Source organism: Lepisosteus platostomus, chromosome 21, assembly GCF_059453375.1.
Source record: "Lepisosteus platostomus isolate fLepPlt1 chromosome 21, fLepPlt1.hap1, whole genome shotgun sequence".
Classification (NCBI taxonomy): Eukaryota; Metazoa; Chordata; class Actinopteri; order Semionotiformes; family Lepisosteidae; genus Lepisosteus; species Lepisosteus platostomus.
The window spans coordinates 2093178-2586958 of NC_142631.1; the positions used below are offsets into that span (position 1 = coordinate 2093178).

Consider the following 493781-nt stretch of genomic DNA (forward strand, 5'->3'; position numbering starts at 1 on the left):
AATCAGAATGAATTACGGCTTTTATTAAAAAAAAAACAGTCCATTAATTTGCGCTTCTTTGGTGCAATCACGGTAGAATTTACGGAGCTGAGTCGTTCCCATCTAAAGGATTTAATCCATCTTCTTGAGCCTCAGCTCTGCTCAGCTGTCGAAGCTGAGCTTCAGGCTCTGATCCAGCATTCCCTAAATCTCCCAAACGTTCCTCAGGCGCTTCGGAATTCTAATCCCCTGGCTGAATTGAATCCTCAGGCTGCATGTCGGCTCTGCAGGCTCTCGCCTGCGTGTGAGAAGCAGGGCAGCTCAACGTGGCTGAGGTCAGGAGCCCCGCGCTGGGCTTTAGAGTCCTACACGGTGACATCTCCCGTCCAGGTGACGGCACAGGGGTGCTGGTTCCTCCTCACAGACCAGAGCAGGGCGGAGGGAGAGTGTGAGCAGGAGACACACAGCCTGTGTTTTGGGGTCCTGTGCCTGCAGCCTCCAGCCCTGGTCCTGGAGAGCGCTCATTCTTCAGGGGCCATGGGCCAGGGCGAAATCACCCCGGGTTTGATGTCGGCCTGTGGCACTTACTGTGTGGAGTTGGCATGTCCTGCCTGTCTTTCTTAAACGAGATGAAATGATCCTGAGGCTACCTGGCGTCACGTCCAGGGTGTCGCCCTGCCTTTGCCCATTGCTTGCCAGTATAGGCCATGGCTCCCCCATCACCCTGAATCGGAGGAACCGGTTCAAAATTGGCCGGGTAGATTCTGAGTCCACCGAAGGCCATCACCTTCTGCTGGTGCTGGTCTAAGTGCCCGGGTAAGGTGGTCATGACCTGATCGTGGATGATAACCGGAATGATCCCAAGTGGTTGCAGGAAAGGGCAGGTTTCTGTTGCCCCCCCTGCTGTGGGAGATCAGAATAACATCGGCTGAGACTGGGGGGCAGAAGTTGGTGGGGGGTGTTTATAGCACTGATGCTGTCTTCTGTTACTGCTTCTGTCAGTGCCCCGTATGTACGTAATCAACAGATTACAGACAAAAGAAATGATTAGAAAGACAGGAAAAGGAAAACTGCACCTGAATGCTGTCATATACTGTAACTTTTCTGTGATTCTGGCTGAATGGTAGCAACAACAATAACAGTCTGCTCTGTGATGTGAACTTTCAATTCCTGTCTTTTTTTTCCTCTCCAGTGACTCAAAGCCACCTTCTCCGGCGAGGCAGAGGAGCGCTGTGAGCAAAAGGAACTCGGCCGAGGACAAGAGGGGTATTGAACACGCTTTGAGGGGCTTTGAGAGGAGCTCAGCTGCTTGCCAGCTCTTCTTTCGAGTGGTGACTGTTCCCTATAAGCCGGAAATTATGAGTGAGAGAAGCCTGTTTTAAACCTTACTTGACCCGAGGAGCAGCAGACGAGGCAGTCAAGACACACGGGGCAGTTTGCAGGAGTCATCTTTCTCAACGGTGCATGTGTCACGGATGTCCAAAGGGACTAACCGTGGGGAGCAGTGGAAAAAGACCCATATGCGAAGCGGCGAGACGGGAAAAAGGCCCGGGCTCATTAGTGCCAAGAGTTCAGGAATGCCGTATAGAAACCTATGCCCTCAGGGAGCGGACGTGGGGCGCCCTGGTGCTAGGCGGGTCTCAGGACTTCCGAACGTCAATGCTGAGCGAGGACAGAGTGCAAGACCCGGAATATATAGCCCAAGGGAAAGAGAGGGACCGGAAGGACAGCAGACCGAAAACTAGGGACAGGACAGAGAAGGAGCGCCCTCTGGCTGCAGAGGGCGTGACAGCATGCTGGCCACTGCCCTTTCCCACTGCCCTAAATCTGTCCTGATCCCCTTTTAAAATGTAGCCCTAGCGCACAATTGGAGAGAAAAAACAGACAGAGATACAACAGTGCTTATCCACTGAGAGGTGAAAGCATAACAGTATTGCACAGAGGACACACTTGGTGCACCTTAAAAGGGGAAACCCAGGCCATCGACTGGTTTAAAAGATTTATTTAATTTCTATAAACACACATACAGGTTGATTTTTAAAAGATTAAATTAACTTCAAATAGATCTACACAAAATGTCCGCTGCAGCCTGGCAAATGATATTCACTCTGCGGAGCAGACTAGCGCACTGCTGTGTTATCTGTCTTTTCACCAGACTAACGCACACGCGTTCAAAATCCCCGGAGCAGAGACAGATCTTTTTCCCAGCCATGACGTGAGGCAAGGGCATTTCGAAAAAAAAGGAATGAGCTGAAGTCATCAAAGTCTCAGTGGAAATCGTCTGAGCTGACTGTGATGGTGCACCTACAGAGAGAGGAGAGCCAGATTCCAGAGCTCTGAGTGAACTGGTTTAGTGGCTCCGGTAGATCTCTGCCGCGTCACATGGCTGGGTTCTCCTTGCTGCAACTGGCCACATCTGTGTCACGGTATACAAAACACCTGGGGAAGATCCCGATCTTCCCAGCAGTGTGTCCTTCCAGCCACCCCTCGTTGACTGCAGGAGACAAGGACAACCGAGAATGAGCTCCCCAGAGACGGGACAGGAACACTTTCCAGCTCTGTCCCCTCTCAGGCTCTCTGCCGTCTCTCGCTCTCGCCTCCCTTACCCTCTGACAGGATGTCTATGGTGTCCCCTTCGCTGAACTCCAGGTCCTCGGGCCCTTGGGCAGTGTAGTCATACAGCGCAAACACCTGGTACAGGATGGGTCTGCCGAGCAGAGGGTCCTCGAGCTGAGAACGGGAGGGAGAAACTCAGGGAACTCAGAGAGAGACAGACAGACACAGTGAGCGACTGGGAGACACGGAGAGAGACGCAAACACAACTGAGAAACGCAGACCAACTGAGAGACAGTCACACACAGAAACAGACTGAGATACAAGCTCAGATTGACTGAGACAGACACCAGTTGAATGGGACACAGATACACGCAGACACAGACTGACTGGGACACAGACACACACAGATTAACTGGGAAACAGACACACACAGATTGACTGGGAAACAGACACAGTCAGACTGGGAGACAGACACACAGTCAGACTGGGAGAGACAAACACACAGTTAGACTAGGAGACAGGCACACAGTGAGACTGGGAGACACACAAACAGACTAGGAGACAGACACAAAGTCAGACTAGGAGACAGACACAGTGAGACTGGGAGACACACACAGTTAGACTAGGAGACAGACACACAGTCAGACTGGGAGACACACACACAGCCCCTCTGTACCTGACACCAGAGGGTTGTCCTCCCTGTCTCGGTTGCCTCCAGCAGCTCCTGCAGCTCTGCGTCCCCACTGAGGGGGGTCAAGACGCGGGAGCCCAGCTCCCTGTGCCTGGACAGGGTCAGAGAGGGAGGGCTGAGACTGGGTGGCGCAAGAGTCTGGACTCTTTGCAGAAAGTTACTGTCTGAGCAGGGGAATCTTTGGTTGGCAATAAGAAAATACACCACCAGTGCGATTCTGCATCATTTAATAATAATTAATAATTGCTTACACTTATATAGCGCTTTTCTGGACACTCCACTCAAAGCGCTTTACAGGTAATGGGGATCCCCTCCACCACCACCAGTGTGCAGCCCCACCTGGATGATGCGACGGCAGCCATAGTGCGCCAGAACGCTCCCCACACACCAGCTCTCAGTGGGGAGGAGAGCAGAGTGATGGAGCCAGTTCAGAGAGGGGGGTTATTAGGAGGCCATGATTGGTAAGGGCCAATGGGAAATTTGGCCAGGACACCGGGGTTACACCCCTACAGATCATTTACAGGCTGATCTGTCTGTGTTGAGAGGTGAGGGGTCAGGGGCTGTCCTACCTGAGGCGGAGCTGTGCGGGGGGCTGGCCCAGCTTGCGAGCGATTCTCTCCTGCAGCTCCCTGTACGGTGTCTGCACGGGCACCCTCAGGGCCACGGTGTACCCGTAGTGGACCTTCACCAGAACCGAGCTGCCCGGCTCGGGCTCATCCGCGCTGCCCCCTGCAGGCAGGCCCTGGAACACACAGTGGGGTTGGCGGAGCGGCTCGGTGGGTAAGCCGGGGGGCAGCGCGACCCAGTGAAACGTTAACCGACATGAAGGAAAGGGCAATGTAATCGCGATAGTGAGGACTTGTCGCCATCTAGCGGCGCAACAGGGCTACTGACTCCAGAAAACGCCGGAATTTACGATTTGCGTAGATATAGACGGGGGTCTCATACTGCGGCCACTGAGTTCAGATATGGCCCACATGCAAGGTCTGATTTGTATTCCAGACTGGGCTTTTTTAAGAACATTATCCGGATGAATTGGTCCAATTCATCTTCTTCGGTCTGGCTTAAACCTTTTGCTGACCAAAATGTACCACCTTGTAACCTGATCTTATCAGACCCCTTGGTTCAGTTACACAGGGGCTGATCGGTACAGGGATGAGAGACCCGTCTTGCTCATGAACGACGCCCTGGGCGGCGTTGGTCACGACAGTAGGGGTGTGTTAACCCCAGTGTGCTGGCTGAATTCCACTCTGGGCTGCACAGTCTGACTCCCCCACAGGCCCCCCTTAATTCACTTCCTGCTGCAGTTTCTCTCCCCTGCCCCTGATCTGCAGTGCTGGGGGGCCGCTGTGCCCCCAGGTGGGGGCTGTACTTCAGGGGTGGGTGATGAAGTACTGTGTACAAAGTGCTTTGGGACGAACAGCACTATAACCGCGCAAGGACCTATTGCACTCAGCCTGTTCCCTTTGACCCGGTCCCAAAGAATTTCCCAGCCCCCTCCCGCCTGTTCAGGCCCGTTCCTAATTGGGCTGGACCCCAGGGAGTGTCCAGTTCCAGACCCCGCCTCTTACCTTCTTGTCCCGGGACCCCTCCGGGCGAGGATCTGCGTCGGTGAGCCCCGGGTGCGGAGGAGGAGTGAGGCGGGAGGACGGGGGGGCAGGAGCCACAGCGGGGGGGTACGTCCTGCCTGGACTTTCTGGACACAGTGAGACGAAGACCCGGGCTGAGGACTGTGGGGACGTGACACCCCAGCCTGCTGCGGGGAACGTCTATTAAAGAGGAGGGGCTCTGCCCTCTCTCAAGCTCTCCCTCAACCCAACAAGCGACGCAGCTCCTCCCCTCCCGAGCTGCTGTGGACCTGCGGCCCAGGTGCTGCAGGGACACTGTCTCTGCTGGGTTCTGTTCCATTCAGCTTCTTAATCACAGGCTAATCAGGGTCTCGCCTGGTATCTGGGGGATATTTGTGCATTTACATTCAGCTCGTAAGAAGCCCAACGGGATTCGTCATGAGCGTCTGCTCTGTACCGAACTGAGCTCGTTCAGGTGTGCAGTCGGAGCTGCAGCCAACAGGACCTCCGAAGAAGGGGGAAACACGTTTGTTTGGAGCCGCTGCTGTCGACGGACCTCTCTCACACACGCGTGCAATAATCCTCTCCGTCGCCACAGACACCTCAACAGCAGCACCTAACACTCTGTGGTACCAGCCTTCAGCGTGAAGCTCGACGCCTTGGTTAATACGGGCCTCTGAATATACCCTAATGTATAACTATGAAAACATCAGGAAATTTCAGTAAACAATGATGGTAGCAATGTGGATCTGTGTAATAATTAGAAACAGAATCGTATTTGGAAAGGTTAAATGGGCACCTTATGACTAAGCCATAGATTTGTGGGGAAGATTAACTGAGTGGAAAAATCCATCTTCAGGATCTATTCAGTGGTAATAATACCATTAATGAAAGACCAATAATAACAGCAGCAGTGCTGATTCTAATAAACTCTTGTAAGTTATATGATTCCATGTGCGCCGCCGCGGGGCGCTCCACACACCTGGCTGGGGCGCAGCGAAACTGCCTCGGGACGGGGGGCACGTTGGGGGCGGCAGGCCTGGCGGCAGGGGTATCCCCGTTGGCACAATCTGGGATGGAAAGAAAACAGGATGAAAATGACGCCCAAACAGGTCCGGAATATTTGATAGCGCGTTCCTGAAACGATTATAATATTATAATATTGAAAGCACAGGTGCCCTTGATAAACCGGGATGCACTGCGGTGCTCTCCCACACTCTATGGTCTCGAGAACTACCACTAGCCTGGGCTCAAATGCTCCTGTCTAACCCCAACCCCAGAACCAACCCTGTCAGAAGTCCTAACCCTAACCCTGACGCTGACCCCGAAAACCTGGGCTTGAACCCTAACAGCCAGGGCCGCACAGGGGCACTCAGGTGACGCCGCTGGGGGTCATAAGGCTGAAGTGCGTCCGTGTTTGCCAGTGGGGATTCTCCACAGAGGAATGTGGAAAGGATGACAACCCATCCAGTTCGAAACGGGTCCTGTGCACAATCGGACGGCCGCTGTTTAAAGGCCAAGCAGGACGAAAATTGGGCACATGGGGCCCACCCGAAAAACGAGCTATCAAGCCATAGTAAGAACTGTGAAAGACTCAGGAAGCGAGGGAGGGGTGCTTTTCACACCTCCAACGGCCTACAAGTGAACCGTTGACAAGGGACCTAGGAAGGATTGTGCAAGAGGTATGCAATTATTTGTCAATAATGCAGACTGATTAACACTTATTTTTCCAAAAACAGAAAAGCATTAATCGGCTCAGGGACTGTTTCAAACACTGTAGCATGCCCGCTGTGTTTTTTGCAAATGTAACTGGGGAGCGTTCTCGCCGCCGGAGCGACAGACACACCCCGGCCCTGGTCTGTACACAGCATTGAGGAGGATGGGGGACCAGCAGAGTACCTTGTTTTTGTCTGCCTTTCTGTTGCTTGTGGGCTCCAGGACTGAGAGGGGCAGCAGGCCTTTCTGTAGAGAGGTGGCAGGACAGGAGGGTAAGAGATTCATTCCGAAAGATACAGCGCCCTGCTGCCTCTCCCCTCCCCCCCCCCCACCGCCTCAGGGTCGCCCCCTACCTGTCCGTCGTAGATGACGGTCACAAGGCCGTTGACTCCGCCGTCACCCAGGACGAAGACCTTCTCCCCCTGCGGCACGTGCAGCTCCCCTCGGCCCTGGGGCGCGTGGGTCGAGCGCACACACATGTACCGTGACTCTCTGCGGGGGGAAGGAAGAGCAGCTCTCACCTGCTTCACGCACTGCGCCGCCCCCTTGTGGCCGAGCCAGTGAACAACGAGTAAAAGAGCAACCGGTATTAATAGTTAATTCCTTTCGCTTATATAGCGCTTCCCTGGATACTCCACTCAAAGCGCTTTACAAGTAACAGGGATATATTCTCACACAAAACAACAGGATGGGTCAACCAGCAGCCCTTCCATTCTATTCTATTACAGAACTCTGCCAGCACCCTTTCACTTAATTATTTAATTGATAATTATCAGCATCCACATAACAATTAAGGCAAGGCCAGAGATTGGATTAGACTTGGTGGGATCGATTGAACTGGGATTAACTGGATTGGACAGGACTAGATCGATAAGACTGGAATGGATTGCATTGAATTGGATTACATGAAACTGGACTGGGTTGGCTGGAACTGCGTGTCGAGTAGCTCTGAATTAAGGAAAGCTGTCTTCTTAGAACGTGTGAGGTTATATAATTAGCAGAAAACCATAATCGTCAGTCACTCACAGACAAACAAGGTCTTTTACGTGCAGGTCATACAACACAGGGGACATAACAACAAATGGCCAGTGCAGGAGCCCAGCTCTTTATGAAGAGCTTAATGAAACAGTGGGTAATCTCGCACATTTCTTCTGAAGCACCTTCAGTGAAACCAGGCAACAATCTGTTCACTTACTGTGCTCTGTCCGCCTTGGGCTCGTAGTATCCCGGCTTCTGATAAATGAGAGGACAAGAATGAGACATCGATCCTTTGGCACTCTTATAAGAGTTTGTCATTGTTAAGGAGGCGGGACCATCCTCCTCTCTCCACAGGGTGACCATATGGACCTGTAGCTGATCCGCAGGAGCCTGCTATATGGGGAGAGGAGCTAGACTGTACCTGCAGTCGCAGGGGCTCAAAGCCAGCAAAATCATCATTGGGGATCACTGAAGAGATCACCTGCAACACAGAGCACCACATCACTGACAGACACTGGGCAGGCTCTCTGACACACTGGCACACACAGTCAGTGTGTGTCAGTGCTTGTGTAGGTGGTTGTGAGTATGCGTGAGTGTGATTGTGAGCTTGATTGATTGTGAGTGAGTGTGAACGTGCATGAGTGTGTGTGTATGTCAGTGTGAGTTGTGTCAATGTGAGTGTGTGTATGTCAGAGTGAGTCAGGGTGAGTGTGAGTGTGAGTCAGTGTGAGTGAGTCCCAGGGTACCTTGGGTTTTCCCAGGAAGTCCCTCTGCTCCAGCTGCTCCACATCCTGCCTTCGCGGACGGAACACTTCTCCCTCCGGCACCAGGAGAGGATCCAGGACCATCTGCTTCTGAGAGGGAGAGAGAGGAGGAGGAGAGGGAGGACAAGGGATGGATCCCAGAGGAGGAGATGAACAGGGCTAGAGTGAGAGTCACATACACCATAACTAAATAACTACCCCACAGACAGGAAGAAGAAGAATTGTTCCTAATGCAAGAAATTGTATATGGCTGATAAAGTGAATGGAAAAAACTGTCTAAGGTATAAGAATAGTGACCTTCCAGAAAGAGGCCGAGAGAGAGGGACAGGAATATGGAGGGGCGATGGGTAGGGAGAGGAGGTGTGCAGGTGGGACAGCGGGGGTGGAGGTGAGATGGAGGACAGGAATTGTAAGAAAAGCCGAGATCTTGTTTTCCCTGCCCGCCCCCTCCCTCATACTCACAGAGAGCCGGTCCAAGGCAACATCCAGGTTGGCCCCCCGCCCTCCACCTCTTTCCCGGGTCAGTGTGAGCAGCAGGTCCCCAGCCTCGTCCCACTGGCCCAGACGCGAGTGCACCACAGCCTTGTTATACAGCACCTGTCCACCAGGGGGCAGAGGCGCATCAGGGCCTGCTGTCGGCTGACTGGTGGGCTAGGGGGGCGGGGCGAGTTGTCCCTGGGAGAGCTGATTGGCTGGCAGCGGGGTAGGTGGGTAGGATGTTGGCGAATCGGCTGAGTGCTGGGGTGGTGGGTAAGCATGTGGGTTGGTGGGTTGGCTAGTGAGCTGGTTAAGCTATGAGCGACAGGTCCGCATGTGGTTGTGGGTGGGCTACAGCCAACGTTGCTGTATGGTTTAGTGGGACGGCTGTTAATTTGGATGGTTAATTAGTGGGATGGTCAGTGCAGACTACTGGTCAGTTGACTGATTTCTTGTTTTGACTGTGATACAGGGAAAGACACCAGCAGTATGACCCAGGTGGACAGCCTGGCTGTCACGATATTAGTTCCCCCTCCTTAAGGGTGCTCCAGCCCTTTCACTTAAGACTTCATTCTCTGCACCTGTTTCCCATTCCCTGCCCACCTTAAAAGCCAGGCGCTGACGCTCTTCCGGGCTCTGCATCTGATTTCCATATCGTGCGAGTCCGGGACCTGGAAGCGCCTGGTCCCGTTAAGGTTTTAACCTCTGTTCCCGTTCCTGTTCCCCGTCCGCCGGTTCCGACCCGGTCTTCGTGGTTTTTAATTCTTTGTTCTGATGGATCTCCTGGTTTTGGACTTACCCTTGCGTTTTGGATTTTCCCTAAGGACTACTCTTGGATTGTTCGCCTCGGCCACACCTCCCCCGTGCACCAGCGCACCTTGGACACGCCCCCCTGTCTTCAGCCCCGTTTTCCTGCATGACGTTTCCCCAGTGTTTCCCCACTCCGTCGGACTGTGTCGTCCGCATAGGGTCCGGAAAGAACTGTTCGTTACAATGGCAGGGCGTGAGAGGGCTCGACCCTAGCATTCCTAAACTGCCTGGTCCTCCTCTAACTCACCGAGACAGATGAGGCAGATTAGAGGTGAGAGGAAGGTGTCTGCAGCCTGCCTATCCAGTTCAGTCACTCTCTGTATTGATCCAGTAACCTCATCCATAATTCGGAAGGATTGCAGTCAGTCAGGTTCAATGGCCAGCCGGGAAAGAATTTCACTTCAGTTGGGAGAATTTAAGACGACTCACTCAGTGTGTTTAGCAGTGACTGTATTGTGTGGAGAAAGCTGTACTCTCTTTCCTGCAAACACCTGCCTTCAGCTTGATTCCCCACATTCCGATCCCCAGCTCCTCCCATCCCCATCCGTCTGCGACCCCGCTGCCCAACCACAGCGGAGACACGCTGCTGCCTGTCCTACCACGCCCCCCCCCCCCCGTGGAGATCGAGCGCCGGCTTGGCCTTCTGACGGAAACGGCAGGAATGTCTTATCTCTGCCTGCTCAGGTGTCGCCCTGCGAGCTCTGCTCTCCGCACGCAGCGCCTCTTCGCCACAGACGAAGACTTCCTGCAACTCGCCTTAACCCTGACCCAGGGACTGCGGGTCGAACCCAGGCGCAGAGGGGTGGGCGGTACAGGAGAGCAGGTGTTAGCACTGTCCAGTTCAGAGACTCCATCAGGCACCGGACAGGCAGGCAGCCCTGAGCCCTGGGAGACGCTGGATTGTAGAGCAAGAGCTCTGGAGCTTTCGCCTGCAACTATATCGCCCTGCGACTCACAGCTGGCAGCCCCACTGGAGCTCAGCAGGTGTGCGCCTGACCAGTACCCGGATGGGAGACCTCCCGGGAAAGCTGAGGCTGCTACTGGAAGTGGTGTTAGTGGGGCCAGTATCCCAGGGCATTTTAAAGAGTAGGGGTGTTACCCCGGCGTCCTGGCCAGGTTTCCCCCCTGGCCTTTACCAATCTTGGCCTCCTAATAATCCCCATCTCTGAACTGGCTCTCTTCTCCTCCCCTCTGAGAGTTGGTGTGTAGGGAGCGTACTGGTGCATCCGGGTGGGGCTGCACATTGGTGGTGGCGGTGAGATTCCCCATTACCTATACAGCACTTTGAGTGGAGTGTCCAGAAAAGTGCTATATAAGTGCAAGGATTATTTATTTAGATGAAAGCAGATGGAAATTAACCCGAGGGGCAGCATAGTTAACAGAAGGGGTTAAAGGTAACCCTGGGGAGAGGGGTGTAAAGTCAGGGAGCTCACCTGCCAGCTGTACAGTTTGTAGCGCAGGCCCAGCTGTCTGTATTCGATCACAGGGTTCCCTCGCATGTTCCTGTGGGCCAGGGCGCAGTCTGAGAGCGCTTCCTCCAGCCTACGGACAGAGGGGGAGAACCGAGAGGCTGGTCTGGTCCGGTTCTATCACACATTCAGACTTCAGTCTCAGTACAGCAGTCAGTACACTGGTACAGCTGTCACTATCTCAGTACGGCTGGCAGTACACCGGTACAGCTGCCAGTACACCAGTACAGATGGCAGTACATATTTATCACATTTCACGTTTCATTACTGTGGTTCAATCCCTCACCTGCTTGTAAGCACGTTCACCGCTGCCCTCTGGAAAAAGGCCACAGCCAGTCGTTCATCCCTGGCGATGGTTTGGTCCAGAGCCTGGACACAGGTAGGGGTCAGTGTTACTATGGTCCCTGTTGAAGGTTTCTTAATCGCTCACTCTCTTCCTGCCTCAGAGCCTCCTGCGCGATCTCCCACCTGCAGGGCCTGCTCCAGGTGTCCCAGGGTGAGGTGCACGGAGGCAGCGGTGAAGAGCGTCCGGGCGGTGGGCTCGCTGATCTTGTCCAGGCTGCACAGCGCTGCTGTCCAGTCCCGGCGGTCCACCGCCTGAGCAGCCTCATTCCACAGGCGGATCAGCTCTGTGTAGAGCATGGCTCTGCCAGGAGGGAGACAGGGACGGACAGGGATAGACAGGGGCAGAGGAGCAGAAGGACAGAAGGAGACAGAGAGGTACAGGGGCAGACAAGGACAGAGAAGCGAAACAGACAAGGAACATTAGGAAAAACATCAGGGGAAAAACTTTTCTTTCCCATGGGGGCAGTACGAACACAGTTCACAGCGACATCACAGTTACACACCTGTCCAGAACAGTACGCACCTCCACTGACAGACTCTTCCCACTCTTGGAGCACGCTCAGCAAGTGTTGCATTTCTTCCCTCTACTTTTCAGCATGGAGCTACCCTGTACGTATTCCTTTACTCTCTGTGCTGTATGATCATTGCGCATTGCATGGAGAGTTCAGGCAAACTGGTATAGCAGCTCCAGCGAAGCCCCCCTGCACCTGAAGGTTACTTTGAGACGGAGGGAGGGTGACAGAGCCAGGGGAACACCCCAGCAGAGACACCCCGTGTCATTTCTCCCGTCGAATCCTCCTGAACCGTAACCGGAGAGATTCAGGATTGGACGAGACTGTCTATGTGGCTCTGTGTGTCCACTGGACACATGCAGGCAGGGGATCTGTGAAAGTGACTACTGTCTCTGGCTCTGTACAGGTATAGGCATAAAAAAAGGCATATATGAGGTCCTGTACAGGAGTGTAAAGGTAATCTAGGCTGATGTAAAAACCCCGGCTTCCAGCTTTTCTTAAAAGTAAAAACGACTAAACCAAAAGGCCTGAGTCCCACTCGCACCTGCTGCGGGGATACAGCACTGCGGTTGTGGGCGTTTCATACACACCGAGACAGAGGCGACTAAGTAATATGGACAGACCCCACAAACCTGGAATCTCAGCTCTGAAGGAAGGAACAGCTGTAAGCTGGTTGTGGATAAACATGCTGTAAATCCCTATTTGCGCTGTAAAGAGACCTGGAAGCCTCTTCGTCCCCAAGACTCACCTGCAGGAGGGGGCGGCCGAGCTTCCCGAGGGTCAGAGCAGAGGAGCGGTGTTCTGGACAGCAGGAGTGATCTGGGGAGCAGCTCCGAGGCTCTGAGGCTGCCGGGCAGAGAACAGGGAAGTTTCAGACAAGCTGAGCGACACGCCTGATCGCACCACGCTGCTCCGCTCCGCCAGTAAGGAAGTCAGGGAAGAAAATTCCGACACACACCCTCGGAGGCTCAGAGGCGCACACGCACACGAGCACTCAGAAAAGATCGGGGAAGAAAGAGCCGGGGAATTCCAGAACGTCCGGACAAAGGAGCCCTTTCTGTGAGCCTGCTGAGGCGAGGCGGAGAGGCTGGTTCATGTTCTAACTCCCCCCTTCGCAAGGAGCGAAACTCTTCCTGCTTGAAGGCTGGTCTTATCACTTCCCAGATCCTGCAGCGTGGAAAGAGAAGATCCTGTCAGGAACAGGACTCCCACAGAAGCAGGAGAGGGGAGAGGCGGGGGCGACACCGGTCTTATATCAGCACACAGTTAAGAGCTAAGGGAAAAAATACCCCATTCTTGATATTTGTTCTGAGGATCTCACCCAGCAGATTCACGAAAGGTGCCAGGGCATCAGCTTCGGCAACATGACTGGTTATCTTGCTCCAGACTCCCGCAGCCCTTTGCGTGAATTTTAAAAATGAACACAAGTTCCATCAGACACGATCAGCAGCTCTGAGCACACACGGGCAGCAGGAAATACTGTGTGAGCAAAGGCACTGGGCAGAGAGAGGGGTTGTGTGATGTCAAAGCCCTAGGGCTTTGTGATGTCATAACCCATGCGCTTCGCGATGTCATAGTCCGAGAGTCCCATTCTAGAGGACTGGGGCAGAGCTGGGTGTGTGTGTCCAGAGAGCTGTGGTGCTGCAGTTCACAGGGGGCTCCACAGACATGGATTTCTGGATGAAGACCACCAAGTTCTTCAGAACCTGCGGCCCTACGGCGCCCACAGCTACCTCTCCAGCAGGCTGCACCTGGATCTTCAGGGGTAACGATTATTTTTGTATTGCCCAGGGCTGAGGGGAATGTCCTACACTGACGGGCAGGAGGAGCTGAATCCTCCCTAGTCTTGAACACAGAAGACCAGGACAGAACCTGATCCAGGTGTTGTAATCCTCAAAGGCCCAGCCAAAGTAAAGCAAAAAGGATCCACCCCAGTGCTGGAAATATATCGGTGATACAGATCTGGACTTAGGCCTAAACCCCTGATTGTACTCAATATCAGAACATTCACTGTTAAAATAATATTCAGATTACCATGCGGTTATGAAGAGATACAGAAATGGCAGAGCTGTGAGGTCACGGGTAACTGACTGTCTTCCCCAGGCATGCAGGGAAGAGTGGCGCCCCCCAGAGGTTTGGACAGTGCATAACCTCCATGGGTCCTGGTCAGAACTGCAGAGCCAGCCGTTACTGCCCGATCGTTTCATTAGCTGATATATTGCTTACGTGTCAGACATTGAGTGAAATGTCGATGAACGGATTGATTTAGCTTTTGTCGATAATCTATCGGACCATAGAAACGCTAGACATTTAAGGGGGCAGGAGCCAAGAATGACCTTTATGTCATATCTGAGTGGTGATGCACTCAGACTGGTGACTGAAGGGGTCCCCTGCTGTATGTGACACACTGGGGGATTATCTGGGCATGAGAAGCACTATAGAAATGAAAGACATTATTGTCGTAATTGTTGTTACAGTCACTGAGTAGTGATTTAAATAAAAACAGAAATTTGTCGTAGTAAAATTGACATCACCGCCGATTCCAATTGGCCATTGCAAAATAAAATTAGAACTAAACTACTTTTTAATACAATATGGTGTCGAAGAACAGTTTACCATCCCATTTATACTTACTAAACAGGCGCCTCTACTTTACTCTGAACGCAGTTCACTTTCTTACCACAAGGTGGCGCCAGAGGACAGCGGTAGGTCCCCCCCGCCCCCTCCCCCCGGTTATCACACAGAAATCTCTTCGTTTTTCCTTGGTTTCACCCTGTACAGTGAAACAAGGAGACACAAGCTCACAACTGGAAAAGTTAAAAAGGAATTCGTTGAGCATGAAAGAGAGGAAGCACCTCTTTACACAAAGAGTGGTAGGTGTGTAGAACAGATTTTGCAGCCAGGTGACTGAGGCTCAAACTCTGGGCTCTCCTGGAAGAAGCAAATGAACAAGATTTGAGAGCTGCTTAGGTAAGTCTAGGTAACGGAACTGGCCCCACTAACACCTCTTCCAGCAGCAGCCTCAGTTTTTCCCAGGAGGTTTCCCATCCAGGTGCTGGCCAGGCTCACGCCTGCTGAGCTCCAGGGGGGCTGCCAGCTGTGAGAGTAGGGATTTTAACCCTGGTGCCCTTTCTGCTCTCGAGTCAGTAAGGTTCTCCCTGGCTTCGGCAGGGTGAGCACTTCCCAGCCCTGCCCCCGATCTGCTGTTCCATGTGTACAGCGCTTTATCGATGAAATCAACCTTTTAACAGCTCAGGTGGGGAGCTGCGTCAGCATGTATCGTCTGCAAAGGAACAATAGGTTTATTCCCTGCTGAAAGAGCAATGAAGAGGGAAAACACAACGTTTCTGTGTGAGCGCCTGAAGGCTTCACAGCCAAGACGTTGTGTGTCCTCTCTCCTCTTTTCAGCAGGGAATAAACCTATTACTTGTTCCTTATTGTTTCATATATACATATGGACTGTACTCTGCACTCGCCTATTCTTTCTGCACCTGCTACGGCTCAGCCACAGCCGCACCTGTTACCTGCCGGGTGTGACGTCACCGCGCTGGGGCGCGTTGGGAGGGGGGCGGGGGCGGCTCAGCGAGCGTCAGGACGGAGCCCCGCCCCCACGTCTGCTTCTCCCTCCAGCTGACGACAGGTCGCCCCCTCCCACCGCCAGGTCAGTCCGGTTTTCCACAGAAGCGCAGAGCATCGCGTCGTGCGCGCAGCGGGGCTACTGCTGTCACTGAGCCGGGATAGCTGCAGCGGAGCAGCCGTGCACCAAGAGCTCTCTTCTTTCGTCTGTTTCTCTTCGCCTGCGCTTGTGTCCCCCCCCCCCCCCGGAGAGAGGATGGGGAAATGACAGCCCCCCGTCCCGTGTGCCGCTCTCCCGCTGTAAGGACTAGGATGCTCACCGAGACCAGAGGGGCGGCGGGCCGGGCCTCCCTGCCGCTCGGGGTCTGTCTCTGCGCGATCCTCCTCGCCGTCGGCGCCAGCCTGCCAGGTAGGAGGCAGAGAGAACCCGCTCGGGCTTCGTGCGCCGGGAAGGACGGGACATGGGCTCCGCTCGTTGGCGCAGCAGCTATCTGCGATAGCGTCCATATGTAACGGTAGCCGATGTGCCTGTGCGTGTTCAGTTCAGGATGTTATTGAAATAACACGGGGGGTTGGTCGCGTTACTACCGTCACTGATGTTATTAAGATGAATTATTTTTAATAATATGACCCATCTTGAAGCTCGGATACGGTGTTTTTGTTGTCGTGGTGACGTCCCGCTAATTGCGGTGTGTTGTGTTGTGTTTGAACACACGGGCTGCGGTGTGTTGTGGTGTGGTGTGGTTTTCTTGTGCTAAAAACAAACGCCCCCCTCACCGTCTGTCTCAGAACCGGGGCCGGCCCGCGGTTCTGGGGTGCGAATATGGCGGCCGAATTCGAACCATTGCGGTTGTGTTGTTTTTTGTTTTGTTTCGTCAACGTGCTGTATGTGTGTGTTTTAAACAATGAGTGTTTGTTACCGTCTGTCGTGTCCGCATCTGCCCCGCTCTCCTTCCCCCTCTCCTGACGGGATGGTGCCGTTTTCCCGGCGGTTTCCGTGACGACGGTACCGACCCGGGAGCCCTGTCCGAAAGAGGCGTCAGCCCGGGGCGTCGAAGGAGGAAAATTTGACAATTCCCTCCCTGCGGGCTCTGGCCCTGGCCCTGGCCCCCAGAGCCCGACCTTTTGGGATCCACGAATCCCCTGTACTGTGTCGAAAGCTGGGCACCAGGACCCGAAGGCGGGCCGTGTTTTTGTGCCATATGGCAGGTTAATGTTACTGTTGACGGCGCCAGCGTTTGCTCAACGCACGGTACAGCCCTGCCCAAAGGTATCCGGGCCCTTTGTCCCCGGGCCTGTCTCGAATTTCCTGCGACTGGTGTAATTATTCCCTGTGGAATAATTGTACGTTTGTCTCCGTGAGGTCCCCTCTCGCGCCCGCCGGGGGAGCCGGTCTGTAGGCTGTGACGTCGGGCTGCGACGGGCGCGCGGCTCGGCTCGGCTCGAGGTGCGAGCGCGACCGTGTCCGGAAGCAGGGGCTGCAGACACATGCCCCTCGCACAGCCAGGCGGGAGGAGAGGAAAGAGAACCGAGGAACTGAGGAGCAGGGCTGAGCCGCGACCCGAATCGACGGAGCCGTTGATTAGTCGCAAACTTACGCTGGAGTCAGACTGGAAATTCCTCTCAATCCCATGGGATTCTCCCAGTTCCCCCTTTTTTCTAATGCCCAGACCCTTGGCTGTGGCGAGATAGTGTTGGCTAAGCTGCTGTATGCAACTGTAGTCCAACTGTAGATGGAAAGACATCTGTGAGAGAATTAATGTGGCAGAGCTCCTCAGCTCTGTCCCTGGGTTCCACACTGGGCTGGAGGGCTGCCTAATTCGACCCCCTTTGCCTGTTTACTGTGATATTCTGACATCATCCTGTAGCAGGAATTGAATCACGTGTGTGGAGTTGGGGGGGTGAGATGTGTTTATTGACGAATTGATGGGTAGGATCGTCAGTCAGGGGAGCCTGGGTCTCATCAGCCACTTGGCAGCAATGCATGATGTCATCAAGTACTGGAATCCAGCTGCGGAGGGCTCCACGACTGACCAGTTTAAAATAATCTTGAAAATCCGTAGCCCGGAGGAATAAATGCCGAAGCTGTGCTGGTGAATTTGGGGAAAAAATGTGTTGTTTTCAGGGCTGCGAATCCCAGGCTGTGTTCCCTCATTGTCTTGATCCTGGTCCCTTCTGAAACGTGCCCGTGCAGGGCTCTCGGGACAGCCGATCGAACCCAGTCCCAGTCTGCTCGTGTAGATTTAATATGGAGCCCCGGATGAAACACCGGCTGTAGGAGTTTGGGGTCCGGGGTCTCTGGTGCTGCCGGTCTCCAGTGATCGGCCGAGCAGGCAGGTGAACCTCCTGCTCTTTCCCTCTCTGTCTGTCTGGAGCAGCTCAGAAAGTCCTGACTGGAGGTCCGAAGTGCTGGCCAGTACTGGTCTGCCAGTGGGCAGTTAAACGGATCGGTCCTGGAAACGAATGCTGAATGAATCTGCCTTGACTGTTTCCCAGTCTTCAGAATGGAGGAGTGAAGAAAGACTTGGGGTCTCTGCTTGATGTGTGATCCGGGTCACACAGCCCCCTCGGGCTGAGCTGCACCCCGTCTGGGGAAACGGGACTGAAGTCCCTGCGAGGAACGGCACTCGGAATGAGGCCCCGCCGCGGGCCTCGGGTTCGAATCCCCAGCGGAGCTCTAAGCCGCCCTCGGAGAAGGTGCTGTGCCAGAGCGCGCCCTGCCTCCGGTTCCTCATTGCAAACGAGAGTTTCTTCCGTGGTCTGGTAGAAAGTAATGGATTCTATAGCAACGATAAGTAAAGGGCCCTGCTGTCGCTGTGTCGCTGTGTCGCTGTGTCGCTGTGTCGCTGTGTCGCTGTGTCGCTGTGTCGCTGTGTCGCTGTGTCGCTGTGTCGCTGTGTCGCTGTGTCGCTGTGTCGCTGTGTCGCTGTGTCGCTGTGTCGCTCCTGTCCTGCGGCCCGTGGGCTGTGAAGGCAGCTGGGAAACGTCGGTCATCAGGTGCGAGTGCCCGTGAAACGGGCTGTGGTTCTCGCTGCAGGGAGCCGGGCATGGTATCCCAAGATATCCGACTGGATGTTCTGGTGTCCTTATGGGAGAGGGGTGGGCGAGAGAAGGGAAAGGGGGGGCTCCGCTCAGCCCACAGTAGGGGATACCGCTGGTCGCGCGCCCACACGGCCCGAACACGCCGGAGAAAACCAACTGATAGCGCCTGGTTTTGTATACGGCAGACGTGTATGGGAGTGCTTTACGCAAAGGGTGGCGGGAGCAGGGAATAAGTTATGTTGTTGAAGCCGACAACCAAACGAAACCCTGGTTTAGTTCACTAAACAGCAGCTGCTAACTGCCAAACAGAATGGACGAGCTCAGTGGTCTTCTTTTGCTTGTGCCTGTTCTTGTGGGTTTTTTTTTTTTTGCGCCGTACCAGCAAAGCTTGCTGGGATTGAGCCGAGTGGCGGAGAGAAGTGGGAGAGAGGCAGGCGCCGGAGGTCGTGGCTCTCGGACTCCTGACACCTCTTATCGCGGTGGCGTAATGGAAAGGCGCTATCAGAACAGGCCAGAGCGACACCCCTCCCTCCCAGCCCAGCCAGGAATAGCACTGGTCTGCGTGCTGCTCAAGCTCTCTCTCCACCCAGGCTCTTCTGTACAGATCTGGAGCCATTTCCTGGGTGTCACTGAACTCATTTTCAGAGGAGACAGGGGAAGCCACAGAATTAGCCCTGGTGTGGATTGTCTTTAATTTTGCTCAGGGGCTCTCCGTTAAAACGACAGCCCCCAGGTTCAGTTTTCAAGGAGCAGCCCAGGCGTAAACATGTTCTCGGCAGATGGTTCCCCCCCTTGCTATCCCTGTTTTCCCGAGAACGGATGTGGGCGCGCGGGGGACGGTCCCGTTTCCTGCCTCTCTCCGTCACTCCGGGTGGATGAGCGTCTCTCGACACGGCGAGGTGCCGATCGGCCCAAAGCCCGATGGGGGGGGGGCGTTTTAAATGTCAGCCCGTTCATCAGAGGCGCCGTAACCCTGTCCCAGATAACGCCATCCTGTCGCGGAATCGCTGCACGCGCACGGAGCCGACGGGGTGCGCTGGGGTGTGAGGAGCAGTGAGGCCGTGTGAGCAGCCCCTTCTGTGGTTGTGCTGGGCGGAGGCCGTACCCAGATGTGCCTCTAAGTGGCGCTGTGATGCACGGGGCTCTGTTGACCCCAGTCTTGCCTCCGGATCAGGGAGGAACCCCTGTTCCCCAGCCAGAGGAGAGCAGGGAGGAGGTTCCAGGCCGTAACTTGAGCTGTTGCAGCTTCCTGCAGACGTTTCCCCTCCCACAAGCTTCTCCGACACGTTCCCCAGGCGGGGAGGTGTCCACCCCCTCTCCCAGCTCCCTGGATCCTCCGTCGTCTTCCCCCTGAAACGGAGGACCGGTTCCTGAGGCTGGCTCCCCGCCACCCTGCGAGCTCTCCTACCCCCGTCTGCGGATTTGCATCTTCCATTCCGGTGTTTTTCTCTTTCGGGATCCAAGCGTTCCGACTTCTCCTGCGGGCCGCTCAGCCGGGAGCTCCGGGCCCTTTGCGGTTTCACTTCCTCCGGATTTTGGAAGACGGGGAGTCTCGTGGTGCCAAGGGGTTTCGTCTCTCCCCCCTGGCGGAGTGTTGTGACCTTGGCGGCTGCTTGCGTGCGCTTTGTTATGAGGGGTCGTGTTCCCCCGTGCGAAACGGGAAGCGCTTCTTTACACAAAGAGTTCTGGGGGGCCGTTAAAGCTGGCCTGAGGGGGTTCTCGTGTGGGCACACCCAGCTGTGCGGCGAGCGAGATGGGGCGGAAGGCTTCCTCTCATTTCTGACCTTCCTCGTGTTCTTCTAAGGCCCTGGACAGGGGTTAGAGAATGACTCTACATTCATGGCACACAGGGGTTTGCGCAGGGCACTGTAAAACCCCCTGCATGGCATGAATGTACAGTCATTCTGTGAGAACACGGGGTGTGTGTGTGTGTGCGTGTGCGCTCACGAGCTTGTGAAAAGGGATTGATCACTCCCGAGTCACAGTGTCACCCCTGAGCCACACACACACACCCTGTGTTCTCAGGAGCTTGTGAAAAGGGATTGATCACTCCCGAGTCACAGTGTCACCCCTGAGCCACGCGCACAAGTGCACACACACCCGGTGTTCTCAGGAGCTTGTGAAAAGGGATTGATCACTCCCGAGTCACAGTGTCACCCCTGAGCCACGCGCACAAGTGCACACACACCCGGTGTTCTCAGGAGCTTGTGAAAAGGGATTGATCACTCCCGAGTCACAGTGTCACCCCTGAGCCACGCGCACAAGTGCACACACACCCTGTGTTCTCAGGAGCTTGTGAAAAGGGATTGATCACTCCCGAGTCACAGTGTCACCCCTGAGCCACGCGCACAAGTGCACACACACCCTGTGTTCTCAGGAGCTTGTGAAAAGGGATTGATCACTCCCGAGTCACAGTGTCACCCCTGAGCCACAGCAGGTGTCACAGCCATGAGGATAAGCTCCTGAGCCCTGGGCTAAGCCAGGCTGTCCTGGCCGAGTCCTTACAGACGGGCAGGGGCGACCCCTAACCACGCCCGAAGGGCTCCTGCCGGCGCTTACCTGCTCTGTCCACCCTGCTGCCCACGTTGCCCCCTCCTCTGTCTTGGGTGCGGGTGGGGAGATGCCGTGTGGGCGTTAATCCGGTTATGTAAAGCCGTAAGCCCTGTGGCGAGGCTGAATATCGCCAGCCCCCTGTTTTCTGGAACAGGAAAGCAAATTTCAATCAAATCAGTACATCCATTAGGAAAATGAAGAGGTGCAGTTATGTGTAAGACTGAAATTGTTGATTCTTAATATAGAGATAAATACAAGCCTCTCTGCTCCCTTGGGGGTTGTTATCAGTGTACAATAGTAGACTATAAACGCTGCAGTACTTCACCTGCTGTGTTTTCAGGTAATGTTATAGCTTTAGTATTCTAGAACATATTATACTATAGTATAATATTAATGCTACTGTTCATCATACACCCTGTTTCCAGGTATTGTCACAGCTATAGTATAGTAGAATATATTACACTATAGTACAAAATGCTGCAGTAGTTTGGGTTGAGTATTGGTGTACTATAGGAGAATATTAACACTACAGTACGTGTCGCGCTGTTTGCAGGTATTGTTATAGCTATAGTATAATAGAGTGTATTGTGCTTTAGGAGAATATTAATGCTACAGTACTTGACATGCTTTTTGCAGGTATCGTTATAGCTATAGTATAATAGAGTGTTGTACTGCAGTAGTGTCCAGTATAGGCTGTAGTAGAATATTAACACAAAACGCAAAGCACATGGCAACTCTTTCGGGAAGCTTGGAATAACCTGGCAACTAGAACTGTGGATTCGGAGCATGAGCTCTGTCCAGTTTGTCCTGTCCGGCCCCTCCCGCCGAAGTCCTCTCCCCATAACCGCACGCTCCTCATGTAGGGCATCGTGCGGCGCGAGCCGGGATGCGTTGTGCTTTGCGTCTCGCTGTGTGTGCGAGTGAGGTGGAGCTCGGCTGCTATTCAACCTGAGAAACGGGCTCCACCTGTTTGCACAGCGGCTGGATTTCTGACACCTCGGCGATTAATCTTTCCTGCAGAGTCGTGGACAGCCTCTGTGTGTGTGTGTGCGCGCGCGGTGTGTGTGTGTGCGTTGAATACCACTGCAGCAACTCGGCTGGAACGGCCTTCCGAGATCGGCTCTCGGAGCGCAGGGCCGCGGGTGGGAACAGTGGCAGGAGCAGGTTGTGCAGTGATAGTGCGACAGTTTCTAATGGGGAGAGCTGGGCCGTGCTGTGAAGGCCTGGATGTGGGGGAGAGAGCTCCGGACACTCGGTCAGAAGGGATCTGGTGGGCGGGGGGGGTCTGACCTCATCGGAATGTTATTCTGGGTTTCCAGATTTGCTCCCAGACCATGGGCCTTTTGACCCCTATACCCCAGACGTCTCCGGCGGACAACTCCAGTTTTATGATTCCAGATTTAATAGTAGAGCTTTATATCCAGGAAAAGGTGTACAGCAGGTGTACTCAGTCTGCAGGCCTTCCCCTTACCTGCATTGCTGACTTTTGCTGCAACCGACTTAATTAGTTGATAATTAACAGGACCAGCATTATAATTAAGGAACTGGCTGTGCCGCTGTAACAGTAAGCTGGGCAGCCCTGGGCTGTAGTTTGGATGATGATAGGGTCTAGGGTTACAGTTAAGGCATCCAGTCCTGGTCATGAAGGGCCTAGTGAGTCATTTACATTCATCCACGGGGCTGACATGTCTGTCCACTGCTCCCCACTGCACGCAGGTTCTCCTGCTGGGCTTCTCCTAGGTCTTCAGGTGTGGATGTTTTACAAAGCCCGCAGGGGACACTGCAGGACGTGGATTACAGAAGCCTGGGGTAGAGGCAGGCAGCAGAGTCCTGGGGTGAGAAAGGTAGAGGCTGGTGCAGGGATGCATGGAAATTGTGTGCTGTGGCTCTGACCTCAGGCAAGCCAGTTTGCTGGGGCGTCGGTCACAATAGGATTAATGTTTAACTCATGATGCATGTGAACCTGTTTTTGTGTGCACAGCCTGTTCCTGTTTAAACATTTATTTCTGAAAGTGCCCTGCAGGTGCCTGGGCTGCTGTGCTTTATAACCCCGGCCCCGAAAAGTGCATTTGACAGGGCAGGAGCTCTAGGCTGAAAGCAGATAACGGTAAGATCTGGTGAGGAGCTCTGGGCCAAACTCCACAGCAGTCCGCTCCGCTCCGGGTTGTGCTGGCTGCAGGAGCCACAGTAAATGTGCGCGGACAAACGCCGCGTTCGGTGTCTGAGAGCTCTGGGCTCTGGGGCTGTTTTCGGCGGTGTAGCGAATGTGCCCTCTGGTGCGTGGGTGGAGGGTGAAATGAGTTGGTGTGAATGAGTGTATCCAGGCCGGAGAACAAGGCCATACCTCTGCCTGTCGATTTCTGTTCAACACACACACACAGACACACACACACACACCACAGATCTCTCTGCTCGCTGTACTGTCTACTGAAAAATAACCAGAACATCATTAAAGTTCCACAGAGGTTAACAATCGCCACTTCTCTCAGTGGTCTGTTTTTTTTTTATTCCATTTGTCTTTTTTTTTTTTCCCTCCACAATTTCTAAATTTACCAGAAGCTGCGTATTTCCAGGCAAGGTCTTCGTGCACTCGAAGTTCATCTCGATTAACTGTTGCCTAGCAACCACTCTCATCCTGCCTGCGACCGGCAGGGATGAGTGAGACTGCTGGGCTAGTACAGTTACCAGTGGACTGGAAAGTAGGGCCCCTCGCACCAGGGCTTCCCCGAGCACGCCAAACCCAGACACAGTTCCAGCTGCTGGCAGTTCTGCAATTCTCAAATTGCAGAGACTGGTTCCCAGTCTGGAGAAGAATCTAGTGTTCCTGGTTCGGACTGGGAGGGAGTTGCAGGCACAGGGAGCACACCAGCTGATTGCCCTGTTCCAGCAGCCTGCGGGCGGTGTCCGGGTGCCACTGGTAAACTTGCATTGTCGGACCTCCGTGAGCGATCCGGTCCAAATGGAATGAGGAGCCCCTGAAGGGAGGACGGCCCGCGATTCTTGTTCCTCTGATATCGGTTTGAAATCTCACTGGTAGCCACTGCGAGGACGCAAGCACTGGGGTGATGTGATCGGAGTGAAAAGCGTGGAACCATGAGCTGGGGTGACTCCAGAACCCGTCTGTTGAACGATGGTGCCCCCTCTCTCCGTTTCCTTTTTCCAATCCCTCTCGGATCATTTTATCTCCCTCTTACAGAGAGTCGGGCGCTTCCGTTTGCCAGGCAGTACGGACAGCGCAGTTGTTTGCCACGATGCTGCAAAAGGGCACTCAGTTCAATATCACACTTGCATTATGAACGCAATACAACTCTACTCATACAAACGTTGACCCCGTTTGTTAAAGAAATTTCAGCCGAAATCTTGTACTCGGGTCCAGACTACTTGATCATTAGAGGTTCCAGGGCACTGTTTGGAAGGGTAGGGTGTTACCCAGGACGCCATGGTTAACAATCCCACTACCCCCTTCAGCTGGAGAAGCTGACCTCTCCCCTCGCCCTCGTCCCCTGTGCAGGGGGGGCTGCACTGGTGGGGGATGGAGTGGGTGCCACCTGTGTCTGTAGGGATCCTTAGGGATGAAGGGCATTTTCAGCTCATAAACATAAGGAATGAATTACCTGTCTAAAATGAAATTGCCCACATGCCCGGGCTGTGATGGACCGAATTACATTAAAGTGCAGCAGGATGGAACCTGTGTAACTGAGGATGAAATCAGTTTTGCTCCGATAAGACAAAAGCAGCAGGAAAGGGGCATGCTGGACAAGACTGATCGGCACCAGTAGACCCCACCCCAGTGGAAATCAATGTGCTGCAGTGCAAGAGCCCGTAGATTACAGCCTGTGTGAGATGAGCTGTCAGGAGTGCGATATCGCAGTTCAGAGGCTTATCAGCAGGGACAGGAGGCGAAAACAAACCGGGGTGTGAAATGGACTGAAACTGCCCTCCACATTGCAGAAATGGCAAAAAAAAGCCATTCATTTAAAAGGCTTTTGAGTAAATTGGCAAGATCCAGTCTTTCTCGTTAGCAGCAGGTGGTCAAACCTCCCCCTCTCCGGTCCTGATTCCCAGCCTTTTCGGTTCTCCCTTCCTCTGCCTTGCTTTCTCCTTCGGTCCCGGTGTTTCATCAGTGGCTCTCGTTCTCTTCTTATCTTGAACCTTTTCTTTCTGCCCCTCCTTCCTGGTTCCAGCTCCTCGCCAGCGACTGCGTTTGTTTGATGTCACAGACCGGAAGTAGGCCTCGAGGGCCTGATCAAATATTTGCGAGTTAAACACGAGGCCTGCTGCTGGGAATGGCACCTCCAAGGTCACACGGAAGAGAGGCACCGTTGTTGTTGTGGCTGTTTGGTGTGCAGATGTAGGACCGAGTCTTTTCTTCCTGAAGGGCTTGAGCCCACTGTACAGAGCTGCAGATCACCCATATGGTCACAATGGGGAAAAACGCTTTGCTCCAATGGGGGTTTTGTGGCGGGGGCACAGGAGCTGGTCCAGGAGCACTGCACCGCAGTGATGGAGGACAAAAGGGGGTCGGGATAGCGAGCTCAGCTCTGCACATCCCCCCGCTCAGCGGCCAGAATCCCACCCAGCCTCCTCTCGCTTGGCGCCAGGGGAATCGGCCGGAGCCTCGAGGCTTGGCGCGGTAGTCGCAGACACCCACCACTCTTCCCGTGGAGAGCTGCCTCCTGCCGTCAGCCCGAGCGATGAGGTTTCGTTTTATCGCAGGCGGTTCATCTGCATGAGCAGGGCCAGCCCAGCCATCATGGGCCCGAGCAGTGCTGTTGGAGAGGTGCAGTGTTTGTCATGCAGCTGCAGTGCTCTTGGTGATCCGGCGCAGTGTTGATCATGCAGCCGTAGGAGTTTAGTATGAGCCTCCTTCTACACGTGTGCATATGTGAATAGTCTTTTCTTCCTGAAGGGCTTGAGCCCACTGTACAGAGCTGCAGATCACCCATATGGTCACAATGGGGGAAAAACGCTTTGCTCCGATGGGGGTTTTGTGGCGGGGCAGATCTCATTGGCTGTTCTTGAGCTTGACCTCTGACCCCGGTTGGTCCCGCTGGTCCTGCCGTTTGAGCGCCGATCTTTGTCCGCGGCGTGGAAGGGCAGCTTCGGCCGGAGGGAGGGGGTTGCGATGTAGCTCCTGCTCAGCGTGCCGCGAGAGGAAGGGCCGGCGAGATTGATCAGCCCCGGGGGGGGACCCCCTCATGGCAGCTGAGTTATTGCTCGAGCGGACTGGCGGCCAGCGCAGTGCAGGAGGGGGGAGGGGCGGGGATGCCGTATCGACCGGCCTGGCCTGGCTCCGACTCACTTGGCGCCTGGCCTGCGGAGAGGGAGGGGAAAGGAGGGAATACGGGAGAAGAGAAGACGGAGAGAGGAGGAGTAGGGAAGAGTCAAGGACAGGAGACGGGAGTAACAGGAGAGTAAGGGACAGGAGACAGGAGGAGTAAGAGAGTCCAGGAGAGGGGAGAGGAGTAACAGGAGAGTAAGGGACAGGAGACAGGAGGAGTAAGAGAGTCCAGGAGAGGGGAGAGGAGTAACAGGAGAGTAAGGGACAGGAGACAGGAGGAGTAAGAGAGTCCAGGAGAGGGGAGAGGAGTAACAGGAGAGTAAGGGACAGGAGACAGGAGGAGTAAGAGAGTCCAGGAGAGGGGAGAGGAGTAACAGGAGAGTAAGGGACAGGAGACAGGAGGAGTAAGAGAGTCCAGGAGAGGGGAGAGGAGTAACAGGAGAGTAAGGGACAGGAGACAGGAGGAGTAAGAGAGTCCAGGAGGACAGAGAAGAGAGAGGTCAGGGGGAGGCATGGACAGAGTGAGTGGGAGTCCGATCTGTCCGGTTGGAGACCTGGAGACCTCAGCTGTACCTCTTCTCACACGACACAGTGCCAACATCCCCGGTCTCTGTCTGTTTTATTTGATATCATAAACCCACCACATCGCGCCAGCTGAAGATTTCAGAAGAGCGCAGTTTACTGTAAGGACATTTTTCTACTGCTTAGAGATTTTACATGAACATGCCGCGCATAAACATGACGATGTTGATAAGGATTATTGTTATTGCCGTCTTGCGTAAATCGTTTAGGTTAATCCGAGTGATAAAAAAAAAAAATGCGGCGGGAATGCGGTATTCCAGCAGCTGCCGGTCATGCAGCCTGAGTGCCTTCTCCATTGTGCGGATTTCCTGATCCCCGACTCCAACAGGAAACCCAGGACGTCTCCGGGTCTGGCTGCTAGGCAACCGTTTCCTTGGGAACAGGCGTGACCCAGCCGCCGACGTGGGCAGGATGTGACGGACGGGCACAGGGGCAGCGTGGCACCCGGGAGGGCAGGCCGAGAGGGCGGCCATTTTTGAGACGGTGCTGCTGGTCCAGGAGCACTGCACCGCGGTGATGGAGGACAACAGGGGGGTGGGCAAGCGAGCTCAGCTCTGCACATCCCGCCGCTCAGCGGCCAGAATCCCACCCAGCCTCCTCTCGCTTGGCGCCAGGGGAATCGGCCGGAGCCTCGAGGCTTGGCGCGGTAGTCGCAGACACCCACCACTCTTCCCGTGCAGAGCTGCCTCCTGCCGTCGGCCCGAGCTGCACATGCTCCGAGTTTTTTTTTTTTTTCCCCCCTGGGGGTCCTCGGTTTTGGCCGCTGCGTGTCGGGGTGGGTGTCTGGTTTGCAGCCGGCGCGTCCTCCTCGTTTCTCTCCTGGGTGGCAAAGATCACCCCGATAAGACTGGGCCCACAGAAGAGCTGCACAGTCCTCCCCCCCCCATCTGCTTGCCTGCTTCTGCAGTGTCCACGCTGTGCAGATCTGTCCCACATTCTCCAGTGGCATCGGCGCCCCCTGGTGGGCACTGCCTGCCTGTTATATAACCTGCAATCTGGGAGTGCGCGCGCGGGCGGGTGTGTGTGTGTGTGGCGGAGGAAGAACCCAGACTGAGTGCCAACAGCGAGGGGAGACGCTGAGGGGGGGGGGCAGCGTGCCGGCCCTGGCGCACGAGTCCCCGGCCCCAGTGCTGGTTAGGGAGCGTGACCTTTGACGTTTTTAGCACTACCGGCAGGCGTCGCGGTGCGCCACGCCAGGCGCCACCCCGCCACGTGGGAGGGGGATTTTTGCAGGGGTACTCATTGCTAGTTGTCATTCTCTCTCGGGTCCCCCGAATCTGTATCGCCTCTGTCCCAAACTAAAGAGAATGACTCCACCAGCCCGTCGGTTTGGGACGTTTGCTTAAACCCCTGCATGCATCTGTTTGCTCTGGGTTTCTGCTTCTAGAGCGGAAATGGATGTTCTGCAGCACGGTGACCGAATTTGTGCGCGGTATTCTCAACGCGGCCTATCTAGTGTCCTACGATTTTAGCGTCTCCTGCATTGATCCTTTTTTTTAAATGGCTTCCCCATGCTGTTGGGCTTTAATGGCTGTTATTGCAGTGCTTCATCATCTAATCTTCCCGTGTTCCTCCATCGCCTGTCCAATCTGCCCCCAGCCTCTCGCAGGGCCCCCCTTCCCCCTCCCGGATCGGCACTGGGTGACTCACACCTGGTGATGTCACCGGGCCAGTTGCCATGGCCGTCGTCATGGCAATGGGGGTTGAGTTATCAGCGGGGTGTAGAGTTCGGTGCGGGAGGCTAGCGGACGAGGGTAGGGTGAAGGGGAATTGTGTGGGACCCCGGGGGGGCAGGTGAATCCTGGTGGTTTTGCATGTTGACCATGGCCTCACTGTCACGGTGCTGTCCAGGTCTCAGTATCTCACTGTCCCAGGGCAGCTGGGGGCTTCACAACGCTTTCCTTCTCCACAGAACACTGCGGGGGTGTCTCAGGGCCGGGCAGGGTCTCATGCTGACTCGGGGTCCTGCTTGAGAACCGTATCACGGCATAGTGTGTTAGTGCAGCATGGGGGATATCAGCCTGAGAAGAGAGGCGTGTGGGTTTTAAAAAGACCCCAAGGGGAAAAAAAAGTTCCAGCCAGAAAACTGCAGTAGGTTCATCTGCCGCTGTTACTTTAATATATTAGATCCTGCAAATTCTCCAGGGCAGAGCCTGGACCATCCTCACCTGACCAGTTTACAGATTAGTTCGACATCTCGTGCAGGGCTGGAGTCGCTAATTACAGCGAAACTGCAGCTGTATGGAGTAGAGAGAGGCTCGGCATGTGCAGTGCTTGTGCAGCAGTATATTCATGTACAGCGCTATGTGTATTCATATGGTTTGAAAGGAATGAAAGTTCTAATAGAGTGTTGTATGAGCTGGAGGTGGGTGACCAATGACGTGTAGATGGCAAACGTTCAGTCTTCTGTCGGGTTAAGATGGCTCAGTACTGTGGGTTTCTGGCCACGTCTTCTGCACTTTAAAAACTTGGATCGCTGTGCATCGGTGTACGTGCATCGGTGTGGAGGGAAACGAGTTTGGATGCGTTTCTGCATGTTCATGTTTTGTCGCTGTATTTCTGCCTCCATGTGTCCAATTCCCAAAGAGTTCCCCAACTTGTCGAACCCTTGACCCCTGCTCCCCGCGGTGGAGGAGGCGGGCGGCCTGGGGACCGGTACGCCTCGCTAGGACCTGCTACCCTCCTCTTCCCCGTGCCGTTCAGCAGACGTAAGAGCCAAAACGCCACCCGCCCGAGATTGTAGTCCGGTTTTGGTCTTGCCAGCCTGCTCTCCTTGCACCAGGCCCCTCCCCCTCCCCCTTCACTTCCTGTTGACACGGTCGCCCGACTCAATCCCCGCAGGCTTCTGGCAGATGCATCGCTTGCGTGTGCGTGTCCGTTAACCAGCCCCTCCCTCGCCAGTCGCGCCGCGCTGTGCATTTCAGCACTAATTCCGATTAACGAGGAGGCTGTGCGTCACCGCAGGGCGATTATCTCGGCCCGCTGCCAGGCTTCTCTCATCCCCGGTTTCCCTCTCCCTCTCTCGCTCGGTCTCGCTGCGGCCGTCGGTCTCCCGCGGGGCCAGCGATCTCCGGGGCCCGGGCGGATCTGGGTCCGAGGTGAAATGGGCCGGGGTAATCGAGTTCACTTGGACGTGGAAGTCCCGACTCTGTCCCGGTCTCCGCGCTCCTCCGCTGTACCGCGGCCCCAGAGCCGATGAGTAGAGACAGGGGTTTTGCGGCGGGGTTGTTCAGGCTCGGCCGCCTTTGACCCCAGATCTCACGGCGCCTCTCCGTCCTTCCCTTTCTTTCCACCTCTGTCCTCCTCAGCTCTCTGCTCCGTGTGTCTGAGGGGGCGGGGGGGCTCCGTTCCTCTAGGGTACGCGGGGGAATTCTGAGCTTAATCGAGAGAGTCATCGGGGTGGTGATTGTGGTGGTCAGCAGTGCTGCCTCAGAGCTCCATGGTCCAGGGTTCAATTCTGGCTTCGGAGGCCTGTCTGTGGGGAGTTTGCACGGTCTTCACCAGGTGCTCTGTTTTGCTTTCCACTGCCCCCCCAACATTTGCCATGTGCTTGCTTTAGAATTGTGCCTCTATTTTTTTTTTTTGTTGGGGGCACTTGTCACCAGTCTAACCAGAGATGAGGGTGAGGATTTGTTCCCAGAACGACCAGTGCTGGTTCTGTAATCAAGCCAGCGCTGAAGCAGCTCGGCGGCCCAGCTGGGCTTTAATGAGTGTGTATCGTGGCTGACGCTCATCACCTGGCCGTTGGAGAGTGAAAGAGCCCCCAGACTGCAGAGCCTCTCCGTTTGTTTTCCGGTTGCCTGTGCAGTTTCTCGCCGGCAGAGTCTGCCTCCTTCCCTACCGAAGGAGAGAGAGGACCCTGCGGTAAACAGGATCTGCGGCAGACGCCCACACGCTTTCCGGCCCCCCGCTGGGCTCCCGCCCCGTTCCCAGCCTCTGCTCTGCCGGCTTTCTTCTCTCCTCTAACCGCATGACGATCGTGTCGCGTTCGACCGATTCTAATCCCCTGACTGGACCTAATAATGTCATTACACCGGCAGTAGGCATGAAAACCAGGAAATGCTGCGTCTCTCTTGTCTCTCCAGGACCAGAGCAGAAGCCAGTGGTTACCCAGTCCCTCTATAACTTTCATTTTGATTTTGAATTTGATGGGGTTTTTTTTTTTTAATTTCACACCCTCCTAATCCAGGGGCGGCCAGCTGTTTTTTTTTTTTAAGCCTCGCCTGTCTGGCGGCGGTCCGGCACCCACGCGTAGGAGAGGGGCGAGGGCAGCCTGGGGGCCAAGGTCGCCGGTGCTCTGGAAATCCTGGAGCAGACCTGACTGCTATGCAGCAGGAGTGCGATTGTCTCCCCCCACCTGTCTCCCAGCTGGTGGTCCTTATCGCTCCCTTGTAAGCGGGGGCAGCAGGTGGAGCGAATGGTGATGCCGAGCACTTCCGAGCGGCGGGAGGGGAGGACAAGCTAGGGGGTTCTAGGGTGTCGCCTCTCTTTACAGGGAGGGCGCAGGGGAGCCCCCGTGGTTACCCTGCGACCCCTGCTGCAGCACGAGCAGCGGATCTCGAGAGCGCGGGCAGGGAGCAGTGATGTTGACCCCCCCCCCCGGGGGGACAGGAGGGGGTCGTCACTCCTCTGAGCCCGTCTACTGTCGTTGCAGGGAGCGCGTGCCCCCGCAGCCTGGACTGCGCCCTCCAGCGGCGCGAGCTGTGCCCCCCGGGCTCCCCCCACTGCGGCCCCTGCATCGCCCCGCTGGTGGAGGACGAGCACCGGAACTGCGTGGCCAGGAGGAAGCAGACCCGCCCAGGTACGTACCTCACTTCCTGTCCCCTTGGCGCCTGCTGGCGGCCGGCCAGGGTTCGGGTGGACAGCCGGGTTCAGAAACTGCACCCCGGGGTGGTGGGGGCGGCACTCAGGACCGGAATGCCTCGGGAAGTCGTTAAGTTTATTAACGGCGAAAGCTGTGAGCCACTCGCTGATCGGACACGGGAATGCTGTCTGGGAAGGGCTCTGGGAACATCAGGGAGTTCATCTACAGGCGCTGGCACCTACCGCCGGAGACAGCGGGAACTGAAGGAAAATGCAAAACGGGCAGAATGACTCGTTTTTTTTAATGTTTATTTTTTTATTCCTGACGAGCAAATGTCTGGGTTTCGGAAATGACCGCAGCTCAGTTGGCGTTTCGATTTGCCTCGGGTCTAGAGGCTGTTGTGCTTGCCGGTTCAGAGCAATCCCCCCACCCCCTGGAGCCCCCGGGGGCAGGTGACAGTGCTGTGGGGTACCCAGGGTACACAGCAGGGGTGCCACGGGCCTGTATCCACTGTTGGGGCTGCGGGCCTGGCTCAGTTTCTGGATACTGATCTCCGCCCGGGCTCACTCCCCTCACTCCTCCCACCCTTAACGTCACGCACTCTCGAACCCCTGGGCACCGTGCTAACGAGCTCCTGCCTGACGAGGGAGCTGCCGGGGCAGCTGGGATAACGAGCCAGGCTAGCGAGCGGAACGCGGCGGTGACACCCTGCCTGGCAAAAAAACCCTCCCGTGTGGCATCGGGTCAGCCCCTTGGCCCTCCGGGTCGTTCCGGGTGGCGGAGAGCCGAGCCCCCACGTTGCACCTCTCTGGGCCCGGTTGGGAGGAGAGAGGCGCGCAGGCTGGCTGGCTGCCTGCCCCCCCGCCATCAATTATTCAGCGCGGCAGCTGCGGCGCTCCGGGCCTGGAAACTTTCCTTTCGGAAAGAATGGACGCCCACGGGCTTGCGTGCGGACCTGGTGTAGGATTGTGGAGATCCCGATTAGGGGCCGTGCTCGCTGGCAAAACGTGGGGCGCACAGGCCGGATTGTCAGGGACTCCTGGACTCGTTCCCCTGTAAAACCGTCTGACCGGGGCTGGCCATCGGACTCCTGTTACAGAGCACTGTGGGCCACCTCAGGTTTCGCAGTGTTGCCAGCATTAGGTGGAGGATGGTTTTGCGTTTTGAACAATTACTGAAAATACGTTTAGCGTAACTGGAAATGTTATTTTAATTCCACGGTTTGTCTGTGCAAGTTTGATTAAGCCGGGGTGACGAGATTAAATGGCTCCATCAGCCCGTGCTGACTCGTTTGCGAGAGCTCTGCAGGCGGTAAAACCCGGAACTGGTCACCGGCCGTCCCGGGAATGGATTCACACCCCTGATATTCGCTCCTGATCCGGGAAGGTAGGCCGGGTCTTCTGGTTTCGGAAGAACTGCGGCCCTCTGGGGCCAGGAGTGGAGCTCACTGCGTGGTTTCGTGGTAGAAACAGTGCAGATTAGGGAAGCGCAGAAGATCACGGAGGTGTGTTAAATCATGATGCAAACCAAGAGAGACCAGCGGGAACAGTGTAGCAAACTGGCAACTAATCTACTGTGAAGAGATTTCTATTAGTGTTGCTCTCATCCACAGAGGAACAGAGGATTATTCTTTAGGTCGAATATCTACAGCACAGCAATCTGCTGGGCCCTTTCCAAGACTTGGTTACTGTGATATTCCCTGAGGGGTGTTTCTGGGTCACAGTATTTCAGTGACGTCATCGTTAGATCTTCATGTGGCGTTTGTTCATCTGGTAAAAGGACACTTTGTGTTGGTAGCCGTGGCGGTGGGGTGGGGGAGGCGGGGGTGACTGGTTGAGTTTGCAGGAGGAAGTTGTGCGTGTTGTAGTGACTAACGCCCCGCGCGTGAGAGGAGCTGAGCTGCGTGTAAGCTGCACACTAACCCCACTGCGTGTGTGTGTGTGCCTGCTGCCACTGTACTCTCACTCAGCACCCTGCTGTCTGTGGGCACCCGCAGCATCACTCTGCGTCAGAGGGGGAGAGGGAACGGAGGAAAGACAGGAGAGGAAAGAAGGGGAAAGGGAAGTAGAAGGGATGAGGGAAGCAGGAAGGAGCACAAAGCGAGACAGACGAAGGGAATTCCCCAACGAGACGGAGACGCACAGTGGGATGACGCTGACCTCTGACCTCTCGTGGCAGGGTGCTGCCCAGCCTCGGTGCAATCTCACCCCCCACACCCCCGTCCCCCTCTCCCCTGCCCCGGCGCAGCTTTTAACTTCCGTAAAAGATCTTCTCTTTCCCTCTCCGGAACGACCAAGCCCTCTCTTCCTTGCCTGCCACGAGCACGTGGCGCCTCCTGTTACCCAAGATGCTTTGTGCCATGGCGGCGAGGCGCCTGGCCCCTCCCAACCAGTCCCACAAGCGCCGGCTCCGTGTCCACTCAGGTAAGGCGCCCCGTTTTCTCCTGGGGTGGAGTGACCTAATTCCTTACCTATATAGCACTTCTCTGGACGCTCCACTCAAAGTGCTGTACAGGTCATGGGGATCCCACTACCACCACCAGTGTGCAGCCCCACCTGGATGATGCACCAGTCCGCTCCCCACACACCAGCTCTCAGTGGGGAGGAGAGCAGAGGGATGGAGCCAGTTCAGAGAGGGGGGTTATTAGGAGGACATGACTGTTAAAGACCAGGGGGAAATTTGGCCAGGACACCGGAGTAACACCCCTGCTCCTTCTGGGAAACACCCTGGGATTTTTAATGACCACAGAGTGTCAGGACCTGGGTTTTATGTCTCATCCGAAGGACAGCGCCTTTTTTGCAGTACAGTGTCCCCGTCACTATACTGGGGCATTAGGACCCACACGGACCGCAGGGTGAGCACCCCCTGCTGGCCCCACTAACACCTCTTCCAGCAGCAGCCTTAGTTTTTCCCAGGAGGTCTCCCATCCAGGTACTGGCCAGGCTCACACCTGCTGGGCTCCAGTGGGCTGCCAGTGGTGAGCTGCAGGGTGATATAGCTGCTGGTTCTGTTGGGCCTTGCCTAGTCAGGTTCTGTTGTCTAACCTGCGCTCCAGCCCCTTCAGTATGTAGTCAGCCATGACGTGAGCATGGCTCCAGGTGAGACACCAGGTGAGGCCACAGGAGAGTGGGATTAAAGGGAGGAACTCCAGAGCACAGGCTGGTGTCCTGCGCTTGTGATTGTGCCTGGAGGAGAGGAGAGGAGGGATAATGGGATTATCCCAGCCTGACACATCACAGCAGGACAGGTCTCCAGTGGGGTTTCCACTGGTGCTCACCTCCCCTTGAGTCCACGAGTCCAGCCCTGGATGGGGCTTGACAGGAGCTTCACCTACCAGAGTACAGCTGTGTTGTCTTCTCTTTCCTGGTTGCACTCTTGGGGGAAACAGCATCTGTTCGAGCTGTTCCAAAACGCGCCACCGGGGGGCGCCGTGCAGGTCGCTCCCTCTCAGCCGCACTCGAGGGGTAGCCGCTACCTGTACCGTCTTTCCTGCATCTTTTCGGGGGTTTCCATGGAAACCGCTGTCCAGTCGTCAGTGTGTCAGGGTGACCGACTTGAATCTCTTTCCACTGACCACTCTCGTCACACACGCCCTCCCCTTGCAGAGGCAGAGGGAGCTGCATCACAGCTGTTCCAGCCCACACACACACGGGCTGAGAGAGCTCTTATTTAGTTGTTTTTTTTTAAGCCTGCTCTTTCTGTTTGAGGTGGGCGTTGTTTGTGATCTTGTCAGCATGTCTTTTTAGAAGAAAAACAGCCACAACGAGGACAGGCTTGTCGCTAATCCCTGCTCCACCTGTCATTGTTCCAGAACACGATCTTGTTTCCCGGTGACCATCTGTGTTTGAGAGCTGAGCTCTTCCCCTCTCTCCTTCAGTCGCTCCTTCAGACACCTGCAAGAATGTGATGTAGGTCAGCGGCTCTGATTGAATCTGAAACGCTCTCCACTCCTCATAGTCATGCTAAGAACAGGCGAAAATACAGGCATTAGTGTGACTTGGGAAGAGAAAGGTTGGCGAAAGACCTGGGCTCCTACTGAGGTAGATCCTGTAGTGTCTCTCTCCTGGTTTAGTTTAGCCTAGCTCTTTATTGCTTAATTGGACCAATTAAGCTCAAGTTGATTGAAGCTGCCTATAAACGCTAGGTGCGCCTCTCTCTGGAGTAGTTCGGTATTGGAAGATGAGGTTGTCTTGTGAAGCAGCTGGAAAGGAAGATAAAAAGTTGAATTGAGCCCATTCTTGGTTTCAATTAAGCTCGGATTTAGTGAAAACGTCAAGACAGGTGTTCCCACACCCCCACGCTGAGCCAGGTTCATGAGGGATTGTGATTAGACATTGCGGTTGGGGTTAAAGACTCTGGAAGAAGAGGACAGCCTGTGAAGGCTATTTGTCATGAAGTAGTTCAGGTGGGGAGCTGTGTCTTCTCTTTTCAGCATGGAATAAAGCTCTTACTTGTTCCTCATTTTGTCATTAATATAACATTGGGCAGAGTGGAAACAGGCTCCTGTTGCAGAGCACTGGCAATCCATTTCAGAATTAACCCGATGCTGGGATTTGTATTGAAGAGGCAGCAAATCATTTCAGGTAGTATCACTTTTAACCATGCACATATTCTATGCCAGTTTGCTCAGCAATGAGGAACCTCAGATATTTAGCACCCAGGTGCAGAACCTGCAACTGCTTAAACCCAGAGTGCAATGAAGCACCTGAGAACGCATGTTGCTTGCTCTGGTCAGTGAGCGCTAATGTCATCTGTTTTCTCGAAAGTGGCCACAGGAGGGCAGCACTGTCTTGGCATTAGTTGCTGTGTCACAGAATTCAATTATCCAGGCAAAGAGCTAAATATGTATGATAAAATCAACACTTCTATTGAGACAGCTGCATGCAGAGCATTCTCCTGATAGCTGGTAGCTGTGTGACGGCTTAGCAGGATTTTGTTTTCTCTGTGATTCACATAAACACACGCCAGTATGTGTTTTTTCTCGAGATTTAAAGTATACAATGTTTTGTAAATTTTTACTTGGCACGTCTGCCTTGCATTTAGAGGATGTGTATGTGGGTGCAGATATTAGTCAATGTGGATACGAATTCTGGGAAGGAGTTTATTTTTTCTAAAGTAAACCCTCTTGAACTGTATTTTTTCTAAACCAGCTGATCTTTATTTTTTAGTCTAAAAGCACCCAAGCTCTTTTGCACGGTTGCGTTTTGACCCCTTGTCGCAGATTATAGAGTCAGTGGGAAGGTCCGCAGAAGTATGGATCTGCAAGTGTTTGAGTCTCCTCTAGCTGCGGAACTACAGGTCTTGCGAACCCGACTCTGTCATTAGCACCTCCTCTGAGCCTGGGGCACTGGCCATGAACAATTACGCCGAGACGATGGGACCCCCTGGTGGTTCTGAAGGGACCCCACAGCTCTCCAGTCACTCATGTCACGGAGTCTTGTGGGGGGAGCACATAGACATGGAGACACGCTTGCAGACACGCAGACAGTTTTCGTCTAGGTGCTGCTGCAGCAAGAGACACGCAGACAGGCCTGCTGCACGCAGACACAGAGACACGCAGACAAACACAGACACGCGCACTGCACTGCTGGAGAGGGCTACACTTCTTGCTTAGAAATGGGACAAGCCAGGAACTGAGTTACTGGGGGCAGAGGCTGCCCGAGACGAGCCGGTCCAGACGTCGATCAGAGTACTTGGGCGTATACTTGTGTGCGTGTTATTTCACACATTCCTGTGTTCCGGGTGATATGCTGGGGTTTTTCTTATCCTTAACGCTTGCTGGATTGGCCTTCACAATGGCTCTCAGAACATGGGAGCCGAGTCTGCCAAGGAAAAGGAACTCAGAGTCTCTGATAGACGTGTAGTTTGTCCCGAGCAAATTTCTTTACAGCTTCCTGCAGATGTGCAGCAGTGTTGATGCCAAACCAGGTGACTATAAGTTCCCCCACCCCCCCACCATACACACCATTGTACATCAGCAGGGGGGGTAGTTTCAGAAGGGCAATTAATAGCTGTCCCTCCCACCCCAATTCAGAGCTCCATCTGTCCTAGTTAGCGGCCGGCCACAGTCAGTGTGTTTGCTCTCTCCGGGCTCTGTGACCCCTGCTGCTCAGGTGGAGCTCAGAGCCCCTGTTTACCTCCAGTCTAGGGGGAGGAAAGGGGTTTGTGGGGGTGGGGGGCAGGGTTATTGATCCTGTGCCCCCCCGCGGTGCTCTGTCGCTCTGCCACACACGCACTGCGAGCCCCTGGTTGCTAGGAGAGGCCCGGGCCTGTGCTGGCTCCGGAATGCGGCCTCTGCTGTTAACATCCGTATCTCGTCTGTCGGGACGACGGGCTCTACAGTCTGTCCCTTCTGTTCTTCCCAGCGGCACAGACTCGTGCTCTCGCAGTGACTCCGCGGAGTCCGCACGCACGCACAGCGACCCCGTCCCGCACAAACACGCACGCACATGCAAGCACAGTGACCTTTTTCCCCACAGAGATATACACACACACAGCGACCCCATTACACACAAACACACACTCACATGCAAGCACAGTGACCTCTTTCCACAGAGATTTACACACACACACACACACACACACACACACAGTGACCTCTTTCCACAGAGATTTACACACACACACACAGTGACCTCTTTCCACAGGGATTTACACACACACACACAGTGACCTCTTTCCACACAAACGTGCTCTTACACACACATGCTCGGTGATGCCACTCCACACAAACTTGCAGACATGCAAACGGGCACTCACTCACTGAGTTGTGGCGCTGCCTCTCCCATCACGTCTGTGCGGAGAAGTTGGAGCAGGGGGCTGCAAACGAAGAGGTTGCGATGCACTGCATGCTGAAAGGAAAGGAAAGAAGCACAGTTAAAGTTCAGCTGTGGGGCCTTCTTGGGGTGTGTGTACCCCTCAGCCAAAACATTGTGTCTCTTTTCCTTTTTTCCTGCCTCTATCACACAGTATTAGTGTGTTCATCTGCAGAGGATTTAAAGCTCTGTGTCGCCCTCAGGTAAGGAGACTCCACTCCCAGAGCTGGATGAAGAGATAGACTACCTGTCGTCCATCATTGCCAAGCAGCAGCAGGCGGAGCTCGGCAAGCCAGGTACTGCACCGTGCTGCCCCCTGGGTCCAGCTCTTCCTCACCCCTTCCTTCTGCCTGCCTCCTCTTCTTCCCCATCTCTCCACTGTGCCTGTCCTTCAGTGTCTCTCTGTGTCCTCTCTGTGTGCTCAGAATGTCCGGCAGCGTCCAGTCTCTCTGTCTCTGTCTGTGTCCGTGTGCTCAGAATGTCCGGCAGCGTCCAGTCTCTCTGTCTCTGTGTCCGTGTGCTCAGAATGTCCGGCAGCGTCCAGTCTCTGTCTGTGTCCGTGTGCTCAGAATGTCCGGCAGCGTCCAGTCTCTGTCTGTGTCCGTGTGCTCAGAATGTCCGGCAGCGTCCAGTCTCTGTCTGTGTCCGTGTGCTCAGAATGTCCGGCAGCGTCCAGTCTCTCTGTCTCTGTGTCCGTGTGCTCAGAATGTCCGGCAGCGTCCAGTCTCTCTTCTTCACGTCCCCCTGCCTCTGTCCATCGCAGGCCCCTCGCCCCAGCCCGGCCCGAAGCAGAGCAACCCAGCCCAGGAGCATGGCCCCCCCCACTCCGCCACGGGACGCCCCCGAGCCAGCCCCTCGCCCCCCAGCGCCCCCCCCACCCAGGCAGCTGGGCGGGGGGGGCCCGCGACGTCCCCGTACCCCAGCAGCGACAGCCTGCTCATCGGTACGTACCCGTCGGCACGGAGCGGAAGAGCGCCCCACTTGTGTTTCACCCGTCCCAAAGCCCCCCCCTGCTGACTCTCCGCGCTCGCTTACCCGCTGTGGGGTCCTGTTGTCCAGTGAGAAGCCGGCCGTGGAATCGACCCAGTTTCGGCATAATGGCCCGTGGGAATGAAGTTTTTCCGGCAGCGTTGCGCCCCGCGAGGGGGGGCCGTGACGCCCGCAAAGCCGGTCGATCCGTTGGTTCCGCCTCTCTTCCTCTCTCCTCCGCCCCTGCTCTCATATCTCTCTCTCTCTCTCTGCCTCGCCCTCCTCCTCATTCTCCCTCCGTGTCCCGCTCCGCAGTCATGATCGCGGTGTGCATCGTCGTGGGGACCGCGGCCCTCATCGTGGCGGGAGTCTGCTGGATCAGGTGAGCCCCCCCCCCCCCCGTCATTATTAGTCATCCGTTCGGCTGCCACTTTTATACAGCTGGGTGTTGGACTGGGGGGATTCTCCGAGGGATTCGGGGAAAGAGAAGTAAAAGAGCCGGGAAGCGGATCTGGGCTCCCGGATGAGTGGAGGGGTTTGTGGGTTTAAAATTCCAGGGGCGGACATGGCTGTACCCCCTCCCCCCCCAGAAAGGCACCCCGACTTCTCCAGCACAACCTGCTGTATCAGATGTCACCAGATTGTGCAGTAGCAGGGGATTGGAGCCTCGACACGTTACTGGACAGCCTGGATTGGAACCTCTGGTGGCCTGGATCGGAGCCCGGGACAGACAAATGCCGGGGAGTCCCTGTTTACAAGGGCAGCGTTGAATGTGTGCAGGGGGGGGCGGTGTGCGGCGTGGCTCGTGGACGGAGGGCAGTCATGGGATGGGGATGAGGACACAGTGCCTTAGTAGTGTGCAGTGTGACTCCCAGCGTGATAATCGCCCGGATGCCATTGACGGAGAAGGTTGCTGGGAGTGCAGTAGCTCTTGCTTGTGCACTGAGGAGTTGGGGCAGTGTGCAGGCACAGACTGGGACGGGAGGGGGTGATCGGCCGAGCGAGGCAGCGAGGGCGACGCACAGGGGGGTGGTGAGCCCGCCTGGTGCTGCCTCTGCCGCTCTGTGGCGCGGGCGCTGATGTGTGCTCCCCCTGCAGGTTGCAGAAGGACGTGCGGCTCGCCCAGAAGGTGGACTACCCCGCCTTCGGGGTGATGGGGCCCAGCTCCTTCGACAGCACCTCGGTGAGCGCCCTGCCCGTTTTCCCTCACGGGTCAACCCGGCCAAGAGCGCCGTTTGTAAAGCTCAGGCGGCGTGGCGCGGTAGTGCTCAATCTCCTCTCTCCTGCTCCTCTGCGCAGCCCGGGGATAAGAAGCTGGCCCAGAGTGCTCAGATGTACCACTACCAGCACCAGAAGCAGCAGATGCTGTCCCTGGAGAAGTGAGTACGGCCCAGTTTCAGGACCGGGAGCGTTTTTCTCGTTGGGTCGGCGCCGGTGGCACCGCTCTGTCTGCCTCTGTGTCCTCCACTGTCTCTGTCTCTCTCTGACTCTGTCCACTGGGACGTCTGACTTCAGGCACAAAGACGAGCCCAAGATTCCCGACTCCGGCACCACGACGGACGAGGAGAACGAGGACGGGGACTTCACTGTGTACGAGTGTCCTGGCCTGGCACCGGTGAGCATCCGGACCCCGGGGTTCTGTAAGGGGAGCCAGGTCGGCATCGGTCACCTGGCTCTTGGCTCGTTGTCCCGGCGATGGCCTGGGACCCTCCCGCCCGGCGCTGCGGACCTGCAGCTTGTCTTGCGACAGCGGGCTCCGACGCTGGGCGTCTCCCTCTCTCTCTCTCCGGGGTGATGCAGCTAAAGCCCCTAAAGCCGGATCGTATGCGGGCGGTGGTCCCGACCCACCCGGCGATTCCAGGGGGTTTTCCCAGCCCACTTCCCTGAACCCCACTCGGAACCTCGGGTCTTCCCCAGCGGAGTGGGGCAACTGCTTCTAGTTCTGCTGGGCCTTAAGAGAGCAGCCTCTCCCAGGAGCTGCGCATATGTCCTTGATAATGCACTCCGACAGCTTCCCGGGAACTGAGATCCAGGACTTGATTCCCTCCTGCGGTCTCTGTGTCCTTAAAGACGCAGGTGTGTCTGCTCACCTGAGTTTATGCGCCGAAAGGTGGCAGCGCTAGGAACCCCCCCCCCACCCACAACACTGCGCCCCGCAATCCAGACTGCCTCTCTGAGAGCTGTGCCGCAGAACCGGATTGTGTTAATTTTGTGTGCTGGGACGCCCGGAGGTTGTTTCTAGATCTGCTGATGGCGTGCAGGGTCCCAGGCTGTCTGTTCCGTTGCCCCCACGGTATCTGCACCCCTCTCCCTTCCGATCCGGAGCTCCGCCCCCCTCCGGCTGCGTCGGGGTGGGCCGGGGGCTCTGTGTACAGCGCCGTCGCCGTGGCGACGTGAGAGGCAGGAGGTGTGATGTCATTCCCTTTTCTCATGCAAACGCGGCGAGAGCCGCCGCCCCCAGCCCACGCCGCCACCCTGCTCCTCGCGGGCCTGCGTTCTCCCGGCAGACCTCGGGCCGTGGGCTAGATTGTTCCTTACTCCCACAGTCCCCCGTGTCGGGATGGTCCAGGCTTGTCTCCCGCTGGCGGTTTTCAATCAAGTTTCGCGTAGTTCAAATTCTGCCTCGGGTCAGTGAATGGAGCCAAAACCCAGAATCTGAAACCGTCGGCAGAGTGAGGAGCTGCAGCAGGAGCAGTGAAACAACAACAATAATAATAATAATAATAATAATCACGTCTGTAATGTCTGTGCCGTTTCAGACTGGAGAGATGGAAGTGAAGAACCCTCTCTTTGATGACTCCTCTCTGCATCCCCAACGGAACCACAAATAGTCTGGAGATAGGTGGATAGACACGCGGGACAGACGCACGCACCGAGACAGAATCACACACACACACACCGAGATGGACAGACATGCAAGCACGCGCACACACATGCCCACCAAAGGCCGAGCCTTCGCCGATCCTCTCCGCGCCGCCCAGCCCCCTGCTCCCCCGAGAGGAGGAAGCAGGAGAGGGGGAATACTGAGCGTCTCCTCCCTACTGGGGGGGGGGAGGAGATGCTTCACAAAGGGAACTGCCAGAACGTGCTGGGGAGCTGCGCTGCCCCCTGCTGGTCGGGCTGTGGAACTGCACCCAGGGGGAGCTGCTCCGGGGTCTCGATACCTCCTACGTCCAGCACACGATAAAAACACAGATCTGCGGCCTGGTATCTGCTTTACTCCGTTTTCTTATCGGGTTTTTATTCCTCAGTTCCCTCCTTTTTAAACGTGGTTGTATTTTATTTTTATTTGACTGTATTTTTTATGTTAGTGGCTCGTGCACGAGGTAGGGCCAGGATAGCGTTGGAGAGGACACGACTCTGCGCATCTTCCCCCTCCGGCTGGCTGTAACCCTGTCCCTCCACCACGCGGGGTGAGACGGAGGCTCTCTCCCCGAGGTCCAGCCCGACGTCGGCCACCATGTTGGTCTCGAGAGTTGGCGCTGCTGTCTCCCAGTTCTGCGAGCCTCTCCCTGCTCCTCGGCCGGCGCACTTTCCAGCAGCCCCTGACCCGAAGAGGACCGCTCTCCCGGGTGCCGGTTCATCCTGTGGCTTTATTCGGAGCTGCCTTGGAAAAGCGCTGGGAGCCGGAGAGCCCCTCTCTCTCGCTCCCGCCCAGACCCGCCAGCTGGCTTCAGCGCCTCCTGTTATTGCATTCCCAGACTTTTCCTAGAGCTCGTTCCCCGATGTGGGCAGGCCGGAGCGTCTCCAAAAAGTGGAACCGATGTCCAAATCTGCCCGGGGCACATTTGTGTTAGCCTTCCTCCGTCCTCACCATCGTCATCCTCGCAGCGATAGTCGGCCACTGGGACCCAGAGACCTGCAGCGCGTGGGACCAGACGTGGGTTCTGGCACAGGGTTGTCCTGTGCCCTTAGTCGCCCCTGATCTCCTGACGGAGATGAACTTTGGCCAAAGGGGGCTTTAGCAGATGGAGAGCCCACCGCCCAGCTGCGGTCGGTCACAACAGGCTCTGGTCTCCCTTTCTGTCTACCCCAACACTTCACTCGTGCAATGGCACTGTACTGGCGCCCTGCGCTGCCCGGAGAGAGGAGGTGCCCGCTTCTGGATGAGAACAGAAAAAGGAAGGCCCAGAGGCTGGTTTTGATTCCAAAACTGATGAGATGTTATCGCTGCAACGTTCTCTTTCACATGTGCGGGCAGTCAGGTAAAGATGGGTGGGGGTGATGGCCTGTGCATTCGGTCGTATGATGTCTGTGGGCACAGAGCAGTTGGCACAGTGGAAGGAAAAGTGATTGATAGTCAAATGGAAACTAAATGCAGACAGAAACCTCCTCTGTGAGTAGATCATTTATTCTACAGTAGTCTGAGGCCATGGCTTACAGTAAACTCTTCTTATTGAAAATAAGTGTGTACAGCCTGCAAAGTACTGCCAGGAGTCCTGCCGATGGTAGGCTTTCGATAGCTCTCCACAGTGGGGATTGGGGCAGAGGAGTTCAGGGTGACGTCTCGGTGTCTGTCTGTGGGCTGACGTGCGTCTCAGGAGGCCCCTTCCCGATCAAGAATGAGCAAGAGGTGACAGACGTTTTTTCGCTTGATGTTGAAAAAAATTCCAAAATGTGTGTCCAGTTCTTTTTGTTCCAGAGGATCCCCAAATCACTTCCCAGCATGAAGGGGGCTCTGCTCCTCCCCCACCCCCCCTCCTTCCAGGTGAGGAGAGCAGTTTTCCTGCTTTCTTTGAATTCCCTTCCTGCAGAATCTGCAGGGCCTGCCCTGGGGAAGTTTGGGAAGAACCGTGTTTCCTCTGCAAACCTCGAGCCCTGGTGTTCCTGCCCCACCACGTTGCCAACTAACGCCCCCCACCTCCAGGCCAAGCCTGCCCAGCTGGAGAAGCCCACTGGTGACACCTGAAGGCAAACCGCAGGAGAGAGGCCACAGGCGGGGTAGTCAGGGTGGGGCTCTTCTTTACTCAAAGAGTGGCGGAGGTGGGTGCCGTGCCGCCTCCTTCCCTGGGGGGGTCAGCCCGAGGGATTCCCAGAAACACTGCGCCCCCTGAGCTCACCGGCTGCAGGCTGAACGCCAGCAGGCGTGGAGAAGGGGGGGCGGCTCGCGAGGAAAGGCAGCCCGTCTCGGTCCCGCGTGTGTGCGTGTGTGCGTGTGTGTGTGACCTGACCTCGTTTTCCTTGCCTCTTTCCCACACACGCGCACACGCACACGTGTCACGGGCAAGACGAGGTTCGTAACGAGCTGCTGTTATTTCTAGTTCATGTTCTGTGCTGCGTTGTCCGTTTTGTAATGGCGCGTGTGGTGGGGTGTCGTCAGCTTTGTAGCGCCCCTTGTGTTATCAGCCGGGCTCCTCTCTTTCACTGTGTGCAGCGGGGGCACGTGGGGAAGACGGAATGAAAGGCTAAGGGGGAGCTGTGCTGCACCGGGCACCCCAACAGAATTCCGGTGCAGCCCAGGCGCTATAGGGGCGCTACAAAGGGGGAGCTGGGCTGCACCGGAATTCTGTTGGGGTGCCCGGTGCAGCACCTCGATTGCCTCTGTTGGGGTATCTGGGCTTTTGTGAGGGGACAGAAATCCCAGCGCACGACCCTTGGCCTTCCCCTGGAGCAGCAACTGCCGTGGCTGTGGAGTGGGGGGGGGTTCATTCTCGTTTATGGCTCAGAAGTGAAGGTTGCAGGTTCAAATCCTGAGGGGGGCACAGCTGTAGTACGGTTGAGCAAGGCACATCTCCCACCCAGAAGCTCCAATAACCTGCTCAGTTTCCAAATCCCAAAAATTCTGTAGGAGGACTGTGGGTCTGGAGCCCTGCTGTTGCCCGCTCCAGGGGTACACCGTTTGAATAATCGCTTGCGATGTCTATTCTGCTTTTTATCCCAAGCGCTCCGCCCCTCTGCACCAGCACCACCCCCCCGGTTCTCCGGCCCGGTCCGGCAGGGTCACTGGTGTCCGCCGGGTTTTCGTCCCAGCTCGGGTCCACACCCGCGGTGGAGGAGCCGGGCTGTCAAAGACGTCCGTCGAGCTCGTACCCGCAGCCGGCCGGGACCCGTGGTTTCGGGGTTACGGTCTGCACGCCGAACCGGCTCCGGTTTCGCCTGGGCCCACGGGCCTGTGTCTGACTGAACGGCTCTGTGCCGGTCGGGATGCGGAGTCTGTATGTGACCCGTCCACAGCAGGAGTGGCTCTTCTCCGGGTATCCGCCTGGTTAGAGCCCAGGTGTCCTGTGTGCGTTCCCTTCTGAGCCTCGGGACCCGGCACAGAGCTGACGCCAGTTACGTATCCCAGTGGACTTTTTACGAGCTGAATGTAAATGCACACATACCCCCCAGCTAGCAGGCTAGACCCCGATGAGCCTGCGGTTAAGAAGCCGACTGGAGCAGAACCCAGCAGAGACGGGTGCCCCTGCTGCACCAGGGCCGGGAACCTCAAGTTGACGCCGACGAGCTGCTTGGGTTCAGGGGAAGATGGGAGGCGAACGCCTTGCGTTTGAAGCGGAGGATGTTTTTTAGGAACTGCGGACTGGCAGGGGAGAGGCTGGGGGATGGGGGGGAAGAGAGAGAGAGAGAGAGAGAGAAAGGGAGCTGTGCCCTGGGGCAGCTGAAGAGAGGCGAGAGTGTAAGATGGGGCTGTAGGAGCCAGTGTATGGTCGCGCCAGGACTAGAAAGAAAGTGAATTAAAAGCACAGAGAGCAGGGAGTGGTTTTTGTTGATCTGTGCATGGAAGGGGGCAGTTAACTTCGAAGGGGTGACCGCCGTCAGCCCAGCAACTTGTAGGGAGGGGGGAGGGGGCAGGAGAGTAGTTGATTCTACCCAACAGCCAGTCACGACAACCACCACCAAAAAAAAAACCCAAGTCCTCAGGCCTGCGTTCTCGGTCCGCGCCAACGCTGTGAGCTCCCTGCCTGTTCCTTCTGGGCTGTCCGAGACTCGGAAACTCTTTGCAGCCGGGGCTGTTTGACCTGCATGTGAACGTGAATTCATACATCCAAAACGTGGTCTAAAATGGAGATGATGAAATAAATATTTATATTATGTTAAAACACCTGAGCTTGCCGTGTCTTATTGGGACCTGTTCGCTGTCGTGGGGCTAGACGGACAGGTGGGGTGAGAGAGCTGGGAGGTGGTGGTAATTCCTGCCGGTGCGATTCACAGCCCAGGGTGGAGTGGAGCTCTTGCACTTGGTCGAACATCCCCGGATCTCATGAGCCGTGCGGCTAAGGGCTCTGCAACGACCAAGCGGTCAGGCACGCAAGCACGACGACCCCCTGTTGCACCACATCCCTGGTCCCCATACTGGAGCACCGGCTTGGAAATTCTGGACCGGGGTGGGGGGGAGGCGCCACCTACTGTTACTGATGTGCCTTCTGCACAGTGCCTGACCTCTAATCTTGGGGACGGTAAAGTGTGTGACCACTTGTCATTGACCGCTGGTCCTGTGCAGGACAGCACAGTCATTGACCGCTGGTCCTGTGCAGGACAGTACAGTGACTGACCATATGGTCCTGTGCAGGACAATACAGTGACTGACCATATGGTCGTGTTCTGTACATCTTGGATATCGGTCTACCTCACTTCTCCTGACACCCCCACACTCAGCCCTGGATCTCCGTGTGTGTTTTAGAAAGGGGGTTCAGGTTGTCTTCCGCTTTTTAACCCCTTGCTCACTCCCCTCCTGCATGCTTTCTCCTGCACCCTCTTCCTTTTGCATGCAAAAGCCCCAGGTCTGCAGCACACAAAGGCCTTGAAGTCTTCAAATCCCCTTTGACTGGCCCTCTCCCCACTGTGCCCCCCCCACCGGCCCCTCTGTCTTTCCAGCAGGGAGAGGGGAGAGCAGAGATCAGGTCACCTCTCAGATCTCCGGGCTACAGTCAGCTGTCCTGAAAAGAGCTGGTGTGTGTGGGAGGAGGGTGTAGGTTGAAGTTAATAGCAGGATTAGTAAAGAAAAGGTCTGAATCACAGGGATTTAGATCACAAAGAACCCCCCCCACACTCCGTTTCTGCAGAAGGCCCCCACCAGCTCGCTGTCTGGGGGGTGAGGCTACACAGACTCCCGTTTTAATTTCAGGTGGTCGTTCTGCACCTCTGCACAGCGCTGGGCGGTTACCACGGTGAACGTGCACAGTAACTGTTTTTGCCAGGTTTCTCCTGCATTCATGCCGTGCGGCGGTGGGGGGTGAGGACAAAGGGCCGCAGGAGGAAGGCTGCAGGTTCAAATCCCCCATGGGGTACAGCGGTTGTATCCTTTTACACCCCCTTACCGTCTCAGCTGTTCTCCGGGTCAGCGCCGTAAACGAGACCTTGTGCTTCAACGGAGTTATTTTGTGGAGCGAGCGCGGGGGGGTTGCGAGTTCAAACCCCAGGTGAGGCACAGCACTCGTACCCTTGCACTGCTCCGGTAACATGCCCAGCTGTACAACGTGAATTGCGTCGGATAATTTCATCAGCCGTCAGGGGCTCGGCTGCGCTCTTCCGCAGGAAGTGAAATATTGGGGGGCACTTGATTTTTTTTTTTACATGTTCCGCCGCTCACGCCCGCAGACAATGGAGAGGAGCTCTGTGGGTCCCCTCTCGCCTCGGGCTCCGTGGAAGAGAGACAGAAATAAAGACGTTGAAAGGAGAAGGGGGGGGATTTTCAGATGTTGATGCGGGGCAGGACATTCCTGTGTGTGTGTGCGGCGGGGGTCCGTGAATCAAAGGGCGAGCGGCCATTGTTCCGCGCTGAAAGGCTGCTAATGGCCAGCGGTCAGCGCTGACGGCCGAGGGGTCCGAGGGGCCGAGCGCCCACAATGGAGCCCCGCTGCGCCGCTTCCTGGAGCAATCCGCGAGCGTGCGGGTGTGTGCTGGGGGGGGCGCAGATGACCAGCTAAGAAATGATATCAAGCGCGTTTTTTTTTTGGGGGGGGGGGGCGCCCCGCTCTGCAGACTGGCCACGACCCGCCCGACCCACAGCGCGCGGGGTGGGGAGCTGGAGAGGATGAATGATTCGCGTTTGCGTGGGGCGCGGCGTCCGCTCCCTTCCGTGTCCGGCGTGTCGTGGGGATGATAGCCGGGGGCGGGTGAGCAATTAGCCGACATCTTCACGCCCGCGTGAAACCGCCCCGACGGGTTTCGCGTCTGCCCCGCGAGCGTGGCTGCCCGTGACGTGTTCCGGTCCACGAGCCCAGGCAGAAGTCGCCCAGAATCCCGGAAACGGATTCTTCTCCCAGATAGAAGAGGGGATGTTGGGTTCTCTACACCTCCTGCAAGTCCAAACTCAAAACCTTCTTCTTCGGAAGAGCCTTTACTGACTTGGCTCTTTTCTTCACCCCTCTGCTTCTGTATTCACACCCCCATCTTCCGTCTCCTCTCGTGGTGCATTCCTTGCGTGTTTTTTTTTATGGCTGTCTTTCTGTAAAGCGCTTTGGGCAGCCACTGTTAAAGGCGCTGTATAAAATAAAGTTTATGATTACCACGCTTTCAGAAGTTACAAAACACGACTCCTCCTCTCAAAAAGCTTTTTTTTTTCTGACTTGAGAAACGAGGTGAGGACACAGCCCTGGAGCAGCAGGCTGGGAGATGAATGGTGCTGAAGGTGTTCAAAAGCGTGTTAGAAATTCTTAACGTCCTTAGCGTGTTTCTCCGCTCATGAGGAAATTGAACGTGTTTTGACTCCGGCTCCGCAGGTGGAGATCAGGGCCCCAGGGCGCTGATGCGCTCTCACACCGATCTGCGGATTTTCACGAAGCCTTAACCCGCTTCCTAATGAGCGGCTTAAAACCTCTCGCCGGGCTCGCTTCTACTCACAGCCGGTCAACAAGCTGATCGTTAGCGGCCCAATTGCAACGCCAGTCCCCTTTCAGCGTCTGGTTTGAACAGGTTCGCCCCAGCGCGTCACGCACACGAAACGCCTTCGGTGGGCTTCCTTCGCGTGAGCGTGTCTATGCAACATATTTAACATAACTGGGTTAGATCATCGCTTTGCTGAGCGAGTTCATTAAAGCTGCCAATTGTTTACAATCCATCAGCATACTAAGGGCTTCGAAGGCGCCTTTAAAAGTGCTATATAAAATCAAGTTTATTATTATAATTATTGTTGTTGTTATTGTACCTAGAGTCTCATCAAGGCACTGTTTCTGTGCTTTGGCAGAAGTATCAAGGTTTTGGTGCATAGGAATAAAACATTCACATTCGGTTTCTAAAAAAAAAAAAGCTTTTCACGATTGTCTTAAAATCTCTGGGTGGCTGAATCACCAGTATCTTTAGGGAGGGTGTCTCAGGTCTTTGAGGCTCAGACGCGAAGTCACACCCGAGCAGTGGGGCCGCTCAGTATATAATATTAATCGTCATTAATCATTAACTCTCCGTGTGTCAGAACAGAGGAGATCAGCTCCACCCGGGCAGCCAGCGCGGGGGCGCCAGCACCGGCGTGTAGTTGACCACACTTGTACACGACCAAGTCAAGAACGCTGCAGCAGTCAGACCTCGGTATCACGTTTTTAAAGAGGCAGCAATTAGCAGCACAGTGGAAAAAAACACGAACGCGACGCGTGAATCTTTTTTTTTTTTCGCTACGGATGCAGGCCTTGAACATTGTCTCACAGGTGGGCTGGAGGGGAGGAGGAAGGGGGGGGGAGAGGGGTCAGCAGGACGGACTGGCCTCACAAGGCTGGGAATAAAAAAAGCACCAATAAAATAACGGGTGGACGGAGCGTCCTGGGTGTCCACGACCCTGCCACGCCCCTCCACCGCCGAGCCCGGCTCCCGGGGCCCAATCAAAAAAAGATCAAGTTCATTTACAAAATCACCATCAGCTGGGCGCCATTGTGCCCGCCGGCCAATGGGAGCGGCCTCATTAACATGCCGGTCCGGCGGAGGTGATTGATCAGGGAATGTGGCGCTCAGGTTCGGCTTGTTGCGGTCATCGACTTCGGTGGGGGAAGACGGCGCCCGGTTCCTGCGTTGAGCTCGTTGTGAAAACCCGGACTCCTCCGAGTTCGTTGTGGCTGGGAGCTCAGAGCGCTGACGTGAGAGCGGAGGAGAACCACCACTAGCTTCGGGGGGAATTTGAGAAATACCAGCGGGAGAAACTGGCGTCCCAAGTCCCGTGTTCATTATTTTGGTGAATCGCCGTTTCGGCTGGAGAAGAACTACCTCGTTCGGATGTGCTAACCAGTGCGGTCCTGCGGATTGGAGCAAGCCGGGTCGGGTGTCTTGGTCCTGAGCGGGAGGTGGACAGTGGTGACTCGCCCCCCGGCAGCCCTGACCCCCTCGCCCCGGGCGCCCCGCAGACAGCTGGCCATGTCCGAGCGCGGCCTGAGCCCCGCGCAGAGCGGCGCCGGCCGGCCGCTGTACCCGCAGTGGGGCTTCGGCGCCGCGCCGCAACCGTTCACACAGGCCGGCCTGCAGAATCCGGATCCCGCCTCGGCCCCGGCCTACACCGGGATGGCGCATCACCCCCAGCACCTCTTCGCCTTTTCCGGGGCCGGGGCGGACTACAGGAGCGCCGACTTCCAGATGTCCCAGCCGCGGTACTGGTACCCGCCCCCCGGCCCGGAGCTGACCGGCCAGGTAGCGGGGATAAACGCCGCCGCCGCCGCCCAGCCTGTGAACCTCAGCCCCCCCATCGCCGAAACCCGGGAGCAGATCAAGACCGAGAGGGACGCGGAAGAGTACCCGCTGGCCAAGGGCGGGCAGCCGGGCTCCTCTTCCAGCTCGGCCGAGGCCGTGTCTTACTCCGGCCCCTGGGGCTCGCCCTTCTGGCCCGGCCTCGCTCACAACCCGGGCGGCACCCCTGCCCCGGCGGGCTTCCCCGCGTCCAGGTTCCGAGACGCCCCGGCGACCCCGCAGCACCACCACCACCAGCAGCAGGAGCAGCAGCAGCAGCAGCAGCAGCAGACCCCCAGTAGTGGCCAGCCGTCCAGCAGCGGGGCCAGCGACTCGGAGGACGAGGTGAGAGTGCGCGTCGATCGTGCGTGGGCGTGGGGTCGATCCGTGGGGAAGGTCACGGCGAGCGAGCCCCGTGGGTTCGCCGCTGGAGCTGGGTGGACGCCGGGGCGCGGTGTTAATTTACTGCCTGTCCTCGCAGGATCTCGGCTTATTAGGCTTTGAGTGTGGAAGGAGGTTAAGGGAGTTTGTTCGAGGGGATCTGTTCAAGCGTTGTGCCCGATTACACCGCTCTGAGCGCCCGTTCGTGACGCCCTGCGCTGGCCTGCTCGCTTCTCTCTCGCTCGGCTCGCCGTCTGTACGGCTCCTCCTACTGCAGCCCGGGCCGGTATCGTGGCTGTTGGAGGATCCGCGTATCCGCAGATTCGGTTCGGATTAGCTCCCGCTAAACTAGTGCTGAGCGCTGTACCACCTTTTAGCGGCGTGTGATGAGATCTGGGGAATGACGCTGATTGGCCAGCAGGTGGCGCTTTCCCCGTCTGGCCAGAGAAACCCCAGCCCTTCCAGTACAGTGGGGTGTTCACACTGAGGGTCCCGACGGCTTGTGCTCTGATCGGGAGACGAGAGGGTCATGAACTTGCTGCCCTAGAGATTTTCCCCACCTGGTCTGTGCCAGGTGAGAGCTGCTCTCCAGTGGGTTTCTTCCTGTGTGCGGTGCTCTGGGCTCGGGATTACCAGGAGTGATCCAGCGTGGTGAGAGAGCTGACCTCTCGTCATTCGGCACAGCAGTGGCTCAGGATCTGTGCCTGTGGCTGGAAGGTTGCTGGTTCAAATCCCGTGGCCGGCAGAGGAATCCTACTCCGTTGGGCCCCTGAGCCAGGCCCTTCACCCCAGCTGCTCCAGGGGTGCTGTATAAACGGCTGACCCTGCGCTCTGACCCCCAGCTTCTCTCCCTGTCTGTGTGTCTCATGGAGAGCAAGCTGGGGTCTGCGAAAAGACAAATTCCTCATGCAAGAAATCGTATAGGGCCGATAAAGTGATCAGATCATTCCCAGCCTTGGCTCTCTGGGAAAGCTCCCTCCCTTGTCCCGGACAGGCAGGCGAAAGACACCCGACAGGGTCTAACGCACTTAATCCAACACGAACCCGTCCGCAGATAAACGTGCATGAGGTGAAAACAAGGCCACAGGTGAATAGGAGAACCCCACTTACCCACTGGGGAGCTGGGGTTCACTGTGTGTGTGTGTGTGCGCGCTTGCAGGAGGTGATCACCTCGCAGGACCTGGAGCAGTTTTCCAAGGAGTTCAAGCAGAAGCGCATCACCATGGGCTTCACGCAGGCGGACGTGGGCCTGGCGCTGGGGCACCTGTATGGTAAGCGGGCAAGCTAACTGTCGAGGGGGGGTGGGGGTCAGCGCCCCTCTCCCTCTGTCCGAGCGCAGCGGGACACATCCTGAAGTGTCCCCCTCCCTCCCCCGTTTCCTTGCAGGGAAGATGTTCAGCCAGACGACAATCTGCCGCTTCGAGGCCCTCCAGCTGAGCTACAAGAACCTGTGCAAGCTCAAGCCCCTGCTGCAGAGCTGGCTGGCCGAGGCCGAGGCCTCGGAGAACCCCCAGGACGTAAGTGGCCAGCGTGCGGCGCCTGCCCTCTAGTGGAAGGAAGCTGCGCTGCGGTCGGGGCCGAGCGGCCACCGGCTGTCGCAGTTGAGTCGGGTGCTTAAGGATGCAGATCTCTCCCGTTAGTCTCTGGACCTACATCTTCCACAGCTCTTACGCCCCCCCTTAAATGCACCGATTCTGCAAATGTCCTGTGTGAAGTGAGTTGATCCTCTTGTTAATGTTAAAGAGGATCCACCCCTTGCAGAGGGTGACTCCTCCTATAGCCCCAAAGGGCTCAGGAGTGACCCTGGACCCTCCCAGTGCTCCCAGTGCTGCACGATCAGTTCCCATCCCCCTCGCCTGACCCTCCTCTCCCCCCCCCCCCGCAGCTGTTCAAGGTCGAGCGCGTCTTCCTGGACACCCGCAAGCGGAAACGGCGGACGAGCCTGGAGACGAGCGTGCGCGGCGCCCTGGAGTCCTACTTTGCCGGCTGCCCCAAGCCCAACGCCCAGGAGATGACCCGCATCGCCGACGACCTCGGGCTGGAGCGCGACGTATGTAGCGGTGGCGGCGGCGGTGCCCCCTCCTCCTCCTCCTCCTGTGCGTGTTCGGCGGGGCGGGGTGGAGCATGATGGGATGTCGGGAGCGTGCGCGCTGTCCCCTGCGCCGCCGGTGCATGATGGGCTGTCTCTCTCTCTCTCTCTCCCCCCCGCAGGTGGTGCGAGTGTGGTTCTGCAATCGGCGGCAGAAGGGCAAGCGCCTGTTGATGCCCTTCGAGGAGGAGGACGGGCTGGAGGGGCAGCCCTTCGAGCAGAGCCCCCCCATGCCCCTGGGGATGGGGTCCCTCCCTGGCGGGGGGTACCCTGGGGTCACGCTGCCTGCGGGCTCCCACCTCTACATGGCCCCCTTCCCCGGTCCGGACGCCCTGAAGCAGGGCCTGCACCCTGGGCTGGCCTTGCGGGTGGGGAACCTTTCTAGCTAGGCTTCCCCAACCCCCCCCCCCCGACACCAGACACCTGTGTACCCCCACCCCCATCCCTTGGAGGAGCTTGGCGGACAGCAGCTGACCTCGAACCCTGCTCCTCCTGCAGACCTCGCCTGCGATGGAGAACCACCTGGGAGTCTCCCGACTTGCTGGATTGTCACACCCCTTGACTGAATTCCATTTCGACAGGAAGCCCGTGTCCTGGGGGCGGCAGACCCCCGTGTGGACTGTTTTCTAGGCACAGGGCTGTGTTTTAATTTTTTTTATGATAAAAACAAAGGAACCGGTCAGTTAAGTTCCTGTTTTTTAAGCTGATGTGGATAGAGCCTGTGACCTTGGGGGGCGCCCTCAGATCGTCTGCAGTGCTGCTGCCCAGTTTGTGGAGCAGTTTCGTCTCCCCCAAGAGCATGAAGTGGGAGTGGGAGACGTCAAGCCCAGTTGTAAAACGGCCCTCTTTGCTGGGTGCAGGGCTTGCCTCCGAGACCCGTCTGTGAGCCCTGGAGGGCTGGGAAGCGCAGGCCGGAGACGCTCCTCGTGTCCGGGGGGCTACCTGCCCAGCCGGACCGGGGTTGCTGGACAATGTCCTGGGGGGCAGGGGAGGGGGGGGAGACATTGTGCACTGTTTCTCTCTGCTCCCCCAGCACCCCCCGAGCCGCTCTGCGTCAGCCTGTGAGACCCCACCCCCCCAGCCAGCCAGTGGCACCGACAGAGCACGAGGGGGCTGTTTTTAAAAGGTCTTGGAGGTGGGGGTGGGCCCCGGGACACAAGCTCCCTCTCTGTGGGCCGGAGCGCCTTGTGTGAGCTGTGATGGGTCAGCCTGAACGTTGGCCTGATCTTCACTGGATCTCCAGTCAGTCAAGCTGGTGCCTTAAAACACCTCTGTCCTGCCCTGCATTGTTGAGTTTCTGAGGTGGGGGGCAAATTGATGTTTTCCCATGTGCCCCTGGGTGATTCTGTCATTGGCGTCGTACCCAGCCTGTGGGACTGCTGACTTGTTCAATGGGTTAATTATTGTACTGATCGACTGGAGCTCTGCTGTGTGCCGATTGGGGAAAGTCCGAGGTTTGGCCAGTCTCTTATTTTTATTTTTTTTTGCCGCAAGAAGATTTTGGGTTCGCTGAACCAGTTCCTGGCCTGTTTGTTGTGTTTTTTGCCCTGCTGGCACCCGAGAATGGCCGTCTGCTCCCAGGACCTGGGCGCCACACAGGGAAGAGCAGCAGGAAGCGCGATGTGTGCCGCCCGTGGAGAACTGTTTCCCGAACTGCGGCGGCCTACCGGCGCGGGAGTGATCCAGTGGGCGGGGTTGCGAGGCGGTCTGTCCTGCCCCCACAGCGCAGCTCCTGTGCCTTTCTGCTCGGCCATCACAGGTGCCTGCCTTACCCAGCTCTCTGGACTTGGTCACGATTCCCCGTGTTGTCTTCATATGTTATAATTTATTAAATGCTGTCCACAATCTTATACGTTTTTTTTTATTGTACATCTATGTGTGCAATTAAATGTGTTTTTTTTTTATGCTGGTGTGTTATCTGCCTGCTTTGCGGTTTGTCCCGTTAAGGAATTTGACCAGCGGAGCCCAGGGGGCTGGTGGGCCAGGACCTCGTCCACCTGCTTCTTGCAAAGAGCCGGGATATCCGCTTCCTGGCTGAGCCTCCTGTACCAGACACCCGCACCTCTCTGTGTAAAGCGGCTCCTGTGCTCAGAGGGGATACGCTTTTGCAGTTTTGACTTGGTGCCTTTGGGGGGTTTTGGAGGCTTTAAGACAAAAGAGATTCATGAGGTATGTTTCTCTGTGGGGTGACTCCAGGCTCTTACGGTTTTTCGGGCAGCAGGACTGCTTTCTGCTGGTTTCTCTTCCACCTCAGGCTAATTGAGCCCTTTATTCGGAGGGGGAGGTCATTAGACTCTCCCAGTTGGAGCCGGGTCTGTGTTCAGAAATGCCATGCTGCTGTTTTGGGTGTTTTTGTTCCGATCGGTGTAGTCAATGTCACTAGTGGCTGTCTTTCACAGTTACTTCCTGTACCGTTTCCTTCCTTATCGAGAATTGGCAGCCCAGCCCAGCTGGGCGTAGTGTTGTAGTCCTGCTGCTCCTGGTCAAGGCGGCAGTGGACCGGAGTTCTCTCGGTACTGGGGTTTGGGAGCCCTGCTTTAAGTCCATTCCAGTGAAGTCCAGGGCAGGTCTTTCATCTACCCAGCCCTGGAACAGGCTCGATCAAAACTGTGGAACGGGTCAGCCTGGAATGGGCGTATACAGATCAGACTTTTGATCGCGGAGGGAAATTAAGGGTGTCTTTTTACCGATTTCGTCTTTTAGGAGGTGGAGTAGAGTTCGGGAACGTCAGACTCAGTTTCCTGGATGACGTGGGGTTTCCTGGTTTTTGCTGCTAAGCGATTTTTTTCCCCCACCCGGTTGGTCTAATTATTCAACCGGGCAATTCTAATTCTGCTGAGGAAGTAGCGATGATTTCTGGACTCGAATCGGGCGGCCAGGGCGTTTGACGCGCAGGGGAGACACGACTGTGCGCTTGAGCACAGTCCTTCGACCGAATTCCTCCGGTCATATACCCCCACCTGTATAAACCGGCTCAAATTCTAGAAGCTTCTGCGCCAGCCCATGGGCGTGAGCTCAATCAGTTCTGTACACGTCGCCCCGCGCGCACCTGTCTCGGAGGGAGAAGGCGAGTCGTGCACCAGTTATAAAAACAGCCTAGCGGCCGCAAGGTCGCGCGCCCGGCTCGCCAGGGGCCTCTCGCGAGGGCGCCCGTGCCAGTGTTCACACCCCCCGCGCCCCGTCTTGCCCTGCATCGCGCCCGCCACGAGGCCTGCGGTCGGTGAGTCATTTTGGCTTCCTCGGAGCGTGGCGCCCTCCAGCCCGGGGGCGCGTCCCGGCCGCCTCCACGCCATCAGACGGGCGTGCGAGAGAGATGGACAGAGATGGACGCTCCTATTTCAATACAGACCTCGCTGGCTAAAAATGAAAAGCACGCGCAAAATCCCCCCCCCCAGGCGCTGTTCAAAACGGGTTCAGGGCGCCTCTGAGTTTGTCACTTCCTGTAAAGCAGAATCTCTCTTGTGGCTCAAACGCCCTTTATATCCGCTGATCCCTGCCAGCGCCGTGCTGGGTGCCTCTCGAGCTGGGGAAGGGCTGTCTTGTGGTCAGCAGGACTGTATCGTTCTAATATGTCGGAATGGTTTGAAGCGGCCTGCGGGGAAAACTCCCGTGCCCCTGTGATTGTTTAATTAGCCGAACCAATTACTCGCGGTTCCGTCGGCTTTTCGGCATTTGCAGCAGCAGCAGATCATGTTAGGAACACGAAGTGCGATTCAGCGCCCAACACGAGCAGTAGCTGTGGGGGTGGTTCAGGAGCACCCGTGGGCTGGCGCAGTTTTCACGCCGTGTCGCTTTCACGGCTGCAGTCCGGACCCGTCGAAGCGGCACTGGCTGTTTCAGACCGACGTGGAGTACTTCCCCCGCTGAAAGCGTGGGAGAAGCCAAAGGAAGCAGGCAGGATGGTGGGGTAGATATCGGAGAGGCCGGAGGTGGAGAAGGCAGCACTGCTCAACGAGGAAAGCTCTTTGCTGTGGGCAAACCGAGATGAGTTCGGCTCGAGCGGGGAGCTGCGTCAGCACGCGTGGGCCGCAAAGGAACAAGTCGTGGTTTCTTCCCCGCTGAAGAGAGAAGAAAGGAAACGCAACGTTTCGGCTGTGGAGCCTTCTGCGGGTGTGCGGAAGGCCGAAACGTTGTTTTTCTTTTCTTCTCTTCTCTCTTCTTCTTCAGGGAAGAAACGCGGACTTGTTCCGGAATGGAACAACCCCCACGGAATCACCCCCACGGAGCCACGCGCTGAGGCGAGTGCTCCTCGCGAGTTCGGAACGCCACCCCCCCCGTCTCCTGCAGCTGCGTGGGCCTGGAAACCGGACCGGTGACCAGAACTGGGGAGTCCCTGATCTAGCCCGCGACCCAGGCTGCTGCTGAAAGTGGGGTGCCTGACCCCGGAATTGGTGGTGTGATGTCATCTGAAGCGCTGTTGGCGGTAGCCCTTGTTAAAAACGGTTTCTGGAAGGAGGGGGGCAGTCTTTTCTGCCCGATGCCCCCCCGTCCAGAATCTTCCTCTGCAGTAAGAACTGAAACTCGGTTCAAGGCGCATCGCGCGGGCCTGCCCGCCCCGAGCTCTCGGTCTGACTCGCGCGCCTAACGAGTAAATCATTGCAAGGGACTTTTCAACAAATCAGAGAGCCTCTCCAAACACAAATAACGAAACAGCAGGGTTTGGGGCTCTTTTTTTTTTCGTTATTTGACTCGCGCTCGGCTGGGTGTCTGCGGCGGTGCCACGCGCCGGGCGCGCGGCCGACCCCCCCATAGCCCTTTCGGACTCGCTGCTCGCGACGAATCCAGTGCACGCACGCACGCACGAACACACACACGAGAAAAGAAAAGAGAAGAGAAGACATTTGCAAAAAAAAAAAGCCCACAGTTATAAAGCTTCACCGAGGGAGAAGCGAGAGAGCGGGAGAGCCCTTCTCGGCGCCATTGTCCGGAATACGCAGAAATATACACACTGATCTGGTGGAACACAACTCGAGTTCGGTCAGATGTAGCCGCTAGATTATGAATGATCTCACACACTCCTGTGGTGTTTTGAATTAACTGTGGTGCTTTGAATTAATTTTATTTTTCACCTCCCTCTCCATGATCAGAAAGCCGAGGTCTCCATCCTCTCGGACCCTGCAGCCTCACTAACAGCGCTCAAGCCAGGAAAACACTTTCGGTATCGAAATCAATTTCTCGAACGACACAGCCGACATTCGGCTCAAATTGGGGATGTGTAGAGATTCATTTCTAAACCGCGAGAGTTGGGGAAATTAGTCAGGCCGTCTTCCATCGAGGTTTATTGATGAAGTTCCAGCAGATCGGCAGAAACGGAGTGAATTTAGTATTTTTGTATTTTGTCGCTGTTGAAGGTGATGGCGTGATAAGGGATCTGTTTGATTGCACGTCTCTCTTTCTCGCAAGCTAAAACACGTTCTGTATTTGGGAAACAATTATAACGTTTTTTGTTTTTAATGCAAATTCAATTAAAAATACAAGAAGCCTCAATGATAACCCACCAGTGAAGGATCAGACGCGCCGGACACGTCGCTGGTGGGCGAAGGAAAGAGACGAACGGGTTTTCCGAGCTACTGCGGCTTTTCAGTTGTAAAGAAATCAAGACTTTTCGCTCTTTTTTTTCCGTACTTTTTCTTCAGGGTGCTGCGGGGCGAATGGATTGAAAAAAAAATGAGATAAAACCGAAACCCTGACCTGTTTCTGAAACAAAATGCGCAAAGTAAACTGGATAATAGCATTTCAGCAATTGTAGCGTTCTGGTTAGTTACAAAGGAGTTATTCTGTGCGGATATGAATAATTTCTACCTTCATTTTTAACGAAGCCGTCTTTATTTCTACACACTCTTATCAGCCCGTTCGAATTAGGTGGCAGTTCTGCTCATTGAAACAAATTCCTCTGAAGATGATTTTACTGACGTCGCTCGCCTAGAAATCCGACCACGCCGGAGTGCAAAAGGAGAAAACGTGTGGTTTTATGTTCCGCGAATTAAGACACACACAAAAAAAAATACACGAAATTTGAAATCCCCCACATTTATCTCTGTCTAAATATGACATCTAAATTTCTAGACCGCTTGGGCACACTTGAGCTGTCCCCAAAGGGTTCAGCTTTGAAGCTGTTCAAAACTTTGAAGTTTTTTCAGACTCAGACGGTCCCCGTTCGTCACTTCCACGAATTGACATCTGCTGTTTTCTTCGGAAGAAATTAAATTCGAAAGAAAAGAGCCATTTGTGGGAGTTGGATTCTGAAAGGCGCTGCAGACCGGACAGAACCCGCGATTCTTGCGCTGCCGTCGCGAGTTCGGCCCGTGAAAACCAGCCCCGCGCCCGGGGGGGGGGGCCCCGAGGCAGCACGCGCCAGATCCTCCGCTTTGATGTTGCGGGATTTCGGGCCTGAACAGAAAACGCTCGCGCTCAAACCGAAATTCGCGAGCGAGTCATTCCAAAAGCGCTCTCGAGACCGAGCCGGAGAGGAGACTCGTGCAAAAACGCGCTTTGACGGCGCTGTTTTCTCGCCCTTATTGCGAGATATTAAATATTAAATAATATTGAATTAATATTTCTATCATAGTTTTTTTTTGTGTTCATGGCAAGAGTGTATTTTTTTTACAGCTGGATTAAAATATGCCTTGTGTTATATCGAAGTTAAATTTTTATTTAAAAAAAATATGTCGACGGAAAACAAAATAAACGCATCGCGCGAGTGGTGTTTTTTTTCTTCTTCTGTTTTTTCGATATTGCAAAGTTGCCGTGTCTCGCTGGAGGTATTTCACCTTGTAAAACGAAACGATAAACTCGGGCATTCCCGCGTTCCAAAAAAATATTTGTTAAAGGTTTCTAATTTAAAATATATATATATTTCTGTTTCTATGAATTAACTTTAATCACGGGATTATAATTCTGAAATGTTATTTATAATATATCATAATTATTTTATGATAATTTGTTAGAATAAATTATTTAAAAAAACATGCATTTACACATGTCAAATTAATTTAATATAAATGTATGTGTATATATTTATATGTAATATATATTATATATTATATCTATTCACACCTGAAGAAGGCTCCATGGCCGAAACGTTGAGTTTTCTTTCTTCTTTTTTTTTCAGCAGGGAATAAACCTCTTACTTATATATATTTATATGCGTGCTTTTACCTGGACCACATTAAACATTTGAGTACGTACAGCTTAGTCTATTACACAAGACATGGTAAGAAACCGATTTATTTAATTTTTGATCATTTCACCATGCAAAACAATAATTCATGACTGTGGAAATTTTACCATTGAATGTTTCACTTTGATAGAAACAATAACACGCAAAATAATGCGAATATGTTTATTTAATACTCTGGAAAACAAATTAGAAACAGATCTAGTCGTTAATGAGAATGTCTTACAGCCAGAAACCCTCGTCCTGGTGTTAGTACAGTAAGTGTGAATCACCGTGGTGTATCAATGGCGTACGGGCTGTTTTCCATTTGGTAGACTGGAAATTCAAGCTGAAAACGCGATCGCATCTCTGAAAAGAAAACAGCCCGACGACAGCTCTAAGCGTTTTGTTTTCTCACTCATTTGAAAGAATCGAGTCGTCACAGTTTAAAGGGCACTTCGATATAGATCATTTTCTCTCCATTTAAAAAAAAAAACACCTGCTTTTATATCGCCGACGGGCAACCGGGTGTGTTCACACATTTTAATCCCAGTGCGGCCTGTCTGAGCCCATTCTCCCCGCTCTGCTGGGTGTGAGGAGACAGAGATCGTGCGGGGCCGGACGGCCCTGATCCCGGTGACTCTCCAGTCCCCAACATTCCCATTTTATGATCGATTCTTTACCCTACCCGCTGGGCGGACGGTGCTTTCTGCAAGGCGTCCGACTGAACTGTCCAACACCAGCACGCTCTTCTCAATCGGTTTATTTAAGGACACCTTAAGAACTGCAGGATCAACAACTTGAAAAAACAAATGTTCGGTCACGTTCATCTATCATTTTAATCTTAACCTTTTTTTTTTTTGCTGAGAATCAGCCTGGCAGATCAGGTTAAGCCCCTATGTGGGAGGGTGTGTCGCTCTCTGTGGTTCTCAGGATCTAATTAAAGACTTTATTTTTACCATAATCTTGGCGTGTGCACGGGTCGGCACCAGCTCAGGGCCTCCTGCTCAGAGCACCCCGACCTCTCTCGCACGCACAAAAAAAAAAAACCCAGCCCGCCACGCGTCATGAAATCGGGAGCTATTTCTGAACCCCTCGGACCAGTTGATTTCAGCTGCAAAACACAAATGAGAGAGAGAGAGAAAAAAAGAATTGTTTTGCCTTTCTACGCACCTGAGAAGGCCCCAGAGCCAAAAGACGGATTTTCCTATTTCTCCCTTTCAGCCTCAGAGTTCGTCTCCACTCTCGCCTTCAGAAATCGCGTGCCTCGGATTGTTTCTGATCGCCTCGCTCTTTTTAGCGGCGAGGAAGAGGAGTACCCGGCCAGAGGAACTTTGTCTCTTCGGTCTCGGGGGCGGATAGAGCTACGGTGTGTGTGGGGGGGGGGGGCTTGGAGAGAAGCACGTGGAACCACGTGGGGGGGGGGGAGTCAGAGCCGAACTGGGATCAAATCGATCACTAAGCTAAGTGATCAGTCAGAGCCGAACTGGGATCAAATCGATCACTAAGCTACTCGCCACCGAGCAAGCCGGGCCGGCTGGAGAGCCTCTCCTCTCGGCTGCGCCGTCACTCTCTTGTGAGTGACAGCGGACCAGAGACCCGTCCTCCAGAACCTCAGCGCCCGTTTCCGGTCCCTGGAGTCCGGCGACAGTACTGGCAGGGCGCGAGACGGACGGGGAAACACAGTACGTCTGTATCACCCCACACACACACACACACCCCTCTCCCCCAACCCTCAAATTGCACTTTCTAGAACAACAGCGACGTCAGTTTAAGAGTTAGAGAACAGGCGTCTTCCGGGGGCCACCTTGAGCTGTGTTGCTCTGCGAGGGCCTGACGTGGACGATTCACTCCACCGCCGTCCTCCCGCCAGTTCTGGGTCCCGGTGCTGACAGGGATGCTCCCACATCGGCTGTATGTCGTAGCTATATAGCCGATCTTTCGATTGTGATATAACTGTCGATACAGCACCTTTCAGGAGGCGTCATGTCCGTCTCAGGAAGCACCGTCTCTAAACCTCCCCCCAGCAGTCTCCACTGGGAAACACAGTTCCACCCTCACCCCCGGAACTGGGACCTCTTGCGTTCCCCATCCAACCCCCTTCTGATCGATCTGCCAATGAAATCCAGCCGGAAGGTGGGGGGGGGGGCGGGGGGAATGGACGTGCACACCCGCGCCCCCCCCACCCTCGACATAGCTCCCCTCGTCCCGAGTCCGCCAGCGCCCCGAGCCCCGAAGGAACGCCTTTCCCCTGCTGGGCTCGGGCGGGGGGGGGCGGGGGGTGTTCCTTACCAGCGAGCCCAGGCGTCCAGGTCGTGGTAGACCTTGCCCGGGGGCAGCTGGGGGTGGCGGGCGCAGATGGCGCACAGCCTCTCCCGCCAGTCCGTGTACAGGTGCACCCTGCCGCGCCGCCGCCAGGCGAAGAAGCTCCGGTAGCGGCCCTCGTCGGCCGCCAGCCCGCGCAGGAAGGCGGCCAGCTCCCCCGTGGAGTTGAAGTCGTCGACGTGGATGAAGGAGCCCGGGGGCGCCTGGGCCTCGTAGTCGGCCCGGGGGGGGCCCAGGACCACCGGCACCGAGCCCGCCAGGAAGGAGTTGCGCCACAGCTTCTCGGTGATGTAGTCGCGGTAGACGGAGTTCTCGAAGGCCAGGTAGAAGCGGTACTGGGAGATGGTGGGCAGCAGCCCCTCGGGGCTCAGCGGCCGGCGCCCGTAGCGCCCATACACATCCACCGCCATCAGCCGGCTCAGCTGCTTGTACACGCGGGTCCGCTCGTGCCTCTCCCTGTAGTTGCTCACCACCCACGTGGCCAGGACGCGGGGGTGCTTGCTGGGGACGGGGAAGGGGGTGCCCCCCTCCTCCTCCTCCTCCTCCCCCTCCTCCAGGGGCAGCACCCTGCCGTAGGGCATGAAGATGTCGGCGTCGCGCCGGTAGCTCATGGTCCAGTTGAAGAGCCCGTTCAGGCGGCTCAGGTTCTGGTTGACGGCGGGGGACTCGAGGGACAGCCACACCCACTTCTGGCCCGCCGGCCGGGGCCGGTCCGTGGGCAGCCGGGCCGTGCCCAGCCGGAGCTCCTGGTGGTGGAAGACCACGACGTCCGCCGCCTGGTAGAGGGACCGGTTATCCGTGAGGGTGCAGCCGGGGACGCCGTAGGCCGCGCCGCACACGTCCCCCTCCAGGCTGTAGGGCTTGCCGAAGGGCCAGTGCCACAGCAGCACGGTCAGGTTGCGGGCGGGGGTCCCGGGCCCCCGGCTCCGGGCCCAGACCGCCGCCGTCAGGATCTGCAGCACGAAGCTGGAGCAGAGGAGCAGGCCCATGGCCAGGGGGCAGAGCAGCAGCAGCTTCCGGGCTTTCCTCCTGGGGATCCAGGACTGGTCCCTGCTGGGCCTCGGGGCCGGCATCGGTCCGAGGGGGGAGGTGAGGAGGAGGAGGAGGAGGATGGAGGAGAGACGGAGAGAGTCTTCCTTCGGGGAGAGTGGAGAGCCCCGGGTGGGGGGAACTGCAGAAACAAAAGCGGGAAACGAGGTTGGAAGGGGAGGTCACGAGAACGGAGGACTGGAGCAAAGACAGACGACAGGGGCACCGGTCCGCGTCTCCCTGCGGGGAGACCGGAGGCGCCGGATTCCTCCCAGACTTCCAGGTGCCCCGTTTCGGGCCACCTTGGCCAGGAGCGTCTTACAGGAACATCGGGTCTCTTCCCTGGCTTTTCGCTCGGCGCCCCTCAACTTCAAAAACGAAGGAAAAAACCCCCAGGCCACGCAGGAGAGCGAGACAACAGGAAGACAACGATCTGGGGACAGCAGTGTCATCCAGGTGGGGCTGCACACTGGTGGCGGCAGTGGGATACCTCACTACCTGAAAAGTGCTTTGAGTGGAGCTTCCCGAAGAGCACGATACAAGTGTAAGGAAACAATATGATTATTAAAAGCTCAGAATGTAAGTCGAGGGGTGCTGGGTTCGAGCTGTATCCCATATATACTATACCAGTAAGGCCTCATTTAGAAATCCGGCACCATGTTATAAAAAAGACACCGCCGGCCTGGAATCAGCCTAGAGGGCAGCAGCCAGAGCTTTTGGAGGATTGGAGGATTTTCTATGCAGGTTGGACGAACTGGACACTTTTAGCCTTGAACAGGGGAGACCGCGGAGGAGCCCCGACACAAAGTATTCCAAACCGCCAAAAGCAGCAGCAAAGCCAACCCCGCGAGGCGCGAGCCGGACGCGGAAGGACGCTACAAGCGGCGCGGCTTTACACCGATGGTTGTGGGAGCGTGGAACAAGCTTTCCCCAGGCTTCTTTCCAGGAGCGACGAGCTCTGCCCTGGCTCAGGGCCGCAGGCTTTGCACTTTAATACCGCCAGGCGCCGGGGCAGCCACTCCCTCCCCACCACGACGTCAGTGACCTGCCGAGTGGACGATTGGTTTCTGACAAAACTGCTGAAACGGATGAGGGCCTCAGACTACACCGAACTGAACCCCCTTTCTTTCAACAGGGGACCTGTTCCCAGTGACATATTTCACGCTTCCTGCGCGCCGGCGATCAGACTGCGCCTGTCAGGGAAACGCCAGGGGAGGGAAAGGAAAGTAGAAACGGGCGCACCACGCCGCCGTTCTGTCTGCATTTCGTGGCTTAAAACCGTCCAGTCCAGCCTTCGTCTCTCAAGGGGAGCCACCTGCCTCAGCCATGGACCCCAAGGCAGCGGAGGAAGTCACATCTGTCTTTAACAAGACGAGCTGTCGGAGATAAAGGTCTCTGTGAAGGGAAGCCACTGCCTGGTGTGTTGGAACAGAGCAAAGTGTTGCACGGGATTGGGAAAGCATTGCATAGCAAGACAGGGCCATCCGCTGACAGAAAACACAGTCCCTTCAGTGCTGGGTTTCCGTACAGCATAAAGCAGGTGCTGTTGACAGGCCCACTGCTGTTTGTCTGGCATTTAGGAGTCCGCTGAGGTTTTTCTGCCTGCGAGCCCTCAACGTCCTCCGACACCTCAACCCTAATCCTAATTTTCAGACTTAATACTTATCTTCATCCTCCACCCCGATCTTCATCCCGAATGTTTAACCTCGGGCCTCATCCTAATCCTCAACACTCATCCTAATCCACAACCCTCATCCTAATCCTCAACACTCATCCTAATCCACAACCCTCATCCTAATCCTCAACACTCATCCTAATCCACAACCCTCATCCTAGTCCTCAACCCTCATCCTAATCCTCAACCCTCATCCTAATCCACAACCCTCATCCTAATCCTCAACCCTCATCCTAATCCACAACCCTCATCCTAATCCACAACCCTCATCCTAATCCTCAACCCTCATCCTAATCCACAGCCCTCATCCTAATCCACAACCCTCATCCTAATCCTCAACCCTCATCCTAATCCTCAACCCTCATCCTAATCCACAACACTCATCCTAATCCTCAACCCTCATCCTAATCCTCAACCCTCATCCTAATCCACAACACTCATCCTAATCCTCAACCCTCATCCTAATCCACAACACTCATCCTAATCCTCAACCCTCATCCTAATCCTCAACACTCATCCTAATCCTCAACCCTCATCCTAATCCTCAACACTCATCCTAATCCTCAACCCTCATCCTAATCCACAACACTCATCCTAATCCTCAACCCTCATCCTAATCCTCAACACTCATCCTAATCCTCAACACTCATCCTAATCCTCAACCCTCATCCTAATCCCCACATCTCATGAGCCACAGCCCTGATTCTGAACCACTTTCACAGTTTTGTTCCCAGCTGCCTCGTCTGAGTGCCAGCACCGACTGTGGCAGCAGCGTCCCCCTGTCCCCCTGTCCCCCTGTCCCCCTGTCGCCCTGTCCCCCCGTGTCCCCGTCCCCCGCCGGCCACCTGGCTCATTCCCAGCGGCACGGGTCGCCTCCCAATCACAACAAGGCCCAATCGTCGGTTTTTAACAGTTTCCCTCCGGCGGAGTTGGGCAAAGCCAGCAGACACAGCGCCCCGAGCGGGCCAGCGACCCCAGTGACAGGAGACACTGGGCCAGGGTGCGTGGGGGGCACGGGGCCCAGTCATGCTGGCCTTTCAGAGAGTAACCCTGGGCCTTCTGCACCCCTGAACTGCAGGGTGTCTGCCAGAGGCTGTGGGGCCTCCTCACACTTGGGAGTTTCCCGTGCGCAGTGCCGCCCAGTGACGATCTGGTTGGGGGGGGGGGTTTCGGGTGGCTCCCCCCAGTCCCATTCCGATCTCTCCTTCCCTGAAAAGCCGGAGCGCGAGGGGGCGGGTCTGACAAGTGGAAGGAAGGATTCAACAGATAGCGGGGGAAAGGACAAACTTGGGAAAGGCGGGCTGTCGCGTCGCGCGTCGAAATGTGTCCTTCCGGCCTGGCCTGTGGCGTGTGTGTGTGTGTGTCCCTCTCCCGCGAACGCGGCCCGTCATTGTGGTCAGCTTGTTTGTTACGCGTTTGCATTGTTTTTGTCGTGCTGCTGTGCGGGCCCCTCCCCTCCGGCCCTGCGCCGCTCGTCAGTGGGGGCTTCCGGAGATAAGGAGCAGACGGCGGCCTCTGCGCGAGGGAGACTCGCACACTCACATACCGCTGATGGCAAAAAAGAAACGCAACATTTGCTGGAATGAGAGTACTATAGCTGATGTACTTTCACAAAAAACTTGTTTTAAGCCCCCTGACCAGCAACACAGCTTGTGCAGTGAGGCACTGCGACTTGCCAATTGCACAAAAGCTCGTTAGGTGCACTTTTACCCAACGAGGTCCAGGTGGAACACTGCCTGATCAGGTCACCTTTAAAAAGGCCTTAATTCAAAGCTTAGGTCACTGCGAGAAAAAGGCCCCACTTAGTTTTCTGTGCTTTCCATAGTGCCTCGATTGTCACCAGAAGCAAGGGACAGGGGCCATTGGCATGCTGCAGGCAGGCCTGTCTTGTGCCGGCGTTGCCAGACACTATGGAGTGAGCCGCTCCACTGTGTCCCGACTGCAGAGAAGGTTCCAGCAGACCGGCCATGATCCGGTCGCCCTCGAGTGACCACACCAGAGCAGGACCGACACATCAGACTGGTCCACCTGAGAGATCGTTTCAGATCTGCCCCCCCCGTGCTGCTGCTGAACCTGCTGGCAGACACAATGCCCGCGTCAGTGACAGGACAGCGAGGCTCCATGCTGCTGGCCTCAGAGCAAGGCGACCTGTCAGAGGCCCTCTGCCCCCACCTAGACCTCACACCCGACTGGCTTGGGCTGCGATGGACTCGTCAGCAGTGGCATCAGGTCCTCTTCACAGATGAGTCAGCCTTTTCACACTCTTCTGCCTGTTCCTTGCAGATGGAAGGGTCAGAGAGTGGACGAGGAGGTGTTGCGTTTCTTTTTTCCATCAGTACATTTATACACACACATATAAACACTATACAAACTTACACACACACTCTCGCATAGGTATACTCACATATATACATGCAAGCACATATACACACTCACACACATATACACACTCACTCACACACACATATACACACTATACACAAACACATTTACTCACACACACCCACGAGCACATATACACACATATATACACACTCGCACACACACGGATATATACACACACTCTCACACATATATATACACTCACATATAGTCATGCACACACACACACTCGCACACACATATATCCACACACACATCTATATACACACAAGACACACAAGCTCATATACTCACACACATACATACAGCCTCGCACACAAACTGTACACACTCACATATGCACATGCTCCCACATCCTCACAGACACTCACACACTCACACACACACTCTCACAACCATATGTTGTCACCCACTCTCACTCCCTATTGTATTTACCCTCTTTAAACTCCAGTGAAGCTCCAAATGTGGGGGGAAAAACAGAGCACAGACAAATATCTGTGGCAGCTTCGGATTTAAAACGAAGAGCTGGATCAATCGACACATGGTCTCCACTTGTGAGGACACCCCCAACACCGTCCGTCTTTTGGGGGGTTCTGCCCCGTCATGTCACGTCACGCACGCAGCTGGAGCAGCAGGTTCTGCTCGGGGAGAGAGGCAGGCAGGAGCGGCAGGCGGCACACTTCAGATGGCCACTAGGCGGCAGTATTGACCTCTCACGCCTAAGAGGGAAGGAAACACTTGGAATCGCCGAAAATCCTTAGTCCTTAAGGGGTTGCAGTGAGTCAGATCGGACTCCAGGCACCATGGGCAGGACGCCAGTCCCTCACAGGGTGCCAGGCAGGACGCCAGCCCCTCCCAGGGCACACACTGATGGCTACGGCAGGAATGCAGTGTCTGGACTGTGGGGTGCTGTGGTGCAGAGAACGAGTCTCCACAGATCAAAGGAGCAGGATCTGTTCCTCAAACCTTTCACGATGCGACAGCAGGCCGGCAGTGCGAAGCCTAGCGCTCTGAGACTGATTTGTGCCGCGCGCCGTTTCCTTCTGTGTGGTCGGGATCGTCACTGCTCTGTCAGGCGCAGCGCTTTGGGAAGCACAGCCTTCGTAGGACATAAAGTCACCTGCACGCGGCACACATCGAGTGCATGTGCACAGTGAATAGAGGGGTTCAAACGACAGAAAGTTTGCTTAAGTGATCACGCTATGATAAACGTTTCTCTGGTTCTACCGTAGCGGCCTGTGCACCGGACTGCACACGCTACACTGAGGATCTGAACTGCTCGTTGACGTGTGAGACTGTCCTGCAGCCCGGCTGTCCTGGAGATGTGTGGCTCTGCGGTCAGTGTGGCCTGGGACAGAAGAGCCTGGGTCAGGTGGCTCGGGGGAGACGTCCTCACTGCTGTATTGCTTGGGATCACTGCTCGAGGGGACACACATGACATTTTGTCAGCCTTTAATTGATAGGCAGTTACCACTGAACTGCACACTTAAGGGACAGCCAGGGTTATGTATGGGAGTCCCAGACAGTTCAGTCCTGGACTGGAGTCACAGTCTGGAGACAAGGGCAGGGTGTTCACAAGGAACTGCACAGATGCTGCAGCCACGCTTAGACTCTCTGAGATGCAACACTTATTTTATTGGCTGACCATGGCTTCACTGTCGTCTTCTCAGTGCCTGACATTTAATCAGTCGGAATGCACAATTGCTTCCTGCTTTCTAACAGCACTGACATCCCCCAGTGTCCCAGCAATCACAGAGTTTCCTCTGTCGTGTGGAACAAGAGTCATCTTACCGAGCTGGAGACGTTCAGCTGCTTGGCGAAGAGCCTTGCACAGACTTTTATGTCTGTACTGCATGTGCATAGCCATGAACTCTCCTTGGGTCAGGTTCTGAGCTTGGGGTCAAGGGCCGGGCCGAGGTCAGGGGTCGCGCTGGGGTCAAGGACCGAGCTGGGGTCAGGGGTCAGGCTGAGGTCATGGGCTGGGTTGGGGTCAGGGTTGGATGGGGTAGGGGCAGAGCTGAGCTCTGGGGAGGAGCTGGGCTCAGGAGCAGATCTGGGGACAGAGTTAGGTCTGGTTGAGCTGGGGCTAATAATTGGGTTCAGATTTAGACTGAATTTTTCAGTATTCTACAGCACTGCCTGGTACACAGATGGGCCAACACTGAGACCCCAGACATCAATCAGACACATGTAGGGCCCTGTTGTTATTTAGCAACGTCATGGTCTCAGGACCACATACATCACAACATTGAGGTTTACTTTCTGTGATGTACTGTAGCACATAGATACCCCACGTACAGTCTTAAGGCTAATTCCTTCACAGCGTTTTATGACACCTGTGTCTTTAGTGATTGAATTACTTAAATAATGAATCACTTAATTGATCTTTCGCCTCTAATGATTTTCACTTAAGGGCCGGCTGCCAAGTTCCACGAGAGCCGCCTTTCCCCGGGGGAGAAGTTACTGGAACGGCTCACTCTCTTTCACGAAGCCTGGTTCCGTGCTTCACCACCGGGCCTCTGGGTCCCCGGTACCCCGAGACCCAGCGGTGTGCGCCCCCCTGTTTAACGGCGTGATCGACACCAGCCCGAGACACGAGCACGGGCCATCATCTCAGAAGAGGAACCCTCTCTCTCAAGAGCCCGAGGCGGAGCCGCGCGCGAGAGATTTATCTCCCACCGCAGAATTCCGGACGGGTTTTCCGGGCCGCGCGGCGGTGGCCACACGTCAGCCGGGCCCCCCGCCCTGCGCGCGTCACCGGAGGCGATGAGGCAACAGGAGGCGCGCGGCCGCTCACCGCCCAGGCCCGGCTTGCGCAAGCCGCGCGCCTCCTGTTGCCCGGCGATTGGGAAACAGCGGGGTCGCGTGCCGAGGCGGACTTTTAAACGCGTCCTTTTGCAAGAGAGAAAAAAAACAACTAAACCGCCGAAAGAGCCGCCACGCAGCCCGGGGGGCAGCCGTCTCCGCCCCTGGGAGTGCGAGTGGGCTGCAAAGGGACCGGCACGGGGGTTGTTCCGCGCTGAAAAGCCGCCCCACGCCCGTGGAAGAAGGCTCCACAGCCGAAACGTTGTGTTTCCTTTCTTCTCTTTTCAGCGGGGGAGAAACCTCGACCCGCGTCTTTGCCACTCGTGTGCTAACTCTTTACGGACTGGTGGTGCATTTCGTAGAAGCCTCACGAACTGCTCCCTAGCATTCGTAAGACGTTCTGTTTGATACAAATCCGATCAGCAGGCGTCAGTCTCTGCTGCTCTGTCACCGCATCTTCAGGCCGTGAATCGATTCTACCCCCCCCCCCGGTAAACTGTGTCACCCTGCGGCCCGGCCACGGAGACTGCTGGACAGTGACGTGTCTGTGACCCCCGGGAGCGGCCTCGGGGGCTCGTGCTGCTGCGGTCCGGGTCGGGACCAGAACCCGGCGTCTTCAGCTCCACTGGATCCATCGGTATCTTATTTGGGGCAGTGGGGGGCCATGCTTTCTAGGTCTCTGCCGATGTGAGTTTCGGTTCCACGGGCGCGGGAGGGCAGCGGTCACGGCGGCTGTATTTCCACGGACACCACGCACAGCTCTCCTGCCTGCGTGGGGGGGAGCGCCTCAGTCCTGCCACCCTGCAGCTTCTTCCTAATATCTCAGGACCCCTTTCCGACTGCTTTCTGGACTGTCCCCTCCCCGCGAGGTTGGCTCCGTTTTTTTCTTTTTTTGGTTTGTGTTTCGAGCGTCGTTTTAAATCTGCAAGCGATGTTGCAACAGGCGAGGGAGGAACAAAACTCACTTTTTAAAAAAAAAAAAAGTTCGGCGCAGCCGTCCCGATTTCTTCATAACCTTCACGGAAAGCCAGATCAGCAGCACCCTTGTCTCAGGAAATACGAGTTGTGAAAATCACCCCCCGCCTCCCACCGCCTCCCCCGGTTTTCTGATCTGCAACCTGCCCCAGCGAGACTCTTCACCTCCTGTCAGGTGCTGCCGGCCTGCGGCGCCTTTCTTCTCGCCAGAGCGACAAGGAGACAGTGCAGCAGCGCCTTAGCAGAAAGAGAGACGACTCGCCCTGCGCGTCTGTCTCCAATCTGTGCCTTCTCCGCGGATCGCAACCTGCCTGCACTGCCGGAGCCCCCGCCCCCGGTCCCGAGGGGCTCGCTGGCTTGCTTGCAGGCTCGTCCCCGCTGCCCGGGAGCGCGGACGCCGAGTATCCCCGCGTCTAGGCGGTGTTGCTCCTTACCTGTCAGAGGGCGCCGCGGGCGGGGGGGTCTTGTGGTGAGGCGGTGCTGGTTGCCATGGCTGAAGGTGAGAGGAGAGGAGGGTGAGCAGCCTTGCTCCTGGAAACCTGGGGCCGGGAGAGAGCTGCTCGCTCTGTGGCTGCCTGCCGGGCTGGTGTTGACTTTCTCTCTCTGCGCCTCGGCTGTCACAATCTCATTGTCACCTCCCACATCTCTCTCTCTCCCTCCCTCCTCCCTCCGCACAGACCCAGGACCCATTGGCACACGCAGGTAACCCCCCCCACCATCGCGGAGTTCGGGAATTGAAGATTGAAGCCCCCCGGACTGATTCCCCGACTCTGCTCGCTCACCTGGTCCGAAACTCCTGCAGGCGCGGGCGCCCAGTGGCTGATCTGCTGCAGCGGCCGGGAGAGAGGGGGAGATGCAGACAACCGGCCCGCTAGTGTGAGCTCTTGTGCACCGTGCACCGTGCACCGTGCACACGGCAGTCTGTGCACAGTCACACTTACACACACGGAGCAGGCTGGGCATGGGCACGGCCGAACCAGACGCCCGAGCACCTACAGGATGAGTGCATAGAGTGCCTCTCTCTGCACAGGACATGACTTATAAAGAGTCATTCACTGCCACCCACACAAACAGCTGTTTCCTTTTTCCTCCTTTTTTTAAAACGAGAAAAAAAAACATTTTTTTTTTTTTTGGTTGGTTTCGCTGGGTCTCAGCTGGGAGGTGATCTGATGATTTGGAGAGGTGTTCTCGCAGCCCCCTGGAGCGTTCAGCCTTGACGTTTCTGTGCCATTCAATTTACATGTCTCTCACCGGCGGACTCTGTTTATGAAATCGCAGTTTCAGATGAGGAGGCCCCCCTAGCAGCCTCGGGCCTGGCAGTCTTGAATGAGCTCTGCTCATGAGGGAAGCCCCAGATGAGTGACAAACAAAGGCGAGACCTAAAAGAGCAATGCAACCCAAAAACGAGGCTCCACCCTCTGCAGGCCTGAAGGACCATTGTCAGAATGTACTGATCATTGGACCCATCCGAGACCATTTCCACCCACCCAGGCTGCTCTGGAAACCAGGCCACGTCTGGCGCACACGGCGTCTTCAACATCTGGGTTCTGCTGGGTTCCCGGGTTGCATGTTCCGGATGGTAGCTGTAGGGCATGCTTGCTCCAGCTGAAACCGGAATGAAAGGAGATTTGGGGATTTTTTTGTGTGGATTTTACACCTCTTACGGAAGAGTGCTCTTAACTTATTCACTTGCATCTGCTGCTCCTGGAGGAGCCACACTGTACATCCTGCTGTGCAACTGTGGTCATAGGCCTTACTGTAACCCCCACCCCAGCTCCCGTCCCGACCCCTTACAGCCCCCCTGACCCCTGCTCTAACCCTAGACTCCTTTCTCATGCCCTTCTCTTGAAGTGCGTTGAAAACTGAGAACAGGAGGCATTGCTTTACGCCAAGGGTGGTGGGAGGGTGGAGCAGGCTGCCCAGCCTTGTTGTTGAAGCCGATAACCCTGGCCTCTCTCAAGAACCAGCTGGACGGGATCCTGGGATCAATCAACTTCTTAACTGCCCAACGGCCTTCCCTAGTTTGTGACCTTTCGGATGTTCCTATACGCATCGGCACGGACCGCAGATCATCACTTTCTCGTGTTGTTGCGGACGGGCGGGGTGCTTGCCAACACTGGGAGCAAGGATGTTACGATTCTGCGTGAAACTCTTTTCTAAGACGGGCGACGGGCCCCTGGGACACATCGCCTGGACGTCCCTTCGGCCTTCTGAGCCTGTCCAGCTTTGTGCCTTTCCCAGACCTTGCCGGGGATGCTGGGTGGGGCGTCTGAAAAGCAGAAGAAACCAGGAGGGTCACTCAGCCCTGGTGCCTGCAGCTCCACTGAGGAGCCCCTCTCTCCTTCTTCTTCAGCACCACTGTTCAATCGACCTGCCTGACTCTAAAATGTCAGAAAATCGGATGTCGAGCAGCCCAGGTCTGCTGTGGGGAGGTCTGAGGATGTCTGCAGATTCACTTCCCGCTTGAAGTCGGTACATCCTCTTTCTAGTGAACCTCGATGTGCTGTATCCCATCTATTTCTGTAACGGGTTCATCGCCTTCAGGGTCACGGGGGGTGGGGCAGCCGGGGCCTATCCCAGCAAGCAACAGGTGCAAGGCAGGGTATGCCCTGGATGGGATGCCAGTCCACACTCACGCCAATTTTCCCAGAAGCCAATTCACCTTCCGGAGTATTTTGCAGACTGAGAGAGGGAAGTGGGGCACCCACACCAACATGGGGAGGACATGCGAACTCCACACAGATAGCACCCCGGAAACCGAAACCCAGCACTGCAACACAGCAGCGCTAGTCACTGCACCACCCTTGCCTCCCTCCCCTGCGCGCTTTCATGAAACTGTAAATATCGTGGCAGGAGAATCGATGACCCATTTCCCTGCACAAACAGGAGCTCTGTGCGGGGCGGTGATTCACAAAGACAAGAGAGTGCTCTTGGGTGAGCTTGTGCAGGTCGGGCTGGCGTGACGCAGTTCTCTCTGGTCACGGTCACGCGCTCTGGACTGGAGAAACCTCCTGCTCACTCCAGGCAGCCGTCTTGCCAATATAGCGATCGATTAATGGAGTTTGCAGCCTTTTGCAAGCCTGGCTTTCTTTGCTACTGAGACTTCAGTCCTGATGGGTAAACCACTTGGCTGAGCCATTTCCCAAACTCACTTCAAATATGCCAGTTTAGTGAAGGAACCAAGAGAAGATTGAATTGAGCACGTTCTTATTTCAATCATTTATATTGAAATAGAGGACATGCAAGGGATATACCCCCCAGTACAAGTGCAAGATCAGAAGCACAGCTCTTGACACAATTATGGGGCAGGGGCCGTAGCCATAGCAACCGCTTACACAGTGACCTAAGCACATAGCCGTTTGCATGAAATAAAATTCACACCCTGACACTCTCACACCCTTGTGTCCATGCCTGCACGCACGCACGCACACACACACACACACGCGCGCGCGGGGATTTCTCGTCATGGGCGCGTCCTGCCCTGCTGGCATGTGTCGAGTGTCACTTTCAGAATCCGCGAGGTTAACCTCAATCACACCCGCCTCGTAACGGAATCTGCTGCCGAGATACGCGCTCTCTCCAGAAAAACAAAAGAAGGAGTCAAGACTGCGGGGGCAGGAGGTCAGACATGTGCCTGAATCGCTTTGGCTAAAGGGGCCAGCTGAGTGGCTCCTCGTTCTCATTTTTTATTGATGATGAAAGCCGGCTGCTCTTGTCGTATACTGGGTCATGGGTACCAGGCGGCAGCGCCCAGCCCTCCCTCCAGGGGGTGCTCTTCTCTCCCTGCCGGCTGGCTGTGGGAGGGAGTGGCCAGCTACACTCCGGCACCAGGCACATCAGACCCAGCGATGCTGCAGACTCCTTCTGATGCTTAGATCTAGGCAGGTTGCTATAGGCGCTGACTTTGGGGTAAACCTTGCAGGGGTGGGGTGGCAGAAAGCAGGGGAGGGGCATGAGAGGGCCTGCCTGTTTCCTGCCTCTTCCCGGTTCTGCTCTTCCTCACAGCAGCATGCTCAGATGCGGGGCGATTGATCTGCGCGCGGGTGTGAAGAAACGGGGTCCCCATCTTCTGTAGCCCCCCCCGGCTCTCCTTTCCTTTTCCCCAGCTGTGAGCTCCTTGGGGCCCGATAGCTGAGTCAGCCCCTCAGGGGGATGCACCTGTCACTGACGGCACCAGGGTGGCGCTGTTGCACCTCAGCCAGGATGAGGGCAACATGAGCTGACTGGGCCCCGGTAGCACTGGGTCAGCACTTGGGGGAGTCCCGGCCAGCGCTGGACCCCCACTGGACCACAGGGCTCAAGCCGCACTCAGATAAAGCACCTGTGCTGGCTGAGCCCATCAAGAGTCCTCTGCACGCCCCTCAATACATCAGATGAAGACCTAAACAGACGACTTCTGGTCCAGTTTGTCAGAAGGCCTTCCATTTCTAACGATGACCTAGGAACACTTCTGCATTGCGACACCGGAGGGCTCGAGATCTCTAGAGATCTCGTCCACCCAGTTCTGTTTGCCCACAGAAATCTGATTTGCAACATCCTGTTCATCATCTGCAGTTTGCAGCTGATTTTGTTGGTTAGTCGGGCTGCATTGCTGAGAGACACCACTGACGATCCAAAATGAAGCGCCTATCGCCTGAGAAAGGCTTTTCCTTCTGAAGCGAAAATAAATGATCAGAGCAGATGATACGCACATCCAGGCACGCAGATTATCACAGACAGAGAGCGATGCTGCGTGCACACACACACACAGACACACCATCGATTCTATTTTAAAAAGATGTTATTTTGAGATTTTTATTTAAAAAGTAACAGCAGCAGGAAACTGCAACCACTTCCTTGTAAAGTACCTCCTGAAGCTGGCTTCGGGGTTGCGGAAGTGCTAGATGAAAAACAGGGTCTCAGGGGGTTAAACGCAAGATGGCTGGTATTTAAGGCAGCCTGTTGCCTTGTGTCTCAGACAGATGTGGCCAGAGGGGGTGGCTTTATTTTGGTGTGGGGTGGGGTTGATAGGCCGGTCTTGCGGGTCATACAAGCCTCTCTGGGACAGGGGTGCTTGATTCTGGCGCCGTCTCTGACCAGGACCCCGCCTTAATAAATGCACTTATTTATTTCAAGTCTAAAACCCTAAGCTGGGACAAGAGGTCATGAGTCATTTCGAAAAGACCACTTTCATGAAAAGCAGGGTCGACAGCGCGCAAGCCGTGATGTTCGTGTCGAGGGCTGGTCCCGGCTCGGAGACACCCCGGATCCGGATACTGCCTGCAGGCTGGGGGGTGGGGGTACGTCCTGGGACATCAGGAGACCTGCTGCAGAGCGCTGGGGTTTTTAGGGTGGACGTCATTGACATCATTGACGGTTTGAGCCAAGTTTCCTTGGTACAAAGACGGAGGGGCGGGGGTGGGGGGTGTGGCTCTTGCAGCGTGCTCCAACTGTGACCCCGTGACCCCGTGACCCCGCGACCTCCTGTTGCATCTGACCCCGGCTTGTCTGGGTGGGCGGGAGGGACAGGAGGAGTCGAGGCCTGGTTGCGCCACCCCCAGCCCCTGCTGGAGATGAGGAAGGAGGGAGAGAAATTCACAAACAGGTGGCAACAAAACAAATCTGGGGTTGCAGGGCGTGGCTACAGAGCGAACGTGTATCCCTGACTGGCATGTCAAGGTATATAAGATAAGGGCTATACCAACCGACGTGTGGTTTTTTGTGCGACGTGTGTTTCCTGTTGTGGGTGCTCTTGCTCGGGGAGCTCTGGGCGTGGACGCCCCACCTCCCCACATCCCTGCTGACAGAGGAGGTTTGTGGCCGGTCTGGCCCCTCGGTCGGAGGCCCGGCTGCACCAGCTCTTCTGTGGCCCGCCTGGGCCCCCCGAGTTTCCGCCGATCAGATCAGACAGGATCTGGGCCGTGGTGAACAGTGGGAAAGACGCCCTGTGGAGAGTGAGGAACATGGGGCTGTTTAAAGGCATCGAGGTCCCAGTCAAGGCAGCAGGTAGCCTGGCCCTGCCCATCACCCGAGAGAACTATTACCTCAGAGATCTGTGGAGAGAAGGGAGGGAGGAAGCAGAAAATCTGTGGGAAATAGAGAGCATAGGTCAATATCTCAAGAGACTGTGAAAAACATTATCATGTTTAAGTAAAGAATGTGATTTGCACCAGAAAAAAAGAAAATTGTTGCTATGTAACTGTTACCGTGTCAAAATGTAATGAGATGTGATCATATATACTGTTTTAAGTATGTATATTAATGTAAAGCTTTCTGATTTGTGCTGTCCTGTATTTTTTTGTGAAAAGAAAATAAAGTTATTAAAAATCGAAAATCGTCGCCCCCCAACCCCTGTTCTGCGCTGGAACGCCGCAGATCAGCTCCCCCCCTGGAGGAGGCTGTCAGTCAGGCGGAGTCGCTCTGGAACAGGTGCAGGCGGAGAAGGAGGCTGACGGTTGTTCAGAAAGCCCTTGGAGGAAGAGCTGTTGTGGTCAGTGGTCAGCCAGTCCACTTCCCCGAAACGGATGTCTGATGAAAGGCAGCGGCGTTGCATTGAGAACGGACCGAAGCTGCTCATGTTGTTATCCAAAGCAACTTACTTTGGGACCTGTTAACACAGCATGCTAGTGGGCCAGACTGTGTGCAGCTCTGCCCTCAAGGGTGCAGTAACGATGCCCCGCCTGGGACTCCAACCCACGACCCTGCAGATAACAAATCTGGGAGTTTTGAGCTCAACCGCTAATCCTCATTGCTCGAGATACCCCAATCAAATCTGTGGTATCCGCACCTCCAGTAACTGCCCTGCCGATATTGCAACCCAATTAATCCAGTTTTGGTTAATTGATTTGAGTTGCTGTCCTCTAGTGTCCTTGTCAAGTACTGCTGAGCCCAGCTGTGATTCACAAATCAGAGGGCCCTCTGTCTTCTTAATGTTGATCATAGGGTTAGACAGCTTTAATTGCTCTATAAACCCAAAGAAATTAGTCACATTCTACAGGGAAAGAGAGAGAGATCTGTGGGGGGGCAAACACAATGTCCACATTTTAGGCGAGGAAGAATGAGCAAGTCTGTGCTGCAGAAAAGTGTTTCTTTCTGCGCTTGACTCTGCATTGTCTAGTGTGTGAAACTGTGAAAATGGCCCTAATTCATTAATGCTTCTGTGTCTCTAGAGAGCACAGTCATTGCCAGACTAAGTACCTTAGGACTAACCTAGCAAGGACAGGTGAAGACCCAGTAGGTATTTCTGTTTGGCACTAAGGGCTACGGGCCTGAACAGAGTGTGGTCCTGTCGGGGGCTCGGCCAGATCCACACGTGCTTCCTGCACACCCGTCACCTTGGCACAAGGCCCGCAGACCGATCCCAACGCACCTGGAGCGAAAGGGCAGGGGAAGGACCGGAATCTGCGGCAGTGAATCAGAGGGAGCAGAGCCAGAAACAACAGGAACAACAGCAGCTACAGTCCCAGTGCAGGAGACCAGTCTGTTACAATAGGAGCTACAGTCCCAGTGCAGTAGAACAGTCCTGTTACGCTAGGAGCTACAGTCCCAGTGCAGTAGAACAGTCTGTTACAATAGGAGCTACAGTCCCAGTGCAGTAGAACAGTCTGTTACAATAGGAGCTACAGTCCCAGTGCAGTAGAACAGTCCTGTTACAATAGGAGCTACAGTCCCAGTGCAGTAGAACAGTCTGTTACAATAGGAGCTACAGTCCCAGTGCAGTAGAACAGTCTGTTACAATAGGAGCTACAGTCCCAGTGCAGTAGAACAGTCCTGTTACAACAGGAGCTACAGTCCCAGTGCAGTAGAACAGTCCTGTCACACTAGGAGCTACAGTCCCAGTGCAGTAGAACAGTCTGTTACAATAGGAGCTACAGTCCCAGTGCAGTAGAACAGTCCTGTTACAATAGGAGCTACAGTCCCAGTGCAGTAGAACAGTCTGTTACAATAGGAGCTACAGTCCCAGTGCAGTAGAACAGTCTGTTACAATAGGAGCTACAGTCCCAGTGCAGTAGAACAGTCCTGTTACAATAGGAGCTACAGTCCCAGTGCAGTAGAACAGTCTGTTACAACAGGAGCTACAGTCCCAGTACAGTAGAACAGTCTGTTACAATAGGAGCTACAGTCCCAGTGCAGTAGAACAGTCTGTTACAATAGGAGCTACAGTCCCAGTGCAGTAGAACAGTCTGTTACAATAGGAGCTACAGTCCCAGTGCAGTAGAACAGTCCTGTCACACTAGGAGCTACAGTCCCAGTGCAGTAGAACAGTCTGTTACAATAGGAGCTACAGTCCCAGTGCAGTAGAACAGTCCTGTCACACTAGGAGCTACAGTTCCAGTGCAGTAGAACAGTCCTGTCACACTAGGAGCTACAGTTCCAGTGCAGTAGAACAGTCCTGTTACAATAGGAGCTACAGTCCCAGTGCAGTAGAACAGTCCTGTCACACTAGGAGCTACAGTTCCAGTGCAGTAGAACAGTCTGTTACAATAGGAGCTACAGTCCCAGTGCAGTAGAACAGTCCTGTTACAATAGTTCGGACGCAGCTGCTGTTGTGGTGGTTTACAGGCAGAGAGAGCCTCCTGCTGGCAGCGCCAGGGAGCCACAGTAAAACTCTCTCTCAGCCAGGCCCTCACAATCACCAGTACACAGTCGCACAGGCACACTCGCACATAATCCTTCGCAGTGCACAAACACGGACCAGCATAGAAACATCCCAATCCCTCACTGATGTCTCTTCAAAATCCCCCTGGCTTAGAGCTGGGAAAAGCTCTCGGAATTTGCACTGATAAACACATTGACATCTGGGTCTGAAACCTTTCCTGTATTATTCAATGTCTGGAGAGTTTATTAGAGATTTGATTACATGGTAGATACTATTTTGGTAAAAAAAAAACATACAGATAAGCTCTCACAACTAGTCCACATCCCTGCCCACCAGCTGTGTTTGTTTTTGAGAAGAAAGTAATTCATTTGCAAACACACAGAAATACAGCATATGTGTTCTGGAGAGGTCAGAAACAGGAATGTGTGCACATGTGTGTGAGTGCACGTTTGTGTGCGTCTGGGTGTATCTGTGTGCGTGTATGTCTGTCTGTGTGTGTGTGATTGCATGTGTCTGCGTCTGTGTGTGTACGTTTGTGTGTCTGATTGTGCTTGTCTGGGTGTGTGTTTCTGTGTGTGTGTGTGATTGTTGGTCTGTGTGTGTAGGATACCGAAACCGTTTCGAATCCTGAACGAGTGTATGCACTGTTATTGCGTGAAAGGTCAAGCTGAAAGCATTTTGGGGGGGTGTTTTCTCTCCCACAGTGACGGTTCCACCCATGGGCAGCCGTCACTGGGATACGGGATACCTTTGGACTGGGAATTAACGATCTTCATGCCACAAACCGGGAGTGGCACCAGGAAGGGCCTGGTGTCCCTGCTCACCGGCGCTTGAAGGAGGAGGAGTAGGAGGAACAGAGCCTCCCTGGGCTTACCAGGTGTGAGGAAGAGCCCAGGTGAAGAAAACATTCCAGTTTCCTTCAGATTGGAGGCACATCAAAAATAACTCAGACATAGAATGGCCTCTATTTCTGAAATGCTTTTCATCCCAAAGAATCCTAAAGCATTTTACATACAGGATGGGACCCACTTCACCCTCCGAGAAGTTCAGGCGCAGGGGGGACCCCTGGCGTCCGAGTGCCTGTCGGAGCCATCACCGCCCCGCCTCCCAGCTCCTGCCTAAACCGCACCGCGGTTCCTCATCCCGCACAGAAGCGGTGATATTGCGAGGGCTGTTTTCTTTTTTAACCTTCGGTAACAACAACAACAACAACAACAACAACAAGGCGCGGGGGGGGTCTTAGCGGTAAAAGGCTGCCCCGTCTCCGCCAGCTCAAAAGCTCAGCCCCCGGCGCCTCCCCTCTCGCAGCACAGGGCGAATCGTAATGAGCTCCTGCGGCATCACAGCGCGTCTCCGCCCGCCGCGGCCACAGCTCGCACCCTGAGCGCAGCCGACAGGCAGCGGCGATTTCGGGGGGTCCTGCTCGGGTTGGGGTTCGCAAGCCGCATTCGCGTCCTTTGCCATCATCATCATCATCATCATCGTCGTCGTCGTCGACGTTGTTGTTGTTGTTGTAGTTGCTGCTGCTGCTGCTGTCGCTGTCCAACCCCCCCCCCCAAACGACGTCTTTTCCGTTGGCCTTGATGGCAAATGCGTGCAGGGAAGCCGGGGAAGAGACGCCGCTCCTGCTGACTGAAATCACCGTGTGAGGCGTCCGGCTCGGGGGGAGCAAGACGGCGGAAGCCATGGGGTTCCTGCACCAGCTGCACCTTCTGCTCTGGAAGAACGTCTCCCTGAAGCGGAGGGGGCCGGTAAGCGGAGTTAAATGAATATCGGCATTTTTTTTTCCCTCGCCCCACTGGCTTCACACGGCGTTATTCTCACATTCACTTCGCCTCACACCACCGCCAACAAAACCCCGACGACAAACTCCTGTCGGGGGACTCCGGGGCCTCGACGGGCGAGCGCGGCAGAGCCAGGGCGGCGGCGACCCGGGCCGCGGTGCGAGGAAGCCGGCGAGCGCCCCGGCTCCGTCCCGCCGACCGGTCCCCCAGCCGCGGGTCGCGAAGCCGGCTTTTCCCCTCGGTGTCTGGACGGGGAAAAGCTGTCATGTCCCCGCTGCCATTAGATGTTTGTTTGCGTTGACGCGGTTTTGACATGAACGTTATTCATGAGCGGCTAGTGAGCACAGTAAGGGGGCGTCTCGCCTCTTAATTAAACACTGGAACGACGGTCCTGCTAATTGGCACGACTGGCTTCGGCGAAGTCGTGTAGGAAGGGGTGGGTGTTGTACTGCAGAAATGCAGATGGGCTGAAATTGTTTCACGGGTTTGGCTCCAGTAAACGTCGCTGGCCCCCTGCGAGGTGTATTGGGGTGACCGGCCGTCCTGATGGCGGTGCGTCGGTTTTCACTCATGTTTACCACAAAAACACGGAGGAACCACCTGTAGTCGGCAATGCACCGCAGTATTTAATTATGAAATAATCATTTTTTACACCCCGGTGCCGGCCCGCTGTAGCGCGTCTATTAAAAGGGAGATGTGATCCAGTTGTGTTTTTTTTTTTAACGCTGTGTCTGACGCGTTGATTTTGTTTTTGTGTGTTTGTGTGTGTGTGTGGTGAAAACACAATATTCCACGTATTTGACGACGAGCTGAGCTACACACGGTCGCTGTCTGTGCTGAACGGGGAAGCGACTTTCCTTTTTTTCCTAGAGAAAACGCGTTTTTCCCTGGTCTCGCCCTCGTCGTCATCTCTCATTTTCTAGTTTTTACTAGCTGATAGGCGAGCCCCGTTAAGGCGTGTTATAGACCCCGGGAAGGTTCTGGAAGGTATATATGTTTTTGTATATATTTGTATTATATTTTTGACAAAGCTGGTGGTGATGGGGGGGTCACTCTTGTACTACAGAGAAGTCTTGTTCACCTTAAGGCGCTGGGATGTCCAAACCAAGAAAAAAAAACAGCGCTAGCGGCCTCTTCCCCAGCGCCGGCCATAAATTGTCCAGTTTTAGCTGTGCTGACAGTCTCCAGAAGGGAGGGTAAGCTACAGGACTCAGCCTGAGATATATGGACAGCGTGCTGATGATTTACTGGGCTTGGGAGTGGGAGCTGTGTAGCGCGCCTCTGTCCTTAGAGCCCTAGCCGAGCGGAGTATCGCACAACGCGCCTCAGACGTCTTCTGGGAGGCCTCTGGTGAGACATCAGCGTCTGTCTAGAAATGGGAGGCACGGGTAAGAGCCGGACCAGGACGCCGCTCGGTAGAGAGACGCTGGAGAGCTCCGTTTTCACCCTCTGTCTCCTCTTTGTCGGCAGAGGTGTCCGACTCCCGAGGCTTAGCGGTCTGAGCCATTCCGGGGTTTACCAGCTGCTGCCCTTGTGCAGTTTGGAGGGACAGGTCAATGTGCTATGCGCTGGTCGGGCCTTGTTTAAGAACGTGGTGCGCAGTTGTGGTCGCCGTGTCGCACGAGGGTTATGGCTGCTCGGGGATCAGCCGGAAGGAGAGTGACCGGATATCTTCCCGGGTTTTGAATGAACGCCAGCGGTCGTGTGGTCCTACACCGCCAGATGGAAGGAACTGAACCGCTGGCGGCGCCCGTCCAGCCTGCTTGAGCACAGAGGGGGACAGGCGAGGTGCTCAGGGCTCAAACTCCGCGCCACTCCACAGCCATTTCTCCCTGCTGATCGGCGCGTGTGTCTGATGGCAGCCAGAACTGCCTCTCCCCCAGAGCCTCAGCTCTAACCACTGTCCCACACTGCCTCCCTCTGCCTCTCCCCCAGAGCCTCAGCTCTAACCACTGTCCCACACTGCCTCCCTCTGCCTCTCCCCCAGAGTCTCAGCTCTAACCACTGTCCCACACTGCCTCCCTCTGCCTCTCCCCCAGAGCCTCAGCTCTAACCACTGTCCCACACTGCCTCCCTCTGCCTCTCCCCCAGAGCCTCAGCTCCAACCACTGTCTCACACTGCCTCCTTCACCCTCTCCCAGTGCCTCAGCTCTAACCACTGTCCCACACTGCCTCCCTCACCCTCTCCCAGTGCCTCAGCTCTCACCACTGTCTGCCTTGCCCTCTGATAAAAATGTCTCTTTAGGAGCAGATTAATGAAGCCTGTCTTCCTTCAGCACACGCTAATCCTGTCCTCATTTTTGAACCATCTAATGAAATATTTACCACTTTAATAAATATGAATTATTAATGCATCTAACATTTTCATTTTTATGTTTTTAAAAAAATCGCGTGTTGGTTTCAGTTTAGCCTGCACATGCTAATTAAGTGCCAAGTAGAGCTGTTCCTATAATCAGATGCCGGTTCGCATCCGTGTGTGGAGGAGTCAGACGGGCAGTCGTATCAGCACACGTGTGTGCATGCGGAGGAGTCAGATAGTGTATCAGCACACGCATGTGCGCAGGCAGAGGAATCGGATGGGCAGTGTAGCAGCACATGCGTGTGAGTGCGGAGGAGGAGTCAGATGGACAGTGTAGCAGGACACGCGTGTGCGTGCGGAGGAGTCAGATGGACAGTGTAGCAGGACATGCGTGTGCGTGCGGAGGAGTCAGATGGACAGTGTAGCAGGACACACGTGTGAGTGCGGAGGAGGAGTCAGATGGGCAGGGTAGCAGCACACGCGTGTGTGGAGGAGAGATGGGCAGAGAGTGCTCCACAGGCTCTGCTGTTGGTATCGCTAATGCCAGTAGAGATGTTGGAGTGTCGCAAGCCTCTGGGACTCTCCTTAATGAATCATTAATAGGCTGCTTGATGAAATGGTACAGTAGGTTGTGCAGCCGGCAGGTTGCAGGGTTTCACAATACAATGCAATCCAGGCTTATCCTGTGCTTTTAGAGTCTAGCCTGAAGGCCCCTTAGAGGAGAGAAAGTGCCACCTCCCGGAATCTGTCTTTTACTGGGGATTAGACGGGATGCAGATCCTCTGGGAGTGGGGCTGGTGCACACACTCCATCCTCTCAGCCTGTCCGACGTGGCACTTTCTCGCGATCGGCTCCTTAATTATTTAGGCGGCGCGGGGACGTGGGGATCAGGTATCGGAGCAGCCGATTGTGTCGCGGGCTGGGGTGGCTCCCGGGTTCCCGACGCCCTGCTGCTCCGCTCGGCTCGCCCCCTCACGAGAGTAACCCCACCCTCCTCCCGTCCGAGCAGCAGCCCGGGGAAAACATTCCTGAGCCCCGGGCGCGGAAGTGGAGAGCTCAGCTGTTTCTTTCGCTGCGTGTCTGCTGAGTCCACAAACAATCCTGTGACTTTCTTTTTTTAACGAAGAGAATGGGAAAAGGAGAAAGACGGGGACACAGCTGGGGAGGGATGGGAGAGGGAGGCCGGGAGGAGGAGACAGGAGCGGGCTCGGTCCAGGGCAGAGAGAGAGTCTGTGGAAGGGCGGCTCACAGGGAAAACTGGTTTCTTTGCTGTGTGTTTTTGTGTTAAAAAGAGGACGGCGTTAATCCATTCGGTCCTCCCCTGTGTCTGTGACTCCATGGCAGCAGGGCCTGTCCGGCCAGGTGACCTCAGCCCTTCAAACCCCACTTCTCGATCAAGGTGACAGGCTGCCTCCCGGGTCCGGTCCTAAATACACTTCCTCATAACTTCCAGTTTCGGTAATAATGGTTCATTGCATTTGTATAGTAAAGTTTATCCCAGAGTGTCCCCAGCTGAAGTGCTGCCCCCAGCTGGGGGACGCACAGCGGCCCCCCTGCACCGCAGATCAGGGGGAGGGGAGAGAAACTGCGGCCGCAGGTGGACAGAGGGGGACCTGTGGGGGGGAGCAGGACTGTCCAGCCCTGAGTGGACGTCAGTCTGGACACTGGGGTTCTGGATACAGGACAGGTGCAGCTCTGCTGGTCTGCAAGTGGGCTCAGTGCTCCAGTGTCCCAGGTCAGGGTGCAGCCCCAGCGCTCATGCAGCGTCCAGCAGGTCTCCACACCCAGGGCTGGGGCACAGGGGACTGGTGGAGCTGCCGTGCCAGCACAGGGGGGCAGAGGTCGTTGGCACAGTACCGCAGGGTGCCCCTCCCTGCTGCGGCCTTGAGATCAGGGTGTGCCTGGGCCTGCAGAGCACAGAGCACGTCAGGCAAGGTGAGGTAACAGGATGCACACAGTTCACCTGCGCGTGCACACACACACACACACACACACACACACACACACGCGCGCTACACCGCACCCACACGCTGTGCCATCTGTCCGTGCGGATGTGCTTTTGTGATAACAAGGCCATCTTTTGCGAACCGATCCAGTTTGAGAGAGAGAGAGATGACCTCAAACGCTCCAATCTGGTTAGTCCTCCTCCGTCTGCCTGGCAGCGCCGGGGGGAGAGGGGAGACTCGCTGATGTAAGGGAGGCAGTCGTTGGAGATAATTGTATTTGCTTCCTGCTGCAGTAAAGGCCTGGTTCTGCTTTTATGATGTCAATAGCCAAGTTTCAGGTATCTCAGTGTGGAGAGAGAGGAGGGACAGAGGGACAAGAGAAGGAGGAGAATTTAGAGGAAATTAATCTCTTTAGACTTGAGAAAAAGGATCCCCTTGTAGGAACTTCATCTCTTTAGTATTGAGCTAATGGGATTCACAGCTCAAAGTCTCTCCTTAGTCTTCATTTCAAAGAATCCCCTTGCTCTTGAGCAAAGCCTACAGGGAGATGTACAGGGAGCCCTTGTACAGCTTACAGCGAGCCCACAAAGTCCGAATCTGAGAAGACATTGGCCATGTTTGCCCGAAGGAACGTGCCGCGTGCCTGGTAGGCTTCACCCCGCCGTGTGTCGATTCTCCTTTAAGGATCCTTTAAGAAACGGCTGGGAGAGACTTTGGGATTAAGGTGACCGATGGATCTCCGCTCATTTGTAACCTTCCTTGAGTTCTTCAGGACCAAAGGAAACCGGGCGGTGGGGTTTGACTGATCTGATCATGTGTGCCCCCAGCTCCCCCTGCAAGGACTCTGGTGTTTGGGACAGTGGAGAAAAAGGGGCTCTTGTCGTTCTTCCCTGATTTTTGATTTTTTTTTTTGCGTTCTGCGTGTTTTACACATAACCCCAGTGTTTACAGCCCTGGCTGCTCATAACTGTGCCTTTGTTCCGGGCTCAGGGCCCCATTGTGCTTTGTGTCAGCCGGTTAAAGGGCTGCTTGTCTGTCCTGAGCTCCGCCCAGAGAAAGGGGAAAGGTGTGCTGCCCCTCTGTCTTCCCCTGCGGGGGGGGCTGGGGACCGGCTCTGGGGCGCAGAGAGATCCCAGAGCCCCTGGCGGCCTCTTCCAGGGGGGCCCGGCCTGTGGCGGCTCCCCATCGTCAAGCCTGACCGGTCAGTGACCTGCGCGCGCGTGCGTGTGGGTATGTCTTGCAGAAAGGAGAACAGAATCCTGCAAGCAGCGTCTAACCCCCTAGCACTGCTCAGGCTCGCTTTTAAAGTCTTGAAATCGCCTTCATTGCAAAGCAGTGCTTGGATTTTGTTGTGCGTTAACCCTGGTCTTGCCTGAGTAAAAAAAAAAGTTTGCTATTCGTGATTTTTCACGAGTACGAGTGAGGAGGTGGGCAGTTTGAATCCCAAACGCTTGCCGCCCGTCAGCGTTCATTTCCAAAGCCTTTCGCCCCGGGGCGCAGTCTGCCCTCGAGATCCTGAAAACGTTTGCATCGCGCTGAAGGTGCTAAACGATTTGGAGGTGCGACGGAGATCCAGCTGGCGTTTGTGTGACGTGAGCACAGGCTGAGGTGGGGCTCGCTGGGTCCGTGTGTCGCGGCACGCGGTGACCCTGTCCGTCCGTCTGTCCGCAGTGGGTCCTGGCCTTCGAGATCTTCATCCCCCTGGTGCTCTTCTTCATCCTCCTGGGGCTCCGGCAGAAGAAGCCCACCATCCCCGTGAAGGAAGGTAAGGGAAAGGGGGGCCGTGTAGGGGCAGGAGAGGTGGAGAGGGGCGCAGAGCCCCAGATAATCGGAGAGGAGGAGAGGAGAGACTGTGACTTTGGCGTACTGGGCTAGTAATACCCCCTCGATGTGACTCCATGCGCCCTGCCTTATCGCACTTCCTTTTCTACCTGGGGAGGGTCCAGGGGCTCCCCAGAATTAAATGGGAGAATATCCCCCCCCACCCCCCCCCCAAGATCGGCGCATTCTCCAGGCCCTTGGTGCGTGAGTGTGAGTGTGTCCTGGGATGGACTGGCCCTGGTGTGAGTGTGTGGCCCTGTGAGGGATTGGCGTCCCTTCCAGGGTGTACCCGGCCTTGTGCCCATTGCTTGCTGGGATAGGCTCCTGCTACACCCCCCCAAGTCTACTGCAAGTGCTGTGGGCCTGAATTCAGTTCTGATTTTACTGCTTTCAAATTAAGCAGCAGCAGTTTTGTTCGGCGTTGAAACTGGGGGGTCTACTGTATATTGAGAGGTCCTTCCTGAAAAGCGGAGTCCCCCGTTCCTGTTCTTTGTGAAAAGACGAGCTGCACCTCTGCCCCCCGAGCAGGCAGGTCCCGCTGTGAGGCCGCGCAGGTCGGTCAGGCGCTCTGTGGGCAGTTGAAAAATGTCCCTTTCCGGCCATCTGGACGTCGGCGGCCACAGACGGAGAGCGATTTTCACGTGGGATGTGTGTGTCTGTTCCGCCCAGACGAGTGAAGCCTTTCGACGACGTTGTTTTCTCCGTCATTAGTATTGATTTATCTGTTTGCTTATTTGTCTTTTTTTTTTTTCTCCTTTTCCTTCTCGTTTTTTTGTGCTCCCTTTCCCTTTTATTTTTTTTTGTTTCCAAACGTCGACACTAAAAAAACAAAATGTTCTGTTTTTTCCGGTCCTCTGGTTTCTGTCTCTCTGCTCGGTGCTTGTCCCTCCTGCATGCCATCCAGTCTGTAAGTTTCCGCTGATATCTTTTCATTAAGCTTCGTTCTGCCCCCGATTTCTTCTCTTTCTTTTCTAACGTGGGTGGACCTTTTCCGAGTGGCAGTGGAAACTGGGGTGCAAATGCCTGGCTGGGTTACCCCCACCCCCCCGTCCCCTCTCCCTTGCTCCGTGTGCCTGTGTCTCTCTCTCTCTCTCTCTCTCCCTTCCTCCTGTCCGTCACCAGGCCAGGGAAGTTTTAACAAGCTTTGAAATCTGCTGGCTAATCTCGTCCTTCTAATTTGGCTAATGCTGCAGACCCCCCGCAGACAGCAGGGTGGGAGGGTATTAAACACGCAGGCTGGGGGGGGGGTGATGCTCACGCTGTAGAAAAGAGTCCATTTAAAGACAGGCAGAAGCATCGCTAGCTTGCTCACTGGTGGCGAGAAAACATCCCAGGCTGCAGGGGGCGCTGTGGCGGGGAGCCTTTGGCAGCCCCGCTCCCTGCACTGGCTGGGGGGCGGCAGGGGGAACCCAGCCACGAAAAAGCCAGCTGGCTGCCTGTTTGATAACGCCCGTTGTAGCGCCCCCCTGGTGGTAGAGTCTATGAACTGCAGCAGCAACAGCAGCCCCACCTGACTCTGTCTGCAAGCCCTGCCCCGTCTGTCCCTCTCTCCTCTGCTCCTAACGGCATCCCACTGACTGGGTCTGGTTCACTGATCTACTGGGTTCTGGGCTTTCGGTGGCTGATCCACTGATACTCATTCTAACACTTTGAATAACTTTGCAGCTGGTTGTCTTTGGCGTTGGACCCCGGGGGGACACAGGTGTCAGAGACGCATGTTCCAAGAACGGATATGACTCCCACTGCACGGCTGTTTCATCCAGTCCGGGTTTTCTGAACTACCGGCTCTTGTGTGGAATCCTGCACCCGGTGTGGGAAATTTACAGTGCACTACCTTGTTTAGATTTAGAATCTAAACATTGCTAGACAACCACAACCACAAGTACTCAGTAAGGCTGCTTTTCTCTGTTGTCGGTACAAATCAATCCGTGAGTTTGCAACCAGTAAAACCTGGAATGGGCTGTGCTGCTGTGCATCTGGGGTCTTATCCTGTTCCCTCTGTATTAGCATGGACTAAGATTATAGCTGTTCCAAATTATGAAGCCATTGGTGCAGTTTCGCTGAAATAACCAGGAGAGAATCTTCCTGACCTGTTGCACATGGAGGACACACCTGTTGATAGTCTTTATTTCAGCACGATTGTCCACATGATTCTGTCGTCTTTCATTGAGAAACTAGAGTTAAAGATGTTACAGTTAAAGCCACAGTCAAAGCTGCTGTATCTGACCTCGGCCTGCTCTTCCCAGAACTGCCCCCGAGATGTCAAGGTAGAAAGCAGGGAAAATCTGGATCCGAGATGAGACCTGTGTCCTCCTGGGTCCTCCCATCTTTGCTCCGATTTAACAACCTCTGATCTGTGATGGCTCTCTCTCCTCCCCCTTCTCTTTCTCTCGTTCCCTCAATCTCTCCCTCTTTGGGTCCGGGTCTGTTTCTCTCCCCTTCTTGGTCCCTCTCCCTCTTTCTCTCCTGTGTTTCCCTCCTCCTTCCTGTCTCTACTTCCTTCCCTCTCTCCTCCTTCCTCTCCCTCTCCGTCTCTCCTCCTTCCTCTCCCTCTCCCTCTCTCCTCCTTCCTCTCCTTCTCCATCTCTCTCCTCCTTCCTCTCCTTCTCCCTCTCTCTCCTCCTTCCTCTCCCTCTCTCCCTCTCTCCTTCCAGCGTTCTACTCTGCCGCCCCTCTGACCTCGGCCGGGATCATTCCCATCATGCAGTCCCTGTGTCCGGACGGCCAGCGGGACGAGTTCGGCTTCCTGCAGTACAAGAACTCCACGTGAGTGTGCCCCCGCGTCTCTCCGCGCTGCTCCCCCCAGCGGGCCGGGCCGGGCCCGTCTCGGAACCGTGTAAATCGAAGATCCCAGAAGAAAAAACCCGGAGCTGGATTCTGGCACGCGGAGTTTGAACGGAAAAACCCGTCTCGCCTCACCCTCTGCCCCCCCCCCCCTCGGTCCCGCAGGGTCACCCAGCTCCTGGAGCGGATCAGCGAGGTGGTGGAGCAGAACCACCTCTTCGACCCGGACCGGCCCGGACTGGAGGAGGAGCTGGAGTCCCTGCGCCACCACCTGGAGAGCCTGGGCTCCGCGCCCAGCGGCCTGGAGGGCGGCTTCAACACCAGCCGGGGTGAGTCCGGTCCGGCAGTCCGATCCGTCTCGCCTTTTGGCATCCACGCGGCTGATGAGCCACCTGTGCTGCAGAAGCAGAAGGAGAGAATGTAGCTTGTGTGTCATCTCATTTTAATGCCGTATCGGGCTGCAGAGGATGCAAATATATTCAAGCTTAAGCACCAGGCTCAAAATAGCCAGAGTGGGATGAGGTGCAGACTTCATGGGAGACACATTTGCATCTGCAAACACCAGTGGACGCTGATCAGCTACCTTTACACAAAAGCCCATATAGCGCCCTCTGGTGGGTTCTGGTCTGGTCTAGTGGGAGCCGTTTCGTTTGTGGTTCTGTCTGCGCTTGTGGTTTCCGGAAGCAGCCTGTGCAGGAAACAGGTGCCTGCGCAAATCGTGGGAATAGGAGCGCCCTTCCTGTCTTCGCAGTCCCCGAGCTCTGCACCCCCTGCGCTGAATCGGGGGGCGCCGCTCTGCACCCCCTGCGCTGAATCGGGGGGCGCCGCTCTGCACCCCCTGCGCTGAATCGGGGGGCGCCGCTCTGCACCCCCTGCGCTGAATCGGGGGCGCCGCTCTGCACCCCCTGCGCTGAATCGGGGGCGCCGCTCCGCACCCCCTGCGCTGAATCGGGGGGCGCCGCTCCGCACCCCCTGCGCTGAATCGGGGGGCGCGGCTCTGCTGCTGCGCTGAATCGGGGGGCGCGGCTCTGCTGCTGCGCTGAATCGGGGGGCGCGGCTCTGCTGCTGCGCTGAATCGGGGGGCGCCGCTCTGCTGCTGCTGCGCTGTGTGTGGACTTGGTCCTTGCTGTGATCTCCTACTTTATGCCCCGTGCTGCGCCACGCCTCTCCCCTCCTTCAGCTCAGAGCGCCTCGGGTTCGACAATCCTGACCACAGCAACGCAACACCCAGGCGACACAACCACACAGACCCAGCTTTCCCCGAGCCACTCGCACACTGAAGTGAGTCGACCTCCTCATGTAGATGTAGCCTGATGCCTCTCCCCACCCCCCACTCTTCAATCCGCCTGTAGGGGGGCACCGTCACCAGGCAGCGCAGGGGTGTATCCCCCTGGGCGGGGAGTGCGTTTTTCTGGGTGTTGCGGCCGGCTCCAAATTCGGTTGCTCGCGCGCGTGCCAGCACGTTCCAGCGGGGCACGGGGCAGGAGATCTGCTGCCTCAGCCAGGGCGGCGCTTCGGGTGGCAGGCTCCAGGTGGCCTGGAAAAAGGCCGGCCTCAGCAGAACAGGCCCGTCGGAGCTGAGCCACAGCTGCACGCCTGCCTCTGTGATGGAGCGCGCCCGCTGTCCGAAGTGCTAACCCTGAGAATCCGTGGCGCGGGTTGGGATCTGAGTGAGGGCTGAGTTCTCCTTTTGGGGAAACTGCAAAACGTTTCACGGCACTCCGCGGTATCAGTGCTGTCATTTAAAGAATGCATTTTCTGTTTCCGCGCTGTCTCCTCCGTTTCTGATTCTTGTCGTCTCTCGGCCTAGTCAGACACTGGGTTCGTGTGTGTTGTCTTTTTAGGTCCTGGTAGCACTCCAGTTTGTGTTGTGTGTGTGTGTGTGGGAGGCAGAGTTGTGCGTCTCGCGTTGCAATGTGGTGGACTCTGGGTTGGGGCGCTTCGGCGTTGCGGTCCGGAGGCTGGCTGGCTGGTGTCCGCGTTCCCCCTGACTCCCTCCTCTCCTGCCTCCCTGTGCCAGGGTTCACGCTGGGCAGCGTGCTCCGGGACCAGGCCGTGTTCCAGCAGTTCCTGGTGCGGAATCTCTCCCTGTCCAACGACACGGCGGCCCTCCTGCTCTCCTCGCCCATCAACCTCAAGGAGGTTGGTCTCACCCCCCCCCCCCCCCACCTCTCTAACCCCAGCCTAACCCTCCCTCTTCAGATCTTTCTTGACGTGACCGGTGAATTACAGTGCTGGCACATCGTTGCATGAGGGTGAGGATGAGGATGAGGGCTTTGTCATTTGGGAGGCGGGCTCTGTGACAGGAGGTCACACGCAGGGCTGCAGCTCTGTGGCATTTCCTCCCCCAGTGGGGTTGGAAACTGTTCAGAACCTGGCAGCTGTGGGAATGTCTGGGATTGATTTGTCGTTTTGGGGAGCGTTTCTCTAATCTCTCCTCGGTGCAGGGGTGCAGCCTGACCTTTGCCCCTTGCGATCTATCCATCCAGCTGACCGGTCTTCCTCTCTCCCTCTCTCCCTCCCTGCAGGTGTACAACCTGATCTTCGGCTCCTACCCAGGAGGCCGGGCGGCCCGGACCGACAGGGCTTCATGGGAAGGGTACAGTCCTGGAGAGGAGGTCCTGCACCTGGAGGTTTGAACGCTGCACTGTTGCCCGCAGAACTGCCCTGTTGCCCCTCTAAACCCAGCCTTTGCTCATTGAGTTGCCCTTTTCCCTCAGAACCTTACCTTTGCCTGTGAAATTATACTGTATAAAGGCGCCGTCGTTCGGATGGGACATAAAACCGAGGTCCTGACTCTCTGTGGTCGTTAAAAATCCCAGGGCGCTTCTCTAAAAGAGTAGGGGTGTTACCCCGGTGTCCAGGCCGAATTTCCCCCCTGGTCTTTACCAGTCATGGCCTCCTAATAACCCCCCTCTCTGAACTGGCTCCATCACTCTGCTCTCCTCCCCACTGAGAGCTGGTGTGTGGGGAGCGGACTGGTGCATCATCCAGGTGGGGCTGCACACTGGTGGTGGCAGTGGGATTCCCCATTACCTGTATGGCACTTTGAGTGAAGTGTCCGGAAAGGCGCTATATAAGCGTAAGCAATTATTATTAATTATTATTATTACCTTAAGAACAGCTTTATAGCTGCCTGCCTGCCCTTAGAACCGGCCTGTGTGTAATCCAGCCTGCCCTGTTGCCCCTCGAGTTGCCTCGCTGCCCTCAGCTCTGCTCGGCTCTGTTACCCTGGGAAGGACCGGTTCGCCCTCAGTCCTGCCCCGAGCTGGGCTCTGGCTTGACGACGTCTTTGCGCACCGGGATTGTGAGGACTAAGTGTCTCCCCCCCCCCCCCCCCCCCGTCAGGAGCACCTCCTGGGCGGCTGGCGCGGTGGCGCGGAGAGGGGCCTGATCCACAAGGCGCTGCGAGACCCGGCGCGGGTGGCTGGCCGGCGGGCTCTGCTCCGACTGCTGTCCCAGGCCCTGGGCCTGGCGGGGGCCGGGGCAAGAGGTCAGGGCTACGACCCCCAGGGCTTCAGAGAGATTGAGGTCAGCCGCCGCCCCCCCCCCCCCCACAACACCCCGCCCGTCCCGTCGCCGCGGCGCCGTGCGGCCCCCCCCGCGTCACGCCCGCCCTGCGGCCGTTCTCGTTCTCCCAGAACGTCCTGCTGACGGGGGCGATGCTGGAGCTGCTGACCTGCGGGGAGGGCGGGGATCCCAGCGAGCTGCGGCGCATCCTACTGGTCCCCGAGAGGCAACAGGCGCGGGTGCAGGCCTATCGGAGCGCGGTGTGCGGCGGCGGGGCGGGGCAGCGCGAGCAGCGCTTCCAGGAGATGGGCCGGGAGCTCCGAGAGCAGATCGACACGCAGAGCGTCATCGACAAGGTGCGGGCGCGTGCAGACGTCGCCCCTCCCCCTCCTTACTTGCTCCCTGCCTCCTCTTTTCCTGCTCGCCCCCGTTCCTCTCATCTGTCCTCTCCCTCGCAGCTGAAGCTGGGGCAGGGGAACAGCTCCGGCGCGCAGTCGCACCTGGGCGCCCTCCTGCAGGACCTGGCGGACGTCGAGCGGCTCCTGAGGGACGTGGACCTGCTGTCGGCCCTGGCCAAGCTGCTCCCCAAGGGCGCCTGCGCCGGGCACCAGCCCCCCCCGCCGGCCAACGGCACGGCCTGGGGCGGCAACGGCACCGCGGCCTGGCCCAACGCCACCGAGGCCCCCAGCGAGGAGGGGGCCGCAGGCGTGGGCGGGGAGAGCCCCCCCTCCCAGTTCTCCGCCTTCGTGCAGCTGTGGGCCGGACTGCAGCCCATCCTGTGCGGGAACAACAGGTGGGGTGCACTTGCACGCAGGAGGGCGGTGTCGCCCCCTGCTGGATACTGGTGATGTCAGCGCCCTGCTGCTGCTGCTGCTCATTTGTGTGGGTAGCCAGCTGCAGTGTCTTTGAATAAGTCAGAGAACTTCATAAGTACGCCCAGTGCTCTGTGAAAATTGTGTGTGTGTGTAAGATTGTGTGACCCTGGGTGCTGTGTTGTTGTGGTCAGGATCATCGAACCCGAGGCGTTGAAGCAGGGCAATATGAGCTCACTGGGCTTCACCAGCAAGGAGCAGAGGAACCTGGGGTTGCTGGTGCACCTCATGACTACAAATCCCAAGATCCTGTACTCCCCCGTGGGGTCAGAGGTTGACAAGGTCATCCAGAAGGTGGGTCGAGCGCTTTATGGATGCTGGGTGGTTTACTTGGGGTTGCACACATTGCGCAGGAGGGGAAGTATTAGTTAATGCACAACAAGGAATGTCTTGTCTTCAGGCTGATGAACCAGTAAATTGGTCAGTTTTATCCCTTGCTGGCTTTCTCCGGCATATCTCGCAGTTAGACCTGCAACAGGACGGTGCTTAATGGGGTACAGTACATAGACTTGACTTTTCAATAATTTGTCTACTATAGTATGTCCTGAATTTTAAGAGGCATTGTTGGTACATAGTTTTTGCTTTAAGCTTTTTTTTTCTATACGGAGCTAGAAAAAGCAGATTTGAATTGTGTAGCAGACTGAAGTTAAGTCTCACCCTGTCTCTCTGCTGACTCCCACAGGCCAACGAGACATTTGCGTTCGTGGGGAATGTGACTCACTACGCCCGCGTCTGGCTCAACATCTCCGCAGAGCTGCGCACCTTCCTGGAGGAGGGGAAACTGCAGAACCGCATCGCCTGGCTGCAGCAGGTCAGACTGGGCCGGGCTGGACCGGGTTCGAACTAGATGGGGCAGAACTGATTGGAGTTGAGGTGGGCCAGACTGGGTCGGGCTGGACCGGGCACGAACTCGAGCTAGATGGGGCAGGACTGATTGGGGATGAGGTGGGCCAGACTGGGTCAGGCTGGACTGGGCACTAACTTGAGCTAGATGGGGCAGGACTGATCGGGGATGAGGTGGGCCAGACTGGGTCGGGCTGGACTGGGCACGAACTCGAGCTAGATGGGGCAGGACTGATCGGGGATGAGGTGGGCCAGACTGGGTCAGGCTGGACTGGGCACTAACTTGAGCTAGATGGGGCAGGACTGATTGGGGATGAGGTGGGCCACACTGGGTCAGGCTAGGCTAGCTCGAGCTGGACAAATCCGAAATGGATCAGAACCGTATCGAAGAGCATCGACTAGCCCTGGCCCTGTCATACGGTGATGGATTGCACAGCACTGCCCTGGTTTGAGCAGGGAGCTTCGTCGGCGTGCGTTTAGGCTGCAAAGAAACAAGTGAAGGTTAGTTCCACGCTGAAAGAAGGACGAAGAAACGCAGATTCAAACGCTGGTGGGAGGGAGAGAGAGGAGGGTGGCGGGGATATCAAGCACAGAACAGAGGACAGAGCCGGGGACAAACGGAGATCTGGGGGAGAGAAGTGAGAAGCTGAGATCTGCAAACAAACGGGGAGGTTTGCAGTAGAATTGTTTTTTAAACTTCTTCAGCGATGAAAAGATTTATAAACAGAACGCGTCCCGAACAGCAAAATAAACGTTTGCCTTCATCTTTTGTTTTTGTTACATTACCTTTTTACATGTAAAATAAACTCTTTACAGCATTGGGAGGGGTATACAAGAAAATACAATTGTTTAATAAACACAACAGACAACAACAGAAATATTACTGTACATTCTCTCATACAGCGAAATCGGGTCTGAACTGATGAACTGATTCCATGTTTCCCAGTATTTGCTAAACCTCTCTGCCTGTAACCCGAGAGAAAAAGTTATCTTTTCCATTCTCTAGATTGCACAACATGAACCCATTGCTCATGTGTTGGAGTGCAGCAGAAGTTTTGATAAAAAGCCTCTCCATTCATTTACGGGTCAGCTTTTCACACTTATGTCCTGTTCCTTTTCCTGCATTTCAGCGTGGGAAAACCCTTCACCTGTTCCAGGACTGTGCTGTCCCGTCGTGCTCCTTTGCAGTGACCTGACGACCCTTGACTCTCGCCCCCCTGTGTTCCCACAGTTCGCCTCCGACCTCCGCAGGCATCCCGAGCTGCTGAACGCGTCCGACAGCGAGATCCTGCGCAGCCTGGCGGACGGGAACTTCACCCTGCCGGACACGCGCACCCTGCTGGAGCAGCTGGACACCATCGACAACGCGGCCTGTGGCTGGACCAGCTTCATGTCCAAGGTCAGCCTGACGCTGCCTGACCACAGCCCCGAGCTGGGCGAGCAGGGACAGCGCCCTGTCTCTTTCTTCCCCTGTTCGTCTCTTCATACCGGGCTCTCTCAGTGCATACCTCTCTCTCTCTCTGCCTGCTCAGGTCTGTCTTCCTCTCTGTGTCCCTGTCTGTCTGAGCTGTCTCTCTCTCTGCCTGCTCAAGTCTGTCTTCCTCTCTGTGTCTCTGTCTGTCTGAGCGGTCTCTCTCTCTCCTCTTCTCTGTGTCCCTGTCTGTCTGAGCTGTCTCTCTCTCTGCCTGCTCAAGTCTGTCTTCCTCTCTGTGTCTCTGTCTGTCTGAGCTGTCTCTCTCTCTCTTCCTCTCTGCCTGCTCCAGTCCTTCCAGTCGTTCCCGGTGTGCCCTGTTTCCGCTCTGTGTCTGCCTGTCAGATTCAAACTCAAGAGAGCTTCATTGACAGGAAAGATGAATTAAGGTGTTGCCAGAGCAGAAAAGGTTCACAGAATGACGCTGACAGTAAAAACATATTGCATGATGTTTTACGGCTATTGTATCTGTCTGTGCCAGGTGAGTGTGGATATCTTCAAGGGCTTCCCCGACGAGGAGAGCATCGTTAACTACACTCTGAACCAGGCCTACCAGGACAACGTGACCGTCTTCGCCAGTGAGTAACTCAGCACCCCGCTCAGACACTGTGGGCCCCCCGAGACCCCCATCCTCTGACAGATAAATCGTGTGGACTCGTCTGCTGGTGACATTTTTGATGGTTCTTTCCAACATAGATTTTGCTTTATTATATACACCCGATTCCTGGTAGCTCCAGCTGTGCGGTTTTTTACACCTCGGCTCGCTGCTTCAAACCCTGTGTCTGCGCACGGGGGAGAGCGAGGCCGCGGGGGCAGATTCCTCCCCCCCCCCACCACCTCTGAGTCTCTTCGCACATCATGGGCTACACAGACAGCCCCCGGACAGGGGGATCCTGGGAGGAGAGGCTTGTCACTCGCTGATCAGATCACCTGGGTGGCCAGAGGGGGGCGCTGTGTCACCGAGACACTGGACCCACCCTGCAGGGCAGCACCCAGCCAATTATGTGCTGTTGTGTGGGGCATCTTGGGTCACACTGGGCTAGCGGCATGACCCAGACTCAAACCCATGTTCGTAGGGCTCAGCCTGCCTTCAGCCAAGGCACTCAGGAGGCCCTTATTGCAGTTGTTTGCTGTTAAGTGGTATCCATCAGACGTGCTGCCGGGCCGCTGTCTTCTCAGTGCTGATTCCTCTTCTGCTGTTTCTCTCTTGCCCCCCTGCTCTCCCTGAACCTCCTCCCCAGGCGTGATATTCCAGACCAACAGGGACGGGTCCCTGCCTCCCCACGTCCTCTACAAGATCCGGCAGAATTCCAGCTTCACGGAGAAAACCAACGAGATCCGCCGGGCGTACTGGAGGCCAGGGCCCAACACCGGGGGGCGCTACTACTTCCTTTACGGCTTTGTCTGGATCCAGGGTACAGCCATGGCTTGTAACTGTGTTTGCACAGTGTTTTCTTATCAGCATTTAGTGCAGCTAAATGACAACACCGCAGCTGTTGATCCAGTATGTGTCGCAGCCTGTGACGCAAGTTTCTAAATATATTGCGCTTGATAAAAGGTTACTTTGCCCAAGACAAAAGCAGAATATAAAAAAAGCTTGCAGGTCAAAAACTTGAGGGGAATCAGGTTTCCAACTGATCTGCTTAATAAACTGTAAACTATATTGTTGTTAACAAAAATGGAAGCTTCTCGCACGCGGGGAAGTCTGACTGCAGGTCAGGATACTGGCTGGTCCTTTTCCTACACTTCCTTGACCTTTATTCCACCACCGGAAGGAATACAGCGCTGTGTGCTGTGCAGTATATAAAGCTGGTAATGACGCCCCCTGTAGTTGCTGCAGTGAGTTACAGCAGGGGGTGCTGGGATCAAGCTGGCCACTGACGCAGCGCTGTGTGTTGTCCAGACATGATGGAGCGCGCCATCATCAACACCTTCGTGGGGCACGATGTCGTGGAGCCGGGGAACTACGTCCAGATGTTCCCCTACCCTTGCTACACCAGAGACGAGTAAGTGCTTTTGATCCCAGGATCTCGTCCATCCGTTTCCCCCGAAATAAGTCGAACGGCTGAGGAAGTCCTCTCCTCTCTTGCCTAGTTTCCTGTTCGTTATCGAGCACATGATGCCCCTGTGCATGGTCATCTCCTGGGTCTACTCCGTCGCCATGATGATCCAGCACATCGTGGCCGAGAAGGAGCACCGACTCAAAGAGGTCAGTCAGCCTGTGCCACGGTCTGCCTGTCCACAGGTCAGTCGGCCGGTCAGTCGATCGGTCCGTCCTTCCACAGTTCGGTCTGTTCGTCCACGGTCTGCCTGTTTTTTCTTCCTGGCTGCCCACCTGGGTCTTTTGGTCAGCAGTCCGTCTCTTCATCCTCCCACGAGTCAGCGTGTCTGTCCTTGCTCTGTCTCTCTGTCTGCCTGTCTGTCTGACCAGTACATCCACAGGTGGGTCGATCTGTGTGTCCACAGTCCCGTCTGTCCATCCCCGTGTGTGAGATGCCTTATGAGTGTGTCCGAATTCGGAGTCCCTGCAGTGCCAACTCTCTCTCTCTCTCTGTGCCCCGCAGGTGATGAAGATGATGGGCCTGAACAACGCGGTGCACTGGGTGGCCTGGTTCATCACCGGCTTCGTGCAGCTGTCCATCTCCGTCACCGCGCTCACCGTCATCCTCAAATACGGCAAAGTGCTGCTGCACAGCGACCCCTTCATCATCTGGCTCTTCCTCACCGTCTACGCCATCGCCACCATCATGTTCTGGTACTGACTGCCCGCTGGCCTCGCCCTCTGTCTGCTCGGAGCTCCCTGCCAGGATCTCTGCCGTCCTGCCCTGTTAATGACTTGTGGTCAAGCAGGAGGCTCTGTCTGTCTGTCCTCCCCCAGCAGGGCTGGGACTGTGTGTGTGTGTGTCTCTGTCTGTCCTCCCCGATCAGGGCTGTGTGTATGTGTCTCTCTGGGAGTGTTTCTGGTAACTAACTGGTTCCGATATCTTCCACCCTCCCTGTCCCTCGGTGCCCTGCCCCCTCTGGCAGTTTCCTGGTGTCGGTGATCTACTCCAAGGCCAAGCTGGCGTCGGCTTGCGGCGGGATCATCTACTTCCTCAGCTACGTGCCCTACATGTATGTGGCCATCCGCGAGGAAGTGGCGCACGACAAGATCACCGCCTTCGAGAAGTGCATTGCGGTACGGCGCGGCCCAGCTCCCGGCGCGTCCCTCCGTCTCTCCTGCCCGTCCTCGGGATTTCCTCCGCTAAATCCCTTTCCCTCCCTCCCTCTCCCCAGTCCCTCATGTCCACCACGGCGTTCGGCTTGGGCTCGAAGTACTTCGCCCTCTACGAGGTGGCGGGAGTGGGCATCCAGTGGCGCACTTTGAACCAGTCCCCTGTAGAGGGCGACGACTTCAACCTGCTGCTGTCCATGGTGATGCTGATCATCGACGCCGCTGTCTACGGCGTGCTCACCTGGTACATCGAGGCCGTGCATCCTGGTGAGAGGCGCCGGACGCTGTTGGGAATCCCACGTGGATAGAGTGGGGGGGATATACACACCGGGAAATGTGGGAATGCACCGCCGAAGCGATTTCTGAAAAACAATGCCAGTCGTACATCGTTTTGCTGAACCTCCCCTCTCTCCGTCTCGCAGGGATGTACGGTTTGCCCCGCCCCTGGTACTTCCCCCTGCAGAAATCCTATTGGCTGGGCAGTGGGCGTGTGGAGGCGTGGGAGTGGCCTTGGGGGGGCGGGGCCAGGCTCAGCGTCATGGAGGAGGACCAGGCCTGTGCCATGGAGCATCGCCGATCTGGTATGCACTCCTTACTCACCGCTAACACGCTGGATGCTCACTTTTAAGTCCCTAGAATGTGCAGGGACATGGTGTGGAAGTAACTGTGCTGGTCAGGTCCAGGGGCTACATGCCGGATTAGTCCACATCAGATGATGTGTGATGATGTGGATGAACCCGGAGTGGCAGTCCGATCCTGGGCCGTCTCCCCTGAGCCCCCCCCTGCCTGTGTCTGTGTTCCAGAGGAGACCCGGGGCATCGAGGAGGAGCCCAGCCACCTGCCCCTGGTGGTCTGCATCGACAAGCTGACCAAGGTCTACAAGACGGGCAGCAAGCTGGCCCTGAACAAGCTCAGCCTGAACCTGCACGAGAACCAGGTCGTCTCCTTCCTGGGGCACAACGGGGCCGGCAAGACCACCACCATGTGAGCTGGTGCCGCCCGTCTGGGGGTCTGGCCCCTGTCTGTGTCTCACTCTGCTCGTCCGGCACTGGGCCAGCTCTTTCATCCTCTCGCTCTGTCCCCGCTGTCTGTGTGTTCCCCTGTTGGTCAGTCTGTCTGTGGTCACTCTGTCCCCTCAGTCTGTGTGCTGTCTTGTTGGTCAGTCTGTCTGTGGTCACTCTGTCCCCGCTGTCTGTGTGCTGTCCTGTTGGTCAGTCTGTCTGTGGTCACTCTGTCCCCTCAGTCTGTGTGCTGTCCTGTTGGTCAGTCTGTCTGTGGTCACTCTGTCCCCTCAGTCTGTGTGCTGTCCTGTTGGTCAGTCTGTCTGTGGTCACTCTATCCCTTCTGTCCACCTGTTGTCCTGTTGCCTTTGTCACTTGTTGGTGCTTTTGACTATTTTGACCCCACTGGGCTCACTTATAGTTTTAAGAGAAAGAGCATGAGGTCTGATCTTCTGTGAGTGTGGCAGCATGCTGGACTGAAATGGTGAGATTGCAGCTCCTTCTTAAGCTGAGTCAACACCTGACACTCTGCCCGTGTCTGCAGGTCTATCCTGACAGGCCTGTTCCCCCCCACCTCGGGCTCGGCCACGATCTACGGCCATGACATCCGCACGGAGATGGAGCGCATCCGGCAGAACCTGGGGATGTGTCCGCAGCACAACGTGCTGTTCGACAAGCTGAGCGTGGAGGAGCACCTGTGGTTCTACTCCCGGCTCAAGGGCATGGCCGAGGACGACATCCGCAAGGAGATGGACAAGTATGCCGTTCCGCGGATCGGCGCCATCGCTCGTCCGAGCCAGACACAACACGCTCTGCATCCCACAGCCCCCCTCTCTGTACTGCACCCCAACCTCATTCCTCACCCCACAGCCCTGCTCTCTGTACTGCACCCCAACCTCATTCCTCACCCCACAGCCCTGCTCTCTGTACTGCACCCCAACCTCATTCCTCACCCCACAGCCCTGCTCTCTGTACTGCACCCCAACCTCATTCCTCACCCCACAGCCCCCCTCTCTGTACTGCACCCCAACCTCATTCCTCAACTCACAGCCCTGCTCTCTGTACTGCACCCCAACCTCATTCATCAACTCACAGCCCTGCTCTCTGTACTGCACCCCAACCTCATTCCTCACCCCACAGCCCCCCTCTCTGTACGACACCCCAGCCTCTCTATGTCTCTCTTCTCCCTCCCGGTGGCCTCGTGATGCCCCCCTCATTCCTCGTACTGCTCCCCTCCCTGTCCCAGGATGATCGAGGACCTCGAGCTGTCCAATAAGCGCCACTCCCTGGTCCAGACCCTCTCGGGGGGGATGAAGAGGAAGCTGTCGGTCGCCATCGCCTTCGTCGGGGGGTCGCGCGCCGTCATCCTGGATGAGCCCACGGCCGGCGTGGACCCCTATGCCCGCCGTGCCATCTGGGACCTCATCCTCAAATACAAGCAAGGTGAGGGTCCCGTCCACAACCCCCCCCGCCGCCCCGTCTCCCCCCTGTCCCAGCCCTCTCTCACTCTCTCCCTCCCTCCCTCTTCCCAGGACGCACCATCCTCCTCTCCACCCACCACATGGATGAGGCGGATCTCCTGGGCGACCGCATCGCCATCATCTCCCACGGGAAGCTGAAGTGCTGCGGTTCTCCGCTCTTCCTCAAGAGCACCTACGGAGAGGGCTACAAGCTGACCCTGGTCAAGAAGCAGAGCGATTCGCAGCTGTCCGGTGAGCCTGTCTGTCTGTCTTCTTCACTGCTCCTCGGAGCGACCATCCCTACTCCCCTGCCTGCCTCTGCGTCTTCGTCTGTCTGTGCCTGCCTCTGCGTCTTCGTCTGTCTGTCTGTCTCTCTGTGCCTGTCTCTGCCTTCTCCCCTGCCTGTCTGTCTCTCTGTGCCTGTCTTTGCCTCCTCCCCTGCCTGTCTGTCTCTCTGTGCCTGTCTCTGCCTTCTCCCCTGCCTGTCTGTCTCTCTGTGCCTGTCTTTGCCTCCTCCCCTGCCTGTCTGTCTCTCTGTGCCTGTCTCTGCCTCCTCTCCTGTCTTTCTTTGTTGCTCAGGGTCTGTCTTGTGTGAAATGGGGGAGGGAGAGTAATAAGCCTCTGGTCCTCACTCTCTGTCCCTCCCTTTGTCTTCCTGGCTCTGCTCCACACTCCCTCCCTGTCTCTCCAGGCCCGGGCAATCCGCAGCCCACCTCCTCGCTGTCCCCGTGCTCGGAGCCGCGCGTCACGCAGTTCATCCGGCAGTTCGTGCCGCAGTGCCTGCTGGTGTCGGACTCCAACACGGAGCTGTCCTACGTGCTGCCCTCGGAGGCGGTGAAGAAGGGCTGCTTCGAGAGGCTGTTCCAGGTGCTGCCGGCCAGAAGCCCCACACGCACACCTCAAACAGGCGTAGGGGATTGAAACAGCGAAACACGAGTGGGAAAGGCAGGGATGCACATTTAAACCTGAGGATGGGGGAGGGGGGGGGGCATGTCTTTACACCGAGAGTTTTGGAGTGTGGAGCAGCTCTCCTCTGCCATACTCTTGACACCCTGGTTTCTTTAAAAAAACAGCTGGATTAAATCCTCAGATCTTTTAACTAGTAATGGACAAACGGCCTCATCTTGTTTGTAACCTGTCTCATGCTCTGTTGTTGTGTTGCGAACAGACTCTGCCGTCTCTGGTCTGTCGCCCAGCTTTATTATTATTTGTAGTAGTTTAATACAAAACCTCCTGAGGTTCTAGCAGAGAGTGTGTCCTGTGAAACAGAAGATGTCGTTTTTTTCTCCTTCCTCTGTGACGCCCGACCCCTGTGCCTCCCCACCCCCCTCCCCGCAGGCTCTGGAGCAGAGTCTGGACAACCTGGCCCTCACCAGCTTCGGGCTGATGGACACCACTCTGGAGGAGGTGTTTCTGAAGGTCTCAGACGAGGACCAGTCCCTGGAGAACAGCGATGCCGGTGAGGTTTGGAGGCTGAACGGAGGGGGAGTTTGGGGACAGAGGGGGGAGGCGGTGGTTTTGGTGGAGGTGGTGGGTTTAGTGAAGGGGGAGATGGATTTGGGGGAGGGAGAGAGTGAAGATGGAGGTTGGTGTGGGGGAGGAGGGTGGGAGGTGAAGGAAGTTCAGTGTAGAATAGCTGTATATTGTTTTGTTTATCTGTGTGTACATCACCTCCCCCGGTGACTCAACTATGCCCCTCCCTCTCTCAGACATGAAGGATTCCCCCAAAGGCTGTGTGCTGGGCAAGGCAGGCAGGGGATGTGGAGGGATGCCGCAGTGCGAGGGCGTGCCAGCAGGGGGCACTGTGAGGCCAGAGGTGGAGCTCAGTAACCTGGTGGTGTGCTCGCAGCTCAGCCAGAGCCAGGGCTCGCTCCGGTCGGCCTCTTCCCTGGGTTCGGTGCGCGGAGACGAGGGAGGGCTCTATGCTGACTTCTACGGCGACTACTGCCCACTCTTCAACAACACCGAAGACACTGACACTGCCAGCCTGCAGGGTGAGACCCCGAGAGACACCGCGCCACACCGACAGGCACATGACTCCCCAAGAGACACTGAGAGTCACCGTGACACACCGACAGACTCCATGACACACCGACAGACTCCATGACACACCAAGAGAAAGCGAGTGTCACCGTGACACATCAACACACCAAGAGTCATGGTGACGCTGAGACATCGAGAGACACCGAGAGTCACCGTGACACACTGACAGAGACGTGACACACTGTGAGACACTGGACAGACACACAACACGTGAACGTGACCCACCGAGAGATATAGAGGCACACTGTGACGCTCTGACGTGCACCAGTATAAGCTGCAACACTGGAACGATTAGAGAGATTGAGATGCACAACAGCGACCAGGCATGAAAATGAAAAATAAATGAAAAATGATTTTTTTTTTTTAATGCTCCCTCTCTCCATCACAGCTGACCCGGCCCCCGAGCCACAGCTCCCCCTGCTGGAGGGGCAGGGCAGCTTCAAGCTGGAGGGCTGGTGGCTGCAGCTGCGCCAGTTCCACGGCCTGATCGTCAAGCGCTTCCACTGCGCCAAGAGGAACACCAAGGGCCTGTTCTCCCAGATCCTGCTGCCTGCGTTCTTCGTCTGCGTGGCCATGACCGTGGCGCTGTCCGTGCCCGAGATCGGTGAGGGAGCGCGCCGCCCGGGCAGAGCCTGGCCACAGGTAGACCAGGCTGCCCAGAGAGGACAGGCTCAGTGACCGCAGCCTGGCTATAGACACTGGACACAGGTAGACCAGGCTGCCCAGAGAGGACAGGCTCAGTGACCGCAGCCTGGCTATAGACACTGGACACAGGTAGACCAGGCTGCCCAGAGAGGACAGGCTCAGTGACCACAGCCCGGCTATAGACACTGGACACAGGTAGACCAGGCTGCCCAGAGAGGACAGGCTCAGTGACCACAGGCTCAGTGACCACAGCCTGGCTGTATAAACTGGAAACAAGTAGACCTGGCTCCCCAGAGAGGACAGGCTCAGTGGCCACAGTCTGGCTGTATAAACTGGAAACAAGTAGACCTGGCTCCCCAGAGAGGACAGGCTCAGTGACCACAGCCTGGCTATAGACACTGGACAGGATTAGACCTGGCTGCCCAGAGAGGACAGGCTCAGTGGCCGCAGTCTGGCTGTATAAACTGGACACAAGTAGACCAGGCTTCCCAGAGAGGACAGGCTTAGTGACACAGCCTGGCTATAGACACTGGACAGGATTAGACCTGGCTGCCCAGAGAGGACAGGCTCAGTGACCAACGCCTGGCTATAGACTATAGACACTGGACACAGGCAGACCTGGCTGCCCCAGAGAGGACAGGCTCAGTGACCACAGCCTGGCTATAGACACTGGACACAAGTAGACCAGGCTGCACAGAGAGAACATTTTTGCTTTAGGACACAATTGCTTTAGTATTTTGTTTATCTGTCTGGCACCACTGTGATCTGTGGTTGAAGCCAAAACAACTCTGAGCCTGAATGTTCTGGAGGGAGAAGGAGAGAGATGTTGGGAGACCCAGGAAGGGGGACAGGGAGAACTGGGAACACGGCGCGAGTCTGACCTCTGACCTCTGCTGTTTGCCCTCCAGGTGACCTCCCCCCCCTGATCCTGTCGCCCTCCCAGTACCACAACTACACCCAGCCCCGCGGCAACTTCATCCCCTACGCCAACGAGGACCGCGCAGAGTACAGGTCAGTCGCTGCCGCCCCCCACCAGTGACCCTGGTCACGATCCAGGGGGCAGGTTTACGCTGGTTCTCTCCCCTGAGGCTGGCAGGGTTCTCTGGGCGTCTCCGGGTCCTCGGCCTCCTCCTGACTTGTCCCTCGCGCTCTCTGCGCAGGAACAAGCTGTCCCCCGACGCCGGGCCCCAGCAGATCGTGAACACGCTGCGCCTGCCGTCGGGGGTGGGCGCCACCTGCGTGCTGAAGACGCCCTTCAACAGCACCCTGGACCAGCTGGCCCAGACGCTCAACCCCAGCGCCAACGACTCCAAGACGCTGGCCGCCCGCTACTTCGACCCCATGTGCCTGGACTCCTTCACGCAGGGCGTGCCACTGTCCAACTTCGTGCCCCCGCCCCCCTCGCCGGCGCCCTCCGACGACCCCGACGCCGGCTTCGAGGAGGGGCTCTGGAACTACACTGCCGCGCCCCCCACGACGGTCCGCGGTGAGGCTCCCCGGGGGCAGGGCTTGGACCCCCCACTTTCACCCCACTGCGGCATCTCTGACCACTCAGCCTCTCTGTCTCACTCCTCTGCCCCCTCTCTGTCTCACTCCTCTGTCCCCTCTCTGTCTCTCTTCTCTCTGTCTCACTCCTCTGTCCCCCCCCCGACTCACTTCTCTCTGTCTCAGTCCTCTGCCCTCCCCCGACTCACTTCTCTGTGTCTCACTCCTCTGCCCCCTCTCTGTCTCTCTTCTCTCTGTCTCACTCCTCTGCCCCCTCTCTGTCTCACTCCCTTGTCCCCTCCCCCGACGCACTTCTCTCTGTCTCAGTCCTCTGTTGCCCCTCTCTGTCCCCCCGCCTTCTTAAAATATTTTTTTTAAATCAATGCAGCTTTTAAATCCAGGATTTCTGACTGCTTAAGGAAAGGTTGAAGGCCTGTGTGGTGGGTAACGCGAAGGCCGTGTCCACGATAGTCACTCTGCAGGCGTGTCTGTCCCGTCGTGCTTGTTGTGGTTTTGGCCCTGATAAAGATCCAGCCTCTTTCTCCGTCTGGACAGAGGCGGTGACCTCCCCCCCCTCCCTTCCGCACGTCATCCACGAGCCCATCAGGTGCACCTGCTCCATGCAGGGCACCGGCTTCTCCTGCCCCAGCGGCGTGGGCGGGCGGCCCCCCCTCATGAAGGTCGTGACCGGCGACATCCTGGTGGACATCACGGGCCGCAACGTCTCCGAGTACCTGCTGTACACCTCCGACCGCCTGCGGCTGCACAGGTGAGCGCGGGGGTCTGTGGACTCTGAAACTGAGAAACCCAGAGACGGGTCGACTGGGTCAGAACCAGGCGGGCCTGTAGCGCATAGAGACGGGTCGACTGGGTCAGAACCAGGCGGGCCTGTAGCACATAGAGACGGGTCGACTGGGTCAGAACCAGGCGGGCCTGTAGCACATAGAGACGGGTAGACTGGGTCAGAACCAGGCGGGCATGTAGCACATAGAGACGGGTAGACTGGGTCAGAACCAGGCGGGCATGTAGCACATAGAGATGGGTAGACTGGGTCAGAACCAGGCGGGCCTGTAGCAGATTGAGGCGGGTAGACTGGGTCAGAACCTGGAGGGCCAGTAGCACATAGAGACAGGTAGACTGGGTCAGAACCAGGCGGGCCTGTAGCACATAGAGACGGGTAGACTGGGTCAGAACCAGGCGGGCCTGTAGCAGATTGAGGCGGGTAGACTGGGTCAGAACCAGGCGGGCCTGTAGCACATAGAGATGGGTAGACTGGGTCAGAACCAGGCGGGCCTGTAGCACATAGAGATGGGTAGACTGGGTCAGAACCAGGCGGGCCTGTAGGACATAGAGACGGGTAGACTGGGTCAGAACCAGGCGGGCCTGTAGCGGATACAGACAGTGGAGACGGGGACCTAGGAGCAACGCCACACGAATGTCTTTCTCCATCTCTCTCTCTCCTCCACTCCCCTCAGGTACGGCGGTCTTACCTTCGGGAACATCCAGAAATCCATCCCGGCATCCTTCGGAATCAAGACCCCCCCCATGGTGCGCAAGATCGCAGTCCGGAGATCAGCGCAGGTGCGGATGTCGGGGGGGGAGGAGGGCGAGATCCTTCGGGTCGCCGGGGAGGGGTGAAGGCAGGAGTAGGGAGTGAGGGATCACTACAGCAGCTACGCCAGGCTAACCGAGACCAGCCGGTCTCCAGGTGGGAGTTGGAGTAGGATTGTGACACTCCTTCACTCACCTGACTCGCTGACCTGTCCTTCTTGCTCCTGTGGGCAGCCTGGTCTGCCTTTCCCGTCCGGGTGAGGAGGAGTAGGAAGGATAGAGGGAGGGAGGGAGGAATCTGGGAGGAATGATAGGCAGCCCGTCTCATCTTCCTCCTGGCCACCCCCTGAGGGGCTGAGAAGGGGGAGCATGAGCCCAGGTGAGCCAGGTGAGCTCAGGTGTGTTTCCCCGTCTCTCTCCCCTTGCCCACAGGTGCTCTATAACAACAAGGGCTACCACAGCATGCCCACCTACCTGAATGCTTTGAACAACGCCATCCTGAGGGCCAACCTGCCCAAGAGCCAGGGCAACCCTGCTGCCTATGGTGAGAGGGGGCGGGGCAGGTGGGGCAGGTGGATGGGGTAGGGCGGGGGTGATGGGTTCAAATGCACAGGCTGACACGGTGCACCTGTGTCCCTGTGGGGTGTCTCCACGCCTCAAACTGAAATGCTGATTTTACCTGTCCGCAGGTATCACCGTGACCAACCACCCCATGAATCGCACCAGCGCCAGTCTGTCTCTGGACTACCTGTAAGAGCCTCTTCCTCACTCTTCCTCACGACCTGTCCGTTTCCCGTCTCTCCTCCTCCCCGCCTCCTCTCTCTCTTTCTCTCCACCCTCGCGCTCTTCCTCCCCATCTCCTCTCTTCCCCATATCTTGAATCTGCTCTCCTTTTCACTTTTGCCCCTACCTCAGCCAGTCAGCCTGTCTCTCCTCTGTGCTGCCTTGCTCAGCAGCCACCCAGCCAGTCAGCCTGTCTCTCCTCTGTGCTGCTTCACTTAGCGGCCTGTCAGCCTGTCTCTCCTCTGTGCTGCCTTGCTCAGCAGCCAGTCAGTCAGCCTGTCTCTCCTCTGGGACTTCAGTTTTGCTGCAGCGTAGTGTGATGCAGTGCAAGGGAATAATGAGCCGAGACTGACTGCTGCCCTGAGTGTAGTGCTGTGCCTTACAGCCCAGCGTCCTGTCCACGTTGTCCACTTGGGTGACAGAGTGCAAACGCACCTTTGCTGACCAGTGGGGCGATTCGGACCACCTTCAGGAGCTGTTGGTTCCGTTCGATTAAATCGGACTCCTGACCGTGAACCGGGGAGTTGTGGGGCGTGGCGACGTGCCCCCTGCCTGCCTCAGCCTGCCCGTCTCTCTCTCTCTCTCGACCCCAGGCTGCAGGGCACAGACGTGGTGATCGCCATCTTCATTATCGTGGCCATGTCCTTCGTGCCGGCCAGCTTTGTGGTCTTCCTGGTGGCAGAGAGGTCCACCAAGGCCAAGCACCTGCAGTTCGTCAGCGGCTGCGACCCCGTCATCTACTGGCTGGCCAACTACATCTGGGACATGGTGAGGGGGGTCATGGGAGGGTGGGGTTCAGACTTGGGGGAGGGAGCTGTGTCGGGGGGGGGGGGGTGATGTGGGATAAGGGAGTTCAGGTCATTAATTTCGCCGTGTGAGATCAGGTGTTTTTCGGAGGAGCAGGAGTGTGGCGTTGGCCTATGAAAACACTTCTCACCTTGTGCCGTTGCTGTCGGTCCCCCTCTGCGTTTCTCAGCTGAATTACCTGGTCCCGGCCACCTGCTGCGTGCTCATCCTGTTCGTGTTCGACCTGCCAGCCTACACCTCCCCCACCAACTTCCCAGCAGTCCTCTCTCTCTTCCTGCTGTACGGGTGAGTACATGTCGCTCTAGCCCTGCTGGGATGTCTGTGGTCCCACTTAATCCGCCTGGTTTTGTGATGTGGAGCTAGCTGTTCAGCAAAGACTTCAGTCCACATATTGAAGAAACTCTGTTTAAATTGTCATGTTACATTACTGCAGTTGCCATAAATTATGATTTCAGTCTTAGATTTGCTCTCGTCCCTGTGTCCTCGTTATAATGTACCCACGTATTTGGCTCCTCTCTCTCTAGCTGGTCCATCACTCCCATCATGTACCCGGCCTCGTTCTGGTTCGAAGTGCCCAGCACCGCCTACGTGTTCCTCATCGTCATCAACCTCTTCATCGGCATCACGGCCACTGTGGCCACCTTCCTGCTGCAGCTGTTCGAGCACGACAAGGTACAGCCCTCACACACACTGATACACACTGCTGTAGAATATACACATTGCTACACACTGCTGTACAGTACACACACTGCACACACACCTACACACTGATACACACTGCTGTAGAATATACCCAGTGATACACACTGCTGTACAGTACACACACTGCACACACACCTACACACTGATACACACTGCTGTAGAATATACCCAGTGCTACACACTGCTGTACAGTACACACACTGCACACACACCTACACACTGATACACACTGCTGTAGAATATACACATTGCTACACACTGCTGTAGAATATACCCAGTGCTACACACTGCTGTACAGTACACACACTGCACACACACCTACACACTGATACACACTGCTGTAGAATATACACAGTGATACACACTGCTGTACAGTACACACACTGCACACACACTGCACACACACCTACACACTGATACACACTGCTGTAGAATATACACAGTGATACACACTGCTGTACAGTACACACACTGCACACACACTGCACACACACCTACACACTGATACACACTGCTGTACAGTACATACACTGTACACACACCTACACACTGATACACACTGCTGTACAGTACATACACTGTACACACACCTACACACTGATACACACTGCTGTAGAATATACCCAGTGATACACACTGTACACACACCTACACACCGCTGCACACACACTGCGTGTAAACTGCGCCCCCAGCTGCGCGCTGACCCTCCCCTGTCCTGCAGGACCTGAAGGCGGTCAATGGCTACCTCAAGACCTGCTTCCTCATCTTCCCCAACTACAACCTGGGACACGGGCTGATGGAGATGGCCTACAACGAGTACATCAACGAGTACTACGCCAAGATCGGTAAGGCAGGGGGGGGCTCGGGCATCCCGCCTGCTCCTCTGACCCTTCGGGGGGAGCCCGCTCTTCGTGTTTAAACATAAACAACCAGCCTCGCCCCCCGGTCCCTCTCCCAGGTCAGTTTGACAAGATGAAGTCTCCGTTCGAGTGGGACATCGTGACGCGGGGCTTGGTCGCCATGACGATCGAGGGCTTCGTGGGGTTCTTCATCACCATCATGTGCCAGTACAACTTCTTCCGCAAGCCCCAGTGAGTGCCACACCCTCCCCGTCTGAGTCTCTGCCTCTCTGCCTCCTTCTCCCTCCCCGTCTGCCTCTCTGCCTCCTTCTTCCTCCCCGTCTGCCTTTCTGCCTCTCTGCCTCTGTCTGCCTCCTTCTTCCTCCCCATCTGCCTCTCTGCCTCCTTCTGCCTCCGTCTGCCTCCTTCTTCCTCCCCGTCTGCCTCTCTGCCTCCTTCTTCCTCCCCGTCTGCCTCTCTGCCTCCTTCTTCCTCCCCGTCTGCCTCTCTCCCTCCTTCTTCCTCCCCGTCTGCCTTTCTGCCTCTCTGCCTCTGTCTGCCTCCTTCTTCCTCCCCATCTGCCTCTCTGCCTCCTTCTTCCTCCCCATCTGCCTCTCTGCCTCCTTCTTCCTCCCCGCCTGCCTCTCTGCCTCCTTCTTCCTCCGTCTGCCTCCTTCTTCCTCCCTGTCTGCCTCCTTCTTCCTCCTCGTCTGCCTCTCTGCCTCCTTCTTCCTCCCCGTCTGCCTCTCTGCCTCCTTCTTCCTCCCCATCTGCCTCTCTGCCTCTCTGCCTCCTTCTTCCTCCCCGTCTGCCTCTGTGCCTCCGTCTGCCTCTCTGCTCTCTCCGCAGGCGCATGCCGGTGTGCTGCAAGCCCGTGGACGACGACGACGTCGATGTGGCCTGCGAGAGGCGGCGCGTCCTGCGGGGGGACGCGGACAACGACATGCTCAAGATCGAGAACCTCACCAAGGTCAGGGGGCGCGGGTCCGGCCTTGACGTCCCCGCTGGTCTCGTTCCTTCTGGGGGGGGGGCAGTCCCATGGGCTTCAGCTCGGGAAGCCCTTGCCCGACACGGCAGAAATCTTCAACCGTCTTCAGCCGAGGAAGATGATCCCATTTTATAGGGACTGAACAGGTCGTTCAAGTTTCGGATTTCGGAACTGCCCGAGAATGAGCCGAGCTGTGACTTGTCCTGGGCGTGAGAGCTGTCAAAGCAAGCGGAGGAGCCTGGTTTCTGGGTGTCGACGCGAGGAAGGTGCTGGGGGGTGTGGGGACTTCTGAACTCCTCATCATCCTCGCGCCGGCAGGACAGACCGCCCAGAGTAGCGCCTCGCAGTTTCATGCTGAAAGAGCTTTATAGCCATGACCAATTAGTGTTGTCAAATCAAATCAAAGCATTCAGGAAGATGTACCGTTTTTTGGAGGCTCGCTCCGTGTCCCCCGGGCTGTGACAGGAGGTCACACGCGGGGCTGCAGCTCTGTGGAGTTTGTCTCCCCGAGTGGGACTGGCAACTGTTCGGATTCTGGCAGGAGGGGGGATTCTGGGATTAGTTGGGTCATTTTAAGGAAGAATGTTTGTCTAATCCAGAAGTGTTTCTTCCTGAAAGTGCCAGGTCTGCCTGTGCCCAGTTTCCCTGTCCAGGCTGTGGCCCCTGAGCCTGTCCTCTCTGGGAAGCCAGGTCTGCCTGTGTCCAGTTTCCCTGTCCAGGCTGTGGCCCCTGAGCCTGTCCTCTCTGGTCAGCCAGGTCTGCGTGTGTCCAGTTTCCCTGTCCAGGCTGTGGCCCCTGATGCCTGTCCTCTCTGGGCAGCCAGGTCCGCCTGTGCCCAGTTTCCATGTCCAGGCTGTGGCCCCTGATGCCTGTCCTCTCTGGGCAGCCAGGTCTGCCTGTGTCCAGTTTCCATGTCCAGGCTGTGGCCCCTGAGCCTGTCCTCTCTGGGCAGCCAGGTGTGACTGTGTCCAGTTTCCCTGTCCAGGCTGTGGCCCCCGATGCCTGTCCTCTCTGGGCAGCCAGGTCTGCCTGTGTCCAGTTTCCCTGTCCAGGCTGTGGCCCCTGAGCCTGTCCTCTCTGGTCATCCAGGTCTGCCTGTGTCCAGTTTCCCTGTCCAGGCTGTGGCCCCCGATGCCTGTCCTCTCTGGGCAGCCAGGTCTGCCTGTGTCCAGTTTCCATGTCCAGGCTGTGGCCCCTGAGCCTGTCCTCTCTGGGCAGCCAGGTCTGCCTGTGTCCAGTTTCCCTGTCCAGGCTGTGGCCCCTGATGCCTGTCCTCTCTGGGCAGCCAGGTGTGACTGTGTCCAGTTTCCCTGTCCAGGCTGTGGCCCCTGAGCCCGTCTCTCCCTCTCGCCCTGCGCAGGTGTACAAGTCGCGGAAGATGGGGCGCATCCTGGCGGTGGACCGGCTGTGCCTGGGGGTGCAGCCCGGCGAGTGTTTCGGGCTGCTGGGGGTGAACGGCGCCGGGAAGACCACCACCTTCAAGATGCTGACCGGCGACGAGACCACCACGGGGGGCGAGGCCTTCATCGGGGGGCGCAGGTGACCGGGGGCGGGGGGTGGGGTGGGGGGGGTCCCCGACATGCGGGTGAGGGCCGGGCGCTGTGCTTCACGCCGTCTCTCCCTCCCTGCAGTATCCTGAGGGACCTGCTGAGGGTCCAGCAGAGTCTCGGCTACTGCCCCCAGTTCGACGCCCTGTTCGAGGACCTGACAGCCCGGGAGCACCTGGAGCTGTACACCCGCCTGAGGGGGATCCCCTGGAAGGACGAGGAGAGGGTGAGCGAGGGCGCCCCCTGGGCGGGGCGGGGCGGGCGCCGGCACGCGCGGCGCGGCCCCCCCCCCAACTGACCCTGCCCTCTCCCCAGGTGGTACAGTGGGCCCTGGAGAAACTGGAGCTGGCGAAGTACGCGGACAAGCCGGCCGGCACCTACAGCGGGGGCAACAAACGCAAGCTGTCCACCGCCATCGCGCTCATCGGATACCCCTCCCTCATCTTCCTGGTGAGCGGGGGTCTGCCTGGGAGGGGGTGGGCTGGGTGTAAGGAGGGTGTTTGTGGGGGGTGTGGGGGCATCTTTAACTGCCCAGTCGACTTCCTCTCTCAGGATGAGCCCACTACTGGCATGGACCCCAAGGCACGCCGGTTCCTGTGGAACCTCATTCTTGACATCATCAAAACGGGACGCTCTGTGGTGCTGACGTCACACAGGTGAGACGCCTTGATTCCCTCATGGCAGCGAGCGTATTTATTATGTGTGCACAGTATACATTGTAAGCTATCTGTGGGTGACTCTGTTCTTCTAACCTTGCTGTGTATGAGCCCTGCTGCTGTTGTGCAACGTCTGTTGATAACCACAGGGGTATTAACCCCCCTGTGCTGTGCTGTGCTGTGCTGCAGGGGTATTAACCCCCCTGTGCTGTGCTGTGCTGTGCTGTGCTGTGCTGTGCTGTGCTGCAGGGGTATTAACCCCGCTGTGCTGTGCTGTGCTGCAGGGGTATTAACCCCCCTGTGCTGTGCTGTACTGTGCTGCAGGGGTATTAACCCCCTGTGCTGTGCTGTTGTTCACAGTATGGAGGAGTGTGAGGCCCTGTGTACCAGGCTGGGCATCATGGTGAACGGTCGCTTCAAGTGTCTGGGCAGCATTCAGCACCTCAAGAACAGGTGAGACCAAGCGCTCTGTGGGCGGCAGTACTGTCACATTTCAAGGACAGAAAATGAAAGGAAGAGCATGGGTAAAAATTCTGCCTGTCCCAAAACCTCTACATCCCTCCTTTTTGTCCATCTCCCTCTCTCTGGACATCTCTCCCTCTGCCTGTCCTTCTCTGCTGATGACTCCCTCTCTCCCCCAGGTTTGGGGATGGCTACATGATCACTGTGCGCACCAAGACCAGCAGCAGCGTGAGGGAGGTGGTCCGGTTCTTCAACAGGAACTTCCCAGACGTCATCCTTAAGGTGCTCAGCTCGCTGACTCCTTCTGTGGTGTGTGTGTGTGTGAGAGAGAGACAGAGAGCATATACTGTGTATTGCTGTGGGGTATTCTGCATGTATAACATGTCCTTTGTCAGAAGTAGAATATGCTTGTTGTATTGTCTGGGGGAAGTGAGTCCATCTGCCTCATCCTGTCCGCCCTCCTCCTCTTCCTCCCCCTGTCCCAGGAGTGCCACCACACCAAGGTCCAGTACCAGCTCAAGTCGGACCGGATCTCCCTGGCCCAGGTGTTCAGTAAGATGGAGCAGGTGGTGGAGATTCTGGGCATCGAAGATTACTCTGTCAGCCAGACCACCCTGGACAACGTGAGGCCCTGTCCTGTCCTGTCCTGTCCTGTCCTGTCCTGTCCTGTCCTGTCCTGTCCTGTCCTGTCCTGTCCTGTCCTGTCCTGTCCTGTCCATCAGTCGGTTCTATGGCAGTGCCTGTCTGCCTCCTCCTGCAGTCTGTATCTGTTGGTGTTCACTGTCTCTGCAGAGTTTTATACCTGTTTTATGTAAGGAGACACTTAGTCATACAAATCCTTATGATGATAATTGAAAATTTGTATAGCTCTTTTCATCCCAGAGGATCTCAAAGCTCTTTAACACTGAACAGCAGCCCCCCCGCACTGCAGATCCGGGGGGGAGTGAGAGATGATTTCACCTCTCGAATTAAGCAGGAACCTTTGTGAAACTCAGATTGTTCAATCTTAGTGCTATTTAGCCAGGAATGAAAGGGTCAAGACCCCTACACTTGCAACCAGTATAATGGGAGATTGAATGTCCGAGCACTCTGATCCTCCTTCCCCACAGTGTGCCCGGACACCAAATTCTGATACAGTGGAAATAGCGCCACCTACAGCACCACACTGCTTCCATTGAGTTTTGCAGTATCGATAGATCTGTCTCGGCATCTGCCTGTTCAGCCGCCTGTGCTGGAGCGAAGTGTGACTCAGCGCTGCCCCCCTGCTGCAGGTGTTTGTGAACTTCGCCAAGAAGCAGAGCGACAACCTGGAGCAGCAGGAGAGCTCGCCCCCTGGTGGCTCCCAGTCGCCACTGCAGCGCGTCCTCAGCCTGCTGCGCCCGCGGGCCACGCACACCGAGCTCAGCGCGCTGGTCACCGAGGAGACGGAGGAGCTGGAGAGCGACGACGAGGGGCTGATCAGCTTCGAGGAGGAGAGGGTGAGAGCGGGCAGTGTGTGCGCCAGTCCCGGATAAGAAACGGACCCTGACCAAGTACAGGCATGGTGATCTCAATAATAATAAGACAGTGTGTGATCTCCTGTCTCAGCCTGAGGAACAGACAGTGAGCCTGTCTCTCAATAATAATAATACAGTGTGTGATCTCCTGTCCCAGCCTGGGGAACAGACAGTGAGTCTGTCTCTCAATAATAATAATACAGTGTGTGATCTCCTGTCCCAGCCTGAGGAACAGACAGTGAGCCCGTCTCTCACTAATGCTTCAGATGTTTGTATATAAAGGTTTTATGTAGTGTCTGTATTGGCAGTGAATGTGGATCTTGTATGCTTTGGAAACACCGATTAGTTAATTGATCATGCCAGTCACCGGAGACGCTGACTGCTCCTCTCCCCCGTCCTGTCGCTGTAGGCGCAGCTGTCGTTCAACACGGACACACTCTGCTGAGGCGCCACCGCGGAGGAGGAGGAGGAGGAGGAGGAAGGATGAGGAAAAGGAAGGAGAGACCATGCGCAAAGACGGGGGCCCTGAGGTGCCCGAGGTCTCCGAGACCGAGCACTTTACCGCTTTGAGAAGTGGAACACGATTTCTTGGGGGGGTGTGGGGAAAGGGGATGGCACGGCCAGCTACCCGCCACCTTGGGGAAAAAAGGGGGTGCGTGGGGCGCAGCGAGGAGTGGGGCAGCGAAACAGGACAGGTGAATGTGTGTTTTTTTAATTCATTCTCTGGGGCTCCTGCTTTCTGCCTCAGCGGGGGGAGAGGGGTGTTTTGGGAGGAGGCTGAGAAGTTGAATGTGCCGGTTGGGTTGCGGCGATTGAGCCAGGAGGAGGAACGGAGGGAGTCGGGACTGAAATTCCCTCCCCCTCCCCCCCCCTCGACGGATTCGGGCCGGATCTCCATGCTGCGATCCCGGGATTGTCAGGGCTTTTCGAAGTGAACCGGCGATCCGTGCCATTGCATAGGGAGAGGAGAGCGATGGGGCTGGGCCGAAACCAGTTTGCTTGGTCTGCGCAGGTCCTGACCCTTGGAGCTTGTGCTGGGCAGGGAGGAGGAAGTTCTGCCCGGCCCTGCTCAGCTCTCTTAGTTACTGAATAGATCCCCTAAATTGAACAGTTTACTTAATTGCATGCTTTTCAAATTGTTTCCAGTGGTGTCTCCTAAACTTGCGTATCTTCCGTTAATTGCAGCATTTTATTGGTGCCCTGAAACCAGCTGCATGAAGAGCTGCTGTATGGACAGCTTTTAATTCCGGGTTAAATGGCTTCGGCTGGGGTTTCAATTAAGCAATTAAGAGCTGAGCTGGATTGAACACCAGCAGATAACCGGGATCGCTGGGTGGGGTGTGGGGGAGCCTTGCTCTGGGTGTCTCCGTCTGTGTCGAGGTGAGGTTTTTGGGGAGCCTGGTGTCGTGACTCTGCAGCGGGGGGCTCTCTTGCACCGTTGGTCACTGAAGTGGAACCGTGTGCACACCAGTACAGCACGTGGGTTTAACAACCGGTGCTGGAAACCTGTGTGTTGACGTTTGCCTTTACAGTGATCTCTACAGCAGGAATCGTGTGGATCTACAGGCAAGAGTGAAAACCCCAGTCTTTCCTCCAGGATCGCTCGGTACCTCTGTGGGCTGATTGTCAAGCTTGTTTAATTGAATTCGTTGGGCCGCTGCTCTGGAAGGGAGATTCTTGGCAGTGGCCTCGGGACGGGTTGTCTGTTTCCTAGCCCCCCGCCCTCTCGAAATCCCGGCTCCGGAACGCCGACGTCCTTCCGTATGGTTGGAGGAAGACCAGGGAGGGGGGGGGAGAGGGGAGCTAGGCGGCGCTCAGCGCTGGGCCCCGGGCGGTGGTCTCGAACCCCCGCGCACGGTGTGCGGGTGGGCCGAGGCCTGGCTGCTGTCCGAGCCAGACCCTCGCTCTCTGCCGGCCTGCTGGGACTGAATGGGTCCGACCGGATGGGGAAATGAGCATGAAACTGGATCCGAAGTGTTTTGCTAAAAGAATGTAGGGGAGGGGGGGAGAAAATGTTTTAAAAAAGGTGTAGCGGATCTATATTTTCATTGTAAAAGGTATACATTTGTAAAAAAAAAAAAAAACTATTTTGTTGTAAATAATCTGATGTCGAAGCTGTGGTCTGATGCTGACTTGGAAATATTGTAACCCCCCTGACCTTTAACCCTTGCCACACCCTCTGACCCCTTAGAATGCTAAGTGCTCTCAACTTTGGTTTACAATGAACTTTAACCCGTGACCCTCTAGGTGAACTTTGACCTTTCAACCTTGGACCTTTCTCTGGATTCCCTGGATAATGGATCAGGACCCAGAGTGTACTGCTTCTTTTGCTTTCTTAACTAATTCATTGGGAGGGTTAATTCATTTTAAAATTGATGCCTATACACAGGAGGGCAGCCAAGCACGAAGTCATGGACATGTGAACAATGATTGTGGTGTGCTTGGGGCTGCGCTGTACCACTTTGCAAAGCAGTTGGACTGTAGCTCTGTTAATAAGGCGTTGTATCAAAATGGATAAATCAGTTTTTGACCTTGTCAAGTCTCATCCACGTGCTGTATCGCATTTGCAGATTCTGTAAACTTTTCATGTGACTCCTAATTTTATTTTTTTGTGCTGAAAATGGAAGTGATTCTGTATTTTTAAGTAAGAAAAGGGTTGACTTTCCCTGCCCCAGCTGTGGGGTGGGGGCCATGTCTGCGATTTGTCTTTCAGACTCAAACTGATTAAAAAAAAACGCACAAAACCTGTTTTCTCTGAGTACCTGCAGCTTCTTGGCAGCAGTGTTTGAAGTATAAACAATGCCTAGGTATCTTCTCAGTGCTGGGTGTCGTCTGTAATGGAGGTGTCTGGAGAATGACATCATTTATAGGAAGGAGTTGGAGTCGGGCGGGAACTTATTGGTAACAGTTACTGTTTATGTGTGTGGTTCAGTCCGCTCCTAAGGTTTGTGGGTGTGTGTGGTTCAGTCCGCTCCTAAGGTTTGTGGGTGTGTGTGGTTCTGTCCGTGCCAGAAGGTGTGTTTGTGTGGTTCTGTCCGTGCCAGAAGGTGTTTGTGTGGTTCCGTCCGCTCCTGAAGGTGTGCGTTTGTGTGGTTCAGTCTGGTCCTGAAGGTGTGTGGGTGCGTTTGTGTGGTTCAGTCCGCTCCTGAAGGTGTGTGGGCGTGTGGTTCTGTCTGCAATTAATGTTATAGTGCCAGTTATGGTACATCATCTCAAAGTAGTGTATAATGAATAAAAGGAGAGATGTGTCTACACAAATTAAAACTAGATACATTTAAATCTGCAGCATTAGGGTGAATTTTTAGGACCAGTTGAAAAATTGTGGTAAATAATACTGATCTTGTTAGATTTTCTCTCACCCCTTCAGGGTTCGGAGTCCCTGTGTGAGCTGTCAATCCAGCCCCTTTGGGAGTGAGTAGCTCATTGATGCAAGGATCTCATCCAGCTGTTTCTTGAAAGGGCTTTGACAACGTGGCTGGCCAGCTTGTTCCCAGCTCCTACAACCCTTTGTGGAAAGAAGTGCCTCCCAATCTCAGTTTTAAATGCACTTCCTTGCAGTTTCAACTTGATGGCTTCTGGCTTGTGCTTCGCCGTCGATCGTGTAGAAGCCTGATTGAGAAGACCTCGATCACAAACGCTAACGCCAGTGCCCGTGGGTGCGTGTTTGAGTCTGCTCCATTTTGTGCTTGGTGTTTTGACACGGCTGTGTCTCGGGGCATCCGCATGTGTGAAGGCTGTGCTTGTCAGGTCTCATTCGCAGCATTTGGACAATTCGGACATCTTTATTCCCAAACGTCACCCACGTCTGGGGGGTGGAAGGTGTCATTAGGTCATTTCTAATTAGCAAAAAATTTGCTGCCGCGTGCATCTACTTCGTTGGAAAAGGAGAAAACAGAGCAGGTAGAGCTGCATCTTCGGGAGGCGTCTACAGTGAAACAAGGGCCCACCCTCCTCGCCCCACAATCCTCCTCTTCTCTCGCTCGTGGACCGTCACACAGGAATGCCAGGAATCAAGATAGCAGCCCGCGCGGGAGATGGGGATCAGCAGCTCGCAGAGCCGAACAGGTCGGACAGGTGGAGCGAGCTGGGCGTGAGCGGCCAGGTGTGGCGAGCAGGGGAGAGACGCACAGAGATTCTCTCCCATCCTGCTGCGAGATAGAGCGACCGAGGCTCTGAGAGCACACAGCCGAACTGCCGCGAGACAGGGACGGGAACTTCAGCCGGCCGCTCGCTGCTACAGCTTCTGGCTGCTGCGTGTGCTGCTGAGCGCCGAGAGACGGAGCCGCGCTCGCCCTCCGGTCAGAGACCATGGCCGAAGCGGCGAAGATCGAGCTTTTCATCAAGGTAAGGGACCCTGCTGGGCTCCCTGAGCTGGGAGCCCGTTTCTCTCGTTCTCGGTTGGGAAAAAAAGAAACTGCCACCTTTTAATCCTTCCAGCCCAGCCGCCGATCCCGGTAAGACCGGCTGTTTTGAGAGGATGTGGCCTCTGGATCTGGTACTGGGAATTGGATCGGGGTCTGGATGCAGGGAAGGGAGTCGGTCTGCCCATTGCTGCTGGGCACTGTGCTGGGAGAGGTGTGCCCGGGCAGGAGAGAGACTAAACGACAGGTCATCCACCCCATCTGCCCCATTTGGTAGTAGCTGATTGATCCAATATCCTCTTCCAGCTTTTTCCTGAAAAAAGCCAGGATTTGGGCTTCAACGGGGAGTAAGCCCTATATATCACATCTAAAACGAGTGTTTTAAAACGTTCTGTCTATAGTTTGTTTCTACTATAGCAAAACTATCCAGTTGTCAGCGTTAAATGTCATTTGCCCGGGCCAGAATGCAAGTCCTTATGAATTTCTCAGCTTCTAGGGTGTTTGCTAATCCTCCTAATGTGGAGTAATCTGATCTCGTTTGCCAGATTCTGGTATGACTGATCAAAATAAGGAAGACCAATAGCCCTATTACAGATCCACTAATAACACCGTTCCAGAAGAGCATTCGCTCTTTATTGGTACTGTTTTCGAGCCATGAATCCATTCTGCTTCCAAAGACGCGCATTATCTTCAATGTACTACTTTTGGAAGTCTAAAAAATGAACTTATAAGGAGCCTATAGGAAAACCTAATTCGCAACGATTGCGTTGTGGCTGCCGCTGGTTCGTTGGTTGATCGTGGCCTGGCTGCCCCGTGTGATGGTGGTTTTCCGTGCGAATTTTCCCCCTCGAAGCCTGTTGTCACGAAGATGATTGTTAGTTCGGGTTATTGTCTCCCTACCTTTGCATGTAACAGAGTACTGGTGTATAATTACTTGATTGGGTCCGTCTATGGACGGGGCACTACATACAGGTCGCCAGGAGGGCATTGTTGATGAATAACGTCTCTCATTTCTGAACAATTCAAAGGTCTAATAGTATTCACTGCGGAGCTTTGTTCGTCTCTGCCCGAGGCCCCGTCGATGCGCTTTCTCGATGGGCACCCGAGATAAAAAAATGTGTTTCCTACATCAGCCGTTTCCCCCTCTGCGGTCCACGGTGTCTACGATTATCTGCGAGACGCCTCGCTGCGTGCCCGTGTGGCGGCGTGACCTGTTCTTCCCACCAGGAAGTCGCACGCAGATGAACATCTTGTTTTCAAAAGAGCCCAGGCTCTCCGAAACCGTCGGTGGCAACGCCTGTTCCTCTGAAATGCTTCCCAGGATCACCTGCGGCCCTGTTGCAGCTCGTCTGCGGCAGGGTTTTCGGTGCGACGGATTTAGGCTGGAGACAAACGGGCGACATGACTGCTGATGTTAAGAATTAGAATCTGCTGGAGATCGAGAAGGTTGGCGAGCCCGCGAGTTTTGAGATTCCTGGTGTACAAATACAGGATGGCACTGGTTTAAAAAAAAAGTCTCCATAGTGTTTTATAAAGAGCTGGTTTTTCAGTAAGTCACTATTTCGTTAAAAGCGTGGGACGCGCTCGAGATCCTCAAAGGCACTGACACAGTAACCAAGCAGATTTCTGCAGAACCTGCAGGGAAATGGGTGTGCGTGAGGACCCAAGTGGAAGGTCATTTGACACTGAGAACAGGAGGCTGGTCTTTACACAAAGAGTGGTGGGGGCCTGGAACAAGCCGCCCAGCCGTGTTGTGGAAGTTGATACAGCTGGGTGAGATTAATTAGCTCAATTAACTCCTAAATAGCAAACATGCCAGGTGGGCAGATAGGAGTTAATTGATCCCTCCTTTAATTTGTGACATGTTTAAATTCTTTCTTAAACTGAGGAAAGAGGTGTCTAAGCTTTCCTCACGTAGACAGGCAGAGGGACAGCTCTCACCAGCCCTGAGAGCACAGCAGAGGAGCCAGGATCACAGGCTAAAGGATGAGAAAGATATAACCCAAACAACACTACTGCACCCACCGAGACACAAACCCAGCACAAACCGCAAGGCTTTTGGGCCCTAAAGGACAGGCTCGGTATAGAAACTGGACACAGGCAGGCCTGGCTGCCCAGAGAAGACAGGCTGTGCTCCCACTGGGGAGTAATAGAGACAGAGGTGCACTTCTGTCTTCATCCTGTGAATGTCTACTGACTTGTTATTGCTTTGGCAGCACCAAAATTCATCAGTCACGTGAATAAAGATCCCTGAATCCGAGAGACGGAAGGAAACGCATGCGAACCCCTCCTCGCTGCATCTCTCTCCCTCCTCTCTGCAGGCTAGTGACGACGGGGGGAGTGTGGGAAACTGTCCGTTCTGCCAGCGGCTCTTCATGATCCTCTGGCTGAAAGGAATCAACTTCACACTGACCACGGTGGACATGAAGAGGTGAGAGAGGGCTGGGACAGCTGCTGCTGCTCGTAAAACATCTGTATGGCTGCGGGGGCAGATACTGCTGATATTGGGATGTCTGTACAGCTGTTGGGGTATCTGGAAGAGCTCCAGGCGCGACCGTCTAGTTTCTGCAGCAAATACACAACTGCTGTGGACACCCTATTGCTGCTGGGGCACCTTCTCTGATGCCAGGGCGTTTGTTTTGTTGGTGTGCTGGGTTAATAACTCTCATCAGAATAAGTTCTGCCTCCCCCCCCCCGCCTTCAGAGCCCCAGAGGTGCTGAAAGACCTGGCTCCCGGCTCCCAGCCCCCCTTCCTGCTGTATAACGACGAGGTCCGTACCGACACCAACAAGATCGAGGAGTTCCTGGAGGAGACGCTTGCCCCACCTCTGTGAGTTTCCACACACTGGATCACCAGAACCTCACACACACACACACACACACACACACACACACACACACACACACACACACACACACACAGGATCACCAGAACCTCACACCCTGCTCTCTCTCTCACTCTCACACACACACACACACACACAGGATCACCAGAACCTCACACCCTGCTCTCTCTCTCACACACACACACACACACACACACACACACTGGATCACCAGAACCTCACACCTTGCTCTCTCTCACTCACACAGGATCACCAGAACCTTACACCCTGCTTTCTCTCACACACGCACTGGATCACCAGAACCTCCCACACACTGGATCACCAGAACCTCCCACACACTGGATCACCAGAACCTCCCACACACAGGATCACCAGAACCTCACACCCCTGCCGTCTCTCACACACACTGGATCACCAGAACCTCACACCCCTCCTCTCTCCCTCACTCACTCATGTGTGTTTTTGAGTCCCCTGAAACCCTCATGTCCCTTTCCCAGCTACCCCAAGCTGTGCTGCCGCTACAAGGAGTCCAACATGGCTGGAGACGACATCTTCCACAAGTTCTCGGCCTACGTTAAAAACCCCAACCCTGGACTGAACGACCGTGAGTTCGGCAGATGGGCTGGGGGAGATGGGGAGATGGAGAGACTGAAGGGCACCAAGCAGCAGTCCCATCATTTCACGAGATTTAGGGCATTTAGATTTTGTTAGGGGGAGGGGGGGTCTTTTTCACTGTATATTATCTTCACCAGCCAGTGGACAAAACTCAGTCTTGGTGCAGCAGAGTTTTCCCTGTAGACCACCGCTCCTCCAGTGCCTGCTGTTGCCCTTGTGTCAATGATGTTGTGTTAAGTTGTATAGTGCTGTCAGGGACTGCTGTTGCTGAGTTGTGTAAAGCTGAGTCAGTGCTGTTGTGTTGAGGAGTTGTCCAGCGCTGTTGCGTCAGTGGCTGCTGTTGTCGCAGCAGTAGGGTTATTGAATTGTCATTTTGTGTCGGCGACTCCTGTTGTTGAGTTGTATAACGTTGTCGGTGCTGTTGCCACACGCAGTGCTGGAGAGGAAGTTCCTGAAGAGCCTGATGAAGTTGGATCAGTACCTGCTGACACCCCTCCCCCATGAGCTGGACCAGAACCCAGACATCCAGACCTCCACAAGGTGCTTCCTCGATGGCAACGAGCTCACCCTGGCCGACTGCAACCTGCTGCCCAAGCTCAACATTGTCAAGGTGCGGCCTCCCCTTTGACACCAGGCTTAGCCGTGCCCCAAACGCCTCCCCTTTAACACCAGGCTTAGCCGTGCCCAAAACGCCTCCCCTTTAACACCAGGCTTAGCCGTGCCCAAAACGCCTCCCCTTTAACACCAGGCTTAGCCATGCCCCAAATGCCTCCCCTTTAACACCAGGCTTAGCAAAGTCCAAAACGCCTCCCCTTTAACACCAGGCTTAGCCGGACCCCAAACGCCTCCCCTTTAACACCAGGCTTAGCCGGACCCCAAAGCCTCCCCTTTAACACCAGGCTTAGCTGTGCCCCAAAGCCTCCCCTTTAACACCAGGCTTAGCCGTGCCCAAAACGCCTCCCCTTTAACACCAGGCTTAGCCGTGCCCCAAATGCCTCCTCTTTAACACCAGGCTTAGCCAAGTCCAAAACGCCTCCCCTTTAACAGCAGGCTTAGCCAAGTCCAAAACGCCTCCCCTTTAACAGCAGGCTTAGCCGTGCCCCAAACGCCTCCCCTTTAACACCTCTCTGAAACACCCATCAACCCCCCTCCACCACTGCTCTGACATGCAGCTCATATTCCCCTCCTTCCCCTCCTTGCAAGGCATGAGCGCCTGTGCCCGGCCCGGACCTCCTCCTCCGGCTCAGCCGAGCTCTGCCGCCTCCCTCTCCCGCGCGCCTGATCTCCTCCTCTCGCGGGCAGGTGGTGTGCCGGAAGTACCGCGGCTTCGAGATGCCGGCGGAGCTGCAGGGCCTGACGCGCTACCTGGAGCACGCCTACCGCCGCGACGAGTTCCGCCACACCTGCCCCAACGACGCCGAGATCCTGCTGGCGTACCACTCCGTCGCCAAGTACCTGAGCCGGTAGAGGGCCGGACCCGTCCGCCTGGCCCTGCAGGAAGCGCCTCGTCTCCCGCGGCGCGTCCTCGCGCGCACGGGCCGCGGACGGAGTCCCGTCGCGACGTGATGGCGCGCGCGGTAGGCCAGGCGCTCTCTGCCTGTGCAGTCGCGACGGTACTCCGGTCCGGGCCCGGTATCCCTCCCCTGGTCGCCGTGTCCAGCTGGGGCCCGGTACCCCGCTGCTGTGTTCAGCCTGTGGGGGATTCGGGTGGTTTCAAATCGTCAGGCAGGCTGGGGGTGCGTGTTTGCTCCTGCGTCTTTGTTCTCCGGGGTGCTCCTCAGGCGTACAGGCTCTACACATTGCTTATTTTGGAAGCCACACAATCGCGCTGCGCTTCTTTCTGCTCCGCTGTCTCTTCGGACAGGTCGCTGTGGTGTACCGTGGTAAAAGCACAGGACAATGTATCACAGAACGGGTGGTAGCAAACCACAGCAAAACAAACCTGCCCGTTAAAATGGACTGCAAGAGCAGGCTGCAACCCTGTTCCAAATGCACGATGACTCCGCGGAGGAAGGTGGATGTTTTATTTTTTTTAACTGCCGTAGATATGACTAAACCCCAGGGCACTGGCTTCGCCTGACCCAGACCTGTCCCACGGCCTCTCTGCTAGTGGCCAGCGGGCGGGAAAGGGACAGACCACCGGGAATCACCACTAGGAAACTTCCAGCCTGGAAAAGACAGGCTCTCCCTCCACCCTGCTCCCGGGGAGACGCCCTCAGTTAAGTCAGCCTGGTCACCGCTAATCTGTACAAAAAAAAGTGTCTAAACACCTGGAACAAGATTATGATCCACCCATTATTATAGTTGTCATTTTCCTGCCGGGATTTTAGACCGGCGGAGAGGAATGATTCACCAAGGTTATTTCCTGGTCAGCGCAGTCGTTTCTCTTTGCCAAGCAGGGCGGGGCGCTTTGTTTAAGGATTGTATTGGTATTGACTCGAGGATCACCAGCAAGGAAGAAGAAGAACCTCCAGCCCTTTCAGGCCTCGAGCCCCAAAAACTCCCTTCATGAACGAGCTGGCACGAGCTCGGTTTCCCAGCTGCTCCCGCAGAGCACTGCAGCTCTGTGACTGCAGCCTCCAGCCCAGGGAGAAAAAGGTGCTGAGATCAGGGATCTTCCAATGTTGCACCCGGCCCTGCTGGCAGAGAAGAGCACTGATCGGGGGCTGGAAGCCGAGGCTCTGGTTGCAGGCTGTTCATCTTTATTGCAGACGTGAAGACACAATTTATTACATGATTGTAGGCCATTGTAACCGTGTCTGTGCTTAGCAATTTCGGTACGCAAGTGCTTATCATGATTAAAAAGTCCAAAAACACAGTTGCCTTCCTTCGTGGTTGGTGTTCTCGCAGTTCAACGTGTTTAGCCGTGACCCAGATAACATTTTTAAAAAGCAGGCCTGAGGAAAAGCCGCGTGGCCTTCAGAGTCCATCTATTCCTCCTGCTCTCCCGGAGACCTCATCTTTCCTTGGTGCTGGATGTACCCCTGACAACATTGTGGACGGCTGGAATGCAGCTCCACCTGGAAGTGGCGGTCCAGTGCCGAGCCGGACCGAGCTCCGATAACTGCCCGCTGCCCGCCGTGCCTGTCCGCAGAGCAGAAGCAAACCAGTCCCCCCCCCTCCTCCTCCTCCTCCTCCTCAGATGTCCTCCCCATCGTCGAAGTCCACACCACTCGCCTCTTTCTTCCTGCATGGGGGGAGACAGAGCTTTCCGTTACTCAGAGGAGGTTGACCAGCTCGTATGAAAGCGTTGTATCGGGGGCAGCCGAGCCCGTTTGTCTAGGGTCAGACAGAAGTGTGTGTTCTGGATTTGCAGGATTAGATAAGATACAGGCGATAGCTCGGATATCCTGTATCTAAAGGTTCCCTGCTGGGGCTAGCGGTGATGGACTGGGACTGTTCACAACACTCCAGCTCCAGGTACTTCAGAAAAAGGACAGGCTTCCCCTTAAATGAGGTCATTAAGGGCTCAGTTGGAAGGAAAACGTGGTTACATAGGAAGAACCTGCTGTCTGCCACCATACACGCAAAGTAAAAAATGCATTGCGTATTCTGAGTACCTGGAAAAACAACAGGTCCTATATGTGGCTTCAGGGGCCATCGTTGGTCACCCCCAACCCCCCCACCCCCCCGCATCTGCCCTCACAGCCAATCACCTTTTAGTCCCGGGATTGATGAGCGAATCTCCAGGGAGACGCTTCTTGACAGCGGCTGAAGCCCCGCCCCCGTTGTGCCTTCTCCTCGGCTCAAAGTCTGAGAAAACGAGACAGGAGGGTCACCGGGCTGTTACAGCAGCTGCTGATGCGCTGTCTGGTGGGAGCTGGGTGTCACAAAACACCACAGGAGGGGACGTTACTTTCTGCAAGATCCGTAGGATATTTAGGATCAATGGGGGTGGAAAAACACGAGCAACTTGAATACATTTGAACATTTAAACAAGTCGCAGCGCCCCGACTCCCACGGCTGCAGTGGTGCAGGGAAGGGACAGGAGGCGCTGTTCGCACAGCTGCAGGGCAGACCTGTCTCACCTGAGGAGCATCGCTGCTCCGTCTTCACTGGGCTGAAGGACTGGGCTGGGAAGGAGGAGAAAAGAGAATGACAATGTGCAGCTGTACGATGTAGAAAAGCGTGTACAGAGTTTGTGTGTGTGCGTGCGTGCGTGCTGGATATACCCGTGTGTACGGTGCCCCTGTGTGTGTGTGCGCGCGCGCGTTGGATGTACCCGTGTACCTGTGTGTACGGCGCCCCTGTGTGTGTGTGCGTGCGTGCTGGATGTACCCGTATGTACAGTGCTCCTGTGTGTGTGTGCTGGATGTACCCATGTGTACAGAGCTCCTGTGTGTGTGCCGTATGTACCTGTGTGTACAGAGCTCCTGTGTGTGTGCCGTATGTACCCATGTGTACAGAGCTCCTGTGTGTGTGCCGTATGTACCTGTGTGTACAGAGCTCCTGTGTGTGTGCCGTATGTACCTGTGTGTACAGAGCTCCTGTGTGTGTGCTGGATGTACCTGTGCTCTCCACTTCCCTTAGCCTCTCAGCCATGCTGAACAGCAGCCCTCTGATCTCTTCTCGGCCCTCGGGGTCCTGCAGCCTGGTCAGGGACAGAGTCAGGGCCCCGGGCCCCGGGCCGCCCAGCTCCAGAGTAATCCCACTGTCCCGGACCAGGAGCGAGGCCAGGTTCCCCTCACACGCTGACCTGGGGCACAGGAAGGCAGGGGAGAGGAGAGAGGGAGGAGGATAAGGAAAAGAGGGAAGGAGAAAGAGTCCTAAGGCCGCGAGACAGATGAAGAGAGATCGTTTGTGATGCATGTATGGCCTCCGACAGCTCAGGTCAGCCTAGGACATCAGTCTCCCCGAGGGCACAGAGCTGTCTGCTGCAGTCTGTGGAGAGAGGACAGACTGCGCACCTGATCTTCAAGATGTAGTCAGCTGCCGTCCTCATCTCGAACCTCTGCCTCTGAAACAGAGCGCATCGGAGAGTATTAACCCAGGCCCGATCCAGACCACCAGCCTCCACCAGAACACAGCACAACCCCAGCAGCCTGGGCCAGACCACCAGCCCACCAGCCCATTCTACAGCCCTTCTAGCAAGGGCCCAGCGATAAGTGCCGATATTCCAATCAGTCTTTTACACTTTGACAACACTGTTACATCCTCTGTTCTAGTCTGGTGTGACAACGCTGTCCACACACACACACACACAACACTGCCCTCTCTGTTGCTCACTCCTTCCCTGTGATCAAGAGCAAGAAGGCGAGGTACCGTTTAAACCACGGTGTCAGGCTGGTCTCGAGCAGCAGCTGTAGCCAGGGACAAAATGACGCAGGGGGGACAATCGTTTTCCTCTCATTTCCTTACTCCGTTAGCAAATAAGCTCTGTCCTGTGCTTGGCTTTCTGTCAGAACTTGACTGGGCCTCACAGAACTGCGGCTCTGAAGTGTGTCTGTCACTGTCACCACTGTGCCCTACTAACACAGTTGTAGTAAACACTGTAGTAATCAGGGTCCTTACGTGCTGGGCCAGCATCTCGGGGGTAAACTCTGTGCTCCAGACTTCTGAGCCATTGGTCAGACTGTGAAGCAAAGAAACAGCAGACACACAGGGGTGAGAGAGGGTGGAGAGAGACAGAAATCCTCACTAGACTTCATTCACATGTGCTAGAGGCCCCTAAACACACCATGTAGCTGATTTACTGGTTTAAGATTTGTCCCCAGGAAGAACCGTGAGATAATGCCATGAAATATTAAATAGGGTGTGAGAAGGATACAGGTCGTCTTTGACTCGACCCAGTGAGCGTCATTCTAGCTTAGTTACAGACAACACGGGCAGCACAAACCGACCCGCCATACCGTGCACGGTACCGGAATAGTGCCCTTGCGTGCAGCCCTCCAAGCCACTAGATGGCGCGCTTGCGTATAAAGCAAGACGCAAGACAGGCCCTCCTCCCCCAATCTCGTCAGCAGGTCAAGTTTTAAAAACAGCGGAACTGTTTATTCTGCTAAAGCTGCTGACAATACTGGTGGAAAGTGCGCCGTTTGTTGCTGGTGTGTACTGTAGCTCCCCTTCCTTGAAAACGTGTACCACATGTGGGGAAAACATTAAGGTCGAGCTTTAAACGAGTTCTGAATGGAGTCGTTAGATCTCCAGCGTACACGTACAGCGAGTTTACGGACGCTCCTGGTCTCAGTTTAAACCGTATTGTCTGTTGGCTGTTGCTGCATTCGCTGTGGTCTCCCTGTCCTGTGAATTAATCGCTTTAACGCCGGTTTAGGGTGCACCAGGTCCCCACGGGGAGACGGCCAGCGTCTTATCTTGTGTCAGCACAATTCACAGTACAGTCGCCGGAGCCGTTTGAACCGAAGTTGTTACACAGGACTCCATCATCACCTTCTGCTCCTCTGAGCGACTCTCTGCCCATCCCGGTATCGCGCATCAGTGAGGGAGGCGGACCAACCCAGGCAGTATTGTCCCCGACTCACCCAATATTAGACTCGCCTCGCCTCCTGCTACTGTAGCAGATGTATTTCGTGCCATCGCTGCCAGGCACGACCGTGCAGTGGACCGAGCTCGGCTGCTGCGCGCCGCGGTAGTCCGCCATCTGTCAGAGCGATGACAACAATGCCCATCGCTGCGTCATAGCGACGTTCTTATCGCCTTGGGTGACGTCACGGACACCGAAATCCAATCGCGGAGCCAAGGGGAGACTCGAGTTCCCCCTCCCCCCAACTCCATGACCGGGAAATTCAAGACTGGACAGGTGAGTGCTTCCTCTCGTCTGTAAGAAACGAACACCCCATTGTCTCTGCTCCTGGGCTGACTGTGGCTCTGGGGATTGTGTATACTTGAATTAGGTCCCCTCGCCGTGTTTGTTCGTATCTGTTGCTGATGGAGCACTAAAGGAAATATTGCGTGTAGAACACTTTATGTGCTTTAGGTGAGACAGTGATTTAACAGATGACGTACACACTGCTTTTAAATATAGACGTGCTTTTGTCCTTCTCGGAGTTTGCCGTTCTTTATTTCTCCTGGGGAAAGGTAGTCGATATAAAGCATATAGCTACCGTTAAGAAGTGGAGACGTCCCGAACAAAACAGGGGAACTGTAAAAATATGCGTTCTGTTCTCCAAATGGCCGGTTCTCCTGTCCATCAACACCCAGCGCTCGGGTCAGGGGGCGGGGTCGCAGCCGTGACCCGGAAGCGCTGGCGCGGCTGCGTGTGTAGATTGGGGGTAGCGTGAAGCTTGGTTCTCCGCGAGCGAGTGAGTACCGGTACCGTGCACCGACAGGGGGGGACAGACTGGGGGCGCGGTGCCTGTGGTCTGCTCTGACGCTTGTGTCGACGGGCTGTACAGGGGTCCAGGGAAGTCGCGTCCAGCTGGTTCCAGCTCCAGGAGCTCACTGTGCAGACAGGACACTTCACTGTGCGGGATGGGACTGGTTGCCTTGTTGCTGAAAGATGCAGGTCTCCCAGTTTGAAGATCTGGGAATGCTCGTCTGACTTTTTGATCTTACAGAACATATAGAATAATACTGGAGAACCAAAGACGTTCGTTGAGAGTAGGTCTTCCCAGTGTTGAAGCTCTTCTTTTGCGTTATGTGAGAGTCGTATGTTTATGCGCTTTTCCACGTAGGAAAAAAAAAATCGTTCTGAGTACCTCGCAGTGATGTGACCGGTCATGATGCAGAGCCGCACTAAGAGGCGATCGGCTTGTGTCCTGATCCCCTGCTGGCGCACGTGCAAACTTTCACTTGCGTCACTTCCTGCAGCGGAGGCCCCCGTCTCGCGAGAGCTGGTGGCCCCTCCAACGAGTTGTTTTCATCTCGTGGCTCATTGCAAGCACTCCACTAACAACACAGAGTGTTTGTGAGCTGAGTTGACACTGATTTGTGACCCCCCCCAGGTCCTGACTTGCTGCGTGTGTATCCCTGTCTGTAGGAGTAGTGGTGTTAACTCCAGTGACCTGGCTAAATTCCTCACCGTCGTCGCCCTGAAGTTCCCCCTTCGCTCGACAGCAGTATGGCTGCTCCGCTCTGTGAATGCAAAAGGCTACGAGTTATTATATTGGGCATGGCACTGATTGTATTGGTTGCTGATTTCTGGGCGCCGTCCCCTCTGTGTCCCAGGCCCTGTGCAGTATGTGCGTACTGATCGCTCGCCATGGCAGCGCGGTCTCGAACCCGGAGCCTGCAGGTGGTGGACACGGAGCTGAGCGCCGACGCAGTGGAGTGGTGCCCGGTGCCAGGCTGGCACAGCTGGCTGGCCTGTGGGACCTACCAGCTGCTGAGACCCGTAGAGAAGGTGAGGTCTCCCTCCGGGGGCTGACGCACAACCAGCTCTTGTCTCCTGCAGACGCCCCCTCGGTCTCTGGGCCCTTCTGGTCTCCTTTCAGCTCGTTTTGTAACTCTCCAGTTTGTAATCAGATCTCTGGTGACCTAATCGTGGAATAGCAGTTCTACCAGATTCAAAACGGATAACAGAACATCAGCAATAATAATCCCTCTTCTTCTTATCATCATCTTCTAACTCTGGCAGCTGTGGGAACGCTGGGCTTAGATTTAATGTTTTATGGGTGAGTGTTTGTCTAAACCTGTTGTATTTCTCACAGTGCAGCTCTGTCTCTGACTCTCCCTGCTGGTGGCGGGACACAGTCTGTCCTCTCTGACTTTGACAGACTCTTCCTGTCTCTCTCACCCTCTCTCTGCAACCCTTCTCCCTGCTAGCCAGCAGCCATATCACCCCGCAGCTAACAAATAACTCCCCAGTGGAGCTCGGCAGGTGTGAGCCTGGTCAGTACCTGGATGGGAGACCTCCTGGGAAAAACTAAGGTTGCTGCTGGAAGAGGTGTTAGTGGGGCCAGCAGGGGGCGCTCACCCTGCAGTCTGTGTGGGTCCTAATGCCCCAGTATAGTGACGGGGACACTAGACTGTAAAAAGGCGCCGTCCTTTAGATAAGACATAAAACTGAGGTTCTGTCTCTTTGTGGTCATTAACAATCCCAGGGTGTTTCTCAAAAAGAGTAGGGGTGTTACCCCGGCGTCCTGGTCAAATTCCCCCCTGGCCTTCACCAATCATGGCCTCCTTATAACCCCCCTCTCTGAACTGGCTCCATCACTCTGCTCTCCTCCCCACTGAGAGCTGGTGTGTGGGGGGCAGACTGGCGCGTCATCCAGGTGGGGCTGCACACTGGTGGTGGCAGTGGGATTCCCCATCACCAGTAAAGCGCTTTAAATAGAGTGACCAGAAAAGCGCTATAGAAGTGTAAGCAATCAGTATTATTATCCTCCTCTTCCTCTCCGTCCCCCTCTCCAGGCTGGTGCAGAGACTGATCCCCCAGTCCGCGTTGGGCGGCTGTACCTGTACCAGTTCAGTCAGGAGGGGGCACCGTCTCCCCCACTACAAGAGCTGCAACGCATAGACACCCCTGGCATCTTGGACATCAAGTGGTGAGAGCACCCTGCCGAGTCCCCCGATACATGATATTCACGGTGTAGTGCACTGATAAACTTGCTGTACTCTCTGATCTCCAGACACTGATTCCCAGATCTCTCAGCCATAGCACAGAAGGTGATCAAGTGTTTCAGACTTGTCAGGAGCCCTTTCAAAACTTAGAACAGGCTGCACTCCTTTACACAAAGAGTTGTGGGAGTCTGGAACAAGCTGTGCAGTGATATTGTTGGAGCCAATGCCCTCACTTCCTTCAAGACGCCACAATAACCATTCTAATGTCCTTTCCCTGATGCGCACGTAATGATACAGCCACACACAGACGCCAAGAAAGAGCAGTAAGATAAAACACAGGCCGTCTGTGCCGAGCCCCTGCTCCTCTCTCTTCGCTCTCCCTCAGGTGCCATGTGCCCGTGTCAGATCGGCCCTTGCTGGGCTCGGCCAGTTCTAGCGGAGAGTTGCAGCTGTACAGGCTGGGAGGCACACAGGTGAGAGGGACCGACACACGAAGAGCTACAGCCACTGACAGACACTGGAATGTGTCTGGGAGAAAAGACAGATCGACAGAAATGCCTCTTCCAGTTTGGTGTGCGGTTGGTTGGTGCTGGCTCAGATCCACCCTCGTTCTACTTTCTCTCCAGTAGGAAGCCAGCTGTGCCCTGGAGGCGGTCTCTAGCCTGGAGTTAGGCCCTGATAGGCTGGCACTGTCCCTGGACTGGTCCAGTGGGCGGGGAGACAGGTACAGAAATGGATTTCTGTGTCTTACTGTTTCAATTCAATTTAAGGGTGTTTTAAAAGAAAATAGCTGTATTGCCAAAGTCTTTTCGTAATATATTAAAAACATACATACTACTTTAACAAAAGGAATAAGAAGGAATCTAGAATTTTGTCCCTGTTCCTCTTGCTCATGAGCAATGCAGAGTAAAGGAAGTATATCTCCAGTAACAGTACTCCAGTAAAGTAAATCTCCAGTGTACAGTGACTCATTTGCATTAGCAAAGCCTCAGTGCACCTCTGTTTATACGTCGTTAGTGATGTGCAGTGTCTCCCACAGCGCGGGGCTGAGGACAGTGTGCAGTGACTCTCAGGGCTGTGTCAGTGTGGTGTCTGTGGACGGCGCAGCACCGACTCTCCTCTCCCAGTGGACGGCCCACAATTTTGAGGCCTGGATATCTGCCTTCAGCTACTGGGACACGCAGCTCCTGTACTCAGGTGAGCCTTCCCATTCTCTGCTCCCACTCAGGCTGGGCTCTGCGGTACCCTTCTGTGGTGCCCCTTGACCAATGACTTGCAAAGGTTAAAGAGGTCAAACCATTGAAAGCTCTTGCGCACCTTTCCCTCACTCAAACCCCCCTTGCCCTGTCTGTGTGCAGGTGGAGATGACTGCAGACTGAAGGGCTGGGACCTGAGGGTGGGAACCTGCCCTGTGTTCACCAGCAAAAGGTGGGAGAGAGGAGAAAGAAGGCGGTGGAGAAGGGTTGGAGATTAGATAAGAGGAGAGGGAGAGGAAGGAGAATTCGGAGAACAGTGGAAAAGGGGGTAGTGGCAAGAACTGAACTCGGCCTTGTTGGGCCGAAGCAGCTCTGCCCTTCGAAGAGAGTCTTGTTGCATGTGAGCCCCTGAGCAGTTTGCAGTTTGCACCCCTGCCTCACTTCCGCCCTCTGTGTCTCCAGGCACTCCATGGGCGTGTGCAGTATCCACAGCAACCCGCACCGCGAGCACATCCTGGCTACAGGCAGGTGAGCAGGTACACCTGAGCGAGCTGAGACCGCCACCCCCAGTCTCAACCAGCTGCTAACTCTGACCTTTTCTGCCCCCCCCCACCCCTTTCCCTGCAGCTACGATGAACACGTGCTGCTGTGGGACGGCCGATCCCTGCGCGAGCCTCTCGCCGACAGCGCGCTGGGGGGGGGGGTGTGGAGGCTGAAGTGGCACCCCACTCAGCAGCGCCTCCTGCTGGCTGCCTGCATGCACAACGACTTCCATATCCTGGACTGCCACCCCGTGCTGGGTGAGGCTTGCCAGCCCGGCGCACACACGCGTACAACCCCCTCGCTTCTCTGTATCTCCCCTCCTGCTTGTTTCCGTTTTCCCTGCATCCTAATCTGCACTGCGTCCATCTCCCTTTTCTCTCCTGTCCTTCTGTCTGTCTTTGCTGTGTCTTCTGTCTCCATCATTTTCTTTTATCCCGCAGTCCCATATCTCCTCTCTCACACGGCGGATCACTTCTTCACAGAGGCCTGTCTCTCTCGGCTTTTCGTTCACGGATCCCTCGTTCGCGCTGCCTGACGCCACTCCCTTTTCTCTCCCTCCCCTCTTCCTTCTCCCCTCCCAGACGGGAGCTCCGGACACTGTCCTGTCCTGGCCTCCTACATCCTGCACAACTCCCTGGCCTACGGAGCGGACTGGTCCCGCCTGAGCCTGGGGGAGCCCCTGCCCCAGACGCCCCCCCAAGAAGAAAGAGACGACGAGGAGGAGGAGAAGGAGGAGGAGGCAGCCCAGGTGGGGCACGTGCGCATCCAGTACGAGTCGCCGACGGGCAGCTTCGACACCTCCCTCGAGGACGAGGCGGGGCGCTACATCCCCGACGCCCTGCCCCCCCGGGCGCCGGCCCCCCCCGCCCTTCCTCCTCCGCGCCCCTCCGACGCCGACGCCGACGCCCCCCTCTCAAGCCTGCTGGCCAGCTGCTCCTTCTACGACCACGTGCTTCACGTGTGGCGCTGGGACTGGCGCCGGGCCGCCGGGAGGGAGGGGTCCGCCCCCGCGCCACGCGGCACCCCCCCAACTGGGCCAGAGCGGGGCGCCGACCAGTCCTAGCAGACAGGCAACAGGTCAGTGCCAGCCTGCCTGGGGGGCTGCCGTCCAGTCAGGGGACACTGGCCCACCTCTGCCCTCTCTGCTACATCGCGGCTGGGGCATCCACCGAAACCGCCCCGCGCTCTTTCGATCCAAAGGCTTCCCGTTAAGATTCCGGCCCTTCACATTCCCCAACCGGCCCCCGCGCGCTTGTACGGCAACGGGACTGGCGGCCGCGATAATGCGTTCGGGGAAAACCGGAGCGTTTACACCCGAAGGGGCGCCAGGCCCTCCCCCCTTCTCTTTTCCCCCCCCCGGATGTAACGGGGATGGGCGACTCCCCAATCCTGGCGGGCTGGAACCCTGCAGGTTTTACAGGACTTCCGTCAGCCCTCGCCACCGCCCGAAAAACGAGCCATCCCAAAGACCTGGAGAATCGGCTCCGTTCAATCAGATCCGAGGCGGAAGGAGAGCCTGAGCCGCCCCCGATTTCCCAGTGCTGACGAGCCCTTGAGCTGCCAGTCGGCTCCCCCCCGTGATGAATTAAAGTAACGAGGGCCTTCCTGCAGCGGAGCAGATGAGAGGGCTCACGCTGCGAGAATTGCAGCTTCAAAACCGGCGGGATTGTGGGGGGCTCTGGCCGTACCTGCTGTAGTTTGGGGGTACGGGGTGGAAGTGGGGATAGGAGTTGCTTTACAGATGATAAGACACCAGCATTGGTGATCGCTGAGGACTGGAGTTCAGTATTCTGTTTCCAGCAGTGGAGAGCTCATCCATCTCCATCATTAACTGCTCCTTTTCCTTCATTTTTCTAAAGTCTAAACTGCATGGCAAGGCCGTTACTTGTTCATACTCTAGAGGGCTACCAAACCTGTACAGGGAATGCAGTAACTGTGTAGCAACAGCATTAATAAAGACATCCTTTTGGTACGTTACTGGTTTTCGGCCTTTTTTATTAATTTCATAGAGGGTTCAAGTGTAGGGAGGGTAAGGCAAATTAAGACAGCTCTTGTATTAGCCCCCCGCCGTTTCCTACTACCACCCCAAAAAAACTACATTGGTGCAAAGAACGAGACATTTGTGTTCAAGACAGAAACCCTGTCAATTTCCCAGTGCTGTGCAGCCACTGTTAATCAGCAGAGTCCACTTTTAACATGCACCACAGCCCCACTTGGGGAGCCTCAGAATATCTGGGACAGCAGTCTTGTGCACATTTCAGGGTGACAGATGGAACGGGACCCCGCGGCCACACCAGATCTGTTTCCCTCCGGAGAGGGAGGGGGCTATGTCCTGGGAATGTAGTTTTTGGGGTGAAGTGTACAGTCAGTCTGGCAGTCATTGGGATTCGCGGTCCTTTCAGGGGTCTCCAAAGATGGCTTAGTCAATGGGGTACAGTTCTCACAGAGTTCGGGTGTGGAATTCGAGAGATCCCTCTAGCGAACGTAGTTTTTGGGGTACAGCTTGAAGAGTTTGCCCTCCTGCGAGGGCTCAAACCCATACTTCTCCAGGCCTTGGGGGTCGAAGGTGCCGTCGCGCAGGTCCTTCTCAATCTGGGGCGCCACGGCCTCTCTGAAGAGGGACTGGGGAGTGAGGGGGGCCTCCGTGCCCGGGGGGGCGCGGTACGACACGTAGGGCTTGAGGCGGCACCCCTCGAGCGGCGGCACCACGAACTCCGGCACCATCTCCCGCACGGAGACGAACTTCCCGCTGCAGGTCAGCGCGCCCGTGCGCCGCGCGCCCCGGCCCTTGTAGAAGGTGCGGGGGCCCCGCTTGCTGGTGAACTCCGCCATGCGGTCGGCGCCTCGCGCCAGGCCCCGCGCCAGAGCCGACAGCAGGCCCATCTGCCCGTGCCCGGCGGCGACACCACTCCTGGGCAACACGAGTCGGGGGAACAGGTGGCTATCGCCGGCGTCTGCGGAAAGAGACAATTCCGGGGGAAGTTTTTAGCAGCCATATCACCCTGCAACTCACACCTGGCAACCCACTGAAGCTCAGCAGGTGTGAGCCTGGCCAGTACCTGGATGGGAGACCTCCTGGGAAAAACTAAGGTTGCTGCTGGAAGAGGTGTTAGTGGGGCCAGCAGGGGGCGCTCACCCTGCGGCTCATGTGGGTCCTGATGCACCAGTATAGTGACGGGGACACTGTACTGTAAACAGGCGCCGTCCCAGGGCGCTTCTCGAAAAGAGTAGGGGTGTAACCAGCAGTCCTGGTCAAATTTCCAATTGGCCCTTACCAATCATGGCCTCCTAATAATCCCCCTCTATGAATTGGCTACATTACTCTGCTCTCCTCCCCACTGAGAGCTGGTGTGTGGGGAGCGTTCTGGCTGCACACTGGTGGTGGAGGGGATCCCCATTACCTGTAAAGCGCTTTGAGTGGAGTGTCCAGAAAAGCGCTATATAAGTGTAAGCAATTATTATTATTATTATTATTATTATTATTAAGTGAAAGTGAAAACTGATGGATAGTGGTAGGTGCCACACCAGAAACCGGACTGAGAGAGGGGTTTAAAAGAGAGGCAGCTTTACTCCCCCTGCAGAGCAGGAGATTTGTGTCCACCATCATACCAGCATTTCTCAAAGTTCAACAGCAAGCCTGTCTGCGTCACTTAACTGCACCGTTCATTTGACAGCTCTCACTGTTCGTCGTAATCAACTCAGTTTTATTTGTATAGCGCTTTGTATAGCCTAAGGGTCAACCCTCATTCCTCGTCAGAAACCAAGACGGGCAGGGAACGATCCCGTTGCACTGCAGCTGGATCCATTCGGAATTTTACCAGTCAAGCTACTCTATTGGGAAGTGCTGCCAAACCTCAGGACACGTGTGGGAGTGGGGAACAAGCTGCCCAACCATGTTGTTGAAGACGATATTCTTGAAAAACTGCCAGATAAGATAGATCAGATCACTTTATTGGCCCTATACAATTTCTCACATTAGGAATTTGTCTTTTCGCAGACCCCAGCTTGCTCTCCATGAGACACACAGACAGGGAGAGAAGCTGGGGGTCAGAGCGCAGGGTCATCCATTTATACGGCGCCCCTGGAGCAGCTGGGGTGAAGGGCCTTGCTCAGGGGCCCAGTAGGATTCATCTGCCGGCCGCGGGATACGAACCGGCAACCTTCCAGCTACAGGCGCAGATCCTGCCATTAACTACCAACTATCAAACGCCCTCCTTTCGTCTGTGACCCGTGTTAAGTTTCTGTACACAGACAGGTCACACACAACAGGCTCGGCCGGTTTTCCACGCGTGGTCATGCCATGTCACACCAAGTAAATGAACAGGTTTCAACTGTCCCAATGCGCGGCTCAAGGACACCTGCAGCAGCTAAAACAGAAACAGATCCAACTACTGGGCTAAGGGAGTCCTGCCCTGTTTATCCTCAATCGCCAGTTATCATTCAAACTCACGTTTTCCATTATATCTGCGAGATAAACCTGTTATTCAACACTACACTGAAGTATCGAGGCGCACACGCAATTCACTGTCACATGGGACTTCTTAAAACAGACTGCCGAGTCTAAAAACAATGCACACGGCGAGCACGCATCGAGGCCTCCCTGGGTGATAAAAAGTAAAGAACGAATCGAGCAAGAACTCATCTTAATATAAAATTACAAACCTCACCAACCTCACCTTCAGCTTTCGCTCCCAGTCGCCACACCGGAAGTGACTCGGTCTTGCAGTAAGGGCCCCTCTGATTGGTGGTGACCGGCCCGCAACGCCCAATCAGGGCGCGGGATACTGGGGGGCGGTCCCGCCGATGTGTGTTTGGTGACGAGGAGGGGGGGTGTTGTAGAAGTTATGTCGTTTCTCGATTGGCGGAGGGAGTGAGCGAGAGAGCGAAGGGTAGGAGAGAAAAGGGAAAGTAAGTAACTCTTTGGGCTAGTTGTGTTAATGTCCAGCTGCGGTCGCGATGCGGCGGTGTGCCGCGCTGGGTTGAGCGGTGCCGTGGCGGTGGAAGTCCTGTACGCTCCTGTAGGACTGTGGCCGTAGCAGCAGCAGCAGCAGTAGTGGCGGCGGGGGGTGCTGGTGTTTGTGCAGCCCGGTACAGTTACACACACAACTGCGGACAGTGATTTGTAACGCTTACGGCCGACAGGCACTGTGTAAGAGCCGGCTTACCAGAGCGGTGACGTCGCCGCCCTTCCCTGTGATAGCAGGACTACAGCTACCGGGCTGTGGAGAGATCTCTCTTTAGCTCACCGTGTGTGTGTGTGTGTTAGCGAGCGTCCACTGGTCGGGTGCGTGTGTCTGGGGATAGTGCGAGTTAACTGGTGTGTTTGTCTGGCGTATCTGTGCGTCTGTGTGTGTGTGAGAGTCGTTGCCCCCTGGTTGTGTGTGTGTGTGTGAGGGGGAGGGAGGTCCCCATTTAGTTGAGGAGTCAGTGAGATCCCTAAGCACCTGTTGCTGGGCGGGAGACGGGGCTGGCTGAGGGCCTGTAGGGAGGTCCCCTGTGTTTACAGCACCCCCCGTCCAGCGCCCCAGTCTCACATTTTAATGGCTAACCGCCACCTTCCTCTTTTCTGCCCAATGCTACGGAACTGAGACTCTCCGGGCGGGCAGCTCGGCAACACCCCGTGTGTCTGGGGACTGAGGCAGCGGCACACGAGTTCAAACTTCTGAACGGCTGGCGGCTGTAGTTTGGTGAACAGACCCCCGTCTGCGGGACTCGGTGTTGACCAAGCGGACATATGAATATAAGAGCAGAGTACGGTGACACCACACCGACTCTTCCTATTATATCGTGTAATTAAGTGCCCAGCCAAGCCCTTGAGTGTTTAATCCTCAGAGTTTAATTAAAATAGATAAGTAGATTTTGGAGAAACGGTAAGCAAGGTGAAGACAGAACTGGGTTCTCCCTGCACACACAAGACAGCTGACAGGGAAGAGGGGAGAGGTGTTTCACTTGTTTATAGGTAATGAGCTGGTCTAGGACTCATAATAAACATAATGTGTCAGTGTTGCAGACCTAAATCGAGTTATTTCTTTCTGCTTTATTGGCATGACCAGTGAACTACAGGACTGCCAGAACAGTAATGCTCAGTAAGACATTTGTGAACCAAAAGAGTTTTTGTCAGTCTGTTCCACAGGGGATCTCATAGGGGTCAGCCCTGTGAAATTTCCTTTCTCAGTGGGATCGGAAGCTGTTCTGATTCTGGCAGGTGTGGGAATTTGGGGATTAGATGTATTGTTTTGGAGAAGGATCTTTGTTTGATCCTAGAGAATTTCTGGCTCTTTGGTCTCTTAAAAAAATATCGCTCTTTGTCTCTGCTTCTTCCTGCTGTCAGCTGGGAGCACAGCTCTTCTCTGGGCAGTGAGATCTGCCTTTGTCCAGGTTCTGTGGTGTCATGGCCACCTCTCATTCTGGTCAGACAATCCGGTTTGTGTTTCTGTTTATGGTCTCGTAACACTCCAGCGGGTGAGCTTGTTGGGTTTTTGCTGTAATTGGGTTCATGACTGACTGGTGTCCTTGTGGCTCAGGGCAGTGAGTTTCAGGACCAGCTGGCTGAGGGGACTCTTCTCTGGGCTCAGCTCGTGTTTCAGCACGGTCTAGTTGTGTTCCGAGTTTTGGTCACTGCTTTTTCGGTGTAGCCAATTTTTTATTGGTCCCTCGCTGTGGTAATTAGCTCAGAGTATAGGCCTAATAATCACATTTGCACAGGGTACCAGTGCTTGTCCCATTGGGTGTAATCCTGGTTTGAGGCTGGAGCTCACACAGTCATAAGATCACTTTATTGGCCGTAAACAATTTATTGTATCAGGCATTTCTTTTCGCAGACCCCAGCTTGCTCTCCATGAGACACACAGACAGGGAGAGAGAAGCTGGGGGTCAGAGCGCAGGGTCAGCCATTTATCAAAGCCCCTGGAGCAACTGGGGTGAAGGGCCTTGCTCAGGGGCCCAACGGAGTAGGATTCCTCTGCCGGCCGCGGGATACGAACCGGCAACCTTCCAGCCACAGAGCAACTGCACTGCCTGTCATATAGTGCAATGTTTTCCCTCTTCTCCTCCTCCCTCGGTTCCTCTCTCACTCTGTCTTTCCCCCTGCATGCTGGGAGTTGGTGGTGGTGGCAGGAACGCAGGCCACACTCCTAGCATGCAGACGTCCTGCCCCTTCTCGGTTTTTTACATCTTTTGTGGCTTCTATGGTGCTGTACATTTTCGAGTACTCTCTGCTCTTTGCTGCTGCTTCATGGTTGTGTGCTGTAATGTAATCCCTATGGCGTTCCTTTTGGCCACAGCACCCCCTAGCTTTTTGGCTGTGGCAAGGAACCCTGCAGGAATGGAGGGCAGGTTGCGCGGTGGAGTCGAAGTGTTATGGACTTGTGTAAATCCCAAAGTCCAGCTGGACATCGGCACCCGGGCACAGCAGGGCAGCTCTGGAGCTTGGTATGACCCTGATCGACAAAGTCCATCGACTGGTCAGGTTACCCAGATTATTAATGTAATGTTTCACTTGTCCTTTTGTAGCCCTCATATTACAATATGTGTGTTTGTCTGATTCTTTGAATAACGGCGTGTTTGGGGGGCGTGAGGGGGAGATGGAAGAAGATATACCGTGAAAGTGAGTTTGAGTTTGTGAGCTTCTTGTCCAGGCGATGTTTCTGCCACAGGTTTTTAATTTTCCCCCTTGTTGTTTTATTAATGCTTGTGACAGATTAAGTCTTTCTCCTCTCTTTCTGCAGGGATGAATGAGGATGATAATTGCTCCATTTACCCCGTGAGTATTGCCCTTGTCTACTCTGGCCCTTCATCTAGTGCCCTCTGCCTCCCCTCTGTCTTCTTGGTGTCTCTCGCGGCTCCCTCTGAGTGTCCTCTCTCTCGCGGCTCCCTCTGAGTGTCCTCTCTCTCTCTCGCTGTCCTGTCTCACTCTCTCCACCTTGTCTCTGTCTCTCTCGCTGTCCTGTCTCGTTCTGTCCTCCTCGTCTATGACTCTCAGGGTGTGCTCTCTCAGTTTGTTGGCATGACCAGTGACTAAATCAGTGTCGCTAAAGTATAATATGTGTTACAATAATGTAAAGCATTATTGAGAGACAGCCTCACTGTTCCTCAGGCTGGGACAGGAGGTCACACAATGTATTATTATTATTGAGAGACAGACTCACTGTCTGTTCCTCAGGCTGGGACAGGAGATCACACACTGTATTATTATTATTGAGAGACAGGCTCAGTGTTCCTCAGGCTGGGACAGGAGGTCACACACTGTATTATTATTATTGAGAGACAGACTCACTGTCTGTTCCTCAGGCTGGGACAGGAGATCACACACTGTATTATTATTATTGAGAGACAGGCTCAGTGTTCCTCAGGCTGGGACAGGAGGTCACACACTGTATTAATATTATTATTGAAAGACAGGCTCACTGTTCCTCAGGCTGGGACAGGAGGTCACACACTGTATTAATATTATTATTGAGAGACAGGCTCACGGTCTGTTCCTCAGGCTGTGACAGGAAATCACATACCGGGGCTGCCAGTTCAACTGAGTTCCCTCCTCCCTCTCCCAGTCGGATTGGGAGTTGTTGCGATTCCGGCAGGTGTGGGAATTCTGGGGTTAGATTTGTACATTTGGGGAAGAACGTTTGTCTAATCCCAGAATATTTGTCACAGTGCGGCAGGAAGTCTCTGTGTGTTCCGTCTTGTCTCCCTGCGTTGTGTCTTGTTTGCGTCTCTCAGCATGAGCTCTCACCCTCTCTCTGTGTTTTACCTTGTCTGTGTTGCAGGGGGCCCTGCCCCTGCCCAGTGGCAGTGAGATCCGAGCTCGAGTGCAGCAGTTTGTGGAGGAGAGGATGCAGACTACCATGGTACTGAGCCCAGCTCATGACTGCCGATTCCAACAGCTGTCTAAATGAATGGATTGTTGGGCCTGGCCATGTGCTAGCTGGTCCTGTGGTATAAGGCTGGCCCGACTGTCAGTACTAAGTTTATGCATATCAGTACTTGACTCTGAGTATGTGTGTGTAATGCCAGTGTGTGTGTGTGTCTGTCAATACTGGTTTGCGAGTATGTGAATCAGTGCCGTTTCTTCAGTGCCAGTGTGTGTTTCAGCTGACCGGCGTGCTGATTGGGGCTGTGGTGGCCATCTCTCTGATCGGGATCATGGTTCTGTTCGTCTACAGGAGATACAAACAAACACGTGAGTCTGCATTAGTTGCTGAACCTCACATGCCTGGATTAAAGTTCCTCTTTATCGGCGACAGTTCTAGGCTGTTGAAGGTGTAAATGTGCATGCAGTCCTACACAGGTGTATAAAGTGAAATTGTGTTGTTATATGATGTGAATATAATTGAAGTAGGTCGCTGCGTAGTCTACAAGGCAAATAAAGTTTTTTCCATGCTGAGAAGAAAAGAAACGCGGTGTTTGGGGTGTGTTGTGAATATAGCCTTGTACAGATGTTATATAAAGGTATTTATCACAGGTGTATAAAGATATATACAGTTTCTGTACAGGTGAATTCAGTCCTCCAGTTTTACACAGATGTACAGTAACATCTGTAAATATAGGCACATCTATAAGCAGGTGATCAGAGTTTATTGTGGATGTATGAGAGATTCATATGCTCATATAAAGTTATGAACTGCTGTGGTGTGTAAAGGATGGGCCCATTGCAGAGGGTCTGGCAGGGTGAGGGGTGTGCCCAGTTGTGCGCTGCCCAGGTGTGCTGACAGTGTCTGTGTGTGCCCCAGGGGAGCAGCAGGCCGGCGTCCCTCGATACCGCTTCAGGAAGAGGGACAAGGTGTTGTTCTACGGGAGGAAGATCATGAGGAAGGTGAGATGGCTGAGAGAGAACACGTGCTGTGGGGGGGGGGGGTGTGTCACTGGAGAACGTGTATTGAGTGGAGGTAATTAACAACTGATTATTCTTACCTGGACTCGTGTCCTGTTCTGGAATGGGCTTTGGGTGGCCACATCCCTCAGTGGGATTAGGTGCCTTTCTAATAATGGATAGAAGCAGCGAACATGAGTTTGTTGCCTTACTAAGATCACAGCTCAGCCCCAGGCGAAGGGGCTGTCCCTGCTGTGTCCTGCTGAGAGGGTGCAGTTTCTGAAAGTGTCCACTGGAGGTCAGCGGTAGCTCAGTTTGCAAATGAGAGCGGTGTTGTCTTTTCTCGTAATGCGGATGTGCAGCAGGCGTATTACTCTGACCCCTCAACCCCTCCTGTGTCTCAGGTCCAGACCCTGTCCTCGGCCCCCAGCTCTGGCGGCAGTGTGTCCCGCCAGCGGTCCCGGAAAAGGCCCAAGGTTCTGGCGCTGGCCCGCCGGTGAGTCCCAGACGAGTTCACGCGCGTCGAGATGCGTGCAAAGCGATAACGCCCTGATGTACAGCTGCCATTTTCTCACTGCTTCGTCAAGTGCGGGGGTCACAGGGGGAAGCTGGAGCCGATCCTGGCAAGCAGTGGGCATAAGGCAGGATTAACCCTGGATGGGACACCAGTCCGTCACAGGGCACACACACACACACAGACACAGACACACTGGGCCAGTTAACCTACCAGTAGGTCTTTGGACTGTGGGAGGAAACCCATATGAATCTGGGGAGAACGCGCAGACTCCACGCCGGCGGCACCCAGGTCTTGAACCCATGACCCCACCACTGCTGCAGTGAACTGTTGGTGTAACTGTCCCTTGGGAGGGTGCCGCTCTGAGTCCGTGCCCGTCTGGCTGTCTCGTCAGGATCCTGCGGATTCGCCGGGAGCCCCCCACCCTGCAGCCCAAGGAGCCCCCCCCCTCCCTGCTGGAGGCCGACCTGACCGAGTTCGACGTGCAGAACTCCCACCTGCCCTCCGAGGTGCTGTACATGCTGAAGAACGTCAGGTGAGGCTGCCGGGTCCTGGGCGCAGGAGGCGTTTGGGGGAATGCAGTCCGCTGCTGCCCGAGGGGGGAGCCCAGTGGCTCCGTCTGGGATAGACGGGCAAAATGTCCGACGGGTATATTGAGTGACGGCGCGTCCCCGGATCGCTCAGGGAAGGGGGTGCATCCCGATGGGAGGGAGTGTCGAGAGCAGGGGGTGCATTTTGGGGTGGCGGGCCCCGAGGGGAGGAGGTGTCGTTCGGGTCGGAGGGCGCTGCCGCGGGGATGATTTGTAATTCGCCGTTCCGCAGGGTGCTGGGGCACTTCGAGAAGCCCCTGTTCCTGGAGCTGTGCCGGCACATGGTGTTCATGGAGCTGCAGGAGGGGGAGGGGCTGTTCCGCCCCGGCGACACCGACGACAGCATCTACGTGGTGCAGGACGGCCGGCTGGAGCTCTGTGTGCAGGAGAGCGTAAGAGCGTCTGCGCCCTTCACCTTTCACCTTTCACCCTTCACCCTTCCAGACAGCACCGCACGAGCTGTCAGACCCTCACTGCAGTGTCACGAGCGGGGAGTCACAGCGGCGTGCACTGGCTGCCGAGGACCAAGTACAGCTTAATCCCACACTGACATTCAGAGAAAAGCGTTCCAATCATCACTGTATCTACCTGAGTACAGTGCAGTGCTCACCTGTGTGCTTCTTCACGTTCATCATCGTAGAAAGTGACATTACAAATGACCTGACAAGTTATTGAAGACGGGGACATGGTAGCAGCTGTCATCTCTCAAGCAGCGTTCAGATGGCAGTGATGTGCACAGTTCGCACAGAGGCTGTCTTTTCAGCTCTGTGCAAAATGCAATGGGGTTTTGAGGCCGGAGTAGTTGGATTTAAGAAGTGGGGTTTAGGAGTCTTATAGCTGTGGGCCTTCTTATATCCTAGACGTTCGGGCTAAAAAAGACTGAATCTCATTTCTCCATTCACTTTTTCAGTTTTGAGTTACCCTAGATTGGTTGTCCTGTATGTCATGACCACTGATCTACAGTACAATGCAATATACACTAATATACAATCTGATCTGATATACAGTCTACCATGTAACATACTGTGCGCTCCTGTGCTGTGTATAATGTACACCGTACAGTCCTGTGTGATTCACGGCACTCCTTGCCGCCCCTGTTAACAAGGATGGCACAGATCCTGTGGTGAAGGAAGTGCTCCCGGGAGACAGCGTGCACAGCCTGCTCAGCATCCTGGATGTCATCACCGTGAGTCTGACCGGCTGGCCCTCTGTCCCCATCAGTGCAAAACCCGTTGGCCTCTCTGCTGGGTCTCTCTCTTACTGTCCTCACTCTGCCTCTTCCGTGTCTCCCTCTCCCAGGGTTACCCGGCGCCCTACAAGACCGTCTCGGCTCGGGCCGCCTTGCGCTCCACCATCCTGCGGCTCCCAGCCACGGCCTTCCAGTCCGTCTTCAACAAGTATCCCGAGACCCTGGTCCGAGTCATACAGGTACAGCCCCCGACGGCCCCGAAACCTCAGCGCCGCAGGTCAGACAACCCCCCAGTGACGAAGCAGGGCACCCTCGTTGTGCGGCGGACCTACGCCGCGACAGTGTAACTGCCCCGTTGTGTGTATTTGCCGACATGCTTGAGTCATGTTGACGTGATGACGGGCTCGTGGGAGACAAACCCGCAGCTGGGAAAACCTGGAGCAGGACCACGCTGCTGAGCAGCAGGAGGCCGTGACGCCGTGCCTCAAAGCGCCCGGGCTCCAGCTCGGCGGCGCGGCCGGATGACGCAGGGCGCGCGACCCGCATGGGCCAGTTAGGGTGGTCGTGCAGCCCGGCTTGTGAGAGGGAGAGGGGTGTCAAGGGGTGCTGCTTCTTCCATCGCGGGTCAGTTTCCGGTCACTGAAGACGCCCGGTTATGCCGTGGGGTGTTCGCAGGGCTGAAATGGAGCGGAGGTGCGTAGGATTTGTCCTCCTCTGTGACTCGTCTCGTCGGGTCTGGGGAGACGCAGGGCTACCGCGCTTTCATCCGAGCTCGGCTCTTCATTTCCTAGTTGAGCCAGTTAATTGCTTAATTAGCCACACTTGGCCTAATCCGATTCCCGGAGCTTTATTGGCATGACCACTGAATTACAGTGCTGAAAAAGCGAGAGCAGTCTTTGCTTTCTCACTGGGGACACCAGGGGGACGGGGCTTTCTCTCGAAACGGGTTAGAGATCGCTGCTTTAAGGAGGGGGGGGTCTTCTTTCTGTACAGATTATCATGGTGCGTCTGCAGAGGGTCACCTTCCTGGCTCTTCACAACTACCTGGGGCTGACCACTGAGCTCTTCAACCCGGTGAGAGTTCGCCCGTCTGCCTCTGCATGTCTCAGTGGGCTACACTCTTGTTGTTTTGCTCCACGGACAGTCAGAAATCAAACAGTCTGTTTCACTCGGGAAGTATGACTGTCACAGCGACTCTCTCTGCTTGACTCTGTCTCTCTTGGTGAGTGTGGCTCTCTCACAGCGACTCTCTCTGCCCGAAGCCTGTTTCACTCGGGGAGTGTGACTCTCTCTGTGTTTGCGTGTCCATCCATGCACAGGAGAGCCAGGCCATCCCTCTGGTGTCGGTGTTCAGTGTGATAGGGGAGGGCAGCCCTGGTCGGACATCCCGGAAACCTCATCCCCACACCCCCCCCGAGGAAGAGCCTGGCCTGGATAAATGCCCCCAGGGACCCGCAGAGCGCTCCTCGGACACAGGTCAGACCCTGCCCGTTCTCCTCCGGGAGGTACCAACATTAATGACCGGACATTCCGAGTTCAGTTCAGTTTATGTGTCAAATTCACAAGTGCAATGAAATGCATGTTTGCATGTATGCTCCGATACAAAGACAAATTAGGGATCACCAAAACATAAACGCAGAACAGCGGCAGCCACAACAACTAGTTAAATAACATACCACTTAAAAGACAAGTCAGACAAGCCGTGTGAGCAGAGAGGAAAAAAACATTGGTGTGAGCCAGTGGTGGGGGTAGGGGTCAGTAATCTGACAGCTTGCGGGAAGAAACTCTCTCTGGATCTGGAGGCTCGTGCCTTTATGCTCCTGTAACGCTAACCAGAGGGAAGGGGGTGAGAAACCAGGATGATTGTTATCCTTAGCAATACTTCCAGCCTTCTGGAGACGGCGAGTTATAAAAATGTCTGCAATAGAGGGGAGCCGTACTCCAGTAATGGATTAGGCTGACCTGATCACCTCCTGTTACGCCTTCTGTTAAGACACTGAGCTGCTGCCAAACGCCACTGAAACGCCACACGTGACAACACTCTCATTGCGCAGCTGTGAAATACAGTAAGGATAGTTGAAGACAGACCAAATTGTGTTTAAAAGCTGGTTACCATTTAAGAGTTTCTCATGATTAAATGGAGATACCCAGGCCTGCAGTGGATCAGACTGCTGTGCACTGGGCGTCTGCCTGCCAGCCCCCCTCATACAGGAAGTCACCTGGCTGTTTGTCACCGCCGTTTCTGAGTGGGGGCAGGGGTGTGGCGGAGGACAGTCAGCCCGGTGTGGATGGCAGGGCGTAGCCCGCATCTGCGCAGTGGTGGTCCGCTGGCGGGCGCAGCGAGTGATGGAGTTGTCCCGGTGTTTTCCAGACGCGGTGCGGAGCTTTGCAGCCGACAGCGCCTCGGCCTTCAGGAAGAGCCGCTCCCTGTCCGTCGAGAGCACAGGTACGACTGGTTCCGCCCGGCACGGACAGAGGTGTGCATCTCCGCGCCTCCCCCCAGTGCCGTACAGCGGAGCACAATACCCACAGGGCACACACGGCAAGCTAGTGTTTACTAGTGCAGTTCCATCTGGCCTGTCCTGGGAGCTTGGCGTCTCTTTATTGCTCAGCAATCCCAGGATCCCGTGCTTCTTGAAGTTTCCCAGAGGGCCAGCTGGGACGTCCCCAGCTCGGCCTCGTGCACGATGAGTCTTTCTAACGTCGGTCCCGGGTTCATCTGGTCCCGAACTGTGTTTTTGCAAGCCCAGGACATTGCTTCATGGTCCAGTACAGCCCAAAATATCAAGTAAATCTTGAGGCAGAATGTCCCTGAGCCACAGTCCAGTCCGGTCAGTAAAGGGTCAGTCCAGTTTGGTAAGGTTGCAGTCCTGCTAAGAGTCCACTATTACAGTACAGTAATAGTGTGGGATAGTCTGCTCTGGTGTGGTGTGGTAGTACAGGTGCCCAGTCCAGCCTTCGCTGACAGCGCAGTGCTCAGCGTCTCTGTTTTCTCTGTCGTGCCCCGTAGGGGGCGCCGTCTCCAGCAGCACCGACCTCAATATGGCCTACGAGCGTGCCCGCGTCACGATCGAGGACGCGCCCCCTAGCCCCGTCATGCACAAGGTAAGGGACAGGCTGATGCACTGACAGAGTCGTGCACAGGGGCGCCCAGTGCTGCAGTGGCTGCACACGAAGTCTCCCTCTCCCTCCGCCAGTCCATCCTGAAGAAGAGCGTGACCATGCAGCCGGCACCATCGGCGGTGATCCACTACACCGACAGCGGAGGGCGCTCCGACCAGGTCCCGCCCAGCAAGGTCGGCGCCATCTTCCAAGCTGCCAAGAAGGACCTGTTACGCCTCATCAAACTCAACGTAAGTCTGGCTCCCTTTTTCCTTGCTGTCTGACCGTGTGACCCTGCCTTTCTTTCTCTCTCTGACCCTCGTGCTGGTCCCGTCTCTCAATTCAAGAGGCTTTATTGGCTTGACCAATGAATTACAGTGTTGCCAAAGCATATACAGTTAACACAACAAGGACAGATATTTACAATACAGACACATCATAAGATATTTACATGCGAACTTATCGAACATTATTGAAAGACAGGCTCACTGTTCCTCAGGCTGAGACAGGAGATCACACACTGTATTATTATTGTTTGGAGACAGGCTCACTGTCTGTTCCTCAGGCTGGGACAGGAGATCACACACTGTATTATTATTATTATTGAGAGACAGGCTCACTGTCTGTTCCTCAGGCTGGGACAGGAGATCACACACTGTATTATTATTATTGAGAGACAGGCTCACTGTCTGTTCCTCAGGCTGGGACAGGAGATCACACACTGTATTATTATTATTGAGAGACAGGCTCACTGTCTGTTCCTCAGGCTGGGACAGGAGATCACACACTGTATTATTATTATTGAGAGACGGGCTCACTGTCTGTTCCTCAGGCTGGGACAGGAGATCACTCACTGTATTATTATTATTGAGAGACAGGCTCACTGTTTGTCAGGCTGTGACAGGTGATCGCATACTGGTCTGCCAGTTCGACTGAGTTTGAGAGTCTGTCTCTCTCACACTGACCCTTGTGCCGGTTCTGTCCGTCTGTCTCTCTCTCTCTCTAACGCTGACCCTCGTGCCGGTTCTGTCTGGCTGCCTCAGGACCACAGCCTGCTGGAGGGCAGGGTGACACTGCACCAGGTGAAGGCGGGCACAGTGGTGGCACGCCAAGGAGACCAGGTAAGAGGGCGCAAGTGGGCGGGGGGGCAGGAAAGAGTCGGGCAGGGTGGAGGGTGGAGAAGAGAGGGAGCAGGACGGAGGGGGACTGGAGACTGACCAGTTTGATAAACGTAGTCGCTTTCATCCTTGCATTGCTCCTGCTGTCTCCCCCCTCTCTCTGCCGATGTGCGCCGCAGGACGTGAGTATCCGGTTCGTGATCTCGGGGCTGCTGCACGTGTACCAGCGGATGATCGACCGCGAGGAGGACACCTGCCTGTTCCTCACCCACCCGGGGGAGCTGGTGGGGCAGCTGGCCGTGCTGACGGGGGAGCCCCTCATTTTCACCGTGCGCGCGCACCGCGACTGCAGCTTCCTCTCTGTCAGCAAGACACACTTCTACGAGTACGTCGCCGCATCGCTGCCGCCACGGGACTCGGGGGGGATAGGAGTCATTCACTGTATAGGTCAAACCTGTAGGAGACGGTTACTGTACAGGCCGGTGCCAGAGGGGTCAGCGGTCTGTGAGTCAGTTACTGTACAGGCCAGTGCCAGAGGGGTCAGTGGCCTGTGAGTCAGTTACTGTACAGGCCAGTGCCAGAGGGGTCAGCGGTCTGTGAGTCAGTTACTGTGTGGCCAGTGCCAGAGGGGTCAGTGGTCTGTGAGTCAGTTACTGTACAGGCCAGTGCCAGAGGGGTCTGTGAGTCAGTTACTGTACAGGCCAGTGCCAGAGGGGTCAGTGGTCTGTGAGTCAGTTACTGTGTGGCCAGTGCCAGAGGGGTCAGTGGTCTGTGAGTCAGTTACTGTACAGGCCAGTGCCAGAGGGGTCAGCGGTCTGTGAGTCAGTTACTGTACAGGCCAGTGCCAGAGGGGTCAGCGGTCTGTGAGTCAGTTACTGTACAGGCCAGTGCCAGAGGGGTCAGCGGTCTGTGAGTCAGTTACTGTGTGGCCAGTGCCAGAGGGGTCAGCGGTCTGTGAGTCAGTTACTGTACAGGCCAGTGCCAGAGGGGTCAGTGGTCTGTGAGTCAGTTACTGTACAGGCCAGTGCCAGAGGGGTCAGCGGTCTATGAGTCAGTTACTGTACAGGCCAGTGCCAGAGGGGTCTGTGAGTCAGTTACTGTACAGGCCAGTGCCAGAGGGGTCAGTGGTCTGTGAGTCAGTTACTGTGTGGCCAGTGCCAGAGGGGTCAGTGGTCTGTGAGTCAGTTACTGTACAGGCCAGTGCCAGAGGGGTCAGCGGTCTGTGAGTCAGTTACTGTACAGGCCAGTGCCAGAGGGGTCAGTGGTCTGTGAGTCAGTTACTGTACAGGCCAGTGCCAGAGGGGTCAGCGGTCTATGAGTCAGTTACTGTACAGGCCAGTGCCAGAGGGGTCAGCGGTCTGTGAGTCAGTTACTGTACAGGCCAGTGCCAGAGGGGTCAGCGGTCTATGAGTCAGTTACTGTACAGGCCGGTGCCAGAGGGGTCAGTGGTCTGTGAGTCAGTTACTGTACAGGCCAGTGCCAGAGGGGTCAGCGGTCTATGAGTCAGTTACTGTACAGGCCGGTGCCAGAGGGGTCAGCGGTCTGTGAGTCAGTTACTGTACAGGCCAGTGCCAGAGGGGTCAGCGGTCTATGAGTCAGTTACTGTACAGGCCGGTGCCAGAGGGGTCAGTGGTCTGTGAGTCAGTTACTGTGTGGCCAGTGCCAGAGGGGTCAGCGGTCTGTGAGTCAGTTACTGTACAGGCCAGTGCCAGAGGGGTCTGTGGTCTGTGAGTCAGTTACTGTGTGGCCAGTGCCAGAGGGGTCAGCGGTCTGTGAGTCAGTTACTGTACAGGCCAGTGCCAGAGGGGTCTGTGGTCTGTGAGTCAGTTACTGTGTGGCCAGTGCCAGAGGGGTCAGCGGTCTGTGAGTCGGTTACTGTACAGGCCAGTGCCAGAGGGGTCAGTGGTCTATGAGTCAGTTACTATGTGGCCAGTGCCAGAGGGGTCAGTGGTCTGTGAGTCAGTTACTGTACAGGCCAGTGCCAGAGGGGTCAGCGGTCTGTGAGTCAGTTACTGTGTGGCCAGTGCCAGAGGGGTCAGCACTGTAGGACACTGAAGTCTCAGTCTGTGTTCTTCCAGGATTATGCGCGCTGAGCCCAGCGTGGTGCTGAGCGTGGCTCACACGGTGGTGAAGAGGATGTCGTCTTTCGTCAGGCAGATCGACTTCGCTCTTGACTGGATGGCTTTGGAAGCAGGTCGGGCTGTGTACAGGTACTTGAGGAAACCCTAGTCGCACTTTACTTGCACTCTAGTTATCCTTTACTAGTACTTTACACTGCTCAGATCTCAGTCACAGTCTGCTAATGGTTTACTTTCTTCTCGGTCACACTTTGCCAGCACTTCAGTCATAATCTAGTCACATTGGAACTGTACCGTACTCACATCACTGTCTTAATACTCTTCATGTTACTCAAGTGGCGCTGCTGCCCTCCCGGTCACTAACTCGCCTCCTGCTCCCAGGCAGGGCGACAAGTCGGACAGCACCTTCATCGTTCTGAGTGGGCGTCTGCGCTCCGTCATCCTGAAGGATGATGGGAAAAAGGAGCTGACCGGCGAGTATGGCCGCGGCGACCTCATTGGAGTGGTGAGCTTCGGGGTCACGAGAGAGACCGCAGCCCTGAACACGGCATTGGCAGACACACAGATGTGGAGGACTTGGTGTTTAATACCTTTTGATGCGCCTCTGTGTGTGAAGATCTATTTACCCGTGTGCATGCCTCTCTGGGTGTTTTTATGTGCGGATCTTGTGAACCTTTGCACGTCTCGGGATCTGTGCATCACTGTGCATCACGCTTAATGTCTCCTACCCTTCTCTCAGGTGGATTAGTCTGAGCGTGCACACACACACACATACACGCACACACCGAGAGGTCTGGGATTGGCTGAGGGCTGTGCGTCTCCGCAGTGACGCCGCTGGTTCTAAGAATACCCAGCCACGCTGACGCCATGGTAACCAGCTCTGAAGTGTCACCGTAGAGACGGTATCCTCGGGGATGAGGGTGGCGCAGGTGTGTGTCGAACTGGTCCCCTCCAGGAAGTACGGTGCAGCGGATAAAGATGGTTTTATTGGACTTCTGCTGCAGCCTCCCTGCTCTGATTTACTGACCTTCCACGGGTCTTCCTGATAGGTCTGCTGAGCCCGCCTAAGGCTGGAATGTCATGGTCTGTGAAGCCCTGATAAGTCTCAATAATGATGTGCACAGAGCTGCCAAGTGTGCTTCGACACCCTGTCTCTGTCTTCATCCCCCTCCTCCTCGGTTCAAGTGGGTCCACGGGTTCCACACTACTGTTAGAACAGTACCGGATGACCAAAGCGACCTGACGATGTCTCGGGACGGATAAGTTGTGTTTGACGCGCTCGAGGCTCTTCTCTGTTGTGAGATTGTTTTCGGGATCTGTGAACAGCTGCGTTGAATCTCTCCCTCTCGCAGGTGGAGGCCCTGACCCACCAGCCCCGTGCCACCACCGTCCACGCCGTGCGAGACTCGGAGTTAGCCAAGCTGCCAGAGGGGGCTCTCAGCTCCATCAAGCGCCGCTACCCCCAGGTCAGAGGTCAGGCTGTCGGGCAGACGGACGCTGACTGGACCGATTTGACGGACAGCGATACAGGGACCGACGGATAGTTCTCCCCGTTCTTGCTGACAACCCATCCCTGATCCCGTCTCTCGCTCTCATCCGCGCCCTCTGTCTCTCTTTCCATCTCCTTCCTTCCTTCCTCCCCCTCCTCTTCTCTCAGGTGGTGACCAGACTCATTCACCTCCTGGGGCAGAAGATTCTGGGGAACCTGCAGCAGGTCAACGGGCCCCTGGCAGGTCAGAGAGCGACAGCAGGCAGAGGCCCCATTCTCCTCTGTGATACAGGAGCCTCTCGGCAAGAGATGCGTGCAGGACAGTGTAGCACGTGATGGGGAGACTGGAAGGGAGAAACCTTGTGGCTTTAAGCAGGACAGTTGCGTTGCAGATGGGAAGTTGTAGTGGATAAGCCGATGTGTAGTTCTTTAAGAAAAAAAGAGACTCTGGGATAGAACACTAAATGCAAGTCAGGTGAAAGCCTTTTCCTTTAGTTTGCATATTATGTATTATTGACATAATACCTGTATTGCTATGTAAATATGTGTATAAAACAACTCTTGCATTTGCACAGTAGCGTTTATGATCAGTGCTGCACTGTGCAGTATTTACAGATTTCTCCATTTGCCCTGGCTCTGCTCTGTCTGTACGCTTCTGAGAGCTGTCTTTTTGACATTAGTGTTTTATGTGTGTTGACGCCTCTTCTCCTGGGCTATGTGATCGCCTGGTACTGACTGCTTGAGCAGGATCTGTTTACATTTGTCATAGCAGCTGTGGGCTTGGATTGAAGTCACGGTTCAAGTGTCTGAGAGCCCCGGTGCCGGTCTGTCTGTCCCTCTGCGTGCTCATGGTCCAGTCTCTGCCTGTCTGAGTGGCCCGACGTCTCTCTGTCCCCAGCGCGCAGCCTGACTCTGAACACCCCTGGCAGTAAGTGGGATGTTGGGAACCCCGTGTCCAACCTGTCCACCGTGTCCATCCTGCCCGTGTGTGAGGACGTGCCCCTCACCGCCTTCAGCCTGGAGTTACAGCACGCCCTGAGTGCCATCGGTCAGTCCCCTGGTCTGCGTTTTTCTCTTTGTCCGTCCATACGGATCTGTCTGTCTGATACTCTGGCTCTTTATGTCCTCTCTCCATTGAGGAGAGAGGACATGTGTGTCCATTTTTGTCTGCCTCTGTCTTTGTTTCTGTACCCTGTACCACCACACACGTCCTCTGTCCTCCCTTCTGAACTTTCTCTCCTCTCTCCACTCTGCTTCACAGAGTCATGTGCTATTGTGCCCAGCAGGGGGCATCGTGCCCTGCAACTGTCTCTCCCTCTCTTAGGCTGTGTTAGCTCACACAATGGTATTTATGCACAACATCACGCAGACAACACCAGGACTTAATTGTAGCTCTGTCCTACCCTGACAGACACGGCTATTGTGCTGTTGAGGGAGTAGGCAGAGGAAGAAGCTCTCCTCTCTCCTTTTCAGCGCCTCTTTTGCTATCTCTCCCTTCTCGCCTCTCCGAAAAGGGTTGGCTTTTCTTGGATTGGCTTGGCTGCAAGGTGCGTCTAACCAGACCAGCTGTCTCTCCCGCAGGCCCCACCCTGCTGCTGACCAGTGACATCATCAAGCAGCGCCTGGGCTCGGCGGCCCTTGACAGGTGAGCCAGGGAGGGGGAGAGAGAGAGAGATGGAGACGGCATGTGCCGGGTATCACCCGCCTTTTTTCTGTCCTCTTCCTCGCTCTCTCCACTCCTTCATTCTCTCTCCTTTTTGTGGCCCGACCTCCCCCCCCCACCAACTCTGTCTAGTGTCCATGAGTACCGGCTGTCCAGCTGGCTGGGGCAGCAGGAGGACATTCACCGCATCGTGCTCTACCAGTCTGACCCCTCGCTGACCCCCTGGACCCAGCGGTGCATCAGACAGGCCGACTGCATCCTCATCGTGGGGCTGGGGGAGCAGGAGCCCACCGTGGGGGAGGTCAGGAGCTGGCGGGGAGGGAGGAGAGGGGGCAGAGGGGCAGGAGGGGAGATGAGCATGACAGAGGTTGTGGTGGAGCGGAGTGGGAGGGGCAGAGAGAGACGGAGGAGGCAGGTAGGACAGTGGCAGGGAGGGGTAGAAGGAGGAGGGGATGGGGGGGAAGGACAGGGGCAGAGGAGGAGGAGCGGAGATAGGGAGAGGGGAAGGAGGGGCAGAGGGAGGAGGAGTGGGGCAGAGGAAGGGCAGGAGAGGAAGAGGACGGGCCGGAGGGTGAAGAAGGAGATAGTCGAGGGTGATGGGGGCGACGCCGACAGGTTCTCTGTCCCCCCCACAGCTGGAGAGGATGTTGGAGAGCAGCGCGGTCCGCGCCCAGAAGCAGCTGGTGCTGCTGCACCGTGAGGACGGCCCGCCCCCTAGTGGCACGGTGGAGTGGCTCAACATGCGCAGCTGGTGCTCCCGGCACCTGCACCTGTCCTGCCCGCGCAGAGTCTTCTCCAAGAGGAGCCTGCCCAAGCTGGTACTGCCCGCGCCCGCTGCTAGAAAACCCCTACCCTGAATTACACCGTCAATCGATCAGTCAATCAATCAAAGTGTATTTATCAATGCACGAACAGTACAGCACACAGCGGTGTTGTCGGCAATGACATGCTTTGTCCGCGAGCTCATCAAGAGGGATAGAAGAGTGGAGAAACGGGAGTTTATAGGGATTGGATTAACGAAAAGAAAAACAAATTAGGATACAGTAGATGACACAGGTGCAATTTACAGGTTGTGCAAATGTAACGCAAGGATAGGAGGTGTTTAGCGTTCTTCGTATGTGTTGCACGTTACACGTTGTTCGAACGCACAGATTCGTTTTCGGAACCGATTTGCATTCCCATCAGGCCGTCCGTTGTGTATCTCCCGATAGGCGGCTTCAGTCTGCGCCCAGACTGGCGCGCTGTGCTATATCCACTGTCTTTGTCCCCCTTCGCCCACAGAGGGAGATGTACCAGCGGGTTTTCCAGAAGTCGCCGGATCGCCACTCCCATTTCTCCAGGCTGGCGCGGGTCCTGACGGGGAACGCCATCGCCCTGGTCCTGGGTGGAGGGGGTGCCAGGTACCAGCCACGTTCGCTTGTTCCTGACTCTTAGACTTCACAGGTTGGGCGTTTCCCCACTGGCTGTTGTGGAGTAATGCTGCCCAGGCCCCTGGGAATTTTTAAAAATCAGAATAATGAATTGTAATCAAGGCCTCTCCTGGGGTGATGCACAGCGGGTCAGGGGGAGGAGAGAGAAACCACTTCACCCAGTACTGGATCTCCCGTGAGGCACTGTGGGCACAGTGCCTAGGGCCTACGAAAGTACAAAGGAGGGGACAAAGGAGGGAAACACGAGTGACTAACGAAAAACAAGCCGAAACAACATGCTTGCGATCGACTCCAGGGGCTCCAAATCAATAATCGCACGCTCTCCAGCGGCTCTTATAGAAACCAGAAGTGTTGAAGTGATGTTCGCTTGACTCACTCTGTCAGTCACATGGTTAAGCATTAGAATAGATAAAAGAGCATCATGTCAATCGACGTCATTCAGTTGGCGTTTACTTTTTGCACATTTCGGAGTGAAAGTGCCTGGGGCCCACGGACACCAAAATCCGGCCCTGGCTTCACCAGGTGAATTTACAGTGGAACTTTAACGAGGCCTGATCATACTACAGCCCAGAGTGGAATTTAGGCAGGACAGCGGGTTAACGTCCCCGTCTGTACCTGCAAACAATGCCCTGGGGTCTCTGAAGACCAAGGAGTTGGGAACTTGGCTTAACATCTCACTCAAAAGGGCACCTGCTGACCAGCATTGCCTGTCGCCATACGGCAGGGTGTTGGATACAAAATTAAGGTCAAGAGAGAGGAGCGCCACCTACTGGTTCAGCAGCACCACTTCAGCTTGGTTTTACTTGGCTCTCCTGTCCCAGTTTTGACCAGGCCCAACTTTACTGAGCTCCTGTGACCCTCTCCTGGACCTGTGGACCCGTGTCTGATGCCTGACCGTGTGGTGGGGGTGTGTCTTTCTGGCAGGGGCTGCTCGCAGGTGGGCATCGTGCGGGCTCTGAGCGAGGCCGGCATCCCCATCGACCTGGTGGGAGGCACGTCAATCGGAGCCCTGATGGGGGCGCTGTACGCCGAGGAGAGGAACCACAACCGCATGAGAATCCGGGCAAGGGAGTGGGCCATGGTAAGGGGGGTCGGGGGGCAGACAGAGGGGAGGAAAGGGCGCGGCAAGATCAGATATTGAGCCGGTAAAGACGGGGACGTTTCATTTTTCATTCTCGGCCTCGGTTGTTTCGTTTTAAGAACGTAAGGGGATTCACAAACAAGGAGGCTGTTCGGCCCCATCGAAACAGTTTGGCAGTTAGTAGCTTGTTGATTTGAGGGGTCTTATCCAGCCGTTTCATGAGAAACAGCTTCAGCAGCACGGTGAGCGTGTTCTTTCAAGCGCTTGTCTTGGCACTGGCTTCCTGTGGGACACGCGCAGAGCTCTTTCCTTGCCCCGCCCTCTCCCTCACAGGAGATGACGTCGGTGTTTAAGAAGGTGCTGGACTTGACCTACCCCGTCACCTCCATGTTTACGGGAGCGGCCTTCAACTCGGGCATCTACAGCGTTTTCAAGGACAAGCAGATTGAGGTGGGCTGGTGAACATGCTGAGCTCGCCGTCACTGAACACGCCGATCACACTCCCATCTAAACGTGCTGTCACTGAGGACACTGAGCACACTGCCTCTGGTCGTGTTGAGTGAGCAGTTACTGAACCCCCTTTCCAACCGAACAGACGAAGAACGCTGCCACTGAACACCTTGATTTTGTGTAGTTTTGTGGTTTTGGTGTACACCCGTGGAGCCGCCACTGACCGGCTCAGGGGGCGCTGCCCTGATGGCTGTGGCCCGTGGGAGGGTTGGCTCAGGCGCTCTGTTGTCACTGTCCAATGAACAAACACCCATGTGGTTTCACTGAATGTGCACCACTGTGCACTCCTGGTCAGTCAGATGACTGTGAATTCGTATCCTCCAATGGCCACTCCAGTGATGCCGAGGTTGGTTATACAGTGTTGGCAACAGAGCCGAGCACTTTTCTGGACAGCCTGGGTTTGTCAGATGACAGGTGATGTGACCCCCACTCTTTCCTCAGGACCTGTGGATCCCCTATTTCAACATCACCACTGACATCACTGCCTCTGCCATGAGGATCCACACTGATGGTGAGCCTGTCTACCGATCTGCCTGCCCGTCTCCCTGCTGCACGGCGTCTGTCTGTTCCTCCCATTTTCCCGGTGCCTGTGTACCAGACTCTCTCTCTCGTTCTTGCTCTCCACCCCTTCCCTCTCCCCAGGCTCTCTGTGGCGGTACGTGCGTGCCAGCATGTCTCTCTCGGGGTACTTGCCCCCACTGTGCGACCCCAAAGACGGGCACCTGCTGATGGACGGGGGGTACATCAACAACCTGCCAGGTCAGTGCCGCCCTCCCTGCCCGGCTCGCTCTCTCGCTCTCTCTCTCTCTCGCCCCGCATCGCTCTGACGCCCCTCCCTGCCTCTCCAGCGGACGTGGCGCGGTCCCTGGGGGCGAAGGTGGTGATCGCCATCGACGTGGGCAGCCAGGACGAGACGCACCTCACCAACTACGGCGACTCCCTCTCGGGGTGGTGGCTGCTGTGGAAGCGCTGGAACCCCCTGGCCGAGCGCGTCAAGGTGCGAGCCCTGCCGGGTGGGCGCGTTCGAGCGGCGGTGCGGTTCACGTGGGAGGTCTCCCTCATGCCCTCGCTGGGTAGCTCCTCGATCCCGGACTGCCTCCCGGCTGGTTCTCGTGGGGTTTCTGTTAGGCTGCTCCGGGACCTGGGTTCCTAGCGGCTGCGACTGTGTCGATGGGGATTTTGGATGTTGGAGTTAAGTGTGATGACTGTTTGTGTTTTTCCCGTCATGAAGTTCCCATGATCCCACTGGCCCCTGGTCTCATGTCAGTGAGCCCAGGGCTCGTGTATGCGTGTGCACGTGAGATGGAGTGTGAGCGGGGCTGGAGTGTGCGCATGTGTGCACGTGGGGTGGAGTGCGCGCAGGTGTGCACGTGAGATGGAGTGTGTGTGGGGCTGGAGTGCGCGCAGGTGTGTGCGTGAGATGGAGTGTGTGTGGGGCTGGAGTGTGCGCAGGTGTGCACGTGAGATGGAGTGTGTGTGGGGCTGGAGTGTGCGCAGGTGTGCACGTGAGATGGAGTGTGTGTGGGGCTGGAGTGTGCGCAGGTGTGCACGTGAGATGGAGTGTGTGTGGGGCTGGAGTGTGCACAGGTGTGCACGTGAGATGGAGTGTGTGTGGGGCTGGAGTGTGCACAGGTGTGCACGTGAGATGGAGTGTGTGTGGGGCTGGAGTGCGCGCAGGTGTGCACGTGAGGTGGAGTGCGCGCAGGTGTGCACGTGAGATGGAGTGTGTGCGGGGCTGGAGTGCGCGCAGGTGTGTGCGTGAGATGGAGTGTGTGCGGGGCTGGAGTGTGCGCAGGTGTGCACGTGAGATGGAGTGTGTGCGGGGCTGGAGTGTGCGACGGTGTGCACGTGAGATGGAGTGTGCGCAGGTGTGCACGTGAGATGGAGTGTGTGCGGGGCTGGAGTGTGCGCAGGTGTGCACGTGAGATGGAGTGTGTGCAGGGCTGGAGTGTGCGCAGGTGTGCACGTGAGATGGAGTGTGTGCAGGGCTGGAGTGTGCGCAGGTGTGCACGTGAGATGGAGTGTGTGTGGGGCTGGAGTGTGCGCAGGTGTGCACGTGAGATGGAGTGTGTGCAGTGCTGGAGTGCGCGCAGGTGTGCACGTGGGGTGGAGTGTGCGCGTGCTGACGGCGCCTCCCGCGCGCTGCAGGTGCTGAACATGGCAGAGATCCAGACGCGCCTGGCCTACGTGTGCTGCGTGCGCCAGCTGGAGTCCGTGAAGAACAGCGATTACTGCGAGTACATCCGCCCCCCCATCAACCGCTACGGCACGCTGGAGTTCGGCAAGTTCGACGAGATCGCCGTGAGTCCGCGCGGCCTCCTCCCTCACGTCCTGTGGCCTGTGGGCCTGTCCGCCTCCCCGTCTCCTCCCTCCGGGAAAACCCTTCGCCGACGGGAGCTCTGTGGCCATAACTCACGTAGCTGCTAACAATGGTGCAAATAAAATGACAGCACTTGGCAAGTCGCAAAGGCAATTAATGAGCGGGAGGTGTGATGAGCACTCAGCAACTTACACACTCGATACAAGGGGAGATGGAGAGTGTTTAGACGGCCTCTCTGCGTGTGGAGCAGCTCTCCGGCATGAGCCGCTTCCCTCTCCACATCCCTAGTGAAGAGCCGGGTGAAAAGCGCTGGTTCAGCGCACGCACAAACCGCCCAAGCATGCCTCCCGTTGTGGCGCGCGACAGATGTGTTAATAATAATCTTTATTTTATATAGCGCCTTTAAAGGTGGCTTCTCAAAGCGCTTTACAGTGTTCTGCTGATAAAAGCATCTCTCCCCCCCCCCCCCCAGGAGGTGGGGTACCAGCACGGCCAGACGGTGTTCGGGGTGTGGAGCCGCAGTGGAGTGGTTGACAAGATGCTGAAGGACCGACACCAGGAGGAGTTTCACAAGACCAAGAGCGGCGATGTGAGGGGAGGGGCTACACGTGGGGGCGGGGTCATGTAAGGGGTGTTTAGGGGAGGGGCCAATGAGGGGTGGAGTCAAGGGAGGGGCTGAAAAGCACCGCGATATTGTAAGCGTGGCAGTTTCGTTTACCGCTCTGCTAGATATCGATCTGGGTTTCGGCCTTCAGCGGCAGTTGTTTCTCCTCTTGACCTTTTGATTAAAACAAAGGTCATAAAAAGTCCAACGGCGCTCCTTCTCGCCAGGTGGTGACGTGTCCGAACGCCTCCTTCACAGACCTGGCAGAGATCGTGTCTCGGATCGAGCCGGTGAAGCCAGCGCTGGTGGATGGTGAGAGAGGGGGGCGGCCGGAGGGAGGGAGGGAATTATGGGGATGAAAGGAGAAATGCAGGAAGTTGGGGCTGGTGAAGGAAAAGTACGAGGGATAAAGGATTGGGGAGATTGGGAGTTTTGACTTGTGTGTGTGTCAGCGGCATAGACTTTAACCATCCTGTGGCAACCCTCTCAGGTTAACCCTTTCCCTCCCAGATGAGTCAGATTACCAGACGGATTATGAGGAGGACGCGCTGGAGTCTGCGCTGTCCGACTTCGAGACAGCCTATCAGAACAGCGAGCACACCGAGGGGGAGGAGACTGGAGACACGGTAGGCCCTGACCCCGCTCTTCCTCTGTCTCCCTCTGCTTTCCCATCTGCCCCTCTCCTCTCTCTCAGCCCCTGCGTTTTCATTCGGCGCCCCTCTCTTTCAGGATGAAGAGATGGACCTTCGCCACAGACGCGCACCCCGACAGCCCCTCCCCTCAGACAGCGATCACTGAGCCAGGGTTGCACCCCCACGACCCTGGAGGGAGAGCCCCCAGAACTGCGAAAAACTCCGTCCTCCAACGCAACAGGCCACGAAACGGGCACTTCGGCTGACGCACACAACCCAGACAGACAGACAGACAAACAGACACGCAGGCGCGTACACAGAGACACACACGCAGGCGCGCACACACACACACACCAAATAGGGAAAGTCCGCTGGTGTGGCAGGGGGTCCGGTCACTGAGTACAGACAGCACGGGAGTCCAGAATCCAAGCAGCTCGCAGAGGGAGAGTGTGTTTGTGCGTTGTTATTCCTTCCTCTTGTCTCAGTGGGGAGACGCAGTTTGCGAAAACGCGTTGAATATGTCGCCTGATGGACGATGCGAGACTCCTTCCCTGTGGCAGCTTCTCTGGAATTTTGTAAAAAAGCCAGTGCCCCCTGTGTCTTTGTTCCTTCAGGCTGTTTTCAGCCGAGTGGAGTTTGTTTTGAGTTGGGGGGGGGTTGGCGATTCGAACTCGAAATCGAGTGGGGAGTCAGTGGGAGGTGCGTGCGGAGGTGGGGGTACAGGCGTGTTAGTGTGTCCTCGCAGGACTGTGACCCGCGTACCTCCACAGGCTGAGCACACGCTAGGCCTCTCCCTGCTGAGGGAGGGGCTGGAAGAGACGGAGAGGAGGAGTTCAGGAGAGATGGAGGGGGACGGAGGTGATAAATGGGAGTCTTTGGAAACGTTGTTGTCGGTGTGGATGTCTCCTCCTTCCGTGTTTCTCTGTAGGTTATTTCCTACAGCTTTCTCCCTTTGATGCTCTTTGTCACTCCCTCTGCTGTTACCTGTCCCCCTCTCTCTGTCTCTGTCACCTGTCCCTGTCCCCCTCTCCCTCCCCCTGTCTTGCTGTGTGACCCAGATTCAGATTGACTCGTTATGCGCTGTCCACGCAGATCCAGGAAGTGGGCCACGGGGCTCTCGAGCCAAACTAATTAAATGTTTCAGCGGCGCCCAGCGAGGCGAGCTGTACCGAGACGCGTGGGGTAAATGAACTCGCCCGTGTGTTTGTCTCACACATTTGCGAGCTAAATGTCAAAAATCGCTGCAGTGGCTCAAGTGGGCTCAGCATGGCTGGAGAGAATTACAGCCGCAGCCAGACGAGCAGGTCTCGATTCTCTGTTCTGATCCGTGTGTGCGTGTGTTTATTTATAAAACGAATGTACGTCATAAGATCACGGGCGAGTCCTAGTTTTAAAATTAGGGCCGTGATTTCCCTTGTCTTTTTTCATGGCCTCGTTAATCATCGAGAAGTCTAATCATTTTAGCCGCTGCAGACCAGCCTTGCCCATCTGGGCTCATCATCTGGCCCGGCCTGTCCCAGCCCGGCCGGGGCCGTCCTCCTGTTGTCCTGTCTGGGTCTGCACTCCTGGCAGTTCATCTGTGACACTGCAGTCGCCCTGAGCTCAGTCTGTAATGCTGAACCATCCTCTGTTCTGACATGGTGTCCGTTTTTATTAATGAATATGAGGACCTGGAGCTATTTAGGGATGTTTTGCTTTGCCTTTCATCTCTCTGATAACTTTGACGCATGTCTGTGCGGGGTAACAGTCCATCAGTGTTGCGTTTCGGGCTCTCTTTTCTCTCTCCTCCCCTCCCTCGTCCCTTCCTCTCTTCCTCGAACTGCTCCCCATCAGCCTCTCTCGTTCCCAGTCCTCCTCCCACTCGGAGTGCTCTCGCTCTCCCGCTGAGCCGGAGCCAATGGTGGGAGGGCAGCTGGGGTGTGCAATCACGGCTCTTGTTCCACCTGCCCCCAGATGTGCATGTCTATTCCCGTCTCTCCGCCTGTATTCATATCCCGCCTGCCTCGCTGGTGTAAATATAGACCGCGCTGCGTCCACGGCGACGGGCGAGCTGCCTTAATCAAAGACCCTGGTCTCCTGGCGACTGACCTGGCGTCACACTGAGTCACTCGCAGGGGGATCTCTCGGTGACGAAAGCAGGGGGAGGGGGAGGGAGGGAGAGGCTGCAGAGGGAGAGATGGGCAGATGGAGTAATTGGGTAATTAGCGTGACATTTACGGAGGCTGAGCTGCACTGACAAACTGCTAAGAGACACCGAGTGCAAACACACTTGTTCACCGACGCGCACGCTTGTTCACCGACGCGCACACTCGCCCGACCCCGCGGACTGACGGACACGCACTCGCACACGCCCCGACCCCGCGCACAGATGCGTGCATGACCCTCAGCGTAGGTCTCCATGGACTTACACACACGTGTCCTACCAGTGTCTGCTCGCTGTGATCCTGTATGGGACTCGGCAGCCGTTGGAGCAGAGGTCCTGTTCTGTCTGCTTCCTTACACAAACACTAACGTGGGTTGTCTGGCTGCTAGAAATAATCCCAGCTCCAGCCGGGGAACATGTGCATCCTGTCCATCCACGAAGAAACCCCACAGGCTGGACAGCAAGGCCCTTTGATCAGAGCAAGGGCAGCGAGACCACCCCCCACTGGACACTGGACACTGGGGACGCCTGACCGCAGACAGGAGGCACTGGTGAGGTGAGGGTCCCAACTTTAGCTAAAGGTGCTTAGGTGGTCCTGCGGGGGTTTTGTCCTCGAGCAGAAGACTGATGGGACTGGATATATGGCGACTCTCAAAACTAGCAGAAACTCGCACCTGGACTCTCCCAACCTGGCAAACCCCGTCTCCCATCTGCAGATTTCGAAGAACACTCAGTGCAAAATATTTTATACATGGTTTATATAAACAAATGTTTAACCAACAGCCACTTTGTGCCTAAAGGCTTAACAACAATGCAGTGCAACGCAATTAATACAATGCAGACAACCAGTTACAGTAAACGTGCTTTACTGCGGTGTACACTACTGCTAAAATAATTATTAGTTGTTATTTTTATGTTTATTTTATTGCCGTTAGAATAATTCCAGGGCTTTCCCCAGGAATGTCGCCCAGTGGGGTACAGCATCCCGTGGCCTGGTTCGGAATTCGAAGCTTTTATCCTTTTCCAGATAAGCCTCGGGTCAGCTGCTCAGAAATCGCCTTTTCCATCAATAAACGTAGGGGGGAAAAAAAAAGATTCTGCAATGCTGCAGCTCCATGGATACGCCACTCTGGGGAGAGCTCTGTGTCGTGATCATTATTACTTATTGATTATCGTTATCAACCATTAAACGTTTCTCCGGCTCCTTTTCCTCCGAGACGCAGGCACACACTCAGGCCCGTGGCTCGGCGCGGCACCGACCCGTGCGTGTGCATCTGTGCATCTCGGGGGGGGATCCGTTGTCCGTAATCCTGCAATCAGTGTTGTGACTTATTGATCTTTGGTAAGGAGTGAATGGAAATCATGACTGATTAACCCGGGTGCAGTCGTTGACACCAGCGTTAACCCCCCCCTGGTGTCTGGAACAAGACTAGACACTCATTTATTAAGTGTAATTCACAGCTTGTTTTGCCAGACCGGTTTCTCAGCAGTACCTCTTTTAGGGGTATTGAACACGCCCTCCCCCTAGCAGGTGGTCGTTGATCCGCTGATCCGTGTCGGGGCACAAGGTGCCAGTGGGTGCCTGTAAGCGAGATCGGAGCGGGCAGACGGTTATTCTTGCAGGGGGGGTTTAGCCACAGCCTGACGGGGTTCGTCGGCGGGGCAGAGAACCCTGCTTTTTGTACGGCTCCGTCTTCAAACGGAAGATGAATAAAACCAGTTTGTTTCCATGTGATGTGTTTTTGTGTTTTCTGTTAGTTACCCCCAACCCCCCCCCCCCCCGAATTTGTAATCGTTGTTCGATTTGCATCTCGGCTCAGGGTAGGGACTCCCATCGGCGCCCTCCCGCCCTGCAGGAAGTCGCGGAAGGGCGGGGGCACCCTCTCTCGGCCACGTCGCTCCAGGCCCGCGCGGGCGACCCCTGGGGCGCAGGAGGGAGAGGGCTGATCCCAGCCCGCGCCCCCGCCAGGTGGGTGGTTTTGTTTTGATTTCCCTGCGGACGTCTTGGCTGGACTCCAGAGCCGTGGGTCCGTAACACCTCTGATCCCGGGCGACGGCTGGCTTGTAAGATCGGGGGCCGGCTCGCTCCGTCGTGGGGGGCTGGTGAGGTGGTCCAGCTGTCGGGGGAGCTGCGTCGTGAAAAAGTGGGCGCTGGAGGCATCACAGGGGTTCGCCAATGTAGCCCCTCCTGGCGTGTCGTTTTACCTCTTTGCTTTTGTGTTGCACTGAAGCTGAGTCTGCGTTGTTTTAACTGAGCCTGTTGATCTGTCCAGATCTCCTCAAGATGACGACGTAACAGGGTTGAAATATCCCCCTCTCTGGAGCTGGCTTATATGTAGGTGCCCTGCAGCCTGGAATGGATTAAACTGTTCTCCTGCGGGAATCTGATATATTCCCCTCGGGATCTACCAGCTCTTGGCAGCAGGGGTGTGGTATAGGAAGTTGCATCATTCAGATGGTCATTACAGATCCCAGGGCACCATTCATATTCCTGATGTCCTGGCTGAACTCTGCTCTGGTCTTGAACTCTGTCCACCTAATGTTCCTCCTTAATCCACCTGGTGCAGCAGTTTTTCCCTCCTCCTTCTGGACTCCTAGTACAGAATGGCTGCTGTGTGTCTCCCAGGTAGGGCTGAAGTTCACTGGAAGAGTGAATCCTGCCCTCAGTGTAAAACATTTTGGGTTCCCTTGAGGTGAAAATAGCTATATAAATACAAATTGTTGTCATTCTAATTGGAGTTACTATTGAATTTTAACTTCTTATCTCGTACTGTGCAGATTTTGTCTTAATGTGACATCTCCGTGCGCTAGACTGAGGTTCTTCACAATACCTTGTCAGGAATTGTGCTGAAGCTGAAGTTCTGGGTGAGCAACACAATTTCTTTACAATATTCCTCCCTTTAAACGCTGGTGTATCCGACAGTATGGATGAGCTCGCCCTTGCAGTAGGCATCAGAGTTGGAGGAAAAACCCCTGAAGTATCGGCTGCAGGAAGAAGGTTTCCTTGCAGAATATTCCAGATTTCTTTGACGGAGTGTTAATTTCATGCGGTGGGGGAGAGCAGGATTTTCTCTGTGGTGCTGTGCGTCAGCTTCCCATGCAGGTTCAGGAGTCCAGGACGAGAGGGAATCTTTGTTTACTGTATTCGAGTGGATTTTAAAAACGGAGGGCCTTGCAGAAAGGTCTGGGCCCGTCCTGGGCTGAGCAAAGCGGTGAACTCTGACCTCTGGTGGCACGTGACCTCAGCTGGGGGGGGGCCCCACATGTGCGTCAGACTCCAGGGGTCCCAGAACCAGCGTGAGCAGAGAGCGAGTGGCAGGTGAGCAGATGAAGTGCTGGGTCTATTTTTATTGCCTGGTGTTGCTGGGGGGGAGGGGGGTGGTGCTGGCGGTGTTGTTGCGCGTCACTGGCTTCTAAAAACAGCTCTGAGACGTGGTTTCGTAGCGCTGGGCTCGGAGCACGCAGGCCTCCACACGCACGCACGCTCCAGAGAGCTGTTTCTCTGCACGGCACAGCCTGCTGCGGTCATGCACAGTGCCGTTGTGGTAAAAGCTCGGTAAAATCACGGTTAAGGGATGGTAAAGTCTATGTAGGTCCAGTGACATTGTGGTAAAAGCGCAGTGAAGTGTATTTTGGTCCAGTGACATTGTGGTAACAGCACAGGGCCGTGTAGTCAAGTCCAATGAAATTGTGGTAAAAGTGCAGTAAAGTGTATTTCGGCCCAGTGACATTGTGGTAAAAGCACAGTGAAGTGTATTTTGGCCCAGTAACATTGTAAAAGCCCAGGAAGGTGAGGAAGTTGAGTGGGGCTCTTAAGGCACGACTCTTCTCCCTGGTAGCAGAATGATATTCTTCATTCTGGGGTGAAGTGGTGTTTTGAAGGATAATACTATAGTTATACTAACTATAACGATGGCCTATACCAGTAGGGTACTGGGTTTGACTGAAGAGGTGAGTCTAAAATGTGTACACTATGTACAGTGGGTACAGTGTGTACTTTAGCTGCAGCAGTGTGCAGTGGGTGCAGTGTGTACTTTAGCTGCAGCAGTGTGCAGTGGGTGCAGTGTGTACTGTAGCTGCAGCAGTGTGCAGTGGGTGCAGTGTGTACTGTAGCTGCAGCAGTGTGCAGTGGGTGCAGTGTGTACTGTAGCTGCAGCAGTGTGCAGTGGGTGCAGTGTGTACTGTAGCTGCAGCAGTGTGCAGTGGGTGCAGTGTGTACTGTAGCTGCAGCAGTGTGCAGTGGGTGCAGTGTGTACTGTAGCTGCAGCAGTGTGCAGTGGGTGCAGTGTGTACTGTAGCTGCAGCAGTGTGTACTGTAGCTGCAGCAGTGTGCAGTGTGTACTGTAGCTGCAGCAGTGTGCAGTGTGTACTGTAGCTGCAGCAGTGTGCAGTGTGTACTGTAGCCGCAGCAGGTGTGCAGTGGGTGCAGTGTGTACTGTAGCCGCAGCAGTGTGCAGTGTGTACTGTAGCCGCAGTAGGTGTGCAGTCAGTACAGCTTACAGTAGCTCTGTCAGTGACACGGGGAGCAGCATATCACTCTGCTCCATCCCCAAGAGGCTCAATTAAACTGCACCTGGTCTGAACACCACTGATGGATTTCTGATTCTGTCTTCTGTCTCTGCCTGTCTGAGCTGCTCCCTCTCTCTCTCTCCCCCCCCCCCCCCAGTGTGCGTGCTTTGTGTGTCCCCCTCTCTGCCTTTTTGATTCCCGATCCTCCCTCTCTCCCTTCCCCTCTTTCCGATCTCACGCGTCTCCGTTGGGAAACACAAGCCCGAGCTTGCTCCATAAAACATGACAGTTTGTTTATTTATAGATGCCTCTCGGAGTTAGCTGAGACAGAAACGAGAGGGGGCTAGTCTAGAAAGCATCATTGCTCCTTAAGACGGGGATCCCAAAATCTGATCCATCCGTCGCCTGGAAGGAGCCGGACCCTGGGCTGGGCCAGCAGGGGAAAGCCCACCCAGCAGGTTCTGCCCGTTGTCGGTGCCGCCTGTGCTGCTGTGCCCCATGCTTATGCTCGAAGCTGGTGTTGCCCTCTGCAGCGCCTGTTTGCTCGTTTGCAGCTCGTTAAGGAATTCCCTCGTCAGATCGGGCCCCTCTCTGCCCACCCTCGGCTCCGGCACGCCGACACGGAGACCCAGGGAGAGGAGCAGGAGGAGAAGAGGGTCTTCTTCTCGCCTCTTTTAAGGCTCCACAGCTGGAATCTCTTTACCTTTCAGCGAGGAGCTAACCTGTACCTGTCCCTTTGCATCATCACCTTTACTCTGCTTCACCGTCGGTTAGCAGGGTTCAGAATATTCTTTGCCCCAGAGTAACCGTGAGCATGAAATACCACAGTAGGGTTTCATAAGTGACCAGGCACTTGGGGCACTGCAGGTCACAGCGCCCCCTCTGGCTCTGGTGCAGAACCCAGGGACAGTTTATCAGGCCCACCCTGCAGGTCACAGCGCCCCCTCCTGGCAGTTAAAGGACGGCACTGTCCTCGGTAGTCTCTCTTATGTTCTTAAGTTCTTGCGTCAGGCCAGGTCCCGTCTGAGAGTTGTGCACCGAACCCAGCAGCTGATGAGAGCCGTGTGGCTCTTCTGGGTGCCAGGGTGAAAGGGGGAGGGAAAGGGCCTACTGTACTGGCCATCCTCTCCACGAGGAGGAGTGTGCTCCCTCTTCATCATGGGCACGGCGTCTCCCAGACAGAGCCCCCTCCCTGCTGTTCTGCTGTCCCAGTTGAGCGCTGTCCCTCTGAACCCAGCCAGCTGTCTGGGGGAGGACAGGAGGCTTGGCACCTCTCCACCTCCCTGCTGGGAAGAGAGTGCGTGTATTTCTCCAAAAGCTCGGAAACCGCAAGCGCTCTGCTCTCACACACACACATACGCGCACTAATTAGACTGCAGCCAATTTGTCTGCGTTTAATTGGGTTGAAAATAATAGAACTTAGGATCTTTTTTTTTATAAGGAATACGTTTTGTGTCTCTTTGGCTTCTAGATATAAAAAGGCAGGAAAGGGAGTCTTTCAAGGAGACGGACGCGTTTTTTGTCCTTGGGTTCACTGAACTAGTGTTGTAAAGTCAGTGTCTTGAGAAGAGAAAGACTGAGAAAGAGCTCAAAACTGGAGTCGCACTGGTCTCGGTGGAGACAGACTGGCTCAGTGCTGGAGTCGCACTGGTCTCGGTGGAGACAGACTGGGTCCAGTGCTGGAGTCCCACTGGTCTCGGTGGAGACAGACTGGCCCAGTGCTGGAGTCGCACTGGTCTCGGTGGAGACAGACTGGCTCAGTGCTGGAGTCGCACTGGTCTCGGTGGAGACAGACTGGCTCAGTGCTGGAGTCGCACTGGTCTCGGTGGAGACAGACTGGCTCAGTGCCGGAGTCGCACTGGTCTCGGTGGAGACAGACTGGCTCAGTGCTGGAGTCGCACTGGTCTGGGTGGAGACAGACAGGGTCCGGTGCTGGGAGTCGTGCTGTTTCCCAGTACGATGCTCAGCACACAGAGACGTCCTCCTTTGCTTTGGTCTTTGTCTCTTGTGTGCTTCCTTGGCGGCAGGGTGCCAGGCATGGTGGGGGCCAGAGACCGTGAGACAGGGGACTGGCACTGCCAGCATCTGCCCGGGGGTGGCAGGGCCCCCCAGCGGTGGGGGGGGGGTCTTTGCGGGGGAGGATTTGATTACAGGGTTCTTGCCAAGGGGGGGGCACTGTTTTGGAGCGTGTAATCTTCACGTCTGCTTCAGATCTCCCGAGACAAGAAGAGAAAGAGAGCGAAGGAGAGGGTGACTCATAGAGGGGGAGAGAGAGGAGGGGGGCAGGGAGAGGGGGAGAGAGGCAAATGCATTTGACTTTGAGCTTCCGGTACAGTTGCTCTGCAGAAGCGAACGGCCCTGGACTGTTCTGTCGCCCCCAGCCAGGCGGCCCACAGAGCCCAGTGTGGTGGGGTCAACGCTGGCGTCCTGGGGGCCGAGGGGCAGCTCACGCCTTTGTCTGCTGCAGGGCAGGCTGGGACGCAGGGCCCGTCTGCTCCCTCCCCTCGCTGGGATCCGTCGGGAACGCCAAATCTCTCTCCCTCTCCCAGCTCCTCTCTGGGACGGCTGAATGTTTGGCCCCTCCGGGGCCGAGCCCCTGCCCTCCTGCGTCCTCTCTGTCTGTGGGGTCAGCACCCACACTGGTCAGCGTGGGGGGTCAGCACCCACACTGGTCAGCGTGAGGGGTCAGCACCCGCCGTCCGATCTCCCGCTCCGGACTCTGTGGGTCGTCTCGCTGGGGGCAGCTCTGTTAGTCCCGAGCTGTCCCGGTCCCCTCCGTCTCTCTCCGTCTCTCTCCGTCCGTAACCCCGTTTTCAGTGCAACGGCGCCTCAGGCAGGGCGCTGGAGCTCGGGCAGGAAGCTTGTTTCTGCAAGCTCATTCTGCGCGAAGCCCCAGTCGCAGCAGGAGGGACGCGTCAACAGCTGTAAGCCAGGTGGACACCCGGGAGCTCGGGTTTAGACAAGGTGGACACCCTCCCTGCTTACTGTGTCCTGTCCTGTCCTCTTGGCTTTAAAAACAAATGGGCCTCAGTGTGTGATTATGGGCGGGAATGACCTTGACCTCTGACCCCTGCGAAGAGGACAGCCCCTGTCTCGGCTGGAGGTGGGGGCTGTGTGTGGCTGTGCTCTCTGCTCCCGGCCCCTCTCCCCCCCCGCTCCGAAGCGCCTTCCCTCTTCCCTGCGCGGAGATGATGGAGCCGTGGAGGAGGGAGAAACTCAATTAGCGCGAGGCTGGCTCTGCCCAACACTCTCTCCCTCCTCATCTCCAGGGCCGTCTCGCCTTTCCCCACCCGGGAGGCCCGGCAAATTGGGTTTTACTGGAAATCAGGATGCGGCTGCTCGGCTGGGCCGGGGGGGGGTGAGGAGAGGGAGTGGGAGACTGGACTGGGAGCAGGGCTGGATGGGCAGAGGGGCGTGGCTGAGGGTTGGGGGGCGTGGCCTGTGGCGTTGCCGTGGCAGCGGCGGACGTAGCTGGCCAAGGCTCATGGTCGCCGAGGGAGGGGGCGGGGTGGAGCCCAGCCCGGGACCAAGCCAGGCAGGACTGTGGGTGCGGCAAGGGGCAGTTACCGGGCAGCCCCACATTCCTGCGGGGCAGCTCCGGGAATCGTGCGGGAGTTTTCTCTGGCGAAGGAGAGGAGGCCGGCGGGACACCCCGAGATGCCAGGGGATGTTTTGTGGGGAGCAGCCTTGCAGGTGGCGCCCCTCGCCTCTCGGCGCTACCTGCTGACCTCCTGGTGCCTGCCTGCCTGCCTGCCTGCCCTCCATCTCTACCCTCCCTTCCCTTCCTGTGTCTCCAGGTGACGTCACGCCGGAGCGCGCAGCCCCCCCGTCTGCCTTATAAGGAAGGCGCTTCCTTCCTGCGCGAGCTCTCCCAACGGTTCGCCGCTCGGAAGGCGGCAGGCGAGGGCGCGCGCGCGCACGCGCACGGCAGCTCCGCGTGCAGCAGCGCGCGCTCTCTCTCTCTCTCTCCTCTCGCGCAGCCCCGATCAATGAGGGGAGGAGAGTTGGTCGGGGGGGGCGGCGGCGTGTAGCTCGGTGTGAGGGTGTGTGTGTGTGAGAGGAAGAGAGGAAGAGTGTGTCAGTGTGAAGTCTGCTCGGCAGCCGCTCGCTGCTGTCTCCGCTCCCCGCTTCCTGGCGAGCCTGAGGGAAGAGCGCACGTCTCTCTCCTTCCCTCCCTGGCTGCTCTCCGCCTTTCTTCCCTTCATTTCGCCGAATTATCCTCCTTTCCCGGCGTGTGCGGAGCCGGGTCTGACCTCCCCGCCCGGCCGGCCGCCCGCCCCCTGGCATGAGCCGTCCGGCCGCCGGCGCCGCCTCCCCCGCAGGATGGGCACAGCCGTGTCCAAGAGGAAACATCTGAGGAACGACGCGATATCGTCCGTGGCGGCAAAAGTGAGGTGAGTCCGCCGGGTCCGGCCCGGTCCGGTCGGTGGGGGCGTCGTGTGCGGGGTGGCCCGGCGGTGTGCGCAGGCTTTTCCAACCTGCGTGTCGGTGGGGCTGAGGTGGGCGAGGAGGCAGAGTAGCACTGGGGCTCCCCTGGACAAACTTCACCCGAGGCGTGGGGGTAATAAAACAGGGACCGACCCCACCCCCCCCGGGGCCGGGTCTCCAAGCTGCGGTCCGTGCGGGTCTGTGCGGGGCCGGGCGCTTGCACATCGCCGCACGGTGGCACAGACCTCGCAGGGCAGCAGCTCTGGAGTTCTTCCTGTTCTGAAGTGCGCCAAGCATGGAGTTATAGTTGGGGGGAAGGAAAAAAAAACCCCAAGCCTTTAGTAAACTGTTGGCCAAAGGTTTCCAGTTATTGCAATGAGCGCTGCTGCACGGGCTGTGGTGCTAATGGCTGCTGAAGGGTGTAGTGCAGCAGTTGGGGGCTTCTGGTAGGTTTTCCGTGAATGTTTGTTTGTCCAGGGAGGCGGATATCCTGACTTGATCAGACTCCGCTCGCCCCTCATCGAGGCAGTGGACTCAGGCCCAGCGTGAGGGTCCTAGCAAGAAATACAGCCCGCACAAAACCCACCCCAGCCCCCCCGACAGCGAGTCCAGCCCCCGGGGGTTGTGCTGTACGTCGCCAGGCAGGTATGGCGCCTGAACTGACTGACTGTCGCCGCGAGGACGAGGACAGGCGCCCCCCTGTGCTCCCGACGGCAGCGGGGCTGGGGGAGACCCTGGGGGGTCAGGGGGGGACCCCAGAAACAGACGGGTGGATCTGTTCAGACGGAGAGGGGAGGCGGTGGGTCATGCCATCATGATGAACCCCGAAACTGCGGTGCCCCCCCCACCGAGGCTCAGTGCTGGAAGCGTGACACTGTGGTGTTGAGGTGCTGGCGTGTGATGGGTGTCCGTAGGGTGGGGGGGAGTTGTCCCAGTTGTCCCAGGACAGCTTTATCGCTTCCTACCTGGGGAGGAGTCAAAATCACTCCAGCGTCAGCCTGGGGCCGGGCGGAACAGCGCCCCAGCCACCCCGGCGTCTTCGTTTCCGTGTCCGCGTGGAACAGGAGCTGTCGGTGTTTCTCGAGTGCGGGGAGACTCAAGGCAACCAATGCCCCGCAGCGCGAGTGAGATTTAACTAGTAATCAACGGCACGTTGCTCATTAGCCCCGTTTTAGAATGCTGTGCCCCACACGTGTATGTTACACATTCAGAGGGGCAGATGTGCCGATCTGCTGAGTTTGTGACGTCTCCCACCAGATGTCTGCTTAGCTGCTGAGCTCCGGGCTTAACGGAGATGTGTCGCCGTTTCCCCACAAGCCCTGGGTTTTTTTTCCCCTGTGTGCGGCAGAGCTCCAATGTCCAAAGACGGACGCGGAATCGGGGACAACAGCCGTAAAACAAACCGGGACGACCTGGTGTTTCCTAAAATTCCCCTGTAGTTAATAAATGCTGTTAGTCACACCGAAAGTGTGAAACAGCTGTACAGGTAGAGCCCTCTAAGCTTCTTTCTGTGGTGTTCACTACCGCTCAGCCCACAGATGTGTCCAAGATTGCAAAAACACAGTGAACTGCAGTAGATTACAGTGGATCGACAGTAAACCGACAGTCAAGTGCTATAGATTACAGTGGACTGACAGTAAATTTGCAGTAAAGTGCAGTTGACTGCTGTCAGGTGACGGCAAACCTGCAGTAAAGTGCAGTACATCTCTGTGAAACGGCTGTTGGGTCTTTGTAAATTGATCTCAGTGGATTGGCGGTAAACCTATAGTAAAGTGCAGTAGATTACACTGGACTGACAGTAAATTTGCAGTAAAGTGCAGTTGACTGTGTGTGTGCGCGCGCGAGGTGACGGCTAACCTGCAGTAACGTGCAGTACATCTCTGTGAAACGGCTGTTAGGTCTATTGTAAGTTGGAAGAAAAGAGGAAGAAAAGGGATGAAGGAGGAGGGTAAAAGGAGAGGGAGATGGGTCAGTGCTGCTGGCCTTGGGTGTCTGCAGCCACGCCGTGCTGGGACAGTATCAGAGAGGCTGGGGGAGAGGGGCTTAATTTAATCTTTATTGCATCTTTAGGCTTGTTTCTGGAATTGCTTCTGAGCCTGACCGCACGGCCATCAGGCGCACTCAATAAATCCACTGTCTCCAACACGGTGATACAGTCTCTCTCTCTCTCTTGCGCACACACTCTCACACTCACACACTCTCAGGCTGGGCTGGGCTTGAAAGCCCTCTCCCTGAATACATATACATCTTACCTGCCAGAGGCTTTCTGCTTTGTGCTTGAAGTTCAGCGTTCCAGAAACCGCGTGTTTATAATGCTAAGTGCAGTCTTCTGTTTAATACAGTCCCCGTTTAGTGAGATCTAGAATATTGTCTGTAAAAAAAACTGAGATACCGGCCACCTGGAAGATGTTGGAAGCCGGATTATCGGTCACTGAGTAATGGCTCTGATGTAGACCTGATCCAATTGAGCCTGCGGGCTGAGGCTCGGATCGGTATCCCTGCGGCAGCGGTCGGTCATGGGCTGGGGCTCCGCTCCGCACTGCGCTGAGGGGGGGCGCGCAGGGGAAAACCGTTTCACCAGGGCGTTCCGCGCGGCTGCAACAGAGGAGAAAAAAAACGTGTGAGCAGATCACTTCTGCGGATGTCGTGGCTGTGACCAGGGCCGTGGGGGCACGGCCCCAGCTGACCGGGCCAGTGGCTGGAGTGGGTCCTTCCTGACCCGCCATCAAGAGCCCAAGCAGGGTGCGTCGGTCCGGCTGGTCCAGTTAAAGCGTTCCGCCCAGCTCCTGCGCCGCTCCGGTCTCAAACCGGCCTGCCCTGTAGCGCCCCAGAGCGGCTCGGGGTGCCTGGCGCGCCCTGGGGGGAGGTGACCACCAGACGGATTGACACCGGCCCTGAAGAGCCGCTGGCAGCCGCTGTGCTGGTTAATCAGCTCTCCGCGGGGAGGAATCAAAGGAGGTGATTAACCCGGTGAGAGAGAGAGGGGGGGTACTCCCGCGCATCGTACCCCATGTTTCCAGGGCCGGCTCGTCGGTGCCTCATCAAACGCAAAGCCGCTGTTAATTGAAGTGGCCGTTTTTTTTGCCTGATTGCGCGGCTGCCGTCAACAATCCAGCGATGCTCGAGCTCCTCCGCTGACGGTCCCTCCCGGCTCATGAGGACGTTAATGCTGGGAACTGGAGGCACTTTCTTACGCAGAGGGTTGTGGGAGTCTGGAACGAGCTGGTTCTGTCATGAAACGGCCGGATGAGATCCTCGTATCAATGAGCGAGCATCTACCCCACGGGCTGAATTTCCTCCTCTCGTTTCTAACCTTGCTTGTGTTCCTAATGCCTGGGAGCGCGGTGCCGGTCCTGTAACGGTGTGCGCCCCGTTTCCTGGGGGGGACAGTGTGGCGTGAGTGCTGGCAGTGCTGGGGTGTTGTTCCGGAATGGGCAACAGCCGATGGAGGGCAGAATTTCCAGGTGGTAAGGGTGGCTGTTGGGGGTCAGGATGCGGGGTGTAATTCAGGCGGTTGTGGGTCTGTCTGCCAGTCTCAGTCCTGTTCCTCAGCTATCACCCACACAGCCCAGTTCCAGTCTCCAGAAACTGGTTGACATTGAGCTGACGTTGTTGGCACGACGGGGGGCCTATGTCACATCGAATACCATACAATGAATATCAGTTTAACAATAATACTTATAAATCTGCTGTGCAAATGAACAATACAGATAGTATGTCATTATTAATGGACGTCTTTCTCAAAGGCAGCTTGCAATCATAGCAGTTGCTAAACATTAGAAAACTGGAGCCATACAAACACATATAGTTGGATGCAATACAGTAAGGAAACCATCGCAGTCGTAGCCAGTCTGGGAGTGAATCATCTCCTGGCCCAGTCTGAAGAGCTGGCTCGAGCAGAACGCAGGTGCAGATAAAGCACAGGGCATTGGTCTCAGTACTAGATCTTTGCAACCCACACAGCACACACAACTTCTCACAGGAGACATGCGGAGCTCACGGGGCCTGTAGGGTCAGTTTATGCCAGATTTGGGGGATCTTTAGGAAAGCGGTCAGCTCAGAGGCTGGGTAGGAGCTTGAAGAATGTTTGCAGTCTAGCTAGTTTTTCTATCTGGAAGTAAGAATGAGCCCTCTCACCCCCCCCCACACATATCTCTCTGTCAGACTTCTCTGTCTCTCTCCCCATCTCTCTCCCTCTCTCTCTGTGCTCTTTCCCCATCTCTCTCCCTCTCTCTCTCTGTGCTCTCTCCCCATCTCTCTCCCTCTCTCTCTCTGTGCTTGCTCGCTTGCTCCCTCCCCATCTCTCTCTCTCTGGCTCTCTCGCCCCGATCTCTCTCTCTCTCTCTCTCTCTCTCTCTCTCTCTCTCTCTCTCTCCCTCCCTCCCTCCCCCCCCATCTCTCCGTCAGACTGCTCTCTTTCTCGGGCGGCCAGTGGCAGGTGCTGTGGCTCAGCGAGCGATCCAGGCAGCGGTGCCAGCACCGAGCCCGTTAGTCCAGGGAGAGAGCGGGACCAGAGCGCGTCTGTCTGCCTGTGTCCCGCTGCACCAGTGCAGAATCCGAGATGAGGCGAGTGCGGCGTCCGCTTGCTGTGTCCTGGGCCGGGATAGGGAGGTGAGCCCGTGCTGGAGAAGGGTTTCTGTGGGCCGAGCCGGCGGGAGAGAGGGAGGGAGAGTTCTGGAAGGACCCAGGGTCGGACTGCTGAGGTGCAACTTGTGGGGGGGGGAGGGGGGGGATTTTTACTGAAAGCTGCCTGGCTGTTGCCGTTGCTGCTCCTTTGAGGTGGTGGGGGTGGAGTGGGGGGAAGAGTTTGTTTGCGGAGAATCTGGATCATTCTGAGTGCTGAAAATCTGCAGCCTGTCTGGGCTCCTTGGCAGGACACTTCAGTCCGTTAGCGCAGTAGAAACATCGAGAGAGAGATACGGAGTGTGCATGTTTATTGAAACAGCTGCAGGTCTGTCCTTGATGGAGCCTTGCATGAAATCGGCTGAGTTCTTTCATGGTATCAGTTCCGTACTCTGAAGCGCGGCTCCCGGAAGTTGTCCACATGACAGCAGGACGAAGGGGCGCTGTCCTTGTCCTGACCTCCCTTCCAGACGCGCTTTGTCTACCCCGCTGCAGCTGGGTGCAGAGGGCAGGCCGGCGTGTCTTGGGGGACTGCGTCCTCCTGCGGTTGCCCGTTCAGGAACCGGCACAGCGCCGCCGGCGTGCAGGACGGGGGCAGAGGGGAATCTCCCCTCCCCTGGCAGAGGCCGAGGCACTCATGTCCCGAGAGAGCAGCACAGCACCGCAGCCCCGGCTCGAGCCGGGGAGGGGGCAATACTGCGCTTCCTGCCCCGGAGCCGGGGCAAAGACCGCAGCCTCTCCGGGGGCCAAGGAGGGGGCAGGTCTGAGGAGTAGAGGGGGCAGAGAAACCGGCTTCAGTGACCCCTGTGTTTGAGGTAAGCCAGTTGCGCTTTTCTTCCTGTTCTTGCTGCGCCGAGCGCCTCTGTCCATACCGGCCTGCCAGGCCGGCGCTGGACAGGCTCGGATCGTGACCTTGAGCCGCCACAGCGGCCCGGTACCGAGGACAGAGGTGTCCGGCAAACGACTGGACTCAAAAACCAAGAAACCTCAGAATAAATCTGCTCTCCTTTCCAAATTAATTCCCTGCGTCAGAGCCGCCCTGTTCCGAGTCCCGGAACAGCTTTCCCCAGGGATCCCGGCCGGCCCCTGCCTGGAGACTGCCGAATCCAAGCTGCACGCGCACACCCACGCCTCCGGGCATCAGTCGCGTGTCCCCCTGCCCCCTTCCCCCGCTGAGCGCTCCGATGAGCACCCAGCACTCCAGCTCCGAGATGTCGGCATCGCTCTTCCCGTTTCCTGAGCAGCAGGAGGGGAAGCGAACTGCAGAAACCCGCCCCAGGGCAGCAGAGGCACAGGGCAGGGGACCGTGGAAGAGGGAGAAAACCGGGGATCGGAAAAAGTGAGACAAAAGTGAATGTCTGGTGTAGGCCATCAGGAGGGGAGAACCTTGATAACTTGGTGATGGATTGGTTGATTGCTTAATTAGTTAACCAGTGCGAAGCTCCGAATCATTATGTGGCTGGTAGCTTAATTTCTTAATGGATTTACTTGTATGAGGTGGGTTAGGGCTAGGGCTAGCAGGTCCTGCTTCACCCGTCTTGCGGACGGATGGTTTTATGACGGTGCCTGTGCTGGGCGGAGTATCTTGGGTGTGCTCCTGGCTCGTCGTCTGTGACTCACCGTCCCAAACGTTAGTGGAGCCCGAGAGGGAACACTGCAGAGGTCAGCCCCCAGTACTGACATTAACGCCCAGAGGCAGAGCCCGAGCTGGGGCTGGAGGCGATGACAGGCAGGAGGTTAACTGGCTGTGAATTAGTGGCTGGTGTGGGGCGGGGCCCAGTAATCCGACAGATGGTGGGGGTGTGGCCAGGGCGCTGCAGGGGCCGACGCTGCAGAGACACACCCCCCTTCTACACTGCAGGCTATATTATTGAGGTCTGTGTTGTTCTCCACAAGTAGTGTGCAGAGCTGCAGCAGCTATGTTTGTATTCAGCTCAGAGAGGCCCAAGCAGCAGCATATTTATACCCTGTATAAGTTGGCACCCTATATACTGTATTTACAGCTGTGTTCAGTGCTTATTATTCCTTCCTTTGAAGCCGTTGAGTCTTCACTATATCCCTGTTTTGTGAAAAGCGTTCATTGTCTTTGTTCAGGACAGCTTTATTGTAATTATGAATGGCGGTTTTTCATATCGTCCTTGCGTTTGCCCTCGCGGTGCGTGTGCATTCCGTCGGAGTGAATATTTGTCTGGACATCTCATTGGAGAAAACAAGCCCACAGCGTTCAGCACCCTGCTCCAGGCTAGATCTCCACTCACTCCGGAGCTCTGGGCTCAGACACGTGCAAGCGCTGCTTGTGGGCCTGATGGAGCAGAACAGCCAGCAGCCGAGACCTTCCGAGGGTCGTGATGTTCAAGCGCTGCTTCGCAGTCATCACTCCTGCCTTTCAGAACCGGCGCTGAGACACACGAGCAGCATACGGGAGAGAGCGGACTGGAGTTCAGTCCTCAATACTGTTGGCTCTGGAGGCTTTTTCATATCAAGTGGCAGAACAGAAGGATCCCGATCCATGTTCTCTCCCAAGAGGCCCCGCGAGATGGTCTGCTGCCGAGACCTCTTTCAGTGAAAGAAAAGAAAAGGCTCCAGGTTGTATGGCGTTCTGAGAAATCGTTTTTCTCTCTGCACCCAGCGTTGTGTCAATGGTAGCTTCTGCTGCCTGCAGGGTGCCAGCTCAAACTTAACATCTTGAAATGGAGTGCTTGCTGGGAAGATGTTTGGACGTTTCGGGTCAAGTGGAAGAACGGAAGGATCCCGATCCGTGTTCTCTCCCAAGAGGCCCCGCGAGATGGTCCCCCCAGCAGCTCCGGGGGCCGGTCTTGTCGCCCCGGCTGTCCGACCCCAGGCTCTCTCTCTCCCCCTGGTCACCCCGAGGAGGACCGGAGAAGAGCCGCAGAGGGGTGGGCAGGGCCACTGTGAAGACCTGCAGCCTCTGTGTCCACCCCTGGGGGGGTCACAGGCCTTGACCGGACCTGACGGAGGGAGGGTTATCTGGGAAGTGGCCCAGGGATTGGAGCCCCAGCCGGGTCGGGACACGGAGAGAGAGAGCTGCGGAGAGCTCATCCTGGCCGGACGGCGCAGGGCAGGAGCCGATGGCTTCCCAGGCAACGCCGGCTCACAGACTCTGGTCTGATCGTTCACGTTTCAAGATTAATCGATAAAAGGACAATTGTAGTTGCTGTGATTTGCTCATTACGCAACGGCAAAAGCTGCCAAGCAACTACCAACGCAGACAAACGAGAGTAAATGAAAGAAAATAGACCCTTCCTTCCTCTCTCTAGCACACCACTCTGCCTGTCCCTCCCCTCTCCTGCCTCTGCCGCAGGGACTGGTGGGTTAGGATGTGCCGATCCAGTGCAGGCAGGGGGCTGTAACTTTGGAAGCGGAGTCGCTGCATTCCACAGGTCAGGATTAATGGCCGACACAATGCGAGATCGCCTGGGGAATCAATTAAGCTCCCCCCCATGGCGAGCGAACGGTCGGTCGTTCGTTCGGTCAGAAGAAACGCGCCATTCACAGTGCCTGCTATGCATTGTGGGATATCTGAATTAATTAGCTGACCTTTTCATGCTGTTGTAAAGAAAGCCACCTGAAGAAACCTCGATTTCTTGTTTATGTTAGATGAAGGCGAGCTGACAGCCACGGACAGAAGTCTCATATTTCTGTCTGTCTGTATATCCATCACGTAAGCTCCATATATCATGGTGACAAAAGATGCCCTTAGCATTTGATGTAGTGATTGGTTTATTCACACTGACAGTCCCCAGAGAGGGCATTCATACCGAATTCATACCCACTGAATCCAGGCAGCCTCTGCAATCAGCTGGCATAGCTGGATGCCCTCCAGCTGAAGTGCATCATTAATGTAAAACGCGCATCCAGACTGGAGAGCCCAGCAGAGAGCCGCTTACATAAGTCGGAGAGTGCAGAGTGTCACGCTTACTCACTCAGAAGATGACTGTGCATTGCAGAAAAATGTTTTGTTTAATGCGCGTGCTGTGAGCGTCGGGCTACGATCCCCCCGGGAGTGAGCGCGTCTTGTGAGTGAAAGCATGAGTGTGCCGACAGGGCTGCAGGAGGGACAGAGGAGTGAGAAAACCTTCGTCCGACAAGCACACACACGCACACACACAGAGAGTGCGGTGCCGCCTGACGTTTGCCGTGACAGAGCAGCGTGGGTAATTAAGCAGGGGAGTGATTAAGCCGTCATGGCGAGATCGCCCCCCTGCTGTGAGCCGTGTCGGGGTTGTTCGAGGGCAGGGGCAGTGGGCTGGCATTGAGAGTCCAGAGTAAGACTGCATGAGCTTTACCTGTATCATACCTGAATGACCACATCTGTACAGCGAGGTTCTATAACCCCGCCGAGGTATTTCATCCCCTGCAGAGACCCTGAAGCATAGTGGAGCCCCCGAGTCCCGGGTTCAGGCTCCAGTTAGGACCTAGCTGTTGTGCCTGCATGCTCAAAAAGGACATTGCGCCCAGTGAAATCTTGGCGCAGCGAGATCTTAAAAGCTGTCAATGAAGATGCGAAACGAATGCCCGCTCTATGTCTTGAACATTGTGTTTTGTAGGCGGCCCGCCAAATTGTCCAGGCAGTCTGGGGGTTACACGAAACACGATCGTGCCTTCACCTCCCCCAGGGTTATCGTGACATGCCACAAGAGAGAAAGGATTAGGGAGGGCGCTCTGTACCTAACTCTCTAAGGCCGGCAGTCATTGTGATCCTGGGCTGTGGGGGTGCTCATTTTCAGCGCGGTTAAGCCACCGCCCTCCCAGAATGGGGGGGAGGAAAGGTGTCCTGTTCTCTTCCCCCATGTCCCGTTTTTGTTCCTTGGAGCCCCCCGCTGCCAGTCTGAGCGTCTCTGTCATCTCTCCCCAGAGCAGCCCGTGCGTTCGGAGAGTACCTGTCGCACGCCCACCCTGAGAACAGGAACGGATCAGGTGAGCCGGTCTCTCTCCCGGATTCCTGAGGCCGGGAGCTCCGCTCCGCTGCGGCTTACAGCGCCGAGACGGGTCTCTGCTCTGACGGCCTGTCCCGCTCTCTCTCTCTCTCTCTCTCCCCCCAAGACCACCTGCTGTCGGAGACCTTCATCTGCCAGGACTCCGACTCCCTGGAGAACAGCGGCCTGCACAACAACAACAACAACCAGCGCCCCGCGGCGCCCCCCCGCAGCCCCCCCGCGCCGGGAGCCCCCACCGGCCAGGACGCTCCGGCCGCAGCCGGGGCCGCCTCCTGCCCCCCCAACAAGCGCCGGCTGTCTCTGGTGTCCGGCGGGCAGCTGGAGCGCAGCCTCTCCGCGGAGGAGCCGCCGCCGCCCGCCCTGCGCGGCCTGTGCGCGGACTGCGAGCCCCAGCCGCCGCGGGTCTACACCATCACGAGGGAGGGGGGCATGCTGGGGGGCCGGGGCAGCGCCGAGAGCCTGGAGCTGGAGGTGCTGAAGGGGAGCCAGGAGCTGGGCCGGCCCTCCCCCCCCTCGCCGCCCCCCGCTGCCGCCGGGGCCCCCCCCCACGGCGGCGAGGGCCACCACCACCACGGCAACCATCACCACGGCGGCCACCACCACGGCAACCACCACCACCACCACCACCACCACCACCAGCAGCAGCAGCAGCAGCACGCCAACAGCGGCGGCGGCGGCGGCGGCGCCCCGCCCGCCCCCCAGCCGCTGCAGAGCTCCGGCAGCGCCCACAACATCCGCGGCTGGGCTGGGGCGGGCAGCCGGCCGGGCTCCAGGGACTGCCCGCAGGACTGCGCCGGCTCCCACCCGGCTCCCGTCGGCGCCCAGCACTCCCTGGACCTGGAGAGCGCCCGCCAGCGCAAGAAGCTGGAGAGGATGTACAGCGTGGACCGGGTGTCCGGTGAGTGGAGGGAGGGGCCGTCGGCGGTCACCTCTCGGGCGCGGGGGGGGCGTGAGTTCGAAGCCTTCGCTGGAGTCCAGAGCCCAGCATTCCCAGACAGCCACACAAGGACTCCTGTCTGCGACACCCTGTTTTTTTAAGATCGTTAAAACCCCTGTTTACCGCAGAAAGAAAGTCCTTTCCTTAATCTCTCGCCGTCTCTCCGCCGTGCCGTGTCGGTCTGGTCCCTGACGCCTCGGTCTCTCCCTCCCCGCCGCAGAGGACGTGCCCATCCACAGCTGGTTCCCCAAGGAGAACATGTTCAGCTTCCAGACGGCCACAACCACCATGCAGGCGTGAGTACAGCCCACCCAGGGGTGCACTCAGACTCGGAGGAGGGGGTGGCTCATCAGTCCGAGCCTCTATCTGCCTTCTGCAGCTACCAGAGCAGCTGTGTAATCTAAGAGCAGCATTTCCTTGTCTAAGTCAATTGGCAGCTATCCTGCAGCAGGTCTTTTTGGTTGGTCCTTGTTCGGAAAGACTGGGTCCGGTATTCCTTTGGTCCCGCGTTGATCTGTCCTGTTCTCCCACTGCCTGGGGGTCTTTGCTCTGTGCTGTAACCCATTTGTAAGTCCGGTGAAATCTGCCTGCACTGGTTCTGCACGGAGTGGCAGTGGACAAGCCAGACGCACGGCCGGGAACAGGAGCCCATTCCCGGTTGGCTGGAGTCTGGCACGAGCTGCCCAGTCTTGCTGTTGAAGCCGATACCCTGGCTTCTCCCGAGAACCAGCTGCAGACCATACAGGACAGGGCTCCGCTGTCTGCAGGGCAGAAATAATAGTCACTCCAAGAATGAATAGAAGGTTGATGCATCTTTTATTCCCCAAAAGTGTAATGGGCGTTCCAAGCTATTCATCTGAGAGCGCAGGTCTCGCCTCCTGTTTGTCGTAGGAGGGAGAATGAAGGGATCTGAACAGTTTTTCTAACACCTGCTTGTCTTTCTTTCACGCTGTCCCTCCTTTCACCCCTGTGTCCCTGCGGATCTGCAGGATCTCGTAAGTGTTCCTTAAGTGTTCTTGGCACTATGGAAGCCCTGTGGTGTCGTTGTACAGTGGAGACCCTGTGGTGTGTGTGTGTGTGTGTGTGTTTGCACTATAGAGACCCTGTGGTGTGTGTGTGTTTGCACTATAGAGACCTTGTGGTCCCCATTAGTCACCTTCTGAGGAGTGTTTGAAGTTATGGAGGACAGCTATGCAGTTTTATGAAATGACTCATTTACACACCATGTGCACTGAGTATACAGCACGCACACAAAGAACACGCTTTGCAGTGCCGTCTGTGTACACAAGCAGCACAGCGTTGACTGTATACCTGAGGCAGGTGTCCTTTGTGAAGTATACAGTGTATTAACAAACAAGGTATTGTCTGTCTATGGAACAAGTGAAGGTTTATTCCCTGCTGAAAAGAGAAAAACACGGCGTTTGGGCTGTGGAGCCTTCTTCAGGTGTAGTCTGTCTGTGCCCTCTATCGCATATGTGAACCTGGCGCACAGTGTGTACAGGAGACAAGGCTCCGGGTGCTCAGCAGGTTCGCCAGGGCTAGATGACTCGCTGCCCCCATCGTGTGTTAGTGTACAGTGGGAGCTGCTGGAGAGCAGGTGGGAGCGAGACTGGCGAGTGCGGAAATAAACTGGAAAGGGTGCAGGTGGGAATAGGAACGGAGGCCGAGCTCTGCACCAGGACAGAGCAGGGCACAGCGCCCCCTGTCAGGGTCCGGGCTCGGGCGCCGTCCCTGGTCCTGAACACGGAGAGAGCAGGACGCAGCCCTGTGCTTGCCAGCGTTCGTGTCGTCTGCAGCGGAGCCGCCTGTGTGGTTTCGCACCTCCTCCAGCTGCTGCCCCGCGCTGGCATGTGTGTGGTGGCCGCCCCCCCGTCACAGTGGGAGCGGCGGTGCCCCCCGGCGGATCTCGGCACGGCGTCGGGGCGCATAGCCTGCGCCCCGCCCGCCCCCCCCCCCCCGTGGGGCTTCTCCCATGCTGGCCCGGGGGGTGTGCTGTGTGCGGTGGGGGGGGGGGGGCCCAGGGTCCCTGATTAACACTGTGACGTCTCAGCAGGGCGTTCCGGGGCTTTGCTGAGAGAAAGAGGCGGAAAAGGGAACACGAGTCGGCAGCTGTGATCCAGAGGTACCGTGTCACACCTGTCCTGTGTCCTGTGTGTCCTCGCCAGCTGTGGCCCCCCCTCTCTGTGGCCGTAATTTGTGTTTTAAATCACCACCTTTGCTCAGGCGCTCAGTTCTGACATATCCTGCTCTGGTCCGTTAGGAGCCCCTTCTCCTCTGTTGCCCCGATGCCTCTCGACTTCCGTGCCTTTAAACATTGAGTACAGGAACATAGTCTTCCGGGAGCAACACAACAGCGCCGCTTATTTTCATCAACAATTAAATACACCTCTCTCCTCTCCCTCCGGCAGTTTCCTCCTCTCCACAGAGGTAAACTGGGCCGCATCCTCTCTCCCTGCCTTCCAGATGTTTGATCATAGATGCACGGTCTCCATGGTTACAGGATGCAGGCGCTCCAGCTGTGCAGGTCTCAAGCAGAGAGAGAGAGAAGGAGAAAGAGGAGGAGGAGAGAGAGAGAGAGCCAGAGAGGTCGAGGAATGAATATTTAGAGAGAAATAAAAGACTTGTAATCTAATTGAAAAAGCAGAATAGGAACCACATTGATGAAAGAACAGGATTGACCGTGTCCTCAGTTACCCTGCCCACAGGGCTTGAGCACTGGCAGTGTGTCTACAGATGAACTCTTCCCGTCTGTCTGACAGCTGTGAGTACAGCTTGCTTGGGCAGCGGGGAGTGAAAAACCGCTCCTCTGTTTTTCCTTTGAAAATGTAAAAGTATGTTTTAAATTTAATAAGTTACATCCTCTCTGGATTTCACAGGAGTGAATGGATGGTTCTTTGTGTGACGTGAGAAAGGCAGCCTGGGGCCCAGTGGCTCCCCCTGCAGGTAGAAGCAGGGCGAGACGTCTGTGCTCCTGTAACGCTGGTATAATATCTCCAGCCTGCTTGTGCCAGATCTGCTCCTGTGAACGCACAGGTTCGAGAGTGCACGTCCTCCTGTAACTTCAAACACTCCCCAGCAGGCGGTGTGGAGCTGCTCTGAGCTCGTTCCTGACTCTCTTGCTCTGTCTCTCCCTCACGCTCTCTGTCCTTCTCCACCTCCCCCGATTCCCTCTCCCACCTCTCCTCCCTACCTCCCCGCCTCTCTCTTCACATCTCCTGTCCAACCCTCCTCCTCTCTCTTCACACCACCTGTCCAACTGTCCCCTGCCCCTGCCCCTCTCTCCTCTCCGCAGAAACTTCCGCAAGCACCTCCGGATGGTGGGCAGCCGGCGGATGAGGGCTCAGAGTGAGTCTCTGAGTGTCTGTGACTCTGTGCATGCCCTGTAACTAGTGCACCTGTGTAGTGTAGTAATAAGCGGTGTCTGTATTGCGTTGTGTACATTGTTGTGTAGTGTATGTGTGTGCTGTTATTACGGTGTACGTACAGAACAATGTGTGTGTGTGTGCGCCACATGTGTGTAGTTCTGGGTGTGTACAGTACCTGTGTGCTGGTAACTGATGGGTGATTGGGAACATTACCATCCGCAGACTGGGGGTGTGTGCTGGAGTGGGCTGTTTCACTTCCTTCCCTTTAAATATTCGGCTGAATGTTGTCCCTTTTGCGCTGGTCACCCCCTTCCTCCACGCTCACTCACTCGCGAGCACCAGCCGAGAGTGAGTTGTTGGCACGATCTCACTCTCTGGGCTCTTCAGACACGCCCATCCCTCTGTCTTTGGATGCACTCTTACATTTTCACATTTGACACGAGCCAGCTAGAAACGCGGACCTCCGTTCCTCAGTCCTCAGTTTCAGGAGTTCCAGCTCTTTTAATTAAGGGATATTTAATTTCCTCATTGTCCATGATCTGTAGCACCAGTCCAGCTCCTGTGCATGACTTGGGGCCGAACAGAACTGGACCTCCCAGTTGGAATCTCCTCAGAACTCCAGCCAGGCTGGGACACATTCAGCGAAGACGCTAAAGGGAGCTGTTGTGAGGGTGTGCGTTGTGTCCAGAGCTCTGTGCCGGCGCAGGCCGGACCGCAGCGTGTCTGAGTGTGACCCTCTCTCCATCCCCTCCCACACCCTCCTCCGCCAGCCTTCGCTGATCGCCGGGAGAAGAGCTTCAGCCGGTCCTGGAGTGACCCCACCCCCATCAAGACCGACCCCCTGCACGACTCCCGCGACAGTGAGTCCCACGCAGCGTGCCAATCTCCGCACACGCCGCTGCCACTCCTGTCTGTCTGTCTGTACGTGCAGCTTATCCGTGTCTGTGTGGTTGTGTATTTCACTGTCATCTCCTCAATGTGCACAGGTGTATGTGGGTGTGTCTTTCACAGTGAGTTTGTCTGTGCGGTTGTGTGTCTGATTTCTCTGTATGTAGAGTTGTGCTGCTGCGAGTGTGTGTCGCTGTGTCCAGTGCCTGTCTTTTTCGGTATTTCCAAATCTCTACGGTTTTCAGACTCTTAATCTGTTATAATGGCCCTGGTCATGTTTTCACACTTTATTGCCCCTGCTCCCATTTCCCAATCCTGCCCCCCCTCCCCTGTCCTCAGGCGGAGACCTGCAGGAGTCCTGTGGCACCCTGGACGAGGGCAGTGCTGACCAGATCTGGGAGGAGGAGAGGGAGGAGGAGAGGCTGGCCTGCCAGGGCGAAGACTTCATCCCTCCCAAGATCATGGTGAGCAAGGAAGACCCAGTCGAACCCCACGCTCTCTGTCTTTCTGTAGTTCTGTCTCTTAGTGTTTTGGTTAGATACTGCAGGGTCTGGTGAGCATGCCAGTGTGTCTGTGTTAATGCCTTCCTCTCTCCGCCTCAGCTCATCTCCTCCAAAGTTCCCAAGGCAGAGTACGTGCCCAACATCATCCGGAGAGACGACCACTCCATCATCCCCATTCTCTACGTGAGTCACTCACACTGCTACACAAACTGCACACACTGCTAATACTGCACACATCTCTGCACATCGCACATACTGCAAAATACAGCAAATGCTGCGGCACAATATTGTGTGCACTACTGCAGTATTGTGTGTAATTCTGCACAATACTGTGCATGCTACTCCACAGTATTGCAGAACACTGTTGTTCAGTTCTTCCCATCTAAACTCTCTCTTTCTCCGCGCAGGATCACGAACATGCGACCTTTGATGACATTCTTGGTACGTCCAACTCTGTGTGCACGTGGGAGGTCTTTCGTATGATTGCTGTGTATACTCTATACAATACTGTTGACAAACAGACATTGCAGTATGTCTCTTACTTCCTCCTGCAGAGGAGATAGAGAAGAAGCTCAATGCCTACAGGAGGGGCTGTAAGATCTGGAGAATGCTGATCTTCTGCCAGGTAAGAGAGATGGAGTTAACAGAGAGGCTGGAAGACACATGGATGTGATGAAGAATTTATCGGGTTGACCTGTCTGATGTCTGTCATACAGGGAGGTCCTGGTCACCTGTACCTGCTGAAGAACAAAGTGGCCACCTTTGCCAAGGTGGAGAAAGAAGAGGACATGATACTGTGAGTCCCCCAGTACACAGTAGTACAACTACAACTAGCACAGTCAACTACTAGTCTGATTTTGCTTTTTAATTTAAAGGTGGTTTCAGCTGGAATTAGCTGGATTCCAGATCCCATGTAACAGACATAGGCACCCCCTGGTAGATCATTCCCAGTCGGAGAATTTGGGCTGAACACATGGAAACAGTTATGAATAAACCATATTGCACTTGGCAGAGGGAGACAGGGGGCAGCGCAGTTCTACCTGTGTCTGAGCCTGGCTGACTGTGGCCTCGATCACGCTGAAATGGAGACGTATGGGGCGAGTCGCTGTAGTTGGCGAAGCATGTGAACAGGTTTTATGAGGCACCTGACGCATGATTTGTCAAGAAGAAGGGGAGATCGCCTGCTCCTGATTTACGCGGCCTGGCCCAGCTGATGCGGTCAGTGGCCGAGCTGCACAGCTGCTAACCATGACCGCTCTCCCTGTCCGCTCTGTCCACTCTTCAGCTTCTGGAAGCGGCTGAGCCGACTGATGACCAAGCTGAACCCCGAGCCCAATGTCATCCACGTGATGGGCTGCTACGTGTTGGGCAATCCTAACGGAGAGAAGGTAGGGCTGGCTGCTCCGTACACATCTCCAGTGACCACCGGGCACCAGGGAAGGGTGACATGGGGTCTGCATGCAGCCTGGGCCAACATGGTTCCACGGACAATGACCGCTGTCACCAGAGGGAGCTGGTGTCCACCAGGAGACACGTGTGAGCCATTATGGCCATGCATGGTGGTCACGATGCGCCAGTGCAGTATTCCCCTTGGAGACTGGGAGCTTGCTGTCGTTGTCCACGGGTATGTGGTCTCTGTGGTTCCGTTTGTATGTGACCGAAATTTCATTTCCATTCGAACAGTTCTGACTTGCTCGAACAGGGCAGTCACCGTTCCCAGTACACTGTTTCTCACACGATACTGCACTGGCTCCAGCAGCCCCTCCCTCTTTCCTCTGATCGTTAATCAGCTCGCATTAAATGCTTTGTGGCAGTTCAGTATGGCGCTCCTACTGCCGCTGTCTGATAGTGTGCACACGGCTTTATGGAAAACGTTCCTAATAAAGTGGCCAGAGGGCATGCAGCCAAAAGAAGGCTGCTGCAGGGAAGTGGTGCAGAGCACTTAAGCAAATTTGTCTCCCCGCAACCTGTGAGCTTTTATTACTTGAGCCTGAGCAGAGCTTATGCAATGGGGCTATTTATAGTGGCGATGCTCAGCCATGCGCGTGCTGTCTCCTCGGTCAATGGCAGGCTGTCCTTGACGCTCCTCGTCGTAAACCACTCGTCTCGCGGGCCTCCACTGGGCTCTCCAGCACCACTGTGGGGCCCGTATTGACCGCCTGATGCGGTCCACATTGGGCACTGGGGGAAGTTTCTGACTCCTGGGTGAACCCTTCTCTGTACTATGCCTGCCCCCCCAGTCTCTCTCTCCCTCTATGGCCGCCTGCTGCTCACTGCTCGCCTGCAGTGCCTGGTGGTGGCAATACACGCCCGTGTCTCATCCTCCACTGAAATGTGCGCCGTGCTATCCGTCTAATTGATGACCTTCTTTTTATCGATTACTGCTCGGCGCCGCAGCTGTTCCAGAATCTGAAGAACCTGATGAAGCCCCAGTCCATCACGTTCGAGTCGCCCCTGGAGCTGTCGGCACAAGGTGAGACCAGGCGCGCGGCCCAGACCACAGCTTCCACTGCAGGGCGTCGCAGGCCTTCATTCAGTGACTCAGTGATCTTCAGCAGCAGAGTCAATTAAGCAATTAGTGGTCAATCGAGCAATTAATTGTATAATTAATGACCAATTAAATAATTGCCACTTCAGTCATTACAGTGCTGTTTGGATAAGAGCCGGGCAGTGGCTTGAATTTGGCTGAGGCTGGCAGCCCTTCCCCTGGGCACTGTGTGCGAGAAAGCTGCCTCTCCAAGGTGAACTTGTAATACAAACTGAGCACTGTTGCTGACAAGATCTGTAAAAGATCTTTTTAAAGGCAGCAGATGGCCTTATCTTTATTTCTTAAAAGTTTAAAGATATAGCTTCATAAAGTTAACATTGTTTTTTTTAAGAAAAGCGTGGACAAAATCATTTTGAGATTCACCCTCGGTAGAGCCTGGTTTGAGAGAGAGGGCCGCACAGAAACGCAGGCCCACACAAACATTTAGCTCCACAAAGAGAGCTGAGCCCTGCTGAATTGAGCCCCCAAGGATATTGATGACGTGCAGGCAATTATCGCTCAATTAAAAACTCGTTAGAGCTGCAGCCCGTTCAGGGAGGCCGCTCACAGAGTGCACAGAGACCAGCCCCTCGCTCGCTCTCCCTCACTTCTTCACTTGCTGGCACGTTGGAATTTTCCAGCTGGTCTTAATCTGGCAGAGCGCGGTGACGGCGAGGGCCGACGTGCTCACACAGATGACGAGACTCCCAGGACAGAAGTGTGCCTCGGGTGGGGGTGGGGGTGACACAGACCCTGAGCTGTATTAATCCCGCAGAGACAGGCAAAGCGCTGGCAACAGATTTACAAAGAAAACGCACAGTTCTTCGTGACGCCCGCACTCTTTAACCCTTCGCCTGCTGCAGTGGTGCTCGACAGCGTGTGGTCTGGGTGCGAGTTGGTGCAGAGCTGTCCTTCCTTGGGCTCTGGAGACAAAGGCAGTTGACCATGATTGGACTGGAACTCGTCCTCCTTTGCTGGATAGTGTAGAGTCGGAAGCAGTGTGGGCAGTGTGACACCCCCTCTGATGATAAACATTTCAGTCTCAGTCTGTAGAAGCGCTGCCGTGACGGTCAGGTTTTACAGCTCAATGCACTGCGTGTGTCCTCTCTCCCTCCTGCCCAAACTGTCAGTTCCTTCCTTACCTCTCCTATATTGACATTCGTCCTCCTGAATCTCCTTCCGTCCTGTTTCCAATTCCTAACCATCCCTCCCTCTGTCTCCGAGTCCGGTCCTTTCCCTCCTGTCTCTGATTCCTAACCCTCTCCCCCTCCCTCTGTCCCAGGTAAGGAGATGATCGAAACCTATTTTGATTTCCGCCTGTACCGTCTGTGGAAGACACGGCAGCACTCCAAGCTGCTCGACTACGACGACATCTTGTGAGCCCGCGGACGAGAGGGGCGGGCAACTCTTTCAGATCCGTGAGGCGGTCGCGATGGCGCCGGGCGGTTTTTGTGGCCTGGCCGTGTGCACCTGGAGCAGGATGCGGAACAGAGAGGCGTTTCGGACCGGCACCCGAACCCCTGGTTAGGTCTGGCTCGGGACCCCAAAGGAAGGAGACTTCTTTACTGTGGGGCGGCCTGGGAGAGGGTGACCCCTTTTCACCCTGTACCCCATTCCTGAGCTTGCTCCTGCAGTGGAGGGGGAGGGCGTCTCTCCTTGTTCTTCCTCGCAGAGATGGACATGGACAGAGGAGGAGCCGGAAAGGCAGGAGCAGCCGGAACTGCCTTCTGGGATTCTGAGCGTCAGGAAGCAGGAGCGCAGGGCAGGCCTTTTCCTGCTGGTGTGTGTCTGCCTGTTTCTGAACTTGAGGCAACGACAGGGGATTTCCATCAGGTTGTTCAATAGACCCTTTGGGGTCCTTGTTTCTTTCTTTCTTTTTTAATTTCCACAAGTTATATATCAAGACATATACAGTATATAGATACATAAAATATAGTTTACTTGTAGTATTACTAATATTCTATATATGATACATATATATTATTTTTGACTTAGTTGTAATAGTGTTTCATAACGATTTTAACAGCTCAGGTTTTCCAGCGATTCACTTACCTAACTGCTCAGATCCCTCGTGAGCCCTGTTTCAGCCTCCCGCAGTCCTGGAGCTCTTTTAGTTTTTCTTGACCAGGTTTCGGGATGTCTGTGCGAAAGAGCTCAGCTCGGGGTTCACGGGGTGGGGCTTGTTGTAGCTTAAGCGTGCGTGGTGGTGGTGAGGGGCGGGGGGGGAGTGCTTGTTGTCCGTTTTTAGGAGCAGCGCCCGGGCACACGTTTTCGTGTCCGTGTCCGGACCAATTTAGCTCCCTGGGCAACTTCCCCAGCTGTGGACAAATTCTGTTTCTCCCGTGGCGGCGTTATGAGGACTGGCAGAGTTTCCGGGAATCCCTTAAGCGAACCTGGGTCCTCCCTGTACCTCGGGAGAGTTTCTCTGCAGTCTGCGCCTGTGTTGTATTTTGTTTTGTGCGACGGTGGTTTATTTATAAAGGCGTCAGGAAGACATATTTGAATTTTCTTTCTTCGCTGCGCTTTTCCAATCTCCAAGCAAAGCCGCTTTGTGATTCAGAAGCCGCAAAATCCCTCCACCCCCCCCCCCCCTGCTCACCAGAGGTCTTTCAGACCGAGCAGGGGCAGAGCTGCGCTCTGGAGTGTGGGGTGTGGGGTGTGGGGAGTTGTCCTGTTTATTTGTGCGCGATGTGTTTAGTGCGTAGAGAGGGGAGCTGTCACTGCAGAGAGCGAGGGAGCTGTACCCAGGGTGGGTTTCTGAAGATGTTTTTTGTAGAGATCTTCACAAAGGCACACAAGGCTATTTTAATACCTAGGATGGACTGTCTGGACGGGTGTGGTTTGTACTTGACCGGTGTTGAAACCTGCTCTTATCCGAACATCTTTGTCCTGTGCTGCTCAGCCCTTTCAGTCTGCTCCTTTGCAATAGTGTAATGTACACAGCTCTGTAATGGCTGTGGCAACACTGTCAGTTTTGTCTGTTGGGCAAGAATCCTGCAGGGTAGCATGTTGAGCAATGCTGTTTTAAAACACACCTAATTTTAGGTCAGCTCCTGGGGTAAGAGCAACAGTCCTTATCTCCAGTCCTGAAGGGCCACAACATCTCCACTCTTCCTGACCATATTGAGCTCATTTCTAGCTTAACTGGACCAATTTTACCCTTACAAAGTTTGCAGCTGTTGATAATTTAAATGTTAGAAAGCCTGCTGCATTCTGACCCTGAAGGACTGATGTTGATGTATGTGCTAGGTCAGGGCCGCTCAACTTGCAGACCTTCCAGTCTGCTCCATTCCAGGTCTGCTACAATCATCTCCTTAAGTATTTAGCTGATAATCAGCAGGACCACAATTAAGGAGCTAGGGTGTTTTAAAATTAGGGAATGGAGTGGATACAGAAGCTGAGTATCCCTGACCAAAGTGATTGTGCAACATCCATACAGTAGATATAGCCCTGAAATATGCTTTAAATATTAAAATGAATATAGGTATATGCAGCCCATGTCGTGTGGATGAAATGCCACGGCACACTAACTATATCACCGAGGGAAATGAGCACAAGTGTTTTATTCTTATTACAGAGGGAGAGAGGGATGAGCAGCCTTCCAGAACTGTTGACTCTATCGCCAGTTTATTTCATTAGCCGGAGACGACAGTATTCCAAACCGATTCTCCCTTAGGGCTCCTCCACAGGCAGAGCATGCAGCCACTCACTGTACAGGACTAGATCGCACCAAGCCCTCAACTCATGATTTAACGTAGTGAACAGATTAGCAATCAATTTAGTCATTCGGGAGCCCACTGTTAACAGATTGTACTAGAAAATGCTTGGGTGTGTGTTGGAGGGGTTGTTCTGAGTTTTTTTGAGTCTGCTCTTCTGGCAGGAATAAGAGTCCAAGACTCTGTGAGCATGTCCGATGCTGGGGTTTGATGAAAGAAAACACTGAAGAGGGGAAATGAGCAAAACGTTATTCATAAATGCAAACCCCCCCCCCCTCCCCCATCTGGATTAAATTCTGATGTAACTGTCCAGTGTGGACAGAGCTGACTCCTGATTAGAAAGTGGTTTAGCTGCGGTGCTGGAAGTTCACTCAGTCTGTGACTGCGCACTCTGCCTGTTTCGGTTGGCCTTACTGTGCTTCCACGACATCTGTGCAAAACAAACATTAATTCCGCTTTGAAATAAGGGGCCTGTAGCCTCCCTGCTGGTTTGAGGCAGTTGTTTCCAGATTTATCACAGAGGCAAGGACTTCAAACAGAACCTCTGTTCGGTAAATGAGATCAGTGTCGGACCTTCCCAACGGTAATGCGCTCTGTGTGCTTTTGTGGCGATTCTCCCTCCCAGGGTGCTGGCGTCCAGCTGCCGGACCCCAGAGCCAGAGGCTGAGTGTGTACGGGGGGGAGGCAGAGTTCCCGGCTCTGGTCGCTGTGAGCGTGTCAGCCCCTCTCTGCTCTAGGGCTGTGATCCAGATTGTTTCAGATTTAAAAGCTTTTCTACTTTTTTACCTATTGTAGCTTTTTCCCCGATGTCGTGAAGGAATACCTCAGGTTGTCTGGTGCTGATAATGACTCTGTAATTGAAGACAACACTGCCTCTGTGACGGCACGGGTCCCTGTGAGCTCATGGGCCCGGGTTCGATGGGAAAGGGTGGGCTGTGGGGTAGTTAAGGTGGAGCACCCTCTGGGGATGAGCAGATAGTAAGTAGAGTTGCAAGAGGAGATTATTTGGCCAGGAAGGTGACTTGTGGGAGTGATGTTCACACTAAAGCTTGTGACTCACACAAGCGAGGTTCTCCAGACTGGCAGGACACAGGATTCTTAGATCTCGTTGAATCTTGAACTGTGATATGCTCATTAGCAGCGGTTGGGTGGTTCCTCTCCACCCTCTACCCATCCATGAAGCTGAAAGCCTATTTCTGTACCACATATCATAGATCTAGCAATACTGTTAGCCTAAATGGCTAACATTTCAGCAGAAATAAAAATCAGCAATGGAGACAAGAAGGAAAAACCACTCCTAACTCAGTGATGTTCATTTATTTGTGCCGAAACTGTTGGTCTGATGCCCTCCTGACTGAAAACCAGTCAAATGCTTGTTTCCTGCAACTCTAACCTTAAAGTGGGGTGAGGGGCTCCAGGTTAATCCAGTAGATTGCACCAGTGTGGGGGAGGGGTTCTATGCAATGCACCCTCCTTATGTTAGCAGGTACAATCTGGTTTTTGTTACTTAATGGCTCCCCCTACTGGTGGACACAGATGCCGGTGCAGCCGGTGGCTGGGCTTTTCCAGGGGTCTGCGCGTCTTTCTTATCCAGACTGTTTTCACTACACTTTTGTCTACTTGCCAGTCTCCGACTCTGTATCTGTTACGATATTCCTCTGAGTAGCAATAGAGAAGTCCCCCTGCTCCGATGAGATAGCTGTGCTGCGGTGCGCCTTCGTCCTTCGCCTTCCCGTGGGGTCTGTGGCTCGTAGCCGGGCGTGTTTCTGCAGCAGACGCCGTTCCTGTGACGGGAGACTGTGTCAAACCCCGAGTGCGAAGGAGAGCGATGGGGAGAGAGGAAGGTGGGGGAGAGGAGAGGCGGAGACAGGAGAGTTGGAGAAGTGAACATGGGTGTGACAGTCTCTCGTCCAGGTTCTGGTGCAGAGCTGGACTCTCGTTCTTTTCTGATCCAGCAAGGGTGTGCACCGCCAACACACAGTTTTAACCAACTCATGGAGGACAGGAGTTTAACTTGTGTTAACCTTAATAAAGTATTTTAATTTCTTTGATTCTTTAGTTTGGGGTTGGATACTCCAAACAGTAAAGAGGAGTTTGAGGTAAGGTTATAGTAATAATTATAGTAAAGATAGCTATACTGGTACTATTAATACTCATATATTATATGAAACTACTAACAAAAAGGATATTAGTGTACGTTTACTAGTACATAGCATTGTATAAAGAGAGAATATATTTCAGAGTGAAGTTTGCTGTTGCTTATAGAACACAGTATGTTATTATACACTGTACAATACTGACACTAACGTGTCCAATGTTTTTAAAGCAGTTTTTAAGTAAAGATGTACCCAGTTTTAACCAAACTACTAGTGTGCCTCGTCTTTTATTGTTGTCTGTCGATCATCACAAACCACACGGAGACATTTGTCACGGGCCTGCTGGCTTCTGTCTGAGCAGATCATCTCTACTCGGCCCTGCTCGGCTCTCAGGAGCTCTGCGGGCTGGGCCTGGTCGGTATGGGGGTGGGAGACCTGTGAGGAAGACCATGGTGGTGCTGCAAGTGATGTTTAATAACCAGCAGGTGGCACTACTGAGCTACCCCACCCCACCAGAGCTCAACTGCCCCAGCACGCCTCTCATGCCCTGTCCCTTGGCACTCACCCTCCTTTGTCCCAGCGTGCTCATACCACAATCAACCGCCTTGAGCTGCTGCTCGAGAGATTCGCATAAAGACTGCTTTTGTTTTTAATCCTAAATACATTTAGGGAAATCTGTATCAAATGTATTTGGTGTTGAAGGAAATGTAGTAGGAAAGGAGCAAATTAAAAAGTCTGGCTATACTGTAGTAGTGTATAGTTAATGTTAGAAATTGGTCTTTCTGCCTGCAGCTCCGTGCAGTTATTGAGGCTGGATGTCACCCCCTGTGTCTGGCAAGTTTTAATGCGCTGTGCCTCCACCCACAGCCTTGATCCCATTGATCGGTTGCTGTGATGTTAATGACAAACAGCAACACCATTAAACAAGCCCAGGCGGGACCACGCAACCACTAATTAAATCCCGACAACGAGAGGAGGGATCGATGCACCAGGGTGACCCACTGACCCCTCCAGCCTCTGGAGACACTGCTCATATGCACACGGCTCGTCTGAGCATGGGATGAGCATGCCTCTGGTGAGGTAGGGTGTGCGTCAGCTGTCATTTTAATCTTAATTGATTGTTCGATCGCTCGATCGATCATCTGAGGTTTTATAGATCAGTGGGGCAGATGCTCTGAGGAGGGATGGGGGGGTGATATGCAGTCGAGGGGTAATGGGAGCAAAGAGGCCAGAGAGGAGAAAGGAAGAGAAGAAAAGAGAGGGAAGTGAATAAGAGACAGGAAAAGGTGGATAGAGAGAAGGAGGAGGAGAAAACGAAAGTGGAGAGAGATGAGAGCAGGAGATTTAGAAATGGAAAGGGGGGAAAACATTTGAACAGAACGGATGGATAAAAAAATTGAACACAAAGGAAAGCTGGTACCTCCTGTTGCTTTAGTTGTGACGGTTATCTCCTGTCAGTCTGCTGTTCGCTGGCCTCCCACGCAGCAGTGTGAAAAGACCTGCACAGCCGCTCCTCATAGGACTGTGATGTTACCAGACGCTCGGCAGTGTAACACCTCCAGTTGTAATCGCTCCCTTCAACGACAAGGAAAAGAGAAGTTTAAAATATCAAGTATGAGCACAGATTTCTGCCAGATCCAGTAAGCATTCTTCTTCACACCCCAAGAAGGCTCCACTGCCAAAACGTTGTGTTTTCTTCTCCTTTCAGCAGGGAATAAACCTTTGCTTGTTCCTTGGCATCCTAGGTGAGCAAGGGAGGCTGAGATAGCTGCCTATGCACCTATGAATATGACAAAACATCACAAATGAGAAGCCAGATGTAGAAGGCATTGTATCAGCTTCAATAATAAGGTTAGGCATCTTGTTCCACACTCCAGCCGCCCTTTGTGTAAAGAACTGTCTTCTGTTCTCTGTTATAATTGCACTTACCTACCTGTAGTTTATGCTTGTGTCCTGTGGTTGAGGTTTCACTATCTGTAGAAATGCGGTGGGTCGATTTTGTCAGTGAAGTTCGAGTAGGGAGCTGCGTAGGCTGCAAAGGAACAGGTAAAGGTTTATTCTGTGCTGAAAAGAAAAGACGCACGATGTTGCAACTGTGGAGCCGCCTTCCTGATTTTTGTCAATACGTGGATCAGGTTCCCACATACTCTTTCCTCTTTGGGACTAAAGATGTTCAGTTCCTTTGAGCTGTCAGTGTAGGACAGTGCTTTAAGCCCAGGACTGTGCTTGGTTGCTGTTCTCTGGTCTGATCCCAGAGCAGCACTGTAGTGGGTACAGAAATTGAGCACATATTCTCATTGAGGTCTTTCAAGTGCCTTGTATAGTTATAACATCACTTTATTTGAATTGATCACGTTTAACTATTTACTGCATATAAATAATTCAGACACACAGAACCGCCCTTCATTTAGCTCAGAGACAATGAGCCTGTAGTGTAAAGGCTGAAACGGGCACATTAGCGGCCCTCACACCCCCTCCACAGGGGCCAGCATCTCCAACAGGTGTTAGTGCTGAAGGGGTTAAAGTTATCCGGTGAGAGGGGTGCAGGCTGGAAGCAACAGGGGGTCGGTCAGGGAATCGAGGAGCCTCGGACCTGCTGAGAGAGTCTCTCTTTCTCTCATGAGGCGCCATGCAGCTTTATTGACTGTTGTTTCTTTGATTGACGTTCACTTATTCGGCTGTGACAGGTGTGTGTGTGTATGTATTTGTATTTTTTTATGTCCCGTATATATTGTGTGTTCGTATCGTATTTTTCGGCGTGTATGTGTGTACGTTCACGTATCTGTGTATGAATGTGTCTGTATCGATGCCGTACTTGGGAAAGATGTGAAGAGTAGGCTGTAACTGGAGAGCAGACTGGATGTAAGACTTAGAGTAGATTTTAGTTATAAGGGGGAATTGAAATATGAGGTCAGGACCAGAAGAGATGGTGAAACCAGTTTCCAGATGCCCCAGTGGGAGGATTGGCAGGGAAACGGGCCCCCCTTGTTCCCACTCCCCACTGCTCCATCAGCTCTCCGCTCCCCCGGAGAAGAAATGCCATATCGGAACATCGGCGAAGTCCGTGGGGGAGACAAGCAATAGAAGACAAAGCAATGAACCACGAGCCGTGGGGAAGGAAAATCAGTTTTTTTGCAGCCGTCAGCTGCTGAATCGAAACTTTTCTATCGTGTGCAGAAACCATTACCCAAGACTACAAGCTCTGCAACTTTACTCCCCCTCCTAGCGCCTCCTGGGTCCCCCTCTGAACGGAGGCAGGGGAGGGCCTGCTGCCAGCAGGCCGAGCTCACGCCCGGACAGACCCTGTCCTGTCGCTCCTGCAGAGGCCAGGCCTTGCGGCCACCTTTGACAGCAGAAAAGACACAAGTACCTAGAATGAGGACGGATCTGCGTTTCACATCCTGGCCTTCTGAAAACAGAAGGAGGGGGATAGGTGACGGATAACAGGAGGATCCATCCCTTTCTTGATGGATCCGCAGGGAATTTGCGGCACCAGCATGGCTGAGTGGCATGTTTCCTACACCCTCCACCCTTTGTGTGAAGAAGCTCCTCCTCCAGTCAGGAGCACTGGTCAGACTGGAAGGGCGGCTTCACTCTGAACTTGAGGTGGGTTCTCTTGCAGCCAGTGGTTTTAAGGGGGGCAGAGACGGGCCCCCCTGTTCAGAGGGTGCTGCAGTGGTACTGACAGCTGTCATCGCGGTCGTGGTGCTGACCGCGGCAGAAACACGGGGACAGCAGCCCCAGGCCGCCGTCAGCATCACTCAACCTCTCCCTGACAGCACGGACAGCAGCTCAGCGCTCCCGACGACTCGGCATCTCTGTTCAACTCGCTTAGCTCCGAGTCGGCAGTGTGTCAGTCCTAGTCATATTCTTTTAAGTTATGTCGGACTACGTTATGCCCCTCTGATTAGCGGTTTAACTTTCTGAAGACATTCATAAGAACATAAGGTCATCTAGTCTGTTTGGTGTGTTAAGGCTGTTTGATCCCAGGATCACATCCAGCCTTTTCCTGAAAGAAGTCAGCTTACTGGCTTTAACAACATGGTTGGGAATCTTTTTCCAGACACTCCTGGAACTCTTTGTGCAAATAAATGCCTCCTGTTCTGATCAGTCTTAAACCAGCAATTGCTCATATGTGCTGATATGACATGTTCTAAATATATTTCTTCAAAAAGAGAATTATCAGAAACGCTGACTGACTGTTTCGTTATGGTGCAGTCATTAGTGGAGCACATCACTTTTATAATGTGTTTTCACCACAACAGAACCAAGAATCAGAAATCAAAGTGTACAGAGCAGCAATTTAAAAATTAACTAACATCTTAGTAAAAATCTGAATTTTCAAATTCTTCCAGTTTAAGATGAAAGCAAACTGAGAGCAACGGTTTGAAAATGCTGCCCAGTTGCTCTAAGCCGATGTGTTATTTACAGATATTAACCAGAGCCAAGAATGGATCTTTATCACAGGTTTTTCAGAAGTGGAACACGTCCCAGAACAGAGCGTATCTGAAAGATTGACAGAGGATGGGGCACGAGGGGAACAGGAGGAGAGGGAGGGGGGAGTGAGAGCAGTATACAAAGAATAGAAACCCTATACACGGAGTTCTGCAAAAACATTTATTTCCAAAGAAAAACATCAAACAGGTGCAGGGAAGAATTAGGCCAGTTTCCGCTGCTAATCAACATAAAGAAGAGAGCAATAAGATTCTGGCTACACCTCAAGAGCAGTGACCAGAAGACCCTGCAGAGCCGAGAGCTGAGCCCCGAGAAGAGCTCTCTCAGCCAGCTGGTCCTGAGCCACACCAACACCAGCCAGCCTCAAAACATCACTGCTCAAGCACCACAGAGCCGAGTCAATCACAGCACAAGCCACACAACGCTACCTCACCCACTGGGACACTCACACAAAACTGGAATGCAACTTGGCCCTAAAAAAAACACAAAAGCCTATTATCTGACTAGGGTGAGAGATGACAAGGAGAAACAGACCCAGAGAAACAAGGGAGAGTGAAGGGAAAACAGAGGGATACAGGGAAAGGGGTGAGAGAATGAAAAGATGATAGGCGAAAAAGGGGGAGAGAGAGAGAGACGCAGATTTGAGTACTTCTGGGAAACAAAAGACTGCCACTGCATGGCACTCTGATCAGCTCCAGGTAATGGTAGCTGAAAGGCTGTTGAATAGACCAGCACCTGGAGGTGGGTATTTCCACCATTTGTTACCTCATTTTGATGAAAGCAGAGTAGACAAATGAACATGAAGCCTAATACATATTTTCTCTGCCTCATCACGTCAGCATGGCCAAGAGCCTACAGCCTGGCACATGTGGCACACTGCTGTGATCCAGTTCCCTAACACACGTGTAACCCTGTCAGTTATATTTCCTGTGGGCTCTTCGGAAGAATGACTGGTGAGATTCAGGGCTGCACAAACCCAGAGCCACGGAGAAGTCATTGCAATGAAATACCCTGTCTGTGAGTAGGTGCTCTCGGGCAAAGATGGGGATGGGGGGTGCAAGCTCACACGTGCTGGACTTGTGCCATGTGCCATGTGCCATGTGCCACTTCCATGGGCTGTCTCCTCCAGGACAAGGTCAGGAGTGCCCAGGAGTGTGCTCAGCTGAGAATGGCAGGAAGGCAGGAGAGATGGGTAGATGAAGAAAAGAGGGGGTAGGAAGGAGAGGAGAACAGGGACAGGGAGAAGGAGAGAGGCTGAGTGGGACAGGACTTGTGAAGAGTTATAAGAAAGGAAATGGTATGGGAGAGAGGAATTAAGGCTCAGAAGAAAGAGGACAGGCGTATGGAAAGAGATGGAAAAAGCGGAGAGGTACAGCTATGTGGAGAAAGGAAAAATGAAGGGGATGTGACCCCATTAACTGTGCAGGCAATGCATGATTGTTTGTGAGTACATTCTCAGAGGACATTAATGCTGAAATATTCTTTTTTCTATATAGTGCTGGTTACTGATTTTCTCTTTGTGGTCAATTAGTTGTTTTGGTTTTCTTTAATAGTCCTGCTGATTGTTATCTTATACTTTGAGATGTTTTATGCATTTCACACCGAAGTTGAAAATCATATGTAATAGCTGTAGTTAATGGTTGTCTGTTGTTGTGCTTTACAATGAATAAATCATTTGAATTGATTGTGATCAGCTGGTTTGATCAATAGGGCCAGCTCCTGTGCACAGTGCCGACAGGGACTGGCTCCCAGCTTTAGTGCCTCTCAGACCATGGGTTTGAAGAAATAGGTACAACACGAGAGTCAGCTTCTGAACAGCCACCGCTGGCCGCATGCATTTACTCACAGTAAGGTGACAGAACTGCACACTCCGAAGTGTTTTCCTGACTCTCCGTATTGGAATCTGAGGATTGTCATTGCTCACAAATCTACATAAGGATCAGAATGTGTGTAGCTGCTTCTCCTATATGGAACAGCAATGCAGTGCTGAGCCCCTGGTGCTGGTTTCTATCCAAGGTGTGTGCGTATGGAATGGGTTTATGAACATGAATAAGCACATATATATATAAATTTGCTGTGCCTCATCTTTTTATAAATAGTAGAGCTGACTCCACACTGCAGCTAAATGTTTTCAGAGGTTCAGCTCTTTTCCTAACTTCCTCCTGACTTCTCTATCCCTCTGTAGCTCTCTTTCCCTCAGATCTTTTCTCCATCCTCCATTTTCTCCCCCCCCCTTCTTTCTTTATTCCTACCTTGCTCACTTCTTTCACCCTCCTCTGTTTTCTCTCTTCTTGGCACTCCTGTCTCGCTCTGCCTCTTCCTCTGCCTCCTGTGCACTCTGTGCCTCTCTGCTTGCCCTGTCTGACCATGGTCCCACTGGCCAGCCTGCAGCACAGGAGACTGTAGAGGAGGGAGGAGGTGAGATTGCATCGGGCAGGCCATAAATAGATCAAATCACCAAACTTCTGAAAGACGAGAATGGCCTTTCTGACAGTAGTATACCGCAAGGAAAGAAGGAGATGGGGACAGAATAGGAGCGAAAATGAGACAGAGCTCCAGCAGGAGGGGGAAGTTTGCATTGTTTAAAATGTCTGTAGCCTGTTTATGCTTTGGCAGTACTGCAAATGTGAGTCACGCCAATAACCCACCCCTGAACTGAATTGAATTGGGAGGGGAGGAGGGAGAGAGACTGACACAGATGCAGCAGAGAGCAGGAGAGAAATGGAGAGATGAACACCACCACACTGGAATACACAACAGCTACACATACAGTACCTTAGTCTGAGAATCAGTTCATGTGGCAGTTTTGACCTGTCATTGGGGGACTGAAGGAGAGTACAGAGAAGGATAGACAGGCAGAAAGAATGGCAGAGGGCTACATAAGGACGCAATGACCAGGGCCCCCTGCAGCAGTAGCTGCCCAGGGTAAAGAGCACGGCAGTGGCCTAGCCCCACTCTCCCATCGATCGGTTCTGCTGTTGTCTTGTTGTTTTGTCTGAGAGACAGATGAGCTGTCAGAATTGAGCCGGGGCTTCTAGAACAGGAGCAGACAGTCTCCATGAGTGCGTGTCTGTCTCTCTCCTTTTTTCTGTACCCTCCCATCCATAACTTTCATCCCTTTCACTTCAATTCATTTCAGCTAAAATATATGCTTTATTGGATTGGCCAATGAATGACTGTGCTGTTAAACTATAACACCAATAACCTGTAAACAATGAAATACAATTAAAACTACATTCAATAAATCTACATTTTATGTTTGACCACAAGAAGAAACTGGTAACAATCTATAAGCAGTATATAATATAGAAAATGAAGTAAAAATACATATTTTCATGTGATGGAAGGGTCCTCCTTCCTCTCCATTCTTCCCAGTTCCCTCTCCTACCATACTTCCTACCTCTTCCTTCCCCTCTGCTTGTTTTCCTCTCTCATCCTATTTTCTCCTTCTCTTTATTCCGTGTTCTCTTTCTTTTATATTATTCCTAATCCACTGTTCTCTGATTTGATTTATGTTATTCTGCTCATTCGACTTTTTACTACTGTAAAAAAAATTATCATGACTCTGAATGAGGCTTGTTGTTGTGTGTGTTTATCTGTGTGTAAGGGCTTTGGCAGTACCTGTGAACGTGTCACTTCAGTAAAACAGTCTGGATGTGAATTTGAAGGCTGAGTGCGATCCTGCTGGCACCCAGACAGATGGCCTGGGTGGCTGCACTGTGGATTATGAGCCAGGTTCAATTAAAGGAAATTTGAGGGACTAAAAAGCTCCTCTCTGTGTGGCTCTCTGCTGAGTGACGGAGGTGTCCAGGTGTAAAGGGCAGTGAGGCTGTCATATGAATATTCTCATCCCTCCTCGCAGGATCAAAGGGAGTTCATCCCTCTGTTCTCTGGTAGGAATGCACATCTCCCACTGCGTTTGATCCCTTTATCTCTCCCTCCCCCACACACGCCCCTACTCTTTCTTCAGGATCCCTTGTTCTTTTACTGCCTCCTCCTTCTTATCCTGTCTTCTCCCTCCCTCTCCCTGTGCCCCATCTCTCTGTCTCCCTCTGACCTGCCTCTCTTCCCTCCCTTTAGAGGTCTAGGAAGGTGGGACTGGGAGGGAGAGCTGAGTGGAGAAACAGGTGGAGAAGGAGGGAGATGCAACCTAGTCTACAGGAAAGAGACGAGGCACTGGTAGAGAGGCAGGGAGGCAGCCTGGGCCACAGGAAAGAAACGATACACTGGTAGAGAGGCAGGGAGGCAGCCTGGGCCACAGGAAAGAGACGAGGCACTGGTAGGCAGGGAGGCAGCCTGGGCCACAGGAAAGAAACGATACACTGGTAGAGAGGCAGGGAGGCAGCCTGGGCCACAGGAAAGAGACGAGGCACTGGTAGGCAGGGAGGCAGCCTGGGCCACAGGAAAGAGACGAGGCACTGGTAGGCAGGGAGGCAGCCTGGGCCACTGGAAAGAGACGAGGCACTGGTAGAGAGGCAGGGAGGCAGCCTGGGCCACAGGAAAGAGACGAGGCACTGGTAGAGAGGCAGGGAGGCAGCCTGGGCCACAGGAAAGAGACGAGGCACTGGTAGAGAGGCAGGGAGGCAGCCTGGGCCACAGGAAAGAGACGAGGCACTGCTAGAGAGGCAGGGAGCCTTGGCTACAGGAAAGAGACAAGACACTGGCAGAGAGGGAGGGGCACTGCAGGTTGGAGCCAAGGACATGGGAGACAGAGATCGAAGAGAGTCAGAGCAGAAAAAGAAATATAGATGCCAGGGAGAGAAACAAGCAGAGAGCCATGAGGGGGGGGGTATGGTGTAGCATGGGCCAGTCATGCCAAGTAACAGAGAAAGCATGTCAATAAATAAATAAGTGGTCAGGTTTAATAAACCATGGCCTGAGCAAGTCCTGATGTGCTGTGACTCATGGCTGTCAGCACTGTCAGTGACAGGACACAGTGGGGTGGTTGAGCGCTGAAACCCTGGGGGGACTGTGGGGTGTCAGACACAGGGGGAGGGGTTCTGATCACATATGCAGCCTGACAGTCTTCACACAGCCTAACTTTCTCTCTCCATCTCTCTCTCTCCTGTCCCTATTGCCTTCACTTCTCTATCATATTCAAATACCTTTTTGGAAATGACCAACGAATTACAGTTTTGCTAAAGCAATAACAATTACAGTTCAGGACAATGTTATATTATTATTTCAGGAACTCACGCTCTATCCCTCAGGCTGTGACAGAAGATCACATTCTGGGCTACAGCTCCACTGAGTTTCCTCCTCCAGTAGGAATGGGCGCTGTTCTGATTCTGGCAGGAGTGGGAATGCTGGGATTAGATTTTCTTATTTCTTGCAGTGCAGCTGACTCTGCTTCTGCCTACTGGCAGAGGGAGTACGGACTGCCCTCTCTGTGCAGCCAGGTCTGCCAGTGTTATCCACTTTCAATGGCCAGGCTGTGGTCACTGAAGCTGTACTTCGTCGTCGTCTATTTGTCTTTGTTGTCTTACACCCAGGTCAGATACCCAGGCAGTGCGTATAGTCTTTTTAGAGTTCGGTAGCATTGCAGTTTATGTTGCACTTTTCCGTCTGAACAATTGGGTGATGTCGTGTTTGGCTCATTCTGTGACTCTGGGTGACTGATTTGTGGTGTTCTGACCAGCTGTCTGGCAGGTTTAGTGTGGTTCAGCACAGTGAGCTTCAGAACTAGGTGACGTAGTGGGGTCTTCTCTGGGCTCAGCAGGGCCTTGTGGTGGTAGGAGTTTAAGCCACTGCTTTTTTAGGTGTAGCCATAATCTTACTCCTATGTTCTATTTATTGATTAGTAGTAGGTATGGGACTAATTGTCTGTCCCTCTCTCTCAATCTGTCCCTGTCCCCTGTCTCCTGCCTCCCTGTCTCTCTGGCTATACTGCTCTCTAGTCCTGCACACAGCCAAACAGCAGAGCTCTCCTGGTTCATTTATCTGAATGGATTTAGGATAAGAGCTCAGAGATTACTGCCACACGTAAGAAAGGTGGTGACTGCAGACAGCAGAGAGAATGGGGGAGGGGGATACTCTTCTCCCGAATGCTGAGGAAGTGGTAGTGGGGAGTTATATTCCTTAATGTTGAAGAGGCTGAGGGACTATTGTGACCCTAAATGTGAAGAGCTAAACAATGGTTTATTTTGCTATTGTGTCTTTTTACCGTCTTATATCACTCTAAAAGAAGGTTTCTGTTTTTTCTTGTGTACTCTACCGTACATTGTCACACCTTATTCTGCAAATGTGAAACATGGCCAATACTTTCTGTCACAGCAATTAACCATGTTTGAATCTGAAAGACAGAGCAATGCCTCATCTCTTGGACAGCTGACGGGCGCAGACACCCGACACAGAGTGCAGGGCCTGGCAGTGACACAGTGTGTCAGTGTCACCCACCCACCCTCTCTCTTGAGACCAAGCAGTTTTTGCCAGAGAGTCAAGACCAGTAGCACTAGTGTGTAGGGGAACAGGTTAAACAGACAAGACAGCACTAAATAAGATAGATTTAACAAAACCCACTCAGACATCACACCGATGTAAACTGGACTAGAAAAGTGTATTACGTTCAATATACTGTACATCTGCATCAAGAAATCACCCTCTCTCTCGCTCTCTCACCTCCTCTCTCGCCCGAACTCCCACTCCTTCTGTCTCTCCTTCTCTTGCTTTCTTCCCTCTCCGTTTTTTTTTTGTTTTGTCGTGACCTTTAAGTAAAAGGGAGGTTTATAGTCAAAGTCGCTCTTTCGCTGCCTCTGCTCCTCTCTTACACATCTCACCCTCCTCCCAGGCACGTGAGAAGGCACAGAAAGTGGAGCACATTCCTCACCACCCGCCTGTCAGCCTTGCTCTCATTTCACAGGCCTATTTGTCATCTCCCTCTGTCTGCCCAGCGCCGTGCACTGATGAAACTACTGTGTGTATCATAGGCATGACAGACTGGAGAATAAAAGAAGAGTTTTGTGTTCCACACACAGTTTAAATAATTAAAAAAAACATTTGTTTCAGGATGTTTTTTAACAAGCATCCTGTTTCATTCAAGTAGCAAGAAATGCAAACCGTGTAATAATTGCTGTTCAAGACAGTTTGTTCACACTGTTGAACTGAAAAGAATGTTCATAACATGAAATGTGATTCATTACCCATCTAAACCAGCACAACAACTTTCTTTTTTTGCATGGGGCAACTCAACCTCTTCTAAAGCCATAACTCAGTATATGCAATATATTTGCGTGCGCCGTATATATTTTAAATATTTCTGGGTTACGCTGCAATTAACTACTGCATGCATAGTGTATACAAGACGTGCTGTATAGTAGAGAAATCTGCTCTTCTTCTTTTCCTCTCTCCCTCCAGCCATCAGCTCGGGACTCCCTCTCTCTGCCATCCCCGCTGACGTCCTGCCCAGGACACATTAACCAGGAAGAGACACAGTGGCTTTAGGTGAAACACATCTCCTGAGTGGCATTAAATCACCTTGGTTGTGACAGAGAGCGGAGAGGGAAAAGCAACTAATTTGTTTACATAAAGAAAGGGATTTGCATTTTTCTTTATGTTAAACATTGCCGTATTATTTAACCCTTTGGCAATTATGACACATCTGAATTGAATTCAGAGGAGAAGACAAGGAAAATAGAATAGGTTTTTTAGGGCTAACTATAAACCTTACCCTTAGGGTAAGGGTCTGCTCATTCTTGTTCCTTTTTGACCTTTCAACTTAAATTATTAATGAGCATATATAACATTTGTGTGTGGGAGTGGTTAGTCAGTTTTTGTTTGTGTATATTGATCTGCCTTTGCGAGAATTAATTTACTTAATGAAAAAATTCTGTTGCACTTGCAAACTGTCCATCACTACAGTATGGGGAGGAAGGACTCCACAAGTCGCTCGGGCAACATCTGGAGCTTCTGTGTGTGAGAACAATGTTTTTATAAATGTGAAAAAGAAAAGATGAGATGGAGAGATACACACTTTTTAGCCCTCTCTTATTATCAGTATAAAAGCAATGCTAAGAGACTACATTAAACAATATAGGTAAAAGTACAGCTTGACCCACCAGTCCAGCTCCTGACCACCAGCCTGTCTGTAGGGACCAGATAGCCGACGGCCAAGGTACTGCAGTCAGCACTCATATCTGGAGCATACAGTATCTGCGTTCTCTGGAGGCTATGAGATCTCCAAAGGTAATCCGCCAAACTAACCAAAAAAAAAAACAGATTTATTCCCCCACAGTGGGGCTCCAGTCCTGCTGCTGGAGGGCTGTAGTGTGTCTGCAGGTTTTCTTTCCAGCTCAACTCTTAACGAGCTAACTCTGCTCGCTGTTGCCTTAATTGGACCTATTCAACAGCTTCTCCCAGCTCTGCGTGTGATGCTGCTTATAAAACAGACACCAGCTCTCCAGGAGCAGGACTGCACACCCCCCAATCAACAGCATCTCCGCAGTAAAGCGAATGAACTGCATTTTTCTCTCTGCCTTTTAACCTTCCTTCGCAGGGCACTCATTTGAGAGCCACTGCTGTCAGCAATGGCCAAATTGTGTTCAGCTCCCTGAGTGGGGAGTTCAGCCAGCATTACACATGAAAAACCCACTCATCTTCACACTCTTCGCACAGCATGTCATTTACACCTCAGATCGTTAGGAACACAGAGGAATCGTGCTGAAGGTCCGCTGTGACTCTGCTCTCTATCAGCATTTCAACACTTTTGCAGCCTCCTCCCCTTGATCCTGACCTTCCTAAGGAGGAGGGGAGGCTCCTTGTATGTTTATGTCATCCCGGGAATAAACACGGACACACGCGGGCCACGACAGAGGGCACGCGCCAGAGCAGAGAAACGTGGGCTCTCTCTCCCGGCGTGCAGGAGAGCAGGCGTTCTAACGTGGCGCGGCTGAGTACGATCAAATAATTTTCACCCGGGACTGCATGCCATGATTTCTGACGGCAGATTGCCAGCACTCTTACCAGCGACACCGACGGGGGGGTGCTGTGTAAAGGCACGTACAAGAGGGGCTTATGTCCTGCCCTAGCCAAAGGGCAGGCAGGCAGGCTTGTCAGGGAGCTGTGCCAGCCCAGGCTCCAGGAATAGAGCGAGGGAGTGAAGGGAGAGGGACAGAGAATAAATGAGTGGGGGAGAAGAGACAGACAAATATCGCTTTAGCCTGACATCTTGTGGTAAAGGTCACACACACACACACACACACACACACACACACACACACACACACACACACACAGCCAGAAACCTGTATTTTAAATTACAGCTGTAAATCTCTCAGTACAGGAATGTGCAGAATGGAGGTGGGTGCCAGGAAGAGCAGCTATATTAAAGATTCCTATCAGCGACAGTTTTCCTACAAGGCTCTGAATTACATATATCAAGTCAGTAAACACACACACACACACACACACACACACACACACACACACACACACACACACAGCTGCAGCAGGGAGGAGCAACAAAGCAGGACACTCAGCAGAGGGAACCAGGGACCAGGGGAGGAAAAGAAAGGGAATACGGGAAGATCCAGGCTACCTGCCAAACATCTGATAGAAAATGTGTCACCTTCAAAATGAAGGACCAAAACCCAGAGGAAAATAATTCAGCCATCCTTCTCCCCGTCTCTGGATTTCTGCCTGTCCTTCCCCATCTCCTGTTTCTCTACACACCTGACACTCACCTGCGTAGGGAAACGCAGGGAAAAAGGAGGTCTGTGTGTGGAGTGGTCCATGACGTAAACTATTTTTAGAATCTGTGTATACAATCCCTCACTCTACAGCCAGTCTCTCACAGCCCCAGCCCCAGTCACTGGCACACCTGCTTGCCTGTACCTGGGGACCTGGCACCAGCTCAGCCTGACCCACTTCACACAGCCCCTTCCCTTATCAGCCTGAGCGCCCCCCAGTCAGGAGGCGGTGGGAGAAGGAGTGTGGGGCGGTGCAGGGAGGGCGCAGAGTGACGTGAAACGAAAACCGTCAGCTAGAGGATGTGTGATCTGGCTCACCTGGACAGATGGACAGACAGATGTTCACGTTACATCTGAAGGGTTGTCATTATCCTTCATGGATGCATCGCTTGGTAGGAGGCTTTTCCGTCTCTGTTGCTTCTGGATGAAAAAAAAAAATGGAGAAAAACAAGGGCTGTGTTAATTGAAATTGGAGTTGATGCTAAGGCTGCATTCTTTGACTTTAATGTAATATAACCTACTGTACATACTGTCTGTGCCTCCCTCCCTGTGTCCTCACAGTGGTCTCTTTCTCACCATCTAATGGCACACGTTTTAGAGATAACCGCAAGTGACCTTCACTGGCAAGGCGGGCGGGCTCTGCAGGGCGGTGTATAGCACCTGTGCTCATAAAGTCCTGAGCTCAGGGGTGTGGGCACACAGTAGATGGGGTGTTTCTGATATGGGGTGCCACCACAGGCCAGGTGTCAGAGCATCGAATGGGGGGTGGGGGGGGGGTATTTTGGAGTGTAGTGCTTAGCATCAGATTGGGCGTTTCTAGAAGGGGTTCTGTAGCATCCCGGGCTGCCCACTAACTCAGACTCATCTGACTTTCACAGCCCTGTGGATACAGGACAGCTCCACCATGCCTATGCCTGACTACACTGCCTGCTCACAATCTGCTCAATGATAGAGCAATTTGTTTTTTAATTATCAGATGACCTCTGTCGCCCAGAGTAATTAAGATGGGATATTTATTAATATAATCATAATTACTTTTAGCATTTTCCTTTCTTATACACCCTAACCTTAAAAACAACATCTCTCACAATGACCTTAAGCCCAATTCCCCCTGTCAGGGTGCAGCTACACCACCCTGAGGTGTCCCAGTAAGGACCTTGACTGGCGCATTTCATGGCAGCTTGTGTTGCTGTCGTTGACATCATAACTCAGCGGTTCATCTGCCTGTCGATCAAGGAGGCCACTTAGCGTTGCTCTGGAAAATGTCTGACTTGTGCTCTGAATGACATATTTCTTAATGAATTTCACTGTTGGCAAACACGCGGTCGAAAGGGTTCGAAATAAACGTGGAGAAAATGCAAATAGGAAAGTGGCCACCCGCGCGTGGAGCTGCCTGGGGAGGGAGTACAGAGTGGCGAGCACTGCGGCAGCCAGGCTGGGCTGCAGCGACGCACAGTGCAGAATAGGGAATGTGGGCAGGGGAGAGCGAAATGCAGGAAAAAGATATATGGGATGTGCAATAAGCAAGGAGAAACAAGGAATGTCGAATAGGTAATGATGGATATGGAATGTGAATTAGTGAAGGAAGAGGCCGTGTACAGTATGAATGTGAATCTACATTATGGAGTGTGGGATACTGTGTGTGTGAATGGGGAATTGAAGATAGAATTGCTAGACGGGCATATAAAAATAAGGAATGGGGTTAGGAAATACAGAAGACTGATGTTTTCATGTGCTGAGTGTGTGGTACATATTGGGATCATGTAGGTTTGAAATATGATTCTCTCCTACACTCAACAGATACCGCACGTTTCCCCAAAAGAGTTTATTCCTTTTGCTAATGTTTTAGGAAAACAAATGTATGCGGCTTTCATGGAGTGCACTGTCCTGGGTGAAGGGGACTGAGGCTGTAACAGAAGATCCACAGCGCAGGGCACAGTGTGGTGTCGCTGTGGTGCAGGACAGTCCAGGGCACTGGGGCAGCACTGGGGGCTGCAGCTGGTACCCACCTGCCACTGTGTAGACATGTGTACGTGTCTGTGTGAGCATGAGTGTCTGTGTGCCTGTGTTTGTATGTGTACCTGTGTGGGCGTGTGAGTAAGGTCTGTAGCTCTTTGTGTGTGTGTGTGAGAGAGAGTTATGAAAAAGGAGCTGAAGAAGGGGGGGAAAGGACCAGCAGTGTTTAAAAGCTGCAAAAGGATTGAAATCGATTTTGTGGAGGAGGGGCCTGCAGTGGAGTGCCTATGCCCCAGTGGGGAGAGCAATTACCGGAGACAATGAAGTCCAGGACGTTGATAAATCTTTAAGTGTGAGGTCTTTGTTTAAAGTGGTTTTGGCAAGAGAGAGCAGGAGGAGGATGGAAAGCAGGCGATGAAAGCAGCAGAGGGAGAGACGGGGAAGAGAAATGATTGAGGGGGTTGGAGAGGCAGGAGGAGAAGGAAAGAGGGGTAGAGGCAGGAGAGAAAGTAGAAGAGAAGGGGGTAGAGAAAAAGCCAGGAAGAGACAAGGCAGCTGGGAAGGGGGGCTGTTCAACTGAACTGAATTTCCATCAGAATTACATTCAGTGTAGTTAAATAAATTCAACAAAACCGACGGAGCCTGTGCCCAGGTGTCCCGGTGCCCGCTGTGTTGTTTAGGACAGAGTTGGGCGCAGGCTGCTCGTGTATAGTAGTGGTGGAGTGGGAGAATGTGTAACCTAGTTTCCATCCCCGGTCCTCAGAGGACTGCTCAGATGGCGGAGCTAGAACACAAACGGAGCAATGTAATTAAAGCCAGGAAAGCACCAGGGATTAGCTGTCCCTGGGAAGGGAGAATGATAAAAAGTGTTTGTAAAAATGTTGGTCTGGAGTGTGTACAGTCACTAGCATGTGTTCTGAATAGATGCTGCAAAATGCAAACCCTGATGTTAGGAAGTAAGATTGTCCCATGTTCCCCAAAAATGTTAGAAGCACTGGAGCAATTTCTTTTCCATTTTGTAAAGTGAAAGGAAGGATTTGTAGATGGTTTTAAACTTCCATTATTTTCACAGAGCCAATTATCCCTAGGAAGAGTCTGGCAAACACAGAGCCCATCCTGGAAACACAAAGCACAGGACTACACCCTGGACACAGCTCCAGTCCATTGCAGGGCATACACTGCACAACTCAGAGCTACCAATCAACTGTGGACTGTGGGAGAGCACTGGGAGCACTGGGAGAAATGCTGACCCAAGAATGTTGCATATCCACAATCAAACCCAGCACCAACAAGCTGTGAGGCTGCAGCACTAACTGCCACCCCACCACGTTGCCCCATGGTGGAACTTAATTAATGGCAAAGGAGCTGGTTAACAAGTTTTAATTAGCTAACAGCTTTTGTATGAGTGTCAGTTCGTGTTAAACATGTTGAGATCAGGAAGCTCTGTGCATCAGTTGAGGAACCAAGCTTATGAGGTAGGTAGTTAACGTTGGACAGCTGACACGAGGATCTGCTCAAAATTGATGATTTTGGCTGATGTTGTTAAAGATGCAAATTAGATGTGGGCTAATTGTAGTGCTTGCATTGCTAGAAATTGTGGTTGTGGAAGAGCTTTTTTGTGGGATGCGACAGTGCTATGCTCTAATTACAGTCAGCTTGATTAATGGTTTACATAGACAGGAGTTAGGTGAAACTTGCAGATGTTGCCTGTTCTTTTGCTGTGTTGCAAAAAAAGGTTGCATAAATCTCCAAAGTCAGTAATGCAATTTTGAATTCCATGTCATCTTCCCCTGTCTCCATCTTTCATAGCCTTGAGTGAAAAAGGAGCTTTGACCACTGCATAGTGTTTTGGTCCACTCTAGGCATTTACCAGCTGCAGAGCCATTGCATACATGGTACAGCTAAAGCAAAAAAAATCCATTTGTACTTCGCTGGTCCTTCTCAGCGGTTTTAAGAAGAGCCTGTGTTTTTTCAGGAAAAGTGCCATGTTTCTGATGGAGAAACCCTGCCACCTGCTGGACAACTGCTGCCAGGACTCAGGCACACTGGCCAGAACCCACGCACACAGCTCTGTTTCCACCTGGCTCGCGGAGATGTCCAGGTGAGGCAGCCTGCAGGTCAGAGCTGTTTCCCAGCTGTGCAAATGCTGGCAGCACTGTTAACCTAAAACAACACAGTGAATTCTGGATAGGTTTCACAAAGGATGCATTTTAGATTCTAGTAAATTTTAAATGTTATTTTATGATTTGCATTATTGAGAGGCCTTAATTATGCACACACAAAGCTAAGTCAGAAACAAACACTGAGATTACTAGCCAAGGGAATGGCGAGAGGACAGGAGTCCTTCTGAAGAAGTATGATTGCTCATGCAGAGGTGACGTTTTCAGGGCTGGGCTGTCTGGCCCTGGAGGAGACAGTTCACCCAATTCCATAATCTCACGGGAGATGCTTAGTATCACACATTGAAGTGTACATTTAAATTGTAAAAAAACAAGCTAATAAAAGGCCCGTGACGTTACCGTAATAATCCCTGTAACTTTACTGTGACTGGAGGGCCGGCTACCATGCAGGTCTGTTCTTATGTTGCTGCTGCTTACCTGCCTGTGTTATCAGCTTCATCTTTTGATAAACACAGGAGGTAGTGAACTGCACAAAAGGTTGTGAGTGACTGGAACAAGCCGCCCAGTCAAGATGGAGAAGCTGATAACACAGGCAGGTAAGCAGCAGCAACATAAGAACAGACCTCAGGTCAAGTGTTTGAACAGGTGGAACAACTCACATACCTTGGCACTCATTCACAGATGGCAGATGTGTTAATGATTAAATTATTAATAATTTAAACAGGGAAAGTGATGGGGAAAGATGCCAACAGTACTTTTTTGCTCACTGTCCAGACAAGCCCTAGGGGATGGTACCATTTGCAGAAGAGGAAGAGCACTGGAATGGAGAATGTAGAAGATCAGCTGGACAGGTATGTTGACACACAACAGAGCACTGCAGACAGCAGGTGAATGAAGGGGCTCAGATGAGAAAACCGTGAAAACACTCATCACGTGCTGTTGTAATGAAACCTGGAAGGAGGAACCCAAGAGGGAACAGAGCCGATGTGTCCGCAGGTGATCCAGGTCTCTTAGAGCATCCGGCAGCCGAGGGGTGGAGCTCATTCGCGGAGGCCGGGGCGCATGTTATCGTCTCATTTCATTCTCTCCTTTCAGCGCGTTAAATACGTTTGATTAGTGGTAGAATAATGCGCAAATCGATACATCGTGAAAACTGCAAGGTTAATCCACATTTCCCACCACTTTTTGACATTTTCAGTCGCCACGGTTTCTGTCTTGATGAGTGAGTAGAGAAAATCACTCACTTCCGTGAGGAAGATGTTAAAGCCCACGTCCTATAAACATCGGACTGCGATCCGGATACATTTCCGCAGGTCTCCAGCAGGAGTAGAAGCTGATTTAAAAGTATAGATGAACTCCGATCCACCGTGCGGTTGCTGAATAAAACGCCACTCATGAACGGACGGTAACGAAAGCGCACCTGCAGCAGCGCGCTGTGTTTTGCGAGAGCGAATCAGATGACGCCGGGCTGTCCGTCCCTGCGGTGCTGCTGAAACCATGAGGCCATTAGAAATCACCACAAAAGGTGGGGAATTTACCCTAGTTAAACAGGCACCGTGTATGGGCTGGTTTAACTATCTGCGAGGCTGCGGTGTGCCTAAAGGAGAGAACTGCCTGAACGCTGCTAAAAATCCAGCTTCGAGTCACCTCTGCCTTCTAGGTGCCCGTAAAAAGTGTAAATGCTTTTATTTGTACTTTCTTTGCCAGAGCACAAGCTGCACTGTTGTTTGCGGTCTGTTAACCCAGAGCAGACAAGAGCAGGACGGAGGTTTGCACGCAGAGGTGACGTTTTCAGGGCTGGGCTGTTCGGCCCTGGAGGAGACAGTTCACCCAATTCCATAATCTCACGGGAGACGCTTAGCATCACACATTGAAGTGTACATTTAAATTGTAAAAAAAAACAAGCTAATAAAAGGCCCGTGACGTTACCGTAATAATCCCTGTAACTTTACTGTGACTGGAGGGGCGGCTACCATGCAGCTGCATGCGGAGCAGCCTCGTCACGCTGGGAAATGCGCGTCGCTACGGCGTGAAAGGACCCTTCAAGTGGGGACCAGGTGCCACTGGAGGGGTTGCCTCATTATCCTTCACACGCTGAAATGTCGACCTTGCGGAGACTTGGAGTGAGAGAGTAGACCCCGAGCTGGTCTGGCCACAGGTAGTTAAGGGGAACTGACCTACTGTACCTGTTGCAGCAGGTGCTTTGCCTGCAATCATGCCGGTACAGTAGTTCTTTTCTTCCTGCAATAAACCGACAGTTGTAGTGCTAGGACACTTCTTATTTATAGCACAGAAACCGAAGTAAATCGTGAGAAAATAATGAAATACTGTTCAATGTGCCTTAATGTGCCGACTTTGCCTTAATATAAAGCGCTCAACAATAATCTCAATGGTGGTGACATTATGGCTCATGCCGAAAAAAGCAGGCAGTTGCCGATCTAGTGAGTGGTGTCACTGCAATTAATTTTCTGGAGTGAATCAGAATGTGTTGAAACAGTCTGGCTGATATCTGTCCATATATGTCGGCAGGTGTGTTGGGGGCGGGTGTACCGTATACAGTGGTTTAGGTTCTTTGTCTGTTTAGTCTATGTCCTCTGCACTGGGAAGCTCGTAATAAATATTTCGCCCCCCCTTTCCTTTGTTGAGCAGTTTTGGATCAGAACAGGATCCAACAGGACTGGCCAGGAAGAGCAGATGAACAAGACTCCGCCACTCCACCTGGATGCATTACAGCTGCGCGGACCGGTCCAAACAGAAGAATCACCGGCTCCTGCACTGACTAGTAAAATTTGTAGTGAGAGGGGAACAGTGTTCAGTTGCACAGTTGCAACTAATTTGTGCCACAAATGAGAAATAGCGCTTCGTTATTTCTTAATTATCTCATAATTGCATTTAACACTAGACAACATCTCTGTGTGTGAATGTAATTAAAATCTATTTCGTTATTTTATGCACTTTTAATGTTTAGCTTTAAGGGTCTTTCAGATATTAAATCAGTTAATTTTGGGGTTAGACCTGCAGTTTGTTTAACAGCGTGTTGCTATAAATGTCCAAATAGATCATCGTTGGAGCTTGAGTGCGGGTGGGTACACTACACAGTACTGGTACAATATGCTCGCATCTACTCCGGTAACAAAGCCAGTTTGAGTATCATTGACGCCGACGATGCCCGTCATTAATATCGTCTTTTATGACGCTCTCAACGAGTCCACACGTGGAAGCCATCTTGCTTCATACGGCCAAATCTGTATGTACTTGACCTAAATATTTAAGAAGCAGGCTGTTTCTAAAAGGAAAGGCACAGCTGCAGGTTTAGGGTTGATCAGTTTTTTTAGTTGAATTTCTTCCACACGAGCCTTGTTTTTGGAAGAGCGGGTCAGCTCATTACAGGCGTGGCGACGTTCATTTCTTTATAATCAAATCGTTATTGTGCGTGACCGCAATTGAGAAGAGAAGGTTCGCCCAATTCTCCCTCCCAAACGAACCCTTTTCTCTGTAACCTCTGTCATACCAATGGGATAAAGCACACGAACGCGACTTTTCCCTCGTCTGCTCCGGGGTCCTCTAATAGAGAAGGAAGGGAAGCCGTTTGGGCGAGGTGCGGGCTTCTTGTCCTTGATTACCCGCCGCCCTTTTTGAATCCTGGAAATGAAGGTTTTCGGAGAACCACCGAACGATTTCAACAATGCCTCTTCAAAGATAGCATCTACGTATTTCGAGGAACCACACTAAGGGTTCTTACCTAAAGGAAGTTTGTTTTCGCCGTTTGTTAAAAGCGCTACAAATCGCGGATGTATTCGAATTGACGTAGCAGGACGAGTTGTGCTTCCGAACGCGACGTTCTGTGTTCTGGGCCGGATTATAGGCCCTGTGGTCAAAGCATTTGTATAGGTGTATAGATTGCCGTGGTCTGACAGGTGTATGGACGCCCGTTTCCGCCAGGGAGTAAAAAAAAACGCGCTTCAGTATGGTATCTCAGAATTGCGACTTAGTAAGTCAGAATTGCGACTTTATATCTCACATTTGCGACTTCGAAATAGTCCATATTTCATTGTCTGTCCTTTTGTTATTGTAACGGATTCGGGTTCTAGGGATTGTGCCCTCGCCGCTCCCACCCTAGTTCGTGCCTCACTGCATTGGCTCGAACCCGGGTCTTGCCAGCTGAGCTCAAGAACACTTTCTTTATCCCCGGCGGCCAGCATCCCTGTTATGCGCAGGGGAGGGCGGTGCCGTCACCGCACTGCAACCAGATCGTACAACCTGTATGTCGGCCGTTCCGTTACACTATTTTCATGAATCGTACAGGATCATAGGATCTATAAGCCTGGAGACTTGTCTTGTACAGTGCCCTGATAAAAAATCACATTAATTACACTCGTTTTTATAGAATCTCATTTCCGCCAGTGAGGCTTCCACAGTACCCGGATGGAATAGTGCGTGGTGGGCTTTTAAAAATAGTTTTTATTTACGGAGACAGAATATGAAATAAGATACAGAAATAGGCACTTCACATCCAGAGGAATTCACAATTATAAAAGCTGAAACATACTTTTTACGTATTTCTATTGTATTTCTATTGTAAAAAAGAAGGTCTTCTTTAGCTCAGTTGGCAAGACCTGGGTTCGAGCCCCTGCAGTGAGGCACGAACTAGGGTGGGAGCGGCGAGGGCACCAGCCCTAGAACCCGAATCCGTTACAATAACAAAAGGACAGACAATGATATACTGTATGGGCTATTTCGAAGTCGCAATTCTGAGTAACTAATTCGGAATTCTGAGATCCCATAGCGCGTTTTTTTTTACTCCCTGGCGGAAACGGGCTTCCATAGACAGGTGATCAGAATTACCCTGGATATTTGTTTCGGATAGTTTATCCTTGCAATATACATAAGGTCAAGTATTGTCACAGTTCCTGTGGTTTTCGTAGTGTAGGCCCTAGCCACAGTGCTCTCTGTATAATACTGCCCTGTCTGTGGTGTATTTCTGAACGACTTGGTTTATGAACGAACTGGACCATTTGAACTCGATGTTTTACAACTTGTTTTTAAGAAAGAGGAAATGGTTCGAATAAATTAAAATGAGTAACTGATATACTCATACGGGTCATTCGATCGCATGTTGAATAGATAACAATTATTTAAAATATTTTGGAACACTGCTCTAAAATTATAACCTTCAATCAATGCGTAATTATGTTCAGTATTATGTCGTAAAGAATTGATTAACAATTAGTACGTACAGTCAGTTTACATTTAATATTGTCGGACAAAGTCGAGTTTTTTTTTCAGCATGAAAGAATAACCCAACTCCAAATGCGTTAAAAGACGGAGCAATATTTAGACGAAATGTATTACTTAAAACAATAGAGACAGTAAAAGGCATTTGATTGTAATATTTGTAGTTTATGAATTAATTGCAAATAAAATTTAATTAACGTTGTCCTTACGTATTCGTGAAAAGACATCTAGTCGTAGAGCATGTAATTTATATGATGTTATTCAGAATTACTCGGTAAACACGGCGTCGAATGCGTGACATCGAACCGACCTCTACAGTACCATAACCATAAGCAATTTTAAAAGACTAATGAATCCGGAATCCATTTTGCCTTAAAACTACTCGGGACTTCCAGTTCCAAGGTACCGATCAGTTCAGAAATGTGCATTTTTATTATTTTGTAACAGTATATACATATGCTCTTAAGAGGAGAGAAAGTAACATTTGTAATAAATACGTTTTCATGACAAAACTTGTTTTACTTTCTGGTGGATTGGTACAGTACATAATAAATGTGCATTAAAATAAATCTTACGACAGTGCTTAAAAAAGCACTTTCAACTTAACGCTTTGGATAACTCAAGTTGACGTACAAAACTGTACGCGAGAGCAGCTGGGACAAAAGGTTACACCAACCAATGCCTTCGTAGCACAATGGTGCAGAAATGATCAAACGCTCGGTTAGGAGCTAGGGAGACGGTGTCTGTTAGTGTCTGTTAAAAACGAGAGTTCACTCAGAAGTTACTGGAAACCCGATTTTAACGACAGAAAGCGCAGGAGTGATATCCTGGCAGGCACGGAGACCAGCAGCAGTGGGAGCGCCCCCCCAGCGAGAAAGACAGTGCCCGACGAACTCGGGATTGGACAGTTTTTCAATGCTTGTACGATCAGTGGAAATGTTCAAATAAATGCGCACAAGAAATAAAAAACAAGTCATTTATTCCTTTATCGGACTGTTTAGGTAATGTCCCCTCTTTTCTAATGTTACTTATGGCTGTGTTTATGGTTATGGTTTATGTGTTACTTATGCGTTTATGGCGGAGGAACGTAAACAGCTTAATTTCTGTGTTAAATGTTTTTTTTTTAATTTAAATTAATTCTATACAGCAATCTCATATTTGGAACCGTTTTATAAAAGCAATTCTATAACAGCACAAGCTGTTGCTTTTTTCAAAATGTATTAACACTGCCCCTACTGTATATTGCTGTCGGTATAACATGTTCCAACTTCTCAAAAGGTGATAATATAAAGACAGTTACCGATATCAAATGAACAGTTCTGTATTTACTGTATATAATGCATAATACACGTATTATACACCGTACACACTCCAGTAGTAAAAGTGCATAAAGCTTATCCTCACAGAATTGCGTTCACATAAATGCAGCATACCGTAGAAAATGAACTGCCGATGCGTTCATTTATGCGTCTAAACTACCTCCTTATGTCTCTGTATTATATATAAATGAACATTAAAAAGCCACTGTGATACGCCATACGATCAGACTCGCAGAACTTGTACTCGTTTGTTTCTCGGCTAGTTACAATTGATAGTGTATCCCACAGGTAGTTTATACGCCACCTGGAGTATTTTAGGATGAAATTCCTCCATTAAAAATTACTCATTAAATTATCACAAGCATGTAGGTATACATGCATTGTATACACAGGCGACAAAGTAATCGGTCATAATTAATGTCGGTCTTTATATTAGCTAACTCGTCGAAAAACGTGATTCAAAAGCTCTTAAGATTCAGAGCCCCCTTTAGTTCCTGTTGGGTAGAACAGCAGCTTAACCATTTGTACTGTGCTGAACACGGATCAGAAGGGCTTCAGCGCTCATTTTGTTGCAATTGAGCACACAGCTGGGGACAACCCAGAAACAGTGGGAGCACTACGTTTCCGCACAGAATCAGGAAGGTCTTCACAATTTACCCGACATCTCGTGGGTGCCTGACCTAGTGACGATTGTGGACAAAACAAAGTTCTGCTGAGTCTGCGCAGCTTTCCGTTAGTTTCGGGTCTCCAGGGCGGCCAGAATAATGAAGAAACAAGGAACGGAAATGATTATGGTAAATACTGTATAGTGCAGTAAAAAGTACTATATTTTATAAACAAACATACTTGAATAAAAGTAACCTCCAAAATAAATTGCTTAAGAACAGTACCAGATATCAAAAACTACTTCTTGCGCTGAATTGTTTTTTTCCAGATAATATTCGGGCGAGATCAATGGGGTCATATGCACCGCTATTCTGTAACATAACAGAAGGAAGGACGTTTAATTTAACTCTGTCAGTTTTAGATTAAAATCACTAGACGGGTTTTGTGTAAATTTAATGCAAATATATTTTGTGCACATGAATTTGTTTTTGTTTTAAAGGTATTTGATATATTATGCAGTTTATGTTTAGAATGCGGTGGTTATTTTTTGTTATACCTATATTATGTTTTACAGTATGTTACCGTAAATGTTTTAATAGACAAATATCTGGGCGTAGGCTAGTGTACATTATTTAAATATACTCGCGTCTACATCGTTAAACATAATATTTTTAAATCCATTTGAATAAACCTAAACTACAGTGTCCGGATGTTCGCAATGTGTGCAGCAGTTGTTCAAAACCGAAAGTATTCGTTTAAAAAATACACAGTATGAACCGCTTTTCTAAAAACAATGTTCGACGATGATTCTTAAGATTTGTTACAGTAGATAATTTTTATCATACGGCCAAATCTGTACGTGTACAGTAATAGACCTGAATATTTAATAAGTAAAAAATCAGCACTTTTTAGAATTTATTTTTAATCTTAGGGTAATTTCTTACACACGAGCCTTGTTTTTAGAAGAGCAGGCCAAAGAATTAAAGGCACGTCGACGATAAATTCGTTATAACAAAATTAACTGCGTAACCTCTACTGATAAAGGAGAGGTATTTAAACGAAATGTATTACTAAAACAGAGGTAAATTGGATAGTATTTGAGGATAATAGCCACATAAGAACCATTGTACTTTGTCTCGATGTTTTACAGGTTTTTAAAAAGGGGGAATCCCCCACACACACACACAATAATATTGAAATTAATTCGACATCTGTACGATCGAACGTTAAATACATAACCTTTGTTATACTGCTCTGGTCAATATCTCAGTGATGTGAAATATTAACAGTTACACTCTGTAATAATAATAATAATAATAATAATAATAATAATTGTTACAGCGTGAAAGAAGAACCCAGTTCCGAATAGGGTATGAACTGGAAAGGTATTAAAACAGAAGGGAAAGTGTGGATGGTATCTGAGGATAATATTTTGAGTTTAAGAACCGGTCATGATTCTGAAAATGCAAGGAAGATCAAGTTTAATGATGTCCTGCAGAATTACAGGATAAACACAGTTACGATTAGAACATTAATGGGTCTTTCAAGGGACATTTTAGGTACATCCATATATTTCAAAGGTACATCCACCTTTTCCAGGTGGGGCTGCACATTGGTGTTGGTGGAGGGGATCCCCATTATCTAAGCGCTTTGAGTGGAGTGTCCAGAAAAAGCGCTATATAAGTGTAAGCAATTATTATTATTATAACATTTTAAGGGCATTAATTGAAAATTGGTCTGTCCTCTCATTGTACCGACTTAGTGCAGTACGTTCCCGTACAGTCATAAGAATGGTAATGCGTACGAGACCTGGTTGTACAGCTGAATTAGAGCCTGTTTAGTGACATGTGCAGCACTATAACCTTTCTAAGAAGCGTTAATGAGGAAAACTTTCTCCATGTAGCCCGTTGGAAAGGAGGTAATTGATCCAAGAATCTCATCCGGTTTCTTGACATTAAACAGGGTATCGGCTTCAACACCTTGACTTTAGCCGTTGGGTATAAAAGTACCTCCTATTATTAAAATGCACATCCCTGTAGTTCCCAATTGTGTTCTGTAGTTTGGGTTTCACTGTTCATTCTAAAGAAATATTTTCTGTTGACTTTGTTGATGCATTTGAGGGTTTTCAAACATTCGTAATCTGAGCCCGTTCTTCTTGGCAATATGCGAATAATCAAACCTTCACCTCAGTCTCAGTTCAAGCTCCGCGGTTTGATGTTCACTCGGAGAGCAGATTAAAATGAACACGTCTGCCATTTTATAGTCCGTCCGGATCGCATATTTTCAGCGTCGGTTTGATGGCACTTTTAATCGTCTGAGTTTGTCCTGTAATTCGGAAATTTCAGAGTTCCGGGTCTTTTACTGTTCCAGAAATGCTGCTCTGGAATTGAGCGGGTTACTTAAAGTTTCTTAACTTAAACATTTTACTAATTCTAGAATGGACATATGACACTTAGCGCGTTTTACTTTTACACTAATTATCACAGGATATTTAAACTCATTTATTTAAATAATGTTTGGCCTTTGACTCGGTATCGAAGAAACACTTCATTTTTAGCCACAATTCAGCGGTGACTTGTGCTCCTTGTCCTATTTTCTCACTGTGAAATCAAACCTGTTTCATTGTATCTCTCCTCGTTTAATTATATCTTAAGGTGAGCTGATAATTCAGAAATACGTATCTGCAAAACGTGAGAGTCTTTTAGCATTCTGTTTTAAACGAACACCGCACATTTCGAAACAAACAATTCCAAATACTTTGACTATAATTTAATCTTATTCTTTTGTTGAGTCTAAGGTCTAGGTATATACTGAATGTAGTATTTTTAAAAATCTGACATTTCAACAAAAAAGAGAGTTCGTTTCTGTCATATGGAAAATGAACTTGGAACAGCAGTTCTAATTAGCGAGATGTGAAAGAGACACACCGGCATTTGGTAATTAAGTTAATTCGGTAATTAACCTCCTGCGCACGACGTGGCACAATGTTAGAAAGAAGCTGAGGTTAATTCCACGCTACCTAAACAGTTCTGTCTTGACAAGGTAGAAATGGCTAGTGTCTTGAATTCTTGTGCTCAGGACAGACAGATCATAGCAGTTGCCTGTTTTGCAGTCTAGATTTATCGATCGTATCTCCGCAAGAAGTCCGATTTGACGCCCGCCTGTCTCATGATTGCGTACTTCATTCTTTCTTTGGACGGTAAACCGCCTGCTCCCGCGCTCTCGGGTGTTTTCCCAAGCTGCCTAAACTGCTCGTATCGCCTTGACAGAAGGGAAAAAAACTCTTGGTACTCCCGCCCGGAGTGCAGTGCTGCGAAGCAATTTCTCACCTGGGGCCGTCAGATTTAGGTAGAGCTCTATTAAATAGTGGATGTTATTTTAATTACTGCACAAATGTAGTACTTCTAACATGCCTCAGAGATGTTTTATAGTTCTTAAACTTTACTGCAGCCTGCACCCCTTTGCTTCTCAAAATAATTTCTTCCGTGTCTTGTCAAAAACCGATGATCCTCTCAAATCCTTTACAAGTCGAATTAATGAATAGTTAGGATGCCATTTTAATAGGCTGTGCAATGGTGATAAGAAACAAGCAGAGACCAGGAGCTAGGTTTGAGAGCCCAGTTCTCGGGCTGTATATTTTCAGTTGACGTGGAGAGAGAATTAATTTTTTTTTAAGTATCTATTTACTGTGGAATCAACTCCACTCTTAGCTTATGTCAAGATTAATAATAATTACTTACATTTACAAAGCAGTGTCCTACCCCCAAAAAATTCTAAGCCCACAACTGTTCAGACCCAGAGTGGAACTATCATGGGAAACTGAAGACCAGGTAGTCAGGAACTTGGTTTAGCATCTCACTTAGAGTTCACCTACTGCCCAGTGTTCCCTGTAGCCATACTGGGGTATTGGATTGAATATTCTTGTGCAGAGGTAAGCGTGCCACCAACTACAGTAGTCCAGTATCACCACTGACAGCAGCAACCTGGGTTGCCTCAGATCTCTCATCACAGGGCTAACTGTTCCCAGTGAACACACATATCAGTAATCCCACAGTCCCACTTCTGCTTCCTGAGTTGCTTCAGCCCTTAGGTGGAATCCGATAAGGATGCCTGACGAATACCTGCTCGATTATTATTATAGCTCTGAAGAGTTAAAAATGGGAAGCACTTGAATCCCAGTCAGTAAGTCACAACGAAATTAATGTCCATCTATTTGAGAATTAAGTCCTACAATAAGTTAATATACTTGATTGAATATTCTTATCAGTTATTATTTTTTTTAATTGATTAAAGATCAATGGTGAAGACCAGCCTGATACATGGTGGCCACACCCACAGAACACAACAGTTTGGGGTCTAGAAGGGTGTTCAACTCCTATTTCACTTTGTGGAACAATGACGGCAGTTCAGTAACTGACAGCAGGTGTCGGACCCCAGACCAGACGACACTGCGCTGCAGTGCTGCCCTTGTGTGTAAAAATCCTAGATGAAGCAAGTTCTGCCCTTACAAGCCCCATCAACACACCTTATTCACTCAGGACTCTCTGACCCTCTGTTTCTGTTCTGCTGCAGGTATCAGCTCCGACCACTGATCTGGACAGGTGATAAAGATGCAAATTCCAATGGCAGTGAAACACTGGTTGCTGGCTGTTCTTGCACTGCTTGTCATAGGTCTGGTATGGCTGAGTTACAATCAATGTAGTTTAAGACCAGTAAATTTCCCTGCACCAGGCCCAAAACATTCCCTTCCTTGTCCAAAATATCTGCTTGAGGAAACTATTTATCCAATCAAGGATACAAAACACTTCATTCTTTCTGCCTATGAAGATCACAGAGAAAAGAGACTGACTCGTGTTATAGGGATAGTTCACCGACACAACCTTGAGGCACTTTCCTGTATTTTCTGCTGTGAAAATGGCTCAACTTTCCAGACTAAAGTAAAGAGACATCCACAGGGACCATTTCGGATTCCCTTTTGCAACTACAGACCTGCTGTGTGAAGAGAATCCTGAGTGCAATGCTTCACACGTCACTATCGAAAGGGAAGAAAGGAAGAGAGGAGGGAGCCTCTTTCTGCCCATAAGGAACCGGGAGAAGACCGAGGGTGACTTCCCTTATGAGTTCACAGTCTGCATCTCCAACCTGTTTGGGGACTACAACAATGCCCTGCAGTTCATACAGACCGTGGAGGTGTACAAGATCCTGGGAATACAGAAGGTGACCATCTACAACACCAGCTGTGGGCCACAGCTGGATAAGGTTCTGCATTACTACTCAGAGGAGGGACTCTTGGAGGTGGTGCCGTGGCCCATAACACAATTCCTCAATCCATCACGTGGCTGGAATTTCGCAGTGCACAAGGGAGACCTGCACTACTATGGGCAGCTGACTACACTCAACGACTGCATCTACAGAAACATGTACAAGTCCAAGTACCTGCTCCTCAATGACATGGACGAGATCATAATGCCCTACAAGCATGGCAGGCTGCATGAGCTCATGGGAAACCTCTCTGTTCAGAACCCCAAAGTGGGGGTTTTTGTGGTGGAGAACCATGTCTTCCCCAAGACCATGTTCGATGACAACAAGAGGTTTGACCTACCCCTCTGGAGAGAGGTGCCAGGGATTAACACACTGGAGCACATCTACAGGGAACCAGACAGGAAGAATGTTTTTAACCCCACCAAACTGATCATCAACCCCAGGCAGGTGGTGCAGACATCTGTGCATTCTGTTCTAAAAAGTTACGGGGAAACTTTCAGGATCCCCCCAGATGTGTGCAGAATGATACATGTCTGTGTGCCACTTCAGGGTCACCTTACTAAAGAACAGCTGCTTGTGGACACCACGCTGTGGGATTTTCAACAGGAGCTAGTGCCAAAGATTAATAATGTCATACACAAGTCAGGGGTGCTGACGTGAAAATGATCAAGATACTAGAACAGGGATCTTCACTACTGGTCCATAACAATCCAGTCCAGTATGCATTACATGGCTACTAATTGTAAACATTCTAAATCACAGTTTTACAACACTTAAATTTCAAGATTTAAGCACATTTTAAGCAAGTAATTAGTTCACTGAATAAGACTCTGATCCTTAAGGTTAGTAGGTATTTGTTGATGAGATGATCTCATTTAATTTAACAAACCAGCTGCACTTGCTCACACCTGAATCGTTCTATACGTTTAGTAGCTGATGGTTAAATTGTTAACCTGCTGGATGTGGCACCAGCTGGAAACACCTGGAATAGGGACACTACATTATCAATGGGACTGCATTGCATTAATGCAATCAAGGGAAAACCTCTTTTAAGTTTATAATATGTTAGGGATCAATACTTAAACCCTAATTCTAGGGTAACTATGATTTTTTCTGCCATTTTAGGTGAATCTGATTATTTTCCTATTATCTATATTGTTCTGTTAAATAGATATACACCATTTACTGTATCTCGTCTCCAGTCTCTGGTGAACTCCCACAGTGATTTGTCGTCATGCTTAAATCCAGGTCAGATTTCACTTTGAAATCAAGTATTTGATGTTTTAAATGTTGAATGTTAAGAGGCTCAGGAAAAATGGGATTTGGTTCTGTTGCAGCTGTATCTTACCATTTGTGTTTACAATATACTGTAAGACTTAAAATTTTCTGATGCCCTCCTAAAGCCATGTTAACTTGATAGCCCCTCAGCAGTAACCTCATTGACCGTGGCCTTACTTTTGAAAAACACTGTTTTGTGGTCTTTTATATAGATTCTACTGTGTTCTACATGCTTTTTGTCTCCAGTGTTACAAATTAAAAGTTAATCTCAAAAGTAAGTATTTGAGTGGTGCTCCCAGACTTACTTTTTTGAAGTGAGGAAAATATATCTAAAACCAAAGATGAAATGGATAATGGATCGACTACACAATCATTTTAAGAGACAATGTTCTTGTTTTACATTAATTCGATTCCATAATCTTTAAACCTTTTGTACTAATTGTTTAATTACATTTAAATGTGAAAAGTTGTTTGTTAGCACTGCTGCCTTACAGTCTTTAGTCCTGGGTTCAGTTTGGAACTGGTGATTCTTCTGTGTGGAGGATGCATGGTCCCCTGTGTTTACTTCGGTTTCTTCCCATCTCAAAAAAGCAGCTGGTTAGGTTAACTTGTCTCTTACTTATGTGTGGGTCCACGCTGTGCCTTCTGGGATAGGCTCCAGATTCAGAACCAGTAATATGTGCCTTACAGAATGGAAACAATATTCCCCTCTTACCAGCTGAACTGTGCCTTTGTGCCATCGGGATATTGGATTCTGTCGCTCACTCTCCTCTGTCTTGCTGCAGCACTTTCTAATCTGACAAGATGTTACAGGCAAATACAGTCCATCAACGACAGGCCACGACACAAGACACCGTGAGTCATGACATCTTTCCAATAGCGAGTGGGATATTCAGGTGTGATCCTGAGCAGAACTCTAGTCCAGTCACTATAGCTCTCCACGTGTAGTGATTGATAGTAGCCTGACAGACCTGATTAGCTCTGCACTGATCAAGTCCTGTGGGCTCTTCCAGATGTGACCAGCAGGACGGCACCTGTCCTCTTACTGCTACTGTAACAGGGGCTTTGTTGCCACGTGAGAATGCGATGGTTATGCTATGGATGCCCTATTCTCCAGACTTGAGCCCCAGAGACATCAGTGGGATGATGTACAGTATGAGCTCTCGGTCTCAGGGACAACTTAACAGCTATGCTTGCCCAGGCTGTACAAAAGTAAACTTACAGTTTGTATTGCATTTTTATTTTAAAAAAATTCTGATAATGACAAAGGCTAAACAGCCTAATGAATTTATGTATGTGGTGGTTTCAATAAAAAAACGTATTTTCCTGTTTCCTGATAACTTAATCATTTTCTTAGCGTTCTGAGTGATATTTATTCGTTTTTGCTCTGAGTAAATTCAAGAATCTGGTTATAGGTGATGTGCGTTTCTTTCACAAGACCTGCCAATTCAGTCCGAGGTTGGCTGGAGCAGTGGCGTCATCTAGCGGTAAAAAAGGAATACAAGTGTTACGACTTGCCCTATAAACTGATCTCGAAATGTTTTCTGAAGAACTGAGCACATCTAGCGACGGATAGAAAAGCTAAACCCCTTAAATGTATTTACTGCACGAATACTTTCATCGACTACATTTAATACAATTAAATTATTAATAAATAATTATTACATTAGTTGCACTTTCATCGACTCGGAAGCAGTTATAATGTAACTTAGATTTCATACTTCAGTTATCAGTTTGACTTAAGTGACGACATAAGTCCTGCTCAATTACCGATTGATAAATTATGTTGATTGGTCCCGTTTAATCACATCTCTCGTATTAAATGTTTTTGTGTGTGTGTGATTAATATCACTAATATCTGCACCTCTTTATAAAGCTCGCTGGGGCTGCCAGACTCCTGTCCACAGACGCACTATTTCACCTAGTGCATCTGAACAGATGACCATAGTGCAAATACTCACAGTTAATTGTAATGTTAAATTACTTGAAAAACAAAATATTTTGTTTTTATTTCAGAAACTACCAGATTAGAACTTCTGTCCAAACCTTTACTGGAAATGCAAACTGAATGCATCGCCTTTATGAAAATAACACTGTGATTCACACAGCGTTACAAATCCTTTGTTGTGTTGTATTTCTAATTTCTGTTGTTTCTTTAAATAAATATTTGCTTCAAAACATAAGCCTTATCGAATAGGATTGTACAGCCTAGAACAAATTAAATATGTTTTAATAATTATAATCCTATCCTCAGCAGAGTACATTTAAAAAAAAGGGATTTTCTGAAAAGGGTGCACTTTGTTTAGAGATTTTTAAAATGAAATTCTCTCTTACCTCGGTACAGTACATGACTTTCTGTGTGTCACTTTAGGGTCTGTATCTACGACGCCGCGTTTGTTGCATTTAAACACACAGCCCTCTGTAGCGGTACAGTCGATTACACTTTTTTTTTGTTTGGGTTTTTTACTTTTAAAAAGCACCCCCTGCTGGTTAACTTGTTGCTCGACGGGCGGTGGGCGAGCGGAGCCGCTTCAGGGGGCTTACTGAGCGGTAAGTTTGAACACTTATAACTTTGTTTATAAACATATACACACACACACAACAATACACCATCTACAATCTACACCAGAGGATGAAATTAAGCGTGTTACTGCGCTGTGATATACAGTAGATAACGTATGAAGGGTTCCTGTTCTGTGCTCAAGGTTGTTTCCCTATGATTGTGTACATTTCTGCCCCACGTGTTCCCGGCCCTCACACCGGCGCTGTGCCAGCGCTGTGCGGGCAGTGTTGATCTGGTCACTTGTGAAATCAGAGACCGGAGGGGCAGCAGCCAGGACAGACGCGGCCGCCGCCTGGGGAGAACATGCCAGCTCCACCCAGAAGGATCGCAGCCCGGAACCGAGCCCAGGACCCGCTGCACGGCCGCTTCTCCCCAGCTGTGCTCAGAGCCAGATATCCCCGCCCCGACCTCGACCCCCCCCACCCTGTCTGAACTGAACTGAAGACGCCTGAGCCTCCCCAGGTGTTAAAATAACGCTACAGCACGTGTGTGGTCAAGGCAACAGTACGTACTGTAGGCAACAGATGATTAAAACAAAGATTCTTAGTATACAGATGCCTTATTAGAAGAATACCCTATTCTTAACTGGAATTAACCAAAATGTGTTTTACAGTAGGTGTACATTGCCGTCTTTTCTGAACTGAAAATAAAGTTAAACGTTTTGGGAATTCTGATCAGCAGCCAAAACATTTTTTTTTAAACTGAGGACATGTCTATGCTGTCTTTGCCAAAATGACTGTGACTGTTTTAATGTGTAAATTCATTACACATACTGGACATAGATGACTGAGACGGCAAAACGCTCTCCTACAAAAGTAAGGTTACAGTATATTGAGTCATGCGAGTTTTACTGTGAGAATAGTGTTGAAACAGGACCAGGTTGAATATTTCCTGTGCCTTTTATTATTTTTCATTTTAAACATAAAATGTTTTAATAAATGACTCTAATAATTTTGAAAATAAGATACTCACACTTTTACTAGAACAACACAAAGCAACACAAAGGACAAGGAAGCTGTTCATTTCTAGAACCAGATCTGCGAGGTTCTCATTGAGCAAGAGGAGGGAATTTGACACTTTCAGTGCCGCTAACAGCTATTAGTGTATTTGTGGCTTTGATTTGGGTAATAATAACAGAATTAATGGGTGATTTTAAAACTTAGCAGTGGTGAAAAGCTATATAGATTTAAATGTACTGAACAGCTCATTGGAGACCAAAAAAAAAAAGATTTTAACTAGCCAGACAGAGAAGTTCTTCACAATAACCCTGTTTTTTTATATTGAACTCTAATTCATGACTTTGGCAGTGTTACTCTGGCTGATGTTTAATTAAGGCAGGAATTACACAGCAATCTTTAAATTAGTAGAATGGATACAGATTTGTTACTAAATTTCTTGGCAGCAACACACGCAGAGCACAGTAGCTGATATCAAATACTGAGAAGGTCAGGTAGGAAACATCTTATAATGCGCGACAGAAGCTCAATTAATTGTAATTTTCGCAATTACATATATATTACTTATTTGATTAGCTTAATAATTCCAATACTTATATAATACTCTTGCTTAGGAAAATAGGTTGATTGTATGATTGACTGCTCAGGTTGAAACAATAACCGCAGAACCCTGTCTCAGCCCTCTGGGAACTGAGGTTAACGCCACTGACGGTGGTAAACATGTCTGCATCCGTACAAACAGAATAATACAAGGATGGATAACAAAAGAGGACTTGGAATGTATGTTCTGTGCTTCTTTCCAAACTCCATTCTTGAATAATTGTAAGGAATGTGGTTTATTATACTGCTGTGCATATTGACTCACAAAGTTCATCTGGATGAGAGTCAAAATGCTATCTGGAATTATCTTATACTGTCTTAAACTGGTCAATATGTTTCACAGTGCTCAAAAATGGAACTACTCTGTAATGTGCTGCTTGAAGGGGCCAGCAGAAGCACAGTGATCCATTTCCTTACATTTCACACTGTAGGGTGGGTGTAAAACCCAGCTGTTTCAGGGTTTATTTTAATCCTAACACCATCCAAATAGTTAAGACCTTAAAAATAGGTAATCGAGCTACAGGTCACTTAGCCTCAGTCATTAATCATTTAGCCTCATGCAGCTCATTGTTCAAAATGTTACCAGTAAAAACAAAATCTACAGGAGGAAAGTACTGTACTTGATTTAATGGATGTCATGGAGAAAACAAGATTTAAGCTACTAACAACTACTGCATTCCACAAACGGGTGCAACCGGTCCTGAAATTGCACACATTTCTCAGAGGCTCCATTGACTACGTTCACAATTATGTTTCAACACAGAGTAAAAGAACATTCACCTTTCTCCCTCGTGGGCACAATGAGCCGTCACTGGGAGGTGGAGAGAAGCCTGTCTTCTTTGTCTTCCCTTTGCCCCCTTTTCGTCAAAGAAACAGGATGCAGATCACAAAAAAATCTACAAGTGGACAAAAAATCACAATCAGTATTTTGAAGGAAACGCAGAATCCCCTTGAGGTGCTTCCAGTATCGGACCCAGTTTGCTATGACCCCTAACTAGGTAAAAGTGACATCTTGACAATGCAATATTAGGGATGGATGAGGAAATGGGATTTGGACATGGGTGAAAGATCAGAAAGGTCACATTTAGCATCAAAACCTTTAGCAGTATTCTTTGTACATTACTGATCATTGTCCTGGGATTTTGCTTTGGTCCTTGAAGCAAGTCAAGTTTCTCATGATGTGTACACATTCCACCTCCACACACCTTGATAACCTGCTCTTCTGCTTCCGCATCCTCTGTTGATGGAGTAATACTCCCTAGAGCTAAAACCAAGTCTTACCAGCAAAGGCAACAGAACCTTTAATTGACTTGACATCAGTTAAATATATTTGTTTCCTGTAAAACCTAATAGGGGCTGTAAAGCTGATCAATTCTTATCTTTGGTCAGTTAATGTTAACAAACTCTACTCCAGCTGAGTTCTTGCTGAAGATAAATAAAGAGATTAAAGGGATAAATTATTGCCTCAGACAGGCATAGTTAGACCTCTTCTACCCCCCGTGTTTCAGCATTTGGTATCAGCAATACTCTACTGCCAGTAAATTGCTACCAAGAGAGTTAGCAAAAAACATTAATTCAGTCTTTAAACATGATAATTAAGAGGTTGCTGCCTTATTCAATTTTACACAGCCAATATTAGTCAATAACACTGTCAAACACTCTTTCAAAAGAGTGGCGGTGCTGTGCAGATATACAAAAACCAAGAAACTGCTTCAGGTTGCATACTAAACCTAACCCCATCCAAATAGCTATGATCCAAAAAAGATCACTTATCCTCAGTGATTAATCGTTTAGTCAATTAGCCTCACAGGAGCATGATGTTGATGAAGAAATATCACAAGAAAATATCATAAATCTCATCATACAGTGAATTTGTTAGCAATATTCTTATAGTTTATTGAATCAGATAATCAAACTTCACCACATATGCCCCCAGCTATTCACCTTCACTAAACATCAGACTTCCAAGTATTTCTTCACTAAAGACTCCACAAAGTATTTCTCTCCCAAAGTTTATCACAGGACACAGGTACACTTTTGAAAACAATGCTCTTACCATTAATTCAGGTCTAGTCAGTTACGAAATCCCTTATTGCTATTTACTTCTGAAGCAAGAGCAGGGTTTTAACACAAAAGAGTCACACACACTCCTGATCAGGATATTACAAGCAAGAGAAAACGCTACGGTAATCACATTGCTTACAATGGTATGGGATTACGTTCATGTAAAAATGTGTGTGTGTATTGTCTGCCAGCAATGTGTCATGTGGTGGTGATGTGAGATTTGGGATTTAGGTTATTATGTTCTGTGTGTGTGTGTCTCTTGATTGTACTGTTTCCGTCATTCTGTCATCACAATGATGTTTAGCTTTTGTTACTTGTGGCCATTTTGTCAGGTTTCCAGCAAAGTAAACTTCTGCAGAAAATGATGTGATTTAATGGAAACGTCTACTCAAATACAATCTTAGCAACATGTCACCAAAGGATTCTGAAAACAGGATCTACAGGTCCTGAAACTGCACACATTCAAGAGAGACACCTATGACTACCCTGAGTCTTAGGTTTCAACCCATGGCAGAGTAAAAGAACATTCACCTTTCTCCCTGGGGGCACAGTGAGCTGTGACTGGGAGGCGTAGAGGTGCCCAAGCCCTGTTCCTCTTTACCCTCCTCCTTTCGGACAAAGAACCAGATTGGAAAAATTCAACAGGTAAACGCAAGAGCACAATCCTGGAAGACAGTATTGAAAGAAATATAGGATCCAAACGACCTCAGAAGACAAGATGGTTGTCGATATCCAGGTAGAACATTAACTGTTTCAGTCTTCTTTATTATATAAGGTTTGAATTTTGTTATTTATACCATTACTGACCTGATTGCTATGAATAATGAAATACTGAAGTTTACCACATGGAAAATAGAATCTGAAAACTGAGAACACAATCTCCACGTCTTGTGGACTTGTGTACTAGACTGTAGATTGTGATAAGTCATAATAATTAACTTTGTTGGAGAGCAAACATTGGGTTTAAGGTGAATCCTTAAAGATTCAGAGATTAAAATATAATCTGCTGAGCACTGGAAATAGAAATATGAAGTGTAAGGACACATTTCTCATGTTAAAATGTATAAACTTTTGATTTATCATTTAAATTTCTGAAAGAAATATGGGAGGTTATTTTGGCACTGTACACGAGTGTCAGTGTACAGTTGTCACCTACTCTCCGAATTCCTGAACACTGAGAGACCACACACCAGCTATCAACTATCAGTGGGGAGGAGAACAGAACAACTGCACAGAAACTACAATTTAAAAAACAAAAAAGTATCTAAAAATCTCATCTTAATCCATAATTTTAAACAGCCATTTTCATTTAAAATCGACCATTTGCATTGTCTGCACAATCTTGTCCTGCTTATTGAGTTTAATTTAATAAGTAATTAGGGGTTTGCGTGGTGGTGCAGAGGTGAGCATTGCTGTCTCACAGTGCTGGCGCCCTGGGTTCAGTTCCTGGGTTGCTAACTGCATGCAGTTTGTATGTTCTCCCCGTGTTCATGTGGGTTTCTTCCAGGTGTTCCAGCTTCCTCCTGCTGTCCAAAGACATGTTTTTAGGTTAACTGGCCCAGTGTAAGTGTGTGCGTGTCTGTCTGTATGTGTTAGGCTCCAGCTCCCCCACAACCCAGTACTGGATCCGGGGGTTTGGAAGATGGATGGATAGATGGATGGAAATAAATAATAATAATTATTATTATTATAGATAAACATGTCAGGAGTTTAGTCGTTGCAAAGTAAAATTACACTTTCATCAAGACAAGTTGCAGTTTCTAAAGATGGAAAACTGCAACTAATTAAGTAAAATGGGAAATAAAAATGACTCGGACAGTAAGTGCTTTAAAATAATGAATCATTTGATTGGAATACCCAAAACTAAAATGTACTTATCATTCATATTAATCTCATGATTAAAAATACAAACAGCTGAACTATAAAGAGAAATACCGCTTTTGACACTGCTGTCCTATTAAGCTCCCATTTTTGTCCCCAATCCAGGTCATTGAGGGCCACAATGCTGCCAGGTTTTCTAGATTTGTAAGCGACCAACAAGCCATCATTAAACCAGTAAAATCGTTTTCAACAGGAATATATCTGGCAGTTATTTAAAATCACATTGAATACCTTCTGGATTATAGCCCTCAAGGTTCAGGAATGAGGAGCCCTTCTGTTGCAAACAGCCCAATTTCTCACTTATTAAGCAGTTAATTAATCTACCTAATGGAACACTCTTAAGAGTTTCTTACTGTTATTTTTTTAAAGTGGATTAAAGATCAATGGTGAAGACCAGCCTGATACATGGTGGCCACACCCACAGAACACAACAGTTTGGGGTCTAGAAGGGTGTTCAACTTCTATTTCACTTTGTGGAACAATGACGGCAGTTCAGTAACTGACAGCAGGTGTTGGACCCCAGACCAGACGACACTGCGCTGCAGTGCTGCCCTTGTGTGTAAAAATCCTAGATGAAGCAAGTGCTGCCCTTACAAGCCCCATCAACACACCTTATTCACTCAGGACTCTCTGACCCTCTGTTTCTGTTCTGCTACAGGTATCAGCTCCGACCACTGATCTGGACAGGTGATAAAGATGCAAATTCAAAGGGCAGTGAAACGCCGGTTACTGGCTGTTCTTGCACTGCTTGTCATAGGTCTGGGATGGATGAATTATTACCAATTAAGACCAGTGTATTTAATGTGTTCAGGTCTGAAATATCCTCCTTCTTGTCCAGAATACACGCTAGTGGAATCTATAAACCCAGTCAAGGATACAAAACATTTAATTGTTTCTGCCTATGAAGATCACAGAGAAAAGAGACTGACTCGTGTTATAGGGATTGTTCACCGAAACAGCACTGAGCCACTTTCCTGTCATTATTGCTGTGAAAATGGCTCAACTTTTCAGACTAAAGTAAAGATAGACATCCACAGGGACCATTTCGGATTCCCTTTTGCAACTGCAAACCTGCTGTGTGAAGAGAATCCTGAGTGCAAAGCCTCACACGTCACTATTGAAAGGGAAGAAAGGAAGACAGGAGGGAGACTCTTTCTGCCCATAAGGAACCGGGAGAAGACCGAGGGTGACTTCCCTTATGAGTTCACAGTCTGCATCTCCAACCTGTTTGGCAACTACAACAATGCCCTGCAGTTCATACAGACCATGGAGGTGTACAAGATCCTGGGAATACAGAAGGTGACCATCTACAACACCAGCTGTGGGCCACAGCTGGATAAGGTTCTGCATTACTACGCAGAGGAGGGACTCTTGGAGGTGGTGCCGTGGCCCATAACACAATTCCTCAATCCATCACGTGGCTGGATTTTTGCAAGGGATAAGGGGGACCTGCACTACTATGGACAGCTGACTACACTCAATGACTGCATCTACAGAAACATGTACAAGTCCAAGTACCTGCTCCTCAATGACATGGACGAGATCATAATGCCCTACAAGCATGGCAGGCTGCATGAGCTCATGGGAAACCTCTCTGCTCAGAACCCCAAGGTGGGGGTTTTTGTGGTGGAGAACCACATCTTCCCCAAGACCATGTTCGATGACAACAAGACGTTTGACCTACCCCTCTGGAGAGAGGTACCAGGGATCAACATACTGGAGCACATCTACAGGGAACCAAAAAGAAAGAACTACTTCAATCCTGCCAAACTGATCATCAACCCCAGGCAGGTGGTGCTGACATCTGTGCATTACGTGGTAAAAAGCTACAGGAAAACTTTCAGGATCCACCCAGATGTGTGCAGAATAATACATGTCCGCGTGCCTATGCTGCGTAACCTTACTAAAGAACAGATGTTTGTGGACACCAAGCTGTGGGATTTTCAACAGGAGCTAGTGCCAAAGATTAATAATGTCATACATAAGTCAGGGGTACTGACGTGAAAAAGAGAAGTACTGTATCAACAAGAGCAGTAGTTCTAAATCCTGGTTCTAGGGACCACTGTGCTTTTTTTCAGCACTTAATCCTTGAGCTCAAAACTACCCAAATTAACTACCCAAATTAACTACCCAAATTAACTACCCTCGAAATGTACTCATTTTTTATCAACAGAGGATACCCCAGCAGTGTGATTGACAGGGCCCTTGCCCGAGCCAAAAACACCCCCCGGACCATCAACCCGATCAGGAACTCCCGCCGTAACAACCGCATTCCTTTGGTGCTTCCTTACCACCCTAACACACTTCCTATCCCCAGGACCATTAACCAGAACTTTTCCATCCTACAGGATGATCCCTCCATTGGGGCCCTCTTTTCTGATCGCCCTATCATCTCATATCGCCGACCACCTAATCTGCGTAACCTCCTCGTTCACAGCTCCCTTGACCGCCCTCAGCAACCATCCACACCAGGCACCTTCCCTTGCAAAAGAGCTCGCTGTATCACCTGCAAGTACACAGCCACCACCACACTCATTCAAGGCCCCTCAGGACAATTCCGGATCACCCAGACAGCATCTTGTACCTCCAGCAACCTTATTTACTGTATCTCTTGCAGTAAATGCCCAGCCATCTACATTGGGGAAACAGGAAGGAGACTCGGAGACCGCTTCAGAGAACACGTCAGGGCTGTGAAGATTAAAGATCTCTCCAAGCCCATTGTTTCTCATTTCACCTCTGACGGCCACGACCACTCTAATCTCTCCGTCTGTGTTCTCAAAGACGGTTTTCCGAACTCATACATTAGAAAGACCACCGAAACTAAAATTATTCTGCAGCTAGGATCACACATTCTCCCTTCCCTTAACGACAGATTACTGTTCTTTTAAATTTTCTCCATTCATTGGAAGTTTCATTTCACACCTCTCTGCACCCATTCTGACTTCACACCTCTTGATTGGCCTCTCTTTCTGTCCCCTGCTCCCGCTTCTCACTCCTCCTCCCTCTCAACCTTTGTTCTCCCGCTACTTTACCTTTGCCTACTGCCCTGTCTCTCTCACACCTGAAGAAGGCTCCACGGCCGAAACGTTGTGTTCTCTTTCTTCTTTTTTTCAGCATGGAATAAACCTATTACTTGTTCCTTTGTACCCAAATTAATATGCATTATTTCCAAGACCTTCCTGTTGTATATCCTCAACTTGCTAATTAAGAATTTGTTCCCTTGCTGACTAAACAGCTCTTAATAGGTGATTCATTGATAACAAAGGGACACTGGTGGAAATGACACTATATGAGACAGCCCCCACAGTAAGTCAGTGTTTTTAATTTTGTTCAAGACCGGTTCGTTATATTTCAGCTCATACATCTGAGTGGGCGCAGTCCTGAGACTCATTAATTGGCACAAGTTTAATACCGGTTATAAATACCATTCATTTTTTTATGATGAATCAGATAGAAAGCTCTCACATGGGCAAAGACCAGAAGATTCACTGGATACCCTGGAACAGGATAAGGAACTACTATACGAGTTTTGTTTTTAACCAAGGTTTTGAGAATGTATTTTTTGTCCTTTGTGTTGTTCTACAGTAGTGATACAGTAATGTGAATTATGCAATTTTGAAATTCAGTTTGCACACGTTTACAGCTTGATGAAAACTTTCATAAACAACTGACAAAAACAACAAATGTTGAAACTCCTACCATGTTTTATTGTTTAGAATTGTTCTTTTTTTAGATTACTTGAACTGAGCAGTTTTATTCTAGGATTATTTAGAAAACAGTTGGGGTGTTTTAGCACATGCAAAACACACTACTTCAGCTTGGTTAATAACATCTGTCAGTGTTTATTATACTGCGGTGGAAGAGAAGACTCTCTCACTGCCCTTGGATCCTGGGACCAATTTCAGAATGGAGCTTTTTCTGTGAGAAGTCTGCATGATATTCATCTGTGTGTTCAGGTTGGTTTTCTCAAGGAATTCAGGTTATCACCCACCACACAAATGTATGCTGATTAACTGGTGACTATCAGTCCCTCCAGACTGTTGTCCAGCTGTGCACCCTGTGCTTCCAGGATAGGATTCAGTTTTCTCTGACTCTTAATCAGGAATAACTGACCTGACAATGCAGGGGTGATTGGAAACATGGGATTTCTTTAACACGCCACAGGCAGCACCGACCCGGGAGCAGGGCCATGTTACCCCATGGGCACAGCAAGGACTGTGCCTAGGGCCCACAACACAATTATGACCATGTTTTTTTATTTGTATGATAGAACCTGTAACAAAGATGTCTCGTTGAATAAATATACATAGCAAGAATAGGCTATCTGAAGAATCTGAAAAATTATTCAAATATCATTCTGAATACCTACATCTACCCACAGAAATCGATATACCCATTAAAATGCCTCCACCACAGTGCACGTGAGACAGAAGTAGGGACTACAAAGACCTTAATCAGGCCCAGGCTGGGAGGCCAGAGGGCTAAATAAATATATTTATGTGTCACTGAAACCCAGGAGGGTCCTGTAGACTAATACCACTCTACCTTGACATGACAGATCAGCAGTGTATTTACCTGTATCGTGTCTATTCAAGACTGGTGTCCCGTCCAGAGTGTCCCCTGCCTGCTCCGTTTGCTTGCTGGGATAGGCTCCAGCTCCCCAATGACCTTGAATCGGAGAAAGCCATTAGAAAGTGGACGGACGTCTGCTCAACAAAACTAATTTTCCTGATAGAGATATATATGCGTGGGTATTGGAATTCGTATTAGTGCCGCACACCGAACAGCAGACGACACAGTATGACAGATGGCAAAAGGACAGGCAAGCAAAGGAATCAACCTGTACTTGTTCCTCGGCGACGCCACACAACGTGGACAGTACAGTGCAAACACAATGGACAATAACAACCAGGACAATAAACAGGTTGTGGGGAACACTACAAATGGAGCAGTGAAAATAAATAAAGGGAAACAATAAGGTCGATGGACTGGAATCAGGAGTGAAGTGATACAGTATGTGTCTTCCCATTCTCAGGAGTAAATAAACGCGTCCAGCTACGACTTCCACGAACCCTGTTGGGGTCCGGCTGTGGCGGTGGCGCCCCCTGGCGGCGGAAGTCTTCACTCTCCTCCCCAGTACGAGCAGATCGACGGCGAGCAGTAACAGGGAGGGTCTCATCGTGGGACAGCCGATCAAAGCTGGCGGCAGTTTGCGTTTCCCATACGAATCCCTCCCTTTCGTCGCCTCGGGGGGCCAAATGCGTGTTGGACTCGGCGTGAAGTATTCATGGGAACAAGCAATAGGTTTATTCCATGCTGAAATGAAAAGAGAAGGAAATAGCGCTTCGGCGGGTGGAGCCTTCGTTGTTTTCTTCTCTGTTCAGCGCAGAATTAAGTCTATTACTTCTCCCTTTGCAGCCTGGTGCCGACGCCGCTCCCCCACCTGAATCCGATATTTATATGATTTAAGCGGTCTGTGTGTTTGCGTCTTCTTAACTCGTTGTGTGCACACGTTATTGCCTTTTAAACATAAACCTCATCGAAGAGGATTGCTCAGCCTAGATCACATTAAAATGTTTTAAGAATTATAATCCTTGGCCTTAGCAAAGTGTATTGTTTTTTTTTTTAAAAAAAAGGATTTTCTTAACAGATGGCACTTCTTCCTCTTGTTGTTGTTGTTCGGAGAGAGTTTTGAAATAAAATTGTTTCTTACCTCGGTACGCGACTCTCCGGTGTTTCAGTCTGAGGGAGACGTTCTGTAACATGTGCCGACACGTGTTTAATTGCATTTAAACACACGGCCCTCTGTAGCGGTACAGTCGATACACTTTTTTTGTTTGTTTGGGTTTTTTTTTTACTTTTAAAAAAAAAGTTAATAACCGCGGCGACTCGGGGCTCTACGGGCGGTGGGCGAGCGGAGCCGCGTCAGGGCGGGAAAACGGCCGCCGCTCGAGCCGCCTCGGCTCGCGACAAAGCCGTTACAAGACCCTGGAGGGGCGCGCGCGCGCTACCGAGGGGTAAGTTTAAACCTGTTTGAACACTTAAAACTTTGTTTATAAACACATATATATATACACACACACACAACAATACACCATATACAACACCAGAGGATGAAATTAAGCCTGTTACTGCGCTGTGATAATAGTTAGCGTATTAAATGTTCCTGTACTATCTACGAAGTTTGATGCCTTCCAATGTCGTCGTCAAAAATGTCAAAAATCGTACAGTCCTTTTAAAACCGTTACGGTTGTCACCAACCGTTATTCTCTGCAAAGTCTCTCTCCCCACACGATGCGCAGACAGCGGGTCCGGTACTGGGAACGTACAGTTTTTCCCGTCCTGTGCGTTGTTCGGTATTAGTAGTACAGTATTGTGAGGGTGTCGTTTTGGGAAAGGCGGGAGACACTTACACTTACACCGTTTTGAAATGTAATTGCATGCCGCAAGGCATACGGCCGACAGTAGAGGTGGTGCTGGCGTTACAATGCGTTTACAGCAACGATAAAAGGGTTTACAGGGAACTACCAAATATCATCTGATTCAGGACTAAATTGACCGGTGATGACTCTGCATGCAGATGGCGTTGAGTCGTATGTTATTGTTAGTGTCCCTGCAGCTGCTTCTTTCTGCGGAGCCGGGAGAGCCGAGCCATCAGTAGGGAGGAAAAAAAAAAGTTATATCGAGGGAACGATTTACAGTTCGTGCGCACGAAATAACTAAATCGCTCCCTCGTTTTCTTTTAATTCCTTCGCAATTGGTCAACCATGAAGCCAATCAGTTCTCCTGTCTGCATATCGCCGTCAGCAGAGCCCATTAAACCGGAGAATCCTCTCCAGTTCCCGCTTGTCGACAGTGATGCCCCTCATAACTCACCCCCAAAGCAAAATAAGAGGAAATCACTTCACCTCTATCCATTACCCTAATCTGCAGCAGTGTCAGACAGTTAGGCTTTATTGTGCTGATGTGAAGACGCGGTCACGTGTCCGCCAGTGCTTGATACAGCGCTGTCAGGAGCCGGGGATAATACTGGCGTTTTAGACGCTTTCTGCTGCCTGTGCGACTACCGTGACCCAAAGGACACGAAGGACAAGTAAGAAAACGCTATTTCGTGCGCACGAATGAAGGAAAACGAGGGAACGATTTAATTATTTCGTGCGCACGGGTTGTAAATCGTTCCCTCGAACTCACTTTGTTTTCGTACTGATGGCCCCTCCCGGGCTCCGTGTCTTTCTGTACTCTGCTGATATACACCGAACTTACATTAGCACGAGTTAATTACCATTAATCTTGTTGCTATCAATTACCACTCTTACCATTTTCACTCACACCTGTGCCTGACAAGTTCACGTCTCTGGGTATTATTTGAATTTAATTTAACGCTATTATTCAAATATGTCAAACACGATTTTGCTCGTTTGTCCTCTCTGACTTTATCATTAGATGGCCGTATTAACATTAAGATGACCACAGTTCACAAAATGTTGTATAAAACACTATACAGCTATTTCCACTTACTTGTTCAAAGAGCGCTTCCTAAATTCAGAGATGGATTTGTTTTCCCCAGAGACCTACACATTCAGGGTATTTGGAGCTGCTAAACGTCCTGTTTTGCCATCAGGAAGCCAGTATTTGCAGTATTACTGTTATGTATTTGTATTGACCTCCCAATTGTCTTGACATGCGATAGGTTAAGTGAGACAAAGGGGCTGTAAGAAAGTCAGATCTGATGATCTGTGTTCTAATTTGTCCGTTTCGTTAGGCAGGACCCTCCCCCCTGTTGTGAAAAGTAGCGTAAGTTCCTAGGGCAAGCGTTCTCAAATCTGACATTGAGAGTGCAGACAGAGTGAGAGGAGTGACAGAGAGATCTCCCCGCGGTGTGAAATAGAGAGAGTGAAACAATCCATATGTGCACATACAGCACCTTCAGAAAAGGCCCAGTTGTCCAGAGTCTGGTGCCAAGCAGTCACACAGTACTTACCCATCGTGATATGACATGGCCAGGATCCAAGGCAGGAGAGCCCAGGATGGTCCGGCATAATAACTCTAATATTAAATGCTTAATTGTCAACAGTTCCAAATGATTTTGTTTGATTTGATCTCATTCCAAGCAGGGCATTTTGGAGGACAATTTATAACTATGTAAAAATGCAGACCAAGGACACTGGCCTCATTCTTTTGTATTCAGTGGAATAAATCAATACTGCAAGTGAAAGGAACTAGATTAATCAATTTATTGCCATTTCTTGATAAGAGACAAATAATTACAGAGAGATTAACCAAGAGATCTGAGCACCAAATAAACCTTTACCTTTCTTTTTTAAGCCCTTGTGTACCCTCTTTGTGCCTCTGTCCACCTGCTTCTCTTGGCAACAAGCTTGTCTCCCTTGAATCCTTCCGGACTTCTCCCACACTTCCAAACCCCGACAGAGAACATTAATAAACTCTGTTGTGTGATCATCAGAAACACCACTTCAGCAGTGAGAGTACACTCAATTCACGTGAAGGAGTGGCACGTTATAACTTCTACTCTGTGCAGCGAAAAAAGCATGCTGTTTGGGTACGTACTCGCCTAGAGTGAGTAAGTCGATGGCCGACATACTGTCCAGGTGTTAGAGGATTGTGCTTACACCCGTCCGTAGTCCAGCAGAATTTAAGGCACTTTGGAAGATTGGAGATGGAATTGGCCCACTGCTCCTTGTGGTTCTTCATCAGGAGACTGGGATACCCCAGCACACACCAGGTCATCGGACGCTACATAGCAAGCCTCCTGCTGTGCCTCATGAGAATTGAAGATAACAATGATAACTGTTGCCCTCACCGCTGAGGATAATGCGATTTGGTCTCCACTGGCATTAAGTGATAGGTGCCTGTAAGTCATCAGTGATGCCTGCTTTCCTTTTCAGAGAACCAAGGATTGATTACGACTGAATTTAACAGATTTAACATTTTTCAGCCCTTTGTGTCAATTACAAAGGCGTCTAACAGTTTCATTCAACATTTGTTTCAGTTATGGTTTTGATATTCAATGTTGTTTTTAAGTGGGCGAATGAGATTGACGGTGAATCGCTGTGTGGGTTTAAAACTTTGAATCAGAGAAGAGCTACAGTAGGTTGTGCAGCCATTAAATAGCACATTGTAGGCAGAATCTTCTCTCACAATTGGCTTGTTATTAATGTTTTAAGTAATGATTACTATCAAATCTAAAACTATCAACTGGGCATGATGGTCAACAAAAATCTACAGCTCTCAAGGACAAAACTTATTGTACAAATTTCTTACTCAATTACATGTGTTCCCTATTTTGCAAAAACAGTTATTTGGAGAGACCTATAAAGCATACTGGACTGGCAATGTGCTGGACCAGTAGTGAAGATCCCTGCTCTTGTTGTGTTGAGCATTTTCACGTCAGCACCCCTGACTTGTGTATGACATTATTAATCTTTGGCACTAGCTCCTGTTGAAAATCCCACAGCGTGGTGTCCACAAGCAGCTGTTCTTTAGTAAGGTGACCCTGAAGTGGCACACAGACATGTATCATTCTGCACACATCTGGGGGGATCCTGAAAGTTTCCCCGTAACTTTTTAGAACAGAATGCACAGATGTCTGCACCACCTGCCTGGGGTTGATGATCAGTTTGGTGGGGTTAAAAACATTCTTCCTGTCTGGTTCCCTGTAGATGTGCTCCAGTATGTTAATCCCTGGCACCTCTCTCCAGAGGGGTAAGTCAAACGTCTTGTTGTCATCGAACATGGTCTTGGGGAAGACATGGTTCTCCACCACAAAAACCCCCACTTTGGGGTTCTGAGCAGAGAGGTTTCCCATGAGCTCATGCAGCCTGCCATGCTTGTAGGGCATTATGATCTCGTCCATGTCATTGAGGAGCAGGTACTTGGACTTGTACATGTTTCTGTAGATGCAGTCGTTGAGTGTAGCCAGCTGCCCATAGTAGTGCAGGTCTCCCTTGTGCTCTGCGAAATTCCAGCCACGTGATGGATTGAGGAATTGTGTTATGGGCCACGGCACCACCTCCAAGAGTCCCTCCTCTGAGTAGTAATGCAGAACCTTATCCAGCTGTGGCCCACAGCTGGTGTTGTAGATGGTCACCTTCTGTATTCCCAGGATCTTGTACACCTCCATGGTCTGTATGAACTGCAGGGCATTGTTGTAGTTGCCAAACAGGTTGGAGATGCAGACTGTGAACTCATAAGGGAAGTCACCCTCGGTCTTCTCCCGGTTCCTTATGGGCAGAAAGAGGCTCCCTCCTCTCTTCCTTTCTTCCCTTTCGATAGTGACGTGTGAAGCATTGCACTCAGGATTCTCTTCACACAGCAGGTCTGTAGTTGCAAAAGGGAATCCGAAATGGTCTGTATGGATGTCTATCAGAGCCCTAGTCTGAAAGTTGGAGCTTTTTTCACAGCAGAAAATACAGGAAAGTGGCTCAAGGTTGTGTCGGTGAACTATCCCTATAACCCGAGTCAGTCTCTTTTCTCTGTGATCTTCATAGGCAGAAAGAATGAAGTGATTTGTATCCTTGATTGGATAAATGGTTTCCTCAAGGGGATAATTTGGACAAGGAAGGGAATGTTTTTGACCTGGTACCAGGAAATGAACTGGTCTTAACTTACGTTGATTGTAACTCAACCACACCAGACCTATGACAAGCAGTGCAAGAACAGCCAGCAACCAGTGTTTCACTGCCATTGGAATTTGCATCTTTATCACCTGTCCAGATCAGTGGTTGGAGCTGATACCTGTAGCAGAACAGAAACAGAAACTTAAACTACAGGGGATCGCACTGGAAAACAGACTGCACTTTACTCTGAAGGTTGTTCGTTTCTGCAACAAGCTATCCAGCCATTTTGTTTAAGCTGATACCTTTCTGCTTTCACGAAATGGCTGGATGAGATCACATCATCAGTCAAATAGCTACTAATAACTAAACAACCTGCAGCAGATGGGTCGACCTTTTTATCCTTCTTGTTTGTAGCTTTTCATATGTTCCTCATTCATCCTGAAATTCTGAATGGTAAATTCAATGAGCTTCTTTTATTAATAATAAAATCCCCCAAGGAACAGTCTAGCTGTTAAATACCTGCAAATTGGTTTTTAAATGTGTGATCTGCAATTTATTTTTCTTACACCTACCTGATATGGGCAAATTACATTACGTGTTTTTACAGCTATGAGCCCTGTAACTGAACACAGGGGAGAGCGAGGAGAAGCCAGACTCCTTTGACCCACTAGGCTTGTAACACACCACAGGCATCACACACCCGTACAAGAGGTTCAATACCAGCTGAGCTATCACCAGCAAGCAGGAGCAGCAGCTGTAGGGCTGGCTGTGTGGCCCCGGCTGACCAGTCCTGCCCTGCCCTCAGTGGTGCTCAGCCTGTTGTGTGCTGCCATTTGCAGAAACCCAGTCACAATCGGTTCATGACATATCTGAGGCTCGAACCCGGGATCCCACACTCCACTTGTGCATGGGCAAATGGCTTTCCCAGTAGAGCCACTCATGAGGCCCCTAATACCTACAGTCTTGATCACACCCAAAATGACTAAACTCGGTAAAAAGCCCCCTGGACGATTAAGATCTTTTCTATGAATAGGACTACTGTTCCTTTGGCAAATAATGACAATGCTTTGAAACATGTTTTGAGCTTAAGGTATGGAGCCAGCATGTACCATGTTTTTTTTACTATTTCATGATAATAAGTATGTTTTAGTCTCAATGCATACTCCCTATCGCTGTTCTGTGCTCTGACATTAATCAAATGACACCAATTATCATTATTACCTCATTCTTTAAATCAGGTTGATCATCCTGTGCAAGTATTTTGAAAGTGCTATAAAAAAATCTATATAAACTGACTAGGGTACTGACTAATATTTCTCTATAAAGTGTTCCTATCAGCAAATTGTTATACTGTACATCTGTTAAAAGTTGGCAAACATTTTTAAAATCACAAATGATAAAAATTGCTTAGTAATCCAAATTTGTAAGATAAAGTCACAAGCCATATTTAAGCGAGAAACAATGCTACAACACCTCTCCCGCTAAAAAACTTTTATTAAAGTATCAGAACTGTTTCATGTTATCTTTAAATTTAAAAATCCATTTCAAATTAATCTTTATACACACTGTATTAACAAAACTAGATATAATAGCATAAACTATTGCTATCCTATGTAACTAAAGATAAGTATCCTACACAAAAATGAATTCAAATACAGCATATAAATCAACCTTAATATTGGAATAAAGTCAAAACGGTACATTTACACTTATTATATCAAGCAGCATTAATGCTACCATGAGGGATGTCCTCAATTCACAGAGAGCTGGTAATCAAAATATCTGTTTCTATTAAATATTTGACTTCAGTACAAATATTCAAGAGAGCAGTAGTATCCTGAGTCATGCCATACAGTACATTATCCATATGTACATAGATATAGCTCAATGAATGATCCCAAACTTGGAATAATTGACCCTCCTGCTGAATCAGAGATGGATTTATGATTCTACAATCAATATAAATATAAAAAACAATATATCACAGAAATTTCTGGGTATTTTTTAAACAAGACAACTCTTTATTATTTAAAAGATGATGCTTAATTTCTCCTTAAAGGACATGTTGTAATTCTTCTTGAAATTTAAAAAATAAATAAAAGATACACTTTTATAAAAATGGTATAAAAAGTATAAAATCGGGGTATATTTGTTTCCTCTACAGTAACAATCCCTTCATCGGCAGATCGCATTGTAATATCAGAAACATTTCAAACTACAGATAAAACTCTTATGTTTGCTCTCCAACAAACCAGATTAAGAATTTTTATTAATTATTAATCAGATCCTAACTTTTCTTCCTAAAACGGGTCTAACATTTACAGAAAGTATGCCAGAGACAGTAAATGCTGATTTCGCTCTCAGTTTTGAGGTTATGTCGTCCTTATGGAAGAACTTTGCTATTTCAATACTTATTGCAAACTGTTGAGCGCTGATAAAAATGACAAAATACGAACCTTTAGGCAATAGAGAAGAATGAGTTCAACAATATTCAGCTTCTCCTTCGAGCTCGATTGGGTCCTGTGTGTCTTTCAGTGCCGTCTGTCAGGATTGTGATTGTGATCTTGATTTACGTCCTGATTCTTTAATTAAAAAAAGGAGAAAGGGACAGCTGGCTCAATCTCCTATGTGCCTGGCAGTGAAGACTCACTGTTGTGCTGCTGAGAAGTAAAGGAAGGAAAGATGTAAATCATCTTAACAATATAGTCAAACAAATGTCTCTTCCATTCTCACAGTTCTGGGACTTGTGAATCTATGTACTTCATATTTCTTTTTAGTTGTCCTAAGTAACTAAGTAATAATACCTTAATTGGCAGATGGTATTGTAATCTCAGAAACATTTGAGACTGCAGATAAATCTCTATATTTGCTCCCCAACAGTGTAGATTATTATAAGTTATTATTTTTTATTAATCAAATCATAATTTTTCCTGTCTAAAACAGATCAAAACATCTTCAAAAAGACCACAAGAGGCCAGAAATGTTGATCTTGCTCATAGTTTTGAGGTTCTTCTGTTTGGTAAATCCAGCAAATGGATCAACACTGGTAAAACTGACAAATAATAAACCTTTAGGCAATAGAGAAGATAGGGTCAGTTAATGCTGTACCTGGATATCGATCACCTTCGTCTCCGCTGAGCTGGATTGTGTCCTGTGTATCTTTCAGCACCGCATTTCCAGAACTGCGATCTTGTGTCAGCCTGTTGAAGTTCTTGCGATCTGCGTCCTGAGTCTTCGATTGGAAAGAGGAGGGTGAGGAGAAGGAGGACCTATCTCCTCCCAGTGGTTACCCGTTGTTGTGCTGCTCAGGAAGAAAACTTTTTTCTCAACTTAGTGTAAATATTAACCACAGTATAGGGAAACAAATCTCCATTAAATATGTTCAAGTAGGGCGTCGGCAGGCATGGGACGCAAAGAAACAGGCAAAGGTCTGTTCAACGCTGAAACGAAGAGACGCGTCTTGGGTGTAGACACCTGAAGAAGCCTAAACATTGTCCTTTTCTTTTCAGTATTAAACAGACATTTACCTGTTCTCTGAAATTTGTGCAGTTTCAGGACCCATAGATCCTGCAGGAGTGGGTTGTACAGGAACTTAGATTTAAGTGAGTAGACGCCTACATTAAATCACATCATTTCCTCCGGCAGAAATGTATTTTACTGGATATGCTGTAAATTGGCCACCTCGTATCACTGCTAAACCTCCTGTATGATGAACATCACGAGGCTGACTGGCTAAATGATGAATCCTTGCGGCCAACTGGTCTGTAGATGGTTAAGTTCTGTTTTGGTTCATGACAGTTCCTGGGTTTCACATCTGCCCCAACTGCAGTGTGTGGAACATGAGTGATTGGACCTCTGCAGACCACTTTTACTCTTGTTTTTCAGATTTCAATTTCATAGGAGTTATTTAATTAGCTGCACCCTGTATTTGCAATGTTTCTTAGCATTCCAAGGTGTTATTTACCTTAAGTCTACAGCACAATAGGCTACAAGACCCTCAGTATTTGGTTATACCTTTTTTGAATTGATTGGAGACTGCTCAGAATATTAAAAAAGTCTAGATGGTATAGTTCTTTTAAAAATTAGCAATCCAAGTAACTAAACAAATAAGGAACATGTATGCTATTTGCACTCAATTCTCTACCCCAATCTCATTCATAACTGGAACAAAAACCATAGACTTTGGGAGCTGGAGGGCTAGATTGGTAAGTTCAGAGGTAAAGTTGTATCTGTTATTTCATGCATCGCAAACATTCTTTGTTTGAGTTTGCCTCTCCTGCTTTCTTAGAAATGACAGCTTCCATCACACATTTCTAAAAGTGTGCAGCAGAGCCCCAGACTGAACCAGCAGCAATACAGTAACGCACAAATGCCTGTAGGGACAGGTAACAGGGAGTAATATACTGCAGCTGCAGCAGCTAACTGTACTGTATATGCAGCCAAACAGAAAGAAAGTTTCACCTCCACCAAACTAATCAACCCCAGGCAGATGCTGCAGACGGTGCAGATTCTATGAAAAATGGGAAAACGTTCAGAATCCTCCTGGTATTTTACAGGATAATACAGTACACATCCACAATCAACTTTGGGTCATCTTACTAAATATAAACAGCTGCTTGTGGACATCAGGCCTTGGGAATATTAATAAGACCTACTGTGAAAGACTAATAATGTCATAGACAAGTCAGGCCTGAAAAGGGCAAATATAGTGTCAACTAGAGCAGAGGTCTTAACTGTCTGTACTGGAGAGCAACAGCTGAGCATGTTTTGTACTAGATCAAGAAAATTAATGACTGGGAACACATGTATGATTAGAGATCAGTTAAGAAAATTATTTGTTGGTTGAAGGCCATGGTAGATTTTGATGAGGTCACAACTGAATTGTTGTAATTCTTTAGAAATTGATGGTAAAGTGTTCTGCAAAGATTGCTGGATCTGGGGGGGGGGGAGGAGACAGCTGGATTAGAGGGATACTACCTCAGTACTGGGAAAATCATCAGTCGGATTTTATAAAGTGGAGCATTTGTTAGGGATCAATGCCTAAAACCTTGACAAGAGTGTCAGAATGTATTGCTACAGTATATAGGCTTTTTTTCCATCTCAAGTCCTATTTAATATACAACCATGTAGCCCTTCTCCTGTTCTAAGGTTTAAACTCCCACAGAGTATTTAATTCCGCTGTCATATTCTGCGTGTTTTTGCATCAGTAAAATAAATGACAGGTAACATTCCTGGAATGAATAGTTTCTCTGGCCTTTGTGTTTGCCTTTTATACCTGCTATTACACATTCTGTCTAAAGACAAACATTTAGTGTTCACAGATTCAAATGATCTGTTAGAGGCTGGACTGTGCCAGCGCATTGTTATTCACCATCTGGGGTGGCGACACGCAATGATTTCTTACCTAATAGCACGTTAAATACAAATCTATAAATGTAGTCTGTCAATATTGGACTGGGATCTGGGGGGTCTTGAGTTCCAAAACCTTGCCCGGAATGATAGGGAGAGCCATGCGTGATGGTCTGGACAGGACTGTCCTAACACTGCAAACCTCCATTTTCAATTAAGTATAGCAACCTGATGTCCAAGACTTTTATGTCCTGCTCAAGTGACCAGTCTGTCCTTCATAAAAAAAATGGACACAGCAGCGTAGCTTCTAGCTTCAGGATGGGGGACGATGTTGAAGAAGCAATTAAAGATTGTGTATAAGCTGTGATTTCCCACTGTTAAACTGACATATCCCTCGTTAATCTGCTGACAAGTAGGTTTTTGTGAGACTTAGTTATCAGTATCTCAGGGTGCTACAGGACAATGTTATACTGTTGTATAAAACAAAGTGTATTTAATTGTTGGACAGAATTTACAGCAGAGCCTTGTCATGAAAACTCTGAAATCCCTGAGTATTCTGTACTCCTTTCAGACTGTCTTCAGAACTTTCCAAAGCCACTCTCCCCTCCATGGGGAAAGAGTTTGAGTGAGGAAGCCCTTCTCCTGAACCTCACCTTTCATTGGAGACTCTTCCATGTGGAGTCATGAACAGGATCTTTCATCTGAGCCAGAAGGATTTCCTCAAGATATCTCAAACCTAAGGGTGAATATGTTTACCACCCTGGTAGACTGGGTTAGCATGACTGGGACATTTCCTGAAACTGATGGAGAAAAAGAATTGTAAGGAGTCTGAGCTGGGGGAATTGGTAGACATACAATATACATCAGGATTAAAAAAGAAGTCCACAACATACTGTGGCCTCTGGTGATGACTTTACTCCTTTTCAGTGAACCGAGTTTGCAAAGACAATGTCAGTTTTGAAGAGCAGAACATAGCTGGTGATAATGTGTTTATTGCACTAGTGTTTTCATCATCTCGGAGGCAGTAATAATGTAATTGAGATTTTATACTTGACTTGAGGTGTGAGGAGTTCAGTGCAGCTCATTTAGTGTTTGGTTAATTGTGTTGAGTCATCCCATTTTATCACTTGAATTAATTTTGTTCTTTTCATGTATCATGCTTGTTTTGTTTGTAATTAATATCACATACAGTATTTATGCTTTTTTTTACAAAGCATGCTAGAGTGATTTATCTCTCTCCCTCTAAGAAAGACTTTAATTGCTGTTGGACGTGACTGCTGTTCCCACGGACATTCTATCCATAGAGTTGTTTTAAACATGCAGCTAAATAGATTCTCGTCTGGGAGGGGCAGCTGAGTTTCGGTTGGGGTAAGCAATGTTTGCACTTTCAAGATTGATTACCTTGCATATAAGGTTTTGAACAATGGTTATGATGTTGCTGTATTTATGCAGCTGTCATTAGGCTATGAGGCAAGTAAACTAAAAAAATAGCTCTCCAAGTTATGGCGAGGTTATACAGTACACCAATTGAGTCATACATGTCTCAGGTCATAAACTCAGATTTGTGTGTTACTTGGCTGCAGCTGAGAACTTTCTCAACAGCCTGTGCAGGCTCTCTGGTGTGGACATCAGTTGTTGGACTAAGTCACACGGACTGAGAATAATGCCAGGTGGGTTTCATGGGCAGACAGCTCTCTCCTGAAGGAGAAGGCTCAGAGGGGGGACCCTTCTCATTCCGCAGTCAGTAGCCTGAGGTGGGTGTTGGGATTAATGTTTGCCAGAGAAGCAGGTGTGTTTGATGCAGGCGGGCAGAACCTAAGAGAGCTCTGGGTTTGTGTGTAGGGATGGTTGTGGTCACCAGGGAAGCAGCTGCCAGCCACAGGGCTACTGGGGTGCAAAGACGGAAAAACAACACAGTGTGTGTGCGTGCATGGTGTGTGACTGAGATGACTAGGGACAGAGTGTGTGTGTGTGCATTCAGCAGCAGACCTGCTGTAACATTACCTTTCACGTGTCTACAGTACATTGAGCATGTTCTGCCATTCATTCGCCTAGTCATGTATTCTAATTTGAACATCATTTCCAACTAATCCTCCTAATCTGTTATAATCTGCAGAATTCACTAGTTCACAAACTATTCTAGAATTTAGGACATTGAGCAGTGATCCGAGTACAGCTTCCTGTGGTACTCCACTAATTACACCCTCACAATCTGAGTATTCACCCTTTACCTGTACCAATTCTCTACCCAGAAAAGTGTTTCAGTTATGTGGTCCCATTCTCAGCCTTTTTACAGATGGCCCTATATAAACAATTCTCTAGTCCCTGGGTACTACCCCTGTCTTGAGTGACTGTCAGTGGAGCTGTGCCAATGGCTTCAATACAAACTTTGTGTATCAGCAGACTGCAGCATGATGTTGTCTTCTTCCTAAGTGAAAACTCATTTAGTAGATCAGATATTTCCCTTTCATTGTCTAGACATTTAACATTTTTGTCCAGGATATACTGTGTTGTACTTCATTCTTGATGGTACCGAAAACAATATTCTAATTAATTTTAGCCTCCAATGGATAATTCCTTTCAATTTCTCTCAGCCTTTCTAATCTCTCTTTTGTATTTTTGAATGTATCCTGTTAATTCTATGAAGTATTCTCTTTCCATTATATCTGTCCTAACTGATTTCTTGAACCTTTTGGGATAAACACTTGCTTTGGGATCAAGCTGACCAGTTTCTAAATACACTTCGAAGCACACCATAATATGATCACAGTTCCCTAATGGTTCTCTCTCCTCCGTTTGCCTCAGGCTGACTGTCCGGGAAGTATGGAGTGAAGACACTAGGGGAGCAAGAGAGCCGGCAAGAAGGTCTCCCAGCTCTGGAAGAAGAGCTGGAGTGACTGACTCTGCAGCTCCTGAATGAAGTCTGGCGTGTCTCCACTGCGAGGACAGAGACCAGCCTCAGCAGAGGTGGGTACGTCCCGCTGCGATGGCTGTGAGAATGAAAGAGACACAACAATAAAGTAAGAGTGTGATGAGAAAGGAAAGGAAAGGTGTTCTAGTGTGTTAACGGTGTAGGGGAAGTGGGAGCAAAGTCCTGTACAGACAGGTCTATAATGAGCTCACCTAGTGGGCTGGGTCTGTCCATACACATTAGAAGTTTAGGAATCGGGAATTAGCGCTACCCATGTTACGTTTTAGTTGACGCATTCCTTAAAGGGGACTGGCAATAGTTGCTGAACAAGATATGTATTAAACCTGGCAAACCTGTTTTGGGATTTGGTCGGGACCCTCCAACTCTTGAGCAAAGTCACACGGGCTCCTGAATGTATGGAATGCAGCACAACCTCTTGTTTACAGAGTCCTCCTGTCACCAGAGTGGGTCAGTAGTTTGCACATTTTCATCCAAGAGAAAGAGCAACAGTATACTGGTGGCTGTGCAATTCCAGCCACCCTTGACTGGCCTTCCAGGAACATGGTTAGACCACCCTGACATAGTCAATGAAAAATAGTGGGTCTGGATTTATCTGCTATTTATTTGCTGGGCTGGAAAAGTGAGCTCATAATTGGTCAGCATGCATTACAATTCCATAAATTCCCCCCTCTCTGCTCTCAAAATATAGTTCTACCTTTGAGGGTTCAACCTACAGTCGCGTCAGAAGTATCTGCAAGACAATTATAGACAGTAGCTTCAATGGAAGAAGTGTCTTTGGAGGTTGATCTAGAGATAATACTGTTGCAGAATGGAACAAGTAATAGGTTTATTCCCTGCTGAAAAAAAGAAGAAAGAAAAACATTGTTTCGGCCGTGGAGCCTTCTTCAGGTGTGAGAATTATAATTATACTCACACCTGAAGAAGGCTCCACGGCCAAAACGTTGTGTTTTCTTTCTTCTTTTTTTCAGCAGGGAATAAACCTATGACTTGTTCCTTTGCAGCCTGCGCATGCTGACGCAGCCGCCCACCTGAACTACTGTTGCAGAATTATGAGTTGTTGATTTGGAATGCAGTGTTTTTAGAAAATCACAAATCTAAAAAGAGTTTATCATGTCCACATACAAAAACACATCCGATAACTTTGAAATATTTTTGTGTGTTCTTTAATATTAAAGATTTTAATAAAATAAGGGGGGGGGTGGGGGCTGCATGTTGGATTAAGGTAAAAAACAGGAGGCTCCATACATACAGTACATATATCTACTGTAGGTACATGCAGATATACTGTAAGTAAAAGGTACAATTCATACGAGAACCACAGTGGCTCAATGGGCCAGAGTTCATCTAGCTCTCTGTAGTGTTAAGTGGACTAGAGAGCACGTGCCTCCCTCTCCCCCTGGAGAGGAGCCAGGTGACACAGCCCCCAGAGGCTAGAACAAAAACCCACCCTTTCTGAGTCCCAAAGCTTACCTGTGATAAGGCAATACTGATTCCGAAACCAATTGAAAATACCAGGTAACAATTAGTGACTATAGTCACTAATGAAAACTAAAACTGGCCAAGCATATCATATTTTTGTTTTACATCCCAGCCTAGTGAGATAAGAGAGCAATGAGAGGGCTATGGAGTTTCACATAGGGTACAAAAAGTATGATATTTAAATAATTACGGACAGTAATGCTAAAAACCATGAGTAATCCATGTGTGAGAGCCGGGGTGAGGTGTCAAGTCGAAGATGAAGCAGGCAGGGCAGCACGAAGAACAGGCAGAGCTCAGGATGCGCAGCAGGGACAGCGGTATGCGCAGGGGCTGCAACAGTGCACCTAGCATAGGGGTCTGGCACTGCAAGTGCAGTGCGTTAATTTAGAGGATTCAACAGACCCGTGGTAAAAATCCAGGCTGAGTACAGTAACAGATAATCAGAAGACAAGGTCAGGCTGAACGGAAGATCCGAAGACAAGGTCGAGGAATACAGGACAGGCTGATCAGACAGAGGTCAGAGGCGCCGAGAGCTGGTAAACAGACTCAATGTCAGAGCGCTGAACGAAAGTCGTGTTGAAATAACCCTGATTGCGAGATTAACTGGGGGCTGACGGTGAGGGGTGCCAGCCGCTGGCAATGGGCTGAACAGAATCCCGCTCGTTGCCGTGGGAGCTGACGACTGCGAGCCCTGGCTTGCCGCAGTGTGTCTCATCATAGATCAGCAAATGCAGTTCCGCCCCAGAGAAGCTCAGACTGCCTCAACTCTTTCCCCCACTTTACATGGTTTACTGCTTCTCTCTAGATACTACACAATGTACTGTGATTTACCAGGCAAAGGACACTCACTTTCTGGCCTGGTTACCCCACCACAGCTTCATCTCTCGAAATAAATCCGTCAAGACCCTGTGTTCCAACAATCATCACACCCAAACAGGAGCAACCAACCTCCCAGGATCCTCCAGCTTACCAAGAAACAGGATAACTGAGGCAAAGAGCCTTTTAACCAGGTGTTATCTCATTACCTCTACTTTGCTTTGCCAGAGTTCCCCCTGTATCTACAGTTTGCATTATGCAAATAATAGTAGAGCAACAATTTGCAAATGTGAAGTAAAAAGCCCTGCTCTTGAAGCAACAGATCCAGTGTGGTTCAGGTCTGGTTCTATTGGTCCCCATAACTTAATGTTTTCTTTCAAACTCTGCTTTTAATTACCTAAATCGATTCTTTAATGACTTAATTGGACCAATTCACCAACTTCTTCTCTTTAGGTGCTACAGCTTTAAAGTGACCAAAAAAGCTGGCCTACTTTTGCTTGCTAATATTTTTTATATATTACAAGACAACTGTGCTGAACTAAGTGTATATGTGTGGGAGTGTGTCGTTTTAATGCAAAAATAATTTTGACACCAATATAAAATACCGGATCACACAACCTCTAGCAAAACTGACCAAGTGGAATTTATGCTGAAATTTAGAAAATTCTAAAGGGTTCACAAACGTTCTAGCACTATTCTATAAGCAACATTGAAAATATAATTATTAAAGTCCCAATGAAAGATCTATTACACAATAATAAAGCAATCATTAATTCATAAAAAACATTAAAATGAAAAAAAACAGAGTTCAGTACAAGCAACAAGACACTATAAAACAATGAATAATATGTATTTTAATAACTCAATATGAGGAATAAAATTATGTACTGTAAAACAATTATAAATGCTGTTTAAATCCACCAACCTGGCAAATTGTGATAAAGTTACAAAATTACAATAAACCTTTATCTTTTCCTATTTGCCCATCAGTGTAAGAATTGTGCTGATTTTTTAAGACAAAATTGAACCAAACCTACAACACCGTTCCAAATGGTACTATAGCACTAGAAACAACTGTGTTGCCTTCACATCCACTGCAGCTGTGAAAAGTGGCAAATTCTGAATCATTTTGCACAATCGTTTATAAAAATGACAGACTGGAGAGGTGTTACACGTTGACTTTTCTCTGCATAGGAGCATTCGGGTTAGTAACGCGAATTAAAAACATTTTTGTATCCGATTCAGACTGACTAAACACAAAATGTCAAATCAGTACAGTGTCTTGTAGCGGTCCAGAAAAAAATGCGTGACACTTTCTGGGAAGTGACACTTCTGTAAAAAAACTGTTCAGTCACTGAAAACACTAAGTAGCTCTCCGCCACACTGTAAGTCAAAAGGTGGCAACTGGAAGTTCTAAAAAGAAAAAAAGGAACTGGGAATTTCTGGACAACTTCCATCTCTCAACTGTGAAACCACAACGGACGGCCATGGTGTTCTGAAAACCAGGAAATGTTTTTTCCCCAGACTCCGAGTCTCTCACCAATGCAGCCTTTGAGCTCCTCTAGAAAGTGAGAATTCTTTCATTAATTTAGCTTCTTTTATTATATATTATTTTTCGTACAATTACTGAACCACTGCATCCCATGCACTGGGTCTTTCTTATTTCATTTCATGAAGTTTAACTATTTTCAAACACTTTGGCCTATACTGCATCTTAAAGACCCCACTGGTGATGCAGTGTTCCAGATTTCTAGTATTGTGTACAAGCAGGATTTATCCTGTCCCCTCTTATTTCTTCCCGAGTACCTCCTGTAAAACATGGTCTACGTTCCTGGTGAGGGAAGCTTTGTATCTCCACAGGGTGGTGTCTCTGATCAGGTCCTCCTTGCACAGGTGTGGTTGTTCTGGGGTTCTGTAGTGATGCAGCCTGGCTACGGTACCAGACACTTTCAGCCAGTCCCCACTGAGCCATGGAACGTTGTGCACTGAGGTCCAGATCATGGCCCGCGGGTTCACGATCAGCTTCCTGGGATTGAAGGTCAAGAACCTCTCGGGCTCGCGGTGCACGTGCCTCAGGATGTTGACCCCGGGGATGGACGCCCAACGCTCCAGGTCGAAGGTCCCGTTGTCCCCGAACACACTGTAGGGAAAGACAGCATTTTCGAAGAGGAAAGCGTTCACTCCCAGGTGCCTCCTGGAAAGGAACCTCATCATCTCGCCCCAGTCCTGGTGCAAGTTGGGAACAATGACTTCATCGATGTCGTTCAGGACCACGTAGTGGCTGGAGTACATATTGTAGTAGATGCAGTCATTCAACGCAGTGACCTGGCCGTAGTAGTGCAGGTCCCCTGGGTGCACATGGGGTTGCCACCCAGCAGAGGCTTTGAGGTGCAAGTGGATGTTCCAGGGAATGACCTCCACCACTCCCAGGGCTGTGTAGTAGTCCAGCACACTCTGCATCAGGGCACTGCAGCTGCTCTTGTAAAAAATCACTCTGTGAGCCCCAAGAATCCTGTACATCTCCACGGCCTGAACAACCTGCAGCACATTGCTGTAATTCCCAAACATCGTGGAAATGCATACGGAGAACTTGGACGGGAAATCTGCGGAGATGTTTTTGACGGCGTTGCGGATTTTCAGGAACGAGCCAGGTGGGTCCATCTGCGGGCTGACGCCGACGTGGACGAATGGGAAGTCCCCTGCCCCAGCAGGGGTCTTGCACAGGAAGTCGGCTGTGCCGTAGGGGAAGTTAAAGTGTTCATTGTGAACGAGCACCTTTGCCTTGATGGTGAAGATCTGCTTGGTGTCGCTGAAGTGGCAGTAGAAATTTGGATACTCAGCCCGGTATACAATCCCTATAATACGCACCATGCCAGGTGAAAACCTGTCATCGAAGTATGCTGAAATCACAAATGCTTTGGCATTTTCCACACGAACTATGGCTTGTTTCGCAAGACTGATGCCAGACGTGTCACCTCTTATCACAGAAGAGTTTCCGGCGTTCCAGAGCTGGTCTCTTACATTTGGTGGGTCAGGTCTCTTATGGGAATGAAAGTTATGTGTGTAAAGAAACCAGACACCACTGCAAGAAAGTACCAGCAGGTAGAAATGCTTAGTCCTGGAACAAAACATCTTGTTGACGTTCAGGTCAATGTTCTCCGCCCTCTGTCGTCCTCATCATGGAGGCATCCGATAGGTTTCCATTCCACGTCCTAGGAGAAAGAAAAAAAGGACAATCTGACAAAGCAATAGTAAAAATATATCGCAGGAAGGACAGAAAATACAGAATTAGACAACTTGGAATGAATTTAATGAAGAAAAAAGCCAAGTGTTGGTGATCTCCAACTATCCACCCATCATCTAGCTGCTTCATTCAATTCAGGGTCGCGGGGGCGCAGGGGCCTATCCCAGCAAGCAGCAGGCGCAAGGTGGGGAACAGCCTGGATGGCTGCGCGTCCATCACAGGATACTCCGGCCTTTGTCTATATTTATCACAGGGCTTTGTCTTTGCCAGTACTTCCACCCCCGCCCCCAAAATGGAGGTCAAGGCTGATGAAACATTAAAATATCAGAGTCTGGGTGTGGGTGAAAGAAGAGCTGTTTATGACGCTTGCAAGCGGGAGAGTAGCTTACCAAGGCCAGTCTCCCCGAACGGCTATAAAGTTAGTCTTCGTATACAGTGTAACAAGCAAAGTATCAGCACGTACATCATATGACTTGCTAACTGTCGACTCAGTCCTTTCCGTTCCCATGCTGGTCTAACAGAAAAGACCTCCTTATGTGGCACTTTGCCAGAAGTCAGCCTTCACAAAACATAGACGTTATGTGAAATCATGAACGGACAGCACTTGGTATGCGTTTCGAGCTGACAGGCAAAGAATATGCATCTTAACCTTCAGGAGATAAATTGTTAAAAGCATTTATTCTAGATTCTTCAAGGTCAGTTACCCCCTGGAATGGATGTACTCTTTAATATTTTGAATTATGTTGGAAAGCATAAACGGCACAGACATGGTTAGGGTCTTGAATTAAAGAGATCCCTTCTGAGCCCTCATACTTTGAGTTTGTCTTACTCAGTACACCCACTAGTGATAAATATCAAAATAAAAAAAAAAACAGGAAAGAATAGCAAACACATTTATTGCCCTTGTTCAAAAGGCAACATCTCAAGTTATGGAACACCTAGGATGGAAATTTGCATAAAAAGCTGGCAGTGATTCAACAATAAAAAATCGGCATGGATTTTTCTGATGGCTGGTCCTGGAATGATTTTCTCCTCCTTCCTGGAGAGGTGAAATAAATAGCAGAAATCAATCCAAAGTCTCATTTTTTCATTGCATTTTCCTGTTGTATTGACTTCTTGCTGTGCTAGAGAGCCCACATATAATGTTTTTGGAGGGAAAAATACACGTTTTTGCACATTTTCTAACACTACTGGTGTGTATTTATGACAGATTGACAAGAGGCTACAGTATGTGATCGATCTTCAATTTCTTCATAGAATAAAAACTAAAAAAGACGTCTCTAAATAGTCAGAATTCGATGAATGACAGGTGTTTCTTCCTATTACATCGGCTTTACTGGTAGCCCGCCGGTTTGGAAATTTACGGGGTCGTTTGGCAGCTACATGTATTTTTTTTTTTTGGTTTACTATATATTCCGCATGGATTTACACAGGAAAGTTTTACTATAAACACGTCACTTTTTCAAAGGTAAGGACCTCGTGTCTTCTGGTGAATTTTTGCTTCTGTGATTGCATTTTGCTGGAGAATCCATTACCGATGGACTCTGGACCTTCTCTAAATTGAAACGCTACATGTACCTTCGGAAACTTTTGTATCTGGATACGAAGCACTGCTGAAAAGATGAGGTTGTCCTGTTTGTTGCGATGTACGGTTAGGAGTGTTGTGTTTTGACTTTGCTGGTCAAAATATTTATACAGTAATACCCCCATCGTGCAGTTTCTGTCTGAAGTGTTGTTGTCGGCATTTACTTTTTGTTTCTTACGAAATAGTTTCTCTGTTGTAAAAAAAAATGATTGTGGTAAGAGGAAAATGGAGATCACTTGCATTTGTGTTATTTTGAGAAATGATTTTAAAAAAAAGTTGTTTTTAGTGATGAAAATTGTAGCGTTAGAAGCGAATTGAGCCTAGCCGTCAGAGAGCCCTACAATGGAGTCTATATTTACCCTTTGCTGACCTAATGATAGGGTTAATCCAACCTTTAAACTGGGAATTAGTTTTAAATTCCCAGGCATGTTGGAGGGCTGCCTTTTAACTACTGAGAGTCATAAGCGACTCAAGATCTCCAGGTCACCGTCAGAGAAGAACACGTGTAGAGGCTCCAGTCAAGCCACCTGTTAGTGCAATTAACAATTCAGTTCATTAACAAATCCAGGGCTACTCCTATCTACGCTGCAGTGTGATTATTTGTGTCCTGATGACTGAGGATTCATGCTGTCTTTAGGAACTCGTTGTGTGTGAGTGGTGGGTGCCGACGCGAGTGCAGATGTAATGAAGCGCCCTTACAGTCCAGCAGAGTAAACGTGCCGGAATCGAGCGTGATCATTTCGACGAGGTTTCCTTGTTGGGACCCTGGCATCTGATTAGAAACAGTATTATTGTAATGAACAAGTGAAGGCGGATTCTACCCTCTTTCAACAAGCCGGACTGGATTGGCCTGGGGGGGAAAAGGCGATGTACTGTGTCTTTCCTGGATCGCTACTGTAGTGTTTTACACCTCGGTAATTTCAGTGGAAGGCGTTACAGCAATGAAAAACGAAGAATGAGGAAATGTTAACCTGAACAAAGCGTGCTGGAACAGAAAGCGTAGAGTTTAAATTCAAAATGTTTTTATAAACGTCGCACAAAATGCCGAGTCAAACCTATGTAAATCCAGTAAAGCGCCAACACTTACAACTCCGTGCCAGAATTCATAACCCATTTCCTTTGCACTATTACAGCACAGCGCTGTTTAACAAAGCGGACAGCGCCCTCCGAGAAATCGTCTCTCTACGGCGCGGACGCTAAAGCATGGAATGGTAAAAAGTAAACGGAGTAAATATTGAGTCCGATTTCACTTGGTCGAAGCCCTCGACAGCAGGCAAGGCTAGCTGTGCAATAAACCGAAGCAAATCGAAAATGCCCAACTATTAATATAAAAGATATAAGAAATACAAACCTTCCCTACTGGGTGTAACAGCGAAGACGACACTCGCGCGTCCACACCCTTATTTATAGAGCACCTCATTTCTGTTTTTAGCATTAGTCCGCACTGTGCGAGACTGCTCTCCCGCCAGACCCGTGTCCAGCACAGGTGTCCTGGGGCTGCCCGTGGGGAACCCGTCCTTCCGGACCGGAACCGGGACCCGCGGAGTGACGAGCGGGGAAGTGCGCTTCTTCCTCCGTTCCGACAGAACAGGTCGGGAAGGCATTACATCGTTTCTTAAAACAGCGAGAAGGGTTAAAAGCTTTCTCTCACCCCGAACACGGACAGTAGTGAGAGGTGAACCCCGAGGACGGGGCGCGACAGGAAAGCTCGCAGTGATAACAAGGACAGCTGCTGCCCTACCTCTCCGGAGAGGATCGTGCTCCGGCTGCGGGGGTCAGGTCACCGCCTGGGTCTGTCAGCAGGTCCTTTCGCTGTGCAGCTTTGGGAGGATTCGTGGGGAACTGGACTCAGGAACTGGCGCGATCCAGGACTGGGCGCCCGGTCCTCTCGATCATTGTCTTTACAACCATCATAAATTTCCGTTTTCCCGGCTGGAGTCAACAAAACCGCAGTCTGGGCTCTTGTTACAGTATATCATTGTATCACTTTATAAGAGCAGCAGCAGCATTGTTCTATGCGGAAATACGGCGCTGTATCCGTTGCCATATTTTGCCAACTTCGGCACGAAGCGAATTATTCCTTAAGCGGAACGCGGACAGTGTGAACCCAGAGAGAGCCGGACAGCTGGAGTCAGGCGACGCGTATAAAAGCGCAGAGGTTTTAGAAACCCCATCCTGTTCAAAATAAACGTGGAATTAGATCATATGAAATGAGAAATGGTGAGAACACTCGAAATGAGTTCATGAAGATGCGCCGAGGCTCGCTGGTAAGTTGGTGCGCATTAACTATCCAGGAAGGACCGATGTGTCCCTCCCCCTCGCCCGGGATCTACTCACCTTTGCACCTTGAGTCCCGGGAAACTTTGCACAACGTGCTAAGAAAGATGTCTTCAAGTCGCGCCTGGTTTAACCACTGCTGCCACCAGTTAAAAAAACGTCCTCACCCTCATCTCATCTCATCTCGTAATTACGCAATAGCACAGCTGTCATACAATACCTTTATCAAGCAGGGTATCAGCATGCGTAGGCTGCAAAGGAACAAGTAACAGGTTTATCATCTTCAGGTGTGAGAAGACGAGGCAGTAAACACTTTTGCTTTTACTGCCTCGTCTTTCTCACACCTGAAGAAGGCTCCACGGCCGAAACGTTGTTTTCTTTCTTCCTTTTTTCCCAGCGGGGAATAAACCTCTTACTTGTTCCTTTTGCAGCCTGCGCTTGCTGACACAGCCGCCCACCTGAACGACGAAATATGAAGACGTGCGCGTTAAAGGCTCTTCGTAACAACACGCACTTGCTCGCTAATGTTCGCCTTTTAAGCCCACATCCGCAATCCTTCGGATTAGGGTATGATATTGGTGATAATTTTAATTTTCCTGTGCACACAAAGGCACAGAAGATACTGGTATTAAAAGCAAAACCACAAAACCAACCGCTACCCCCCCACCGGCAGACAGAGAAACACTGTCAGAACTGCACCTCCCGCACCGGTAACCGAGCGCTTGATCTCGGCAGACGCGGTCACCCGAAAAACAAGGCGCTATATCTTGGGAACGAAAGCAGCTGGGAAGCTACTTTCAACGGCACAAAAGTAGCACTAACGAATGAGGTGGGTTTCATCGTTTGTGCGGTCTGTAGGGGGGGGTGCAACTTCACGGAGCTGGCGCGGGAGCTCCTGGTGCACAAGAAGAACCATCAGCCCGTACAATAGTGAACTAGTGCAAGTGCACTGGCCAGCCTGACCGCCTGCAGCCGTTTCCAGCACCACACCCAAAGCCGACGAGCCCTGCCGATACATCGAAGCAGCACCCACAAACTCGCTGAGGTTCTCCAAGCATTTTTAATATATACATTGAAATATAGTGTAAAAATAAAGACATTCAGTAAACAGTTAAAGTTTTGCAACGCCAGCGGAAATGCACTTATCATTCACAGCATTCGGTGACAGGGATACGACCAGCTTGGACGGGCACGCGTTTTCGCCAGGACAGAGGAAAGCCAAGGACGCCATCATATTAATAAAGAAACATGGTCATACTTCCAATGCTAGTGGTATTTAAAGAAAAAGGCAGCAGCCTGATTTGGCAACCGGACGCCTCTACCTCTCGCTTGAAAGTCTTACAGTCCCGGGACACGTGAGGAGATGACCGAGAAACCCGTGACTGTCGCTCCTACTCGACTGCTGTTCCGTCTGCTCTTACCTGGACAGGCCCCCTGCGAACGGCTGAACCAGAAGGACTTGGGGAGAAATGTTCCTCCTAAAGAAAAAGAGGAGTTCCCTGCTCCAGCCCCGCTCAGTTACATAATTAAACCCTTAAGTAATTTAATAACAGGCTTAATGTGAACCGTTTTCACGTCTTAAACATACTTAGATCCACCCCCTTAACTACTGCATTTCATAAGTAGCAGAAAACTCCAAACTGCTCAGTAGAAACAAAAAACCGGAAAATGTTTAAATTAAGCAACTTATTAGCTCAATTATGACTTCAATTAAGCTTAGCTTAAATAGAAACCAGGCGTGGGACCCTCCAGGACACAGACTGGGAATTTCTGATATCCAGTCTTTACGGAGGAACACAAAAAAAAAGTCAAAAGCTGAATAGAATGAGCTTGTGCGAGTCTTTAGACATGCTGAAAATATTAAGATGTCATTTGATGAAGAATAAGACATAACGGAACCAGCTGATGTTTAAATAAAGTCAATTACCAGAAGACTAAATCTTTTTAGTCTTTTAGTAAAAGATAGGACGTTTTTTTATATTGTGATATTCCTGAACTTAATAGGGAACCAAGAGATTTCTTGCAAGTTGAACAAACTCTTTAAATTAAGTTAAAGCTGAAGTTACTAAAGTTCATAACTTGTCTGGGTCTTTAGAACATGTTTGGTGTCTTATGAGTGAAGGTAGGGCAATTGTACAATGTATTAAATCTACATTCCACTCTGTATCACTCCTCCTTCACAGGGTAACGTTCCGGTTAACAGTTCTCACCTCGCTACAGAGCACCTTCTTACGAACAGACCCATCCCTACGCCGAATAGAATACGGCCCAATCATTGTTTCAGTTCGGTAAGATTCTGGGGAATTTCTAAAATTCACAACAGATGGAACAAGGCACAAGATGAGGTAATTGAGGTTTAGGGGCTAAAACAAAGTACTGTATGTATGTTTCAGGTGATCTACTAAAAATCACTTCAGTTTAGCATATATACAGTATAAAACATATATTCGAAACCTTTGCTTGAGGAGGACAGGTAGTGAGCTTTTCTATATTGGCATCCAATGACAAATTGGAAAGACACTGATTACAACCCAACAAAACCTTCAAGATCGATGGAGTTTATTAATTCTCCAAAGAGATCCTTTTAAATTTGGGGTTTCATCCCTTTAAAAGATAACTGGTCACTCATGCAAAGAGAACTAAAAGTGAGACACACCAGAGGTGTGGACAAATGAGGCATCAACGAAGTTCGGTGTGTAACTGCTTGTGTTAACAAAACAATCCTTGAAAGTCCTCAAAACGACTGTACTGCGAAAACGTGAATTAGTCGGAGAATGCCTGGTAAAGAACAAATTGCATTGCTTAGTGCTTAACTTGGTCTTTGCCCAGTAAGTATCCTTAGCGTGAGAAATCTCCACAGGGTGTAAATATATACACACAAGCAGACAGACAGACAGACAGCATGTCCATACTACTACCATGAGGCTGCAGGGGTACCTGCTGATCCAAGAGGAGGAGGTTGTCAGAGTCTGGCGCACTGCAGGAAGACTTGAGACGGTGGAGCCTGTCTGACACAGAGCTATGAGACATCTAGCCACTGCCAGCCGAGACGGGGACACACTGACGAGAGCAGGAGAGCTAGGGGACATTTACCCAGGAGCTGCAAGCCAACCCTCTGCTGTAGTTCAGATTGTCCGAGACTTGCCCCCGTTTCCGTTCCCATTTACAGACACATCTCACCCCTTCCCTCTGCCAGCCACCCGCCGTCTTCGCTCACTTGAAACGTTCGCCACCGAGCCAGCCCCCCTTCGCGTGCTCCCATGAGCCCCACCGCGCACGCAGCCGACCAGCAGCCAAGAGCAGACTGAGGGGGCTCCCACTGATGACATCATCAGAAAGCCCCCTGGACAGATCGCAGGGCGAGCACGGGACTCCCTGGACCACCCGCCCCCCCCAGTCCCGGGGGCCTCTGCACAACGGTATGACACCATCACACAACATCGCTCACTCTCCCGTAGGCAACGTCTGGACTATAGGGGCTCAGCCTACACTCCAGGCTTTTATTTTTCAAGTCAGTCTGTCCGGCAAGCCAGGGACACAGCACAATCCTGGCACTTCCATCTGAAGCTTAACTACATACATGATCTTCAGAATTATAACCAGGTCGTTAGGTTCTGAATAATTCAGGATCAATGAAGACACAGCTGTGCAGCAAGATGGAAGTGACAAGGCTGCGAATGCACGGTCCGGGTCGTCTCCAGGGGCACAAGTGAGGAAGGTGGCAGAAGCGACAGCGGCTCCCAGCGGCCGGACGCACGCCGGCTGGCTCGTATTCGCTTCGTCCCTTTCAAAAGCGAGTCCCACAGAGTTTGCTGGGGAGTGAGAGAGGAAACTGCGCGCGAGTGTGTGTGTGCGTGCGTGCGTGTGTGTGTGTGAGCGCTGGATGATTTTTTTTTTTCAGGTGCAAAACTTTGGTTCATGCAACATCTGACGTCGTGGTCACGGGGTTTAAAAGAAGCAGCACCAGTTACGTCTTGTCCCGGGGAGGAGGGGGGGGGGGGAGCCCAGGAGGGTTCTGTGGGCCTAGCCGTTCTCCTTCCACAGAACCAGATGAATGCTATGGTCCGGCATGCTGGTGGCGAACACCAGGCCCGAGTCGTTCTTGCCATCCAGGCCGTTGAGCCACGCTGTCACCCCGGGAAGGAAGCTGGAGCCCCTCTTGGACTTCCTGTAGGCAGGCAGGGGCCAGCGCCCCGTTATGGCCTCAGTCCTCAGGTCCATAATGTACAAGTGATGGTTGTCGAAGAAAAGGGCGAAGACTTCCCCGAAGCTCAGTAAAGACAGGTTGGCCGAGTCCTGCGTCTTGATAACCCTGCAACACAGAGGGAGAGAGGGAGGGGGATTAGGTGGTGAAACACAGTGTTCAGCTCTTCCTGATCCGTCTGGCTCCTCGCTCCCCAGAGCTGGATCCAGCAGGGACTTCTGCTGAGCTCAGCCTCCGCGTTCCTCTCCAACCGGATCGCAGGCGGTGCGACCTGGGAAGGCAGAATTCCAAGAATGCTGTCGTCCTGCTCGGTCTTGCACCTGCGCCAGACGAGACGCGCGGATCAGGCAGAATTTCTGCAGCTTCTCTTGTCATGACAATAATGAACGCAATCGGAAGATTTAACCACAAATGACTTCATTTGTAATATTACACAATAATCAACATTAATCCTGGGTGTCTCTTCACCTCAGGCCCCCCTGCAGCACACTGTTCGAACACCACCACCTCTCCGCACCAGACGGCCCTTCTGAATCACACCCCAGACTTAGGAAACGGCGCAGCTGGATTTACAAACAAAGCCCAGCTCCTGTCCTTGCTCGTTGCTACAAGTTGTTGCTACAATATTGCTGCAATATCTCGGTCTGTGGGTTTGTCTTTCGTCAGCCAAGTTCTGCCTTTCAAACGCTGCCCTAATGAAATGACTGCCCGATGTTTTTTCACATTCACACATGGTTTTAAAAAACACACAAGAAATGATGTAATGATAGTATTTTCTGCACAACAAAAGTTGCAATCTTTATCATCAATGCGTTACAAACAAACCCAATGCCTGGAGGTGGGGGATTTGGGGCCTGGGAGCCCCTAAAGGTTTATCTGCTCCTGCTGGGAGTTTGTGTGTTCGTCACCTCTGTGCCCACATGGTACACTGTTGCTGTACAATACTGTCAACCCTGCCAAGCTGTGAAGGGCTCTGGGGCCCTACAACAAATAAAGCGATTTGCCTGAGATAAAAAGGGGGGAAAAACACACACAACTGGGAACGCTGAGCGCGAGCCAGTGTGGAAACGCTACCTGAGAAGCTGGTAGCTGGCGAAGTCCCACTGGTACAGCCCCAGGTCCGAGCTGCACACGATGTACCTGCCATCGAACTGCAGCCGGGGCTGCAGACACACGCTGCGGTTCTCCGACACCGACAGGGTCCTCAGACACTTGCAGTTGATCTCCCTCCCGATCGGCCAGATCTGGGCGTGGGAAGAGAAGAGGAGGCGGCATCACTTACCGCCTGACTGCGCCCCAACAGCAGTTCAATAACAACAATAATTATCATGGCCAGCAGCCATGTCACTCTGCAACTCACGGCGGGCAGCCCCAGTGGAGCTCAACGGGTGTGAGCCTGGTGTACCTGGATAGGAGACTCCTGGGAAAAACTCAGGTTGCTGCTGGAAGAGGTGTTAGTGGGGCCAGCAGGGGGCGCTCACCCTGCAGTCAGTGTGGGTCCTGATGCCCCAGTATAGTGACGGGGACACTGTACTGTAAAAGGGCGGCTTCCTTTGGATGAGACATAAAAAACCGAGGTCCTGACTCTCTGTGGTCATTAAAAATCCCCGGGCAATTCTCGGAAAGAGTAGGGGTGTTACCCTGGTGTCCTGGTCAAATTTCCCATTGTGGGCCCTCCCCAATCATGTCTTCCTAATAACCCCCATCTCTGAACTGGCTCCATCACTCTGCTCTCCTCCCCACTGAGAGTTGGTGTGAGGGGAGCGGACTGGTGCATCATCCAGGTGGGGCTGCACACTGGTGGTAGTGGAGGGGATTCCCATTACCTCTAAAGAGCTTTGAGTGGAGTGTCCAGAAAAGTGCTATATAAGTGTAAGTAATTATTGGGACGGAAGAGTAAGCAAAAATGAGTGGACATTAAAACGATGCCTACCCCTGAATGAGACAAGACAGCGGGACCATGGGGCGAATTCGTGTAATGAGAGTGTGATGAAACATTGTAAAAGTCAACGAAAGGCATGAAACCGGACTTCCCAAGGTTAACAGAAACATAAAATATACAGCTTGAAATGAAGACTCCCCAGGTTACAGCAATGACACTAAGCTCACGTGAATATTGTAAACGTATGTGTATGTTTTTTGTTTTCATTGTAATGTACTGCAATTGGGACATTTTCGGATCTATAGTAGAAGTGTATACAGTACATGCAAATCTTTTCGGTGTGGTGTCCACAAGCATTTGTCTGAGAAACATCTGTAACTTGTTGTTGTTGTGGGTGGGCTTGTGCAGAGAATGATGGGGAAACACAATACAAATTAAGTTGCAAAAAAAGTTACCTTGATCTCGTACTTATCGGCACTTAATAAAATATAATCCCCAGGACTGTGCATCAGAGATTCCACTTGACTCTTCTGTAAAATCACCTATATTAGGGCAAAAAAACAAGGTTTTGACAAGCTGAATCAAACAAATACAGGTGGACATTTAACACGATGTGGGCGCCAGCTTACTGCTGCCAAATGTCATTTATTCTTATACAAATACTGAACAACCAGAGTATACATAAAGTACATTAATCCAATCAAGGCTATTTCCAAAAAAATAAACAGAAGAGCTCCAAGGGGCTCAAGCCACAGCTATAATGTTTTACAGTTTGACAGCACTGACATCTGCACTTTTTAAACCGACTCACATGATGCTCATAAACTCAATCACAGGAGGAAGAAATGCAAACACTCAGCCGGGTCAAGGTTAAATTGGTATTTCTGCTAATCCTTTGCACTCTGCTCCCTTCCTGTCCTGTTATAAATGAACTACTAACCCTTTGGAAAGGAACTTAGCGCAGGCCCCTCTCCCTCCACTCACCTTGGTCACCCACTCGGTGTGCCCAGTGAGGGTGTTGAGACACGTCCCGGCCGACAAGGCCCAGACCTTCACGGTGAAGTCCGCAGAGCCGCTAACTAAAGTGTCCAGCTCGTCGTTGTAGTCTATACTAAACACTGGGGGGGGGAGGAGGAGGAGGAAAAAGACAGTGTTAAACGCTCTGCAGGGAGCAGAGAAGTACCTGCTCCACTTCAGGCCTCTGGGGGGGTCAGATAATTAGGAACACTTCTGCCACAGACTGAAAAAACTGAGCCGGAGGAGGAGCCAGCCTTTAACATCCCGCTTCTAATGAGAACACACGGCAGCGTGGGGGCTTCACTGTAGCAGGACCCTTTCAGCTAAGGGGCTGACGCACAGAAATCATCCACAGCGCTTGAAGGACTGCAGCTACAGAGCAGAAACCCTGTAGCGAAGCTGAGACAGATTTACAGCTCATAGTAACCTGAATCAAGCCTAACTGCAGGAAAGAACTGAAATTAGTTCAAAAGCTTTCTCCATTTCATTTTTTCAGCCATCTGTTAGTTGTTTCTTACTCAGCTGTTCATTTCAGGCTTGACCGCCTGCAGGCTCTTGCACAACGGGACTAGTAACAGAATGTACAGTAGCTGCTGTTTCAGACTGTATCCATCAATATACTTTTTGCCCAGACACAGTAAATTTGCATTGTTTTCCCATTTACCGAAGCTAGTACAACACTTTGCAGAGTCCCTGTTATCCACTGATGATGAGCTACAATCATGCAACTGTTTCACTGTGCTCCACTGGCCTGGTCACGCCGTGATGAACCCTGGGACAGTTACAAAGCGACTGCAGGGAACGGGTTCTCGTGGAGAGTGACGGCACACACCAGGGGGCGCCGCCGTCACGGCGGTCCATCTCGCACACACACGCGGTACCTCGGACATGCGGATGAGACCGCTGTCACCGGCGGAGACCGGACGCGCGCGCCCGCCTGTCACTCGACACCTCGAGAGCTTCCCGGCTAGCCCGCGGCCACAGTCTGCTGGCCAGAAGAGGGCGCCAGCTCTACCCGGGCAGTGCGACAGCCTGGGGAATCCCAGTGACATGACTACAGCAACATCTGGACCAGGGTTCTCCGACCAACAGCTCCTCAGCTCACTTCCCTGCTCTGTCGCAGTGCGTCCCCCTCAGTAAGCAGGAGACCCGGCTCCTGCTGCACCACTGTTGCCTTCCCCATTGCCTCTCCACAGCGCGTCTTCATACCCCAGCAAACTACCTCCACCTCCGAGCTCCGGCTGTCCAGGAGCCCTCCCGCCAGTCAACCCCGCAACGGCTCGAAATGCTCTGCAAAGGGAGTTCTCAATCCACCCCCTCCCCCCCCCAACCCCGAACCACAGCACTCCAAAGAAAAGGGAAGATGCATATCCAATCTACCTGCACCCGTGTGACCCCGGAAATGCTGGATTTTGGCACCTGAGCTCCACTCCCAGCAGGCTATCGTGTTGTCGAAGGAGCCCGTCACCAGCTTCTGCTCGTCAAACTTCACCGCCGCGCAGGTGTGCGTCTGGATGCCGTAGATACACTGGCCCGTGCACACGTCCCACAGCTTGGCAGACAGGTCGTCGGACCCTGGCCCGCAAGAGGAAGCAACATCAGTGGGAGGCTCCGTGCGCCTTGTGGCACACCGTCGAGGAAGGTCACACTCCTCTCAAGAACCGGTTGGATAGGATGACTGGATCCATTAGCTACTAATGACCAATTAGCAACGAGCTACTAAATGAGCCAGGACGTCCTCCTGTCATTTGTGACCGCTCTTTTGTTGTTAACCTCATTCTCGGAGGCCGCAGCTGCCCCAGCAGACTCCTGGATCAAACCCCTGTGAACGTTTTTGCTTTCTGAAAGTTTACCCTGGTCTTTTCTTAGAACACGGAGGAGCACGTCTCAGTCCCACCATGGAACGTTTTCCCCTGACAAGTCGGTGGCTTGTGGCAGACTGACCTGTTTTAACCCCATTTCTTCCACCACAAGTTCTTACTTCTGCATCTGCGTGGAGCCCCAAACCTCCCTCAACAGAGATAACGATAAAACATTTCGCAACGGTTAAAACCGTACACAGACACCTGAGATGTAAGCGAGCAATGAGCAAGAGTACACTGACTAGTCCCACTGAGAAAAGGAAGATCCCTATTCCAACATCTTGAAATATGATTCTCTTCCAATATTAGAGCCACACAACACTCATTTTTGCCTGCCTTCTCAGCGGATTATTGACTTTCTTGGCGTTTAAGCCAAAAACCGTCAGACATGCCAGAAAGTACTTTTCGGACGGCAGAGAACCTAACTGCCAGCGATCGTCGCTGGGCCTGAGCTCCCGAGAGCTCTGTGCATGTTCGCCCACCACCCCCAGACTCCGCCTGCTCTCCCACTCGTCTTCACGGGTGAATATGGCCGAATGGGAACACTGATTTCTTTTTAATTAAAAGGCTCAAGGGATTACAGCACGAGCTTCCTTGCAGAACAAAAAGCTTAAAAGATTTGAAAAAAAAAAAACAACAAGAACGCGTGTGAACCTGTGCAGAGCAGCCCGTCCTTGTAGTAGAGGGCATACACCCTGGCGCTGTGCCCGATCAGGGAGGAGGTCTCAAACGCCTCCTGCTCCTTCAGCTGCTTCATCCTCAGCTTGGCCTTCAGGTAGACCCCCTTCCAGTGCGCCGCGTCCTGCAGGGAGTCGTCGATCTGCCAGCCCAGGTCCCGGCACGCAGCCTGCCACACCTCGGTGCAGGTGCTGATCACCTTGTTCCACTGCTTGCACACCAGGCAGCAGGTGAGCAGCGTCGAGGGGTCCAGCCATCGCAGCAGGTAGAAGGAGAGCTCGAGGGGCAGCAGCCGCAGGAAGTCCCTCTTGAGCAGGGTCTCCAGGCGGGTGGAGAGGTGCCGCAGCTGGGTGGCCCCGCTCAGGCCGATCAGGTGGTCCAGCGACTGGTTCTTCTGCGGGTCGCTCAGCGTGAGAAAGGAGGCAGAGACGGACTCCAGCCATCCTTCGAAGGCCTCCTTCTCCATGAGCTCATGGGGAAGTTTACCTGCCGGGAAGGCCAGCCAGCGTTACAGGGGAAGTGCAGGCCCAGCTGCCCAGACTGGTTATTAAATCTCGGTAAACAAAATAAATTCACGGACGGGACAGACAAAAATGATGCATTTCGAATCAAGCCCAAAATCGTCAATTTGGTGATGGTGCTGTAAGTCGCCACGTTGTCGCAGACTCGCATTCGAGTTCCCACGAATTGTGACGTGTGGCGGCCCTTCCTGCTCACTAGTCACTGTGATGATTGATGGCATACACGTAAAAGCAAATAAATACAGGTTATGCAGCAGGCATTATGCCACAAAAACACTCCAACGCAGCCAGTTACCAAGCAAGTAGTATTTGTCTGCAAAACTGTCTCGAGAGCAATATTTCTATTGGATTAAGAGAGAGGTTTTCACAAGCCTGCTCGTTTATAATCTTAACCTCAACAAACGTTTTCTTGCCTCGTTCTGAATGGCAGAACATGGCGCTGCGCAGTCCTGGAAAGTTTGTTTATTTTGCCATCTAAATTGGAGGTTTAACAAGTTAGTGTGTAAGTTTTACTTTCATTGTGGTTTGAAATGTGCTCATCAGTGCTGATTCTTTCTAACTCCCGAAATATGAAAACCCCCTTTAAAGAGGCCAGGCAAAAACTAAGCACCCTCCCACCTGCGGCGAAATGGTGAAAACCTGGAAGGTCAGATTGTTTGCCGCTGGCCTATACCACAACCCCAGTGCTTGGCGAGTCGATGTCAAAGGGGCATTTTTAGATATTTGCACGAGGTTGATTTCAGAGAAAAATAATGCACAAATTTTTTTCCCCACTCACATCGTCCCCTTGCAGTCATTCCTCATGTGCCGCCCGGACAAGAGAGCAAACAGCACCGTACCGAAAACGAAACAGATTCTGGAGCCTGTTCAACTATGGGCGTCTATCAATCATTATAGAACAATGTGTCAAAATGTCAATAGCAAGACTATTGGACACAACCGATGGACACACACCGCATACACACTGCGAGGGGGCTGGCTTGAGATGTCGGCCAGGAGAAACTCTCGCCAGACCCCATTGCAAACTGGCTGAGCTAACTGCACACAGCCCCCACCTCAAATCTAAGATTCAGCTCTCTGACAGGCAATATTACTTTCAAAAACACATGCACAGGTCAAGTGAAATCTGTGTGTGTGTGGGGGGTGTGTGTGTGTGTGTGGTTCAGGTCCTAGAGAGAAGCAGAAGTCGAACCTCAATTCCATGTCTGTCGTAGCCCCCCCGCCAAAACAAACAAACACAGAGGCACCCCTGTCACCCCTCCTCGAGTAAACTATCTCCCCGAAATTCTGATATCAAGATTATAATGAAGCGCAGCCTTATTTCAAATTACACCCCGCGACTAGACGGACACTGGGGTGCACTGTTTACAATGGGGGTTCCTGTGGCCCAGTTTAATCTACCTGTTACCCCCCCGTCTTAATAATTACAATTGTTTCAAACATCCCAGGAGAGGGGGGAGGGAGAAACAGCGAAAATGCAAAGTGAAAAGGGGAGTAAACGAGTAAACGGAGAGAAACGTCCTGCAAGTCTTACCATTTCCCGCAGAAGCCGCTCAGCAGACAGAAGGCAGCAGCTTTCAGACATAGATCGCGACCGGTAGACATTCACGCCGAGAGAGAAGGGTGTTTATTCCCCCCCTTCCGAAATTAAAACCAGAAGACGAAGAAAAAAAAAAGACAAGTCGCCCCGGCTTTTAGAAAGAAAAAGATTTGAAGACGGGGGCAAACCCCCTACAGAGCAGAGAACAGACGGCCGTCCCTCCCGGGAGGGGAGAGAGCGGAGCCGTGTAAATAAATTAAAACGCCGCCACGGCCAGTCTGTCGCCCCGCCACACCGGCAGACAAGCAGGCTGCCGGCGGAGGCCGTTTCTGTGTCGCTGCCCCCCACCCAGCGGGCTCAGTCGGCCAGGGGTCTCACTCGAGCGGGGAGGCTCTCCCAGAGCCGCTACTGCCGAAAGGCCGCCTGGAGGTCTGTCTGCTCGGACAAGGAAAACAGCGACGGACACGTCCGTTAACTAGGCAGACGCGAGGACTTCGCTGTTTGCAAGCGAGACGTGATTATAAACGCTAGGCTCGTTACAGTTTTGTTTTGCTTGTTTTTTTCTCCCGTCTTACATGTCTTACTCTTAACTCTCCCATCCCCTTTTTTTTCCCTCCTCCACAGGAACTGCAGTGACAGGAAGCGATTCGTAGGAAGTTGTGTTTGACACACTTGACTAGCGGGAGTAAAAAAAAATTCTCAAACTCGCCGCAACCTCATTCAAAAACCAAGATGGCCGACACGCTTCGGCTTTTTCCGGGCCCTGTCCGATTCCGGCCGAGAGGCCTCCTTATGGCTGGGTACGTCACAGAGCATGCTTATTCCCACAATGAATAGCGCCTGTACACTCAAAATCGTTTTGACCAAGTTATGCATTCATACTTGAGTATGTAAAATGGAAATATAAGGCTGAAGAAAGACTGGAAATACCCAAAGCATTATTAGCTTCTGAATGTATTGAATGTACTTAAGGTTCTATTTAAATATTAACCACTTACATTTCACAGGAATACTTGTACCACAATGAGCATGTTATATTACATGTGTTGACTGGATTTGCTTTCTAATTAAATGAAAGGATTCTATTTGCAACTGGAGGACTGTATTTTACATTTTTGTTGGAAATGGCAGGTGTGGTAGATAAATACATAAATATCGGAAACTCATTCATGAAGGAACCCCTCAGTAAAGTACTCTTCTATTTATTGGTAAATCCACTCACTTTTACCCGATAACTTTTAATGACGTTTCATCCCTTAACGACCCAGTCTGACCCTTCAGGCGGGTCCAGGCTCTAGGACAGGGGTGTCCAGGCTGGTCCTGGAGGCCCAGTGTGTGTCGGAGGGTTTTCCTCCCTTAACCCCCCATTCAGACCCTCCCTTCCCAGTCCAGTGCATTTCAGTGGCTGGAGGAATCCTTTACCTGTTGTTCTGCACCAGCTGATTACCCAGGAGATAACGAAGGAGCCATCTCTAGTCAGAGACAGAGTCCTGGAAGGGCTGCAGGCCGAGAAGCACATGTGTGACAACAGTAAAGAAGACTTTTTAAAGTTCTGGAGCTGCTGGCTAACTCAGAAAAAAAAAGTTTCTTCCAAGGGAGGGGGAAAGGGAACAGGGAAAAACCAGTTTCCGAATTTAAAATAAAAAGGTCAAAATTGTCACAACCGGAGGTCAATAAAATACAAAGGGGTCAATTCTGTCGGAGAGGTAGTGTAACAAACTGTCAAAGGACTTTTTAAAAAAAGTTTGTTTATTTTTTTTTTACAAAACCCTTTATATTAAAAAAAGAACAAAACCAGGCCAAGCCAACAGGGGAAATAAAAAAAATTAAGTTAATTGACTCAGAATTAAAGCAAAATCATCCTTTAATTCAAAAGTGAAAAGCAGCCCCAGTTAAAGATACATTCTTTGCTGCATTTCTGGCTTAAGTAATTAAACAATTAAAAAAAAAAACACACGTTACATTTCAGATTCAAGCTCTGAAATTCCCTCCCAGCCTGTATTAGAGAACATATGATGTCTACAACAGAAAATCTTTCCACTGAATTATTTGTGGCAGATATAAATTAATAGGTTAGATCCCACAATCAGATAGGCACATCATAATACAAAATAAATGTGGAATTTCAAAACATACACTGCCCTCACAAAATATCAGAGAATGGTATGTTCCAGAAGAGCAAACCATCCTTCCAAAGTAGGCAGAATGGGCCCAGGGTGGGGACGTCCCATGGTTGCTAAGGCCTGTGAAGTAATGGCACAACGGGTGTTTTCCTCAGTTTAAATGTTCTGTGGCAAAGATTGGTGTAAGAAGCTGCTGGCTGGTAAAGTCCAGCTAGTTCTTGTGCATCACTGAAAGCAACAACAAACCTGTCTCATGTGCCAAACCAGACAGCCTTGAGGGTTTACAAGCAGTGGTCGCCGAAATAAAAAAAAACACCACCAGCAAACACAATTCTTGCCAAAGGAAGGTACCTAACCAGAGGGGACAAGCGGCCTGTTTTCACGTCTTGTGAGAATCAACACGCAGTCAATCGATAATCCCTTTCGGATCCACCACACACGGGCACTGGTGCAAACTCTGTACCAGTGTGTTGATTTATAAAAAGCACAAACGAAGGAAAAGATCCCATTTCGCACCCGTTTCTTTTCACGAGCTAGCTAACACTTCAGGTGATTCCTGCAACCATCTGCTGGCTGTTGGTTGGGAAGCCACTGACAGCAGTGAAAGGGTGGGATATGGCGTCACAACCGTCCAACCACTGGGGCCAGTAAGGATAACGGGGGTCACCAGTAAGTAAGGGGTAACTGACCAGTGGAGTCAGCAGGGGTAACTGACCACTGGGACCAATAGGGGTAACTGGGGTCAGCAGAGATATCTGACCATTGGAGTTAACAAGGGTAACTGACCACTGAGGTCAGTAGGGGTAACTGGAGATGGCGATGTAGATGATGAAGATGCTCTGATATTTGACCTGCCCCTCAGGGGAGCGCGTGGTAGCTTGCACCCGGAGCCGTGCCAGCCCTGCCCGATCCAGGGCCCTCAGGGTGTAGATGATCCCCCGCCCGGCCTCATCCCGGATCCCGAACACCTGCCCTCCCCCCTCCGCATCCTGCTCCAGGAGGACGAAGGCGGTGCGCTCCTGCAGGACGCCGGCCTCGGAGAAGGCGGAGAGCCGGATGACGTTGTGGTTGGCGGGGATGCCCAGGGGCAGGGTCAGCAGCTTGTACTGTAGGAGCGCCAGAGGGCTGCCCGCCCCGCAGTCCAGAGAGCAAGGCTTGAAACACGTGCTGGGACAGGCAGAGCCGGGAGAGAGCCAAGGAAGAGATGGAGGGACAGGAGGAGAGAGGGGGGAAGCGAGGGAGAGAGGAACAGGGGAGAGAGGAACACAATGGAGAGACAGAACAGGAGGAGAGAACAGACAGAGGGAGAAAGAGGGGGGGTAGTGAGAGAGATGTGGGACAGAGGAGAGGGGGCAGAGAGAATCAATATTATTAAATTGATTAGAACAATTGTAAATAAACATTATAGAAAACCTCAAAGATAATTTCTCATTCAGAACTCTAGCCAGGCTCTTAGAAGTAACAGAACTCAGAGGTGTGGAAAGTGGATTCTGTCTGGAAGCTCGGAATAGGCTCACTGCGTAACTGAGGCCTCCCTGTGTTTCTTAAGAACATAAACCTACAAACAAGAGGAGGCCATTCAGCTCGTCCAGCCCGTTTGGAAGTCAGTAGTTAATTCATCTGAATGTCTCATTCAGCGGTTTCTTCAAAGGAGCCAGGGTATAGGCTTCAAGCCGAAGATGGCTGGGAAGCCTGTTCCAGACTCCAGCAACCCTTTGCGTAAAGAAGCGCTTCCCGTTCTCAGTTTTAATGCGCATTCCCTGAGTTTCCACTGGTGTCCTCTGCTGGGAGTTCGCCAGCTCTCTTACCCTGGGCTCACTCCTCTCTGGTAGGAGGCTGGGCAGGGGGTGTCCAGGCACTGATACCCGCCGCGGGTGTTAAAGCACATCTGCTGGGGGCCGCACTGGATGCCCTGTTCCGCGCACTCGTCGATGTCTGGCAGGGAGAAGAGATAACAGCGTGTGCGCGTGTGGGTTACAGATGTGTCCCGAGTGCAGTCCGCTTGCTCTCGTGCCCGTGACCGGCCACAGGAGTGCGGCGCCACACCTCTCCTTCCAGGAGCAGTGCTTTGGGCTCTGGTCCTCCTTCGTATGACTTGCTTCAGCTTTTTGATTCAGTAATCTAACACAGTGGCCGTGCGCGTGTTAAAATCCTAGACGGCGCGTGTAGCGGAGTTAGTTTGGGCGCAGTGACGTCATCGCCCTCCCTGCGCGTAGCAGGGACCTCAGCCGCCTGGGCTGGGGGGGGTCTCCTTTAGCTCGCTCGGCTGGTTCCCTGTGGCGTTCCGCCGGAGACCCGGGTTCACGCCCCAGGTGTTGCAGGACGGTCACACGCACAGCCGTTGTACCTTAGAGCCAGGAGCCTCTCTCAGCTCGCTCCAGTGACAAGCCCTGCTCTGTACATAGGGGTGCCAACGGACGTTGCTCTGGGGAAACGTATCAGCCCGCTAATCAATAACATTATGAGTGGGGCACGAGCCCCTCGAACCCTGCGGCTGTTACCACGTTGTGAAAGCGCTGCCACGTGTTTCTGATGATAGATTGAGAGCAAAGAGCCGGCCGCATCAGTAAAAACCAGCTCCTGCGGCAAAACCTCCGTACCAGCGGCTCAGGAGGCCGCGAGTGCGATAGTTATTCATGAATAGATGGATGGATGCATTGATCATTGGACTGCATCGATGGATGCGTTGACCTCGTTTGTCTGTCGGCCCCCACCCCCCACTACACCCCCCTCCTCTCCGAACCACCCGATATTCCCTCCCCTCCCAGATCCCCCTCCGAACAGATCCTCACCCTTGCAGTTCCTGCCGTTGGGCAGCAGCTGGAAGCCCGGGGGACACAGGCACTGGAAGCTGCCCGGAGTGTTGCGGCACTCGTGCTGGCAGGGCCGCCTCTGCGCACACTCGTCCACGTCTGCAAAGAAGGCAGCGCGACAGCACTTCAGCCCAGGCGCTTGCTTTTTCTCAGCAAGTCCAGTTCGGAGTTGCAAACGGCACCCTGCCCGCCCCGTTACTCAGAGCGGATCTTCTCCTCTTCTCCTGCGTCTGCGCGAACGCAGCGATTGCACGATCGCGTACACGACTGTTAGCGTGTCGTGAGCGGTAAGAAATCTTTGTAAGCTGTAAATCGCTCAGAGTTGCATGTGCCAGGCCGTGCAGTACAGTACAGTAGAGTAGAGTAGAGTAGAGTACAGTACAGTAGAGTACAGTAGAGTACAGTAGAGTAGAGTACAGTAGAGTACAGTACAGTAGAGTACAGTAGAGTAGAGTACAGTAGAGTACAGTACAGTACAGTAGAGTACAGTAGAGTAGAGTACAGTACAGTAGAGTACAGTACAGTACAGTACAGTAGAGTACAGTACAGTAGAGTACAGTACAGTACAGTACAGTACAGTACAGTACAGTAGAGTAGAGTAGAGTACAGTACAGTAGAGTACAGTACAGTAGAGTACAGTACAGTAGAGTACAGTAGAGTACAGTACAGTAGAGTACAGTACAGTACAGTACAGTACAGTACAGTACAGTAGAGTAGAGTAGAGTACAGTACAGTAGAGTACAGTACAGTAGAGTACAGTACAGTAGAGTACAGTAGAGTACAGTACATACCCACGCAGTTCCCATCCCGGCTGCTGAACCCTGGGGGGCAGCCCCCCGGCTGAGTGGACAGGCGGGCCAGGACGGGCCGGCCCACGTGGGACACCAGCTGCGGCACGAGCCTGGCCAGGACGCCGGTGGCGTTGGGGGCGGCCGGCCGCCGTTCCAGCCCCGCGCAGGAGCGCCCGTCTCCCAGCAGGGAGGTGCCGGGGGGGCAGAGGCAGCGGAAACTGCCGGCCACGTTACGGCACTGATGGGCGCAGGGGCTGGGCGCCTGCTGGCACTCGTCAACGTCTGCAAAAGAGGGGTCACCCCTGTGAGCTGCTCCTTTTTTTCCATTGCTCTAGGACAAGGGTTCTCTGCATTCGACCTTCAGTATTTATTTAAATGCTTGTGAGAGTGTGTTCAGTATTTGATTAACAAATCATCTTCCATCAGTTGTCCATTGTACTTTGTACAATTATAAATATTTCTATAATAAATAAAGCATTTAATAAATATGCTGAATATGAAGCTGATAGCATGCTCTACTATACTGTACATGTATATGTGCATTATGAAATGTTTCCAGAAGGAATCTGCAGGATGACATATGATGCAGATGGCCAAGAATTTGAGGTCGTGCCTTACCTAGACAGGGTCGCCCCACGCCCTGGGATCTGTACCCCCGAGGGCACACGCAGAGGTAGCCCCCGATTGTGTTCTGGCAGGTCTGGCTGTAGCGGCACATGTGGGTCCCGTCTTTACACTCGTCCACATCTGGAACACAAAGCCCGACTCAGAAGATCACGTTGCTACAGCAACACAGGACTGTCGTCTGCAAAACCTACAAACTGCTTGAAAACCGTCTTCCACGGGTTGTGCAACTCAAGGAATCAATGCTTTAAATAGCTGGACTGTACTTCGACCTACAGCAGGGATCCCCAGTCCTAGTTGTTGTGATCCTACTGTCAGCAGCCTTTTGCTCCTACTGGACTCTCAGTCGATAATTTGAAACTAATTACGTGATCAGTGAGATCTGCTTCTATAAAGTTGCAGTTTTCAAGATATTCACAAATATTTGGAGGCGAATGTAAAAATATCTGACAGTTGCAGGCTGAAAATAGGGAAAATAATATCTCAAAATATGTATATTATGACGTATGAGTCCACACTGGGGTCGCTTAAATTGCCAGAAGGAATAACAACAAGCAGAAGACTGGACTGGGAACCTCAGTGCTACAGAACACGACGTTTCATCTCAGTCTGAGGCGCCGCACAGTTTGGTAGCAAGGAAGACATCACATCTCTTCACTGGTGATAGTTAATACCACAGTCGGGCTGCTCAGAGGCTGTCTGTACAGTATGTCGCCTTTATAATCTTTCTCCTTCCCCTTCTCCCAAGGTTTCCCACAGTATGCACATCACGGCATCTCGCCACGCCTGCCTGGTTTCTGCTCTGAAGCCATTTACTCTGCCGGCGCAGTGAGCTTCAGACATGGATCAAACTCCAATTCAAAACTTCCAACCTTTGTGCTTCTGTCTACCACAGGCACTGAGGGAGGGAAGGAGAGCTAAGGGGGTGGGGGGGGTCTTTCTCATGACCTGATGACCTGAAGACACTGTAACCAACCTGCTCTTCGGTCAAGAGTTTTCACTCCTGTCAGCAGTAACCTGCAGCTTGAGGTGGGATCACACTGTCTTCTCCCCCCACTCCCTCACCTGTGCAGACTCCACTCCCCGCTGTGGTCATGCCTGGGGGACAGCTGTCCAGGCAGTGGTAGCCGCCCTCTGTGTTCCTGCACTGCTGGTGTGGCGGGCAGACGCCGCTGGACATGACACACTCGTTGATATCTGCGTGGCACAAACAGACAATCTCAAGCAATCGGCTTGTCTCCCACCTGCTGTGTGAACCTGAGGCTACAGAAGCTCGCTTTAACTAATCTCCTCATGGATTCTGCTCCTGCTCCGGCCAAGTCCTGACTTTCCTCGTCGGAAACCGGCTGTAAGGCTTTCAGATTCCTGAAAGGAAAGAGTTGTGAGGCGGTTTGTTTTTACTGACAACCGCCTCTCTCGGACAGGCCGGCAGTCCAATTGCAGGAGCTCGGTGGTTTTCAGAGGAGTTTGCCGGAGAAGGAAGGAAGGAAAAAACAGGATTCAGGCTGGGAACAGGGCTGGAATCGAGGAACACAGGACGCCACGGGAAGGTTTTGGAGACACAGGGGACAGGCAAGTTCTGGTAATTGGAAGTTGGGTTCAAGACACAGGAGGCAGGGTTTTCTAAATATTCTGGTTCGCAAGCAGAAAGCAGTGTCAGAAGACAGAACGTCTTCCCCATGGCGGTTCAGGTATCCTACAGGGAATCTGGGAACTGGCAGTGAGCCGCCGCCGGCCTGGGCGGTCCGGGGCGTGACGGAGAGGGCTGCAGAGCTGCTCGCGAAGCCCAGGGTTCTGGTACTGACCCAGACAGCGCTGGCCGGACAGCTGGTACCCGGGGCGACAGGCACAGCGGAAGGACCCCAGGGTGTTGAGACAGCGGTGCTGGCAGGGGGAGACGGAGGACTCCTGGCACTCGTCCACATCTGGAATGACAAGACCTCCGTCGGGGGCGGATCTGGAGCGTGCAGCCTGCCCTGAGCACCCTGACGCGGCCACTCTTGGCTTGCTCGTGCGTTAAAGACAACACCTGGGTTACACAACTCCAATTTAAAGGGTAATCTCAAGTAGGTTTCTCTATTTCTTTTCAATACCAAACGCACGACGGAGTTAGGAATCAAACAAACGGTGTCTGGGATCAGGTGTATGGATTTTGTTTTTAGACATACATTTTCATCCCGCGCACCTTACAGTCAAACACGGGCTGAGGAGCGACAAGGGTTGCGCTGAGCTGGAGCGCGGACGAGGGCCCCTGAGGGCGGACAGACTTGCCTTCACAGCTGGCTCCCTCGCGGCTGGGCTTGAACCCTGGACCACACTGCGCCAGGCACCTGTAGCTGCCCGGCGTGTTGACGCACTGCTGGCTGTGGTGGCACAGGTGGGCGCCCCTGGCACACTCGTCCACATCTGCCAACGGCGGGGACAACAACGTGTCAGGCAGCGGGGAAAGGCCGGTGCCGCCGCGGGGGACAGCTGGCGCTGCCGTGAACGCGGGGAAAATTCCTTCCGCGGCTTTGGCAAAACGGGAAACCAGGACTGATGGTGCCACACTCTTTCGGATACCGGCACCGCCGTCACCCTGTGCTGTCCTGCCCCGTGGAGCTGCGCTGACGTGCGCGAGAGGACTATGCAGTTAAACCTGTCGGCTCAGTCCACAAGCCACATTTTGTAACATTTTGTTACCGAGATTTAATAACCGGTCTGAGAAATTGGGCCTGCAGCTCCCCTCTAAACTGCTAGCATTCACCTGAGCAAGAGGGCTGAACGTCCTCTGCTTGTCTGTAGTATTTCATATGCGTGTACGAATCGTGCAATATTTGGTGTGGAAAAGCGTTAAGTAAATCTGTTTTGTGTTATCAGCTAGAGTGTGATTGAGTGGGTGTGAATTTTCATTTCTTTTAAAGGGGCCTTGAAATTAACTTGGCTAGAAAGACTTCAAAAAACAGTGCCATCCCATTCACCGTTTTTTGCCGATCGTTGTTCCGAAGATTCCTCCCATCCAGGAAATCTTTCACCCCCTGCGGTCTCATTTTGCACTGATGATGAAGAAAGGTAAACAGGCGGGCTGGCTGGGGCCGCCCCGCGGGGATTATTCCTACCTTGGCAGGTGCTGGCGTCCGGGGAAATGGAGAAGCCGGGGGGGCAGGAGCAGGAGTACGCCCCCATGGTGTTGTGGCAGGAGTGCGAGCAGGGGGTCTGCGCGGCACACTCGTCCTCATCTGGCGGGGACGCACAGACACGGAAATCAGACAGCGCCGGAAAACGGCGTCTTATCAGTTTTCATCAACTCCCGCCTCGAGTTGCCATCTGTCACTGACCGAGGGCTGTACAGCAGGCTGTGTGTACAGAGCCATCAGGAAAGGCAAACAGGACAGTGAAACATTGTTCCGTCCAACCGGCAGAACTGGGGGGGCTGCTCCGTCAGGAGGTGGCGAGAGGACCAGCAACAGGACAGCCACGGGGGGTTTAGCCAGTACAGACCTGCGCAGAAGGAGTCCGAGTCCAAGACGAAGCCCTCGGGACACCTCTCCCCATCGCCACCTGCGCAAACAGGCAGGTGAAAGGTCACGGCTCTGGATATTTTCTGGCAGACGAAATGCTGCAGGGATCCTTTCCTGGAGCCTCAATAAGGAATGTTAACGAAGCCCTCCTGCCTGTGCAGGGGCTTCCCACGCCAGGCAACATCCACCATGCCTCAGCACAGAGGCCCGGTCTTTACAGGAGTGCAGAGCCTCGTTAACTGATGGTCTGACTGCAAAAGCAAGAAATCAGCTCGGCCTCGCGCTCTATTTGGTGTCTGATGTCTGATGCAGCCAGAATAGCGCCTTCGTAGACGCCACACTAGATACAGAGGCTACACCAGCCCAGCTGACTCATCAACTCTCTGGCAGCATCATGACAAAAGACGCACTTTATTGCAGTGATGCAGAGGCAATACTGCATTGCAGACACTGGGGGATGCTGTAAAAACAGTTAAAAAATAGTCTTCACTCAACAGTGCCTCGATGTTGGATGTTCATTTGCCGGCTTGGAATTTCATGATGGTCTAACATCTCTGTGTTTATAATGTGGCTACAACATTACACCTCAAAGTAACCAAACCTAAGTCAACCCAGCCAGTCAGACACTCCAATCCCACACCCTGGAGTCAGTATTCCATTGGGAAAGCAACCTGCTGTCATGTGCTGTACCAGGAAAAAACAATGTGATTGTTGGCTCTATCACAGTTGGGATCTAATCCACGTCTGGACAGTGCCAGCTCATCCGATGGGATGACTATTTCCATAAACACTTGTTTTATTCTTGCATCTAATCGGAGGCCGGACTGACCTGGAGGCTCCAGCGAGGCAGTCAGATGGAAGTCCATGGCTTCTGTGTGGTGGCTGTAGACCCCCGTGACGGTGGAGACCCTCAGGACCTGCAGCAGGGGTCCCTGCCGGTCGCCCCCCGCCTCGTAGATCACCGAGTGGTTACAGCGCAGTGACACAGGGGCACCGTTCACTAGGGGGCGCTGTGAGGACCAGGCGTAGAGCTGCCCTGGCCCAGTCTGCACATAGGACTCCCTGAAGCCCTTGAGGAGAGAGAAGAGCACAGTCAAAAACATGCTTCTACAGCTGAAAACAAATATGGCTGTAATAACATACTTTTATAACATAGGACCTCTGTGAACCCTACCCTAGCGGTTTTGGTTAACACTACAGGAGAAATTCTATTTTAAAACACAATGTATAGTGCAATAAGTCAGACAGTACTGTATATTTGCATATCCGCTTGCATATACAAAAGTATAGTATGTATATGTGTATACAGGATTTACAGGCAAGTCAATGAGTGGGTAAGTAAGGCTCTGTAAACCCCTTAACCCCCAGGGAAACCAGGAAGAGCTCTAATCCGACGAGCTGCTGGCTCTCGCGCACACATGGAGGTGCCTGCTAGGACTGTGCCCAGTTTAGCAATAGCCAGCTGCTGAGAGGAAGGACTACAGGAATACAGAAAACCTTCAACATGATTTACAGCTGTTGTAGAGCTGTTTATGGTTTGCAGCCGATTTCACCCCCCCTCCCCGAGCTTCACCTGGAGAGATTACGGTCTCCCAACCTGAACGCTTCACAACACGTTGCTGAACACTTTTTAGTGGCTTATCCAAGTAGCTTGGTAGGCGGGAGGGTCAACTTGTGAGTTAAGGGTCACCCAGGGGTCAGAGGTGATGGAGCCTGCTAACGGCTTTTACATGCTGAACTGTAACCATCACACCTGCTTGATCGCAGAGGCTTTCTCCCCCTGTACTTACCCCCAAATGGTGAATGTTTACCCAAATGGTAGATGTTTACACTAAACTCCTGATGACAAAGGAAGGTTTCTATTTCCTTCGGTTACATCAAAGACAGGAGGGGGGAGGAGGAGAGGGGGAAACGTATATTTAAGTTCTGTAGGACCATATCCCCTTTGAGCTGCGATCGGTACTATAACTATTATGGTGCTTATTGTAGTTCCTTGTATGCATGCAATAAAGCTTGGCTGGATGGACGAACACTTCAGGCTCGAATTTCTTGGTTTCTACGGAGGTCATCAGGACTGACCTGCAGCGTGAGCTGAGCTCCGGCCAGTGCCCTGGGCACGAAGCCGTTGATGACGACGTCCACCAGGAGGACTCCCTCTGCATCCAGGCCCCGGGCCACATGGGTCAAGCGGAGGACCTCTCCTGGACACAGACAGGGTCACAAGGTCAAAGGTGGAGAGCGGCACGGCGTCGTCAGAGCACGGGCAGAGAGTGGAAGCTGCACAGGCCTCTAACTGGTTCAGTGCCACCTCCACTCCACAACCTCGTCTAGGCACAACCCGTTCAGGTCAGTTTATTGTCATCGTGCAGAAGTGCAAGGAAATGCTTATTTGCATGTGCGCTCCAATACGAAGACACAATCACAGAAAACATGAACACAGAACAGCAGCGGCAGGAACAACAAGTTGAAAAGCATACAAATTAAATAAATTAAAAACGAAACATCAGTGTGAGCCAGTGGTAGGGGTAGGGGGTCAGTAACCTGATAGCTTGTGGCAACCACAATCTGACAACCACAGCACCAGTGGATGCTTTGCAGCACGAGGGGCCCCACAGTCCTTGTTCCCCAGTCCATCTGTGCCTTGGCATGGCAGGGGGCACTGCACACCTGTGCGATAGCTCCTGCTCCTTCCTCCCTCCCCTCCACTCTCACCTGTCTCGAACTCCACCTGAGACTCCTGCCTGAACACGCCCCGGGTCAGAGCAAAGCCGTTCCGGGACTCGCCGGCCTGCAGCACCGTCGTCCAGTAGATGGGGGCGAACACGGACACCAGCACCCGCAGCAGGGGCCCTGAGGGAAGAGCAGAGAGGGTTGGCAGCCCCGTCAGCGCCGCTCGCCCGGCCCCCCCTCCTGCGGGGGACCCCCTGGTGTGGGACGGTCCCGCGGCTCCGGTCGGAGCGCTCACCTACTGAGCCCGGGAGGTTCCCTACGCGGGCCTGCAGCCTGCTCCCGCTGTCCTCGGGGCGCGCCGTGACGTTGGCATCCAGATACGCCACGCCAAACTCTCGATCGTTCACCATCCCGATCAGGCTGCCCCTCGCCCTCTGGGGAACGGCTCCTTGGGGAAAGCAACACGGCGAAGAGGCGGCAAGGGACCGTGAGCGCAGAGGAGCTTGGGAAGGCATCCAGGAGACGTAGGGCGGTGGGGTGATTTTAATAAGTGGTTCGAAACCAACAGAGCCCCTCACCAGAGTACTGTATTGTAATGGATTTTTGTGTTCATCTAAAGGGGAACGGCAACACTTTTTAAATATTTCGGGGTTAGAAAGAATTGGCGTTGATGAGTCATTTCAAACCACGTTGAAAGTAAAATGTGCACATTAAGTGCTAAAACCTGCAATTTACAACATTTCCAGGTGTGCGCAGCGCCACGTTCTGCAATTCAGAAAGAGGCAACAACACTTCCGGTGAGGTGCTGCAGCCCTGTTACATTGTAAACAAGCAGGCCTGTGAATACAGCTCTTTTAATCCAATTAGAAATACTGCTCTCGACTTCCATGCGGTTTTGCAGACAAATCTTACTTACTTGATAAGTTTGCACGCAGATCACGCTGGATCATTTCTTCGGTGAAACTTCTGCTGCACGACCTGTACTGATATGCCCGTGCATCGCAGTACATTCGTCAAGATGGTGACTAATGAGCAGGTAGGGCTGCTTCACGTCACAATTCATGGGAACTCATATGTGAGTTTGTGAAAACATGGTGACTTTGCAGTACTTTCACAAAGTGCACGATTTTGTGCTCAATTCGAAATTCGTCATTCTTTTCTACGTCGTTAACGAATTCATTTTGTTACTGAGGTTTAATAACCGGTCTGAGAAATCAGGACTGCAGTTCCCCCATTAAATGCGTAATAAGTCAAATATTTTTCGCTGTGACGCCAGCACCTGGGCAGAGTTTAGCCTGACAGCTCCTGGAATCCAGACTCCTCCCCTCACACTGCCTGCCGCCATTGGCCGGGGCCGGATTGTTGCACAATCTGATTCGCTCCTGGACGCCCCGCCCACAGGTGACGCTGCAGGGACCCCACTCCAGCCAGTTGGAATACCCCCCAGGAACTGCGGGAGGCCAAGACAGAGCCGGCTGTCAGAACTTCACTGCTCACAGTTTCACGCCAACATTGACATGTTCCCCACTCTCCAGTTATTACACATGCTGTATGTTGTGCTCATGGCTTTTTTCGAAAGGGATATCAGTTTGCAACAATTACCGAATGATAAAATTATTAACCTCCTGCAAAATACCTGGTTGAGAGTGTTTGAAAAAAAGTCCACATAGCACAGGAAGTGACACAACACGGGGCACAGGATATCCTGAATATATCTGAACTGCCACGTGCTGTATACAGCAACATACTGTAACTTAACACAGTACAGGAAGAGTCCCAAGAGTGCTCCTTCACTATTGGACAGAATGGGACGCGCCCCTTCACTTGCAAGAGTAGCAGGTCACTTGATCACAACCGTAATCAACAGCAGGAGAAAGCGGCAAAGTCGTTTTGTGTACTGAAAACCAACAGAGTGCTGCCTGCTACACTTGTGTATGCAGAACGTCCACACTGTCTACACACTACGGCAATCCGGCCAGAGGCGCACCCAGTTACAATACACCATGGCAAGCCAGTTATGCCAGTGACAATCGTTAAACCTTCACTGTAGTTTTGTCATGGCAGCTACGCCAGTTGTGCCACGTTTTTACCACGATTTCACTGCTGTAGTGCATTTCCCCTCTCCCCTTTGCCAACGGTATACCGCTGCCAGCTCTTACTGTGCACATGGGTGTACCCGATGCCCTCCCTCCCCCCCCCCCTCAGATCTCCGAGATGGATCTCAACGGGGCGCGGCCTCACCCTGCACCCTGAGGAGGACCGTCCTCTCCGCCGCGCCGGCCTCGCTCTCCGCCGCGCAGCGGTACTCCCCGGCATCCCCGCTCTGCAACGCACAGGCCGAGACAGCGGGTCTGAGAGCACGGATCGGACCAGGACGGGGAGGCCCCAGGGCCCAGCACGCGGTACTTATCGCCGCGGCGCGTCACTGGAGTTGCGCCCTCGCCCGTCAGCGCCGCAGTGCCTGGCATTATCACGTCACACGCCACCCCCCCCACTCCGCACCGGCACTGCTTTCGGATCATCCTGCTTGTGATGGGTTTCGCTCCCTGAATCGAAGCCCGGGGCAGTGGCTCCGGCTTCGCAAAGCGGTTGAAATGGAGGTTCAATTAAAGAATAAACTTTAAAGGCAAAGTTTGAAATATCTAACCCTAAATCGGGCAGGTATCGTCACACAATGATAACTCGGTGGGGGAGGAATTTGCTCAAAACTGACATTTTTTGACTGCAATCCTACAGTGTAGTGTGCTGCTAAAATAGTCCACATAGCACAGTAAGTGACACAACACAGGGCACAGAATATCCTGAATATATCTAAACTGCCACGGGCTGTATACAGCAACATACTGTAACTTAACACAGTACAGGAAGAGTCCCAAGAGTGCTCCTTCACTATTGGACAGAATGGGACGCGCTCCTTCACTTGCTAGAGTAGCAGGTCACTTGATCACAACTGTTCACAACAGTTACGCTGGCCAGCTAAGCTCAGGCCAAGCGGCCCAGATTGATTTATTTTCCCTGGGGATTTGGAGAACCGAGGAAGTGGGGAGCAATACACCGTCACGATTCCGTGAATGCGCCCTTGGTGGACACCCGATGCGGTTACCGCCACGCCGTAGATGGCCAGGGAGCCGTTGTGCAGCTGGTGCACCCGGAGGGTCCCGCTCAGGGGCTGCCCCTCCCTGTGCCAGCGCAGGGTGGGGGCGGGGTCTCCCCGCGCCACGCAGTCCAGCAGGGCGTTGCCCCCAAGGGGCTCCGTCTGGGAGCTGTGGGACGTCCCGTCCAGAACCGGGGGCTCTAAAAGACACGGGGGGAAAACGAGATCCATGTTTCACTTCATGAAGAGAACGTAAGACTGTAACTCCACTCGCGAAAGTGGCGGTTCTCTGCAGACCCAATCCATCCATTGTCTAACCAGCAGAGGTTCACACATGGGTGGAGCTGGGGTCTCTCCCAGCAAAGAACAGTGGCGCGGCTGGATACCCCCTGGATGGGACACCAGTCCACTGCAGGGCACACACAGACACAAACACACACCAGGGGCAATTTTCCCAGAAGCCAATTAACCTACAAGTATGGGGAGACCACGCAAACTCCACGCAGACAGCACCCCAGGTCTGGAGTTGAACCCAGGGACCCAGATCTGTGAGGGCGCTATGTTTAATACCGCACCAGTGTTATACACTCGTTTTAACCGTTATAAAATTGTTATGCACAAATCTGTGATTGTTGCATAACTAGGTTTATTTTTAATAGTTTATGGAGCACCGGATCGTCCCCTGCAGACGCTGCAATACATCAGAACAGGCAGTCAGGGACTTGTGGGTAAACGGGGAGCCGGTGCTCGCGATCCTGCGTCAGGCGAGGTACGCGTGCCGGGAACCCCGACACGGGGGGCCCGTGGCCCTTTGTCGCTCCGCTCACGGATCCCACGTCGCCGCGGCGGCCGCGCTCCTACCCCTGACGCGGACGAAGGCCAGCGCCCGGACGGCGCCCGCGCGGTTCTCTGCCACGCACACGTAGGTGCCCGAGTCTCCGCCGGCGGCGCTCTCGATGACCACGGAGCTCCTGCCGTCCACCGAGGAGGGTCCTGAGGGAGCCAAGTGACACCCCCGTCAGACCGCGGCGCGGGCACGGCCAGCAGGGGGCTCTGCGGTTCGGGTTCAGACCCGGGTCTTAATTACCTAACAGACTTCAATTGCAATGACTCTGATTGTTAAGTCCAATCGCCTGTTTGCCAACTTTCTTTATTCCGTTATTTCAAAGAACCTATTTGTGAAAAAAAATCAGAGCGTGACACCTGCAGGACCCTGGAGCCTCGAGGAGCCTCCCTTGTCCTAGAATGACCACCCATCATGGTCAGTTTCACGGGCTTTCCCAAAAACCAGCGTCCTGAACTGTGAACACTTTGAAGTGTAGGCCTCAAAGCAGCTGGCTCGGTGGCCCTTTAAAGTGAGGCTGCCAGGATTATCCCAGCAGACGGACGATCGGGGGCCAGAAGTCCATTAAAAACATAGAGCAGGGCACGGAATACAGCCAGGCCACAGTGGACTTCCCTGATCCAAATCCCACCTTTTCCCCGTCACTCTCAGCCCCGGTACTGCAGGGCTTCCAGATTCTCATTTCCCTTCAGTTCTTAATTACTTAATTGCCCCCAGCCCGTGCCACAGCTGGCCTCGGCTGCTGTACCTGGCAGGGGCTTGTTGTTGACGGTCCAGGAGATGGTCGGGGTGGGTGCCCCCTGGGCGTGGCAGGAGAGGACGAGGCGCTGCCCCTTGTTCAGGGTCACGTCGCCGGGCAGCTCCTTGAGCACGGGGCGCACGTTCACGGAGAGGCGGGCGTGGCGGCGGGCCGTGCCGGCGGCGTTCACTGCCACGCAGGTGTAGGTGCCAGCATCTCCCGGCTGCCAACAGGAACACAGCACTGGAGGAGATCCTTAGCTTTCACTGCAGACTAAGCTCGGTGTAAATGAATAGTATCGTGCACACCGTCCAAGCCAAAGGCGATGGAGCAGGAGTCATTTGCACAGCGCAGGATGACGCAGGGGAATTGTGGTAGCTCAGAGGGCAAGGGCGTCTGGCTCCTGACCGGAAGGTCCCGGGTTCAATCCCAGGTAGGGGCCAGCTTGCTCTAATCCCTTCCAGACGGCTCCCCGGTCCACTCAGCCTGCTTTCCAAGTGAGTACCGGAGGTTTACCCTTCCCGGGATAACAGGCCGGCCGGAGCGTGATGCTGACCACATCACCTCCACCTCCACCGCCATTGAGAAACAATGGTGGCCCTTGTCCCCCCATGCGCCTTGATGGCCTGAAAAGGGGACCTAAGCTACCTACAGTACGAGCACAGTAACCTCCTACCTCTGCCTGCTCGACTATGAGCTCCCCAGACCGCAGCACGGTGAACTTCCCCGGCAGGTCGGGCACCACCGCGCCATCCTTCTCCCACGATACCGCGGGCTCGGGCACCCCCTGGGCCGCACAGGGCAGGAGGGCCTGGAAGCCCTGGATGACAGAAGCCTCCGGCTTGCCGGCCGGGATCACGGGTGGCGCTACGGGCACAGAGGAGACAGCACGAGGTCGTCCACAGCGCAGCAGGAAGGAGGGAAAAAAAGACAGAATCGCCCGGCCCCCTGGGTGCGTCAAAACAACGGGGACGTTGTTGCTGCAACGGGGGCTGATCCATTCTGAGACCCGCCAGTCTTTTGTTCCAACTCAACTTGACCAACACTTAAATAATTAGCTGGGAGAAAAGAGTTGCAAGGGAATGAATGGGAATAAGATGGGATGGGAGACCCAAGGTGGTTCACCCAGGGGTCAGAGACCCCTCGAAGGAAAAGATACCCCACTTCTAGAACCTGCGCGTGATAAAAAGATACACGCCTTATTTTAAGATACCAGCCGAAAGACTGTGCTACCCGGAGACAACGATGATGATGCTGATGATGATTATTATTATGAAGTTAGTTATTATTATGAAGTAATTATTGAGCACCTCAATAGTCTGCCCACAGCACTCAATAAAGCAGAAACACCGGGCTAGCTCACATTCCATAAATGTTCCAGTTTAAAAGATGATAGAGTACTTTCATTGGGTTTTTGTTAAATTCAATCAGCCAGTGTTCAGCTCAGACATCTGAATGCCAGTCACTGAACACTGCTGTCACGTCCTGTCCCAACGCGGCCGGTCTCTCACCGTGAACGAGCAGCCTCAGGTCCAGACTGGAGCTGCCCGCGGGGTTGCTGGCAGTGCAGGTGTACCGGCCCGCGTCTCCGCGCTGCGTGGGCTCGATCCTCAGCGTCCCGTTGGCAAAGGCCCTGTGCCGGGCGCCGTCCAGCAGGGGGCGCCCCTCCCTCAGCCAGGCCACCTCCGGCTGGGGCTGTCCGTCTGCGGCGCACAGCAAGCTGACCGGCTGGCTTAACACCACCGTGTACTCCAGCGCGGGGGCCGACAGCACCGGAGGAACTGAAATCCGGCACACGTGCGGCTGTTCAGTCATTCATGGAAAGCGGGTGATCGTTCTCCTTCATGGCTTAATACAAGACGCATAGCTGTACCCACATCTAAGAAGAAAATTCCTTTTCCTTTAAAACTAAAACTTTTGTGCCCTAAAGTTTCATGCCTTATTGGTCTAATTTGACCATTCATTTGGCACAAAGGGGGCTTCTCTTTGTCTGTTGTCGTTGAAGAAAGATACAAGATGTGAAGAAGGGGTTAACTGATTCCTTTCTGCACAAGGACTGGACTTCTTGTGACACAAGACATTCCAGGCTTCGAGATGTGGCAGGAAAGGGGGATAAATGATAAGGATTCCAGATGCCCCCCTTCTCAAGGAAGGAAACCTAACACTGACCATTTGGTCTGTGAACTGTCTGAGCACCTCGACCTCTGGAAGTTTTGTACCGGCACTTTGAACAAGACTTCGATTTTATTGTTCCTTGCATGCAATAAAACGAATCTGCTTAACTTCATCTCGGGATCCAGAACTAATCTCTGTTGCAACATCGTCGATCCTTGAACGTGTCGGGACAGGACGGGAGTCTCGGCACACTTGGAGTACTCCTTTCCCCCTTCCCCCCTCCCTCAGGCGGCACCCTCATACCCTGCAGGACCAGACGCGTCCTCCCCACGGATGTGCCGGCGTCATTCTGCGCCAGGCACTGGTAGGTACCGGCATCCCCCAGCGTCACGCGGGACAGCTGCAACGCCCCGTTGGGCAGCACAGCTAGCCGTGGGCCTGCAGGAAGAGGGAGACGGGGAGGTGAGAGGGGCACGTCTAGGGGCAAAACAAAAAAACAGACAACTGTGGGAGAAGAGAGACAGGGGAAACAAATGGAGGTGCCGACAGATTGGAAAACTGTGATAAGGAGGGAAGTGGCTGACAGAAGGCGTTCCCCCATCCTTACCTGTTACTATGGGAACCCCTTCTCGTTGCCAGGTGACGGTGGGTCTGGGGTAACCGTGGACCTCGCAAGGCAGTACAATCCCATGGTTCAGCACCACCTGCACTGACTCTGCCATTGGCTGCACCTCTGGGGGTTCTGGGCAGAAGCATCACAATTATGGCACGTACCGAGGCTTTGCACCTCGGCACTATCGAGGTGTCGAGCGTGATTAACCCAATAGCCCCGACTTTCAGGAACCTCTGCTGCCATACTGCTGTATTCCCAGCAAGCAATAAAGAATGAGCAACTGATAAGAGTTTTTGCAAACTCAATAAAAAAAATTGTAGTTCATATGTAGTTGGAGTCATACCATAACAGGGCAAATTGCCTGTTACTGTACTTTAGGTAATGTAGTATGTCTGTAGTTAATGTAATGGGTTTAGGACCACTTATCTCTTTTAATCGGTGTTAAAGGCAAAATGGCACAACTCTGAGCTATGGTTCAATGCCCAATCTCATTTTCTTGTTATTATCAGGTCAACAGAACATGTTCTATCTAAAGTTGTGGCTCAACCATCTGTGTAGCAGAAAGAAAAGGCCCATTGGACAACACAGGGGAAACGGTTCCCTTGTAAACTCCTGGGTTTCGGCAATATTCAAGAGGCATGAGAAAGTAAACTGCTGGATCATATAAACTGTCAGCTGCACAAGCTGTAGCGGAGCTCGTTCGGGCGCGGTGATGTCATCGCCCTCCCTGGGCGTAGCAGGGACCTCAGCCGCCTGGGCTGGGGGGGGTCTCCTTTAGCTCGCTCGGCTGGTTCCCTGTTGTGTTCCGCCGGAGGCCCGGGTTCGCGCCCCAGGTGATGCGGGACGGAACGGGCTGGCGGAGGGCACGAGACCGCGCGGAACCGCCACGGGCTTAACGCCACACGCTGCCGTGTTCACCTCCCCCCCCCCTGGCTGCCCTGCTCCAGTGTGTGCCGTCACTTACCGTGCACAGTTAGGGTGATGTGCTTGTAGGCCACCCCAGCGGCGTTGCGGGCAGAGCAGGTGTATCTTCCTGCATGGCTGGGGGTCACAGCTGTGATCTCCAGGACACCTGGGGGGGGGGGGCACAGAGGTCATCTCCTTGTCCATCCCAGTGACAACTCAAGCTCCGGATGCTTAGGACACCCAATCTGCTCTCCAGTAAAACTGCCCCTACCCCCAAATTCTTTCGTTCAGGTTTTGGAACATGAAGTTAGAGGATATTGATAACCAGAATGAATTTTGCCCTAAAGCAAAAAATAGAATTGTAATCATTTTTTGAGATGTGAATGTGAATGGTGCTTACCTGTGGGCAGGATCCTATAGCTGCCACCTCTGCTGCCCAGCCGTGCTCCACTCTTTGTCCAGCTGACCTCTGGCTCAGGACGCCCCGTGACGTGGCAGGGGAGAATCACGGGGGACATCGTGGTCGCCGTGACCACAGTGACATCATCCTCAATGGAAGGTGGGACTGCGCCCAGCAGGAGGAGAGAGAGAGGGAACGAGATGATGGGCATCGAAGGAGAAGAAATTCACACAATTCCCAGTTTACTACAAGAAAGCACCCTGCCATAGCTGAATCAATAGCCTAAATATTTATACGTATTGTTTTAAAAGCCAAGGGCGTTTCATGCACTCTGTCACAGGAAATGCTTAAATATTTTCCTTGCACAAATTTTTGTTTGAGCACAAGCTGGAAAAGAGGCAGTGTGGAGCAGCACCTCTGGCCGAGGTGGACTGGAGATTAACCCAGACTTTCTTGCGGCGATTGTTGACAAAAAAGAAACCCAAATCATTTATGCAACTCAACAAGGCGTTGAAAAAAAAATCTGATCAGCAATTGCTTGCGCCCCCTGGGGGCTGAAGCTCCAGTCCGGTCGGCGCGGGTCGGCATGGCGATGGGCAGCACCTTGCAGGGTGACCTCGACGAGCCTGCGCTCCTCTCCAGCCTCGTTGGCTGCCGTGCACTCGAAGTAGCCTTCGTCCTGGCTGGCCGGGGAGGTGATGACCAGCGAGCCTGAAGACAGCAGCCTTGGAAAGGAAAACCACCGAACAGTGAGGGACCGGGGCGGCTGCTGCAGCTCTCACACGGCTGTACGACGTTCGTAGGTAACATGTGCTTTACCATACTCTACCTTCCTGCGCTCCGCTTTTACCATGATTCCACTTGGCCTTACACTGTACCTAACACTGCACCCTGCGCAGTGACCCCAGTTCAATCTGTTCTTCCATTGGTGTGACATCTCCTAAGGCAATAGGAGGCCTTTACCTCTCCCACAATCTCATTACAAACCAGAGTGAGTCCCAGAGGGCCAGAAAACACTGAACCCCTGCACGTATTAACACTACGAGTGGCAGCACTGCAGTGGTATTATTCATTTCTTTAAATAAGCCCCTTTAACCCATCAGTGTGAACCACCTTCACGGCAGTTGCTGCTCTGTAAGGGTGTTGATAACCAGACATAAGCGACTGAGCCACCTGTAAGCCCCTGGCTGGCGCGAGAGGTCGATGGGGGAGCCGTTCCTCTTCCAGGTCACCCGGGGGGGGGGCGTGCCGGAGGCCTCGCAGCTGAGGGAGGCCCTCACCCCCTCCGTCACCGTCACGTTGGGGGGCCCCGGGCTGATCGAGGGACCCACTGCGCCCACGGAGGAAAGGAGAGGTGAGAACCAAGGGGGGGGGGGTGGGGGGGCGGACAACCAGCCCCAGTGAAGGGCAAATCGGAGACCGTGACCCGAGCTGCAGTCCCAGTCTCTCGGGCCAGTCAGTAAATCTCGGGCACACCACACTGTAAATTCACGGACGTTATAGACAAATCCTACACATTTCGAATGCAGCACCACATCGTGAACTTTGTGAAAGTACTGCAAGTACTGCAAACTCGCATCTGAGCTCTCACGAATAGCGGCCCTTCCTGCTCACTGGTCACCGTAATGACTGATGTAATGCGACGTACGAGCGAATAAGTATAGAAATGCGCCAACATGATCTGCATGCCGTTAACAAGTGGTATTCGTTGGAAAAAACAGGTCAAAACAGAAAGCAAAATTCCTATTGGATTAAAGGAGATGTATTCACAAGGCTGCTTGCTTATAGTGTATAGTGCTAATAGTGAATTATGGCCGCTTCACCTCCCCAGAGGTTTGGTTGCCTTGTTCTGAATCACAGAATATGGAGCTGCACATACCTGGAAACTTCATCTATCTTGTGGTGTAAATTGGAGGTTTAAAAGCGACTGTGTACATTTGACTTTCACCGTGGTTTGAAATGAGCTCGTCAGTGCCGATTCTTTCGAAACCCAGAAATATCAAAACAGCCCCGCGGCTCCCCTTTAAAAAAGGGCGACGGAGCCCGACACGCGCACGAGGGGGCGCTCTGCCGCGGCGGGGAGGGGGTCCGTACCGTGCACCCGCAGGTCGATCCCTCTGCGCTCCGAGCCGGCGGGATTGGAGGCGGTGCAGAGGAAGCGCCCGGCGTCGGACACCCCGACCTCGGCGATCCGCAGGGATCCCTCCGGCAGGACCTCGAGCCTGGGGGGGAGGGGGCACAACAGCAGCAGCTTTCAGGGGCGCAGAAGACAGCCCGCAGGCCCTGTGGGGTTTTGTTTTCCTGAAATACCTCTGAAAGCACCATCCCCTTTGCTGTCAAAATACCACAGTGGTCCCCTGCTGGAAGATAAGTTGGTGATGTACTAATACGTAACATTTTAATTTGACTTCCCGGCTTAAGGGGGGGGGGGGGGGGTGCTACTCTTTGCTCACTGCATCATCCGCTCTACTGCAAACAGCACAGACGTAGAGCATGCCAGCCGAGGTGAGGAAATTTAGCCACCGAGCATTTAACATGTTCAAACTCTGTCGGCGGATTTTTACAGAGGCTAGTGACAGGGCTCCAGAAACCTGAAATAATCCAGGTTGTCCTAATGAGGGTCTGTTAATTAAAGTCTCCTGAAAATGATTGGCCCATGCCGTCAGGCCCCACCTGAAAGAATAGACTGAGGCTGGAGATGGGGGTGGGGAGGGGGCTTCACTGGGAGTGAAGGTAAACTTACCATCTAAGGGCACAGGTACGTCCTCTGCCTAACTAGCTTCAGGATTCAATGCTGTCTGTATTTATGTTCGGTGAATGTCCAGTGATGGACTCCCCCCCAGTTCCCTAGCAGCATGCTCTGTGGCTCCAACGTGTCCTGACCTGGCGTGCTCCTGGACCAGTGGGGCGCCATCTTTCCTCCATGTGACGGTGGGGGCGGGCAGTCCTTCAGCCACACAGGGCAGCACGGCCCCCTGACCGGCATGGGCGGTGACCAGCGAGGGGCCCGCTTGAATCCCGGGCGGCACTGCGGTGCAGGGATAACGAGGAGCCGTCAGGCATGAACAGGGACTCACAGAGGGTGGGAAAACTGCTCTCCCCAAGTGGAGGCTTTGTCAGGTCAGAGAAAAAAAAACACCAATTCATACGACAAAAGAATGAAAACGCGAGAAGGAGAAACCGCTTTCAAGGCCTTCATACCACCAGATTCCAACAGCCTTGCATTCAAAATAAACGCAGCGCCCCCTCGGCGCTGCGCCCCCTGCAGGACATGGGAGACCTTGCCCACCTTGCACCTCCACGGTGAATTCCAGGCGGCTGCTCCCGGCGATGTTGGTGGCCACACAGCTGTACTGCCCACTGTCCTGGGCGCCGACCTCCTGGATCTCCAGGAACTGACTGCCTGCCAGACTCTGGACGCGCCCCCCCAGCTGGACAGAGACAGGGAGAGAGTGGCGCCCCACCGCAAGGGCCCAGGTCTATCAAGGCGAGCAAAGTCGAGCCGCGGGTATTTTTCCCCCCGCCATCCGCCATTTTCAGTTTTAGCCCTTTAAAGGTGCCACCAGACGGGCTGATCAGCCCTCGGGCTCATTGGCGTCTCCCTCCCCCCCGGCGTTTTCAGTAAAGGCTCAAACACAGCCGCTGCCCTGAGCCTGTGCCCACCCTCACCTGCAGCTTGGCGCCGTCCTTGTGCCACTGGATGGCGGGGGGGGGCTCGCTGTCGGACCGGCACTCCAGGGTCAGGTGTCCTTTGGCCACTGCTGTCACCGTCCTGGAGTCCGCGGAGCCCAGCAGGGTGGGGGGCACTGGAACAACACAGCAGCGCCACCCCCTTGAGTCCTCTCCTACTTGGAACTGCCTCATCATATCCACCTCGTGTGCCACCACCGATGAGCTACGGCTCGGCCTGTGACCCCTGCTGCTCAGCGAGGAGAGCGAGGGCTGGAGGTTACCCGCCCCCCCCCCCCCGGTCACCTTCCGCCATGCCTCGGATGGGCCTCTGCTCCCGCCTGCAGGAGCCCTGTGTCCGACGCTCACCTTGCGGCAGGCCCACGGCGGAAAGGTGCCTCTTACCCGCCGCGCTCCTCGAACAAGCCTCACCTTGAACCCGGATCCAGTGGTTCCTCCCGTCCTCCCCTGCGGGGCTGCTGGCCAGACATGTGTACAGACCCGCGTCCTCCACCTGTCGGCGCACGGGCGAAAGAGAGGCAACGCTAAGGGTGGGGCTCTGGGGACGGGTCAAGGGGCGCTGGGCCTACTGGAGTGTTGGTTTGGACCCCAGCTGCTGAGACAGAGCCTGAGGTGTCTTTTGCTGGCAGGCTGTATTGGCTCTGGACAGCGTGCACGCTGTTTTTGTAGCTTTGGCTTGGGTTTCACCGTATCGGCTCTGTTCCTTTAACCACGATGGTTCTGCTTTAGTGCATTTCCCACAGTGCACCACTTTAACAGGAGAGGGTTCAGAAAACACAACCACACAAACCCCAAATCACGAATCTCCGAGCCCAGGGAGCAAGTAACCCAGAAAACGGGTGGAAAGTGGTTCCCAGTGCCAATCAGTTCCCACGCCTCGAACCCTTGGCCGGGCGGGGGGCCCACCTGTATCCTGCCTATCCTCAGCAGCTGCCCCTGCCTCTGTGTGACCGCCGCCCCCAGCAGGGGCCGCCCGTCTTTGAGCCAGCTCAGGGTGGGGGGGGGGGCGCCCTCGGCCGCACACTCCAGCTCCAGGGGGCTGTGGACGGCGACGGACACCTCCTCCGGGGACCCGGAAGCCAAGATCTTCGGAGGCTCTGGGGAGACGAAGCGGCCGCAGAGGGCCCAGAGTTAGGAACGCCAGCCGGCTTCGGGGCCGCAGGAGCAGCAGGGGCGACTGGCGCGGGCGAAAGACACGCTGGTAGGGCAGGACGCGCCACGCCCGAGAGGCAGCAGGCGGAGAGCTGAAGGGTTTTTGTCTTTACAAAGAGTGAAGGATAATAATAATAATAATTGCTTACACTTATATAGCGCTTTTCTGGACACTCCACTCAAAGCGCTTTACAGGTAATGGGGATCCCCTCCACCACCACCAGTGTGCAGCCCCACCTGGATGATGCGACAGGAGCCATAGTGCGCCAGTCCGCTCACCACACATCAGCTCTCAGTGGGGAGGAGAGCAGAGTGATGGAGCCAGTTCAGAGAGGGGGGTTATTAGGAGGCCATGATTGGGAAGGGCCAATGGGAAGTTTGGCCAGGACACTGGGGTTACACCCCTACTCATGCACTACCGTACCTTCGCTCTGCTATGCCTTGCTTTTGCGATAATTCTAGTGCTCGACACCTAGTGCTGATGCTTTCTATTCTCCTTTACTACTGAGAAACAGCACACAGCATACACCCGGCGTGAGTGTGCGTGTCGGTGCAGCGCACGCCCGGCGTGAGTGTGCGTGTCGGTGCAGCGCACGCCCGGCGTGAGTGTGCGTGTCGGTGCAGCGCACGCCGGCGTGAGTGTGCGTGTCGGTGCAGCGCACGCCGGCGTGAGTGTGCGTGTCGGTGCAGCGCACGCCGGCGTGAGGGGCACTCCTCCCTTACCCAGCACGGTCAGGTTGAAGGTCTTGGTGCTGCTGCCGGCCTGGTTGCTGGCCACACAGCTGTAGTGCCCCGCGTCGTGCGGCGTGACGGCGGGCAGGCGCAGGCGGGTCTCCTGCCCGTCCGACAGCAGGTTGCGGTGCAGCGAGAGGGGCTGGCCGTCCTTGAACCAGGACAGCGAGGGCGGCGGGACACCCCGGGCCTCGCAGGTAAAGGTCACCGCCGACCCCTTCACCACGGTCACCTGCTCCGAGGGCTCGGAGCGATCCACTCCGGGCGGCACTGCCACACACACACACAGACACAGAGGGAGACGTTGAAGCCTCTCCAGCAGGACTGAGAGAAATTTCCGAGCTCTTTTCAGATCTCGCACAGCTTCAGGCTGCTGACCCCGCAGCTCGCTGACCCACACAAGCCTAGCGGCAGTAACAGCGGGGACCTCCAGAGCTTCTCTGACCGACTTGAAAGAGCTGTGCTTCTTCCTCTGTTCCCCGCCATGTGAAAGTGCATCTTCACACAGGCAGTTAACTCGTCACGCCCTGCAGGGGGCAGGGAAAGCACTCCTTGCTTGTCTCATGTGGTCACAGAGAAAGTAACAAAAACCTTTCAGAAAGAAAACAAAAAGATCGCTTGCCTTTCTAAAAAATGCAGAAACCTGCCTAATGGCCTTCACGTCACAAGTGCCTTTATCACCTGAATAAATCTGAGCTCCTTCGGCTCCTGAAAGCGTGCAAAACCTGTTTCACGTCAGTGCGATTTTGTTTCGTTTGTACATCACTTCCTCTGTCTCCCAGGAGTACCTTGGACCTGCACGTCATAGCTGAGCTCTGCCTGTCCAGCTGGGCTGCGGGCCACACAGGTGTAAACGCCGGAGTCGGACAGGTGAACTGGAGAAATCCTGCGGCACAAAGCACAGCACGAGGCCCGTCAGTTAAAGCTGGAAAGAAAGCGTACAAGGAATTTATTAAGTTTCCTGTACTCTCCCTGATATACCAGGTGAATGAAACCTTTCATTTCACTCCAGAGGCAACATCATTCTTCAATCTGAGGAGCCGAGGCCAAGTTGCCCCCTTCCGACGCCACCATCCCGTCGGCTGGGAGACCGCTTCCCTACTCGACACCCCCACACACGCAGGAGCGCGTCGGGGGTCCGGACAGGGGCTGACCTGAGGGCGGTGTCCGAGGAGAGGAGGCGGGTGCGAGGGGAGAGGCTCAGCGGGCGTCCGTTCCTCAGCCAGGTGAGCCGCGGCGGGGGGGTGCCCGCGGCCTGGCACTGCAGGGTCACCACGCCGCCCTGGGCCGCCGTCACCGCCCTGGGCTCCGCCGAAGAGCCCGCGATGGCAGGGGGCACTACGGTGGGCACAGATCCAGTACAGTTCTGTCATTTCACAGCTTTTGTTTCTTTTCAGATCGCAAATTCAGGTCAATTTTCTTTCGATTACCCTTTCAAACGACTAAATTAAATCACTAAAAGAGCACAAAAGAAGACTCTGAGCTCCCAAAAAGAGAGATACAGACACTGCACTGCAGGACAACAGTCACTGCTGACCTCTGCTGGCCAGATAGTCACACTACATGTGTATATCTGCATAAGGACGGTGACAGTGGAGCAGCAGTAAAGGTGGCACTAGTCCCTCAGAGCCCTTGAGCCCTGGGTTCGATTGCATGCTTTCCCCTTGGCCGCATGGGTTTTCTCGGCGTGTGCATTTTTCCTGCCGCAGTAGGAATCCGTGACAGAAGTATCCGGTCCGCGAACGAGGAAGAGCCAGACTGACCCGTCACCGTGAGGGTGTAGATCCTGCTCTCGCGGCCGGCAGGGCTCTCCGCCAGGCAGCTGTACGTCCCCGAGTCGGCAGCCCGCAGCCCCAGGAGCCTCAGAGAGGCCCCGTCAGGAGACGCCCTGAAACACACACAGACACCGCACCTCGCTGAGCTGGAGAGCGTGACTACCGAGCTCTAGTGAAACTGTCCGCATCAGGGGGAACTCCCGACGCTGACATGGGTCAGTCTGATACTTCATCAACAGAAGAGACTACCACAGATGCATGACAAGGGGGTGTTCAATTTATATACCCCGTCATTATGAAATATTCTAGACTTCACAGCTACAGTCAAAGGTACAGTAGGGGTCACTGCAGCCCCCCAGTGCCGTACAGCACAAGTTCTGCCTACTAGGTCCAGGCAGAGAAATTAGAGATTAAACAGCTAATAAAGCTTCGTTAGTACAAGAAAAGCACAAATTGTGTGTGGCACCACGACTGGCCCCTAGATATGTTATATAGTACATTTATTATAATACATATTATGCCTGTTGGTGCATGCAAATGGAAAAGCCAGGTGTTTGATGAAAGTATTGAAACGTACTGCAGATGCTCTGTGTCCGCCAGGTCCAAGGGTGCCCCATCTTTCAGCCACTTCAGCTCGGGTTTCGGGGTGCCCACGGCCAGGCACTCCAAGGTCAGCTCCTCTCCCACGGGCACGCTGAGCTCAGTGGGGCGTCCCGAGCCGAGGATGCTGGGAGGCACTGAAATAAAACCACACCGACACATCAGCAGCCTCTGGGGAACAGACATCAGTCAGTAGCTCAACAGGGATGGTTAGCATTTGGGCAACGCCACCATAGTTAATTAATTCAGCCATATACTGAGGCCGCCCCTTGAAAAAGCAATTAAATATCTCTGAAGTCAGAGAGCCCAAACCGCCTAAACCTTAGACAAAAAAAACATAAGTTTTTAAAAGTGGGAGTGAATTTTCTTAGGATAATGCCCTGAGCTAATCAATGTGCTTCTGTTGACTGGGATTCTGTGTTTAGCACAACAGACCTTCTCCGAAAGACTACAGGTTGAGCCACAGCCTGGCCTACCTTGCACGGTGACCCTGTAGTCCTTGCGCGTCTCCCCCTCGCTGTTCCTCGCCAGGCAGGTGTAGGTGCCGGTGTGAGAGAGCTGGAGGGGTCCGAGCTCCAGCCTGCTGCCCCCTGCTGCCCAGCGCCACTGGATGCTACTCTCTGTGCACCACACACACACAGGGCAAAGTCACATGGCTGGTCACCTCCCCTCCCCTCACATCAGACCAGGCATGAACAGAAAAACGTTCAGGGCAGGGCGGCTGTGGAACTGACAGGCAGGGAAACGCTGCCCACTGGTTCAAACGTCTTTGCCTCTATTGGAGAACCTTAACCGGATGGAGATAATTACCTGATAGGCTGGGGAGGAAAATCAAACTACAGTCAGCATTATGTGCCTGTTTAAACTATGACAGCAGAGGTCAATATTATTCAGAGAGGTACTGTACTTGTCTTATTACTGAAGTGTGTTTGCAATGATCTGCTGCCCTTATCTGCAGACCGGCGTCAGTGCAGTAGATTGAGGACAGTCTAACGGAAATAAAATAAATAATTTGGTACGAAAATTTCTGCAGTTCTAGCTTTGCCCCTTGCTGACAAGCAAAGCAACAAGCGGACTTCTTGCTGTTGCCTGTTCTTACCAATAGGGGTGCCGTCCTTCAGCCAGGTGATGCTGGGAGCTGGGACACCTGTGGCTTCGCAGAGGAGCGTCAGGTGAGTGCCCAGGGTCCTGGTCACGGTTTGCTGGAGGGGCTGGTCCAGGACAGGGGGAACTGGGAAGCGACATTTCAGCAGGTTTCCAGACACCCGAAGGAAAATGAGAAAGACCGCCATCGCCCTCGGTGTGTAACGGGCTGCCCCTGCTCTTTAAACTGAATGAGCACAACTCCTGGGCCCAATCAAACCACTGGAAGAGAGGCGAGGTTCTTTAAGAGATTGCCTCTGTCCGGCGGCCCGTATCGATACAAACCAGATACCTGGCTCATTCTAAAATCCACAAAGAAAACTTAGCACTAAGTGTAAGACTTAGCCGTAATCTGGTGAGGACTGAGAGCCAATAAATATAATCTTAAACAACAACAGCTTTATCCCACAGAGGACTGGTGTCCTGTGTACTGTAGGAGCTCACAGTGAGTGGTGAGCTTACGATCAATGCGATTTCAAAACTGCATTATGAAAGGCAGAGATGGGGGGAATAGAGAGTCACAGGCCACTCCTACCGTGCACAGTCAGGCGGAATGTCCTGTCCACTTGTCCAGCGATATTTGACACCTTGCAGGTGTACAGGCCACTATCAGCAACCTGAGGACAGAAATCACAGAGCACACCTTAAAACAAGTGCTGCTCCAGAGGGCAGCACAGAGGTGTGCAGGTGACTGCTGCAGCCTCACAGCCTCAGGACCGCCTTCTGCTTTGACTGTTCTGCCTGCGGTGTTTTCTCTTCCTCTAGGTGATCTGGTCGCCTTTCAGCTCCCAGGGACATGCAGGCTGGGTTAACTGGTTTCTGTAAAGCATGTGCGTGTGTGTGTGGTCACCTGTGAAGGACAAGTGCTCTTCCAGGGATTTGGTGCTGCTTGCCTCAACGACAGGGTCAGCTCAGTTGCAAAAAGCAAAAGCAGGTGAGGTGATGTCGAGGAACTGAATCGGGAAGCCCTGGTTTTATTTTGTTCACGGTGTCGCCACAGATCACGTGGCTGAGTGATGGAAATCGGAGTACCTGCACCCTCTGGATCTCCAGCCGGTGTCGGTCCATCTTCAGCCCGTGATCCGGTGCCAGCTGCAGCCCGTTGCGGTACCAGGTGACCTCAGGCTCCGGCACACCCTGCGCATCGCAGTGTAGGGTGATGGAGCCACCAGCACGAGGGGTCACGATCTCCTTGTCTGGATCTGGGTGTGGCTTAAGCGTGGGCGGGGCTTTAACAAGAAATGGGAGTGGTTATCACAGGGGGTGGGGTTACATATGTGGCTACTGCTTTGCTGGGCTGCATCAGGAAAGTACCTGTCATTAGCCTATCACAACTGAGGCATTGTGTTAATGACATCCCTTGCTTACATACATTCAAATACATCACTACAATATACGTAGGTCAAATCTCACTGTGACAACATCTGTTAGTCTCAAAACACTTTTATTCTGCATCAAGTGTGTTAAAAGTATTCTCCATTCTCCTCCACAACTTGAAAGTGGAGGTGACACCGACATGGTGACATCAGAGTGTGTCTCACCGTAGACGCTGAGGAGGAGGTGCTTCTCGCCCTGACCAGCAGGGTTAGTGGCCGTGCAGACGTACAGCCCCGCGTCAGCCAGCTGAGCCCTGGGCAGCTGCAGCACCTGACTCCCTGGGGAGAGGAACACAGGTCCACACTGGCTCCGCAGCACTGGGCGAGCAGGACTGTCACCCGGCAAGGTGACACTTTGATCTGGTGGTACTGTCTGTACAGTGAAATCCAGTACAAAGGGGTCCTGTCCAACCCTCCTTATTGCTCAGGGTACGTACCTCACGGTTACACAAACTGTGATGACAGTGATGTACAATGGGCACAGCGAGCATTATAGTGCCTAGAGCAGACATGCATGGAAACTGCGTTTGTCTGAACCTGGGAAAGGCAAGTTTGAAGCATCCATAACACTCCAGTGTACTTCTGTGTTACTAATGCTTTACTTAAACAAAGGAGGCAACAGGGCCCTTCTTAAATTAAGGATCAATTAAGCAATTGAAGCTTTGGTTGAAGTAATGCAAGACAAGTCCTGCAATGCCATGGATTAGTCCCATGATTGCTTTCCCTTGGGCTGACTGATGGGATGGACAAGAGAATGAAAAGGGAACCCAGCAGGTCTGAGAGAGGGAAGGAGTTGAAATAAGTACAGAGGAAGCAAGGTGAGACTCCAGCCCGACTGCCAGAGCTGAGACTCCAGCCCGACTGCCAGAGCTGAGACACTGAGGAGTGTCTTAGTGTATCGGCTGGAGCTCAGAGTGTAGCACATCTGATGAAACTGACAGGCTGTAAGGGTGATTGTCTGAGTGTTATAACAGACCTGTGGGTCTCCAAATGATACAGGAGATGTCTTTTGAAATGACACCTCTTACCTGGCAAGATCTGGAGGCCAGTGCCAAAATGCAGAGTTTTCCCATCTCGAGCCCAGGAGATCTCGGGGGAGGGGTACGCCTGCACGTCACACAGCAGTGACACCATGTGACCTTCGATCACACTGATGTGCTCCGGGTTCGCCCCCACAATCCTAGGAGGAACTGGGCAGGTGGGCCAGCGTTAACATTAATACACCGCAGTGCAGCCGCCACCTTAATTCATAACATCCATCACATGAAAATTTTTATCACTCCAGTACTGCAGTAAACCTCATGCACAACAAACAGCAATATTACTAACACTGCAGACTACAAAAATAAACAGAGCTTATACCACACTATCCACTGTCGCCTAAAATATTCATGTTACCGCTTCATGTTATTTGCAAGAAAACAAACTGATGCTGATGGGTAATTAGGTACATTTAGCAGGTTTGGTCTGCTCCGCATGAACCTTCAGTTTAAAACAGTTCTTTTAAACCACACAACTGAAATGCCAAGAGAAACCGAAGACATGAGCTATCCTAGATTTCTAGCTTGTGAAGTGTAAGGCAGGCAGTTTGCTCACCAGCTGTACTGGACTATTGGGAGTTCACACACTTCTGACTCACCTTGTACAGTCAGGCTGAAGAGTTTCTCAGCTGAGCCCACCTTATTCTCAGCCACACACAGGTACCCGGCCATATCAGAGCTCTGCACCATGTCAATCTGGGAAGGAGGCAGGGCAGAAGTTAGACAGAGCCGGCAGGGAGGAACAGGAAGGCGTTTTTGGACCTGGATCACCGAATTCCCTCTATTTCTATGCAATTACTAGCAGTTAATACCCGCATCATGCCTAACACAGAAACAGCACAATGGAGTTTTAATATACTTCTGTATCTTCAAGGACAGTGGTTCAAGACTTCCAAACTCCCCATACATGTTTTTGATCATACAATTTTAGGAAGACTGTCCTTTTTCAATGTGTTTACTGAACAGGACTTTCTGTCTTTTAATATGCATCCCTGACTACTTGACTACCTCACTCATGAACCCTGGCAGAGGGCGACAGAAGTGGCTGCCCCGCGAGGTGACCCCTGACCTGCAGCAGCCTCCCGTCCTCCAGGATGTGATGCCGTGCGCCGCCGTACAGAGGCGCCCCATCCTTGAGCCAGGAGATCGCCGGCGTCGGGGTGCCCGACACCTCGCACCTCAGCTGGGCCGTAGAGTTGACCACCATCCCTACCTCCTCCACAAAGTCCCCTGCCTGGCCGAGGATCACCGGAGGCACTGCCAACGAGGGGAAAGGAGATCACTGAGGCTTGAATGGCTCTTCCGTGCCACACTAAAGTCTCATTGCCAAGCTAGCTGTGTGCCCCCTCCGCTAGGCACACGACACAGCCCAGCCGGCAGCTGCCTGCAGTGTAAGGCGCAGCTGTGCTGTCAGTGAGGACGCACTGGGCCCCAGACCCTGGAGCGGCAGCGCAGCAAGGCGCAGACGGGCAACAGGCCTACCCAGCACCTCCAGCTCGTAGTGCATGCGGTCCTCCCCAGCCTCGTTGACCGCCTGGCACGTGTATTTCCCAGCATCCTCCACTCGCGCCCTCGGGATCTGGAGGGCATGACCCCCTGGAAGCACAACCACAGCATCGCTGAGCAACACCGGCGGGCGGGGGGAGTGGGGGGGGGGGCATAAGTGGGGAAATAACCAGAAGCACAAAAAATGACCCAGATGATCCTGTGGCACACCACGCAGGTTTAAATACTGGGCATTTCAAACGAGGGCGACGCCGGTCTTCCCATCTGCCAAGCTACACTACTGACACCCGGCAGAGCTCCTAGAAGAGTTTTCTACAGTTTCTCACAGCTAATTACAGTAAGGTGCCAGCTTAACTTAATGGATCTAATTCCTGTCTGACCTGAATCTGTTGGGTTTTGGGGTTTTTTTCTACACAATGTCTTCTGAAGCCGATTTAAAACACGCCCCCGGCTCGGGCGCAGTGCGAGTGTTTTTTCGGAGAGCGAGAGGGGCCCTGATCGGCGGCGGCGGCGCTGCGCCCACCTGGCAGGACCGTGACCCTCGCGCTCGTGCTCAGCTTCTTCCCCTCGTGGTACCAGGTGAGCAGCGGCGGGGGGATGGCGTTGCTCTCGCAGGACAGGGTCACGGGGCTGTTAGCCACCACCTCCCTCCTCTCCGTCATCCCCTCCGCCTCTCCCTCCTCCTCCACCTCCTCCTCTTCCTCCTCCCCGCCCCGCTCGCCCAGTTCCCACGCGGACGGGCGACCATGGGAGCGCTGAAACACGGGAGGCACTGCGGAGGAGCACAGGGAAAGAACAACAAGTCACAGTGGCCATCCATGGGAAAGGGTGAAGAGCCCAGATTGGCGAGTATGGCTCTGACAACACCAGGCTCTGGAGACTGGAGCCCAGATTGGCGAGTACGGCTCTGACAACACCAGGGTTCTGGAGCCCAGACTGGCAAATATAGTGCTGGTAAAACCCAGACGTGCTGCTTCGTCACCATCCTCAGACCCGCCACTGTGTGGACAGGGCAGATAGCATGTAGTGCAAGAACAATACATGACCGGCACCGAGTTCTGTCATGTTGAATTACCCCTCTCTCCAGGCACCTCACTATAATTTAGAGATCATTAGGAACAAAATCAGATAATCCTTTGGCCATCCAGTAGCAGGGTTCCTAGATGGATAGATAGGCTATCCTGCAGGTTGTCTCATCTTAAAGCGCCACCTGTTCAAAATCTTTTTTTGTTACAGGACGAAACAGGACAATCGGGGAGCTTCCTGGGACCAGGCCTGCCCACCACTCTTCTCTAGGGCCCCACTGACCTTGGACACTGACGTGGACATCTTTCCTGTCCTCTCCTGCCTCACTGGACGCCACGCAAGTGTACTGCCCCTCGTGGGAGAGGAGTGCCTTCTGTATCCGCAGGGCCCGCCCCCGCTCCCCGATCTCCACGTGGGAGTCGTTCTTCAGCAGCTGCAGAGACATCCGAAGAAAGCTCAGAGGTTCTCCTGGAGAACACCGTGGCTCCTTGTCTTTTACAGATCCGTACGCCTTGCTAGGGCACCTCCTGCTCCAGGTACATTATTTAAAATTAGGTACAATAAGTCGAGAACTTCTGAAAAGCCCCTGCGTGAAAACCCTTGTTTTTTAAACAATAAAGCCATGTGCTCGTCTAGTCGAAAGCCCTGATCAGATTTTCACCATCAGATCGGACCTCCACAGATTCTGCGACATCACAGAAAAAACACCAGTTGGAGAATAATCAGGATTACAGGTCCTGCAGAGAGAAGATTCGTTAAATAACCTGGAAAACATAGAAGATTCGCACTGGTGCACCATTGCAACTGTCGCATCACCCAGTTACGCATTGGTGGCGGTAGTGGGATTCCCCATTACCTGTAAAAAGCTTGGAGTGGAGTATTCAAAAAAAGCGCTATATAAGTGTAAGGAATTATTATTAATTATGACATCAAACTCATGACACAGCGGTCAGGGCTTCAGGGTGATTAGGCAACCTGTCGGACGTGATCAACAGCAAACACATCCAAGCGCTCACCTGGCCATTTTTATACCACTGCACCGTGGGCTCGGGGACGCCCCTGGACTGGCAGGACAGCACCAGAGTCTCGTTGACGCGGACCTTGGCCTCCCTGGCGCCGAACCTTACGGACGCCGCGTCGTCTCCCTCGATCTGCGGAGGGACTGACCGGCGACGAAGCAGTGTGAGAGTCTGGACCCCGCAGTGCAGGAGCAACACAGCAAGACAATTTGCCACGGGCTCTGCCGAGGCCCAGTGTGTGGAACATTGCTGAGGGCTCAGTGCTGGACCAGGGTTCGAATCCTGGGCAGGACGCTGCTCTCGTACCCCTTGGATGAGGCGCTTCACGGATGGACACGCCAGAGGCCGACGGTACAGAAACAAGACTTCGTTCTCAATCAGCTAATCCGGTTTAATTCTGATCTGATTACGCCCAATCCTGTTTTAAAACCCAGTCCGACTCGCTGGGCCTCGTTTCCCAGGAAATCAAATGTTGTCAAAACCTCAAGCATTCTGATTCAGTTATGCTGCCGTAAACAATAAGAAATGGAGAGGCTGAGTTATTTTTTCCAGACAGAAGCCGGTGCAGAGCTTGACATGAATTACACAGCCTGTGAAAGACACCTTCCTCGCTGGCAGTATTACTTAATTACTTAAGCCAGTGCAGAAGGGGGAGAGGCTGCTCGATGCAGCTATAGCCTGATCCGTTGGAAGAAGAGCCTGCCAAAAGCTCTCCAGGCAAAACGAAACCCCCAGGAATTCTTGGCAAGACCAGCAGGCTTCGGCTGAAGCTCGTACAGGCGTTACAAAAAAAAGATTATACGCTCGTGCTCGTGGCAGCATCCAGTTTCTAAATCAATTCCTGTAGCTTACTCTTGCTCTGTACGCATACTGCTGCCCGCTGTAACCGAACTGTGAAAATCGGCTTGATCCTGTTCATCGTGGAGATAAAAAGGACGTCAATTTATTGGTCAGCAGAGCACAGCAGGTCTACCCCCCCCTGCCCCGCCGCTGCCTGTTTATTTATCCATTTACTCATGTATTACATTCTGCTGTTCTGATTTCAAGGACTTTATGTAGTTTTATGTGACTTATTTCACCTGTGTTTTATACTTTTATGGGAGAAGCCAAAGACAAGTTTCCACAGTAGTGGACAAGTAGCAATCTACTCCAATTTTGGGCCTTCCAGTCCACTCCGTTTTATTACTCTCATAAACCGATATATTAATCCTGTGACATTATTACTGGTAGGGGACGAGAGAGCCCGCCTGCAGCACGTGCCCCGCGGTTCTGCTCGGAGCCCACACGGGGGCGCTGGAGCGCCGGACTGCCTTACCGAGCACGGTCAGGCGATAGTGCCTGAGGGCGGTGCCCGCGGGGTTGGAGGCGTGGCAGGTGTACAGGCCCGCGTCGTCCGCCCGCGCCGCCCCCAGGTGGAGCTCCCGCCCCCCCCGGGAGGAGCTCAGGCGGGCGCCGGCCAGGATCGGGCGGCCGTCCTTCAGCCAGGTCAGGCTGGGGCTGGGCACGGCCTCCGGCTCGCAGGACAGGACCGCGTGGGCGTGGCCCAGCACCACCGAAACCTCCGTGGTCTCGCCGAAACCGCCGAAGCTGGGGGGCGCTGGGAGCGAAGGCGAGCAAGACAGACAGAGGGGCAGAGGCGAAAAAGACACGTTCTTGAAAAATCTGAACTTGCCAGGAACTGTTCTTATCAGATACAGACCTGGTTTGGAATCACCACTTTTTAACACTCAACTTGCAGGCCGGCAGGTACCCAGCAGGTCACAGAGCTGCCGTTTGCTTTAGGGGCAAGAGATCCCTGGCAAACTCATCCAAACGTTGCCTCAGTGGCACACAGCCACTTGTTAGGCCAATCCTGGTCAAAGTCAGCTGATGACGCGGCCCAGACGCTGGATCACAGAGAGCACTAACAGCAAGCGCCTGCACTCGGCATACGTTTCGAAGCGTGTATCCGGTCTAATCCGTGCTCAACGTGTCGAGACAATGATGGATGTCTCGGCTTCGGTCCTCAAGAGTCTCCCAGTGGTCCAGGTTTTTGAACAAACCAGAACACAAAAATGCATGGCCAAAGCCTACCGTACTTCACTTTGGGATTTAAACACTCATCTGATCCACATTTCCCAGTGTTTTGTTTTGTAACGCTGGCAGCAGCGCCGTGGGCAAGGACATACTGTACCAATGCTACTGAAAACTCCTGGCCGCAAGGTTCATTCTCCGAACAGAGTGGAATTTGTGTCCCACTGCCATGTGCAGCACGGATCCAGTGTCGATTTCAACATGCAGCAAACAAACCACAAGCTGGATTGGTGGAAGTTCCCAGAGCATGGGAGCTGTAGGGCGCGGGACAGCAGGGAGAAAGCAACTCACCCTGAACAACGAGCCTGAACTGCCGGCTCTGTCGGCCGGCGCTGTTGGTGGCCAGACACTGGTAGAGACCCTGGTCCCTCAGCCTCACCGACTTCACCCTGACCAGCTGGCCCCGGTCCGAGAACTGTACGTGGGGGTCCCCTTCGCGAGACAACACCCTGTGGATGGGGGGAGGGAGGACCGACGGTGAGAGAGTGGACAAGCGTGTACAGAATGAGACAGAGCTAAGGGCTCGGTCTGAACGAGGCGGTAGCTGTTGGGGAAAAGTGCGTGCAAAAAAACGGATTGCGCTTAACTGTCATTAGGGAAAGGCCCTGCCTGACAGAGGTCAAGACGCAACAGGAGCTCAGTGCGAATTTAGGTCATGAGGCTCTCGGCAACTACATCCGATCCAGAGCGACCTGCGAGACTAGGGATTGAATGATCCTGAGATCCGTTCTGCTGCAAGCGCGCGCTTCCGATAGGCTGTCGGGGAAGCAGCGCACAGCGAGGAGGTGTCAGTGGCAGGACGCGGGTCCGAGCAGGGAGCGGCGCGCGCGGCCTCACTCACTCTCCGTCCCGGCTCCACTCCACGAGGGGGGCGGGGCTCCCGTCCACCCGGCACTGCAGCTCCACTTCCTGCCCCACGGCCACCGCCAGATCCTGCACTCCTGAGGACCCCGAAATCACTGGGGGGGCTGCAGGGGGGCCGGGGGGGAGAGTGGGGACAGGGAGAGACAGGGCGAGACAGGGAGACGGAGTCAGGGAGCTGTCCGTTCTAACATTTAGACTTCAAGGCAGGGAAGCAAGAACGAGTCCTCGGCTCAGGAGACCGTCTATATGTGACAGGCTGCAGGAACTAAGTCTCTTCAGTCCGCAGCGGAGGAGTGTACACCCAAGTGTGAACAAAAGGGGGGGGTATATAGGCTGGATCCACCCGCGGGACAACTGCAGACGCGGCTGCAAAGCGAAGGCCACTGAAGGCAGAGAACACGGACACACAAGAGCCGTTTGGACACAGAGAGTCGTGGGTGTCGGGTGTGCGTTTCCCAGCCGAGCGAGCGCGGTCTGAACTCTTCCCACAAACGGGTGAACGGAATCTTAAACGCACTTAGCTACAGAACCATCACATCGGCAAGATGGGCCCAAACACCGGCTCAGTCTTGTAACCTTTCTTACGGTTTTTGTGCCCTATTATACAGCAATTATAACGGGTGCAATTCCATCTTAGGGGCCCCGTCACTCAAATAACCAGCCTTCATATTCATGTCACTCCATGACTTTAGCTTTTGAATGATCTGACAATTATCTCAATGACGTGACGCAGAAGCTGGTTTTATCAGTGAGCCGTCCTGAAAGTGACCTGCACACGAGCATCCGTATCCTACTGCTTGCGGTTAATTAATTTTCATACCGATTCTCTGGAAAGATCTTCTCACTGAGTACCGGCGGTCAAGCTTTAGAAGGTGAATTTGCAGGTTACTGTCCCCTGTCTTTACTGTCCCCTGAGGGAAATTTTTTATGGACACACAGCACTCCCGGACATGGAATAGAATATACAGAATGCAAACAACAAAAAAAAGAAAAACATTGCACATCACTCTATTGCATATGTATAACACTTAACATGTAACGTTTATAACACAGGTTATAACAGGTTATTGTTACAGATGCTACTCTGATTTTTTAGCCACTGCCCCACGTGCGGCGCGCTGGAGCTCCTCGGTGAAAAGCCCCCCCCAGCCCCACCCCAGCCCAGCTGACCGGCCGTGCTCCCGGCGCGACCCACCGTGCACCGCGACGTGGACGTCCCTCCTGGCCTCCCCGGCGGCGTTGGCGGCGGCGCAGGAGAACAGGCCAGAGTGCGCCGCCTGCGCCCGCAGGATCCGCAGAGAGCGCCCCTCGTTCTGCAGCCACACCCCCGCGAGCTCCGAGACCTGCAGGGGGGGGGGGCACCGCGGCGGAGAGAGCCAGCGTCAGACACGGAGCAGTTCGGACACATTACAGCGGGGTTCGAGCCCGGCTCTCAGCCGCGCAACCGGCCCTGCTCCGAGTTAATCATGGGGTTCACCTGAACTCTTGAACCAGTTTTTGGCCCCTTTCCGTGTTCAGTGTGTTGAAGGCCGCCTTTAAACTATTGCTGATAAATTTGGAATAAAAATAAACAGGCAAATATTCCCATCAATTAAACCACGGGCCACCACACATACAACACGGTTCAGGTGGGGAGCTGCGTCAGCAGGCGTAGGCTGCAAAGGAACAAGTCATAGGTTTATTCCCTGGTGAAGAGAGAAGAGAGAAAAACGCAACGTTTCGGCTGTGGAGCCTTCTTTGGGTGTCCACAGCCGAAACGTCGTGTTTTCTTTCTTCTCTTTTCAGCTTATATAACACGTGACGACATTGTGTTACTGCTGCGCTAACCTATACTGTAGCACTGCAAGCCGTGTATGTTGCCCTGGAAAACAAAAATACAATACTGTAGAAAAAAAAACAGCACAGCTCTTTAATTAACACTTCCCAGGTCAACTTTAAGATTCGTTTTGTGAGATTTTTTATTTGAGATTTAGATTTAGATTTATTTGAGGTTTGTCTTCGGTCACCTGAAAGTATTTTTAGGTTTTTATGTCGCGAAGTCATGGTTATGTCGTGAAGGGTTTTTTTTCTGCTGCGTTTGTTTTCTCTACGACACTCTCGATTTCAGGAAAGTTTGGTTGGATGTTCCGCAACAGTCCCAGGTTTTACGGCAGTTTTCCAGTCCACTTCAAAGCCAGATCGCAGGGAAGCAGGAATCTGACAGATTCCTCTTTCCTGGTGTAAAGTAGTTCTGTAACACAAGGTGGCACCGTGGTGCCAGATACTAACAACACTGTTTTCTGCGTCCCTGAAGGAAATTACAATTTACATTTTTACTGTGTATAGTACTTTTCATACCCAGACATGTAAAGGTGTTTTACCGTGGAGATAATGAAACAACAGTAAACATGTGTTAAGTCACAGTATAAGAACAGATACACAAAGGCAGATGAAACACTTGCCTCTTGTACTATATGCACCATAGCCAGACCATATTGCGGTGTCTTTATTCCCAAGACTCTGCACCTGTGGCTGGAAGGTTGCTGGTTCGTATCCCGCAGCCGGCAGAGGAATCCTACTCTGTTAACTCCCTTCACCCCAGCTGCTCCAGGGGCGCTGTATAAATGGCTGACCCTGCGCTCTGACCCCCAGCTTCTCTCCCTGTCTGTGTGTCTCATGGAGAGCAAGTTGGGGTCTGCGCACAGACAAATTCCTAATGCAAGAAATTGTGTAGGGCTGATAAAGTGATCTTAGGTCCCCCACTGGCAGTTATGTGCCAGTACAGGAGCCCGAGCTGCTTGTCTTCCTCAAACAACGTCAGGTTGGCTCTGAGAGCTGTTCACTTCACTTCGCAGAGCCAAATGTCAAAGCAGCCAACCACAGAAGGGCTCAACCACAACTGCAAGTATTTTTTAAATTCCAAATGCTACACTGTTTAAATTCAATAACACAGCACTATATACTCTATTCAGTGGTGCAGTGCATCCATGTACAGTAGATTGAGATTTTGATACCTATAACTCTACAGTATAGTGATCTCATTCAATTGCCTAGTGGCAGAGCATCAGTGCAGTTTTGTTAAGATTGAGAGAACGTGGGCGGTGACCCTCACCGGACGTCCATCTTTGGTCCAGGAGATGGTGGGCTGGGGCACCCCGAAAGCATCACAGCCCAGCGAGAGGGGCTGCAGCAGGGCGACCGTCCGGTTCAGGGGCTGCCCGTCCTCGTGGATCTCTGGGGGGACTGAGAGAAGGGCGGGGGGAGAGACTCGTGTCACTCTAAAAGCTCTTAGTTCAGTTCACCGAAACGAACAAAGCGCTCAGAGGAACAAGATTTTGTGTGAAACTCTACAGCCGCGTCCAGTGCAGGATTTCTTTCTTGGGTCAAAAGAAAGAGTGATAACACCTTAGAGAGATGGCTCAGTCTGGGGCAACAAGCTTTCGGATCTCCCTCGCTCGGGAAGTGCACGCGTGGTTCGGGAAGAGCCAAACAGAAACCAGTCAACGGAGAAGAGGAGCCTGGGTGAGGTTTGGGTAGATCGCACAGAGGTGGGAGGTTCAAAGGTACAGATTCTGCCAACGCAGCAGGGGCGACGGTGCCACTCACCGTTTATCCTCAGCCGGACCCTCCTCTCCGCCGTGCCCACCTCATTGCTGGCCACACACTTGTAGTCCCCGCTGTGGCTGGCCGAGGCCGAGGCGATCACCAGGGAGCCCTCCTCGGACACGGACGCCCCTCCCGGCTGGCCCCCGTGAAACTCCAGACCGTTTTTAAGCCAGCGCACCGCGGGGGCGGGCGTACCTGCGGGGGGGGGGGGGAGAGCACCCGGGAATCAGGGTCACCTCCGCTCGGTGGTCCACACCGAGGCCTGACCTGGCACTGACCAGCAGGAATAAAAGGCCGCTGTTCCCCTTAACAGCGAGACCCCTTGGGCGGATTCGGGGTGTCACTGCAGAGAGACTAGCGAGTCCCGGTGGGAACTGGGATTTTCTTAACCGGGCTTGATACTGCGATGGCATCTCTCCGTGTGAAAAGTCCGGGCGGGCTTCACTCCCGAAACAGAATTCCGGGTTCGTGTATTCCTGTGGTCACAGGGAGAGCCCGTCGAGCCACCGCGGAGGGCTATTACCCTTCTCGGGCCGCGGTGTGACCCCCCGAGATAACAAATCCGCTGTGCAGACGCCACGTGCAGCATGGTCTGAGGACATCTGGTTTAAAGGTTTCTTCAAACTCTAGAAGAGGGATTTACCGCTCCAGACACAGGCGTTGAATAGAAAGGAACAGAGACGGGAAAGCAGGGCGGCATCAGTTCCTACAGGGATGTGAATTCCTCCACCTCCAGGGAAGCTTGTCAGGAACTATAAAAGGGGAAACAGCTTGGAGGGTGTCAGACTTTTTTTCCTTTAACGACGGTTTCCCAAACCCCGTCAGCTAATTAGTAGGCAGCTGAGAGTCGGAGACACCCAGGATTTCTCATTAAGGCCAGCAGGACACATGGCTTTGTGCTGAGCCTTCACTGGGACAGATCTGAACAGCAGAGGAATCACTCTGGAAAAACAGATTAATGGCTTTCTTGACTTGAAAAGGGGCCAGAGAGGCACAGTGGAACAACAGGGGGGGGGTCTGGTTAGATTCTGCTCTTAACATCTTCAACGGTTTTTATTACTCATACGAGGGGATCGCAGTAACATAACAGCCTTGAATAAATAAAGAGGTACATTACACATTTTGTCTGGGGATGTTTTGCAAGCGATGCAACAATTAAAAAAAAAAAACAGCACAGGACCTGAAGAGCTGTGAGAAGCTGCTAAATTGGTTCTTTTATGCCAGTAACGAGCTGATTCAGGTTGTTAAAATAACACATACACACACAACAATCTCCACGCCTCTCTGAGAGCTGCCAGCGAGGGTTAATGACAAGGTTGTAATAAGCCCGGAAAAAAAGCGTATTAGCTCACCTAAGTCCTAAAACAGCACTGTGCTTTTCTGATGTGTGTTTTGCACTTGCAGACCCCTTTCTTTTGGCAAAGGGTGTGCCAGCATTTCCTAGCAGCTGTGTAACAAACCCCACTCAGTGAACACAAAGCCTGTCCTAAACGCAGTTAAAGGGAAAGTGTGTGTGCGTGTTTGTGTATGTGTGTGGAGGGAGGGGGGGTTCTGCACAAACACCACTTAGCAGCAGTCCCAGACATTACGGTCTATTATCTCAAACTAACAGCCTGTAATTAGAATTCCATTCCCTGCAGGCTTCCCTGCGCTGACGGAACCAGATGTGGCCAGATGTGCAAGGAGGTGAGCTGATGTCCCAGCTGCTGTTCTTGGAGGGGGCTCCCCGATGCAAAATTCCATCCACACGCTACTTATCCAGGAAGGCGAAGCTCTTACTTCACCCTCTGTGTGTGGGTGTTTGATTATGACTTAACAGACCATCAGCCGCCTTCCAATAAAAATGACAGCTCAGACGTCAGGCTCACTGAGTGAAGAGCCTGGTCTTTCTGGAGGAGGCGGGGGGGGTCTCGCAGCGTGCCGGGATGTCTCTGCTAGCGGAAGCAGTGTAGCTGTACGCAGAGGGATAACGATGAAGCCGGCGCGAGAGTTTAGGAGGGAGAACACGGCAGTGCTGTGACCAAGCGATAAACAGCAAGGACTGCAGTCAGTCAGATGTGGTGGGGTGTCCTGTTTTTGTCCCCCGAGTGATCCATTAAATTATCTTCACCAGGACAGGCTGGGGCAAATTTAAGGGAGCTTCTGATGATTCTCCCCCTTTAAATACAACAAAATAAACACCCGATCTAACAACCCCACAGCATCTATTGCCATGAATCACTTTATATACCCTGCCCCGGCTAAGTGAAACCCCTGGGAGAACGTGACTCTCGCCGTTCGCCAGTTATCCAGTTCAATTACCTGATCCACCCCCGTGTGGACCTACAGTATGTACAGAATGACCTTCATGGGCTGGTCAGCTCACACGAACATCACTGCTGGCCTGCCACACACACCTTGACCAGCAGAAGCTCTGGAAATCTGCTAGGCTGTGCTAGGCTGCAGTGCCCATCTTTTCCACTGATCCCAATCTACAGAGACATATAACGTTTTCTTCTCCAGCGCGATAAATATGAATCAGGTTACTGGCCAAAGTTCAGAGTCGTTAAGAGCCCACTGTGACGGCCAAGGCCCACTCTTTGCTCACCTTGAGCGCGGCAAGGCACGACCACCTTCTTCCCGGCCGCCTCCTGCACGAAGACGTCTCCGGCCTCCTCGAAGAGCGGGGCCTCTGTGAAGACACGGCAGGGGTCAGCGCACGCCTTGGCGGGGCCCCCAGCCCGCCCCGCGGGCCCCCCACCGCTCCAGACCGACAGGGCTGCAGGCAGCACCGGGCTCCTGTTCCAGATCAATACCTGGAGCCCTGCCTTCCACTCAGCTATCAATCAGCGGCCTAAATGGGCTTTATCACAAATGCCAAGCGCTGCGCTAGGGATCCAATTAACCTTTATCTGCTACTAACAAAGGACACATCAGCGGACCCAAGTCAGTTTACTTGGTTCAACAAAAGGGTCGATTTTGATGAATACCCCAGTGGTTAATACCCCATGTACAGAATGACCTTCATGGGCTGGTCAGCTCACACGAACATCACTGCTGGCCTGCCCCACTGCGTTCCCCTTGCCTGTTTCCTGCGCCCAGGCCTCACCCCCACCTGCCCTCACCCAGGATCTCCAGCAGCGTCTCCGCGGCATCCTGCCCGGCGCTGTTGGCCGCCACACAGCGGTACACTCCCCCGTCGGAATGGTTGACCCCGCGAAGGCTGAGGGACCCCCCCGGCCCCTCCAGGCTGCCTCGGTCCCGCAGGGGCTCCCCGTTCCAGGACCAGCTGACCGCGGGGGGGGGCTCCCCCTGGGCCGCACAGGGCAGGGTAACGGACTGACCGACGGCTGCCTTCAGGAGAGGCGGCGGCGCGGGCTTTATCCTGGGCGGGGCTGGAAAACACCAAACGAGGCCGGCCCTTTATTTTCAGTTAGCTGGTGCCGTAATAGTGTCGGGTTCAACAGGGTGCCGCCTGAGCTCCGGCGGAGCGCTGGTTATCCTTATGCGGCGTGCCGGTGTGTAGTCCTCTGGGAAGGCGACAGCTCTCCGGTATACGAGGATCGTATCCGAATGAGAAGAATAAATCCTTTTTGTAGTAAAGAATAATTATTTTTGTGAATACACTTGGTTCTAAGGCTGAACGCCATCCGCGCGGCCCCGATGAGCCTCCGGCGTGGGAGCTGCGCGTTCTCGCAGAGTGGGGAGTGCAGTGGGAGGGGTGCTCCACTGTCACAGTGTATTTGTATCTCGGGGTTACATGGATCTTAAAGCAGGCTGTGGGCCACTAGGAATTCACAAATCACAGTCGTTGTCGGCCTCAGGAACTCAGGAACCTTGTCGATCAAAGCAACACAAACAGCATAAAAGCATTACTGGGGCTCTTGGGAGGTTTTGAGCCTCTGGCCCTGATTCCACCCTGGAGGCAGTTGTACCTTGGACGTGCAAGCTGTAGGTCAGGGACGCGTTGCCGGCAGAGTTGCTGGCGAAGCAGGTGTAGAGCTTGCTGTCCGTCAGCCGGGCATCCCTGATCTGGAGAGACCCGGAGGCGGAGACCGTGAACCTGGAAGGACACAGTTTCAGACATTAACACAGGGCATTAACACACCGCCCCAACCTGTAATTTATGGGCGCTGCCGCGAGGCAGAGGTGCACATCTGGCTTGTGACTCTGCCCTCCATTAGCTCATGTTCCCTCTCAAGACTTCCCGCGACGCCTCTTCGCTTTTTGGTCGAAGACATAAAACAAAGACTGTCGGGGCAGGTGGTGACCCCCCTATGGCTGGACTAAGACTCCGAGACTCCGAGACTCCGAGACTCCGAGACTCCGAGACTCCGAGACTCCGAGACTCCGAGACTCCGAACACGGAAGCTGTCAGGGGAATCCAAAGGGAAAGGCCCCCTGACTCCGAACAAGGGCCCTATCAAAGGGATCCCAAAGAAAAGACCCCATAAGGGCCCCTGAGTATACAGCACTCCCAAAACCCATCCTTTGCAAGTATGGGGCAAAACCAGATGACTATGTGAATTGAGTACCCAAGAGTAGAATCAGCTAGCCGAATTCGTTTGGCTAAAGAAAGCTAGTCAGGCCTAATGACTCTTAGGATGGCAATTTTTTAGAAACTAAAAATGCACATGGGGAAGGTTACTTCAACAGGCTTATTGATCCCATATTGTCATCCGTTACTGCAACAGTAGTAAATGTGCGGCCCCCAATTTTGTGCATTTTGAGTCAGTCTCTTAGAAGCACTGCACATGCTCTGACTTGCTCCTGTGATATCATTGGCCATTACCGGGCTGTGATCGGTGGGATGGGATGGGCATCCCTGTTCCAGGTCACTAACGGGGCGGGACTTCCTTCCACTTCACAGGGCAGCGTCACCTCTGACCCCACCCCTGCAACCATCCTGATTGGTTCTTGTTGGCCACTCCCACTTAGGATTCTTGGTTTTGCTGGAAAAGATGAAAACACACTTCCTGTTCATCACAACCATCAGAGCTGTGCCCGTTACACAAACAGCACCCATGTCAAAACTTCTGATTCGGGTCTTATAAATTAAGCAGCTGTTCCAACAACTAGGAAAACTTTGCTCCACTGCCTGATGATCTATAATTTGGACGTAGTTCTACATCTTGGAATCCACTACATAAATCATGGAAATACCTGCTGTTTAAGTGGGATTATTACCCCACATTTAACCATTTTCTATCCACAAACATGTTATTTAGCTTTAAACATAGGAGAATAGGCTGAGAATGCAGAATGGATTTTTAAATACAAAAATGCTCTGATGAAGCCAACCCAGAGGTCCCCCTCAAGGTACGGGTGCACATGTGGGGCTGCAAGGGACTACTTTTGAAATTAAAAACAGGTATTTACACCAAGAGTGGCAGGGGTCTGGAATTAATTGCCCAGCCACCGTGTTTCTACAGGCGCCCCGGGGTCCTACAGGAGCCAGATAGATAAGGTCCCTAGCTCAATAAGCTACTGGAAACTAGCTAAGCCACCAGAGGGCAGAGGACAGAGGGGCAACATGGGCTCCGCTAGTCTGTAGTCTTGATGTTCTGAAGAGTCGCCCTTACTGTTCACGCTGAGCCGCAGCTCACGGCTTGCATACCCCACTGGGTTAGCGGCCGTGCAGATGTAGACCCCAGAGTCTTCCACGGTGGGCTTGGGAATGAGCAGCTGGCCTTCGGAGGCAGGGTCCGAGGACCTGAGCTGGACGAGAGGCTCATTTTCCTTCGCAGGACAAGAGCACAAGAAAGATCACAGCCGAGGTTCCTGTTTTTACAATTTCACACAAGCTTCTTGCGACATTCCGAATTTCACCGCCCATCAGGAGAGCTTTTTAAAGCTCTGATTTTAGAATTAAAGACGGCTCAGATTGTCTGCTAAAAAATTCAGGAATTTCAGAAGCCCCACTCCTTCGTCTCCCAATCCCTAAATGATAGGGCCAAAAAGCTCTTTCCAGCTTGCTCTTTGTGTGTTCAAAAGAAAAGAAAATTAAATGATCATTGTGGTTCTAACTGAAAATGCTGCAGCAACACTGGCTAAGTGAGCATTATGCAACTGAAATTTTGTAATTACAGCACAGTAAAAAAGACCACACAAGGCAATCTGAAGACTTAAACACTGTGCTGTTCTGACATTCCACAATGCAACCTCAACAAGGATATTAGCTTGTTTGTGAGGTACAGACCAATCTGATGACGAATGGGCCCTATTATTCAAACTCCAGCAGCCATTATTTGTAATAATTACATTCACATTCGAGGTCTTTTGTCATCTGAATCTAGACACAGGAGGGAGACAAAATCTTCATTAGAAATCGAGCCTCTGAGCTACTGCTTCAAACAGAGGCTGAGCCAACGCCAAGTTAAATTTCTTTTAGTCTCCAGTGTTCAGTCACCTCATGTCTCCCTACTAACAAGCCGGGCGGGCTCACCTTGGACCAGGTGATGGCTGGCTTGGGAACTCCAGTGGAGTCGCATGGCAGTGTGATGGCCACGCCCTCATCAGTGACGTAGTGGGCGGGGCCTGGACTGATCACAGGTGGAGCTGCACCAAGTCGGAAAGGTTAAAAGCATCAGGAACCCGTTTCTCCATACTAGCTCATCTGGTTCCTTTGAATCGCAGGGCGTTCTTGAAGGAGACCAAGCAATGGGGCAAAACACTACACTGGCCCTCTTAGGGTATGTTCCTCAGGTGCAGTGTAAGCTATTTCCAGATTGAGCAAGACAAAGATACTGTACATATGTATAAAACAGTGAGTTGCTGTTAAACATGCAATATTTCAAAGTTTAATTCCTGGAAATTAAGCCCTACACTGTGAATGACTCACTTGTTTCTCCTGTGTTTAGCGCTCGACTTTAAAACTTTAAATGCAACTGAAGTAGCTTTATTCTACCAATCCTTCAACATCTTTTGTCGCAATTTACAAATGCCATTTATAAATCGCTTGCTGTTATGGAATATCCTTCGCTTGGAACAGGAAACTTGAAAATCTGCGGGATTCCGGATGAACCCCTGAGCACCAGCAGGACTCACAGTGGATTTCGATGGTAATGCTAATATTGGCCGACCCAGCCACGTTGACAGCGGTGCAAACATATATCCCAGCATCCTCCACCCCGGCATTCTCTATATGGAGGCTGCCGTCACTCCGCAGGAAACGCCTGGAGCTCAGGGTCACCTAAAGGTCAGGAGAAGAGGGTCAACCTCAATTCGGGAGCAGTCAGGTCATCAAGAGGCTGTCATGTGGAAGGAAAAGACGAGACGTGAATCTCACCGGCTCCCCGTTGTGTGCCCAGTGTCTGCTAGGCAGCGGGATTCCGTCCAGCAGCATGCAGGGAAGGGTCAGTGAGTGACCAACCACCACGGAGAGCAGCAGGTCACCCTGGGCCAAAAGAGGAGGCTCTGTAGATAAAGACAGACAGACCTTGAACACAAGGGGTGCAACGCTCATGGAGAAAGAGACAAAGATAAAATGGGGCTTATAACTCAAGCTCAAAGCCAAAGGACCGTCCCCCTGCCATGCACAGCTATGTGTAAACACAAGTACAGAGCCACCCTGTCCCCTGTCGTCAGCACTGCAACAAGCCCCTTCGCTCACACACTGAAGCTACTGACCCAGGCCAGTCACGGTGACTCGGGCTTCGGTCCAGATCAGCCCAAACTGGTTCTGGGCTTCACAGATGTAGAGGCCTTCATCATCCAGCCAGGCACCTGCGGAGACAGAGGGAGTCCACAGCCCATCAGTTTCTGATGGCCCAGGCCTGAAAACACAGGGGCCGGCTGGGAGCAGGCAGGAGGTGTGAACTTCCCCCTGGGAACCAGCTCTGCTCCTGCACACCGGAGGGAAACTAAATAAGACCAGTCTTGGGAAAAACCGCAACAACCGCGAGACTTACGGGGGGGGCGTTCTGAACTCGCCCGCCTGCGGTTACCAATCGAACCCGGGTCTGCCGAGCCTCACCCTCAATGGAGAGCGCGCCGGACCCCAGCTGCTGGAGGCCGCGGTGACCGTCGGCGCCGGCGTACAGCGGCTGCCGGTCCTGCCGCCGCCAGGTCACCACGGGGTCCGGGAAGCCGCGGGCAGCGCAGGGCAGGGTCACGTTCTCGCCCACGTCCACCGTGGCGTCGCGCGGGGTCTCGGAGAACTCGGGAGCGGCTGGGGGGGGGGTAGAGAGGAGGCAGAACTGACCACAGGGGTGGCGATTCCTTCCTGGCACAGTCAGGCCGCTGCAATGATAACGCTGCTCTTGGGAAACGCGGTAAATTATCCATGCAAACACGGTGATTCTCACCCTCCATTATTAATAATTAACGCCTTTATTTATTTCTGTCCACCTACCAGGGCAGCAGAAGCACGGCTCATTCCCATCTCGGCTCTCGCATTTAATTCTCCATCCTCTGGTTCAGCACAAATAAGGACGATGGTGCCACTGAATCATTGAATTGCAGAAAACTGCAGCCCCGTGCTGTGCTCCCCAAGCACTTTCAGCTCCCGGCGAGCTTTTCACACCCGAAACGGTTTGTGGCACGCCACAATAGTTCAAACTCATCAGCACTAATGTTGCCAGAAACAAACTTTCACCTTGAACCGAAACATAGGCTGCAAATTCTAATCAGAAATAGCGGACATCCCATTTTAAACACAGGCTCTTCTAATTCCACAGCACGCCTGAGACCTTTCCACAGCACGCCGGTGGGTCCTGCACACACTGTGGGCGGCAATGCTCAAGAGCCTTTGCTATTTGTTTTTATTCATCGTGCACTGGGATACGAGAAACATGCAGCGGGGCTTGTCTGAAAATCTCGTGGCAAAACGGATTCAGCTGTGGGTTAAACGACAGTTAAATGGGGTGATGAGTCAGTATCCAATGTCAATCGTGGGTAAGGCCTTGGAGGTGTTAATAATGAAGACAGAAGATGTACACAGTCTAATTATTGCACTTTAAATGGATGACTTTGAACATCAGTAATATTTCTAGTAGTTTTTAATAGAATAGTGGCACTGAACAGCACAAGAACAGGAATGGAACTGTCTGTCTTCTCTTGCACGACCTCGGGATCGACCTCACGCTCGACCTCCTGGAGGTCACAGGCCGGCCTGTACTCACTCCCCACGCCCAGGGTGACCACGGCAGTGGACGTCCCCGCCGGGCTGCTGGCCACACAGCTGTATTCCCCGGCATCCGTCTCCTGCACCTGGCCGATCCGCAGGGTCCCACGCCGGGCGTCCTGCTGCGCAGAGGGGAGCGTCCCCACCTGTCGATCACCTGGACACACAGAGGCTTAGCGTGAGCGCCCGCTCTTCACAAGGAAGTGGCCGTGTGGCCCCATGATCCCCCAAGACACCTTGAGACACGGTGCATTTTTAAAATCGCCCCCAAAACTGAAAGGGGGTTAAAAGACAGAGGTGCATAGCGCTGGCTCTTGAAACCTGGGATGACATGGGTTTTATCGAGGTACGAGCTGAAAACGGCCTAAACGAGACCCGAAAGGGGCATTTGACGTCCTAACCCACTTCACTGGTTTCAACTAAGTCGATTAAAGGTCTGATATTTTTTTAGAACAAATTCTTATTTCAGGTTTTGACCAAGGACGTCGGAACAGTAACAGAGCAAGCATGAGCAATGGGTTAAGGGTTTCACAAGGTTTGCTGTAATGTAATCAATGATCATTAAGCACCAATGCCAGTTTTAAAAAATTCCACGTTATTTTGGTATTTTATTTTGATTTGGGGTCAAGCTGCTCTGCTATAAAGGGCCCTGAGAATGGCCATATGGCCCAATAACCTTGCAATAACAAAAACATACTGAAACTCTAGTTTTTCACCCCTTGGTGATTTGTAGATTTCAGGCTCTGCCACCAATCTCCTGCTTTCTGTCACAGTGCTGCCAGGTGGATCTTGGCAGTGTGTTCCCAAACCTGCGGCACTTCCCAATTCCCAAAGCCACTGAGGCCTTGCAGCTCCCAGGCCCCACACGGCCGTATCTCCCAACTCTGAATCCAGGAAAACCTTATGGACTGCTTCCGGAAGGAGCATTGTCCTACCGCGTCGTGCAAAAAGCAGACACTTTCACCATGAAACAGGAGCAACAGCTGATAAAAGAAATGTGTCGGAGGTGCTGGCGGGAGGCGAGCTGGAGTGCATGTGTCTTCCTATGTACTGTCCACTTGTTTTACTACTTCATGACCCTGATTACCTTTGTACCATGTGACCAGTGGGGGCGGGACTCCAGTGGGCTGGCATTCCAAGATGGCCTCCTCTCCAGCTGCCACCAGCACTGCTGGGTTCACCACAGATATGCCCGGAGGCTCTGGAAGAGGGGGTGGGGTCAGAGATCAAAGGGTAAAGTGCAGTCGCATACCACAAGTCACATCTAAAACTGTGTGTTAGATTTTAGACTGGAAAGTATGCTTGCTGACCAGGGGGAGGGCTATAAACATGACAAACAAACTGTAAACAAGCAAAACAAACAGGCAGATTGTGTCTGCCACTGGAGAAATAGCTGTTGTGCTGAAGTTCCACTAAGTATGCCAAGAGGGTAATGGAGAAGATACAATAAACACAATTGTTTACAAAAGACCTTAGATGCAAAATTACTAAAGACAGGATAAAAAAATATGCCCTGGAACTCTGAAATGACACAGCCCTGAACACTGATGAATAGCTGATCACATCAAAACGATCAACTCTGAGACTAACTGTTAGCGCAGGATGGAGGAGAAAAGGAGATGATTTGTCCCCAGTGAAACTGCTGGCGGTCTGAACTGTTTCAGCCTCAGCACAGAGCTGCCAACAGAGACAGGACAGCGCTCTCACCCGTGTAGCTCAGAGTGACCGTCTGCGTATCGCTGCCTGCCTCGTTGGATGCCAGGCACGTATAGCTCCCAGCATCCTCTGGGACGGCCTCTCTGATGGTCAGGGTCCCATGCGGAGAAACGGAGACTCTGAGGGGAGCAACAGGAGAAGAGCTCAAAGAAAAGTCTTTATCCCTTCCACTGCACTACCTTCCACTGCCTTTAAACGAACCTCATGTGATGTCTTTAAACCTGGAGTCCAGAACTTTCATGTTTATGTTTCTGTGTGTTCTGCTGGCGGTTAAGTATCCACTGGCTTGGCTCAATTAACTAATTAACTCATAAATTAATTAACTTAACTAAGAACAGAAAGAGCCCATGTCTGTCCTAGGCCAGTTAAAAGACCTGTGCTTTGTACAATACATAGAAAAACAGGCTGTAGATATTTTTGGCCAGCAGGGGGCTCTGTTACAAAATCTGCAAACTAAAGGGCTATTGAGCACTAGGCTATAAACTGTACACTATCCTCTCTTTTTCCTTACTAGAACTAATACCTTGCTCTACCGTATGTGTTTTCTTTGTTGCAATTTTTAACGCTTACAGAGTAAAACTATCTGAAGCCTCAACGCTGCACATCGTCCTGGTTTGCCCACATCAAGGGGCCCCGTTTTTCCTGAGTTACGTGACTGTGCAGCCCTTTAACCCCCACCCGCCAGTACCATCCCACCCCCCCCACCCCTCCCCACGCGGGTGTGCCGGTGTCTCCCAGCGACTCCCAGCGTACCTGTGCCCCCCAGGGAGGAGGACGTCCCCACGTCTCCAGGAGATCTGGGGTGGCGGGGACCCCGAGGCGGCGCACGAGAGTCGCACCTCCGCCCCCCGCGAGAAGGCCAGGGCTTGGGGGGAGATCACTGCGCGAGGGGGTTCTGCAGGGAAGGGAAGGCAACAAGCTGGGGTAGAACCTGGGACAGAAGGAGGGCCTCCTGACAACGATGAATCATTTCCACTGGGGGGGGAACGCTCCTGGCCCTGGAGAGCCTCACGCCCTGCAGGATACACAGGGGAGCGCACAGCCCTCGGCGCCTGCAGCCCTTGTCCGATGGGATTCCGAACTCAGTGGTTCAATTCGTTCACCGAGAGCTGTATTCCCTAGGGAATGAAGACCGGAGGACCCAGTGTCTCCCCGGGACGAGGAGTGAGGATCGCTGTTCTAAAATGTAACTTAGTACCTCTTCGAGAATGCAAACTACAACACCCAGCAGAACCCGTGAAATATTCCCAATGGCTGTCATCACGCAAGATGCCCATTCATCAAATAAATTTAGAGATCAACTGGAAAAAGAGGCTGAATAACCCACAGCCCTCAGAGACCAGAAATTCCTTAGCGGAATACACGTGTTTTAAGATAAGAGAAGATCAGATCACTTTATTGGCCAGATACAATTTCTTGCATTAGGAATTTGTCTTTTCGCCGACCCCAGCTCGCTCTCCATGAGACTCACAGATGGGGAGAGAGAAGCTGGGGGTCAGAGCGCAGGGTCTGCCATTGTACAGCGCCCCTGGAGCAGCTGGGGTGAAGGGCCTGGCTCAGGGGCCCAACGGAGTAGGATTCCTCTGCCGGCTGCGGGATTTGAACCGGCAACCTTCCAGTCACAGGCGCAGATCCTGAGCCACAGGGCCCCCGCTCTGCCCACCCCGTTTCGTGGCGATTCAAGGTGAAAACGTGATGGACTGTGGCCTTCTAGGGGGGGCCAGGCTGAAGGCCACAGCTGCACACCTTCTGACGTCTTTTCAAGGCCCGAGGGCTGCTTCACTGCCGCTCTTACCTGGCACCAGCAGCCACACGGCCGCCCGGCTCTGCCCGTGCCTGTTGCTGGCCACGCAGTGGTACTCTCCCGCGTCCTGCGGAGTCGCGGGGCTGATCTCCAGGGAGGAGTTCCCCAGGGTCCTCACCCGGCCGGCCCCGCCTGCTAGCTCCTTCCCAGCGAAGTACCAGGTGAGGTTGTAGCTCACGGGGCCCTCCACCCAACACGACAGGACTGCCACCTCCCCGGGGGGCGCCGTCACGTTCAGGGGGGGCTTCAGCGCCGGAGGCGGCTCTGCAGAAATAAACCAATAAACTCCCGTTAGCGTGGCCGCATTCTCGGTTGCATCCCTGTGAACGAACCAGTCTTACGACAAACCGCCATTTTTGTCCCATTTAACGTACACGATCCTGGAGCGTATCACCGGGTGTGTTCTGCTTCTTTATAATCCTTTCGTTTCAAATCTCACCTGACCCGACCCAGGGGGACTGAAAATCGTGTTTCATAATCGTGCCCTCGGAGAATCAAACACGAAAACAAATTTAACGTTTGTCCAAGCCCGCAAGCCCTTCTGGCCTGACAAGCCCGTAAGAGCAGCGCGATCATTTTGACACACGCTTAGGCCCGCCCTCAAAAGCATTTTCCAGCAAGGTCTGGCACAGGTAGTGCAAAAAAGTACATGTTACTTTACAAAACAAGCAGAAAAGCAAATGTAAGCGGTCAGCTCAAATTGGACCTTTTCACACCAAATTTGCTTGACCTTTCCAGTTAATCTTTTCTATTTATTTCTACCCTGAACATCTCCCTTTTACTCCTGCACCGCCCCCCCTAAAGCTCCTGGAGGGCACCCTTTGCCTGGCACTGACACACAAGACAAAAATGGGACCATCCCGGAAGAACTTTCACTCCACAAGACACACAAACTCAGCTCGGCTCAGCCCAGGTTTTTTCCTTTTGCAAAAACTGTAGCTCTTCGCCTGTTCTTTTGCGAGACGGAGGAGCACATCTGCAGGGGGTCACGGCCCTAATCTTTGCAGGTGATTAAAAAAAAAATGGTCAACTCCGAATGTAAAAAGCAGCCCAAGACAGTTCATGCTGCCCCCAGACTTGTATAAGCAACACCGATTTACGGACTGGGCATGCTGGCATCTCACTAACCTCTCACTGCCAGGTGTGTCTGAGCTCGGCCCATTCCAGCGCTGCTGTAGGCCACACACTCATAGGTGCCCTCGTCTGTGCCCAGGACCCGGGGGATTTCCCATGTGGCATTGGCAGACACCCTGGGACGCCAACACACAGGCTGGATTACAGACGGTGACATGACAGCGACCACGCTTCCGCAACAGAGAGAGACAAATCGACAGGAGGGGGTCGATTGAGATCAATGGCTGCTTTTTAATGGGCCTCCCATCCGTCGCACAACCGCAGAATTCACCCCACAAAAAGCGCCCTGTACAGATTTAATTGATGGTTAAAAGGATCAATAGGACAACGAAGGTGCATTACACTACTTGCCATGGGGGAACGCTGAAAGGGCCTTATTTTATCATATAATAATTATAATAATTGCTTACACTTATATAGCGCTTTTTCTGGACACTCCACTCAAAGCGCTTTACAGGTAATGGGGATCCCCTCCACCACCACCAGTGTGCAGCCCCACCTGGATGATGCGACGGCAGCCATAGTGCGCCAGAACGCTCCCCACACACCAGCTCTCAGTGGGGAGGAGAGCAGAGTGATGTAGCCAATTCATAGAGGGGGATTATTAGGAGGCCATGATTGGTAAGGGCCAATTGGAAATTTGGCCAGGACACCGGGGTAACACCCCTACTCTTTTCGAGAAGCGCCCTGGGATTTTTAATGACCACAGAGAGTCAGGACCTCGGTTTTACATCTCATCCGAAGGACGGCGCCTGTTTACAGTATAGTGTCCCCGTCACTATACTGGGGCATTAGGACCCACATGGACCACAGGGTGAGCACCCCCTGCTGGCCCCACTAACACCTCTTCCAGCAGCAACCTTAGTTTTTCCCAGGAGGTCTCTCATCCAGGTACTGACCAGGCTCACACCTGCTTAGCTTCAGTGGGTTGCCAGTTGTGAGTTGCAGGGTGATATGGCTGCTGGCCGTTTTGACCTGAGGAAAGGAGACTTACTGAAAAGCCTGCTCCGCCCCCAGCCTGGCCCCGCCCCTCGAGAACTGCACCCTATAGGGCACGTGGCTCTCCACGGAGCAGCCAATCACAGCCGGCTGCTTGTAGTAACCATGGACTCTATCGGGCATGCTCACTGCAGGAGGCTCTGTAGAGGAAAAACAGGCCCGCTGTAAAAATGACAAGTCAAGGAACGGACCTTCTGTAGCCAAAGAAAGGGCTGTTTATGCCACAGGCAGGCCGTCGTTACAGAACTTTGGGCCTTAGTTACGTAGGTCATATAGGTTCTGAGGACTGCTTCAATAATTTAGAATAACTGGGAGGAGATCTGCAATAAAACAAAATATGTGGTCCAGCTATGGTCCTCACTCACTCTGCAGGATGTACATTATTCACGTTTCCATAATGTAATAGAATAACGTTTTTATCTGATATCTTCCCATACCGCATAAAAGCGGAGGTTTGCAATCTAGTTATAATTCAGAGTACACTACAAACTTAGCAGAATCTATTATTGATATTCATAGAAAATAAAGCCTTCCGGACATGATAATGTTCGGTTATTTCTTCCAACACAACAGCTGTAGGCTCCCCTCATCGGGGACTTTAATAATGCAAAATAACATTTGCCTGGTCGTAAAGTTCCAGCTCGGTGGAGTAAACACAAGAATATGCTCCCTCCTGGCGCTTCGGTTTGTTTGGGGTTTTTTTTCCCCCACAGTGGTAAAAGTTCCAAGGGGCAACCTTCAGAGCGTCACACAATCCATGTGTGATGCTTGCTAATGCGCCTTAACGAGATGCTAACTGTCTAAATTCTCTCCCGCAGTTTCCTGCCTGGGATAATGTTGGTGTAGGAGACGGTGGACATCCTCTGGAATCTGTAGCCTCCTTCATCTTTCCCGGTGATCCTCAAGAAGAAGCTCTCGGGAGGGGTGCGGAACTCCGGGACGTTCCAGAGGCCCCCGGAGCCCCCGTCCGAGGGCGTGGGAACGGGGAGCGCGCGCAGCGGGCGGCCGGACACGGATAGCAGGTCCACCTGGTTGACCCGTCCCGGGGGGGTCAGGCCGCTGGACTTCAGCAGGGCGTGAGCCGGCACTCCTGAGAGACAGCAGGGTAAGAGACGCATCGCGGTCCTGAGGTCACAGCAGAAGTAAAGCCTGTGCTCGCACTCACGAGCCTCGGGCTGTAAAATAATAAGGCATGCCCATAACCTGCACTTGTGGTTTGGTACACCACAGACAGAGGCCATGAGCAGGCTCTTCTCACGTTCAGAAAAGCACACCTTGAGAACATCTTGTAAACCGTTTAGTAACAGCTCACAGGACCCCTCCTTCCCACTTCTCGACAGACACCGGTGAGTCAGTAATTGGGCTAATATTTGTTTCCGGGAAAATGCAGTAAGCTCACCGCATCGCACAGGGGGCTGACCGGGAAGCTCAGATGCCTGCTAAAAAATGACACCCTTACTAGTGTCCAGTAAGCCTGGCAAAGCAGTAATCTGCGTCACAGCTGAGTCTCAAATACAGCTGCTACCTTCAGAACTGATTCTGTGACACTGAATGCGTGCCCTACAGCACCCAGGGTGAATTAACTCTAGAGCTGGTGGAAGCTGGTGTTGTGGGGGGGTGCATCGTGTGGCCAGTACCTTCTACAGGCCTCTCCCGGGTCTGGCTGAAGTCGGTCACCGGCCTGCTGGAGAACCCCGCTCGGAAGTCCAAGTTACTGACCCCCGTGACCCTGAGACTGTGGCGGCCACTGCAGCTCACCTGGACGGGGGCAAAGGGGGAGAGGGTGTCAAAACAGAGACACGCAGACGCTCGATCAGGAGTGCTTTGTGCGCCAGCGCTGGAAAATTTAGGGGCGACATGAAATCTCCTTATTTTCAAGAGTTTGGAACAATATGAAAAGCTTCTTCCGTTATCAATCAGCATGTTCAGAGCACAGGATGGCTCCCATGGTTCGAAGATATCCAGTCGGGGCTGTGGCTTGAACTGACTGACCCAGCTTCTCTGATGGGCACGGCGCACAGCTGTCCGACCGGCACCGCAGGGGGGACGCAAGCGATGAATCCCCACGCCGTCGAGCAACAGCGTCTCCTGCGGCGTGCCGGGAAAGGTCCCGCCCGCTTTTGTTTTGTAAGCCGGGGCTACAAAAGGCGCGCCATCAACAACCGGGCGCGCGTCTCGAGAAGGACAGCCCGGCCTCCGGCGCCAACCTACCCTCAGCGTCCAGGTGCCCGGCCTCGGGTGCTTGATGCCGACCACACGGGCGGAGTTGGGGATGTTCAGCAGCTCGGTCAGGCCCAGCTCCTCCCCAACGATGCGGCCTGGAGACACAGGAGAGGGGCGTTCCAGTGGCCACTTGTAGCCATTGAAAACCCCTCCCATAGAAAGCCATGCATCGCAACATCTCTCTCTCTCTCCCCCGCCTGAAGCTGGCATTAAAACTTAGCCCCGTGTACAGCTTCAAGCAAACCCTGCGGCAGCACCACAGCGGGTGTTTTTCACAGCTCACACCTGTGGCTGAGGGACGCTGGCGAACATGCTTAGATATGCAGACACGGCTATAAGCGCAGGAAAGCGCTGAACTGATACCCACACCCACGTAAACACACAAGGGAAGTGGCCCCCTTGCTCATGTTACCGTAGGGATCCCGCAGCTCGATCTCGGGAGCCGGGCCGCTCAGGGAGACGGTGACTTCCCTCAGACTGGGGTCAAAGGGCACCGGCCACCGGTTCTCCTCCCCGCCCTCGTGGTCCGTCGAGAGCAGGTGGACCTTCATCGACTGCACCGTCTCCTCCACCCACTTCAGCACCTGCGGCGGCAACGGGCAGGGGGGGAAAAAACGGCAAGGTCATCCGCCTGAACCTGAGGACAGCCCCCGCCGCAGTCCTGGACAGCTGGAGAGCAATACCTGGAGCAAGAGGGGAGTTACGGCAGCAGAGCGACATCTAGTATTGAAACCAATGACTCCATTCTGGGCTTCAGAGCTTTAACCAGCTGACAACACAACCATGTTATTATATGTTGGTTGCAGCGGCTATAGGCATCTGCTAAAATTAATAATAGCAATAGGTCCAGTTAAGTCATTGCTTTCCAGGATCAGGGTTGTAGATCTCTAGCGCAGGGAACAGCATGCTTCAGTAAAAAGCAATTACTGACGGCAGTTTGTACCCTATTATTACCTTATTATTGCAAGATCCCTACACATCAGCTGAGCCTTTCATACTGTAATGCCAAAGCACAATCCAACAGCTGGAGAAAACTTGCGCTGTGTCTATAGTTCCGTGTGGCCTTAAGATTGTATTCCCAGTAGTGCTTTCCATACACTAAATGCTTATTGCACCCCACAGAAACCAATGCACAGAGCCAGTTTTAATACTTTAGAAGTTGTGTGCTGTCAGGAAAAGTTTGCCAGCTATCTCGGCAAAGGGAGGCATGCCCTAGATTATTCACAGGTTTAATATGCAGACTCCATCACATAAATGGATGGGTTAACCTTTCTCTTAATGCGATCTGTCAAACTGGTTCACATAAAATTGCAGTCAAGAGTCGCTGAGATATCAGGCTTCAGGCGTCAGGTTTTTCTTTGTTCAGATCTGCAGGGGGAAAAAAAAGCATTCCTGTCCACTCTCCGGGAACCAGGAATAACTGAGCCTTTGACCCGACTGACCCAGGGCACTTCAGACAGCTGTGAGGGTGGGCGTGGGACAACGGGGAGTTAATTGCGATATGCCCCACAGCTAGCTCTGTCTCATCTCATGTCGAAGTGCTGTAGAGCAGGGAGGCTGCCTCTCTCTCTCTCTCTGCTAGCTGCTCTTGAGCCGTACTGAACGACAAGTGAAAATACAAAGAATCGGGATGTTTCCTGCTTTGTGAGGTTCAACGGGCTGTGCACAAAATAACACATATGTTCGCATGATATCAGCCTGAAGAGACTACTTATAAGCAATACTCAGGTGAAAAATGAAAATATTCCAATCTCTCTCGAGGTTTATATTGTATATTAACACTGACCTACTTGTAGAGCCCTTTTTGATTATAACCAGACTTAGCATATAAAGAAAATTGAGCTGGAATGAAGAATCGCTTTAACAAGCTGCGGTCCAGACCTGAAGTATCTTGCCCAGTGGCTGCTGAAAACAGCTGGTTCCTTTCTCGGATAACAACTGGAAACAGCTGTAATGTCTGCCACAACAACTCCCAGGGGGGGGAGGGGTGAACAAGCAAACTGCTTTTCAATGAACTGCCTCTGCCTCTGGCCAGTGTCTGTTTCCGCCTCTGCGGGGCTGTGAAAACACAGCGCGGTCGGTTCATATTCGCCGCGGCTCTGACAGCACGGGGGCTTTTGTCTCAGTCTGTGCCTGCTGGCACCTGCCCACCCAGAGAGCCAACTGAAGCCAGCTTGCTAGGGGCAGCACACGAAAGGGTGGCGTCTTTCGGAGCCAACTGGAACCCGCGCTCAAGAAGACTCGGGAGTCCACACCCGAGCCCCGAGGCTCGTCAGGACAGAACTGATCCTTGTTTCTGTTGTGCCAAGTCGTCTGACAACATGCTGCCCCCCTGGGAAGGACGCCCGTCCCTCACAGGGTTCCCCCCCGAGCAATGCTGGTATAACTGCTCCCAGCTGGTTGGACTGCGGTGGAGCATCTTGACAGTGTCTGCGGGCGACGCCCGTCTGTTCACCTTCCTCTCAGCGTTAACCCCTTCTGCCCCACACGCTCCCTACTCCCTCCTGCCAGAGCTTCGGATGACGACCTTCTCCTGCGACGCAGCCCCACGTACTTCGCCAATTCACGGCGACACAAGTCAGAAGAAAATGTTCAGGAAACGAACTGATCAGCGACAGTTTTTGTGCACAAAACGGTTTGCCAGTTTGGATCCCGTGGCCGACAGAGGAATCCTACTCCGTTGGGCCCCTAAGCGAGGCCCTTAATCCCAGCTGCTCCAGGGGTGCTGTATAAATGGCTGACCCTGCGCTCTGACCCCCAGCTTCTCTCCCTGTCTGTGCGTCTCATGGAGAGCAAGCTGGGGTCTGCGAAAAGGCAAATTCCTAATGCGAGAAATTGTATATGGCCAATGAAGTGATCTTATCTCATTGCAAAGCGAGGCTTCAAGTGGAGCTAGAGATACAGGGCTACAAAACGACAGCTGGGCGAGACTCCCTCGGACAAGGAAGGACATGTGAGGAGTCCTGCCATATTTAAATGCCTGTCAGCGCTGAGCCTAAATAAGACTCCCTGGGAGCCCCCCTACCTGCACCAAGGCTGGGAAGAAGCCACGTTTTCCCCACTATCAGTGAGCCGTTTTCCAAAACAATCCAACTTCTTGACTAAAGCGCACTATCAAATGCTAAAGACAACTGTGGACAGATTGCCTTGGCATCGGCTCGTATCTGGGTATAAGTATTCAAAACCTCAAAAAATGAAACTCAGAACTGGCAACTGCTTGCCATTACACCACAGGGAGACAGTCTGGAGCCAGCGATTGTCTGGAGCCTCATCTCACGGCAGCAGCCCCTGCTCCACGTGGCCAAGACACGGACCTGCACGCACGCCGCCCCGGGACACGCCCGCCTCTCCTGTTCTCGCACACCGTGAGCGCCGCAGCAGTGCCAGGCGGGGAGAGCTAGCGCCCTCTGCCTGCGACTGACAGCACTGCGAGCGGTGTGCCAAGGGGGGTGGCGGGGGGGGGCGCTGTTTCACCGAGATGCAGGCTGGTGCCCACCCCTGGCCCAGGAGTGCGCTGCATGGGTTGTGGACCAGCCATGCCCCTGAAACCAACTGGGCTTTCGCACCTTGGGCCTCTTCTGTTTTTTAGGAAACCACAAGTTTGCATTGAGGGGTCTTAAAGGGCTGAGCTCCCATGCCTTTGACCCAAAGCGACGGACCACTAGCATGGGTCGTTTTCAACATCCTCACCTCCCCCCCACACATACACACCCCCATCACCAGACTCGCAGAGGAATCGTCCCACGCTCTCTCTGGGCCCGGCACCCATCGAGGCGGAGGTCCTCAAGGAATCGGTTCCAGATGGGCCCGATCCCGGGGGCAGGTGGAGGCCAAGGCCTGGAGGGAGCGGAGACGCCACACGCGAGGATCGGGGAAAAGGAGACGAGGGGAAGGAGCACAGGAAAACCCAGCCATTACGGATAATCGTCACCAGATGGGCACTCGGGTACCAGCAATAAAGTCAGGACACCTGCCACCCGCCTGTGATGACGTGTTACTAGATGTTTGTCTGGCAAGGGCCGAACCAGGCCAGAGGATTTTCCTTTGTTTCTCTGCTGGACGGGGGGAGGAAAAAAAAGCTCCTCGTTTTAATTCCCCGCTCAGATGACAAGTCTCTGCTCTGGAGTCTCTGTTTCAGGGCTCTAGACTCCAAGAGAGGAAGGTTTCGGGCTCAGGTCCGTCTTAACCCTTGAGCAGGGTACATCTCCTGCAGTTGCTCCAGCTAAATGCCTAAAATGCTATATATCCCTAGAGCACTTACTCTAAAGAAGAGCACCTCATGCTCACCGAAGGGCACTGACCCAGGCCAGCTCCACAGGCACAGCTCCAGGCTGTGCAGATTCCTAGCCCTGGCCAGAACGGCCTGTTCTGGAATCCTACACTTATCCCTCTGGATCACACCGACCAGCTGTGTGGAGACCAGAGCCTTGAACGGCCTCCGTAGATATTGGGAATAAGTGGCACGACCTGGCCGGCAGAGCATCTCCCAAAGCGGCGGAGCTCTCGGGCCGTTTCTCAGCACCGACATCCGCGCCAGACTGGATCCTTGGCTCCGGCTCGGAAATCCTCTTAGTGTCCAGAAGGCACGGCGTTGGGAACTCGGCGGGGAGCTCCCCCAGTTCTCATGCATGCTCCTTTCCACCCCCACTCGGACACTTCTAATCCCTGGGAAAGGAATCCGTCCTTTCAACGGGGAGCTGCTCGATTTCCCGTACAGTGCAACAAGGGACTGGGCTTTGTTTCGGCGACGCTGGGAAGAGCTTGGCGCGCCGAGCGCAGTCCCAGAGAAGGGGGATTTTTTTTTCCGGGGGTTATAGTCTGGTTTCGGAATTGATTAACACGGAGTCGCGGTCTTTTGGTCCTTGAAAGATGCGGCAAAACACAACGGCCCATTGTTTCCCGACTTGGCCAGCACTCCGGGGGGGGCAGCTGTGTTTGGAAGGCAAGGATGCAATCGATTATCTCCGGGATTTGGAATAAGGCCGTGTGGAGCCTTTTCATTAATACTCCACTGGAAATCACAGACGCGTCTGTATATTTATTTTGGAGCACGGCTGCAGTGTCTTAAACTCACATCAGAGAGACGAGCTCTCAGCTAATGGTTTTCGGTTTCAGGACATACTTGTGGGTTTGATGAGAGGGGTGTTGGAGCCGGTTCAATTCTAACAGCGCAGGATTAATTTCCTAGGCTAGGCAAGCTTTCTTGTATCTAAATATTATTACATCCTGATTTTTTAATTGCAATCACTATTTTCTCTTCATCGCTTTATGAATTTGCTACTCAACATTCACGATTAGTTTATCAGTTAACAAAAGCGTCATCAAATTGATAGGTCTCAGCCGAATCAAGTTCACCTGCGGCAACAGATTACTTCGTGCACAGAACTCTTTCAAATCCCATGGTTCTCCAAGTTTTTCAGCAGCTTCATTTTTTATTTCACCCGTGTTTTTCTTTTTAAGTCCAGACCAAGAAAATTACATCCACCTTTGGGCTTAGTTTACGTTCTTATTTTACCCGAGAGAGACATATGAGAACAAGCTCTTATTAGCAATGACACCCCAGAGACCCATTTATTCAGAAGGACAATGTACAGGTGCAGACTGAGAAAAAGCACCTTTGTCCAGGCTATAACGGCGGCGTTTCTCCTAGGATTTGAACTTGCAACTCTCTGGTGTTCAAGCCAGAGTGTTAGCAGGTACTCCACACTGCTGCCTAAAGGAACATGTTCCCTATGGACCCTGTCCATATGGATTCTTGCCCTTCACACAGAAAACACAGGTACCTCACCAAAAGCACCATAAACCAGACAGAACACGTCCAGTAAGGAAAAATAGCACACTCACTCCCTCGGAGGTATTACAAAGCCTTTGACGTGGCAGGAAAACAAAGGGCGCTAACTTTTGCGGTCAGGGCTGCACCAGTAACAACAGAGAATGACATCTTCCGAACTTCAGAGGAACTGACTGGAGGTGGACGTTGACACCACCTGCTGAGCTGGTGACCCCGGAGGTGACCCATGGCTTTCACAAGTCCGGCCTCGTCAGCCCACAGAGCCCCAGTGGTGATGTGCCGCATGCACGTCTCTCTGACGAGAGCAGATTTGTTTGCTTTTGCGATGCGTCACACAGCTCAGGCACAGACTGGCTTCGGCAGCACACTTATCCAGGCCTTTTCCTTCCAAGCGCCAGAAGACGTCAGGAATGAAAAACTGCCCTTGGGATTCTGTTTCTACTTTTACCACGGGCTCTAATCCTGTAAATCATATATAATTTATAACAGCTAGCCTACCAAACATGCATATGAGCTATTTTTCTTTTTTTCTTTTACTGATAAAAAAAATAGTTTAGTATAACCCAGAGAAACAACGGTTTCCTTTTTTTCCGACGCAGGTTTTTGTTTTCTTCCGGACAAGGCGTCGCTGCTCCATAGTAAAAGTGCTGCAGCCGCTTGTCCATTCAGGAGGCTAAAGGGTTAACAGTTCCTGGAAATGAGGGCCTTTCCGTGGCTCCAGCCTCCAGTGTCCGAGGGGTAAGGGCACAGGGGAAGGGGGAGGGGGGAGCAGACATTAAAGAGCACCGTGCTTGCGGAACTTTCCGGCCCCCTTTGCTGGGGGGGGGGGGCGCGACCTTTTCACCTCTCACCTCGTTGACCTGCTGCTTGTCCAGGTGGAAGATCTGGCCGGAGCTGGTGGCGGCGATCTCCTCGTAGACCCTGTACCCGGGCTGGGAACGGTCCCCGCAGTCCCCCGTCAGCACAAACACCACCTGGGCACAGGGGAGCACGGGAGTGGGGGGGGGGGGGGGGGGGGCGGCATTAGGGCAGGGAGGGTCTGTCCACCCTGCACGCATGGGTGATCAAGCCTCGCAGAACCCAGAGACATGAATTATAAATGAAATCAAGAACGGATATTAGATTGTATTAAATATGTAATTAATAATGAATTGCATTTGCATGGCACTATTCATCCCAAAGTGTTCTACGTACAGCAGGGACACACTTCAACTAAAACGCTGAAGTGCAGCCGGTTGAGGAGGGCGAGAGAGAAAGTGCACCAGCCCAGAGACCCAATGATACAAGATCATACAAGCCACAGACGAGCTCTTTCGAAACAAAGCAGTTGGGACCTTGTTTTAATGTCTCGGTCACAGGATGGCACGTCCCCAGTCACCAAACCGGGGCCTTGATCTGAACATTGTGGTCCAGGGGAGAGATCGCCACCTACTGGTCCACTTACACCACTTGCCTCACCAACGCTGTTTTCCTGCGACGTGTGCCATCTCTGTACTGACCAGGCCCCGCCCTGCTCAGCGCAAGAGATGCTGTTATTTCTGTAAAGCACTTCAAGAAGCCACTCTTAAAGGAGCTCTATAAAACAAGCGGCAGTAAGGTTGGACTATAGGGTGACAACACTGCTGTTACAAGGTGACACATTTTGCTACTACATCAAATGAATCAATACGGAATGATTGATCCGGGTGCACTCAATAACCGCGTTGACGCTCCTTGTTGCTCATGCCACAAGACGCTTATTCCAAGATTCCAAATCTCTGGATCCGAGCGTCTGCTGGGACACTCCCAAATCTCCAGAAGACCCCCGCCTCCCCCTTGATGCTTCCCTACCTGCGACTGCCGGAGCTGCACCAGGCGCAGGACGTCCTGTTTGAGCCGGTGGTCCTTGGCCTGGGCGTCCGTGAAGACGTAGATGAAGGACCCAGGCAGGGAGACCTCCAGCGCCTTCTTGATCGCCCCCACGCTCATCTCCGGACAGTCGCCGCCCCCCTGGAAGAACAGCAGCAGCAGGACAGGACAGGCCTTGAGAAACAAAAAAGACTCTCCAAAACTCTCCCCGGACATCGGAACGCATCAGCCGACCCTCATCCTGGGTCTCCCAGCGGGAAGCATGTCAGCGTTAGCGGATAAGGAAAAAGTAATGGCTTATCCCATGCTGAGAAAGAAACACTACATTTCGGCTGTGGAGCCTTCTTCAGGTGTGAAGAAGGACACGCACCCACAGAAGGCTCCACAGCTGAAATGTGGTGTGTTTCTCTTCCTCTCTTTTCAGCAGGGAATAAACCTTTATTTGTTCCTTTGCAGCCTACGCATGCTGACGCAGCTCCCTACTTGAACGAGTGTTAGCAAACAGACTGGGGACAGAGGTTTGCTCGGGCCTGAGGTGAGCGTTATTTTTGCGTCCAGGAGTTGATGATGCAGTATTTCCCATGGGGAAAACGCAGTGAAGTGTAGCGAAGAGGAGAGCATGCTAATTGCAGAGTAAAGTGTAGTGTAGCATGGTGGAACAGTAGTGAAATTTTAGAGATTGATGGCAAAGCACAATACAAAGTGAAGGAAACTATTTGAAGAACACCCAAAGTATGGTAGAATTATGGAAAAAAAACATGGGAAATCTCTTGCAATGATATCGCTGAAGACCTGTATGTACCCCATAAGATCCGTTCTTATGTGTAGAGATGCCGCAGGCACATAGATATTCCTGGAGGGTGTTTCAGCGAATAATCAGAGAACCAGCAAAGCAGGGGACAGTGACCCCTAGCAGGTGAGTCACTCCGAATGAATCACAGACGACATGCCGGAGGCACGCAGTGAGTCAGGCCTGAAGAGAGGAGGCCTGTGGACAGACCGGCTCTCTGGAGCTCAGCTGCGCGCACAAGCTGCGAATCTGCACCACAGGGTGAATCATAACAAGCAGAGGCTTGCAATGTGCCCAGAAATAAAAATGTATTTAAAAAAAAAAAAACATCCACCATCAGAAAGCCTCTTATTTATGGGAAGGGTCAAGGCAACCCAGATCTGATCCTGGAAACATGAGGAAAACATAGGCTGGACTACATCCTGGACAAGACAGCAGTCCAGTGCAGGGCACACACACCAGGGCAATTTCTATACAGGTAACACAGCTGGCATGTCTTTGGAAGGGAGACAGAGACAAAAGCAGTTATTACATTTGCCAGATAACCCTGCATGTCACTGAGCTACTGCGCCCCATTAACGATGCCCTCCAGGACCTCTCAGCCCATATCAATGCATCTGGGCACTGAAAACATTACAAAGAAGCAGCAGAAATAAGAAAAAAAGGGGGTGAGCAAGCAGAGAAAGAGCCCTGAGTTTAGACGGTACAAACAACACCATCTGGAGCACTAAAACCAGGCATGATTCTCTGTAAGGAATTGAGGAAGAATCAATTCGTGGTATAGAATGGTATCAAGCAATGTTACGGGTAATTTCTACAGAACAAAAGATGAGGGTGTTAACAATACAGAAGAACTGGGTTAATAAAACCTGCAAAATTGGACTAATATGATTTGTTCACCTGTTTCTCCACTTATCTATTTATGACTATGTACAGAAAAAGAAATCCGGTGTACTGCATGTTTTCTGTGCTTTCCTGTAATTCCTGTGGGTTAATGCTTGCCACTAAGTAACACCTAAAATGGAAAAAAAAAATGCAGGAGGCTGATCCTGATTTTTAGAAAAAAAAACCCCAAACCGGATAGGATCCGCCAGTTCCAGTTCCTTCTGCTTTCCATCTTCTTTCCCATCCGGAGAGCGATGACTTCTGTCTGCTTCCCTCCCCCCCCCCCCCGCCCGGCAGGTCAGCGGCTCCGAGTCTGGGAAGGAGTGGAGGCTGGAATGGGGGTGGGGGGGTGTCTTCTTCCTGGCAGTTCGTTCTCCAAGAAGGAGACAGGAGCTCCTGGAATCTCTCCTGCTCTTCCTGCGTCTTGTCAGCGGCATTCCTTAACTTTTCCAACCCGCCGCCGCCACCGCCGCTTTCCCGACCCTGCTCCCAGGGGCCTGGGGCCCTGTCAGCGCGTGTCAGCGCGTGTCTGCGCGGAGAGGAGAGCTGTGCACTGTCAGGGCTCTGCCTTGACAGGCCTCCCGTTCCCCGCTCGGCGCACAGGCTGGGCCCCACGGTCACCGATCCGCAGTCCCGAGCCCGCATCCCGTCCCGGATCGCCAAACCGGCAGCGTGGGGGGGAATCATGGGAGTAGTCAGCCAGGGTCCTCCGAGCTGTCAAAGAAACCGCCCGGACTTCTGCGACTTGCCGGGCGCCTGCAGGCATGCGCCGGCCGATGTAATCCTCACTCCTCGCGCCCGCCTTCCCGAAGGATCCCGGAGCACTGCGCCTATAGGAGGGGGTCCGCTTCATCCCTCGGGGAAGGGCGGCCCCCCCCACACCACGCGCTTCCGTTTCTGTGTTTCGTCAGCGCCGGCCAACCCGCGTCGAGAGGTCGGAGGGCGCGATAGAGGAGCAGCGTCTGTCCTCCCTCTTGCCCTCCGTGCGGTCGGCCTACAGTCAGTCCTAAGGTCAGACCCGGAGGCGAAACAAGGACCTGGGACTTTCCTGGAGACTGAAAGGGAATTGGGGCTCAACGGGAATAGGAGACACGTCTTTACAGAAAGAGCCGTGGGCGTTTGGACAGGCTTCCCCCAGGCCAGTTGGTTTGAGGCCCAAATTCAATAGTCTAAAAAGCAGCTGGACAAAAACACCAAGCCGCTGAAAAGTGACTCAACAGGAGAATGAGTGAGACGGGAGTTCAGTTTGCGACCTTTCTGATGTTCCTGTGTGGTATGCAGTACTGCGCAACAATGTTTCCCAGGTCGTTTTAAAACACCGTGTACGGACGCGTTCGGCTGAGGGGGTCGGGACAGGTTTCCCCGAACGCACTGACCTGCACGAACAGCTCCCGGAGATCCCGCTGGAACTGCTCCGGGTCCGTGGTGATGGACACGGGGCCGACATCTGCAACAGAGCGCACGCAGTCAGCTGTCGCACCGTGCTCGGGGCACGGCCTTCGCTGAAGGCGAATCAGCCCCTTGGAACAGGCGGTCATGATTCAGGAGGAACAGGGAGAACAATGGTCAGTTAACGTGGGACAAAGTGTGTCACGGAGACAGGGCGTACGAATGCAACACGAAGACCGCAAAATTAGAGAGAAGCCAGTCACCGCGTCTCAGTCTCTCGGCAGCAATCGAGAGCAGCCTCCTGCAGAGCACACTGTGACTGCGGAGCAGAGACCTGGGGGATAAATTCACAGACAGGGTTTATGGGAAGGAACAGCGATCAGCTCCGGCAGAAAGCAGGAACTTATAAGCTGGACGTAATTCCACTTCATCAAGCCCATGTTCTGGCTGTGCACACTCCAGCACTGTGAAACGGTTAGAGCTCATTAACATTCGCCCCCCCTCCCACCCCTTAATTGAACACACCATAAGCCTGACGGGTGTTCCTAGTTAGTGAAATTGTATTATGTTTGTCATTTTAAACATTCCTGGAATTATTACTCCTACTCCTAGCACACCACTTCAGCTTACATGCCAGATTGCACAAAGCAGACCTGCGATTAAAGATGGTTCTGTGCAGACTCCTCATCTGAAAAATGCAACATCTGACCTTTAGTAGGTCATTAATGTGTGTCTTCTCAGTAGCACAGTACTATGCGTCTGTGTTCTGTAGCTATTTACTGTGTGTGTGTGTATCTTCAGCAGTGCAGTATGGTGTGTGTCTTCAGCAGCCCAGTATTGTGTGTCTTCGGCAACTTATTACTGTGTGTGTTTTTAGCCACTCCACCCAGGACTGTGAGCCTGTTTCTTCAGCAGTGCAGTACTGTGTATATCTTCAGTAGCCCAGTACTGTGAGCCTGTTTCTTCAGCAGTGCAGTACTGTGTATATCTGCAGTAGCCCAGTAATGTGAGCCTGTATCGTCAGGAGCGCAGCACTGTGTGTCTCTGCAGTGCCTCTCTCTGAGGTCCCATACATCACAGAGCTGGCAACACAAGCCCTGGCCGGGACCTGGAGATTTATGCCCCCTTCCCCTGCACACGGCAGGACGTGCATTTCAAATAGCTATCCCATAGAAGATTAGGATTTGTCTCTCCCTAGAGATGAATTCCAGCATCCCTCCTGCATGAACGGAGTGCTTCCGATGCACACAGACGAATCTGTGCGGAGCGGACCCTACAGTGGCATTAATCTGCACGTCCGTCCTATAAAAATATCAAGGTGCGCGATGGACAAGGTTTAAAACCTAAAATGCTGAACGGCAGGTTTCAACTGCAATACATGTGAAAAGCAGAGCTGCCCCACCCATGAACAGAACTGCCCCCGGAAGAGCCATGAGTATCAGATGCATAATATCGGAAGCAGGCAACCCTGCGGGACACATGCTCTACTCCACAGACTGCTCTCCCACCCCCTTACACTTATACAGCACTTTTCAGGTCACTGCATTCAAAGCACTTTACAGGTAATGGGGATCCCCTCCAACAGCAGTGTGCAGCCCCACCTGGATGATGCGCCAGTCCGCTCCCCACACACCAGCTCTCAGTGGGGAGGAGAGCAGAGCGATGGAGCCAGTTCAGAGATGGAGACTACTAGGAGGCCATGACTGGTAAAGACCAGGGGGGGAATTTGGCCAGGACACCGGGGTAACACCCCTACTCTTTTCCAGAAACACCCTGGGATTGTTAATGACCACAGAGAGTCAGGACCTCGGTTTTATGTCTCATCCGAACGGACGGCGCCTTTTTACAGTACAGTGTCCCCGTCGCTATACTGGGGTGTTAGGACCCACACAGACCACAGGGTGAGCGCCCCCTGCCCCCCCCCCAGTAACCTGGGCCTTCAGCCACAGGGGCTGCTTTCTCACAACTTGAAAGTGTCCTCATGTGTTCTCATTGCCTTTTCCTTGACAGGATATTCTATGGCCACTGTGTCTCTGGATATACCGCGGCATACTGTATGCACTGGCATTGCCTGCAGTGTGCAGCGTCCGAGTTTATCCCACCCCGGCGTGCCTCGCCAACGCGACCATACACTTCTCACGCCACAATCTCCCCCATCTACTGGGTGCTTATACAGCTGCTATCGACACAGAGCATTCTCGGGGCGCTTCACACAAACTACAGAGCAGAAACGCCCTTCCAGAGGATTCCCAGCTCCCACAAAGCCCCACAGGACAGAAACAGGAGCCGCTCTCCGTCTCTGGCGCCTGTGACGGACAGGCACCAAGGAGCTCCTGATCCCCTGATCCCTAATGAGGCGCCTCTCGCTGGGGATGCGTATCCGAGAAACTGCCTCTTCATTTCCAGTTGTCTTAAATGGCTCTGGGTTCATTTTTTTTTTATATGATTATCTGGATTAGCGTTAATGACCTTATGTAAACGACACGGCGTCTGGCGTTTTCAGACTCGGCTGGTTACTTCCCGCTCGAGAAAGAAAAGCCCCAATTAATATTGGATTTTTTTTTTCCCCTCAAGAAACAGGAGGAGGGACGCTGAGGAAGTAACACAGAGGGTAATGGAATCTGAGGTGGAAGGTAACAGGGGAAGAGGCAGGCCTAGAAAGAGATGGATAGATTGTGTGAGAAAAGATATGGAGGTGTGTGAAGTGAGTGAGGGAGATGTGCTCGACAGAGACAAGTGGAGAAGAGCAACCAAAGCAGCTGACCCCAGGACAGTCTGGGACTGAGGCTGGGAAAAAGAAGAAGAAACAGACGAGGATAAGACGTTATCACGTACGGGTTGTCATGCTAACACCCCTAGTGGCGCACACAGCAGGGCTTGCCGGGCGAAGACAAGGCGCGCAGGGTTTCCCTGCCTCTGAACGTGGGTGGCAGGAAGGAGAGAGAGAGAGACGGGCGTCTCGGCGCCTGGGCAGGCTGGCGCTGCAGCGACCCCTACCGTCTGCGGTCAGGACTGCGCACAAGCGGTAAAGATGACGACAAATCACGGGTGGCAGTAAATGAAAAAAACCAACGAAAACCGAAGGAAATGTGTCGTTTTGTGAAACGGTTAGTGGAAGAAAACAAATCATTTTCTAAGCCCCTACTACGTCCTTGTATGCCCCGTTTAAGGCGACATAGCCTTTTCAGAAAGATGCGAATAATTACAGAATTATAATTGATTACAATCGATAACATGACCCAGTGCGGTACGTTTCCTACTCTGTCGGACAATTTCGAACTATGTAAACCGAACTGTTTCGCGCATCCCTGGAGACCCCTGGCTGTTCCACGCCGTCGTACCCACCTGGGTCGTGAAACGGGACCAGCACGAAGTTCCGAATGGGCCGCGTTCTTCTCCGGAGACTCTTCTCCAGGATCCGGGAGGCGCCCTCCACCACCTGCTGCAGGTCGTCGTACATGGAGCCGGTGACGTCGAACACGAAGGCCAGGCTGGAGGAGCCGGCGCCGGCGGCGGGGCCGGGGCTCGGTTCCGACCCGGCCCGGGGCAGCGCGAGCAGGGCGTGCGCGCAGAGCAGGAGCAGAGCCGCCTCGCGCGCTGACCCGGCCGTCGCCATCGCGCGTCGGAAACTGACCCCGATAATCACTTCAACCAGTTTTTACACACATATGTATTTAAAAAAAAACCCCGACAACCTTCAGCTCAATAGCAAAGATGCTCCTTAAGGTATAAAGCACATCTCTAGAAAAAAAAAAAGTCTCATCGGCCAAAAGTAGTACCTTGAACAAAGCTTGGTAAATTCTCCCCTCAGAAACAACATATAAACAAACGTAATCCTCTTTGTATTTTGTGGGTGCGGGCCTATCACGTCCTACACACAAATGACCAACTGTCTCCACAGATAGGTACGAGTTCCCCCCCCCTTCAATCACGTTTCAGAAACCGCAGCCGAGAGGGAGCGACGCGTCCTGACTGGAACTCCCCTGGAGAGAGAAAAAGTTTACTGAGCTCCGGGATGCTGGGGGCGGAGATGGGTGTTAAAAGGGTTCAGATGAGTAAGACCACTCTTTTTTTGTGTGTAACCTGACCCCAGGAAAACCGCCCGCTCCCCCCCATCAACACACACACACTGTCTCTCTCTCCTTGTGCTACAAGTTGTGGGAGTCCCGTCCCGGTCCCGCGTTTCCCTGCGAGCAGCTCAAACTCTTGGTTAGAATCATCAATCTCTCTCTTTCTCCAAGAAAAAAGAAACCCACACGAACCTAAAACGTGTCAAACATTCGCTAAATGCGGCGTATCCCAAAGTCGTCCATCATCTCCGCCTCGCCGTGACTGGAAAACGTCTTTCCCCGTCAAGATCTCGACTTTGTACTTGGGACGGAGTAGCGTTTCGAGGGGAGACTGGAGAAAAGCTCAAGGAACTTGTTCAGAGGGATTGAGGTTCCGTCCCCCCCCCCAAGACGTAGTGGACTTCACCGGACCAAACCGCAACACCCGCGAAGCCCCTCTTAAAATGATTGCAAAAAAAAAAACGACGGTCCAAAAATTGTTTCAACGACCAGAAATGTTAAACCGTGTTGGGGGGGTAAACCAGGTTTTGGTCATCTTAGACAAGCAATATGGATCAAAACTTCGAAATGGAGGGGGAAAATCACAACAGAGTTTCTCATTTTAGACACAAGGAAAAGTAAAAGCTTAGAGACCCACCTGGGGGCCTTCCCCCATCACAGCGGAGCCAGCAAGCAGTGCCCCCCAGGGAAGACAAAATAGATCAACAGCCGCGGACATTGTTTTTAAAGAAAAAGATTCGATTCTCACGGCCACAGAAAACGACCACGATGAAACCGAGAAGGGTCGTGATATAAACTGGACCCCGGGAGGACAAACTGAAGGTCTCATATTTAAGTTCGGGTTCGCGAACTCCAGTTTTTTTTTAAACTCCTTACGATGCACAAGCACGGCAACTGAAAGGGGCACAAGGCCGTCCGATTAAACAATCAGAGATCAATTATACAAAACCCGGCATGGACAAACAGGCGCCTTCATCTCCCCCCCGATTCAGTTGTGAATTTGTTCCCCCGATTAGGTTAGTTTCCCTGAAAAAAATCAAGCGAGGTTTCCCATCCACCTCTCTACACCGCCCCCTGGTGGCCCTGTTTTGCAAGTGACCCGACAACCGTCGCTCGCTCCGGGTCGCTCAGTCCTAACGGGTCCAATTTTACAGCTTCTGCGGGTGTTCGGACGCCGGCCCTTCGGAGAGGTTCGGAAAGGCTTAGGCGCTGGTATACACACACACACACGGAGTAAAGATTCGTCTCCACTGAGAGGGGGGGGGGAGAAAACAGAATCAGAAAAGGAGTCAAACCAGCAGCAAAGGAAGGTCCACTTTGTGTTTATTCTGATAAAATATTGCTCGCGTGTGAATCGGGGCAGCACTGACAACACATGCACATGTGATCTTGCTCACGTCTGCGGGACTCGCTTGTTCAGTACAGGCTCAACCACTTAACACAGCAGAAAAAAAAAATACTGACAACACTGACATGCAGCTTTGGCGCAGACAACACGGTGACAGCCAGAAAACAGCCACACCAGGCATAGAGAGCACAGGACACATCTTCTGTTTCAGACAGGAACCCTGGACTCTTCGAAGGCCTCCCCCCCCCCCACCCCCACAGAGCTCCCCGTTACCCCCCTGGCTCCCTCGGTTTCTGGGATTCAAGCTGGACATCGAAACCTGGACCCTCCAGTGAACTACTACTGGAGAAAAGCGTGCATCTCTCGTCCCCGACAGAACCTCAGCATTAAGTCAAGTTTGCTCTCTGGGACAAGTAAGGGTCTCTGTAATCTGAGGCTAGTTTAAAGGGTGATTAAAAAAAATGACAAACGTTTGGAGTACAGCACAGACTGCTACAGGGGGACTCGACCCGGAACCCCTCCATTCCAGTCCTTCAATACAACCCTGCAACACAAGGGACTCTGACGGACCAGTCGCTAGAAAAATCACCGTGCTGGAAACCGGGCAGGAGAGTGTATTTTAAAGGCCCGTGCAGCCCTGCCCTGTGCAGGTACGAATAATTAAAGGGGAGAAGGGGGGGGCACTAGTACCCCTCAAAGCATACTGGGATTGAACCAAGCCTGCCCTTCAGTGGTGAATATCCCTTCTCCCTGCGTCCGAGACGCGCAGGCGTGTCCGAACACAAGGAAGGCTTCACCACTAGTGGAGGGCCCAGCTAGCGCCTGTGGTCGTTAGTGGTCGATTGATCCCAGGATCTCATCCAGCCCTTTCTTGAAAGAAGTCCAGGGTATCGGCTCCAACCGCAGGGCAGCTCGTTCCAGACTCCCACAGCCCTGCTGCTGGGCGGGGCTGGCCGTGCTCCGACGTGACTCATCAGCGATGGTGGATGTCGATGATGCTGATGGCCAGAATCGATCTCGGAAACAGTGGTATGATTCCGTTATGCAGATAGCTGGAAGGAAGTGGCCTCATCCGTGATGAAGAGTTTATTTTTAAGCCTGGAAACGAGTCCGTGGCCAAAAATCAACAAGCAAAGCTTTTGGCTGGCTAGCATACAAGATCCAGAATGTTCACATTCGGGAATCTGAGTCTTTAAACGGCTTGAAAACACTGAGCTCTGGAAAACAATCTCTTAATTGCCCTCCTCCTGACATCCTGTCTAGGACTTGTTCCCTCTCCGTGCCCTGTTTCCAAGACAGATCTCCACCCCCCAGCACCTTTCTGCTCACACCGGGATGAGAAACTGGGATATATTCAGCCGGATCCACAGCGATCAGTTCAACCTCGGGCCGCGAGGCCGAGCAGCTCAGCTCATTTCGCTGCAGAAGAGAGAACGATGCTGGCGAAAACCGAAAAAAAAATAACATCGGCACCAAAATTCGGTCTTCGGGTTAAGGATTGAAATGGACTCCTGCCCCAGGCCCTGACAGCAAAAGGAGTTCTAGAACCTGCATGTAATAATAGAGAAATGTCCTCAATGAGCTCTGCAAACCTCCTGGCAGAAGCTACAGGCCTGAGAGGGGCTGGCTGAGATTGAGGTGCCTGGAGGTACAGAAAGTGACCATGAGAGACCCTGAGGCAATCCATGGCCATCCATTGTCCAATCACTTTCTCCAACTCAGGGTGGCCGGTAAGCCTATCCCAGCAAGCAACAGGCACAGGGCAGGCCACCCACCGGACGGGACGTCAGTCCGTCGCAGGACACACACAAACTCGAAGCAGGCCTGCTCTTCTAGGAAACCGATAAATCTTCCAGCCCTGTTTTTGGACTGTGGGGAGGCCGCCGGTTGCCACCGGGAGGGAACCCACACAAACGCAGGGAGAACGTGCAAACTCCACACAGACAGCACCTGAGGTCCAGCACCCAGGGCCGAAACAGTGTGATGCAGCAGTGCTGACCACTGTCCCACATAAACGCTAAGCAGCTTACAGAGCGCCAAGTCAAAAGCAGCTTATAAAATAAAGGAAACTTCATGCATCAGTGCTGAGTGTTTGTTACTCAAAACAGTCATCACCCTCCTCGCTGCCACATGCTCTTGTTTATACAAAGCAGTCAAAAGGCATATTTGCATCACATACTCTCCTAAAAAGAACAATACAGTTGTCTTTTGAAGGGGCTTTTTTTTAAATCTACATCTGGCAACCAAATCAGTCTGGATAACCCTTTCCTCCTGTCCCCAGAGATCCCACCTCTGCGAAACAGCACTATGAGACGACAGAGGGAAACCGAGAACTGCGCTCAGTCTCCTCTCAGTCGTGCAGTAATTCAAATCTCCACTCAGGAGCTGGGGGGGAATCATTTCTCTTGCTGGCCGTTCCACCTTGCGACGAGATAAAAACCCAACACCGTGTTCAATCACCGCGGCCTGACACCAAGGCACAGGGCAGCCTGACAAAGCACCGCTGCTGAATTAAACATGTTCCCCAACTCCCGGCAGCAGGGAGAGGTGGCCACAGGCCCCAGAGCGACAGGCGGAGGAGTTTCAGATCAAATCCGAAGACGCCCCGCTCAAGACGACAAAAAGGACAGATGAAAAAGCAGTTTGTGTGCACGTGGAATCTGGATCGCCCAATCAGCTCATTTCCTCACCTACGGAACTTCATTACGGCAAAAGACAGACCAGCGGAGCCAGTCTCTCGGTATCTCTAACATCCTAACACACCAGTCGTCCAATCCACTTTTCTCAAAGGACCTCAACAGAGCCCTTCACCGTAAAATCAACCGCCTGAGCAATTCAGCAGCCGATGGCTACGATCCACGCTGCGGCGGGCTGGCGCCAGGACCCGGACCAGGGGGGTAACGCCGTGCTCTTGGAAAGGCGGTGCAGGGAGGGTGAGCCAGCCTGACAGAGGGAGTGTGCAGGACTTGGCCGGGGAGCAGATGGGCAGGGCGGGCGGGGTCTCTCGCGAGCAGGGGCGGTGTTGTGGAGCAGTCCCGGGGGGGTTCCAGACGGCTGTTCACCCAAGAGAAGGGCTGAACGGATCCGGTCCAGGTGTAAAGGGATCGATTCCCCCCTTCCCCGCTGCCTTAAGTCGCAGGCGATTTCAGCGGCGATGGAGGACTTGTGGACGCCCTAGGGTGCGCTAGATCGGGATGATCCGGCAGTCGCTCGGGAGCACCGGGCCCGTCCACTCCGTGACGGGACGGCGCCGCAGCCATCAAGTTCGCTCACGGCTCCACCCTGCCCGGCGCGTCCAGCGGAGAGGCCCGGGAAGGTGGGAGGCCGTCTCGGTGCTCCGTGCAGGAGCAGGAGGGAGCAGGCTCTCGGAGGGGAGGGGAATTAAACACACGATGAGGAAAGGGGGTCCCCCTCCGTCACACATCCGGGGACCCAGGAACCGGTTTTGCAGACGCACAAACACACACAAGCCTCTCGAGCTTAAATAAAAGAGGCTCTCACTGCACACGCCAGCGGCATGCCTGGCCGCCCGGCCTACTAACACAGACCCAGCCTGCTCTCGTTTCCTCCATGTTGGTTTAATCGAGTATGGGGGGGTTACACAAGACGGCACAAGAGGAAAGCACATTCACAAGTACAGGAAGCCAGCGTGCTCCAGCCCCTCTTCCAGGCGCCTGTCCTGCACACGGCCCTCTGCAGCTCCAGGGAAGCCCCCCTTTGCAAGTGTTTCCCATGATCTTCCTCAAGGGGCGCCCCCCACCCCCACATACACACACACACTCCCCACCCTCCACCCCTCGGAGCTCGCGGAGGGGCGGGCCCATTAAGAAAAGAATTCCACGGATTTGAAAAAATAACACTTAATCTCGTTCCACGTGAGCACACGACACTTTTCGCACACAAAAAAAAATCATCATAAACCCCCAGCGATGCCACGTCAGCGGATTCGGCCACTAAAACTTCATTTTTAAGCCAATATACATACATATATATATATAAATGATACATATAAATAAGATTTTCGTTTTCGCACTCCAAAAAACAATCATCATCTCCAGCATTTATAAGCATGATCGCACTCGTGTATTTGTAGCGGCGGAGGTGTGATTAACGATGTGCAGGGGCCTTCACTGCGCGTCACTCCTGAGCAACAGAAGGGATCAGTCTCCTTCTTCCCAGCAGCCCCCAGAGCAGGCAGGTCATCGCGTCTTCCTCCATTTTCTCCCCCCCCCCCCACCCAGTTTGTTTTTGGCGACAATGGAGACGAGTGATCGACAAGTGAAGGTCACCCCCTCTCCCCACCCCACATCCCCGATTCCAAACCCCCACCCCCCACAGACACACACGCACACACTTCCTCTGCGCAGAAAGAAGGCGAAAACGATGTCGGCCTCTTGCAAGAACGAGCATGATGGCACTGGAGCGGGGCGCTCTGGGATATCTCTGTGCGAGAGAACACAAAACAAAAACAGAGGGCAAGATTAGTTCATCTGGTGTACCGCCATTTCACAGTTATAACGAATCTGGCACAATTATAAATGCACCTATTGATACAGCAGGAGTGAAGAGAGTGAAGTGCCCTGCTCAAGAGTGAGAGCTGTGCCCCATTTGGGATTTGAACTGGCAATCTCATAATAACAGTGCCCACTACTGTGCCCACCAATTCGAGCACAGTGAGCTCAGGAAAGGTTCAGGCTTTCCCAAATTTCTTTACAGCAAATAAAACAGCATCCAACATTGTAATGCGGAGTCTGCCATCCTTGCGGCTGACATACATCGCCAGGAGGAGAATGTTTTAAAAGGAACGTAAAATAAATTAAAATGGATTTTTTGTTTGCCTAAAAACCCGGAATGTTACTGAACACACAGATCTGGGAGCAGGAAAAACAGCCATCGGACAGATCCTGAAAGGAAACTTGGAGCTCGGGAGCACAGATTCCTGAACAAACGGCTACAAAAATGAGCTGTGATTCTCTCAGCGCTGCTTCAGCAAAAAACAGCAAAGCAAGTACTGGCCCCCTGCGACTGAAACAAAGCCCCTTAATTATCATCAAGAGCAATAATTCCTGATTGTTAAATTATGCTGAGTTGACAATGACTCCAGCTTTCCGATAGCGCATTCATCCTGGAAACTGCTGAAAACAAAGAAAATTAGCAGCACAGGGGTGCAGATGATTATGCCTGCCATCGTATCTTTTAATTCAATATGGATTTACAGCAGGTGGCACAGCAGTCAGTGCTGGTGCCTCTCAGTTTGGGGGCTGGGTTCAGTTAACGATTGTGCATCCGTCTGTGCGGAGTCTGCATGTTCTCTCCTTATTCATGCAGGTTTTTCTCCGGGTAATCCTACTTCCCAAAGCCACTGCTTGCAACTCTGACTGTAAATTGTCCCTGTGCTGTGTGTGTGGGCTCTGTAAATCAGGTGATGTCCCACCCAGGGTGTCCCAGAGCTGCTGCCCTGTACTTCCCAGACAGGACGATAAGTGGCTGTGTCCCATCCCGGACTGGATGGGGACACTGCTCTTCAGGGCTTCGCTGTTGTGGGTAAAGAGCAATGCTCTTTCTTTATTTCTATGTCAGCAATGGACGTAGCATTGTAACAGGAAATCAAAGACCTGAGCATTTTTCCCCCATGCAGCAGACAAACATCCTCCCAGATGAGAGGCAGTATATTTTACAGGCCTCGGGAGAGCAGATGGACAACTGGCTTCTCCCTCCCCTGTCAGCCAGCGTCAGCGTGGCAGGAGCGCAGTGAGACAGGCTGAATTATTTACGACCCAATTGAATGGGCCTTTCAAAGCTGCCAAACGGCCCTTTTAACGTCCTGCTCAGCTCTCGGGGTCCGGCTTTGTGCAGCGCTTCTGAAACAGCAGCATCTGAAAGGAGGAGGTGCAGTGCAGAGGGGCTGGCGCAAACACACACTCACTCGCACGCGCCCTCGCACGCTCACTCGCACGCTCACTCGCACGCTCACTCGCACGCGCACCGCAGAGAAGGAGAGGCTGTTAACAGCTGTGGCAATCAAAGCCCGTGTTCGTACTTTGACTAATCGATTAACGAAGGGATCAAAGTGACGACAACGCCACCGAAAGGTCCACAACGAAGATGAACAGGCTGGACAGTTTGGCACAAGAGCCTGAGACGTTTCTTCAAGGGCCAACGGATGATAGTCGGTTTCATTTCAGTTGAGCTCTTAGGGGTTAATCTGTATCCCTGTCTTTTCTCTCTCATCCGTCTCTTGACTGTGACTTTTTGTGAACCAAAGCTGCAGACAGTCTATAGCAGGGGATCCCAGCTCTGCTCCTTGAAATCCTACAGTCTTTTACATTTAAAACATTTGAATCTGGGAGGAAGGGCTAAATTGGCCCAATTAAGCTTCAAACTGGATTGATTCAACATCCCTGTAGCTCATAAACCCTGGATAACTTACAAAGCCATTTTTATACAGATACAGATGTCCAACCACATTTATGATCAGAGATCAAGGTGCAGTAACTATAGCATCTATGTGTGTTTTAATACCTCTGACTGAAGTGTGCCTAAGAGTGCAAAGGGTTAACAGACAGGAATACCCAATAATTCTTGGCTGTATCTGTCAATGTGCCAGTGCATTCAATGCCAAATGCAGGAGTTTGAAGAGAATAACCACTTTCTTTCAGTCTTTTGCATTTAGGGCAATTTAGACAACAGAACATTTTAGAGCAATGCAGTCTATAGAGCCATATATGCAAGAAAAAAAATGTGAAGATAACATAGCAATTTCACTTTTCCTGCACTTCATTTCCGTCCTAAAACACAGTCATGCCATTAAATATTCTCTACGTTTTCTACGACTCCTAACCCTAACCCTAGCTAAGGGTTTGAGCAGGTTAGGGTTAGGGTTCAGATTTTCTTCAAAAAAGATTAATACAACCCTCTCCTCATTTATGAGGAAAATAAAGTTACTAGCATCAAAACATTATCTCCAAAAAGACTAAGCAACCTTTCCACACCAAAGGCAACGTATCACCAATGGTAAAATCCAATTTTCGGAAAAATATTGTGTTGTTGGAAATTTCATGCTGAGTGGTGCTCTCAATGGACGTGGTTTCAGGGTTCAACAGGTTAAAGAGACTTAGAAAACCTGTTGGATTCCAGATCGCAAGGACCAGAACTGGAGAACACCGATCTAGACCTTAACAAGCGAGTACTGCCTGCACTCTACCCACCCTTCTGCCCCCTGGTGGACACTCACTGCAGCGCAGCCTTCACTATACCAGCCCGTCGTACAGAGAGAGGGCCTGGACAATGGACGGGTCAGCCTTGGAGCCCTCCTGGAACTCCTGCAGGGTCAGCTTACCGTCCGCGTTCTGCCAAGAAAACCAGAAAAGAGGCGTTTCCGGCGGGCCAAACTCTCCACGATCAGCTGGTTGGAACAAGATGCGGTCCTGCTTCAAGCTATTTTTTTTAAGAACTCCCATCAAGATTTGAGATTTTAAAAAATTGTCAATGACTGCATTCCAGAATTAAGACTGAAGATCTGTATCTTAAACAACTGCTGCTTCACAGTCTCAGCTCTGTGTCGCCCTATTCTGAAACACCGCATCGCCGTCTGCAGCTGGGTGGCCGAAGAGCTGCATCTGTCCCGATCATGTGCCTGCCCTGATTTCTGGCTAAAAGACTCCCTTTCCGGGCATTCCTCTCTCCGAGAAAAACCAAGAGGAATCTATGGAGGGGGTTCCTCTGCTACATGTACTGAAGACTCACTCTTCCCATGTGCTCAGATAAAGGCCTCCGACCTCGGCAACCGCCAACTCAATGCACAGAAGGGAGGTGGCCCAAACACTTCAAGCTCGGCCTTGTGCAGGAGCTCAGAAGCGTGAGCCTGGCCAGTAGCTGGGTGGGAGACTCCTGGGAAAGCTGATGTTGCTGCTGGAAGAGGTGTTAGTGGGGCCAGCAGGGGGCGCTCACCCTGCGGTCTGTGTGGGTCCTAATGCCCCAGTATAGTGACGGGGACACTAGACTATAAACAGGCGCCGTCCTTTGGATGAGATGTTAAACCGAGGTCCTGACTCTCTGTGGCCATTAAATCCCAGGGTGTTTCTCGAGAAGAGAAGGGGTGTTACCCCGGTGTCCTGGTCAAATTTCTCATTGGTCTTTACCAATCATGGCCTCCAAATAACCCCCATCTCTGAACTGGCTCCATCACTCTGCTCTCCTCCCCAGTGTGAGCTGGTGTGTGGGGAGCGGACTGGCGCATCATCCAGGCGGGGCTGCACATCATCCATTACCTGTTAAGCGCTTTGAGTGGAGTGTCCAGAAAAGCGCGATATAAGTGTCAGGAATTATTACCTAAAAGTGCCAGAAGAGCTGGAGGCAAAACTAGACAAAGTCATTATTTTCATCAGCGTGGTTTGAAGACGGTCAGACCCGCGTACGTGCCACGCAAACTAAACCTGACGGCTCTGCGTCGCTCCTGCCTTTAGCTATTCCAGTGAGCAGGAAGGTGAACTGCTCCTTCACGAAGTGCCAAGCTCTTCGGGGAGCCGGGGGCGCTGAAAATAGATCAGCACACCTCCCTAGGCACGGGCCCGAGTCTGCCTGTCTGTGCCAGGGCTGAGAGCTCTCCGATTGGCTCTCCCTCCCATCAGGAAAGAACGCCTCTATTACCGCCGTCTGACTCCGAAAGGAGACAGACCGCCGTCCTGAAGCCAAGAGGAGAAAGGAAAAATAAAAGAGGCCGCAGCCGTCTCTCCCGCCACCTTTCTGAGGGAAGAGATGCGCCGCGGGCACTGAGCGCGCGTGGCGGAGATGACGCTGGTCACGGACCCAGGCAGAAATGAAGGCATCAGAGCCGATCTCCTAACGTGAGACAAGGGTGGCATGAAATAAAGGCGCAGAGCCTCTTGAAGAGGGCGCACGGTCTGGACAATATGTGCAGCTGGAGTTTGGGGGCTGTGGTCAAGAGGAAATGCACCTCGAGAGAACCATCGTTCAGAGCGTCTGGCCATCATCACTGACCGCCACCACCGCGGGCTGCCTGCCTGCCCCTGCAGGAGCCGGCGGGATTGCACCGAGGGGGGCTGCAGCACGTTCAGCGCTGTGCCTGAAGACCCGCAAGCCACTGTGCAGGGCTGGGCCAGGCTGAGCTGAAGTGGGCCAGGCAGTGGGATGGCGTTTACCTTGTCCATCATGGCAAAAATGCGGTCGACCCTTTTCTCCGGCGTGTTCTCTTCCTCGGGCAGCTCCACAGTGTTCCCCTGGAGAGAGGGAGAGAAATGCTCGCTTTTTTCTCTTTTTTTTGCTGTGTCCCCCCCCCGCCATACGCCGTGACCGGCCCCACGGAGATCTGTCCACCCAAAGGGCAGGAGTCCGGGAGAGACCTGGGAAACCTCGCACCCTCCAGGGACGAGAGGGCTAAAACTAAAGGATGCTCCCAGCTCAAATCCGAGCTCTGCCACCGACTCGCTGTGCATCAGCCTAAGCGAGCAGCTCGTTGAGCTCCACCCGTCAGATAAGGTGTAAAACTGCAGCCCTGCTCTTACTGACTGCAGAAGCAGTCACTGATGAACAGTCGTCCCTTGTCCCTGTTGCAAAGCACACTTTCCAGATCCTGCAGGTATATCAGTGGCACGAAGTCAGAGTAAATGTACTGACCTGGCACTGCAGGAGGTCTGTTTTGTTCACAGGACAGTGTAGGTTAAATGGACGCCAATTTTGAATTTTAGCATTTAATTTTTTTGGAATGGCAGGATGGTTTTAAGCCAAACTTCAACAGACAACTGCAATCACCTTCCTCCAACAAGCACGCAACGTTTCGATCCCTCAGGGCATGGTACTGCTGTTGGAGAACCAAACCACAAGGGAGAAACAAGGTCTCCAGCTCATACTCACCACCATCTGATAGATGGCGTCCACAATGTTTAACATCTCGTCTCGGGTGATGTAGCCATCGTTATCGAGGTCGTAAAGCTTAAAAGCCCCTAAAGCATCGAATAAAGGAAACAGAAGAAAGAAGAGTCATTTTCAGTTCAACTTGAGAAAACATGGATATTAAAAATGAGAAAAGCCCTGGTCTTGGACTACAAGTCTTTTGATGAAGAGACCTGACTGGCATGCCTTTACAAACGGCCCTACTGCGCGGACAACTCGAAAGAAAAACTTGCCTCATTCCTCTCCTGCGCGTCACCTGTACGTCAAGTCTGGGTGAGGGGGTGTACGAGAGTGTGTGGGGGCGGGTTGTGCGTCGGATGAAAATTCCGGCTTGGGTTAAAACGAATCCTGGTGGACCTCATGCCTCCCCCACACCGCGGCGATCACATCACAGCGAGCTGCTCCAGCACGAGAGGAGCGCCTTAGTTCCCAGCAAAATTCCGAATCCACAACACGCTCTTCCAGCAGTGCACACATCTCCAGACGCTTTTTCGCCGACTGCGATAGCATGCAGATGGCTGGCGACGCTGGGTTAACACTAGAGATGTGTGGAGCACATCAGGGAGAGTGAGAGCAACGCGCTCTCCGGATTAATTCAGTTTAGCATATTGCAGCCAGGAGGGACTTACTGAAATCATGATTCAGACGGCATGATTGCTTTTAATCACTTGATTTCAGTAAGTATCTGTAGCTTGCGACCTATTTTGATTACCGAGGTAAAAAAAAAGTCCTGGAAATACTGTTGAATGCATTTTTATCCCTAGCACCGAGTCATGAATTCAGAATCACTGAGAGGTTTGTTATTAATTCATTTTGTTACACAATTAATTTTGTAAGCAATTAATTAACTGGGTCCCTCAAGGACTTCATTGTTAAGAAAACACTCCGTTGCTATTTTAGGATCGTGCTGGTACTGATCGTAAGACGACTGGAATGGGTTGTACACGTGTGAAGTTGATTTAGAAGGACTTTTTAAAAGCTGCGCAAGGCATTAGTTTGAAAGGACTCATTTTAATAACAAAACCGCCTCTCTGATAAACTTCTCTCTCTGGGATCTGTGGGTGCTCACCCATCTCTGGAATGAAACATTTTACAGGAGAATAATGAAAGTTTGAGCATGACTCACCCATGCACCAGAGACACTAAAGGAATTGGAAGCTGGTCAGAAAAAGTTAAGAAACAAAAACTAACGGAGAATTCGGCTTAGAGGAGCGTTCCCTGACCTGTTCTGACATCGATCGCCACCTGGAGGCGGAATTTGAAACATCGCTGCAGAGCGAAGGCGCTGCTCAGCTGCGCTTCCATCTCAACATCCCACCCCCGCCCGAGCTCCACGCGGGAACATGGCTGCACACAGCCAGGCGCGGCAGAGCTCTCGGATTTTTGAGAAGTCGGCATCGGCACGCTTCACCACTCTGCAGCTCACACCTGCCAGCTCCGCGGGAGCGAGCCTGGCCCGTACCTGGAGGGCAGACCTCCTGGGAAAACTAAGGCTTGTCCCGGAGGAGGTGTTAGTGGGGGCCGGTAGGGGGCGCTCACCCAGCGGTCTGCGTGGGTCCCGATGCGCCAGTGTAGTGAAGGGGACACTTTAAAAACTGAGGTCCAGGTGCTCAGTGGTCCCGAAAAATCCCAGGGCCAGGCCGTTTCTCAAAAACAGTAAGGGTGGTACCCTTGTAACCTTGGCATCCTGGCCAAATTTCCCCCTGGTCTTTACCAAACATGGCCTCCTAATAATCCCCATCAGTGAACTGGCTCCATCGCTCTGCTCTCATCCCCACTGAGAACTGGTGCGTGGGGAGCGGACTGGCGCACTCTGACTGCCAGGCAGATGGGGCTGCACATTGGTGGCGGCAGTGGGATTCCCCATTACCTGTAAAGCGCTTTGAGTGGAGTGTCCGGAAAAGTGCTATATAAAGTGTAAGGATTATTACTGAGGCAGGGCTACGCTGAGCACAGCCTCCAGTGGTGCCCAGCGACAGACGGCCTCCAGAGAACAAGGCCCCTGTGGCAGAGCGGGGGGGTCGTGCAGACAAAGACAAGGACTTACATCTGAGCTTCTCGTCCAGCGTTCCACGCGAGGTGACCGACAGGGCCTGGATGAACTCCGAGAACTCGATGCGCCCGTCCTGCAGAGGGGGGAGACAGCAAGACGCCCGTCTGAGAGAACACCAGCCTGCGAGAGCCTACTACTCCAACCTTTACTCCAGTGCAGACACAGCAAACCACAGAGACACCACTGCAAGATCACAGTGCAGATTAGTAACCCACAGAACCCATTGTTAAAGCACAGTAACGTGTAGCAAACCACAGGGACACCTTATTATAGTCATACAAAGTCAAATAAATGTATGGTATGAGGCAGGTCCTCTTTTCAGGCCATCAGGGCCCATGAGGGAATGGGGGGGGGAAGGGCCACCATCTTTCTCAACCATCCGACACTGGAGGTGGAGGTGATGTGGTCAGTATCACGCTCCGGCCAGCTTATTACCCCCAGAAGGATTAACCTCTGGTACTCAGTTGGAAAGCAGGCTGTGTGGACCGAGGAGGTCTGGAAGGGATTAGAGCAAGCTACATCGCTGGCCCCTACCTGGGATTGAACCCGGGACCTTCCAGTCAGGAGCTAGATGCCCTTGCCCTCTAAGCTACCACGGCTAATGCATGGTATTAGGCTAGTGAAAATGCAAAATACCATGCAGACTGACAGTGGAAAACCCTGTTGTTTAAACTGGGGCTTCTCAGGGTATTAATGACTGGGCAAGCAGCACGATCACTGTAACAGCTGAGGAGCCGGCTGCAGTGAAGCCACTTCCTGTAGTCTCATTCTGAAGCGCCCTCCCTCAAGGCCAACTTCTACCAGGGCAGAGGTCACCCAGTGGTCACCCGGCTGTCGCATCGCGCTGCGCGATAAGGACGCAGCGGACCTGCCAGACTAATGGACTCCTTCCCTTCGAAGAGATTACAGCTGTCTGCAGCCCAGACAGCACACGGGGGGAGAAACTGGCCTGCTGTCCCAAAGGAAGACAGCAAATCGCTTTGATGGTAAAAAAAGACCAGTCAGAGCGGAGAACTGACTTCCAGCCCACATGCAGAACACTGTCCTTTCTCTTGTCATATTCTCACAAGGTTCCTCTCTTGGGCTGACCGACGCAGGAGCTGTGAAAGTCTCCCTGGGGCCTGGTGTCACAGATCTGTGCCCGACTCCCACCTGACCTCACAGCGCAGAGATTCCTGCTAACGGCGTGCTGGCGTTATTGAGCGTGAGGCAGCAGGACCACAGGGACTGGAGACGCTCGGACAGGAACGACAGTAAATGGAAGCACAGTAAGGAAATGCTCGGGAATGACCTCCCAGAGCTCCCAAACTGGCTCCAATGAAAACAGCCTCTTTTGCATGTGGGGCTCCTAGCTCAAGTCAGCGCAACAGACACCCTGCGACACGCTGAGCACCTGTCGCAGGGACACTTCCTAATGCCCAGGGGCCACAGGAGCTGCTCAGAGGGCCGAGTCTTCAAAATACAGAGAGGCATAGAAAAATTGCAGATTCTAAATCTTAAATAAAGACTGACCGGTCTCTTTCTAATGCAATCTAACCAGGGAGGTGCAATTAACGTGCTAGTTTGGCAAACTGAGGTCCTGACTACCTGTTCGCTACTGTTAGCAAGAGTCCTGGCTAAATATCACTCTGGTCCAGAACCTGGTCCCCCTAAAAACTCCCCTTAATTCCCCCCCCTCCCATGTGCAAAGCACTCTGGGAACCAGATTTGCAAAAAATGCAGTTTATTATCCTTAACAAGACAAATGAATGAAGACAAGTGCAAACTGCACTGTGGTTCAGGTCTTTCCAGCAGCCAGGTGACCAACTTCAAACACCAGCCACCACGGATTACAAGCGCAGGATTAATGCAGAGATAATGGTCCCCCTGGTCATATTTAGATGTTTAAACTCCCATAAGAAGCAATGGCAAAGTCAGTGATATAGAACGGGACACAACACCTAGCATAAAGCAGAGCATGCTGAAGCTCCCACCAACGAGAAGCACTGGGCTAGAGCGACATACACACCCAGATCTGCATCTCGGAACCCAGCTCGCCCGAGTAAGGCTGCCCGTCCGCGCCTACCTTGTTCTCGTCGAAGACGTTGAAGACGAAAGTGGCGAACTTCGTGGGGTCGCCGAAGGGGAAGAACTGCTTGTAGATCTTCTGGAAGCCGGCCGCGTCCAGCTGCCCGCTGGGGCAGTCCTTGATGAAGCCCTTGTACCTGCGGGCAGAGGAGACGGCGGTCAGGCGGTCAGCAGCACCGGACCCGGGTTCGAGGAGGAAGAAAGAGAGGTCACAACAAAGGCGGAAAAAGTCGCAGATCTTGTGGAATTCACCTCTGCTTCTTCCTCTGTTAGCTACAGAGCACCGGTTAAGCACCTGCTAGCGCAATTTAATTAACTGCAGGACTTGCACCATGTCGGGCAGAGAGACCTGCTCCGGTATCACCAAGGACAAGCTGCCTGCCTCTAAATAATGCTTCTGGACCAATATCATCCCTCTTCGTCCGACTGCGGGCCTCCGTCTTGTCACTGGGATAATTTGTTACTGGGCAGGCACCGTTATCTAACCTATGTTGCGCCCAGCTCATTACTTTTGAAATGACCGTCTAATTGGAATTTTCTCCCCCCCCACGCGTCTCGACAAATACGTCTCCGTGCACAGCCCGTGATCCAGCCCCATGAGAGGCGTGGGGGGGGGAGAGACAGACAGGCAGGTTAGGATTGCTTTTGAAATTGAAAACCTGCTCACAGCCGAGCTGGGGGGGCAGCTAAGAGTTTTCCCAGCATTAAAAAAAAATCAATGGGCAAGTCAGCTGTCTTCTCCAAATTGACTCCATGGCACATTACTGTCACTGCGGGCGTGAGGGCTTTCGCACTCGGACAACGCGTTATACGTGTATGTGTGCTCCTGCAGGAGCAAATGCAGCACAAAACCCCTGAGCAAGCAGAAGGGCCGTTTTTGTAAAAAAAAAAAAAAAAGATTTAACGATACTTCAGATTCCTACGAGTTTGGCTCAGAGCCCATCCAAGCCAGCGCATCCCAGGACATTCTCCCTCTTTCCGGCTGCCGCTGAAATGTTTGGGGAGTCGGGTGCTGTGAGAGTGAAAAGGTTTGGCAAGAGATCCTGAAAAGCCACACAGGGCCCAACACAGCCTCTCCAGGACTCCAGCACTGGCTGATGATGGTCCTAAGGCTTCACTCTTAAAAGGCCTTGATTCCTGCCAGTTGGGTGAGGGTGGAGACAAGGATGAAAATGGCTTTCCGGGGGGCTGGATAGGCTCAGCGACCCAGCGGTGGCCATTATTTTAATCTTTATCGTTGCTTTCAAAGTTCCTGCTTCAAGCCAGAACCCAACCCTGAGCAAAGATACGAAAACCAGTCAAAAGAAATGATTAACTATTATTACAGATAGGAACAATTAATAGGTTTATTCCATGCTGAAAAGAGAAGAAAGAAAACACAACGTTTCGGCTGTGGAGCCTTCGATTAATTAATCCTAGATCTAGCTAGATCTGCACAGATAATATACAGGTCTAATACAGATCTAGTATTAATGCTAGATCTAGCTAGATCTGCACAGATAATATACAGGTCTAATACAGATCTAGTATTAATCCTAGATCTAGTTAGATCTGTACAGAGATGAAAAACTGATGTTAACAATGAGGAGCATCTGAAAATGAGTCAATTAGATCTGAGTGGTGATCTTCCCGGATGAAGAACGGGACACAACACCTTGCATAAAGCAGAGCACTGCACACAGGCTGTGGAGTTGACCTGGAGAAGCTGTGATCAGGTTTCTCAGTGACAGATCTCCGAATGACAACCTGGGGTTCCTCTCCTCCAGACTGAGCTGTGCCAGTAGTAACAAAGAGGTTCTGATGGCAGAACACACCAGCGCATGCTGGAGCTCATGACACGCATGCAGTATATCGTGACTGCTGATGGTGTCTCAGATACAGTACGTAAGAGCCTGGCACAGCGGGTTAGTTTCATTTCCATAAGCTTCCACTGGTGTGTTTTTCATTTACTGCAATTAAGGCCCAAAGGTTCAAGCACTGCGCGATACGAAATTAAGCAAAATTGCTATTGTTCAGGCAGGTAAACCTTTTGGAAATCCTAATCCAGCAATGACCCATTTTATGTATAATTCAGGTGCTATGACTCATTTTTAATTCATGATGTCCCTGCTGAGAAAATCTTTCTAAAACCCCCTTGCCTGAACCGAGCAGAGCTTTAAGCAGAAGGGAGAAGGGAGCTGTCATGTGAAAGGTAGCAGAGCTACTTGGCAGCGATGTCGATGGTTTCCCATCATTTCCCCTCTGAAACGACATCCTTAATGAAGCTTTAACGAGCGGGACAGGTCGGTCAATCATTTCTCGAGCCCTCGAAAGCAACTCTGGCCTTTTAAAAGTAAAACACATGAGCCCTTTGGGTCGTGCACAAAGCCCTGTGTTTCTGGCCCATGTGCACAGGGACCAGCTCCTGAAAGACGGGTCTCCCAGAAGCCTGGGACGAATGCACCAATCAACCAATCGGAAAGGTTGTGCAGCCAGTGCAGCAGAAGGTGTCGACATGAGAGCGAAGGCCGATGTGGACGTCTGCTCGAGAGGCTCACCGGGAGGGGAAGGGAAGGGGTTAAGGGAGTAAAAAAAATCGGTTTTTGTGGAGCCAAACTTACACAACCAGTGCGGAGGAGGAGGAGGAGGAGGAGAGGACATAGAGAGGAGGAGGCATGCTTTAAAAACAGAGAAATCTTTGCTCATGTCTTCCAACCACTGAAGCCTCCCACAACTGCAGATTTTACAGAGCTCCTGCCCCCCAGCCCTATGCTGGAGAGTCCCCCCCATCCCCCATACACACACACACACACACACCTCATCGCTGGCCAAGAAGAGCAACGTGCAGCAACCCCACACACTGAAGTCCAAACAGTGCCCCCCAGCTCCTGCCTCTGGTGTACAGACAGCGTGGAGCTGAGCCTTCCAGGGCAACAGGCCGCTACTGGCAGCCACGCCCCCCTCCCTCCTGCCCAGGAACAGCCCCGGCTCCATGGCCTGACGAGGGGGGGGCACGGCCCCCTGTGCACCGTCTGCCCTGCAGCTCACACAGTTACAGCCAGCCCCCTGCCCCGAGCTCAGGGCTCAGCTGACTCTGGGCTCAGTGTTTGCAGCGGGCAGGGGGGCACACAAGGAGGTGCCAGGGCACTGCTGGAGCGAGGAGCTGGGAGAAGGCAGCCTGTCTCACTGAGACAAAAGCAAAGCCCCAGATGGAGAACCCCCCCACACCCCACTTCAAGAGCGACAGGCTCGGCCTTCTGTTCTGGAAACTGGGTGCTAAAAAAGACACGCTGGTACAAGGCCACTAGTTCGGCCCCGCTATCCTGTTTCAGACACTGTCCAGATCTAAACAGTGCGCCGACCACAAAAAGCTTAATTATAATTATAAAAATATATAAATATTTTTTTTACCTAGATAGAAACCTCCAGTTACCTTCCCTAATTCCACAGGTACAATGAAGCAGCCTTCCTGCAATTGTTAGCAGAAGAAAACTAAATGAAAGGTCTGGGTAGACTAGATACTTCATTACCTCAATTAATCAATTAAGCAACTGGCCGCTGATATGGAACAGAAACCCGACAGCAGGGGTCTGCTGGACCAAACCAATACAAGCTTATTTTAGAACACTCCGCTACAGTACATAATGGGTTATTTCACAGACGCTTCTATCCCAAGTGATTTACTGCTGCTGCAGTCGCTGACAGCAGAATCTCTGCCCTGCCTGCTTTTTTTTCCCCCTTTCTCTCTCAGACCCCGGAATCACAATCCTACGTGCAAGAGATTCGCTCGGCATTATGCTTCAAAGTCTTAAATAATCCCAGTCTGTCACATCACTGTCCTGTTACGGAACAGGGCTTGTATACACGTTTGAAAGACTGCAGGGAACCTGCCTTCTGGAACCCAGATGTCCTCAAATGAAAAAATGTCGGGGGCTGAATTCTGCCTCAATAAACCGCGGAGGCACAGGCAATAACTGCTGGACAGAGCACAAAGAGGCTCAGGAACTCCCTCGAACCTGGAGCCTCCTGACAGAAATTAAGGGGAGACACCGCAGAGAGGGGAAGGCAAAGCCAGAGGAAAACCATGAGGTGAGCTGTCCAGGTCCTGGAAGGCTGGTGTGTGTCTGTGAGTTTTCACTCCTTCACAATCCAATCAGATCCTCCAGGCGGGGTCCTGGCTCTGGGACAATCCTGCTCCAATCAGATCTTCACTCCTTAACAATCCAGTCGGGCCTTTCAGGCAGAGTCTGGGCTCTAGGGCTGGAGGGGCTGAAGGGGCAGTGTATCTGCAGAACTCCCGGGCCCGTTTAAAGCAGCAGCAGCAGCAGCATTTGCAGAGCTCGAAGAAGAAGATAAATTGATCTAATCAAGCCTGTAATGAGCCGATGTGGGTCATTAAGAGCCGCGCTGAAATTAAGCCCTGCAGACACACCGGCCCCCCCAGAAACAGAGTTGGTATACACTTAGGGAAGAGTGCAAAAGCAGTGCATTTGCTGGTAAAGCTTTATTAAGAGCAGAGATAAAAAAAAACACTGCAATGGACAGGAGGCACAAATCGCTGCGACTTACCCTGCATGCAAATTAACAGAACCTAATCCCCCGAAAAAGGTGCACGACTTCAGAAATGGCAAACGGCAGGGAATGTCAAAACCCTGCGCTTTCCAAATCTGCAGAAAAGGCACAGAACACACTTCCGCATAATAATGTGGAGTGGAATGGACAGGGGGCTGAGGAGCCTGATTTATTTATCCCAGTAAGATCGTGGCGGCACCAGTGTTTTGTCTGAAGTGGGCAGCAGGCCTCCCGGGCTGCGACTTCATCGCGCCGGCTCGCAGGAATGAGGGGAGAAAGGAACGAGACTGCTGAAAGAGCCGAGTCCCAGATTCTGCCAGGCCGTCTCCTTTCCCAGTGGAACTGGGCGGACCTTCAGAACCCCAGGAAGGCGACAAGTGAGAGGAGCCCGGCCCAATCGCTAATTAGCAGTTAATTAATAATAATTGCTTATACTTATATAGCGCTTTTCTGGGCACTCCACTCAAAGTGCTGCACAGGTCATGGGGAATCCCACTGCCGCCACCAGTGTGCAGCCCCACCTGCGCCAGTCCGCTCCCCCCTTTACCGGCTAACAGACCCAACAGTCAGGCGCGTCTTCGTCCCCGCAAGGGGGCAGCCAACGTGAATGAATCAAAGATACAATTGTTATCTGCGGGACTGTAGAGCAACGAGGGGATAAAATGTCCAATTAAGACGAAGCAGGACCAACCCAAGAAATATTCACCTTCAATGTGCTGGCTGAAGCCCAAGTCTCTGGTTTTCCCCATAGACGGGCGGTCTGCGAGGTCGATCTGCTTTTTGCCCGGCGCCAAGAGCGGAGCGGTCCGGCCCGCCCCCCCCAACCCCTCCCGGACGGGCCCACCGCAGCGCCCAAAACGCAGAGCCCAGCGATCCGAGCGGCTGAGCCTGGGGGGGGGTATGGGAGCCTGGAATAGCTCGGAGCAGAGTCCTGGGCAGGGAGTCAGCCGAGCGCGTGAGGGTGCCAGGAGCCCGCTCCTCCTCCCAGCTGCGCTGCAGACCTGGACAGAGGCAGGCTGTCAGCTGGCAGATGCTTCAGCGCAGCTTGCCTGCAGGTGGCTGGAGAGGGGCGGGAGGGGGGGGGGGCATCGAGCTCGGCTGACTCACTGCTGCAGCAGTTTCAACGGCCACCAAGCTGCCGGTCCCTGCGCCACCCACGCCGCGCGTTGGCGGCCCTCACACTCCCATACCCCATACTCCCATGAGACCATCTCGGGCGCTCCTGGGCACCCCGGCACCTGCTGGCGCTTGTTCTAGCGGTGATCTCAGCTACATACATACCCCCAATTGAACCGATAACAGCCATCGCATCAACAGGGGCTTTTCGTTTTTGTTCAATCATTGAGCACGTGGGAGGTTTCTGCGACTTTTTATCCGTGGTGCTTCAAACATAATTCCAGCTCTCCGGCTTTTGAGTTGGAAAGAGAACTTGCAAGCAGGTTCCAATCGAGAAGCTTGGGACAATGTGTAAGACCTTGTTGAATGCGCCGGGCTTTAACACACTTCACTAGGTTCTTAATAAGGCGCGCTGCAGTAAGCCTTTCTCAGGCTCCATCACCAGCCTTTTCCCATGAGGAACACACAGCGACAATCCCTAATCCCTTCCAAATGGACCTGGAGAGAACATGCAAACTCCACGCATAACCAAGCGCCAGGAGCTGAACCCAGGGTCCCAGCAACCACGCTGGCCAGCCGATCTACTGGACAAACGCCAGGAATGATGAGAAAGAATTCAGAAAGCACTCACCATTGCTGCACCTCCTTCTCTGTAACTGCAAAGAGAGAGAAAAGGGGGAAACTCATTATTCACACCCCCGACCTCCTGTCAGTGCATTCAGGACGCCTCACTAAGAGAGACTCCCCTGGAGACAAGCCCCCCCCCCCCCCCCCACCACATGGAGAAACAAAACCTGCTGTATCGATCAGCCTTTGTTTCAAAAGACCCTCATCAATCTTCTTCACTCAAACATTCACATTCTGCAGCAAAGGGTTCTTTCCCCCGAGGATATGTTTATTCTTTCCTAATTGTACTTTTCGAGGTTTTGATCAAGTATCACAGATGTTTATCTTGTTGTCATAGTCTGGAAAACACCCCAGGCCTTGGTGCTACTGCACCGAGTTTCCAAACACGTCACGGCCCGTAACATGAGCACAAGAAGTCGAACCCATGGGGTTTGCTGGGATTTCCCTCCCTGACCTCTACCGCCTAAGCAGATCGTTTCAGGTTTTCTATGATCTAATCAAGCACTTAACTGAATCCTTTCCTTCCAACTGCAGCGAGAATCAGGGTGTGCATTTCCCCCCAGAGGGGTAGAAAAGGGTTTCTCCCTTTTCATGAGACCAGAGCTGGGAGATACTAACCCATAGGGACTCAGGACAAGGCTTGACTGGACACCACACACTCACGGAGCAGAAGGAGTGGCTGTTTTGAGCCAGCGGAATTAAATTCTCAGCACCGGGCGGACGGCATACATAAAACCAAGTGTTAGAATCCACACAGGGCAGGAATACAAAGAGCACTACCCAAACACATCCGGGACAAAGAGTCCAGGGTCCTCCATCGTGATGCAGGACCATCAGGAAGAGTATTAGCTGGCTGGGTCGCTCTGGTGCGAATCACCCTCATACCTCTGGGAGATCAGATAACAGGGCGATTTATCTGCAAAGCATCTGGGAGCTCAGCTCGCACGAGCACAAGAGTGATCGGATTAAGGCATTAGGGTTACCTTATACCTTAAGGACTGACTGATTGATTTTAGGGTCTGATCTCAGGTCGTGGCGCCTCCCCCTCCAATTCTGACCCGGTTCTTCCAATGGGGTAGAAAGGATCCGATTCCCCGGAGGCTGGTCTGACAGTTTAAACACTGGGTCCCGTGCCAGCAATCGCTGGCTCTCCCTGTCCCTCCTTCCGAGGGCACACAGGAAGCCTGGCCAACCGGTCAGCTGGTGAGCGGAGCAGGGGTCAGGGCTCTGCACCGGCAGCTCTGATGGGGCCATCTTGTCATCCCCCTGAGCACTACGCTTCACTCCGACTGCTGCAGTACCTGCCCTGCTGTATAAGTGCATCCCAGCACAAGCTGCTTTGGATAACTGCCTCAAACAAACAGCCAGGATACCACTGACTCAGTATGACGTCATTTTCAGAACTCTGGCCGAGAGTGACCCTGTGCGACGCGTCTAATGCTCTCTCAGCAGGTCAGCGGATTTCCTTGCCTCGGCGTTGCTCCTGCCTGACCTCATCGCGGCCCTCGGGGTCAGTGCTGCGCACCAGCGCCGTGGAAGAGATGGGACAGGAGAGGCAGGAGCAAGCTGCGCTATCAGACTGGAGCAAATTGCCTTATTATCCGAAACGGCAGCAATCACAAGCTCTCCTGCATGTCTCCCCCGCCCCCCCCAATACAGGGTTACGCACAAAACGGCAAAATAGAAAAGCAATTTTCGCTATCAAAGCCTGACAACAGGTTAATAAAAAACACCCATCAATTTTCAGCACTCTCTTGATCTTTAGATGGCTGTGGTGAGCCTGGAGCCTAACTTGCACAGATATAGGGTCAAAGGCAGAACTGCACTGGACCCAAAGCAGGAAATGGACCAGGCCAATCCATCTGAGTAGCTTCACACCCTGGACTGCTGGAGGGAACTGGACCACCAGGAGAAAGCCCACATATTTGTGGGGAGAACATGCAAACTCCACACGGAACGCAGTTCAATACAGATGTAAGCCCTGAGCCTAGGAGCACTGAGGCAATAGCCAAAGCCAAACTGGACCCCTGAGAAAGGCTGTCCAAGATCTGAGCTTCTAACTCGTCCACAACAACGAGTTTCAATCCGTTCGTTTATTTTTCAGGCACCCTGATAAAGTGCAACACTGGAGTTCAGGACAGACGATGGTTACAAAACCGAGAAGCTGAAACGAACTTCAGAAAATGTCCTTACTGGTCATGCATTGAGTACAGGTTAAAGGTTTAGGTGGAAAATTACAGAAAAGACATACTGAAATGTGCACGCCCGAGAGTCACAGGTTTGGGTCTGGATCAGATCATCACAAGCTTAGTGCGAACTAGGACGGGATGAGTCAGTCAGGGCTTGGATCTCTGCGAGACAGCGCCACCTGTGGCCATCCAGTGACCTGCACTGCTGTCAGTGAGGAACACTTCCCGAACAAAGTGAGTAAAGCAGAAAAAAAAAATTGCAGTCTGTGCTAAAAATTTGCAGCAATATATATACATAGTTGTGTTTGGGGGAGAAAGTTTAGCAATTAAAAACTTTCCCAAGTTTTAATTCATGGCAAACACCTTTAATTGAGGTGTTAATATTGCACTCCTTACACGCTGTGTGAGAGTGGAATAGGAGGAGGTCTGGGCGATACTGAACGACGCAGGTGAATGTTATTTCTAAATTAGCACATCTCCGCGGTGCAGTCCTCATTCCTTCAGCTGTCTGGGCGCGAGAAGTGTTTGCCGGCGAACACACAGCGGGTGTGTGCGCGCGTGCCTGCGCGCGTTCAGAGCTCCAAGCCTCGCTTAGCAAAGAGCCGCAGCTTCCACACCCAGCAGATAGCAGCTCAACGGTATCCTATTCGGGGGAACCTATCGGTCTCGCCGCGAGGACCTGAAGGCCACTTTGAAAATGTTTCAAATGTTATGAACCTAAGAACTCAAAGCGGCGAAAGAGCAGGTTTAACGAGGTGGTGCCGCGAGCTAATCTGCGGCTGAGCTCCCACACAAAGGACTGATAACCTTCACCGCCGGGGAAAAGGGAATCCGGTTCCTTTGCCAGTGCGAGCTCTTTGCTGAAGGCTCAGACGCCCGTCTTTTCAAGATCAAAGCATTTTCCCCTCCCTACAGCCCCGTTTTTGTCTTTTTTTGCACGGTAACCTGCTAGCCTTGGAGGACAATTTTATTAGGAAAAAAAAAAGGAGAGCAACAAGGGCTTGAAGCTCCTGGGCTGCTCTTCCTTCTGCATCTCCCTCCCTCTTCTTCCTCACGGCCCACCACACTGCTCCCTGCGCCGAGGGGGCTAAGGCCTTCGTCTCACCGGATATCTCCCAGGATGCTCTTCCTTTAGCCGCCACGGGTGGGACAGCAGTAGGCTGGAAGAGACAGAAGGGGGACCCATCTCCCTCCCTCCTTCGGCGGGTCGGGGAGAAAATCGTTTCTCGGCCCGACCCGAAAAACACAAGCAGCTCCCCGCAGACCAAGGAGATGAACCGCGGGCTGTGAAGCCAGCCCGGCCGCCCCTCGTCTTGTCCAGAGCACCAGGAGGTGCCGTTCCCCTCCGGTCGGTGCTGCCCAGTGGGTAGGCAGGCTCAACCCAGGACCCTGCAGGAACCAGGTCTTCTTTTCTGAAGCAGGGAATCACCTGGTCTCCTTCTCTCTCACCGCTTCGGGCTCGGCAGCGCGGGACAAACACACGTTCAGACAGGAGCTGTTTATTCTCTCCTCAGGCTGCAGAAGTTAGCCATAATGCGTTCCGACTGCCCTACTTACCGGATAAACTTCTAAGCCGCGGGGGCTAAGCGTCAGCCGAATTAGGACTGTTCCCAGCTAATTCAGTTTAATTACCAACAGCTCTACGGTGGCAGCCTATTTTTTTGCATCAAACATCTTGACTGGCTGATGGAAACCCTTTGTGACATCTTGGGAATCCTGCTACCCTCATCATCACCCCCCACCCCTCCTTCAAGGGTCAACACCCCCCCGCCCCCCATCCGGGGCAGGAGTGGAAAAGCAAACGCAGCCACAACAGATGTCCGGATCAGCCTGTGGACCTGCCAGTCCTCCTGGGGGTGGCGTGGGACAGTCAACAGCAGAAGCAAACTAGACCCGGCGAGGCATTTTCGCTGCGCATCCTGCAGAAGCCCACGGCCCATCCAGCGACTAGTAGAGATCGTGGGCTGTTAAAACCAAGAACAGGCCCCTTTACGCAGAGGGTTGAAGGAGTATGGAACGAGCCACCACCCTACCATTTTGTCAAAATGGTCTTACCGGGTCGTTAAAGCTTCCTTCGAAACGCACAGGCATCAGGAAATGAGCATGGAATGAAGAGGCTGCAATCAGAAGGGCCTCACACTCAGCAAATTGAGTTAGAGCTAGCCAGAGAGCTACATAGTGCAGTGTCTTCTTATCGAATGGACCCCAGCTATATGCTGCCCGGTTTATATGTTCTTTAAAAAACGGTTCTCCCCACAAAAATGCCGAAGGAACTGTTATTTTTTCTTTGTCTGCAGGCCTGCTTTCAGGATGCGGAAGACAAATATCCCAGAACACAGGTGCCAGCAGCTACGGAGGTCCCACGGATCACAGTATGATTCAGTAGAAACAGCCGCACAGGAAAAACCACTACAAAGGGGAGCCGGATTCAAACGCTGTCGCGTCAAGGCATCAAACAACCTGAGCACCAGGAACGCACCGCATGCCCGAGCTGCCTTCCCCGCCCGAGAAAGCGCTACAAAACGCGGCGGCCTAATGCTTCTCCGTCCGCGACGCCTCATGTTTATTCAGCAGGGAGAAGTGCAGAAGCCGTTTACTCCAGGAGAGGAGCAGGAAGGGTCCGAGCTCGCTCGCTGGTAAGGGGGGTTTTCACCCGAGGAAGTCCCAGATTGAGCATTTCTAGTCCATTCTGTGCCATTTCAGATGCCTGCGATAGCAGATTTGTCTTATTAACTGTTAGGAAGTTTACAAGACCATGTGGCGGTTTCTTCTGCAATCACCGAGCCGGCAACAAATTAATGGGCTTATCTAAAGAAATGCACCACCCAACAAAAACACACTAATAGGCTCTCACTGTCTGGATACCTCTGCAATCCAGCTGCACGGAGGTTAGGGGAGACTAAAAGCCCTGCACATCGACCTCGCACAACGGCTGCTCTTGCTCATCGCCGGCGATGCAGGGACGCTTCTTCAAAATATCACCTCTCCTCCCTCCTCTATTTTCAACCTGTTTCCCTGCATCCCTACAAGGACACAGACTGCGCTCAACATAATGACAGCTTTCTTAGCGATTTTCTGTTCCGCACAGAAACGCCAGAAACCGGCTGTTCACACCCTGCTGTAAAACACTGCTTTTGCTCTTTCGTGGTGCCGCAGAAGAGCTGAATGAAAAAGGAGTGCAGTTACAAGCCTGGAGTGCTCTGGCACGAGGGAACAGAAAACGACCCCGACGCCCCGGACTGAAGTGATTGATCGGCCCAAAACGACAGGCAGCTGCAATCACTCGCGTTGATCGACCGATCGGCTCCTAAACGGAAGAGAGAAACGGGCCTGCTTTTCAGGTGGCGCTGGCCCCTCCTCATTCCCGCGGGGGGAAAAAAAAATCGATTCTGCGGAAACCGCCTGCCTGTCCTCGCAGCGCCCGACCCGGGCAGATCCGCGCTCACGGATCCGGACGGGAAAAAAGCCCGGATGTCGGGAAAAAAACGTTGGGAATTTTTAATTCGGCCATCAAAGGTACCATCCATATAATATCAGGAGCCACAGGGGTCAGGGACTTTAATACAACCCAGGGAAGCTATCCGAGTGACAGACCGATTTGGAGCGTGTCCCAGCTCCTTATAACAAGCCCATGGACAGCTCTTCTTGTGAAGGATCTGTTAATTAGCGTAATAACCAATTAACATCCCCAGTCTGAACGGAGGAATTGGCAGATCGTGCATCCCACCTGCCTGCGGAGTTCGGGGGTTCGGCTGGGCAGATACGAACGCCCTCTCCTCCCCGTCCCTCTCTCTGCGCAGCTCCCCGGCGATCCCGCATTCCCAGAGAGGCACTGTTCGCGCACGGCCGGCCTGATCCCTCGGGTCAAAGGTCGCACGGCGCGACATTCCCTAGGTCACAGGTCATAACATCGTGCGACATCTGTACCCCCCCCCCCCCCAGGTTGAAACACAAACAGCACCCAGACGTTCACGGGCCCGGCTGCTCATCTCATGCAACGGATTCACTTCGGCGGGTACCCCAACATCTGTGACAGGCTTAACCCTTCCTGCGCCCCTCCGTCTTTCAACCCTGCCTCCGCCGTGTGGCGCCAACACTCGTTATGGTTGGTTTGTTTTTTTTAATCGACCACCGCTGGCCTCCTCCATTATTCCCCGAGCAGACACCGCGCGAGCTGCAGGCAACCAGAACGCACAAGAAACCGAACCGTCACGGCCCACTGAGCCCAGAACACAGAACTCTGCTGTGTAGCGGGGGGGGGCTCGCTGTCAATTTCCTGCTGCATCAGAACTCTTGACGGAAACGGAACCGTCTGTTTTTTGCTCACTCGTTCCAGAGAGCGCTTTGCAATCTCATGCGCGCAGCGAAAGTGCCTCTCCTGGGGGGAGCCCCAGCTCCAGCCAGAGAGTGACCCCGTGCACTGCAGAGCCCAGGCAGCGGAGACCAGCTGCAGCCCACTCTGCCCCCCTCCTCCCCCCGGAGTCGGGGAGACCCCCCTAAAGAACTTTGCCCGCCGGCGGCCCCCGCCAAGCGTGCACACGTCCCCACGGGAGGAAAGGGCGGGGGCTCGTTCTCAGATTAACACCACGTGACGCACGCAGGTCCAGTGATGTTAGTCATTATGCCCCATTACTTTCACCCGGCGCTCAGCGGAACCCGCGGGTCGTCTGAGCCCCTCAGCCCTCAGCTCGACACATCAACTCCACGCCCCCTGTGGAGAATCCGAGGGACCCGGCTCTCGCCTTATTTCCACCGTCAGCCCGGATACGCGCTCTTGTTTGGGAAGCGCTGACTGCAAACAAAAGACCAGCTTTCAACGGTGATTTAACACGCCCCCGCGGCTCAATCTAATCTTGATTAACTGCAGGCAGAATAAAGCCCTGCCTCGAGCCGATACCGGTGGTGCACCGCGCAATGCCGCGCTACCGCTGTCCAGGCCTGGGCTGCGCCGTGCTTGAACTGGCTTGGTTTGGGCCAAAACCCAAGCAGAGGCTACACCCAAGCCCAGCGGGAATCCAGAGCTACAGCTGTCAGAAGAGAGCGAGCAGGCTGTGCGCACGGATTCCCAGGCCAAACCTGTGCAAGCACCCACAGGGTGCTGGTTTCAGTCTCTCCTGTTGCTCTACAGGTGGGTGGCAAAGTCTGCCCTGTCAGAAACAGCTAGATGCAGGCAACCGCGCACTGGGAGCCCAGCTGGCCAATCCTCAGACACACCAGACTGGACTGGAGTCCACTTCGGCGTCCACCCTCCCTCCCTGCTGCTGCTGCGCGCGAGAATACTTCGATTTCATTGCACGAGATGAAACTGGGAGCGCGGATCTCGCACTACGGAAAACACCAGGAGGAAAGGAGCCGTAAACGGACATACAGAATCATTCTTCCTTCTCCACCAGGTCCTCGTAATCAACGGCATCTTCACGTGAGCGTGCCAGAAACCCACAAAGCTGTTCTGCGAGAGCAGTTCGCGCTGGAAGGATTCAGTTAAGTGCTCCAGGGGTGCCAGACTGATCCTCGCACACACCTCTCTGGGAAATGTCTGCTTTCCTCGCTACGCGGGTGCAAAGAGAGAGAAAGGGAGAGGCGGAGGGACATACTCACAGTAGGTCTTCCTGGTCAGCTCCTCCACCACCTCGGGCTTCAGCTTGCTGTTGGACTTCCCCATGGTCAGTCAGCACTCTGCGGCCCGGCCTGGGCGGGCTCGTCCGGACCCCGGCTCGCTCGCTCGCTGAGCCCCAGAGCCACCAGGAGCACCAATCCCACTTTCAGGCACGCCGCCGGAGAAATCAAACTCGGGCAACGGCACCGCTACGGACCGGGCCTCCGGGGAAGGCTGTCAGGCTCCGTCGCTGGAAGTTCAGTCTCCCATCGGAAGCCCACGGAGAGGCTGGTTTGCTCCTGCTGGCGGCCGGTCCGAACCCCGGCCCCGCCCCGGCCCCTCCAGCACTGAGCTGACCTCTCCGATCTCGGGGTGGGGGTAGGGGTGAGGGGGGGGGGGGTTCTCGCCTCGGGACGGGAGGTCGGGTGGCTTTCAGATCTCCGGAGTCTCTCCTGCTGCAATCTCAGCGCCCATGTAGCCTTCCCTCCAGTCACTGTGTGGGACTGACTGTGTGCAGTGTTTCTGCAGTTGTCCTTGGTTACCAGACTCCCTCTCTCTCTCTCTCTCTGACTGGCGGCACTCGCTCTCTCGCACTACCCGCCCTCCCTCCTTCTCCTTCTCCCTCCCTCTCTCTCTCTCTCTCTGTGGGCAGTTCTTCACAGAGCTCTCCTCGAGCTCCGCAGCTCAGATAAGAGGAGGGCCAACTCCGGCGCGCTGCCCCTCTCTGCAGGTCCTTACTGGGACAAGAGCAGGATGTTCTCCAACCCGGATCTGCCCTCGGCCCGGGAGGACTCGTCCTGGGGACGCTTCACGACGGAAGTCTTCCACCCCCTCCACCCGGGGGGCGGAAAAGGGCCAACTCCGGCACCTGCTTGCTTCGGGAATGCGCGGATCCCAGCGGCGCCCGGTGGAGAGCTGGGGCCACCGGCTTCCTCTCCTGCGCTGGGAGACGCCGCGGGCGCTGGGGGACGCCGAGGGCACGGCCGCAGGGCCGGGGCGGGTCTCTCCGAGCGCTTGCTGTCCGGTGACGGGCGATCGGCGCCTTCCGTTAAGCGACGACAACAAAAAAGTCCGGCCTGGAGACGCTCAGGGTCTGCCTGCTCGGCTCCGCTGGGTCCGGGCGCGCCCCGCCCTGCGGAAACCAACATCAGAGAGCACGTTACTGGACGCGCTGGTCAGCACAGCTCTGGAGAACCTGCCAGGAGGCGGCTGGACCCATTTTAGGTGCGCTTTTAGGTTTGTTTGTTTTTTGGAAACGATTCCTTCCTCCCTCTCCCCAAAGGAAGAGATCTACCAGGCCTGTGCAGTACAACCCCCTTCTCGTTACCCCTCCTGGCACTGCAACACCCCAGGAATGAGGAACTACCGCCCCCCCCCATTCAGCGACACAGGCGGTGAGCTGTGTCCCCCCCCCGGACCCCACCGGTCACGCCTCCGTGAACAAGCCAACAGGAAGACACCAGTCAGCTACCGCGAAGGGAATCTGTCCCACAATGCACCGTGGCCCGTGTGACAGGCCACAGGGCATTGTGGGACAGCGCCCGGCGTGACAATCCTCCAAAGGACACAGAATACTCGTCCATCTGTTCCTACACCCCCACAAGCGCAATTCTCATCACGTTCGCCCCCAAAGGCGAATGGAAAGGGCGGGCCTGGCCGGCTCCGTGGCTGGCAGGAGATAGGGGGTCCTCAGGTAGTGGCCCCGATACCGGCTCGGGATCTCCAGCTGGAGACGCGGAATTCTCCCCGGGCTCCGTTTACTCAGCCCGCGCTGAACGTCCGTCTCTTCCCTCTCGAACCCGGCCCCTCCTCGATACCGGATCTCCGCCACAGCAGCCCCCCAAACGACGGGGCGAGGGGCGGAGCGCGGCGGAAACGACGAGGGTCCGGAGGCGCGGCGACGACCCCGCACTCGAACAACGAGGGCCCAGCAAGCGAACGCCGCGGACACACGGGCGGTGAAGTTCTCCCCTGCTCCCCTGTCACGCCGGGCAACCGCCAGACAAGCAGAAGACACCGATCCAAGCCTCCTGCTCAGCTCACGATGTCAGGCTCAGGGCAGGCCTCTGCTCTTGACCTTCAGGTTCTTGAGATCTCGTTCACGGGGCTTAAAAACAATCTGGCTCCCCCCTCCCTCTCTAACCCTAGAGATCGGCTCGCAGATCCTATTAGTCTTCATCTGCACCAAAACCCTTTTCAGTTTGTTTTTCCCCCCAAACTTCTCTGCCAGTGGAAAGGAAAAAAGAAAAGTCTAGCTTTTAAAGCCCTTTTTGACAGGTGGGGACCGATGCGGAGAAAACCTGGAGGAAAAAATTAGATCGCACCGCGGGTACTGGCAAATCATTTCACAAACGCCGAGTTTGTCGGAGATATAAAACAACAGGATCCCCTGTTCTCATTAGACGTCTGAAACACTCCAGTCGGGGGCTCGACCAGAACTCCCTCCCCCCCGTGCCGGCCACGGATCTGAGCACGCCACAGGCGACAGTGGGCTTCCAGTGGACACGGCGATTAATTTTTAATTGCATTTGTCTAGCCCTCCACATCCCCGCTGATCCCAAAGTGCTTAACACGTCGATGGGGACCCCCTGGAGCCGTGCCCCCCACCTGCTGATACAGAGCAGCCTGGTGACATGGCAGGTTGCAGGGGTGAGGGAGAGACACTGCTGCATCAGGTGGATTAGGGTCATCTGTGTGGAAGCCAGACTGCTCAAGGCCAGAACTCCAGGGGTAATGGCCTTAATCAGACAAACAGAGCCCTGGGATCTTTTGTTACTATCTTCAGTCACTACAGCACAGTATGACTGCTTAACATGCCGGGGTACTGGGTCAGGGGAAAGAGCACCACCTAGTGGTCCTCCAACACCACACAGCGGCAACCTGGTAATTCACAGAGGTCTCCCATCCCAGGACCAACTAGGGCCGGCCCTGCTGAGCACCTGAGACTGTCCTGATTTATCCTAAACACAGCCTTTGGAAAATGCCAGCAGCCACATTACCCTGCAACTGACCACTGGCAGCCCAGTGAAGCTCAGCAGGTGTGAGCCAGGTAGACCTCCTGGGAAAAACTAAGGTTGCTGCTGGAAAAGGTGTTAGTGGGACCAGTAGGGGGCGCTCGCCCTATGGTCCATGTGGGTCCTAATGCGCCAGTATAGTGACGGGAGCACTATACTGTAAAAAGGGCGCCATCCTTCGGATGAGACGTAAAACCGAGGTCCTGACTCTCTGTGGTCGTTGAAAATCCCAGGGTGTTTCTCCAAAAGAGTAGGGGTGTAACCCCGGCATCCTGGCCAAATTTCCCGTTGGCCCTTACCAATCATGGCCTCCTAATAATCCCCATCTTTGAACTGGCTTCATTACTCTGCTCTCTTCCCCACTGAGAGCTGGTGTGTGGGGCATCATCCAGGTGGGGCTGCACACTGGTGGCGGTAGTGGGATTCCTCGTTACATGTAAAGTGCTTTGAGTGGAGTGTCCAGAAAAGCGCTATATGAGTGTAAGCAATTATTATTAGTAAATGTCCTCAATGAACTGCCAACAGACTCAGCCAAGCTGAGCTGCCCCAGCGGGTTGTGCAGACTGGAAGAGACACAAGACCTTTCCAGACAGTAGTTGCATGAAGAGCAACAGCCATTGACCAGCTCGGCACAGGTCAGCGCCATTGTTCAAGAGCCAGGACTCTCGCCAGGCTGCCAGTCTCTTCACCAGCCCTCCTGCAACGGGGGCACAGAGGGTCCGATCCTGAGGGCACCATCCCAGCCGAGTCTATAGAGGAAAGCTGGCTGGCAGGCAGGCTTTGCCAAGCTCTGCCCATTGCAGTGGAAAGCTGGACATGCAGGAAAGTCTCGGTCATGTCATGGAGGACACGGAGCACGGATCTAAGCTCCGGAAGAGTACGAGAGATATAAAAAGTCCAGTTTCGGGAAAGAGAGGGGACTCACAGGGCTTTTTCTTACTGCCAGGCTGGGTCAGGACCTGTGTGCTCAGGACCAGGTACACCTGTACCCCAAGATCTGTTAAACCGAACACTGAGGTCCTGCAAACTCGACTCATCTGCTATAGCAGACACTGTTCCCTGTCCAAGATGAATAAATCCTTCGGAAACACAGCTCAACACTTATAATAAAGAGGAACAGTACAGGACCCCAGGCTGCAGTGCTAACCAGTGCGTCAGGTCAATATTCTTCCCCTGAAAGAAAACATTCTGCACTGATAGTGACCAATTCACCCTGCATAATGATGAAGCAGCAGTTACTTGCGGCCTCATGAGATCTCTTCAAGACCTACAGACGCTTCCAGTGGGGAGCTGCGTCAGCACGCGTTGGCTGCAAAGGAACAAGCAAAGGTTCATTCCCTGCTGAAAAGAGAACAAAAGAAACACAACGTTTCGTCTTTGGGGCCTTCTTCGGGTGTCACGGAATACACCTTTACTCGTTCCTATTAAGACGTTTCTATTAAATTCTCTTGTCGCATGTAGAGTGTTGTGTCGGGACTGCTGGTCGGCCTTAGCCGACTGGAAGCTAAGAGATGAGGCCTTAAGGACAAGGCGGTGAGGTTAGGACCCGGCGGAGAGCACGACGAGGGCCGAGGTGAGACTCCCCCCCGAGCGAGGACTCACTCCGGCCACGCCAGGGGAGTCCGTCTGGCGTCCCGTATTCCTCTGGCTTTCTGTCCGTGAACCCAGGTGAATACGTCCTGAGCGCCGTCTCACCGTGTTAGAAACGGAAAAGTGTGCGTTTGAGTTTGGGGGTAGTTAACGCGGCACACTTCCCCGAGTCACGCCGCTGGGTGAAGTAGCTTTAAGCCCCGAAAAACCTTCGTCGGTCTCGTTGCCAGTAACTTAAAAACAGGGGAACCACCTCATCCGCGCCGGCGGCGTGGTTTCAAGTAAGACATTCCTTAACGGCCTGAGGGGAAAAATAAAAACTACAACCTGCGCCTCATCTCCTTTTCCGACAGCCGACAGCACCGCGTCGCGTCTGGTGGAAACCTCGGACGGACTGGCGGCGCCAGGAGGCTTCGGGCACTGAGAGAGGACGGACGGACGATTTCACGGACTCGGCCGTTACAGAGCTCGCTACCGACTGCTAAACCGAGGCGCAGTTTCTTGTAAAAAAAAAAATAAACCGGTTTCAGATGCTGAACAATGAAAATACGTCTTCAGCGCCTTCAGGGTGATGCACGAGTGTCGCCAAGTACAAGCAGGATGTTTCTGATTTTTTTTTTTTTGAGGAGGGGTGTGTGGAAAATTTATATTATTTGTGTGGGAAGAAAGGCCGGCATCAAATAACTCCTTCATGTAAAACAAAAGAGAGTGCAACAGTTAAATCAGCCCGCGTCAGGTTCCACAAGACACTTTGATCATTTAGAAAACCCTTGACATTCAACGTGATTCGGTTACTGCCGAAAGCCATGTGTCTTCACTAGAACTGCCTGGAACAGAAACAGGGGTCAAGCCCCAAATGAGCAAAAAAAAAAACCCACTCACACTTTGTATGTTTTAAAACTAGACATCGAGTTGTTGAACAGCTCTATTCCACAGGACGGTCGTTCAGTGCCGGCGTTTCTAAAGAAAGGAAAGCGATAGGTTTGGGAGGGGACTCGTTTTTAACCCCTTGCAGTCGGTCGTAATAGTCTTTTTCGGTGAAATGCTCGTGAGATTGAAGTCCTTCGCCACCCCAGCAGTGCCGTTTGTGAAATTCAAAGCGCTCGGTCGCAGCCCGAGCGAGCTGTGCTGAAAACCCCCCGCAAGCCGCATCATTGCGGACCGCCTGGGGGCCGGCGCTGGACACACAGGCGCGTCTCCTTCAACCCCCCCAGATGAAATATTCATGGGCGGCGTAAACAGAGTTGTGGAAATGGGAGTAATTATCCGTGCGTGAATACACACACACACACAAGACACACGTGCCACGGGAGGGAGACTGCTTGGGGGGGGGAGGTTTTATCGGTACAGATTTTTATTATTTGCAGTCAGTCCCGGTCGTTCCAATTAATTGGGGGTGTAATATATATATATATATTTCTGATGCATAAAAATTGATCTCGTTCTACCGGAATCGGAGCGAAACGTCTGATACAGACCGCCGAGCCGCCTCCTGCCAGCTTCCTGAACTCATCCAGCGCCCAGCTCGCCTCATACAGAGCGACCTGTAGCAAGGCAGGGAGAACCCGCCGCATTTTAGTGCCATTCCGCAAGGAAACTTTTCCCCCCACCCCGAGAAACACTCACCTTTCGCCGCGTCCGCGCACGGAGGGACGAGGGCAACGATGGAAGGAGGAAAATATCCCGGGCTTCGGGGCTGCTTCCGCTGGGTTTCCTTTGTCTGCGCCCGGGGAGGTTGGCGAAGTGGGTCCGCACCAGCGCTTCCCAGCCTCCGCGACCGCCGATCCCTCCTCGTCTCCGCTGCCAGCTGCCAGCGAGCCTCAGGCGGAGCGCCGTCCTGACATCAGACGCTCCCGCCGCTGCCGGCCGGGGACGGGCTGGGAGTTAACCCCTCCCGGCCCGGCGCCCAGCCGTGCGCCCCTAACGAGCGCGGACAGCCCGGCTGGGAGAGGCGAGTGGGAGCGCTCGTTTCCCCAAGGCGAGTAACTTACTCGCCTTAGTTCTGGGGGGGGGGCGACGAGACGATGTAACGCGTGGATATCTCAGCAATAACGCAGCGGGTGTTTTCTGCGTTTTGAGATCAAGAAAACTTGCCTTCGTGGGCATTGTTGACACACCTGGACCTGTATGTAGTGGGGGGGGGGGGGGGGGAGGCGGTATCGGATGCCTTAGAAATGTCAGATGGCGGTCAAGCGGATCGAGAGCCCGGGAGGAACAGGGGTCCCCGGGCCGGGAGTATAGTTTTCCGACGCGCAGCAGTATTCATCGCCACAGGAGCCCGAACCTATTAGGTTAATGGGTCACTGAGACATGACGGCGGCATCACGTACTCTGTTATCCAGGGTTGTCAGGCTCCAGTGTTTTTTTTTTAATAAAAAAGTGTATTATTCGTGTTTTTTCTTTCACTTAATCCCCCCAACGCCCGTTGGCGTAGTGTGTGTGTGTGTGGAGGGAGGGTGTCTTCCCCACAGCGCACTGAAGTCTTTCTTTTCTTCAGTGGCGCACACAAAGCCGATATGAAAACCCCGCTCATTGTTCGCTCTGTGAACGCAAGCAGCGCTCCCGACATAAAAACAGGGCTGATGGAAGGAAAAAAAAAAAAGATTTTTTTTTTCTGAACCGATTTCGCGCAGGAAGGCTTTTGAGTTGTTCTGCGCGTCAGCGTGCCATTTTCAAGAGCCGCCCACACGCAGTGTTCCTGTAAAGAGGACCCCAAAAATATCCCGGGGTTTGACAGCCTATTATTTTCAGAATGTAGGCGGGTGGGGGGGGAGAAGGGACCCCCGTTAAACCCAGCTTAAATTAAAACGGGCTAATGAAGCTGTACATACAGGAGGTGCATTAGCCGCACAGATGGGCCCTGATGAAAAGGAACTGAACCACACGGCAGAGATACCGATTTACTCCGCATCGATTACTGCTCGGAGAAACACCAGCTGGGGACGGTCGCCGGCGTCTTTTTATTTGCTGAGCTGCCAGGACTTTCCGATATTCCCTCACTAAATCACTGTGTTTTATGGAGCAAGTCACGCTCTTCCTAAACGCCGGATTTACCGCTCAGAACCCCGACAGCCGGCGAGGGCGGGAGATCGATGGCCGACAGCAGAGTCACGTGATGGGGCGCCATTTTGTTTTGTTTTTTTTTGGGGGGGGGGGGGGCAGGCTCGGGCCCGAACGCCCCATGGCCTTAGGTGGGGCTGTTGTGACTCGGGCGCTGTCCATGAGCTGCCTGCCGAAGGTCTTGATGATGTCGCGCAGGGAGCAGGGTTGTCGACTCACTCACTCACTCACTCACGCGTGACATCAAGGGGGCCACAAAGAGTGAAGAGCCTCATGCGGCTGCCCGGACCATCGGGTACCAAACGTCAGGACCCCGTAGCGCCCAGCCCCCTCCGTACCGCCGTCTTGAGCGCCCTGTACAATCTGCACGGGCCCCTCCGACACACAACGCTCAGCCCGAACCGGGCGAGCGCATCGCGGCCGAGGAAGAGGAGGCTGAGCAGGAGCTGCTGTCTGCAGTCATTAAAACCAGCTCGGGGGGGATTAAGCAGGCACCCCGTTGGGGGGCACTGGGGGGGATGCGCCCAGCTCCGTCCCCCTTGCGGATTTCGATCGCGGACGCCTCCGGGTCCAGAGACGCGACACACCCAGACCCCCGGGCGCAGGAGGACCCCCAACGTCAGCCAGGATGGCGCGCGGGTGACGTCGCCCCCAGCCCACCGCAGGCCCGAGCCCCCAGCTGCGCACACCTGTCGCCCGCCGTCTGCCAGCTCAACTCATCGCTCCTGTGCTGCCGATCCCCATCCCTGCCTCAGGCTGGCTCCGACGGTAATGGCTTGTTAAAAATAGAACTCCCCAACTCGCAGGACCAGCTTTTCAGAGCCGTCTTCTTCCTCCGGCGGAAACGTTCCCCCCCCCCCTGCCCGTTTCCTCTCTCCCAAGGTAGAGCACGGCTGAAGCGACACGCAAAACATTCATTCACAGCTGCGACGTCTCGGACCTGCCCTGCCCTGGTGTTAAGCTCACCGATCCGCCACTGAACATACCACTGAACAAAAACGGCAGCCATTTTTCCCTTGGTGGCAGCCAGCCGCAGACTCTTTCACTGGGAACAGCCACAAGAGTCTCCTGACTCCCTGGAATCGGACACGGGGACCTCGGTCGCCAATGAACGTCTGTACCCCTGGAGAGACACCCCCCCATGGAAAACCACGACCAAGCAAGCCCTGATTTATGGTGGTCGACTCTCCTGAGGACTCGGCCATTTGTATCTAGGCAGGTCTTGCCAAGGATAGATATGCAAAACATCACTGCCATGTGCATCTGCAGTATCGCACAGGAATACCCAATCGTGGCCCAGGAGGACCGGTGCGTCTGCAGCTCTTCTGTCCAAATCGGCTCGTTTTTTATTATCTCAACCAGACTCATTTAGCCATGTCTCCCAGGACCTTGGGTGCTGGAGTCTCAGAATTTAAGAGAGGTGTGGCCCCTCCCGGACTCAGGAATGAGTGGCGTTGCTGTAGCGCAGGGGGGGGGGATCCAGATATAAACCCAGGGCCTGCCTTAATTTAAGGGGGTGCCCAGAATCGAGGAGAGTCAGGATCCCTGGATCACTCACCTGCACATACAGCCAGGCGTCTTCAGGACCTGGGGTCATCCTGGGGTCAGAGGTCACCTTCCGTCTTTGGATCACTTGCAGCCATGAGCACGGGGCGAGGTCTGGGTACATGGTCACCTGACCAGGCTGAGGGTAGGGTACCGAGGGTAGTGCCCATACAGGATCTGCCCCCTGGCAGGGTGCTGCACCTGCATCTCTGGTGAGATTGGGCAGGGAAGAAAGATCCTTCTGGGTGTTTCTGCAGCATATTTTTCCTACTGGCCAAAACAGAGAGAATTAGAACAGGGCCCCCTTTGAGACAAGAGAGACGCAGACAAACCAAGGCCGGGCAAATGAAATCAATCAATTGATCAATTAATCAGTTTGCATTTTTAAAGAGACGCCCTTTCTTGCCCTTCGAATTGTCGTCATGGTTATCCGCACAGGGGTCAGAGACACAGGCTCGTCACCCATCACTGCTTCGGAGAGAGAAGGTCTCTCCAGTTCTCGAACGCGGGGGGACCGAGACGCACTGGGGCCCGACCTGCCAGGAACAAGAACTAAAATGATAGGACGGAACCGGAGGGAGCAGACAAACGGAGCTCCCGTTCCTGTTCCCATTTCTGGGGTGCAGCACCTGCGTTGGGGGAACCTGTTCGTGCCGACAGGCAGGCAGGTCACATCTCCGACAGCCCCTCTAAAACACCCCGCCCCGCTAGACCCTTGCTGAAGAGAAGCCCCTGCAGGTGTCCCACGCAGCTTCCTGCCTGCCGTTAATTACTCCCTGGACATTCTTGGTCTCCTTCTAATGGTGCTCGTTAATAAAGTCATCGTAAAGGAGGGGGATGGGGGGGGGGGGGAGACAAATGGACTTGTCAGCAGAATGTCTTAGAATACCACCGCTCCTGCTCATTTAGAGATGTAATAAGATTTTTTTTTTTGTAAAAAAAAAAGATTTATTTTGTCTCTGGCACCTGCTGCTGCTGCTGCTGCTGCTCAAACCGAGCCCCCCCGGCGGTTCTGCGCCGCAGCGCTCCTCCGGCGAGCCCCCGCCAGCGTTGCGCCCCCCCCCCGCACCCTGTGGGCCAGGGACCCAGCCGGGACGGCGGCGGTGAGCGCGATCCGCCCTCGGACAGGGACATCGGCAGCGCGGGAGTTCACTGCAAGGGTTCTGGGTGAGGGATGACTTCATCGTTGCAGCGCGAGAGCGATATCGAATTTCTTCCGTACTGCAGGCTGCGATGGGTGGGGGGGGGGGTTTGAGAGCAAGATGTTTGGTGGGGGGGTGTTGGAGACGCGGTGTCGGTCATTAAGCGGAGACATGTTTTGAGTGCGGAGCTACCTGGAGCGCATCCCCTCGCTAAGAGACGTGACGGACAGCACAGCTCCACATCATCCGAGCGCCGGGAAAGGAGGTGGCGGGGGGGGGTTGTACAGAGGATGGGATGCTTCAGAGCTGGGGAGGGGAGGGGGTATTTGTATGCAAGTCAAGAACCTACTCCTCTTGTGTCCTGTCGTCTGATTCAGGCTTGCACACTGACCGCATTCCAAATGCTCTGCCCTGCAAGAAGTGGGGAAAAAAAAAGACACCTGCACAGCCTCTCTGAAGGCATGATCTTGAATGGTGCATTCACAACATCACTTATGTTTAAAACCTATGTTCATCTTTAGCAATTATCCGATATAAATCCAGTTTATAAGCACTTGCTATACTGAAGCGTCTTCAGGACATTGTCTTATCTTTAAGCGTGCCGATGTCTTACTCAAAGGCAAATACTGTTTATAATATTATTACTATTATATTAATTGCTTTATTTTTAATGCATATGAATTTAAATTTATATTGCTTAATTATTCATAATCATTTATTTAGCGCTTTTCTGGACACTCCACTCAAAGTGCTTTACAGGTAACGGGACATCCCACTGTCGCCACCAATGTGCAGCCCCCACCTGGATGATGCGACAGCAGCCATAGTGCGCCAGTACGCTACTGTCTGGCACCTGTGGGAAAGTGGAAAATCTGTACATAAAGGGAAACGGATGCTTAGCTGCAAAACTTGCTGCATGAGAAACCGTTTTAATTAAGTTCCTGTTTAGCTCAGCTAAGCACAGTAAGAAAGGGCTTTGCATGGAGCCTAAAGGCACGTGTTTAATTATGAAACTCAACTGTGCTTGGCACACATCTCAGAATACGTATTTGTGGCCTTCAGCTACTTTGTTGTTGCAATTTGTTTTCTATCGTTGGATACGGTAACCGAATGTATCAATATTTATACGGCGTTCTTGTTCTGAATGTAAGAAAAGAGCCTTGCGTGTGCTACCATCTGAATGCTAGTCATGTCAGTCAAGATTGGTTCGATTGACTTGACAAAAGAGCAAAACGACACTCGGGAGACATGTTATTGGGCCATGGAGCAAATATAAGCAGATCTGTGTGCTCAGGATTTAGTTTGAAGTCGATTCTCAGTACCTAGCTAAACAATCGAGGGTGGTCTGAATGCACGTTCATGCTCACAGATGCTGTGCAAAGCACGCACTATGCAAGGAGCCTGCTGACCTTCGACCTTTCAACCTTTATGACTACTAATGAGCAGACAAGAACAACATGTCACACAGCAGCCTAACTACTGAGAGGACAGGCCTGCTGCCCGGGGTGCAGACCTCATCTGAACTCATCCTTTTTTACTTCTGGATTCTAGAATCCAGCCTGACCGATACACAGCAGCAAACAGCAAGTACAGCCAAAAGTTAATTCATTTAATCTGAATGAGGTGGAACACAACATAACTGCTTATTCAATTCAAGGTCATAGTGACCCAGAGTCTATCCCAAGGAGCAGCAGGTGCAAGGAGGGATACACACTAGATAGGACACAAGTCCATAGCTAGGAACACACACCAGGGCCAATTTTGCAGAAGCTAATTACCCTACCAGCTCGTCTTTGGACTGTGGGAGGACATACAAACTCCATGCAGACAGCACCCCAGGAATTGAACCCAGGACCCCAGCGCCGCTGTGCCACCCCATCAATAAAATAGTTTGATAAAGAACAAACTCTGCACAACAACGTCAAAATGCCTGAACCCCCCCCCCCCACACACACACACACACAAAATCTGAAATGCTTAAATACCGTTTGGGATTGTTAACGCTGAGCAGTCATCTGTCAAACCACCATCGGCAAAGTAACAAACTTGAACAAAAAGAGTCTTCACAATTAACACGTGGCAGCTCTGAAGTTTATTTCTCTTATCTAAAGTTAGCATTTTAAAAATATCACAGTTCTACGCTGCAAACGGTTCACTCTTGGGAAATTTTTGAAGCATGAAGAACACAGCAAATTATTAAATTAGTCTTTCGAGTTTCAAGTTTCTCACCCCCCGCCCGCCCCCTACAGTGTGGGTGAAATGGAGCTCCAGGACGAGTATATTTCAAAGCGGTGCTCAGCCGTCCAGCAGTGGGGGGGGGGGCGGACTGTGACCTCCCCCCAGCAAGAGGGCTGTCCACTCCGAGCCCTCTGCTCCAGCCCAGGACCTGGCGGACTGGACACCAGGAGGCAGGGAGGACAGAGCCAGAGAGAAACTGGAACGAGCCAACTGCGTTAGCAGAAGAGCCAGCAGTGTTGGCCGTCTGCTGAGATGCTTCCACTCTATCTCAAGCCGGCCACGGAGCAAAACTGTCAAAAACATCAGGGGGGCGGGGGAGTGGGCAGGCTTTTCCCCACAGAAAATCCCGCCCAGAGAAACACTCGTCTCCCCGCTGCCCAAACTTCGGCAGCTATTTACACTGTAAATCTGGACAACAACAACAACAAAAAAAAAAAAGAAAACTCTCGAGTTTTTAATAAATATGCTTCCACAACACTCCCGTCATTGGCATGTCAGTGCGTGCTGGGAGGTCCACAGCCGAGACCGGTCCGAACCGTTGTCGCGTTTCACTGGGGGGTGTTTCCTGATGAACGATGCATTGTTGCAGCGTGCACAGACGTCCACACTTTTAAGAGAGTTGACTCAAACCGACTGCGGTAAAGAATTTGTACCTGACTGATGTGGCAAAAGAAGGACAGGAATCTGATTATGCAGCGCCTTCAAGCAGAGGAGCGATCTTTCCAAACTGCCTCCCGACTGACGGCTACGTCGCTGCAGTGCTTATCCGGTCCCCTGAGCTGTCCCTTGAACACTGCGCTAACGTGCAATTCGCTGCAAAGCCTCTGGTGGTTTTCGCACCCTGAGGCAGCATGCCACTTCCACCACCACAGCGGGATTCTGGAGTGCCACGCTGCAGTTCTTGGGGAAGAAGGTCCCCTGGCTCCAGTCCTGTCGCCACACCCAGACGGGTGTTCGGTCTCGCTGAGGTGGTGCGCTGGCGGTCTGGCCGGTTTCCCAGCTCTCCTGCGTGGGGCCAATCCCGAAAGACCCGGGAAGAAAGACAACCGGCTGATGGGAGTGACTGTTGTGGGTCTGCAGGTCGGCCATTTTTCGGCATCGCCCAGCAGCGGGAGAGAGCTGGGAGCGATTCCTGAACGGCTGGTCCTCAAGAACCACGGGGGGGCACATCTCCTTTCAAAACGAGCTAATTGTGACTCAAGCCCACCCCCAGTTTCCCAAGCCTTTTGTAGCAGAAGGGGTTATTGAGAATCAGAAAAGCTTCAGGACTGGAAATGGCAACATTAAACAGTAGTGACCACCAGGAACCCCTGAGAAAAACCTGGGGCAAAAAAGCTGAATTAGAACTACGACACACTTCTGAGCAGGCTGTCCTGCTGGAGACAGAAGCAGGAGACCTGGGGGACCCGCACTGAGAGACCACTGGGTTTGAGATCGAGTCTTCCCGACAGCAGGTGGACTGTCCGCCCGGGTGGGCACGGAGGCCTTTGGAAAGACACGCCTATCCAGCAAACCGGGCGCAAGTTCAACTCCGCCTAGAGCTCTGGACACCCCACAGCTTGTGCCGACATCAACAACAACAACAACAACATAAAGAAAGGATCCCGCAGAAAGAGAAAGAGCTGCAGACGATTTCCAGTCGTTGCAATGAATACCTTCGAGCAAAAAACGCAAAAGAAAAATTCCGATGTGCAGAGTCGGCATTAACTTCGGAGGAAACAAAGTGCAGATCGACGGCTGACAGGTTTAGGGCCGAATCCCTGGGGTCCCAAGCAGCCGGCAGGGAAGCCAAGTCCAATGTCCAGGGGGCCGTGACAGCCGTGTCCGAATGTCCAAAGTCCTGCTTGTCCCCCCACCCCCACGTCTCAGAACACCTGGGGTCAGAAGCCCCCCGCCCCCCCCCTCCCCTCCCGTCCAGCTCCAGGAACTTGGCCGAAGTCCGAAGAGGGAGCCGCCCATCAGACCTGCCGCTGGGGGTGGGCTGACGTCTCTCTCGTCACGCCAGGCTCTCCCGCCCCCCCCGCGTCTCTGAGGGCCCGTTCGACACCTTCTTCACCTTCTTCACCCCCTCCGTCACCCCCGTCGTCGTGGTCACGCTAGGGGGAAGAGAGGAGAGGAGCATTAGCCACGAGCACGCGCTGCAGCGGCGGCGCCACCTGGTGGCAGAAAGAAAGGACAGACGCCCAGCCGGAGGGGCTTCAGTTGTACCCCGAAGGGACCCTTCACACCCCTGAGCAAGGAGCTTCACTCAGATCGACGTGTCAAAAACACTCCTTCTGGACACCCCACTCAAACCACTGTAAAGGCCATGGGGAATCCCACTACCACCACCAGTGTGCAGCCCCACCTGGATGATACGCCAGTCCGCTCCCCACACACCAGCTCTCAGTGGGGAGGAGAGCAGAGTGATGGAGCCAGTTCAGAGAGGGGGGTTATTAGGAGGCCATGATGGGTAAAGACCAGGGGGAAATTTGGCCAGGACACAAGGGGGTAACACCCCTAACACTTTTCGAGAAACGCCCTGGGATTTTTAAAGACCACAGAGAGTCAGGACCTCGGTTTCACGTCTCATATTCACAGCATTGTGTCCCCATCATTATTCTGGGGCCTTAGGACCCACACAGACCGCAGGGTGAGCGCCCCCTGCTGGCCCCACTAACACCTCTTCCAGCAGCAGCCTTAGCTTTCCCAGGAGGTCTCCCATCCAGGTACTGACCAGACTCACACCTCATGAGCTCCAGTGGGCTGACAGTGGCGAGCAGCAGGGTGATATGGCTGCTGGCTATATGTTCTATACGAATAGGAATTTCTTCGCACCCGATGAACCTGGTACAGCAGAGGCATAAAACTAAACGATCAGATGACCTACCTCCAGCTGTGCTTCTTAAAACTCTATTCGACCCGGAGGTCTTTGTCGTTTCATAAACCTCAACTAGCACTCCATAAACGAAAAGCACCTGAACCTCAGAAAACGCGTCTACAAGTTCCTCATGAGCGAAGATGCTCGTGTGCCCTCCCGTCTGTAATGTAGTTAAAAACGGACACTGGCTGCTCTTTTGCCATGAAATGCTCTGATCATCAGCCCCTCCTGAAAACAGAGCAGCTTGAACAGGACACTTCCAGATTCGCTTAGAAAACAAAACTCTTGTTACGCACCCCCCCCTTCACACTTACTCAACAAAACAGTTCTACTAAGACGAGTCTGTAACAAAGCGGGACTAGAATTACACCTGGCATCAGCCAGCGCTCCTGGGTAGTTCGTATATTACAGCTGTCTGGCACTTGTGGGCTGAAAGACCTCTGCTCGTGTTGGTGAATTCATTATTCATGAGACACAATGCACTGGGACTAACCCTCGAAAATGAGACCAGCAAAACAGCGTTCTCTCACAACCACAATGCGGCAATTTTCCCCTATGCAGAACACAGAATCGCTCGCACCCGAGGAGCAGGGTACAGAAGGGGGGGGCCCAAGCTGAACAGGTCCGTGCTGGGCGGCAACGATATCTGAACACAGTCAACCGGACCATGAGGACTATGTTCAGCTCAACAGCAACACTGGACACCGAACAGGCTCGTGCTGGTCAGTCACATGCAGTGCTCACACTGAGCTGATGGGGTGCGAGTTCCAAGACCACAGGAAAGCGTTTCTAGAGCAATGCTCGGTTTCCAATAGCGCCTCCCTGAAAGGGTAAACCCTTTCCTAGTGAGCCGCTCTGAAATAAAACCCACAGTAAACACTCCTTTCCTCACACTTGAGTCACCCGGTATAACAGACTACTTTCTATCACAGCCCATAAGACTCAATGCAATGAAACATCCCTTCGGAAACAACAGGTTACACCTGTCAGCAAACGAGCCGAGTCAACTCCCCCGTGCACACGGCAATGCTACAGGATAACTGGAATTTGCACACCTGTGATTAGACACTCAAAATCCCTCCAGACATACTGCACCCTTTGCTCCCGATTATAACAGAGCTGATGGGGATCCTGGTTTAGAAACCTCCGTATTCTGATTAAATGTTTGAAGAACGATCGCTTCCCTTTAAAAGAAATCTGACTTTCCTTGCAGCTTTGTCCACGAGAAAGAAGGCCAACCACGTGCACCCTCTGGGGAGGTTTCGGACTGCGAAGGAATATTTTCTATTGCTGCCCAAAAACAACAGCTCCACGTCACACTGTCATCCTTTGGAGAAATATTTGAACACGTTTTAATAAACAAGACCCGGCAATCTCTGCCTGTAACCCTCAGTCCCGCTGCTAGACAGAAAACTGCTGAAGTCAGGCGCTGGCTCATCCGACATCAGACCGGGAGAGATTCTTCAACATTCCCCTTGGCCACAGCCTGTCCAAACTTGATAAAAACACACACTGGGTTTCCCCGATTGCGGAGGACAATCTCCCAGCATACCGACAAGACCAGCTGCCAGGAGAGCAGCCCGGACCAGCCATCTGCCCCAGTCTGGAGACAAACAAAACCCAAACTCTGTACCGTATTTAATGTTAATGTTTCTTTATCAGCCCTATACAATTTCTTGCATTAGGAATTAGTCTTTTCCCAGACCCCAGCTTGCTCTCCATGAGACACACAGACAGGGAGAGAAGCTGGGGGTCAGAGCGCAGGGTCAGCCATTGTACGGCGCCCCTGGAGCAGGTGGGGTTAAGGGCCCTGCTCAGGGGCCAACGGAGTAGGATTCCTCTGCCGGCCGCGGGATTTGAACCGGCAACCTTCCAGTCACAGGCGCCGATCCTGAGCCACAGAGCCCCCGCTCCGCCCCAATCTAATCTCTGCTATAGGGACGTGTGCAGGCGGGGCAGAGATATTAACCCTCGCCGGCTGCGTTTCTTCAACTTGACCAACCCCCCACCTGGGCCACTCGCGTCAACTCAAAGGGAAGATGGGAACAGTCGCTCCGGGCAATAGAATAAAAACAAAAACGCGTCTGTCACTGGCAAAATGTTCCCCCCCGCACAGCTCCTGCTGAACAACCAGGTCCAACTGTCTTTCCTAACCGACGGGCCCTTTTAAGCGTTGAGCCACGGGCTCGTTTTCCAAGCGAAGCGAATTTCTAGTACCTTTCAGTGCGAAACGGCTGCGAATGAAAGAGGACTTGGCGCTGCCAAGGCCACAGGAAGCTGGGAGAAGGCTGCAGCACATGGCCCCCGGCCTATTAGCATTCTGCACGGATACGGACACTCGTGGAGGGATGCACAATGGGAGTGGCTCTATCACAGCAGCCTGATTACCTGCCTGTTAGTATTCACAGCATAAAGCCATGCAGTCCCTTGCATCCGCCTGCAGTGAGGAGCATAATGGAAGACGAAAATAACCAAAATAAATCTTCCCCAAGGGATGAGCGCTGCTGTGCCTGAATATACTGCTTCTCCAGACACTCATCCATCAGTGCGAGAGCAACTGGAGGTGATTTTCCTGGGCTTGGTAAGCTGTCCCATAACCCCAATGCAAACCTGAGCCAGGTCGGTTTTAACTGTGCAAGACAGGCCTGCCAGCAGCTACAACACCCTGCAATTCACAGCTGGCAGCCCCACTGGAGCTCAGCTGGCGTGAGCCTGGTCAGTACCTGGATGGGAGACCTGGAAAAAAAAAAACTACAGTTGCTGCTGGAAGCGGTGTTAGTGGGGCCAGGAGGGGGGTGATCACCGTGGGGTCTGTGTGGGTCCTAACGCCCTAGAACAGTGACGGGGACGATTTAACGTGAAAAGGCGCTGTCTTTCGGATGAGACGTAAAACCGAGGTCCCGACTCTCTGTGGTCCTTAAAAATCCCAGGGCGTTTCTCGAAAAGAGCAGGGGTGTTACCCCCTGTGTCCTGGCCAAATTCCCCCCCTGGCCTTTACCCATCATGGCCTCCTAATAACCCCCATCTCTGAATCGGCTCCATCACTCTGCTCTCCTCCCCACTGAGAGCTGGTGTGTGGGGAGCGGACTGGCGCCTCATCCAGGTGGGGGGGGCTGCACACTGGTGGTGGCAGTGGGATTCTGCTTTGAGTGGAGTGTCCAGAAATGCACTATATAAGCATGAATAATAATAATAATAATAATAATAATAATAATAACAACAACTTATTATTATTTATAATATAATAATAATATTATGTAAAGGCACATCTGCAGATGCCTGTACACCTTGAGCATACCCAGGCCCACGGCCCACCCTCCCCTAGAGTACACAGGAGTGCAGGCTCACACTCACACTCAAGCGGAGCAGCTGCCCTGCGAGCCGTGCCAGGCTGGCGCCCGCTGGCAGGTCTGGTCAGACACGCAGAGCTGCGCGGGGAGCCAGGGCGCCCGCACGCCGCTCGGCTCGCGCGGGGCGGGAGCAGCTGCCAGGCACAGGCCCGCCATCTGCTGCCAGCGGCCAGAGACAGCGCCGCACTGCAGGTACGGGGGCCGACGAGCTCGGCTCTGCCGCTGCGGCGGGCGACTAATCAGTGAAAAGCCAAGAGGCTGTTTTTTTTTAACGCTCCCGTTCTTCACTGGTAAAAGTGGGTCTTGCGGGGGAAAAAAAACAACCAAAAGCCAGAAACAAAAAAAAGAAGCTCTGCGCCATCTCCTGTATCGTTTCACTAGGGGCCGGACTTATGAAGTATTTTATTTTCATCCACCGAGTCACCCTGCAGTTTCTCCGGTCAGGACAGCTGTCATTTACTGCCCTGCCGCCCAGCGTGACCGTACTGGTGGCACACCTGCGAGATCAGAGTGAAACTGGAGGCGAGCCCGCTTCACCTGGACCAAAACCCAGAAAGCAGCAGCCCTGCCTGCCGAGCCCATCACAGGGCAATCCATTCGGACTGCGCGGTACTGTGAGTGTCACGGGTCTGGCCGGTTTCATTTGGAAATGAGGTTCGCACGAGCGGTCTGCACAGGCCCTGGGACCCGAGGCCAGAGCGGGCCCGAGCTCCGCGGGTATCGCCGTTCCGAGAGGGCGCGCCACCTGTCGCCTGTCCTCGGTGCACGGCAGGCGCTCTGCCCCAGAAACAGCCCTGCCAGCCCGCGCGGCGTGCGGCCCGTGATCTGTGCCATCGTGTTTCCACGAAAGACCTCACAAAGGCTGGAGGGCGTGGCGGACGCAGGGCGGCTGCCCACCTGTCCACCCTGCGAGGCTGCCAGATGCTCAGCCACAAACCTGATCTAGAGGGATAGGATGCACAGTGGGGAAAAAACACACACACACACACACACACACGAAGCCGTGCCCGAGAGTATGCATTGCAGAAGAAAGGACTTGTCCAGAATACCGATTACAATTCTGATCCCCCTCACCTACAGTACAAAAATGGCCGCTAGGGAGCTGAAAGCCAACCTCTGAGCGGTATCTCACAGGCATGGAAACAAACAGGCCTGCCACAGGCACCTCAGCTATGAAACAGGTGGGTAAAGACGGGGGGGGGGCATGAGATAAAAAATGCCTTTGGAGCTGAATAAGAGAGCGTCACGTCTACACGGAGAGGTCTCACAGGTGTGTCTGGAACAAACGGCCCAGCCGTGCACAGCAGCTCAAGCTACAAATGAATACATCCCGGTGGCCAAAGTACATTTACACGGGCCTGTCCCGTACCAGCGATGCAGAGGACGTGACGTGCCTGCTGCCTTCTGTTAACTCCATGCCGCAGAGAGGCCACTGGAACATGCAAGCAAAAGAGGTCCCTGATTCTCCAGCTCCGAGCAGCTGTTAAAAGCAGTGCCTGTCGCGGCGCTCTATATAGGTTAATGTGCACAGCGGGAGTCTTAGCCAATGGCAGAAGAGAGACGGAGAATATTCTTTTGAGTTAGGAACGCCTGTGCGGAGTGGAGCAGCTGGTTTTATAAATACGAACTAGGACAGAAGCCCAGAATGGAAAGAACCAGGATTCTAGCAAGGGGAAGGCTGCAGTCGCAACGAGGAAGGGCACAGGGCACCCTGCCGAGCTCTTTCAAACGAACGCAAGGGTTCATCGACGCTCTGATGACGCCCCGACACTCCTGCTTCCGGGGTTCTCGTAGGGAGAGTCACAACTCCTCAACGCCCAGCTGCCTACTGTCCCCGACGTGCCACAAAAACCAGGACGGCGCACCGACACGCCGGCGAACGCACCTCCGAAACACAAGAGAGGTTCTTTCAAGCTGTGAAGTTTCACTGGTGCAAAATGCTGAAGAGTAGAAGCAGAATATGCCCCCCCCCCCCCCCCAAAAAAAAAACAAGGTCAGGAAAAAGCAATGGAGCACCCTGCATGGATGGGCTGCTGCACAACAGGCAGCCCCTACTCCCCTGACCCGGCAGTGCAGACTCCCCCTGGGTTTGGAACAGAGTTAAAGAGCCTGCAGCCTGTTACAGGCTGGTACTCCCAGCTCATGTGGCACTTGGCAGTTAACGGACCCCTCCAGCTCCATCTTTCAACAACATGGCCGGGCAGCTCCATCCAGACTCCCACACGTCTCTCCACAATCTGGGCTGAGAATCGCTCCTGCCCAGAGCCGTTCAGACACTCCGCACAGACGTGGCCGTCAGGGACGACACCCCCCGATTTCCCCGAACCCTCGCTGCTCCTTTCCTAGCAGCGATCAAGAGGCTCTCGCCAAAACGGACGGACTGATTTAAAGACGCAGGGCGCCGACACCCATGTCTGCCGCTGCACGTCAGCAGAACGCATAGGGGTAGTTTTAAAAACTGCTTTTCTCCCGTTTCAGAAACCAACACAGCCTTGCACCAGCAGCAGCCAAAAAAAAAAGGCAATTCACGCCGCCTGAGCTCCGTGAGGACGAAAACAAGGACACTCGGCGCCACAAGCAGGGTTATTTCTGGAAATACTTGGGAGAGAGCGCGAGGAGCCGATTCCAGAGGGCAGGACAGGCGAGGCAGCGGGACACAGCGAACGAGAGAGAGGAGGAGGAGGAGGAGAGAGGGGAAAGGAGGGCCGAGGATGGAGAAAAACAAAACAGGGTTTTTGGAAGGAAGAAAGGACCATAAAAAAAAAGATCAGAGGGAAACAATTCAGAAAAAGACTAGCAGGAAAGAAAAGTTAATGAAAGAATGGAAAGGGCTCAGTAGGGTGGTTAAAAGAAATGTCTACCACCTTGGGGTTCATTTTTAAAACTGATCACGCCAAAAAGCGCCCGAGTAGGTTTTATCTGGTCAATACTGAACTGCTGCTTTTAAAGAGTGTGTGCAGGCATCAGCTACAGTGGACTAATCTGGAACGCGATCGCACCAAGGTTCGTGCATCTGAATGTCAAACGCGCATCACGTGACTTCCGGGACGGACAGACCGAGCCCACCACTGCCGTACCCCTGGAACACCGAACGTCACTCTCCGAAAATATGTCCACATCCTTTCCAGGCACCATCCAGCAAGGTTTCGGACTGCTCGCACACGAGAGCAGTACTCGTGCCCTCACTGGTGGCGTGAAGAAGGACTTTTAGTCACCCAGAGTTTCTTGAAATGACTTTCCGGATGTTTTCACACCCCTCTCCTGAGCTGTGCCTTCATGCCGATTCATCCCTGAGCGGTTCAGAAGGCTCCTCGGTCATCACGGTGGAGTCTTTGCGTCTACTCGGCCCACCTGTGGCTCATGGGGGTGATTTTGTGCGCTTTCATTATTTGAGGGTCTCCACAACACAGGAGATGAATACTTATGCAAATCAGGGCTTTTCCTTTTATTTTCCATCATCTGTCTAACTTCTTTTGATATTTTCCTGTCATTGTGAAGAGCTTTCTGTGCTTAAAACCAACATTAAAGGCGACTCCATAGTGTCATGGCTGCAGGCTTTAAAGCAACCCCTTTGTTGAGAACTGCCCCAGGCTCCCAACTCCTCTGTGTGACTTAGGTCCTGGAACCACGCATTTCAAAAATCTGGAAGGAAGCGGCACGCGACTGGGACACCCAGGGACTGAACCCGGACCCCCCCCCCGACAGACAGCGGCCCACCGGCATCTTACACATCATCCATCTCCAGGTCCTCCTCCTCCTCCTCCAGGGGAAGCAGCAGGTAGGGGTTGTCGGACGCCGGGCGGAACTTGTAGCCGGTCAGGAGGAAGAAGACCAGCGTGGCCAGCTCGTCGAGGAGCTGAGGGCAAGACAGCAGCGCGCACAGAGAATCAGCAACTGCAGCAGCTCTCTTGGCGGAGGGCTTACTGTGTGGGGTCCCTCGGTATCACAGCAGGGGCTGCTGCCCAACCTAGACAAGAGGTCATCCGCCCCCATCCCCACCCCCCCGTCGTGCGGGACTGCTAGGAGGTCACTGATCCCAGGATCTCATCCAGATGCTTCCTGAAAGAAGCCAGGGTTTCACCTTCAAGGAGATCATGGCACCATTGAACTCCTGGCAGTCCAGTAGGACAGAGGGGCAGATGGCAGCCTGTTCCAGCCTCCCACAACAGCGAGGAAAGCTGTTCTACTAAGTCCTTGCTGTGTTTTTTTAGGGAAAGCATACATTTACCTTTTTAAAAACAAATTAAAAACGACTGTTTTGGCTTTCTTTTTCACTTTAAAAGGAAAACCCCTGGGTTAGGGGTCGGGTGAAGTCGAGACCAATCGAGGTCAGCCAGCTGACTTCCAGTCAATGGCTCACACAGCCGATTGGCCAATCAAAATCCCAAGGTCCCGGACCGGCCTTCTCCGGCCAGACAGCTCGGGTCAGACCGCCGATCCCAAAGAGCCACAGCGGGATTGCATTTTCCTCTTCCCCCCGGGCTCCTGGTCACTCCACTGAACTGAGTGACATCTCGACTGTGGGTTAACGGAATCAATGAAGTGATCAGTTAAGGATCCGGTTCCAAACCCTGCTGGGCAGCGGCTCTCCGAGAATGGGCTTGCAAGCGACTGGAGAGAGGGGTTACAGCACTGACAGTGCCCCCTCCTGGCCACGAAAGAAATCACCAGAGCAGCACCTGGGAACACAGAGCCTGAGCTTCCTCCAGCAGTCCGGCCCCCGGTGTCCTTGCAGCATCTCAAACCACAGGACCCTGGGTAATGGACTAAATAACACTATATAACGGACCTGCACGGCTGCCCTCTTCACAGAAAACATCTCCTCTGCTCAGCAGCACACCAGAGTGGATGATGTCTGCTGGCGAACCTGCGCTTACCTGATAGAGCCACTTCCACTGGAAGGGAACTATGAACTTGATGAGAATGGCGATGATCCGGGTGAAGTATATGTAGCAGACAATCTATAAGAGAAACAGAGTGGGGGGGAGAGAGGGGAGAAAACTTCTTAGCATTTTTTTAAATGAGACACGAGAGCAGAGAGCCCCAATTCTGACTCTTGAAATACGAGATCACGAACCCATGAGGACAAATGGGGCAGATGGAACATTTTAAAACCATGCTGGTGAGGAATTTGGACTGCGCCTTGCACGTTACGTACAGAGCCGGCGCAATGCCCCTGTAAACACTTGCTGTGGTGCACTGGAGTCCAGGCAAGGTGCAGTAAAGCAAGGTGAAATCAAAGACATGGTAACACAGGCCGCCTGGGCGTGCCATGGTAAAACAGAGTGAATGCACCGAAAACCTCCATGCACATTTACCCCCTGGGTAGCTCTTACAAATGTGTGAACGCACAACAAACGAAGACCAGCGATGCACATCTGAGTGCAGGTTTTCTCCCCCCCATGTCACACTCCTTCGCAAGCCATGTCTTTTCCCAGACAGGCCCGAGTCTGAAGGGCACGACGCCGAGGCAAATCTACCAGCGGTGCTGCTGGAGCAGAGGAAAAAAAAAAAAACACTGAAGCGCTAAACCAGCACAGCTTTCAGAAAATCCCAGCCATGGAAGTAACCTCCTTCTGAAAATAGACTGAGCTGAGGGGCTTCGGAACTTCAGAGAAGAATCCTTAACCTATTCCCTGCAAATTAACATCTATGCGGCGCTGACACTAAGCTCTGAGGGATGTTATCTCTACGCATTAAGCCTTCTGCACTTCAGATACAGAGCCTTATTAAATGCTTTCAGTGCTGCGCACAGACCTATATTCTTTTGAGGAAGAAAATTCTCTTTATGCCTGAAAATCAGAGGTAGAGGATTCAGCGCCTTCCCGAACAATAAATAGATGGGACCGGGAGAGAGATCAGCTGCAGCGTCTTGGACCGAGCCCAGGACTGAAAGGCTGGAGGTCCAGGACGCAGCCCGGGAGAAGACGACAAGGCGAGCAGAGAGAACGGGATGTCTCGTGCTGTCCCCACGCCGAGACGGAATCCGGAAGAAAAGGGAAGACCGTCAATCGTGCCACTCACACCCCCAGGAGCAGAAAAGGCAGGTGTGCAGGTGTGCAGTGTGGTCTGTGAGGGTGGTCTCTGCTCTCCTCCCCACTGAGAGCTGGTGTGTGGGGAGCGGACTGGCGCCTCATCCAGGTGGGGCTGCACACTGGTGGTGGCAGTGGGATTCCCCATTACCAGTAAAGCGCTTTGAGTGGAGTGTCCAGAAAGGCGCTATATAAGTGTAAGCAATTATTATTATTCTTTTGGTGCAGACTTGGCTGCGGATGGTTCTTTTCATCCGGCGCACACTCCTGGGACAGGCAGGAGCACTGCGGAGAGCATCGCCACCGCACAGCGGGAGAGAGCCGGAAGGCGGCAGGGGCAGTTATTTATTGCCCCTCGCTCTGAGCAAGAGAGCTGTGATTCCCCCTGGGAACGTCCAACAAATCAAGTCACCGCTGGAAAAACACTAAACTAAAGGGGAAGGGGGAGGGTTAGGCAAAACTCCAGGAGAAAGGGAACAGCAGCCGAGAGGCAGGCTGGCCGAATGAGCCATCCTGCGGCCCGCGTGGAGCAGAGCAAGACAAACAGCTCAAAATAGCTGCCAAAGCGATAACAAAACGCTTTTCCCCAAAAAAAAGGAAAAAAAAGTAATAACCCCAGCAGCCGCTGCGTGGGTAATTTGCATTTGCCTTACAGAAGTGGCAGAGACTCGAAGAGTGTCATTATCTAAAACAAACTGAAACCAACAAATCGTGCAGGCGCTCGGTTCACAAGGAGCCCTGATGCGCTGTTACATACAGTTTTTCTCTTTCTGTGCTTCTGTTATCCATGTTGGCAGGCTGACTTTTCAGACGCAAAAGTGAGCTACAGAACACCCGCAATTAAACATGTTTTTTTGGGGGGGTGCGGGGGTGGGGGTACCGTCCCTTAAAATCCAGCCAGGTCTTGCATCACTTTCCAAACAAAGGTCACAGACGAGAGGAGGCAAGTCGATCTGTTCTGGCAGCCGAGTGGCCCAGCCGTGTCTTCCAGGATCCAACAATGTGGCTGAGGGGTTCGCTCCAGACCCCCACAACTCTTTGTGCAAAGAAGCTTTGGCTGATTTCAGTCTTAAATGCACTCGGGTCAATAACACATTGCTTCATTTCACGTGAAAGCACAGAAACTTATTCGGCAAAGGCACATCTTTTGTGTTTTTGGGAAATTAGACTTGATGATGGTACCTGGCCTCCATCTATTGATCACCCATCCAATGTGACGGTGAAGATGTTCTAGGGAATTAACTGGACAAAACATTCAGATAAAGGGTGACCAGACACATCTATCTGAACGTAAAACACTGCAGCTCCTGCTGAGGGATGTAACTAGCAAGTAAGATTAAAGCAGTCTTAACACTATCAGATAATCATGCAATGGAGAATTATTTTATTCCCAAGTCACCAGTTCCTTAGAGTGATACAGTTGTCTGAAACTGAGGGGTTTTTTTTTTGGTAAAGAACTCTGAAAGAAATTTAATACCGGCTGAAAAAAGAGAAAATGAAAGAGATTGCACTGCACTAGAAGAATACTTATTAAGATGCAAATTTCATCCTGTGCAATATACCTCCTGCTTTTCACAGCCGCATTTATCTACATTTTAATGCAGGGAGCTATGAGGGACCGAGCTCAGATTTAAACTTTTTATTCTTTTTTTAAAATGCTTAGCAAATTTGACAAATTACCAGGCTTCTGAAACACAGGAAGCTGAATTATGTTTCATCCCAATTGTGTCGCAGTGAAATTATGCCTCAGCTTATCAGAGTAAAAAAAAATGTGTAACCTCCTATGCTATTAGTTTTATTTTTAAAAAAAACTCCAGGTTCAGGTGGATCCAGGCCTTCCGGTGCCGTCAACAGGAGTGTCACAGCAAACACTCAGGCGGGATGAGCGAGAAAAGACCAGAAAGGGAACGTTACCTACCATCACGTAGTAGTGTCTGAAGAGCTTCAGCTTGGCCAGGTTTATCGCTGCTAATGGAGGAAAACAAAGGGCAAGTGAGTATATTAAAATTAACACAACTCAATGAGCAATGCCAAAAGGCAAGTGCACAAAATCCGCACAAGCGCACATGAAACAATTCAGGCTCAATCCCTTTTTAGGTCTCACCTGGACCCTCTGACACACACTGGCCGTGAGAATGCACCTGCGTGACGCTGGACACCGAGTTCAGGCTGCGAGACACTGCGTCTCAGTCGCAGGAGCACGGGAACATATTTCACAGGGCACATAAGCAGTGTAGGGGCGATATAGAGGGCTACTTCATAGCATCGCACAGCGCGCGTTTGCGGGAGGAAAGAAAAATCTAAATTAGCCTCCCCCTTTAAGAGAAATCTCAGTCGCCATCTGTGCAATCTCCCGCACCAGCTTTTTCAAGGCAGTGCATCTGCAGCATTTGACCAAAATCGGGTCTTATGATTATATGTGACACAGCCATCTGGGCTACTGTGCACGATTATCTAATGCACACCAGTCACTTCCAGAAAAGGTCACAGAGAGGATTATAAAACAAAGGGGACAAAAGCAAAATCCGCCGTAGTCCCCTGTAACGCATCGCAGGGAGTGAAACACGATGCCTCACGTCGGGGATACGGGACTGCAGGGTAGGAAAAAAACCACATCCTTCCCAGAGCGCTCACAGGGCTGATCCCCTGTCCAGAATGACAGATGGAGGAAGTGGAGGATATTAAGGACGGGAGAGAGAGAAAGGAGAAGCACAGGGGGCAGCATGCCGCAGTCTCCCCACACTGTGAAAGCCCGCCCCCACCACCACCGACACAGAGATCACTCCTATTCTTCCCCCTCCTTTCTCCCAGCAGAAAGCAGGTGCGCTCGCGCCTGCCTGCACCTCTGCCCCTTCAGGCCCAGGAAAGGGCACGACCGGACGTTTCTGCTCTTGGCGCGGTTGGGGGAAAAAAAAAAGACGCCCAGCAGCCAGGTACACCGATCCGGCACTTTCTAGCACGGCACAGACACGGCCTGTTCAAACCACAAGCCTCCAAACTCCCCCACCCCTCCCCTCATTTCACCTTTTGTTTTTTTCCCCACATGTCGAGGGAGGGGGGAAACCCCCCCCCCCCCCAACACACACAATTTGTCTCACTCATGTAAACGCGGAGAGTAAAATACCGCAACAGCTTTGCTGAAAATCACAGCGGGTCTTGCGCGGCAAGGTGTTACTTGGAGCTCGTTCAAAACTGACACTGTGAAGAGCGTACCGCGAAGGCCTGGAGTTAGAGTAATGCTGAGATAAGGCAGCCTGCTCATTAAGTGCCTTTAGGTGACCATGCAGCGCTATCAGAGGTGGAGGATTCAAACCCAACACACAAAGTCTTTAAAAACACAAGAGTGCAGCACGAGTTACTGCGTGAAGACGGGCTCTGATGTGACAGGGAACAGTTAACACTGCAGACAGCCCCAGGAAACCAGGGAGCCTGCTCCTGTCTCGCTGTCAGCTCCTCTTCTCCAGGATTCCGTTACAAGGCTTGCTGAACTCCGAAAAAAACAACACGGAACAGAGAGACGCTTCTCCCGGGAAGTCAGAAATCCAGAAATCGGGGATGAAAGGATATATTTGGAAATGCAAGGCAAGGGAAAAAGTAACAAGCCTGAGTTCATTATTTACTCTGTATTCTGCTAATTAACGTGGACAAATCAGGAAATCAGGTCTGGTGAGGACATGTGAGGGCCTCCAGATTTGCACAGCCTAGTAAGGAAAATCTGCAGATTAGTGCCTTTCACAGATGGGGGGGGGGGGGATAGTTTATAAATTGGATTGTGCTGAGATAAAATTATAGCAGATTCGCAAATGCCTAGAATGTTCGGTTTTGGGAAAGGTTTGCCTGTTTTGCACTGCCACCCCGATTTGGAATTAAAATCCTGAAACGCCTTTCATCCCACTGTGATGTCCCATATGCGCTACACACTGCATGGTGAAGGCTGAAGAAACAGGGAGGGACAGCATCACACGTAAGGAAAATATATCCATGCACACAGTTGGTACTTGAAGTCACAGCTGTCACTGTAAATGAACAGGGTACACACATACATAGAGCAACTTGAAAAGTTGTGTGGTGGCTCTGTGGCTCAGGATCTGCGCCTGTGGCTGGGAGGATGCCGGTTCGTATCCCGTGGCCGGCAGAGGAATCCTACTCCGTTGGGCCTCTGAGTAAGACCCTTAACCACAGCTGCTCCAGGGGCGCTGTATAAATGGCTGACCCTGCGCTCTGACCCCCAGCTTCTCTCCCTGTCTGTGTGTCTCATGGAGAGCATGGTGGGGTCTGCGAAAAGAATTTCCTAATGCAAGAAATTGTATAGGGCTGATAAAGTGATCTTATCTTGAAGATCCAACGTATTACCCTAAGGGGAACAACACGAGCGCTATCTTCAGGGAATTCACATACTGTGGGAGCATGGTGGCGCTGTGGTTGGCATTGCTAACTCACAGCGCGGGGTAACTGGGGTCAATTCTTGGGTTGCTATCTGTGTGAGGTCTGCATGTTCTCCCTGGGAGCTCCCCTTTCCTCCAAAGGTCAAAGACACGCTGCTACGCTAACTGGCCTCTGGGAAAACCGGACCTGGTGTGAGTGTGTCCCCGCTGGTGTCTGGGGTCCCCCATCTAGGGTGCATCCTGCTTTTGCGCCCATTGCTTGGTGGGGTTAGGCTCCAGCTCCCCGCGACCCAGAATTTGAAGAGGTTAGAAAACGGATGGAGGGAAAAACAAAACAGCCCCGATTCGCCAGGGTGCAAGAGACCGAAGAGTGACTGGGTAGGGATGAAACAGCTGTCGCGCTGAAGGCGCAGCTGTAGAGGAGAGACCTCGCCGCCTGTCAGCGGCGTTACAATCTGTTTCGCACCCAGTCCCTGCTGCTGACCGGCCGTTCCTGAGCAGGCAGGGGCGACAGCTGGATGCCAGATTAAAGCCCAGGGAAGACTCAGCGCACCGATCCGTGATGCGGAGGGCGGGCGGCTGGGTGATAAAGGACAGGCAGATTTGGCTCGAAGTTCACCGAACGCTCCTGGAAAAGAGTACGTTTTGAATGTTGCACCGGTGCTTTTGTTAACTCAACACGGCACGGCGAAGACATAAAGACAGGTGGACTTACAGACAGATCAATGGATCACAAGACGGCAAGCGTGTTAAACAGAAAGGTATTCTTTGAGATCGTCTGCTCTTAAGTACACTGACTGGGGGCACGACAACAGCTCCGCTGCCACTGGGAAATGTAATCAGATATTTCGCAATACCGTTCCTCCCATTCCTGCCCAACAGCTCTCTTTTCTTAATTAAACTGCGCTCGGAAACAGGTCTCCGAGTCTCCACAGCGGAAAGGCAATTATCGTTCTCTTTACGCGACGACAACACGCTCCTGCAAGGGCTGACAGCCCAAATTTAATTTGAAAACAATTACAATCAGACCGCATCACTGCAACATGAGCACAGCTATGAGCACAAACAAGCTGCAGACGTTCAACTGCCTCGAAACCTTGAACTTTCACGCGAGGAAAAAAAAAAATCGCATTCCGGGAAATTAATTTTAGATGCTACTTCATCACCTTTTAAGAATCATAAATAGTTTATATATCGTACTGAAAATCTGCACGCAGCTCTGTATTGATGATAAAACAGTGCCATTCTCAAAAGCCATATTCTTATCATCTTCCTGTTTTGTAAAGAAGTACTTCACTGTTACTCCATCTACAAACACTAAATATCCATATATCAGATCAGCATTGAAAAAACACTCGATGGAGGTCTTCAGAGCCTTATCAGTAACTCAACCCTTTAAGAACAACCTACCTGCAGCAATCAGTAAACCTTTCTGCTCCCTAATTAGACAAACGTGATGACAACTGCACATCGCAGACTGCATCACTGATGGTTATATTTCACGGAAAGAACCAAATGAAACCTGTGGCCTCCAGTAGACATTGTGACGTTTGATAATGGACAGGAAGCCACGTGTCCGGTTTTTGTCCAAGTCTTCTCGAGGAAGAGCAACGAAGAACGAGCACACGTCTCGTCAGAGCCTGAAAGGGCCTCTGTGCTGAATTTTAATTAATTAATACACCCAGGCCGGGGGGGGGGGGGGGGGGGGGCCTCTGGGCTCACAGGCATTAGCGGACTAAACCGCGTCCTCATCGAGTCCTTCGTCCATTTCCCTTCGCCAGCGAGAATTTCCCTGCTCCTTTCCCGTGGCGGAGGGGGAACAATCTCTTCAACGCACCTCGGAGGGCCCAGAGCAAATGGGTGGTCAGCGCACCAGGCTCCTCTCGGGGAGGTTTCAGGGTGCACCGCAGTGACACCCCTCGAGAGGAGCACTGTACCCCCCCACTGCTCCGGAACATATGTGGGAGCAGCTCGGAAACGGATACACCTGCCATCAGCTAGCACCCCCTGCAGGGAGGGGCAGGCATAAACCCAGTCTGCTTACCTCCAGCATCAGGGCTCCAGCAGAAGCTACAGATTCTTTACCTGCACTTCCTCAGAATTAGCAGGCAGCCCACCAAAACTGCCTAATTTCCGTAACACGGCGAGAAGCAATGACAGACAGAACAAAGGCAGATCTTTTCAAAAAACGAGCAGAATTTTTTAATTTATTAAATTATTTAATTAAAATTCTAACACAGCACTTGCTTGCTGCAAGGGAGTTGAATTTGGGACTGGACACGAAGGGCGCCAAAAAGGCAACATTCTGTATTCCTTAACGCAACAGGCGCAGATATTATCAAGGCAAAAACTAGGCAGATTTCGAGGCTGATCTTGTTTCAGAGGATCAGCTGGCAATAAGCATGGTCATACCAGAGAGACGGAGGGAAAAAAAATTGTTCTCTGACCAAATCTGGGAAATTTCATGCTTAATCATAACTGGAATGAGGCCCAGAAGGCAGATGAAGGCAGTAACTGGACTGGAACTACCAAGAGCGATGCTCTCGGAAGGGAGAACAGCATCCCACTCGTCCTGTACGCCGGCACACACTGCACTGTCAGACCCCTGTCACGTCCCGGGGCAGGTCGGCGTGACCCACTCCAACTGCCCCAGCGGGAGGAGGGGGGCAGGGGGCCAGGGCAGACACAGCTGGCTGTCAGGAGCCAGAAACAGCGGAGAGAGGCCGAGCCAAAAAGCAGAAGGCTTTCAGAACCCGGGCCCTGCAGGGGGCACCGGTGGGGGGGTGGGGGGTGGGGGGGATCTTCTGCTTGTAATTGTCAGCACTGCTCTCACTCTGCTCACTCAGCAGGAAGAGATAGCAGCGAAAAAACAAGTTTTCAAAGTGTTGTTTAAAAAAAACCCACAAGAAATTCCCTGCAGAGTGATATTCAGGGCCAACTCGCATCGCAGAGCCTCTTGGGAGGAGTTTTATTAGTCTTTTTTTTTTTAAAAAAAAAAAAGCTTGGCTCTTCAGCGAGAAGCTGGCGGTACGACCCAGAGCCCCGGCCCCCAGACAATCCTGACATTTTAACATCCAGACCTGCAAGCTCGAGAAAAGCACCTGGAGCAGAAAGACCAGCTGGGTTTGATCTGCCTCGTCACAGGATCCAAAACCCCCACAGGTCTGCCAATTCCAGAGCCTGGACCCGTCTGAACCAGCTGCAGACATTCGTACCCCTTCGCTTTCTGAGCTTGGTGCCACTCTGAACCACAGGACCATGCGCTCACTAATGCTGGAAGCACATATCATTGGTACAAATGGGAGCATCAAGATCTCGACACCAACAGCATCAACACCTGCGACTGCGGGAGATCTAGTCCAGCACTTTGCCGACGTGACAGGACACCAGCTTCCTATTGAAGTAAGTGCTACCAGACTCCTAAATAATCTTATACTCTACACCCTAAAAATAGAGTACACATGGCAGACTACCTACATACTCAGGTCTGACAACAGATAAGCCAACAGGTACAGAACAGCTCACATCCCCCACAGCTTAATTACTTCAATTTAGCAATTAACAGCTGAGCTGTAATTAACAGGGGTGGGCTAGGAGAGCAATGCCTTGATCTCCAGCCCCTCCCCTCCCCACCTCCACCAGCCCCAGCTGTGTGATCAATACTCAAGTCAGTCTGGTGGGTGGGCTCCAAGATCTGAGAGCTCGGGGGGGGCGGGAGGGAGTAAATAATGTCAGTACAACCAGGGATCACATCTGGAACAGCTGCGCTCTCTGATCCCAGGGCCCCTGGGAGGCACACTGACACACACGGCATGTGTGAAAGGCTGGAGGGAGCCTGCAGTCACACTGTGTACTGAGCTGCATCCTGCACACTCATCTTGGCACATCAGTGTTATCAGCGTCAAGGGGAGCCGTCTCCGATTAGATCTCCATCAGCAGCGGCACTATAACGAGGCAGGCACCCTTTTCAGTCATGAGGGGCGTTGAGCCATGCAAACAAAAAAAATACTGCAAACAGGCAATAGGAAGACAGTCTGCTTTCGCACACACCCAATGCAAATAACCACCCTGACCACGTCCGCTGCCGGCTGCAACAGTGTAAGCAAGTGCGCCCCCTGCAGCTGGAAACCTCACATCACCGGCTTGCAGACTCCTGATCGCCGCAAGCTGAGCAAGGGAATCTGATCAGATCAGTGTTTGGCAAAAAAAAAAATAAGGCTGGTGGCCCAGAGACAACCAAAGACAGAAAAGGCGTCGCTCTGGTGCCATCACAGCATGCACGTGTGTGGGAACAGTAATGGAAACAAATCATAACAGCAGGATACCTTTTATCTTGACCAGAAGAACGCACCCCGTGCAGAAATGCTTTGACGGCTTAGAGAAATCGCTGTATAGATGAAGAACGTGTCCTAGATCTGTATTTACACTGTTGAAGCACAAGACCGAAGTTGCGCACTAAAGGAGAGCTGGGTGTCTCAAGACCAGGAGCCGGCAGTGCCCCACGCACAAAAACAAACATCACTGAATCAGACTCTCCATTCCCTTGACTAACGAATGACAACCATCGTTCGGTTAGGTGAAGCTTAACAGAGCAAAGTGGCTCCCGAGGGGCCTCCTGGGTTTTTGAAAAGCCCTACGAGCTGACGGCCACACGCGTTACCTGGGTGGGGGTCCGCGTCTTCGCCCCGCGCGAGGTGCATCGTGTCCCCCCCCCATCCCCACTCCCGATCTTCCAAAGACATCCCGACTAACCGGCGTCTCCACACTGTCCCGTGTTCGCGCCCTGGGCCGGCCCGCGCTCCGGGAGACGGGAGACGGCTCGCCACAGTCCCCAGGGGCACCCGGGCCCGCGCCGCCGGCCGCCGTGCGCGCGTCTTGTCAAGAGCGCGGCCAGGGTCTGCGGCAAGCGGGCTGCCGGCAGCTAACCGGTCCCAGCGACGCGTCCCGCCCGCTCCCGAGGAAAGACGGGATACGCGGTGGCTTATTCCGTACTCCTGCGAACTCGGGCGGGAAGAAGCAGCGACTCCCTTTACCCTTTCAAAAGGGCCAACGCGTCACGAGAACAGAAGCCCGGGAAGAAAGTTCCGAAACGCCGTCTGATGGCATGTGTGACCTTTCCTGGGGCTGGAGGGTCGGGGGGTTATTCTTTGTGCCATTCGGTCGCCAATTTGAAGGCAAACGCCCTCGAACAGGGGTGCCGGGTCACTAAATGGCCTTCAAGTCTGCAGATCACGCAGCCTTGTTACCATACATAACCCTTATGACCAAAAAGACATCACCCAGGAGCAGGACACAGCTTACCTTTCCCGTCCGTTGCCGACGCTTCCTGCAAGTGCCTTACCGACCTGGAAAACAGGAGGAACAGGAACAGCTTTTCAAACTTTTTACCGCACTTTACTGAAGTTCAAAATCTGCCGCTTTACCGGGGCATGAAAAATACCGCCGGGGCGGAAGAAAAAAAAACGATCACTGTCCGTTCCCAACGCCCCCCGAGATAGAAAGAAAAACTGAACTATTTTGGGAACGGCCTGGAATCGAGCAGAACCAGGGAACCCAGAGGGGAGGACCGATGCCCGGGCTGGGCGGAAAGAGCCACCGGACTACTGCGGAATCGGAGAAGCCCCCTTACCAGACGACAGGGAAGAGGATGGCCCCGCAGCACAGCAGGTCCACCAGGAAGAGGATCTCCTTCCACAGGCCGTACTCCGTGGTGCCCTCCTCCGTGGACTCGATGATGATGTACGCGACGTTGGCCAGGACCTGCGGCGCAGGGCGGGAGGGGGGGAAGATGAGCAAGCAGCCGGAAGCGGGAATGAGCTCCGGGCGCGGAGCACGAGGCCCAGCTGCGACAGATCCCGCTGGTCCACACTTGCCTATCTGGGCTGTTTATTTTTTTGCAGGACCCTGTAAATCCGCCGGATGAGACACTATCGTCGGCTTCCGTTCTGTTTATTGCTTAGGGAATTGGCCAGCATGGTCTTCTTTAGACGGTATATTTAAAAACACGTTGCTCCCTGAGGTCATCATTTACCGCCAGGCGTCTCAAGCCTCGGGTGTTTGACAGCGACTCCCAAACCCCGCTTGGGAAAAAACGAGGCACCAATGCGCTCCTCAGACACAACCCCCCCCCCCACATCAGAGCCATGTGACACAGCGCGAGTTCTACCACCGATCAGAGGAGAGTCGCTCTCCGATATCGCCCCCAGCAAGCCGCAGGGATCTGGGGGCGATATCGGAGAGCCACTCTCCGACCGATCCAACACCTGGCAGAGCTCTGCCGATCATGCGCTGCCACCTGGGAATGTACCAGCGCGAGCCAGGTGCAAAACAGCCACACCTGGATCACGCAGCTCAACCAGGGCTCCTGAAAATCGTCTGGTTGTGCATCTCAGAAAACTGACACCCCCTGTGTTCGAGTTCCTACTGTCTCCTTCCTAGTTTTCCAGGCCCCAAATCAGCACTATCACTTGGGGCTGGAGCTGCAATTTCTCAACCAGCTGCCACCGAGTTTTTTGGCACGAACTCAGCTCCGTCTTGACTATCCGTGCAGTGAGGAAGAACAGATGCCAGCTTGCTGGGAGGCTGAAAGGGAGACCCTGGAATTAGCACGGAATCTGGTCCCTACCTGCAGCGGGATGACGATCATGAAGATGTTCTTGTCCTTGTCCGAAAGGATGTGCTTGATGAAGGCCCAGCCCGTCCCAATCAGGGCTATGGTGATGAAGAGGAGTGCCCCCTTCAGCCTGCACAAAGAAATCGCACAGTGTTTAACCTACCCCACGCCTTCGCACAACTGGAGTAAATCAAAAAGAAAAGGATTCTCTTCCAATGCATCTGAAAAAAGGCTGACGGGCTCGTTTTTAAAATCTCCTCTTGTCCCCTGCAACTCAAACTAATAAAAGTCTGAAGTCTGAAAAAAGGCTCTACCTTCATGTTAACTTTATCAGGAGTGCCTTCCAACCCAAGCACAAAATCAGATTTTGCATGTCTGAAATTATAACTCGTAACATTGAAGAAAACACCTACAGGTGAGTGATGTAATAGACCACAGCCCATCCTTCAATGGGGAATCCTTGATTGGAAATATAGTAGTAATCAATCTGAAACAGGGAGAAAAAAAAAAACAGTGGAAGGTTAAAATGCCCCCTCCAAAAAAAATCGCTAGGTACCACAGAAAGCACAGTCACGCCATTATACGGGTGCAACGACAGCAGGTGCATCACTCAGAGATGTTAGCTACACACGGCACGGTACACCACTGCTCGCGATACCAATCTGTGCATCCAAATGCCAAATCAGAACCACTGGAGCAAAGCACACAGCAATCGAAGCAGGCGGTGCAATTCCAGTTTTTGCCACCGGGGGCTGATCTGGTTTAAGGCTGAGGCGGCCGGTACTCACAGCGTGGAACACTAAGGAGAGGGACTTGGTGAAGGGCAGGGCGGCCATCAGCCAGTGGATCTTAAAGACGTCACTCCTGCGAGGAAGCAGAGGGGGTGAGGGAACAGCGGGCACAGGCGAGGACGGCACTGCCCATCGGCCCCAGCAGAAGCGGCGGGACACGCGTCCGAAAGACCGTGCACGGAACTGGGAAAAAGGTCAGCGCTGGTCGGTTTTAACCATGGCCGCAGGTACGAGGGTAAGCCAGTTACGAGCAGGCACATAACTCTTCAGTCGCTGCAGTCATGGGTGGACACGGACACAGCCTTCGGCAGGTGGAGGAGGAAGCAGGAGAACACAGCTTCTCTCCCCTAGTGAAGCTGACCCCTGCGATTTCACATCCTTAAGGTCTCCCTACATCAGATATAGGATAAGGATGCCGCAACGAGGTTCTACTGCTTTCGCAAAGACTCTGCTCTGCATTCACTTTGTTCTTTGTGCACCTTCAGCCAGCTTTATAAGAGTTTTTGCAGTCAGGGTACTTGGTGACCCTCCGGGTGGAATTTTAATATCCAGATGTACAGAGAATAACACTGCCCCCCCCCCCAACAAACGGTCTCATAGACCCGAACCTCATAATTCAAGAGCTCTTGTCAAACTTGAGGGAGTGCATCAAGATACATGAAATCTAAGATGTCTATTACTCTGACCTTGTTTGCTATCCTAGTGCAATATCACGGAGAGCTCAGAATGCATTTATTCATTTCATTACGGTTACTTGTAGGACTGCTTACAATCATTAACTGCACAACCCTGTTTAACAGCTATTAGATTAAGTTTAAGAAAACAGCATGCACTGAAGCCAGGCAGTTCTGGTGTCCTGGTATATCGGGAAAGCAGAGTACTGCATTCAGAACATGATAGTGAGGTGTGTGCATGCAGGCATATTCGCTTGTATCTACTGCCCTCTATTGGTGTCTAGGCTTCACTGCACATGTATTCATCAAAGTGGTTTTCCCTGGACACCGGTTGTCCCCCTCCTGCCCGCTCACCTGTGCTTGCACAGGACGTGCACCCACAGCGCGCCAATCAGGAGGAAGAGGAGGGACATGAAGATGTAGAGCTTGGGCAGAGGGATCTCTCCTGCCGACAGGAAACTGCTGGGGTTCTTCTCTTCAATGTTGATCTGTAGGAAAAAACGTTAGCCAAGCAGACCTTCAAGGCACCGTCTTGAGCTCTGCGAGTCAAAGGGAACAGTTTCCTGATGCACCCGATTTAATTGCTTTTATTATATAATGTCAAAGTGACAGCACAGCATGATTACTGGAAAAAAAAATCACCATAAATGATTTTCAATCACACATAGAGGTTCTAATGAAGATTTAAAGATAATAGATTTAAAAGAGATGTTTAAGATTTACAAATCTAAATTAATTTAAAAATATCACCTGAAAAACATTTTGTAAGTCAGGCCACAAATTCAGCTCAGACTGGCCAGAGTAAAGAATCTCATTCCGGCCAGATTAGCAGGACTAAAAGCTACAGTGAGGTGAGAGTTACAACCCATCTCAGACTCCATACACACATCTCACCTCGATGCTGAACTTCAGCTGACCTCTGGTCTTGGTCTCGATGCTGTAGCAGTTGTGGAAATACAGGCTGTACAGCCCCTGCTGGCCGTCTGTGCTGACGTTGAAGTAAAACTGCAAAGGGAGGAAGCCCACCATGACGTACAGCTCGTCCCGAAACCACAACCGCACGCGGCTCTACTAAAACCCGCAAGACGCCACAGTTACCTGGAAGGAATAGGCTCCATCTTTAAAAAGAAGGGGGAGGTACACATCCGATTTATTCCCCTGTAGAAAAAAAAGAACCGTTTACAACCACAAAGACTGCAACTAATAAGACCAGAAGAACAGATTTAGAAGAAAGAAGAAGACCTCATTTTTACAGTTTTCTATAAGAATGTGAACATGCTTGTTAAAATTAGGGTATCTCAATTTTCTGTGGCTGTTAGGACTGCATTGATCACACTCATTGCAATGGAAATAAATTTGTAACTTGTAACCATCTCCTACCCTCCCGCCCACGGCATTCCAACACTTCCTGGCCCCTGTAATTCTCTTAGGTTCTGTGCAAGACTGAAAAGATCAGCAAAAGGCTGCAGTTCTTGACAACTGGAAACCAATCTGCAGGTGCTGCACCGTTTAATACAATAAATTATGCCCCTGGCCCAGACGCAGTGACACCCGTCGCTGACAGAGGAGACGGTCAAAACGATTTGGTTTTACCCCGGCTTGTTTTGAACGGGCACGGACCTGGACAGGAGCACACGCAATTCAAAAAAAAAGTCACCTGTGCAGCTTCCCGCTTCACCTTTGCCGCGCCTGTGATTAAAAAAAAAAAAGGAAACCATGTTAAACATCTCAAATGGAACGAGTAAGAGGTTTATTCCATGCTGAAAAGAGAAGATAGAAAACGCAACGTTTCAGCCGAGGAGCCTTAACACCTAAAACATTCATTTTCTTGCTCTCTTTATTCTGTACACGGGGGTTATTCACTCAGAGCTAAGGGGAGAAGCCTGTAACAGAGTCACTGGGCTGACCTTTACTCTCTGGCTTCCCGGTCTGGTCCCGGGTTCCGGCCTTGCCTTCGCTCCCGCCCGCCGCCCCCTGTCCTCCGCGCTCCGTGTCCGGACCGGCACGGCTCTCCCGGAACGGGCCCGACAGGATCAGCGGCAGTCGGCCCTCCCCGGCGGAGGTCTTCACTTTCACCCTGCGGACACACACGAGCGCGGAGGGTTCACTCAGGGCGCCCCCCCCCCCCCATTCGGCCCCGGCGCTCGAGGGGACCTCCCCCCGCTCTCTTCCGTCGCACAAAGGATGCGGTAAGGGGGTCCCCGGCCATCGGCCGCGCGAACCGCGCCGAGCTACAACCGGGCAGGAGCGGGTCTTCAGCCGAGAGCCGTGGAAGGCGCTGTCGGACTCTGAGCGTGCACGAAACGCAAGGAATCTCGGCTGAAGGAATGAATCGGATCGCCAGGTGCACCTCGGCAGAAGCTTCGCAGGAACAGCTTTCTAATCGAGGGAGGCGCCAGCGGCGAGGAACCTGGGAGGCTGAATTGGCGCCTCCAGTGCAAGGTACTCCCAGGGCCGCTCAATTTGCTCTCCGCCACCGCTTGCGTCCTGCAGCCTACCGTCGCCGTTAGCGGCCTGTGCACAGGAGCGGGCGGGCGGCGGCTCGGTTCGCCACTCACCGGTTGGCGGTGAAGTTCATGAGGAGCAGAGCCACGGGCACCTCGCTGCTGGGCAGTCTCTTCAGAACGCAGTAGTCCATATCTTCATCCTGGGGGTGACGGACACAGGGGGGAGACGGAGGGAGGTTAAAGGGGGCAGGGAAGGATATATATATTTCTTCCGGCCCGCATCAGGGACTCGCCTACGTTACGGATCAGATACGGCCGGTCGTCTCCAGTATCGATGTGAGCCTGTACGAGTTCTACAGTTTAGCTGCTATGGGTTTAATATAAAAAAAAACAACTACCGCCATCACTGGCCTGGGCACCAGATCTGTGATCTAATTCGGAGTCGCCATGTGCGTTGCACCTCTCTGTGTGCTACCATCCCCTCGAGCTACAGTGCCGAGCAGAGGGGTGGGGTGTCCCTCACTGACAGCACCGCCTACCCGTAACCACCAGGAAAGCCACAGGAGCCTTGGCCAATTAAAACCCTACCATCTGCAGCAATCAGCCAATTGTGTGCCACCACAAGCAGCTGGATCCCACGATGTCTGGCTCACACAGCTCACCTATGCTCAGGCTTTACTGGTTGAGCTACTTAGGAGCCCCATGCAACAGTGTTTTAATACAGAATCCAATAATCCCATACAATAAGGTGCAGGTTATCCTGGATCCCTCTTGCATATGAGACACAGGTTCGGGTCACAGGCACACATCTCTTTAAACACAGTGAATCTGAAAAGGCACATTTTCATCCACGATCACCGACAGAATCTGAACCCTCTTCTTAAATGCAAAACGCGTCGAGACCCGCATTTTGTTAAGTGTATTAATAAACGACCGGGAGAGAAGAACAGCACTCACCAGGTAGGATGAAAAGCCATTGCTGCTGGTTCGGTCCAAGCTGAAACCAAGCTTGAAAAAGAAAAAAAGAAAAAAGGACTTTAAAAAAAAAGAGCAATACAGACAAATTTCCAGTGATCACCGCTGTCAAAGGCAGTTACCCTCTGCTTATAAACCATTGTTCTTTAAAACAGAATATTCGCACAGCTTCCTAAGTGTTTTAATCTATTTCACTCTTCAGGATCACCCTGAATTCGTTGCCATGGAGTGAAGGCCAAGACGACACTTGTTCCTAGTACAACTAGCAAAGAGGCAAGCACATCCTAGACAAACTTTGGCCTGTTCTGTTTGAATATATTGAACTGAGACAGCTAACAAATGAACCCAAGGAAACCTGAAGATTTCGTTCAAACCTGGTTTCACAGGCCAATAAAAGCTATACTCCAAAGCTCGTTCACTTGAAATAAAGTGATGGGAAATTGCTAACTGGGGTCTGCAAACATTCAGAGAAAATAAACCACTCAATACACTGACTGATCATACTGACTTCCTATTAAAGGCATTTCTGGGAGAGCAAGGAATTGGGAAAAGCCCATATATAGCACAAGCAAGATGACAAAAGAATGAAAAAAGCTCATTGTTCTCCCTCTCAAACCCACGCTGAGACGTTCAAGTTCAATGTCATTATACTCATACACAGGTGTATAGTATAATGAAATGCTATTTAGCTAGCTCTCAGGCGATAAGTAGCACAAAAAAACAACAATACAATTTTATAATAAAAGAAAGACAGAGACAACAGGCAGTGTGCAAAACAACGACAGGTACTGTGAAAAACAACATCAGATGTGCAAAAACATGCATCAACAGAATGAAATAAAGGAGAGAAAATGTTGTACCGTGGAGCTGTCGATCCTGTCAATGCTCACACCATTCAGGGAAAGACTGCTCATGTTCACAGTCATGTAGCCATTCTTGAAGAAGCCAAATGTGTTCAAGTGGACTTTCTGTCGGATATCATCCTGAAAAGAGATGAAAGTCCTCAGGTCCCCAATGCGAGATGCACTCTTTCATTCTGACAAACAGGAAGGGTTAAAATAAGCATGTCTTGAACACCATAACATCATAACATCACTTTATCGGCCCTATACAACTCACATTAGGAATGTGTCTTTTCCCAGACCCCAGCTTGCTCTCCATGAGACACACAGACAGGGAGAGAAGCTGGGGGTCAGAGCGCAGGGTCAGCCATTTATACAGCGCCCCTGGAGCAGCTGGGGTTCAGGGCCTGGCTCAGGGGCCCAACGGAGTAGGATTCCTCTGCCGGCTGCGGGATTTGAACCGGCAACCTTCCAGCCACAGGCGCAGATCCTGAGCCATAGAGCCACTGCTACACCACAGCACATGGCCAAACCCCAGTTCATATTTAATGCATGAGAACATAAGAACGGTAACAAAGAGAAGAATCCATTCGACCCTAGCCTGATGGGACTTTACAAGCTCCAAGCATCTAATCCCGCCATTTCTTGAAAGAAGCCAGGATAGCGAACTCAACGACACAGCTGGGTAGCTTGTGTCTTACTTCCACAACCTTATGTGTAAGGAAGCTTCTCCTTTTTTAAGTGCTGGATGTCCTCCAGCTGTTTCTTGAAAGAAGCCAAGGTGTTCTTTTAATTGTGTATAGTTTTGTTAAAAAGTTATATAATTGTAAAAAAATAGGGGAACAAACAGGAATTTGTGCCTGCAATGTAAGGCTGAATAATGGATGTTCACATGTAAAATGGTTTGGTTTTGTTCTCTAAAAATAAAACAAATTAAAAACAAAAGAAAGAACCCAAGGTGTCAGTCTCAACAACATGGCTCAGCAACTTGTCGCAGACACCCGCAACTCTCTGGAGCCATAAAGCAAGAAGAACACATATTGAGATTCCTGAGATTCACTATTAAAATGTGTCCTCAGGGCAATTAGTAATTGCACAGCTCGGACTTTAAATAAAGGACTCAGAAGAACTCTTGATATTTTACCCAAGACACCTGGAAGAAGCTTTTCGAGATTTGACGACACTAAAGCCAGCGTAACAACAAAAATGTGACCCATCTAATAATCAACCACCCTGCTTGTCAGAAGGAAGAAAACTTAGTCAAACACCAAGCAGCTGGAGGGTGATCTGTAATATGCAAGGTTTAGCCAGGTCACTGAACAAGTACACATCTTTTTAACTGCCACACGGGGGGCATTGTCATCAAAGAAACAGGTCATTCCATGCTGATAGGTAAAGGAAAGAGATGCAACGTTTCAGCCGTGGATTTCTTCAGATGTCAAAGGCTGTAGGCGCCCCTGCTGGAATGTTGTGTTGCTTTTCTTGTCCTTTCAGCGTGGAATTAACCTTCTCCTGCTGAACACAGCTACCTACTTGATCGTGCACTGTTATCAGGCCAATGACCAGTCTCTTGTGATCCTCAGCTAAAACAAGAACGAATCATCAATCAGTGACTGATTTTTCTGGTACTGAGATTGTGAACAAGACCTTTCTGTGGCCGGCGCTGTGTTGATTGGGCCAGACTGCAGTTGCCACTGCGATTTCCCTCACGGGATTAATAAAGTAGCTATCTTTCAAAACGCTCTATTAAAGCCCGCCCGAGAGGCAAATGAAGAGACAGAAAAGGGCCGGAATCTATTCGATTTGAAACAGCATTCAAAAGATGCACGCTGCTAGGGGTTATTACTGCAAGCTACTGTTTTCAGCCCGGATTTCCAATTCCTACCGCCAAATCACCGTGTGCTCATGGAAATTTCCCCCCAGTTACTTCAACCAGGCGAACCACACCTGACCCCAGACCTCTTACAATGCAGCCGGAGAATTCGCTTAGATTTTGGTGGAGAAAAATAATCGACAAAACACTGCGCCGTGTGTCCTCAAATTCTGGCACCTCGTTATTCTCCGCCAAATGCACTACTGAACCATTTTAATCCCATTGGCTTTCGTCGCTTTCGACCCACAGCAGCTGTACAATTTTAATATCCGCCCGGCCACGCATCTTTAATTTTTCACCACGGCGTGAATTCGAAGAGACCCAACGCCTCAGTATCACAGCGGCATTAAATCCCTTCTCCCCATCTCTCCACTTCGCAAGAACAAAAAAAACACAACCTTCACCGTAAAGGCCGGGGTCCACAGCCCACGGAGCGCCTAACCCTCATCAGATTCATCGCGCTTTACCTTCAGGACGAGGTGGTGTAGCCTGCCACTGCCGCCACTCAGGAATAAAGCGAAAACCAGACAGAGTATCGCAGGACCGCTAAACCCCGCTGCAGCCGCCATCTTTCCTCCAGCATCACCTCCCTGACTTCCGGAGGTCAGAGTTCAGCTCGCCGACAATAACAAGCAGACGTCACGGCTCTCCTCCACATCTGGACGTCAGCGTGGGCCCCGCCCCCTTCTAGCGACAGGCGCCGCCAAAGAACTTCAGATGTTTGGGAACTGTGAGGGCGTCGTCTTTATTTGCTCTGTTTGAAACTTTTTTTCACGAAAGTGTATTTGCATTGTAATATGTACCCCTGACGATGTTATTGATGTGTTATACGTAATCTTCTTTGTGTCGTCTTTTTTTTCTTGTTCAAATAAAACGTTTTAATTCAGATCGTTTTCCCTGCTTGAATGACAGGAGAAAAATGGCTGTTCCGTTTAGTTGCGCTTCACACTGTTATTTGATTGCTAGTCCTGAAATGAATTTCACTCCTATTCAAAATGGCAAGCTGTGAAAATGTATGGCTTATCTAACCCAACACGTTATATGATGTGATGTGTTCAGATTTTCAGAAGGTCCTTCATTAAGTTCCTCATAAAAGGCTAATTTTCACATTACAATACAGGTATTCAGGGAATGGAGCATGTATAATGTTTGGGTTGAGAATTACTGATAGAATACAAAGAGTAAAGATAAGATAAGATCACTTCATTGGCCCTATACAATTTCTTGCATTAGGAATTTGTCTTTTCGCAGACCCCAGCTTGCTCTCCATGAGACACACAGACAGGGAGAGAAGCTGGGGGTCAGAGCGCAGGGTCAGCCGTTTATACGGCGCCCCTGGAGCAGCTGGGGTGAAGGGCCTTGCTCAGGGGCCCAACGGAGTAGGATTCCTCCGACAGAGAGAGAATGCAATAATGCAATTAGTTCCGCACCAGAGGGATCTGCTGGGACCACTGTCCTTCCCAGTTTATATCAGTGATATTGTAAGTAAACCAGTCACGTTTACAGATGATAAATCATGAAGCATGTTTGTGCTGACACAACACTTACATCTTGCACCCGAAGAACGCTCCACAGCCGAAACGTTGTGTTTTCTCTCTTCTCTTTTCAGCAGGGAATAAACCCATGACTTGTTCCTTTGCAGACGACGCATGCTGACGCAGCTGCCCACCTGAACTATAATAATAATAATAATAATAATAGTCTGTTATAATATTCAGTCATTTTGAATTATTGTAGTTGTAATAGCTCTGCTCTCTTTTGAATGCAGGTCAGTACAGAACATTTTTGGAAGTGGGGGAGTGTATGTGTTTAAGGGGGGGGGGGGGTCTTATAATTCCTTGGCTCGGAATTGTCTTTTTCCAGTTCCAGAACTCCACCGCTCCCGAGTTGTGCGCACAGCCTCCGGAGACGGTGCCCTCTTTTCCCGCAAACCGCCTCTGACGGACCATTTCCGAAAGGCTCCCTCCCACTCTGCAGATCCAGCAGGAGCCCGGAGTGGAGTTTGCTTTCTGACCTGCGCTCAATGTGTTTGCATTCCACCTTGCTCCCTCCCCTGCCCCCCCCCCGCCACCACTACCCTGCAGGGCAACAGCCAGAGGAGCAGGGAGACTGAAGAGCAGAACACAGCAGAGCTCTTTCCCTCCAGCTCGGGATCAAGCTCGGACAGCTCACAGAGCAACATGACAGCAACATCTGGATTTCTTCTCTGCCTGGCCTTGCTTGTGCCAGGGATTGTGGCAGGGACGAGACCTCCATTAGAGAAGGTAGGAGAGAGGGGGGGGGGGGGGGGGCGAGATTTTCCGACAACAGCTCCAGTGACTGACATGCAAAGTCCATTGACCTCTTCAGCCTTGGCCGTTTCGACCACTTTGTGTTTTCTTTAATGATCCCTTAAAGAGGGGGGCTGGTTAGATTCATCATTAGCGGCAGGAAGAGAAAGAGTCAGCTAGCGAAAGCTGGAACGCCTGCAACTTACTCCATGGAATGTGGTCGGATATATTCGGGGGATCTGAGTTATGAACTTTCGCACACGCACATTCCTAAACTGTGGCTCAGTCTTGAAATCGAGCTCCCTATACCCATGGTGACTCACTCATGTTGCGGGCAATCAGTCTGAACTGTGACTAATATACCTGTTGGCTGGGCATTCAGTGTAAACTCTTTGCTGTCTGATTTAGTCACCTCTTTAGATTGAATCATTTATGAAAGAAATCTAAAGAGACAGAGGCACAGCTTTGTGGATTATTGTCTAACATGGAACACAGTGAGGTAGAGTCACATTTGCTGGTTTTTGATAACAAGGCGGTCACTTTTACAGCGTTTTGAACAGTCTCTGCAGCAGGAGGATGTCTCACACGACTTCGGCACAGGCCCCCGAGACGCAGGTATGTAGAAAATGCGCCGCACGGAGAAAACGTGCCTGTTTGCAATTACCCGGTTTCTACATGGCCAACAGAGCCCTTTTCAAAAACAAGAACGTGGCCGCGGGTCTGGAGACAGGTGTGAGCAGGCTGAATTCAATTCACTGCATCAGCTGCAGGGCCAGAGCAGGAGAGGGGGGTCTGAAGGATTGGGAGGGTTGAGGCTCATGTCTCTCTGTTCACGGCAACGACCTCCGCGCCCACATGGGGAGGATGAGGACGCAAAGCCGGATTTCCCATGAGGCACTGCAGGCACAGTGCCTAGGGCCTATGAAGGAGGGAAACACTGGTGACTAACGAGAAACGAGCTGGAGCAACATGCTTGCGATCGACTCCAGGGGCTCCAAATCAATAATCGCACGCCATCCAGCAGCTGTTCTAGAAACTAGAACTGTTGAAGTGATGGTCGCTGGACTCGCTCCGTCAGTCACGTGGTTGAGCATTAGAATAGATAAAAGAGCATCATGTCAATCGACGTCACTCAATTGGCGTTTACCCGTCTTTTTGCACATTTCGGAGTGAGAGTGTGTAGGGCCTACGAACACCACAATCCGGCCCTGTGAGGAAGGACAGACGTGCTCCTCCGATCCCCTCCGAGCCCATCTTGTGCGACAGCCCCCGAGCTCTGCGGCGATGTAGCACAGGCTCATAGCTGGCTGGAGCAGAGGCGTGTCGCCCAGAGGGACAACACTCTTCTGACGCTCCTGCAATAAGCGGACAAGAGGCTACTGAATCAGGGCTAGAGAGGAGGAAGGGATCTGAGCCCCGGAACTCTGCTTTCTCCCCTGTCCCTCTCTCAGCTCCGCCCCGGCGTCTCCGCAGAACGGCCGTGGGCCTGGACGTCAGACACCTGGAGCTGCTGGTGGCGGTGGGGCCCGACGTGAAGGACGTCCACCGACAGGACACGGAGAGATACGTCCTCACCAACCTAAACATCGTGAGTCCACTTCCAGGGCAGGGGCAGGGGTGGAGAGAAGGGAGGAGCAGGGGCGGGGGGGGGGGGCTATAGGAGTCTGCCCCCACTGCCTCGCTCTCCCCCGTGTGCGGACACAGTGTTCGAAGCAGCGAGCCGAGGTGTGAAAACCGCACGGCCGGCGCTACCAGGAATCGGGTGGGCCTGCCAAAAACTAACTGGAGATGCTAAACGCCAAAAAAGAAAAGTTAGTCACTTTAGAAAGAACGTGGGGGGAACTGGAATCCCTCGCAGCTGGATCTCAGATCTTCCTCACCTGCTCCTACGCTTCTCTTGTGTGTCTCCACAGGCCTCGGAGCTGCTGAGGGACACCAGCCTGGGGGCTAATCTGAGAGTCCACCTCGTCCGCATGGTCATCCTCACGGAGCCCGAGGTAAGCAAGCAGGCAGGCCGGGCCGAGAATAGTGAACTCAAGCGCCCATTGTAGGTGTCTTTTTCTTTTGGCCAGGAAAACCACACTGGGCCTATGCTATCCCGATTCTTAAGTGTTTAAAATGACTTATGGTAAAAAACAGACGATACTGTATGTCATCAGAAAAAGTCAAAGGGAGAAAGGATTCTTAGTGCTGTCAGATTTCCGTTTTGGAGCTGGAGGGTTGCCTTACTGCCCGTGCCATGATCGTCACACGGGTCCCGGGTCACAGGCGGGACCGGCGCCACCCCCTCCGGGCCCAGCCCGCGGCCCCTGAGCCGCCCCCGGCGCTGTGCTGTGCTGCCTCTGAGTGTCCCGTGTGTGTTTCAGCCCGAGATCCAGATCACCAGCAACATCACGTCCTCCCTGATGAGTGTGTGCAGCTGGGGGGGCAAACTGAACCCCCCCAGCGACTCGGACCCCCTGCACGCGGACCTCGTGCTCTACATCACGCGGTAAACTCCGGGCCCCACGAGGGCCGCGCGCGGGACTGCACGCTCACAGGGCGATGCAGAGAGAGGCTTCATCGGACAGTCTTCCCTGGCTTTGAATCGGAATTAAAACTGGCTCCCAGATCCCAGCTAGGCTTATGTTACCTCCGTTCTCTCCAGGGTTGAGAGGGGGGCGGGGGGTCTCACTGGGGTCTGGTTTTCACGAAGAGCTGAAGCTTTAGCAACAGGGGGGGGGTCAGTTGTAACAGCAGAGGGAGATAGGAGTCAGGAGTGTGAGCTACAGAGGCTCCTGAAGAAGGGTCCGTTTCCCCCAGGGGTGCCCGACTCCTGTCCTGGGGTGTCGCCTGACTGATCGGCACCGAGGGGGCTGGGGAAAGACTGGGGGCGCGGTGCCTGTGGTCTGCTCTGACGCTTGTGTCGCCTCCAGCTGGTTCCAGCTCCAGGAGCTCACTGTTCAGACAGTGCACCTCACTGTGCGGGATGGGACTGGCTGTCTTGTTGCTGAAAGGTGCAGGTCTCCCAGTTTGAAGAGCTGGAGAGGCTCGTGTGACTTTTTGAGCTTTGATTAATTGAGGAGTTTCGGAAGTTTGGAAAGTGTGGGGTTGCTGGTGCAGCGGGGCTAAGTGTGTCACCCAGGAAGTGGATCAGGACAACGGAAGATGATTGATTAGACCAATTGGACACCCTGTCCCCGTTCTTCACATGCTGTGGGTTTACAGAGACATATAAGATGTGCTCCTGGACAGGAGCTGTGCACCCTTGGGTGACCCTCTCTTCTTATGTTACCCTTGCACCCCCTGCAGGTTTGATCTTGAATTACCTGATGGCAACAAGCAAGTCAGGGGCGTGGCCCAGCTGGGCGGGGCTTGTTCCAGTGGGTGGAGCTGTGTCATCACCGAGGATACGGGATTTGACCTAGGCATCACTATCGCCCATGAAATCGGGCACAGGTACTGTGTCTGCAGGCTTTAAGTATGCCTCACATTCGGGGGTTTTTCAAATATAGTACATATCTGATAAGGCCCAGCCTTTGGACGAAGCTTCAGGAAAGATGGATTAATTAGACTAATCAACTGTTACCCAACTTGAAAGTCAATTAGCAGCAAACAATCATAAATCATATTGCCTTATGTTGCTCTGTCACCCTTTCTGTTACATGTCTGTTAATTTGAATAAGGCTAGACTCTTAATATTTCTTTGGAAATTACTAATTATTTAGCAATTAGTTGGGGGGGGGGACTCCTTGTTCAAGGGTACAACAGCTGTGCCCCACATAGGATTCGAACCCACAACCCTCCCATTACATATCCATAGCCTTGATCACTGCTACACATAATAACGCAATGGGTCCTAGAGACCAGTTTATAAAGTAGGGAGTGTCACCAGAGCCAGGTGCTGGGTCAAGCACCTTGTACAAGGTTACAATTGCTGTGCCCCATACGGGAGTTGAACCTGCAGCCCTTCCTGTTACAAGTCCAGTGGCGTAACCTGTACTCCAGACCGGAGTGTGAAATGGACCTCTTTTTCCTCTAAAATCAAATGACGCTCTTCTGAAAGTGATCTTATTGCTCTCTGCAGCATCAGCCTTTCAGATTTAAGCCAGAACATTAGGAACCGTTTTCCCAGTGTTCACACCTCATGTCACAGCTGCGTGCGTGCTTCCTTCCTCAGCCTCGGCATCAGTCACGACGGCCCGGGCACCTCCTGCAGCGGCAGCGGGTTCATCATGGCGGCGGACGGCGGCTACAACAGCGTGGACCTCGCCTGGTCGCCGTGCAGCCGGGAGCAGTTCCTCAGCTTCGCCAGGTGCGTGCCGCGGCGGTCTGGTCCGCCAGCGACGGGGCCTGCCGAAGAGACCCCCCCCTCCCCAGTCTGGGTCTGTTTGAACCTCTCCCTCTCGAGGAGAAGGGTTAGAGGAGCGGAGCTTTTACTCGGGTGCTAATGATATAGACTGACCTGGACCTACAACCGCATAGCAGGTCTGTGTGCCGCTGTAGTGCAGTGTGTTCTGAAGTGCTGTGTGCTGCTGTAGTGCAGTGTGTTCTGAAGTGCTGTGTGTTCTGTAGTGCAGTGTGTTCTGTAGTGCAGTGTGTTCTGCTGGCTGTGTGCCGCTGTAGTGCAGTGTGTTCTGTAGTGCAGTTTGTTCTGAAGTGCAGTGTGTTCTGTAGTGCAGTGTGTTCTGCTGGCTGTGTGCCGCTGTAGTGCAGTTTGTTCTGTAGTGCAGTGTGTTCTGCTGGCTGTGTGCTGCTGTAGTGCAGTGTGTTCTGCTGGCTGTGTGCCGCTGTAGTGCAGTTTGTTCTGTAGTGCAGTGTGTTCTGTAGTGCAGTGTGTTCTGAAGTGCTGTGTGCTGCTGTAGTGCAGTTTGTTCTGTAGTGCAGTGTGTTCTGTAGTGCAGTGTGTTCTGTAGTGCAGTGTGTTCTGCTGGCTGTGTGCCGCTGTAGTGCAGTTTGTTCTGTAGTGCAGTGTGTTCTGCTGGCTGTGTGCTGCTGTAGTGCAGTTTGTTCTGTAGTGCAGTGTGTTCTATAGTGCATTGTGTTCTGTAGTGAAGTGTGTTCTGTAGTGAAGTGTGTTCTGCTGGCTGTGTGCTGTTTTAGTGCAGTGTGCTTTGCCAGGTGTGTGATGCACCACTGTGCCTGTGTTCCAGTGCGGAGCAGGCCGGCTGTCTGAGTGACCTGCCGCTGCAGGAGGCGGGGCTGCAGGACTGGAAGCCGGGGCTGTACTATGGGGCGGACGACCAGTGCCGGATCGCCTTCGGCAGCGAGGCCCGCGCCTGCACCTTCAGGCACGGGGACATCGTGAGTCACGCACATCCACGCCCGCTCCCGCACAAGGGCTCACACGCACAGGGTCGTGCGCGCGCTGGCTGACGTGCAAAATCAAATCTAGCCCGCTTGTGCTCGCACAAGCTTGCACATAAATGTTTAGGCTTTTAGAGAAAATGCTGATGCATCCACACACCTCCACATATAACTGGGGAACACAGCATCCAAACACGCATGCTCCCTTTCACTGTGAGAAAACGGAGACTAGGAGGAAGCTCTTTACACAAAGGGTAGTGGGAGTCAGCAACAAGCTAAACAGACAGAAAGCCGAAGCTCATACGCTGCTTTCCTCCCAGAAATGTATGGGTGATCCTTGTTTCTTGAGGGTGACAAGTAACCTTTCTCACCTTCTTATGCATCTTGTGACTTCCTGTGTGCCTAATACTCCGCCCAGAGCTGTCATTTGTCCTGTGCCCCCAGGACATGTGCCGTGTCCTGTCCTGTCACGTGACCCCCAATGACCACAGTTCCTGCTCTCGCCTGCTGGTTCCCCTTCTAGATGGCTCAGAATGTGGGCCCAATCAGGTAAAAGCTTGAAGAAGGAACTAACCAATAGCAAACAAGCCTTAGTAATACCCTATGTAATTATAGGGGCTTAGTGCAATTGTGAGAGGAGTAAATGTACAGGGTTCTGGCACAGCTGTGTGGATTCCTGTATGAATGGTGTGAAATAACAATGTGTGGGTAGGCGTGTGTTCTGTAATGTTATATTTATTAGTGATGTTGTGTTTACTTGTACTGTTTGAGCATGTTGTAAGTTTCTTTGTCCATAAAACACAGACACATTTCTGAGAAAAGGTATTATCAACTGGTACCGTATCAATATGAGGAACTACTCTCGCGCTGCATTTAGATACTGAACTGATCAGAGGGGCCCTTCTTGTGCTTAATGCTTTATAAGAAGCAATGCAGTGGAATCAGACCGTGAGGTAGCAGTCTGTGCTGGTAGCGATTAAATGCACGTTTTTTTCCCTGCACTTCCCAGTGGTGCCTGAAGGGGCGCTGTGTGTCGCCGACCCAGCTGAGCTCCCCGGCGATGATCCACGGCGCCTGGTCTGGCTGGTCGGAGTTCTCCCAGTGCTCCCGCACCTGTGGGGGAGGGGTCAGATCCCGGCGGAGACAGTGCAACAACCCGAGGTGACCGGCAGCCGCGTGGCTGGGAAGCACTCGCTAATCAATCGCCATCGATTACAGTCTAATCAATAATCAATCGTGCATGCTTAATGAATTAGGAAATCAAATGAATAATTATTTGACATCAATTATTGCTTAATTGATCTTTATTGGTCACGAATATTCAAATAATATTCTGAAATTAGTATGATTTGATATTGTGTCATATTGAGAATTAAATATTAAATGATAATTAATATTCGATAATTACCTATCAGAAATCAAGCCGTCCTGGAATCGGAAGAGGCAATCCTGGGTGCGGATTGGCTGAGAGATCCGTGAAGGGCGCTGTGTCGTTATGGGTCAAGCGTAAATCACTATGTCGCCGTAAGGGTCCGTTACAGTGTCAGACCTTTCCCCTCCAGGCCAGCGTTTGGAGGAAGGAGCTGTGAGGGCAGGGATGTTGAAGCCGGGCTGTGTAACACACAGGTAAGACTCTCCGGCCAAGGCTGTGACATGTGGATGCTGGTGGATGCTGCACATTGGTGGTGGCAGTGGGATTCCCCATTACCTGTAAAGCACTTTGAGTGGAGTGTTCAGAAAAGTGCTATATAAGTGTAAGCAATTATTATTATTATTATTATTATTATTATTATTATTATTATTATTATTATTATGTGGGTCTTCATGGCTCACCCCAGTGCAGACCTGCGAAGCTCAGTTCAGATTTCGGGGGTTAGAATGAATCCGCATTTCAAATCACAACATAAGTGAAATGTTCACAGTAACTTCTAAAACCCTCAACTTACATGCTTGATTCGGAATTTGTCACATTTTTCTACAACATCAATGAATTTATTTAGTTTCCAAGATTCAACAGGCGGTCTGGGGAAACGGGACAGCTTTTCAACTTGAATGGCTGCTGTCCCAGGCAGCCTGCAGGGTGCAGAGACTGTGGTGTTGCTGTAGCACCACAGCTATGACCCAGGCGTCTTTTCCCACTGCACGGCACACATCCCACATTGGGAAGACCGGCCTTGCTCCAGGGTCTTCTTCAAACATCGGCGTGTGTACGAAAGAAAAGACCTGAAACGTTACCAGGGCCGCTCACTTACAAAATACAAAAGCAGCGATACTTGTAAACGTTGAAAACAATCAACTTCACTGGCAAAAGTAACATTCCGGGCAGGGCTTGGACGCTACAGTGTAGAGATCGTCGGTTTCACATAGATAACAGGACCAGTCTCAGTGCGGCTTGTCCCGGTTCACGTCTCTCTCCCCCTCCGTGCGCCGAGGCAGGCCTGCGAGAAGAGCCAGCTGGACTTCATGGCCGAGCAGTGCTCCCGGACCAACTCCGAGCCCCTGAGACTGAAGCCCACCTCCGCCTCCTGCCACAGCTGGGTGCCCGCTGTGGGCTTCGTCAGTGGTGAGCTCTCGCACTGACCTCCAGAGCCCACTGGTGGGCTCACATTGAGCAGGCAGGAAGCCTGCTGGTCCCCACTTACCCAGCTGGGAGGGCTGGAGCCAGTGGGGTGAAGACCTCACTCAGTGTCTGCGGCGGGGACTCGAACCCACAGCCTGTCGGGGCACGAGATCAGGGACTAACCCGCTGTGCTCGCCCTGCCCTGGTACATCTGCGAGTATTCGTGAAGCAAATCCAGAAATGACCCTAACAGCCCGTTCAAAAACTGCGCCACGTTCTATTGCGAGCAGAGTAAAGCGTATCTAAGAGCTGTGGGGTCCCAGCCAAGCACAGAGAGGCAGGGCTAAACATGATCCAGACCGAGGGATCTTCACAGCCATGTGAAGTGACAGACCAGCTCGTGGTCCTGTACTGTAGGTGTCGTTCTGTTACTCAGCGGCTTGTGGGACCTGGATGTAAACTGAGCCCTCCCCCCCTCCCCCCCTCCCCCTCCAGGTGACGCCCAGTGCAAACTCATGTGCCGCTCGCTGGGGCAGAACTTCATGATGAGCCGGGGCAGCCAGTTCCTGGACGGGACAAGGTGTGAGCCTGGCAGCCCCACCCCCGCAGGGTCCCGGGGGGCGTGCCTGGCAGGGAGATGCCAGGTAATGTCCGTGAGTGTGCCTGGCAGGTGATGTCAGGTGATGTCAGTGAGTGTGTATGGCAGGTGATGTTAATTGGTGTCCGGTGATATTATATGATGTCAGCGATTGTGCGTGGGAGGTGATGTCAGGTGATGTCAGTGAGTGTGCCTGGCAGGTGATGTCAGGTGATGTCAGTGAGTGTGTATGGCAGGTGATGTTAATTGGTGTCCGGTGATATTATATGATGTCAGCGATTGTGCGTGGGAGGTGATGTCAGGTGAGGTCAGGTGATGTCAGTGAGTGTGTATGGCAGGTGATATTATATGATGTCAGCGATTGTGCGTGGCAGGTGATGTCAGTGATTGTAGGTAAGGGAGGGTACTGCAAAAAGAGAGAATGCTGTTATTTTGGTTTGGTTAATGTTCACATCAAACAGATTCCTCTTATCAAGCAAACAGACCCCATTGTACCATGATCCTGTCCGAAAAGAGGCACGTTCTCAAGCGTGGTAACCCGGTGTGAACCTAGCATTCAGCGCGATCGCGGAGTATTTAGAGTGAGTACCGCTTCACTGCTCCAGACGTCACTGCGGCGCGGAGCTGATGCGCCACTCTCCTCTTCCTCCCGCCAGCTGTTCGGCTGCGACGGCCAGTTGAACTCTGGGACGGTGGAGGACGTGTGCGGGGTGTGTGGTGGGAATGGCACCTCCTGCAGTCAGGTCTCCGGCTCCTACAGCGAGGGGCAGCCCAAAGGTACTGCCCCCTACCTGCGCACCCCTGTAACTGCCCTCTGGTGGAACCCAACGCTTCTGGTAGACACAGTCAGTTTGGGGGCCCGGGGCGATCTTAAATAACAAGCGAATAATAAAAAATCAGTATCCGGCACTAATTCCTCCTTCCGGGGGCAGAAACGGACTCTCTCTCCTGCCCCCCTCCGCCGCCATGGAACCCGCGAGCAAGCGCCGATGTTTCCTCTCTCCTGTTTTGCAGAGTACACCACGTTCCTCACCCTCCCGGCCAACGCCACACGCGTCCACGTCGTCAACAGCAGGTCCCTCTTCTCACACCTGGGTGAGTCGGACCTCCACGGTCGTGGGCCAGTGGGGGGGGGTTGTCGCTTTTGCTTTCAGAGAATATTCCATTTTAGCCCCGGGATAACGTGCTAAATGCGTCTGCAGAGTTTCTTTAAGTATTCCGAGCCCGGAAGGTGTGGTGGTGAACAGGGACGGTGATCGGGTAATCATCGCTGGCGTCTAGGTCTTCTAGGATGAGGATGAGGTTAGATTATGAGAGGCTGATGCCGGGTCCAGCCACTGACACAGCAAACCCCCACCCTGATCTGGCTGGCGGGATTTCTGAGAGGGGTGAGCAGTTGGACCCCTGCGTGAAGCTTTGGGGAAGGGAGTACTACGAGCAAAAGTAGATCCCAGATTCCAAATCCAAGCCGTTAGGCAAGAGCGAAGTCACCAAGTAGGAGAACCAGGTCGGGTCGTCAAAGGAGTCGGGTCGAGAAGCGTGCACAAGGGAAGTACCCCGGCGTCCTGGCCAAATTTCCCATCGGCCTTTATCGATCATGGCCTCCTCACAATCCCCCTCTATAAAATTGGCTACATTACTCTGCTCTCCTCCCCACTGAGAGCTGGTGTGTGGGGAGCGTTCTGGCGCACTATGGCTGCCGTCGCATCATCCAGGTGGGGCTGCACATTGGTGGGGGTGGAGGGGATCCCCATTACCTGTAAAGCGCTTTGAGTGGAGTGTCCAGAAAAGCGCTATATAAGTGTAAGCAATTCTTATTATTATTATTAAGGGAAAGCTGTGGAAGACTTCTCAATAGTGAGCGGAGGTAAGCCGGTGAAGAGTGTTTCACTGTTGAAGAGAGGGAGACGTGGTTGGATAATCAGTTCCCGGATGAGCGTTTGAGGCGTGTAGTACAAGGGGGAACGCCGGGGCGCGTACGGGGAGAAGGTACGAGTCGTGACGCGGGCCGCCCCTGTCCCCCGCAGCGGTGACGGTGGGCGAGAGGTACGTGCTGGCCGGGAGGGGCGCCGTGTCCAGGAACACCTCCTATCCTTCGCCGCTGGAGGACAGCAGGCTGGAGTACCGGCTCCACCTCACCGCCGACCACCTGCCGGACTCCGAGGAGCTGCTGCTGCCCGGGCCCGTCCAGGAGCGGGTGGACATACAGGTCAGGCCGCCCAGCGGGAGCGGGGAGGGCCGAGAGCCGGCCTGGCTTGCAGTCGCGCGCTGGGGATACGGGCCTCAGGCGGCGTCGCGCTGCCGTTTCGGTTTGCCCGAAGAGCCGTGAGGCGCCTCTCTATCGGCATCGGTCATACTTGTCGATTTCGAAGGCGTGTGTTCGGAATGCTCCCGGGGTGGCTCGCCCAGCGATCCGGCTGTCTCCGTGGCTACGTGACAGACTGGGGTTGTGCGCCCCGTGCTTCTGGGATAGATTCTGGGTTGCCGTGACCGGGGGGAAGTGGCTCGCCGCCGTTGGGCGGCCGGGAAGGCTACGTTTGCCAGCGGCTCACTCCAGTCCCGTATCCCGCAGGTCTATCGGAAGTATGGGAGGGAGTACGGCGAGGTCACCAGCCCCAACATCTCCTACTCCTTCTTCATCCCCTGGGAGATCCCCTCTGCCAAGTGGACAGCTGCCACCTCAGCTTGCTCCACCACTTGCGGGACAGGTAACGGTGCCCCGGAGAGGACAAACTGCACCCAGAAATAACCCCCCTGCCTACGGCCTTGTTCAATCACCGGGACCCCGGGTTCCAGCAGAATGATGTCACTGCGGCAACCCAACGGAGGGCGTTGACCGTGGGTCTGGCAGAACGTTCCCAGCCTCCGCTGTGTCTCCAAGATCCCGTGAAGGGGCTTATAAACAGGTCCTTTCAGAAAATCCCTGCTGATAAAAATAATTCCCTTATGCCAAGGTTATGTAAGGCCCTCTTATGAAGATCCCTAAGCAGATTTTACCCAGACGTAGCGAGAAATGGCTGAACGTTTGCATTAAAACCCCCCCTTCTCCCTGCCCCCCAGGAGTGCAGGAGATCTCCTACGTCTGCGTGGACTCCAGCACTGAGCAGAGGGCTGAAGACAAGGAGTGTGGAAGCCCCCCCCAGCCCGCAGTCCTCCAGACACCCTGTAACCTCCGACCCTGCCCCCCCAGGTACAGCACTGCTGTGGGCTGATGAACCAGCTACCGGCTGAGCTTCTTAATGAGGGCGAAGGGGAAGTGTGCTCCCATCAGCGGCCTCCCGAGCCCTGCAGTGTCACACTGGGCAAGAATTAGGAAGCCATGATACTCCTCCATAAGGATACGATCAAAACACTTTGAAAGTACCATAATTGGAAAGGACTGTGTACTCTATTTGCTTAGTGGCTGACAACTGCAGGAAGTCAATAGGAATGACTAAGGAGTCCCAGCAATTCCTACACTTGCTCCTGTCATTCTTACTTGTTTTCAACATTGCAACTAGTATTCTAAGACAGCTGCCCCTTCATTCGATTACTGATGCTTAACCATGATGTTCACAGTTTTTCTAGTGATGTACTTGACCAAAGGGAACTGCTCACTTTGCTCTCGCTGTTGCATAGCTGGGAGGTGGGAGAGTTCGGGCCCTGCAGCGCCCCCTGTGGCAGAGGGGAGATGGTGCGTCCAGTTTGGTGCGTGCGGAGGGAAGGGGGGCTGACCGTCCAGCTGCCCGCGTCCGAGTGCCCGCCGCGCTGGGCGCCGCGCTCCAGCCAGCCCTGCAACCCCCAGCCATGTCCGGGCAGGTGGCGCGTCTCCGACCCGGGCCGGTGCTCGGCGGTGTGCGGGCCGGGGGTGGCCGGGCGGTCCGTGTCCTGTGTCCAGGCCCTCCAGGGTTCGGACGTGGAGGTGGATGAGAGGATGTGTCCAGAGTCCGAGAGGCCCGCGGAGCTCCTTCCCTGCGTGGTTGACGTCTGCCCGCTGGGCTGGGAGTCTGGGAACTGGTCAGAGGTAGACTGGCAGAGGAATAGAGCTGTAATACTCACAAACATGGCCGACACCTAGCAGGGGGTGAATGGACTGACTGCACGTAGATCTTGCAGACTGCTACAAGCATCAGCTTCTGATTAGCTCTGCCTATCAGCAACAGGAAAAGAAAGATTAACCTCCACAGTACTAACACAAGCCTGCATGTTAATAAATAACATTCTTCCTTCTTTCAAAAGATGCTCTCTGGGTTACGCTATACTAAGGTGCACTGATGTACTAAACCTTGCTCTTGCGCGTCATTGCACCTGGGTGTAAATCCTAGTCATGTTGAATGGTTTCAGGATAGCCTTTAATGGTTGATCAAGGGCTCCTCAGGGGTTCAGCGGTCACTGCATGGTAGAGCTTCTGCTTATTAAGAGCAGTGCTTTCCAGTTCCCTTATTCTGCGTATTCAGCCATCTTCAGTCCGGTGTTGTTGGTGCAGGAGGCTGTGGCTTTTACGTGCTCCAGTAAGGTGCTGTGAATACCTGTCTTTCCCAGGCTCCACGGTTACACAAAGCGGGGCTTGACTGGGTCTCGCGCGCCAGGGCGGGGCCTGTGTATGTGTGGAGCCCTGTGATTGGCCAGTGCTCCAAGAGCTGTGGAGGAGGTGAGTGTGCACGATCATTCCATCTCTCTCCAGCAGGGGGCAGCACACTGGACTTCAATATTTCTCAGCTTGGAGCTGCTGGTTATCGTCTACTCACCCAGTTCTCCCGATTGACAGCGACATCTCCTTCACTGCTACGACTGGCTAACAGGCTCCTCCAACACTCCCACCTGCAAGAGTCATTTGTCTTTTGATAGTCTGCAAGCTGAACAGCACCATACAGGATTGTCAGTACCAACCGGACCACTGACACCACAGCCCTTTCTATATTGGCAGCACTCTGCTAATTCTGTGTCGCCCGCTGGGGAATCCCAGTCAGTCAGCTGCCAGTATCATCTAATTTGTCAAAGAGCCCCACCCACACTCCAGCGAGGCACCTACACTGGTTGAGCCATTGAGCGGAATTAATTCCTTACACTTACATTATATTACATTACACTCAAAGCGCTTTACAGGTAATGGGGAATCCCACTACCACCACCAGTGTGCAGCCCCACCTCACCAGCTCTCAGTGGGGAGGAGAACAGAGTGATGAAGCCAGTTCAGAGATGGGGATTATTAGGAGGCCATGGTAGGTAAGGGCCAATGGGAAATGTGGCCAGGACGCTGGGGGTAACACCCCTACTCTTTTTGAGAAACGCTGAATGCTGGGTAATCCCCTCCTGTGGCTCGTGTCCCAGGTCTGGCAGAGGTGCGGTACTCCTGTGTGGATCACCAGTCCAGGTCCACGGTGCCGGAGACGCAATGCGACGAGGCCAGCAAGCCCGGGTCCAGACTGGAGCCCTGCGGCCGTACCCCCTGCCCCCCAGCGTGAGTCTCCCCAGCCAGGAGGTCAGAGTGTCGCTGTCCCGCTGGGTCACTCCTTCACTGCACACCTCGTCCTCATGTGTGCCGGTGCTGGTATCTCAATCCTCGTATCCTAATCCTGGCAACAGAATTCTGGATTCCCGGAACAAATGCTGATTTTGTGTTTGGGTTCAATCTGGACCGCCAGTAGCAGCAGGTAGCAGGACTGTTTATCTCGAACCCGGCTCTGTGGATCAGCACTGGTCCATGGAGCAATGCTGACCAATCCTTGACATAACCTTAAGTATCATTACCGATTAAATTCTATTTTTTTTTAACTACGTTTTTGCCTAAGCGGTTCACAAAGAAGGAGGACTGGTCCCTGGTACAAACAAAGCTGTGGAAGACAGTTTAGGGTACAGCGACGCCCCCTTCTGGCCGGATATGGTACTGATGGCAGGCCCACCTGTGCTAAATTTCCTCTTCAGCACAACCAGCGTCTCTTTCGTTAGCTTGGTAGTCCATTTAGAAGCAGTCATTCCCATCACTGTGTGATCTTAACCATCTTCATTCCTCTTCTATTCTCATATATTAACTGAGAATTCACTCTTTCTAGTGTGTGTGATTGTGTTAGCTCTTGGGGAGCCCAACTCCAGTCCAGGGGGCTTTGGAAGTCCAGAATTCCTGAGTGTTGGGGTGTAGCTGGAGAAGGCCCTGTCACCCATATATTGTAAGCAATCTTGGGGGATAAACAGGAGGCCAGAAACAGACTAATGAAAGTTGTATGGTGGGGAATTGGAAGATAGTATATCAGATGATGTGCCAGGTCAATAATTAAGCCAATAATTAGCTCAATGAGGTCATTAATAGATGAGCCGGAATGACACAGCTGGGCTCCAATGCTGATGTTGTGCTCTTTGGACTCTTGCTCCCTCCTGGCCAGCAGGTGGCACTCTAAGATGGGGGTGTGCAGTGTGTCGTGCGGCGGGGGCGTGGCCCGCCGGCTCCTGTACTGCACGCGGGCCAGCGAGGAAGCCGGGGAGGTGCTGAGCGACTCCGAGTGTGGGGCAGTCCCGAGGCCCGAGGAAGTGGTCGCCTGCAACACCCACAGCTGTCCTGCCAGGTGGGGCTCTTTTCCCATAAGCCTCCATGGGCGCGTGGAGCTCCAGACACGCCGCCCAGAACCTGCGGGTCAACGCCCCAGGGGAATCTAAGGAAAACTCCAAATCCTCAATGGCTGAGGACTCAGAAACCGTAGCCGTGCAGAGTCGCGAGATCAGGGATGGAGTCGATTAACGCCTGACAGTAAAAACCCTGGTGGAACGGAATCCCAAGGCAGAAGTCAGGGACCAGACTTTTCCTGCTATTTCACTGATTATTCAGGCACGTGAAAATAACGCCCAGCGATAGACTGGCGTCCCATCCAAGGGGTACCCTGCCTCGCGCCCATTGCTTGCCGGCATAGTCTCTGGCTCCCCCAGCGCCCCTGAATCGGATGGAGCAGACAGAAAACGGATTAATCTGCCTCTCGGTAGCGACCGTTGATGATTCATTTGGTTTCCTCTATATCTTTCTTGGTGGAAGAAAATTCCAAGTATTTCCCGATTCAAATGGACTGGCGCATTATCTCCTGCAGTGCTGCTCTGGTGTCCCTGTGGAGGCCAGAGTGGGTCTCTATGTAGGACTGTGTGAGAACTGGCAGGATGTGCTCTGAGTGAGCGCCGCGGTTCCGCGTGGGCTCGTGCCCTCCGCCGCTCCACCCCACCCCGCCGGTTTATCCCGCAGCACCTGGGGTGCGAACCGGGGTCTCCCGGTGTGACGCCCCAGGGAACCAGCCGAGTGAGCTAAAGGAGACCCCCCCCACGACGTCGCCGTGCCCAAACTAACTCCGCTACATCTGTACTCTCCTGTTGCTGTTGGCAGGTGGAGGGTGCAGGAATCTGGGCCCTGCTCTGTGTCCTGCGGGCTTGGCGCGGCCCGGCGGACGGTGTCTTGTGTCCGGTTTGAGCAGGGGAGAGACTCCGAGGTGCCCCCGGAGCTGTGTCCGGAGCTGGAGAAGCCCCCAGCCCTGGTGCCCTGTCTGGTGCAAGTGTGCACCTTCAGCTGGGCGGTGCAGGAGTGGACCAAGGTACAGAACAGGCCTGGTGCAACTGCACCAACACACACAAACGCACACACACACACAGGCCCACTTATCACTACCGCTAACCTCACAATGCACGGTTCAGCAGCAATGCACAATCTCCACCTCTGCACTGTCCCCCCGTCCCCCTTAATAGTGACAGCTCCCCCCCTCAGCTGAATCCGAGGGGGTGGCTGTACCAGAACTGAATCACAGACTTGTATTTAAGTTGCGTATTGGTGAACGTGCAAAAGAACAAGTAAACAAGTTGGGTTTCTTTTCTTCTCTTTTCGGCAGGGCATTAACCTCTACTTGTTCCTTTGCAGCCTACGTGTGCTGACGCAGCTCCCTTACTGGTATTATTTAACTTGTTGTTGCTGCTGCTGCTGCTCTGGTGTTTCCTTCATGTCTTTGTATCGGAGCGTACGTGCGAATAGGCATTTCACCGCTCTTGTGCACGTGACGCATAAACCGAGCTGAACTTATGGAGGGGAAATACATTTTACACGAGCAGGTGGCTGCGTCGGCATGCGTGGGCTGCAAAGGAGTCAACGTTTATTCCCCGCTGAAAAGAGAAGAGAAGAAACATAATATTTCAGCTGTGGAGCCTTCTTTGGGTGTGCCTTCTACATTTCAGACATTTCATCTAAGCATTTCATCGCACTCGTGCAAATGACAAATACACCGAACTGAGCACGATGCAGGGATGCGAGTAGCAGTTTAATGGCGGTTGTGACCTTTAACCCCCGAGAAAGAGCTAGAAACGTGCGAGCTGTCTTCCCGTGGCTGTGCGCTGACCCCGTGCCCCTGTCCCTCAGTGCTCGGTGTCCTGTGGCTTCGGGATCCAGTCCCGGCAGGTGTCCTGCGTGGGGCCGGCCACGCCCCACCCCCTCAGCCCCCTGTTCTGCATGCACCTGCCCAAGCCCATCACCATCCAGGGCTGCCACCTGCAGGACTGCCCCCTGGCGCCAGCAGCCGATCCGACGGCCGGAGCCCCCAATAAGGACCAGCCCCCAGCCGCGGGCTCTGACGGGCGCCGGACAGACAGCCCTCTGGGCCCGGATAGGATCGGGGTTCCGGGAGAGGAGCCCCCAGTGCCAGGAACCGCCCCAGATCGGCAGGCGATCCCGGGGACGCCCGCTCCAAACCCGCCGCAGGACCCCGCTGTCACCAGACCAGGGGCCACGCCTGCCCCATCCCGGCCAACGGCAACCCCCAGCAGCCCCCGAGAGAAGCCCCAGTACAGAGAGGAGCCTCTGAGTCCCCCGAAAACTGAGACAAGTTAGGTGGTGGATAAGTCCAACTTCCATTCTCTGTCCTGTCCCCTTTGTGCTCTTCTGATCAGTCTGTGACTCTTATTCTGCATGTTTCTTTACAGTCCTGTTCCTTGCCTGCTGTATGTTTTTCCTGTTCTCTGTGTCACATTAACTGTCTCTCAGCCTGCCCGTCCTGGTGACAGAGGCAGGAACACTGACCCACCTGTTGTCTGTCTGTCCGCTCCAGGTGTGTGCGGCCAGCTGCTTCTGAAGGACTCTGGGACGGTGGACCTGAGGCACGTCCAGTCGCGGGACTGTCTGCTGTCTATCGGCCGGCCCCTGGGCCAGGTCATCCAGGTCAAGGTGGTGTCCAGCTCCCTGAACTGCAAGGACAGTAGGTGACCATAGGAAAAGCCATCGGAAGTAGACAGGATGGCAGTAATTAAGGGTCCATCCATCCGTCTGTAATGGCATTGTCCTTAAAGGACCCAGATAGTAGCCCATCAGGAAGTTAAATCTGCATTAACAGGAAATCAGCATTATGGGTCAAGAAATACAGTTTGTGTTTAGAAAGATACCAGCTCCAATGCCTTATTAAACCACATATTGGTGAAGCCACGCCGCTCAGCTTTCTCCTGTGTGCCAGCGAGCCAGCTGAGCTGGTTTTGAGGCTGTCATGTTAAGGGAAAGTCCAATGGACGGGCAAAGACCGTCTTCGTCGCCCAGAAAAAAAAAGAACAAGGACAGGACATAGAGGGAACAGGGAGGAAGCAGATAAAAAGAACGCAATGGGCAAGTTTGTGGGTTAAAGGCGTTGTTCTGCGTTACTCCTGCCCTGCTTACAACGCGACAGGCTTGCCTGCAGACCCCCGGCGCTGACCGGCAGTGTCTGTGTGTGCCCGCCTGTGCCCAGGGGAGCTGCTGGTGCTCTACAGCAGGCTGATGCTCAGGAAGAGGTGCGAGAGGCTGGCCGGCTACACCCTGACCACCAACACCAACGTGCTGCTGATCCGCCAGGGCCGCGTCACCCCCGGCAACGGAGTCCTGCTGGCCTACCAGAGCCTGAACGCCAGCGGCGGCCATGACGGCGGTGAGGGGGCGGGAGAGGAGGGGGGGGGGCGTTCGGGCAGGGAGAGCCGGAGACGGACAAGAGTGGGGGACAGGAGGAGAGCGGGGGGGGGGGGGGGAGGGATCCGGGACCTGGAATCGGCCCTTGACGGCCCCCCCCCCCTGCTTGTCGATTCGGTCTCCGCAGGCTGCGACGTGCAGCTGTTCGGCTCCTCGGGGGAGATCGTGAACCCCGTCCAGCCCCCGGATCCCGGGACACGCGCCTGCCGGACCTTCGTCAACGCCCCGCCCTCCCGGCAGGTGGAGGTCCGAGCCCTGAGCATCGGCCCCGCCTTCGTCGGCGGCGGCGGCGGCGGCTCCAGGCAGCCCAGCTTCATCCTGGTGAGAGCGCGAGGGTGGCGGGCGCGTGTGCGTGGGAGTGCGACACGCGTGTGACGAGTGTGTTTGTGGCGAGTGGGTGTGCACAACACCCGTACACTCATAAGCGTGCGATGTGCTGGATGATGAGTGTGAGGAGTGTGTGATGAGTATTTGTGGAGTGTGATGTGTGTGGATGATGAGTGTGAGGAGTGTGTGATGAGTATTTGTGGAGTGCGATGTGCTGGATGATGAGTGTGAGGAGTGTGTGATGAGTATTTGTGGAGTGTGATGTGTGTGGATGATGAGTGTGAGGAGTGTGTGATGAGTATGTCTGGAGTGTGAAGTGCGTGGATGATGAGTGTGATGAGTGTGTGACAAGTGTGATGTGTGGTGCAGTGGTGTGTGTAGTGGGTGGGTGTGACATTCAACCCCTGTGATCCTTAAAAGTTAATTAATCTAGGATCTCACCTAGCTTTTTTTGGAAAGAAACCAATATATCGGCATGGCTGGGCAGCCCGTTCCCCACTCCTGCCACCCTTCTTGTTCGGGATGTTAACGCCACTTCCCTGTCGTTCCTACTCGTGTCCTCTGGCTCGTGTCCGGGTGTGGGGACAGAATCCAAGCGCAGCCGGGGGCCACGGTCTCTAGATAAGACAGCCAGGCTGGGAATACGGCAGCGGGTCTCCTCTCTCCCGGCAGATCCGGGACGTCGACGTCATGCGGAGCGTGGTGTTCCGGGGAAACCGCCTCTTCTTCTGGCGTTCCTCGGGAAGCAGGGTGGAGATCGAGTTCCACGGCACCTACGCGCACCAGGAGGGCGCCTTCCGCGCGGAGTACTCCATCATCGACCCCTGATTTCCCGCCGCGCGGAGTTCCGATATCGCACTCTGCTAGAAAAGACAGAACTCCCTTGATTCGAGCTCGTCTCGCCCCTCGATTCGTAAGAATTGTGATGATTGAAAAACACAGTAATTGCACATAATTCTGCAGGAACACCTCTTACTGGCTAATCGATGTTCGAAGGGGCGTCTTCAGTATTTGTGAATTTCACTACAAATGGTGGGAGATGCCTGTAAGATCTGCAAACTCTTTGTAAAAAAAAAAAATATGTTTTATGACATTTGTGTACATTCTTAAACATTAACAACATGCAGATAAATTGTGTAGCATATAATCCCACATTTACCAAGGCAAATCATCTGTTCTTGACGATGTAAATATATGCATATATATATTGAATATTTGCAACATTTGTAAAATTGCAATTATACAAGGTACTGGTTCTGGGGTTTACAGGTATTGTCAATATTTTATCCTCAGCCCTGGGTTGTACAGTGTGTTATTTCTCACACGGTTTCCAGTTTCTTGCTTTCTCGCTTAAAAACCATTTCTTTTTACTTTTAAATCAGTATCGAAAACTTACAGAAGAATTCTCCGGCGAGCAGGTTTATAAACTCTAATTTTATTGATGTGCATTAACAGACTTGAACTCATAGTGCACTGACAGTACAGTCACAAGGCACAGAGGAAACTCAGGAAAATCTCATTTGCAACACGTTCATAGTAGTAAAAACATCTCTGCTATTAACACACTCTTAAAATTTGAATTCATAGGAAAGCCAGAAAACAAACCAAACGTGTTTTTTTTTCTTAATTAAAACAGCTCTGAAGTGTGAGAATGTAAATGCAGGCATCAGCTGCATGGACACAGTGCAGTGTGTCAGGAAAATTAAGTGAGAACAGCACAAGTCAGGGCTTCACAACCCTTTCCAATGAACTGAAAATCGAGACACTAACTCCAGCTCCGGCCATCTAATGGCACTCATTTCATTAAAGCCACAGTTACCTGTAAGTCACCTTGCAGCCTAGTTCAAATTGTTACAGTTCCGCAGCTCATCATTTAATCAGATCCGCTGTGTAACCATTGAAGTAGGGTGGGACACAACCCAGCAGCCGCCAGAACCCGAAATCTGACCCTTTGCTCGGTCACAGATTTCAGGTTGCCCTCAGAAACACACAGGGGAGGGGGTGGCTCAGGCAGTCTGGGCACAGTGCGGACGACACCCGAGATCAGGCTCAAGCCCATGGGGTCTGGGCCCCCAACCCATTAAACTGCCCTGCTGCCTCCCTGCTTTGGAAGTCAGGGCAGGTTATGGGACAGCGCATGCTGAACATACGGTCTTAGGGATCTTGCACTCTGCCGTCTCCGTCTGTAACCTTAATTAACTCCGAGCTCTGGAACTGAAGCCGGGTGGTTCTGGAGTGACCAGGGCTCAGGATTGCGATCGGCTTCTTTCCTCTGGGACAAGCACACATGGGAGCTATAGACAGGGCGTCCCCAATGCCAGTCCTGGGGAGCCCCTGATCCAGAAGATTTTGAAGGTCTTGGTCCACATTCATCTAGGCTCCCGAAGCAGGTGCTTTGTTTGATGAAGCAGCTCAGAGATGTCTTGACAGAGAAAAGCCAACAGCCCCACCAGGCTGCCAAATGCTACAGTGGGCCAGTGCCGAGGTAACCGGGCCAGGTAACGGGCTAAACTGATCAGAGCTCACAGGTGCTCCGGCTCTCTACAAATCACGGATCTTGGGGTGACTGGCGAGGCCCACTGGAGTGTGGCTCTCTGGGACCCGGGCCAGCCAGCTCTCTGCTAGCAAGTACAACGTCAACCTGCGCTCGTCAACCTTGAGCTGCTGTTGTAGTGCACAAAAACCAAAGTGTGAATAAACACCGAAGAACCCTCATCTTGAACATGGAACGACATCAGTAATGGCAGAGGGCGCTTTAATGTTTCATTTCCTGTGCATTCCTGTGCATTGTCAGAAAGAATGCAGAAGCACCAGCATCCTTCAAAGTACCTTACTATATTTATATTTTCAATTCAAAATGAATAGACAGAAAACAGGCGGAAAGCATCAGTGCTGGAGTCTTGCACTGCGTTAAGCCAGGCACACTCAATGAGCCTCAGTAGGCGGCACTGAGCAGCTGTAAATCTGACATTTTCCTGTGGCTGCCAAAAAGTCTTGCAGCCCCCTATGAAGTCTCTCTCACTACCAACTGCACCGTAAACAGAAGCAAAAGACTTTTAGCGTATTAATACTGATCAGATACAAAAGGACTCCATGTTACCATATCAAACGATATCAACAATTACAGCTGTCCAGCCTTGAAAGTGGGCTGCACTGCAGGTGAACCATCTGTAAGCGCGTATGTCTCACGAGCTGGCAGAGTGCTGGGGAGAGATTTCTGCCCGCACCGCCTAGCGTTAAAGGGCTAAAAATGTGTGAAAGGCTGGTACCACAGTCACGTGCAAATCATGACGCCGCTGATAGCAGTGTCGTTTATGTCATGATCGCCAGCGGCCACTGCTGTCATGAAGCGTTTCTTAATACTTATATCCGAAGAATTCCCAATCCCAGTGGCCTCTGTGGAATTTTAATTGTATTGCAAAAATATACTAGAGTGGCCTTTTTACAGTCTGAAAGAAAGCCTATTACGGAAATACATATTTCTTTAAAATATTTTGCAGTAGAAGCTTTTTATCAGGTGGGTGCCGAGACATCCAAGGCCACGTCAGTTTTTACCCCCAAACTGATCAGCCCCAAACCAATCCAGAATCCACCCTGGGAAAGCCGCCCCCCCCCCCCTGCCTCCTTGCTCAAGATGGACGAGCACAGGAAGTGGACCGGGAATGCTGGGATAGCAGGAAGTCCACACAGCACCCCTCTTTCTCCGGCCGTCGGCTCGTGAGCATGCAAACGAGAAAGGAGCACGGGTCCACGCAGCAGTCCTCCACCTCCACTGTGACGCGGCGTACCCCCTCTCTCCCCAGATTTACCCCGTAGGGGGGGGAAGTCAAGGCGAACAAATGAAATCAGAAGGCACAACAGCAACATGACGCTCAGTCAACCCATTTAGCAGACATTGCCTGATAAAACGGGGGGGAAAAGTGAATCGTCTCTTTTAAGGGAGCTGGAAAAATGCCCCCTGTATCTCTTCTGTCATCGGCACCCACAAAGTAAAGGGGTACGTGCATTTCCACCAGGCATGACATGGGGGGGGGGGGGGGGTGAAACTGAGCTCCCCCAAAATGTAGCGGGCCAGTCAAGTTTTTGTGCATTCCAGCAATTATCCATCTTGTACTCCAGTGGTTCCACTGTATCGCAGGAATCTTTGCTTGTCTATCATGCTGGGCTCCTCTGTTTTCTCTGCAGTTTTCTCATCACAAGTCTTCATTCTCCCCCTACGTCTCGGTCACACAAGGTGGGGGGTTTCTGGAGTAGAAGTGTCCTCTGCACTTCGGTTCCTGTGCCAGAGGTTTGCTGTGTCCAATGGGAAGCCGTACAGGTCTGATTGCAGCGCCCCCTGCCCGTGTTTCTGCACTGGGAGGACGTCGGCTCGCAGCTGGTGCAGCTGACGCAGCTAGTGCAGCCGACGCAGCCGGCGCAGCGGCTTCACAGCTTGGCCCTGGGCGCCTGCTCCAGCAGGGCCCGCATGTCCACCAGGGCCTCCTCCAGCGACTGGGAGAGCCGGGCCGCGTTGGTCTCGGCGCAGCTGTTGAAGGCGGACACGGCGAAGTTGATGTGGTCGTCCATCGGGTTGTAGCAGACGCCGTACCCGTCCGGGACCACCGGTCCGAAGCACATCACGCAGTCCGTCTTGGCTGGCACCTTGGCAGAGATAAAAGCCCTGCGGTGACTTGCGGTTTTTGTTACGTGCTCCCCCTAGTGGACAAAGCAGGGCGAGCAGACAGAGAGCACCGCAGCCTGGCCTCCTGTTCACTGCTGCTTTCTGGCTCTGTGGCTGGGAGGTGGCCGGTTCGTATCCCGCGGCCGGCAGAGGAATTCTACTCTGTTGGGCCCCTGAGCAAGGCCCTTCACCCCAGCTGCTCCAGGGGCGCCGTATAAATGGCTGACCCTGCGCTCTGACCCCCAGCTTCTCTCCCTGTCTGTGTGTCTCAGGGAGAGCAAGCTGGGGTCTGGGAAAAGACAAACTCCTAATGCAAGAAATTGTATAGGTGATCTCTATCTCTGTTGCTTTAGCAAGCAAGCGAGACGGGCCTGTCTGAATATTCACAAACGCCAAAACGTGCAAAAGAGCATGAGAATACATCAGGGTATTTCTACTAATGCAACTGTTTCTTTAGTAATGGCTCGAAAACGACTTTGGAACTGCAGCTGGGAGATCTCCAAGTCTAAACAGCCAACTGTGCAATGCCTCAGGACTCAGAATGCACGTCTGCACTGTGCACTTTGACTTGGACTACCAAGTTCTTTCTTACTACCACATATTGTTCTGTACCATGCATTTATTGTTCTTACAATTTATTTTGTGCCGTTTGGCAATGTGCTGTCTACATTGTGTGGCGTTGTCTGTCGTGCTGTTGCACGTCCTGAGCCGTGGGCGCCGATACGAATCCCAGCGAGCGCACACATGCGGCAGCAAACTCCTCCACCTCAATCTCTCCCCGCTCTGGCATCCTGCTGGCCAGGCCCGGCTCCGCCCACACCACAGGCGGCGCTCTGAGAACACGGACCCCCCCCTCCTGCCAGCCGTACCTGGCTAGTGGAGAGGTTGAAGTGCAGGGCGACGGCGTAGGAGGTGTCCATGAAGATCTCCGGCATGCTGGTCAGGTCCTCGATGCTCTGCAGCCGCAGCCCGAGCAGGTGCCGGTCGATGGCCTGGCCGTGGATGGCCTGCGGACAGGAGAGAGGGAGAACCGCGGCGGCCCTGAGAGAGCGCTCCCTGCGATCCCTCGCGCCTGTCCGGCGAGCGGGCCGGAGCGGGCCGGACGACGCGGCGATGCCCGTTTTGGATCGGGCACTGGAGAGCCAGCCAGCTGCGGCTCTCAACTGGCCGCCCCACTGGAGCCCAGCAGGTGTGAGCCTGGCCAGTACCTGGGTGGGAGACCTCCTGGGAAAGCTATGCTTGCCGTTGGAAGTGGTGTTAGTGGGGCCAGTAGGGGGCGCCCACCCTGTGGTCTGTGTGGGTCCTAATTCCCGGGTATAGTGGCGGGGACACTGTACTGTCGTGGGCGCCGTCTTTCGGATGAGACGTTAAACCGAGGTCCTGACTCTCAGGGGTCATTAAAGATCCCCGGGCGTTTCTCAAGAAGAGTAGGGAGTTATCCCGGTGTCCGGGCCAAATTTCCCCCCTCAGCCTTTACCATGACCTCCAAACTGTCCCCGTGTATGATTGGCTTTCACCTGCCCTGCGATGGACTGGCGTCCTGTCCAGGGTGTACCCTGCCTTGCGCTCGTTGCTTGCCGGGCAGGCTCCGGCCTCCCGAGACACCATATGATATAGAGCGGTTTGACAAAAGACGTGACACGACTCTCTAAAAGTGAAAGTCGCCCAGCCCCGAGACCTTGCAAAGACTCGAACCCCAAAAGGCCCCCGCTGCCCCAGCACACCTACCATGTCCGTGTAAGCTCTGTGGGCCTTGACCGCCTTGTCCAGCAGCGCGACCTTCTCCTGCTTCTGCGCACAGAAAGACATCAGGAACAGTGACAAAAAAAAATAAGGATTTCTGGGAGTGGCTGAGGTTCAGGTACGTCGAAACAAAGGGATCACAGTATGGGAATAACAGCTGCGGACGGTGTCAAGTCACAAAGCATAGTGCGTGACGCTTTGTAGAATGAGAACAGGGCGCAGGCAGTGAATCAGAATGGAGTCATTGCTTTACAGTTGTTTCATAAGCTTTAAAGGGCAGGTCTGTAGGACTTGGAAATTAAGAACCTAATACTGGATGCTCTAGATAACGGTTAGGTTGTCAATTTGTACTGCAAGGTGTAGCTTTTGTGAAAGTCACTGTGGGTTTTCAATACGTCGATTCAGTCCCAAAACTCACACAGACAGACGCCCAATTTTATCGACGGATTATCAAGACAGATCAGTGCATTCGTGAGCACGTGGGGGGGAAAAAAAAATCACTGATAACCTCCAGAAATCGGCAGTGAAGAAAAAGGAGCAGAGGACACAAGGGGAAGCCATTAGGAAGGGCATTTAAGGCTGGGAACTGGAGGTGATTCTTTACGTAAAGGGTTGTGGGGGTGTGGAACAAAAATTGTCGACACTGATAGCTGATTCCCTGGTTTCTTTCAAGTCTTGAACTGGATGACATCCTTAGGTTAATAAAATACTAGCAGCCACACAAACTACAAAGGGCCACAGGTCTCCTCTGGGTTGTATCCTAGATTCTCACATTCTCTTTTCACCCAGTGGACGTATTCCACAGGACAGGAGAGGAGAGGATACTGGTGAAGGACAGCGAAAGCTCTCTGCGATGACCAGAAGGCCGATGTTCATGGGTGCTGCTGCAGGCTCACTGACCTGCTGGCCGGGGTCGTCCATGGCCTGCACGAAGTTCAGGGAGTCGACGGACGTGGAGCGGATGGTGTCCGTGCGGCCCAGGCGGAACATCCGCAGGGAAGCACTCTCGTAGGTGGAACAGCATCGGTGGTACGTTCTTGGGGAAAGCGAGGCAGAGCAACACAGGTCAGAGAGAAAGAGCGAATCAGAGAAATGCAGGGAGAGAAGAGGGCGGTCGGTTCTTCTATACTGATGAAATGGGCAATCAGCCATTGTTTCTCTGAATCCTTAATCACGGGAACCGGAACTGCATGGAGAAGGAGGAGAGACACACAAGCTCCTCTAACCTGCCCACTGCTCATCCACGAGCTCAGAAACGCCCCCTGTTACCTGAAGTTGGGGGGTGAGCTGTTATTGGGGTGTTACCTGTAGGTTAGGGGTTAACTGTATTCGGGGTGTTTGCTGTAATTGGGGAGTTACCTGTAGTCGGGGCATGAGCTGTAATCTGGGGGTGAGCTGTTATTGGGAGGGTTACCTGTAGGTCAGGGGTTAACTGTATTCGGGGTATTTGCTGTAGTCGGGGGGCGAGTTGTAGTCGGGGGGGGTTACCTGTAGTCGGAGAGTGAGCTGTGATCTGGGGGTTACCTGTAGTCGGGGGGTTACCTGTAGTTGGGGAGTGAGCTGTGATTTGGGGGTTACCTGTATTCGGGGGGTGAGCTGTTATCTGGGGGTTACCTGTAGTAAGCCAGCTGCAGAGCCATCTGAATGAAAGCGTCGGGGCTCATCTTGTGCGACTTGGGGAAGTTCTTCCCGAAGTGAGAGAAGACGTTGACTTTCACGTCCAGGTCCTGCACCATGCTGGGGGGCGACAGCAGTGCGACACACGAGCGCAGAGAGTGAATCCCACCTCAGCCTCACAGGAAGACCCTACACCCCGAGAGCTGTGGGGGTGCTGCCCGAGTCTCTTACAGAACTCGGGGCGAGCTCATCGGCAGGAGCATGAGGCAAGAAATCAACACCACAATCACAAAAGGCAATTCACAATTCGCAAATGCAGAATGGTTTGACACATGATATGATAGAGACAATACATCATTCACTTTTTAACGGAGCAGTACGAACATGGTCCCATCTTCCTATATGCAATTTAAGTGTAGTTTCAACTCAAAGCTGGCAAACTGCGTCCCTTTCACACGTAAGGCAGACGTGAATGCGTGTCCTCTCTGCTAACGAAGGCCTGGTTCAAACTGAAATGGGTCCCCTGGCCAAGTCTGCAGTCTTGTGCATTCATTCATACTTCTTGATGCTTTGCATAAGTGTGCTGTTATTGGTTATCAGATAGAAGACCTGATCCCTTGAGCAGGCTGATCCAGGCCAGCCAGGCGTGGGAATTCATTTCAACCCCGAGGGTGCTGTACAGAGGACACACAATCAATCAATCAATCAAGGTTTATTTATCAATGCACGAACAGTACAGCACACAGCGGTGTTGTCGGCAATGACATGCTTTGTCCGCGAGCTCGTTAAGAGGGGTAGAAGAGTAGAGGGACAGGAATTTATAGGGATTAGATGAACGAAAAGAAAAAAAAACATTTAGGATACAATCAATTACACAAGTGCAATTTACAGGTTGTGCGAAAGGAACACAGATGCCCACTCACATGTTGAGGTTCTGCTTGGCCTTCTCGATGTCCTTCTTGATCTCCGGCGTGATGTTGAAGCGCAGTTTCTGCGGCGCGGGCAGGGGAATCATGGGAGACCGCACCATCTCCGATTGCTTCCTGCAGGGAAGACACGGGGAGAGAACAAGCGCGTCGCCTTCCGGAAAATCTTAAAACGTGCAAGTTCTGAAATAAAATACATGGAAGAAATAAGCTTGGCACTAAGTGTTTGTATTGTAGTTAGACATATTGAAATGTTAATGTTTTTCCCGGGCTTGATCAACTAAGGTGGTTACTAAGGTTTTAGTGAAACAAAATTGCATCAATAACTGACGTGACTTGGGATCTGATTACTAAATATCTGTAATTAGTTAAATCTGTGCCGACACTAAGCTTTGCTTGATCAATTATGAACCACAGCCCTCAACTGTACCCAATTAATAGCTTGTATCTTATCAACTGGCAGAGCAAACTCTTGTGCACGACTGCGGAGAGCTCCTTCTGTCCCGCAGAGCAGCCTGCACGGAGCAGGAACAAAAAATTTTGCAGCATTTAAACTCCATTCTACAAGCTGTTACAGTGGAGCTATTACACTGGACAAACACAGCACAGTTGAAACAATCGCCGTTATATGTCCTACTAATTCTGACTGCTTGACTCATCCCTCTATTATCGAATTCCTGGGAAAGGCTGTGGCCACCCGGACTCTATTCCGGATTCTTACGACACAATGCAGGACTACACTGTGACTCAGAACACTGGATTTGTCATTTGTCTTCATCACAAGGGTGAGGAAGATATTTTTATTTTCTACTATCGCCCCGGGACGAGTAGTTGTCACCGCGCCTAATGGAGAGCCCAGAAACCTGCCGGCGCCGCAGAGGGGCTGCCGGAGATCAGCGGCAACAGCGGGGGTCTCACTCACGTGTACTCCACCACGTGGTCCACCAGGGACACGATGGGCGGGCCTTCTGCGGGGGCGTGCTCATAAATCAGGCCGCATGACCCGTCTTCTCCGATGATAAACTGCAGAGAGCCGGAACAAGGCAGGCTCTTTAGGAACTCCATTAAGACACCAACACAGGAGCAATACAGCTCTGAACACGTCAGAAGTACCAATGAGCAGACAGGGCTGGAACAGCATGAGGAGCACTGTAAATACTCTCTACACCACAGGGTTGTTTAAACCCCTAAAATGCCATTTGAACATCCCTTGTAACCACTCCTGATGTTGATTTTCTCCTTCTCAGTTGTGGACACTCAAAATTCAAAAGATTCTGGTTCTAATTTCTCCTCAAATCTGCCTCCCTGTTCATGGTTACACACACACACACACAAAAACATTAAAAGCAAGAATACTTTTAATACTGTAAAGTAATACTGTACTTTTTGAACCACAGGTCAAGCGCTAGACGAAAGCAGTCTGTTAGAGTAGCAAGATTTAAAAAAAAATGATGCACTGGTATGGACAAGGTACAAGGTACACAGCACAAACTCAAAGAAGGTGCAGTCCAACTTCGATCTTAAGTGAAGCGTTTTGTAACCCCAAGCCTACTCCTGCCAAGGACTTACACTTGTTTTAATACCACCTGAAAACAGCTTGATAAGACCAGGAACAGGACTTTTCAAGACGGGGAATTATACTCCTAGAAGCTTTTTTTCCCCTCCATCGTCCAAATCGACTGAGAAACCCAGGCTGGGCAGAAGCACATTTGATAGGAAGGCAGTCAGAGAGGCTGACAGGCACATAGACGGACATGCGGAGAAACACTTCTTTACACAAAGGGTGGTGGGTGTCTGGAACAAGGTGCCCAGCTATGCTGCTGAGGGATGATACCCCGAGATCCTCGAATGAAAGGCACCAGTACGCTGGCAATCAAGCAAGCCAGAGGAGCTCAACCGCCTGCCCTCTCGCCCGGGCAGGGCGTCTCACCTGCAGGGTCTTGTCGAACCAGCGGTTGCCGCTGTTCCAGCGGCTGCCCCCGCCGTGCAGCATCTGGGCGCCCACACGGCTGCGGTACAGCTCGTCGGACACGCGGGGCTTGGGCGCGTCCAGGCACACCGTGAAGATGCTCTTCTGAATGGCGCGCACCGACTCCTTGTTCGTCTTGTCTGCAAGGCCGGGGGGGGTGGGAGAGAAGCACAAAGACTCTATCCCTGCTGTAAGTTCTCAACGGAAACTGCCGGCAACACTCCTGAAACAGAGCTCCGACACAGTTCAGCACTGTCCACCCTCAGCACTGACCTACGATGAAGCACATATTAGACCGATACACCTGCAGAATGTGCACCTGCAACACAGAATGCCACAAGGCCACTATCGCTGAACTCCATCACAGGATCACAGGCCTGACAGCTAGGTTTTCCACCCATCTATTGTCTAACCACTTCTTGCAAGCGGGGAAGCTGGAGTCCATCCCAGCCGGCAATGGGCGCAAGGCAGGGTACGCCCCGGACAGGACACCAGTCCCATCACAGGACACACACACTCACTCTAGGGCCAGTTTTCCCAGCAGCCAATGAATCGACCAGCGTGTGCTTGGACTGTGGGAGGAAAGCAGAGCAGCCAGAGGAAATCCACACGAATACAGGAAGAACAGCTAGGTCCTACAAAATGTCCATTTTTTCCATGATATTTTCTAATTGATGTAGTCAAGTAGAATCACACTCACACTGCATGTGCCAACGTGGTTTTTAAAATTTGTATGTTATTTAACTTCTCGCTGTTGCTGCTGCTGCTGCTGTTCTGTTTATACAGTAGGTTGGCTTTTCCTTCATGCCTTGGCATTGGAGCGGATATGCAAATACGATTGTGACAGGTGAACTGAACTGAATCGATCCCGCCAATCAATGGCAAGAGCTGCAGAGGCCTTGTCATGTGTGTCAGCGCGCGTGCCCACAGGCCTGTCAGCGCAGACACGTGGGACTGACGCCCTCACCCTTGATGAGGTTGTTGTAGGCTTTCCCCCAGGTGTTGCGGTGCTGGGAGGTGAGGATCCCGATCGGCTCCTTGTTGGTCTGCAGGGACGAGTTCCAGATCTTCTCCAGCTGGATGTAAATCTGGTCGACCGTCAGGGGAGAGCCGTCGCTGTTGTAAACGTCCAGGACGAAGAACTACGGAGCAGGAAAAGGAGGGTCAGCCCAGCACAGACTGGGACAGGCGGAGACGCGCACAGGAAGGCAGGCAGACAGATGCTGACAGGTGTGTAGATGGACACGTGGAGAGACAGGCAGGTAGATGGATGGATAGATAGAAAGTAGGGAGGACGGACTCATAAGGCTGATAAAGGCCGGAAAGCTAGATCACTGAAAATGCAAAAGCCTGCTGTGCGAGTCAGCACTTCTGCAGCACAATTTCACTGAAGCCGGTCAAGCTGGGAAAATGTGTCCCCCTGAGGGGCGGGGACAGGAGTCTATGAGGGGGTGGGCAAGGGAAGGCGGGGTCTATGAGAGGACAGGATGGGAGGATGGAGTAAATGAAGGGATTGGGTGGGAAGGCGGAGCCTACCGGGGGAGGGGACAGGAGGGCGGAGCCTACCGGGGGAGGGGACAGGAAGACAAGATCTATTAAGGGGCGGGGTCTGTGACCGGTGATGTCAAGAAGGCAGAGTCCACCAGGAGCACGGTCAGGAAGGAGGGGCCCAGGAAGGCCCAGGAAGGCGCAGTCCCCAAGGGGTGGGGACAGGAAGGCCGGAAAGCAGAGTCCGCGGGAGGTACCTGGAAGTTGTGCACAACCGTGATGTGGGTGGGGGGCTTCTTGCTGCGCGCGTAGTTGACCACGGAGTCTCTCTTGGGGTCGGGGATGCGGCAGGAGGACAGGACCTGGTAGTACTGGTTCATGCAGAGCGGTTTCCCGCCGAGGTACTCCACGGGCAGGGTCTCGCTGAAACACAGGCGCACGGGTCAGCGCTGACCACCGCGGAACCCGGAGCTCAGGCCGGAGAGCTGGATCACAGGGGCTTTCCCAGTACCTGACCCAGCCTCCCCTCCCCACAAACAGGACAAGACATCCAGGAGGACACCCGAGACAGGGGGGAGTGCCACTGGTGTTTCAATACATGATGACAACCAAACAAGTGTGAAGCATGAACACTGAGAACACAGGTAAGAGTTAAGAGACATCCCTCCACGCAAGTTAACGCAGGCAAACCTGCCTTCCCCGAGGAAACAATTTCAATATGGGGGTACACTTACTACCACCACACAAAATGACCTAGTGCTGGCGGGACCCCTTTTTGGTGCAAAAAAAAAAAAATGGGGGGAATCTGTTCTGCCACTTGCAAAGGGAGATGAGAACTGGGGGCACTCACTTGTCGATCATGGTTTTGAAATCCAAAACCCCCGCAATCAGTTTGGCAGCAAACCTGCAAAAAAGAGGTTTAAAAGAAGAGGACCAGTTAGGCCTGATAACCTGAGCTGCTCCTATAATTGAGCTTCTATTCAGCCTGTTGCAGGAAAGCAGGTGACCCCCCCCCACCCTCACAGCCCGGCAGTTTGACCCTTTCCAGTTTTCTGAGCCGACAGAAAGCCACTGCAGGCGCCAGAGTTGCACGTTTTATTCAAAACGATCTTGCCCAGACCGGCGCGTCAAGCTAAAATGCAATTAAACTAAATGAAGTTAAATTAGATATTGCATTTCCTTTTCAAAAATGCATTGGAACAAGCCACTCGGGAAGCTACTGCTCTGAAATCCCACGACGGGTCCGAGTGCTATGCAGTCATAATGGTTATAACTATAATGGGCAACCATTATAACCACACTGAGCAGCAGCCGGCTGTCCTGCAAGGCCATGCTACAGTATATACTGTCTTCTCAACACGAACTAAAACTGCTTTTTAATGCAAGTCTTCAATTGCTCTTTCTGCTCTGCAGGCACTACAGCTCCATTGCATTGGCGCTCAGTGGGAAAAGAAGCTGATGAGTGATCGCGCTCTGGGGCTTTGTTCAATAATCCATCCGAGAGCGTGTTTCCAGTTTGCTACCAAGCCACGGTTATTATCTGTTCTGTGGACTGTTGACACAGCGTTCTCTGTGCTCAGAGACTCTGCTGAGGTCCTTCCCTGGTGCTGCTCAGAACAGCTCATGCGCTTAAAATAGTCAACTGTGTGAGAGGTGAGCCTGTGCAAAGGTCATGGTCTGTAGCTCTGATTAAACAGCTTCCATGGCTACTGCTGGCAGAGGGGACGACAAACAACACCCAGGCAATTTCCATCCTTCAAGTAGAAACGGGCTTTATTAATGCCCTCCCTTTCCCCCAAAGGCGAGTGATTTGTGAACTAATGTTTATCTTAACGCCTGTCTTTACTGAAACAGCAAAACGTGAAATCATTTCACGGGCAGGAGAATAAAAAGGAAACGTAATTAATTCGATGTGGGGGAAAAAACGCAACAGCTGAAGTGCATTCATCAAAATGGGACACTAAACTAGAGGAAGACGGCGCATGTGTGAATACATGTTATTGTGCTGAGAATTCACGCTTTCCAACATTAAAGTTAAACTTGCAGCGCCTTTCACTGCCGATCTCTGGATGCTGGCTCTCTCCTGTGCCCCCAGTAGCAGGAGCTTGGTTCCTGACACTCTGGGGTTGTCATGGTAACACCGAGTTCAAGCGAGAGATGGCTCAGGAATGAGGCTAAACCTCTGTAGCTTTAGTGTTGCGCACTAGTCCCTGGCTCAGACCTAGTCTTAATTTCTCCAAAGAACTGACCAAAATGAGGAGAGTCTAATGTCGAACCAAGACAGGCAGCAATTTTAAGTAGTCACCTATAGTTTTATGCACCAGGCCTTGACTAGATTAGTTAAAAACCTGGGCAGTTTTTTTTTTTACTTTAGATCCCTTTAGAAGAAATGCCTCTCAACGAGACAAGGCTCCTACTATGATAAATAATGCTAATTAGCTCAACGTGAGGAATTCTTAAGAGCCCCGAGAGCACTTATTAGGAAACTGCTTTTTAGGCTGGGGAATGAAGAACTGTCCTTCTCTGTGAGGAGACCCACTGGGAAATGGGAGCCAGCAAGAGCAGAGACCTTTTCTTTTTATTCTATATGATTTTCTTCGCGTGACTGAGGTCTTCAGCAAACTGGAAACCAGGAATGATAAAGAAATATCAAATGAAACCATTTTGCAATTTTACTTTGGAAAGATGGGGGATGGAGAGACAGGAGAAAGGCCGCAGAGGACAGCTCGTCTGCCCAGCCCCCCCACCCGGTCCCACCCCCCTCGCCCTTTTGAACCGGCATCCTGTTGGACTCACCATATCTGTCCCTGGCGATCGTGAAACTCTGCACGCGGCAGGACCACCCCAGGGCTGGAGTGGATCACCACAGGCATCCGGTACTCCAGGTAGGCAGTCTGGAGCCACCAGTCTGAGAGCTGCAGGGAGAGACACACACACAATCAGGCCCCCCCGCGCACAGTTACAGTCCGATATCTCTCTGCACACCAGCTCACAAACAGTCACAGCTAGTCTTTCGTACAGGCAGACCAGAACCAGAACTCGATTCGCCCTTGATCTCGGTTCTGGCCCGGCGTGTGGTAGAATGTCCTCCTCTTGTTACGACTGCCAGAGAACAGACCGGAGCGCCGAAGGGATGTGCACCATGAGAGACGCAGAAAGCACGAAGCGACTGACCCTGCAGTCCCCGAGAACGTGCTACTTACAAGCCCCGATATCTTAGAGTCGTTCACCTCTGAGCTTACCCCCAATTAAAACAAAATAAAGAACTGCATCAGAAAAGCTGAGCCAGGAGGCTTTTTTATTTCATTCATCCAAAGATATCTGCTACAACACAAAAACTACATGTGCTGTGCAAGATCTGAAAACCTGCATCACGCTACTGTTCGACAGGGAAGCCTGAAATCCCTCTACATCCATCAGTTCATTATCAGAAATGACCAGAAAGCCGATTATTCCTGGTGAGTGTCGGCGCAGCCTAGGGGGCAGGAGACAGGACTACACCCTGGACTGGCCCATCACAGGGCAGACACACGTGTACATACAGACGCGCACACCGATGCACGCACGTGTACATACAGACGCGCACACCGATGCACACACTGACGAGCACACTGATGCACACACGTGTACATACAGACGCGCACACCGATGCACACACTGACGAGCACACTGACGCACACACGTGTACATACAGACGCGCACACCGATGCACACACTGACGAGCACACTGACGCACACACGTGTACAGTGCGTCTCTGGAAGGCGGAGGAAACGGAGGCTAACAGTTTAGCGTTACTAAACTTGCGACTTATCGAACGCCTGGACTTCACCCGTCTGAAACGAGGGAAGACGGGAGGACAGGAGGGCAATGCTTCGAGGCCTGCTCAGGACGTCCAGCTGCACTGACCCAGTTCTCCATCTTGCGGGCGCGGCGCTCCAGGCCCCTCTGCAGCCTCTCGCCCACGCCCCCGGGCCGCTGGAAGTCCTCGACCAGGCCGCGGGTGTGCTCCAGCTCCTCGGCGCTCACGACGGGCCGCAGGGCCAGCAGGTAGCGCTCCAGGGTCTGCCGCAGGGGCGGCACCGGCAGCTTGGGGAGCCCCTCCTGGTGCGCCAGGTACCGGCCGGGGATCCGGGTCACCGACACGGGACTCACCAGGGCCGCGGGCTTCCGCGCGGCCTGCTTAGCCTGCAAAAAAAAAAAAAAAAAAAAATTCCATTCGATTCAATTCAATTACTTTTAATATAGCGCCTTTCACAACAAGGTGGCCCCAAGGTGCTTAACAAAGCCGTGTGACGGTACATAGCGTTGTAATACAGAAAGAGAAGAAGCCAGAAGACAACGGAGGAGAGGAACCAAGACCTCCTCTGAAAGGAGAACAACACCCCCTCTGGGGGTCAAAGGTCAACCGGCTGCCCAACCCCAAAAACCAAGTTCTGGGGGGTGACAGTCCAGTTTCCCCACCCAGAGGCGAGACCCTCCCCCCTCCCGGTTAGAATCCCGGTTCCTCCAGGGAGATAGCAGCTGTTTCACTGCCGGGGGGGATTTTATTTTCAAGAGGACTTTGCCACACGCTCGCAGAAGAAATCCCGACGTCGGCCCCGGATTATACATTAAACACTCGCCCTCTGGTCTTGCGTGTCCCCATTTGGACTTTGGACAGAGAGTTTCCAGCAATGTGAATCCTCGCTTTTAGCGACGAGGTGCAGAACAGCTCCCACACACACACACGCACGCACACGGGTGGGCAGGACACCCGACACCGGCGCGAGCCACAGCAGGGTTCGAGACCGAGGACCTGGCACACCGCACGAGAACCATAAATAACATCCCGCAATAAAAAGCGACCCCCCCTCACAACTTCTAAAAAATAACCTTCACATGTTGTTAACCGCCAGTACAATGCGACGTTTACGACACGTTATTAAACGCACAGTCGTTGGCAACAGCGATATTAAAACGACGCGACACAGAGCTGCATTCAAACTGTACACAACTGCGTGCAATTGTCACAGGGTTCAAGGCACTGGACAAACTCCCTCCTAGAAAGAAGAAAACGACGGGCTAGTCAATTATTACGGAATATTACAGCCTCGAGAACCGCGAAGGCTTCGGTTAAATACCACAAAATGTACCATGTTTGCGAGTTGCGCAGAAAAGTCGGTCTGTCACAGCTCCGAGCCTCTTACAGTGGCGAGTTTTCGCGAGAGACGTTACCGCAGCTACGTTGTAAACACAGAAGAGCTCTTTTTGAGTTTTTCGCCCCTTTCGTTTTCGCTTTATAAAGCCGTTTTCTAGCGCTGAAAACGCCTGGGATAAATTCAAGCGACACAATCCACATTCGGAGATGTACAAAATAAGGAACCCCCCCGCGTGTCTTGCGTGTCGTGCTAACTCACCATCGCTCTGGCTAAAAAACCCAGCATATTTCGCAGAAACGCCCCCAAAGTACAGGAGTGACCGGCTCTCTCTGGCTGTCAAGCTTCAAGGACGGGCAGGTTACAATGCTGCACATTACCCTCCTGTTGATAAAATGTGCCCCGCAAAATCATGGACAGCCAGGGCTCAACTTGCCCCGCAATGACGCAACATCCGGCGACTTCGCTTCTGTGACGCACAATACATTCGACCTGGAGAGTCGTGTTTTTAAAGCTAACCGTCCAATATTGAACATTGAACTTTGTTTTTGTCCCTGTTCTAGCTAATTTAGCCGATGGATATTTCTTTTTTTTGGGGGGCGTGATGGGAGATTATTTTAACACAACCAATAATACGATGCACCGTTGCTCTCATTTTTTACAGATAAATAAAACTTTCTCCACAAAAATATCAGTACAAAGCAATTCCTGAAACTCAAAAAACATTTCAGGAAGCGTGGAGTACCATGTACGTAAACACCTTTATGAAAATAAGTATTTTATATATTGCATTAATAGATACAAGTGTTGTATGCAAAAATTTAATATGGATTTTTTGCAAAGGGTGCAAAACATTAGTGTAGGTTTAATATATTGAATATCTACTGCATTTCAGCACGTCCTACAACAATTTAAAATAGGGACCCTACAGTGCTGTAACTGTATCTTAGGGCTTCGGAAAGGCCTCGATTTCACTTCTCCGAGACTGTGCATGTACCCCCGCAAGAACGTGGTTTCCTTTCAGCACACGGTGCTAAAGCGGTGCAGCTCCACTGTTTCCAAAATCTCTGAAGACAGAACGAGGCGACGCCGGCGCTCTGCGGTGCGCTCGCGGCGTGTGACCCAAAACAAAATACGACACGGGTCAAAGGTGAAAGGTCGGCTCGCCCGTGCTGCCTCGCCTCTCTTGGAAACATGGCGGAGACCGAGCAGTCGTCAGGTAAGCTGACGGCTCCGTGCACGCCGGGGGCTGTTGACAGGGAGGCGCGGGGGCCTTTGTCAACCCTCAGTGGGCCGTCCGGAGGAGGGGGGTCTTCAGAAATAAAGGGAAACTTTTAACCCCCTCCCACAGAGTAGTACAACTGCAGCCGAAATCGACATCCCGGCGGACTGGGATCTCCTTCGGCTCCGCTCTCGGGTTTTTTTTTTTAAACGTTTGGCGGGGGGCACCTTCTCTCATTTCCCCGCCGAGGTGGGGTTTCTGGGGGCTCGCCTGGAAGGACTGTCGCCCAGGGAGGGTGGAGGGGAGCACCCCCAGCCCCCAGCCCCCGGTTCTCGGGGCTAGGAGCCTGTCGGTACCGCCTGCATCACCGGTCCGGTCTCCGCGGGTGTTGCGGTTTCCTGGGAATGAAAACCGACACGCCACTATTCGGCTACCTTAAAATGCGTTATTTGTAGCGGTGGCCGGCAAGTTATTTTTTTTTTAATCGTTTAGAAACGCGGTACGTACGTTTAGCATCAGCGAGGAAGTGGCCGCTAACCAACGAGGAGAGAGAGAGAGACTCGGAGTAGCGCCAGCCGCCTTAATTAAAAAAAAATAATAATTCACTTTTCACGAACGGCGACTTCTCGTCTCTCTCGGAGCGAGTTTTTCAACTTTTTTTCTTTGCCCTGTGGTAGAAATGAAGCTAGTTGTTTTACGAGGCAATGAGTTCATCGTTTGCTTGCGAAATCGTGGACCTGGGCTGTATTCTTGAATGAAGTTGGAGGTTTTTAAGACCTAGCTCGTAAACGCACCCCATCACTGTCCTGGACCGACGAGTGTGTCCGCGTTGTGTTTTGGGGATGTGCTGTCAGTGTCCCACCGAGAATGGGAGATAAAAACAGTGGGCACGCCAACAAACGTTAAGAAAAAGCATTTGCGATTGATGTAACTGCCTCAGAAGACTGCTGTTTGACAGTGACACTGTGCTTATTGTGTGCATTGGACAAGGCTGCACCGTATTACACAACAATCATACGTTTGATTTCATCTAGTTCCCTTATTATGTACACAGCTACTGTGCTTGACTTAGTGGCAGGAAGGACCTGCTATTGTGGACGTTTGATAATGTCTAAGCAAAATTTATTACCAGCATTTTGTACAGGAGGTGAGCCTGGGACAAATATCTAGTTTGGAACTAAACGTAGGTGACTTCATGCAACACTCCACTCAAGATGCAGCTCTTTCACGGTTAGGGACGGTTGAGATTGTTTCTGAACGTCGGCAAGTGTTTTGGGTTTTTTTCCTGGATCAAGGGTTTTGTTTCGCCAAACCAAACCAGAAATCCTGTTGTTTTCTCGCGTGCAGGAGGTGACAGCTCTGGTTTGGTGTCAGAGCTGCAGGGCGCTTTGTGTCTGATTTCCTCTCGCATGCGAGAGACGTGTTGGTCTCCCGATGGGAGAGGGGTGTCTGTTTCTACAGCATCAGGGCTGTATCGGTCTAGCCTGTATGACAAGCCATGGCTGTTGGATCATGGGCCAGTGGAAACGCTCCCAGGAACAGAATCGGAATAAGATTCCCTTGTCATGACAGTTCTCCATAATAGTTGCTTGCTGAACACTTGTTGTTGGGGTGTTTGGGTCCTCTTATTCCTCTGGTGTGTTGGTGCAGGCCCACGCTCAGTTCCACAAAACACCTTATCCTTGAATTTTCCTTGAGTTTGTACCCGAAATGTCTTTTTGTCTTTCTTGCTCAAGGCAGGTTTGATGCCCGTCGTTGAGTAAAGGTGTCCTGTTTATTTCGTTAGGCGTTCAGTCCTTAAGGTGCTGTATGCTGCCCGAGTCTGATCCCTTGTACCCAGAAGAGGGGAGTGGAGGAACACTGTGTCTGGGGGTCTTCATGAGCTCTACATCTCCAGTGCTGAGTCATGACTTAAGTGATTTGACACCTTGTTTGGACTTCAGTTTATCTTGTGGGGGGGCGTGTCCGTTTCTACAGCGCTCGTAGTTTTTGTTGGATCGGGCTGCATCAGTCTGGTGCCTCGGTTTCCGAAAACGGCTCGCAGCTGGATCCGTGACTGCTGGATCATCCTCTCTGAATAATCATAAAGAAATGATTATTTTGCAGTGGATTCGATGAATCGGGAGGCTGTAGGCTGGACTGCTAGCTGGGGAGGGTGTTGCCCTCACACCAGCACATTGGGAATTCTGGCCCTGTAACTCTAATACCGAGCTGCTCTGCACTTGCCAATCTTCCCCCCCCCCCCCTTTTAATGCATGTCATCGAGCGTGCCAAAATAACAGAAGGAATAATAAAGCTCATATTTTATTTATGCGTGTTGGCGATCAGGTTCGCAGCCCTAAGGGGCATGCATTTTGTGCGTCACCTGCTGTTTTGAAAGCGACTCCGGGGTGGAAGTTACGAGTCCCCCTTTGTTATGCAGCTGCGGTGGACTGGTGTCGTGTTCAGGCTGTGTCCCGCCTTGAGCCCGAGGCTCCGGCTCCACTGCGACCCTGGATTGCATGAAGCAGATCGGAAGTGGGTGGATGGAGGTCGCGTGGCCGACTCGCACTTTGTCAACCTGCCTTTCTTTCTCTGTGCCACGTTCAGCTCGACGCTCTCTTCCACAGACTGCCCCACACTGCCAGACTCTCACTCCTGTACCAGCAGTCAGAGCTCCCTGCGACTCACCACTGGCAGCCCCACTGGAGCTCAGCAGGTGTGAGCCTGGCCAGTACCTGGATGGGAGACCTCCTGGGAAAAACTGAGGTTGCTGCTGGAAGAGGTGTTAGTGGGGCCAGTAGAGGGCGCTCTCCCTGCAGTCTGTGTGGGCCCTAATGCCCCAGCAGAGTGACGGGGATACTATGCTGTAAAAAAAAAAAGGCACCGTCCTATGAATGAAACGTAAAACCGAGGTCCTGACTCTCCATGGCAGGGCACTTCTAGAAAAGAGTTGGGGTGTTACCCCGGCATCCTGGCTAAATTTCCCCCTGGCCTTTACCAATCATGGCCTCCTCATAATCCCCGTCTCTGAACTGGCTCCATCACTCTGCTCTCCTCCCCACTGAGAGCTGGTGTGTGGGGAGCGGACTGGTGCGTCCAGGTGGGGCTGCACACTGGTGGAGGTGGAGGGGATCCCCATGACCTGTTTTGTGTGGTCTGCTGGTTATTTGTCTGGAGGCGGGCTGTGAAGGAGGGAGGATGCACAGAGGTCTGCCAGGGGGGCTGGGTTTGGCTGGCGATCGGGCCTGGTTTCCGTAGTGACCCTTCTGTTGTCGCCCCTCCCGTGTGCCTCGCAGGCTCCTCCCCTGAAGATGACACGCCCCCTGCTCCCGCCAGCCTCAGCTTCATGGTGCCCAAGAAGGAGATCAACATGGTGCCAGACATGGGCAAGTGGAAACGCTCCCAGGTACGGCGGCGGGGGGTGGAATCCGAATAAGATTACTTGCTGAACACTTGTTTTGGGGATTATTTGCGGTAGTTTATTTCCCCTTAGTCCTCTGGTGTGTTTGTGTGAACTCAGGCACATAAAACACCTTATCGTTGAATTTTCCCTTAGTTTTTAACTTTAACTTTAACGAGTGAAGGTGAAAGGTGTCCTGTTTAATTCTGAAGGTGTTCGGTCCTCAAGGTGATGTATGCTACTTGTTTCCTTGTATCCAAGAGAGGAGAGTGGAGGAACACTGTGTCTGCTGGTTTGCATGAGCTCTACATCTGCAGTGCGAGGTCTTGACTTGAGTGATTCAACTGCTTGTTTCGATTTTAATTTGTTTCTTCACTCAGACCTGACTGTCCAAAACCATGGGAGGACATGGTGACACTGTGTTGGACACGCCCACAGTGGGAGTGACACTATCAGAGATGCCCACCACACACCTGGAGGGGGGACAGTTCTGAAGGGGCTGGGGCTGACACCAGTTACACCAGGGTCAAATACCATTGGGCCTTTTAAGAGCTAAAAGTACATTTACATATATTCCCCAAACGGAACACTGGGCAGAAAAACTGATTGGAACAGAAAACTTTCATTAAGATCTCCACAGGGGGCAGCGTTTCTCCAGGAACCAGGCATGGGAATTACTGCTCAAACGAGTCACCAGAGAACCGTTTCACGGCATTTTGATCTGTTTTGTTTTTTCCCCAAGTTGAATTTCTTTTTCAAGCTGCGCTGAATGCAGACGGTTTGGAGTATTAGTTTAACTCCACGTGTGCGAATGGGGATTGAGCATGAACGAGGCAGCAGGCATGAAGAGCATCCGCACTCGGACTGGGCTTATGCACTACAGAGTACAGTTTGTAGCACTTGGAAGGGCTATACTCCTGTTGAGTGGGTATCCATTTTTTCACTGTTGTGCTGTAGGGGGTGGTGTTTTAATCCCTCAGTGTGTGCACAGCATTGCTGAAGCCTTATTTCGGGTTCAGAACCGCAAAAGGTTCTCAACCATGTGCTGTGGATGAACTGTTTTTTTTTTTTTCCGTCTGCTAATGGGGCGGAGCTGTAGCTCTGTGGCTCAGGATCTGCGCCTGTGGCTGGAATCCTACTCCGTTGGGCCCCTGAGCCAGGCCCTTCACCCCAACTGCTCCAGGGGCGCCGTATAAACGGCTGACCCTGTGCTCTGACCCCCCAGCTTCTCTCCCTGTCTGTGTGTCTCATGGAGAGCAAGCGGGGGTCTGCGAAAAGACAAATTCCTAATGCAAGAAATTGTATAGGGCTGATAAAGTGGTGTTAAATGGTGAAATGTTAATTGTGTTTGATTGTCTCCCCTCAAGGCCTATGCGGATTATATTGGATTCATTCTGACCCTGAACGAGGGAGTGAAAGCAAAGAAGCTCAGTTGTGAATTCAAACTGTCAGAGGTAAGAGGAGAAGGTCAGCGCTTCCAAAACGGCACAGCAGAACTTTTTTCTCCGCCCATGCGTTTGGATCTCGTACGCTGGCGGCTCCCAGGAAATGGCTGGATCGGCTTCAGCAGCACGCCCGGGCAGCTTGTTCCACACCCCCCCCCCCACAACCCTCGGTGTAAAGCAGTGTCTCTTCTCCGGTGCCCTCTTGCCCATTGCTTGTGTGTGTGTGTGTTTTTGACTCCTCGCTCATGTAAACCCGCAGATTTCCCTGTGTCCGTTTGCAGACGGTGCAGAAGCTGCTGTCTGTCCTCGAGACTTTGGACCGCTGGATTGACGAGACCCCGCCTGTGGACCAGCCCTCACGGTTCGGGAACAAGGCCTACAGGTCCTGGTACGCCAAGCTGGAACAGGTACAGCCGATACGCACACCGGTTGCCCTACGGGGATCAACTCCCTGCGCTTTTTTTTTTTTACTCCTGTTCTTCAGACTCCAGATAAAATCCCAGATAATCCGAAAAACTAAAGGCCGACGAGAGAGGTTGTCGCTCCTTTCCATAGCTCCTACCGTGCTTTACGAGACTAGTGTACTTTAACTCGTTAGATGTCAGAATATAAGAACAAATACAGAACATTCTTCATCTGGTGGCCCATGCACTTTGTAATTTAAATTTGTTTAGCTCTTGAGCGCCACTTAGTGGCTGCGGTGCAGGAGTCATGCGTGTCTTTAGCTGTGGAGGAGGAATGGGCTCGCTGATGTCTTTACCTTAACCTGACAGTTGTGAATATCCTGCTGTGGCTTCAGGGAATCAAACAAGTTGCCAAATTGCATCAAAAGTCTTTCAACATCTAGTTGTCTTGCAAGGACCTTGTACAGGGCAGAATCTTAATGATGCAATAGCCATATTTTTGGGAAGGGGGTGGGGGGGACAATTTTCTTTTAGTTTAAGACCTACAATTATTTCCATCTGCGGCAGCCCTGTCGCTCGAGGGTGGTCACTGTGACACGCGAACTGAGACTGGCTCTTTGTCCACTCTGCGCGCAGGAGGCGGAGAGCCTGGTGTCCGGAGTCATCCCGCCGGACCGCGCCGCAGCCGCCCCGGAGATCGCTGTGTATTTGAAGGAGTCTGTCGGGAACTCCACCAGGATAGACTACGGGACAGGTAAGCTTTGCGGCTCTGTACTGCACTTTGAGCTCCGGACACAGCAGGGCTCTCCATTCCTGGCCCTGCACAGCCCCATTAAAGGGGAAATGCAGTCCCATCTCATTATTAAATGCTGGTAACAAAATAAATTCTTTGACGGTACAGAAGAATTTTACAAATTTCTAATTAAGCACAAAATCGTGAACTTGGTGAAAGTACTGTAAGTTGTCACAATATCGCACTGGACATCCCACAAATACGTGAAGCAGCCCTTCCTGCTCACTAGTCGCTGTGATGACTGACGTAATGCGATGTACAAGCGAATAAGTACAGGTTGTGCAATAGATATTCCACCGCAGGAAGTTTCCAGCGTGATCTGAATGCAGGGTTAACACGTGAATTGTCAGCAAAACCATCTCGGAGTTGAGAGTAATATGTCTACTGGATTAAAAAAGGTGTATGCCAAGGCCTGCTTGTTTACAACGTAATAAGGTCGCTTCACGTCAAACAAGGTTTTGTTGGCTCGTTCTGAATCGCAGAACATTTTTCTTTACAACTTTTAAAGCCCCAGTTTGCCTTGCAGGTCACTTGCGTCTAATGATTAACTATACTGATGAGGTATTGATCAACTAAGCAAGGTATTGTCATTAGTGAAGAGAATGCTGGTCTGATCAGCAAGCATCTTTGTACCTCTAAATGACTTAATATAAGAAAGCACCTGTTAAATTGATCTCAGTGTAATTGTTGCAGATCTGTGTGAAGTGGCAGTTTAATGGTAAAACTGTGTCGAACTGGGGCTCTGCAGGACCCATATTGGAGTCTCCCTGGTACTGATGTGAAGTATATCTCAACCGCATGCTTCTGAAAAATCCGCAGTTGTGAATCCCTGTCTTAGCCAGGGCAAAGGCATCTGTGTCCCGATAGATACAGAGACTGGTGTTGCTTCTGGTTTGTTTTCCACAATGTCCACTAGAGGGCGCTCTTGAAGCAGCACTGAGGGCTTCTTTTGCAAGTATTAAGCTCAGCACTGTGCCGTTTACATGTAACTGTAAATGTAACTGTATTGTGGTGAGGAAAGCTAATTGCCCCTCTCTCTCTTTGTGTGTGCAGGCCACGAGGCAGCTTTCGCTGCCTTCCTCTGCTGCCTCTGCAAAATCGGTGCTCTCAGGGTGGACGACCAGCTCGCAATAGTCTTCAAGGTGTTTGACAGGTGAGAAGCCGCAAGAGCGAAAGACAGGTGACAGGCGAAGAGGGGGTCACCCAGGCCTCTCAGCCTGTTTGTAGTCCTTATGTTTTCATGCATTGTTTTGCGTGTTCGGTCTCGGAGCGTGGTGCGTCGTTTTGCGTGTTCGGTCTCGGAGCGTGGTGCGTCGTTTTGCGTGTTCGGTCTCGGAGCCTTGTTTTGCGTTCTGTTTCGGCTGGATTTCAGGTGCTGTCGATTGCGAGCTCTTAATAAAAGGGCTTGTTTGTTTCCACAATCCCACGCAGGTATCTGGAGGTGATGCGGAAGCTGCAGAAAACCTACCGCATGGAGCCCGCCGGCAGCCAGGGCGTCTGGGGGCTGGACGACTTCCAGTTCCTACCCTTCATCTGGGGCAGCTCCCAGCTCATAGGTAAACCTCCCCCGTAGATAAAGTTCCTCTTATCACCGTAAAGGATCTCGCACAGAGGAAGGCTAGACCTGATGCGTGCATTAACGTGATGCACTGCAAAACTATTGGGATCACTAGTTTCAATCCATGTGTGTATCTGTAGAATCAGGTTATGTATAGTTCATGGCGGCGCAGTGGTCAGCATTGCTGCCTCACAGTGCTGGAACCCTGGGTTTGACGCCTGTGGTGCTGTCTGCGTGGAGCTTGCATGTTCTCCCCTGGTTTGTGTGGGTTTCCTCCCGGTGCTGCGATTTCCTCCCACAGTCCAAGACATGCCGGTTGATTGCCCTGTGATTGTGTCCTGCCTAGGGTATATTCTGTCTTGTGTCCATTAGATTATGGATTGTTAGATATATAACTATAAAATCTATAATGTTAACCAGATTATAAAATGAGAGGGAGCTTTGAGGCTTATTAATGCTCTAGGCTGTATCATACATGAATATGAGCTTATACACCCCCCACACCTGGGGTAAGCAAACTTCTTAATAAAAGCTGAAGGCTAGCTCTCATGTCTTGGGCTTCGCAAGGCATTATGGTTTGGTACGCTCAACAGTGACCTCCGGTGGGGAAACTGCGCCTTCATTTTTCTGTCTGGCTCTGCCCGGTAGACCACCCGACACTGGAGCCCAGGCACTTCGTAGATGAGAAGATGGTGAACGAAAATCACCAGGACTACATGTTCCTGGAGTGCATCAAGTTTATCAACGAGGTAAGGAGGCCCCGACAGATCCAGGAAAAAAAGCCGTCTCTCTATTCCGGCCGGTGGGCAGATCTGGACAGCAAGCCGGCGGCCAGCACTGGGCCGCACAGAGCCTAGACAGGGCGAGGAGAATGCTTTTACCCAGCAGCCTGACGCTTCTCCCCTCGCGCTGTGTTTCCCGTCTTCCTCCGCAACAGGACCCCAGAGCTAAGGAAGCGGCCTTTCTGGCCGTGTGACCTAAGGGGAGCGCAGGCTGTTGGAAAGGCGCGGTGTCGTCATGTCCCCTTCCTCCCCGGTGCAGGAAGGAGGATGTAGCAGCTGCAGGCTGGCTTCCGTATTAGTCAGCTCTTAGTCACGGTGGGGTGGGTCCAGCTGGAGTGACCTGTGTGTGTTTGGGAGCCGGGAAAGGGGGGGTGGGAGACCAGCAGACCAGAGGGGTTAAAGGACAGGAGATACAAACCCATTTCTCTCTCTCTCTCCCTTTTCCATCCTTGATTCTCTGTCTCTCTCGGACTCACCCTCTCCTGGGGCTCCCTCCCTCTTTCTCTTTTCCTCTCTCAGGCTCAGGGAGGTTAAGTTATGAGGAGCGCATGGCTGTGACTCATTTCCTTCCCCACATGATTGCTGTGAATCACTCCCCCCCCCCCCCCCCCCCACCTCCTTCTTCCTCCCCCTTCGCCCCAGGGGACCCCTCTGGGCTCGGCCTGGCCGGGCAGCGCTGAGCTCCATTCTCACGCAACGCGCCAGGATTCCCGAGCCGGAGGGACGGTCACGAGCTGTCCAGCTGTGTCCGTAGGCTGAGGCCGGACAGACAGGGGTGGGGGCTACTTTGTCGGGGGTTTGTGAACGGGCTCTGCAGCACTGCGTTTCAGTGTCCGGGGTTTGAGACGGGGACCCAGGCTGCTCTGTGGAAAGTTTTCGGCATCGACGTCGGCCCGGAGAATTCCAGTTGGGCGCAGGGGCTGGACAGGAGATTTCTCTCTTCCACCCGGCTGTAATTCCTGCTCTTCCACACCACTCCCTGACCCCCTGCAGGGTCTCTGGTTTTCCTTAACCACCTCCACTCACTTAATTACTTAATTGACCTGTTTCCGTAAGAAGGCAGAACTCCTGAGCGTTTTTTTAGGTTGAACTTAATCGCCGTTTTGAAGATTACCCTTTAAAAATACTGGAGTGGCTGGAGTTACCCAGCTGTTAGACACAGTTTTTCTCTTTAAGGAACATGTAACTAAAAAGCCAAAAATTCATGTGAAATCATCTCCAGCCGCTACCTGTGACGAAGGAAAGGAATTGGTTTCACAATGATAACTGTAGTCTGGAGGCAGAAGTTAGGTTGAAATCGAACGACCCCACACGCATAAGCTTATCAGGTTCTTGTTTGTTCACTCTCTTTGCTTTGCGTCTTTTTTTTATCATTCATTCCCTTCCGTTCCTAGCGAGCGCACGGGGTCAGGAATGCCTTAACGTGATCTGTCGGCCTCCTCTGGGTCCTGCTAAGAATAGGTAGCTCACTGGCTTAACTCTGGGCACTGTCCGCTTAGCTCAGCCGCTCAAGGGTGTCACCTGTGCCTCCTGCCACGCACACCTGCGCGGTGGTGCGCAGCTGGCCGGTGCCGACGGCGTGGCGGACAAGGACGTCCGGAGCCCGAGTCTGCTGGACTTCCACAAGCCTGCTGCTCTGTCAGGGCCATCGTCGCGCCTGGGAGGTTTCTGGCCGATCGATGATTTCGGAAGCCATGGGGAATCTCCCAAGTTTTGGGAGGAGAATCGGGAGGGGGAAAAAAGGGGCAGGTGGGGCGGACAGGCTGGAGCGCCTGAGGGCGGAGGGCTCGGGGACCCGGCCTGACTCTCCAGCAGACGAAATCCCGGTGTGTTTCTCTCCCCTCCTGCAGATGAAGACCGGCCCGTTCGCCGAGCACTCCAACCAGCTGTGGAACATCAGCGCGGTGCCCACCTGGTCCAAAGTCAACCAGGGACTCATCCGAATGTACAAGGCCGAGGTAGGTGCACGGCAGGGAGGCCCCAGCCCCCAAATCCCCAGTGAGGGGGGGTAGACAAGGCCGGGGGGGCAGCAGTTTCTCTCTGCCTCCTGCAGTGGAACGTCAACGGAACGTTTGCTTCACAAGAAGGATGGGGGAAAGGGGCAAGACCGTGCACGATGTGTAAATCCATACCGTCCTCAGATGACTGATTTAGGCTGTGCCCTCTCTCGTTCTTGAGGCATAGGAGGCGCTAAAGCCCAGGTTTGGGGGCGTCTTGCACCGGGGTGTTCTGGGTCGACCCCTCAGTGGTCAGACGCTGGCCGACCCGGCCTGCATCACAGCGCGGTGGACGGGGGGCCGTGTGTCCTCACCGCGCGCACCAGGACCGCTCCTGCTTGACGCCTGTGTGGCGGGCTCTCGATCACAGCCCCAGGGACGCCCTGTCCAGCCCCGCCTCTGCCCGTCGCAGGCGCTGTGCCGGGACGTGGGACCCAGATACGGGAGCTGCCGGGTTTTTTTTTTCCCTTGTTTCGGAATTCCTTGTGACATCCTCTAGGTACTGAGGCCTCCCGCTCTCCTCGCTGCAGAGGAAACTGCAACAGCATGGCAGCTTTAGCTGGAAGAGTGGTGCCTTGCGTTTGTCGTAGTTGTCCTCCCGGAGGATCCCAAAGGACTTCCAGAGGAGGAGGGGCTCGGAGCCTGGGACAGAGCATGTTGAGGAACTCCAGCCATCGGGCTTGGAAAGGGACGCCCCCCCACCCCCTAAAACACACGCTCACCCCCCTCAGCCCTACAGAGCCAGGCAGCATTGCATCGTATTGCAGGACACTGGCCAAGAGACGGGCAGGAGGTGTTTTCAAACTTGCACAGAGAGAGAGAGCCTGCATTGGGAGTTATACAGGTCGCTGCCGAAGGCCTTGGTCCCCTCCTGCCTTCCTGGTTGGTATCGCGTCCGATCTGGTTTATTCTGCCTGGCTGCTGGTGCAGAATGGCTGCAGCGGGGCCTTTCTAGTGGGGGCTGCACTTCGGCGGTGATGAAGTGGGATGGATAAATGGAATGATCATCATCTACTGTACGGATTTGGTCAGTATTTTCACCCAGGGTGGCTGTACCAAGATCCTCGACCAGTTCCCTGTCCTCTCTCCTCCCCCGGGATTCTGACCCCAATCCCCCAGCCTGTTCCGGCCCTGACTCGGGATCCGGCGCCGGGGTTACCCCTGGGCGGAGCAAGTCCGGGCCCTGGAGAGGAGGCAGTTCCGGTCTGCTCCGCTTCCTCAAGCGCCGGGACAGGGCTCGGAGAAGAGGGGATTTCCTGCGCCGACTGGGGAAACTCTCACGCGCTCGCGCTCCAGACAGGGGAAGAGACATCGGCGGCTTTCGCAGGGCACATGGAGGCAGAGCGCCAACACACACACACACACAAGGAAAACACAGGCTGCAGGAGAAGTGTGCCCATTCACCACCGCCATGCTTAAAAAGCTCCTTAAAACACACCTAAAGAGCACTGGAGAGCGCGTCCTTGAGGTTTGTGCAGCTCAGTGGTCATCTGCTTTCCAGATGGAATCACGAGAGAGCGTTCTCTTGGGCTTGGAGCTTCCAGGCATAGTGTTAATTAAGCCTTTGAGAGTTTCTGCCTTGGGCGAGAAAGGGTTAAAGGCCGTGTGTGTGTGTGGGACAGCGAGAGAGAAGCTCTCCCCACCCCCTTCTCCCTCCCAGCCCACATCCTGTGTTGTTCAGAGGGTCTGCATGCCTTCCCCACTGCAGGGCAGAGCTCAGGGGCCAGCTTGTCGGCTCTCTGCTGCTGCAGCCCTACCTCCTCCCAGCCAGCCAGCCAGCCTCTCGCCCTGCTCCCCCTGTATCCTGGAAGGGTGAGCGAGAGTGAGCTGTAGCCTTTTCCGTCCTCCCAGCTCTGCGCCACACGACGGCCAAGTCGAAAATGAATGTCTTTTTGCCGTTTTTTTTTAAACCGATTTAATTCGGCGGCGGGGTATTAAGAGGACCACATGCACAGTGCACTCTTCCCCCATAAAAAATGGGGTGAATTCTTCTTTGGTGCTTCTTTCTATGATAGCCATTTCTGCGATGGATAGAAACAAAATAGTCCATTTCTTACTAACTGTATCTAATCCTCAGTAGAATTGGCATTTTTTAAAAATTTGGAATCAAATGTTTGGCCAGTTAAAAAAAAAATAACAATAATTGAATCTTATTTAAACACATGGCGCCCTTGGTGCTGCATTGATTTTAGTGAGCGCAGTTGTGTGTGTTGTGCTGTGTCTGTAGGCATCCGAGTTCCTGTGTTTGCGGGTGCGTGTCTGTTTTGAGCGTCACTGGGGAGGAGACGTGTTCATTGATAATTTTTGTCATGTTTTCTGTTCCCCCGACCAATCACGGCAGAGGTCGAAAGTTCGGCGATTAACACTTGGCGTGCTGTGTGGGACGCCCAGGGCTGTCGGAGCTGTGAATGTGCCCCCCGCTCCCCTGCTGACGTCACCCGATCGCGGTGCCAGCCCTCCCCCGGCCCTGTTTCACAGCCCTGGCCTGTGTCCTCTCAGTGCCCAGAGCCTCAGACTGCACCCCAGAGACAGGAATGCTCCCTCCTCTGTGCTCGTTTCCTCCAAGCAGCGGTCGGCAGTAAAAGCACCTTGAATGTGAACGCGAGAGGAAAGGCACAGCGGGCTGTCAGATGTTGCTGTTGACACCTCTCTTGTCTTAATGCCGCTGACCCTGGAGTGACCTCTGGCCTGTGAGGCGGTAGCCCTCCCCAGTGCTGACTGTAGCCCCTGTTGCAAGACGAGTGGAGCTGCCCGAGCCTGGCTCTGCGTTTCAGTGCTGCCGAGAAACGGGAAGAGAAATCTCTCTGCAGAAAGTTCCCAGGCAGGAGCTCCAGACAGCCATATAAAGACAGCACCCTCGTTTATCAGTGAAGCTTTATTTCACCGAGACATAATGGGCAGTGTAGTTCCTGGGCAGTGCTGTCCTAGCAATTACAGTGAATTGTCTTGCTCAGTGGTTCCTGTGTCACGGCAAAATGAGGCCTCAGCAGCTTTTTCGTTGGTTTTTTTTTTTGCTGCTCTCCCGCTGAGGTTCCCGACGCGCGCGCTCGCAGTTGCGAAATGTATTTGCCTCCAGAATGTCACGTTTTGCAGAGCCGCCGGGGGTCAACAAAGCTTAAAAGCCCCGTGTAGAGCCGGGGCGATCGTCCTGCCTCGCGTTCCCCATTCCCCTCGCGAATGGCTTGCGCGATCCCCGCTCCCAGATGGCGCCCCCCCGGCGTCTGGGGCCCCGCTGGTCGTCCTCTCCGGCGGCTCATCGTCTCTCTTGTCTCGCTCTTCTCTCGCTGCAGTGCCTGGAGAAGTTCCCCGTGATCCAGCACTTCAAGTTTGGCAGCCTGCTCTCCATCCAGCCCGTCAAGCCCTGAGACGTCGGCGCGTGGGTGGGTGGGGCAGGGGGAGGGAAACAACCCAGTAATGAGAATGACCATGAATTAAAAGAAAACGGAGGGTTGAACCCAAAAATCAGAAGTCCGTGCGAATGAAACAGTAGATCCTGCAGGGATCTGGGCACCTTTTCTTAGAGGAGAACCCTTTCCCCTGACCCATAGCCCTCTTCCTTGTAGAGATCCCACCCATCTTCCCGTTTGAGTTTTGATTTTATATTTTATTTATTTATATTTTCTATCCAGACCTTGTGTGCGCGCGGGCAAGTGTGGTGTATTATATAGAAGAGCCTGCTTTCATCAATCGATCACTCCGTCTCTGTCTCTCTGTCCATACCCCCTGACCCCCACCCGGGTGCTGTCCCGATCACACTCCTGTCAAAGGGAGAAGGCTTTACTGCATGTGGCTAGTGTTCTGCAGGAACCGATGAAAGGTTCCTGGTGGTGTTTTGCACACTGGTAGCATGCAAAAGGGGGACATCACAGTGATTCCTGTCTCGGTCTGCTTTAAATGCTTCTCCTTTGCTTTCCCTTGCAGTGGGGGGGGGGGAGCCCAAATACATTGTTTTGAAGCAAGAGTCTTGAGCCACGTCTCCATTTAGAATATACTGTCTATACAGTAAACATAGAACTCAGAAATCACTTCTTTGTTCTTATTTGCCACACAGCTGTGGTGTTTGGAGTCGATTGAGCTGTGGTTATCTGGCACACGACCAGGCGCGCTCACGCTAGCCCGGCGACCCAGCTTTGCTAGGCAGGATCAGAGCTCGACACGGGCTCTGCCGACTCCCAGCGAGGGGGGGCAGTGTGGTGTTTCTCCACAGCTCGTCCGGGATCAGGCCATCCGGTCGGCAGCCAGCGTTTACAGATGATCGTGAGCAGCTGGAAGTCCCCGACCAGCTTCTGACCGCGCATACATGGCCAATGCTTGCAGTAAATTTGACGTTTGTTTTGAAAATGCGTGCGCTAGTTCTGTAGGAGTAACATAAGGCTTGCGTATGGAATTAAAACCCAGGTTGAAAGAAAGGGGCACTTTTTCCACCTTTGTGTAACGCTCAGTGACTTCCTGCAAAACTGGTCAAATCTGAGGCCCGTGTTGCAGAGAAGACTGATGTCGGGACAGTTTCAGACGTGATGAAAAGCACCAGCTGTGCAGCACCGAGAGTATTCTGAGGCCCAGGAAATACCTCGACCAGTCTTGAGTATTTGTTTTGCTTACCCACCCAGTGTGGGATCACCACTTGTTTGAGGATTTGGGGAGTGGCTCTGTTCTCCTCCTCCTCCTCCTCCTCCTCCTCCTCCTCCCCCCCCGCATGCAGAGGTCTTTGCCGATTGGCCCAGGAGGAGGAATGGGTCTCTCGGGGGCATCCCTGTAGGCCTGGAGGGGACACCGTGTTGCCAAGCGCCCCAGCCAGCTCCTAACCCTTCCTCACGCCCTCTGCCAGCTGTGTGCCCACATGGGGGCACGTCCTTGTTTCAGACGCGTGTTGTGCTGGAGGGACTTACCCTGCCAGTTCAGGTAGGAGCAAGAGAAGAGGGGCTGTCCTGAATTAAGGACTGGCTTCTCAGGTTTTTGGCTTTGTGCAGCATCTGTTGACCTATCTTGTCGTTATCAGTCGTGGCCGTACGGAGATGCCGCTTGTTTCCCAGCACTTAAATACAGTAAACAATTTTAACCTATCCGATGTGGGATATGAGTGGCTTGTATCTTTTAATGGGAACGCGGCTTGTCCAAGATGGGTCCGGTGTTGCCCTCAATCTGGGCTTTAAAGACTGACACCCTCCGTGTCGCAAGTTAGTTGCTTTTCATATTACATGAAATGATAGGCAGGCGCAGTGTTTTTATTGCTTTTTAAGCCAACGCAATTACGCGATGCACCAGTGGCACATTGAAGTGATCTGAACAGAGCACGTACAACGCTGGCTCCGTGTTTAATCTGGGAATGGTTTCCAAAACGGGGAAAACTACGGGATTCCCGATCCCCCCCTTCTCTCTAATCCCTCCCAAATCTTCCCTCTCTCAAAAAAAAAAAGCAGTTAAACTAAAGGAAAAAAAAAAAAGAGACCGAAGACACAAGAAACAGAGCAAAATAGTAATTACACCAAACAGTCTCTAGGAAGGACAGCCGTATCGGATATCATCTGAGTAACCGGTTAGCGACAGATTAAGGTCTTGGGTGCAGAAGGCAGCCTCCAAGCCTCGAAATAGTTGAGAAATGTTTGCCAACTGGAACTACTTTCAAGTCCGGATTTAGCTGTGGAAAGAGCTGCCGTTGGCTGGAGACGCTGGCAGGACCGGAGTGCACGGCGTTCACACACACAAGGCCGGGGAAGACTGCATGGGAGACCTCCTGGGGAAAAACTGAGGCTGCTGCTGGAAGAGGTGTTAGTGGGGCCAGTAGGGGGCGCTCACCCTGCAGTCTGTGTTGGTCCTGAAGCCCCAGAATAGTGAGGGTGTGTTACTATATTGTAAAAAGGCACCGTCCTTCGGATGAGACGTAAAACCGAGGTCCTGACTGTGGTAATTAAAAATCCCAGGGCGTTTCTCAAAAAGAGTAGGGGTGTAACCCCAGCATCCTATCCAAATTACCCATCATGACCTCCTAATAATCCCCATCTCTGAACTGGCTCCATCACTCTGCTCTCCTCCCCACTGAGAGCTGGTGTGTGGGGAGCGGACTGAGGCGCTCTGGCTGCCATCACATCATACTGGTGGTGGAGGGGATCCCCATGACCTGTAAAGTGTAAGGAATTATTCATCATTTATAATAAGACTCCCCGTGTGTGACCTGCACACCATCGCTCGTGTCCAAAACGGCGGAGATCGGTGAAGAAGGTCTTTTATTGACCCGGGTCGTGGAGGAAGTCGGGGGACATCCAGTGGGGCCCAGGGGGTCCCCTGGCGTTGGCTAGAGTTGTGAGGATTCAGCTCGTCGTTAACTGTGGACCTGTGGAAGACTCAACCCCCTCCCCAATAACCTTCGAGCACAGGTATCTGGGAATACGGACACTGTGGCAGTTCCATCTTATTGAAAGCTGATTCCTGAGACTTAAGGAACATGGAATACCGGATGGTTGTTTTTTTTTTCGGATGAGGCTGGAGAGAGCTCAGCGCCCAATTTACGGGAGCATGTTAAGCAGGGAGTTGCGGGTTCACATCCAAGCTGTGCCTCGTTGTGGTCTGGTCCTGTCTAGCATCGTTTGCCCCCCCCCCTCTAGTTTCTGGAAGTTGGTTTGGGGGGAGCAATGGCTGCCAAGTGGCTTAGCGTTCTCTTGAAACTCGCCCGTCATCAGACTTTTTCCATCCATCCATTTTTGTACCACTGCAAGTTCAGACCTGCAGGGCTCTGGCGCCTGTCCCGACCGGGAAAACGGCCGCATTAACGAGTCGAATTGAAACGCTGCCCTGAATCCACCTCCTCGCTTTCAGACGGGGTGTTTCCCTGCAGCTCTTGACTTCCCTTCCCTTTCCCGTTTGATGTCGCTGAATGTCCCAACAGGGTCTCATCTCAGCACGCGTGGCCGTGCGCAGATGTTGCTGTTTTCCGCCAGTAAAAAAAAAAGAAATCAGGTGCCAAAATGTTGTTGTTGTTGTTAAAAGACACTTTCGGTTTCTTTCTGGATCTTGATTCCCCATGCACACTCGAACCAGGCTGTTTCCACTCGCGTTGTGCTCATTGTGACTGCTGGTGCTGTTCGTGAGCGCAGTGTAAGTAATCTACCCTGGGGGCGGATGACAAGCGTGTACATTCACAGCCTCAGCTCTGCCAGGTCTCCCCTGCCTGTCCCACTCTTGCACCTCTTGGCCCTCAGGACACGCCGGGAGAAGCACTTTCTCATGTGGCTGGCCTGTTGGGTTCAGCGAGGCGTGAGGTCGGAGAGCGGACTGCTGTTTTTCAGGGTGCGGTGAATGACTCCCGACTCCAGGCTGGCCCCTGAGGACCCGGGGTGAGGGGGGGGGGGGGTTTCTGGTGTCGAATTCGTCCCCAAACTTTTCCTCCCTCAGCCGCCAGAGCTTTGACACAGACACGTAGTCCGCATCTCTGTGCACGAGTTCGCAAGAGCTGCCGGTGTGCTGTAAGACCGTCAAGGATGCGGGCTCCGGGGAGGAGCCCTTTCACGAGAAGACATCTCCATCAGCACGACATATCCCCGCGTTCATGCAGCGAGTAGTGAGCATGACCCGTCTCATGTGTGTACCGAACCCGTCTTTGAGTTCCGCAATAAACCAATAAACTCATGAAAGTACCACGCGTCTCTCTCTCTCTCTTTTTTTAAAAAAAAAAATCTTGCTGAACCGGTTTCGCTGTTGAGGAAAAGTGCTGCGCCCGTTCTCTCGCTCCGCTGCCTCATCCTCCTCGACACGCCTGGGGGAATATTTTTGGAAACCCTCCAACCCGTTTTTTTTTTATTTTAAATATATTTTGTTGTTGTCATTTAGCCTGAGCCGGCGTATTATGTCAATTCTTCGATATGTCCTCTTGCTGCCAAGAATGTTTTCTGTTCGAAATTAAGACCGGTCTTTTTTTTTTTTTTGGAAAAAGAAGAAGGCATCTCGCAGTAATAGGACTGAGAGAATGTATAAGGCTGTGTGTGGGTGGGGAGCGCGCTGCACAAGCCATCTGCAGCCTGTTGTGACCCTTGCTGGTACTGGCTTCTGCGGTGTTTCGTTCAGGCTACCCGGGCGGCACGCTAATGGAAAACACGTGCGGCCTCGATCAGAGAAGTGGAGTGTCTCAGACCAGCGAGGCATTTATACCCTCCCGCGGGGTAACTGTCGAAGCTTTCTGAGCTGCGTCGCTTGACGGCGTGTGATCAACCCCGGATAAGTTTCTCCTGTCAATATCTCCATTTCTCTTTCTTTTTTTTTTAAAGTAATCTTATTTGGCGTGCAGTTGTCGGGCCCTCGCTCCTTCGGGGTATACGTGTGGTCCTGGGCGGCCGTATCTGCGCCTCTTTAAACGCGATCGTGTACGTCCGAGCTCGTCCTGGGGCTGGAGACTTATTATCCAGAGGGGGTCCTATTACAGAGCAGGATGGAGTCCAGATCGCTCCTCGCCGGCTCCTGTAGCCGAGGTGAGGCGCGACCCGCCCCCCTGCAATTCAAAACGGGGGGGGGGCTGATTTAGCCGAAGGGGTCCGCAGATAAGGGCGGCTGAGGAACTGAGGAGAGCTGTTATCACAGGGAATAGATCACAGCTGCTGTGGAGTGTAAGACGAGATACCTGTAGCCTGCTATACAAGTTATGGATAGGGCAGATTATATTAATATTTACAGTCCTATTTTCTCCATCTCAGCCTACTCAATTTTCAGTTCAATTCAAGGTGCTTTATTAGCATGACCGATGGGTACAATCAGTGTTGCCAAAGCAAATAAAATAATGAAATTCACATTCGCACAGACTCTCTGTACTCTCTCTCGCACCTCGGCCTCTCGGGCGCGGTGAGTTCGCTCATAAACCTGATCGTACACGGAAGCAAACATCGCCGTATTTGTTCTGAAGTTCAGTTCGTACGCGTGTGTTTTTTTCCAGATGTGCGAGGCAATGTTTTGATGTGGTTTCTCGGGATAATAAGCAGTCAGAGTGTTAAATCGGAGGCTAGATATCACCCCCCTCCTCCCAGCTGTCGACCCGAATATCCCTCCTAGGAGCTGTATCGAGGGCGGCTGCAGTTTCCCAGCGGTACCGCTAGGAGGAGCTCGGTTGACGCCGTTCACCCTGTTTGGGAACGTTTCCCACGCAGAACGAAAACAGGAACATCTTGGCATTTAATAAAATACACGGGGAAAAGGCGCATTTAAACTTTAAACCTTACAACAGGAGGGACGCTACACTTCTGTGCAAGCGATATGAGCGTGCCTGGAAAGATCTCTAACATACAGACGTGTGGATTTGAACAGGAATGACTTATCCTTGCAGCGCGCAGACAAACTAAAAAAAACATACAGTGTATATATGTATAAAAATCACCCAGTTTTGAAAACTGTTTCAAATATTAACACTCACACACACACGCGTGAGCCCCACAATCTTTGATTGTGTGTGTGTGAGAGAGAGAGAGAGAAAAATCGCCTTCGCGATTGGTTTCATATTGGCTATTTTGTGATTTACGGCCGCGCGGTCGACACCGGTCTCCAAAGCCCGATCAGGAGATGAGCGATTTATTTTTTAAAAGAGAGAGAGAAAGGTTGAAAAGTGAAGGGGACAGGACAGCTGGGGTTCAAAGTGTTTGGAAGAGGCGCTCGGCCGTGCCTGTGCCTTGTGTCGAGGGAGCGGGTGGGGCTGGAAAGGAGGCGCGGGCGGTGGCGAGGCTGAGGTCAGGCTAAGGTGCTGCTCCATACACCTCTAATACCGCCATTCGTCGCTTTTGGAGAACACCACCAAGCGGCATAGAGCAGAGATAACAAACAGGTAGACGTCCTGTGAGACTCGTCGCGGTCGGGGAATCAGGAAGGCGCGCCGGCGTGACTCCCCTGCAGCGCCCAAGAGTAGGGGTGTCCTTTTTCTTCAAGAGAGGGTATCTCTCTCCGGTCTATCACTCATTCCCCGTTTCCTAAAGTCGGACAACGGCTGCGTTTCTGTAATTCCTTTAAAAAAAGAAACACGACGTTGCGGGTTTTTCAAAGGCTGGACGGGATATTGTAGATGGGGAGAATTGGTTGAGTCTTGAGGTTTTTTTTTGTGTGTGAAGTTTTTAGGGCGCTCCCGGCCTGAAGAACTGGCCGCTGTTTTGAACTGCATGAAACACGCCCGTGTGTACATGGTGCACATACCGGACCCCAAACCCCCAGACAATTTCGTCGCCGCATCAGGGGGCGAACTCCGTCGTGAGACGCCCTTGCTTTCTGAAATAAAGCAGGGCCCTCTCACACCCCCAGAAAAATCGGCGGACCGGAGCGCTGTCGCTTCAAACCCAAGGTGCGTCAAAACACGACCGGAGCGTCACTCCTATTCGCTCTCATACAAAAGCGCGAGAAGGGACGCGGACGTACAGTTCCCACGGAATAAGAACTCCACGTGTTTTTGTGGGGGAGAGGGAGTAGGCATATACTTCGTCTCTCCTTTTAACCCTAGCACTGCAGCCCTTAACCGCCTTTGTACTCTTCCAACTCTTCCCAAAGCGTGCCATGACGATATAGCGCCCAGCTGGACTACAGCAGCCACCCAAAAGCGAGGTCACTCTCACGCGTGTGCGCAATCGGAAATTCTGCTCGTGGTCTGTTTTAACGGCGTTTTAACCCGAGTGAATTCAGCCCCCCCCCCGCCCTTGTTTGCGGCTGTTTCCCCAGTGCGACACGAAAGGAGGTCATGAAGAGGAGCGAAGCGTCCGTCCGCCTTTCTGTTGCTCTCCCGAATCGCTCCCAAAACGCGCAAGAGCAGTGGACGACACGGGGGGGGTGGGGGGAGTATGAGCCTGGAGGGGGCGGATGTGCTCCAGAGGCGAGTCCGGGCTGTACGGCCTGAAAGGAGACACTCTGAGAGGCTTTAGGGAAACTGCAGGGCATCTCCGCGTCTCGGCCCAGCGGGGAGAGGGGCGGCTGAAGCCAGATGTGACGGCGCCCAGCGATCAGTGCTGCGAGGCGGAGTAGGAGACGTGGGCCGCCCCGTGGGAGCTCCCACGGGGGACCCCCCCCGCCCCCCCCGTCGCAAACCAGATGGAACAGCGCCTGTCCTCAGCGCCCTGCTCCTGCAAGAACACGGAACACACTGCCCAAGCCTGCTGCTCCAGCTTCCTCGATTCGAGATGAATGGTCAGATCATCAATCCCTAACTCGGGGAGCTTTTGAATCAGCAGGGGGAAGGAGGAAAAAAAAAATCAATAAAATAAGAGCCACCCAAAACGTTACATTTCGTTTTCCTTTTTTATTAAGATTATAAATTTAAACAAATATTCTGAAACAGTTTTACCCGGTGATGTACAATTTAATATGCACAAAAAAAATGTACAAGAAAATATGGAAAAGGAGAAGGTTTTATTTCAATACACATAGTGCTTATATAGTGGAAAGAGGACGAAGGGCTGATTTACGGACTCGCCTTTTTAGAACAAAAGGTCTGCATATAAAATAAAAAATTAAAACACTCACAAGACCAAGAGGACGTTGGTATCATGAATTACCGTGAAGGCGGAAACCAGACCACGAACTTTTTTCAAGCATACACAAGTAGAAAGTTACGGACAGCGCCAGGGGAGACGAAATTGCCATTAAAATACCTAGAGGGGGGTCGATTAAAATGCTGTGCATCATGGGAGCAGTAGTTTGAATTCGTCGCTCTGATGGGAAGATTGACACACATGGACTACAAATCCCACAAGACTGACACTAGAACGACCAGCACCCTGGTCAAGCCGTTTTTTTTTTAAAAATCCCTTTTTTTTGTCCACAAGAGAAACACCGCTCAACAAACAGGAAAGATTCAGTTATACACATTCATTAGCTATGGTTTCGGGAAAAAAAAAAGTTAGTTTCTCTTTTTTCTGCCTTCATTCAGCTAAAGCTTAAAGTTACAAGCTTGTTAGCAGGAATGGGGGGCGAGACTCCCTTTACGTTAATGCCTGTTTTAAAAACAAAATCCCAAGTACAGTCCCCAATGTCTGGATTCTCCGCACAACTGGAGCGGTTCGGAGAAGAGAAAAACCGGACGAACTCTCTCGCAGTGATGAAATATCGGTCGTTCAGATGCAAGACACTTCTGCTTCTCATGGTCTTAAGACGCTGTTAGGGCTCGTACAACAATGAAAGTGTAACAAAAGGACTGTAATCGGAGGGTTTTTCGCTTTCTGCTGAATGATACACATCATAATCTCGGTACCGCTGAAATACCAAAAACCCAAACCGCAAGGGGCAGCGAGCGAGCGACACATTCAATCACTTTAAATGTTTGTAGCAACAGTAGCAGTACACGCTGGGTTTAAGGCATCGAAATGAACTTCGTCATCTAAGATTCACAACAACCATTTAAAATGCTTCAAATGCTTAAAAGAGACATTTTCGGTGAAAAGGAAAGTCTGCCCCTCTGTGTCCCCTCCCAGCCCACCCCCGTTAAACCGAACCGGAACACAACAACAACAAAAAAAACCCTGCTGAATATTTAAATAGGTGCTTTTTAGCAAAAATAAAGTCCCTTTGTTTTAAACTCTGTACAATTGTCTTTTCTCCCCCCCTCAACTTTTTTTTTCTATAAAGTATCTTCTCTCCCCCCCCTCCAGTCCCCCGACATTCCCAACTGGATCAAAACGCCACGATCGCTCGAGTCCAGCCGCTCAGGCTGGCCAGCGCCTGTTTGCTGCAGAACTGTCCGTTCAAACTCTGCTCCAAGTCCGCCTGCTTGCTCACCAGCCCCGTGAAGCCCGAGCCGAAGATGGAGATCAGGTTGGAGATGTTCGAGGAGTCCAGCGGCTCCGGGCTGGGGCAGGCGCACTCCTCGAACCTGCTCCGCTTGCACGGCGCGAAATCCGCCACCTCCTCGGCTCCCCCGGCCGCGTAGTAGCCGAAGTCCGCCTTGCGCTTCTTCGCCGGCGCCGGGGCGCCCTGGCAGCACGGCGGCCCCGCCGCGCCGCAGCAGTCCTGGTGCAGGTAGCCGTTCTCCACCGTGGTCACGACGTGCGTGTCCAAGTCCAGCACGGTGGTCTTGTTGCAGTGCGCGCCGCCGGCCGGGAGGAAGTCGCAGCTCGGCACCGGGTAGGCTTCGGCGCAGCAGCTCCGGTAGAAACTGGCGTCCGTGTCCTTGCCGGCGTCCTCGCCGTGGAGCGCCGGGCTAGGCGGCGGCGACACGGCTGTATGGCCGCCGGCGCCGGCCAGGAGCGCAGCGCACACGGGCGCAGGGTCTCCGCCGGAGGAGGAGGAGGAGGAGGAGGAAGAGGAAGGACCGGCGCCGCACTCCGCGCTCGGCTCCGCGCCGTCCTCGCCCAGCTCGAGCGGGTTCAGCTCCTGGATCTCGCTGCAGACGGTCATCACCTCCTCGTACTGCTGCATCCGGTAGATCTCCGCGTACTTCTCGTTCATGTAGAGCTGCCTGGCGTTCCGCAGGACGTAGGAGACCAGCAGGTTCTTGTGCAGCTTGATGCCCCCTCTCTGCGTCCTGGAGTTGTGGATCTTCCGCAAAGAAATCGAGATCAGGCTCTGGGCATCCACCGCGCACTCCATCGCGTTGGTCGTGAGTGAGAGTTGTGCGGGGTTTTGCCCTCTTCTTTTCGGGCACTCACCCCCTCCTCTCCTCTCCCCCCCCACTACCAAAAGAAAACAAACCCCAAACCCCCAGGAAAAAATAAATAAATCGGGTCCGGATTCAGTGGAAATCACGATATGTCGTTCGGGGGAGCAGAGAGTGAGCCAGCTCTGTGGAGAACCATTGAACACGGCCACCGGCTCCCCTCCGCTAGCGAGCGAGCGATCAGCCTCTTACCAGGCTTAGCCAACTATATATATTTCCGAGCGGGTTCCGCCCTCCGCGGCCTGCGCCAATGGCCGCCCGGCTTTGGCGGTGATTGACGCGCTGCCCCCGCCCACGGCGAGGCCGGGGGGCCAATCAGAACGCGGCGGTTCCTCTGTGCTATTCAAATACCTAACTGACTTTACCAGACTGGAATGTTCTCAGGAGACGCGCCGAGCGCTCCGTGCGCTCCGCGCGCTCGGCCGCCGCGTAAACGGTGCCTTGTGGCACAAGACGGAGCCGGGCTGCGAGAAGTTTAAAACGACCTCGGAAACAAACTCCAAGAGAGAGATTCTCGCGGTGGCACAGGCAAGACGGAGTCCCGGGGTATTTATCTCGAGCACTTGGCGCGGTTTGGGTATTTTTGTAGCACGAATTTTTCTCCACCCCCCCTTCCCCCCACACACACACACCAACCCACTTCCAAAGAATGAGAAGTTCGGCCTTCTTTTGAGCGTTGTATGACAACCGTTCTCTCGATTAGGGAGCAGTATTCCGAATCGTTATGTGAAATGTTGTCGGACGTACAATTCGGGGTTCAAGCGGCGGGCTGGTCGTGTGGGAACGGCACACACGGCCGCGCACCGCCAGAGCGCGTAAAACGCATCCCTGCCGTCGACGGGGCATCGCATACGACGGCTGGAAAGGCAGGCGAGCTCTCGGCGGTTTTATAAAGCTCCCTGGGCTCCAACACGACCCGAGGGACGCGGGCAGGTTCGCGTCACACTGCCGGTCATCCCGTCCCGGGACCGCAGAACCCGCGCAGGCGGCCCGGACCCTATTGCATTAAAGGCCGTACGCGTGTCTGAGCTGAGCTGGGGCGGGCAATCATGTGCCTCTGCGTGCTGTTGTGATAAGTGCCGTGTCGTAGCAATATGATCGATAACGCGTCGTGCTTTTGCGGCCGTGGCGATGAGCCGGTGTCCGAGCCTCGGGACCCGCTCACCTGACCGCAGAGCTCGGGAGACTCTTCCGCGGTGCCCCGCTCTCACGCTGTGGGTCTCCAGTCCAACCTGGAGTCTTCCGGGTCGCTAGAGGTGACCCGTTTGTCTGCCTGTCTGTTCTGTCAGCTTGGAAGAGGGATCGATACAAGCGAGCGGATTGGTTTCCATAGCTCAGGTGCTTGAAGGACGAAGGGTCTCCTGATGTTTGTCCCCAACGACCTCCGATCGGCTTCTCTTGGTTAAATCAGGGTCCCGTTGTTCCTTGAGAAAATCTCAAGACTCTCAGGGCCACCCAACCACAGCCCCCCCCCCCCGATTCTGGGGGGGGGGTTGTGATTCATTTGCGTTTCACAAGCCAGGGGGCGCTGCAGCTTCTCTCCCGTCCCCGATGCCCAACACTGGGTGGGGTGGGGAGAAGGGGGGGGGACTGGAAACGGGTTCTGCCCCTTGTGCCCGCTGCAGAAACGCAGTGCATTTGGGCACCGGGGAGATCTCGGGAGATCTGGCAGAGCAAGAGAGAAGTAACGTCTCCCCTGTGTGACTCCCCTCCTCTGTGCATCGCTCCAGCCCTTTTAAAAGAAAAGCCCGGACAGTTTTTGGGGGGGATTTATCCGGCAGTTCTGGACCGGGAGGCTGTGTGACAGGTTTCAGCACACTGCAGCTCACCCAGGAAGATCAGACACGGGAAGCTTCGTCTCCTTGTTTGGCTGCCAGCCCCCCGTCGCAGTGATGCCCAGGAGATTCAGTGCTGATTGGAGGAGAGCTGCGTCCCTCAGTGATGTCTTCTCGAGAAGAGCAGGGGTGTTACCCCGGTGTCCTGGCCAAAGGCCCATCATGGCCTCCTAATAATCCCCCTCTCTGAACTGGCTCCATCACTCTGCTCTCCTCCCCACTGAGAGCTGGTGTGTGGGGAGCGGACTGGCGCATCATCCAGGTGGGGCTGCACACTGGTGGTGGTGGAGGGGATCCCCATTACCTGTACAGCCCTCTGAGTGGTGTGTCCAGAAAAATATAATGAATTATTATTATTATTATAGATTGGGCTATATACAGTATCTCTCTGCGTTTTCCCTATATACGAGGCTCTCAGGTTTGTAATACATCCTTGTCTGGATTCATGTCCACTACTGTGTACACAGTATACCCTACTGGACTACGCAGCATTACAGTTAAATAAGAAAATTTAATTAAATGGATTTCCATAATTTAATCTATACTGTATTTAGAATCGGGGGATATACAATAGCCTACCTTGAAATTAAGCAGATAAACAGTGTTCTCCAAAGGCATTGGAACAATACAGTCCATTTTTACCATAAACTTTTATTTCTCATGGAACAAAAAAACTCATAACTAAGTGCAACTCATGAGTGTATTGTTTTTAATAAGGTAAATTCAGCTCGACCCCATGGGTCAATTAAATAAACTGATGGTGTCGAAATGCCTTATTTTAAAGGAGCAGAAATACAGGGGAAAATTGGCTGACAGGTGTCTCTTGTTGATTAGGAGTTTGTTGTTGTGTAATTAGGCTCATTAAGATGCTGTGAACATCCTATCATTCTGTCTCACGGACTTCGATGTTGGGAGCCCGAAGTCAAAAGACAAACTGAACACCAAACCAAAGGCTTTTCTGTCAAATTAAGGGGGATTTTAAAGCCGAAAACAGACGAAAGTAGTCAATCAGAACCATAGGACAGAAATTGTACACGCCAAAAGCCAGCGGTCTGGAGTATGTGGGAAAAGAAAGAAACCGCAGGTACAACTATTGGTTAGCCGAGACCAGGTCGACCAAGAAGAACATTTGCAGTTGATGATGGAGGGGGGTGATCAGAGCTGAAAAAAGCCGCGTGAGAAATCGCCGACAACGGTTTTCAGGAGGATGAGACAGCGGAATACCAGCAGCTGCCCCGCAGTGGGGAAACCAAGAACAGAGGAGACCGGGATGAACAGGACGGACCTGCAGCAGAGCTCTGGAAAGCGTGCAGGAGCTGCAGAGAGCGTCTCCTCGTCTGCAGAGCCCGGCCTGACCAGGGCGTGCTGAGCTGGCCTGGATCTGACGCGCTCCTCTTCACCGATGAGGCTACTCATCTGAAATCTGCAGTTTACAGGAACCGGTTGTTTTTTTTTGCCAGCTTCTGCAAAACGCTTCCATACATGTTCATGACCCGAAACATACAGCCAAGGGGCTCATCGGGAGCAGGGACAGAAGTGGAAGATCTTGA

At 52.7% G+C, this 493781-nt stretch overlaps 23 protein-coding genes, 3 long non-coding RNA genes and 1 pseudogene across 96 annotated transcripts; 14 read left to right on the plus strand and 13 right to left on the minus strand.

Annotated features, from left to right (window-relative positions):
• Positions 1-1964: 1964 nt before the first annotated feature.
• Positions 1965-15514, minus strand: noxa1 (NADPH oxidase activator 1). Of its 4 annotated transcripts, XM_088614864.1 has the most exons (19): positions 15390-15514; positions 12824-13032; positions 12614-12711; positions 11857-12054; positions 11477-11654; positions 11295-11377; positions 10973-11081; positions 8715-8849; positions 8235-8342; positions 7910-7969; positions 7706-7743; positions 6864-7002; positions 6694-6756; positions 5777-5864; positions 4798-4922; positions 3796-3968; positions 3212-3317; positions 2586-2709; positions 1965-2473 (listed from the first exon to the last, which is right to left on the minus strand). In XM_088614864.1, exons 5-19 carry the CDS (start codon positions 11648-11650, stop codon positions 2358-2360), a joined length of 1641 nt encoding a protein of 546 aa, XP_088470990.1. In that variant the 5' UTR covers positions 11651-11654; positions 11857-12054; positions 12614-12711; positions 12824-13032; positions 15390-15514; the 3' UTR covers positions 1965-2357. The 4 variants fall into 4 exon arrangements, with proteins under 4 accessions (XP_088470990.1, XP_088470986.1, XP_088470987.1 ...); XM_088614860.1 differs by lacking the exon at positions 11857-12054; XM_088614861.1 differs by lacking the exons at positions 11857-12054; positions 15390-15514 and adding an exon at positions 13187-13432.
• Positions 15515-15526: 12 nt separating this feature from the next.
• Positions 15527-46529, plus strand: npdc1a (neural proliferation, differentiation and control, 1a). Of its 2 annotated transcripts, XM_088614889.1 has the most exons (10): positions 15527-15850; positions 31554-31700; positions 34001-34126; positions 38722-38814; positions 39282-39461; positions 39803-39869; positions 40586-40670; positions 40787-40866; positions 41003-41102; positions 42247-46529. In XM_088614889.1, exons 1-10 carry the CDS (start codon positions 15706-15708, stop codon positions 42316-42318), a joined length of 1095 nt encoding a protein of 364 aa, XP_088471015.1. In that variant the 5' UTR covers positions 15527-15705; the 3' UTR covers positions 42319-46529. The 2 variants fall into 2 exon arrangements, with proteins under 2 accessions (XP_088471015.1, XP_088471016.1); XM_088614890.1 differs by lacking the exon at positions 34001-34126 and having other exon boundaries at positions 15530-15850.
• Positions 46530-50141: 3612 nt separating this feature from the next.
• Positions 50142-55390, plus strand: pou5f3 (POU domain, class 5, transcription factor 3). Of its 2 annotated transcripts, none has more exons than XM_088614874.1 (5): positions 50142-51415; positions 52611-52722; positions 52838-52968; positions 53337-53547; positions 53663-55390. In XM_088614874.1, the coding sequence occupies exons 1-5, from the start codon at positions 50765-50767 to the stop codon at positions 53923-53925; spliced, it is 1368 nt and encodes a 455-aa protein (XP_088471000.1). In that variant the 5' UTR covers positions 50142-50764; the 3' UTR covers positions 53926-55390. The 2 variants fall into 2 exon arrangements, with proteins under 2 accessions (XP_088471000.1, XP_088471001.1); XM_088614875.1 differs by having other exon boundaries at positions 50144-51415; positions 53337-53501.
• A 5478-nt stretch (positions 55391-60868) lies between these two features.
• LOC148643834 (alpha-(1,3)-fucosyltransferase 7-like) lies at positions 60869-73115 on the minus strand. Of its 2 annotated transcripts, none has more exons than XM_088614866.1 (2): positions 72670-73115; positions 60869-64192 (listed from the first exon to the last, which is right to left on the minus strand). In XM_088614866.1, exons 1-2 carry the CDS (start codon positions 72920-72922, stop codon positions 62985-62987), a joined length of 1461 nt encoding a protein of 486 aa, XP_088470992.1. In that variant the 5' UTR covers positions 72923-73115; the 3' UTR covers positions 60869-62984. The 2 variants fall into 2 exon arrangements, with proteins under 2 accessions (XP_088470992.1, XP_088470991.1); XM_088614865.1 differs by lacking the exon at positions 72670-73115 and adding an exon at positions 72322-72602.
• Positions 73116-80776: 7661 nt separating this feature from the next.
• On the plus strand, positions 80777-120218 carry abca2 (ATP binding cassette subfamily A member 2). Its single transcript, XM_088614834.1, has 49 exons — positions 80777-82216; positions 88166-88259; positions 90970-91081; positions 91265-91428; positions 93120-93241; positions 93628-93732; positions 94448-94630; positions 94741-94965; positions 95068-95402; positions 95616-95775; positions 96164-96292; positions 97556-97723; positions 98277-98373; positions 99037-99210; positions 99699-99801; positions 99890-100004; positions 100360-100550; positions 100823-100973; positions 101072-101276; positions 101432-101590; positions 101813-101993; positions 102555-102767; positions 103257-103453; positions 103543-103722; positions 104162-104337; positions 104809-104929; positions 105180-105464; positions 105902-106117; positions 107067-107169; positions 107319-107644; positions 108199-108412; positions 109119-109224; positions 109627-109738; positions 109884-109944; positions 110571-110745; positions 110954-111069; positions 111309-111456; positions 112208-112331; positions 112445-112577; positions 113175-113295; positions 114674-114852; positions 114945-115086; positions 115176-115310; positions 115413-115516; positions 115877-115969; positions 116158-116260; positions 116464-116601; positions 117250-117456; positions 117884-120218. The coding sequence occupies exons 1-49, from the start codon at positions 82151-82153 to the stop codon at positions 117917-117919; spliced, it is 7503 nt and encodes a 2500-aa protein (XP_088470960.1). The 5' UTR covers positions 80777-82150; the 3' UTR covers positions 117920-120218.
• Positions 120219-121047: 829 nt separating this feature from the next.
• Positions 121048-128114, plus strand: clic3 (CLIC family member 3). The gene is made up of 6 exons (XM_088614895.1): positions 121048-121818; positions 124157-124266; positions 124540-124665; positions 125179-125285; positions 125731-125906; positions 126599-128114. The coding sequence occupies exons 1-6, from the start codon at positions 121783-121785 to the stop codon at positions 126761-126763; spliced, it is 720 nt and encodes a 239-aa protein (XP_088471021.1). The 5' UTR covers positions 121048-121782; the 3' UTR covers positions 126764-128114.
• On the minus strand, positions 127977-132070 carry paxx (PAXX non-homologous end joining factor). 2 transcript variants are annotated; one of them, XM_088614906.1, is made up of 7 exons: positions 131776-132070; positions 130808-130868; positions 130204-130253; positions 129805-129992; positions 129325-129369; positions 128953-129049; positions 127977-128483 (listed from the first exon to the last, which is right to left on the minus strand). In XM_088614906.1, the coding sequence occupies exons 1-7, from the start codon at positions 131892-131894 to the stop codon at positions 128435-128437; spliced, it is 609 nt and encodes a 202-aa protein (XP_088471032.1). In that variant the 5' UTR covers positions 131895-132070; the 3' UTR covers positions 127977-128434. The 2 variants fall into 2 exon arrangements, with proteins under 2 accessions (XP_088471032.1, XP_088471031.1); XM_088614905.1 differs by having other exon boundaries at positions 129316-129369.
• Positions 132071-132458: 388 nt separating this feature from the next.
• Positions 132459-138471, plus strand: dph7 (diphthamide biosynthesis 7). Its single transcript, XM_088614867.1, has 10 exons — positions 132459-132555; positions 133421-133595; positions 134606-134739; positions 135141-135228; positions 135385-135479; positions 135795-135952; positions 136114-136183; positions 136414-136479; positions 136579-136751; positions 137076-138471. The coding sequence occupies exons 2-10, from the start codon at positions 133455-133457 to the stop codon at positions 137555-137557; spliced, it is 1407 nt and encodes a 468-aa protein (XP_088470993.1). The 5' UTR covers positions 132459-132555; positions 133421-133454; the 3' UTR covers positions 137558-138471.
• A 1-nt stretch (position 138472) lies between these two features.
• Positions 138473-141297, minus strand: mrpl41 (mitochondrial ribosomal protein L41). Of its 3 annotated transcripts, none has more exons than XM_088614908.1 (2): positions 141171-141297; positions 138473-139448 (listed from the first exon to the last, which is right to left on the minus strand). In XM_088614908.1, the coding sequence occupies exon 2, from the start codon at positions 139375-139377 to the stop codon at positions 138970-138972; it is 408 nt and encodes a 135-aa protein (XP_088471034.1). In that variant the 5' UTR covers positions 139378-139448; positions 141171-141297; the 3' UTR covers positions 138473-138969. The 3 variants fall into 3 exon arrangements, with proteins under 3 accessions (XP_088471034.1, XP_088471035.1, XP_088471036.1); XM_088614909.1 differs by having other exon boundaries at positions 141157-141247; XM_088614910.1 differs by having other exon boundaries at positions 141166-141238.
• On the plus strand, positions 141297-168495 carry pnpla7b (patatin-like phospholipase domain containing 7b). 3 transcript variants are annotated; one of them, XM_088614841.1, is made up of 36 exons: positions 141297-141402; positions 144222-144256; positions 145260-145340; positions 145585-145672; positions 146223-146305; positions 146707-146798; positions 147211-147351; positions 147639-147798; positions 148512-148592; positions 148706-148834; positions 149589-149669; positions 149915-150071; positions 150967-151041; positions 151606-151700; positions 151793-151948; positions 152741-152818; positions 152995-153200; positions 154894-155025; positions 155275-155398; positions 156246-156359; positions 156551-156626; positions 157281-157430; positions 157964-158027; positions 158178-158346; positions 158681-158863; positions 159327-159445; positions 160400-160556; positions 160890-161006; positions 161508-161577; positions 161709-161825; positions 161915-162063; positions 163215-163367; positions 163859-163975; positions 164218-164302; positions 164501-164616; positions 164720-168495. In XM_088614841.1, exons 2-36 carry the CDS (start codon positions 144224-144226, stop codon positions 164786-164788), a joined length of 4017 nt encoding a protein of 1338 aa, XP_088470967.1. In that variant the 5' UTR covers positions 141297-141402; positions 144222-144223; the 3' UTR covers positions 164789-168495. The 3 variants fall into 3 exon arrangements, with proteins under 3 accessions (XP_088470967.1, XP_088470969.1, XP_088470968.1); XM_088614843.1 differs by lacking the exon at positions 141297-141402 and adding an exon at positions 141429-141643; XM_088614842.1 differs by lacking the exon at positions 141297-141402 and adding an exon at positions 141745-142245.
• Positions 168496-171035: 2540 nt separating this feature from the next.
• Positions 171036-199582, plus strand: LOC148643841 (NMDA receptor synaptonuclear signaling and neuronal migration factor-like). Of its 6 annotated transcripts, none has more exons than XM_088614852.1 (16): positions 171036-171177; positions 171223-175668; positions 185202-185263; positions 185390-186181; positions 186441-186516; positions 188274-188342; positions 189513-189565; positions 190356-190445; positions 190813-190937; positions 191076-191159; positions 191384-191417; positions 191531-191601; positions 191693-191772; positions 192262-192364; positions 193374-193449; positions 194786-199582. In XM_088614852.1, the coding sequence occupies exons 2-16, from the start codon at positions 175598-175600 to the stop codon at positions 194881-194883; spliced, it is 1884 nt and encodes a 627-aa protein (XP_088470978.1). In that variant the 5' UTR covers positions 171036-171177; positions 171223-175597; the 3' UTR covers positions 194884-199582. The 6 variants fall into 6 exon arrangements, with proteins under 6 accessions (XP_088470978.1, XP_088470982.1, XP_088470979.1 ...); XM_088614853.1 differs by having other exon boundaries at positions 171081-172950; positions 173036-175668; XM_088614851.1 differs by having other exon boundaries at positions 171081-175668.
• Positions 198521-245166, minus strand: LOC148643842 (uncharacterized). 37 transcript variants are annotated; one of them, XR_015928864.1, is made up of 14 exons: positions 244366-244502; positions 243869-243961; positions 240978-241020; positions 237944-238077; positions 236129-236244; positions 231945-232025; positions 230292-230334; positions 213772-213873; positions 210389-211964; positions 208967-209058; positions 206023-206170; positions 201249-201347; positions 200736-200890; positions 198521-199003 (listed from the first exon to the last, which is right to left on the minus strand). XR_015928864.1 is itself a non-coding variant. In XM_088614898.1 (12 exons), the coding sequence occupies exons 6-11, from the start codon at positions 211898-211900 to the stop codon at positions 200760-200762; spliced, it is 636 nt and encodes a 211-aa protein (XP_088471024.1). In that variant the 5' UTR covers positions 211901-211964; positions 213772-213873; positions 236129-236244; positions 237944-238020; positions 243869-243961; positions 244366-244502; the 3' UTR covers positions 198521-199003; positions 200736-200759. The 37 variants fall into 37 exon arrangements, 7 of the variants coding, with proteins under 7 accessions (XP_088471024.1, XP_088471022.1, XP_088471026.1 ...); XR_015928863.1 differs by lacking the exons at positions 230292-230334; positions 231945-232025 and adding an exon at positions 245007-245166 and having other exon boundaries at positions 244366-244609; XR_015928871.1 differs by lacking the exons at positions 230292-230334; positions 231945-232025 and adding an exon at positions 238834-238935 and having other exon boundaries at positions 237944-238020.
• Positions 224592-232560, plus strand: LOC148643843 (uncharacterized; annotated as a pseudogene). Its single transcript, XR_015928858.1, has 2 exons — positions 224592-224877; positions 229262-232560. The product of XR_015928858.1 is annotated as an uncharacterized LOC148643843 (transcript).
• On the plus strand, positions 238012-241400 carry LOC148643844 (uncharacterized). Of its 2 annotated transcripts, none has more exons than XM_088614888.1 (2): positions 238012-238148; positions 239952-241400. In XM_088614888.1, the coding sequence occupies exon 2, from the start codon at positions 239990-239992 to the stop codon at positions 241295-241297; it is 1308 nt and encodes a 435-aa protein (XP_088471014.1). In that variant the 5' UTR covers positions 238012-238148; positions 239952-239989; the 3' UTR covers positions 241298-241400. The 2 variants fall into 2 exon arrangements, with proteins under 2 accessions (XP_088471014.1, XP_088471013.1); XM_088614887.1 differs by having other exon boundaries at positions 238051-238187.
• Positions 242444-245013, plus strand: LOC148643845 (uncharacterized). Its single transcript, XR_015928891.1, has 2 exons — positions 242444-243249; positions 244329-245013. It is a non-coding gene; the product is annotated as an uncharacterized LOC148643845 (long non-coding RNA).
• A 38-nt stretch (positions 245167-245204) lies between the features above and the next one.
• LOC148643846 (uncharacterized) lies at positions 245205-259846 on the plus strand. Its single transcript, XR_015928890.1, has 3 exons — positions 245205-245310; positions 253037-253122; positions 258025-259846. It is a non-coding gene; the product is annotated as an uncharacterized LOC148643846 (long non-coding RNA).
• Positions 248444-253118, minus strand: LOC148643847 (beta-1,4-galactosyltransferase galt-1-like). 3 transcript variants are annotated; one of them, XM_088614885.1, is made up of 4 exons: positions 252979-253118; positions 252503-252527; positions 252327-252433; positions 248444-250048 (listed from the first exon to the last, which is right to left on the minus strand). In XM_088614885.1, exon 4 carries the CDS (start codon positions 250008-250010, stop codon positions 248697-248699), a length of 1314 nt encoding a protein of 437 aa, XP_088471011.1. In that variant the 5' UTR covers positions 250011-250048; positions 252327-252433; positions 252503-252527; positions 252979-253118; the 3' UTR covers positions 248444-248696. The 3 variants fall into 3 exon arrangements, with proteins under 3 accessions (XP_088471011.1, XP_088471010.1, XP_088471012.1); XM_088614884.1 differs by having other exon boundaries at positions 252503-252530; positions 252979-253115; XM_088614886.1 differs by lacking the exon at positions 252503-252527 and having other exon boundaries at positions 252327-252452; positions 252979-253107.
• A 1433-nt stretch (positions 259847-261279) lies between the features above and the next one.
• Positions 261280-268444, minus strand: LOC148643848 (beta-1,4-galactosyltransferase galt-1-like). 4 transcript variants are annotated; one of them, XM_088614883.1, is made up of 2 exons: positions 267773-268444; positions 261280-263658 (listed from the first exon to the last, which is right to left on the minus strand). In XM_088614883.1, exon 2 carries the CDS (start codon positions 263576-263578, stop codon positions 262235-262237), a length of 1344 nt encoding a protein of 447 aa, XP_088471009.1. In that variant the 5' UTR covers positions 263579-263658; positions 267773-268444; the 3' UTR covers positions 261280-262234. The 4 variants fall into 4 exon arrangements, with proteins under 4 accessions (XP_088471009.1, XP_088471007.1, XP_088471006.1 ...); XM_088614881.1 differs by lacking the exon at positions 267773-268444 and adding an exon at positions 267613-267766; XM_088614880.1 differs by lacking the exon at positions 267773-268444 and adding an exon at positions 267017-267766.
• Positions 268445-271002: 2558 nt separating this feature from the next.
• Positions 271003-279974, minus strand: fbxw2 (F-box and WD repeat domain containing 2). 4 transcript variants are annotated; one of them, XM_088614878.1, is made up of 7 exons: positions 279251-279973; positions 277172-277681; positions 276075-276230; positions 274623-274756; positions 274094-274180; positions 272831-273000; positions 271003-271864 (listed from the first exon to the last, which is right to left on the minus strand). In XM_088614878.1, the coding sequence occupies exons 2-7, from the start codon at positions 277659-277661 to the stop codon at positions 271576-271578; spliced, it is 1326 nt and encodes a 441-aa protein (XP_088471004.1). In that variant the 5' UTR covers positions 277662-277681; positions 279251-279973; the 3' UTR covers positions 271003-271575. The 4 variants fall into 4 exon arrangements, with proteins under 4 accessions (XP_088471004.1, XP_088471002.1, XP_088471005.1 ...); XM_088614876.1 differs by having other exon boundaries at positions 276036-276230; positions 279251-279971; XM_088614877.1 differs by having other exon boundaries at positions 271678-272076; positions 276036-276230.
• A 1013-nt stretch (positions 279975-280987) lies between these two features.
• Positions 280988-354783, minus strand: hmcn2 (hemicentin 2). 2 transcript variants are annotated; one of them, XM_088614796.1, is made up of 81 exons: positions 353097-354783; positions 349739-349809; positions 346670-346828; positions 345691-345813; positions 339461-339632; positions 339037-339143; positions 338463-338583; positions 337652-337915; positions 336821-336965; positions 335821-335942; positions 334684-334956; positions 333642-333783; positions 332880-333007; positions 332260-332373; positions 331171-331329; positions 330024-330218; positions 329678-329773; positions 329337-329464; positions 329096-329240; positions 328494-328606; positions 327631-327787; positions 326841-327000; positions 325984-326111; positions 325174-325443; positions 324657-324740; positions 322070-322264; positions 321576-321706; positions 319680-319827; positions 318462-318588; positions 317912-318069; positions 316863-317144; positions 315545-315690; positions 314811-314961; positions 314026-314274; positions 313479-313592; positions 313066-313253; positions 312596-312692; positions 311985-312146; positions 311122-311235; positions 310613-310809; positions 310116-310197; positions 309537-309668; positions 308914-309057; positions 308415-308574; positions 307826-307950; positions 307217-307400; positions 306851-306948; positions 306054-306332; positions 305085-305275; positions 304590-304671; positions 304158-304294; positions 303778-303919; positions 303372-303516; positions 302583-302710; positions 301662-301818; positions 301092-301213; positions 300489-300653; positions 300147-300254; positions 299177-299311; positions 298873-299007; positions 297966-298235; positions 297131-297321; positions 296464-296677; positions 295733-295864; positions 294881-295071; positions 294019-294100; positions 293057-293227; positions 292073-292225; positions 291820-291957; positions 291187-291308; positions 289937-290177; positions 289088-289147; positions 288706-288825; positions 287879-288013; positions 287413-287532; positions 286673-286804; positions 285602-285730; positions 284984-285265; positions 284172-284291; positions 283188-283314; positions 280988-282546 (listed from the first exon to the last, which is right to left on the minus strand). In XM_088614796.1, exons 1-81 carry the CDS (start codon positions 353365-353367, stop codon positions 282174-282176), a joined length of 12660 nt encoding a protein of 4219 aa, XP_088470922.1. In that variant the 5' UTR covers positions 353368-354783; the 3' UTR covers positions 280988-282173. The 2 variants fall into 2 exon arrangements, with proteins under 2 accessions (XP_088470922.1, XP_088470923.1); XM_088614797.1 differs by lacking the exon at positions 287879-288013.
• On the plus strand, positions 307165-319698 carry LOC148643851 (uncharacterized). 3 transcript variants are annotated; one of them, XR_015928850.1, is made up of 7 exons: positions 307165-307288; positions 307772-307992; positions 309543-309609; positions 310581-310694; positions 311127-314081; positions 314739-315064; positions 319581-319698. It is a non-coding gene; the product is annotated as an uncharacterized LOC148643851 (long non-coding RNA). The 3 variants fall into 3 exon arrangements; XR_015928849.1 differs by having other exon boundaries at positions 310581-314081; XR_015928851.1 differs by having other exon boundaries at positions 307187-307288; positions 307775-307992; positions 310581-314081.
• Positions 354784-358728: 3945 nt separating the features above from the next.
• Positions 358729-389949, minus strand: LOC148643852 (neuronal calcium sensor 1). Of its 3 annotated transcripts, XM_088614827.1 has the most exons (10): positions 389511-389945; positions 388767-388844; positions 383283-384412; positions 375500-375524; positions 369200-369338; positions 367129-367207; positions 365043-365131; positions 364331-364408; positions 362378-362518; positions 358729-359612 (listed from the first exon to the last, which is right to left on the minus strand). In XM_088614827.1, the coding sequence occupies exons 3-9, from the start codon at positions 383344-383346 to the stop codon at positions 362420-362422; spliced, it is 573 nt and encodes a 190-aa protein (XP_088470953.1). In that variant the 5' UTR covers positions 383347-384412; positions 388767-388844; positions 389511-389945; the 3' UTR covers positions 358729-359612; positions 362378-362419. The 3 variants fall into 3 exon arrangements, with proteins under 3 accessions (XP_088470953.1, XP_088470954.1, XP_088470952.1); XM_088614828.1 differs by lacking the exon at positions 388767-388844 and having other exon boundaries at positions 362404-362518; positions 389511-389949; XM_088614826.1 differs by lacking the exon at positions 388767-388844.
• Positions 389950-395700: 5751 nt separating this feature from the next.
• gpr107 (G protein-coupled receptor 107) lies at positions 395701-427459 on the minus strand. 3 transcript variants are annotated; one of them, XM_088614812.1, is made up of 19 exons: positions 427179-427459; positions 424857-424979; positions 423979-424029; positions 423133-423221; positions 422473-422651; positions 422232-422263; positions 421673-421732; positions 421469-421579; positions 420929-421062; positions 419898-419973; positions 419523-419596; positions 419122-419239; positions 418126-418256; positions 417798-417841; positions 410030-410076; positions 406957-407040; positions 405808-405935; positions 395991-397965; positions 395701-395957 (listed from the first exon to the last, which is right to left on the minus strand). In XM_088614812.1, exons 1-18 carry the CDS (start codon positions 427278-427280, stop codon positions 397866-397868), a joined length of 1683 nt encoding a protein of 560 aa, XP_088470938.1. In that variant the 5' UTR covers positions 427281-427459; the 3' UTR covers positions 395701-395957; positions 395991-397865. The 3 variants fall into 3 exon arrangements, with proteins under 3 accessions (XP_088470938.1, XP_088470937.1, XP_088470939.1); XM_088614811.1 differs by having other exon boundaries at positions 410030-410079; positions 427179-427457; XM_088614813.1 differs by having other exon boundaries at positions 410030-410079; positions 422482-422651; positions 427179-427456.
• A 1136-nt stretch (positions 427460-428595) lies between these two features.
• On the plus strand, positions 428596-448935 carry adamts13 (ADAM metallopeptidase with thrombospondin type 1 motif, 13). The gene is made up of 28 exons (XM_088614798.1): positions 428596-428975; positions 429530-429596; positions 430433-430569; positions 430895-430978; positions 431348-431472; positions 432273-432419; positions 433141-433275; positions 434114-434264; positions 434712-434816; positions 435277-435428; positions 435830-435893; positions 436704-436830; positions 437323-437471; positions 438082-438202; positions 438440-438520; positions 439453-439634; positions 439998-440133; positions 440486-440615; positions 441044-441428; positions 441947-442055; positions 442736-442865; positions 443788-443964; positions 444765-444969; positions 445782-446244; positions 446467-446613; positions 447133-447309; positions 447475-447668; positions 448347-448935. Exons 1-28 carry the CDS (start codon positions 428892-428894, stop codon positions 448500-448502), a joined length of 4320 nt encoding a protein of 1439 aa, XP_088470924.1. The 5' UTR covers positions 428596-428891; the 3' UTR covers positions 448503-448935.
• Positions 448936-449093: 158 nt separating this feature from the next.
• Positions 449094-465633, minus strand: crata (carnitine O-acetyltransferase a). Of its 2 annotated transcripts, none has more exons than XM_088614807.1 (14): positions 465475-465633; positions 463985-464263; positions 462874-462992; positions 460928-460981; positions 460335-460500; positions 459557-459731; positions 458551-458729; positions 457543-457643; positions 456618-456737; positions 455692-455814; positions 454978-455113; positions 454063-454125; positions 453204-453341; positions 449094-452315 (listed from the first exon to the last, which is right to left on the minus strand). In XM_088614807.1, exons 1-14 carry the CDS (start codon positions 465499-465501, stop codon positions 452100-452102), a joined length of 1896 nt encoding a protein of 631 aa, XP_088470933.1. In that variant the 5' UTR covers positions 465502-465633; the 3' UTR covers positions 449094-452099. The 2 variants fall into 2 exon arrangements, with proteins under 2 accessions (XP_088470933.1, XP_088470934.1); XM_088614808.1 differs by lacking the exon at positions 465475-465633 and adding an exon at positions 465211-465437.
• Positions 465634-466280: 647 nt separating this feature from the next.
• ptpa (protein phosphatase 2 phosphatase activator) lies at positions 466281-484427 on the plus strand. Its single transcript, XM_088614816.1, has 10 exons — positions 466281-466432; positions 469714-469823; positions 471185-471271; positions 471544-471669; positions 472303-472420; positions 473513-473612; positions 473891-474015; positions 474666-474766; positions 476650-476757; positions 480087-484427. The coding sequence occupies exons 1-10, from the start codon at positions 466408-466410 to the stop codon at positions 480159-480161; spliced, it is 975 nt and encodes a 324-aa protein (XP_088470942.1). The 5' UTR covers positions 466281-466407; the 3' UTR covers positions 480162-484427.
• A 3602-nt stretch (positions 484428-488029) lies between these two features.
• Positions 488030-490585, minus strand: ier5l (immediate early response 5-like). Its single transcript, XM_088614817.1, has one exon. The coding sequence runs from the start codon at positions 490327-490329 to the stop codon at positions 489415-489417; it is 915 nt and encodes a 304-aa protein (XP_088470943.1). The 5' UTR covers positions 490330-490585; the 3' UTR covers positions 488030-489414.
• Positions 490586-493781: the final 3196 nt, after the last annotated feature.

What these genes read in the sequence shown, in the direction of transcription:
- gpr107 (XM_088614811.1), bottom strand. Translation starts at nt 427,280, where the DNA reads ATGGCGGCTGCAGCGGGGTTTAGCGGTCCTGCGATACTCTGTCTGGTT. An exon ending in AGAGAGTAAAGGTCAGCCCA is followed by an intron (nt 422,264 to 422,472) that starts GTGACTCTGTTA and finishes TTTTAATCACAG; the next exon opens with GCGCGGCAAAGGTGAAGCGG. An exon ending in AGTGGAAGTGGCTCTATCAG is followed by an intron (nt 405,936 to 406,956) that starts GTAAGCGCAGGT and finishes TCTTGCCCTCAG; the next exon opens with CTCCTCGACGAGCTGGCCAC.
- mrpl41 (XM_088614908.1), bottom strand. Translation starts at nt 139,377, where the DNA reads ATGGGCCTGCTGTCGGCTCTGGCGCGGGGCCTGGCGCGAGGCGCCGAC.
- LOC148643848 (XM_088614883.1), bottom strand. Translation starts at nt 263,578, where the DNA reads ATGTTTTGTTCCAGGACTAAGCATTTCTACCTGCTGGTACTTTCTTGC.
- LOC148643842 (XM_088614901.1), bottom strand. Translation starts at nt 211,900, where the DNA reads ATGAGTGCTGACTGCAGTACCTTGGCCGTCGGCTATCTGGTCCCTACA. An exon ending in GGTGGTCAGGAGCTGGACTG is followed by an intron (nt 210,475 to 211,824) that starts GTGGGTCAAGCT and finishes TTTTACTTAAAG; the next exon opens with GTCACGACAAAACAAAAAAA. An exon ending in CAAGCATAAACTACAGGTAG is followed by an intron (nt 200,891 to 201,244) that starts GTAAGTGCAATT and finishes TTGTCGTTGAAG; the next exon opens with GGAGCGATTACAACTGGAGG.
- LOC148643852 (XM_088614828.1), bottom strand. Translation starts at nt 383,346, where the DNA reads ATGGGGAAGTCCAACAGCAAGCTGAAGCCCGAGGTGGTGGAGGAGCTG. An exon ending in GCTGACCAGGAAGACCTACT is followed by an intron (nt 375,525 to 383,282) that starts GTGAGTATGTCC and finishes CTCTCTTTGCAG; the next exon opens with TTACAGAGAAGGAGGTGCAG. An exon ending in GCTGGACGAGAAGCTCAGAT is followed by an intron (nt 365,132 to 367,128) that starts GTAAGTCCTTGT and finishes TCGATGCTTTAG; the next exon opens with GGGCTTTTAAGCTTTACGAC.
- ptpa (XM_088614816.1), top strand. Translation starts at nt 466,408, where the DNA reads ATGGCGGAGACCGAGCAGTCGTCAG. An exon ending in GCAAGTGGAAACGCTCCCAG is followed by an intron (nt 469,824 to 471,184) that starts GTACGGCGGCGG and finishes TCTCCCCTCAAG; the next exon opens with GCCTATGCGGATTATATTGG. An exon ending in GTCTTCAAGGTGTTTGACAG is followed by an intron (nt 473,613 to 473,890) that starts GTGAGAAGCCGC and finishes AATCCCACGCAG; the next exon opens with GTATCTGGAGGTGATGCGGA.
- npdc1a (XM_088614889.1), top strand. Translation starts at nt 15,706, where the DNA reads ATGACAGCCCCCCGTCCCGTGTGCCGCTCTCCCGCTGTAAGGACTAGG. An exon ending in CAGCGACAGCCTGCTCATCG is followed by an intron (nt 39,462 to 39,802) that starts GTACGTACCCGT and finishes CCCGCTCCGCAG; the next exon opens with TCATGATCGCGGTGTGCATC. An exon ending in GCGGGAGTCTGCTGGATCAG is followed by an intron (nt 39,870 to 40,585) that starts GTGAGCCCCCCC and finishes CTCCCCCTGCAG; the next exon opens with GTTGCAGAAGGACGTGCGGC.
- fbxw2 (XM_088614876.1), bottom strand. Translation starts at nt 277,661, where the DNA reads ATGGAGAAGGAGGCCTTCGAAGGATGGCTGGAGTCCGTCTCTGCCTCC. An exon ending in ACACCGAGTGGGTGACCAAG is followed by an intron (nt 274,181 to 274,622) that starts GTGAGTGGAGGG and finishes GCCCTAATATAG; the next exon opens with GTGATTTTACAGAAGAGTCA. An exon ending in GCCAGCTACCAGCTTCTCAG is followed by an intron (nt 271,865 to 272,830) that starts GTAGCGTTTCCA and finishes TCTGTGTTGCAG; the next exon opens with GGTTATCAAGACGCAGGACT.
- LOC148643841 (XM_088614852.1), top strand. Translation starts at nt 175,598, where the DNA reads ATGGGCACAGCCGTGTCCAAGAGGAAACATCTGAGGAACGACGCGATA. An exon ending in CAGCGTGGACCGGGTGTCCG is followed by an intron (nt 186,182 to 186,440) that starts GTGAGTGGAGGG and finishes TCCCCGCCGCAG; the next exon opens with AGGACGTGCCCATCCACAGC. An exon ending in CCTGGAGCTGTCGGCACAAG is followed by an intron (nt 193,450 to 194,785) that starts GTGAGACCAGGC and finishes CCTCTGTCCCAG; the next exon opens with GTAAGGAGATGATCGAAACC.
- LOC148643847 (XM_088614885.1), bottom strand. Translation starts at nt 250,010, where the DNA reads ATGCAAATTCCAATGGCAGTGAAACACTGGTTGCTGGCTGTTCTTGCA.
- dph7 (XM_088614867.1), top strand. Translation starts at nt 133,455, where the DNA reads ATGGCAGCGCGGTCTCGAACCCGGAGCCTGCAGGTGGTGGACACGGAG. An exon ending in GGCATCTTGGACATCAAGTG is followed by an intron (nt 134,740 to 135,140) that starts GTGAGAGCACCC and finishes GCTCTCCCTCAG; the next exon opens with GTGCCATGTGCCCGTGTCAG. An exon ending in CACGCAGCTCCTGTACTCAG is followed by an intron (nt 135,953 to 136,113) that starts GTGAGCCTTCCC and finishes GTCTGTGTGCAG; the next exon opens with GTGGAGATGACTGCAGACTG.
- pnpla7b (XM_088614841.1), top strand. Translation starts at nt 144,224, where the DNA reads ATGAATGAGGATGATAATTGCTCCATTTACCCC. An exon ending in AGAGCGCTCCTCGGACACAG is followed by an intron (nt 150,072 to 150,966) that starts GTCAGACCCTGC and finishes GGTGTTTTCCAG; the next exon opens with ACGCGGTGCGGAGCTTTGCA. An exon ending in GGGCAAGGGAGTGGGCCATG is followed by an intron (nt 160,557 to 160,889) that starts GTAAGGGGGGTC and finishes TCTCCCTCACAG; the next exon opens with GAGATGACGTCGGTGTTTAA.
- pou5f3 (XM_088614874.1), top strand. Translation starts at nt 50,765, where the DNA reads ATGTCCGAGCGCGGCCTGAGCCCCGCGCAGAGCGGCGCCGGCCGGCCG. An exon ending in CCAGCGACTCGGAGGACGAG is followed by an intron (nt 51,416 to 52,610) that starts GTGAGAGTGCGC and finishes GCGCGCTTGCAG; the next exon opens with GAGGTGATCACCTCGCAGGA. An exon ending in CCTCGGAGAACCCCCAGGAC is followed by an intron (nt 52,969 to 53,336) that starts GTAAGTGGCCAG and finishes CCCCCCCCGCAG; the next exon opens with CTGTTCAAGGTCGAGCGCGT.
- hmcn2 (XM_088614796.1), bottom strand. Translation starts at nt 353,367, where the DNA reads ATGGCGACGGCCGGGTCAGCGCGCGAGGCGGCTCTGCTCCTGCTCTGC. An exon ending in CTTCAACCTGACCGTGCTGG is followed by an intron (nt 305,276 to 306,053) that starts GTAAGGGAGGAG and finishes TCGTCTCCCCAG; the next exon opens with AGCCTCCGAAGATCTTGGCT. An exon ending in ATTCACCGTGGAGGTGCAAG is followed by an intron (nt 303,517 to 303,777) that starts GTGGGCAAGGTC and finishes CCTGCACCGCAG; the next exon opens with TGCCGCCCGGGATTCAAGCG.
- adamts13 (XM_088614798.1), top strand. Translation starts at nt 428,892, where the DNA reads ATGACAGCAACATCTGGATTTCTTCTCTGCCTGGCCTTGCTTGTGCCA. An exon ending in AGACAGTGCAACAACCCGAG is followed by an intron (nt 435,429 to 435,829) that starts GTGACCGGCAGC and finishes TTTCCCCTCCAG; the next exon opens with GCCAGCGTTTGGAGGAAGGA. An exon ending in CGCTGTGGGCTTCGTCAGTG is followed by an intron (nt 436,831 to 437,322) that starts GTGAGCTCTCGC and finishes CTCCCCCTCCAG; the next exon opens with GTGACGCCCAGTGCAAACTC.
- crata (XM_088614807.1), bottom strand. Translation starts at nt 465,501, where the DNA reads ATGCTGGGTTTTTTAGCCAGAGCGATG. An exon ending in CCCGCAAGATGGAGAACTGG is followed by an intron (nt 462,993 to 463,984) that starts GTCAGTGCAGCT and finishes CTCTCCCTGCAG; the next exon opens with CTCTCAGACTGGTGGCTCCA. An exon ending in GATCGCCAGGGACAGATATG is followed by an intron (nt 460,982 to 462,873) that starts GTGAGTCCAACA and finishes TCTTTTTTGCAG; the next exon opens with GTTTGCTGCCAAACTGATTG.
- abca2 (XM_088614834.1), top strand. Translation starts at nt 82,151, where the DNA reads ATGGGGTTCCTGCACCAGCTGCACCTTCTGCTCTGGAAGAACGTCTCC. An exon ending in GTGGTGCTGACGTCACACAG is followed by an intron (nt 115,517 to 115,876) that starts GTGAGACGCCTT and finishes TGTTGTTCACAG; the next exon opens with TATGGAGGAGTGTGAGGCCC. An exon ending in ATTCAGCACCTCAAGAACAG is followed by an intron (nt 115,970 to 116,157) that starts GTGAGACCAAGC and finishes TCTCTCCCCCAG; the next exon opens with GTTTGGGGATGGCTACATGA.
- ier5l (XM_088614817.1), bottom strand. Translation starts at nt 490,329, where the DNA reads ATGGAGTGCGCGGTGGATGCCCAGAGCCTGATCTCGATTTCTTTGCGG.
- clic3 (XM_088614895.1), top strand. Translation starts at nt 121,783, where the DNA reads ATGGCCGAAGCGGCGAAGATCGAGCTTTTCATCAAG. An exon ending in GAGACGCTTGCCCCACCTCT is followed by an intron (nt 124,666 to 125,178) that starts GTGAGTTTCCAC and finishes TCCCTTTCCCAG; the next exon opens with CTACCCCAAGCTGTGCTGCC. An exon ending in CCAAGCTCAACATTGTCAAG is followed by an intron (nt 125,907 to 126,598) that starts GTGCGGCCTCCC and finishes TCTCGCGGGCAG; the next exon opens with GTGGTGTGCCGGAAGTACCG.
- paxx (XM_088614905.1), bottom strand. Translation starts at nt 131,894, where the DNA reads ATGGCGGACTACCGCGGCGCGCAGCAGCCGAGCTCGGTCCACTGCACG. An exon ending in CCGAGATGCTGGCCCAGCAC is followed by an intron (nt 130,254 to 130,807) that starts GTAAGGACCCTG and finishes GCTCTGTTTCAG; the next exon opens with AGGCAGAGGTTCGAGATGAG. An exon ending in ATCAATCCCGGGACTAAAAG is followed by an intron (nt 128,484 to 128,952) that starts GTGATTGGCTGT and finishes CCCCCCATGCAG; the next exon opens with GAAGAAAGAGGCGAGTGGTG.
- noxa1 (XM_088614860.1), bottom strand. Translation starts at nt 11,650, where the DNA reads ATGCTCTACACAGAGCTGATCCGCCTGTGGAATGAGGCTGCTCAGGCG. An exon ending in ACCTGGAGCAGGCCCTGCAG is followed by an intron (nt 11,378 to 11,476) that starts GTGGGAGATCGC and finishes ACCTGTGTCCAG; the next exon opens with GCTCTGGACCAAACCATCGC. An exon ending in CCGTCATCTACGACGGACAG is followed by an intron (nt 6,757 to 6,863) that starts GTAGGGGGCGAC and finishes ACCTCTCTACAG; the next exon opens with AAAGGCCTGCTGCCCCTCTC.
- LOC148643834 (XM_088614865.1), bottom strand. Translation starts at nt 72,577, where the DNA reads ATGGGTCCTGGGTCTGTGCGGAGGGAGGAGGGAGGGAGAGAGAGAGAT. An exon ending in CCCGCGGCGCCCTCTGACAG is followed by an intron (nt 64,193 to 72,321) that starts GTAAGGAGCAAC and finishes TTGTTTCTGCAG; the next exon opens with TTCCCCCCACCCGGGGCTCT.
- LOC148643844 (XM_088614888.1), top strand. Translation starts at nt 239,990, where the DNA reads ATGCAAATTCAAAGGGCAGTGAAACGCCGGTTACTGGCTGTTCTTGCA.